Genomic DNA, 576716 nt, shown 5'->3' with positions numbered 1-576716 from the left:
ACACACACACACACACACACATACACACACAAAACAAGAAGGAGACCTTAGTTGATGAAAACTTTTGCTGGTGTGGGGAGACTAAGGACCAAGTGGAATGGGAACTGAATGTTCTCTTGGCTGAACATGGATTCTCTTCAGATCAGAGTTGATATACGAAACCCACCAGCAATATCTCAGGAACTGATCCAGTTCTTGCCAGGTTCTGGGTTGTATTTTAGGGTCGAGGTGGAGGGAGCTTGGGAAAGAGGCTGGGGAGAAGTAGTTTGAGGTCTGATGTCTCACATGGGAAAAGAGACTGAGAAAGAAAAAAGAGATTTGGACACGGACATACCTAGAGAAACACTTCCCAAAGTGTGTTTCGATTCACTTTTCTTTTTTTAAAATAAATTTATTTATTTATTTCTGGCTGCGTTGAGTTTCGTTGCTGCACGCGGGTTTTCTCTAGCTGCGATGAGCGGGAACTACTCTTCATTGCAGTGCGTGGGCTTCTTATTGCAGTGGCTTCTCTTGTTGCGGAGCACAGGCTCTAGGCACGCGGGCTTCAGTAGTTGTGGCACACGGGCTCAGTAGTTGTGGTGCACAGGCTTAGTTGCTCCACAGCATGTGGGATCTTCCCGGACCAGGGCTCGAACCCGTGTCCCCTACATTGGCAGGCAGATTTCTTAACCACTGCGCCACCAGAGAAGTCCTCGATTCACTTTTCTTTATGCTTGAAAAAGATGTTGTGACTCATTAGGCTTGAGAAACAATGGGATAAGCAAAGCTAAACCCTTCTATCTTGTGGAATGTCTGGAAGCCTTTAATATGCCAACCTGCACTGTCAATATTCAAGAAGACTGTAGCAAAATGGAGTGTTTCCCAAACATTTTGTACCATGCAAACCTTTTTAGAGGGTGTTTTATAAAATTTTTTTAAATTGCATTATTATAAATTATTTAAATTTATACTTGTTATCTTGAAATAAGCAATTTATATGGTCTTAAAGATACATCTGAGAGGACTAAATATTTAAAATATAACATTGTTTTCCAACTATGCATTGGGTTTTTTTTTTTTTCCTCTTTAAAAATATGCGGGCTTCCCTGGTGGCGCAGTGGTTGAGAATCTGCCTGCCAATGCAGGGGACATGGGTTCGAGCCCTCATCAGGGAAGATCCCACATGCCGCGGAGCGGCTAGGCCCGTGAGCCACAACTACTGAGCCTGCGCGTCTGGAGCCTGTGCTCCGCAACCAGAGAGGCCGTGACAGTGAAAGGCCCGCGCACCGCGATTAAGAGTGGCCCCCACTCGCCACAACTAGAGAAAGTCCTCGCACAGAAACAAAGACCCAACACAGCCAAAAATAAATAAATAAATAAATTTTAAAAAAAATATGCAAAAAGAACTTAAATGGACATGGCTAAGGGCTTTCTCAACCTCTGAAAGGCCATGACTTTGCAATTTATGCCATCCTTCCAGTTGACATGGAACTTGTCCTAAAAGACAAAGAACTTACCCCCATGCCCACCCCCATTCCCTCTGCCATGCATACTTTCTTTTTTCCCCCAGCTATGAACAAGATCAGCCTTCAGAGTAGCAAGAGAGAGGCAAGGTATCTCATTGTGGCACTTCCTTTTGGTCTCTTTCAGTGATAGTGCGGTGGCTTCCAAAGACCATTGCTTTGAGACACTGCCAGCATATAGGGTATCCAGATGAACCAAGTGGCAAAGTTGGGATGTGATATAGCAAGTCATACAAGGGCCTGGGCATACTGGGCTCCTGGTTGCTTCTAAGGAGCTATCACATCCAGGACAATGGGAATCTATTGCAGTGCCCATGTTCATAGTCCTGTGGTTTGTACTTGAAGGAACTGAGTTCCCTCTGTGTTTTCTACCTCGGGATCTCTAAATACACTCACTACCTCAGCTGCACCAGTGGGATTCGTGGCAAGTTGAACTTGACTCACAGACGGTCGAATTTGCTAAGTTTTAGTAATTCTGTTCATAACTTTTAATTTTAATTTTTTGTTTTTGTTCTGGCTTTATTGAGTATAATTGACAAATAAAAATTGTGTATATTTAAGGTGTAAAACGTGGTAACTTGAGATATACTTATACATTGTGAAATGATTACCACAATCATGCTAATTAACACATCCCCATAGTTATCACACAGTTATCTTTGTGTGTGTGTGTGTGTGTGTGTGTGTGTGTGTGTGGTGAGAACACTTCAGATCTATTCTCTCAGCAAATGTAAAGCGTACAAGATAGTATTATTAACTGTAGTCACTGTGCTGTATATTAGATGGTCAGAACTTATTTGTCTTATAACTGAAAGTTGGTACATTTTGATCATTTCCCAATTTCCACCTCCACACCTTCAGTCCTTAGAAACTACCACTCTATTCTCTGCTTCTGTGAGTTTACTTTTTTAGATTTTATATGTAAGTGAGAGTATACAGTATTTGTCTTGTCAGTCTTATTTCATTTAGCATACTGTCCTCCGGATGCATCCATGTTGTCAGAAAAAGGAGGATTTCCTTCTCTTTTATGGCTGAATAATATTCTACTGTATGTATATAGTGGAATATTATACATATATATGAAATAAAATATAATTTATATATAAAACAGGATATATTGTATATTATAATGGAATACATAACATAAATATAATCGACAACATATAATATTACATTATATTCCATTAGATATAGGTAAAGGTATTTCACATTTTGATGAAGATTGCATTGAGTCTGTAGATTGCCTTGGGTAGAATGGACATTTTAACAATATTAATTTTTCCAATCCATGAACAAGGGATATCTTTCCATTTATTTGTGTCTTCTTCAATTTCTTTCATCAATGTCTTATAGTTTTCAGTGTACATATTTCTTTCACCTCTTTGGTTAAATTTATTCCTAAGTATTTTATTCTTTTTGATGTTATTGTAAATGGGATTGTTTTCTTCATTTCTTTTTCACATAGTCCATTGCTGGTGCATAGAAACACAACTGATTTTTTTATGTTGATTTTGTATCCTGCAATTTTACTGAATCTGTTTATTAGCTCTTAACAGTTTCTTGTTGGAATTTTTAGGGTTTCCTATATATAAGATCATGTTATCTGCAAAGAGAGACAGTTTTACTTCTTTCTTTCTGAGTTAGGTGCCTGTTATTTCTTTTTCTTGCCTACTCAGGTTAAGATGTCCAGTACTATCTTGAATAGAAGTGGTGAGAGTGGGAACGTTTTTCTTGTTCTTGATCTTGGAGGAAAAGCTTTCAGTTTTTCACCACTGAGTATGATGTTAGCTGTGGGCTTATCATATATGGTCTTTATTATGTTGAAGTACATTCTTTCTATACTTAATTTGTTGAGAGTTTTTATCAGGAAAGGATGTTGAATTTTGTCGAAAGCTTTTTCTCCAACTATTGAGATGATCATATGATTTTTATCCTTTATCTTGCTAATGTGGTATATCATATTTATTGATTTGTGTATGTTGAACCATCCTTGCAACTCAGGCATAGAATTCACTTGATCATGGTGTATGATACTTTTCGTGTGCTGTTGAATTTTGTTTGCTAGTATTTTGTTGAAGATTTTTACATCTGTGTTCATCAGGGATATTGGTTTGTAATTTTCTTTTCTTGTACTGTCCTTATCTAGCTTTGGTGTGAGGGTAACGCTAGTCTCATAACCAGAGTTTGGAAGTGTTTCCATCTCTTTAATTTTTTAGAAGAGTCTGAAAAGGATTAGCATTAATTCTTCAGTAAAAGTTTGGTAGAATCCACTAGTGAAACCGTCTGGTTGTGGGCTTTTCTTTGTTGGGAGATTTTTGATTACTGCTTCAATCTCTTTACTCATTACTGGACTCTTCAGATTTTCTATTTCTTTATGATCCAGTCGTGAGAGGTGTATGTTTCTAGGGATTTATCCATTTCTTCTATGTTATCTAATTTGTTGGCATATAATTATTCATAGTAGTCTCCTATGATCCTTTATATTTCTGTGGTATCAGTTATGTTTCCTCTTCCATTTATAATTTTATTTATAATTTTGTTAAATTATTTTATTATAAAATTATTATTTTATTTATATTATGTATTTTTTCTTGGTTAGTCTCACTAAAGGTTTGCCAATTTTGTTCACCTTTTCAAAAAGCCAACTCTTAGTTTTATAGATGTGTTCTAAAGTTTTTCTGGTCTTTTATTTATTTATGCTCTTCCTTGCTATTTCCTTTCTTGTGCTAACTGACGGCTTAGTTTGTTCTTCTTTTTCTAGTTCCTATAGGTGTAAATTTAGGTGTAAATTTGAGATCTTTCTTTTTTCTTAATGTAGGTATTTATCACTGAAAAATTCCCTCTTAGAACTGCTTTTGCTGCATCTCATAAGCTTTGGTATGTGTTTCCATTTTCATTTCCATTTCATTTGTCTCAAGATCTGTTTGATTTCTTCCTTGATCCATTGGTTGTTCAGGGGTATGGGTCCGCAGTGGTGTTTCATGATGTTGGTGGGCCTATTACCAGGGGCTCAGGTGGGCATGGATCCTGTTTGGTCTCTGGTTGGATGGCTCCAGGACCTTGGTCAGTAGGGCTGGTGCTGGGACAACTGTCCACTTCAGGGTCTGCAACTGGGTCTGCAGATAGCTGGCCTGTTGTCACGTACACAGACAGGTGCGTCTCCCACCAGGTTCCTGGGAGAGATCCTGCTGGGTCACTGGTCAGATCTCTGCGCATGCAGGACTGCCCTGGACCATGGCTGAGAGGGACTGAGCTGAGATGAGAGGCTGCTTTATGATCCACAGCTGGAATTGAGGTCTGCAAGCCTGCTTCCAGGGGCATGGGGAGGCATGTCTCCTGCTGGGTTCTTGGGTGAGCCGAACTGCCTCTGGACCATGGCTAAGTAGCGCTGGAGCGAGGTCACAGGGCTGCTTCAAGATATGTAAACAAAGCAAGGTCAGCAGGCCCACCATCAGGAATGTGAAGGACCACGTCTCCCATCATGTCCCTGGGTGGTCAAGACTACTGTCAGACCACGGTTGAGAAGGGCTAGAGCCAAGCTGTAGGGCCACTTCAGGCTCCACCATCAGACCAAGGTTGGTGGGCCTTCCTCCAGGGTCACTGACGGGCATGGGTCCCTGGGTGAGCAGGACTCCTTCTGGATTGTGGCCGAGAGGGACTGGAGCTGGGTCACAGGCCACTTCAGGGTCCTCAACTGGGACTGAGGTTGGCAGGCCAGTTATCCTCCTGAGTCCCTTGGGGAATGGTGCTGTTGGCAAGTCCACAGGGAGAAGAGGCTGTTTCTGGGCCTGTCGTTGGTACCTCGGTCAGTGGGCCTGCCGCCTGGGTGTGGGTGTGCCTTCTTAAAACGGCCCTTGATGATCTTGGGCTCCATCAGGCTTTCACAACCTCTTACCTGGATCCAAAGCTCCCACAAAGGCACTTTTGTCTGAGGATGACCAAAGTACTGTTGCCGTGGGGGACACAAGCGGGGGAGCTCTCATTCTGCCATCTTACTGGCCTATAACTTTTTTAAAAGAAAATTAAAATGTGTTTTTTCATTTTAAAATTAGTACGTGCAAATTATTTTAAACTGGAAAATATAGAAAAATAAGAGTACAATATAAAGGCATTTTAAACGTGTTTGGTATCTTCTAATTTTGCGATTCTGGAAAGTTTATCTTACACGGTTGTGACTAAATGCTTACTCTATAATGCCCTGCTTCTCTGCTTCACACACTAAGTAAAATAAACATATAACTCAAGTGTTTTTCCATGGTATAGTAAGCTCTTTATAAATATCACTTGAAATGGCAATGCCATCATTTATTTAACCATTCCTCAATATATTTTTATTACTTCCAAATTCTGATTTTATAAAAACATATAAATAACTATGTTTGTAATAAAATATTTATATGTATTTTAACTATTTCTGGAGGAAAAATTCTCTAGAAATTGAATTCCTAAGTTATAGGATGTAAATATTTTAAGGCTCTTGATATATGGTTCTAAATTTAGCTTGCAATATTAATGTCTTTCTTCAATGTAAAATCATAGTAAATCTCATGGGATTTTTAACTGAACATGAATAAAATTTTATTGCAAAAACACTTTGAGGTTTGAGGGAAGAGCATTAGCTAACATATGTTAAAAGCTTAGTAATTGGAACTAATAAGAAAAGTCTGTTTGAATTTGTGATTAATTCTTAACTATAGACTACTACAAAAACAATGTGCTTTTACTGTAGTCCATAAAGTAATACCTAGACTAATGAAAAGTTTATGGTACTCTGTTTTAGGCTTTTGGCTCCAAGTCAGGCAGACTCAGCTTTAAAATCAGACTCCACCACCTACCACCTGACCTTGGGCAAGTTTCTTAACTTCTTTGCCTTATTTTCTGCACCTGTTATGTTAGTTCCTGCTTCTTAGGGTTATTGTGTGTCAAATAAAATAACGTATTCAGAGTACCAAATACTTAAGGAGTGCACAATACATTTTATCTATTATTAAAAAATAATTTAAAATGGAATTCCTAGTCAGTTAGAATTTCTGCATTAATAAACAGATCAGTCGAAAAGTTTTAAATAAATAAACCTACACTCTATATCATTTACTGTTTCTTTATGTAAATGAGCTAATATTTTCCATGAAATTATAGCTCTTGGGTTATCAACTTTATATATATATATAATCTATATATATATGTCATCTATGTAAAACAAAAGTAAGCTACAAGAAAAGCCTCTGTATAATTAGCACAAATAGTAATGGAATCCAAATTAATTAAGAGGTCTATTTTTTTATTTATTGCTTTATTATTTTTTATTTTATATTAGAAAGAAAAAAGTTAGCTTGACTTAATGCTCTTCATGTTTGGAATATGAAGGACAACAATAAAAGTTAACTTCAAAATTAATGAATATACTTCAGATAAGTTTCCATCAAACATACATTGATAATCCCAATATTTATAACTTACACCTAAGGAACAAGTATAAATGGATCAAATTTTAAAATCACTTAACATTTTTCTAATTTCCTCTGTAAGGAGCAATTGGGGAAAGTCTTTTAGTGGAAAGTTGTCCCTCAATGCAGGACTGGGCATTGCATTAGTATTTGGGTGAAGCCATGCTCTGTTTCTACAGGCCATTTTTAGATGCTATTTGGTTGCTGTGGTCAGTGGTTTTCTTGCTTTAGCACTCACTTTACCTCAAATTCTCCACTATTTCTGAGCTCAGCAAAACTATCATGATCCTTTTGAACTCAAAGCTCAGGCCAACTTTGTCATTATCTGAGTTTGTCTCTTGGCTTGAGAAATAACCTTCAGATTCTTGTTGGTTCATACCAAACCCACACATGGCAACAACCCTAAAAGTCGCACAGGTGAGATATTTTCAACACATCTTTAAGATCATTTAAAGAAACAGGAGGCCAGAAAAATCTAGTTTGTATGATAAGGCCAAATGCGTAACCAGGAAATAATTTCTTTCTCACTTTACAACTGATGTCGTTGGCTTTTTATTCTCAGATTTTCATCATGTTCAGCACAATCAGTCACAGAATATACACCCAGGTCACCTTTTTTACAGAGAATAAAGGAATGAGGGATGACTCAGTCTTCTCTGTGAGTCTGGGAATTTTGCCAAAGCTTAAGTGATATAGACAGACTGTCTCGAAAATCATAAATGTCATACCTGGACTTTGCACTCATTACCTTTTCACCTTGATAGTCAAGTTCTATCACCTTTTGTATTATGTTTTCTTTTTTTCTTACCTGTGAACTTTCTGCATTCTTTATCAACATTTCTTTTTTAAGTTTTAAAACTAGTTTGTGTTTCTGAGTTCTTGCTTTCAGCATACTTCTTGGATTCAGGCCAGTTGTCTAATCAGATCGAATTTTTTAAAATAGCAGACTTTTAAAAATTATAAATATTGAAAATGGTTACTGAAATTGTCATTCGAGTAGTTGTTCAGAAACCATTTGGTGTTAATTCGGAAAACTTGGAACATAAATTTCCAATGATTGTTCTTATTCTTAGAGAGATCAGACATTTAAAAGTTTTTTTTTCCAAATCTTCTTCCACATTTTCTTCCCTTTGTAAAAAAAATTAAATTAACAAAAAGGAAAAATCTGGCCTAAAAATCAAACCATGAAAAACGATGTAAAATAATAGACAAGCAAAAATTCTCAAAATCCGGTTTGCCTTTGCATAATGAGAAAAAATGGAGAAAGAAGACAGTGGAAATAATTATCTAAGCCCAGTTTATGAACCTGTGAAAATTAATGGAGAATACAGGGAAAATGTTCTCTTCCCACAAAGCTCTAGGCAATTCCACTGTGCTGAGATTCCCTAGGTTTGGAGGCCTAGAAGATTTTGCCAGGGGCATGCCCAGGTACGTAAACTCCCATGCATTTTACCAGGTCTTAGACCAGGGTTTCTCAACCTTAGCAATATTGACATTTTGGGCCAAATAAGTCTTTGTTGTTGGGCTGTTCAGTGCATTGTAGGATGTTTAGCAGCATCCTTGACTTTTACCTACTAGAAGCCAGTACCACTCCCAGTTGTGGTAATAAAAATATCTCTAGAAAGTGTCAAATGTCCTCCTGGAGGGGAGGAAGGGACAAAATCATTTCTAGTTAGGAATCACTGTCCTAGAGTAACAGATCTTATGCTGGTCTCAACTGTTTCTACTCTGTTTTGAAGAGATAAAGGAAAAGGTTTGTCTGATAGCCAATAGACCCATAGCTAATTAGTCTGTAGCCCCCTCTCAATGGAATAATGTGAGAAAAGTTTGTGGGAGGGTTTTCTTTCTTTCATGCTTTCTGGAATAGAGAACATAACCAAACACAAAGAAAACATTGATTATGTTTCAGACATAGAGAAATATAAATCAAAGCTTGGGTCAAAAAGCAAAATCAAAACTTGGTTTCTACACTTTCTCTTTATTATGGACTCAATCATTTTCCATTTTCTCTTAGTCCTTCAAAATGGGAATTTGAGTTTATAATATTAATAGACTTAGGGAGCTCCCTGGCAGTCCAGTGGTTAGGACTTGGCACTTTCACTGCCATGGCCCGGGTTCAATCCCCAGTCTAGGAACTAAGATCCCACAAGGCACGTGGTGTGGCAAAAAAAAATTAATAGACCTGTAGGGTTCATTAATATTATTTCCATCTCATATAAAGAAAGGTGAGTTTCAGGTGAGGCTGAGCAACATAAAGACTTCCCAAAGTACTGATATTTTAAATTCATGAGGCTTATGGCAGGATTCGGAAATAAGCTTCTCTTCTCAGACCTGTGTGTTTTTAAAAAAAATATTTATTTATTTATTTATCTGGCTGCCCTGGGTCTTAGTTGTAGCACATGGGATCTTTGTTGCCATATGCGGGATCTTTTAGTTGTGGCATGCAAGATCTAGTTCCCTGACCAGGGATCAAACCCAGGCCCCCTGCACTGAGAGTGCAGAGTCTTAACCACTTGACCACCAGGGAAGTCCCAGGCCTGTCTTTAATACAGAGCCACGCATGCTAGGCTGAGCAAGCTACTGCACAGGTGAGTCACAGCTCTGCAGTCTGTGCCCTGCCTCTGCCACTTACCGCATGGCCTTGGGACTCACGACCTTGAGATTCAGTTCCTCCATGTGAAAAATGAGAACAGCCATGATTCTCTGATGTGACTGTTGTAATGATTACATTCGTATCAGGATCACTGTCACTTGTATTATTCCTCTTTTCCTCCATCCTCTTCCTTCCTCTCCGCTGTATCTATTCCTTGCACTCAGGCCCTCAGGGACCACAGCCCTCACATACTTGCTCAGCCCCAATTCTGAGCCCCAGCACTGCAAAGGGCTTGCCAACTTATCCAGGGTATTTAGAAAACGAAGACTGCATGCTTCATAAAATTAACTGAGAGCTCTGTCTTTCAATTTCTTACTACTTAAAATGGTTTCATTAAATTTCCAAATGTTTAGATGTCTATGAACATAAAAAATCAAGTTCCCTGTGAAAATAATCACCAAAGTCTTAGCACTAGGGCAGAAGGAATATTAGAAGTCATCTGGTCCAGCGGGGATTCCTGGCCTATGGTCAGGATGCTTTTACTGATGGCTACTCAGCCCTTTGCAGGCACCCCATCTCATTTTTGAGAAGTTTTATTTACTGGAAAGTTCTGATCTTGCCTGAACCTATTTTGGGTTTTCTTCTGGAGAAACACTGAGTGCATCTCCTTTATCTGCTAATGAGCTACACAGTCCTCAGTAAGTCATACATTTGCTACATTTAAAGACTTGATATGTGAATTTATCAAATACAAAGCAATGAAACTAATCCTATAGGTGCACAACCACCTTTGTAATTAGAGAAGAAAAATGAAACATGCAAAATCCTTAATACTTAACTGGCTAATAAAAGAGAGACCCCATTGCATGTGGTATATGCAACTTTCTCATTAATTTTGAAAGCAGTGCCAACTTTCTCGTAGGCAGTAATGCCCTCCAGTTTCCTTCCTTTTTTTCTCCCAGTGCCTTGGGGGTTTTTCAGGACACTTTCTTCTGAGACACTTATCCACTGAGCAGCCTATGCTGCCAGCCCACTTCCTGGGGTGCCTTCTCCGCATGGTGCAATCTCGCTCTGTTAGAATGTGCCACTTACATAGGCATTCAAGTGGATGGACTATGGTACAAGAAAGATGCTGGAGTTTAAGTGAAATCTTGGCGCGGTGTACGTCATTTACCCTTCAGGTGCCTGAGGGTATGCCTCTATTAATGGGCATCCACACTCTCCCCTGTCAACACTTCTGCTGCCAATCAGTAACGGTGCGTTCTTGGACAATCACCTAACCTCTCTGTGCCTCAGTTTTCCAATTACTAGAAGAGGAGGAAAATCATACTTAACCATAATCATAAGGTTATTATGAGCATTAAGTGAATTTATTTAAGCCCTTAAAACAATACAGACCCTAGTAACCGCTATATATGTTTGCTATCATTACTATTTTAGAGAAGCAAATGTGGCAATATCTCTGTTTCTCATTTTACTGGCTCTTCATGGCTTTGAAAAGTCATGTAATAATTTAGCTTTTTTTGGTCTAATTTAATAAACAAATTTACTCTTTACTGTGAGCAAGACCCGCGGCTTTGCCCACCATAACAGACTCAGAAGATTTAAGATTCCTTGGGTACTGGGTTCAATTCCCACCTCCACAAATTCAGAGTCTTCTTTTTCTGCTCTGTGTGTGTGTGCACACGTGCACGCTTGAAAAAGTGGCAGAAATGGGTCCAGTTGGTCTGAACTGCCCATTCCTGTCATTACTCTACACAATGAAATCGTGTGATTTCTTTCATCATGTGCAGCTGGTACCACCTTGTCTGCCTCTGAGGTATGCCATGCCCAGAAATGATGAAAGGCTTTGGCTCTTACAAAGGAGAATAAACCTCCAAATGAACTGAATACTTATCATGGAGGTAGGGCATGAAAGATCATGAATTCTGTCTTTTCTTTCAGTTAAGCCCTAGTATTTCTCATTGCATTACTCTTTGCTTAATTCTACATTTAGATCCTTGAACAAAAATTTTACAAGAGACTTTTCAGCAGTCTATCATCCTGACCCTCCTTTATGCCCTATAGTAATGACAGCTGTATACCTTTGTGTAAATATCTATATGTGTTATATATATCTCAGCTGATCGAATAATTACGGCTTCACACACCCAAGACTGAAAGAAATTAGCTGCAGCCTAAAAATATAAGAAAATGTAGTCAAGTAATATATAGTCTTCTAAAAAAGATTTTAACCAGAGATCAGGCTTCTAGTATTTCTGGCCATCAGCTACATCATCACTGGGACACTGAAAGAGTGGAAAACATTGGTGGAAAATGTTGTTACCTGGTAGATTTTTAAACCAATATGCTGTTAAGATCCTGGGCTCCCATTCCTTCTTCCTTCTCATCCGGATATAGGGAGCAGGGTGTTCCCAGGCCCAAGAGGAAGAAGAACTCCGTTTTCTTTCTCTGCGACAACAATCCTTTTCCGGGGCTGATGAACAAGGAAAACAAAGCATAAGCTGAGCTGTTCTGAGGTGATCCTGCCTGTGAGGTCTGAGACTGCACAAAACTGAGGTCTTGCAGAGCCAACACGGCAAGCTTAGAAAGCAGGAAATGCCTTCTATGTCTTCCGCCAACCTCTTTACACAGATGCTGACACGCTGTCACTCATCAAGCAGCTAATATCCTTCATAATATCCTCTGCCGTCCAAGCTTCCCCTGGACCTGCCCTGTATGGTGTAACTGCGCACCCGCGCTTTTTTTCAGTCCCCTATGCTGCCCTACTCTCTTACGTGCCTTCTGACTCCTTCTATTGGGGCCCTTCTCCCTGTTTGGATAATCTAATTCAGAAGTACCCGATAAAACATGATGGTGGAATTTCAGACACTGTCACATGTTGATGAGAGGGCAGGATGTTTGGAAACCCATAATACCACCTACGAATCCTGTACCTTACACAGGGTGACCTGTACTCAGGGACTGCTACCTTCATCATTACTGTCTATAAGTCATGTTTGCTGAGGATGGGGTTATGTGCTTAAGATATTATGAACATTTTTCCTAATTCCTCTTCTATCACAGAACTATAGAATACACAGATCTCTAAGTAAGCTCTGGAGAAAAATGCACACACGCAAAAAGAAAGATAAAACAAAAAGGAAACCATAATGCAAACTTTTCTAGCGAATACTAAAAATTGTAGTTCTGATGTATTTGTTTCTTTGCTTTAATAAGATTGTAGCATATAATTTTTTAAATAAATTATTTGTTTTTGGCTGCGTTGGGTCTTCGTTGCTGCGCGTGGGCTTTCTCTAGTTGCGGCGAGCGGGAGCTACTCCTCATTGCGGTGGCTTCTCTTGTTGTGGAGCGCAGGCTCTAGGCAGCGGGCTTCAGTAGTTGTGGAGTTGTGGCTCGCGGGCTCTAGAGCACAGCCTCAGTAGTTGTGGCGCACGGGCTTAGGTGCTCCGCGGCATGTGGGATCTTCGCAGACCAGGGCTTGAACCCGTGTCCCCTGCATTGGCAGGCTGATTCCTAACCACTGCGCCACCAGGGAAATCCCTGTAGCATATAATTTTTAAAGGGAAAAAACTCATAGAGAGTAATTAATTTGAAGAAAAAAGATGGAGAAAGTCTCGTTTGCAAAAATACAAATAAGAACTGTGGTTTAAGTGATATCAATAGTTACAAAAACCCTGGAACTGATTAATTTTCTCATGTGGAATGACATTTTAGGCCATTATTGACATTTATCCTTTCTTATCATGAGCATTCTTAAATCATTCCCCAAGGAATGCTAAAATTTTTCTGAGAAACTTTTGCATCATCCTAAACTTGCATTTGCTAAGCTTGATTGCCTTAGGAAAAAACCCCACTCTTTTATATCATTTTTGCATAGCAACATCCCAAACACAGCAAACATGATGAGACATGGAAAACAGACAGAGTCTGGGAGGAATACAGCCATAGAGGGATTGGACATGTATTCTCAGAAACCACTTGAGGGCTGCGTTGCTCTCCCACGACAGCTGCAGGGCCGAGACCCATCCACGGTTCTCATTTCCTCAAGCTCTTCCTTAGCACTTGTTACAAAGTTTTATTTTATTCTGAAATCAGGTGAAAATGGGGAAAAATATCAATCTTTATTGAAGGGAGAAAATTCTTTTAAGATGATGTGTATTCCCACAAGGTTGGGCTGCATATTTTAGAAGTATAGTAAGTATGCACTGTTCTACAACAGTTACCATAGGAACAAAACTTTTCCCCCCATTAGATGGTAGAATAATCATGGTAGTAAATTTTCACAGAAATATCTAAGCTACACAAATTAAGCATCGGTTAGGAGTCAAATCCAACAGATTGTGGATTTAATAGGCAGGTGTTACAGAGGGAGGACAAGAGCTCTAAATATAAGGCGAAATGTTTGCACATCGAATGATCAAACTATAAGTTTGCTAAACTAACCATCAAAATGGGCACTTTGATGCCCACTGCTTTTTATTCTGCTCTAATTTCCCAGGAGGGCATCACCCCAGCTCTCAGCTGAAAGCCATGCTAAGCAATATCAAAGAGGATTCTTACAGCCTGGTTCCTAAGAATTTATTCTGAAAAAGAGAGCAAGTGTGACATACCACTGCGTAAGTGGATACTCGGGGATCTGTGAGCAACGTGATGTGTTGAGTGGTGTAATAATCGTGGGCGCTTCCACAATGAGCTGGATTTGAGCCGGGTTTTAAAAGAAAGGTAACATCTAGGAGGTGGTGTGATGTTTTAGTAGAAGGGCTACTACTATATTACATCTACATTAAGATGCATAGTTTTCACATCAAAACATCTCTGAAATGAGGCTGCCTTAGAATTCATGGTATCTCATAGTCACTATTGACTAGGTGCAGTTGTGATGTTTCATTATACACACATGAGCAAACTGAGTCACTGTCACTTCAACTGAGTTTTGTCCATTGTTGGCTCTCTCTATATGTTGAGTTTAACTGACATTTATAAATGATTATACTACTATTTGTCCTGGAAATGAAAAGTTTTTGTGTCTACAGAAAAGCATGGAAACAAAGCAGAGATATGGGCATGAGAAGGATGAATAAGCAAAATATGATCTTAAGAACATGCAATAGAAAAGTTCAATGTGTGAGGTGGAAGAGGGGGTAAAAAAATCACACTACATAAGACCCCCATAAGAATACTGGTTAGCAAGTATAATAATTTTAGAATTAGTTTTCTCTTAAACATTTGAGTAAAATATCTTGAACACGTGAATTCTGATGTGACTTTTAAAAGAATCTAACCATTTAAAATAGTTTTTAAAAAATCTAACTATTTTAAGATAATTAGCCTCAATGTGTGTATTAAAGGGATTGTAATAATAAAATATCAATCTGAACACTCAATATAATTAAGTTCCATTTACATGAAAAATACCTGAGTCCTAAAACAATACCCAAAGTGCCATATGATGAATCAATGTCAGATAACTGCTTAAAATATACTTAAACTTATGAGATATTACTAGAAACACAAGACTAAATCATGCTAGAATAATGCGTTTTTTACAAAGAGGATTATTCTCTTTAAGGCCTGTGGCTTACATTTTTACTTTATGAAAAGTTTCCATTTTATTTAATTTTCAAAAAGTGTATGAGTCAATTGTCATTAACTTGTTTGGCTAATTCTGAAATAACTAGAAATTCTGAAAACTTGGAACCTTGGCACATTATTTTTTACGTTATCAAATACACTTAGAAGAAATAGAGTCTTTTAAGCTTTACTACTGTATTTTAAATCCCCAAAGGGTGTGTCACAGTGATTTTTGGAAAAGCTATGGGTGCACTGCAAAAGAATTACAGCAGTTTAATGATATAGCAAGCTGGTGTTCCAAATTCTAAGATAATTTAATAATTTAAAGCCTAACTCACCAGTCTCACTGTCTACCACCCACATACTGTAAGGCCTTCGTGTTAGTGCTGGACAACATCTTACCACGTGGGTGGCAGCTGCCTGTCATCTCAATAATTCTGAAGAAAAGCCAGGGAATTTGTTTTGAAGTGTTTGTCCAGTTGGAACCACATGTGACCTCCAGGGTGCTGGGCCTGAATCCTAGCCTGCTGGCTGTGTACAGCCATAGAGCTTACCCAGGAGAAAACTTCACTGTCTCCTCAAAGCCAATGAAGATAAAAGAAACCTGTATCAGTCCAAAAAGCACAGCTCATACATGTGGGAATTGCACAAGATTAAGGTTTGTCCTTTGTGTTGTCCTCAAAAAGGCCAGGAGATAGAAAGGAAAGCAGACAGCTGCTGGGTCCCTCTGTTTTGTTGCTTTCCTTGCTTAAAAGAAACTTTGAATCCTATTGGTGAATAGGGGGCCTTGAGCGTGTAATAGCAAACTCTGGTTATTATGTCCACTTAGGTGATAGAAGAACCACATCACTGGAACAGGATCCTATGAAAGGTAAGACTTGACAGACTACTGAGCCATGAAAGGTCCAATTCCTTTTAACAGTCATGAACAGGGTGGCATAAGCACGATAGGAAAGATTCTTGGGCAGGCTGGGAAGCTGCTGACCCTTGTTATTCCACGGCAAAATATTTGGTAAAATTGTCTCCTGTACTGTCACAGAAGAGAAACCACATGACTTAGCTACACTCTCAAGGGGGACTGTTTGTAAAAACTTAGGATATTGTGGTGGGTCGACTGCTTCTTGTTTTTAACAAGATACTAAGAAAGAGAAGAACTCAGGCCAGTTTGCACAGAAAGATGGGAGTGAATAGAGTTAAGGGAGGTTCTCTGAATGTGGCCTGCAATCTAAAGTTAATTAATATGTAGGCTTCCAGTGTTTCTAAGAAAGAGAAGAACACCAAACACAGGAATCAGTAGACTCAATGCACACCCCACCACTAGGAAGATGAAAGCAGATCTCAGATGGTTGCAATGAACCCAGATTGGAAATTCAACATGGTGTGGCCAAGGACAGGGCAAGGTCCCATATCCATGGCCTCTCTTCCATCCAGAATGAACACACAGGCATAGTGAAAGTCAGTAAAACCTCTGCTTTCTTGATGGAATCTACAGATAATGGCTGATAATGAATGATGGGACGACAAAAAAGCTATTCCTTGCCTGAGTGCTTACACTGACTATATGATACCTCTCTTGGCAAGAGTCTTCTGATCTCCACCGACATAACAGAAGAAAACCACATATCTGTTGAATTGGAGTAATTCTCCTATAGACACATATATCATTACTTTTATCCTACACACATATGCCTAGAGTATTATTTGGAAAGTACACAGAGGCTGGTCACAGTGGTTGCTTCTGGGCAGGGGGATTCAGTGGCTACAGGAAAGAAGCATGAGGGAGACTTACTTCTCCTTACTCACCTTTGGGTAGTTATGAATTTTGAATTTTTGACCATGTATATACATCACCTATTCACACACACGCACACACACACACACACACACACACACAGAGCAAAATTTAAGAGTTTCTAATAAAATTACAAGTGTACATACCTTTTGACCTAGTTATTTTACTCCTGGGAATGATTTTCTACAAATATAGCCAAATGTGTAAAATGAGGTAGGTTCAAGGTCAGTTACTTCAGCACTGCTTTTAATAGGAAATACTGAAAAAACTTAAATGAAATAACTTAAATGTCCATCAATAGGGTGCTGGTAAAATATATTATATACACCCATACAACTTAATACCATTCATCTACACAAAGGAATGAAGAACATTATGTATTGATAAAAAAAATGAGCTTATTAACTGAAAAGGCAAGTGTTATTGTGTGCTCTTAGTTGAGTTTTTAAAAAGTGAGAGAAATATGTATGTATATATAATATACATAATTAGGTGTATTTCATGATATGTATGTATATATCCATCCATGTATATATGTACATATATCATATATATACACACATATAGGTATATATACATTTATATATCCATATATATCCATATATTCATTTGCTTTTTTTTTAATTTGATTTTTTTTTTTTTGACCATGCTGCGAGGCTTGCAGGATCTTTTTTTTTTATATATATATAAATTTATTTATTTATTTTATTTTTGGCTGTGTTGGGTCTTGTTGCTGAGCGCAGGCTTTCTCTAGTTGTGGCGAGCGGTGGCTACTCTTCGTTGCGGTGCGTGGGCTTCTCACTGCAGTGGCTTCTCTTGTTGCGGAGCACGGGCTCTAGGCTCGCAGGCTTTGGTAGTTGCAGCACGTGGGCTCAGCAGTTGTGGCTCGCAGGCTCTAGAGCGCAGGCTCAGTAGTCGTGGCGCACAGGCTTAGGTGCTCTGTGGCATGTGGGATCTTCCTGGACCAGGACTCGTACCCGTGTCCCCTGCATTGGCAGGCGGATTCTTAACCACTGTGCCACCAGGGAAGTCCATTCATTTGCTTTTATATTTCTGAAAAGGTACATAAAAAATTGAAGCATTGGCTGTCTCAGGAAAGGAGAACTTGGTCGTAGAGGTTCAGGGGTGGGAGGAATGCTTTTTATTCCAAAAGAATTCCACAGATGTTTTCCACATCAGCAGCATCATTTAGGTAAGTGTATACCCTAACTTCATAGACAACACTCATCTGGGTGCCTAAGTGAAGGCAGGTAAACAAACAAACAAACACCCATCCAGTTTCATTTCCTATAGAGGCAGCATCTTTTAGAATAAAAAGTCTGTATCTAAAGGCCATATCTGCATGTGCAGTTTAAACAAATTATTATGTGCATGGTCTTTTTACACCAATCCTGTGAAACATTATCTTTAGTTTTCAGGGATAATTAGCATTAACTTAGTCTGTTGCTAATTTCAGTTCTTTCTCATCAGGCACATTATGTGTGAAGAAAAAATGACCTCATTCAGTATTTTTTTATTATGAAGACAAGTTTTTTGTTTTTTGTTTTGTTTTGTTTTGTCAGATATCGTCTAAAAGCATAGAGGCTCTGGTACAGTCAGAGAGAATGTTCTTCTGTAACTGGAACCACTCCTTCTAGCTAAAGGGACATTATCCCATTTCTTTTTAAATACTTCTCCTCCCCTCCCTACCCCTGTCCCTTTCCCTCTCTCCTGTCCTCTCTTCCTTCCTTTTTCCTTTCAGCACTAGTTTTCTAGAGAGACCATCTACTTAAAATCCTTAGAGTGAAGAACACCCTGTGATTGAAAACCTCAAATGACTATTATTAAGAAAATCTTCATCTAAAAAGATCTGCAAACAAGTGATGGTTTTCACTTTACTTAACATTTTTTCCAGTTTGTCAAATGGCGGGTTGAGCTGATGAGGGCTGGTGAAAATCATTGGCTCTGGATCCTCTTAACGATTTTCTGCATTCTGATCAGTCTAAAGACCAAACTTCTGCTTAAGCGAGGTTGAAAATAGTCATACAGTTTTATAGTGATATACCATTAGAACTGGAAGGAGGGTGAGACAGAATCTAGTTCAGTTTACTTTATAGATGGAACTAAGGTTGAGGAACACTAAGTGATTGCCCAAAAAGTCACATAACTTACTGTCAGAGTCAGACCTGCTGATTTTTTTCACCATAGCACATCAGAGCAGGAAGAAAGAAATGCTCCAAAAAAACTACCTTGCTCTTTTTGTCCCTTATAAATGTTTGTCTCCAACTTGGAGTAATCAGTATTTATGAATAGACCACCTTCTGTGAAATTAGATTGCCCTCTAAAGAGTTAATTATGATATTAAGCAGCATTGGCTTCCTTAACTGCTGAAAAATGTCCTTGAGCTGCTGAAAAGTTTCCTTCACTTTGGTAGTCGAATTGTGTTCATGTGGGCTGTATTAATGGGCACCTTAAGTCACATGCTAATTTTGGGACATCGATCAATGAGATTAACATACCTAGAGAGATAAAAGGATTTCAACATAAGAGTTTGGACTGCAAATATAAAACAGGAGCAGAGGAGCCCATATAGAAGGTGACCTGTATCCTGCTCAGAGCAGGGAAGAGGAAGGCGTGGCCAGGTGTTGAGAATTTCATTCCCATTTTCAAAGTTCTACCTCAGGAAAAGGGCACTCCTTTCTTGAATTTTCTTGGCTTCCTGGTTTTCTTCTGACCTCTTGGGTCACTCAATCTTTCATCTCCTTGCTCCTTCCTGCTCTCCCATCTGACTTCTGAACACAAGAGTTGATGGGAGCTCATTCACTGTCTCCTCACTCAATTCTTTGTCCCAGGGTCTCATTCATACTGCTGAATTTCAAAATTTATCATTCTACCCCAGATCTCTTTTCTGACTCAAATATCTACCTACCTATCTAAATTTCCAACTAGATGTCACAAGATTATCATAAATACAACATGTCAAAAATCGTATTCTTGGGACTTCCCTTGCCCAGTGGTTAAGACTCCATGCTCCCAATACAGGGGACACGGGTTCGATCCCTGGTTGGGGGACTAAGATCCTGCACGCCGCATGATGTGGCCAAAAAATAAATAAATAAAGAACACTAGCTTAAAAAAAATTGTATTTTTCATTCTTCACCATAACCTCCTCCAATGTGCTCCTCCTTTAGATTTTTCCACCTCAGAAAATGGCGCCCTCACTGACCAGTTGCTCAAATCAGAAATGTAGCTGTCATCCTTGAAACCACTCTCTTCTCCTTTCAATCCATCACCAAGTTACATTTTTATTTCTTAAATATTTCTGGAAGCCAACAGCTACTCTTTGCCTTCACTACCACAGCCTTAGTCTATGCCACTATCTTCTTTACCTGGAGGACTATGATAGTCTCCTAATTAGTATCCCCACATTCATTCATTCTTCCACTTTAATCCATATAGTAAATGATCATTTAAAAATACTCTTTGGGACTTCCCTGGTGGTCCAGCAGTTAAGACTCCATGGTCCCAATGCAGGGGGCCTGGGTTCAATCCCTGGTCAGGGACTTAGATCCTGCATGCTGCAACTAAAGATCCCACACATGGCAACGAAGATTCCCCGTGCTGCAACTAAGACCTGGTGCAGCCAAATAAATAAATATTTAAAAAATAAAAAAATAAAAATATTTTCCACCTCGTGCCACCTCCCTGCTTAAAACACACCAATGGCCCCTGCTTCCCTCTTCATCTTCACCTTGCACCTTTCTCCCTTCTCTAAGTACCATCCAGCCCTAATGGCTGCCTTCCTCCTATGGGTTCAGGGTTTCCTGCCCCAGATCCTTTACACATTTTATTCTCTCTGCTTGGATTCTTTTTCCCTCCACAATATTTCTCTTCCCCATCTCTCCTAACTTTTACTCATTCTTTAGCCTATTTTTAAATGTCGGATCCTCAGAAATGCATCCCCTTAACTATAAAATCTGATTTAGGACTCACTTTATATTCCCTTGCAAAATAGCCTCCTATTTTTTTTTTCTTACCAATCACTAATTTCAACTTCTAATTATAGATGCATTTGTCTGATTACTTGTGTCTTCCAACATAGTTATTTTGTTCACTTTTCTACCCAGCAATCAGAACAGTTCCTGGCACATTATAGACAGTTAGTATTTGTTGAATGACAATGAATGAGCTTTGTTAGCTGAAGAGATTTTTATAATCTAATTACTTTTTTTTACTCTGTTATAGCCAAGATACCCTTTTGATTATGATTTTTCTTCCCACATAGCTTGATAACTAGGAGAGAACACACTGATCATTTGAGAGATAGCTCTTAGTTTAAAAAGTGATGTTCACAACACCCTTTCATGATAAAAACACACAAAAAACCCCAACAACTAGGAATAAAAGGAACTTATCTCAACATAATAAAAGCTATATACTAAAAACCTACAGTGAACATCATGGTTAAAGACTGAAAGCTTTTCCTCTGAGATCAGCAACAAGGCAGGGATGCTTGCTTTCACCACTTCTATTCAACGTAGTACTGGAAGTTCTAGTCAGAGCAGCTCGCAAGAAAAAGACATAAAGCCACCCAAGTTGGAAAGGAAAAAGCAAAATTATCTGCAGATTATTTGATATTCCATGTAGAAATCTCTAAAGATTTCATACACAAAAAAAAAACTGTTAGAGTTAATTACTGAGCTCAGCAAAGTAGCAAGATATAAGGTCAACACACAAAAGTCAGTTGTATTTCTATAAACAATGAATGATCTAAAAAGGAAATTACAAAAACAATTCCATTCACAATAGCATCAAATATACTTAAGAATGTACTTAACCAAGGAGGTGAAAGACTTGTATAATGAAAACTATAATACGTTGCTGAAAGAAATTAAAGAAGACAAAAATAGATGGAAACACATCCCATGTTCATGGATTGGAAGACTTAATATAGTTAAAATGTCAGTACTACTCAAACCAATCTACAGATTCAATGCAATCACTAGCAAAATCCCAATGACCTTTTTTTTGCAGAAATAAAAGAACCTATCCTAAATTCATGTGGAATCTCAAGGGACTCCGAATAGCCAAAATGATCTTGAAAAAGATGAACAAGACTGGAGGATTCAAAACTTTCTGATTTTAAAACTTACTAACATCATGTATAAACATTAGCTCAAAATGGATCAAAGACCTAAATGTAAGACCTAAAACAATAAAACTCTTGCAAGAAAAAACAGGATAAAAGATCCTTTACAACATTGGATTTGGCAGTGATTTCTTGGATATGACACCAAAGGCACAGGTAACAAAAGAAAAAATAGACACACTGGACACTTCATGAAAATTGAAAATTTTTGTATATCAAAAGGCACTATCAATAAAGTAAAAAGGCAACCCATAGAAGAAAATATTTGCAAATCCTATATCTGATATGGAATTAATATCCAGAATATATAGAAAATTCCTAAAACTCAACAACAACAAAAAAATCAAACAATCCAATTAAAAAAATGGGCAAAGGACATTTCTCCACAGAAGACATACAAATGGCTAATAAGCACAAGAAAAGATACTTAACATCACTAATCAGTAAGGAAATACAAACCAAACTAAAATGAGGTGCCACCTCACACCTATTAGTATGACTACTACCAAAAAACAGAAAACAACAAGTGTTGGCAAGGATGCGGAGAAACTGGGACACTTGTACAGCATTGGTGGGAATGTAAAATAGTATAGCTGCTGTGGAAAAGAGTATGACATTTCCTCAAAAACTTAAAAATAGAATTACCATATGATTCAGCAAATCTACTTTTGGATATATACCCAAAAGAATTGAAAGCAAGGTCTCGAAGAGATATTTGTATACCTATGTTCACAGCAGCCTTATTCACAACAGATAAAACGTGGAAGCAACCCAAGTGTCCATCAACAGAAGAAAGGATAAGCAAAATGTGGTATATACAGACAGTGGAGTATTATTCAGCCTTAAAAAGGAAGGAAATTCTGTATAAATGAGAATTTATCATATACAGTTGACCCTTGAACAACATGGGTTTGAACTGTGTGGGTGTACTTACACGTGGATTCTTTTCAATAATAAACATGGTGGTACTACACAATCTGTGGTTGGTTGACTCTGAGGATATGGAACCATGGATATGGAGGAACCAAACAGACAGAGGACTAACTATAAGGTATACGCAGGTTTTCAACTGTGTGGAGGATCAGTGCCCCTAGCCCCTTCATGGTTCAAGGGTCAACTGTACTATTCTTTATTTTATATCTGTCCTAAGGTAATAAAGGAATAAAGAAATGATGCCTAGACAGATACGTGAAAAAAAGTTTAAAGTGAGTTTTCAAAAATATTTGTATATAAAAATTTTTCTTTAATGAAAGTTAGCTTTTCTACAATGCTCCCAAATTCCGTGTTTGTGGAAAAGCCTGAAAAAATTATCATTTTTTTCTGTGTTGCCAACAGGATAAAAATCAGTGTAAGCAGTAAAAATGGTTATTGCTCTGGTATTTTATAGTTTCATATATTTTCCAAATTTCTCTATTTAAAATTTCATAAAAGAATCTTTTCCTTCTTGGACATTTATAGGCTCATTTATTTTGAGTTGAAGACAGCTCTACTTACATAAACTTATTGCTTAATAAATTATGTAACCTTACAAATAGAAACATTAGAATTCATGAAATAGAGAAAGCCAAAAAGAAAAAGTAATATCCATTTTAGTGAAATACACATAGTAAATTATGGAATAAAGCACCTAGAATAGCAGTTTTTAAAAGTTGGATGTCAGGAAGAAGGCTATTCTCTTCAACAATCCTTAGTGACACAATTTATAAGTTGTCTCCTTGATTTTATGTTATCTTCTTAATTTTTCTTCCTCCAAATGTAAACCTCTCAGCCTATATATAACATTATGGATATTGAAAATATTTATAGGTGTGAATAGCTGCAAATGACATAGGCTACCAGAAAATATATGTAATTTTTGGATCTCTGGAATAATATGTAGAAAATACTTCAGAGTAGTAAAAAAGCTTACACCACTATTTCCAATTCAAAATACTTTACAGTTTTTAACCTTGTATTCCTTGTATTACGCAGTGTAGAAAAAAATGTGAAGTTCTGAGTGCTGACTTTATTTTTCAGGGCCCAGAAATGAATGTTTATCTGAAACAAGTACATCAAATTTTAATCAGGTTATACATGGAAACCCTGATGCTGGTGAAAAAAAAAATTTTTTTTTCTCTATGTAAGTAAATAATACAATTATTCTTTAAACGTTGCCTAAGCGTTTTGGTAAAGACTAGTTTTATACTCTTCATAGTATTTTCATCTTTGAAAAAACCTTATGATTTAATTTCTATGTTTTCCGTGTGTTTTTTTTTTCTATGTTAAAATGACTATATTTTTAAAAATCCACTATTGCTTATTAGCAATATAAATAATTTTGTGCTTTTCGAGGACACCAATGTCGTGTTCCAGCTGCTTCATCTCTTCTTCTAGCTTCTGCTTGCGAATCTTCTTTGGTATGGAGTCGATGAAGACCGAGAGGGACTGAAACTCCTTATGTACTTCTTCCCAGTTCTTTTTCAGCCCCTGCAAATGGTAAAGAAAACTGTACATAGCCAAGTAAACTGCAGAAGCAGAGTAAATCGCAAAGAAAATTGCACTGGAAAGGAAAAATGTAAACAGGTAAAGAAAGCTGACAAAAATAACTAAAAAATGATATGTGTTTATCAAGTTCTTGGCCACAGTAACAAAAAATACTGTACAGAGGCCAAACCCTGTCCTTGATTGTGTGCTCAATTCCCACTGGGAGTATTTATTTTCTTTGTTTTTAATGTTACTGTACTTGTTTTTACCATCAAATACGTGTATGCAGAGTTATGAGTAGTATGAAACTAAGCTCGTAGCAAATGCTTTGGTAAAAACAACTTAAGAGTTGATGTCCCAAGCAAAAAAACAATTTTGAACAGGAAATTATTTCTTATAAAAATTTTCATTTGTTTTCTTTAGAAAAAAAATATTATCCTCATTCTTCAACAGAGAAATCACATCAAAACACTTGATTCTGACTTACATGGCCATGTTTTCTTACATCTGACTAAATGGAATTGTATAAAATGCCAAAATTCAATTTAACAAGTGATAATCTTTTATGTGTTTTCAGTATTAGAAAGAATTCTTCCTCCATATAGTTAATGGATCTATACTTCCCATTAATTTATTCTAGAAATGACTGAAATATCATTACATGTAACACATATGCTAATTCAATAATGTAAGTTAACATTTTATGTTCTCAGAAACCAACAAATTCAAAATTAGGAATCTCTTAGGAGCAATAAAGGTTATTTCCATCTCTGCACAGTTATCATTTCTTATCACAATGCACTAGAGGCTCCATTGATAAAATGGTCTTAAACTAACTGAACTCATGCAATGAAATTTTATAAATTAACACTTTGTTATTCACTATGGGTGCACAAATCATTTTATTTACACAAAAATGAAAAGTAAAACTGAAAGTAAAATTTAAAATATTGCCTGGAAATTATGATCCGTGACACACAGATGGAAAAACATATCCCATGCAAATGAAGACCAAAAGAAAGCTGGGGTAGCTATACTTATGACAGAAAAAACTGACTTTGAAACAAAGACTGTAATAAGGGACAAAGGGCATGACATAATGATAAAGGGGTTGATACAAGAGGATATAACATTTTTAAATATTTATGTACCCAACATAAGAGCATCAAAATATTAATGCAGGGCTTCCCTGGTGGCGCAGTGGCTGAGAATCTGCCTGCCAATGCAGGGGACACGGGTTCGAGCCCTGGTCTGGGAAGATCCCACATGCTGCAGAGCAACTAGGCCCGTGGGCCACAACTACTGAGCCTGCGCGTCTGGAGCCTGTGCTCCGCAACAAGAGAGGCCGCGATAGTGAGAGGCCTGCGCACCGCGATGAAGAGTGGCCCCCGCTTGCCACAACTAGAGAAAGCCCTCACATAGAAACAAAGACCCAACACAGCCAAAAAAATAAAATAAATAAATAAATAAGTCAGGAGCTCTTAAAAAAAAAAATTAATGCAAATATTAACAAATTGAAAGAAAAAACCAGACAGCAATACTATAATAGTAGGGGACTTTAATATTCCACTTACATCAATGGATAGATCATCCAGACAGAAAATCAGTAAGGAAACATCAACTTTAAATGACAGGTTAGATCAGATGGACTTCACAGATATATATAAAACTTTCCATCCAAAAGCAACAAATACACATTCTTCTCAAGTGTACACAGAACATTCTCCAGCACAGATCATATGTTAGGCTACAAACCAAGTCTTAATAAATTTAAGAGGATTGAAATCATATCAAACATATTTTCTGACCACAATGGTATGAAACTAGAAATAGACCATAGTCTATTAAGTATGCATAGCATTATGTTTAAAAAACCAAATACTGTAATTAAAAAAATACTTTACTGCTAAAAAATGCTAACCATCATCTGGCAGTGCAGGGTTTCCACAAATCTTCAATTTGTAAAAATCTCAGTATCTGTGAAGCACAGTAAAATGAAGTGCAATAAAACAAGGTATGCCTGTACCCTAATCAAGTGGGATTTATTCCAGAGAGGCAAGGCTGGTTCAATATTCGCAAATCAGTCAATGTGATACACTACATTAATAAAGTAAAGGATAAAAATCATATGATCACCTCAATTGATGCAAAAAAGCATGATAAAATTCTACCTCCATTTATGATTAAAAAAAACTCTCAACAAAGTGCACACAGAGGGAACATACCTCAACATAATAAAGGCCAAATACGACAAACCCACAGCCAACATCATACTCAATGGTGAAAAGCTAAAAGCTTTTCCTCTAAGATCAGGAACAAGACAAAGATGCCCACTCTTGCCACTTTTATTCAACATAGTATTGGAAGTCCTAGCCAGAGCTCAGGAGTAGCATAATTTAAAATTATTGATTAAAAAAAAAGAAAGAAAATATGGTCCTTGAAAATCATGGCCATACATTTAGATTTATGAGAGAATTAGAAGTGTCTTATATAACAATACCTTCATAATAAGCCCTCATAGTACAAATTTAATCTTGTAAACTTTTCGGGGACAAAATGGTTTATTTCCATGCTCAGGTAAAAATGACTACAAGTTTGGACACACTTTATAGAAAAGATTTGTTGAGAAAAAAGGCCACAAATGCTGAACATTTCTTGAGTGAGATTATATCAAGGATTTGGGAAAGGGAAAAGATAGAAGCATCTTCTAAATTTTAAAAAGAGGGGGATGGGCTAACACAGTTCTTAATAGTGTATGAGAAGTATTCCAATAAGAAGTCCTCAAAAGAATTCTGTTTCTCTACAGCCTTTCATTATGAAATGGGAAATATGTTTCCACAGTGCTCCACAGGGTTGCCTATTGCAGAGAAGAAATCTATGTATTTATACACTTTGAAATATCAAAGGTTTCTCATAGCTCCTTGGGTGATCTTTCCCTATTATTTGTGGTCACAGCAGCTACACGTTTTGCAGTCTTTCTTTTTAAAGGATAGTCTTCTTTATCTTCCAGTGTGTACAATAACATTTGGATCAAAGTCAACCTCTAGGGATGGGAACTAAATGTGATTGATATTTCATATTATACCGAAATAGCCTCTTAGCGGTTTTGTGGTTATTTCATGTAAAAAAAATCTTTTATCCACTGCAGCGATACTGATTTTCCCTTACCTTTATTTCTTCATTTTTCTCTCTACTAGTTTAATACTGAAATAATATTGTTAATTTTGGAAAAATTTCACATAGGAGAAGCAGTCATAAAATAATAGGAAGTGTGTTCAGGTCCATCCTCCTCTGCTGCCACCCCCATCCATTCTCCACCTTCTTGTTCTGCGCTGTGACTAGGGGCTGGGCGGTGGTGGGGCTGAGGTATGTATTCCTATGGGCTGCTCCTCCCCCAGCACTGTTCCCTCCAGCCTCTGCCTGAATTCAGCCAAGGAAGGCACCGGTGGGAGGAGAGCGAGCTTGGGGCATTTCTTCCCCCACCCTTGACATCACCTGGACACGACTGGCCCTTCCATCTGTGACTACAGTGCCTTTCGGGGCCCCTCTTCCAGGCTCCAGCTCCCACCCGGCTCTGGTAATGCTGTTTCCTGCCCCTGCCCTTCCAGCCCAGGGTGGTGGTGATTCCCACTGTCCCTAGTCCTGGGTGCCTCAGTGTTCCTTGTTGGTTCCCTTAGCCCTGCTGCACCTCTGTAAATAGTTCCTTTGTAAATTCTCTTCAGAATCCCAGCCGAGTATGCCTTCTATATCCTGCTGGATCCCAGGCGGGAAGAGCTTCCCTCTGTTGCCTCTCATGCACGTGCTTATCATGTGGTAGGAAAACACCGGCCTGGGAACTGGTCGATGTGCGTTTTAGTCCCTCGTCAGCTACTTGATAATGTTGTGACCAGGGGCACATGTAAACCCACCTCCAAGTTCACTGACAGTAAGGACCACATTTGTTTTGCTCACAACAGTATATCCCCCAGGCTGGGTACAGTGAGTGGAACATGGTAGATTAGATGTTCAGTAGATGAATGGAGGGATGAATGAACAGATGTGCCCACTTAATACTGATACATTTGTATTTTCTATCCTCATCTGTGAAATGAGAAGTCTGGAATAATTAGACCAGATGATCCCTTCCTGGATAACGAGACTGTTATTTTATGAAGAATGAGCAGAATGTGCCCTACTCAGGGACATGTGACCATACTGTCACAGAACTACATGCAACTCTCAACCAGGGAAGGGAGCAGGGCTCAGGGTTTGTCAGGGACAGAGCTCGTGGCTTTGTTACCATGGCAGCTACACTACCCAGCTAATACGGCATCCAAGGGAGGATCGGCTATTGTCTACCAAAGTGTCTACAAAGAAACTCTGTAGCGACCACGTCAGGAAGCTGAGAGCTGCTGACCCACTAAGCAGGTGCCCGAGGGAAGAGCCTTTTCCTTCCCAGGGAGGTTCTTCCTTTCTTTTCCTATTTTTCTTAGATATGAAAACCTGGCTTTCACAAAGGCATGTATGTTTTAAGAATGGCAGACTCTGATGGAGGGAGGGAAGGAAGGAGGGAGAGAGGGAGGGAGGGAACCAAAGAGCGGTGCTCTTCCTGAAAATGACGGGCCGAGTCCCACTTCCACGTGTGCCAGACTTCTTGCCTGCCTGCCTTCCTTCCTTCTCTCCAGCGCACCATTATTAATCACCTGTGTTTACACTGGGCACTGGGTTAGGCATTGCAGAGATTGCTGACAACAAAGAGACAGGGTCCCCGCCCTCGGGCCACTCCTGCTGTCTGCGATATCCTCTTACTCTGCAGTTTAAGGCGCAGCTAAAGACCTACCTACGTCCTGCACTGGATGTTCATGCCTGCGAACCTTATAAAACATATGATCTGTACACACACACATCTTTCTATATGTACATATATACACAGCACCTCTTATCAATTAAATTACAACATTATCCATAGCAGAAATTTTATTTTATGCCCCTTGGGGCTTAGCATGATACTCTATGCAGAACAGACATTTAATAAGTGTTTACTGATGATTGGGATGACACTGATAAAATGCTAAGAATTTATAACAGCATATGAATCCATTTTTCAATAGAAATTAATGTGGTAAAGATAGCTTTTTTTTTTCTGTTTTGAAAAGGTCACCAGAAATGACTTTGTAGAAAGTTTTCAAAGTAACAAAACAAAGAATAAAGTACTATTTTTACCTCTGCAAGAGAGCACAACTATAGAACAGTGTAAGTAGGTGCTTAATACTCTCTAAAGATGATGGAGCAACGGTGCTCACATCCCCCAATATTTTAAATGCTTCAGATAGAAGTCTTGCATTAAAAACTCCAGTGTAAGTGTCTTTAAGTCTGTTTTATTCCAAATAAAGAAAACATATGTAAAGCCTAACACCTGGTTATTTTAAAATCTGGACACTTGCTTATAAGAAAGAAAAAAAAAGTTGGTCTAGAGACAGTTTCAATTATTCTAGAGCTCCACCTAGTGAAAAATATCTACCTTATGGATATTATTTTTGAAAAATTCAGGGGCATGGGAATGAAAATCAAAATGCTTTTTTACTTTATTTATGCATGTTCATTGAAGGAGAAGCTTAGCTTGCTTATGACACTACTTCAGGAAGAAACAGAAGGTCACCTAGTTGGAAACAAATTATTATTCAACAATCCCTATATCACAACTTTTTGCTCTCCCCAAAGAGCCAGCTTTGTTGCATGCAGTTGTCACTATAAGCAAAAGAGAGTGTTCTGATTTCAAAATCAAAGTGCTGGCCTTAATAATCACTGATGGTGGACCTTTCTTTCACAGATGTTTTAAAGAGTTACACATGAATGTAAACTACAGACGCTTACCTGCAGAACTGCCACCCTTTCTTCATCAGATAGCCTTTTCATAGCTGCTTCCCTGAGGTTTTCCTGGATATAGTTATCATATTCCTCCTGGGCTTTCTTCACTTCTTCATTTCGCTTACGTATATATTCAGGCGTGACACCATAACCCTTGTAAGGATTTTTCAGGAAAAAAAAATCAACATCCTGAAAGTAATCTTATATATGTGTACATACTAAGCAATGATTAGGAGCAAAAGAAATGTTACAGACTTAAAGCCTTTGCTCAAAACACTGCAAGTTAACAAAAGTCGGTGATTTTTTTTTCCTGTTCGGAACTAGTTGATTCTGGTCATTTAAAACCATCTGTGCTGTTATCATGGCTGTTTGTTTTCCCTCTTTTGAATGTTCCCAGTGCCTGTTCTTGGCTGATGACTTGGCCCTTACTTTAACCCGAAGAACTGGATTTTCTTTATATCTTTTAGGTGCTTCAGATTTTACCTTGAAATATCTCAAGTATCTTAAGGTCTCTTGTGCATGATCTCGTAAAAAAAAAAAAAAAAAAGGAAGATAAATGCTTCCAATGCATTGTAAGAACAAACTCTTAAAGATGCTAGCCACATCTGCTTTAAGAAAAAATTGACTTGGGCCCCTAAGGTTGTTTTTGGAACTACAAAATACAATTTTAGGCTCCTGGGCTGCTTACAAGGACTGACAGTGAAGCAATCAGCTATGATTCTTTCAACTTAGTGAATGTGTCGATACCACTGTGTAGAGAAACAGAACTACTCCCTGTTCATTCTTCAAAGAATTATTTCAGGATGTACTTGGTGCTAGCTACACTAGTGAATAAGAAAGGCAAAGTTTCTGTCCTCGTGGAATGTGCATTCTATACTGAGAGAAACTCACCAAAAATAAAGTATAAAATAATATATATAAGTGCTCCACAGTAAAATACAGTAAGAAGAAGGAAAGTCATGAGAACTATTTGAGATAAATAAACATGTCAGGGAAGACCAGACGGCAGACAGCAAAAGCAAGAAGAACTACAATCCTGCAGCCTGTGGAACAAAAACCACATTCACAGAAAGACAGACAAGATGAAAAGGCAGAGAGCTATGTACCAGATGAAGGAACAAGATAAAACCCCAGAAAAACAACTAAATGAAGTGGAGATAGGCAACCTTCCAGAAAAAGAATTCAGAATAATGATAGTGAAGATGATCCAGGACCTCGGAAAAAAGAATGGAGGCAAAGATCAAGAAGACGCAAAAATGTTTAACAAAGACCTAGAAGAATTACACAACAAACAAACAGAGATGAACAATACAATAACTGAAATGAAAAATACACTAGAAGGAATCAATAGCAGAATAACTGAGGCAGAAGAACGGATAAGTGACCTGGGAAGACAGAATGGTGGAATTCACTGCCATGGAACAGAATAAAGAAAAAAGAATGAAAAGAAATGAAGACAGCCTAAGAGACCTCTGGGACAACATTAAACGCAACAACATTCGCATTATAGGGGTCCCAGAAGGAGAAGAGAGAGAGAAAGGACCAGAGAAAATATTTGAAGAGATTATAGTCGAAAACTTCCCTAACATGGGAAAGGAAATAGCCGCCCAAGTCTAGGAAGCGCAGAGAGTCCCAGGCAGGATAAACCCAAGGACAAACACGCCAAGACACATAGTAAACAAATTGGCAAAAATTAAAGACAAAGGAAAATTATTGAAAGCAGCAAGGGAAAAATGACAAATAACATACAAAGGAACTCCCATCAGGTTAACAGCTGATTTCTCAGCAGAAACTCTATAAGCCAGAAGGGAGTGGCATGATATATTTAAAGTGATGAAAGGGAAGAACCTACAACCAAGATTACTCTACCCGGCAAGGATCTCATTTAGATTTGATGGAGAAATCAAAAGCTTTACAGACAAGCAAAAGCTAAGAGAATTCAGCACCACCAAACCAGCTCCACAACAAATGCTAAAGGAACTTCTCTAAGTGGGAAACACAAGAGAAGAAAAGGACCTACAAAAACAAATGCATCACAGTTAAGAAAATGGTAATAGGAACATACATATTGATAATTACCTTAAACATGAATGGATTAAATGCTCCAACCAAAAGACACAGGCTTGCTGAATGGATACAAAACCAAGACCCATATATATGCTGTCTACAAGAGACCCTCTTCAGACCTAGGGACACATAAAGACTGAAAATGAGGGGATGGAAAAAGATATTACATGCAAATGTAAATCAAAAGAAAGCTGGAGTAGCAATACTCATATCAGATAAAATAGACTTTATAATAAAGAATGTTACAAGAAACAAGGAAGGACACTAAATAATGATCAAGGGATCATTCCAAGAAAAAGATTTAACAATTATAAATATATATGCACCCAACATAGGAGCACCTCAATACATAAGGCAACCGCTAACAGCTATAAAAGAGGAAATCAACAGAACACAATAATAGTGGGAGACTTTAACACCTCACTTACACCAATGGACAGATCATCCAAAGAGAAAATTAATAAGGAAACACAAGCTTTAAATGACACAATAGACCAGATAGATTTAATTGATATTTATAGGACATTCCATCCAAAAACAGCAGACTACACTTTCTTCTCAAGTGCGCATGGAACATTCTCCAGGATAGATCACATCTTGGGTCACAAATCAAGCCTCAGTAGTTAAGAAAACTGAAATCATATCAAGCATCTTTTCTGACCACAACGCTATGAGATTAGAAATCAGTTACAGGGGAAAAAACGTAAAAAACACAAACACATGGAGGCTAAACAATACGTTACTAAATAACCAAGAAATCAAAGAGGAAATCAAAAAATACCTAGAGACAAATGACAATGAAAACATGATGATCCAAAACCTATGGGATGCAGCAAAAGCAGTTCTAAGAGGGAAGTTTACAGCAATACAAGCCTACCTCAAGAAACAAGAAAAATCTCAAATAAACAATCTAACCTTACACCTAAAGGAACTAGAGAAAGAAGAACAAACAAAACCCAAAGTTAGTAGAAGGAAAGAAATCATAAAGATCAGAGCAGAAATAAATGAAATAGAAACAAAGAAAACGATAGCAAAGATCAATAAAACTAAAAGCTGGTTCTTTGAGAAGATAAACAAAATTGATAAACCACTGGCCAGACTCATCACGAAAAAGAGGGGGAGGACTCAAATAAATAAAATTAGAAATGAAAAAGGAAAAGTAACAACAGACACCACAGAAATACAAAGCATCCTAAGAGACTACTACAAGCAACTCTATGCCAATAAAATGGACAACCTGGAAGAAATGGACAAACTCTTAGAAAGGTATAACCTTCCAAGACTGAACCAGGAAGAAATAGAAAATATGAACAGACCAATCACAAGTAATGAAATTGAAACTGTGATTAAAAATCTTCCAAAAAACAAAAGTCCAGGACCAGATGGCTTCACAGGTGAATTCTATCAAATATTTAGAGAAGCGCTAACACCCATGCTTCTCAAACTCTTCCAAAAAATTGCAGGGGAAGGAACACTCCCAAACTCATTCTATGAGGCCACCATCACCCTGATACCAGACAAAGATACTACACAAAAAGAAAATTACAGACCAATATCACCGATGAATCTAGATGCAAAAATCCTCAACAAACTGCTAGCAAACAAAATCCAACAACACAGGGGCTTCCTTGGTGGCGCAGTGGTTGAGAATCTGCCTGCCAATGCAGGGGATACGGGTTCGAGCCCTGGTCTGGGAAGATCCCACGTGCTGCAGAGCAGCTGGGCCCGTGAGCCACAACCACTGAGCCTGTGCGTCTGGAGCCTGTGCTCCGCATCAAGAGAGGCCACGATAGTGAGAGGCCCGCACACTGCGATGAAGAGTGGCCCCTGCTTGCCACAACTAGAGAAAGCCCTCGCACAGAAATGAAGACCCAACACAGCCATAAATAAATAAATAAACAAATACTTTAAAAAAAAATCCAACAACACATTAAAAGGATCATACACCATGATCAAGTGGGGTTTACCCAGGCATGCAAGGATTCTTCAATATATGCAAATCAATCAATGTGATACACCATATTAACAAATTGAAGAATAAAAATCATATGATCATCTCAATAGATGCAGAAAAAGCTTTTGACAAATTCAACACTCATTTATGATAAAAACTCTCCAGAAAGTGGGCATAGAGGGAACCTACCTCAACATAATAAAGGCCATATAAGACAAACCCACAGCAAATATCATTCTCAATGGTGAAAAACTGAAAGCATTTCCTCTAAGATCAGGAATAAGACAAGGATGTCCACTCTTGCCACTATTATTCAACACAGTTTTGGTATTCCTAGCCACGGCAGTCAGAGAAGAAAAAGAAATAAAAGGAATACAAATTGGAAAAGAAGAAGTAAAACTGTCACTGTTTGCAGATGTCATGACACTATACATAGAGAATCCAAAAGATGCCACCAGAAAACTACCAGAGCTAATCAATGAATTTGGTAAAGTTGTAAATAATTACATAATTAATGCACAGAAACCTCTTGCATTCCTATACACTAATGACGAAAAATCTGAAAGAGAAATTAAGGAAACACTCTCACTTACCACTGCAACAAAAAGAATAAAAACCTAGGAATAAACCTAACTAGGGAGACAAAAGACCTGTATGCAGAAAACTATAACACACTGATGAAAGAAATTAAAGATGATACAAACAGACGGAGAGATATACCATGTTCTTGGATTGGAAGAATCAATATTGTGAAAATGACTATACTACCCAAAGCAATCTACAGATTCAATGCAATCCCTATCAAATTACCAATGGCATTTTTTATGGAACTAGAACAAAAAATCTGAAAATTTGTATGGAGACACAAAAGACCCCGAATAGCCAAAGCAGTCTTGAGGGGAAAAAACGGAGCTGGAGGAATCAGACTCCTTGACTCCAGACTATACTACAAAGCTACAGTAATCAAGACAATCTGGTACTGGCACAAAAACAGAAATATAGATCAATGGAACAGGATAGAAAGCTCAGATATAAACCCACGCACATATGGTCACCTTATCTTTGATAAAGGAGGCAAGAATATACAGTGGAGAAAAGACAGCCTCTTCAATAAGTGGTGCTGGGAAAACTGGACAGCTACATGTAAAACAATGAAATTAGAACACTCCCTAACACCATACACAAAAATAAACTCAAAATGGATTAGAGACCTAAATGTAAGACTGGACTATAAAACTCTTAGACGAAAAAAAAAAAACAAAAAACTCTTAGACGAAAACATAGGAAGAACACTCTTTGACATAAATCACAGCAAGATCTTTTTTGATCCACCTCCTAGAGTAATGGAAATAAAAACAAAAATACACAAATGGGACCTAATGAAACTTAAAAACTTTTGCACAGCAAAGGAAACTATAAACAAGACGAAAAGACAACCCTCAGAATGGGAGAAAATATTTGCAAACGAATCAATGGACAACGGATTAATCTCCAAAACATATAAGCAGCTCGTGCAGCTCAATATTTTTTTTATAATAATTTTTTTTTAATTTTAGGAATTTTTAAAAAATTAATTAATTTATTTATTTTTGGCTATGTTGGGTCTTCGTTTCTGTGAGGGCTTTCTCTAGTTGCGGCAAGCAGGGGCCACTCTTCATCACGGTGCGCGGGCCTCTCACTATTGCGGCCTCTCTTGTTGGGAGCACAGGCTCCAGACACGCAGGCTCAGTAGTTGTGGCTCACGGGCCTAGTTGCTCCGCGGCATGTGGGATCTTCCTAGACCAGGGCTCGAACCCATGTCCCCTGCATTGGCAGGCAGATTCTCAACCACTGCGCCACCAGGGAAGCCATCGTGCAGCTCAATATTAATGAAACAAACACCCCAATCCAAAAATGGGCAGAAGACCTAAATAGACATTTCTCCAAAGAAGACATACACATGGCCAAGAAGCACATGAAAAACTGCTCAACATCACTAATTATTAGAGAAATGCATAACAAAACTACAATGAGGTATCACCTCACACCAGTTAGAATGGGCGTCATCAGAAAATCTGCAAACAACAAATGCTGGAGAGGGTGTGGAGAAAAGGGAACCCTCTTGCACTGTTGGTGGGAATGTAAATTGATACAGCCACTATGGAGAACAGTATGGAGGTTCTTTAAAAAACTAAAAATAGAATTACCATATGACCCAGCAATCCCACTACTAGGCATATACCCAGAGAAAACCATAATTCAAAAGGACCAATGCACCCCAATGTTCATTGCAGCACTATTTACAGTAGCCAGGACATGGAAGCAACCTAAATGCCCATCGACAGATGAATGGATAAAGAAGATGTGGTACATATATGCAATGGAATATTACTCAGCCATAAAAAGGAACGATATTGGGTCATTTGTAGAGATGTGGATGGATCTAGAGACTGTCATACAGAGTGAAATAAGTCAGAAAGAGAAAAACAGATATCGTATATTAACGCATATAGGTGGAACCTAGGAAAATGGTACAGATGAACCAGTTTGCAGGGCAGAAATAGAGACGCAGATGTAGAGAACAAACGTATGGATACCAAGGGGGGAAAGTGGCAGGGCGGGGGTGTGGTGGTGGGGGGATGAATTGGGAGATTGGGATTGACATGTATACACTAATATGTATAAAATGGATAACTAATAAGAACCTGATGTATAAAAAAATAAATTAAATTAAATTAAAAATAAAAAAAGATGTCAGGGAAGACCTCTCTGAGGAAGTAGCTGTTGCGAGATATGAGTCATTAAAACTATTCACAAATATTCTGGTTCTTCTCCTTCTAGGCACTTGGTATGACAATATTTTCCTACTCCCCTTCAAGTAAGATGCAGCCATGTGACCTGAATTTCCCCGTGTGAGTGGAAGTCATGTCCTTTTTGGGTAGAAGCCTCATGAACTAATGGCTGACTTGCCGTGTTCTGTTTCTCTCTGGTGTGGTGATGGGTGATGTTTTCGGTTGCCTGGGTCCTGGAATGAGGACGAGAAGCAGAGCTCCCGACAATCCTCAATGCACAGGTCACACGAGCAAGCAATAAGTCTTAGTTGCTTTTAGTTACTGAAATTTGGGGGTTGTTAACCACAGCACAACCTAACCTAATCCTGACAACAAGGGATAGAAATCCTAGCTACAAACGTGTTCTGGAAAGTTGCAAAGCACTATACAAATAGACTCTAAGAGCTCAGTATTCTGGTAAATTAGTTTCATGGTAACCAGTTCAATCCATTTCACGAAACACTGAGGGCAACACCTCATTTCAGCTTAGTACAACCACTGAGGTTCATAATGATGATTGTGTCATCACAAGTGATTAAATTATGTTTAGCATACTCTGTTTAGGAAAAAGAACTACCTCACAAATGGGTAAAAGCTGCAGTGATCTGAAATATTCCCATGTGTTGGATCATTGAGGGCTAATGTATACTATTAATATTAATAATTGCATATATTATAATATCCACTCTTTACTGAACTTCTATTAGGTACCAGGTATTGTGTCAAGTGCTTAATATATTTTATATCATTTAATCCTCACCATGCTGTGATAAATCTAGTAACTTGTTAAAAATCACAGAGTTAAGTAAGTGGCAGATTTAGAATTTGAAATGCTTGTCTTCCTATTATTGCTATGTAACTCAGGCATACATCCATGTTTCAGTTTGCTTACACAAATTATTCTCATGGCACAAATGGACATGTAATACTTTATATGAAACTAAAACATGAGGTTCATTCACTTTTAAAAAATGGCCTTGCCTTTAAAAGGACTTCCTATCTCACTTACCAATAATAGATTTTAAAGCTTAACTCAGATAAGTAGAAAGTAAGTTGAGTTAGTTCTTCGTAAGCCCTGACTGGTTAGCCATCGAGAGTACACTAGGAGCAGAGAATTTGCATGGCTTCATAGACAAGCACAGGTAGACTAACCTTGTTTTTTTCTGTCTCTGTGATGGAGACTCTCAATTTCCTGTTCAAGGCAGAAAATGTATTGAAATGGACAGCTTAGGTGGAAGGCAGCCAGTGTGGCGGTTTGTGGCATGACCATCAAAGGAGAAGGGTTTTTACATGATGGTGGAGAAATGATGGATTGGAAATGGCTTTAAAAAGTCAGGAGAGGGGCTTCCCTGATGGCGCAGTGGTTAGGAATCCGCCTGCCAATGCCGGGGACAGGGGTTCGAGCCCTGGTCTGGGAGGATCCCACATGCCGTGGAGCGGCTGGGCCCGTGAGCCACAGCTGCGGAGCCTGCGTGCCACAGCTACTGGGCCCGTGCACCCTGGAGCCCGTGCTCCACAACCGGAGGGGCCGCAACAATGAGAAGCCCGTGCACCGCAACTGAGAGTGGCCCCCGCTCGCCGCAACTAGAGAAAGCCATGCACAGCAACAAAGAACCAAAGCAGCCAAAAATAAATTAAAAAAAAAAAAAAAAGATCCAGGAGAATGAAATTTCTGCTTTTCCACACCCTATGGGACAAGGACCGTGAGGAGCCTCCAGGGGCCATAGAAGGAAGACGTATCCAGAGAAACTTGAAATCTTTGTAAGCATGAGCTGCCAACTCCTAGATTCCTACTAAGGTCTTCCAAAGGTGTCTCAGCCAGCTGAGTGACAAGGGTTTCTCAGGGAATAAGTAGTGTTCTCTGACAACAGCGTTGACGTTCCTGTTTTGACGGTGAACAGTCATTGGATTCACCATGGTAGATCACTGGATGACCTCAGTACAAGCCCCTCTTACATCAATGTTACAATTTCCTCTTTTTCTCTTCTTTTCTTCCTTCTTTCCTTCCTTTCTTTTTTGCCACAAGTCATTATTATGCATTATTATTCTTTAGGATTTTGTACTCATATTATACTATGTGTGTTTCCAGCATTTTTATGCTCTATAAGTATGCAAAGTAAAATAGGTCTTATATAAGGTATTTTTCATAAGCTTTTTAAATTGTAAAGTTCTATACTTAAACTGCTAAACCCAAGCTTCTATAATTTTCAACAATGAAATTATATGCCTATCTGATAAGCACCTTTTCAGATAGAAATGAAGGTCCTGAAAAGACTAAATATTGTACAGCACTTTCAAGGTCTGCTTTACTCCAAACCAAACACAAATGAGTATATTCAAACTGAAATAGTACTGTGAATTATTTACAGTACACTGATAGGATGGATGGTTCTAAAGTTGTTTTCCTCTTCATTTCTCTCATTCTGTTAACAAGATAATGTAAACTAATGACTAAATCTTAGGATCTTCTGAAAGGTTATTCCTTCTAGATTTATAGTAACAACTGTGCTTCTAGTGACAATTTCACCTCACCGAAAATGAGTACCTGTTAGAGAATGTTTCTTATAAATGTTAAATATATTAATAATTGAAATTACGAAAAACAATTACAGTTTTCCTCTACTGAACTATATGTTGTTGTTCATTCCAAATTCTCTGTAATTTCATCACACTAGATTTGGACCGAACACAGGCTTCAGAGGAGTGAGAAGTGGCATTCTAGATAATTTGTCCAGTGAGAACACTATTTTTTTAACTGAAGTACAGTTGATTTACAATATTATATTAGTTTTAGGTGTACAACGTAGTGGTTCAAAATTTTTATAGATATAAACTCCATTTAAAGTTATTATAAAATGTTAGCTATATTTCCCTTGTATCTTATTTATTTTATCCATAGTAATCTGTACCTCTTAATCCCCTACCCCTTTCCAACCCCTTCCCCTTTTCCTCTCCCCACTGGTAACCATTAGTTTGTCAGTGAGGGCACTATTAGTGATAATACAGACAACCATTATGAATACCATATTTAAATTATCTGAATATCAGGTCTTATTAATATATCACAAGGCTACCTTTTTATTGATGTACTTTGGAACTAGTCCTGAAGTTTCGAGGTCATGCTTGTCTCCAGTTCTTTTGTCAACATAAACTGGTTTAGGTTTTTTAGCCACTCCCATAATGACATCGGCTGCATTTGTATTTATAAAATTTTTTTCACTCTGTATCCCCATGACTGGATGGTCCGTCCTCAATGGCACAGGAGGCTTTCTGGGCTCATTCCGTTCAAACTTCTTTTCTGTTAAACATAACATCTCCTTGTTAATATTGAACGATAAATGTGGCTACTCAGTACTATTTATAGCATCCAGATATTTTACCACTAGTATATTAGAGTTTTATTAATAATATATTCAAATATTTAAGGTAAAAATCAGCAATCATAAATGCAAAAAATTAAATGTGACATAATCAATTAATATGTTGGAGAACAATATAAAAATCTAAGGGAAGAAAATAAACACCCCAAATCATATGCTAGCTAAAACATTTTTATTAGCTATTATAAAAATATTTTCTTATAAAGATTTCAATAACAAATGTTCAGTATGCCCATTGAAAAAAGTCCAAAGAAACATTAACACTTTTTTCTGAGTACCTTCAATATTATGAATAATTGCCTCTTCAGAGGAAAGTTACTGTAAAATCGCCAAGTAAATAAATCAAACTTGATGTATCTGATGTATCCAGGAATCTGTGGATGTTTTTCACTAAAACGATTACTATTATAAGGTATAAAAATCATGTAATAGCAATGTACCTAACATGCAGCTTAAGAAATGATAAATGACCAACACTGCTGAGGTTTCCTATTCACTCCTCCCTGATTACAGCTCACCTCCTAAAATAACTGCTCTCCAAAGTGACTTCTCTCTCTCTACCACATTCTCTTCATTAGCAGCAGATGAAAGTGGCCAATTTTACAGTCTCTTTGACTTGACCATTCCAACTTATCTATTTTGATACAGCCACATCAAAGTGGTTTGTCAAAATGCTAAAATGTAAAATAATTACACTTTATTTCCAAGAACCGAAGGCAACAACTATCTTGACAAAACCTTACTCAAAGGCTTCCCTGGTGGCGCAGTGGTTAAGAATCTGCCTGCCAATGCAGGGGACACGGGTTCCAGCCCTGGTCTGGGAAGATCCCACATGCCACGGAGCAACTAAGCCCGTGCACCACAACTACTGAGCCTGCGCTCTAGAGCCTGCGAGCCACAACTACTGAGCCCACACGCCACAACAACTGAAGCCCGCGTGCCTAGAGCCCATGCTCCACAACAAGAGAAGCCACCGCAATGAGAAGCCTGCATACCGCAATGAAGAGTAGCCCCGCTCACCGCAACTAGAGAAAGCCCGCATGCAGCAACGAAGACCCAATGCAGCCAAAAATAAATAAATTAAATAAATTTAAAAAAACAACAAAAAACCCCACCTTACTCAAATCTTAACCCCATCACAATTACTATGGACTTTGACTTTATTCATTTCTGTACTGTTTGAACTTTTAAATCATTTTATATAACTTTTATTATCAGACAAAAATACTTATTATTAAAAGTTTATGAACTGGATTAATCTCTTGTTATAGGCTGAATTGTGTCCCCCCCACCATATTCATACATTGAAGCCCTAAATGCCAGTACCTCAGAATGGGACTGTAGTTGGACATGCTTTTAAAGAGGGACTTAAGTTAAAATGAGGTCATTAGGGTGAACCCTAATCCAATATGACTGATGTCCTTGTAAAAGGAGGAAATTTGGACACAAACACACACAGAAGGAAGCCATGTGAAGACACAGGGAGAAGACAGTGATCTATAAGTCAAGGAGAGAGGTCTCAGAAGAAATGAACCCTGGAAACATCCTGATCTTGTTTTTTTGTTTGTCTGTTTTGTTTTGTTATTGGTTTTTTTTTTTTTTTTTGGCCATTCCGCGTGGCATGTGGGATCTTAGTTCCCCAACCAGGGATCGAACCCATACCCCCTGCAGTGGAAGCCCAGGGACCACCAGGGAATTCCCACTGGACCACCAGGGAATTCCCAGTAACACCCTGATTTTGGACTCTAGCTCTCAGAATTGTCACAAAATAAATTTCTGTTTAAGCTACCCCGTACTTGTTATGGTAACAGCCCTAGCAAACCAATATACCCCTGATAATTCTACACCCCCGCCCCGGAAACATTATAAAGGAGGTTTTGAATGTTCACTTATTCATTAATTCATGCAATATATTTTTGTTGAGCAATTAGTATGTCCCCAGGTAATGCTCTAGGAACTGCGGATATAGGAGTGAACAGAAGAGACAAAGTCCCCTTTCTCATGGAGTTTACATTATAGTGGGGGATGAAGAAATAAAATATAATATGTAGACTATACTGTATATATTTGCTTGAACTATATGTAAAATTGTTTATTGTTTTTGACCTACAAAAATGGTTATCCTCTTCCTATTTAACATACTACTGAGATGTTGTGAGCATTGTCAGAAATTGAATTAGGGAGTTCTTCCAAAGCCCGGAGCAGAGAATAAGCCTGTTACAACCCAAATAGCTCCCTTCTACCAGATATACCCAAGTCAGGTTGGGTATATCAAGTAAGGTTGGCATAATCAGTTTGCCTAAAAAACCAGAGGCGTCCATCTTATAGATGTTCACATGGGAAACATTTAGAAGCCAGATTTAATTATGAGTTGAAAGCGCATGCAAAGGACTCCCATAACGATAGCTTTAGAAATGCAATTAAGAGGCAAAACTGAATTCTCAGAAAATGAGGAAACAGTTTAGAAAGACTGATAATTCATTCTTAGTTGAGTAAGTATATTATAAACCTTGGTTGTTTGTGGTTATGCACTGGATAGAGCCTAAAGCTCACCCCATCTTACCCTTATATCTATCAATATCTAAACATCATATTTTTTCATCCGAGGAGTAGGGGTTGGCAATGTGGGGTGGCTCGGAAAATGGGGCGAGGATGTCTCTTTACAAATTATTCGGTGGTAGTGTTAATAAGTCTGAAAACCAAATGACTGGGTTTCTTTTTAGGCTATAATAAAACGGCAATATCAACACGGTCTCGTAGTCATGCAGATGTTCTACTACTTAAATTTAGAGAAATCTTCTTGTACCGGTTAGGTATTTTTCAGTGTGTCTAGCAAATTATTGTGTTCAGAATGGCAGAATATTCACCAAGAGACTGGCAGTAGCTTTGGCCTATATTACCTTTAACTTTGTGTCACTGGACGGGGCCTTTAAAGCTCTTGCAATGCCCTGAATTTCTTTATTCCTAAGGCCAATGAAATTTTGTGTTTGTTTTGCCTTATAATGTTTATAAGAGAAGAGACAGACTTCTTCCCTTTCTCCTTATTTGAAACTTAGGATTTATATAGTTAGGTTATATAATATGCTTAACATTGGAGAGGATTCGTGAGGACCCAAGTAATATCATTGGTTCTAAGGCACTTAAAGTATTAAATTCCATTTTAAGACTTTCCAGTGTTCTCAAGTGCTTGTGGGTCACAAAATATCAAGACTCCACTTAAGGGAGCTACAAGAGAGGCTTCTGGAGACATGAATTTCAGTATGAATGTTGTATTTTCAGACTTGCTTCTTCCACCTTTCCCAATAATGTCCTCATCCTCTGTCACGGCATGAGGGTTATGAGAGAGGATTGTGGGACACATAATATTGCCATAGGGAGAAATAGTTTCATTTTTGTCAAAAGGCACACCCTAGTTGGGCTTGAGATATTGCATTATTTCCTTGATGCCAGAAGATGGGAAGAGGCTTTTTTTGGGCTGCGTCAGGTCTTCGTTGTTGCGCACGGGCTTTCTCTAGGTGCGGTGAGCGGGGGCTACTCTTCATTGCGGTGTGCGGGCTTCTCATTGCGGTGGCTTCTCTTGCTGCGGAGCACGGGCTCTAGGCGTGTGGGCTTCAGTAGCTGTGGCACGCGGGCTCAGTAGTTGTGGCTCGCGGGCTCTAGAGTGCAGGCTCAATAGTTGTGGTGCACGGGCTTAGTTGCTCCGTGGCATGTGGGATCTTCCCCGACCAGGGCTCAAACCTGTGTCCCTGCATTGGCAGGCAGATTCTTAACCACTGCACCACCAGGGAAGTCACCGAGGCTAACTTTTTAAAATAGATAGACTCATTGCCCTCTTCTCTTTATTATCTGAAAACATCAGGGAAGACATACCCAAGATGGGAAGAAGTTGCTTCCATGAATACCAATAACAATTCCTTTTTCATCCACTCTCCACTTTCCTGATGGCCTTTTCCCCTGATATCCATATTCTCTATGACCACAATTGACTACATAATTTGTGAGGCCCAGTACAAAATGAAAATGTGGGGCTCCTTGGTAAAAAATTAGTAGGCATTTCAAGATGGCAAAAGCAGAGCATTAAACCAAGTGTGGGATCCTTGAAGCACGGGGCCCTTTGTGACTGTACAGGTAGCATGCCCAAGAAACTGGCTCTCATTCATGAAGGCTCCTCCATTACATCTAACTCTTTCAGTGTCCTAATGGTCTTAGAGATCGGAGAGAGTTAAAGCCCATACTCAAGGCTCAAGTGAGCCTGACAGTTGCTTCGACAACTGATAATAACGGTTGTAGTTTTCATCTCTTGGAGAAAAGACTAGACAGGGTTTAGATGCTGAGCTATCTTGCCCACTGAGGTTTAGACCTCTTCTTATGATCCTTGTTATTGAAGTCATATAACTAGTTATGAAGATGGTGGGGCATGTGGTGCTGGAGGTGGGGTTTTACCAGATAGTCCAAGATGTAGTTCAAGATCCTTGCACCATCAAAGGAAAGTCTATTTGGGGGGCAACTTGGCATTCTCCACTCTCTTTTTCTACATTGTGGGTCTTTTTGAGAACATTTATTTAAAATATTTTTTCACGTAAGTATAGTTGATGTATAATATTGATATTATATAAGTTACAGGTGTACAATATAGTGATTTTAAAGGTTATACTCCATTTACAGTTATTATAAAATATTGGCTATATCCCCTATGTTGTACACTATATCCTTGTATCTTATTTTATACATAATATTGTACCTCTTAACCCCCTACTTCTGTTTTGCTCCCTCCCTCTTCCCTCTCACAACTGATAACCACTGGTTTGTTCTATCTGTGAGTCTGCTTCTTTTCTGTTATATTCACAAGTTTGTTGTATTTTTTAGATTCCACACATACACGATGTCATACATTTCCCTGTCTGACTTCTTTCACTTAGCATAATACCCTCCAAGTCCACCCACGTTGCTGCAAATGGCAATAATTCATTCTTCGTTATGGTTGAGTAGTATTCCATTGTATACATATACCACATCTTTATCTATTAATCTGCTGATGGGCACTTAGGTTGCTTCCATGTCTTGGCAACTGTAAATAACGCTGCTATGAACACTGGGGTGCATCCAGTATGTTCTTGACTTCTGCTTTCTCCTAGTCTCTCAAATTCTGTTAATATGAGGTAAAGTTGCTATCACTGTAAACATTTAATACTCACAGACAAAATAATTTTAAATTATCTGCTAATACTTTTAATATTAAAAAGAGTGATAAAACCTACTGGGCGGTAGAGTTTTTTCCTTTGAATGTTTCTTCAGGAAATCCTTTGGAGAAGGTACTTCAAGTTTTGCTGGTCCCATAGTTTTCATTGCAGTTTTAAATTTTTGCTTGTCATCTTTTACAGCTGCCTTAAAAACTGATACATACCTAAAATTAAAAAAAAAAGTTGTAGCATTTATATTTCTAGTAAAAGTTATTTAAAGTTTAAAAAAAGATATACATTTCTAATTTATATATATCTATATTCATTTGGAGATAGCCATAAAGCATAATTATCTGAATTATCTGAGCCCTGTCCATCAGGCTTAGGCAATCTAGATGGAACCTTTGCCCTAAGAAAAACGTGCCAGGATAAAGATGGTCATAGTAGTTCCTTATTATGCTTTGAATATGTGTAGCATCTATAGTGATGTCACCTCTCCCATTCCTGATATTGGTAATTTATGTCTTCTTTTTTTTTTTTTTTTTTTTTTGCTGATAAGTCTAGCTAAGGGCTTATTAATTTTATTGATTTCTTAAAAAACCAGCTTTTCATTGATTTTCTTTAATGTTCACATGTTTTCCATTTCAATGATTTCTGCACTGATCTTTACTATTTCTCCTTATTTGGAGTTTAATTTGCTTTTCTTTTTCAATTTTTTTTTTTTTTTTTTTTTAGTTTCTTAAGGTACAAGTTTAGATATTTGACTTTAAACCTTTATACTTATCTAACAGAAGCTATAAAATTAAAAAATACCTTTTTAATTCCCTTCTGATATCTTCTTTGGCTTAGGAGTTTGTTTAGATGTGTTTTGCTTAATCTCCAAATATTTGGGGATTTTCTAGATACCTCTTTGATTTCTAATTAATTTCTATTGTGGTTAAAGAATATAATTGTAAAATTTCAATCCTTTAAGATTTTCTGACACTTGTTTTATGGCACAAAGCATAGTCTATCTTGGTAAATGTTCTACATACACTGGAAAAGAAAGTGCACACTGCTGCTGTTGGCTGTAGTGTTCTATCATTGACAATTAGGTCAAACTGGTTAGAAGTATTTTCAAGTGTTCTAATAATCATTGAAAGAGAGATGTTGAAATCTCTGACTATAATTGTGGATTTGTCTATTTCTTCTTTTAGTTCTACCGGGTTTTGCTTCATGTATTTTGAAGCACTATTAGTAGGTGCATAGCATTTAGAATACCTTCTTGAAATACTAATCACTTCAATATTATGAAATAATACTCTATATCCCCTTTAAAATTCTGTACTCTAAAAATCTACTCTGTCTGATATTAATATAACCAGTCCACATTCCTTTGATTTATGGTAACAGTATTTTTCCATTCTTTGACTTTTTACTTACTTGTGTCTTTATTTTTAAGGGGATTTTCTTAAGGAAAGCACAGAATTTTTATCCTTTCAAAGGGTTTCATTTCTTTGTTGTATTTAGACCATTCACATTTAATGTGATTTTTAAAATATGTTTGTGTTTAAATTTTCCATCTTGCTATTTCTTTTCTACATACCCCATTGCTGGTTCTTCCTTATTTTATTCTGCCTTATTTTTTGTTTTTGTTTTATTTTGTGGAAGTTCTAAGGTTTACAATATACATGTTTAACTGATCACAGCCTACCTTCAAGTATTATTATGTCACTTCACATAGGACATAAGAACTTTACAAGGGCTTCCCTGGTGGCATAGTGGTTGAGAATCTGCCTGCTAATGCAGGGGACACAGGTTCAAGCCCTGGTCTGGGAAGATCCCACATGCCGCGGAGCAACTAGGCCTGTGAGCCACAACTACTAAGCCTGCGCGTCTGGAGCCTGTGCTCCGCAACAAGAGAGGCCACGATAGTGAGAGGCCCGTGCACCGCGATGAAAAGTGGCCCCCACTTGCCGCAACTGGAGAAAGCCCTCGCACAGAAACGAAGACCCAACACAGCCAAAAATAAATAAAATAAATTTTAAAAACAACAACGACAAAAAAAACGCAAATGAGTTTAAAAAAAAAAAGAACCTTACAAAAGAATACTTGCATTTACCCCCCCACCTTTATCCTAATGTTCTATGTGTGTTATAAAACCTGTAATTCATTGTGATTACCTTCCCTTTAAAAAGCCAAAGAAATTAAAAAGAAATTCAGAAGGAAATTTACAAAGAAGAAACTTTAATATTTACCCATATATTTACCATTTTATGTGTTCTTTATTTCATTGTGTAAATCCAAATTTCCAACTCATACCCTTTTTTTATGCATTATGGACTTTTAAACTTCTGGCTTCCACTGTTTCTGATATTTGCTGACCTTCTTTCTTCCTCTGTATGTAATGTTTCTTTTTTCCTTGGCTGTTTTTAGGATTTTTCTCTTTATTACTGGTTTTAAGAAATTTTATGTTAATGGCCCTTGGTATGGTTTCCTCCCCCTCCTCTTGCTCCTCCTCCTTCTCCTTTTCCTGCTTGGGGTTCATTATGATTCTTGGATTTGTGGATTTAGAGATTTCATTAATTTTGTCAAAATTTCAACCATTATTCAAATACTTATTCTGTATCTCTCTACTCTCCTTCTGGGACTCTAATTACACTTGTGTTAGGTTGCTTGATGTTGTCCATAGCTCACTGATTCTGTTTTCCTTTTCAGTTTTTTTTCCTCTCATTTTCATTTTGTATTGTTCTAGTATAACTATGTCTTCAAATTCAACAATATTTTCTTCTTCAGTGTCTTAGCTGCTGTTATTCCCATTAAGTATACAATTTTCGATTTAGACATGGTATTACTTATGTCTTCAAGTTAGATTTGGGGTTTTATTTACCCTTCTATTTCTCTCCATATCTTGCTCATGTTTTCCTCTGCCTTTTTGAACACATGGAGAATATTTAAAATAGTGGTTTTAATCTCCTTGTCTACTAATTCTCTCATTGATGTCATTTCTTTGTCTGTTTGTATTGACTGATTTTTCTCTTGGTTATACATTGTACTTCTGGGTCCAGGAGCTTTTAGTCTATTTCTGATTTGGCCCTACTACTGAGGCAATATATTTCTGAGGGCACTACTCAACCCCTTGCATCTTAGGAGGAGTTTCCACTCTGGTTGGTGGGAATATAAACTTTATCTGGCTCTGCTGCCTTCTGTTGGTTATTTCCCTGGCCTTGGTAGTTTCAACATACAAAAGTACTGTCAACCAAAGACTTCAGGGAAATTCTCCTGCATACTTCTATAGTTCTCTATATATGTAGTTCTTTCCTCTCTGGTACTCTTGTGCTGTGAACTCTACATGCCTTGACCACCTCAAACTCTGAACTCTGTTTCTTTAACTCAGGGAAACTGCTGGATTTTGTTTTAATTTCTCTTTCCTGGACTTTTGTCTGGAGATTCTCTCCAGAGAGTATGTTGGGACAATTGTAGGGCTTGTTTCCCTTCTCTTAGGGGTGAGTGCTCTGTGTTGCCTATTGTCCAGTGCCTGAAAAACCATTGTTTTACATATATTTTTCTGGTGTTTTAGTTGTTTAAGGTGAGAGGGTAAATTCCACTCTTGATTGGAAGCAGAAGTTCAGCTACACCACTTTTAATAATTTGTATTCTCAAATATAAGGTAAGTTTGTGTGAAGAAACATTAAATTGTTTCTTGCTTTTAGAAGCCTTTCCTCAATCATGAACTAAATGGCTGGGAATTAATTATGGTCCAAACTGAATGAGCTCACTAGATACCATCAGGAAATAATGTTCAATCCAAATCTGTGCCTTAAAATTCCCATGGAAGTTGGAATTGGCAGATATGATCCCTTAATAAAATAACTTCCTCTGGAGTAAAAAGGAGTGCATATACTCTCACCTTTTTAAAATTTGCAATCTTGTGATTCATTACACTATTTTGTGTGAGTTGAAAGCTCACCATCCGTTATAGAAAACAAGATATTCTATTCTATATGAATAATAATTTTGTAATTTTTCCAAATTACAAAATTTTTTTAAAATGATGAAACTAATGTAATGGTATATGTCAATTATAGCTCAACAACAACAAGAAGGAATAAAGATCTAGGTTCCCTCCATCTCCTCAATTCATTTTCCAGAAAAAATTATGTTTTCTATATCTCTATTTATGTATGAATTGTAACTTGATTTTTAAAACTTAATATAGGGGCTTCCCTGGTGGCGCAGTGGTTAAAAATCCGCCTGCCAATGCAGGGGACACGCATTCAAGCCCTGGTCTGGGAAGATCCCACATGCCACGGAGCAACTAAGCCCGTGTGCCACAACTACTAAGCCTGTGCTCTAGAGCCTGCGAGCCACAACTACTGAGCCCACGTGCCACAACTACTGAAGCCCGCGCGCCTAGAGCCTGTGCTCAGCAACAAGAGAAGCCACAGCAATGAGAAGCCCGCGCACCACAACGAAGAGTAGTCCCTGCCCACTACAACTAGAGAAAGCCCGTGCACAGCAACGAAGACCCAACACAGCCAAAAATAAATAAATAAAATAAATTTATTTTTTAAAAAACTTAATAAAATGTGATAACTTTCCATATTAGTACACATAAAGCTTACTTTCTTTTCTTTTTTTATTGCATGAAAGAGTCTTTGAATTCTATAGCACTTTACAATTTTCAAAAGTTTCACCCACATCATTTCATATAATCCCATAATAATCCTTTTTTCCCCCACCCCCTATATTACCCTTCCCCCCTTCCCTCTCCCCACTGGTAACCACTAGTTTGTTCTCTATTTCTGTGAGTCTGCTTCTTTTTTGTTTTATCCACTAATTTGTTATATTTTTTAGACTCCACATATAAGTGATATCATACAGTATTTGTCCTTCTCTGTCAGACTTATTACACTTAGTATAATGCCCTCCAAGTCCATGCATGTTGCTGCAAATGGCAAAATTTCATTCTTCTTTTTATGGCAGAGTAGTATTCCATTGTATATATATACCACACCTTCTTTATCCATCCATTTATTGATGGACACTTAGCTTGCTTCCATTATACTTTCTTTTCAATAGTTGCATTTTATTCCATTTTCTGGATAGTGTGGTTTTATTATAAAGATCCAGAGGGTGACTTTATTAGACAACAGGCCTTACTTTCTACTTTTTATCAGATGTGGGCTATAGATTAATTATTCTAAAACTAAAGTTATCTTCAATATATCTTCTTGCACTTATTTTCTTGCCAATAGTCACCACATAGTCATATTAAATCTGTAGATACACAGTTCTAGAGTAGTTTATCTTAAAAAGCACACAGAGAAATACAGACCAAGAGTTGGTACAGTTTGAGATTTTTTTTATCCTAATGGGTTAGATGAACATCTGGTTAACTACTGTTTTTTGTTTGTTTTGTTTTAAATGTCAGGCCAATATTATTGCAGCACTAGTCAATTGTGCAGAATTTTGGGACCTAGACTGCTCATAGCTCATTGTTCAACTGGAAGAGGGTGCCCTTCATCCCACTTTGATTACATATATCCATTTTCTAAATTCTCATTTAGCATCTGCATCTCTCATTAGGGTTTTCAATAATATATGGTTTTATTGTTAACCAACATTTTAATGTTTATCTTTCAGTTCCCCAAGGAGCCTGTAACATCTGAGGTAAGGGAGATCACAGTGCTGTCAATTGTTGGTTTCCCCAAGGAATCCACCTCTTTGTGAAAGCTGGATGATCATCTTGCCAGTCTTGCAAAGAGCTGCAGTGAGCTTTATTGAAGCTGGGTTTATAACTCAGTGATGCAAACAAGGCTCGCAGCTTAATATATTTCTTTCTTAGCATGAATTTGTACTGCAGTAAGGGGATTGGGTAAGGGCAAGTTTGTGTTATTGTGGTGAGAAAGAATTGGTTAAATGTTTTATTATGCTCTGTTTTTTATAAATTAGTGTTTTGCATGCATGACATCTTGTCAAATTAAAAACTCATGGTTGTGCTGACAGTGTAGGCTAACTTCACCCTAATGCAATGAGTTCTTTGCCATCACATTTGGATGCTTTCTACTCCTTTCACCGTAGGTTAGTTTTTTCTCCTTACTCCTTCAGAGTAAACCAAGGAGTTTGTGCTGTCACTCCAACATTGCCCAAGGGCAATGTTATACACTAATAGGAGTTCAGTAAGTGCTTGCCAAATGAATAAAGATTTTTCCTATAAAATTTCTTGAAAAAGTCACCTAGATGCAGTAAAGCTTTTAAATTTACCAAAAAACAAAACACCTATTTAATAAACTATCTTAACTTTCAAATACAGTATTCTATGGAAAATATAATCTGCCAGTGAGTTATACAAAGAAGCTTTATCTTGTACAATATACAGGAATTTTTGACCAAAAGTCCATTCAGCAATAGTTAATTTGAACACTTCTCATAAACTCTGCAACTGTACCATATCATACTTTGAATTCCTATTTCTAATTTCTACCAGATTTTGAGACGCTAATGAAAAACAAAATAGGTACTGGTTTGGTTAAAAACAGATACTCAGGCTTAAAAATGGAAGGATCTGCCCTTTTGTTGAAGATGTTATGCACCCCAAGTAATTACTAGTAAAGATAATTGATAATTAGATGTGAAAGACCTTAAAGATTATCTAGTTCATTTAGTTTGTTTTACAGATCAGAAAACAAATGAAAATGTATTCATGATCACAAAACCAATTAGCTGCAGAGCCTGTTTTTTTTTTTTTTTGTTTTTTTTTTTAGCCCAGTGCTCTTGCAATGCGGTTTTGATTGGATCAGGAAAAAGAGAAAGGTAAAAGCTGCAAAAATCCTAGGAGGAATGAGATTTTCTCTATCAGTTACCTTCTTTTCTCCCCATAGATTTAAGTAAGCGCTAAGTCCCAGGAGACTAACTGGGATGTTTACTGTGTGGTTACCTTTTCGAAATTTGGGGAATTAAAGGGGCTCCTAACACCTACATGAAAATCTTAACTCAGTTACGTATTTTTGGGTCTCTATCAATCCACTCTTCCTTCCATCAACTATCAGATCAAGAAAAGACCTTAGAGGGACTTCCCTGGTGGCACAGTGGTTAAGAACCCACCTGCCAATGCAGGGGACACGGGTTCGAGCCCTGGTCCAGGAAGATTCCACATGCCGTGGAGCAACTAAGCCCGTGCGCCACCACTACTGAGTCTGCGCTCTAGAGCCCATGAGCCACAACTACTGAAGCCCGTGTGCTACAACTACTGAAGCCCACGTGCCTAGAGCCTGTGCTCCACAACAAGAGAAGCTACCGCAGTGAGAAGCCCGCACACGGCAACAAAGAGTAGCCCCCGCTAGCCGCAACTAGAGAAACCCCGCATGCAGTAATGAAGACCCAATGCAGCCAAAAATAATAAATAAATTTATTTTTAAAAAAAGAAAGAAAATGACAACTTAGTTAACAAAAAAAAAAGACCTTAGAAACGATCTCATCCATTTATTTTGTTTCACCAATCAAAAAACTTAGGCTCAGAAACAAACAGGAATTTATATTTGACAATACTCTTGGGGAAAAAAAGTAAGTATTATCCCTTTATAGAGGGAGCAGCAGTGTAGTCAGAAACAAAACAATGAACTCCTGAAACCAAGTTTCAAGCGTCCTAACACAGGATAATAAAATTGTGATTTCCTCTTTTCAACAATAAGAAATTTCAGGCTATGGTGTATGCCACATCATACACGAACAATTAAATTACAAACACTCACACACGTATTAAAAGGAGGCTAACATAAAAAAACGGCCCTCTCACAGCACCAGGCCGCCCTCTCTGTGAATTGTGAGATGCTAAATACTTATATTTTGCAAACTCTTCTTTAAGAAGTTGTCATCCAAGGCTACTTCATTGAGACAAAAATACATGTTATCTCGTTTTGAAAGTGATATGACGCTTATTTAATCCTGAAATGGAACAATAATTCCCCATTCTTGTTTCAAGTGGTAATCTTCGCTTACCCACATACCTAGGAGGCGGGGGAGGTTCCTTCCAGTCACTGGGTATGAGGTTATAAATGCTCTCAGAAGAGCACGTTGGATCCATGGCCACCAAATGAGTCCTTAAAACTACTCAGCTTTTTTCTCAATATACCAGTATCTCCATCCCTTTCTTCATCGCTTCCCCTTTCCTCTCCTACTCTCTTGCCTTCTCAAGGAACTAAGCCTTCTCTCTTTCACACAATTCCCCTTTGACCTCTTCTTAGCTGTCCTCTCTTGGGAAGAAAATAAAATATCTCCTCTATTACTCTTGGGATCACTTAGCGTTGTTGACGGCGCGACTGCCCTGGAAACAGTTACTAGGCAACGGGGAAGTGGAAGGTGGCCCTGCAAACTACCTTTCCTCTCTTCCCTCTCTCTGCAGCTCCTTTTCTCTCAGAGAAGTTCAACCCGAAAACCACTGTTTATATGTACCTTTGGTAGTAAAGGGGTGAAGAGTGGCGTCCCCTTAAAAATGTTGCTCTTTCCTGTTTCTGTATATTTGGAGAAAAAGATAAACTCTACCAGAGACACGTGCAGCAGCGAAGCTGGCGTGCAAGCGTCGCACAATAACATTCTTGTGCGCAGGTGCCAACCCGGTGGGGGCGGGGCGAGCGGCTGAGGCCACGCTGACGCACGTCCGACGTCAGGAGTGGGACGAGGGTGGGAGGAGCCCGAGGAGCGGAGCCGGCTCGGGTGGGTGGAGCGCGGGACGAGTCACGTACCCGGTGCTGGGCTGCTCCGGCCGTGGGCGTCGCACGAGGACGCGGAGGCCGACCTCGGCGCAGGCGCAAAGGCCGCTGTGCGGAAGCTGGGTGGGCCTAGCGAGGCCTGGGACTGAGGGTGTGGGCCGTCCTGGGCGGGCGTCCGAGGTGTGGGGTTGCGGCCCGAGGCGGCACTGGCGGCTCCCGGACGCTCCTTCCCATTTCCTTTCCTTTCCCCCGTCTTCTCAGTGTGATTTTCTTGGTGAGTTATTTGAGGAGAAAGGGAAACTGTAGAAACCAGTCCGTTCCCATCGCATGCCTTTCCCGCTCCGCGCCTTCCCCTTTGCGCTGCTCGGCGGTGATGCCAGCGCTCTGTCCGCGCCCGCCTTCCCGGCTGCTTACGTCCCGGGCTCAGCCCTGCCGCCACCTGTGCGGGCGCGCCCGCGCCCCGCCGTCCTCCCGGTTCACCTGTCGCGGCCCGTCCTCCCCTGGGCCACCTGCCTCCCTTTCTCCCGCACCTCGCCCCTTCTCCGCCAGTTTACCTCTTGATCGGGCCCCTCCTTTTAGGTCTTTGTTTTTTAAACGAGAAGCCTAAGCCTGAAGGAGAAGCCTTTTAAACGGGCCCTTGAGTTGTTGCCCTTTTTTTTTTTTTGGTGTCCCTTTTTGAAAACGATCTTAGGTTTTATTCCGTTTGAACCATTTGGTCTTCCGTGAACCTACTTATTCGCATATGACTGCTGAAGGAAGCTCACCATCCCGAGGCTTTGAAAGACATTTTGGCAATATGGTTCTGAACTAACCTTATAGAGGCCACTCTGCCCGAAGGGACTAAGGATGCTCTAAGATAAGAGAAGGCCAGTTTTGGTCATCTCACTGCCAGGGTGCTCGGTGGAGCGATTAAAACAGCCTGGTGGCTTGGTTAACTTAAAAGGGTTTGCTGAATGTGTGGGTCCTTATCATCTTGGGCTCTTAGTGAATTTCATTAGACAAGAATAAATTTAGTTTTTTCTTATCCAGTTGGTCAGGTTTTTATTTTTTATCCCAGGCGTTTAACAAACATTTTATTTCAGATGATTGGCACCTTGGGGGTAATGCTCCTGTTCTTCACATCGGATTTTCTGTTTTGAAACAAAACAGTTTATATGTATATGCCACTTTGCCCTTTTCCTTTCCACTTTGAGTATTTTACGTTTTTGGGTTTTTTGCTTAGCATGTATAGAGAAGAATAATGTTCTCTCTATATGCTAAGATTTGAACTAAGGACTCAGAATGATAACACCGTTAAGCCAAGTGGACAGTCATTGACCAAAGTTTATAAACTTTCTAATTAGAAGGAACGCTTTAGGACTGTTTATGTGAATCAGTTCCTAAAAGAGCCAATAAAGGCAAAGCATGATTTCTCCAGTTAGTAAGCACCCACTGGCTTTAGCTAGTCTTGACTTTCTGCTGTTAATGAATACAGTAATTTCACTGATGTCAGTATATTTATTATGGTTTTAAAAATACTAAACAGAATTTAAGGTCTCAATGTAGTGTATTCAGTGCACCTTTTTTTTTTTTAGATGTTAGCTATGAGTTTTTCTTTTTTTTTTAAATTAATTAATTAATTTATTTTTGGCTGTGTTGGGTCTTCGTTTCTGTGCGAGGGCTTTCTCTAGTTGCGGCAAGCGGGGGCCACTCTTCATCGCGGCGCGCGGGCCTCTCACTATCGCGGCCTCTCTTGTTGCGGAACACAGGCTCCAGACGCGCAGGCTCAGTAGTTGTGGCTCACGGGCCTAGTTGCTCCGCGGCATGTGGGATCTTCCCAGACCAGGGCTCGAACCCGTGTGCCCTGCATTAGCAGGCAGATTCTCAACCACTGCGCCACCAGGGAAGCCCTGAGTGCACCATCTTAATGAAGTTGTTAAATCATTTGGAAAGGAACTTATTTTCCTTTAGATACTTGGTCTGTAATTCTTGCCTTTTGAAAGTATGTTTACAAAGAATGCATTTCTAATTTTTATAATTCCCTCAAAATGGCAGTCCTGTTCAAGGAAATGCCTATGTTCAGTATGTCCACAGAGAATTAGTATTGGTGTACCATCAGAGGTCGTGAACTTTTTCTGTAAAGGGCTAGATAATAAATATTTTAGGCCTTTGCAGGCCAGATGGATCCTTTCGAAACTACTCAGCTCTACCATTATAGCTCAAAAGCAGCCAAAGACAATACTTAACAAATGAAAAAAATGAATGAGCAAAGTTTTGTTCCCATGAAACTTAATTTACAAAAATAGGGGTGGGCCAGATTTGGCCTGTGGTTGTAGTTTGCACACACCCCTTATATGAATGGTTGTACATACAAATTAGGTTTTTTCACTAAGTATTATTTTCATCTGCTTAATAAAATGGGCAGAGGTGGGAATATAAATAGGACAATTGGGAGGTAAATAAACCCTTTCTAAAGACATATTCTTTACAATATTTTTCTAAGTTATAGAATTGCAAAGGGTACTTAAAGAGGCTTTTGAATTAGATACGCAAGACCTTAAAGAGAATATCTAAGAGCGTTAAGACTACCAACAGGAAAGGCTTAGTCAGCTTGATTCTAAGATAAAGGCAAAGATGAGTGGTGAACTTGGAAAATGCTTTCATTGTAAGACCCCTGTGATTACCACATGGCACTGAAGTGTGGTCCTTCCTCCTCGCTGTTTCAGTCAGCTGACTGACTGAAGGCTTGTTAAGAGGATTTTTACTTAGTAGTCAGAAGCAGCAAAGCTTCTAACCTTCTGCTGGTTAGTTTATATACTAATATATTTGCATTTTTTTCATATTACTTATGGGAAAACAATTTATTGTAAAAATGCAGTAATTTTTAAAGAATTTTTTAAAAACCTTAGAATGTCTTTCTTCATAAAATAGTGGACTAGATTTAGTCATTCTTAGAAATTTAAATAGAGATTGTATTAAAACAGGATGACAAGTATAATCATGGCATAAATATTTTCAAAAGTTCATTGAACTGTAGCCAGTTCTCATCATGAAATAATTTTTGAAGTGCTATGTCTTATGTTTTATTTTGGGAGAGTAATAACAAATATTTTAAATGGGTGACAAATGCTAAGTCATTTTCACTAAATAGATTTTGACAATTTCCCAGAAGTATTCTAGGTAATTTTGTAATGGAATTGAAAATTTCTGGACTATTTTGGAAGTAAAAATTGATAATGGGTTTAATATGATTTTGGCTGATTATCAATCATCTAGTGGTAAATGTAGGAAAATATCACTGTAAATAGTTCCCTGAAAATTAATATGTATTTCTGTTTTAAAAGTATATAACTTTGTTATCATTCTTAGGAAATAATTTAAAAACCTTTAAAAAAAGTGGTTTCTGTACTTTTTTTCCCTTGAATTCTTCAGTTTTGATCAGCTTGCCACAGTAAAATTGTTAAATTTCATACTTGGAGGTCACACAGTACTTAAATTAATATGTACATGTGGACATTCTGTTTTTGTTTTTTAAAGTTCTTGCTGTGATACTGACACACCACTGCCTTTCCATTTATCTATTTGAATGGCAAGTGTCTTTCATGTCAAAAATGTGTCCATTAGAACTAGTGGATCAAAAAACTCCACTGTAAGTGATAAGAAAACCTATTTAAAAATATTAATGTATAATGGAGTGGTATATATCTTCTATCCCCTGAGAAATTAGAGAGTTTACTAAAATATTTTTTGTGTAGGACTTGACTCTACAAAAAATATTTGAGAACATCAATGATTCAGTAAAACCTGAGTACTTAATGATCAAGAGATTTAGCCTTTAAGTACTGTTTTTGTTTCTTGACTCTTATGTGATTGACTTGCATTTAATTTGAAATAGTTTTGTTCTTTGGCTGAAGAAAAATTGCCTATTCATAACCCCTGTACTGAAAAACATATTAAAATATAAGTAAATGAAAAAGTCTAATAGCATGGCTTTGAATCATAAAGGAAAATGATATGCAGTTGGTCCTCACTTTTCACAAGTTCTATATTTGTGAAGTCTACTCGCTAAAATTTATTTATAACCCAAAATTAATACTTGTAGCACTTTTGCAATCATTCATGGCCACGTGCACAGTGGTGAAAAATTTGAGTCACGAGATATGCATTCCAAGCTGGAGTTAAACAAGGTGATGCTCTGCCTTCTTGTTTCAGCTCCTACTATAAACCAGTGTCTTTTTTGAATTCTATTTAAGTGCCACATTTTTTGCATTTTTGTGCTTCTAGCTGGTGATTTTGCTGGTTAAAATGGCCCCCAAGCAGAGCGCCGAAGTGCTGCTCGTGTTCCTAAGGCACTAAGGCCACGATGTCCCTTACAGAGAAAATGTGTGTGTTAGATAAGTTTCCTTCAGGTGTGTGTTAAAGGCTGAGTTCAATGGTAGTGAATCACTATTTATATATATTAAATAAGATGTCTTTAAGCAGAAACACACATAAAACCTTACGTATTGATTGGTTGGCAAAAATGTTGTGACCAGAGGCTCACAGGAACCTAACCCTGTATTTCCCCTAGGAGCAATGGTTCAATATGCACTAATTCATATTCATGGTGACGTGATAGAACATAACTACCATGAATAATGAAAATTGACTACATTACCTCTTAAGTAAAAATGCAGTTTCCAGATAAAAGTTACATGCTGTGGGCATTATTCCATCTTCTCTTGTCTTTTGGTTTGCTTACAGTGGATGTTGAAACCCTAAAATGAGTTTGTGGCTAAATGTTACAAAATTTAGTATGTAGCTTCTTTAATTTTCTTTAAAAATGATAATGTTAGAGCACTTAATACCTGCCTTCTGCTAGTTTCAGGAAGATTTTCATGGTGAAGTAATGTTGATACAGAATTAATAAGTTGAACTGTCATAATTTTCTACTTTGAATTCATATAAAACAAAGGAAGAATAAGGTTACGAAAGATAAGGTGAAGTTAACATGCATAATGTTTGTTACAGTCTTCTGCTTTTTTTTTTTAATTATTTATTTATTTATTTATTTTTGGCTGTGTTGGGTCTTCGTTTCTGTGCGATGGCTTTCTCTAGTTGCGGCAAGTGGGGGCCACTCCCCATCACGGTGCGCGGGCCTCTCACCATCGCGGCCCTCTTGTTGCGGAGCACAAGCTCCAGACGCGCAGGCTCAGTAACTGTGGCTCACGGGCCCAGCCGCTCCGCGGCATGTGGGATCCTCCCAGACCAAGGCCCGAACCCGCGCCCCCCACACCGGCAGGCAGACTCCCAACCACTGCGCCACCAGGGAAGCCCCAGTCTTCTGCTTTTAATGGAGTTGATGTTAAGCATTGTAGCAACCAACATAAAGTGGAAAAGATCAGATAAAAGATTTAATGCCCATAAAAACAAACCAGCTACTCAGGTAATACACAATTATTACCAATATAGACCTCAGAAAGTTATGCATTGGGAACTAAAAAAGAAGACACTCTGTGATGTTATAAGCAAAAGCCACCTGAATAGGAGGTTAATCAGGCTGTTTTATACAGTGTCCTCAAAATAATGTGTTAAAGAAGAGTTCCAGAATAAAAGTAGTTTAATAAAAGAAATTGCTGATAGGGTTCAAGTGTACAGTTCTCTGATCCTTGGTTTGTTTCAGGGAAAGGATTAGACTGTGCTTGACAAAACAGTTCTTGATTCACAGAGTACCCCTGTTTTCTCTGAAGGTTTATAAACAAACCAAACCATAAAAAAATATGCCTAGCTTTGTGCCTAGAAATTCTGATTCAATTTATATGTTTTTAGTCTATTGTCATTGAGTGACAGTGGTTAATATTACTATATAAATGGTCTTATGTGCCAGCCACCATGCTATGTGCTTTGAATTTATTATAAAGTCATTTAAATAGCCAAGAGGTACCCATGTGTGGCAGACACTTTGTTTGCACTTGTTACAGGAGATATTATTGCATCTAAATCATGTAGTGATTCAGATGGATAAAACAACCTAAAAGAGTAATTCAGATACTCATTTCATAGCTTCAGTCCACTGATCACTAAACATACAGTTAAATCATTGAAAGTTTTAGGTGTCGTGAAAGATTTATATTTATCATTTGGTTATGTTGTCTAGTATATTGCTTTGTGGCAGAAATTCGGTACTGTCTAGTAAAACTTTTTTTTTTTTTTAGTAAAATTCTTTTTTATCATAAGATGTACATATTGGAAAAAAAGACAGTATTTTAATCTTTTAATAATAGTTTTAGGGAACCATGAAAAGGGTCAGTTTATTATTTTTCTGTACTTAAAAAATTTCAGATGGACATTTTAACAATAGACTGTGTGGAATTTTATGATACTGTTATGATTAACTTCAAATTTTTTCCCTTATAGACTCCACTTTTTGCAAAGATGGCTTTGCCTCAGCATCCACAAACTCTTCACCTAAGATTGGTTCCTGTGTGTCATATGTTTACAAGTCAGTGGGAGTTAAGCACATACAAGCTGAAAAGCCAAATAAGGAAATGTATTCCTTCTCTTAAAAGTTCTAATTTAACTTAAATTCAGTGTTAGCTTAAAATAGTTTAAATGTTTTATTAGAGAACAGTTTGAGTAGCATAGATGATCAGAGTGGCAAATGACTGAAAGTTTTCAGAACATGTCTAAACATACGATCTGACATTTAATGTGGCTTAGTTGCATATTGGTTCTACCACAGAACACGTGAAAAGCCCCACTACATGTCTGTAAAGTTACTTTAGTCAATTTAAATAAACATTGCAGCAGTTATTAAATGGTACTTTACATATGACTAAAAATTTGACTTGTCTTGCATACATTTGTGTTTTAATGGTGAGTATATTTCCAAAGACAGGGATTTGACCAGTATGGGGAATTACAGAGCTTCTCTGGATGCCAGAATAAGTTTGTCCTCTTATCATTGGAAACATTCCTGAGTTTTTTTGCTATCACTCTGGAGTCTGGAATTTGAGTTAAGTCTCTCCATTGATGATGTTTATAGGACAGAAATTAAAGTGATGGTCCCATGCAGAGAAGGTTATAGATATGTAGCCTTTGACTTTGCTGCTGATTATCAATTTTTCTTAAGTATTTGCATAATGTTATATCTTTCACTAGCTTTTTTTAAGGCCTTCAACATGAAAAATATGTAAGAATGATTCTTAACAGTATGCATGTAAAAGGCATGTAAGAAAGAAAATGTCATACCTTTGCCCTATAGTTTGGAAAATTATTTAAGCATCTTATTTATTTATTTTTATAAGCAAATGTTTTATTCTGGTTTCTTGTGAATTCTTTGACTAAGAAATTTATGAGTAACATGATAATCTATCAGCATTTTCATATAACTAAAGAGAAATTAAATATAAAGAGTATTGTTCAGCTTTTTGAATTGCAAGTAAATAGCATTCCAATTCCAAATAATCCTTATTTACATGGGTTATAAACCATGAGACAATTTTCATTATAGGAAAATAAATACTAATTTGATTTAGTATCTTTTTGAAAAAGCATCTATGATACGGCGTTTTCTGAATAAAGTGTTGCTCATAGTTACAAGTTGTTAAAGTTTTGATTACTCAATGTCTTGAGACTTGAAAAGATTGTTAAAAGGATAATATGAAATAAATGAGAATTTGTGTTTGAATACTTTTTTAAATATCCCATAAATTTGGAAGAATTTTAAACAGTTTATGTACTGTGGGCATGGTTATACTTAATCCTATTGGGATAGTCTTTTGAAATTAGTAACCAAATGTCTTTTTTGTTTGTTTTTATGTTTGAAAGGGCCAAAGCCAGTTTTTAGGTTGGATTGCACAGAAAAGTGAAAAGAGAATGCTCCACTTTAACCGATGTCAGCACCTGAAACAAATAACTCAGAAATGCTTTTCTAGTACACATGTGAAAACGGATAAACATGCACAGCTATTTCTTTCAAGAACGTTTGCACTTGCAGAATTAAGGAAGTCATGGCACTCAATCTACTCTCTTGTTGGAGACAAAAATATTATCCTGATGGGACCACCCGGTGCTGGGAAAACAACAGTAGGCAGAATAATAGGTCAGAAACTAGGTTGTTGTGTCATAGATGTGGATGATGATATCCTTGAAAAAACCTGGAATATGAGTGTGTCTGAAAAATTGCAGGATGTTGGTAATGAGCAATTTTTAGAAGAGGAAGGAAAAGCTGTGTTAAACTTCTCTGCATCTGGAAGTGTGATTTCCCTTACTGGGTCCAATCCAATGCATGATGCTAGCATGTGGCATCTGAAGAAAAATGGAATAATTGTTTATCTGGATGTACCTCCAATAGATATAGCTAGTCGTCTAAAATTAATGAAAATAGATAGGATTGTAGGTCAGAATTCTGGAACTTCTATGAAAGACTTACTTAAGTTTAGAAGACAGTATTATAAGAAGTGGTACGATACTCGTGTTTTATGCGAAGATGGGGCTTCCCCGGAGGAGGTGGCTGACAAAGTGCTGAATGCAGTTAAAAGATACCAAGATGTGGACTCGGAAACATTCATTTCCACAAGACACATTTGGCCTAAAGACTGTGAACAGAAGGTTCCAACAAAATTCTTTAGTGAAGCTGTGACTGAGGGGTTAGCTCCTGATGGTGGACTTTTTGTTCCCGAGAAGGAGTTTCCGAAATTAAACTGTGGAGAGTGGAAAAGCCTCGTAGGAGCAACGTACATAGAAAGAGCACAAGTACTCTTGGAAAAATGTATACATCCTGCTGACATACCTGCTTCCAGGTTGGGAGAAATGATTGAAACTGCTTATGGGGAAAACTTTGCCTGCTCAAAAATTGCCCCTGTCAGGCACCTGTCAGGCAACCAGTTCATCCTGGAGTTGTTCCATGGACCAACGGGATCATTTAAAGATTTGTCTTTACAGCTCATGCCCCATCTTTTTGCACACTGTATTCCACCAAGTTGTAATTACATGATACTTGTAGCCACCTCAGGAGACACCGGGAGTGCAGTCTTAAATGGCTTTAGTCATCTTAGTAAGAACGACAAGCAAAGAATAGCCGCGGCCGCATTTTTTCCTGAGGATGGAGTAAGTGATTTTCAAAAAGCACAAATAATTGGCAGTCAGAACGAAAATGGATGGGCAGTAGGTGTCAAGTCAGATTTTGATTTTTGCCAGACATCTATAAAAAGGATTTTTCAAGATTCTGATTTTACTGGCTTTCTTACTGTGGAATATGGAACAGTCTTAAGTTCAGCTAATTCCATAAACTGGGGCCGACTGCTTCCCCAAGTAGTTTATCATGCTTCTGCATACCTTGATCTCGTTAGCCAAGGATTTATTTCTTTTGGAAGCCCAGTCGATGTGTGTATTCCCACAGGAAACTTTGGTAACATTTTAGCAGCAGTGTATGCCAAAACCATGGGAATCCCTATTCGAAAATTTATTTGTGCTTCTAATCAGAACCATGTTTTGACTGATTTTATAAAAACAGGACATTATGATCTGAGGGAAAGAAAATTAGCACAAACCTTTTCACCAGCAATTGATATTCTCAAATCTTCAAACCTGGAGCGACATTTACACTTGATGGCTAATAAAGATGGACAATTAATGACAAGATTATTTAATCAATTAGAAGAGCAGCATCACTTCCAGATAGAAAAGATTCTAGTTGAGAAAGTTCAGCAGGATTTTGTAGCTGACTGGTGCTCTGAGGAAGAGTGCCTAGCAGCTATTCACTCCACCTACAATACTTCCGGGTATATTTTGGATCCACACACTGCTGTTGCAAAAGTAGTTGCAGACAGAATGCAAGATAAAACCTGCCCAGTGATCATCTCATCTACAGCTCATTACTCAAAGTTTGCACCTGCTATCATGCAGGCTTTAAAGATCAAAGAAATCAGTCAAACTTCATCAAGTCAGGTTTATTTACTGAGTTCATACAATGCATTACCTCCACCTCATGAGGCTTTATTAGAGAGAACAAAACAGCAAGAGAAGATGGAGTGCCAGGTCTGTGCAGCTGATGTGAATGTCCTGAAGAGTCACGTAGAAAAACTAGTACAAAATCACTTCATATAGAAGTTTTCTGAGTAAAAAAATTTCTGGTGATAAGCATGCAATAATAGATCACAAAAGTTGATTTGGAATACAAATAACATTTTGTTTTTTATGTAAATATGTATGTCTATATGTAGATCTGTTATCTTTCGGAATTTCAATAGCCTAATCTCTAGATCTGAACATTATACCTACACATGCTCCTTGGATCCTTAATCTGGAAGTGACAGAAAGGTAGCATAGTGCACAGACCCTTGTGCTGTGCTTTGCACTCATGAGGGATATGTCAGTTTCTACTCCCTCACCCCCACTTTTAAGCAGACCAAAATGTCTGGTATTCAATCTGGCAATTAAAACATTTAAGCATAGTTGTTACGTAGTACATCTGTAACCATTACCAGTTCTCTATTGAATAGAAAGATAATTTACCACTCTAATGGTTAACTTCTGTGGAGGAAGTAGTAAGCTCATCTATTAAGAAAGGGCTAGTAGTGTTTTTGACTCTCCATTTCGGACTTGTAATTAATTATGTGTATTCTATGCCACCCAGATTAGATAAGTGCTCTGGCCTTCACTCCCCTTTGGATATGTATAGTTAAGGTGATGTAGTTTGAAAATCAAGACACAAGATTTAAATCCACGATGTAATAATCAACAGAACTACTTAGTAGTGGATACAGAAATAAAATTATGTATCTATTTAAAGAGAAAAGCTTTCCAAAATTCAGGGTATTTGAATAGTCTTCATGGAAGTATGTTTCTAGTTCTACCAGTTTTCCTGTATTATTTGGACTCCATTCCTATATAATTTGTCTATTGTCTCTCTTTTCAATGAACATTGTCTTTTTTGGTAACTAAAATCACATACAATTGATGCACATATTTAGTTTTTCCTTCTTTGTAGTAACAATACATTATAAACATGATTTACATTTGTGAATTTCCTGGGTGTTTTATTTCTGAATTAAAGATTATCAGTGAAAGGATCTGTTAGTGTAATGGACTACTCTCAACCACAAGATGGCATTCCTAACATAATTTGTCTTTGCTGATAACATTCTGCTTCATTTTCTGGGAGAACTACCTCCATAAAGAAACACATTACAGGGGCTTCCCTGATGGCACAGTGGTTAAGAATCCGCCTGCCAAGGCAGGGGACACGGGTTCAAACCCTGGTCCGGGAAGATCCCACATGCCACGGAGCAACTAAGCCCATGTGCCACAACTACTGAGCCTGCGCTGTAGAGCCCACGTGCCACAACTACTGAGCCTGCGTGCCACAACTACTGAAGCCTGTGTGCCTAGAGCCCGTGCTCCACAACGAGAGAAGCCACCACAATGAGAAGCCTGCGCACTGCAATTAAGCCACCACAATGAGAAGCCTGCGCACTGCAATTAAGAGAAGCCTGCCCACTCACCACAACTAGAGAAAGCCCACGTGCAGCCACAAAGACCCAACACAGCCAAAAATAAATAAATAAACTTTAAAAAAAAAATATTACAAGTTGTCAAGAAAAAATTGTAATCGTTCAATGAGCAAAAACAATCTGTTTAAAAAATTTTAAAATTAAACTAATTATGTTAACTTTGGATCTATGGCTTCTAACAAGTACATTTTAAAACCAAAACTTGAAAACCAAGAGCCGTTACAAGAAAATAATGGAAGATTCAAAGTTTACTTATTCACATAGGTCTTAGTTATTTTATCATTTGCTTTTAAGGATATTTGTTTCAGTAAATGACATGTTTAGAAAATGCATGTAAATTATCCTGTGTGTATGAGAATGCACTATTTTTCTGAAAGTGGGAGGGACAGTGTTTAAAAAAAAATGACATGATTTTTGCCCACAAGAACTGTAGTTAAGGAGACAACATGTAAAATTAAATCATGTATTGATACAACACAGAAGAGTTATTGCAAGACAGGTCATGAGTAAGTGAAAAATGATACAGTCAAGAGCTGTAGGATTACCATGGACCAGTCAGAAAAGGCTTCACAGAGGACAGAGAAACAGAGGTAAGTCCTGAAGGATGGCATGATTTTCTAGGTGAAAAGGAAGGGGAAATACATTTTAGGCAGACAAAGGAAATAGGTACGATGAGTTGTTCAAGAGGGCACCTGCCTTTATCTGTGGTTGGTTTGTTCTCTGTCCAAAACTTATTTCATGCCTTCACTTTTTCTTAAAACCAACTCTAGCCCTTCCCTCTCAGCTAAAAACCTTGCCTCAGTCAAGAGGGACAAACCAGCAGTGAAGACATGGTTTCCCACCACCAAATGTCTAAATCTGCTGTACCTGTTTTCTCTGCTCGCCTGCCTGCCGCTGGGTTGAACTGGGTGGTATTCCTTCAGGTGTGTCTTGGCTTCTGTTCCCGTCAGGGCACTCACATCACTTGCCTCATCAGTTCTCTCTGCTGTTTCTTCAGCCTCTCCCCTCTGATGGAAGCTTGCTTTCTATGCCGTTCAGATGCTCTCTTTTCATATCTTATAAAGCATAAGAGCAAAACAAAACTAAACATCCACATTTCCCCCCATCTACTCTTTTATTTCTTTATGTTCCATTCAAGACCAAGCCTCTTCAAAAAGAGTTGTCTGCATATATGGTCTCCACTTTCGTACCTCCCGTTTTCTCCAGAGTATGTAAAGTACACTCACAGTTTAAGGAGGAATAGTAAACAACCATGTGCCCCACACCTTGCTTTATGAATAGACCATTCCTCCTCTCTGACACCCACTGTGGCTCCTCTTTGATTACGTTTACTTCTCTCCCTCAGAGGTAACCACTATCCTAAATTTTCTCTTCATCATTCCCTTGTTTGTATTACAATTTTGCACTGTTTAGTTTTGCCTCTTTTTAAATTTATGTAAATGGAATCATACTATATATGTTCTTCCATGACCTTTTATTTAAAAACTTTAAAATTCATCCATGCAGATGAGTGAAACCATAGTTCATTAATTTGTATTACTGTATAATATTCTATAGTATGAATACCATAATCTATCCATTTGCCAGTTAGTGGACATTTAGATTGTCTAATATTTATATGTTCTTGTATCCAATAGGTATACTGTTTTGGAAAATTGTGTTGAAGGCTAGTGAAAATGGACTTCCAAACATTTGTGATTCTTTCTAATGACGTAAAAATAGATTTCATATCTTGGCTGTATTAAAATAAAAACGTATGGTCTGTTTATGATATGAAAAATTATCAGTTCTTAGGCTATGTTATAATTTCTACCTTATCTTTGAAATTATTTTACCACGTCAAAAATATAGTGAACTTGTAAGATTTTTGAGAAAAAAGGAGATTTTTAAATTACATATTAATGAAAATTGTAAAATATTTTTTCATCAAAATAGAGTTTAGAAGGTAATAAATTGTTCTCTTTGAAGTTTTTGTTAGATTTTAATAGCAACTCACTTTCAAAAACAATCATGGCAAATACTGTTTCTCTCAATCCATTAAAAATTGCCATTTTTCAAAATGGAAACTTTAAGATAGATATTCCAGAGCTCATAAGAAATGCTAAAATAAGAAAAAAATGCTAGGAATCATTTTGAACAGAAGTTAAAAACATTTTTAAACAACAACAAAAACTCTTCTTGGCACTCTTTAAGGCACAAATATCAATGCACGTTGATGTTTAAATCACTCAATTTTATTTCAGATTAAACTAGGCTTGCTTGTATTCATAGCAACATTAAACTTTAATTTATAACTATATGCCAGCAATAGGTTTTCTTTTGAAGCCACATAAAAAAATACTGTTTGGGCTATACTTGACAGCACACGCCCCAGATTTGCAATCCATGTTGTAGTATATCATTTTCTTTAAAATTAGAGAACTTCTAGGTTTTCAATATTTTAAAAAAATATTTATTCATTTATTTATTTAGGCTGTGCCAGCTCTTAGTTGCGGCACGTGGGACCTAGTTCCCCGACCAGGTATCCAACCCAGGCCCCCTGCACTAGGAGCGCGAAGTCTCACCCACTGGAGTGCCAGGGAAGTCCCTCAGTATGTTTTGTTTGCAGCACTTACTATCTCATGTTCTCATTGAGTCACTCACTTGCTTTCTGTGCTGCTGCTGGTCTTTTCTTCTGACATTTGTGTCCATTTATGACTTACTTTTTTAATGACTTTACTGCCATTTTAGTGGTCCCCAAAAGCAATTCAATGATGTGACCTGGGTATTGTTTCTGGTGCCAACCTCTAAAGTTGATTCTCTGGTTTTCTGGAGATTCTTTGGTCCATTTATTATCTTTTAATAAATTTATTTTAATTTAAGCTTAAACTTGTTCGGAGTAACTTCTGTTATTTGCAATTAACAACCCTGCTTAATACAGTTCTAAGTGATGATTACAGGTAAAATTAGTGAGATTGGCACCAAGTGATATAGAGTAGTTAAACATTTTGAGCTGGGCAAAAATAAGTTAAAGCATTCGGTGGAAATTGGTTATATACAGTTACAGGAAAGAGTATTGTATATTTTATTATTATTTGTAATTTTGTGTTCTACATTGTTTAATCAGTAAAAGTCTTAATAAACTTATGTATACACACACACACTTTTTTCAGAGAGCCATTTATTACTACCACACTGAATATATGGCAAACACGTGACATTACCTTTCTAAAATCTTAAAATTTTGGAATTGCAAAACATTTAACCCATGATTTTGCATAATGGATTGTTAACTTGTTCATTTTAGCACAACACAGTTTCCTAATCTAACAGAAAAGATATGCAAGAAAATAGCATTTCTACTGGATCAAGTGGCCTGGTTAAAATGATTTGACATCCTGGTTTGACAAGATTGGAGATTATTCATATTTGTTTTGAAATTTACAAGGTTCAAATCAAATAGCAGAAGTTTTCAGAAAATAATTTTACTTGCCCTCGATATTACCTTTTTTTTCTGGGACTATCTCTCCAATCTGTTTGAGATTTTAAATATAATTGGCTGACATAATATTTAAACAACTGCCAAATCAACATGGGTCATTACCAGAAAAAACATCATTTCTTGTAAATTCCACATCTGTTTAGGGTTCTTCTCTATTAAAGTAATGTAACTTAATCCTAAAAGATCTGAAAAGCTTATTTATTCACAGTATTCTGTATACTTTCCAGAAAAAGAGTCAAGTCAAAAGGTACCCCCTTTTCCCTTCAGTGTTGTAGCCTACTATGAAGAAACAGAACGTCTTTCTCTTGAGAAAAGTTGAGTATAATAATATTTTACTGGCAAAAGAAGGAAGGAAAATATTAGTTTAAATTGGGTCAAGAGCATAAAATTTCTACTGGCCAAAAGTCATACCGAAATGAAATGAAATTTTAAGGAGAAAACAATCAAAGTTAAAATATCCTTTGAAATATGCAGGTCATTCTTATCAAAGAGGAAAAAAATACATGTAGGAGCTTTATAACTTTGAAAATGATTACACATAAATTATTTGATTTTCCCAAGACCTCAGAAAGGGACATAGTGCCTTGATGCAGTCACCAGAGTGAGAAGTCCAGAAATTAAATTTTGTTCAGGTACACAAAGTTGATCAGATTTAGAGATTTTTATCTTCCGCTAATCACACTTATAGAAGAATTAACATAAACTAAAATGTACATTTATTGATTTATAATGGTAGATATATCTTTCCAGTGACCACATACTTGGTCTTCTCCACCTAAGACTCTCCATCCCTTTTAAGAAGATACCCTGGAAATAGTAGTTTATTTGGTAAATATGAAGTCAAACCAAAGAGAGAAGGATAGTTTTCAGGGATGTTTCACTCACAATTAACTGTAGTTATCCCACAATATAGAATACCTCTTGGGCTTCCCTGGTGGCACAGTGGTTAAGAATCTGCCTGCTAATGCAGGGGACACGGGTTCGAGCCCTGGTCTGGGAAGATCCCACATGCCGCGGAGCAACTGGGCCCATGAGCTACAACTACTGAGCCTGCGCGTCTGGAGCCTGTGCTCCGCAACAAGAGAGGCCACGATAGTGAGAGGCCCGCGCACCACGATGAAGAGTGGCCCCCGCTTGCCGCAACTAGAGAAAGCCCTCGCACAGAAACGAAGACCCAACACAGCCAAAAATAAATTAATTAATTAATTAAAAAATAAAAATAGAATACCTCTTGAGTGAACAGAATATTCTTACCTGTTTGACTCAAGGTCGTTCTTCTCTGGACAGTGCTAAATATACACTGCTAACTCTTGATCTTTGTATCATCATCCCTCTAGATCACACACTTTGAGTGAACATGTACCTTTTTCAGATTTGTAACAAAACAAAAAAATCATACTCTCAGTCCTTGGGAAGCTTATGGAGAACTTAGGCAAGTAATTCAACTTATTACAAGATCATATGATATATATTATGACCAGAACCAGCCAGAAACATGGTGTACCCTGAAAAAGCTAGTTAGATATTTGGTTCCCCTTCAAACTGATGTTCTTTAAGCATTTGTTCCACTTTCCTTTTGGGGAGAGACCACAGTTTTTGCACAGATCCCCCACCACAAGCACAGTGCAGGGAAGGACAGAGAAGGACACCTATTGGCAGAGGTTCCCTCTCCTGTGCTGTCCTAAGCAGCTCAGCTTGGACTCCTAACTTGCACACCTAACTAGCAAAACAAAAACATGGAAACTAACCAAACTCACCCTCTTTGAAAGGCAGTTTAGAAATCCTTTATTGTTATTCAAGCATATTCTTGGGTCTTCTCACCTTCTGATTCCTAGAACCTTGTTGAAGTAGTCCTTCTAAGCACCAGTGGTATTGATAAACACTATATTCTCTCTCTGCAATGTTCCTAACCACGTGTAAATCTTTTTGAAGACTGGTGCCCTGGACAACTGCCTGGCTGGCCCTTGCCTAGTCTGCTTCAGGCCATGATCATGTTTTAGACCTGGGGCTATGGATGGGAGCCAAAAAGAGAGTCATAGATATCAGACTGAGGGATTAAAGACGGCATTCTAGAAGAGATGATCACGTGGGAGTCAAAGTTTAAAAGTCAAGTGACAGTTGTGTAGGTGAATTGGTGAGCAGAGGGAAGAACATGGAGGCGAGTAGGGATGTATCACTCAGCTTGCCTGGAACAAAACATGCATGTATGGGGTTGTGAAGATGAAGCTAGAAAAGCAGGCAGGATCCATGAGTTTACACGTTTCTGAAAGCTATGAGATATCACTGAGGAATTTTAAGTAGAATACCATAATTAACTCTATTTTAGAAGGATCCTGCTAGCAACTGGGTGGGGTGGGGGGATTAGACTCACAGACCTGAGACCCATTAAGAGGCCAGAGTATAAGCTGCAGTAGTGGAACCAGAAGGAGTATTTTCAAGAAATACTTAGGACGTCGCTTTATAGGATTTGATGACAGATTAAATGAGAGGGGCATGGAGAAAGATTCAAGTTTGTAAACTAGATGGATGGTTTTACCATTCACAGAGATCAAGAATATAGTAGGATGAGCAGACTTGGTGATGAACAGAATGGAGAGGAAATGGTGATGGTTTTGCATGCCTAACTCACTAGACACTTAATTTTCACTCTAATTTTCCATCACATCTTGAAATAAATAGTCTCCAAACCCTCTTCAAAGAAGAGAAAGTAAAGTGACTCCCTTACTGATGAAAGCATGTGGGGGTTTGGAGAACTTTCACCTCCAAACAAATGCATCTCTGTTTCTCCCCTAACACACACCCAAACCTGTCTTGCTCTTCTTTCCTCCTGTCTTTCCTTATCATGTTCTACTAAAAATGCTTCCTAAATCCTGCCCATCTATTTGTCAACATTTTCAAGTTGCGAATCAGAATTCACTTCATTTAAATTATTCCCTGAGCAACCAGCATTCCTGTTCATTTTAGCTTTAGCATTTATATGCTCTTCTGTAGTTAACTTGCTAAAATCCTGGTTTTCTTTCTTATAAATATGTATCATTTAAAAAAAATTATTATAAAATTCTTTACAAGTTCAAATTATTTGATATCAGCCAAAGTACCAGTGTATTATTGTCTAAAGGATAAAGTCTTAGTTAATTGACTTCTTGGTATACTTCATTCTGATAACTGACAATAAAACAGATAACACAATAAATTATTGAATTTTAAGCTTGTTGGGCAGCCTTCTTTATGTAATGGAACATTTTGACTTGCAGTCACTTTCTAAGGTACAGAGTACTATAGGATATTTCAGATTATTTGTGGGTACCTTTTTTTTTTTTTAATCTCTATTTTTTTTTTTTTTGGCTGCGCCTCTCAGCATGTGGGATCTTAGTTCCCCAACCAGGGATCAACCTGTGCCCCCTGCAGTGGAAGGGCAGAGTCTTAACCACTGGACCACCAGGGAAGTCCCTGTGGGTACCACTGTTGTTCAACATCTACTCACAATTTTTTGGTTTGTTTTCTAGGGTAAGGTGTCACAGGAAATGGTTTCCCTTTAAAAAGAGTTGTTTCACTTTTTTGGTTATCAGGAAAGATGATAGAAATCTGATAGCTGTCTGAAGGTTGTGATCTCCACTTTTAATAGTAAGTGAATTAGGCATTAGACATTTGTTTAACTCTTAAGGAACTTAGGTTTACATTTAAAAGATACTCTTATTACAGTATCAGTGAGTACCTTTCTCATCTGTACAGGCCTCTATTTTTTAATCTGTTTCTTAATCTTAATCTCTTAATCTTAAAATTGGTATATACTTGCTATGGGGATCTGGTAAATTGATGTATGTGAGAAGTTTTAAGGAATACATCATATTATTCTTAGGGTGCCGTAAAAAAAAAAAAAAAAAAAAAAAAAGACGTCGAAAAACAGGGACTTCCCTGATGGTCCAGAGATTAGGACTCCGTGCTTTCACTGCCATGGGCCTGGGTTCAACCCCTTGTCGGGGAATGAAGATTCCACAAGCCGCGTGGTGTGGCAAAAAAAAAAAAAAAAAAAAAAAGATATTCTTAGGGTGCCATTACGAATACTGCCTTAAATTTTGAGAGAACTGAGAAGCACGTTGATTTTTTTTTTTTTTTAGTAGTAGTTTTCTTTTCTGAGAATGATTTAATGTATTCAAGAAAAATCCCTGCAATCCTATTAGGCTGATTTCTGAAATGAATGCCAGTTTTTGACACTGGAATAGAATGGGACAATATGATCTTAAATGCACACTTTTGTTTCAAACTATGTTTTTTTTTTCTTTCAGTAGTTCATGAATGGTATCTGTTTCTCATAATGTCAGTGATGTGGAATGACCTGGACATTATTTCCAGAAATTGCTTAAATCAGCCTTTGGTTTGATTTCGCACTGATTAAAGCCTTGCTCATCTTCTCAGCATCCTTTTTTATCAAGAGTAAAAGGATTAAAAAAAAAAAACTGCAAGAGGATGTGGAGCAGTGCTTAACCAATGCTTTGGAGGGGGGTTTATTAATTATTGTGATTCAATCTGGCTGTTTTCTCTTCTTCACAGGGGAAATGAGAAATCTCCTGGTGATACAATCAGAATGATACTAGAAGCCATATCTTTGCAAAGCCAAAATGATCTATTTAAAACTTAGATACATTGTATCAAGTCCAGAATTAATCTCACTGACACAAAAGAGGAATTCATGATCAATAGTATCATGGGCTTTTTTTTTTTTAATAGATCTTTATTGGAGTATAATTGCTTCACAATACCGTGTTAGTTCCTGTTGCACAACAAAGCGAATCAGCCATATGCATACACACGTCCCCATATCCCCTTCCTCTTGAGCCTCCCTCCCATCCTCCTTATCCCACCCCTCTAGGTGGTCACAAAGCACCGAGCCCACCTCCCTGTGCTATGCTGCTGCTTCCCACCAGCCGACTAGTTTACATGTGGTAGCGTGTGTATGTATCATGGACTTTTGATGAAAGCATTATGTCAATCATTAGAACTATCACCTCCATTTTCTTGTGTGGGTGGTAAGCTCTAATTCCATACTTTAAAGGTTTTCTTGCATCTTGCCATCTTTATAATATCCCAGAGGTGAAAAACTTTTCCCGTATGCTTTACAGAGGCAGTTCTGAAGCTGGATCACCTGTATCCAGGCCCCGGTTCCAAAACCAGCTTTAAGACCCTGGGAAAGTTACTAAATCTTCCTGTGCCTCGGCTGCTTGTCTAGAACATATGGATAAAAATACCTGCCTGGTTGGGTTGTGAGAACAACATGAGATAGTACATGTGAAGAACCACAATCCTTTGCTTTCTCCAAAAACATGACCCTTCCAAAGGCTAAGCTTAAAATAATTTTGTTCTGTAAAATACTGAAATCTCACTATACCTTTCCTTAAACAGATTGACTTCTTTTTTACCAAACTGCTGTGTTGTATTCCAGCCAAAACATTTATTTACTGAAGTGCCCAAAGGTCTTTAAAGTAAGTCATATATGTTAGTTTCAATATCCTAGAAATTCACAATGTTTCAGTAGAAGCTATTTTATTTAGGTGGAGAAAAAATGACAATTTGTCATTTGCAAGTTTCGGCCAAATCAGTAGACTCTCACTTTGCTTTCCGCCAACTAAAATTAGTTTTTGGCAACAAGATTCAGGGTTATTAACTCTGAAGCTGCTGGCAGTTTAAGTTTTTATCTATCCAAATTCTTACAGTTCAGGGAACAGAAAAACCCAATTTTTCCTCCTATAAAGTTAATCCAATGTGAACACAAATTTTCAAGTTTTGTTCAGGGATGCCAAATCTTTTCGTGTTCAGTTTTTCCATGATGAAGCTCTTCTTGGACGCTAGTGAGCAGGATTAAACCTCAGGAGCATGTGAGGCCACCTGAAAGTGCCTCATTGTCTTTTAGTCTTTCTGGGTCACTCAGTATTTGATTATCCAGACTAATTGTGGGCAAGGAAAGCATGAATAATCAAATTGTACAGACAAGCTCTTGTATCTTATTTTGGCTGATGGCTTCATCCTTCTTCTCAAACCTTTTTTCCAGAAGAGCTAACAAGGAAAGTAGAAGCTTTGTTTCCTGTCTTTGCTTGACTTCCTCTGTCCTTTTAAAGAAGTATTTACAAATGACATGATGTCTTCCTCCCAAGTGTCCCCTTCCCAGCCATAAAGAAGTGGCATCAACAATATGCCTAGGTAGTAATTCCCTAAAAAGGTGGACTTGCGTGTTCTAGAACTTTCTGGTATAAAAAGGAAGACAGAACTTAAGCCTGAACTTGGCTTCTGGCTTTTTCTTTTCTTGATCATTTTCCAACAGTCTTAAAGGCTATTTTCTTCTTTCTTCCCATTACAGGATTTTTGGCACCTCAGAAGTAATAATGGAAATAAACATTTAACAGATGGTCCCAGCAGTTTCCCTGACATACACACATAGTACAGAAGGAAAGCATGTATAATGGAGTTGATTAGATCTTATTTTAATTTATTTTATTTCTCACGGAATATTTTCCTGGTCACATTTTTCTTTTTTTTTTTTTTTTTTAATTTATTTATTTATTTTTGTCTGTGTTGGGTCTTCGTTTCTGTGTGAGGGCTTTCTCTAGTTGTGGCAAGCGGGGGCCACTCTTCATCGCGGTGCGTGGGCCTCTCACTGTCGCGGCCTCTCTTGTTGCAGAGCACAGGCTCCAGACGCGCAGGCTCAGTAGTTGTGGCTCACGGGCCTAGTTGCTCCGCGGCATGTGGGATCCTCCCAGACCAGGGCTCGAACCCGTGTCCCCTGCATTAGCAGGCAGATTCTCAACCACTGCGCCACCAGGGAAGCCCCCCTGGTCACATTTTTCATTTTTTGTTTATGCTTTTTATTTCCATGGTCCCTTACACACAGTTTCTGAATCATTTCTCAAGGTCAAGACCCTGTTCCTCCCTTTGCCCCCTCTCTGCACCACAGAGAAAGTGTATCAATAGCATCAGCACAAATGGCTTTGCCACAGCAGCTCTGCAGAGGTTCTGCGGGAAAACTTAGGGAGTGTTCCCACATCTGCATCTGGTTCTCTCGTGAATCCAGAGGTCATAGGGTGGAAGTAAGCCAAGGAAATATTAGCAACAGGGGGAAGAAAGGAAAGAATTGAGAGAATATACTAAGGGGTTTTCACTGATAAGTGGGAAAAAAAAATCCTAGGGTAAAAATGTCAGCCTCAGGTAAGAGGGACAATAAATACTCCTGGGTGAAGCAGTCTGCGTGCTCATATTCCCACATAACTCTGCTGGGTCCCTTCCTGAAAGTTTGAGAGAGATCACTAAGCTGTTGAAGCGAACAGGGCAGAAGCAGGGGTCTTGAGGGGCTGAGGACAAATCTAGCTCACCTTTCTGCACTAAGACCTATCCTGGTGATCCTCTGAAATGAGACTGTAATTCGCCATTGTGACACCTAGTGGCTGGCAGCTGTATCTGCATCAGCAATGTACACATTTATAAAATAATGTTATTTTTGATTTATAAAAATGGAAAAAACTTACCTTAAGCTGCAAGATCACAGTGTAATCACCCGAGAACAGAGCAGAAAGCCAGTTGTCTTTAATCACTGATTTGAAAGCTACATTTCTTAGAATTCTTGGATAGAATGTGCAGAAGCAGGTGGACAGAAATGTCAAATCCTTGGCAAGGTCCATTACTATTTAATATCTGTCGTAGAGGCTAATGAAATAAGTGAGAAAATGTTCCCTTAGTTTAACAACTTGATAAGAGGAAGGAGACAAAAGGTCAACCTAAATCAAGCCTTCTCACCTGGAAAGTAAAGAGGCAAGTATGCTAACTAAAGGCTAACTTTTGTAGGTCCTGATAGTAGGTGGCCTCGCTTGGGCCTTGCAAATTTTTCCTTCTTCATATCTCCTTGTTTAAGTATTAAATATTCTTATATGTGTGGGACGATGCACAATACTGACTGAACATTTCTAAATCCTCAGGAATACTCACCTAAGTGGATACATTTAGACCAATAATGGGCTTAATAAAGTACTGGAGAAAATGAAGTGGGAGGAATCAAATTTTCAATTAGGTGCCAACTTTCTGTCATCTTCCACTCTCAATGGTAGAGGAAGTGGCTAGCTCAGTGAAACGAGGTGACTTAAGGTTCATAGGACAATCATAATAATATTAACAATATTATCTTCCTTTTTTTACTGTGCCAAAATTTATTTAACCAATTTTCTATTGTTGGACAGTTTAAAATATTTTGATTGTTGCAAATTAATAAGCACCCTTGCACATAATGCTTTGTACCCAGCACTGATACTTTGTTTTAAAAATTATAATGGGGTTTCCCTGGTGGTGCCGTGGTTGAGAATCTGCCTGCTAATGCAGGCGACACGGGTTCGAGCCCTGGTCTGGGAGGATCCCACATGCCGCGGAGCGACTAGGCCCGTGAGCCACAACTACTGAGCCTGCGCGTCTGGAGCCTGTGCTCCGCAACAAGAGAGGCCGCGATAGTGAGAGGCCCGCGCACCGCGATGAAGAGTGGCCCCCACTTGCCGCAACTAGAGAAAGCCCTCGCACAGAAATGAAGACCCAACACAGCCAAAAATAAATAAATAAAAATAAATTAAAAAAAAAATTATAATGAAATATTTAAAACACATACAATACATAAATCATTAAAAAAATACTTGCGTACCCAGGACTCTACTCAAGAATTTTTTTTTAAACTCTAATGGCTTTTTAAAAAAATTTTTATTTATTTAATTTATTTATTTTCCTTACATTTTTTGGCTGCGTCAGGTCTTAGTTGTGGCACATGAGATCTTTTCATCATGGCCCACGGTCTGCTCGGGCTTCTCTCTAGTTGTGGCATGCTGGTTTTCTCTCTCTAGTTGTGGCGTACGGGCTCCAGAGCGAGTGGGCTCTGTAGTTTGCGGCACACAGGCTCTCTAGTTGAGGCATGTAAGCTCAATAGTTGTGGCATGCGGGCTTAGTTGCCCCGTGGCACATGAGATCTTAGTTCCCCGACCAGGGATTGAACCCTCATCCCCTGCATTGGAAGGCGTATTCTTTACCTCTGGACCACCAGGGGAGTCCCTACTTAAGAATTTGATCTTTACCAATACAGTTGGAGCTTTCACGCATTCTTCTCCATCCCATCTCCTTTCTTATCCGAATGGTAACCTTATCCTGAAGTCAGTGTGTAACATTCTCCCACATTCCTTTATACTTTCACTACATGGTGTGTATCTCTAAGCCACACATATATTAACTGGTTAATGTAACTTTCTTTTTTTTTTTTTTTTTATGTAACTTTCTTGATTGCAAATGTAATGCATGCTCATTGTGGAAAGGCTGGCAAGATAATGAGGTACAAACAGAAGTATAAATAAAAATACAAACAAAATTGTTGCCCCAAACACAACATTATGAAATAGTAACTATTGTTACTATTTTGATCTATTTTGCTCCTCTTATTACACACTTTACAAAATCAGTTGGGTTTAAAACAATTGCTTTAAAATGAATGGGGCTGGGACTTCACTGGTGGCGCAGTGGTTAAGAATCCGCCTGCCAAAGCAGGGGACATGGGTTCAATCCCTCGTCGGGGAAGGTCCCACATGCCGCGGAGCAGCTAAGCCCGTGTGCCACAACTACTGAGCCTGCACTCTAGAGTCCGTGAGCCACAACTACTGAGCCCATGTGCCACAACTACTGAGGCCAACGTGCCTAGAGCCCATGCTCCCCAACAAGAGAAGCCACCGCAATGAGAAGCCCGCGCACCGCAACAAAGAGTAGCCCTCGCTCGCCTCATCTAGAGAAAGCGCGCGCCGCAACGAAGACCCAACACAGCCAAAAATAAATAAATAAATTTAAAAAAAAATGAATGGGGCTGTTGCATTTACAAGGTGCTTTTGTTTCCTATCTCACTCAGTTCCCCCGCATCCCTGTGAGGTCGGTGATGTACTTTTATCTCCATTTTAGAGATGAGGAACAGAGGTCCTGAGAGATGAGTCAATATCTGAAGTTCTCTCAGCTCTCTAAGTGAAGGAACCAGAACTCACATCTGGATCTTTGGATTCAGAGTCCGGTGGTTTTTCTGTTAAAATATTCTAGTGTCACCACCATTCTCCCTCACTGAGATCCCTAAGAATCAATGATGGCCCTTCCTTCTCACTCTGTCTCCCTGCCCTCTCATGACCTCTTTTTAGTTTAAGTGCCATCTTTATTTTAAATCAATTTTGCCTGTGTTCAGAAGTTGAGTGGGGAGAAGGAATACAGTGTAATTTACCTTAGAGGCCCCATCTCAAAGAAATGGTCCTGGTTTTCAACTGTTACTGCTGTTACCCAGCTTTCTTCCCAGCTTGCATTCCGCGTAGAGGCACAGCTTTTACCGGATGTTATCAGAAAGGTCCACGCTTCCAAAATATGCTTCAATTACTCCGATGTAGTAGAATCTCTCTCTGCGGACATGAGCTCCAGGGAGCAAATAAATTGGCAAAAAAAAGTGGGGGGGATTTCCATTAAGATGGCTCTAGATTTGGTCTAAGTTGGAATGTTAACAAACAGAAGATTCCACAGAAATACTGATGATCAAAAAATTATCTTTTTTTTTGCAGGGGGGGAGATTTTATTATATTCCTTTTTGCGTGGTTGATAAAAGGACGCAGTGAAGCTCTTTTATGTATCTTTTCAGCTGCTCTTCTTTTTACTTTCATTGAAGACATCTCCAAACATTATGATTCATCTGTCTATTCCTGCAGCACTGCCAACCTTCTTTTCTATTAGAGAAATTCCAGTCACCAACTAAAGCATCTCTAGCATGGCAGGTGTGAGAAAGACTCTGGAAATTCTTACGGAATAGTTGTTTTCTGGTGGCATCAGTTTTATTATATTGCTCATACACAGAAGTTGAGGATGTTACGTCTTTATCCACCATCATCATTATAACATGGGTCAGACGGTACAGCATAACCACCACATTCCTGGTACTGTCTTTAGACTCCTTTGAGGTAATTGTTATCTCCATTTTACAGCTGAGGAAACTGAGGCTCAGGGTGGTTAATCAGCTTGCTGAGTTCACCTTGTTAGTAAAAGTCAGGGTCAGAATTTGAATGCAGGTCTGTCTGCAAAGAGTGGTCCGTTTGTGAAGCGCTTCTGTCACGTGCTATGTACTATAAGCTATACAGAGGTGACAACACCTGCCTGTTACCCCAGGAGTTCCCAGTTCAATGGGAAGAAAAAGACACACAGAGAAACAATTGCAGTGCAGACCCAGTGTGTGAATTGTTATTAAGAAGGACTAGAAACATGTCGTGTGGGCCTGGGGGAAGATTAACTCATATTTGGGGGAGGGTTAACTCATTTGGGGAAAATTAGGGATTGGAGGAGGGCCTTGAAAAGATCAAACTTCATCAGGTATCACTATGGAGTAGTTCCCATAAAGAGAACATTATGAATGTAAGTCTGGAGTCGGGAGAGTATGTGGTTGGTGTTTAGATAATTGTAAGTGGCTACTGCCAGCCCCTCTGCCAGCCCTCTATCATTCAATTTTTTTAAATTTATTTTTTAAATTAATTTTTATTGGAGTATAGCTGCTTTACAATGTTGCATTAGTTTCTGCTGTACAGCAAAGTGAATCAGCTGTACGTATACATATATCCCCTTTTTTGGATTTCCTTCCCATTTAGGTCACCACAGAGCACTGAGTAGAGTTCCCTGTGCTATACAGTAGGGTCTCATTAGTTATCTATTTTATACATAGTAGTGTATATATCTATCATTCAGTTTTTTTTTTTTAATTAATTAATTTATTTTTATTTATTTATTTATTTATTTTTGGCTGTGCTGGGTCTTCGGTTCGTGCGAGGGCTTTCCCTAGCTGCGGCAAGTGGGGGCCACTCTTCATCGCGGTGCGGGGACCGCTCTTCATCGCGGTGCGCGGGCCTTTCACTATCGCGGCCCCTCCCGCTGCGGGGCACAGGCTCCAGACGCGCAGGCTCAGCAGCTGTGGCTCACGGGCCCAGCCGCTCCGCGGCATGTGGGATCTTCCCAGACCAGGGCTCGAACCCGTGTCCCCTGCATTAGCAGGCAGATTCTCAACCACTGCGCCACCAGGGAAGCCCTCAGTTTTAAATAGAGCAGGGATTGGTTCTCACCTTTGACCTAATCCCACCCTGATTAGAAATGACAGAGCCGACCAATGACATCAAAGGCGGGCAGCAGGGAAGAAAGCTGTGGCTGGCAGATTGGGGGGGGGGGCACGTGGCAGTGACCACTAAGGCTCAGAGACCAACCAGCTGCTCTGAGAAGCCCCTCCCCACTCCCTCCCCACGGCCCAGGCTTCCATGGCCAGTTTCCCCTTTGTAACTTATTTTTCTATTTAAGAGGACACTTGATTGATGTTCATTTTATCCTTCTGTCTGTACAAAGTATAAAGAAAAATGTATATAGCAAATGTCATGGCAGCTTTCAACCCCTCCATGAGGGAGGAGCCTTGTCTGTTCTGTTCACTGCCACGCCTCCAGGGCCTAGCCCAGAGCCTGGCACACACTGCTTGGCCAAATAAATGTCAACACACACTTACCGTATGAAGCTCTGTCTGGTGGGAATGGAAGGATATGCTGGCTAGTGTTGACATAAGGAGAGATGGGAAAAAAGTGCTGGATGAACTGGACGTGTTTCACCACTTTGCCTAGGGCAGCCTGGTGAGAGTTTTGTAGGGCTGGAGGTGATAAAACCCTGTTACCAAAACCTGGCTGTCCCAGGTGAGTGGGCATCTAATATATGCAACCCTTTCATCTGCCCAGGCCTCTCTGCTTCCTGAAAGGAGAAGCCAAGGTACTAGAACGCTGCTGAGTTTAATGCAAAGTGATACCAAGAAGAGAACGTAAGGTGACTCGGAGTCTAAAACTGTATTGTGCAAACAGACGGGGTGCCAGTCTCCTGGGTAAGAAAGACTCCGGATGAGGAATGCTGGTCTCTGCTCTCAACATGCTCTCCAACAAAAGGCCAAAGTAACCCCCCACCAGAGGCAGCCAGGCCGCTCTGATGTCTCGAACAGATCAGCAGCAGAAGCAGTGCTCATGCTCAGCAGGTGAGGTCTACTGAGGAAGAAACACTTGACAGCCTCTGAGTACCCAATGAACTGAAGAAGCCATCAGCCCCTTCCCACATGCTCCCACGTGCCCAGACTCACCGCACCAAAGCCACGGTGCCCTTTTCCCAGGAGGAACGTCTCCAATTTTTGTGGTCTTAAGTCACAATGCTTGAGTGGTGGTTGAACTTGAAGCGAATGGTAGGCAGTTCACCGTGCTGGCCAAGTAGACAGCAGCCCAGGGGTGTGAGGATGTAATGCAATGATGATCTCAACCTTTCCTGTTTCTTTCAATGAGACAAGAGGTCTCTCAGGTCCGCTAATGGGCTGGCTGCCCAGATGCAAAATCTTTGGGCACAAGAATGTCAGCCTTTGCTGGGGCGCCACCTCCAGCCACCTGCTCTGTCTTCACGCTCCATGGCAACCGAGCACCACGGGAAGCTCCCAGGCGCCTGGCCTGTTCGCGGCTGCCAGACACGCCCGGCTGACGGAAAGAAACCTTACGCCAGGCACAGCGCCGAGAGCGCCCTCAGGGCGCCCCCCCTCCAGCCGCCTTCGCTGTTGGGGTACCCGGGCTCTGGGAGCAGCAGGGACAGGCCAGCAGGCGGCGCGGCAGACGCTCCCAGCGGGAGCGGGCCCTCTCTTCCCCCTTCTGTTCCTCACCGTCAGGCTAGTCTCGTGTTCCCCACGCATTTCCGGTTTCCCCGAGAAGAGGAAAAAGCTTCAGTGAGCTACGAGCTCTGGGCGAGCTCTCCTTCGGCCTTTTTGCTTTTTCCTCACATTCCTGCCGAGGGTCCTGCTGAGGGGGCAGGAGAGGTAACTAAGCCTGGTTTTTTCATAGCTGTTCTGGAACGTTTGAGGAAAACCTTGGGCTTTGCACAGCCGCTCCCTGTCTGGGAAGTCTCTTGCAGTTTTTTTCTTCCCTTTTTCCTCTTTGTGTGCCGCCCCCCCCGACCCCGAGGGTGCTGTCCTGTTTCCCGAGGCAGGAATCTGTCTGCAGACAAGGTCAGGGAGTTGATGGCACCTCTGGCAGCTGATGACGCAGCGGGCCTGGCCTCATCTGTTAGTAATTGTTGACACCTGGTCCAGAGGAATGCGTTAGGAATAGGGCTCACCTCCATCAGGTCGCTCTCAGGCCTGCTCAGAGAAGACAGGCCGTGACTCACATCACGGCGGGAGAGACCCAGCCACTTGGGCTGCAGGGCAACGACAGGAAAGGAAGGGCCGGGAGAGGAGGGCGCCTCTCTCCCATCCCCCCGCCTTCTGCGCCACCCCGGTCTACTCTACAGCCCGCATCCTGCCATGCACTCGGCACTGAAGGCAGGCCCCCTACTCCCGCCTCCTCAGCGGCTCCAGCCCGTGGGGGATGTGTCTTCCTCTGTATGTACCTCGCGCCTCACGCCTCTGTGCTTTCGCAAGCCATGCCCTCTGCCTCCAGTGCTCTTCCTTCAAGTCTGCATGGGTTTGGTCTTGTGCTTCAAAGCACAATTCAAAAGTTTTCTCTCTTTGGAAACTTTCCTCTGTTCCCCTTTGCAACCGGGAAGCCCTTTGGGCAAATCCACACTCCGTAAGGCAATTATTAGATTGTCACAGCTTTTGTATCACAATTTCAGCAGATCTGGATTACCTGAGGGCAGGGACTGCCCCTGGTTCATCTTCGGATCCACTTCACCAGCCAGGGGCTGGCACATAGCAGACACTCACTAAGTGTTCATGGGCTGATTGTGGATCGAAGCAGACATACTGTGCCAGGGACACAGGACGCTGGCTTAGTAAGTGGATGATTTGAGTCCAAAGTCTGAAATTCTGAAGAGTTTGCCATCCTCAGGCCCCTATAAATCTGTTCACTCTTCCCAGAAAGATCCTCGCCACATATCTGGCTGTAGGAGGGGTCCTCTCACGGGTCTCCGAGCGCAGGGACTGCCAGTTGCAGGGTACAGCATTAGCGGATTTCCTTGGCCGTCATGTCTGCGCCGTGTCAATAAGAATTTATAAACTACCTACTCAGTGCTCAGCTTTACAATAAATGAAGTGGAGGATCCAAAAGAGGTAAAAGATATAATCTCTACTCCTATTGACCGTAAGGACAGTGTGGCTGAAATGAGAACATATCAGTCAACACTGGCCCACCCACGGTTGCTCGGGAGAATCACTAAATGTTTTTTTTTTTTTTTTTTTTACTAAATGTTTTTAAATAAAGAAAATCCTGCTTCTCATTTCCCTGGATCTCCCTATACACTCATGTTTGAAACAGCTGGACTGAAAATCAGCGCTTACAGTTACGAGCACCTGCTCTTGAATTTCAGCTCAATGTGTTGATTCACCAGGTAAGGTGGAATCACAGGATGGAAACTCTGGTTTTGGCAGGAGGGAGGGATGAAATGGAGGCAGAGAATTGTCAAGAGATTCTTGGAGTAGTTCCCGCAGGAGATCGCAGAGGCTAGAGGAGGCTGCCACGAAGAGAATAAAATAGAAGTGGGTGACAACATGGCTTTTGTCAACCTCTCCTAAGACTACACACAGCTCTTGAAGGAGGAGGGAGGCTGGAATTGTGCCAGGATAAAGAGGGTAGCACAGAAATGGAACCCCAAGCAAAACAGGGATTCTTCTGTTGCTGAAGGCTGACGTTACGTTTTAAAGTATATGTGCTCAGGTTGTGTTTAGACTCTATTTGGCAATATTCAGTTTGTTGGATGCTAATTTGCTTTGACGTATTGCCTATGCTTCCTGGCATTGGTGATTAGCTCCAGGCATCCAAAGAAACCAAGAGCCACTATTTCCCAGAACTACTTCATCATTAATATTAATTAGTATGAATTAGTTCATATTTATTATCATTAATTTAATTATTATCATGTCTGGTCTTGAGTTATCCTACCGGGCCTGCATCCAACAACAACGATGGGTTGTATTTCTAAATAAGAACTTGCATTTTAAAATATTGTTATTGGGACTTCCCTGGTGGTGCAGTGGTTAAGAATCCGCCTGCCAAGGCAGGGCACATGGGTTCGAGCCCTGGTCCAGGAAGATCCCACATGCTGCAGAGCAACTAAGCCAGGGCACCACAACTACTGAGCCTGCACTCTAGAGCCTGCGAGCCACAACTACTGAGCCCACGTGCTGCAACTACTGAGCCCACGTGCTGCAACTACTGAAGCCCGCATGCCTAGAGCCCGTGCTCCGCAACAAGAGAAGCCGCCTCGGGCTTCCCTGGTGGCGCAGTGGTTGAGAATCTGCCTGCTAATGCAGGGGACACGGGTTCGAGCCCTGGTCTGGGAAGATCCCACATGCCGCGGAGCAGCTGGGCCCGTGAGCCACAATTGCTGAGCCTGCGCGTCTGGAGCCTGTGCCCCGCGACGGGAGGGGCCGCGATAGAGAAAGGCCCGCGCACCGCGATGAAGAGCGGTCCCCGCACCGCGATGAAGAGTGGCCCCCGCTTGCCGCAACTGGAGAAAGCCCTCGCACGAACCGAAGACCCAACACAGCCAAAAATAAATAAATAAATAAATAAAATCAAGTAAAACTTTAAAAAAAAAAAAAAAAAAAAAAAAGAGAAGCCGCCTCAATGAGAAGCCCGCGCACCACAAGGAAGAGCAGCCCCCGCTCGCCGCAACTAGAGAAAGCCCGCGCGCAGCAACAATGACCCAATGCAGCCAAAAATAAATAAATTTACTTAAAAAAAAAGTACATTAAAAAAATAGTTATTGCTTTAAAAAAATATCAAATCGTTGCAGAAAACATAGGCAATCCATATAAAGATATGTATAAATACATATACCAAAATTACTTATAAGCTCATAACCCCAAAGTAATTACTATTAACATTTTATTGTCCCCTTTTGGTGTTGTCTTAATGTTTGTGTGTATGTTTTACTTACTTATTCTTGGCATATGCATTCTCTTTTTCTTCAAATAAGAATCTACCCTCTCGGGCTTCCCTGGTGGCGCAGTGGTTGAGAGTCTGCCTGCTAATGCAGGGGACACGGGTTCGAGCCCTGGTCTGGGAAGATCCCGCATGCCGCAGAGCAACTAGGCCCGTGAGCCACAACTACTGAGCCTGCGCGTCTGGAGCCTGTGCTCCGCAACAAGAGAGGCCACGATAGTGAGAGGCCTGCGCACTGCGATGAAGAGTGGCCCCCGCTTGCCGCAACTAGAGAAAGCCCTCGCACAGAAACGAAGACCCAACACAGCCAAAAATAAAATAAAATAAAAAAAGAATCTACCCTCTCTTTTTGCCTGGGACTGGGAGTATATGTAGGAGGGGGTGAGGAGGAAACAAATTCCACCAGAAAACTGAACTTTGACCCCCTAGGACTAGACCTCTAGCCCTCAAGTACTCCTAATTGCTCATCTCTGTCTTCTTAGTCCTGGAGGAAGTTTGATTCCTAGGCTTGCTTTTCCTGCCCCCGGTCCCATCCCCCAGTCCCCACCCACTCTGTGGGCCTAAGGGAGTTGGGAGTGAGTAGACTTGGTAGGTAGGGGCTACTGACCTCATGGATGTTAGAACTGATCCTGATGGAGACCTAAACCTCAGACGACCTTTGACCTGCCCGTGGGAAGATGAATTCTCCGTGACTCCTGAAGATCCTTCAGCATCTCCTTCCTTGGGGTCATACGGGTGTGTTGGTGCTCAGGGTGGACCAACCCAAAACATGCCACAACGGCATATTGACTATCTTGAAATGAAGTTGCTTGAGAAGCAGCCGATGCAAGAAGGAAAACTGACCTTCCTCTGTCCCTCTGAAAGCAGGATATCGATTTCTCATGTGAAAGGTGCCCTCGCTGCATCTGGAAGTAGAAGGACACCCTTCCTGTCAGAGACAGGGAAAATCCACGGAGAAGCAGATACAGACAAACGTGGTTACTTTTTAAATTGACTACCCCGAGCCCAAACTCTGTTTAGATTTTTCACTAATCGGGCAGCCAAAACCCGAGTTTCTTTGTCCTGTGAATTCCTCACAAATTTATTGTTCCTTTGTCTAAAAAGTATAAAAACTGTCTGCTTTGGCCATTTCTTAGGTCCTGTTTCTATGAGACAGCCACATACCTGAATTAACATTTGTTTCTTTTTCCCTGTTAGTCTGTCTTTGATGTGTCAATTTCACTATTAGTCCAGACACAAGAACTCAAGAGGAATAGAGGGGGAAACTTCCTCCTCCCCAACAGATATTTCAAATGGAAGCTCATAGACTCTTAAGGGTTGAAAGGCCTATGTGTAAGGCGTCTTGCCCAATCTGCCACCCAGTATAGGAATCCCCTCTCTAGCATCCTTGCCAGGAAGCACCCAACCTTGGCCAAACATTACCAAGAATAAGGAAATCAGGGTTGTTTATGCCACCGCCGGACACTCCAAAGACCAGACAATTCTGTTTTTATTTTGAGCTAAATTTGATTTGAAATGAGATGAAATTATAGAAAAGGTATTTATTGTGATTTTTTTTTTTTTTGGCTGTGCCACGTGGCATGTGGGCTCTTAGTTCCCCGACCAGGGATTGAACCCGTGCCCCGTGCAGTGGAAGCGCAGAGTCTCAACTACTGGATGGCCAGGGAAGTCCCTTTATTGTGATATTTTTGCCGTCCCAAGATATTTCTATCTTAGGCTGCACTGAAAGATACATAGTTTTTTAGGGAAGGGGAAGGTCCATGTTCCTCCTGAAATTATATACAAAACCATGTATGTGCCTATGTGGTCTTTCATTGTTTTTCTGGGAATGGGGGCCAGAGCTTTCATGGGGTTCTCTCAGCCCAAGGGTCCCACAGGGCTCTGTGCCATCTCTGAAGTGCTGTGTTAAGTTGATTTTGTCACATGTAAAAGGAAGACAGACGGGATCTTGCTCAGATCTCTCCCAGAGGGAGACATACTGACACCCCTGCCTGGCCTGCTTGTTGCAGGGGTGCCAGGGCTTCGTCTGTTTTTAGCCCAGAATAAGCCTCCCTTCCCCAAGCAGAGCCCAGAGACCGTGCCTCTCTCTCAAGGCCAGCCACGTGGAGACATGATGCCGTCGGAGCCTTGGTTTCAGATCCTGCTCTCAATTCTCAGATGTGTCAGCCTGTCTGCCTTGACTTCACGTCTGTACTTTGGAGCTATGGGAAAGGCGTGAGGGATAATGGTCGTGTTTGTAGAGCCCAAGCGTGTCACGAGGGTTTTCAGACAACGGGGTGCAGAGGCTCACGCATTCCTAAGTCACCCGCACACCCGGTCAGGAAAAGGAAATGACTAGGCCACATCACTCAGAGCATGTCTCTGCTCGTCCTCCAACACACACACACACACAAAGGGACACTTTTCTCTCCTGTTTTTAGTAGCAAGCCCTATCTAAGGGCTACGTTGTCTCTATGTCGATTTAGTTTGAAATATTTTGGTATAATCTACATCCTGCAAGTAGTGAGGAAGCATCTGAAGTGTCTGAATCAGGCACCGACATTCCAAAGGTGGTTAGTTAGCATCTGAAATGCCCTAATTAGGGATCGACACTTCAGAGGGGGGTGACTTAGCACTTCAAATATTATTACTGAAATCTACACCACAAAGGGTACGTTCATAAGCATAATGGATGTTAGGAGTAAACTTTTCATTGGTGGAATGGATGGTATTCAAGTCATGCAAACTGGCAGCACCAGGTCTCAAATAAAATAAAGGTAAACAAACTAAAGCCTCCATATGTAAATATACTCTTTTTTTTCCTGTCCTGTGTGGGATCCTTCAAGAGGTTTCATAGCTATAGGACTAAATCCAAAATACTTAACTTAGCCATTCTGCAAAGCTTGGCTACAGCCCGTCTACGCATGTCAGCAACCCTCACTTCTGCACATACCGGTTTTGCTTCAGATGCACAGTGCCACCTGTGTGGCTCACATGGGCAGTCTATCTACCTTCTTAAGACCTTCTCATATGCTGTTTTCTTGGTGGGAGGCTCTCTCCTAGATAGAGTTACACTACTTGCTGTGTGAACTTGCTTAAGGCACTGACATTTCTAAGCCTCCACTTTCTCATCTATAAAATGGGGGGCGGGGAGGAAATCACTCTCTACAGTATTACTAAGGATTAATGAGATTATGTCTATAACGGGTTTAGCTCAGTGCCTGGCTATGTTAAATGGGATCATTGTGGTTTTTTATTAATCACCTAGCTAACTCCAACTTGATCATCAAAACTCATCTCAAGTGTCTTTTTTTCTAGGGGGTTTCTCTGGTCACCCACCCCCAAACCAAGATAATGTGTCCCTGCTCTAGGCTTTCACAAAGTCTGGCCAACCTCTGTGGAAGCGCATACCATACTGTATAGTAAATTTATTTTTATGCATTTATCTCTACCTAAAACAATTAGTTCTATAAGGGCAGGAAGTGTGTCCCACCCCCCCTTTTTTTTAATGTCCCCAGTGCCTAGTATATAATAGATACTCAATAAATATTTAATCAGTGAATGAACAAGTGCATGAATGAACTAATTAGGGATGTGTGGCTCTCTGCAGAGACACCTGGGAGGGGCTTTGAGAATTACTGTCCAATGGTAGAATCCGAGTCATGCAGAAGAGGAGTACAGTTTCATTTGGAAACTGTAGATAGAATTCAGCTCAATACATGGAAGCCCTTCTGTGACTTGAAAAAATGGAAGGAGCCGCCTCTGTGGTATTTCTTTCTCCAAAGTTATTTCAACAGAGGTTAATAACAAGGCAAAATGGATTTACCCACAGGATAACATTATCTGACATTCTATGAAAATTCCACTCGAGAAATAAAGTTTTGTGAAACATTCTCAAATGACTATTTAGGCTTTATTGCATATTGATTCTATATCTTAATATCCTTAATCTTCTCCTAAGTATATGTTTTAGTTTTCAAATTATCTGTATCTCTTTTTGATCAGCTCTATTACTTATCCTATATGGAGCTAATATCAAAGCCAGTCTTATTGATAGGATGATATATTCTGTGAGACTTTTGCTTGGCTTTTGGGAAATGGAGGTAGAGTTGTAAATTATTTGCAACATACTGTTGGGTTTTAGGTCCATTTACTGAAAGCATAGGGATGGCAGAGGAGGCCATTTTGGCTTTAAGACCAGAATGAGTTTAAACAAACAAGGGCTTTAAAACCAAAAATCAAGTATCTTGAGCTGAACTAAACCTCTATATTCAGTGTTATTGAATGTTGAAAAAAATGTTAAATTTCCAGAGAATAGCCAAATCCCAAATAAATCCAAAGCCAGAGATACTTTTTCCAATTTGCAGTAGCCATATTAATCACTGAATGGGGAATATTTTCAAGCTATAGCTTGTGTACAAACTTCATGTAACCAGGAAATTCCCATGTTCCCTCTGGGGCAAGTCTTGCTTTCTTTAGGGGCTTTCCACTAAGTAGACAGTTTGTGAATAGGTAAAAAAAATAGATCTAATCTACTCATCAAGAATGATCTTGTCTTTTTATTGGCAAAACTGGATTAAACATTTAGCAATTTTTCCCGAGGCTTTTTTGGAAAAGCGGAGAGACGCATACTATCTTATGAAAGAACCAGATCACTCCAAGTATTTATATCTTACAAGCATTTTTCTTCATTACTTTATACATTTTTCTCTGCATCCATTGGGCAAGTGTCTAGAATAGGATAAAAGCTATGCCTTAAGACTAAGGTGGCTCTTTTCAGTACCAAGTAGAATGAAGACCAAAATAAGCAGCTGAAATGTGATGCTTTCTGTAAAATAGGTTTGAATAGATTTGAGAATTATTTGGCTCCCTATTTTGGTCAGATGAACAGAACATGGGCTATATCTTGACTCCACTTGTGGCCATGTAGATTGGGTTTATTGACGTTCATTCCTAAGAATTTTCCTCGGCTTTAACAAAATATAAGTATGCTATTGTTCTTATGATGTATGTGACAACTGGTCACACCTTGTAGATTGCATTAGGAAGACTAAAATTCCTGTCAAAAGCCCACGAATTACCAAGAGGCATCACAGCCACAGACAAAAATAAGTCATTGCAAGTTTTCTGTAGGTATTTCATTATCTGAAAATAGGTACCATACGGTGCTTAGGACAGGCTCATGATAAAGTTTACTAAATTTCTTAAAAGATTTCATGTTGCATAAAGTTGATAAGAGAATAACAGTCTCAATCTCATTATACCAAGATTCCATTTTTATTTTCTTTTCTAATTTTCCATGTCAAAAATAGAGTGAATAGGGCTTCCCTGGTGGCGCAGTGGTTGAGAGTCTGCCTGCCAATGCAGGGGACATGGGTTCGAGCCCTGGTCTGGGAAGATCCCACATGCCGTGGAGCAACTAGGCCCGTGAGCCACAACTACTGAGCCTGCGCGTCTGGAGCCTGTGCTCCGCAACAAGAGAGGCCGCGACAGTGAGAGGCCCGCGCACCGCGATGAAGAGTGGCCCCCGCTTGCCGCAACTAGAGAAAGCCCTAGCACAGAAATGAAGACCCAACATAGCAATCAATCAATCAATCAATCTTTAAAAAAAAAAATAGAGTGAATAAAATGATAGCAAGCATCTCAATAGCTGGATAGTAAAATTAATCTTATAAGGGTGCCTCACTCACACCTATATGTCACTATGATTGTTTAATGGAATAATTTAAAGGAATACCAAGGGAATATCAGGCTCACAGTATTTTTAACCAGGGAAATAGCATGGACTTTAAAAAAATTCTCACAACTGTATTTTACAAATTCCCACCTTTTTTGGCCTTGGATACACTTAGAATTTCATTTCTTGTTTAAAAGGTTCCTCACTTATAAAGCAGGAGGAGGAGGAGAATGCCAATAGTCAAAGTTTGGCTGAAAATTAACCTTAAAGTCCTATAATTATATACGAGGAATAATGTCATGTCTCTGAATTTATAGCAAGTGCCCTGGAGGTAGTGCTTAAGAGGCTAGAATTTTCTTAGATTAAGCAATCCTGTGAGAATTCTAAGATACTGGCAGATGTGAGAAAGTCAAGTATCTGAATTACTTACCACTTCTCTTAAATACTGAAATCAAAATAGCCTTGAGCTTTAAGAAGATATTCGGAAACCATGACCCACAGGATTAACAGAGGCTGGTGACTAGCAGAAATTCTTGAGCCTGTTTTACAGAACAGATAAAGCAACAGCTTGTTAAAAACCCCTCTACTGGGCTTCCCTGGTGGCGCAGCGGTTGAGAATCTGCCTGTCAATGCAGGGCAAACGGGTTCGAGCCCTGGTCTGGGAAGATCCCACATGCCGCGGAGCGGCTGGGCCCGTGAGCCATGATTACTGAGCCTGCGCGTCTGGAGCCTGTGCTCCGCAACAAGAGAGGCCACGACTGTGAGAGGCCCGCGCACCGCGATGAAGAGTGGTCCCCACTTGCCACAACTAGAGAAAGCCCTCGCACAGAAACGAAGACCCAACACAGCCAAAAATAAATAAATTAATTAAAAAAAACAAAACAAAAAAAACCCCCTCTACTTGTAAACTGCCTTCACTGATTAAGTCCCCTTTAGTTATTTCTTTCTTTTCTTTTTTCCTCTTACTTGCATACCCTCCAAGCTTCACATAGCCTATGGAATGTATCACAAGACTCCTTAACCACCTCTATAGATAACACCTCTGACATATGGGTTGCTATAGTAACAAGACTTACGTTGTTTTTTAGGAACTTGGAGTCAGCTTTGCACAGGTCAGGCTAGCTAAGACTAGCTGGGGCCACGAACCCTAAAACTGGGTCTTCAATAAATGACCTTCTGACATCAGAGGGCCGAAAACTCCACTGTCAGGTCATGTTAAGTGCCTCCATTTTCAAATATGCATCCCATGAAGAAGCACGTAACCCAGATACACCTGCGTAGAACACCGATTACCTCACTTTTTCCCTACCTCCAATGACCTTTCCCCATGCCTAAGACCACCTTGCTTCTTTATCCCATAATTACCTCCAGCACCTCACCTTCAGGGAGGCAGATCTGAGACTTGTTCTCCCATTTCCTTGTTTGGTTGCCTTGTAAATAAACTTCTCTGCTGCAAACTTCAGTGCCTGGCTTGCTGTGCGTCTGGCAAACAAACCTGGTTCGGTAACAATTTTGCATAATGCAACGTTCGGGGAAAAAATACATCAGTGTATCAGTGTATCTCTAAGCAGATACGTACGCAAAATGAATCAGCTCAGGCACCGTTCTATAGGGTATGAATTAAATACTCTGCCCATTCAGGACACTATGAGAGTGACCACACATGCCATCTAGGTCCTCCCCATTTATTTACTGTTTCTCAAAAATATCTTAAGTTGAATACTAAATAAGCAACCTCACCCCACTACTGAGAAGCACTTTACTCTGTGGTGGTTCTTTGTGTTCTTCTACCATGTCCACTATGGCTATGGTAGTATTCCCTTTACATTTCATTGTTCCTTAAATATGTTTATTTATCTTGATGTAGTGCCATAATATTTAAAGTAGAAACCTCAATAATTTCCTTCCCTGGAATGATTTTCCCCGTAAAACCAGAAACAATTTTCAAGCTAAGGAAGGTACAAACTAAATTGTCTCTGTAAATGTAGAAAACCATAATGACCTCTTAAGTTACTTGCGCAGCTGTATGCTTTAAATAGGGTTGGGAAGAAGGAGGTTGTAATGGGGAATCTTTGCAAACAGCATTGCAACCTCCACTGATTTGGGGACCTCTGGGCATACCCAAGCAAGCTACTGTTCCATATATGCCACAATACATATAAAGTTAGCTTAGAATGGCAATATTCAGTGCAATCTATTGTATTTTCTGGCCCCAGAGAGCTGAGATCTCTTACCCAGTTTTGCTGGGTAAGAAAGCAAAAAGAATATGGGGGAAAACCACTCTAGGCTCTTGGCTACAAAATAGTGGCTGAGGTGAGGTTAAAGTGCGTGTGTGTGTGTGTGTGTGTGTGTGTGTGTGTATAATCAGATTTTTAATAACCCTTTAATCACAGTGGTACTCACAGTGATACGTACAAGGTAATTTTTTCCATTTTAATGAAAGAACTGGGGATATTTACTTTGAAAAAAAAATGGAGATCTGAAGGATGGTAAGGATGGTGTAGAAGGGACCAGATGGATGTGTTCAGGAGGAAAGATCTGTCCCATGGCAGAGGGATTTGATTCACCTTCAAGGATATAGGAATGCTAAGGGCAGAGTAAGAACCAATGAGTAGATGTCATCATAGTGGAGAATATTTTAGCTCAAAAGAGGAACAAATTTTCTACCAAGTCAAGCTGTCTGAAGCTGATTGACTGAATGGTTACTTTTCAAAGACTCTGTAAGGAGAATTTATGCATCAGGTGGAAACGGCCTCTAAGATTTCTTCCAACAATGATGTTGGGGGAACCTATTGTTCTAAATCTAAATGATGCTTGCTCTCTGCTGAATTTCCCTCTGAACTAATTTCGTTCAAAACCTGGGACAGAGATCAATTACATGGCTCTTAGAAGAGTGGCTTCCTAGAAGACTTACTTTTTCTTCAGCACATCCTAAAGCCTTGAGTGTGCTACTCAGGTGACTGGAGTAATCCAGACTAAGTATGACTTAGCCAGAAGCTTCTCTGAATGTCTCAAGGGAGACAAGATATATCTTTGGCCCAGGAAGGTCAATGACATTCATTACATTAACACATTCAAAAGGGAAAATTAAAGATGAGGAAGAAATATGTGTGAACTCAACATCTTATATTGTTTCATCCACCAGTAGAACTCAGGCAAGCGGCAGATGAGCACATAATGTAATAAGAACTAAAGTTTGTTCTAATAATCTCTAATATTGCTGGAAGGTCTATCATTTCACAGTATTGTTTCATTTTATCTTCAAAGAACTTTTATGAAATAGGTAGCTATTAGGCTCAGTTCTTAAGCACAGAGATGTTAATTATTACCCAAGCATGAACAACCAGTAAATGGCATAGCCGCGATCCAAACTCAGGTGTACCTCCACTCGACCATCTTAACTACTATCTCAGAGGAGACTGGGGCCTCCCAAATATCTTGGATGCCTGTAGCCCAGGTATCCCTGAATCAGGTTCTCTGAGAAACATCTTCAACCAAGACCTTGAAAGGACAGCACCAATCCTGGATCACACAATCCCAGAACTGTTTTGAACTTTGGAAACAATTGGTACCACCTATGTATAAAGAACCATGTATAAGGAGGAATTGAAGAAATTAGTAATCTGTGATTATTTGAATTGCATGGGAGAAATTTGAAGGAGTAGACCAGTATCACACATAGGCGAAGATGTACTATTGAATTGTATTCAGTAATATAATGTTCTTTATTTTTTCTGAGGACAAAATAAGAGACAATTTTGTAAGAAATGGCCTAGATCCAATACGAAGAATTAAATTCCTGGAAGAGAAAATTGTAAAACTTAGGAATAGATTACCAAGGAAAGTTGCAACTTAAAAAATTATTCATCGCTATGGACTAATTTGTGCTTTGACTACTGGAATGACTACATGATACTCAAAAACATTCAGTAGGGGAAAAAAGTCAGCTAAATTGTTGTTTACTATCACGTAGTCTTAAAAAGAAAAAATATATAATTTTTTTCTTTTGAACTAGTTATTGAAGAGAAAACTAGGACCCATCTCACTTTTCCCAAATGACTGTGCTGTGACATCAATGGCACATTGCAGAGCAATGCGTGTTCACATTTTAGGTCTTTGCACTTCGGTTGGCCAATTTCTGAGTGGGAAGATTAAGTAGAGGCTATTCGGGTTGAGCCTCCTGCTGCCTCTTGCTGCTTTTGGATTATGGATCCTGGTGCTCGGATAAAAGGTATGATTCTCTCCAGTCCATGTGCTAAGCCTATGTGAGTGAGGAGCAGCAACACGCCTGGCTCTGCCAGCAACACAGATAAATCAACACTTAAACCTTTGGGAAGCCATTGAATACATAATGTTCCCTTGTTGATTCAATGATTCTCTCATTCCAAGATGGATAAAATACTAAGTAGTACCTTCCAACATGAAATTTGGATGTCACCCAACCCCTTGGAAAAGCTGACAAATCTGCCCCCTGGGAGTTGGTAAAACTTTGCCAACACAAAGAAAGCGAGATCTACAGGGGACCTCCAGCTTGTGGCAGTGTGTCCAGAGGCTTTTCCTGACATGCTCTCTGAGTTGAGTCTTTGTTTCTCTTCCTGTAAAACAGGGTCAATGAGACCACACGTACGAAAGCACTTGGTAAACAGCCAAGTCCAAGAGACATGTTATGTTAGGTATCGGTATAATTATTGGATTTCCCATTGATGGGGCATCATTTTACAATTCCGATCAGATATACACTGTTGAAAAATTGCCTTCCAAATTAATAATAATCCCCAATTATCTAGCCTTTACTATGTGCCAGGCACTGGGCTAAGCTGATTAAAGTACAAGATCTTGTTTAATAAAGATCTTGTTTAATACTTATCCCATAGCTAAGGTAGTATTATTATCTCTAATAATAAATGTATTTATATTTATTATTAATTTATAAATGAGAAAACTGAGGTTTAGAGAAAGTGAGTAATTTGCTCCATGTTATAAAGCTTGAAAGAGTTAGTAGGCATCTGGTCCACATTTGTCTAATTTGTTTTGTGAGCGTTCTACTATTGATTTAACTTTATCTCCTGCACTTCCAAAAAGGAAGGACTTTCATTCTGGTGAGGTGGGAATGGATTTGAGTGAATGTCCGTAGTAGCTTCCTATCATGTCCAGCCACTGCTCTGCCCAGCATCTCTCCCACTCTGTGCATCAGGTCATGGCCTGACACTCGCTTGGTACAGTGGATGCCACGGGCGGCCCCATCCAGACGCCCTTTGCCAGCGAGTGCACCCATCCAGTAGCTGCTGTGACCCGCAGCTGCCCCCACGCTGCAGACTGCCCCGCTCCTTCTGCTCCAGCCAACCCGGCACCCTTGGGTAGCCTCCCCCACCCACCCTAACGGACCTTGGCAGCAGAGGGTGGACGGGCACAGGCCAGCCCCCTCACTAAAGATGGGACCTAATTCAGGTGCGATTTGTGCTCCACAGTGTCCCAGTGGCAGCCATACTGAAGCTGGTCTCCAGCTAAGACTAGATTCTTGCTTAGCTCCCCCCTCCACCCCCAGACGAACTCCTTCCCCTTATTCCCCTGTCCTGAGAGCAAGAGCCAAGAAGTCACTGGAGCAAGAATCCCCACTTTAGGCTCTGCTTCTAGGAAACCTGAGCTAAGACAGTTGGGCATTGTTGAGTTTTTCTATGCCTTGTTCCTTACCTCTTCTTCAAAGAATTCCATGCCTTTAAAGCCTTCATCTAAATACATTTTCTCCCTGAGCTTATTTAGGTTATTTTTGTTGTTGTTTGGAACTAATCCTGGTTTCTTTGTTTTCATCTGGGGGGGAAACAAACCATCTTACAGTGAGTGAAGGTGTGATAACACGAACACTTGTGATGAAGGAGTTGCTGGGATGCAGTTGTTTCTGTGACCTAATTACTGACATAAGAAATGGCTTAATACCATTTATTCGCGTCCCTGATTCTTGTCATATGTTTACAAAATTGTTGAGATTCCTTCTCAGACAACCTACCGGATAGTTCCTATTTGGTGTACGTGATCACTATAGCACTAAGTCCCTGGGATTGGCAGGCATGGAAAGGACAGTTGTCTTTTTCCTTCTCACGGTGTCTGAAATGTCTTTTTCTTCCCTCGGGGAGAGCATCTTCACCTTCTCATGGCTTTCTCTCTTCCTTCCCTGCACGCTTGTTCCTCAGGCTCCAAGGGAGACTGGTGACTGCACTGAGGCACGATGACCAGGCTCTTATGTGTTACCCTGAAGCAACAACACAGCACTTGTTTGAGCTGAAGAAATAAATAAAATAAAAATGCACTTTCCAAAGGGACCAATCTTACAATTTGAAGGAAAAGCTTCTCTGATAAACAGGCACAGTATTGGCTGTGGAGGGAAAGTATCTGCGGAAACTGCCAAAAGGGTTAGGCATTTCGTTTCTACCAGTTAATCATTTACAATTGTAAGCCTAGGCAAATCAGTAAGATCCACCACAAAGAGATAAGAAAGTTGGAAAGCAGCAGAGGAACACTTACAAGTTCAAAGTCTCGAGGTTAGTCTCTGGCCAATGCAGTCATTTCATGGTTCCGGTTCCCACCCCCCAACCCCATTTTGGGCTACGGGCTGAAGGCAGGGTGACAACAACAGGGAAGATGATTTCAGGTTCACAATGGATGGCTCCAAGTTCTTAACCATGTTGCCGCGCCTTCTGACACTTAGGACAGAACTCTTTGTCTTCCACAACTTTCCCTGTGTTTTTAAAATAAATTTATTTATTTATTTTTATTTTTGGGCTGTATTGGGTCTTTGTTGCTGCGCGCAGGCTTTCTCTAGTTGCGGCGAGCGGGGGCTACTCTTCGTTGCAGTGCGCAGGCTTCTCACTGCGGTGGCTTCTCTTGTTGCGGAGCACGGGCTCTAGGCGTGGGGCTTCAGTAGTTGTGGCTTGTGGGCTCAGTAGTTGTGGTTCGCGGGCTTAGTTGTTCCCTGGCATATGGGATCTTCCCGGACCAGGGCTCGAACCCGTGTCCCCTGCATTGGTAGGTGGATTCTTAACCACTGCGGCACCAGGGAAGTCCCACAATTGTTGTTTAGATTCCCATAGATAAATAGAAAAATCCTAGGTACTTATTCACATGTTCACAGATACACTAGTCAGCCATTCTAGTTTTCTCACCTCTTACTTCCCATTTTCCTTCGATACACTGTCTCTCTGGGTTGCCCATAGTCTAGCAAAAATCTTGGAAGGAAATTAGCTCTGAGAGAGGCTTTCTGTGCCTGGAAGAGATACCTCTAAGCTTTCTTTCAAATTGTAACATATGCTTGAAACACCCCCTCATCCAGGTGGTAATTTCCTGCTAACGTCACTTTACCAAGTAATGTTTGTTCCCTTTCTTCCATGCTAAATATATTCGCTCCATGGTGTATAATGCAAATGTCTTTCTATATATAAAACACCCAATCATAGACACCTGCAAGTGACCAAATGAGTTCTATGAAGGACAGAAAGCCATTTAGAGCTTATTAAACATTATTTGGGCCATTCATAATCAATGTGAATTGAGCTGAGCAGAGTAAAAATAAAACTTTAAATGGTAACTAATTTTTCTGTTCTCTCTGCCTTGCAAAGCCATCAAAGCAAAGATCTCAAAGTCCGTGTATTAATCTGTCTCTTATTAAAAGTGCTTGTTTTCATTAGGCAAGGTCTTCAATAATGTCATTCTTTTTTTCTTGATTTTTGACCCTGGAGAACAGAGATTGGCTGGGCCCAGTGCTGCCCTCCGACCAGGGAGGGAGGTGAAGCAAGGCCTTATTGTGACAAGGTAGTAGTAGGAAAAAAATTGTTTCTCAATCTTTCCTTCCCATCCCCCTACTCACTCCCCACCCACTCCCTGCAGGCCTGCCCATCAGTTCTCCTGTCAACCATCCCTAGCTCTTGGTTAGCTGTTAAATCTCCCTTTTTCTTTTGACAATCCCAAAAAGTTAGCTATCACTTTTCCCTGGACTAATAGTATACAAAAAATTCTTTCTGATTATAAAACTAATAAATATTCATTTTAACAGGTTTTTGGGGAAACTACAAAAATAAGACAAAATGTAAGTCCACCTGTAACTCTACCTTTTAGAGATATTGATCTCAGGATTTGGGTGACTTTGCTTTTTTTTTTTAATTAAAAAATCGAGATTTTTTTATATCAGAACTCCAGTATGCTGTTTTTCACTTAACACTATTTGGTAATCATTTCTCATGTCATTAAAATTATATTAAAGCATGATTTTAAAGTTGTCATCATATCACATCCTGTGGCTTCATCATAGTTTATTCTGCTGTTCCCTTGGCATGGAGCCTCTAGCCTCTTTCCGATTTTGCTATTGTAAATTATACTGTAACATACTCTCCCCCCACATATCGGTGGTGTTTTAATAGGGGATTCTTGAAGACTCCAAGGAATGTCTCTTTAACACAAAACTGCAGAAACTGGTTATAGGAAGGAGTTATAATTTTGAAGGGAAAAGAGACTCTTCATTTTCTTGCTAAAAGGTTAACTACCTTTGTATGTGGCTGAAGTCGGAGACAGGTGAAGCAACTGCTGCTTTTCACTTAGGTAGGACGAAAGTGGGGTGAAAGTTGACCAGTTTTCAACTAGTAAATCGAGATCACAGGCTTCCTAGCTTCTACTTTCCATACATCGTTCGAAAATGGAAGTGAGGCTGGCCATTCCGTGTGTGTTGATGTCCACTGTTCCCATTGCCGACTTTAGACACACATGACATAGCCCTTCAGTGATTGTTTGTGGAAGGAAGAGCTAAATCCATGAATTAATTAAGCGTTCTTCAAAGAGAGGTGTGTCCGAGGCAGAAGTGACACCTTCGTCCTCTCCCAGCTTCCATAGTTCTGTTTCTATTTCAGATGACTGCAGTTTGGAAGTTCGTCCCTGTAGAAATCCACAGAAGGACCCTGACTCCCCCTAGTGGATGTCAGCACTAAGCAAACAGGCTGATTCTCCCCTGCAAGGTCCAGAAGCCAAGAATCAGTGTCCTTAAATGCCCTTCTGAAATAATGGAAGCTGTGTTTCTGAAGGAGACTCTTCCCACTCCATGGAAGTTTTTGTCTTTAACAGGCCATCTGTGTCAACTGCTGCCACAAGACAAGACATCAGGGGATGTTTTTTTCCTGCAGGGCAGTATCCTGGCCTCTTTTTTCTTTTAATTAATTCAGCAGTCTACTGGGTTGTGCTTCTTTTTCACCAGTGTTAGAAACTTGTTATGTCCACACTTTCTGCTGTGTCATGAGCTAGAGGCATTGCAAATATGAACAGAGCCCAGAATAAAGCAGCTGGGAACGTGAGAAGATTCAGATAAACTATTGGAAAATGTCATAAAATCACTTTCTTTTGCTTTCCTGTAAATGTAAAATTTTAGGAATGTTGAGAAAAACAGAAGAGAATATTATAAGAGTTACCGGCAAATCACTTATTGAGGGCTATGTCTAAAGTCTCCATGGTATTATTTTTCAGAATTTAGCCAATCACCTCAGATAGCCATGTTGCTATTTTAAGAATGAACTGAGAAGCTTTCACACATGAATTGTCTAAATCCTATATTGATCTCTTCATGAGCTTATAAAGAAGTTGAGCTATAGCCTGATGAGGTGAACTGGTATTTTGGTAAAGAACCCACCTACCTACTTACGGTCTCCCTCCCTCCTTGCATCCTACCTACCTACCTATCGCCTTCCTTTCTGCCTGCTTACCTACCTACCTACCTACAGCAAACAGCTTGAAAGCTCTGAGTCTAGATTTTATTTGCAAAATTAGAGGATTGAATTAGATGAGATGTAAGCAGCTCTTCCAGTTATCATCGGCATGAAAAAAACAGCACTTAGCTTCTTCTTAGAGAGCAATCTACGAGAAAGTTCCTTTCCTCCGTCCACCACCATTACTGTTTGCTCGTGATCTAAGGCAAGTTCGAACAGCAAAGCAGGAACTATTTCCTTTTTCTAATTCCCGGCCCAAGTGTCCCCTGAATAGTTCATTGCTGTTCGGCCCAGGGCGTCTGAGCATCTCAGTCTGCGCCCTGACAAGCAGGCAGCCTCCAGCATTCCATGTGTAGTTGCAGTGGGTTAAGAAAACCGTCCCCCATGTCATGGGAATCTCGAGACCGAGACTGCTGTACTCAAATTCTTTGCCTTTTATTTAAACTGAGATCAGAGCGAACACTATAGCTCTGACCTGTGCAAATACAATAAGCACTTCAGCCCAGAAACAGTTTTACCTCTTTTATTAAATTGGGTTTTCAGTTTGTGTTTGAAGAGGAGCTATTTATGGGCTTGCAAACAAAGTGCTGGAGGAAAGGAATTTAAAGGATGTCCTTGAGCAAATTCAGGGGGTTTTATTTCAAGAGGCTAAGCTTCATATTAACCCTTCATCTCCTGGTGCACATTAACTCCATGCTGCTTCCCTAGATGCCTGGGAGAGATGAGTGGTCCCGCGGCCTTGAGAAAGTCACTTCCTCAGTGTGCTGGCTCGTACCCTGGAAAATGAGAGGGCTGATGGTGACCTCCTGACCACAGGAAGGAAGAGAAGTTCAAGATGTGTAGGTCTGCTGTGGGGGGATATAGGGCCCGGTGACGGTGACTTGGTTATTTGGCTCATTCGTGACTTGCTGTTTCCAGACCTTAGTCATGGCTATCTCATTGAAAGAATGCATGAACTTAAAAAAATAATGATAATAAAGTAGCCTACTACTGCTTCGGTGTGCCCGATGTAAAGTAAGGCTATAGTTGCAGATTTTATAAATCAATCTGTTGGACAAAAGTGCAATTAGCCAGGGTGGAGTTAATTTGATCACCTGCAGATGACTCCTCTGGCTCTTTAGGTGTAGACAATGGGCATTGTGATTTCACCATGTCATTTTGTTTTTAGTCTTTTCTTCTGCGATCCACAGCTTAGTCATTTGACATCTCTGGGTTAGGGAAAGTAAGAAAATAAATCTTTTATTTGATCACTTGGTTACCTTTTTAAAAGTCTGATGGGGGAGGCAGTTGAATCTCCCATTAGAACAGGGCAGTACCGTAATTCCCCAAATTCTTGCACGTGATGTTAATAGAGGAGACTCCAGAAAAAGGGTTTGTGCTCAAAGGAACTGAGTTAGCATTTCTCAGTGTGAACAAAGTAATACCTGTTCTCACCGGAACCTCGGTTGACCCTGCTGCTGTGTCATCCCCTGACTGGTGATAGAAGGAAGGAGAGCATCCTCGTGCCCCCTGGCACTTGGACTTGGTTGGAGTAAAGAGGCTGGTCAGTTGCTAGGGAGTATGTGTCTCCTGATCAAATGACTGGACTCCAGTGATGAAAAAATGGCTGCATTCAGAGTTGCAGGCACCCCATTAGGCATTATCCCCTGCAATGTCTCAGGCTGCCTGGTATACCTTCTGCCACTGGCAAGTAGCCCTGGACAAGAGAGCCCTGACCTGGGCCCCGTGTTTAAGAAGACCCTGCTCTGGCTCTCCTCCAAAGGGCCCTCCCCAGAGGCCAATGAAGCTATGCCCGCCCAGAGCCCGTCTTCCTTCTAGACCTGTGGCTCTCAGAACGCCGCCTCCAGAACAGCAGCATCACATCATCTAGGAATCTGTTAGAAATGCAGATTCTTGGACCCCAATCAGAACTACTCAATCAGAAACCCTGAAGGACAGGGCCAGCAATCAGTGTGTTAACAGCCCTCTTGGTGATTCTGTCTGCTCCAATTTGAGAACTGCTGTGCTCATCTGGATCAGGCTCTGGGGTCTAATACCCAGAGATTCCCCTCTCAGGCGGCTCTGGGCCCCTCCAGGGCTTGCACAGGCCTCTTCCCCCGGTTTGAGGACAGATGTGCCTCCAGAGGCCAAAAGCAGATCTTGGAGGAAGAGTGGGAGACAGAGTTTGAACGTGGTGGGCTGGGTTGTTCGCAGTCATACCCCAAGTACCTAAGTCGTTATGCAAGTACATGTTTCAAAGTATGAGGATAAAGCAGTTTACTAACATACAGTCTGTTTGACATATCTTTTAAATATTTAGATATGTAGTAGGCAGGCCTCCATTTTTCACTCTTATCCTAGACCCTGCAAATGTTAGGGGTAGTCCTGCTGCTAAAAGTCTATTCTTTCATTTACCAGTTCATTCATTCATTCATTCATATATTAACTTATTTCTTCATTGATGTTCTTTCTCTGATGTGATGTTATCATCATACCTTTCTTTACTTTCATCATAGTTTCCTTTCCTTCACTGAACAGATTTATAACGGCTACTTTGAAGTCTTTTTTTTGCTAATTCTACCATCTGTTTGCTCTCACAGGCTGTTTCTGTTGCCTGCCCAGGATCTGGGTCATACTTTCGTGTTTCTTTGCATGTCTTGTAATTTTTTGTTGGAAACTGGATATATTGTAGCAACTCTGGTACTTTCCTCACTCCCCCACCCCAGGGCTTGTTAGCAACTCTGGTACTTTCCTCACTCCCCCACCCCAGGGCTTGTTATTGTTATTTGCCAGTTTCGTTTTTGAATGATTGGCTGGATTGTTTTAGTGAAGTTTCCTCCCCCCCCACCAACCCCTGCGTCCTCCCACACACAGTGTTAAGCTTCTGATACGGCTCCTCAGGGAAGCACAGCTTTGGGGGCACCCAGTCACCCCGGGATGGGATGGGATGGGATGGGCAGAGCTTTAGTCTCCTCTTTCCCTGACCACACCCAGCTGTTAGGCTCCACTACTGCTGGCTGATTAATCCTTCTATTATTTTCGACAATACCCTAGAGGCATAAATTGCTCTAGAGACAAATTCAGTCACATTCAGGTTCTCTTGAAGGAAAAGTTCCCAAGGTCACTGGTATTTGTTCTGACCCCAGGAGGGGTCCACCCAGCCACCTCCATCCTCAACTCCCTTCTGAGAATTAGCCGACCTCCTCTCAGTTACCCCTACCACAACATCCACTGTCCTTGAGAGCTCTTAGGCTTGAATTTCTCTATACTGTGCTGCAAAAATAATTCCTCTGGAAAGAGGTTAGAATTTATCAGTTTTAGGATCTGTTTCTACCTCCAGGCAAAATTTCTGAGCCAGGGCTCTGGAGCTGGGAGCAGGGACAATGCACCCCTTCTTCAGCATGACACCCTCATTTTAGTTGTTGACCGCTTGCTACTCCTAGCGTGAACCACTGCCTTACAAGCTGGTCCCGGAGTGATGGGGGCCCCAGGATTCTCAGCAGTACCCAGGGTAAAGCCTACCTTCCATCAGTGGGGGCTTGAGGGAAACCCCACCTCTCCACGGCACTTGCCCACAACTTAGCCTCAGCAATAGGAAGTTGAGGCTGGATGAGAATGCTGATGTCCTGCTCCTCCTAGGAAGACAGGCCTCCAACTGGGAGCTGGGGGGAGGAAGCCCTGCCATCTTGGCTCCACCAGCCTGGAGGGGAGTCTCTGCCTCACTGAACCCAGAGGGCCAGGAAGGGAATGGCTCAAATACCAGTGACTCCTTTTTCTTAATGAATTTTCATAGATTTTCTTGGACAGATTTTTTTTCCTTTACTGTATGCCCTTCAAACCATTTCTAGGGGTTTTACTTATTTATGTATCTATTTAAATTATTTATTTACTTTTTGGCTGCGTCGGGTCTTAGTTGTGGCCCGTGGCACCTTCCGCTGTGGCGCGCGGGCTCTTCCTTGTGGGGCGCAGGCTCCACAGTGCACAGGCTCAGCAGCTGCGGCGGGCGGGCCCAGACACCCTGCGGCATGTGGGATCTTAGTTCCTCGACCACGGACCGAACCGACGACCCCTGCATTGCAAGACGGATTCTCAACCACTGGACCACTGGGGAAGTCACTCTAGGGGTTTTAAATGGCTATTAAAAAAAATAATTTTCACCAATTTCACTGGGAAACAAGTCTGCAGAGGTCCTCATGCTGTCATGGTGGAAACTGATCTTTGTCTAAATTTATTGGGACATTTCATATTTAAAGTCTTTTAGAGCACCTTTTTGAGATTGTTTTTGAGTCACATTTATGAGTGATAAAATAATTACCTCATTGTCAGACTTCATATATAATGGAAATGTAGCTGAAATCATACCCTTTAGTCAAAACAGCACTCTCGTATATTAGTCTGGTAACGTTGGGCTGCGTATCAGTTTGAATGAAGAAAATATCAAACACCAAAAAAGAAAAAGGAAATATGTTTCATTTCATATACTGAATTAACTTCCCCATCAAATAAAAAATATATGGACATTCTACTGAGCACCTACTATGTGCCGGGTACTATACTAAGTGTTGGGAGTACAGTAGTGAACCAAAGGGACACAGTCTTTTAATTTGTGATCTAACCAAAGGCTTGGCATATGGAGGGATGTCAATAAATATTTGTCAAATAAATGTATGGCTAACAAAAGTGTTTTTCTTTGATTTTGGTGCGTTTGTTTGTTATTTATAGGAGGTCTGGGAAATTCCTGGAACATCTTGCTAGCTGAGTTTCTGGACATTTAGAGGCACCAGGCGTGTTATGAGGACAATAGCCTTGTTCTATCACGGAGTTTGCACAATCTTCTTCTAACCCCAACTTTATGAAAGAAGCACAGCTGGCAGTTGCCATCATTATTCTCTGTTATTTTTTTCCTTTGCCTTTGGGGACCTTCACTAAAGGTTAAATGTGTGCCCTTACCACACGGCCACAGGCTTGGTGACTACAAGGGCATCTTCTTGGCATGGTCCTGGCCAGGAAAAGCCCTATTTGGGGTTGTGCAATCTCAGAAGACCAGCTGGTACTCATTTCCTTGGAATCCTCTAATTCACATTTTCTTCCAGCATCTGATTATGTCCTTTCCAATGACCCACGATGCTACATCTTCCCAATTCTTAAAGTTCTCTTAGGGAAACACGTCAGAAATGCTGGGGCTGAACTGTGGTAAGAGGAAAAGTACGGTGTCCACTCCCAGAAAACCCTTGCTGCCACGCTCTGACCCTTGCATTTCATGAGTGGAGGGGACAGTCTGATCAGCTGTCCAGGTGGGTTGTGTTTAGCAGGATGAGGCTGAGCACATATTAGCGTAACTGGGGAGCTTTATCAAAATATCTGCAGATTCTGTGTAGGTTGAAAAAGCTCTCCCTAGAAACACAGATTTAACTTCAGGGAATTAACTGATTTCTCTAGAAGCTTGCAGATCAAGACTGATTTCAGTAAATTCCCAAACAAGCATGTCCTGTCTCCAGCTCACTGTGTCTCTATTTCTGCTCTGAACTGAGGTGCAACTAGACCCAGTGATAAGTAAGTTATTTCAGTGCCATGAGAAGTGCTAAATAAGCAACCCCGGAGAAAAATGTCCTCCATGCACAAAGGAGGGCGATGAGTCCCTTCCTGGGACTTGAGAAAGCCAGGCTAGGAGCGGTTAAACTGGCCCTTGGGCAAACTTTTCCCAGAGTGACTCGGGTGATCGCATGTTCACATGACTTTGTTTTTACATAAAAGCAGTTCTTCAAATGTTTTGACTTTTCTAAGAATATATACTTAAGTCAAAAAAGCTACTTTGTCATTCAGATACTCACTTAATTCATTCAACAAGCACTCATTAAGGGCCAACTATGTGCCAGACATTGTCTAAGCACTAAGTAAACGAATAAGATCCAGTCTCTGACTTCAGGAATTCCTGGCTAATAAGGTTAATGGAACCATACGCATGTAATTACCATTTGAGAACATACAGGGAATGACAGAGGAGTCTGAGGGAATATAGAAGGGATGGACCTAATTCTGACTGGGTGAAGTGTTTCCAACGAGGCTTCCTGGAGGAGGTGACTCTTAAATTGAGTCTTTAAAGGTGAGTAGGAATCAACCAGAGAATGGAGGGTTGGGTAAGGGATTGGGGTATAAGGTCAACCTATACACAGACACAGAGGTGAGAAGCCTCATAGGGTGTTCAGAGAACTACAAGAGCTGGGTTTGTTAGATCATTAAGAGCAAGAAGAGGGACAAGAAATAGATGTGTTATCCTGGAGAGCCTATTTATGGCTCATTAAGGAGCCTGAACCTTTCTTTCTAGGCAAAGAGGAGCTATTGGAGCATTTTATACAGTGAGGGGAATGGTCTGATTACTGGCCTTGGGAAGGATGGGTGGTGGAACTGAGGACAATATTGAAGGCAGGGAAACCAGAAGGCTGTTGATTAACAAATGGATAGGAAAGGTTAGATTTGAGAAATAGTTTGGAGTTATAGTCTGAAAGAATTGGAGACTGATTGCATGTGGGGATGTGGGAGGGAGTAATCAGTGCTGGTCAAACCCAGGGTTCCACTGTCAGCCTCACCTGTGTTCCCTCCTACTGCCCCAATAACTTGGATTGCAAACCACAGAACTTGGAAACCTACATTTTTATGTCTTAATGTCTTGAAATTCTCTTTTTTTCCCCCCTGAAAACCCCAAAATAAAATGTAAAGGGACTTCCCTGGTGGTCCAGTGGTTAAGAATCTGCCTTCCGGGGCTTCCCTGGTGGCGCAGTGGTTGAGAATCTGCCTGCCAATGCAGGGGACACGGGTTCGAGCCCTGGTCTGGGAGGATCCCACATGCCGCGGAGCAGCTGGGCCCATGAGCCACAACTACTGAGCCTGCGCGTCTGGAGCCTGTGCTCCGCAACGAGAGAGGCCGCGATAGTGAGAGGCCCGCGCACTGCGATGAAGAGTGGCCCCCGCTTGCCGCAACTAGAGGAAGCCCTCGCACAGAAAGGAAGACCCAACACAGCAAAAAATAAATAAATAAATAAATAATAATTAAAGGTGCTAATAATTTAAAAAAAAAAAAAAAGAATCTGCCTTCCAATGCAGGGGACACAGGTTCAATCCCCGGTCGGGGAACTAAGATCCCACATGCCTCCGGGCAACTAAGCCCGGGCACCGCAACTACCGAGCCTGCACCTCTGGAGCCCGCGTGCTACAGCTAGAGAGAAGCCGGTGCGCCGCAACGGAGATCCCGCGTGCTGCAACTAAGACCCGACACAGCCAAATAAATACCTTTAAACCTGTTAATGTGGTAGCTGAAAAAAATTGTTCAAGTTGATGAACTGAGATCTTTATAATTATGATTGGATTACATAAGAGTATAGTTTGGGGACATTTTTCTTCCTCTGGGGACTTTTCACATCTGAACCTTTTAAAAGAATTTTTTTGTACTTTTTTTGAGGGGAGTAGATGAAGATGGAAAAGCCAAGGTATGTTGCCCTTAGCAACGTGACTTGAGCTATCATAGCACCACTGAGCAAAAAGAGCGACTTAAAGGATACGGACCTGCGGTTCAAAGTCCACCCACTCTGGCTTCATGGACCATCCAGAGGTCAGCATTTCAAGACTGGAATAGAAACTTGCCTTAAGTTTAGGTTGTCTAATTAATTAATTAATCCACAAAATGTTCTTTAAGCACCTTCTACATACAGTACACAGACAAATACAGTCTCTGTTCTCCTGAGGTCATATTCTAGTTGGAGGCCGGAGAGAGAGAGAGAAAGGAGAAGAAGGAGGAGAAGGAGGAAGAGGAGGATGGAAGAATTTCAGGCAGTGCAAAAGGCTATGAAGAAAGGAAAACAAGATTAATGAGTAGAGAAGGACTAGTGAGAGAGTGGCAGGGGCAGAGCTGGTCTGCAGTGGGTGCAGTGCTTACACGGTATGATTTTAGTGCCCTAGATTTCCCCATAGCATTACTGGCTTCACATCTGAAGTGGATCACATTTTAACAACCACCTCCTCTATACAACAAAACTATTTTCAGTAATAATTGTAAAATTAAAATAAGAATAATAACGTCCAGAAGAGAAACATAGTGGAATTTCTCTTTCCTTGTTATTAATACTCAACAATAAACTGAAGCAATTGCTTACAACTTAGACCAGCTAAAAATTTTTTTGGGGGGTAAGAGGTATTTTATCAATGACATTAAAACTGCTGGCTAAGGTTATAATAAAAGTAAACCAATCTTCGTCAGATTTCTTATTGTTTTTAAATTCTCTACCGACAAGGTGCCGCCTTATTGCCTGTATCCTGGGCTCGAAGGGCTCTCTGATTGGCCACTGGATTTTCCCCAAACTCTTCTCCCTCCCAATGACCTGGTGTTTAAAATTCTCCAATTCCTTTCAGGTTGGTGAAAGGCTTTCAGGATGCAAATATCCTGGAGTAGTACCGCTTGGTCCTCATGGTAATTTTCACTTTAATCTGGGTTTGTCAGAGCCTATCCTGGGAGTTTAGTCAGTCATTCATTTATTCGACATGTTTAATCATCCCACAATATGGGCCAGTGGCTATGGCTGGGCCGTGTCCTCAGGGAGTGCAAGGCCTCGTGGGCAGACACGTGAAGCAGCGGTTGACATTCAGTGTGATCACGGCTGGGTGTCAGCCTGGCTCTGCACAGAGAAGCCACAGCTCTGCGAGGGGCTGACAGAGGGGGTGCTAACAGAGGAGAAGCACCCCCGGGAAGCGGGGGGCCCAGGCTGCCGAGCAGCACCCTTAGAGCCTGCATTTGCAGCCGAAGGCACTGTGACTGCCAGCTGGGCCTCACCGCAGAGGTGGGCTCTGCAGGCGCCAAACCTCCTGAAAAGACTCATTTCCGCTGCTGTTGGGAGACAATGGAGAGGAAAGTGCCTCATTAGCATGGGGAGGCGGGACAGAGACTTTGTGCGAGGCTCTGGAGGAAAGGCAGGACCACCTCTTCCTTCACGCATACCCGCTACCTGCCCGACACTGCGACGCGCTTCAGACTCCGGCTTCCTGAGGGGGGGGCTTCGCTCTGATACGTGGCATGAACCCCCTTCACAAGAATTTCCCATTAATTAACACGTTAACTTCCTCTGCATAGACAGCTGGCGAGAGTTCCCATGATCCAAGGTAACTGAACTGCCAAACTGCCCATCTTGTGTCTGCTTTGCATAATGTGCCTTGTCTGAGGTTGGACTTGGGTAGAGAAACGGCTTCTGGGACACCCTCCCCCAGGAGCTGATTTTCTAAGATGTGGTACGTGAATGGTTGATGTCAGGGAGCCCTACAGGGTGAGGCCCAGAGCTGGAGTGAGGCCAGCTTGCCTTGTTTTATGAATCCTGGAGCTGTTTTCTTTGGGGCAGTTGGGGGAGATGCAGAGGAAGTGGTTTAAATCAGAAAAGCCTAGAGAAGTCCTGAGACCAGTCATTTGAGGTCAGTGCTGGGCTGGACTCTGTGACCAGGAGCGTGGCCAGGAGGGAGCGGGCCAGGCTCACTAGCATCTGAAAGCAGGGGCGGGGACTCATCAGCAGCCAGGCTCCCTGCAGCTCCAGAGCCTGGCAAAAGAAGCAGAGACAGACAAACTGTCAGACCTGCTCCCTCCTCCTCACCATCATAAAGCAAAAGGGAGCTGCCTACTTGATGAAGGCCGAGCGGGCCAGGAGAGAGCGATGATGTGGGTGATACGGAGAGGGGACATTTTCTGGGCCTCGGTTTCCTCCTCTGAAATACGCGTTGCTCTTCTGGATTCCTAAGGTCTCTCCTCCCGTGCTGAGAATCAGCCTTGTAGTTCAGTTCTGCCCCGGGGTGGAGGGCAGAAGGGGCTCGTGGGCGAAAGAATGGGCTAGCTCAAGTCCAGAGCTATCTCATGTCCTTCAGTTCCGATGAGCAGAGAAGCACTGAGGGGACCTGACTGTCATTTTGTTCACGAAGGGCTTATTCTTGCGTGGAGATGACTGCATATTAGGGCTTTAAAAACAACAATGCATAGCCCTGGCTCTCAAGGAGTTCTAACTGTGAAAACAAGACATATACCTGTGACAAATGGAAAACCACTCAAGACTGCAAAGCAGCTTCCGAGTCCTCATAGGGTAGCGTCAAGTGCCAGCTGAGTGTTCAGGGGCACAGCCTCTCAGAATTCACAGAGGGACCGATTACAGCGTGATGATTCACGGCTCAGGAAGCAGCCACCAGGTAATGTTAACAGAGCTCTTCGGGGGAAAATAGAAGTGGCAGAAGCTGGAAACTAAACAAATGAGGTCAAGGTCACTGAAGCCATGTCTTCTAACAAGGATTCAAAACGTGTTCCTCAGCCACATGCTGGGCCCGCTGTGTTGGGCCCGAGGCAGGGTGAGAGAAGGTAGGGGGCCCGTCAGGACTGGCCCTTCTGATGAACGGAATGAAACTGCAAGGGCTGTCAGAAGAGTGCCAACCTCCTGAGCCTACAGGCCTGCTCGCAGGACCAGCCTCCCACCCGCCGCAGCGCTGTCGGCACTGGCTCCTTAAGGGGCCCCAGGCTCACTCAGTCCAGCCCCCGTCAAAGAGCCCTACGGTGGGAAGCACAGCCAGGTTCCACTGGGGCTGAACAAGTCAGGACCTGAAGGTGTTCTCCCATCTCTGCAGGACACTCGGGCAATCTCTTATCTCCTCTTCCTTCTGGGTATCTGATTCTTTCCGCCCTTTTTCCATAGCGACGCATTCTCCGTCAAGGTGCATCTGGTTGGGAACCAGCTCTCTTGGTCTCTCAGCTACACCACCTGGGATGATCGTCTCTGGGTTACGATTCTAATCCTCAAGGCAAAGCATCTCTTAGCTCCTCTTGGGTCCCCTATCTAGTTCCGATTCCATTAGCTGTGGTCAGAGGACACCCTGTCCCTTCACCAGGGCCTGTGGGGAGCAGCCAGTTTCCAGAAAAGGGAGTGTGGATGGAGCCTTTTCTCCAAGAAGCAAGATCAGAGCCGGTCTCATCTTCTTAATTACCCGCAGGCAGGACAGTCTCCTCTCTGGCTAAGCTCTCATACATGAATTTCTGAGGCCAAAAATCCCATCTGAGAGTCTTTTCTGCAGCCCCAGGGCCTAGGACCAGGCCTGAAATGCAAAATATGGAACATTTCCAATATTCTATAAACTTTGTAAATGGCGGCAGTGAATGAATGGTCACTCAGGGTCACATGGCTAATGAAGAGGGGAAGAAGTCAGCAGAGAGGGTGATGAGTGTTTGGGTTTTATTCCTAATGCCATGTCCCCCACCCAGCCCTGGAGAAGATCAAGATCCTCTGGCTTTAGAGCCAGTGGCATTTGCTGTGATATTTATTTTCTTCCCGCACATTTCCTATTAATTAACACAATTCTTCCTCAGCACAGAAGTTGGCAGGGACCTGCAGGGTCAGAGCACTTTGAACGACGCCAAACTGCATCTTGTGCCTCGTTGGCGTGATGGTCTGCATGTGAGGGCCGGCCATCCAGCCCGGATGCCAAAGAAGTGACACTTGGCTTCTGCTTTGATGGGAATCTCTCCACCTTGCTGTTCTTTCCCCAACACTAAGTTTATTCTTGGCCCTTCCCAAAGTTCAGGACCAGTTTGCACTCATGAATAAGCTTGTCGTACAGGGAAGGAGTTATCTTTCGGAGCAGGGTCCTGTCACATTCAGCCCCTGCTTTGGGCGGGTCGGGGCAAGTGTTAACCACTGACCATTTAATAGCAACTCCATTTTCTGTTGATTTCTGTTTCTAGTACACACCCCCCCGCCCCTGAATTTACTGAGTCTCCATTTACAGAAGGCCGTCTTGTCCTTGTCATGGAGTAGACATTGGTGCCTGACCTCGGACTAACCTGAGTACCTTGAGTCCTCCTCCTCATCCTTTTGGGGAGCTGTGCTCTCCAACTTCACAGATCTGTTCTGCTCTGAGTGAAAACTCATTGTCTTAGGCATACTGCCGTAGTTCACATGATTAAAGTTTGGATTACTTGTAGGGGGAGGGTGGTGACTGGGTAGATTGCAAACTCTTCTAAAAAATCAAAGAAGTCCAAACTTCAAGACATTGTCCTCATTCCTATTCCTTTCGAAATAAAGCGTGTTGAGAAGGGTTTATACAGGACACTCAGTTCACCCTTCTGGAGAATGTCCTGATTTGGGGCATTTAAGGGAGATGAGGTCATGATCAGGTGCAGAGATTCGCAGGGGCTGCGAGGGGAGGCATCTGGTGACTTCTGAGTGTATTTGGCTCTGACTGCAAATGCATTTTAAAAATCTCCTTTTAAAAAACACAACTTTTCATACTTATAATCAATCACAAAATACAAGATAGTGCTTTTTTGGATGTGTCGTGGATGTTTTAAAATTGTCAGAGTTCTCATAATTGTTGGCTGTAAAAATCTGCATAGACATGTGTTTTTTATTAAGACATAACCTCACACATCATCCATTCATAACACATTACTGACTCTGCTCCCTCTATTAGCAGCTGGGAAAAGAAATGGAAAGTTGAATTGGAAACAAATTTATATGCTCATTTAGCTTGGTTAATTACCTGCTGAAATAATGTCCCCAATTCTTAATGGGTGCTCCTCTTGATAGATAAGGCAGCTGCCTGAGAGGAGGTGACGGCTCAAAAAGGCACCTGGTTTATGATAATGTTTGTCAAAAACATGACAGGATAAACCAGGTTGGAATGTTCTATCTGCCAACACAGTAGATGCTGCCAAGCCTGGAGGGAGCTGACTGACAGCCTGTTAAAACTGAGACTGCTTACATAGTAATAGGACCATTTTGTATTCTTGATAACGCTAATGTAGGCAAAGTTACCAGTAACACATTCCCTTAGAATGCCCTGGACACGAGAGCAGACTGTGAATACCAGGGAAGCTGAGAGCCTTGCAATGGATGGAACCTGAAGCTCTCTGAGGGACTGGGCAGGATGCTTACATGTGATTTTTCAAAATTTTAAATTATCCGTGTTGTGCTTTCAGTTCTATTAATTGACACTACCACTGTCAACTTTCTGAGGCCACCTCTAGTTTGCACTGGTCTTGTTTTTTTTTTTTTTTTAATATTTATTTATTTGGCTGCATTGGGTCTTAGTTGCAGCACTCGGGATCTTTAGTTGCGGCATGCAGGATCTAGTTCCCTGACCAGGGATTGAACCCGGGCCTCCGGCATTGGGAGCACAGAGTCTTAACCACTGGACCACCAGGGAAGCCCCCCCCCTTTTTTTTCTAATGCAGATCTCATCTAAATGGTATAGTATACATTTCTGGTTTTTAAAAGTCTGCCCGACGTTGATTCAGAGTGTCTCCATTTTCTTTTCCTCAAGCACTCCAAAGTTCCTAAAGTTCATTTTACTAAGTTTAAATCACTTACATTCCCAAGATTGCTGGGAAGTATGTTGAAGGTAGACAGTGTCCTTCCTCATTTTGGAGAGGGGATGGATCTTGGGGTACAGAGAACTTGTGACTTCCACCCAGTTGGTATTGGAGCAACAGGTAGAATCTGCATCTCTGATTTCTAGTCAACGCACTTTTCATATTCCCCTCACTAGGTCAATACTCAGTGACGCCTAATTAGACCAGATGAACTCGGGGCACAGAGATGGAGTCATCGGTTGGAGCCGGAAGAGGGATGCAGACGTCTGTTTCAGATGAGGTCAGGGAAGTGCTGCGCTCAGCTCCACCATGCCTCGCAGTGCCCTCGGCTACCTTTTCTTCCAGTTCTTTGTTTTCCTCAGTCGCCTGACAACAGTATTCACTAAGCTCCTGATGAGAGTACAGTCTTACCCGGCCAGTTGCTACTCTTCGAATACAATAGAATGTTAGAGCTGACAGTTACCTTAAAGAAGAGCCAGCTCTAAACTTTTCAATTTATGGAAATTTTACGAGGAACTGGACCCAGAGGGTTTAAGCGACCTGCCTGGAGAGGCTGCAATTCTCATATCTAGTTAGTAGCAGTGCCTAGGCTGCTACACGTGTTGATTTTTCACCTTCTTTTGTTTCCTAGTGATAGTTACTATTACTGCTAGCTGTGGTTGAGCACCTACTACACGACAAGCACTACACATGCTTTTAGTCCCCACCACGATCCTCAAAATGGGCCACGTTATCCTCAGGACAGTGTAGTCCAAAAAGGAATTAAAAACTACTCGTTCACATCAGGATTTTTATAAACTATTGTAAAAGAGAGCAGACAAATAATAATAATAATAATTTATATGCCTAACACACAACAGCAAGAACAACAATAGTAATAGCTAACACACAGCACTTATAATGTGTCAGGTTCTATTCTAAGGGCTTTATACATGTTAACTCATTTAGTCCTCTGGCTAACCCTATTAGGTAGTTGCTATTATCCCTGATTTACAGATTAGAAAACAAAAGCAGAGAGGTGAAGTAATTTTCCCAAGGTCACAGAGCTGGTAACTGATAAAAATAGGATTTCATTCTGGGCTGTCTGGCACCAGAGCCCATACTCCCTCAAGTGATCTTTATATGTTAATTACTATTAACTGTAAATAATGAGTAACATCTCTGACTGAATCTCAGCCCGGAAACCAAGGGCCCATGCGTCAATCCACAGGGAAGCCTGCAGGGTCAGCCCTGGAGTCTGAGCCGGCTCTGCAGCTTGATCTCCAGTCTCCTTACCAGCATGCCGACCAGGAGAAGGGAAGGAAGCCTCTTTCCGTCTTCAGAGAGGTTCCGGTTTGTTTCCAGACGAACAGGCAAGAAATTGAAAGCTCAGTGTCCACAGAGGTTGTACCTATTAGCCTGCCCCAGAAACTACTTAGGGAGAAGGTTTGATAAGGGATAATAAGTTTTCTTGAAAATTCAATGTGGTCTCTGCCTGGCAAGCGTCTCATCCTTCCCCCATACTGTCTGGCAGAGGTGAGGCACGTGGCCTCTGGTACAGCCAGTCTGGCACACCCATTCATCCCGGGGAGGGGAGAAAGCACATTTCTAAATAGTCTTCCCATCACCTTTCAGGATCCTGCCTGCCTTCCAGGTGGTGAGGGCTCTCTGCAGCCATGGCACAGACCTTTACCACTAGGGGGCGCCTAGACATCTCAGCGCGCTCCCTGGAAAGGGGCCCTTTCAGGACGTGAGCAGGGTTCTCTGACAGAATGGATTCCTGGGTACGAGCTGGAGGTTATGGTTACAGCTATGCTAAGCATAAACATGGGGGAAATGCTTCTATAGGATTACATGAGGTCAGCTTGAGTCACTCCAAGGGACTCAGCAACTCTGGCAGCCAACTCATGCACTCTCCCTGCCGCCAACCTAGCAGGCCCTCCCAACCCCCAACCCCAGACTCCCGCTTACTCGGGCAGCTCTCTAAGCAGGGGGCGTCCTGATACAGCACCCCTCCCCCCCGCCCCCAATGTTGACTGGATTACTGGTGGAAGCAGCCATGTTGGAGGCAGGCGTCACTCTTGGGATCACTCACTGCATGTGGCTTTACAGATGTTTGGTGACTCATTAGTTGGCTAACTTTTCTTTATTTCTCTCACATTTTTGTCCGTGTCCTTTCCTGTTCCAGCAAAAACGACGACAATAAACCCAAGGAACCAGCCCTGGGAGGAAACCAGCAGGAATGCTGAGCAGGGCTGGAACTAGGGTGAGGCAAGTGAGGCATCCCGGCAGCCCTTTGATTGCCTGAGCCTGAGAGCAATGCCTCTTTTTGCATTGTGCCCCAGGCAACTCTCTAGCCTCCCCCCTAGTCCCAGTCCAGAATTGCCATCGTGGGAGGTACCCAGCAGCACTGAAAAACAGCCAGCTATTTGTTTTCTTTCTTTTTTCTTTAAATTTTATTTATTTTTGGCTGCGTTGGGTTTTGGCTTCGTTGCTGCGTGCGGGCTTTCTCTAGTTGTGGCGAGCAGGGGCTACTCTTTGTTGCGGTGCGCGGGTTTCTCACTGCTGCGGCTTATCTTGCAGCAGAGCATGGGTTCTAGGGTGCGGGCTCAGTAGTTGTGGTGCACGGGCTTAGTTGCTCTGTGGCATGTGGGATCTTCCCTGACCAGGGATTGAACCCGTGTTCCCTGCATTGGCAGGCAGATTCTTAACCACTGTGCCACCAGGGAAGCCCCCAGCTATTTGTTTTCTGCTACTCTTTTAACCCCACTTCTCTTCACCTCCAGCCTCCTAAACCTATAGCTCTTCTTGCTCTTTCCTGTTTGGGTGTTGGTTGATAAGGATTAGTGAGAACTTCCTAGTCAGGGGCCTCTACAGTAAAAGTTGCTAACATTTATTCAGTGCTAACTGTGTGCCAGAAATGCTTCTAAATGCTTTCCAAGTGTTGGGTCACTTAATTCTCTCAACAATATTGTGATGAAGGTATCCATTTTACAGATAAGGTAACTCAGGCACTGAGAGGGGAAGACGCTTACTCAAGGACACAGTTAGCAGATGGTGGAGCCATAGTTTGAATCCAGGGAGTCTTTACTCCAGAGCCTGCACTCAGACATTACGACTTGCTCAAGATACTGAAAACCTTCAGCGAGAGGCTCAACAGTGGATTATGAGTTTCCAGGGGACTAAGAGGGGTTGTGATTTGATGTTTTTAACAGAGAATCCCTAAAATCACAAGTGATGTCTATTTGGCAGACTGGCCAGGCCTTAGAGCTTACTGCCTTTGGCTTACATTTGAACAGATTGCTGTTCTTCTGAACAAACGGTTTGGCATTTTTAAGGTTGGTTTATTACAACTCTAAAGACTGGATTCACTTATATCTTTCTTATTCCTGTTCTGATCTGGTTCCCAATAGATGGCTGTGAACTTGAGAAGGGAGGAGGCTCTTCTTATTCATCTTTGTGTTTCCACAGTCTCCAGCCCTTGGGCTTAGTAGGTGCTCACTAAATGTTGGTCCGTTGGAATTAAACCCCTTTAGTCTGTATCAGCCACCTTGAATTATGGGCCATGGTAAAGGTGTCCCTCTGGGACCACCAGGTAACCCTGTCCTGCTTGCCATTGACCTTTTTTTCTTTTTCCCTGCACACAAAAGCAGCATTTTTTTCTTTATTCAGATTTAATGTGTGTGCGGGGGTTGGTTCTCTCTGGTAACTACAACAGAGAACATATCATGCATTTTTGATTACTCTACATCTTTTGAATGTATGAGTAGAAAGGACTAGAAAATTTACCCTTCATTTCTAATTGCTTGCCTTCAATTTAAAGAGTAAACTAAATCCTGTTATTCTAGCTCAATCTATTTTATCTGTTCTTTCAGATGCTTTCCTCTGTCATATCTTTCCTTTTTCTCCCTGTATCATTTTTCTTTTTTTTTTAAGTTCTCAGCACAACCTGCAAGCTTGACCAGCATTCCTATGTGCTCTCAGACTCCACCGAAGAAGAGGCAGATTGCTCTTCAATGATTTTATTATTATTATTATTTTAAAATTATTTATTTATTTATTTACTTATTTTTTGGCCACGCCGCGCGGCTTGTGGGATCTTAGTTCCCCAACCAGGGATTGAACCCAGTCCCTCAGCAGTGAAATTGCAGAGTCCTAACCACTGGACTGCCAGGGAATTCCATCTCCCTGTATCTTTTTATGAGCATTGCAGATCATTTATTTTGTACAACTTCTGACCCCCACCTTTTTGACAAACTTAATATCCACGCAAATATGAGTTTAAAGATTGAGGCACACTGACCAAACTCTCTAATCCCAGGCATCCCCAGGAGGCTACTGTCTCTCCTGAACAACCTTATCTCTGGGAGACCCTAGGTTCCTGGAATAGGGCAGATTCTGCTTCAGAAAGGAAATTCAGTCGTACTCAGAACAGCCTGGGACCATCCCCTAGGCTGACCCAGAGCAGCCAGGGATCTCCATTCCAAGGTTGACTCTGAACAGATCTGCTCCTTTCCAGATCTGTGCATGAAGTGGACTGACCTGCCGCTGTGGACATTCCAGCCCGTGCCTGCTGTGGACAGCCGCACTGTCTTCAGACCTCTCTGCTGGTATGTTTCCAACACTTTCACAAGAAAATTCCTAAATCACTTCCTCCATGTGGCCTTCCTCCGATCAACCCCAAAGATCTGTGAGTCCTCCTTTATTCTGTATCCCATCATCATCTAAATCCCAAAATTTAATTAAGGATTTTCCAGACTTCTTCTTTAGAATCTTTCCTGAAATAAATGGATTTGTGAGGATCTGGAAGTCATATATAAGCTCTCTTACAGTTATAGACTTTAAATGAAGTTTGGCTTCTATATTAGATTGATACCAGTGAATCTGTTGCTTAATATCAATAAAAGTTCCCCAGACTCTCTGAGTGTGATGCTTTTCTTTCCAAAGGCACAGACCTAGGCTTCCTGGTGTCGTCCTTCTGTATATAGCTGTGCTCAGGTCAGCGGTGATGATCAGCAGCCTGCCCGGGGTGAGAGTCTCCCTAAAAGGGACCCCAGAAATTTATCTACCTTTCAAGAGGCTCCATCAGCATCCAGAAACACTGTACCCTATCTCGAAAGGCATCAGTCCTGCTGCTCTGCAAATTAATGTTCTCCAGGCCTCGTTTTGGCAGCGTGGGCCCTGAAAGTCTTTCTGTGCTGTACTTCTGTAGCCTTCCTTGTGCACCCGCACTGCAACCTCTGCAACTTCCCCTTACTTGGCGCTGGGATTTCAGGACCTAGGAATTTTCCACGATGTCCTTCTACACGCTTTTCATCGGCAGGCCTGGGCTGGCATGTCACACAAGGCTAGCTCCTTCAGCCAACCCCCTCTCTGTTTCTTAAAGGCTTTGTTTAGTCAGTGGCAGCTCTGCAAATGCTGCCACTGACTAAACTGAATCTGGCCAGCATGAATGCTGGAGGGATGACTCAATGCATGGGAGCATGTCCTAAATACTGCATTTGAAAGTGATAGTTTTTCTGAGCTTCTCATGACAATGATTAACCACTCTGAATGTTTCTTTATGCCTGTGAATAGCTTATCGAAATGGATTAAGCATCTTTTTATGCACGTTCTTAGTAATATTGGCAATATAGTTCTTTTTAGTTTGTTATGGAAATAACCCAAATTGGGAAAGGTATCTTTAAAACTCCCCCGCTAGAGCAGAAGCAAGAAAAACTACAATCCTACAGCCTGTGGAACAAAAACCACATTCACAGAAAGATAGACAAGATGAAAAGGCAGAGGGCTATATACCAGATGAAGGAACAAGAAAAATCCCCAGAAAAACAACTAAATGAAGTGGAGATAGGCAACCTTCCAGAAAAAGAATTCAGAATAATGATAGTGAAGATGATCCAGGACCACGGAATAAGAATGGAGGCAAAGATCGAGAAGATGCAAGAAATGATTAACAAAGACCTAGAAGAATTAAAGAACAAACAGAGATGACCAATACAATAACTGAAATGAAAACTACACTAGAAGGAATCAATAGCAGAATAACTGAGGCAGAAGAACGGATAAGTGACCTGGAAGACAGAATGGTGGAATTCACTGCTGCGGAACAGACTAAAGAAAAAAGAATGAAAAGAAATGAAGACAGCCTAACAGACCTCTGTGACAACATTAAACGCAACAACATTCACATTATAGGGGTCCCAGAAGGAGAAGAGAGAGAGAAATGACCAGAGAAAATATTTGAAGAGATTATAGTCGAAAACTTCCCTAACATGGGAAAGGAAATAGCCACCCAAGTCCAGGAAGCGCAGAGAGTCCCATACAGGATAAACCCAAGGAGAAACACGCCGAGACACATAGCAATCAAATTGGCAAAAATTAAAGACAAAGAAAAATTATTGAAAGCAGCAAGGGAAAAACGACAAATAACATACAAGGGAACTCCCATAAGGTTAACAGCTGATTTCTCAGCAGAAACTCTGCAAGCCAGAAGGGAGTGGCATGATATACTTAAAGTGATGAAAGGGAAGAACCTACAACCAAGATTACTCTACCCGGCAAGGATCTCATTTAGATTTGATGGAGAAATCAAAAGCTTTACAGACAAGCAAAAGCTAAGAGAATTCAGCACCACCAAACCAGCTCTACAACAAACGCTAAAGGAACTTCTCTAAGTGGGAAACACAAGAGAAGAAAAGGATCTACAAAAACAAACCCAAAACAATTAAGAAAATGGTCATAGGAACATACATATTGATAATTACCTTAAATGTGAATGCATTCAATGCTCCAACCAAAAGACACAGGCTTGCTGAATGGATACAAAAATAAGACCCATATATATGCTGTCTACAAGAGACCCACTTTAGACCTACGGACACATACAGACTGAAAGTGAGGGGATGGAAAAAGATATTCCATGCAAATGGAAATCAAAAGAAAGCTGGAGTAGCTATACTCATATCAGATAAAACAGACTTTAAAATAAAGAATGTTACAAGAGACAAGGAAGGACACTACATAATGATCCAGGGATCAATCCAAGAAGAAGATATAACAATTATAAATATATATGCAGCCAACATAGGAGCACCTCAATACATAAGGCAACTGCTAACAGCTATAAAAGAGGAAATTGACAGTAACACAATAATAATAGGGGACTTTAACACTTCACTTACACCAATGGACAGATCATCCAAAATGAAAATAAATAAGGAAACAGAAGCTTTAAATGACACAATAGACCAGATAGATTTAATTGATATTTATAGGACATTCCATCCAAAAACAGCAGATTACACGTTCTTCTCAAGTGCGCACGGAACATTCCCCAGGATAGATCACATCTTGGGTCACAAATCAAGCCTCAGTAAATTTAAGAAAATTGAAATCATATCAAGCATCTTTTCTGACCACAACGCTATGAGATTAGAAATGAATTACAGGGAAAAAAACGTAAAAAACACAAACACATGGAGGCTAAACAATACGTTACTAAATAACCAAGAGATCACTGAAGAAATCAAAGAGGAAATAAAAAAATACCTAGAGACAAATGACAATGAAAACACGATGACCCAAAACCTATGGGATGCAGCAAAAGCAGTTCTAAGAGGGAAGTTTATAGCTATACAAGCCTACCTAAAGAAACAAGAAAAATCTCAAGTAAACAATCTAACCTTACACCTAAAGCAACTAAAGAAAGAAGAACAAACAAAACCCAAAGTTAGCAGAAGGAAAGAAATCATAAAGATCAGAGCGGAAATAAATGAAATAGAAACAAAGAAAACAATAGCAAAGATCAATAAAACTAAAAGCTGGTTCTTTGAGAAGATAAACAAAATTGATAAGCCATTAGCCAGACTCATCAAGAAAAAGAGGGAGAGGACTCAAATCAATAAAATCAGAAATGAAAAAGGAGAAGTTACAACAGACACCGCAGAAATACAAAGCATCCTAAGAGACTACTACAAGCAACTCTATGCCAATAAAATGGACAAACTGGAAGAAATGGATGAATTCTTAGAAAGGTATAACCTTCCAAGACTGAACCAGGAAGAAACAGAAAATATGAACAGACCAATCACAAGTAATGAAATTGAAACTGTGATTAAAAATCTTCCAACAAACAAAAGTCCAGGACCAGATGGCTTCACAGGTGAATTCTATCAAACATTTAGAGAAGAGCTAACACCCATCCTTCTCAAACTCTTCCAAAAAATTGCAGAGGAAGGAACACTCCCAAACTCATTCTATGAGGCCACCATCACCCTGATACCAAAACCAGACAAAGACACTACAAAAAAAGAAAATTACAGACCAATATTACTGATGAATATAGATGCAAAAATCCTCAACAAAATACTAGCTAACAGAATCCAACAACACATTAAAAGGATCATACACCATGATCAAGTGGGATTTATCCCAGGGATGCAAGGATTCTTCAATATATGCAAATCAATCAATGTGATACACCATATTAACAAATTGAAGAATAAAAACCATATGATCATCTCAATAGATGCAGAAAAAGCTTTTGACAAAATTCAACACCCATTTATGATAAAAACTCTCCAGAAAGTGGGCATAGAGGGAACCTACCTCAACATAATAAACGCCATATATGACAAACCCACCGCAAACATCATTCTCAATGGTGAAAAACTGAAAGCATTTCCTCTAAGATCAGGAACAAGACAAGGATGTCCACTCTCACCACTATTATTCAACATAGTTCTGGAAGTCCTAGCCATGGCAATCAGAGAAGAAAAAGAAATAAAAGGAATACAAATTGGAAAAGAAGAAGTAAAACTGTCACTGTTTGCAGATGACATGGTACTATACATAGAGATTCCTAAAACTGCCACCAGAAAACTACTAGAGCTAATTAATGAATTTGGTAAAGTTGCAGGATACAAAATTAATGCACAGAAATCTCTTGCATTCCTATACACTAATGATGAAAAATCTGAAAGAGAAATTATGGAAACACTCCCATTTACCATTGCAACAAAAAGAATAAAATACCTAGGAATAAACCTACCTAGGGAAACAAAAGACCTGTATGCAGAAAACTATAAGAAACTGTTGAAAGAAATTAAAGATGATACCAACAGATGGAGAGATATACCATGTTCTTGGATTGGAAGAATCAATATTGTGAAAATGACTATACTACCCAAAGCAATCTACAGATTCAATGCAATCCCTATCAAATTACCAATGGCATTTTTTATGGAACTAGAACAAATCATCTTAAAATTTGTATGGAGACACAAAAGACCCCGAATAGCCAAAGCAGTCTTGAGGGAAAAAAACGGAGCTGGAGGGATCAGACTCCCTGACTTCAAACTATACTACAAAGCTACAGTAATCAAGACAATATGGTACTGGCACAAAAACAGAAACATAGATCAATGGAACAAGATAGAAAGCCCAGAGATTAACCCATACACCTATGGTCAACTAATCTATGACAAAGGAGGCAAAGACATACAATGGAGAAAAGACAGTCTCTTCAATAAGTGGTGCTGGGAAAACTGGACAGCTACATGTAAAAGAATGAAATTCAAACACTCCCTAACACCATACACAAAAATAAACTCAAAATGGATTAGAGACCTAAATGTAAGACTGGACACTATAAAACTCTTAGACGAAAACATAGGAAGAACACTCTTTGACATAAATCACAGCAAGATCTTTTTTGATCCACCTCCTAGAGTAATGGAAATAAAAACAAAAATAAACAAATGGGACCTAATGAAACTTCAAAGCTTTTGCACAGCAAAGGAAACCATAAACAAGACGAAAAGATAACCTTCAGAATGCGAGAAAATATTTGCAAACGAATCAACGGACAAAGGATTAATCTCCAAAATATATAAACAGCTCATTCAGCTCAATATTAAAGAAACAAACAACCCAATCCAAAAATAGGCAGAAGACCTAAATAGACATTTCTCCAAAGAAGACATACAGACGGCCACAAAGCACATGAAAAGATGCTCAACATCACTAATTATTAGAGAAATGCAAATCAAAACTACAATGAGGTATCACCTCACAACAGTTAGAATGGGCATCATCAGAAAATCTACAAACAACAAATGCTGGTGAGGGTGTGGAGAAAAGGGAACCCTCTTGCACTGTTGGTGGGAATGTAAATTGATACAGCCACTATGGAGAACAGTATGGAGGCTCCTTTAAAAACTAAAAATAGAATTACCATATGACTCAGCAATCCCACTACTGGGCATACACCCAGAGAAAACCGTAATTCAAAAAGACACATGCACCCCAATGTTCATTGCAGCACTATTTACAATAGCCAGGTCATGGAAGCAACCTAAATGCCCATCGACAGACGAATGGATAAAGAAGTTGTGGTACATATATACAGTGGAATATTTCTCAGCCATAAAAAGGAACGAAATTGAGTCATTTGTTGAGAAGTGGATGGATCTAGAGACTGTCATACAGAGTGAAGTAAGTCAGAAAGAGAAAAACAAATATCGTATATTAACGCATGTATGTGGAACCTAGAAAAATGGTACAGATGAACCGGTTTGCAGGGCAGAAGTTGAGACACAGATGTAGGGAACAAACATATGGACACCAAGGGGGGAAAACTGTGGTGGGGTGGGGATGGTGGTGTGCTGAATTGGGCGATTGGGATTGACATGTATACAGTGATGTGTATAAAATTGATGACTGATTAAAAAAAAAAAAATCCCCCGCTAACCAAAGCATGATCAATTGGGAAAAAAATTTTGAATTTTTTTTTTTTCTTGTGAGAGGCACGGGAAATAATAGGAAAGGGAAAGTGGGGAGCACCACTCATCAAAAAAATATTTTAAGAAATGTGCTGGCTTCTATTTCAGGAAGGTTTACATCAACACTGTTAACACAGACAAATGAAGGAAAAGGAAATGTGGCTCATTGGTATTGGTATTTTTCAGAAAGGCTGATTGATAATACTTTCTTGTATTTGAGATAATCAAGGACAGAAAGCAATGTCACAGGATGTGAATTTACTCCTCGTGACGGTGAGGAATGAACTTGATATATGGGTGCCTATTTTCTGTCTGTTGTACAGTATGTCTGGGAAGTCCCTCCCACACTGAGTCCTTGGTCTTTCTTCCTCTGACCCTTTCACATGACTTTGACTCCTTATTGGCAGGGCCTTTTCCTAAGATTCTTTTGCTGATAATCCAGTCATGCTGTTCTCACACAAAGGCAAGTGCTAGAAATAGGCACATCAGGCTATGACACAGCCTTCCTCCTCCTTTGAAGGGGTAATGACCTTATTCAAGATGCTTTTATTAGGTCTTCTATGCAAGTTACCGGAGAAAAGTCATTGCATTTCACACAGCCATGCTGCCACTTCCAATCTGGGTGGTTCTTCCAAGCCTCGGTCAACCCCGTTTTACATGGCTGAGGCGAGGTAAGAAGTTGGGCAATGAATTGTAATAACCTGGCTGATTTCTTACTTTGATTAAAAAAAAAAAACTAATTATTATTATTTTTTCTGCCTGTAAAAGTAGTCATTCTGACTGTAGAAAATACAGGGAAAACATAAAGAATAAAATTAAAATCCCACAAAATATCATTGTTATTAAATTTTGGTATTTTTCCTTCTATATCTTATTTTCTGAAGACAAAAATATAAATACTTGATAAAGTTTCAGTATATGTATATATGTGATTTCTATTATAAGATTGGAACCATGTTCTGCATATAATTTTGTATCCTGCTTCTTTTCACTTAGTATTATAAGGTGGCATAGCCTGCTGTCTTTAAGTATGCCTCAACAATGTAATTTTTTAAAAAAATTTATTTATTTAATTTATTTATTTTTAGCTGTGTTGGGTGTTCATTGCTGCGCACGGGCTTTCTCTAGTTGCGGCAACCGGGGGCTACTCTTTGTTGCAGCGCGTGTGCTTCTCATTGCAGTGGCTTCTCTTGTTGCGAAGCACGGGCTCTAGGCACGCGGGCTTCAGCAGTTGCGGCACGCGGGCTCAGTAGTTGAGGCTCACAGGCTTAGTTGCTCTGTGGCATGTGGGATCTCTCCGGACCAGGGATCGAACTCATGTCCCCTGCATTGGCAGGCGGATTCTCAACCACTGCGCCACCAGGGAAGCCCAACAATGTAATTTTTAATAGATGTACAATACTCCACCATATATGACTGTACCAAGATTTATTTAACTGCTCTCCTACTATCAACATTTTAGCTTTTTATGGTTTTTACTATGGTTTTTACAAAACAACATTTTGTTTTTATGGTTTTTACTATGACAAAGCAATGATAAATAGCCTTTAGGTAAATCTTATTCTGAACCTCATTCCCTAGGGTAGATTTTTAGAAGGGTAACCACTGGGCCAAGTGGTAGGAGCACTTCTGATATATGAAAAAATATATATGTATATATGTTTGTCCTGCCCAGTTTCCTTTGAGAACAGCGGTTGCAATTTAAAAATCCCGCCTGCCGTGTATGAGAGGTCCAGTGCCAATGCAACTTCATTAGCACTGTTCGTGTGTGTGTATGTTTGTGTGCATGTAAACATACCTCAGCAAATAGATAAAATGATATAGATAAGAAGATATGGTGTCTCATTTTTTCAAATTAACATTTTTAACTTGGCTCTATTGAGATATAATTGACATATAACTGATGGTGTCCTATTTTAACTTGTATATTTTTTAACTAGTAAAGTTGAGTACTTTTACTTTGATATTTGCATAGATCAAACGATCAGCCATTGACCTGAATTATATTCATTTGCCCAGCAGGTTTGTAAGGATGTTAAAATAAGATTTGTATATATATATATATATATATATATATATATATATATATATATATATATATATATATTTGTCTTTATGTTCCTCTTTATAGCAGCTGATACAAAACTTGCTTTGCCTATTCAGGAGTGGGTACTCTATATGTATGCTGAGTCATAATCACCTGGGCAGCTCAGAGAACAGTAGTTAAAAGCATCAGCTTTGCATCAGGGTTGGCTTTGGGCCAGGTATTTTCTACTTATTCCCAAGATACCTAACTTCTCTTAGCCTCAATTCCATCAGTGGCTAAGTGGGCACAATAATGCCTACTTCACTGTATTGTGCAGATGAAAGAATTTATGTAAGCCCTTAGCACAGGGTCTGATACATAATAAGAACCTGATAAATAGTAGCTGTCACTGTGATCACTGACAAGCATAAAATGTCATCTGCCACCAGCATCTCGTACTAAGGTCACTGCATTGTATCTGTCACTCTTGGACAGTAAAATGATGGTGAGATAAGTCTAATTTCTTCTTCTCATTAATGCAAATTTAGCCATGTGGCCTGTTAGCTGGTTTGATTCACAACCCACCTCCATCATGTTTCAAGTGATGCTGTTTTTCTGAACCCAGAAGGCAATGAAAATGATCCAATGAGAGGAAATGCAATAAAAAAGATCAATCACCCAGCAAGATACCAGTACACACCTATTAGAATGGCTAAAATTTAAAAAGACTGACCATCCCAAGTGTTGGGGAGGACGTGGAAGAAACGGAACTCACATGTACTCCTGATGGTATAATCATTCTGGAAAGCAATTTCGCAATTTCTTAGAAAGTTACCATACACGTACCATATGATCCAGTCATTTCACTTCTAGGGTTTTACCCAAGAAAAAAAGAAATATATGCTCACACAAAGACTTGTACACAAATGTTCAGGCAGCTCTGTGGGTAAGAGCCCCAAACTAGATACAACCCAAATGTCCATCAACAGATGAGTGGATAAACAAATTTCAGTATGTCCATACAATGGCATACACTCAGCATTAAAAAGGAACGAAGTATTGGTACACAAAACAACATGGATGAATGTCAGGATCATTATACTGAACAAAAGAAATCAGACACAAAAAAGTACATACTGTCTGATTCCATTCATATAAAACTTAAGAAAATGCAACTGAATCTATACTGACAGAAAGTAAATCAGGGGTTGCTTAGGTGTGGGCCGGGGGCGGGCAGGAAAGGATAGGAAGAAGAAATTACAAAGGGGCATGAGGAGACGAATATATTCACTTGATTGCACTGATGGTTTCAAGGGGGTGTACACACATCAGAACTTATCAAATGATACACTTTAAATGTGCTCCACTTATTGTATGTCAATTATACTTCAATACAGCTGTCTAAAAAAAGACCAGTCAATTATATACTGGTGTGTTTTATTCACTCTTCACTCATTAGTCTCTGGATTTGACTAGTAGTTATGATAATAAACAGGGATGCAGACCCTAAGGTCTCTGACTCCAAAAGCTGTGCTTTAATTGGGTCACATACTTCTTATTACCAACAGCGTTTGGGATTCTTGAACTCATGCCTTTGGCTCCTAAAACAGTTTATTTCTATTCATTTTTCAGTTCTTTCATAGTTTAGATGAAATTTTAATCATATAAATCACATACACATGCGTAACTTGAATTTTAATATTTGAACCTACTGTTCTATACTACAACTACTCCCAGCTCCCAAGAAGCAAAACCCACCTCTCTGAATGTTAGATTATAATTAGTTGAGGGAGGTACCCGAGGAAACTCAAGAACTGAGACAAAAATAAGGAAATTCAATTCACATTGCAATTCAAATGCTTCCCGATGACAAAGCCACTGCTGAGAGGGATAGCAACTGTCCACTTGTTTTCTTCAGCTGCTCCTTTTGGTCCTCCGGCTTCACTAGTACTGTCCTTTCATGGAAAAGAGCCAGTATCCAGTTCGTCCTTACAGATACTACAGGAAAGGGCTGGGCTCCCAGGGACGCCTCTGACCTAAGACAGACGCTCCCCGTACAGCCAGAGTGGGAGCCCAGAGCTGGACCGGCAGGAGCGGGCTCCGCTGCAGCCCTTCGGCTTTGCTGCTCTCCCTCCTTCATGGTTTGGTGGGCAAGAAATCAGGTTGCCACGGCAACTTCCAGCATCCATTTCAGGCTAGAGGGAACATTCCCTAAGGCTCCTCTCCATCTGTGTGTCTTTGGCGATTTCCCTGCCTTGGTGAAGTAGGTGGGGAACCACTTCCTCCAGGGATCTCCTCCAGCTCACTGATGGTATAAATGGGCAGGGGAACTGCATTGTCATGGCAGCAACTCCTCTACTTCTTCCATTAGAAGAAAGTCTGGCTCAAGGGATCTGCCTGGTGCTCCCAATGGCAAAGTCAGCAAGGAAGGAACTGCATTATCTTAATGGTTTCCACGCGCTCTTTCCAAGAGAGGCTTTGTGGGGTGGATACTGGGGGATGGGCAGGGAGTTTGGCTGAAGAGCCCGGTTCCCAGGGACCTCACTGACATGACAACATCCCCAGTGGCAGAGACTGGGCAGGTCTCTCACCAGCTAAGCCCTGATGTCACCTTTCAAATCTGTTCTTGTTCTTCTCTGCTCCCTTTTTTCTTTTTCACAACCCCCAGGGATTCTGCTGGCTTCTCCTCTCCAGATTCTTGAGATCACTGTGATTATGCCTTTCTCCTGCCCAAGACTAGTTTCAGGGTAGGCTGCAGTCTTTGCATACATTCACCTTCCCTGCTGTACACCAGAATTCCACAAAAAATCTCCTTTGAAAAAGGAAAGTTTTGTATGCAAGAATATGGGGATAGGGGGAATCACAAGAATAATAACCATGGGAAAGCCGAACCAATTCTGTTCATTGTAACTGTGTTCATCCGTGGGAGGGCAACCTTCCCTTCAGCCCTCAGACTGTCTTCCTGCTCCTGGACTTGGAGCCCTTGGTGGGAACAAAACTGGCTTTGGTGTTCAAACATCTGGGTTTGAATCTTGTTTCAAGCGATTCCTACCAGCTGAGAAGTCACAGGTGAGTCACATACCCTTTCTGGGTGTCCACTTTCTTATCTGCTGAAGGAGAAAGCAAAATGTCTTCTTTGGAGAACTGTGGTGAGAACCAAGAGAGGTAATCGATACACAAAAGTACTTTGTTCATACTCAGGCACTTTACAAATCTTCATAATTTTGGTAATTTTTGTTCTCATGGAGCATTCTTAATTGATTGGCTCAATCAATTATTCAATGAATGGATTAGGGAGCGCATTCTAATACTTCCTTTAAGGCAGGTTACGTAACCTCCAGGAGGGTCACTGTCCTCATCTGTACAACGGGATAACCACAGTCTCAAAGTATGATTTTGAAGGTTAAATTAAGTACTGACTAATAAATGTGTACAGCAGTGCTGAGCAGAGTACCTGCTCAATTCATAATTACTCTTATCGTTTGCCAACTACATACTCTTCTCAGTTTCTCCTTGGAAGTCTTGAGTCATGCTGACGTGACTCAGGTCTGCTTGTGATGCTCTCTACCACTTGGAAAGGCCTAGAATTAGCAAAGAAGGGCTGGGGCCGGGAAGCCCCCACTGCAGATAGTGACTCTGCCCAGGACCGGGGGTTATTTGAAATAACCAGGGAAGCTGTAATACTTCTCAGCTCCCTTTATATTCCATGGAGGGTTAGCAAATTTGGCCCTGAATGTGCAGCAGGCACAGACTGCTTTGGGGGAACTTCCCTTTGGTTGCCTCTTCTTCCCTTCCTTGAGGCTTTCTGTCCATGTGGACCAAGGGTCAGCCCCTTCTGCTGACACCCCCAGGACTCTCACCCAGGCCTGCCCTTCCTCACGTGGCGCCTCCAGCTCTCAAACCTTCTCTGGGACCTCCCTCCCTCCAAGCTTACCTGACCCACTGTCGGCTATTCCTCTCAAGTACAACTCAAGTGTTCAGTGGTCTAATCAATAATTTATAGATAAGACATTAAAAAGTAATTAACACTTAAAACACTGCTCCTCCCAGAAAGTATTTTTGTAGTTCGACTGGGGCTCTCAAAGGCTTCACTCCTGACCCCTTAGTAAAAGCTTTCATTACCTACATCAGCCTGCGGTTACTGGGCCCTCCCCTCCCTGAACTTCCACTAAATTTAGAGTATTTTAGATTTCATTGTGCTTTTTTTTTTTTTTTTTTTTTTAAATGAAAGCTTCTTTCTTTCTTTCTTTATATTTATTTTTGGCTGTGTTGGGTCTTCGTTTCTGTGCGAGGGCTTTCTCTAGTTGCGGCGAGCTGGGGCCACTCCTCATCGCGGTGCGCGGGCCTCTCACTGTCGTGGCCTCTCTTGTTGCCGAGCGCAAGCTCCAGAGGCGCAGACTCAGTAGTTGTGGCTCACGGGCCTAGTTGGTCCGTGGCATTTGGGATCTTCCCAGACCAGGGCTCGAACCCATGTCCCCTGCATTGGCAGGCAGATTCTCAACCACTGCGCCACCAGGGAAGCCCTCATTGTGCTTTAATTATCTCACGTGCTAGTGTGTTCTCCCCAATGAGATTATAATTTCTCGAGGGCAAGACATTTTTTTTAATACTTCTTGATACACTCTCCTCTGACCAGTACTGTGGAGCATAAAGTAGACTTTCATTAAAAAATGTGCAATTGATTTATAATGGTGAGAATTTCCTCAGCCAAAAAAATGTCTTCTCATACACTGGAGTTACATTTGGAAAGTTGAATTCTCTTAAACTCCTGATTGATTCTAAAAATAACTATTTTGGAGGTTCTGTCTCTACATCCTTTTCCCTGAACAACTGCACTGGGATAATTCTATTTAAGTGAGGACGTCATTTCAAGTGGAGTGGTTTTACCAGCGTTCTTTTGATGGCTTTGTACAAATTTATATACAAAGAGGCAGTTGTGGACCTGCAAATATACTTTATTCAAACTGTCTAATTATTTCTGATAAACTATTGGATATCTTAGTTCTGGAAGTCCAGGTTTAAAATAGGTCCTATTAAAGGAAGTGATGCATAATGGAATTGCATCTTCTTTATTGATTAGATATTTTTAAGATGTGTCTTTTGCTCAAAACCAAACGACAGAAATATAAGAAAAGCATATTCTAAAACAGTTAAATCAGAGAAAAACAGTGGGTAAAGGAAAAATGAATGTCAAAATTAACTACATTGTTTCAGTTTGTAAAGAAAGCTTTTTCTTCACTCTCAGCAAAAGGCAGGTGAGAGTTCCTCACACATAGGGCCCCTCCAGAAAAAGGCTGTGGGCCTTTGGTTCCCCTAGGTATAAATTAAGGAAATGTTAATAACATCACACAAGGGGACTGTCACAAGGATATATAAGGGTAGAGCTGTTCTCAAAGATAACATTCAACATACCAAATTCTTTTTTTCTGAGGGATAAATTAAAATGCCCTTTAAAAAGCAGTGCTCACAGGGTCAAAGTAACATCCCCTGTACCACTAAGGAGCCTGGTTTCCTCTGAGGGCTGTTTGCATGATTAAGTCAGGCTCAGTCACAGAATCCATGAAAGCCAGGTGAGGGGGACTCCAGCATTAGTCTTCCCTTCAGAAAATCACTAGAGGGAAAGTTGGGTGCCTTGGGCCATCATACAGGGACAGAGACTAGGAAGGGAAGAGACATGGCCCCTCCTTGCGCTGGTCCCCATATTCAGAGGACACGGCTGCACGACATGCAGCGGGTGCTGTTGCCATTGCCTGTCACTCAGACCCTCAAACCCCCCCTTCAAGACAGAGGCATTCTGTCCCTGGTTTCCAGGGGTGTTGGCTGTTTGAAAGTTCACAACTGAGTCCTTCCCAGGCAACTGCCAGCAGCTTAGGAGAACGGCCTTGCCCCAGGTCTGGCGCTCTCTCTGCGGGGAGCTGCACCCTGTGCCTTGTTGATAAGACCCAGCCCCCTCCTCAGTGTGGGCCCTGAAGGTCCATCCAGCTCCACTGCTCGCTGTGTGATGACTGCGAGGTCTGCTCCACTGCTCGCTGTGCGATGACTGCGAGGTCTGCACTGAGACCGCGCCGCAGTCAACCTGTCCGCCTCCCAACCCTACTTCTTTCCCTCCCTTGGGAGTGTTGATCCTGAGAGCACTCCCGCCAAGTCCCTCACACGGATCTCTTTCCTGGGGCGCCAGGACTAAGATAGAACATCTTTTCAATCTTGAACTAGGATGGAGACTCTTCTACCAGGGAAGTCTACCATAAAAACTTAGGCTCTTAAAATGTGATAGGGCAACGTTAGCTAATTTTACAAGAGGAACTGAGACCCAGAGAGACAAAAGGACTGAGGTCCCACAACAGACGCCGCACTATGGCCAGGTCCTGACCCCAGCTGTGAAGACTCCCAAACTGGGGTTCTTATCCACATCGTGTGGCCACTATGATATCTCCTCCATGCAGGTGGCAACTGACATGCTCCCTTCAGAGAAGAGAGCCACATGAGATACTGAACCACGAAGAGCCCTGCCCCACGCCCGGAAAGGTGTTTAGATTTGTGTTCAGAAGGGGCTAGAAGGAGGTGTATTGGTTCCATGGCTGCTGATCTTCCTCCAATTTTTTCTTTTGATGTTGAGGGGGTTATGTACCAAGTAGGTAATAAATGTCTCTGTGATGAATGAGGAGCTAAAGAACCCTCCAGGCTGCTACAGCTCAGCTGGTCCCATAATAACAATCTTGGCAAGGAGGGCTTGCTGCCAGAGTAACAGCAGTAAAATCACCCTGAGCTCAGGCAATCTGCAGAGTTAGTATGTGTACAAAGCATCCCAATGATTACATGTTTATTATTTAGTGGCTCATTCTTACAGAATGCTTTACAGGGACTGATTCATTTCCCCAGATATCACTTACCATCTTATTGCCTTCTTTTAGTGAATGAGTCTGAATCTTTCCAGTTTCGAAGGGTCTACCTGTGATGTACGTCGTTGCTTTCCTTTCTGCCAAAATGCCCCCCCCCACCACTTCCTAACACATTGTTTGTGGGTGGGATTGACTCCTGACTACCTCAACCCGAAACCAAAGGGGGGAGGTCCTGAACCAATCAACATATTCTCATCCCTGTTCCCATGGTAACTGGCCTAAAGATTACCTTTTTTTTTTTTTAGTTTATTTTATTTATTTTTGGCTGCGTTGGGTCTTCGTTGCTGTGCGCGGGCTTTCTCTAGTTGCGGCGAGCGGGGACTACTCTTTGTTGTTTCGGTGGCTTCTCTTGTTGTGGAGCACAGGCTCTAGGTGCGCGGGCTCAGTAGTTATGGCTCGTGGGCTCTAAAGCGCAGGCTCAGTAGTTGTGGCTCATGGGCCTAGCTGCTCTGCGGCATGTGGGATCTTCCCAGACCAGGGCTCGAACCCGTGTCCCCTGCATTGGCAGGCAGATTCTTAACCACTGCGCCACCAGGGAAGCCCTACCTTTTTTTTTAAAGATGAAATTTATTTCAGAAGTCCTCAAATAAGCCAATCATGAATAAACTTTTATAATGAACTTCTCAAACAAATCTTTTTACTTATCTACCTTTTTTCTCGGGATGACAATAGCATTATTATGATAGTATTAAGTTTTCTTTTTTATTCAAATGAACTGTTTTCAAGATTAATGATTATTAGCAAATCTTGATGCAAGATAAACATGATACTTTAAAATTACTTTTCAATTTCCTATGAACTATTTTAAAGTAAAAAACTATTTGGTACTAAGTGTTCTTATGTTCAAATTCTAAAAGTAATCTTTAGTCCCAATGGAACTTGGTACTCCAAGATTTAAAAATTTTTTAATGATATTGACATAATATATATAATTTTAATCAGTACGTTCCTCCTCATCACTGAAATATGTGCTTTTCTTTATCCCTGGGCGTCTTGAATCATCTGATGTTGAGGGACCCCCTGAACTGGGTTTCCATTTTGGCTTGCTGGAAAGCTGTGGCCTGACTGAGGCTGTCAAGAGTGGGATCTTCCCCTTCATCAGCACTTTCTTCTACTTCTTCAATTTCTTCTTCTGGTTCAGGAATTTTCTTTTTTTTCTTTTTCTCTTTATTCTTTGGAGGTTCACGTTCTCCAAGCATATTTTTAGGACAGGCATAACTTAAGTGTCCACTTTCCCCATATTCATAACACTTAGATTTATCAAAGTAGTTTCGTCTTCGGATGAACTCAGCTGCTCTTCCATTGTCAACAGCAATGCTTGCTTTTATCACTCTACCGAATAACTGTTTGTTGTTTATTGCCCTGGTACAGTTTTGTGCAGAGTCTTCATCCAAAAATAAACTAAATTCAACCCCTTTACTCTTCCTGGTATATTTATCTTTCATTATAGTAACCTTTACAACTTTGCTATACTTGGAAAATATCCGGTATAAGTCACTGTTGGTCAGGGAAAAGGGCAGGTTGGATACACACACTGTGCTTTTACTTGGGGCCAACCCACCACTCATTTCTTCAGGCGGGGCAGGCCCGGGAGACTAGAAGAGCGCGAGCCCTCAGCTCACTCGGGGCTCAACCCCGACGGTTCGTTGCCCCTTGCAGCTGCCTTGGCATCACAGGTCCTGGGCGAGATTACCTTCTTATTTCTAAGCCTATGTCACTCAGCCCCTGACACTCCCCTAATCTTAATGATTAGTTCCAAGGGGTATGAGAACTAAGTTGGGTCAAATAGAGTGGAAGACTTTTGGTGGTTGGAGAAATAAAAGGTCCCTTTTCCTCCAGAATGGTGTCATGTGGAAACTGGAGGCCTGGGACTGATGTATCCATCGATCCATCCTATTTTAAAGGAGTCCAGCTTAAGTTGAAGCAAACACACAGAGGAGGGCAGAGTGGAGACAACTACCAAGGCTGTGCTGGAGTGATCAAACAGCATCTGAATTTCACTGTATCTCTGGACTTTTCAATGGCACATGCAACTTATGTTCTTGAGTTGGGTTTTCTGCTTCTTGCAACCAAACACATGTCACTGTACATGCTTCCTGTAGAGGCTGCTTCCTCTACATCGGCCTCTCTCCTATGCAGTCCTAACCTGGACCTTCCTAGGGAAGAGCAATTTCAAATAGGAAATAAAACCCCTGCAAAGAGGAAGTTGAAGGACTAGCTCAAAGAGCATCCACTGATGGATTTTACCCAATAGTTTTGGCTCAACTTAACCTGGTGCTCAAGGCCTCAAGCTGTAGGTCATGTATGTTGACCTGTCCAAATATTGGCCTTTCCTAAGTAGTTTGTAGTACCTGTGAGGGCAGGGGCAATGTATTATATGACTTGAATGTAATCCTACAGTGCTGGATAAAATGTTTTGCTTCCAGCTTAGGAAATGAGAGCTGAACTCAAGTAATTGCAGCTCCTGTCACTGCCATCAGCACATCTTCTAGAAGTTGGGGAGTAAGGACACTCCTCACAACACTGTCAAGTTTTGGGGTATAAACTTCCTTGGCCAGACTCCTCCCTATTAAACCAGCAGCAACTAGCACAGGGTCTGGCCCAGAGTAGGCGGTCAAATATTTGTTGAATTAATTCACTTTGAATCTGTAACCACAAAACTCACCTGGTCACTTAACAGTTTTGAATTGCTTATTTGAGATACTTTGAATCAGGTCTCTTTAAAGTCTAAATTGTGCTATGTTTGTATTTGACTAACTTTGCTTTCTGTCCACCAGCTGTTACTCTGTCATTTCACTCCAAAGACCAAGATGCAGTACATTGATGGAGGGGCTGACAGATAGGCATTTCTAGAATGAGGGAGGGATGTGTGTGTGTGTGGGGGGGTGAAGGTGACGGTGGTAGTAGGGAGCATTGGTGGAGCTATCTACCTGCAAGCAATATTCCATGGAAATGGCCCGTTGCTGACTGTGGATGATTGTTCTGCTGAAAGAGAAAATGTATACAAGGGTGCCTGCTGGGCTGTACGAGGTGATAGTTCTCTAAGCAGTTGGTAAAATAACTCAGTCATGATTAATATTGAGTTGGGTAAGCTGTTTTATTAGGTGATAATCATCTTCTCTGGTATAATCTTATCTTGGCAGAGAACTGCCATAGCTTAGCGAGAGGAAGAGTGGTCTCTCATGTTTATCAGGCTGAACAGCAGAATAACAAGGGTTCAGGGAAGGCTCCTTGTTCAAGACTCTTTGCAAAAACAAGAAGAGTATTTTCTGGAGAAAAGTGAACCATGATTGGCCAGTGGGGAGTGTTCTGAGCCCGATGTTGATGTGCCCTGGCCAGCTGGTCTTCAGGAGACCTGGCATGGAGATGTCTTTGTGTGAATCTTTTCTTTTTATAAGACTTTTTTAAAAAATTAATTAATTAATTAATTAATTTATGGCTGTGTTGGGTCTTCGTTTCTGTGCGAGGGCTTTCTCTAGTTGCAGCAGGTGGGGGCCACTCTTCATCACAGTGCACGGGCCTCTCACTGTTGTGGCCTCTCTTGTGCGGAGCACAGGCTCCAGACGTGCAGGCTCAGTAGTTGTGGCTCACGGGCCTAGTAGCTCCGCAGCACGTGGGATCTTCCCAGACCAGGGCTCGAACCCGTGTCCCCTGCATTGGCAGGCAGATTCTCAACCACTGAGCCACCAGGGAAGCCCGACTTTTTTTTTTTTTGATGTGGACCATTTTTGAAGTCCTTATTGAATTTGTTACACTTTGCTTCTGTTTTATGTTTTGGTTTTTTTGGCCACCAGGCATGTGGGATCTTAGCTCCCCAACCAAGGATCGGACCCATTAAGGCGAAGTCTTAACCACTGGATCGCCAGGGAAGTCGTGTGAATCTTTTCAAAACATGCATAAAGCTGTGGCTGTCCCTTGCTGTGACTACATCCCCAGTGAGCCAGAGCTGCTAACCAGGTTGGTGCAGAGTTTGTCTAATCTGTTTAAGAGTATCCATCTGAGCTCATTAAAATGTAAACAAGATATACCTTGCTGTTTAAACAACATCAGAGTTTGTCTTCTATCTGACGCCCAGAAAAGAATCTACCCTGGATGTACTTTGCTCCCTCCTCTGAATTCTCTTAGCTCTCCTGTTTCATCTGTGCTCTTTCCACTGTTATACTCTTTATCTTGTCTGCTTAATTACAAGATCTTGTAGGGCAATTCTTGCCTGATTTATCATCGCATCCTCCATAACTTATAGTGCAAGGGCTTTTGGATACAAAAATTAATAGTAATGCTGGCAGTAATTAACATTTATCGATCCCATACACTGTGGCCATGTGCCAGTTTCTGTGATTTATCTCTATTAACTTAATTCTTCCAACAACCACTCGAGATACGTATTTACAATTAAAATTCCTGTTATCTGATGAATTGACTAAGACACAGAACTGTTCACTAACTTCCCAGTGTTCACACAGCAAGTATTTGACCAGGCCATTGACCCTAGAACCTGTGATCTTAACCTCTATACTATATAATAGGTGATGAATAAATGTATGTTGAGTGATGAAGACTATTTGACTCCAGATCACAACAAATTGGAGAATTCCTATTGGTTTTTAGCAATTTTGAGCATCATTTAATCTGGAAGATTTCCAGGAGATCAAGTTAGGATGAACCTTTATGCTTATTCATTCACTCATTCAAATATTAATATTCAAATATTCATTCATTTATTCAATAGGTATTTATGGAACACAAAATATGTCCCAGGCACTGGCTAGGTATGAGGATATGAGAGTGAACAAAAGAAATATCGTCTGGGTGCTGGTACAGCTTACCTTCAAGTGGGAGTGACGGTGACAAAATAGTTATACTAATAAACATGCATTACTACAAATTGAGGAGCTTCTCTGAAGGAAGAAGATACTAGTCCTAGAGAGCACATAACAGAGGAACCAGACAGACCAGGGTGTCAGGCAAGGCTTCTAGGAAGAACGCATCTTTTACCTGTCTTCTGAAGAATGATTAGAGGGGGAGGAAGGGAAGGAGGATAGGATAGGTAGGTAAACGTTCTAGGTAGCTAGTCAGAGGAAACAGCACATGCCAAGTTCTGGGCCAGGAGAGATACTGGCACCTCAGGACCTAAACACTAACCCTGGCCACAGTGAGTGAGCTCACTCTTTAAAAAAATTAACTATAAATTTTTATATATATAAACCTTCTCACCTTCTACTATACGTATATAATATGACAAGAGTTGAAATCATATGTAATATTGTTCTATAAAGGACCTTTTAAATTTAAGTAGAATGTAAACATTCTTCATGTTTATATATCCTATGATTTTTAATATGCTCCATAATTTATTTAATAAATCCTTTAGGTATATACCCAGAAGTGGAATTGCTAGATCATATGGTAGATCTATTTTTCATTTTTTGAGGAACCTCCATACTGTTTTCCACAGTGGCTACACCAACTGACATTCCCACCAGCAGTGCACAAGGGCTCCCTTTTCTCCACACCCTCACCAACGCTTGTTATCTCCTGTCTTCTTGATGATGGTCATTCTAACAGGTGAGGGGTGATCTCTCACAGCGGTTTTGACTTAATTATTGCTACAATGGCAGTCATATTGCAATATAGAAATGGGTCAAATTAACATGTTTACATTTTAAATTTATACAATGTTATATGTCAGATATACTTCAATAAGAGAAATAAATCCTTTAATTTGCATATTTTTTTCTATTTTTTCACTATTATAAAAACACTAAATAAATATCTTTGTATAAAACTGTTTTGGCATATTTGTGATTGCTTTCTTTATGTAAACTTTCGTGAGCTCTGGATACATATTGCCCAATCTTCCAAAAATGGTTATACCAATTTATAATTCCACAAATAGTATATGATTATCTATTTTACTCCTTCCTCACAAATCTTGGTGTTTTCTCTTTTTGATTTTAAGTCTTTACTAATACAAAATGAAAAAAAATGGCATTTATTTTTATTTTTTAATTTTTTTTTTGTTCTCTTGATTACAAATGAGATTGAGTTTTTACTCCATAGAATTATCAGCCATGTGTGAATTAGCATTTGAATGTTTTGAGAATAGTCTTTCCAGACTGAAAAAGCCCAGCCTCCCAGGACCTTCTGTACAGATGATGAACCAGGTTTTGGCCAATTTCTATATGATCCTGAAAAAAGATATAATAATCAAACTTTTCTATTAAAAGAGGAATAAGGTCATATTTGGTACTGAGCTTCTGCCTGCAGCAATTTCCTCCATCATCTGCCCCCCTTCCCCTGAGAGAGTTCAACCTTGCTAGAGGTCACTGCATCGAGTATGGTACCTCCCAAGTTGGTACGCAGAGTAAGGCATGCCAGTCAAAGGTCCACATCCAAGCTCAGAAGACAGGAAAGGAAGGAAGTGAAGGAGGTGGGGACGGAGACTAGGAAGGACAGGGGAAAGGAGGAAGGAAAGCAGTGAGGAAAGAAACAGATTGCTGAAAATACATCCCTGTTTGCCTCCACTGTCTATTTCTCCTGCCCCTTTGATGGAAGGGCTCCCATTCTATGTAATTCCTTCCTAGACACAGTCTCATTGTCCCTTTTAGGGTTCTCCTTCTCAGCCTAGTCTCTGAAATGTCTTTGTTCTCTTGTCTTAACTTTGTAAAGTGTTCCCAAGACAGGATCTATTCTCTCTTCCCATCTCCCTTTCTGAAACCTTTTAAATACTCTCTTGACTAAAGTCAGCTCTTTACTTTTCCATTTGAGGAAGTTTCTTCCTATCTATTTCTCCTGACCAGCGCTGTTCAGGAAGCTCGTGCTAGAGCATCCCTCAGTGTCGAGCAGACAAAGGGGAGCTTGTGGGTGTTGGGGATAGTGCCAGAGAACAGAACCCCTTGTCACCATATGCATCCTGCCCTGTGCCTGCCTGACTTGGCTTGGCTGGAACGCTGCCGGCTCTTTGTAACAGCTTGTGTATCCTCTACTTCTGACAATTTTTTTCTCGTGTTTAATTTCCAAATACATGCCCAGGGAGTCCCCAGCAGTAATTTCCCTGAGTCACGCCTTTTTTTAATTTTCACATTTCTCTTAGTTTCCAGGATCATTCATTACTATGTGCCCCCCACGCCCCCCTCCCCCATCTCTTTCTCCCTGTCGGTCAGGGGTGTGAGCAATGGCTCACGTCCTCTCCGGTCCCTCATGCCATCCCTGGCCTCTGATGCATCACTTGAATGACACTGCTGACACCTACACAGTTCTAAGAGTCCTCCGTTAGTCATTCATTTGGTCAGGGCTCTTAAGGTCCTTTTAAAATTCATAAATTCTCTCTGGAAGGTGGCACATCTAGCTACTTTTTAGCTATTAGTTTTTTTCATCAAGTAGGTTCAGAGAATGGGGCCATGAGGTGATTTTTAATAAAGAGGCTTGGGAGGTATGAAGCAATAGCTTGGAAGAGATGCCTCAGCGAGGCCTAAGCAGCCCTGCAGTGGTTCCAGCAGGAAGCAGGAGGTGCTGACAGAAGGGAAGAGTGACTCCAAGGCCAAATGCCAAAGAAGATGGGTGGGTGGGGACAATCATTCTGTTGCTGTCCTTCATTTCTTCAGACTGACTTATTTTGGCAAGGTGGGTTCTCGGTGACCACACAATCTATTGCCCAAACTGGGACACTTTTGAGGGTGAAGTGGGGGGAGGTTGCTCCTAAAAATTATACAGCATGGACAGTTGTAAAGAAGATTGTCCTGGGCAAATGAGGACACACAATCCCCCTAATTACAGGAGGTACTGGAAAGGAATCTCTCTGTAAGCTCTAATGGGGAATTCTGCATTTTCCCCTAGAAGTCAAATTAACAGACAAACAAACAAACAAACAACTCTGCTTCCTCCTCCCAGGTCCACACAGAGTCACAAGACAATCATTCATTTGAATTTTTAAAATGCACGGATTTCTATTTATGTATTCTTGGTTCAAAGTAAAAGGTGAAATATGAAAACAGAGGTAGATTGGGGGGTGAGCTGTGAAGGGCCTTGAGTGCCGAGCTGAGGAATGTCAACTTAATCCTGTCTGCAAAAAGAAACTGCCAGGGGAAGGGTGCAAAATCCCACCCTGGCGTACAGAATGGATGGATGTAGCAAACACATCGTTAGCGGAGACGCTTTTGACAGAAAGTGCCGAGGATGTGAGCGACAGCAGGAGTGGAGGACGCACAGTGAGGACGCTACATCTGAGAGACTGTGGAGCTTGAATCATAACACTTGGTGAGTTACTGGATGTGGGGAATGAGGAGGAAGAAATCAAAGGTGACTCAGGTTTCCAGAAAGACTGACTAGATGAACGGCAAGGCTATATTAGCCCAGATCAGGGATGCAGGAAGAGGAACAAGATTAGGGACAAGACAGATTTCATTTTTTAAATCTAAAATTTAAAGAAAGTGTATTATGCACCAGGGCTTTGCTGATACTTTACATGCCACCTCACTTAATCTTCTCAACAGCCTTTGGAAGGAAGTCTTGTCATTATTCCCATTTTACAAAGGAGGAAAAGGAAGCGCAGAGAGGTTGAGAGCCTCGCTGTGGGCAGCCAGCCAGTGTGAGTGGAGATGGGGGCCACAAGGGCTCTCGCCCTTTATCTGTGCCCACCTCTCTGAGACGCACTTGGAGTATGGTGAGGTGGTGGTGATCTGGGGCTGTCTAATTGTTGGTATAAATTTGGCAGATGAAAATCTATTTCCTTTTATGATTTGTTTTTCTTTTCATTCTATTTAGGTGAGTATTTATCAAGGCTTATCTTTTCTTTCTAGATTATATCCACTATCATGTCATGTCCAGGGGATGACTCCAAAGCATTGATCTCAGTCCCTGACAAACAGTTGTATATCTTCAGCTGTCTGTTAAATTGAGGATCTGTAACTAACTAGCTGCATTAACCTGGAACAGTCATATATCTTTTCAGAGCTTCAGATTTTCCTTGGCCGCCAAGAGGTGGTTTGAAGTTGAATATCTATAGTACCAGACTTTAAGGCCTAGGAGAAGCCTTAGCTATCTAATTATTGATAAAACCTCTTTACTCTGCCTAGGGTTCCTATGGTTATAACTTGTGCTATCTAATACAGTTAAAGTATATACAATTAAAAATTCATTTCCTTGGTCTCACTAGCCACATTTAAATGCTCAGTTGTCACATGTGACTAGTAGCTACAATAATGGACAATGCTGATATAGAACATTTTTATCATTGCAGGATGTTTTACTGGATGGTGCTATAGATTAACCAACCATCATGTCTAAAGCCCAAATTATCTTCCTCTCCATTAGCTCAAACTTCGTAGTTCCTTTGTCTCATAGTAGCACATAACACCATTGTTATGGACTGAATTGTGTCCCTGCCCCACTCCCTGCCCCAGGTTCATATGATGAAGCTCTAATCCCCCCTCCCCAATGTGACAGTATTAGAAGATAGAGCCTTTAGGGAGATAATTACGGTTAAATGAGATCATAGCGTGTGACCCTAATCCAACAGGACTGGTGTCCTTTTAAGAAGAGGAAGAAATCTCTCTCTCAGCACGTGCACAGGGGAAGGACCATGTGAGGACTCAGTGAGAAGGCAGCCACCTGTAAGCCAGGAACAAAGGTCTCACCAGAAACCATCTGCGATGGCACCTTAATCATGAATTTTTGGATTTCAGAACTGTGAGAAAATAAGTGTCTGTTGTTTAAGCCGACCAGTCTGGTTTTCTGTTATGGAAGCCCAAGCAGACTAATACAACCATTCTCTAGGAAACCCGACCTCAAAATCCAGGTATGAGGACAAAGGATGCCTACTTCCATCCATGCCTTCATATCTTAACCTAACACCCTTTTCTTCTGTTTTGAATTGATTCTTTTCTTTTGAATATTTCTTCAATGTTCTCCTTCCTTTCAATTTCCACTAACCTAGCATCATATCATATCTGAGGTACTGAGCTACCCAGCATCATTTTTCCTACTACTGCTCTCAATTTATAAATCAATCTCACTAAAAGATTGTTTTCATTTATGTTATTTTTTTTGTCATAAATCTTCAGAGGTTCTGGATTAACTCTGGGGCAAAGCCCAAACTTCCTATCCCAAGATTCACAGTGTGGCCACTATCTACTCTTTTTTTTAAAATTTAGATATAATTGACATATAACATTATATTGGTTTCAGGTGTACAACATAATGATTCAATATTTGTATATATTATGAAATGATCATCACAATAAGTCTAGTTAACATCTTTCACCATACATGCTTACAAAAAGCACTTTTTTTACTATCTACTCTTAACGCCTCCCTCTCAGGCTGCACACACTCTGAACAAACCGGTCTATTGACTCATCCCTGCACTTTTAACAATCACTGCCCCTGCTCCGTGTTGCAGTGTCTTGCCCCAGGATGTAGGCGAATCCTGCTCTACATTCTGACCCTTCCAACTACTCGCTGTCCGTCATCCATCATTCCCAACACAAGCCACAACTCCCTCTCTTTCTTCTAAACTTTACTCATCATCATCAGCAACAGCATCACAACAGACATTACAATAAGAACACTTTACTGAGTGGTTACTGTGGGCCAGCAACTGTGCTTAGGAGTTTAATTATTTTACACAATTTTCATAAAAACACTATGCAATCAATATCACTGTTACCATTTATAAATGGAAAAACTGAGGATCACATTGCTCAAGTTAAGGCAAGCCTTAGCTTAACCCTCTTCGTTACACTCTCTCCTTAACACTGATTTGGGGCTTGGTGCCAGAATATTTATCTTTTCAAGCACAGATCTTGTTTCCCCTACTAGCCTGGAAGCTTCCCAAAGGCAAGTTCTGTGTCTAACACACTTTATTCAGTCATCAAAGCAGATCTCAAGCTGTACTGGTTTTTGTTCTACTACTTACCTTTCTGAATCCCATCCCTTGAATGTTGGCATTCCTCAAATACCAGCCTGAGGCCCTCTGCTCTTCTTGCTCTATACACTTTGCACTGTAATTTCATGAGCTCTTGGCTCCATCTCCAGCTGTACACGTGGTTCAGACCTGCCTGGCCGACTCCTCTGGTAGAGAATACCTGTATGGAGAGAAAGGCTGAAATCCATCAGGAACACTGGAACTCTCTTGTAACCTCTGGCAGGGCCAAGGCTAGGAGGAGGACACCCTAGGAGACCCCTAGGGTGCAAAATTTAAAGAGGTGCTCACTCAGGATTGTTGAGTTGCTGACACTGCACTTTCATGACCCTGAGAATGAGTCCTGGCCATGACCTCTGGGGTAGGCCTAGGGAATATGCTTGGGACACCAACAGTGTCGGATAGTCCCAGAGCCCTTTAACGTTTTTTCTAAGAGAATACATTTTCCCTTATAGTATCATTAGTGCTATGCTGGGCTTTCCCTTTATTAGATGTTAAGTTTCTTGAGAACAGAAACTTATTTATCTCTCTAACCCCTCCCCACCAGTGCTTTATAACACACCAGCCACTCAAAAAACTGGTTGTGGGGGCTTCCCTGGTGGCACAGTGGTTGAGAGTCTGCCTGCCAATGCAGGGGACACGGGTTCGAGCCCTGGTCTGGGAGGATCCCACATGCCGCGGAGCGACTAGACCCGTGAGCCACAACTACTGAGCCTGCGCGTCTGGAGCCTGTGCTCCGCAACAAGAGAGGCCGCGATGGTGAGAGGCCCGCGCACCACGATGAAGAGTGGCCCCCGCTTGCCGCAACTGGAGAAAGCCCTCGCACGGAAACGAAGACCCAACACAGCCATAAATAAATAAATAAATAAATAAATAAATGAAAATTTTTTAAAAAATGGAGAAATTAACAATACTATAAAAAAAAAAACTGGTTGTGATGTTGAATTGAATTCCCACTATTTTTGGTCGATCTCCACTGTGGAAGCCTGTGTGAGCGCTCCCATTCCCTTTCCCCCTCTGAGTTTCATCCTGGACCAGCAGAGATAAAATCTGTAAAAGATTTAGGGGCTAAAGGGAGTCAATGGTGAAACAGGCACAGGAGGTAGCAATTAAGGAACCAGAGCCAGGGCAGTGGTTCTCAAAGTGTGGTCCCCAGATCCACAGTCAGCCTCACCTGAGAACCTGTTAGAAATGCAAATTCCCAGGCCCCACCCCAGACCTACTGAGTCAAAAACGCTGGGAGTGGGACCCAGAAGACTACGTTTTTATCAGCCCTCAGGTGATTCTAAGCTGAAGAATGACCAGGTAGTGAATCAACCTTAGGGCAGGAAAGGATTTCTTGGAGCTAGCCAGAGGGAAGAAACTGTAACCTTAGAATATTAGTCTCGTTCAGTAGCAGAGCTAAGCAAGCCTAACCTTGGGGAATGTGGTTCTAGTAAAGAAAAAAGTTGAAATCTGAGATGCTTTTGACATTAAAGAGGAGGGTTTACTTTATACAGAGTTTCAATCTGTTAAATAAAAACTCAAAGAACGAAAAGGATCCTGAAGAGACTGGAGTGTCAGGGGACACTCAAGATGAGACAAGCCTGGACTTCCCTGGTGGTGCAGTGGTTACGAATCCGCCTGTCAATGCCGGGGACATGGGTTCGAGCCCTGGTCCGGGAGGATCCCACATGACGTGGAGCAACTAAGCCCGTGCGCCACAACTACTGAGTCTGCGCTCTAGAGCCCTCGAGCCACAACTACTGAGTCCGCATGTCACAACTACTGAAGCCCGCGCGCCTAGAGCCCGTGCTCCGCAACAAGAGAAGCCACGACAATGAGAAGCCCGTGCACCGCAACGAAGAGTAGCCCTGGCTCACCGCAACTAGAGAAAGCCCGCATGCAGCAACAAAGACCCAACACAGCCAAAAATAAATAAATAAAGTAAATTAAAAAAAAAAAAAAAGATGAGACAAGCCTGCTCAGAGGAGAACCACATGTCAGAGCGTCACACAATCATGGCAGGGGACCAGAGCCTGGCACAGATGACTCTCCCCCAAAATGCAGACAGTCTTCAGTTTGGTCCCTATAAAGACACAGAAGAAATGGTGGAGTTTGAAAGACTGGGAGGAAAGGATGTGTTTAAGACTGATTTTCAGAGAGAATAGAGGAACTTACATGGCAGGCTTCACTTAGGACCAGGAATGCAGTGAAGCCAGTACCATTCATGCCAGGCTCATCCAGGTATCCACGTGGGGGAATTGACTCTTCCCAGATATTAGGCTCTGTATTAGTCAGACTTTTCCAGAAAACAAGAGAGGGTGTGTGTGGGGTGGGGGGGCAGGGGGTGCACGTGCACATGAGAGAGAAAGATTGATTTTAGGGAACTGGCTCACATGATTGTAAGAGGCTCTGTGAGGCCAAAATCTGATGGAGTAGGTTGGCAGGCTGGAGACTCAGGGAAGAGATGCAGTTCAAGTCCAAAGGCACTCTGCTGGCAGAATTCCTTCTTGCTGTAGGAGGGAGACATGGGGTGGTGGTGGTGGTGTCTGTCCTGGTCCTATTGAGACCTTCAACCCATTGGATGAGGCTCACCCACACTATGGGGTGAGCCTCATCAATTAAATTAATTGATCAATTAAATAGTAATCTTATTCAAAAACACCCTCATAGGAACAACCATAACAATGTCTGACCAAATATCTGGACACCACGGCCCAGCCAAGTTGACATATACAATTAACTACCATGGTCCTCCACCCAGGAAAGCTGCCTGCTACCAGGCTTGTGGTAGGGGTGCCAGTGGTGTGGTATTCTGCTACTGTGTTGGACAACTCAGAGGAACAGAGATCTGACAGGGAGCTCCTCACTAAAGGATACACTACTTAGTGTTCAGTTCATTTCTATTTATAAGCTGTGTGTGTATAATACTCTAGTTAGAGGAAAGGAATGAATTATATAAATTTCTACAAATAAATCAAGTAATAATAATTCCTTAATTATTTGGAATTATCCACCATATCTAAAATGTTAAATTTATTTCTCCCTACCATTGTCTTACTCAAGGCTGTCCTAATTTCTAGATCCTCTCCCTCAGCATAATTTGATTGCTTTTCAGGCATTTCCTGATTACTCTTCATCTGTTTTGATTCTATTTTCCTTGCCTTATTTATCTCTTTATTGTCTATAAAAATTAACAGGCGTTTGGACTCTTCTAATTTTTTTGTTATTATGAATAATTTTACTATGAACATTTATTCATAAGTGTTTTGGTATATATGCCCACTCATTTCTGTTGGGGATATTCCTAAAAGTGATATACATGCACGTGCTCAATTTTATTAGACTATGTAATACCAGTTTCCTCAAGCTGTGTGTCTGAGAATTCCAGATGCTCTACATTTTCACCAACACTTGTGAGTCTCACCACTCCAATGAGTTTAAGATGAGTATTTTACTGTGGTTTTAATTTGTATTTTCCTGAGTAATAATAAGTTTGAATTCCCTTTCATTTGTTTGCTGGCCATTTTGTCTTTTTTTGGAGGGGGTAAGTACCTATTCAAGTCTCTTGCCCTTTTTTCTATTGGGTTGTCTAACTTACTGATTTTTTGGTCTTTCTTTATATATTTTGTATACAAGCCTTTGTAGCTTATAGTTATTGTATAGTATTCTCCTACTCTGTGGCTTGCCTTTTTACTCTAAATGGTATCATTTGATAAACAGAAAAAGTCTTAATTTTAATGTGGTCCAATTTATCAGTCTTTTTCTTTATGGTTAGTTCTGTTTAAGAAATCCTTCCTTAACTCCAAAGTAGTGGAGGCTCTGTTATGTTAGAAACTCTCACAGAAATTTTATTTTTTACCACTCACATTTAGGTATACTCTCACCTGGCATTAATTGTATGTAAGGTATGTGTCAATGTTCATTTTTTCAGTGTGTTCCAGGGTGAGTTCCCTAGGAAACAGCATCTGGGCTTTTGAGGTTTGTGTGCAGGAGTGTTGCTGGCGTAAACCCCTCAGGTACAATCTGAGAGGCAGCAGAGGAAGCAGGATTGGGTGCAGGGAGACAAGCTGTGGGGATACAGCTGCATTAGTGACCTAAGCTGTTCCCAAGGGGCGCTCTTGAACTGGAACGGCCCTTCAGAGACCAATCTAGGCAAGGGCCAGGACTTTGCATCCTTGCATCGACCAGTCACTGGAGGTGGGGTACCCTCAGGGAGAGAGAGTAATCTTGGGTGATGCAGCTGTCTTTGGCTGAGGGAAATTCCCAGAGCGAGATGCAGCTGTGAGTAGCCACCTAACTTTCCCAGCAACTGGGAGAATGAGAGCCTCTGTCCTGAAGGTGCATCTGAGTAAGCCAGTTGATTCAGAACAATTTATTGAAAAGATTATCCTATTCCCACTGTTCTGCAGTGCCGCCTTTGTCATAGATCAAGTGACCACATGTGTGGGTCTGATTTTGAACTCTATTCCGTTCTATTGGTCTCTTTGTCAATCCTTGAGGCAATACCACAGTTGTCTCAATTACCGCAGCTTTATCTTAAGTTTTGATAACTGGGACATTTTGTTTTTCAAGATTGTCTTGGCTATTCTTGGCCCTTTGCATTTATATTGAAGTCCTCAAACTAGTTCATCAATTATCACACATACAAAATGTCTGCTGGGTTTTTGATTGGGTTTACGCCAACTCTATAGGTTCAATTAGAGGAGAACTGACATTTTCAAAACATTGATTCTTGTAATTCACAAACTTGATCTATCTCTTCCCCTATTTTGGTCTTTAATTTCACTAAATAATATTTTATAGCTTTCTGTGTAGAGTCCTTGAAAATCTTTTCCCTTCCTTTTTTTTTTTGATGCTGCTATAAATTTTTTTAAAAATTTCATTTTCAAACTATTTATATTGGTATAAAATTACAACTGACTTTTGTATATTGCCCTTGTATCTGGCAACTTTGTTAAACTTACTAATTCAAATAATTTGTAGATGATTTTGGATTTTATACATGCATAATTACGTTGTCATTGGAAAATGACAGTTTTATATCTTCTTTTCCACTCCTTATACCTTTTAACTTCTCTTCCTTACTATAGGAACTCTGATTTAATGATGACTAGACTATCAGGTTTAATAGCCATAGCAGGTAATTATAGCACAATTTATTTAATCAATATTTGATTAAAGGGCACTTAAATCAGTCCTCTCTTTATCATAAATAATGCTGCAATGAGCATCTTTTTACACACGTTTTTGTGCAGTTGTCTCATTCATTCCTTAGAATGTATTCTGGATTTCTTGGAATAGTCCAATCAACAATTAAATTAAACACATATAAATATATTTAAAATACTTTTAAAACAAGTATATGTGGTTATCAGACAACCATGCATTTTCTTAGTAACTTCTGTTTTGAGTTACAATGGGATCACACTTTTACAGAAAAAAGTCTAGGGTCTTGAAATGTAAATTTAGAAAAAGTATTTTTGTGAGATGTGAGCATACCTACTCCTTTGTATTTGCGTTCTAAGGTACTCTGACTTCCTGGGCTTCATATAGTCTTACTGTATTTTCATAAATCTCTTACATAGTGTAAGAACTGCCTGATCTCTTGACCTAAATAAAAATGTATTTTTCCAACATTTTCCTTTGATATTGCAAAAAGAAAGCAGAGAGGAGAGGAAGAGAGAGAGAGTAAGAGAAAGAACAAAAGGGAAAAAAGGAAGTATAGATAAACAATTTGAGACCTTAATTCCTGCCTTGCCATTTCAAGGTAGTAGACTAAGTCACTGCCTCTGGGCAATTATGTGGCAGGTGGAAAGCAGAACCATCTGCAGGATGTTCTCAGCTTTGTTTCAAAACATTTAATCCCACTGAGAACAATGATTCCCCAGAAAAAAAGTTCCCCTGGTCTAGTATTAGAAGAGGTTCATAGAGACACAGCGACCCAGGTCCTGTTTATAGAAGATATGTTCCAAATATTGCATGGAGCGCACCTACACTAAAAAATTAATTTGTTGTTTATCTGAAATTCAAATTTAACTGGATGTCCTCTTCTCTGTGTGTGTGTGTGTGTGTGTGTGTGTGTGTGTGTGTGTGTGTGTGTGTGTGTATAATTCCCCCTAAATCTGGCAACCCTAGATCGCAGGCACTTCAGAGCTCAGCTCTGCACCGGACAGAGATTCCTGAGGCCCATGTGTGGTCTGGAATGCATCAGAGAGCCACCAGGTCTGGGTCTATACAACCAGGAACAGCGGCTCTCTTGGTAGTAAGTGGAAATAAACAGATGACTGAGGACCAAGCTCCCGCACCCTGTCACTGTGTGAAGCCTTGGAAACCTGGTCCAATCTGATATGGGAGAGGCAGATCTTTCCAGAATGTCTGAGGCTGAATTTCTGATTTGCTCATTGAGATGAAATATTCAAGTAACAATTAATTTGTTTCCTAGAATATTTAAAAGCCATAATCCATTCACATCTGAATTTGTAAACCACGATTATAACCTTGTGATGATACAAAAACAAGAAACAGAAAAGTCTGTTGCTTCAAAATCTGGGTGATTAGCATCTTGACTCTTGTTTCCCAATGGTCAGAGCTCAAGAAAAGGCTTTGTTTGTGTAGGTCAGGAGCAGAACTAAGGATTCAGGGGGAGGCGTGGTGACAGCTGCCTACTCTTGCGTCTAAATACCTCCTCATGGTGCCTCTGTTTTCCCCCCCGAGGTGTCTCTGAGTTGCAGAGTACAGGGTATGAGGCAGAGATCTGCCCAGCTCGGCCCGCAGGGCCTGCACCCACTCACCCTGCTTAGTCATGGGCAGCACTCCCGCCTCCCACCATCAGTCAGTGTTGGTCACAGAGAATGTGGTCATGACCAGGACCTGCAAACTCAGCCCAAATGAATGAGGTTCCCCAGGGAGCTCTGTGTGGACGTGAAAACCACCCCCAAGTCATATGTATTGTTTATTACAGAACTTTGACTCCAATTTGCATGCTGCTCTTCTGATCCTGGTGAGTTCAGCTGGACCTGAGCTGTTGGGAGGACTCCCTTTTGTTCTCCGTGACTTAGAAGCCTAGCCTGAAGGCAGCCAGGCTATTTTCTTGGCCATTTTTCTCCCGGCTCACTCCCTAAACTTTAATGCCTTACCACTCCTATGGTAAGAAAACAAAATGAAAATGAAAACAAAACACAAAAGTCAAATCCAACCAGGAAAAGATAGCTTATGAGAGATAACCTTGAGATCTTAGAAAGACCCAGTGTAGCCAGGCCGACCTGCTACTCATTGTGACTTTCCCCCCCTCCCTTCTGATTTCCTCTTGACCTTTGATTGGAGGCTGTTTTCATTGATTTCTTCTGGTGAGGATGTTGGAGAAGAGGTGCTTCTCTCACTCAGAAGGAGATCCTGGGCCCATATTTTCACTTCAGCTGCTCAAATCACAGGTTTAAATAAGGATAAAGAATCCAAAAGAGGAATTCAGGTGGGTACATTATACAGAGACAAGATTTTTTTTATATCCTCTTCACTCTTCACGCTTCAAAAGTCTACCCATTAGCACTTTGGCTCAGTGTTCTCCTGGTCCTTGTCCCAAACCTGCCCCCATCTTAGGAGGGAGTGGGTGCGAGGGGGGGAAAACCCAGCTTCTTCGGTAGATATTGTAACACAAAGCCAGTGAACTGGAGGCAAAAACCACTTCATCATAATTTGCAGGAAGCTCTGTCCTGGTTTTTAGGAATTCACCAATTCCGAACTCATTGGCAGCATAGAGACCTATTTCTAGGCTTTTTTTTTTTTTTTTTCCCCTGAAGTTACTCTTTCCATAACCTCCAGGTCAATTTTAGAAATGAATTTATTGATGATCAAGGAACTGGTGTATGAAGTCTAAAATCCTCTGCCTGTATTTAAGAGGTATCCTATGATCTGGCCTTTCTCATTTCAATTCCTAATTTAGTTGGAATGAGTTAAGTAGTAAAAAGCTTAGCTTTAAGAAAATACCTGGAGTAAGAGTTATTATTATGCTGCACTGAAAATATGGCTATTCTTCCAGCTTGCTTGTATATCTAGCTGTCTTTCCCACCAGCTCTCACTAAACTGTAGCTGGTTTCCACAGTTTCTTGATGTTTGAAAAACGCCCCACCCTCTTCATCCCCTTCCCAGGTAGGGCTTCTCTCTGCTGTTATCAGAGAGAGATCTGACCTGATACTTTGGACTTTTAAATGAACACTGAAATCAGCCTCTCTGGGGTATCTCACTATTTTCTTCTTTCAGGCACTATGGGACACCCTCAGTCCTTTTTAGAGAAGGAGGGCTGGAGCAGTGCCCTGTGCCCTTCTGGCAGGAGAGAAGCTCATACACTTTATCTTTTCTCTCTCCCATCTTTTGTCTGAGGGAATCCCAGAAATAGCTATGATGGTAAAATATGTGAACGGCTTACTATTTATATCTGGTCTTCAGGTGCCATAATAATCATAATACATATAATTAAATATGTCCAATTAAGTTGGTGGTAAGTCTTAGCTCATTTCAATGTTACTGTTTGTATTTGAAAATCCAGGATAGTTTCATCTGGAACCGGCTGTTCTGTCATTCATCAGAACTGGCTTTCTGGAGAATTATGTTGTGCCTCTGTGATCATGCTGGGCACCCCATGCTGGAAGCTGCACTCCCCTCCCAGTGGGAGCGCAGCTTCTCATTTCCTCAGCCTTCTGTTCATGATTTATGGATCAGACGGAGGATGATGTTGGCTCCATCTGGAAAGTGGGTCAGCCAGTCTTTGAGGAGACACATCGGAGGTCTTGAAATAGTGCTCTGGATACAGACTCCGTAAGTAGAGAGACTGATATGGAAGAGAAGAAAGGGCTGGACTCTCCGGAAGTGGAATCAAATTTCTCCTAGAGTGGACTTCGTCAAAGACAGAGGCTCAGCACAGTTGAAGGCAGGCATTAAAAACCCTTCCTGGTCTCAGATACCTCCCTCAGAGCCCTGTCTGAGCACCGAAACTGGCCACAAGTAGACTGTTGGCCACTGGGCTAAGTCAGTCAGAAAAGCTGACTGTGTTACTGAGGAGGAGTACTATGTTGGCACCTACTGGAACAGTTATACCATTTCTTTGCCAGACTTGTCAGTCCAATGACTTGCAAAGGGCGAGGGGTACCCTATCCCATTCTCATACCTCCCCCCAACCCAAGGAGGTCAGCAATCTCCCTGAATCCTGTGTTCATAATTTCCTTGTTTTTATTTTCATCTGTGTGAGGATAACACAGTTCATTCATCTGTTCTCCTGTGGATAGGCGCTCAGGATTTCCAGGTCTGTGCTGTTTAAACAGTGATGTTATTAACATTCTTGTATATATCATAGGGTATACATGGGCCAAAGTTTCTTTTGTGTATATATCAAGAGTGGAAGTGCTAGATCATAGAGTAGGTGAATGTTTGGCATTACTAGATAATCCAAAATTATTTTCTAAAACGATCATACTAATTTACATTTCTACCAGCAGAGCATAAGAGATTTTGTGAATCCACATCTCCTCCATCCCTTCCACAACCAGTGCCAACAACTTGGCATTATTAGACTTTTTAATTTTTGCCAAATATATAGATATAACTCATATGTCTCATGTTTTGATTTGCATTTCCATGCTCACTAATGAGGTTGAACATTTGCTTTATGTGTTTACTGGCCATATATGTTTCTTCTGTTTTGAAATTTCTGTTCATGTCTTCTGCTCATTTTTCAGTTGGGATATAAGTACTTTAAACTGTTACATAGGAACAGTGATTTTTCTAAGGAATAGAATTAATTTTTATTCTAAAATTAGGATTCTACTCCCAAATGAAGTTGGCACGCATTATTTTATATATTAATATTATTCTTACTCTAGGAAAACCTTATTTGCATCTGAAATTCAGAGGGTATGAATGGGCAGCCACATTCCCGACCTTTGGAAAATTACAATCCTGAATTCAACAATTTTCAACCATCTCAACCATTATCATCCTGCTTTCCCATCCACTTCTAGTCTAAACCACCCTCGTCTCTCACTTTGACTAATGCAACAGCTTCCTAACTAGTCTCTCTGCTTCTATTCTTGCCCTCCTCAGTCAGTCTATATAGCAGCCCCCATGATTTTTTTACTCCTGTCAAAACCCTCCCATGACTTTCAACTGCCCTTGTAATAAAACCAAAACTCATTGCCACAGCGCAAAAAGCTCTATGTGATTTGATTGTTGCCTTCTCTCTCCATCCATTTTTCCTTAACCTCTATCCACACAGAAATTTTTGCTGCTCCTGGGACAGACCAGGCTTGATACTCTTTCAGGGGTTTTATGATCATTATTTTCTGCTGGGAAAGTTGTTCTCCTGAGTCTTCTCATGTATCGGTCTTTCACACCGTTCACTCTCCTACTCAATGCCACTTAACCAGAGGTGCTTTCCCTGACCTCCAATCTCTATATATCTTCTTATCCCACTTTATTTTTCCTCACAGTACATATTACATCTGAATGTAAGTGCCACAATGGCAGAAACTTGACTTGTTTCCTGCTGCATCACTTTTATATAGAACGGTGTCTGGCACATAGTGGACCCCCCAATAGGTATTTGTTAAATAAAATAAATTAATAAATAATATAGATGAGAATGCTATCCAAAACTTCTTCAGTTGTTCACCTAGACGTTCACAGATAGCATTAAATCAGCATAGGTAAACCATATCATACAGAATCGGTTCTAAGAACTAAGATGATTCTAGCTAGAATCAAAGGCTGATTCTAGAAAATCAAGTCAATTTTGGAGAATACTTAGAGTTGGTAGTTCTTTTTTTTTTTTAACAAACTTTATTAGGTACATTTTACATATCACCAGTTTCTAGTGTAAAACACAAATGATTTTAAATAACTTTACTGAGTGGTACAGCTACCATCATCAGTTTTAGAACATTTTCATCCCCCTCAGTAAGATGCCCTTGTGCCCATTTATAGTTGATTCTTTTGTTGTTTTTTTTTTTTACAGTTGATTCGTATTCCCATTTCCAGCCCCAAGCAACCACTAATCTACCTTTTGTCTCCATACATTTGCCTTTTCTGGACATTTCATCTAAATACAATATGTGGTCTCTGTGTCCAGCTTCTTTCACTTAGCATAATGTTTTTGAGCTTTATCCGTGACATAGCATGTGCTGGCAATTTGTTCATTGCTATGGCTGAATAGGATTCTACCATATGGCTGTACCACACTGTGTCTATCCATTCCCCAGTTGATGGACCTTGTCCGTGGTTTCTGGACTTTGGCTATTGTGAGTAAAGCTGCTGTGAACATTCATGTGTGTGTCTTTGTGTGGACATAATGCTTTCATTTCTCTTGAGCAAATACCTAGGAGTAGAGTTGTTGGGTCACAGAATAGTTTATATTCAACTCTTTTGAGAAACTGCTAATCTGTTTTCCAAAGTGACTGTGCCACTTTACACTCCCACCAGAAGTATACGAAAGCTCCTGTTTTTCCACATCCTCACCAATATTTGTTATCATCTGTCTTGTTTATTATAGCCCTTCTAGTGGGTATGTAATGGTATCTTGTGGTTTTGATTTTCATTTCCCTAAAGACTAATGATGTTGAGTATCTTTTCATGCACTTATTAGCCAATCGTATATCTTCTTTGGAGAAATGTCTATTCAAAGTGTTGGTAGTTCTTAAAGGTCTTAAAGGAGAGGAAGTGTATTTGTGGAAGTTTTCTCAATACACAGAATTAACTTCTACAAAGGCAGACATAGGATGAGAGTGTGCAAATTACTTATAAAGGAAGAGTGTAAACAGCATAGCTTTGTTAGAATGGAGTACCTCCAAAATGTAGTGGAGGACTATTGGGATGGGCAAAAAAAGTTAGTAAATGGCCTTGAATGCCAGGTTGAGTAATGCAGTGGGAGAGGAGTGGTAGCACAAAGAGACTGGATTTTGATGCCTAAAAGAAGTACTTGGGTTAAATATGCATGCACTAGTTTTCTTGTTTGTGGGGACATAACAGGATATATTCCTCAGTCTATTATAGGACTGTAGGAGAAGAATAGATTCCAATGACCATTTGGTTCATTTGTCTATCCAGGCAGAATTAAATATAACTCATTTCTGATACATGGATATAGTTTCTACTGGAGATCACAAATTATTCTTCAAGGAAAGATATTCTCTTCTGCTCTTGGCTAATCCATTTCAATTAAAAACAACCTTGACATTCAGAAAAGCCTTCTTATTGCTTTCTTATTTCTTTCTTTTTTTTTTAATAAATTTATTTATTTATTTGGCTGTGTTGGGTCTTCATTGCTGTGCACAGGCTTTCTCTAGTTGCGGTGAGCAGGGGCTACTCTTTGTTGCGGTGTGCAGGCTTCTCATTGTGGTGGCTTCTCTTGTTGTGGAGCATGGGCTCTAGGCGTGCGAGCTTCGGTAGTTGTGGCTCGTGGGCTCAGTAGTTGTGGCTCACAGGCTCTAGAGCGCAGGCTCAGTAGTTGTGGTGCACGGGCTTAGTTGCTCTGCGGCATGTGGGATCTTCCCAGACCAGGGGTCAAACCTGTGTCCCTGGCATTGGCAGGCGGATTCTTAACCATGGCGCCACCAAGGAAGTCCCCCTTACTTCTTTCTTGACTTTTAATTACATTTTAATTTTTTACTCTAAAATATCTGATTTGAGATATAAAAATGAACAGTCGAGACAGCTACTTTTCATCACATTTGGTCTTCATGATACTGCAGATTCTTGAAAACTGTTTCTCTTTTTAGCCTCTGTTCCCTAGTGTGCTTTTTCTATGCTCATGAAGAACCCATCCCTCCGCAGACGGTGTGATAAATGATGGCCATATAGACTGGAAGCCAGCCCCATCACCCAAGAACATTCACTGACACAGTGAACAAAAGGAACTGAAAGCTTCTTGTGCCAAAACTTCTCTAAAATTCTCCTGTGTTTGAATAGGGAGCTGTTGGTAAAGACCAGGCAAAATTTTCCCTGAAACTATTGATTCCCAAGGGTACATCAAAAGGACAAGTGGAAATGATTTATATATGCCACAGGACTCAGGCTTCTGCCTCAGACCTACTTAAATGCTAATACCGAAAGTAATCAAAAGAAGACACTTCTAAGTAAACGTCAATAACTATCTCACAGGTATGGACGTTCTCTCTTCCCTTTCCCTGGGGACAACCCAGACTTACAGCTAATCTGTCATTGAGCACTTACTGTATGTAAGAGGAGGAGAAAGAGGAGGAAGAGGAGGAGAGACCAACTGACCACAGATTAGATAGGAAATCTTAAAGTAAATTTCTTTGTCTCCTTTTTTTTTTTTTTCTTTAGGGATAGCAGAGGTCTGGAGGAAACTTTTTTTCTTTTAAAGTAGGCATACATAATATTACTGTTAAAATAAAACGATAGATTTGCAGAACTGTTTTGTACCTGGATTCATACTTAGGTTTGTCATTTTCTTAGCCTGTGGATATTCCTGAAAAGTGCAGTGATTGTCTTCTTTCACTACATTTTGTTGGCATATATTTCCATGTTATGTTTCTTTGTTTTCCTTTTCCATACAATCCTGATGTTAAGATGATGTCTGCAGTTTCAACAATATCAACGTTACTGGATTAATTTCCTTCAAGTTTTTAAAAATAACAGCAAAAAGTTTATAAGCAGCTTACTACTTTAAACTTGTTCTTTATAAGTTTGTTTGGATTTACAAGTTTCTGCTCTTCATCAATGAGGAACCGTCATTGGTTAGTGTATCCTATGTGTGCATGATCCTGGGCACTTGAAGATCCCAACTTTCAGAAGCTCCTGTGTTCAGATGGAGAGACAAGTCCTAAACTGATCATGAAGTAAACCCCCATTATGCCCAAGGTAATATGCTGATGAAAGCTATATCATGAATTATAACAACATATGGGTACATATGGTGTGAGGGGCTTCCCTCCAGCAAGGGAAGCAGACAAAATTGAGCAAAGACAAAATAATCCATTTCCCATCTTTTGCTATCCACAAAGTCCATATTTCAGTAAACTTTGTTTCAAATTTTTTGGTTGTTCTTATTTCTTAATAAGAAACAGAGACGATCCTTGTATTGAATGGAGTTGGGCTTTGAATAATTAATTTGGTGTGATTTTTTTGTGAAGGTCATATTGGTCCTTTCCTGCACTGCTGAATGTCAGGTCAGTGTCATGGGACATTGGGGAAATACTTCACCTCAGCACATTCAGGATTCTCCTAACATAAATGCCATTTCCTGGCGTTTTCTTCCCTTGTGGTCAGGAAGTTCTTCAAGTGTCTTTAGTTTGCAGAACCATCTTGCGTGCATGGGGGTAAGGGGATTAGGGAAACTAGCAATTTGGGTCAAAGCCCTAGTGACTCTATAGATGATACTGTGTTTGCACTTCACTGGGAATGCAAGAACAGCCCAAGTCATGACTTCACAGTGAAAAACAGAGGAGACGACTCTGGAAAGAGCAGGAGTGTTGTTAGAAGTGATGCTGACAGGGAGTAAGAGTTTTAAGGGTAAACTGGAGGCAGATGAGAATAAACTGCTAAGTAAAAAACATAAACATCTTGAGTAAGCTTTCTAAGTTAGAAATAGAAATCGTTTTTTTTTTTTTCTTGGTAGATTTCAGGCATATTTTCATCCCTTAATTTGACTTTCTCCTCTTTCCACATTAAATGGATGGAAAGTGTTACCAAAAGTCAGGGATTATAATGATGAAAAGCACATCTCAGAGCAGTGGTTCTCAAAGTGTGTTCCCTGGACCAGCAGTATGAACATCACAGGGGAATTTGTTAGGAATGCAAATTCTTAGGCCTTATTCTAGACCTACCAAGTCAGCAGTTTTGGGGCTAAGGCCACTAATTTGTGCTTTGACAAAAGTCCTCCAGGTATATCTAGTGTGTATCAACATTTGAGAACCACTGGTGTAGTGATTAAGGGTATGACATCTGGAGCCAGAGAGCTGTATTACTTAGGGCAATTCATTTGTTTGTTTGTTTCCCATCTGTAAAATGGTAGCTGTACCAAACTCACAGTGTGGTAAAGAAGACTAAATGAGCTAAAGTGTGTAAAATCCTTAGAGCAATGCCTGGCCACTGTAAGTGCTATATAAATGATTAGGTGATGATGATGATGATGATAATCTCTTTATAGGTGTTATTTTCATTTTTTCCCCCCACATGCTACATTTCACAATTTACAGCACAGCTTTGTGTTTACCAGGAGATCTTCTCCCCTATTACCTTAGAGTTATTTTCCGTGGCTCAAAGCAGCATTTCTCAGCATGTGCTCCATGGATCATTTGCATCAAAACCACCTGTGGTGCTTATTAAAATGCAGATTCTTAACCTCTCCCCAGACCTAGAGCAGTGATCAGAATTCTCTAGTGATACTTCTTCACCCAGAAATTGCAAAACCACCGCCCTTGGAAAACAAAGACTATGATCTTCATTTTGCAAATGGGAACATGAGGCACAGGGGGTAGCATAAGCTCAGAGAAATCCAGAATCTCAGTAAGACCAGGAATAAGAACTGGATTTCTGATTTTGTGTTATATTGACAGATTATGCTGCTTCTTTGTGGCTTTATTTGCTTTATCAAGAATTTGATTTGGGTTGTGCCACTTTGTTTACTGAGACCTAGCATTATTTAACCTAAAAATAACATTTACATTATAAATCTAGAACTACCAAAAATGATGAGTTCCTGAAAAATATACCTGGACCGTTATCCATCACTCAGCTAAAATTGCTCCAGTTGTGGCTGTATCTAATACATCACTTTTTTTTGGTTAAAGTTAAGTATTTTTAAAAATTAATTAATTAATTAATTATTTTTGTCTGCGTTGGGTCTTCGTTGCTGCGTGTGGGCTTTCTCTAGTTGCAGACAGTGGGGGCTACTCTTTGTTGCGGTGTGCGGGCTTCTCAGTGCGGTGGCTTCTCTTGTTGCGGAGCACGGGCTCTAGGCACACGGGCTTCAGTAGTTGTGGCTCGCGGGCTCTAGAGCACAGGCTCAGTTGTTGTAGCGCACGGGCTTAGTTGCTCCGCAGCAGGTGGGATCTTCCCGGACCAGGGCTCGAACCCATGGGCCCTGCATTGGCAGGTGGATTCTTAACCACTGCGCCACTAGGGAAGTCCTTAATACATCACTCTTATGTTAAAGATGAAGCAAAAGGGCTCAGAGAGGTTGAGGAAATTGTCAAAAGTCACATGACTAGATATCAGCAGTGTGGAAATTAGAGCTTGGTCTCCCAACTGCCAATCCAGTGTCCTTTCGCCATATCCCACTGTCCTAATCCTTGCTGATTTAAATGATTTAAAGGAGCACTTAAATTTTAGAAACAACTTTACCTATACTGCTCACATAAAATCTGGTCTCAGCAGTTTTTTTTTTAACCTCCTTTAATTTCTTTTACTTAAAGATATGCTAATATCACATCTTCCTTTTTACAGTCATGATAAATCAATAATATACTGACAACTAATAACTCAAAGCTCCATTGCATATTGCTTTTTCATCAATGCAAATCTGACTGTTCTAAAGCAGTTAAATTGAATTTTCAGGCTGTGATGAAAATGCTTTGGGCCTTTTCACACAGGGCCTACGGGTCTTGTATACATTGCTCTATTACAGTCAAGCTCCCACACAGTATTAATATGCATTTAGATAACTTAGCTCTTAACTTGAGGTTACACAGGGATATTTATCTCCTCTACAAATCACACTCATGTAATTGGTGGTGGGACAGAGGTGCTATTCATGCCAGGATCACTTGATTATCTTATAAAATGATTTACTTTTTGTCTCAATTGTTTGTACTTTTTATATTATATATGAACTTCATCTTAATGCAGTCATCTTTTTCCATTTCTCTTTCCTGCCAAGTTTCTTTTCATCTTACCCCTAGCTAGTTCACTACTACCTACTACCTAGTTAACTACTCCTCATTTTTACATCTTAGCTCAACTGTTACCTCCTCATAGAAGTCTTCCTTTTCTTTCTCTCTCTATATAAGAATCTCCCTGCCCCAATATCATGCACTCTTTGTAACTTTACAGCGTTTATTTCTTCATGGCACTGATCACAATATGTAATTTTAAAATTTATTTGTTTGCTTTTTTATGTTTCTCTTTCTATACACTTGACGGTGAGGTCCATGTGTCCATCATGCAGGTGTTTGCCCGAGTACTAAGCACGATGCCTGATACACAGCAGAGGCTAAATCAACATTTGTTGAATGAATATGTCTATGAGTTGCTGTGGAATTTTGTAGTCTGCTTAGAGGGGTATGAGTACGTGTTATATCTTGGTCCCCTTTAATAACTTCTTTTGGATGATCTCCTTCAGTGACAGAAACTAACATAGACATAGGGTTGTCTATCTACTCAGTTAGTTACCTTGACTCCAGACCTATTAAATGGACAGGCCTCTTAGATCATTTGGACCATGGTACCTTATCGTAAGTAAACCTAGGTTTTCTAGACCATTCTAGACCACAATGTACTATCTTCCAGAGCTTGTATTCTATGGTAGCCTCTGGTCACGGGTGGTTATTGAGCACTTGAAATGTAGCTATATGAAGTGCCATATGCTGTGAGTGTAAATTATACACTGGATTCTGAGGATTTAGTATAAAAATGCAGAATATCATTAATAATGGTCATACTGTTTACTTATTGAAATAACACTTTGGATCTATTGGGCTAAATAAAATATATTATTACATTTAATTTCACTTTTTTTTCTTTTTACCCTTAAAATGTGCTACTGGAACATTTGAGATTATATATGTGGATCACGTTTGTGACTCACATTATATTTCTATTGGGCAGTGTTGTTCTAGACCTAACTAGTTTACCTCTGTTGTTTGGCAATGTAGACTGAAGGTGATCCCCTGAAGGGAATGCCCAAATTGCAAGAGCCTCTCATAGCCTGCTCCATTCTTGTTAGATGTGCACTAGGGGAAAGACTGGCACTCCAGGAGAGTGGCTCAGGTGTCATTTCAGTACTCCCTCAATGTCCAAATCATGAGGCCCACATACAGTTTGCATCCCGAGACACAGAAACTTTAAATATCTTGCTAGTGTCCATATATCTTGCTTAAAATAATGATAGGACCAGAACCCAGGGCTTTCAATTATGCTAAGTCATTGGATTACTTATAGAAGGACCGACTAATAAAATTATATCTTCCTTTTAAAATGCAATACTAGAAATTTTAAAGGATTGTTAATAAGTTATACAGGTTTTCTTTAAAAAATCAATTAATGATGAAATTACACCAGTCTTTAGACAACTAAATAGAAAATCATATTGTATACTCTGATAAATTAAACAGAAACTCCTATTATTGCCACATTGCTATAGTAGAGGATTAAACTGGGATGACCTTTATTTAGCAAAAGCATATACACTGCAAAGCAAAATTTAAATAAGTCAGATATGAACACGAACTCTACTTGTAAATAAACACAAATCTAATAACCATTCTTTGCAAAGCTATAAAAACTCCCTTGGAGACCATACACGGCAGTTTGGAAAACCGGTTGCTATGTCTTATTCCAAAAGCCCTCACCACTGACACAACAGGCAGACTTCTCTTCTTAGGTAAGGAGATGGATTGCTAAATAATTAGCTTCATCATCATTATCTTCTGGTTCATTCATTAGTTTAGCAAATATTTAGTGGGAACCAACTATGTGCCAGGCATCTGTGTGTTCTAGGTGCTCAAGATACTACAGTGACCAATGCAGACAAACTTTTGCTCTTTGGAGCCTAAATTTTTGTGCTTAGGTATTTTCTCAACAGGAAGAATAAAATGAAATGATAAAGCAAATCTAAGCAGTGCTACCTTAGAATGCCACAGGTAACTTTTTTTTTTTTTAAGTTGGGAATTGAAGTGAATTTGAGACTTTCTATCTTGTGTCTTTCTTGGGGAATTTGAAAGTGGAGGTGCATATGGAAGGTGGAGGTGCATAAAACACTACCTATCCAAAGTATTAATTAGTATTTTCAGAATGAAAATGTCAGAAGACCCTCTTAAAGCTTCAAATAAAACAATTAGACTGTGTTAGGGATTTTCCAATCATTCTGGGGGGTCTTGGCATACTTATTCAGCTCTTCTTTCTTCGGCTGGGACATCCCAACCTATAGTTAACCAGATGTCTTAGTTCTTACATCCATTAATTCTAGGAACTCCCAGTCAGAATGGCTTCCCTTCCCGCTCAACAGACTCATTCTCATTCTTTCACAGTCCGAGTCCTGCCCCGGCACATGTTCTCTCCCTTCCACATATTCATTTGCTTACACTTCCACAGGTTCCCCTTCATCCCTTTCAAGCAGAGAGGTTCCTTTAATATGGCATTTCTCCCTTAAAGTTCAGCCGGTAGATGTCTCCATTACTCCCTTATAGCTAAGACCTCGGCAAGTAGGGTTTAATCATTTCTTTAACCGACAACAAGGAGGAAGATTTGATAATTTGCCTAAAATGAGCAGATGTTCGGGAGGACACGTCTTCATCCTACGTCCCTCGTCTCCGATTTAAGCCACAAATGAAAACTACTTTCTCCCTCTTTTCCAGGCGAAAGGAAAGGCTGATTTAACTAAGCATGCTATATGCCAACACCCTCCTCCTCGGTACGTCCAAGTTTCCTTCGCTCTGAGCCACCAAACCTCTGCTTCTCCCTTCACTCCGCCCACCCCACCTCTCACCCCCTCAGGTTCCCGAGTCATCAGGGAACGCGAGGGGGTGAAAGGACTCAGCGGAGCTGCATCCCGCGCCACCGCCTCCTCCTGCGCCTCGGGTTCAGCACTGGACAGCTCCCGCCCCAGCCCAACAAATGGCAGTCGGCTGATTGACAGAGGAGCCGGCCAAACAGGGCACAAGACGACTTGAAGCCGCCCTACAAGGGTTTGGTTGCAGCCAAGCTGCCTCTTTAAACCGGCTTTCCTCCCGAGAGCAGGGAGAGGCGGGAGTGTGGTTTGTGGCCAAACTTAAAGACTCCAATTAACCAGCTGCCTAGCCCTCGTGGTTCCGGAAAGACAAACGCCTTAAAAGAAACCCTAGCTGCTACGCTCGCGGTGCGGGTCTGGGCGCGCGCGCTCCGCGCCTCGGGGCGAAGCGAACGAGGAGGAGCCTGAGCCGGGAGGCGGGAACGACCTGCCACGGGCGAGACGATGGAGCAGCGTCTTTGGCGGCCGCGGCGGCGGCAGCAGCAGCAGCTCCCGAACACACCTCAATGAGAGCGGCGGTGGAAGCTGCTAAGCAGAAAGACGTAAGCAGGCTAACTATAGCTGCCGGCGGCGAGAGGGGAGGTAACCTGCTCGGCTCAGGGCTGCGAGGTGCGTAATCCCGAGCCGACCCACTGTGGAGCGGGAGCAGCCAGCGTTGCCACAGGTGATTTGATCTCCAGTGACGGTAGCTTAGTCAGCCGCGCATATTTCAGAACATTGCTATTTTAAAGTCCTTTTGGACTGGGTGCCAGCTGAAAAGGGGGAAGACTCCTAGGAAAAGTCTTACTGCTGATAGACACGACCAAAATTTAAAAAGTGACTCCTTCCGTTACCTCCTCTCCTTTCTGCGAGGCAGATGGGAGCCATGGCTTATCCCTTACTCTTCTGCCTCCTGCTCGTTCACCTGGGATTAGGAGCTGTCGGCGCCGGCCGCGACCCTCCAAGTCGGACGGATTCCCCTCGAGAGAAGACCCTGAGGGCGAAGCAGCACGCCCAGCAGCCGGCTCGAGCCTCTGCCTCGGACCCCTCGGCTCCCTGGAGCCGCTCCACCGACGGCACCATCTTGGCGCAGACAATCGCCGAGAAGGTGCCCATGGACGTGGCCTCTTACCTCTACACCGGGGACTCCCACCAGCTGAAGCGAGCCAACTGCTCCAGCCGCTACGAGTTGGCGGGCCTGCCGGGGAAGTCGCCGGCCCTAGCCAGCTCCCATCCCTCCTTGCACGGGGCGCTGGACACGCTGACACACGCCACCAACTTCCTCAACATGATGCTGCAGAGCAATAAGTCGCGGGAGCAGAACTTGCAGGACGACCTGGAGTGGTACCAGGCACTGGTGCGGAGCCTCCTGGAGGGTGAGCCCAGCATCTCCCGGGCGGCCATCACCTTCAGCACCGAGTCGCTGTCCGCCCCAGCCCCGCAGGTCTTCCTGCAGGCCACGCGCGAGGAGAGTCGCATCCTGCTCCAGGACCTGTCCTCCTCAGCACACCACCTGGCCAACGCCACGCTGGAGACCGAGTGGTTCCACGGCCTCCGGCGCAAGTGGAGGACTCACTTGCACCGCCGCGGCTCCAGTCAGGGGCCCCGGGGCCTGGGCCACAGCTGGCGGCGCAGGGACGGTCTTAGCGGGGACAAGAGCCACGTCAAGTGGTCTTCGCCTTATCTGGAGTGCGAGAACGGCAGTTACAAGCCCGGGTGGTTGGTCACTCTCTCCGCTGCTTTCTACGGGTTGCAGCCTAACCTGGTCCCGGAATTCAGGTAGGGAGGGGAAAAACATAAAAGCAAAGCCTTCCTTCCGGTTTCATGGGTAGGTGCGCGTGTGGGGAAGAAACGCTGGCTGTGACATTTAGGCCTCCCACCTTCAAAGCAGAGACCCAGGCTGAGGCACACCCCACGCAGGCGCAAGTGCTTAGGGACAAGAAGTGCCCCGCATTTGTCAGCTTCAGACACTCAGCAAAAGCTTTTCTCTCAAATCAGTTCCCCTGCAAGGGGCAAGGGACGGGAGCACTTGGTAGAGCTGAGAGATGCTCTCTGTTTCTGTCTAACCCTCGGGAGAGCAGGGAGGGGAGTTCCCGGTCAGGGGTGCTGCACTGCACCCTGGCAAGCTCAGGGCATGCCAGCCAGGCACAGAGTGGCGAGCAGCTCACAAGAGTAGAAAAGGGAGTGGGCAGAAGGGAGTTCGTTATTCCTGCTACTTCGGGATAGCCTCTACCTACTTCCTCCTACGTGCGTAGTTTGAGGCGCCAGTCTGTTGTTAGTTACCAGAGCGCATAATGCAAACACTGCAGTCCCCTCGGCAGTTCTGCCCCTTGAGCAGTGAGTCAGTCTCAGCAGCATAGCTGTCTCTAGGAACCATACTTTGCAATTTGATAGGTGTGCTCCTTCTACTCATCTCCCATTCCTTGGTCCCCTCTTCCTCCTGTTTTGTGTGTTAGGCACACCTAAGGGTTCTCTGGCCCTTCACATACACACACTTTATAAATGAACCTGGTTGAGTTATCCTAGGGAGGGAGGGATCAGTTCTCACTGAATTCACTCAGGGAGCTCAGAGAAAATTTAGTAATAGTTCTATATTTCCTGCCTCAAGGTATAGCATTTGTGGGAAGATGAGAATTTGCAGATTAGCAGGTGGTATCTTGTGCCCTGGGACGTGCCTGATTTTTGGGGTGAGGGACTTTCAGAAGTAGCCCTGTTGAGTGAACATGAGGAACAGAAAGGAAAGAGTAGAAACTCCAAAGAGGGCCTGGGAGAAGGCCACAGATTGACTGGGACCCTCCCCAATTCCCAATGGGAAGAAGGTCTTGGGGGTTGAGGTTGCTTCTGTACTTTTTGGGAAACTGGGCAAAAGTGAGAAACCTGTGTGTGTTTTAATGCCCTTTTGGTACAACAAGGACAGGATGATGACCTGGTGAAAGTTACCAGGGGGAGTACTGGGTGGGCAAATGGGAGGAGTCAGAAAGCTTATTTGTCTTGGCACTGTTATTTACTGCTGAATGACCTCAAGAAAGTTGCTTAATCTCTCTGGGCCTCAACAACTTACCTATCAAGTAAGGGAGTTGAACTAGATGGTCTCTAGGGAGCCATCCAGTTATAAAATTCTGTGGCTTTTAATGCTGGCAACACTTGAGAAGGTATAAATGAAAAGTAACCTCCTTTCTCTAACTCTGTATGACCATATTAAATGTTTTTTGTGTGTGTCTATCTCTTTAAAGGATCTTGTCTTAAACCAGCGTAACTCTTTCCTACTTTAAGGATAATCTTATTTCCTCCTGATTTCTGCAGGATCCTATTAGTAAGAGCTGAGCCCAGCGTTGAGTCTTTGCTATATTATTTGCTCAGAAAAGATCTGCAGATGCCATTCACTGCTAGAAAATTGCTTTTGGCCTTCACATAAGCCTTTTCAGGGAGTCCCAGGTCCCAGAACTGAAAGATCGATCAATCAATCGATCGATTGATCTATCCATTCATCCATCTTACTAACTTATATTGATACTTTATGTTAGGCTCTGTGCTAACTGCTTTGCATGTATTAAATTGATTAATCCTCACAACAAACCTGAGTTAGGTTTTATTAGTTTCCCTGTTTTACAGAAGAAGAACCTGAAGCACAGAGAGATTAAGCTTCTTTCCTAAGATCACGCAGCAGTTAAGTAGTAGAGTCGGGATTTGAGCTTGATTCACACTTTTAACCACTATGCTAAACTCTGTCTCATGAAGGTGTCCTAGGAGTGCTGCATGTATTGCAGCTGCTGCATAAAAATATATGTATTTTCAAGGGTCAAATATGAGACTGGGGATGAGAACCATTTATTTTCAGAAGTATTTCTCATAAGGCTCAGAAAGCATAGGTCACCTAAATGAACTCAGGCCTTCCGCAGGCCAAGATAAAAGGCTGAGACACCAGGGGTCATGTTGTGTAGGCTCACACGACCCTATCTAATTTTTGGACTATGTTCAGAAAATAGATTGTTTCCTCTGGCTGAGTCTCTTTAAGTGCCTTCATAGTCATCGATGGTGTTCTTTAGCCAAGGCAGGAAGCCAGGCCATTTAGTGTCTGGCTCTCTACAGAATCTGGCTCCTCCTAGCAGCACGCATGAAGAGCAGAATAAGTGCTCTCCTGTGAGTACTTTTGCCCCATGTCCCATGCTCCTCAAGTACTGTATTGAGGATTCGCACAGATGTTAATTATAGGAACTGGAAGAAATCTTAGATCAGATGGTTCTTCCTGTTTCATAAAGAAACAGATAAGAAAGGTGAAGTGACTTGTCCAAGAATCACATATCAAGCTTTTAACAACAGCAGAAATAGGATCCAGGCCTTCTGCCTCTGGTTCACACTATGCCATATATATATATATATAAATTTCAATGGGCCTTTTCTGTCTCTTCATACTCATAAAAGGCAAATGTTTTTGATGTTTTATAACCTAAGATGTGTATTCCAAAATTTTATAACGTAAGTGAATAATATTGTACAGGTATGGTAACAGGGTAAACCCCAAATGAATTTCTGAGAAACCATGACTAGGCTCTAATCATGATTTTAAATCTATTTTGAATCTATAGAGTGTTATTTGCAAAAAGCCTTATCTGTAATAAAAAAAATCTATTGCTAATGATTTCCTCATGGAAGAGAAGAGGAGGATAAACTTTGTAGTTCAGATTTTCATTTAACTTCAGTTACTATTTCAGCTAATATTTCCCCAGGTCTTACTTACAAGGTTCAAGATTTAAATTATATTTTATTTTTAGAGAATGCAAATCTGAAATATGAAATTCAAAAGTAATGTGGAAAACATGGTCAACTACCTTCTTATATTAATGCTTATCACTGTAAAACACCTCTCAGAATAAATTTTATTCCCCTCTGCTTCAGAATGACACAGGTTTCTTAAATTTTAAGGCCTAGTATAAGACTCACATGGGAAGAGAAGTTTATTGCTTTTTTTCCCCCCAAAAATGGCATTAGTGCTTTACCTAAATGGCTCCTGAGTCTTGTTATAGACCTATAGTATAAACACTTAAGTTCTCATCTTCTATCCCAGCAAAAAAAAAAAGAGACTAACAATTTAAGGTATACCCTAAATTATTTTTATTTATCATATTAGGTTTGTGATGTCCTTGCAGAGTTTTCTTCAAAGTTAAGTCCTTTGCTTTTGTATACTGATTTTTCTGTGTGGAACTTAAAGTACTATGGAGTTGGAGCCCATTCTAATGAAATCATAGACACATTCCTGGTGGTGGTTGGAACTGTTCAGTGCCTAGGATGAATATAAGGTACCTAAGTGTTTGTTGAATTTAAATTAAGGTAAAGGAACCTTTGGGAATTCTTACTTGATGAGCTGTAAGGGATTTTGGAATTCATTTGGTTTCTTTCCTCTTCTCATTGTACAGTGGAGGAAACTGAGACCCAAAGGGCTAAAGGAATTTGCTAGAGTGGCACAGCTCTTTTGCGGTGGGTTAGAATTAATGGGAACCAATATATATTGAGCATCTACTATGTGTCAGATGTTTTATAAATATCCCACTGCATTTAATTCTTAGTATTCTCAGGTAGTTACAACTTCAGGAAAGTTGAGCAACTTGCCCAGGGCAACACAGCTAGTAAATTAGGGAGCGTGATTTAAATTTAGATCTATCTAGCTATGAGGCTTGTATTGTCTTTCTACTACCCTATGCTGCTATCTCTTAATTACCAATTTTGTTTTCACCTTGTTATTAAAAATGTAACATGGTATTGGCTTGAAATAATTAATATATTTGGCCAAATAAGTGACAGGCACTTGTTCTTTTTGGCCAATCTTATAATCAAGTATGTTGTATAGAGAGAAGAGTATTAGACTTGAGTCAGAACTTTGCCCTAAGTCCCAGTTTTGTCTCTGACTGGCTGTATTACCTGTCTGAAAATCAGTTTCTGCACAATTAAAACGTGGAAAGAGACTTGGTGATATCCATATACCTTTATAACTCTTTGTTCTATGAGTTCTTAAGTGACCTATCCAACGGGCAACAAGGAGGCTTTGGAAACAGGGCTGATACACATAAATGCAGTACCTTGTGGAAATGATATTGATGGGGGAGTAACGTGCAGAAGAGGACACCAAATGAATGTCAGACCTGCATTTTTCCACAATAGTGTGGAAACGCCTTTTTAGAAACTTACATAATTAACATTGGTGTCACTGAGTCACTGACTCCTGAGGGGTTACTTCTCTCTCCTTCACAAACATGTGCCCACACACCTCCATCAGAGATTCTGGTATAGATTTCTGCAGATGGCAATTTACATAGTATTAGAGAAATGACCATCTTGCTCTAGGCCAAACATATCTTGTCTCTCTTGTGGGTACTGGTAGTGGTGAAGAGGTTACCTATAGGAACAGTACAGAGTTGTCTACCTGGGTAATAGATCAAACAGTTTTTAGATGGACTTCTGCTATTGAGGCTTTTGAGTCTCAATTATTTCATCTTTAATCTGTGAATAGTAAAGTAAAAATCTTTGGGATTTTGTAAAGACTAAATGAAGAACTGTCATCACACAGGAAGTTCAGTAAATATTTTGTGTCACAGCTTCTGTCTTCCTAAATACTGAACACTTTTAGTTGTATTAAAGTCACATAATTTGTAGTAATTTATAATTTATATAATGACTTAGTTTCATTCCTATTATTGTGAAGGCTTGTAATTACAGTGGATCATGGGGGAAATACTGGCCTTGGAGACAGGAGACGTTGACCCCGGCCTGGACCACATCCTTGACTATGGTGTTCCCATGGGCAGCAGTTGCCTTTCTAATCCTGTTTCCTCATCTGTAAATTAAAGGGGGTTGGACTAGGTGACCTGTTGGGTTCCTTATAATCTAAAAGTCTAAGATTATGTACATAATTAACTGTGTCACTTTAACTTGTGAAGTTTTGATTGTTATGCTGAAACCAGTTAATGTATCCTCACTTAAATGCAGATCATGTTCATATATGTTCAGTGTTTAACTTTATCACGGTCATTTACTCATAGGATATTTAGAGAAAGCCCTCTCGGTGTACACTGAATTAAGTATACTAAGGGAAATGAGAACTCCATTTCAAAATAAGAATAAGCATGATCTGAGTTTCTAGATCTTGAAAGATCACCTGAAATTTACTTAAAGTCAACAAGAAGCTGTTTCACAGATTTCTAAACCAAGGGCTTCAGTATACTTGTGTAATTTCCCCCAAGGTAATCAATGTTTACGCATCCTGAAGCTCCTACTTACTGTTAAAAAAACAACCTGTCTCTGACTTACCTCTGTAGTTGGTGTTAATACTTCAGAGGAGGCTATTTAGTGTGGTGTAGCAGTGGTACAGCATTATCTTGCCACCTTCTAGAACACGCATTTGGAAGCTGAAATGGGATTTCAAGACTGCTAAATAAATGACAAGAGTTTAGGCCTCCCCTCTGGGGAGAGAACTCATGCCTCACAAGACTGATTTTATGGCCTCAATTGCTGGATAAGTCAAATTTTACTTTCAGCTTCATAAACGCAGCAGTTTGTTGTTCACTGTTCAGGGTTTTAAGGCTACCCTTTTCCAACATGCACCGTGTTTTATGATTATATTGTAATATACTGGGATGCCAAGAAGTACGTTGTTGGTGTTATTTGTACTTGGTTGGTACAGAAGCATTAGGGCCTTGTTTGTTTTCTCTATTCAGTTCTGGATTGATGTTCACAGGGTTATTTAAACAGCATTACTGAAATAGTACCTTGGAATTCTGGTAACTCTGGCAGCTTGATGGCCACTACGTGCAAATGGGCAGTTCACCGGCCTTGGGGCTGTTTCGGAGACTTCGCAGACAACGGCATCATTAGGCTCTTGCCTAGCACAGCTATGGCACATACGTACATTGGCTTGTTTTGCTGGTCTTTTACTATTATTCGTTTTTCAAGGTTTAGCAAGAAACCTTTTCTGGTGTAATTTCTACTTTGGTTGGGCATTTACTCATCTAACAAGTCTTTCTTCCTAAAACTTGACCTGTGAGAAGATTTAGGTGGATAGACTGTTCTATAAAATACTTCTTCAGTTTAGGAAAAAATTAATGCTCTTGGCTAAAAGTCTTTCTCAGGTACCCACCCCCCCCCCCAGCCCCATTTTCTACAATACCAAACTTAGTGTAGGAACCATGACTGACTTTCTCTTTTACACCAAAGGATATTATAGTGCCTCAAAGCAATCACAGGAGTCACCTAGCTTTATTACCTTCATTATAGGTAGAATTTATAGAAAACAGAGATTAGCTTAAATGTGATCTGACCCCAAGATCATTTTCTCAAAAAAACACTGTTTCCTTCCTTTTTATTAAAGAAGGCAGTCTCTTTCTCTTTTATAGTTAACTGATACTTATAATTAATTGAAATCCAGTTAATTTTTATTCATTATAATAGCTCTTGTAACTTTCCCCCATTTAGAATAAGACAAAACAGGATTAAAAAAAAATCCTGTCCAGTTAGCAAAGTACCCAGTGCACTTATAACCTAAAAGGGAACTTAGAATTACATAAGATGTTGGTTTACTTTCTTAACCTGGTTTTCTCACCACTTATGTGTTTTCCAACGTGTATGCCTTATTACATTATCATGGAAGGATTTTTATAGAATAACAAGACACATGGCTTTTATCTCAGAAAGAGGAAAAGGTAAAGGTATTTTAGTACAGAATAATGTATTTTATCAATTCTAAGATGTACCTTTTCCACATTTTGATGTCTCTCAAACTGAGATGTGTCTTAATTATTGAGGGCATGTCATTTCCAACTGGCATACACTTTCTTTTAGTGGTACAGAATGTAATAGCACATCTTACAATTAATGGCATCTTATATTTGATGAACTGTGATATTAGAAAATGGGAAATTAAATTCGATGGTCTCTCCAACTATAAAGCTCTACTGTCATCTATAAGCTATAAGTATGCAGCAAAATATGCCTATATGTAAACAAAAAACCTAGACCTTACTGCTGTATATCAGATTGCTATTTGTCTTCATAATAATTTTTTAAACAAGACAAGCTATACTAAAACATGTAACCACACTGTCTTTTTAATAATACGTGAAATACACAAAACATCGGGCCAGAAGCTGCAGAAACTTATTTTCAGCATAGGTGAGGTAAGGATTATCAAAATCTTTCCTACACCATCTGGCAAAGCGTTTCACTCACACTGTGGGGAGATGGATAGGACAGTGAGAATACAAGACCACTTATAAACTAAAAATAGAGGGACTAGATCTGTCTTTCCTTTCTAAAGTGCTTAAAAGTTTCAGGGTGGAAATAAAAGCTTTGTGGTGTAGCCATGTAACTAGTTTTGGTTAAAGAGATTTAAATGGAATTGTGGAGGTATGTGTTTTTTCTCTTTCTTTTCTAGTCAGTTGCCGGGAACGGAATGAAGAGTTTGGCTGTCCCCTTATTTGATGCCTTAGACCACTGTGTAGAGCAGGGTGTCTCAACCTCAGAACTATTGACATTTGGGGCCAGATAACCCTTTGCTGTGGGGGCTTTTTCGCTGTAAGATGTTTAGCAGCACCCCTGACTCTACCCACAGGATGCCAGTAGCAACCTCCCTGCCCAGTGTGACAATCAAAAATGTCTACAAACATTGCCAAGTATCACCTAAGGGGTAAAAATGCCTCTGGTTGAAAGCAGCTGGTGTAGAGGGAACACATATAAAAATGCTATTCTGTGGCTATCCTATTTCAAGAGTTCTATATGTATCTGTGTGTATGTGTGTGTGTGTGAGTGTGTGAGTGTGTGTGTGTGTGATTTTGTCAGATCACATTTCTGTTTGTTTGTTTGGAACATAAGATCACTGCATATAGAATCTGACATGAATGAGAACTGGAAAATTTTGATGAATCGATGGGAATATTAATTCACATTTAGATGTTATTAAGGCTCAAAAAGAACATCTGGCCAAATTATTTCCAGAATTTGTTGCTAAGCATGGCTTTGCTACTTATATAGCTAAATGTCTTATATTTAAGATTTCCCATTAAAGGATGCATTTTGAAAAGAAAATGTGTGTGTGTGTGTGTGTGTGTGTGTGTGTGTGAATCTCTGTGGGGACAAAGAGAGGAGAGAGGGAAAAAGTAGGGGGTAGAGAGGAGTGTGGACAGGGAACACATGGAGATGAATGAAACAATGAAAAACAGTTAGCAATCTATGATGCTGTGGAATAGTGTTTTACTTTTTCATGAAGCTCCGTTTACCACTGAGCACTTTCATAGTTCTGATGAAGCTGAATTATTCTTTTCTAGCAAGTAGTGAGAAATCAAGTTCCTGAAGATTTAATCATTATAAAGATAGGTTGACTGTGCTTGCATTTCAGAACTTTATCTCAGGAAGTCAAAGCTATAAACAGGCTGATGCAGAGCTTATCCCATTAAAGGAATATTAATACCTTACAATATATATTCTTAAAATGCTCTGGTTTTTTTAATGATTTTTGTTTTTTTGGCTGCGCTGCATGGCTTGCAGGATCTTAGTTCCCCAACCAGGGATCCAACCCAGGCCCCCTGCAGTGGAAGCTCGGATCCTAACAACTGGACCACCAGGGAATTTCCTAAAATGCTCTGTTTGCCACTTTACCTTTATTGAGTCAACTAGAAGCTGCTCATAATTTGAACGTATTATAAATGAAATTTCCTAGAAGAAATAATTAAAATGACATATTATATAGACATTATTTAAGGCTTTAACATGTTTAAAGACACAGTTTTTAACATTACTAGTGTTTAGAGTCCTGTCAGAAGAAACCTTAAAAAATAACAATGGCTACATGATGGAAAAGAATGTTTAGGCTTTACAAATTACCGCAGCACAAACTGATGCATGCCTACTTCCTCCTGTGCCGTCCATAAACGTGTAGTACAGGTGAGCTTCAGGGGCAAGAAGCGAGGCGCGTGCTGCTGTATATTGTGTGGGTTACAGAGAAATGAGAGATGATGTTGTGCATGTTAAGAGATGAGACCAAAGCTCATGAAGAGAAAGATGAAGATTACTATTTTTCTGGATAAGGCACACTTGAGAAAGCTGTTTCAGGTACTAACTTAATAATTAGATTTGTGGGAAGGCCCTCATATTACAGCCCTCTGAAAGTTATTTAGAAATTTATTTGTCTTTCCACTTTTTTGAGAAAGAAGCAAATAACTGGGGCATTCTTGAAAGAAACAATGTTCTAGTAAACATCCTGGGAAAGCTCCTTTTTGAAGAATTAGAATTTTAGAAGTAAAAAGGATTTTAGAGATCATGTAATCCAATTTATTTTTACTTTTACACATGAGGAAATTGAGACCCAGGGAAGTGGTGACCATCATTTGCACTGGCTATGGTTGCAGTGAACTTGTAGTTTAATAACAGGCACAGATAAAAAGACCCTGAGTCATCAAGTAAACGTTAATTTACGGTCATTATTCACTGATTCCAAACTTGGCTGGGTATCAGGATCACCTGAAAAGCCTGACAGTATGTTCCTAGGCCCTTCCAGACCCTGTGAAGGAGACATGTGGGGACAGCTTCAGAAGTCTGTATCAAAAACAAAGTCTTCATAATTCAGAAGGAGCTGGTCCTTAAACACAAACTTGGGAAAAAGTAAACAGTATCTGATAAGCTTGAAACACATAAAATTCCTTTTAAACGATTTTAAGAGTAAGAATTAAAGAGTTGTAAATACTTGGCAGCTTCAGCTGTAGTCGTCCAAAAACTTTGGCTGCCGGCCATGACCCTACTGGCAGGGGCAGAATGACTAGTAGGTTATGAAGGCAGGGGGATCACAGGGCCAATCATGAGAGCAGCTGCCTCTTGTTGTTATAACTTGTCTCTTAATGTAAACATCCTATTTCCCCAACCAGTTCTACAGGTCCTTCAAATGCAAGGACCACATTTCATGACTTCCCATATTCACTGCCTCTTGAAAGTGCCTTGCATATTTCAGGAAGTGTGGAATAGTGTCTAAGAAGAAGGGTTTTAGGATTATAAACCTAGATTTGAATCTACGAGCTTCCACTTTCACTTACTGTGTGATATTGGGCAAGTTATTTCCTTCTGTGACTCAATTTCTTTATCTGCAAAGAGTATAGAGTACACTGTAAAGAGTAAACAATCTTACCTATGTAAAGAGCTTAGCATAATGTATGGAATGTGTTATTTAAAAAAATAACGTATATAACATGCACCTGGCTAGGAGTATGGGTATTGAGGATATAATAGTGAAAATGACAGATAAAAATCCCTGTACCTGTGGATTTTTTTGGTGGGTGGGGGGACATAGATGACAAACAAGCAAGATAAATATAATTCTTGATACAAACAAATGCTATAAGAAAATAAATATGATAATGTGGTAAAGAATGGCTGAGAGGTAAGGTGCGTTGCAGTAAATAGGGTGATTAAGGAAAACCTCTCTGAAGATGTGACTCTGAGTTAAGAAATGAAGGATGAGGAGACAGCCATGAAACAAGCTTAAGCTTAGGAATCATGCTTGAGATAGGGAACAGTGAGAACAAAGGCCTTGAGATAGGAATGAGCTTCAAATGCTCTAAGAGCAGAAAGAAAGTCAATGTTGCTGGAATGTAGTGAGAGGGGGGTTGACATAGAAAATGAGAGTAAGGGATGTAGAAGGTGCTCAGTAAATGGTTAAAATATAGGAACATGTTAAGGGCTTTACAAATTTCTAGCCCTGTAGTACTATGTAGACTGTGGATGTATATTCGTTTTCTTTACTTTCCATTTTTCTTTCCTCCTTCTTTCAGTCTTGGTCTTCCTGCCCAGTGCCTCCCTTAGCTCTGGGAGCTTGGGCTTTCCAGCTTCTCTGATGAGATTTCAGTCAAAGAAGCTATTTACAGCTGCTCCATTCTTGGCTGTGAATGAATACACTGAAAGAGTTGAGTGGTAAGGGAGATAGAGATTGAAAATCTAGAATTTCTTGCAAAAATCAGCTGGGTGCTTTTCTTGCTCCCTGGCTTAAACCTGTACGGTGAAAACCCTTTCCAAACACAGACAGCAGGAGACTAAAGGCAGAGGCACAGCAGGCAAACTCAGGGGCAAAGCACTTTTCTCCCTCACCAGCATGCCTGAGATGACATGCAGTGGGTCCCCTACCTCTCTCAAGCTGGTGGCTGGCAGGTCTTGTCATTTGGCGTTTCCCGCCTCACTCTGTTGTCTTTTACGGTGAGGACTAAGATGTCAGGTTAGGGGCTGCCTCAAAAACTGCCAGTGAGAGGCACAAGATACAGAAGTGAGACTGGAAAAGCCAGAAGGGACACCACAAACATTTGGACATGAATTTGGAGGAAGCAGACTTTGCACCATAGGAAAGGAAGTACAGGCAGAAGTACATCTCTAATGAAGAGCATTATCAATGGAAAATTGGGATTATGAATTTTGGGGAGTAAAATCATCACCATTAGCTTCTCTGATACGACAAATGTGAAACTTAAGCTTCTTTATATTTCACTTTTCCTTTCTCTACTCTCTCCATTGTTTTATTAATTATATTTTTAATTTTTCTATTGGTTACCTTGACTTTTATATCCATCAATTTTAAATAGTATCTTCTATTCTTTTCTTTCTTTACGCTCCTACTCCTATTCCAATATTTTTAGGTAATTCAAGATGGTAACATTTTCAGTCTGTCACTGCAGTAAAAAAACTCCCAAAAACGCACTTCTGTGTTTTGTCCATTAGTTGCTTCTAAAAATTAAAATCTGAATATCTGAATCTATGCCATTTTCAGAATGTTCCAAATTTCAAGGACCAATGGATTATCTCTCCCTTTTTCTTAGATTAGTTGCACAAAACCATGTTACCTTTAGTTTGTGCATGTCTGCATGGAGACTTTTCACCTATTTTCCCTCCATGCAGCTGCCAATTGCTTTTCTTTTCACGTTAAAGAAACAAAAAGAAACCCTATGTTTTCTTATTTCTAAGATCATCCAACTTCTTAATCAATCATTCTTTGTTAAAGAAAATTTACATTTTTGTTGAAGACATGCTTCTTGGAGTCCCATAATTTGTACAAATTGCTTTAGGTCTTCTGCAGAATAACTATCATGGAAACATTTTCAAATTATTGAAATTTTGGATCCAATTTTATGTTGGGTGCTGGTCCTCTTATTTCAAGAATTCTTCTTTTTTTCCCACCCTCTAAAGCACAATTTCAAATACTTTTTCAGAAAGAATCTGTGGAAGGTAAAATTTCTAAGTCTCCCCCATGTCTGAAAATGTCTTTGTCTTCATGCATGATTGATTGTTTGTCTGTATATAGAATTATAGGTTCAAAGTCATTTTGCCCTCAGAATTTTAAAGACATTGTTATATTGTTTTTAGCATTCATTGTTGCTGGTGAAAAATTTGGTATTAACCTGATTTACTATACCTTTGTAGGTAATCTTTTCTCCTCACGGAAACTCTTAAGATCTTTTCTTTTTCCGTGGGGTTCTGAATGTTCATGATGATGTGCTTAGATGTGATTCTTTTTATTCATCAACCTCGTCACTTAGTTGGCCCTTTTAGACTTTTCCACTCAGTAATTTTCTTTTTTTTTTTGGAGGGACTGGTTCTTTATTTCAAAAAGACATTTATCAATGTTCAGTATCAAAACAGTTACACTATTGTTTTTTCTTTCTCCCAATTGGCCCCCAAAGAGACCACACCAAAGGGGAGTACATTTTAAGCCAATTAAGCTGTAGGATGCACACCTAACTGACCTCACTGAAACCTCACCAAAAAGAGGGGATTGGGTAGGGAAAGAAACTTTAAAAGATCAGCACACTGCCAGCCCAGACTGTAGAGAGCTCTCACAGCCAGATGGGGTGACCAGTGTGCCCCAACCCCAGAGAAGCAAAGTTTCAAAATAATATAAAATTTAAAAACAATTTTGTACATAAGCTATTCAAGATGTCTCCAGCACTAACTGATACAATGCACAATGAGATGGCACTTTTAGAGACAGCAGCTTCAGACCCAGAAAAGGGTGATGAGATGAGTTTCATATGGCTAAATCAGTGGTGAAACATAATTTTCTTTCCTTTCTTTCAAGGAGGCGGGAGAGCAAATAAGTGGTCGCCTCAAAACAAGGGGCACATGACCCATTCTGTGAGCGGCTGGGAACAGGGTAGAGCTGGGACAAGGATTTGGGCTCAGAGGTCTCACCATCTTGATTTCATCTGGTCACTTCTGATGGAAAAAAAAGTTGCCCAAAGATACCGTAAAGCTGAAAACCTGAACAGAGCTTTTTTTTTTTGGCTAACTCCTTCTGGAATCACCTTTCTGGTTTGGCGGGTACTTTTTACAGAGCAATAAGGTTTCCCAAAATGGAGTCCTTCTCTGGGCTGTTTGGCTCTCAGTAAGGCATGCCCATACCTTTTCCCCTCCTCTACGGAGAGGGCAACATGCATTAAGCTGAAAAGTTACCTTCCAAAAGTGAGAAAGGGATTAGACTGCTGCTTCAAAACTATGGAATTATCTGGAATGTTTTACAAATGGCTGCTACATCAACAACAACAGAAAAGATAATTACAAAATGTGTACATCACAACATGCTTTTAAAGACACTTAGCATTGTGCTCACATTCCCTTAAACGTTGTTCCCAAAGGTGTTCAGCCTCTAGCCCAAATGGACTCTCTGGGGAGAGGCAGAGACAGTTTGGCGAAAAGGACACAGGGGTGGGGGTGGGAGAGGTGGCGAAAGGAGAAAGCAGCCTTCCAGTTAAAGATCAGCCCTCAGTTTAAAGGTCAGCTTCGGGCAGGCTGGCCTCAGCGGAGTCGGGGTCAGAGGGAGGAGCAGCGGCAGGATGGGACTGGGGTGCTCTACATCTCATTCAGGTCAAGCAGAGTCTGGTCCAGCATCCTTTGTGTACAGAGGTGCTCCTCTTTGGTGCATTTCAGTTTATCTTCCAAATCATCAATTGTCTTTTCCAGCTTGGCTACCGATCTCTCAGCAAACTCAGCACGGGTCTCTGCCTCCTTGAGTTTATCAGTAAGAATCTTTATCTCTTCCTCATATTTGTCTTCTTTTTGAGAGTACTTTTCTTCAGCAGCACTCAGACACTTCAGGTTCTGGTCCATCAGTCTGATCTGCTCATCCATCTCTCGGCAACGGGACTCTGCCAGCTCAGCTCGCTCCTCTGTGCGTTCCAAGTCTCCCTCAATAATCACCAACTTACGAGCCACCTCTTCATACTTCCTATCTGCCTCTTCTGCAATATGCTTAGCTTCTTTGAGTTGGATTTCCTGGAGTTCCATTTTTTCTTCATCTTTTAAGGCTCGGTTTTCAATAACCTTCATACCTCTCTCACTCTCATCAGCAGCTTTCTCAGCTTCCTCCAGCTTTTGCAGGGCAGTGGCCAGGCGCTCTTGAGCGTGGTCCAGCTCCTCTTCAACCAGCTGGATCCTACGGTTCAAGGAGGCCACCTCAGCCTCAGCCTGTTCCCGGGCCCGCCTTTCTCCCTCCACTTCCCGCTGGAGGCGCTCGGCCCTCTCCTCTGCATCATCGGCGTGCTGCTGCAGAACCTGGATCTTGCGCTTCACCGCCTCGATGGTGGTGATCCCAGCCATGGTCCCCACCCAGCCCCTGCTTGCCTTAGGGTTCCTGCCTCCTCCGCTCGGCGTTGCAGCCGCTTCTCCAGTAATTTTCTTTTATGATGGCTTAAAACTACGTTCTGCTATGCATTTTCTCTTTCTGGAACTCCTACAGTTAAGTATTCAACTTTCTGGATTGATCCCTGTATTTCTTAACTCTTCTCTCATTTTTCATCTCTTTTTCTTTTTACTTTACTTTCTAGAAGATTTTATTTTTTCTACCTTTTTGAAAAATTAAATTAGTTTTCATTTAGCAATCACTTTTACTTTCCATGAACTCTTTCTTGCTCTGATTATTTTTTTCATAATCGTATGTTCATTTTCTTAAATCTCTTTGAGAATATTAATTAAAATATCTACTGAATTGTCTTCTGTTCCCTGAATTATTGCTGTTTGTTCCAGGTTCAGTTATTTTGCTTGTTCATACCAGCTCTTCTCCTTTATGCTACCAGTTCATCTCAGATATGATCCTTGTTAGCCATCGATTTTATGACTGAAGGGCTAGGTAAACATATATAGCTAGATGGCATGGATTCCTATGGCAGATGAGTAGGCCTAGTTCCTCAGTAGACCTCCCCTTGACTGTCAGGCTTTCAACATTCATTTTAGGATGCCTGAGAAGGAAGCTGGCAGTTTCTGGCTCACCCTAGACGTTTACTCTGGGAGAACTATAACCATTTAGAAGTTTTAGTTCTTTCCACACATTTCTTTCAATCTCTTTACATAATAGACCTTGGTTTTTAGCTTGGGAATAAGTGTCATCACTGCATGCAAGGAGAGGATGTGCCAACTCGTGTAACTGTTTAGAAGGAAACCCTTCAATTCATCACCTTGATGTCTGCCTCATTTTCTACTTCCACTCTTGATACCTGTTGACTTTGAGCTTAAAATCTTTCTGGAAACTCTGCTTAAAGAATAGTTTCCACCTCTGTTCCAGCCTTCTCCTGAGCATGTCCTGGGCTTAGCTGCCACCACTCTGGCTTATCATCAGTATGATCCTGGAGAATTATGTCAAATCTCTGGTCAACTACTTCTTCTCATTCCCTCTTGTATTTATTTACTGCCATTAAGGTGGAGGGATGAGGTGGAGAAACATATGCTCAACTCACCAACTTGAACAAGAACTCAAACTTAGGTCTTTTGACCAGTCTCCTTACCCTTATACCTAAGATAGGGACATCATATTCAGTTATTTTACTTATTAGGTGTGTGTCCTTAGGTATGCTATTTCACTTCTTTGTGTCCCAAATTTCTCAACTATTATTTAGGAGAATGATATTGACCATATATAGTTGTAATATAAATTGGGGAGAATAATATCAGTCACATAACAGTTCAGTGAGCATGTTTTAAGGGTGTATAGCATAATGTGTGACACACAATGAGTACCCAATAAATGATAACTTAAAACATAGGGTTCTAAGCATACAAGTACATCCTATATTTAGTTCGTATCTTGGGTATCTAACCAAAGTACTTTAATTTAAATTCCAATGGGAACATTTTAAATTTACTTTATAGCCTTGCTTACTCTTATTATTTCTAAATCAGAAGAATTCATTGGCACAAGCTATATATCTTTCTCTGAAAAGCTACTATGAATGGCTAACTTGTACCTTTTGTAAAAAATATTAGGGTCTACAAAGAAGTCATTTAGAATAAAAAACTGTGCAGATTATCAGATGGGTAATTTCACTTGAAGAGCTATATGAATAAGAACCAACAGAAAAAAGAAATTTAATGATTTTAAAAATTACTAACAAAAAAGATTATTTTCACTTAGCTATTGTAGCCAAGCATAACTGACTTGTTTAATGAAATCACCAGGAAACTCAAGGTAGGAAATCGTTATATTTTAAGACAGATTAGTGTCCACATTAGACATTTATTTTCTCTGACAGAATATACTTTCTTCTTATTTTTTCTCCCCTAGCAATTAAAAAAAGTATATCTTTGGACATATTATATAACTTTTCTGAACCTTATTTTCCTCATCTATAAATCAAGAAAAGTACTTGCTCTTTTATAGAAGTGTTATTTGAATAAAATGAGTCAAGACAGGTGATCTCTTTGTAGTGGGTTCCCTGACAAGGGATTTTCCACCCCATTTAGAAATGGTCATATTCAAAGAGGTGATATAAAGAACACTGTGGATGTGTTTGATAAAATAAACTGTCCTCTCTTCATTTAAAATTGAAATAGAATGTACCTCAAAATTATTGCAGTGAAGGAAAACCATAAAATGAGACATTAGTCAGCTACTTTTGCAAAAGCAGCAAACTCAAAATATATTTTTCAAGGGGACAATCATCTATTATCAAACTTTAAACCCTAGCACTTTTAAGATATGTGCTGCACTTAACTTTGAAAAAGGATCACCTCCAAAAGCCCCAAAGATTGTACACTTGTGGATGGAGAACTGATGTTCTGATTGACCTTACTTCATATTTATTGGTTCTCTCTCTTTTTTTAAATCAAACTTGAGTTATTTTCCCCACACAAAATACATAGATCTTCCCAAGGAAGGTGTGACCTGATTGCCAAAATGCCTTCCAAGAACAAGAAGCCAGACAGAGGAAGACATTTGTCACTACGTAAAGCTTTGGCAAGCTTCTCTGGACATGGCAGCTGCAAAGTAATGTGGGAGAACATTTTCTTGCTTTAAGACAGACTGTTGTCAAATTCTTCAAGATAATCTAGAGGGAATCAGACTGTGTTCTTGGTTCTCCTGTACTTCTTGTAGTCACGGGTTGAGCTAAATGGTAGAGATGTTTTTGTGAGCAGTGTTTTCTGAGGATGAGAGGCCCCAAGTGAGGAAGTTACCCAAAGATGACTGAAACATGAATCTAGAGTCTTCTACAGTTATAAGGAAACAGAAAGGAAATCGCTCTTCATCCCTTAAAAAAAAAAAGTTTTGGGCTTCCCTGGTGGCGCAGTGGTTGAGAATCTGCCTGCCAATGCAGGGGACACGGGTTCGAGCCCTGGTCTGGGAAGATCCCACATGCCGCGGAGCAACTAGGCCCGTGAGCCACAACTACTGAGCCTGCGTGTCTGGAGCCTGTGCTCCGCAACAAGAGAGGCCGCGATAGTGAGAGGCCCGCGCACCGCGATGAAGAGTGGCCCCCGCTTGCCGCAACTAGAGAAAGCCCTCGCACAGAAACAAAGACCCAACACAGCCAAAAAAAAAAAAAAAAGTTTCTTTTCCTTGATCCCACCCCACTAGCAACTAACCTGTGAAGCGTGCTCTTCTGTTCATGTGCTATTTGTGTGCAAATCATTTTAGTTAAATAATTGCTATATTTCTCATTATTCTGCTTACTTTTTATTTATACAATTCTGCTTTAAGAATCTCTTCCTGCTGCTATGTATACAACCAGTCCATTTCCCTACTGATGCCTAGGACTCTACTGCTAAATAGCATGTAGAAATTGTCCAGTTCTAGGGATGGACACCCAGATTGTCTTCAGTTCCTTGCCATTACAATGACACTGTGGTAAGCTTATACGCCCCTTTACGGACCTGCCTGAGAATTTTCTTGAAAGATAAACTGAATTGCAGGATTTCTGGGTCACAGGGAGGGGTAAATGTCATTTTACAAAATATTGCAAGATTGCTCTCTAGACAGGCTGCATCAGTCTACATATCCACCAGCAGGGCAGAGGGGCTCCTATAGCCTCACTTTCCTGCCAACACTTGGCATCATACAGCTTTCTAATTTTTTGCCATTTTAATGAATGTAAAGTGATATCTCACTATTGTTTTACTTTGCATTTCTCTGACTACTAATTAGCTTAAGCATCTCTTCATGTGCGTGTAAGCCTGTTGGGTTTACTTTTCTGTAAACTGCTTGTTTACAGCCTTTGCCCATTTCCTATTGTGATTCTTATATTTCTGTTACGCTGCAAGAGATCCTGGTGTATTCTAGATATTATTTCCTTGTCAATTTTAGACACTGCAATATCACCCAATCTGTCATCTTTCAGGTAACTTTGTCCATAATATCTCCCCTTGAATGGAATTTTTAAAAATTTCTGATGTTACTTACTTAGTCAAAATTTTGCCTTACAGTTTATGCTTTTGGGTTTCATTTTAAGAAGTCTTTCAATGCTTTGCCACAAAAATATTCTCCTATAATCAACTACTACCATTAAAGTTTTACCTTTCACAGTCAGGTCTTTAACATTGGGAGTTCACCTTTGTATATGGTATTGGGTAGGGATGCAGTTATTATTTTTATCCATTTAGTGAGCCAGGTTCCCAACATTATCAGCCTTTATCATACAAATAAGTGCCTTATATGCATGTGTATGTCTCTGAGCTCTCTGTTTTGTTCCACTGTTTCCCATGTCTGTTTTCTGGTCAATACTATTATGTTTCATTGTTGTGGTTGGGTAGTATGTCTCAATATTTGCTTAGGCAAAGCCTACCTCTTTCCCCTTTTCACAGCTGACTTTTAATTTTCTACTTAAAGTAAGCTATCAAGTTTCTAAAAAAAATCTATATAGAATTTTGATTGGTTCTGCATTAAATTTATAGCTCCATTTGATGAGAATTGACATTTTTAATACACTAAATTATTCCCTTTCAGAGCATGTGATGTCTCTCCATTTATTCAGATCATCTGTTTTGTCCTTCAATAGAGCTTCAAAATTTCTCCATAAAGGTTTTGTGTATTCTTGATTAAGTTAACTTCTAGAGAATTTATGGGTTCTGTTGCTATTTTAAATGGCATCTTTTTAGTTATAATTTTTGTTGGAGATTGTTGGTGTAGAGAAATGCTATTGATTTTTGTACATTGATCTGGTATCCATCAATCCTGCTGAACTTTCTTATTGTTCTCATATTTGTCTGTTGATTTTATTGCTAAACAGTCATATCATCTACAAATAATGAGTTTAATCTCTTCTATTCTGATCTTTATATCTCATTTCTTTTTTTTTCTTATAGAATTAGTTGTGACTTTCAGTAACTATGTTATACGGCATCAGTGATAGTAAACATTTTTGACTTAAAGGGAACATCTTAAAGAAGAAGTTCTTCCTTTAAGTATAGGGTTGATAGAGGCAAGTTTTACCAAGTTAAGAGTATCCTTCAATTTCTAGTATACCATTAAAAAAAATTAGGTGTTGGAACTTTTTAAAATGCCTTTTTACATTGATTAAAACAATCATATAATTTTTCTCATTTCTTCTATTATTGCTGAATTTCAGTGATATACTTTCTGAGGTTAAAACATCCTTTTATTCTTGAGATATACTCCAGTGGATCATAATGTATAATTATTTTAATATATTTTAATATTTGCTTAGCCAAGATTTCCTTTAGGATTCTTGGATCTTTATGCAAAGTTAAAATGGGACCTTTTTTTTTTTATATTGTCCTCATGTGGCTTGGAATCAAAATCATATAAAATAAATTGGATAATTTTGGGTTTTATTGGTTTTAAGAACTTGTAAAAATAAAAGAACTTTTCCTTAAAAGTTTGGTAGAATTCATATACAAAACCATGTTTGTAGGCCTGAAGCTTTTCTGGGAAGTGAATGATTTAAAACTCTCTATGCTTATGGTTGTATTCAAGTTTTACATTCCCTTTGTGGCAAATTTGGCATTGTATATTTTCTATCAATTTATCCATTTTTTTCATTTCCTCTAGTTTTTAAAAGTTTGTTACAAAATAATCATATATTTTTTAAAAATAATAATAGCTTTTTAAAACATTCCTTTGTGTCTATTCATTCTGTGTATTGTTTATTTGCCTATTTCCTGTTTATTTGCATATTTTCTCTTTAATTCTTGAGTCTCCCTTATTTATCTTTTCAAAGAAATTTAGTTTTTTTATAACTAAAAATTTTTAAACTATTTTGAAATACTTTCAGACTTTCAGAAGATTAGCAAAGACAATACAGAAAGTTCCCATATACCCTTCACCCAGCTTCCTATAACATTAACATCTTACATAAAATTATTAAAACTAAGAAACTAATATTAGTACAACACTGTTAACTAAGCTACAGATTTTAATCAGATTTCCTCAGTTTTTCCACTAATGCTCTGTTTCTCTTCCAGGATCCAAAATAGGATACCATATCTTATAGGCTGAATTATGTTTCCCCAAAATTCGTATGTGGAAGTCCTAACCCTCAGTACCTCAGAATGTGACAGTATTTTGAGACAGTATCTTTAAAGAGGTAATTAAGTTAAAATGAGGTCATTAAGATAGACCCTAATCCAATATGACTTGGGTCTTCATAAGAAGAAATTAGGGCACAGGAACACACAAAGGGAAGACCATGTGAAGACAGAGAGAAGATGGCCATCTACAAGCCAAGGAGAGAGGTCTCAGAAGAAACCAACCCTACCGATGCCTTGACCTTGGACTTCTAGATTCCAGAATTATGAGAAAATACGTTTCTGTTGTTTAAACCACCCAGTCTGGGTACTTTGTTATGGCAGCCCTAGCAAACTAATGTATCATTTGTTTTTCATATTTCCTTAGTCTCCTCCAATCTGTGACAGTCTCTCAGTCTTTCCTTGCCTTTAAACAATACTCTCTTATGTTATCAACTATCAGTTGGCACTTTTGAAGAGTGCTGCTAAGGTATTTTGTTGAATATCCCTCTATTTGGATTTGTCTGATGCTTTCTCATGATAAGACTGAGGTTATGGACTTTTGGGAAGAATACAATAGAGGGGAAAAGCTCTTCTCATTGCATCATACCACAGAGTACATAGTATTGATATGTCTTATTACTGGTGATGTTAACCGTGGTCACTTGGTTAGTGGGGTGTTTGCCAGGTTTCTCCACTCTAAAGTTATTATTTTTCCCTTTCCGTACTTTATTCTAAGTGAATCACTAAGTTAAGCTCACACTCAAGGGAAGGTGAATTCACTTCCTCCTGGAGCGAGGAGTATCAAAGAATTTTGGACATATGTTAAAACCACTACAGTAATGAATAAATGTTTTGGGGGAGATGCTTTGAGCTTATTCAAATATCCTGTTTCTTCTTAATGTTTTTCCCACTAATTTTAGGATTTATCAGCAGGTCTTGCCTGCAACAATTATTAATGTGGTATTCTAATGATGATTTTCTATTTCCCTCATTCCTTCTAAATGTATAAGCTGGAATTCTTTTGTAACAAAGAGTTCTGTCTTCTTCCTCATTTATTAACTTAATCATTTATTCATATGAGTATGGACTTATGAATATTTATTTTGGGGGTTGAATCAGATATTATTATTTATTTCATTGCTCAAACTACTCCAGCTTCCACAATTGGGAACTCTTTTAAGCTGGCTTGTGTGTCTTTTTGACATGCCCTTGTTCTTATTTTCTGAAAATGATGCTTTAAGTGTATCTTGCATTTTCCCTGCCACAGCCCTAGGTTCATTCATTTCTCTAACCCTTGTTCCAGAATTTTTTTTTACTTGTAGTGTATTCACTGCCATTCAAATCTAAGTATTCATTAATTTTCTTTTTCAACCTAAGGGTTATTTAGGAATTTGTTTTAATTTTCCAAACATGTGAGATGTATTTAAGCTATTCTTTTAAGAAACTTAATTTATAATTTAATGCATTATGACTAAAGGACATAGTGTGTATGACACTGATCCTTTGGAATCTGAGGTTCCCTTTGAAATATTATCTCTGGTTTATTTTTGGTAAATATTCAGTAAATATTCTGTGCATGTGAAAACAAAAAGTGAATTATTTGTCACATGAAGACTCTATATATGCCTAAATAGCTTAAGTCTACTAATTGTACTGCTGAGATATTTGCTAATTGCTTCTTTCTGTTCAATCTATCAGTTTCTCAGAGGTATGTCAGAATTTCCAACTACAATTATTTCTTTCTTATGTCAATTGTTGATAAGTTTACACACATACACACAAGCACACACACGTGCCCTTGGCAGCATAGATGCCCTTGGTAGCTATGTCCTCTAAATCCACTGTTTCTTTTCCGCATATACAGTGTCTATATTGGTTAGACGTTCCAGTTACCTATTTCTGCATAACAAATTACTGAAAAACCTAGGGACTTTTTAAAACAAGCATTTTTCTCACAGTTCTGTGAATCACAGATCTGGGAAGGGCTTGGCTGAGTGGTTCGTTTCTAGTGTATGCAGTGTCAGCTGGCATGGCCGGGGCTGGAAGACCCACTTCTAAGGTGGCTTCTTCATTCATATATCTGGCAACTGGGCTGAGAAGTTTGGAATAGCTGGGGGATGCATGGGCACCGCTCAGTAAACTCTCTTTCCACATTTACTCCACCTGGCACCTTGCGTTTACTTTCAGCAGGGTAATAGGGTAGTAGGGCTTCTTATCTGCAGAATACACTTACTCCTCTCAAGTCTCCCACCCCCAAAGTCTTATCTCACTGTGATATTGTCTTGAAGTCAGGACTTAGCCAACTGAATGAGACCCAGGTGAGTATGAGTGTTATGTGTATAGTTCAAGTATAGTATCTCTCAATTTAAAGACCTGTAAAGAAACATTATCCGTCCCCTGCCCCCAGTATCCCTGAAACATCCACATGTGATAAAGAGATAGGACAATTACAATAACACTTCAGTTAAAAAAGCAGGAGAACAGGATACACATAGCAGTTACTAGTCTATGGCAATTCTGAAATTCATTTCAACACATATTGCCAATTTCCTGATTAGGACCAGTCCTACTCCCCGGGAAAATTCTCTGAAGGTCCTGGCTTTACCCTCTGGGCTCTTGATTCTGTCCTCTGAGCTACCCTTCCTTTTCCCTAAGAAACTGACTATATTTGCAATTGAGTGGCCTTCTCAGCCTGCTTCTTGCCCATAGAAGGGTGGGGGTGGGGAAAGTGTCTTTTAAAATTTTGCACTATCTCTTTTCTTTTTAATTCAAGATGACAGTGCTCTTACCTATGCTATTCGTTGAAAAACGTAGGTTTCCTATGAATCTTACTGGGTTTCATTCTATTAGACAGAAGTCACGTTTACAAATCTCTTTAAGACAGGAAGTTTTTTATCTTGGGTCCTGTGGTTACTGTGCAATAAAGCCTTGAGGGGCTTCCCTGGTGGTGCAGTGGTTGAGAATCCACCTGCCAATGCAGGGCACACGGGTTCGAGCCCTGGTCTGGGAAGATCCCACATGCCGCGGAGCAACTAGGCCCGTGAGCCACAACTACTGAGCCTGTGCGTCTGGAGCCTGTGCTCCACAACAAGAGAGGCCGCGATAGTGAGAGGCCTGCGCACCGCGATGAAGAGTGGCCCCCGCTTGCCACAACTAGAGAAAGCCCTCGCACAGAAATGAAGACCCAACACAGCCAAAAATAAATAAATAAATAAATAAAATTTAAATAAATAAATAAATAAATAAAGCCTTGAGAATCTTAGAATCCCCATTGTTTAACAGTGAGGGTCTATGAGGCATACCCATAAGACCATCAGAAGTCCTTTAGTCTAGCTGAGAGCCTCTATGAAACACTGCCTTAGACCTTTCTTAAGTCTTAACAAAGGATTTTCCAGACCCACCCTGAGGTGGTTCTTTGCTCTGAAGCCATTTCATATTCTGAGAATCTTTTGCTAGAATAAACAGGGGATGTGCAACAGTTTTATTTCCAAATCCTGACTCTTTAATATTTCCTCTAAATTTCACCCCAAAACTAAGCAACTCCACAACAGCATTATTCACAATACCCAAAAGATGGAAGCAACTCAGTGTCTATCAATAAATGAATGAATAAACAAAATACAGTATATACATACAATGCAATATTATTCCATTAAAAAGGAAGGAAATTCTGACACGCTACAACATGGATGAAACCTGAGGACATTATACAAAGTGAAATAAGCCAGCCACAAAAAAGACACGTATTGTATGATTCCACTCATGAGATGTCTAAAGCCGTCAAATACTTAGAGACAGAAGTTAGAATTGTGGTTCGAATATAGGGGCTGGGCAGAGGAGGGGGATGGGAAATTGTTGTTTAATGGGTATAGAGTTGTAGTTTTGCAAGATGAAAAGAAGTCTGGAGATTGACTGCATAACAATATGAAGTACTTAACACTACTAAACTGTACATTTAAAAATGGTTAAGATGGTAAATTTTGTTATATATATTTTACCACAATTAAAAAATTTAAAAAGCCAAAAACAAAACAAGACTAAGCAACTCTTACTTTAGTTCATGCTTTTCTCTTTGTATTCTATCACAGTCAGCTAGAAAAAGCCAGGTAGTATTCTCTGCATTTTACCTAGAAACTTCCTTAGACATATCCACAAGTTCATTGGTTTACAGGTGACAGTGTTGCCAAACTTTCCAACTATTATGTACCAAAGGTTGCTTTTTCTTCTGTCTCCAGTATCATTTCTACACTGTCCTTTAAGACTCACCAACATATTCCCACTTTTATTAACCATTTCTTTGAGGCCCTTCTAGCTTCTGCCTCTGCCCGGGCCCAAAGCCAGTGCCATACGTTTTAGGCTTCTGTTATGTAAGCAACCCCCTGCTGGGCACCAGGTCCTGTTCTGGTCATCTATTGTTTGGAGGAAATGACTGATGGCAGCTGGTCTAACAGCATCTGTTTTTATCAACTCTTTATTTTGGTAGAACTTCTGCCCTGATTCCCCATCAAAATTGACTAATTGGTTGTTACTGTCAGTTTCTGTAGTGATGAAGAAGGAAAATTATGGCCCAAGGTAACATGGTGAAGAAACAAAAGGAGAATTTCAAAACGTTCCTTCAACATACCCAGTTTTTCTTTCCATTCATTCACCCATAGCAGTCCATGATAGTTTTCTGTTTCCTTGGGTTTTCGCATGGGCACGTGCTCTCTCTCTCTCTGGTCATGGTTATTTTAGCTACTATTCACATCTCTCTAGCATCTGCAATTTTTCAAGGTTAATTTTGGGGGGTGGGTGCTGATTTAGGAGCTGAGGGAAAATATTACAAAGACATGGGCTATGGAAATTTTAGTCCGGTGGGAAAAACAGATCACTAAAAATCCAATATTATAATAAAAGGTGCTAATGATATGAAGAAGGTAAGCACAGTGTATTGTGGGGAGAATAGAGAAGCAGTTTCTAAATGAGACTTGGAGTTCACAGAAAGCTTTAAAAAGGAGCCAGGTAGGAGCTTTGATAGGTAAAGCACAACTGAGGCAAAGGAACTTCAGATATAAAGGTATCTATAAAAGAATGATTTTTTGAGATAGCATGAATTATTTAGGACCCCACATGTAATTCTGAATTGTCGGGAACAAAGAATGTATGCAAGTGAGTGGGTGGAGAAGTTAGAAGTAGGAGGGGCCTGAATATAATGTTATACCAAGGAGCTTGGATTTCATTCTTCAAGAGAGTGGGAAATATTGATTTTAAGCAGGGAATTGTGAGGATCATATTTACAAGTTTCAAAGGTTAAACAGACAGCAGTGTTTCATGCTTAAGCTCTACGGCCCCTTGCTTGCATGGGAATTTTCTAAAGCCCTGGAATAGGCACTAACAACGAATTTTGTTGTCAATTGTTTTTTGTAAAATTTGCAAAAGGAAGATATAATTGAATAGTCTCTTTCTACTATAACTTGCCTCCATTACATTTTCCCTAGGCTGTGGGCATTACTGGAAATTGGTTAAGGGGAAGTTCTCGATTATTTAGTAATATATATTAAAGTAGTCTGTAGTCACTTCTGTCTATAGCTAAGTTCTGGTATAGAAATGCCTTCTGGTAATGATCTTACTACCCAACCAGCACTTATAACACAAGCATGTAGGGCCAAAGGTCATATTGTGATAAAAATGTACATTCACATTTGTTTTTGTTTCTTAAAGAAGTTTTATATAGTTTTGTAAAGTTTTATAAAGTTTTGTATTTGTTTCTTAAAGAAGGACCCTAAACCGTATAAACGTGAGGGCCTACAAACCGAGATCTTCACCTGGAGCAATGCCAGACAGGACCAAATTAGTAAACTATTATAAAAACTTTTTAGCTCTCTGAGAGATGAAGACCTGAACCAGGCGGAAATAGCAGAAATGAAGAAGGGTCACGGTGCATGCAGGGAGTAGAATCTATGGAACTTGACAATTGTTTTGATTTGGGGGGTGAGTTTCAGAACAAACTGTAAGGACGGAAGCCCATTCATGGGGAGAGAACGTCAGGGAAATTCCAAATTTAGTTGGAGGATGAATCCTGTTTGGGGCTTTTGCTGCCTTTCAGGAGTCAGAAAGAGAAGTGGAGGAAAATGCTAATCTGCGGCTCAGCTAAGCACCCAGAGGTTTGGGGGATGTTATTTGCTATATTTTCCATTCTCTGGACGCCACTTACCAGGCTCTTCTTGGCCCTCGTCTTCCGGTCCTCAAGCCACCACACGTTAGCCACTTGCGCGCCCTCAGAGTTTCCCGGCGGTGCCCGCTCACCGGATGTGGGAGAAGCACTTCCGCCCCAGAGGGGCTCGCTCAGGAGACGCAGGGCGCAGGCGCGGCGGGGGCCTGCGCAGGCGCAACGGGGGCCTCCGCAGGCCCAAGTTCTGCCGGCGCGTGTGAGTCGGCGTTTGAGTGCGTGGCTGTGGCTGAATGCTTTTCCCAAACCGAGAGAGCTGTTCTCTTTCAGCTTAATGCCCCAGGCCTCCATTTCCCCACCCCCCACAGAAAGTCACGGCGCCTCCCCAAGGGCTTTGTAGGTCTCCAGGCACCGAGGCCCAGGCGCTACTGAAGAAGAGTCAGCGCTGATTTCCCAGCTGCTAAACGCACGGCTCATTACCTTTGGTAGGTTTTTAAAAAAATTTATTTATTGTATTTATTTATTTTTAGCTGTGTTGGGTCTTCGTTGCTGCGCACTGTCTTTCTCTAGTTGCGGTGAGCGGGGGCTACTCTTCGTTGCGGTGCGTGGGCTTCTCATTGGGGTGGCCTCTCCTGTTGGGGAGCACGGACTCCAGGCACGTGGGCTTAAGTAGTTGTGGCCCGCGGGCTCTAGAGCGCAGGCTCAGTAGTTGTGGCTCACGGGCCTAGTTGCTCTGCGGCATGTGGGGTCTTCCCGGACCAGGGCCCGAACCCGTGTTTCCTGCATTGGCAGGCGGATTCTTAACCACTGCACCACCAGGGAAGGCCTCCTTTGGAGGTTTTACTCTGAGCCCAGAGAGCTTCATGAGCTGAGTTGCAAGTCTGCTGTGACCTTTTGTTTCCTGTATAGGAACCTGGAAATAAGGGGGGAAATTCTCAGCCATTAAGATACCAATTTCTTTTTTTTCTTTTTTTTAAAATTGTGTTGGGTGTGATAATGGTATTGTGGTATGTAGGAGAATGACTTTTTTAAAAAATTAATTAATTAATTATTTTTGGCTGTGTTGGGTCTTCGTTTCTGTGCGAGGGCTTTCTCTAGTTGCGGCAAGCGGGGGCCTCTCACTATCGCAGCCTTTCTTGTTGTGGAGCACAGGCTCCAGACGCGCAGGCTCAGTAGTTGTGGCTCACGGGCCTAGTTGCTCCGCGGCATGTGGGATCTTCCCAGACCAGGGCTCGAACCCGTGTCCCCTGCATTAGCAGGCAGATTCTCAACCACTGCGCCACCAGGGAAGCCCAAGATACCAATTTCTTAAGCCAGGTTTCTCAGGCAAGGAACCAGAGTAATTGCATCCTCCTGGAGTCCCAAATTAACCCGTGTCCCTGAGCCAGCTCTGGAGGATTTTGAGATTTCCACTATCTTGCGCTAAAGGGTAGCAAGATAGTGGAGGAAAACTTGACCTTATTATTACTAACGATTGTGGAACAAACAGAAATACATATTTTTATTAGTTTCCTACTTACATTCTTAATAAGCCGTTCAGGTATACCAAAATGTAGCGGACGGTGGTAGTCCAGTGCGAAATTTTATGTCACTGAGGAAGATGGCTGGTAACTTAGAGTATGAATACGAATCTACTGTGATTATTTGTACCTTGTACCATTGACTTAGAAATCTTACTTCAGTGAGGCGTATCCTGACCACCCTTTAAAAAAAGTTTAACCTACCCTCTACTCTCAGCCATCCTTCTTACCTCCTTGAAGGTGTTTTTTTGTTTTGTTTCTGTTTTCTCCATTGCACTTTTTAGTTTGTAATACGAAGTGTAATTTACTTATTTATCATAGCCCTGGTTTATTATTTGTCTGTCCCACACTAGAGTTAAGCTCCATGAAGGCAGGAACTGTTTTTTTCCTGCTTACTAGTGTATTTCAGAGACCTAGAACAATTTTGGCTCATAGGAGGTGCTCAATAAGTAATTTATTGAATGAATGAAAAACTGGATATGTTATTTTCCAAAGACCATAAGTAGAGCCCAGAGTGAGCTTGCCCTGATTGCCATGACCTATATGGAACACAGTTTTTATTTATTTATTTATTTATTTATGGCTGTGTTGGATCTTCGTTTCTGTGTGAGGGCTTTCTCTAGTTGTGGCAAGCGGGGGCTGCTCTTCATCGCGGTGCGCGGGCCTCTCACTATTGTGGCCTCTCTTGTTGCGGAGCACAGGCTCCAGATGCGCACGCTCAGTAGTTGTGGCTCACGGGCCTAGTTGCTCCGCGGCATGTGGGATCTTCCCAGACCGGGGCTCGAACCCGTGTCCCCTGCATTGGCTGGCAGATTCTCAACCACTGCGCCACCAGGGAAGCCCCATGGAACACAGTTTTATGGGAAGTCCTGGTTGGCGAAGACAGCAAGTCAACCAGTGTTTATGGAATACCTGTTCTACCCCAAGTGATAACTTTCCACATTCCTCAGAAATTAGCATCCGTTCTCCATGAAATATTCTGATACTTTTTTTTTTTTTTTGAGAGTAATTCCATTTATTTATTTATTTATTTATTTATTTTTGGCTGTGTTGGGTCTTCGGTTCGTGCGAGGGCTTTCTCTAGTTGCGGCAAGCGGGGGCCACTCTTCATCGCGGTGCGGGGACCGCTCTTCATCACGGTGCGCGGGCCTTTTACCATCGCGGCCCCTCCCGTTGCGGGGCACAGGCTCCAGACGCGCAGGCTCAGCAGCTGTGGCTCACGGGCCCAGCCGCTCCGCGGCATGTGGGATCTTCCCAGAACAGGGCTCGAACCCGTGTCCCCTGCATTAGCAGGCAGATTCTCAACCACTGCGCCACCAGGGAAGCCCGATTCTGATACTTTTTAAGGCGTCTTAAACCTTTGGGGTTCCTTGGGCAGGACCTATGTGGTTCGTCTCCATGGCATCTCTTATCTCGACATGCACATACCAGACAATAAATATTTGTTGAAAGAGCAAAGGAGCTAACTGAGTTAAGGCATTAGGTCACTTGGGAATTCAGTTAATTATCACATGAATAGTATTTGTTTTATGGAATTATGGTCCACAATAGTAGGATTTTGCAAACTGGGGCTGTTTCTCTGAAGGATTTATAAGGTTTTTATGATACATTTTTGGGTCTTCCTTTCAGTGATCCTCTGAAAAATGAACTTACACATATTCTGGGCTGTCTGGATAACCAAATACTGATGGGAGGTTTTGGTGTGCCTGTTTGTTTTTGTGTCTCTTTTGAGCATGTTAGCACTAGGTAATGTAGTACATACTTTGTCACAGGTTTATAAGAACAGAGGCAGCTTTAAAAAGTAAATGATTTATTCACTGTAGATGAAACCCAAATGACATTAAGCCACTCTGTTAGAAGCTTTCATAGTAGTTTAAAAGGAGAAAAGAGATGAGAAAAATGAGTCATAACATGTGGTAAAACAGGCTTGCTGAACTAGCAGTTGGTACCATATTTCTTTTCTGAGAGGTAATTTAGTTCAGCAAAACATAATCATTGGTGTTTTTAAAGTAATTTTTTAAATTTAAAAATTGTTGGCTTTACAGTTTTTCATTTGTTTTGCTATTTGTGTGTGTGTGTGTTTTGTAGCTAGAAAACCTATAATATAAGGAATTTGAGCCCACCTTTATGTTTGTACATATTTAATAATATCATAATGAAAATAGTTTAAGTTGGGGACATGGGACCTTGAAAATGTGTTTTTACATTTAGTGAGTTTTAGTGGAGTGTGTATGCTTTACTCAACCTGGTGAAAAAAAAGTCATTGTAGAGCTTTGGGCTTCAGGGCCAGTCCCCAGAATATTTATTTCAAGTAAGTCCAGGTGTGATAGTTCAGTGTAGGACAGATAGGTCTGTTACTGCTGGTGCTAGGGGTGCTACTGCTGGTGAAAAATAGAAGAGAGTGATCTTAGGAAAATATAGGGAGATTGGTTGGCAAATATGGAGGAATTTTAGGTGAAGTTGGAGCTTTCTTTGAAATTTTGTTTTTGGCTCTGAATTTGTGAGTTCTCTTTCTTAGTGACCTTTCTCAAATGGGTAAGTGAAATGCAGTGTTTTTATTTCTAGATTTAAAAGAGTAAACACTAAACGGCACTTCTGTGGATGGTGCAAATCTGTTCAGTGTGGAACATTGGAAGACCTAAAGAACTGCTTAAAGTCATTGTGATAGAAGATCAGAGGAAAGAGATACTTATTTTCTGATACTGTCTTCCCCTCTTAACTCATTTCCCAGCCCCCTTGCCCCAGCCTTCCCATCCCAGGCCCTGCATTGGGAAATAGGAGTAGAAAGAAATAAGGGCTTTAAAAAAACTTTACTTTAATAGAAGGGGTACTGGGAGCAGGTGTTATTTCAGAGTCGACTTTGCTACCATGTCCAGAGTAATTCTGTCCGGAGTTCAGTCAATCAGCAAATATTTATTGAACACCTACTGTGTGCCAGGCATTATCCAGGGAGCTGAAACAGTGAACAATACAGAGTCCCTGCTTTCGGACTTACATAAAACTAATACTTTCTGATTCTGTTCTATTCTGTCTCTATCTACACTCGGTACACTTTAGATGAATATGAGTGGGCAATTTGAAGAATTTTAAGTGCATTCTTTATGCTGATTTGGCTGATTTCTAGGGTAGAATACAGAGTTAGATATTGTAAAGGCTCAAATTAATTTGTTCTTTTTGTCTTTCTCTGTTTTAAGGGGTGTCATGAAAGTTGACATAAATCTTCAGAAGGTGGACATTGACCAATGTTCAAGTGATGGCTGGTTTTCAGGAACTCACAAATGTCACCTTAACAATTCAGAGGTAAGAACATGGAGATAAAGTTCTCTGAAATCAGAAGCTCAGAAATACAATACTTTTGAATATATTGTATTTGTGTGGGTAGGTGAATAAGAGGCATCTTACTGGGAAAAAAATCTCCTATGCAGGTCTGAATGTTGCCAAATGAACTGAAAGAGGAGTAGAAAATGAAATTTGTGCAGAATAACTGTTCATTTGGGGACTAAGAGAAGGCTGAAACTGAAATTATGTCTGAAGTTTGGCTTTAGTCAAAGGCTGACCCTATTGTTCAAAATGGGCTGGAAATTAAAATAGCCCTGAAGTGAGAAACCAGTCCCAAGAGGGGTCAATCAAATTATGCACATTTTTATGGAATATGATGCTTGTTGAAACATTGATGGTATTCGTTCAGACACCCTGCCATCTGCTAGAAAAGCAATAGAGAAAGTATGGCTAGGAGATTTTGAAAAAAAGGAGAAAACTGTACACAGGAAACTGAAACAGAAATGTGTGTATTTGGTGTGTTTTTTCCAATTTGCAGTTCCTATCCATACTTGATTTCATGGAACTCTGTTTGGTAAGGGACAGGCAGAGAGATCATACTTCTGGAAATAAGGCTGTCACTTGTCTTTTTTTTTTAATTATTTTTTTTATTGAATGAAAGATTCTTTAAATTCTGTAGTGCTTTACAATTTTCAAGTTTCACACAGTTGATTTCGTATAATCCCATAATAACCCTTTTTTTCCCTCTACCCCTATATTGCCCCTCTCTCCATTCCCTCTCTCCACTGGTAACCACTAGTTTGTTCTCTATGTCTGTGAGTCTGCTTCTTTTTTATTATATTCACTAGTCTGTTGTATTTTTTAGATTCCATATATAAGTGATATCATACAATATTTGTCTTTCCCTGCCTGACTTATTACACTTAGCATAATGCCCTCCAGGTTCAAACATGTTGCTGCAAATGGCAATATTTCATTCTTTTTATGGCTATGTAGTATTACATTGTGTGTGTGTGTGTGTGTGTGTGTGTGTGTATGTATACACATACATACACACCACATCTTCTTTATTCATTCATCTGTTGATGGACACTTAGGTTGCTTCCATATCTTGGCAATTGTAAATAATGCTGCTATGAGCATTGGGGTGCGTGTATCTTTTCAAGTTAGTGTCACTTGTCTTTTGTAGTTTCAGAGATGACATGTGATGACATCCTCATTTCATTTTCAGTAATCTATCTCTGAGGTCCCAAAATGCTCTGAAACAAATGTACAGTAAAGCTCCTGACCTTAAGTACTTGGGCTATCTCAACTTTCCATGAATTTATGAGGAAAGTCAGCTTGATTTATTTAAGATAGGGAATATTCCCATAAATGTAGTAATCTACATGTTCAATTTGAATTTTTGCCACATACTCCCGCAGCCCACCACTACCCAAGTAATCTTCCACAGTTCCCCACATCCCCCTACATTCCATGCACACCTCCACCTGTCCTCCATACTTCCCACCACAATATCCCTCAATCCTCCCACCCTCGATGAAACCCCCCAAATCCCCCACATCCCTCTAAGCCCATCGCACATCCCCACCATGTTTCCATGACCCCCCTCTTCCTCTGTACCCCACACATCCCCACTCCCACATCTCCATACACCTCCACGTAGCCAACCCTCTGCACAGCCTTCACTTCCTTCACTCCCTGCCCCCAAATTGGGACCCAGTTATGTCAATGAAATGTTTCTGTCTTGTCAAGACACAGAGGTCAAGATCCTCTTTTCACCTCCCTTCACTGTTTGTTCCTATGGTTTTGAACTTTTCTGAGTTCCCACTTCCCTTTGGATGGTTCTGGCATTTCTAAAGATATGAATTTCAGTCACTGATTTGGTAAATATCTTTAGCCTGATTATTATCTCCATGCCAATGGCATATAGCTACAAAGCTTTGTCTTTTAGCCAGAGTGGAATTTTTTCTGCCTGGGTGTCATATTGTGGATATTGATCTGTATGTGCTCATTTCTGTATAGCCTTGTTTCAGTGGTGCTCCTGGGTGGTTCAATGAACAGTCTGTCTAGAAACAAGGAGATATTTTTTTATCAGTCTGTTACAGTTGCTGCTTGCCTCTAATTATCTTGTTGTAGTTTTTTTTCCATATAGCACATCTATGTATTTGACTAGATGGTCTTATTGGGTGGCCTTTTGGAAGATGGATTTATTTTCATTGCATCAGGATTATCAATTTTCTGAGGGTTGTGTCTTTTTAAAGCTTTCAAATAAAGCTAAGTTATTTCAAGATAAAATATTATCCTCTATTCTGGTAAATAAAGATTAGACTGGGAGGGTGGAGGTCTGGGAAAAAAAAAAAAAAAAAAAGATTAGAGTGAATGTGTAACTTTTGGCTATATATATGGGAGCATTGCATTTATTCAATTCCTATAGGAAAAAAACAGAAAAACATACCCTGTAAGACAACCAACAGTTCAGTGAATCTCATTTGAAAATGTTGTACAAAGAGGTTCAATGATCAAAAAATAACATCAGCAAACACTGAATCTACAAAATGCATGTTTTGAAAACTCTGGATCCCTCGACCCCTTTACTTGCCCAGGTCCTAGGCTTGGGAGTCGAGATCTTGGTGTCCTAGGCTGGGCCCCTGAGGCCCTTGGTGGGTAGTCTGATTGACACAGGGCTGGCCTGGAACTTCTCTAAGGTTCTGGAGTTGGTGCTGGTCACTCTAGGAACCTGCCGCCGGTCCATACCACATCCTCAGACTCGCGACCAGCAGTGGTCTTTCAGTCCTTCCCTGTAGTGATGTGAATTGGAGACTAGGAACTGGCTTCTACTGATGTTTTTACTGCTTGGGAAACAGACAGAAAAGCCCTTGTTCAGGGTGTTTTTCATCTGCACTGGCTTGCCTTTGTCCCTTGTCACAGATTTTCTGTCACAGACCCCAAGGATCATTGTGTAAACCAGCTTGTTTTGGGACGTATCTACCACGATTCGTATTTGTAGGGTGTAGGGGCCTGTCTATGAAAATCCACATCGCTAGAAACAGAGACACTCATCATGTTTACTGGGTTTTATTTTGCCAATATTTAACATTCTTCTCTTGTAATTACCACAGGGAGTTACAAATTTCAAAGTTATAATTGAGGCAAACTTTTCACTTAAAATTTTTTTTTCCAGTGTGTTGGCTTTTCAGCCTCTAAGGTATCTTAAACTAGTATAGCGAGTCTGATGTTGGAAACAGATAAGTGGTATGTAACCAATGAGAGAAGCCTCAGGAGCATTTTAGAAAGGCATGGGATGGTTTGTGAGGAGAATAAATTCTCAACAAGTTTGGGTTGTTAATCGAGTCTAGGAGGCCAATAAGTATTTTTTGAAGGGCATAGTAAATTGAGATCTGAGTTGACACCCTGAACTGGATTGCAGGATTATTCTGGCTGTTTTTATGACTGATTCAGATCACTGCTACCTGGACTTGATCATGTTTTCAGTATCCATTTAAATAATTCTTGACCTATTTCATATCATTGTTTGCTTTGAGTACACAAAATCTTCTCCTACAGAATAGTTTATTAAAAACATTCAAATAAATTGATATTGCTGTTTTAAAGGTTTTCTTTTGCTTTGTTTCTATTAGAAGAAATTTTTTTTTTTAAATACATGGCTTTAAATTTATTTATTTATTTATTTATTTAGGCTGTAGTGGGTCTTCGTTTCTGTGCGAGGGCTTTCTCTAGTTGCGGCGAGCGGGGGCCACTCTTCATCGCGGTGCGCGGGCTTCTTCCGTTGCGGAGCACAGGCTCCAGACGCGCAGGCTCAGCAGTTGTGGCTCATGGGCCTAGCCGCTCCGTGGCATGTGGGATCTTCCCGGACCGGGGCACGAACCCGTGTCCCCTGCATTGGCAGGCGGACTCTTAACCACTGTGCCACCAGGGAAGCCCCTAGAAGAATTTTTAAAATCACTATTTAAAGTAGGAAACATGAGGACAGTGGCCTTGAAACTTTTTGATTGTATTCTATTAGTAAAAATGCTTTAAGCATTCACCAATGGTATTTGTATATTTTTTATTCTATAAAGTATATGCATCTTTTGTTATATATTCTGTATATTATAAATCAGAAAACTTAATTGGGTTGTGATAAATATAAAATATGGTTTTAATGTAGATTATATTTTATAAAAATAAATGTATCTTTAATGAGAGCAATGTAATTGACTGACTTACAGTCTTTGAAAAATTTTCAGTGACAGTGTTATGATTGATTATGCTTCGTCATTTTAAAAAAATCTTAGTTTAGTCATTTGCAGAGACGTGGATGGATCTAGATACGGTCATACAAAGTGAAGTAAGTCAGCAAGAGAAAAACAAATATCATATATATTAACGCATATATGTGGAATCTGAAATAATTGGTATAGACGATCTTTGTAAATAGATGATTTACAAAGCAGAAATAGAGACACAGACGTAGAGAACAAATGTATGGATACGAAGGGGGAAAGGCGGGGGGGTGGGATGAATTGGGAGATTGATACTATGTATAAAATAGATAACTAATGAGAACCTACTGTGTAGCACAGGGAACGCTGCTCAATGCTCTGTGGTGACCTAAATAGGAAGGAAATCCAAAAGAGGGGATATATGTATAGCTGATTCACTTTGCTGTACAGCAGAAACTAACACAACATTGTAAAGCAACTATACTGCAATAAAAATTAAAAACAAACAAAAAAAATCTTAGTTTAATACTTAGTAATACAATGATTCAGAAGTCTAAGTTCAGTTTATTTTTATATTTAGTTTTAATGTTTGTCATAGTTGAAAATATGCCTCACAAGGATATGTCAATCCCAACTGAAGAAATAAATTGTTGACTATATTTTCTAAATAACAGTGTTCATTTCTCAGTTCCATCTACCAATTTTGCCAAGGTTTTTTTCAGAAATACAGCTGGCAGTTTTTCATCTTACCTGAAGTCAGCTGGTCCCTACTAATTGGAAAGCTGGGCATTTTAATATTTTAAAAGAATAGGTTAAAAATCCACTCAGACTTTCATGGGGAATATTTTCAAACAGATTAGGAAATTTTATTTCCAAGTTTAAACTGTATGGCTATGTGAGTATTTATAGTTTTTGGCAACAAAACCCACATAACTCTGAAAATATTTCCAAATATCCATTTTCAAAATGCTCACTTCAAAAGGCTTTCACATGGATTATTGAAGTGTCACATTTACTTTGAAGGAAGAGCTTATATATTAAAAAAAAAACACCTGCTACATAGACACTACTGACATCCACTTGTCATAGAGCAGGTCAGCAAATTTAGAACATTTGCCTTTTTTGTAAACAGCAATGCATAACTAATCTTCGAGTTTAGAAGCAAGTAGTTCACTCTGATAATCAGAAAATCTTTGTGTGGGAAAAGGTTTTCCAGGTCACACACCATCTTATTATGAAGAGTTGTAAATATTTTACAATTTAAAATAATATACTCTGTAAATCCATGTAGATGGTCAAATATAAAAGGTAATACATTGAAATGTGAAAGCAAATATAGGAACCAAGTAACCACTGTCAATATTTCTGTCTTAAAACTCCCAGTTTTACCTCAGGTGCCTTATCAGTATTATGGTCATATGAAATGTGGAGTGAGTGAAGGCATTAATGTCAATCCAAGTCTTAAATATTACTAAAGATAAATTTATTTCTTATTTTTTAATTAAAAAAGTTAAATATAAATAGAACTTTTGAATTTTTTTCCCACATGTGTCCTCTGCTTTGGAGACCACTTCTTGAGGTTATCAGATTCACTGTTCTACCCAGAATCACGGGAATGGTTTTGTTGTCAGCTCAGCCAGTGGTTTTATATAGCGATAAGATAATTTTTGGATATCTCTTCTTTTCTATTGAATGCACTGAATGAGAGTCTACGTGTAACTCCTTACTACTTCATTAGATGCAACTCAATGAATCTCTAAAGAAATATTTTTAAAAAGTTAAAATATAGGAAAGGTTATAATTTAGTACACAAGAAAAGAAATTTAATGCAAAAATCTAAAGAAAGCAGAAGGAATTAATCATTTTCTTTTGAAAGCCCTCTTATATACAGAACATAGCTTAATCATTTGGCTATGGCAGGATTTAGAGTACTTTTCTAGAGCTCTTTTATTTAATTCAATTTCTGAGTGAAATTGTTTAGAAACTGTTGTATATTAGTTTTCATCTTGTGGCTGAAATCTCAACATTGCTCTTCTTTTCTCTAGAAAGGTTCTGCATTACAAATGTTATCGTTCACCTGTCTTTAGAACTGTGCTGTTCAATATGAGAACCACAGGCTACATATGGCTACTGAAATGAAAATCAATTAAAATTAAACAAAATTAAGAATTCAGGTCCTTAGCCTCATTAACCTGATTTGAAATATATAGTAGCCACATGGAACCATTGGACACTGGACAATTAGTGGACAAGCTGGGCTCTTGAATATGGCCTAGCTTATACTGTAGTCAAACCACACAAACTATTGAAACCTTTCAAATGCCTGAATTTCCTTATATGGGTGACTCAGTAACATTGCCTTTAAATTCACTAAGGGACATTTAAGGACAAACTTGAAATGAATTTTGGCTTACGTAATCATTCTTATGATCTACTGTGTTAACTCAATTGAAAATAAGTAATGATAAACCTGCAAACTATTTTTAATGCCATTATTTTACACTGAAAACTAAAAAAATCTTCCGGTAAATGGCGAAAAGTAAATACTGGTAATCTTCTAGACATTTAAATTTCCACTGAGTTTGTAGTAAAACTTCTGTTTTCTCTCATTACCAATACAAAATGTGATTAATGTGAAATCACACTCTTCTGCTAAGATGTAGGGCAGTGATCAGGTGTTCACTGGTGCCTAGCACAGTGCCTGGTACATATATTGAATTAATGGAGGCAACCTGCTCTGTGGGTAGATGGCCTCCTTATAATAATATATAGTTATTGCTTTTGATTTCTCCCACTGGAATTGCTCAAAATAAAGTTAAACTTTTTTTTTTTCTTCACAGCAGCCACTCAGATATTTGAAGACCGCTGTCAGCCTGCTTCTAAGTCTTTCTTTTAGGCTAAATATCTTCTGTTTCAGTCAAGTATTGTTTTACTAGGTTTAACCAAAAGAGGCCATACCACTACTGGATGACTCCCCATTTGTTTTTGAACTTGTGAAGACCTAACTTGTTTGATTTTGTTACATAGTCCTTTCTAAAATTAATGGAAAACTGATTATATTTTCAGAGTTTTCATTATGCTCCTGAAAGTTATTTGGACTAGATATTCTGGACTTGCTCCAAAACTAGAGTTAGGAAATAGTATTCCAAAATAACTGTACTGGGGTGCCTAATAAGTCAGTTAAGGGAAAGCTGACTCTCTGTTTTTTTTAATTTTATTTTTTTTAACATTTAATTTTATATTGGATTATAGTTGATAAACAGTGTTGTGTTAGTTTCAGGTGTACAGCGAAGTGATTCAGTTATACATATACATGTATCTATCCTTTTTCAAATTCTTGTTCAGAGCTGGCTTTCTTGTTCAGAGAAAGATGTTTCCAGCAACAGAGCAAGGGTTCACCAGTGGCTATTGCCATCTTGTGGTTGGGGGAAAGGGAGAAAGAGAGAGGGGATTTTGCAGGGCTTATAAAAACTTCATGCAACATTGGCTATATGGTTGGAGTAGGTGCCTCTTAAGTATCTTTGCAACCCGAAGGTTTTATACTTCTAGCAAACTGTAAAGGGAACAACTGAAAGGTGTTTCCATCCAAAGGCAATGCTCTGACTATCCTTGCATTGGCAATACCTTGAATTCTCACATTGCATGTGATTGTGCCTGCAAAACTTGAGATTTTCTTATTTTGCTCTATGGTAATGATAAAGCAAACTGCTATTCATCATTGGCGCCTTCATTCAAGCTACCTTATAGTATTTGATTTCCACTTAACTCATTAAGCACTTTGGCGATGGTTATGGACGACTAACACATTCTGACGGAAGTGAAGGAAAAGCCAAAACATGTTTAGTTGACTTTAGGTTGCGAATCTGGGATGATGTGAGCCAGAAAGGAGGCAATATAGAGGAGTATCATTTTTTTCTCTAATTTGCTTCTTTTGCTTATGAAGGAATCAGATACTAGATACCTTAGAGGAGAAGATAAATCCATTTTTTCCACTGTGACAGGGTCATGATATTCGGTATCTGCTCTTGAATAACACTCCTTTGTATACATTCCATGTCACTAGATTGTATCACCAACCTTCTTGAACTTGCTGATCTAATGTTGGGACCTTTGAAGTATTTGCATTAGAATGTACAAAGGGGGAGCACATCCTGTCTATTTAAGGTAAATAGACTCTTTCTCTAGATCTGTCTGTTTATCTCATGTCTATATCTCTATCTGTCTATTTGAGACAAAAAACTATTAAATCTTGATTTATAGCTTTCTACTTTATCAACTTTATGGACTACATAAAATGTTTTTTTAAAAAAACCCTTACAAGATCTTATTCATAAGATCTCTTACCAGTAGTGTAGGTAAAGGCACTTTTGATAATATTTGCTAGTAATTAAGTTTTCTTTAGCCCAAGCCTGAAAAGTCTATAAGACGCCAAAAGTGAAGTGTCCCTTTGATACAAGTTTGTTTTTCAATCTCTAAGAAAATAATTATTTCATAAAAAAAAGACGTATCCATTTCATAATTAGAGTGTGAGTTACGTATTATTGTTATTCCCATTATCTAGATGAGAAAATTAAGACTTAGAGTGGTTTAAGTAACTTGACTGAGGTCATAAATCTAGTAAATAGTATTTCAGGAATTTAAACTATAGGAAGGTACTATGGGTGACATATGATTGTTTGGAAAGAGAATCACTGACTGGTAATGGCCCATGGGCTGATACTGTTAGTCTTGTGGTTTTACCCATGCGAGTTCAGCCAAGAGGCATGCTGGAATCTTACTTAACTAATCGGTTAGGAGTATACCAATCAGGAAGAAGTGATCTAGCTCTCAGGTGGCCAAAACAAATTTCCAAGAGGGTATGGCAAGCTCACATAGAAATTTGGATTAGGATCAATATACAAGTGCTTCCATCTTACAGGTGTGTGAGCGGCAGCAGCAGAAGCTTCTTGCCAGTGGTGGTACTCTTGTTTCAATGTATGGCAGTGATTTGGGATGGTAGAAATGTCCAGTTTGAAACTGAACCCAAGGGATAAGATCCATCTCCTTAGATAGAAGTTGGTGAGGGCTGTACACATTGTCTGGGCATCAGTTAAGAGGGCAGGTGTTAAGGAAAGGGACCTATTCCTTGCAGGGAGTTAGAATACAAATCAGAATGTAGGAATAAAACTAAGGTGAATATGGAGGATTGCAACTCATTGGGTACAGGGATGCCGAGGGGATCTACTGTGTTTATGATAATATATAAATACATTTTAGACTCTAACTATTGCTGAAGATAAACACCTAAAATACTCCCAAACTTCTCTATGATCAGGGGTTAGAATGGGGCAGAGCTTAAAGGTGGGCATGTGCATATACATATGCAGCATATGCAGCTAGGCTAGGGTAGGCTGGGGCAAGGAGATCGACTTACATCCAACAATGCATATGAACTCAAAGTACTAGATTGCTTGATCTTTTCAATGCGGTGAGAGAACATCTGATGAAATATGAAGTTAGTGAACAGATTTGGAGTATGTAGCTAAATTTATAATGGAGTCAATCAGGGAAAAAAACCCTCTACCTATTAAACCATTGCTTTTGTCATTTTCAGTAGCAGAAAAATTGCTACTTGTCCAATTCTGGATATGAGAGGCAATCAGAATATACAGTGAGTGCCTGAGGGTGACTTTTTAGGGGTTAAATATAGCTTTGCATCATTAGCTTATGTGGGAAAAAAATCCCATTATGACAGCAAATCAGATCTAATCTGGCACTCCCTCTGCTACAATTATATAAAATATGGTGGAAGCTTGTCAAAGCTTTCGGTGAGAAATGAGGCTACTGATGCTTGGCAGCCCCCTTTTGAGCACAGTGAAGAATCATGTTGCTTAGCTACAGCCCTTGGCTGATTTAGAAAGCTTTAACTGACTGTATTATACAAGAGTTAAACTCTATTCTTGATTTTTTTTTCCCTAAGAGAAAAAACCTTATTTACCACCTTCTTATTTTTGGGGTATCTTTACCAAGTCATTTACGTCTATTCACCCAGGACACGTTTCGATTTATCATTGTTTTTCCCTCCCCAGGGTTTATAGATTGAGAGAGAACAAGTGGGTGGTTGGTGATACAAGCAGAACATAAAGTATTGAAATAATAACTTAAATGCTTTTGCCGGCAAAGTAATGTGCAAGTGTCTATTTAAATTTTTTTTTTTTTTCACTTGAAGTCATTGTATTTTTCCCTTCTTTCTGCTTATTCATAGTTTGAGTTGCTATTGTCTTTATAATGCACAAGAATGTATAACATTTAATTATATTTTTGTATTTCAAAACGTAAACTGACATAGGTGTATGGAAAAGTATAAGGAGCAGTGAATGAAACAGGAGTAAGTGTGTGGGCTGGAATTGGAACCAAAACACTGAAAACAGAAGGATTAAGGGGAAAAACAAAGAAGAACTGTAAATGGAGAGGTTTACAGCAATTATTGTACATGAAGTAGAAAAGTGTAAAGGGGGAAATGTCAGATGTGTCAGAGACCATTTCAATGGGATAAAAATACTCAAGGACTCTTAAGTCTGGAGGAGATTCTAAAAGACTTTTGGTTCATGCTGTCTCCAGAAGGAATATTTTTTATACTGTTCTAAATATGTAGATATCCACTTATTTTTATAGCTCTTCGGGAAAGAGAGCTGTCTCTAAGCAATGCTTTCTAACATCTTACCATAATTATTGTAATGAAGTAGAGCCATGACCTAATCTTGATTATGTAATTATTCAGTAGATTTTACTATTGACTTGTCAGTACAATCTGTTTTATACATGCAAAAACAATTTTTCCTGCTTTACAGTTCCCTGATTACCTGCAGGAAAGCCTATAGAGTTGATTCTATATTTACATTCAGAAATAGGATAATGGTTAATTGTCTCTACAGGCTTGGCTCCATCATGATTCTAATTCTGTTGAAGCCCAGATTTCATAGACTTAGAAGCTAAACCACTTCGTTTATGGGTTTTGTTTTTATGCTGGTCTGCAAATCACCTTCATTTGCCACCTTTTAAAATATGTTTGTGTAATATCATCATTTTCAAAGTGTGATCCTGGAACCCCTCAACTGAGGACCCCTGGGGGTCCTCAAGACCCTATTAAGGAAGCCTGTGAAGTTAAACCTTTTTGTAATAATTTTCATATTAATTCAGAGACATTATTTGCCTTTTGAACTCTATTCTCATGGGTGTACAGAGGCTTCATAAGATCTGATATAGAAACAGGTTGAATGCAGAAAGGAATATGAGAATCTAGTTGTCTTCTAATAAGCCAGACTTTAAGGAGATTTGCAGAAATGTAAAACAATGATACTTTTCTTGCTAAGTTTTTTATTTTTGGAAAATACTGTTATTTTTCATAAATACATTATTTATGTTAACATGTAATGAGCTTATCGCTGTTTTAAAATGAATTAATAAATATTTTGGAAATTTCTCCATTTAATATTTAAGATGGTAAATAACAATGGATATAACCAACATAAATAAAAGCTCTTTGATATTCTCAATAATTTTCAAGAGTGTAAAGGGGTCCCAAGATCAAAAATTTGAGAGGTCCAATCTGGTCTGTTTCTCAGCTCCTGCATGATTCTGACCTTGACTCCACTTCCTGGTTTCTATGCTTTCTCTCCCTTACTTTGATGATTCTACTGACAGATTTCTGTATCCCACTTCTCCCCTCCATCTTCCCTCCTGATAATTTCAGCCTCAGACTCCACTGAACCTTTAGCCTAGTGTCATTAGAATTGGTAGATGACAGAAGGACAGTGATCACATTAGTTTGAATGGCAATCTGTCTAAAATAAAATTTCACATATTAAGTTTGATATGTATTTCTAACTATAGTGACTGCATTACAGGTAAAAATCTTCATGTATTATTTCACTTATTAGTTTGAATAAAAAAGACACTTTTAGGATTTTGATTTTGATTTCATTTTTTAACAAATTTGACCAAAACGTCAAATAGTGGAATATACCGTATTTTATCCTTTGAATTTCGTGTTGAAATTTTAAATGTAACTTAAAAGTCATTTATACACTAAAGCACATAGAACTGTATAGGATTCTGCAGCCTTAAGTATGTATAAAGGCCAGTGTGTCTGTTTAGTTAGTGCCGTTTATTAATAAATGGCATATTGAAGTTATGCCTGAAAATTTTCTTCTTAAGATTGGTCTGAAATTTTACTCCTATCATGTGGTAAGCTGGTCAACAACGATTTAATTTTTGTTTTTAATTAACGAATTGCAAATTTGGTAAACATCATTTTTTTTTTTTCTGTTCAGTCAAGATAGTCTTTGGACCAAATGAATACCATACATGTGTAAAATTAAAAGTGAATTTAGTATTTTATTCCTTTGTTGAATAGAGATCCCAGAATCTTTTTTTTTAACGTGGAAGACTTCACAAAGCTTTTTTTAAACATGTTAAATATTTGGTTGACAGCTATACCATGTTTTGTTACCCCTGCAACAGTGATACATATGTTGTTGAATGAGGGTGAGTGGAAATGAAATCCTGCACCTTTTTTCCTCTGTCAGGGTTGATTAGATTTTGAATTACAAAAGTGCTTGGGGAACTCTACTCAATACTCTGTAATGGCCTATATGGGAAAAGAATCTAAAAAAAAAAAGAGTGGATGTATGTATATGTATAACTGATTCACTTTGCTGTACACCTGAAACTAACACAACATTGTAAATCAACTATACTCCAATAAAAATTAAAAAAAATAAAAAAAGTTTGATAGCCAGGGTCTCTCTGGTGGCAATGTGTTCAGCTTTTTCCCCTTTTCCTCACTCCCACAACCAGTCACTTGTGAGTTCTTGTCAGTTCTACCTCAGTATCTCATCAATTTGTTTTCTTCCTCATTCTTTTTTTTTTCTACGAAAGTCCTTATTCTTTATTTATTAATTTTCTGATATTCATGTGATATTGCTAAATTTCCAGTTGTTTTCATTCATTTATTTATTTATTTTAACATCTTTATTGGAGTATAATTGCTTTACAATGTTGTGTTAGTTTCTGCTATATAACAAAGTGAATCACCTGTAAGTTTACATATATCCACATATCCCCTCCCTCTTGCAGTTCCCTCCCACCCTCGGTATCCAACCCCTCTAGGTGGTCACAGAGCACTGACCTGATCTCCCTGTGCAATGCAGCTGCTTCTCACTAGCTATCTATTTTACATTTGGTAGTGTATATATGTCAGTGCTACTCTCTCACTTCGTCCCAGCTTACCCTTCCCCCTCCCCATGTCCTCAAGTCCATTCTCTAAGTCTGCGTTTTTATTCCTGTCCTGCCCTTAGGTTCATCAGAACCTTTTTTTTTTTTTTTTAGATTCCATATATATGTGTTAGCATACGGTATTTGTTTTTCTCTTTCTGACTTACTTCACTCTGTACGACAGACTCTAGGTCCATCCACCTCAGTACAAATAACTCAATTTCATTTCTTTTTATGGCTGAGTAATATTCCATTGTAATATGTGCCACATCTTCTTTATCCATTCATCTGTCGATGGACACTTAGGTTGCTTCCATGTCCTGGCTATTGTGAATAGTGCTGCAATGAACATTGTGGTACATGACTCTTTTTGAATTATGGTTTTCTCAGGGTATATGCCCAGTAGTGGGATTGCTGGGTCGTATGGTAGTTCTATTTTTAATTTTTTAAGGAACCTCCATACTGTTCTCCATAGTGGCTGTATGAATTTACATTGCCACCAACAGTGCAAGAGGGTTGCCTTTTCTCCATACCCTCTTCAGCATTTGTTTGTAGATTTTTTGATGATGGCCATTCTGACTGGTGTGAGATGATATCTCACTGTAGTTTTGATTTGCATTTCTCTAATGATTAATGATGTTGAGCATTCTTTCATGTGTTTGTTGGCAATCTGTATATCTTCTTTGGAGAAATGTGTATTTAGGCCTTCTGCCCATTTTTGGATTGGGTTGTTTGTTTTTTTGATATTGAGCTGCATGAGTTCCTTGTATGTTTTGGAGATGAATCCTTTGTCATTTGCTTCATTTGCAAATATTTTCTGCCATTCTGAAGGTTGTGAGGTGATACCTCATTATAGTTTTGATTTGCATTTCTCTAATGATTAGTGATGTTGAGCATCCTTTCATGTGTTTGTTGGCAATCTGTATATATTCTTTGAAGAAATATCTATGTAGATCTTCTACCTATTTTTGGATTGGGTTGTTCTTTTGATATTGAGCTGCATGAGTTACTTGTATATTTTGGAGATTAATCCTTTGTCAGTTGCTTCGTTTTGCAAATATTTTGTCCCATTCTGAGGGTTGTCTTTTCATCTTGTTTATGGTTTCCTTTGCTGTGCAAAAGCTTTGAAGTTTCATTAGGTCCCATTTATTTATTTTTGTTTTTATTTCCATTTCTCTAGGAGGTGGGTCAAAAAGGATGTTGCTGTGATTTATGTCATAGAGTGTTCTGCCTATGTTTTCCTCTAAGAGTTTGATAGTGTCTGGCCTTATATTTAGGTCTTTAATCCATTTTGAGTTTATTTTTGTATATGGTGTTAGGAAGTGTTCTAATTTCATTCTTTTACATGTAGCTCTCAGGTTTCCCAGTGCCACTTATTGAAGAGGCTGTCTTTTCTCCATTGTATATTCTTGCCTACTTTATCAAAGATAAGGTGACCATATGTGCGTGGGTTTATCTCTGGGCTTTCTATCCTGTTCCATTGATCTATATTTCTGTTTTTGTGTCAGTACCATACTGTCTTGATTATTGTAGCTTTGTGGTATAGTCTGCAGTGACAGAGCCTGATTCCTCCAGCTCCGTTTTTCTTTCTCAGGATTGCTTTGGCTATTCAGGGTCTTTTGTGTTTCCATACAAATTGTGAAATTCTTTGTTCTAGTTCTGTGAAAAATGCCATTGGTAGTTTGATAGGGATTGCAATGAATCTGTAGATTGCTTTGGGTAGTATAGTCATTTTCACAATGTTGATTCTTCCAATCCAAGAACATGTTATATCTCTCCATCTGTTGGTATCATCTTTAATTTCTTTCATCAGAGTCTTGTAGTTTTCTGCATACAGGTCTTTTGTCTCCTTAGGTAGGTTTATTCCTAGGTATTTTATTCTTTTTGTTGCAGTGGTAAATGGGAGTGTTTCCTTAATTTCTCTTGCAGATTTTTCATCGTTAGTATATAGGAATGCAAGGGATTTCTGTGCATTAATTTTGTATCCTGCTACTTTACAAAATTCATTGATTAGCTCTAGTAGTTTTCTGGTAGCATCTTTAGGATTCTCTATGTATAGTATCATGTCATCTGGAAACAGTGACAGCTTTACTCTTTCTTTTCCGATTTGGATTCCTTTTATTTCTTTTTCTTCTCTGATTGCTGTGGCTAAAACTTTTGAAACTATGCTGAATAATAGTGGCGAGAGTGGGCAACCTTGTCTTGTTCCTGATCTTAGAGGAGGTGGTTTCAGTTTTTCAACATTGAGAACAATGTTGCCTGTGGGTTTGTCATATATGGCCTTTATTATGTTGAGGTAGGTTCCCTCTATGCCCACTTTCTGGAGAGTTTTAATCAAAAATGGGTGTTGAATTTTGTCAAAAGCTTTTTCTGCATCTATTGAAATGATCATATGGTTTTTCTCCTTCAATTTGTTAATATGGTGTATCACATTGATTGATTTGCATATATTGAAGAATCCTTGCATTCCTGGGATAAACCCCACTTGAACATGGTGTATGATCCTTTTAATGTGCTGTTGGATTCTGTTTGCTAGTATTTTGTTGAGGATTTTCACATCTATATTCGTCAGTGATATTGGTCTTTAGTTTTCTTTTATGTGACATCTTTGTCTGGTTTTGTTATCAGGGTGATGGTGGCCTTGTAGAATGAGTTTGGGAGTGGTTCTCCCTCTGCTATTTGTTGGAAGAGTTTGAGAAGGATAGGTGTTAGCTCTTCTGAAAGTGTTTGATAGAATTCACCTGTGAAGCCATCTGGTCCTGGGCTTTTGTTTGTTGGAAGATTTTTAATCACAGTTTCAATTTCAGTGCTTGTGATTGGTCTGTTCATATTTTCTGTTTCTTCCTGGTTCAGTCTTGGAAGGTTATACCTTTCTAAGAATTTGTCCATTTCTACCAGGTTGTCCATTTTATTGGCATAGAGTTGCTTGTAGTAGTGTCTTAGGATGCTTTGTATTTCTGTGGTGTCTGTTGTAACTTCCCCTTTTTCATTTCTAATTTTATTGATTTGAGTCCTCCCCCTCTTTTTCGTGATGAGTCTGGCCAATGGTTTATCAATTTTGTTTATCTTCTCAAAGAACCAGCTTTTAGTTTTGTTGATCTTTGCATTGTTTCCTACATTTCTTCTTCATTTATTTCTGATCTGATCTTTATGATTTCTTTCCTTCTGCTAACTTTGGGGTTTTTTTGTTCTTCTTTCTCTAACTGCTTTAGGTGTAAGGTTAGGTTGTTTATTTGAGATTTTTCTTGTTTCTTGAGGTAGGATTGTATTGCTGTAAACTTCCCTCTTAGAACTCCTTTTGCTGCACCCCATAGGTTTTGGGTCATCGTGTTTTCATTGTCATTTGTTTCTAGGTACTTTCTGATTTCCTCTTCGATTTCTTCAGTGATCTCTTGGTTATTTAGTAGCGTATTGTTTAGACCCATGTGCTTGTATTTTTCACAGATTTTTTTCCTGTAATTGATATCTAGTGTCATAGCGTTGTGGTCAGAAAAGATACTTGATACAATTTCAGTTTTCTTAAATTTACCAAGGCTTGATTTGTGACCCAAGATATGATCTATCCTGGAGAATGTTCCATGAACACTTGAGAAGAAAGTGTATTCTGTTGTTTTTGGATGGAATGTCCTATAAATATCAATTAAGTCCATCTTGTTTAATGTATCATTTAAAGCTTGTGTTTCCTTATTTATTTTCATTTTGGATGATCTGTCCATTGGTGAAAGTGGGGTGGTAAAGTCCCCTACTATTATTGTGTTACTGTCGATTTCCCCTTTTATGGCTGTTAGCATTTGCCTTATATATTGAGGTGCTTCTATGTTGGGTGCATAAATATTTACAATTGTTACATCTTCTTCTTGGATTGTTCCCTTGATCATTATGTAGTGTCCTTCTTTGTCTCTTGTAATAGTCTTTATTTAAAGTCTATTTTGTGTGATATGAGAATTGCTACTCCAGCTTTCTTTTGATTTCCATTTGCTTGGAATATCTTTTTCCATCCCCTCACTTTCAGCCTCTGTGTGTCCCTAGGTCTGAAGTGGGTCTCTTGCAGACAGCATATATACGGGTCTTGTTTTTGTATCCATTCAGCCAGTCTATGTCTTTTCGTAGGAGCATTTAATCCATTTACATTTAAGGTAATTATCGATATGTATGTTCCTATTACCATTTTCTTAATTGTTTTGGGTTTGTTTTTGTAGGTCTTTTCCTTGTCTTGTGTTTCCTGCCTAGAAAAGTTCCTTTAGTGTTTGTTGTAAAGCTGGTTTGGTGGTGCTGAATTCTCTTAACTTTTTTTTTTTAAATATATTTATTTTATTTATTTAATTTTTGGCTGCGTTGGGTCTTCATTGCTGCATGCAGGCTTTTATCTAGTTGTGGCTCGTGGGGACTGCTCTTCATTGCAGTGTGTGAGCTTCTCATTGTGGTGGCTTCTCTTTTTGCAGAGCACAGGCCCTGGGCACACGGGCTTCAGTAGTTGAGGCACATGGGCTCAGTAGTTGAGGATTATGGGCTCTAGAGCGCAGGCTCAGTAGTTGTGGCGCATGTGCTTAGTTGCTCTGTGACATGTGGGATCTTCCCAGACCAGGGCTTGAACCCGTGTCCCCTGCATTGGCAGGCGGATTCTTAACCACTGCTCCACCAGGGAAGCCCAATTCTCTTAACTTTTGCTTGTCTGTAAAGGTTTTAATTTCTCTGTCAAATCTGAATGAGATACTTGCTGGGTAGAGTAATCTTGGTTGTAGGTTTTTCCCTTTCATCCCTTTAAATATGTCCTGCCACTCCCTTCTGGCTTGCAGTGTTTCTGCTGTAAGACCAGCTGTTAACATTATGGGGATTCCCTTGTATGTTATTTGTTGTTTTTCCCTTGCTGCTTTTAATATTTTTACTTTGTATTTAATTTTTGATAGTTTGATTAATATGTGTCTCGGCGTGTTTCTCCTTGGATTTATCCTGTATGGGACTCTCTGTGCTTCCTGGATGTGATTGACTATTTCTTTTCCCATGTTAGGGAAGTTTTCAACTATAATGTCTGCAAATATTTTCTCAGATCGTTTCTTTTTCTCTTCTTCTTCTGGGACCCCCTACAATTCGAATGTTGGCATGTTTAATGTTGTCCCAGAGGTCTCTGAGACTGTCCTCAATTCTTTTCATTCTTTTTTCTTTATTCTGCTCTGTGGTAGTTATTTCTACTATTTTATGTTCCAGGTCACTTATTCGTTCTTCTGTCTCAGTTATTCTGCTATTGATTCCTTCTAGAGAATTTTTCATTTCATTTATTGTGTTGTTCATCATTGTTTGTTTGTACTTTAATTCTTTTAGGTCCTTGTTAAACGTTTCTTGTATTTTCTCCATTCTGTTTCCAGGATTTTGGATCATCTTTACTATCATTACTCTGAATTCTTTTTTAGGTAGACTACCTATTTCCTCTTCTTTTGTTTGGTCTGGTGATTTTTACTTTGCTTCTTCATCTGCTGTGTGTTTCTCTGTCTTCTCATTTTGCTTCACTTACTGTGTTTGGGGTCTCCTTTTCGCAGGCTGCAGGTTCGTAATTCCTGTTGTTTTTGGTGTCTGCCCCCAGTGTGTAAGGTTAGTTCAGTGGGTTGTGTAGACTTCCAGGTGGAGGGGACTGGTGCCTGTGTTCTGGTGAATGAGGCTGTATCTTGTCTTTCTGATGGGCAGGACGGTGTCTGGTGGTGTATTTTGGGGTGTCTGTGAACTTATTATGATTTTAGTCAGCCTTTCTGCTAATGGGTGGGGTTGTGTTCCTGTCTTGCTAGTTGTTTGGCATAGGGTTTTCAGCACTGGAGCTTGCTGGTCATTGAGTGGAACTGGGTCTTAGCATTGAGACGGAGGTCTCTGGGAGAGCTTTCGCTGATTGATGTTACGTGGGGCCGGGAGATCTCTGGTGGACCAATGTCCTGAACGCGGCTCTCCCACCTCAGAGGCTCAGGCCTGACACCCGACCGGAGCACCAAGATCCTGTCAGCCACACGGCTTTGGGAAGTCTGAGGCCTTCTGCCAGCGTTCAGTAGGTGTTCCACATGTAGATGTATTTTTGATGTATTTGTGGGGAAGAAGGTGATCTCCATGTCTTACTCTTGAAGGTTACCCTCTTCTCTCATTGTTACTACAACTGACTTAGTTCTAGTGTTAGTTGTTTCTTGCTTGGACGTTTGTAGTACTCTCCTCTTGTCTTCAGTCTTATTCTTCTTCAGTTCATTGTCTGTGCTGCTGCCAATGTGATTTTTAAAAAATTGATGTGATTATGTTGTCCTGTATTTTTTTTTTTTTTTGATATTGTGTCACATAGTAGTTAAAAGTGCTGACTTCGGATTGAGACTGCCTGAGTTTGTTAACCTTTCTATGCCTCCAGCTTCTTTAAATGGGAATTATTCTCTGATGTATGCAAAATGCTTTGCATGTACATTCTCTGTAAATATTAGCTATTTTCCATAGCACTTTATATGCTTGAAATTATTTATAATTATTTATGTCTGTCTTCTGTGCTAGACTATAAGCTCCAGCAGGGCAGAAACCACATCAGTTATGTTCATCATTGTATCTCAAGTGCCATAACAATGTCTGTAATAAAGGCACTCAACAAATATTTGCAGTTGACTGCGTAATATTCTTCAGTGACTCTCCTTAATCTCTGTGATAAAAGCCACCTTATGTACATGGCTTTCTAAATCTAAATTTCTTCTCATTCTACAATACCCGGTTACTTGTCTTCCATGATTCTACTGTGGTGTTTCATGTCTCCATGCATATATTTGCACATGCTCTTCCTTTGGAATAACATACTGTTTCTCACTTTGGCCACCTGAAAGTTCCTGCGTATTCTTGGAGTCCTAGGTTTTGATCTTCTGTGACCCCTTGGCAGCCTTTTCCCCAATTCAGGCAGAGCAAGTTCTCCCTTATGTGCAGCTCTAGTGCATTGTTCATATTTTAATTTTAATACCTATAATGCTGTATTAAAATGACTTGATTACTCTTAATTACAATGGTTACTTTCATCAGATGCCTGCCCTATTATTGTGCCATATATATGTGTGTGTATACATATATGTATGTATATATGTTTGCGTGTCTGTGTGTTTGTATGTATGTATTGCATTTAATCCTCAAAGTAGTCCTAGAAAATACCTATTATTATTCCAATTTTACAGATGAGGGAACTGAGGCTCAGCTACTTAAAAAAATTAATACAGGTTACATCTTAATTAAGAATTTGGACTGATCAGTTGCTGATGCAAGAGTACCTTGAGGCAAGGGCTATGGCCTACTCATACATCTTATTTGTATGGCTGCTCTTGTAGTTTAATTTCATGTACAATATCATATTTGTGTTATACAGTATCTCTTATGGTGACTGTTTTCATCACTGTATCACATCCATAAGAAAGATTTAGATTAATTAGATTAATTCTGCCATAGCTTGCCAGGTAGTCCATCTTCCTTTAGGAATGGAAGATTCTAGGCATAGCCTGGTTACTCATAATACTCTTCCTATTATCTGAAAACCTTTTTGGATACTTAGATTGTAGGTCTAACTTTAATTTGTTTTATATTTTACTTCATTTATTTCATTTACTTATTGCAAGCAGTTCTATTAAAAATGAATAAGGGTTCAATTAAAATTATGGTTTTCTTATTAGGAAACTTCTATTATCACAAATACTATCATCAACTACTATTATTTTTAGAATCAAATAAAAACTCTGTAAATGCCACAATGACTTAGTTATGTGCTTTAGTTTCTATTGTTTTTCATTTGTGATAGATGCATTTTGTAAAAAGGGTGTAAAGAATTCAGAGTAGGTGGCTCTACAAATTGACTAGTGATTATTCTCAGTTCACCATTGTCAAGTATTTTTGTCACTTACCTAGATTTGAAAGAATGAATGAACACATGATGCTTTTAAAAACTGCATCTCTTTTTTAAAATAATTAATTAATTTATTTATTTTTGGCTGTGTTGGGTCTTCGTTTCTGTGCGAGGGCTTTCTCTAGTTGTGGCAAGCGGGGGCCACTCTTCATCGCGGTGCGCAGGCCTCTCACTATCGCGGCCTCTCTTGTTGCAGAGCACAGGCTCCAGACGCGCAGGCTCAGTAGTTGTGGCTCACAGGCCCAGTTGCTCCGCGGCATGTGGGATCTTCCCAGACCAGGGCCCAAACTCATGTCCCCTGCATTAGCAGGCAGATTCTCAACCACTGCGCCACCAGGGAAGCCTCCATCTCTTTCTTTTTGACATAAAAATAGAGAGCTTTACAAATACTATTCAGCTAAATCCATATAAATTCTCCTCCACAATCAAACTACCAAATTAAAAATTAGATTTTTTTTGATAGGAAGTTTTTCAGTATGTATAAATGTGTAATTGGAAATTTGTCAATTTTTAGCCTTCCCTTCCTATCTCCCTCACCCTCTTCTGTTTTTTTCATTTGCCTGTCTTTGCTTATTTTTTAATCTCTTGTGTTTTTTCCCTTTTTCCTGCCCTCTGCTCTCCTCCTTTTCTCCTTTCCTGTTCTTGTCTTTCTTTTCCTTTTTCTTTTTAAACTGTATTAATTCCCCGAAAGAAAAATGAAAGCTAGAACTTTTTTTTTTTTTTTTTTTTTAAGATTTATTTTTTTATTGATTAATTGATTGATTGATTGATTGCTATGTTGGGTCTTCGTTTCTGTGCTAGGGCTTTCTCTAGTTGTGGCAAGCGGGGGCCACTCTTCATCACGGTGCGCGGGCCTCTCACTGTCACGGCCTCTCTTGTTGCGGAGCACAGGCTCCAGACGCGCAGGCTCAGTAATTGTGGCTCACGGGCCCAGCCGCTCCGCGGCATGTGGGATCTTCCCAGACCAGGGCTCGAACCCGTGTCCCCTGCATTAGCAGGCAGATTCTCAACCACTGCGCCACCAGGGAAGCCCCTAGAACTTTTAATTTCCAATAAATGTTGGGCTAAGAAATAGTGCAACTTGGGCAAAGGTTCTAGGAGTCTCGAGCATTCCTAGAGCAGTGGGTGCGTATCTTTTAAAGTATGATTATACGTTTAATATCTGTTAGTTGAGAAAACATAATAAACTAATCATTTCATTACAGTAGTCTTATATACATTTGATAAATAAGATATAAATATCAAGATATGTTTTTAGTTTAAACTAGAACAATTTCTTGTTGTGGTTTCTTGAGCTTTTTGAGCTTCGTGAGGTGACTCCATGACTCCACAGAGGTTTATGAGCTGCAGCTTACACAGTAGTTTCAGAGAATTTTCGAATTTACTTTCTGACTCATCTAGTTCTGCTTTTAAAAATGCACATACAACTTAAACCAAATCAAGAATAGAATGTATTAGAAAACATGATTTGGTTCCATACGTGCCATGTGAAATACCAGTCCAGCAGCAGATCTTCTTTAAGCCTAGTAATATACCTCCAGAACACGATCCCATTTAGGTCTCTTGTTCAGGACTCCACAATTAGAATATATTCCATTGAATTCCTTCACACATTTAGCTTCACATATTTTGCAGGTGTCGTGGGCATGAAGATCAAGGAAATTTGATCCTTCTTGAGTTTTACAACTAAAAAAAGAGCTCAAGGAAAATATTATGAGGTCTGATTATACATGTCAATCACGTATTATAATTCATAACTGGAAAGATTATCCTCTGAGAATGCACATTTGTCTGTATGTTGCGGAGGTGCAAGTCAGTGGTGCAGGGGGGACGTGGAGTATTTGCGGAGTGAAGAAACTGGAAGGGAAATTGGAAGGGAAAGCCTGCCTCTGACATGAACTCCTTTTAATTTTCTTGAACTCTTGCTAATAAAGAGCTAGGTTTGAGCTTTCTTTAGGTGGGAGAGAAAAGACGAGGTGAGCTACTAGGGGGTTTCTTTTCCTTTATCAAATTCAAGGAGGTATTGAGTGGGAGATAGGGGTGAAAGCACCAGCATCAGTGACCAACCTCAAGATTGACCAGTTATGATTCAAGAAGTATTGTTATCACCAAGTTTGGGTGGCACATATTACGCTATATTTTCTCTTCTAGAGAAGCTATAAATTGTAAAGCTAATCTTGTTTAAATGTTTATGCCAGTAAACTTTAAAACATCTTTGTTTGAAATGTTTCCACCAGTAAGATTTAAGACATCTTTCTAGAGTCTTAAATTGGGCGTGTTATGGTCAGTTACACTTAAATTTATTTCTAATTTGGAAAAGAATGTTTGAATTGGTCTTCCTCTTCCAGCTATTTTTGTATTATGACTCCAATGTCAGTGTCTAAAGAAGCAAATGTGATTTGAAAATCAGTCTATCAATAGGGTGTTACCACTGTTGACAGCATAATTGGACATTTTATTTTTATAAAATTCTTCCAAAATTATAAAAGTAATATTTATTTAATCATGAAAACAATACGAAGACTAAAAAGGAGAAAAAAATTACCCCCTACATTTCCTCTTTTCACCAGCTTTGAACTGCACTCTTTTCCATACTCTTTCCAGTACTAAATGCTAGTTATTTTTTGTCAATTTGATGGGTAAAAAATACGTACTTAATTATTCCTGCAATTTATATTTCTTTAATAACTAATAAGGTTAAATGTGTGTGTACATGTATACATGTAAGTAAGTAATTCTGTGAATATAATGAAAAATATTACAATGTATATAATGTATCATTTCATATATATCATATATCATATCATATCATATCATATCTGGGTAGTTTGGTCCCGATAATATATATTTTCCTAAGACTTCCCCGTTATGCTATCTATAAGACTAGAAATTAAGCCTGGAAAAACAGAGAAATGGATATGTGACATTTCACTAGTAAAACATGAAGTGAGTTGGGCTTCTATTCATTAGAATTTCACTGTCCTTTTATCTAAAGCTAAAAGAGACTTAAGTTTTTTATTGGTGAACCCCCAAGTTGAATCTTCTCTGTCAGAGGTGGAAATCAAGAGATTTAAATGTTTTGTATATTCCTTGTACCAGTTATCAACTTATTTCCTCACTCCAAATCCATCCTTTTTTGCCCTGCTTTTGTGATACTGGATCTGAGCCCTGTAAACATTTCCCTTTTGCCATCTGGGACAGTATTAAGCTTTTCAGTAGTTGGCATTGGAGAGACACTGTGTGAAGAAGACTTTTCTTTCTGGTTCCAAAATGCTTTTTTCCCTGCTCTGATGGTGAGCTGCAGCCAGTGGAATGCAGGATACCCAGCGTCACATGCATCTCTCCTATGAGTTTTGATGGCACTCACAGGCATCTGAGGCAGAGGTGACTTGCCCACTCAAATGTGTACATATCAGTGCAAAGCCATCAAAACACAAAAAAACAAGGAAACATGAAAACACCAAAGAAACACAATCATTTCTCAGTAAGTAACCCCAAAGAACTGGAGATCTACAAGTTACTTGAAAAGGAATTCAAAATAATTATTTTAAGGAAGTTCAGTGAGATTCAAGGGAACACAGAGAGACAATTTGATGATCTCAGGAAAAAAATGCATGAACAAAATGAGAAGTTCATCAAAGGGATAGAAATCATAAAAAAGAACTTAACAGAAATTTTGGAGCTGATAAATACAACAAATTAAATGAAAAATGCAATAGAGAGCTTTAACATTAGGCTCAATTATTGCAGAACAAAGAATCTGTGAACTTGAAGACAGACCCCTCGATAATATCCAGTCATAGGAGAAAAAGGAATAAGAATGAAAAAACATGAAGAAAGCCTATGTGAATTACGGGATACCATAAGGCAAAACAACCTTCTCATTATAGAAGTCCCAGAAGAAGAGAGAAAAAGGGACAGAAAACTTATTTGAAGAAATAGTGGCTGAAACCTTCCAAAATCTGGGGAGAAATATGGACATCCAAGGACATGAAGCTCAAATATGCCCAAACAGATTCAACCCAAAGACATCTTCACAAAGTCTTAAAAATCAAAGACAGAATTTTGAAAGTAGCAAGAGAAAAATGAGTCATCACATAAAAGGGAACTCAGCAGATTTCTCACCAGAAATCTTGCAGGCCAGGAGAGAGTGGGATGATATATTCAAAATGGTCAAAGAAAAAAACAACCTGCCAAACAAAAATACTTTACCCAGCAAAGTTGTCTCTTAGAAATTGAGAAAGATTTTTCCAGACAAACAAAAGCTGAGGAAATGTATCACCACTAGACCTGCCTTACAAGAAATGCTAAAGGGAGTTTTCAAGCTGAAGGGAAAGGGCACTCATTAGTAACATGAAAACATATGAAAGTAGAAAAGTCACTAGTAAAGGTAAATATATAGTCAGTTTCATATTGCAGTGGTGATGTATAAATCACATTAAATTCTAGCATATGAGTTAGAAGACAAACACGTTAAAAATAATTATAGCTGTTTTGTTTATCAGTACACAATATAAAATGATGTAAATTGGGACATCAACAATACAAAATGTGGAATCAGGTAACTGACTAGAACTTTTTTTTATGCAGTTAAAGTTAACTTGTTATAAGCTTAAAACAGACTGTTATGACTATAAGATGTATTATGAAAGCCTCATGGTAATCACAAAGCAAAGGCCTAAAACAGATAAACAAATGATAAAAAAGAGTCAAAGCATACCACTACAAAAAATCATCAATTCACAAGAAAGACAGCAAGAGAGGAAAATGGAGTTTAGTTCTCGGTGAACTTTGAAATAACATTCCATATTTCATGGCTTCTTGGACATTACCTATCTCAGTCATTGCTTTAGAATTCTTATTCCTAAACTGGTCTTTCATCTTTCAACTACTAATTCTACAATTGCTTGTGGATATAAATATAGAAATGTCTTTAAAAGCATCGTTGTCCACCATGATATTCAAGAGAAATGCCAGTTCAACTGAAGGACAAGTAAAGGAGGAGCCCAAGAAGGGAATCAGGGTAGTTGTTAGCCAAACAACCTGTCCCAGGGACACACTGACGAGGCCCATCCTAGGTCAGGTCTTCAAGGGTGGACTCAGCTCAGGACGTGGCTCCTGTCAGTGAATCCTGTGAGTGAGTCATAGGATCATGGGATTTGATGACTACTTTTTTATTAACACGTAAGGTAGAGTGTTCAGAGAAGAGGCAGAAAGGATTAAAAAAATCCATAAATAGTCACCTAGAAACTGTTGATCTAATTCTGGAATATGACCCATTCTTCAACTGAAACTGACTTCTAGTTCCATTATGCACGCAAATGTGTGTGTGGGGTGGGTGGGTGTAAGACTGATTCTCAACCCTGGTTTGTGACAACTTTGACAGTCTCCAAGATTGTGGCAAAATTCTTTTTTTAAAAAAGCCTATAAATTTAAAAAATGTACTTACTAAATCCCTGTCATGGAACCTTTTTAAAGGGGAATCCTAAATCTGTGATTCTGCCTTCAACTTTAAGGAGATCGGAAGGAAGTTGATAATTATGGATAATGTCACTCAGAATCTTCTTTGACACAGGAAGAATATAGTTACAGAAAGCAAATTAATTTTCACAAGCCTACTGTGGAGAAGATATAAGATGTGATAAATTTTTCCAGTGAACGATGCTCTATAAGCATATGAGCCATGATGAAACCATTATATGTGTGTGTGTGTGTGTGTGTGTGTGTGTGTGTGTGTGTGTGTGTGTGTATAATGGTTTCATAGTTTCTGGCATGTTCTGCAGTTAAACATGTGTAAAGCGGTTCTGACTTGTTGATGGGATAACTATCTGAAAAAACAGCTATCCTTTTGGAAGAAAATTATAAAATTTGCCTTGGGAAAAAGTCAGTGAACTGAATATTGTCCACTGCTCTTCACAAGTTTAGTAATCATAAAACCAATACGTTTGAGTGATGCAATTTTAGAAACCATAAAAAAGGTTCTATTCTTGATATTTCCAAATAGTTGTCTTAAGCTAACTTAATTATCATTTAGCTTGCTTTTTCCAACGGAAGGATAATGTATGTATGAATTCAAGAGCTTTGACTATTGTGTGCCGTTCACTTATGGATCATTAAAAACAACTTCTGTGGCGAAGAACTAAGGAACATAGGGTTTTTAAAATGTTCATGCTACCACCTGTACTTTGGGCTTTGGATCTTTCTTTGTAGTATTTATAAAATACTCTTTAAGGAAACCAAGACTGCCTATACGTGTTGGTTATTTCTTTTTTCCGTTGAAACATTCACAGAGATGCCTTGATAAAAGTGTTTTTCTTCATGGTGAAACAGGAAAAATTGATTACAAAACCATCTGAGCCTATATGAATTCTAAAAATGGATTTACAAAAACACTGTATGATGTAGCAGATCCTGAAGATAAGCTTCTTATCACATGACAAAAACATAACCTTTAGTTTAAAATTGTATTGTTATTGAAGAATTCTGTTTTGCCTATTTTTAAAAATAGCTGGTTAAAGTTTTCTTTACATATTTTAGCATAGTTACTGAATCAGAAAGTTCTGAAAAGCTCATAAAAGAATGAGTTCATAGTTCACTAAATTATAAAATAATAAATAATTCAGAAGTGAAAAAATAAATTCTACTTACAATACTCTTATTGCATTGATATCATCATGTTACAGTATATACAAGAAAACAAAGAAGGTCAAGAAGTGTAATGGGAAGGGAAACAGATTTTAAAGATCCAGTTTCAGAATACCTTGGTATTGTTAGAGAAAAGTTGAGAATGTGATTGTTTGGAGACTAAAAATGCATTTGAAAGCATATTGGAGTTATGTATTTGATTATTTCTGGTTATTGGTTACTGGTTATTTCTAAAGCTGCTTGCAAATTAACCTTCTCCTCTTTTAAAAATATCCAACTACTAGATAAATTCTAAATCTACTTTTTCAAGAGAGTTAGCTGATTCGGAGGCTCAATACTTTAATACTCAGTCCTTGAAATAAACATAGAAAGTCTTAGGTCTATTCCTGCTGTGTCTGTTACTTCCTGGAAATTCTTGCCGTAGCTTTTATAATGACATCAAGTGCTCTATGGGTTGGACTCCCTGCTCTTCCTGGACACTATTTTCATCAGCCTCTCCAGTTACATAAATTATTCATATTCATTCTCTTCCCTGCTCCTCCAGTCTCTCTCTGACTCTCTCTCTGTGTCTTTCTCTCTGTCTCTCTCTGCAAATAGCTCTTTTACGGAGAGCAAACCAACACAATACTGCTTCCAGTAGATAATTTTAGTAATGGTAGTTTTGTTTTTCTCTCAGGATCCCTTACAGCTTTCAATATATCTCAATTCAGCTTTGTGCATCAAGTCATCAGGTACTTTGTTTGATGGCAGGACCAGAAAGACTGTCTTATTTCCTATGTACTGTATTAATTTTGTATTGCTGCATAACACGTTACACAAAGTTAATAGTCCATAGCAACAAAAATTTATTATCTCATAGATTCTGTAGGTTAAAAATCTAGGCATAGCCTAACTTGGTCCTTTGCTCAGTTAGGACCCTGGTTCTTCAGGGTCTCAGCAGGTCTCAAGGTGTCAGCTAGGACTGTGTTCTTATCTGGAGTGTGGGGTCTTCTTCCAAGCTTCTTCAAGTCATTAGCAGAATTTACTTCCATGTGGTTGTAGGACTGAAATGCCTGTTTTCTCGCTGGCTGTCAGCCAGAGTCACTCTCAGCTCTTAGAGGAGCTGTCTCAGGTCCTAGCCAAGTAGGTCTCTCACAACATAAAGGCTTAGTTCTCCAAAGCCAGCAGGAGAATCTCTTTTACTTCAAATCTCAGTCCCTTTTGGATAACTCGTGCCAGATTAAAGTCAGGCCCATCCAGGATAATCTCCCTTTTGAATCAGTCAAAATTGCATCCACAAAATTCCTTTGTCTTTGTCATGTAAAATAACTTAATCATAGGAATAAAATCTGATGTATTCACAGACCTGTCCATACTCAAGGCGCAGGGGATTATAAAGAATGTGTGCAAAAGGGAGTGGGAATCTTGGGGACCATCTTAGCACTCTGACTGCTGCGTATGCTATATCTTTTCACATAGAGTTTCTATTTTCAGCATTGGTTCAGGATCAAAGTGTGCTGAGTTGTAGGTGTATCAGTGAGTGCTGTGACTAAAGACGTTATGGGTCCATAGCTACAATGGCCTTGTGTCTACCATCTGCATTCACTACCCAGTAGCCCTTTCCATACAATTAATGAGTACTTTTTTTAACCCTATTTTTAGCAACTAAATAAATATTAAACACCTTCTTTAATTACTATCATAAGCTGAAAATATTATGAAGATGTTTAGAAAAAGAAGATGTGTTTTTATTTAGAGATGACATTCAAGAATCTGATGGACTTAAGTGCACCTTATGCATTGCACATGAAGAATCTGATCTTTAAAAGTAGTGTGCTTTAATTGTCATCCTTGGTTGTCCTATTTCATGCCCTAGTTAAACATAGATATGCTCAGCAAATCTGCAGATGAAACAAAGCTAATAGCATTAGTAAATGTATTACAGTTACAGAATTGAGATCCAAAAATATTCTAACAGAATAAAAACAATTGGCTGAAATTAGCAAGATAAATTTTGATGGGGATAAATTAAAAGCCCTGCATTGCTGTTTTCCCTAAACAAAAAACATTGTCTCAGGTACAGGCTGGTGAATAGATGGCTTAGCATACCTCTTAATAAGTGTGAAAAAGACTTGGGGATTTTGGTTAACATTGAGTTCCATGTGAGCCAACAGTAGTATATGGCTGCCAGATAAAGCTGATTTTCTATTTAGAAATAAGGGAGGTAATAATTATGCTCTATCTTCTGATCAACAGAGTAAGTAAACTACATCTGCTGTCTTTTTTCCCCTTTTTTATTTATCCAAAATAATTTCTCAAGGTTTGAAAACATTTTTGACACCTATTTATGTATTCTCATTTTGTTTATTCTGCTTTTTAAATGTAAATCACTTTGTATTCACATTGTATCATTAATTTGTATCAACAGTTATTTTTGAATGACCCTTAATTTTTGGCTAAATTTGGAAGTTTCATAGGTCCATTTTCATATATCTACTTACACAATTAAGCTTGTTTTACAAGTTTCTTGTCCTTGAACCAAGCGTCATCTCCTGTCCAAGAGAGTTAGGGAAAATGAAGAGGATGAAAAATCCGCCCCTCTGTTGCTCATCCTTCCTCTCTTATATGCCTTCTGACTCTTCTACAAAATAGGAATAAAATGTGGTTTTACCAGCTGATTCCAAGGTTATATACTATTAAGAAATAAAAATAATTTGGTCTCTTGGAAACTATTTTTACGAGATACTTTTAACTACCAGAGAATTTTACCAGGTGCCTAGAGCCAGATGGAGAGGTCTAAGACATTTAAGATAAAAGACTTCGAGGGGCTTCCCTGGTGGCGCAGTGGTTGAGAATCTGCCTGCTAATGCAGGGGACACGGGTTCGAGCCCTGGTCTGGGAAGATCCCACATGCCACGGAGCAGCTGGGCCCGTGAGCCACAATTGCTGAGCCTGCGCGTCTGGAGCCTGTGCCCCGCGACGGGAGGGGCCGCGATAGAGAAAGGCCCGCGCACCGCGATGAAGAGCGGTACCCGCACCGCGATGAAGAGTGGCCCCCGCTTGCCGCAACTGGAGAAAGCCCTCACACGAACCGAAGACCCAACACAGCCAAAAATAAAATAAATAAATAAATAAATAAATAAGAAAGTCCTTTAAAAAAAAAAAAAAAAGACTTCGAGTAGATTTTTAAACTAGGTGTAAGAAACTGCTCATTCAGGTTACTAGAGCACCCCTCCATAAAGCCTGCTTGCATATGTTCACTCGTTCACTTTATTCCTTTATTTATGTGCTCAAAATATACTTAATATAGAACTTAGTTGCATTATAGGCCCTATAATAAGTCCTATATCTTAATTTTCCTATCTTAAGAATGCTTCAGTATAGTCAATATCCATTGAACCAGAGGCCTCTTTGAGCCTTTAAACAAGGCTGTTAGGCTGGCTGACTTCCTCACTGCCTCCTTCCGTCTTTCCCTCCCTTCCTACCTTTCTTCCTTTTTTTTATTATGAAATATATCGTGCATACAAATGAACATATAATGTATATTAACAAGGTTAATAATAATAGTAATAATAATGATAAGATTTATGTAAATACCATTCAGTTTCTAAAATAAATGTTTGAAGCCTCCTGTGGGTTTCTCCCCAAATGCATCTTCCTGCTACTACCTACCAATGAAAGAACTCTCTTTTTTTTAGACGGTTTTAAAAATCTTTTACATATCCTTTCTTTGCTGCTTTTCATACTTTTACTATATGCATATGTATCTCTAAACAATAACATTTTTAGTTTTGATTTCTGAAATATTTTATGAATGCAGTTTGTACTTATTTTGCATCATATAAAGTTTTTGATGTTAATTCTTATGGATGTGTGTAGCTCCATTCATACAATTTCAATGTTGTGTACTATGCTATGAACGTATGATAATTTATCAATTCTGTGGTCAGTGAACATTTATGTTGTTTTCAGTTTTTTCTTTTTCTATCAAAACAGTGCTTCAATAAGCATTCTTAGCCACATCTCGTGGTGCATGTGTGCAAGAATTCCTCTAAGGAATGGAGTTGCTGGGTCATAGACCAAACCCATGCTCTACTTTATCTGTAGTGCCAAATTGTTTCCTGAAGTGGCTGTACCAGTTTGTACAAGAGTTCCAGTGTTCTGCCACATCCTTGGCTCTTGGTATTGTCTAATTCTTTAATTTTGGTTTATATGGAAAATGTGAAATGGCATCTCATTGTGGTTTCAGTTTTCATTTCTCTGCCTACTAATGAGATAAACTTTTTATTTTTATGTTAATTGAGTATCATGTTTCTACTACATGGTGAAATGACTATTTTGTTTTCTTTGTATTTCTATCTGTCTTTTAGGTTGCTAGTATTATTGATTTGTAGAATTTGATTATATATTGTATATATTAATCCTTTTGTGGCTTAATGTGATTAAATATCTTACCTCTGGTTGTAGGTTGTTTTTATAGTGTCTTTAAGGAGCCAAAGTTAATTTTAATTTATTATTTTGAAAAACATCCTTTATAATTGGTGCTTTTTATATCTTTTTAAACAAATCCCTCCTTACCCCATAATCATAGGAATATTTTTCTATAATTTCTTCTATGAGTCTTAAAGTTTTGCCTTTCCCATTTACATTCTTTATGTATTTGGACTTGATTTTTGTTATGGTAGAAAGTAGGAATTCATTCTAATTTTTAAAAAATATCAATCAAGGGTCAGCACACTTTCTGTAAAGGATAGGATAGTAAATATTTTAGGTTTCTCAGGTTGTGTGGTCCCTGTTGTAATACTTAACTTTGTCATTGTACCACAAAAGCAGCCAAAGACAAGTTGTACACGGATAAGCACGGTTGTGTCCCCATAAAGTTTTATTTACAAAAGTAGGAGACTTGTTGGATCTGGCCTGTGAACTGTAGTTGCTAATCCCTGATATGGAGGACTAATTGTCTCAGAAAATTTTTTGTTTTTCTTTTTCCACTGATGCCCAGTGTCTGCTCTGTTGTGTAATGTTTCCATGTATGTATGAGTCTGTTTCTGGGCTTCACATTTTTAAAAAAAATTGTTTTAGTCATCTATCCCTGCGCTTACACCCCACTTCCTAATTACTGTCGCTTTATTATCAGGTTTGATATCTGGCAGGAAAAACTCCCTCCTGATTCTTCTTTAGATGTGCCTTGGCCTTTCTTGGCTTTCCCTCTTCTATGTAAATCTTAAAAATCAATTTGTCAAGTTCCACAAAAACTCCATTTAGAATTTGGTTGAATTGTATTACATCCATTTGGGGAGAACTGAGATTAGAATGTTGTATTCCTGTTTTGGGGCACATTGTATCTCTCTTTTTATTTGAGTCATCTTTAGTGTCTTAAAGTTTATAATATTCTCTAAGTCTTGCACATAACTTTTTAGGTTTATTCCTAGCTACCTTATTTTTTGTGTTACTATGGTAAATGGCATCTTTCTAAAAATTGCATTTTCTGACTCTTTATTGTTGATGTGTAAAATTTCAATAAAAATTTATATGCTGATCTTATATACATTTACCTGGCTAAACTCTCTTAATAATTCTAATATTTTTCTTTGGGGTCTATTGTCTGTGTACAGTGATAGTTTTCCATCTTCTTTTCCATTCCCCATAGTTTTTATTTATCTTATTTTACTCCACTGACTGAAACCTCCAGTACAACGTTGAATAGAAGTAATGAGAGTAGGAATCCTTGTATTTTCCCTGCTTTTTAAAGAATGATTTAACTGCATATGGTATTTGTAATAGGTTTTTTTGTTTGTTTTTTTGGAAGATATATTTTCTTAGGTCAAGGAATTTGCTTTATTTTCCCCTTTATACCTGATAATTACAGTTTTTGGTTTGATTCTTTACCTTTCTTTCCTTATGACTCTCTTATTTTTTTCATATATTACAAGGCCCAGTTTCTCAGAACATCATCTGCAGATTGTTTTCAGGCCTGGGTTGAGGTGTGTTCTTCAGAGGGGCCTTGTGTCTGCTTCTACTAGTGTGGTCACCACTGTCTCAGGACCCCTTTAACTAAATTTTTGGCCTGACACGTTTTAGGCCGCACAATGAATTCCTAAACGGGGCAAACATCTTCCTCTTCTTCCAAAGAATCCAGAGTTAAGGCTAAGAATGACTTGTATTATTCTTTTGGTGGAACAGGTTTTTTTTTTCGTTTGTTTGTTTTTTTTGGTTTTGTCACCCCCCTTTCATGTTCTGAGGATGTCACCCTTCAAAGGCATCAGGTTTAAGGGAGCGTCTCTAATCTGACCTTTCACTCTAAAAGGGCCCTTGGCTTGGGCTTCTGTTCTCCACATGTAACTGATTAAAACTCAGGGTCTAGGTTAGCAAGAATTGCCATGGACTTCAAAGCAGCTGTCAGTTCCCATGTTACTTATTTCTGAGGATTTGTGCTTTCTTTTCATTCTGGCCTTTGAGAAGTTCTCTTAATTTCTTATCAGGTGGATAATACATTAGAAAAGATGTTTTAAAATATTTCATCTAGCATTTTAGTTGTGCTATACCACAAGAGGGTTCTCTGAAAATCTCTTCTGCTATGTTGCCAAAACCAGTATTTCCCCTTAACCTTTACCAGTGATGACAGCCTCCTGTCCTGAACTGTATCCCACCTGACCATGACTAACATCTAAATCAGTGGTTCTCAAATTTTGCTGCACATTGAGAAGCTTTTAAAAATCCTGAAGATCAGGCCACACTCCAGATAAATTAGATGAGAATATCTGAGACATCAGTGATTTTTAAAGCTCCCACAGGATTCCATTGTGTAGCGAAGGTTAATAACACCCCTTAAAATCTAGCTGCTCATTTTGATTCATGTCTATTCCTGTTCATCTGCCTTTTCGCTTTCCTCAGCTGAATAGTTTGCTTTGAGGACAGGTGACCACATTCACATAAAACACCAACTTTCTAATACTCCCGACCCTCCTCAAACCAATATGCTTTTTGTGTAACTAAATCTACTCTACCTGTGGTCAACTGAATAGGAAGATCTTCAGCTTGTTTTATTTTTCTTTACAACATTCTATTTTTTTACCTCTTTCACAGTATCCTGATGTAATTTTGTTTTCCTCTGCTGAGAAATTTTTAGTGCAAAGTCTTTTAATTTGCTAATTAATTCTGATAGACTAGTTTCATAATCTCAGCAGATCAGTGTGTGATATGCTTGGATTATGAATAGCTTAGCACGGAAAATGACGTAATTTCAATGGAATAAATTAGAGTCAATTAACATAGCAGAGTCAGTTATCTTTTTGAATAATGAAGATTTGTTCAGAAAAGCACTCTGTTTTATCTGTAAAATGATCCATGCTTTTAACCATTATGACTGCCATAGCCCTTTTCCCTTTGGAGCTAATAATAAAAAAGGAGAAGATAAATGACAGGAGCAGGGAGGCCAGATGTAGCAAAACAGAGAGGTAGGGTAGTCACCATACTTTGTCTAGGTCAAAGTATGTTAATTGACCACAGCATGTTATTAAAATGCTGTATTTTATGGCTCTCTTTAATAAAATACTAGGGCATCTAAAAATGTGATACAATTATAAGTTTATAATTATTTCTTCTGGAGAAATAATGATGACATTTCCTACAAGTCAGACAAGTTGGAGCTTTCTTATATATCTTTATATCTTTAGATTTAGGGCTTGAGACCAAGTTGAGTAAATAGAGATCTAGCTACAATATTAGCAAATGATTAGTTTCACACATTAATTTTAGTGTCTGCAAGATAAAATATATCTTCCCAAGTGAACAGATGGCTTAACCAGGAATGGCAGACTTTGTATGATTTAATAGTGAGAGTTGAGGTTTAAAAAGCTTTAGAGAAAAATCATATTCTTTGGGTATGCACTTGGGCAAGTTGGTCTTTAGAAGCCTGCTATTGCTTTCCATAATAATGGATAATTATCATTATTTTCCTCAGGGGAACATTGTGTGGAATAACTAATTAATGATTGTAATGCACTTTGGAAGACATTCTGAGTAACTTTTAAGTATTTTGCGTTTGAGTATCAGGAGAAATTAAGCATGGATAAAGGAAACCTGGAAGAAAGGTTTTATTTCTAGATTATGAAATAATTTTTCTGACATTTTATTATGTTAATAGGTTTAGTTTCTTTTCAAAAATGCTATTATAGTTTTATTTTATGTTCACAGCCTTTTTTTTTTTTTTGCCTGTATGGCTTGCAGAATCTCATTTCCCCGACCAGGGATCGAACCTGGGCCATGGCAGCGAAAGCCTGGAATCCTAACCACTAAGCAACCAGGGAACTCCCCTATTTCATGTTTAAAGATGCTGCTTATTACTATTTTTTAAAAGATTCTGCTGTTGCGTCATGATCGTATGTGCCTAGAAGTGGCTGTAAGTTCCAATACATGGCGCAATAAATTTTATAAAATGTTGTCTGTTGGTTAACGCCATCTTTTGGTATATGGAGACCTGAATTTTCACCTTATTGCATATATCACAGGTTTGTTTTCAAGAAAACTATTCCTAATTGTCACATATCAGGTATTTTTGACTATGGCTCTTATTTCTCAAATCAGTTATGTGGCAACTAGTTTCCAAAGATCCCTCCCTCCCAATGAATCACACCTTTTGGTGTTTATGCCCTTGTCTATCTTTTACACACTGAATCTGAGCTGGCTTTTTGTAACCAGATTGATGCTGCATGTATACCAAAGACAGGTCATAAAAAGCCCTGTAGCTTCCACCCTGATTTCTTGGAATGCATGCTCTGGGCAAAGCCAGCTGCCATGTAAGAAATCCAATTAACCTTGAGATTTCCATGCTGCAAGGTTACTCAAGTGAGGCATTTGAAGAGGTCATGTGGAAAAAAAAAATATATGTACTTATTTATATATCAAGATATTGTATATATTTATATATGCATGCATTTGGCCAGTCCACAGCTGTTGCATCCATCCCATCTGAAAGGCCAGGCATGTGAGTGTAGACGCATCTTAGGTGTCCAGACTAGCCTTCATATGGCTCAGCTGTCATTTGATTGCAACTGCATTAAAGAACCTAAGCAAGAGATGCCCAGCTGACCCAACTCCGTACACAGAACTGTGAGAGAGAACACAGCTCTCTTGTTTTAAGCCCCTAAGCTTTGGGGTGGTTTGTTACACAGCAGAGAGAACCAAAACAAAGGGCAATGAAGACCCTGACACTGTTTGCTACACTGGTATCATAGTGTTTCTTCATTTTAATTACCTTTGCTGATAGTATCATGTAGATCCTTCATACCCTAAGAGGATGTTCTTAAAACTTGTCACAGTGACATCTAAAAGAGTACCTTTCCAGTCTCCAGTGCTATCTGTGGGTTTCATGCTTGCTTGAAAATAGAATTGGCCCTGTGACCTATTTTTAATATTTCAAGAAGCCTAACCAAAATGGTACATTTACCCAAGATGAGGCTGTTTCTGTTTTCTTTTTTTTTTTTTTGCTTTTGCTTTGGTATTTATCAACCTCTCTGTGTATCTCATTGAAATGAATTATACTTAAATGCAGTGGTTGTTTGTTTGTTTTTGTAGGACAAAACACTAAAGCATAAGTTTTTTTTTTTTTTGCAAGCAATATGTTCAAGTGGCGTGTATGCAAAAGGTACCTTTTATATGTAATCTGAATATACAGTTCAGTATTACATACAATTTTCTAAATACTTTATATATGAGATCAAGTGAATACTTAATCAAGTGAGATAACAGAATACTCTTTAACTTATGAATAGGATAAAGAGTAAACTGTTCAACTTGAAAAGAATGTTTACTTGAGCATAATTCCCTTAAGGTGCCATTTCTTGATCAAGGGTTCTTAACCTAGGATCTACTGTGAGGGTGCATGGATAAGCTTTAGGATACCTGTGTATTGTGTATTTTATATTATAATTATATACTTTGTTTATGTGATGATTTTACTTGTGTGTCTTTCTTCCATTAAACTCCAAGCTATGGGTGTCTGTTCTGCTCCTAATTTTATCTTTAATGGTTAGCACAATGCTTAGCATAACAGTGACTCAAATATCAAAGGAATGAAAGAAATGATATTATATGAAACCATCTTATTTACATACTTCCCAATTTTCAGAGAGTTGTCTGCTTTAAGCTGTGTGCCTTGAAGTGCTGGTGAGCATACTCTGTTCCATACACCCCGATCACACATTTGTAATATGGCAGGTGGAGTGAAAGCTTCATAGTGTGGCTACAGAAACCAAGGACTGTTGAATGCTGTCTCTTCAGAGTTCTATTCCAGAATAGGTAAGTTAGAAGCATGGTATTTATACTCTCAAGATAAGTTTCATTGTGACCAAAAATGCCCAGTAGTGCCCTCAGTTGGTTTTGGGGATAAGGGATGCCTCCCAGGTCATCTCAAACCAGCTCGCACACATCTTGTCTTCAAAGAACGCGGAGGGTTAGCTGTCTGAAATTCAGGTGAACAGTGATGAGTGAGGGCTTCTGATACTCAGAGGGCAAGGAATCATTTCTGAACTACAGAATAACAGCCACTTAGTCCAGTGGTATTAATGTAATTTAGTGGTGTTGCTAAATTTACAGTTAAAGTTATTTAGGCTTAAGCTTTCCACATTCTTGCTAAACTTCTGAAATGTTATTTTTAGTAATATATTGTTTGCTTATTTGCCTTTTTGATTCTCTTGTACCAGGGAAAATTTTGATATGGTGCTTATTCAGATAACACAGATAGCATAATGTCTCACTGCTCTGGCAGGTGATTTATTTTCTTATTTTCCCTATTTTCTATTTCCTCTCCTTTGCTTTCCTTGCTTCCTTAGCTCTCCTCTCTCTAGCCCTTTTTCATTTAATCTGTCTCAAGACCCCATCTCTTATTTATGTGCTTTCATGCTCAAGTCAATCCATACATATAGACAGAAAGATGTACAAATGTCAGCTTTCTATTTTGAGCAGAAATCACCTTCCCAGAATGTTTATAAAAATGGCTTACTTCTCTCAGGAGATTCATTCATCAAGACAGAAGTTGGTCCTCCTGTACAAAATGGAATGGAAATAGAAACAGTCAAAATATACTAGGATAAACACAGCAATCAGAGATAGGATGGGGAAGGGAAGCCTAAATTGGAGGAAAATGCTGGCTGCTTGTGAGGCAAAGAAATAGAACAGCAAATGTTCCTTCAAATTGCAACATGAGAGGAAAGTTATCCAGGGATGTACTAGACTTAAAATTTTATCCAGGACTGCCTTGAACCAAGGCTGAGCTCCTAGAATTATAGGTAAGATCCATGCATATGTCAACATCATAATTTCATGAGATTCTAGAACATAAGAGCTGGAGGACTCTGTAAGACAAAAAAGGCGTGTCTTATCCAAAGTCACACAGTAGGTCATAACTGGAACTAGAATTCAGATATTCTGATTTCCAAGTCACAATTAAAATTCACTGCTTATAAGCAGTATAATTGTTTTCTGGTTCCTGGAGATGCACCCCTTACATCACCTATGTTCTTCCCTATCCTCTCTAGTTTGCTCTGTGGGATGTGATCATCAGGCACCATTTCAGTCACACTTCGAGCACTAGCCCCCTCATTGTCAATGGCAGTATCTCTTAAGTTAAAAGGGAGTGACAGCATATAATGCAGTCTAACTAGAGAATCCTCACTTTCACACAGAGAGAAGTAGTTTGACAAATGGGCTGCCGTTGAAATCTGTCCTAAGAATATTCAAGGACTTTCTTAAGGGAATTGATATCTTAACTTTTTTGGTACTAACAAAGATTTCCATTATGTGTAGAAAATAGCATTCCCTTTACTTGAAATATATTTCAGGGATAAAAAGATGAGTTGATCCATACCTACTATGAAGTACTTCAAGAAGTCTAGCTAGGCAGGTCTATTATGGACTTTAGCTATAGAGAGAAAGCATTTATTTGCTTCCCTATTCACTCTATCTCTTCAGTACCTTCTTTATGCATTGAAGAAAATTGTTTTTACTCAACATGAGTTTTCTCTGGTTTATGTGGTTTAGAAAAAGAGGCAAGCTGGTAGTGCACCAGTTCCTCTGTGATTGTCCTTTTACAGTTGGGATGTTTTTCTGTCCACTTAGCCCATGATTATTCTGCCTTTGAAGTCCACATTTTTATTATAGTTATTTACACAACATCCAAGATTGTTTTGATTTCATTGCTCAACCATTTCTAAACCTTTTTTTCTTTAGGAGATATTTATTTCTCTCCTGTATTCAGAAAACATATGTACATGCACACACTTCACATGGTCACACCATGTCCTACATAACCTGTGGATGGTAAAATAGGCTTGCTTCTAAAATAAGCTGTTCACTGTGTCTTCAAATAGTAATGATATAAAGGGAGCATAAAAGAGCTTTATTGAGGAGATAATTTTATGTGAAAATTAACTTATATGCATCCTGCAATAGGTATGTATTAGTTAACAACATCGGTGACTGTGTCCCACTTGTGAAACAACTTACTCCTCAGTGTTCACTACACGTAGACCAGCACAAGGAAATTGGTGACAGCCGAAAAGCAAATTATCAAATTCCAAGCTAGATGAGCATATGTTTCTGGGATCAGAATGTGACCCACTCTTTTGATTTATCTAAAAGCCCATTAATGCAGATGTTTTAAAAATTAATTTTGCTTGATGCCACCAAACCATCAAAGCCATATAACCATTTAGATAGGCACTGCAGAGATATTATGAAGTATTTTAATTCTACCACGTGTTACAGAAATTAACTAAATTACCTTTATTGTGTTTTTTGATGTAGTATAATCAGTTAAGTAAATTCCTAATGGCAAATATAGATTCTTCATCTTCAATATCCTAAATTCTGATGTTTGTGTGTGCTGAGGAGTGAAGCTTTATAAAAGCTGCTATGGAGATGAAGAAAAAGGAATTAAATTGTCAGGAAAACAATATTGCTAGAATTGTAGAAATTTATTCTTGTTTGAAAAAGTGGTTGGGGACCATTTGTTTAGGAAAATTATATTAAATTATGCTAATTTAATAACATTTTCAGTTCTAGAATCCTGATTATAGCCTCGTGGTATTAAAGGGTTATGTACTTGGATTTTGTTTAAATCATCTTAAAACATTTCCATAAACTTAAGCTCTGTAGGCACTGTTCCAGAGTTCCATAACAAATTTTATAATTTGAGCTTTGTTGAGAGATATTTTTTTTAAAAAAATTAATTAATTAATTAATTTACTTTGGGCTGTGTTGGGTCTTTGTTGCTGCGCGCGGGCTTTCTCTAGTTGCGGTGAACTGGGGCTACTCTTTCTTGCGGTGCACGGGCTTCTCATTGCAGCGGCTTCTCTTCTTGCGGAGCACGGGCTCTAGGTGTGCAGGCTTCAGTAGTTGTGTCATGTGGGCTCAGTAGTTGTGGCTCACGGGCTCTAGAGCACAGGCTCTAGATTGCAGGCTCAGTAGTTGTGGCGCACAGGCTTAGTTGCTCCGTGGCATGTGGGATATTCCCAGACCAGGGCTCGAACCTGTGTCCCCTGCATTGGCAGGCAGATTCTTAACCACTGTGCCACCAGGGAAGTCTGAGAGATATGTTTTTAAAATATAGCCCAGGAGTGTCTTCGTTAAAATCATCAGGGTTGCCTCTCAAAAACACAGATTTTGAGGCCCTTCTCAAACTGACCAAATTCCTGACTTAATAAGAACCCCAGGTGATTCTAATATACACTAACCACTGAGAACCACTGCTTTATTAAGTAGCAATCTTTTTCCTTTTATAGACCCTCCTCCCCCTGAACTCTTGAAACATCCCCTGTCCTCTACCTTAGCCCCTCATTAGCAATTAAAACAATATCAGAGGAGATAAATGACTTTCATACCAATAACAATCTTTTCAGCACCCTTCCTTCACATGTTGCAGGGAAGAGAGAAACTGGGGAGGTTTTCGAAGGAGAAATTGAGAAGTGGATTCTTCATACTTGAATGCTGGCAGGCCTCTTTATCCATCTTTCATTGCCCCAATCCAGACATGGTATCAAAGAATGGTCATGATAGTGACTTTCATTTATATACCCTCTTCTATTGAAAAAGAAAGTACACGTTAAAAAAAATTCATATAACTTCCAGAAGGAAACCTAGGTCATTTTGCTCAATTGTGTCATTTTACAGGTGAAGAAAATGATGCCTAGAGAGGTTATGTGATTTGTTCAAGGTCATACTCCTAATTGTTGGCAGAGCTAGAATAGGGACCCAGGTATCCCGACTCCCAGACCATTGATCTTTTTAGGGCATATTATTATAATAATATTGTATATTGCAATTATTTACTTGAAGAGCACATTGTTTTGTGGCTAGAACATCATTATTTATTGTTCTTAATAGTCTCACTGCTTTCCCAGGTCTGTTTCTATTTATTGTATGTTGTGGGAAAACAGCTAAAAATGCATTTCTTCTTGAGTGAGCTTTGGTGCAAATTGTAGCTTTCAAAGGGAATTAGTTCCCTTTTGCTTGAGGTTGAATTTAGTAACACTTCATTTTAGGTATCAAGGCATGGTACATTTAATTAGCATTCACTGTAATAACACTGATCAGTGTGAATTCTGTTGATTAAAATCTGGATGGTTGTATTACTGTACTTTGAGCAGAATCCACCCACATGCTGTTATGTTCACTGGACTCTTCTCTCTCTTGTTCTGTTTTGATTTAGGAAAAAAAAAAAACACATGAGAAACCAAAAAATAAAAACTGCTTCTGTTTCTTCCTCTGGAATGTTTAATCGATGGTTGTTGGATATATTCAAAGTATCTAGTGGCGGGGACACAGTAACGAGGTCTTTTGCCCTTCCTGATTATGTGACAGTTCAATTGGGTAGTTATTTAAATTTGGATGTAGGCCATTTTGGTAACATATTATGGTGATAAAAATTATTCTGCTCTAAAAATCTAGACAGAGAGCTAAGAAACACACAACATTAGTCCAAACAGATCAGTAGGAATCGTTGTAATTGGACCTTGTCTGTAAAGAAATAAGGCAAGAGGAATACTTTAACTTGAGTGTCACATTTTTGTGCATGAAAAATGGTAGTCCTGAAGAACAGAATCTGCTGAGCACAGTGACCATTTTGAATCAAGAAAAGTGCTTTCTCTATTAAAAGCCTAAGGAAGAAACTCACCTGAATTAATTTCAGATTTTGAATCAAGAAAAGTGAAGGAAAGTAGAATGATTAGGGAACAGGTTTGTCACAGAAGCAGTAAGAGCAGTGAAATATATATCCTAGAGACTTTCCCCCCACACCCAGAGTATTAAAAGCATCCACCTATTAATTTGATTTTAATTGAAGCTTTTCAAAGAAAACTAAAAAGTAACAGGAGTCTTTGAGTAGAGGTACAATGAGTAGGATTGTACTGTCAGCTCCTACAGAGAAAAAAGTCAATAAAAGACTTCTGCTTCTGGCAGAATGATAAATATGGTATTCCAAAAAGCTGGATAAAATAAAATAAACATAATTTTCATTGAAAAGCTGACTTTGTAAAAAAGTAAGGGAAATCTCCAAATGCCAGAAACAAAATTTTAGAAACAAAACCAAAACAAAATTCAGACCTCAAGCAATTATGGAATTGAAACCAGGGAGATAAGCAAGTTTGGGAACTCAGGTTGCTGTGGGAACAAAGGCTGCTATGAAGAAACTTGTCTTGGGGATTAGTAGCTTCTGGTGGAGAATTCTGTGGAAATCTGACCTGAGGCCATCAAAAAGTGGCTAAACCTGGACCCTAAAAGGGATAGCACTCTTCAGAGAAAGTGGCCTAGAAGATACCCACTTGGCTGGCAAATTTAACAAAATAACCTGACATCTTGGTGACTCTGGTTTGGGGAATTTGGGAAGCTTTCTTGAGAATTTGCAACTACAGATCTCAGGCCTGCCCTCATCTGGATCTGGAGCTTGAATTTAAATTATCTGCATAGTAGGACAAATCCAAGCTGAGACATTATTTTAAAGTAATTCTTGTTTGGAGTCCCTCGTATGGTACCTAGCAGAAGCAAGTATCAAGCTTCCCTGATGATCCACCTGCCACCCAAGACTCAGAAATGCCAGACACTGTGTTTAGCCAAATAGCATATGATGAAAAATGACAACAACATTGGGAAACCATGAGAAAGTTAATGAAAATGACAAACAACAGATTTAGATTTCTAAATACTTGAGGTATTGGCATTACCAGCAAAATAATATAATATACTTAATACATAAAATATAAAGAAAGAAAAAAGAGCAGTACATGAGAGAGTATCAAATATGGCATATGGATTTAAAGACATACTTCTAGAAATGAAAATATGATTAATAACTTTAAAATTCATAAACATATTAGACTCAGGTGAAGAGAGAATTGGTGAACTGGTAGATTGATATAAAATTATCTGGAAAACAAAACATAGAGAAACAGGTGGAAAATATGAGAGTTTAAGACAAATGGAGAATTAAATAAGTACTAGTGTATGGGTACCCACATTAGTAGATTGGAAAAATAGAATGAGGAAAAAATAATGCCTTAGAAATTTCCAGGACTGATGAAAGATAATTCTTAGATTCAGAAAGGCCCAGTGTATCTCACCTACAATAAATAAAAAGAAACCCATACTAAGATACATCATGGTAGAACTGTAAAAAATTTAAAAAAGAAAATACTAAAAGTACACTGTAGTGAAAAACAACTAGTAGAAAGGCATAATAGTTAGAAAATCAGTATCTTCAAAATGCTAAAAGAAAAAATGGTCTATCTAGAACTGAGTGCCCAGAAAGTCTACATTTCAAGAATGAGGGTTAAGTGAATAACATGCTGAGAGTATTTACCATTAGCAGACCTTCACTAGAGGAACTTCTAAAGTATGTACTTAAGAAAAAAAAAGATCCAAGAAAGATGACCTGAGATTAAAAAAAAAAAAAGAATGGTGAGCAAAGAAAATAGTATATATGTGGGAAATTAGAAATAAACTTTATGTTGAAAACAATAATAATTTATGATAGAAAATATTATAAGGTATAATTAAAATGCTGGACACAAATATGTAAACTAGGAGGGAATTGATTAAGTCTGAGCTCATTGTATGGTTTTGGATGATGGTAAATGCTAACAATAACACTCCTACTAGCTTCCATGAATTTAGTGCTTGTGCTATATCAGTCATGTTCTGATTGCTGTGTGTATAGTTACCCACATTAGGGTGCACAATAACCCTATGAGGTTAGTGATATTATTTGCGTTTTATGGATGATAAAACTGACAACCTGAAGCCACAGAAGTGAGACAGGATTTGATAATCTAGGTGATTTGGTTTGCATCCATGATCCTAACCACTAGGTTGTCCTACTACTGATAAATTTCAAACTTTTATGCATGGTAAAATTTTAAAGGTAACCACTAAAAGAAAAATAGTGCACAACTACTTATGCATTGGAGGAGAAAAAAGGAATAAGTGGGGAAGATTGTTAGCAATCCCACCTAAGCACAGAAAAATCAGACCAAATAAAAAGCACAAAATAAGACAGTATAAACAAATCAAAAGATTTCAGTAATACATAAATGTAAATAGGAGTTTCTTGTTAAAGGAGGTTGAGATTGAATTAAAAACAGAAAATCCAGCTATATTGTGTTTAGACAAAACACAGTCAAAACACAAGGACACAGACAGTTTGACAGAATAAGGATGAAAAAAGATACACCAGGCAAATACTAACTGAAAGAAAGCTGAGATAGCTCTCTCTTTTTTTTTTATAGGTAGGATTCGGCGGAGACAGGAGGGCTTTTTTTTTTTTTTAATTTTATTTATTTATTTATTTATTTATTTTATTTATTTATTTATTGGCAGTGTTGGGTCTTCGTTTCTGTGCGAGGGCTTTCTCTAGTTGCGGCAAGCGTGGGCCACTCTTCATCGCGGTGCGCGGGCCTCTCACTATCGCGGCCTCTCTTGTTGCGGAGCACAGGCTCCAGACGCGCAGGCTCAGTAGTTGTGGCTCACGGGCCCAGTTGCTCCGCGGCATGTGGGATCTTCCCAGACCAGGGCTCGAACCCGTGTCCCCTGCATTAGCAGGCAGATTCTCAACCACTGCGCCACCAGGGAAGCCCTGAGATAGCTGTCTTAATGTAAGGTAATACAGACTTGAAGGCAAAAAACACTATTGGTTATAAAGACAGTCACTATATTATAAGCAAAGATTCACTACACCAAGGAAGAGATAAATAGCATTTTAAAGTTATATGCGCCTAATAATATAGTTTTAAATTATATTAAAAAATTAATGGAAATGCTTGGAGAAATTGACAAGCCTACTATAAGGATGGGAGATATCAGAAACTTCTGGGTCAAGCAGTTAATAAGGAAATAGAAGGTTAACGACACAGTTCGGAACTTTGACTTAATGCACATACACCAAACTCTTCGCTTCCAAACTATGGGCTATGTTATTTTTCTCAGTCATTTACAAAGAGACAAAACATTTACAAAAATTGACAATGAAGCCGTAAGTCACCTTCAGACAACTTTAAAGAGCAGTATTATACTGACCACACCACATGCACTGCCCATGTAGTGAAATTAGTCATCAGTTAAAAAAAAACAAAATGAATCCCCTCTCTCTCTTTTAATTTAAGTCATTCTAAATAACTCATGGGTAGAAGAAGAAATCAAAATGGAAACTTTTAAAAATACTTAAAATTAAACAATAATGGGGGCTTCCCTGGTGGCTCAGTGGTTGAGAATCTGCCTGCTAATGCAGGGGACACGGGTTCGAGCCCTGGTCTGGGAAGATCCCACATGCCGTGGAGCGACTGGGCCCGTGAGCCACAACTACTGAGCCTGTGCGTCTGGAGTCTGTGCTCCGCAACAAGAGAGGCCGCGACAGTGAGAGGCCCACGCACCGCGATGAAGAGTGGGCCCCGCTTGCCGCAACTAGAGAAAGCCCTCGCACAGAAATGAAGACCCAACATAGCAATCAATCAATCAATCAATTAATCAATAAAATAAATCTTTAAAAAAAACCACAGAACTTCCATTAATTAAAAAAAAATTAAACAATAATGAAAATAATATATATCAAAATTTGGGGATATAGTAAAAGTGGCACTTGGAAATGACCCCACAGCATTAAGTGCTTGTAAGAGGAAAAAAAAAAGGCTGAAAATGAGGTAAGTGTCTAACATAAGAAGCTAGGAAAAAGTAGAATAAATTAATAAACACAAAGAAAGTAGAAGGAAGAAAATAATAAAGAGCAGAAATTAATGAAATAGAAGGCAATATAGAGGACCAATAAAACCTAAAATTAGATGAATACAATTGCCAAATTTCTGGTGACATTTCTCACCTGAGTATAAAATATGAAGAGACACATCACAAGGATACCAGTGTAGATATAGAAATATAGTCCAAATAAGGACAAGTTTATTTAATTTTTTTCTTTTATAAATTTAAACTTTATTTTAAAATTTACGTATATGAAAATTAACTGTTTTTAGGATTTATATCTATGAGTTTTGATAAATTCATAGAGTTGAGTATCTATTATCATAATCAAGTTACTGAACAGATCAATCACTCTCCCAGATTTCTTTGTGTTGTGTCTTTTTAGACAGCTACTCACCCAATCCCCCAAACGTCTGGCAACTGATGATTCTGATATCTGTCCCTAAAATTTTGCCTTTTCCAGAAAGTCTTGTAAATGAAATCATGCAGTATTTAGCCCTTTGTGTCTGGCTTCTTTCATATAATGTAATACATTTGATAAACATTCATATAATATGTATCAATAGTTTGTTTCTTTTTGTTGTTAAGGAGTATTCCCTTGTATGATTATACCACACTTTGTGTATCCATTCACTAGTCGAAGAACATTTAAGATGTTTCCAGTTTTTAACAATTATGCATAAAGCTGCTATAAATATTCATGTACAGGTTTTTGTGTGAAAAAAGTTTTTATTTCTCTTGGTAAGTACTAGGAGTGAGATTGGCATGTGGTAAATGCATTTCAAGTCTTACATATATATATATATATATATATATATATATATATATATATATATACACACATATATATAAGACATACTGTTTTCTAAAGTAGCTGTATCATTTTGCATTCCCACTAGCAATATCTGAGGATTCCATTTGTTTTGCATCTTCACCAGCACTTGCAATTTTCAGTTTTTAAAAAAATGTTAGCCATTCTAATAAGTAAATATTGGTGTGTACTTGTGGTTTTAATTTGCATTTCTGTAATGACTAATGATGTTGAACATACTTTCATGTGCTTATTTGCCATCTATATATCTTGGTGAAGTTTCTGTTTAATTTTTGTTGTTGCTGCTCATTTTCTAATTGGGTGGTTTATTTTCTTAATTTGAATTTTCAGAGTTCTTTATATACTTCGGATATCCTTGTTTGTGATGTATTATCCTTATTATATATTGCTCAATTTTATATTTAATATTTTGTTGAGAATTTTTGTGTTCATGATAGCAAGAGGTATCAGTCTCTAGTTTTGTTGTAATGTTTGGTTTTAGCATCAGAGCAGTACTGACTTCTTAAAATGATTTGGGAAGTGCTTCATTCTCTTGTGTTTTCTGGGAGAGTTACTGTAGAGTTGGTATTATTTCTTCCTTAAATGTTTCATAGAATTCAGCAGTAAAATCATCTGGATCTGGAGTCTGCCTCCCTCCTTAATTTCCTCTTCTTTCTCCCTCTCTTTCTTTGCAGTGATTTTTGTTAAAAAAATTATTGAAATATATTTAATTTATAACATTGTGCCAATTTAAGGTGTACAACGTGTTAACTTGATTCATTTATATATTTTTATTTTTAAATTTCTTGTGGAATCTCCATTATTTTCCATAGTGGTTGGGCCAATTTAAATTTCCACCAACAATATACAAGGGTTCCCTTTTCTCCACATCCTCACCATCACTTGTGATTTCTTGTATTCTTGATGATAGCCATTGTAATAGGTGTGAGGTGATATCTCATTGTGGTTTTGATTTGCATTTCTCTGATGATTAGTGATATTGAGTATCTTTTCATGCATCTGTTGGCCATTTGGGTGTTTTCTTTGGGAAAATGGCTATTCAGTTTGTCTGCCCATTAAAAAATCAAATTGTTTTCTTGCTATTGAGTTGTATGAGTTTTTTATATACTTTAGATGTTAACCCCTTATCTAATACATGGTTTGTAAAATTTTTTTCCCATTCTGTAGGTTGCCTTTTCATTTTGATGATTGTTTCTTTCGCTGTGTGAAAGCTTTTAAGTTTGGTTTTGTCCTATTTGTTGATTTTTGCTTTTGTTGTTTGTGCGTTTGTGTCATATCTAGAAAATAATTGCTAAGACCAGTGTTGAGGAGCTTCTTCCCTAAGCTTTCTTCTGGGACTTTATGGTATTGGAGCTTACTTTAAAATCTTTTATCTATTTTGAGTTAATTTTTGTGAGCAGTGTCAGATAGGGATCCCATTTCATTATTGTGCATGTGTTTATCTAGTTTTTCCAACACCCATTTGTTGAAGAGTGGTTTTCTTTTGGAAGATTTAAACTAAAATTTAATTTCTTTAATAGATATAGCATTCTTCAGGTTATTTCTTCTTGAATGTTTTTTGTCTTTTATCTAAGTTGTCAAATTTAGGGGCATAGAATTGTTGATAGTATTCTCTTATTATACTTTTAATATCTGTGGGGTTTTTAATAGTGTCCCCTCTTTTATTACTGATGTTGATAATTCATGTCTTTTTTTCAGTTTGACTAGAAATTTATTAATGTTATGATTTTTTCAAAGAACTTGCTTTTGATTTCATTGATTTTCTATATTTTTGTCTTTTAAATTTATTGACTTTTGCTTATATTTTTATTCTCTCTTTCTCCTTGTTTTGGAGTTAATTTGCTCGTATTTTTCTCATTTCTTATGTCAGAAGCTTAGGTTATCTAGTTGACACTGAATCATTTAATGTTATTAATTTCCCACTAAGCATTCATTGCTTTAGCTGAATTTAATAAATTCTGATGTGTTGTGTTTTCAGTTTAATTTAGTTCAAAATATTTTCTAATTTCCCTTGAAACTTCCTGTTTGGGCCATAGGTGATTTATAAGTGTATTGTTCAATTTTAAACATTTAGGGATTTTCTTGGTATTTTTCTACTTTTGATTTCAAGTTTAATTTTTTTATAGTCATAAGACATCCTTTGTATGATATATAGTTGATCCTTGAACAACAGTTTTGAGCTGCACAGGCCCGCTTATATGAGGATTTTTTCCAATAAATGCATACTATATTACTACATCATTCATGGTTGGTTGAATTTGCAGATACAGAACTTTGGATACAGAGAACTGACTGTGAAGTTATATGTGGATTTTTGACTGTGTGAGGGGTCAGTGCCCCTAATCTCCATGTTATTTAAGGGTTAACTGTATATTTAAAAAATTTTTTAAAGGAAATTTGTGGCCCAGAATATAGTTTATCTCAGTGAATGTTCCATGACCACTTGAAAATAAGGTATATTCTACTGTTATTGGGTAGAGTGTTCTATAAATGTCAGGTCGATCAAGTTGGTTGATAGAGTTGTTCAGGTCTTCTATAGCCTTACTGATTTTCTGTGTACTAATTCTGTCAGTTACGGAGTGAGGAGTCTTGAAGTCTCCAACTATAATTGTAGGTTTGTCTATTTCTCCTTTTAATTTCATTGGGGTTTTGCTTAATATATTTTGAAGCTCTGTTGTTAGTTCCATACATTTTTAGAATTTTTATGTCTTCTTAGAGAGTGACTTCTTTACCATTAATTATGTAATATTCATCTTTAGCTCTGTTATTTATTATTCCTTGCTCTGAAGTCTACTTTTTCCTGATGTTAATGTTGCTATTCCAGCCTTCTTTTGTTTTTTGTTTTTTTAAAAATTTTTAATTTAATTTAATTTATTTTTTCTATAGAGTAGGTTCTTACTGGTCATCAATTTTATACACATCAGTGTATACATGTCAATCCCAATCACCCAATTCAGCACACCACCACTACCCCCACCCCCCGCCGCTTTCCCCCCTTGGTGTCCATATGTTTGTTCTCTACATCTGTGTCTCAATTTCTGCCCTGCAAACCGGCTCATCTGTACCATTTTTCTAGGTTCCACATACATGCATTAATATACGATATTTGTTTTTCTTTTTCTAACTTACTTCACTCTGTATGACAGTCTCTAGATCCATCCACATCTCTACAAATGACCCAATTTCATTCCTTTTTATGGCTGAGTAATATTTCACTGTATATGTGTACCACATCTTCTTTATCCATTCGTCTGTTGATGGGCATTTAGGTTGCTTCCATGACCTGGCTATTGTAAATAGTGCTGCAGTGAACATTGGGGTGCATATGTCTTTTTGAATTATGGTTTTCTCTGGGTATATGCCCAGTAGTGGGATTGCTGGATCATATGGTAATTTTATTTTTAGTTTTTTAAGGAACCTCCATATTGTTCTCCATAGTGGCTGTATCAATTTACATTCCCGCCAACAGTGCAAGAGGGTTCCCTTTTCTCCACACCCTCTCCAGCATTTGTTGTTTGTAGATTTTCTGGTGATGCCCATTCTAACTGGTGTGAGGTGGTACCTCATTGTAGTTTTGATTTGCATTTCTCTAATAATTAGTAATGTTGAGCAGCTTTTCATGTGCTTCTTGGCCATCTGTATGTCTTCTTTGGAGAAATGTCTATTTAGGTCTTCTGCCCATTTTTGGATTGGGTTGTTTGTCTTTTTAATAGTGAGCTGCATCAGCTGTTTATATATTTTGGACGCTAATCCTTTGTTGATTCGTTTGCAAATATTTTCTCCCATTCTGAGGGTTGTCTTTTCGTCTTGTTTATGGTTTCCTTTGCTGTGCAAAAGCTTTGAAGTTTCATTAGGTCCCATTTGTTTATTTTTGTTTTTATTTCCATTACTCTAGGAGGTGGATCAAAAAAGATCTTGCTGTGATTTATGTCAAAGAGTGTTCTTCTTGTGTTTTCCTCTAAGAGTTTTATAGTGTCCGGTCTTACATTTAGGTCTCTAATCCACTTTGAGTTTATTTTTGTGTATGGTGTTAGGGAGTATTCTAATTTCATTCTTTTACATGTAGCTGTCCAGTTTTCCCAGCACCACTTATTGAAGAGACTGTCTTTTCTCCATTGTATATCCTTACCTCCTTTGTCATAGATTAGTTGACCATAGGTGGCATGGGTTTATCTCTGGGCTTTCTGTCTTGTTCCATTGATCTATGTTTCTTTTTTTGTGCCAGTACCATGTTGTCTTGATTACTGTAGCTTTACAGTATAGTCTGAAGTCAGGGAGTCTGATTCCTCCAGCTCCGTTTTTTTCCCTCAAGACTGCTTTGGCTATTGGGGGGTCTTTTGTGTCTCCATACAAATTTTAAGATGATTTGTTCTAGTTCTGTAAAAAATGCCATGGGCAATTTGATAGGGATTGCATTGAATCTGTAGATTGCTTTGGGTAGTATAGTCATTTTCACAATATTGATTCATCCAGTACAAGAACATGGTATATTTCTCCATCTGTTGGTATCATCTTTAATTTCTTTCAACAGTTTCTTATAGTTTTCTGCATACAGGTCTTTTGTCTCCCTAGGTAGGTTTATTCCTAGGTATTTTATTCTTTTTGTTGCAGTGGTAAATGGGAGTGTTTCCTTAATTTCTCTTTCAGATTTTTCATCATTAGTGTATAGGAATGCAAGAGATTTCTGTGCATTAATTTTGTATCCTGCAACTTTACCAAATTGATTGATTAGCTCTAGTAGTTTTCTGGTGGCAGTTTTAGGATTCTCTATGTATAGTATCATGTCATCTGCAAACAGTGCCAGCTTTACTTCTTCTTTTCCAATTTGTATTCCTTTTATTTCTTTTTCTTCTCTGATTGCCATGGCTAGGTCTTCCAAAACTATGTTGAATAATAGTGGTGAGAGTGGACATCCTTGTCTTGTTCCTGATCTTAGAGGAAATGCTTTCAGCTTTTCACCATTGAGAATGATGTTTGCTGTGGGTTTGTCGTATATGGCGTTTATTATGTTGAGGTAGGTTCCCTCTATGCCCAATTTCTGGAGAGTTTTTATCATAAGTGGGTGTTGAATTTTGTCGAAAGCTTTTTCTGCATCTATTGAGATGATCATATGGTTTTTATTCTTCAATTTGTTAATATGGTGTATCACATTGATTGATTTGCGTACATTGAAAAATCCTTGTATCCCTGGGATAAATCCCACTTGATCATGGTGTATGATTCTTTTAATGTGTTGTTGGATTCTGTTTGCTAGTATTTTGTTGAGGATTTTTGCGTCTATATCCATCAGTGATATTGGTCTGTAGTTTTCTTTCTTTGTGACATCATTGTCTGGTTTTGGTATCAGGGTGATGATGGCCTCATAGAATGAGTTTGGGAGTGTTCCTTCCTCTGCAATTTTTTGGAAGAGTTTGAGAAGGATGGGTGTTAGCTCTTCTCTAAATGCTTGATAGAGTTCACCTGTGAAGCCATCTGGTCCTGGACTTTTGTTTGTTGGAAGATTTTTAATCACAGTTTCAATTTCATTACTTGTGATTGGTCTGTTCATATTTTCTATTTCTTCCTGGTTCAGTCTTGGAAGGTTATACCTTTCTTAGAATTTGTCCATTTCTTCCAGTTTGTCCATTTTATTGGCATAGAGTTGCTTGTAGTAGTGTCTTAGGATGCTTTGTATTTCTGCGGTGTCTGTTGTAACTTCTCCTTTTTCATTTCTGATTTTATTGATTTGAGTCCTCTCCCTCTTTTTCTTGATGAGTCTGGCTAATGGTTTATCAATTTTGTTTATCTTCTCAAAGAACCAGGTTTTAGTTTTATTGATCTTTGCTATTGTTTTCTTTGTTTCTATTTCATTTATTTCTGCTCTGATCTTTATGATTTCTTTCTGTCTGCTAACTTTGGGTTTTGTTTGTTCTTCTTTCTCTAGTTCCTTCAGGTGTAAATTTAGATTGTTTATTTGAGATTTTTCTTGTTTCTTTATGTAGGCTTGTATAGCTATAAACTTCCCTCTTAGAACTGCTTTTGCTGCATCCCATATGTTTTGGATCATCATGTTTTCATTGTCATTTGTCTCTAGGTATTTTTTGATTTCCTCTTTGATTTCTTCAGTGATCTCTTGGTTATTTAGTAACGTATTGTTTAGCCTCCATGTGTTTGTGTTTTTTACGTTTTTTCCCTTGTAATTGATTTGTAATCTCATAGTGTTGTGGTCAGAAAAGATGCTTGATATGATTTCAGTTTTCTTAAATTTACTGAGGCTTGATTTGTGACCCAAGATGTGATCTATCCTGGAGAATGTTCTGTGCGCACTTGAGAAGAATGTGTAGTCTGCTGTTTTTGGATGGAATGTCCTATAAATTCCAATTAAATCTATCTGGTCTATTGTGTCATTTAAAGCTTCTGTTTCCTTATTTATTTTCATTTTGGATGATCTGTCCATTGGCGTAAGTGAGGTGTTAACGTCCCCCACTATTATTGTGTTACTGTCGATTTCCTCTTTTATAGCTGTTAGCAGTTGCCTTATGTATTGAGGTGCTCCTATGTTGAGTGCATATTTATTTATAATTGTTATATCTTGTTCTTGGATTGATCCCTTGATCATTATGTAGTGTCCTTCCTTGTCTCTTGTAACATTCTTTATTTTAAAGTCTATTTTATCTGATATGAGTATTGCTACTCCAGCTTTCTTTTGAATTCCATTTGCATGGAATATCTTTTTCCATCCCTTCACTTTCAGTCTGTATGTGTCCCTAGGTCTGAAGTAGGTCTCTTGTAGACAGCTTATATATGGGTCTTGTTTTTGTATCCATTCAGCAAGCCTGTGTCTTTTGGTTGGAGCATTTAATCCATTCACATTTAAGGTAATTATCGATATGTATGTTCCTGTGACCATTTTCTTAATTGTTTTGGGTTTGTTTTTGTAGGTCCTTTTCTTCTCCTGTGTTTCCCACTTAGAGAAGTTCCTTTATCATTTGTTGTAGAGCTGGTTTGGTGGTGCTGAATTCTCTTAGCTTTTGCCTGTCTGTAAAGCTTTTGATTTCTCCATCAAATCTAAATGAGATCCTTGCTGGGTAGAGCAATCTTGGTTGTAGGTTCTTCCCTTTCATCACTTTAAGTATATCATGCCACTCCCTTCTGGCTTGTAGAGTTTCTGCTGAGAAATCAGCTGTTAACCTGATGGGAGTTTCTTTTTATGTTATTTGTCATTTTTCCCTTGCTGCTTTCAATAATTTTTCTTTGTCTTTAATTTTTGCCAGTTTGATTACTATGTGTCTCGGCGTGTTTCTCCTTGGGTTTATCCTGTATGGGACTCTCTGCGCTTCCTGGACTTGCGTGGCTATTTCCTTTCCCATGTTAGGGAAATTTTCGACTATAATCTCTTCAAATATTTTCTCTGGTCCTTTCTCTCTCTCTTCTCCTTCTGGGACCCTTGTAATGCGAATGTTGTTGCATTTAATTTTGTCCCAGAGATCTCTTAGGCTGTCTTCATTTCTTTTCATTCTTTTCTCTTTATTCTGTTCCGCAGCAGTGAATTCCACCATTCTGTCTTCCAGGTCAGTTATCCGTTCTTCTGCCTCAGTTATTCTGCTATCGATTCCTTCTAGTGTAGTTTTCATTTCAGTTATTGTATTGTTCATGTCTGTTTGTTCTTTAATTCTTCTACGTCTTTGTTAAACATTTCTTGCATCTTCTCGATCTTTGCCTCCATTCTTTTTCCGAGGTCTTGGATCGTCTTCACTATCATTATTCTGAATTCTTTTTTCTGGAAGGTTTCCTATCTCCACTTCATTTAGTTGTTTTTCTGGGGTTTTATCTTGTTCCTTCATCTGGTACATAGCCCTCTGCCTTTTCTTGTCTATCTTTCTGTGAATGTGGTTTTTGTTCTATAGGCTGCAGGATTGTAGTTCTTGCTTCTGCTGTCTGCCCTCTGGTGGATGTGGATATCTAAGAGGATTTTGCAAGTTTCCTAATGGGAGGGACTGGTGGTGTAGAGCTGACTGTTGCTCTGGTGGGCAGAGCTCAGTAAAACTTTATTGTGCCTGACTGCTCATGGGTGGGGCTGGCTGGGTTCCCTCCCTGTTGGTTGTTTGGCCTGAGGCATTCCAACACTGGAGCCTACCTGGGCTCCTTGGTGGAGCTAAAGGCAGACTGGGATGGCTCACGCCAAGGAGTACTTCCTAGAACTTCTGCTGCCAGTGTCCTTGTCCCCACGGTGAGCCACAACCACCCACCGCCTCTGCAGGAGACCCTCCAACACTAACAAGTAGGTCTGGTTCAGTCTCCCCTGGGGTCACTCCTACTTCCCCTGGGTCCCGATATGCACACTACTCTGTGTTTGCCCTCCAAGAGTGGAGTCTCTGTTTCCCCTAGTCCTGTCAAAGTCCTGCAATCAAATCCCAGTAGCCTTCAAAGTCTGATTCTCTACTAATTTCTCCTCCTGTTGCTGGACCTCCAGTTTGGGAAGCCTGACGTGGGGCTCAGAACCTTCACTCCAGTGGGTGGCCTTCTGTGGTAGAAGTGTTCTCCAGTCTGTGAGTCACCCACCCAGCAGTTATGGGATTTGATTATACTGTGATTGTACCCCTCCTACCATCTCATTGTGGCTTATCCTTTGTCTTTGGATGTGGGGTATCTTTTTTGGTGAGTTCCAGCGTCCTCCTGTCGATGATTGTCCAGCAGCTAGTTGTGATTCTGGTGTTCTCTCAAGAGGGAGTGAGAGCACATCCTTCTACTCCACCATCTTGGTTGAGGGCCTCCAGCCTTCTTTTCATTTATGCTTGAATAGCATATCTTTTGCTATGTTCTTATTTTTTTAACCTATTTTTGTATTATATTTAAGGTGGGTGTTCTTATATATAGCTATATTTGGGTCTTGTTATTTTATCCAATCTGACAATGTCTTTTAATTTTTTGTTTAGATCATTTATATTTAATGTAATTAATGGTATGCTTGGATTAACATATAATGTCTTATTATGCATTTTCTATTTTTATTTCTGTTCTTTGTTTTACCTTCTTTTTCTGACCTCTTAAAAAATTTGGGTATTATTATTTTTTAATATCTAATATTGGATTTTTAGTTATACCCTTTTGTTTAAAGCATTTTAATGTTTGCCTATAGTTTACAATATATATCTTAATTACTCAGAGTCTGCCTTCAAATATTATACTGTTTCACAGGTAGTGTAAGGACCATACAGCTGTATTTTTCCAGTTGTTTTTCTGTAACCCTTTGTGTTTTTGTGGTGCTATTTTACTTTTCTACATAGTATAATCACATAATAGAATGCTACTATTTTTTCTTTTGATTGTCAGTGATCTTTTAGAGCATTGAAAAATAAGAAAAATAAATTTTATATATATTTAAATTTATTCCATTTCCAGCTGTTTATTTTTTGTGTGTGTAGATCCAAGTTTCTGTCTGGTGTCATTCATATATATATATATATATCTCCTAAAGAACTCTTTTAACATTTCTTTTAGTTTAGATATCCTGGCAAAAATTCTGTTTTTGTTTATTTGAGAAAAATATTTATTTCTCTTTCATTCTTGAAAAATATTTTCACTGGCTGTAAAATTCTGTGTTGACATTTTTTCCAGCACCTTAAAGAAGGCATTCCATTGTCTTTTGACTTGCATTGTTTCTTATTGGATGTCTACTGTAATTCTTATCTTTGTTCTCGTCTATGTAATATTTCTTTTCTGTCTGGTGGCCTTTGATATGTTTAAAATTTTTTTTGTTGTTAGCAATTTGAATATGATATGCCTAGGAGTGTGTGTGTGTGTGTGTGTGTGTGTGTGTGTGTGTGTGTGTGTGGCTTATTTCTTTTGTTTCATTTTTTGTATATATCCTACTTTGGGTTATCTGAGCCCCTTGGATCTGTGGTTTGGTGTCTTTCATTAAATGTGGTGTTCTCTCACAAATCTTAAATGCTCTGTTCTGATTTTTTCTTGCATTCTGTTTTTTTTCTCTTGTATTAATTTTTTGTTGAAATCTGGACATCTGGTGTAACACACTTGCAACTGAAGTAAATAGATTTTTTTGCCTAGAAATGTGTACGTTTTTCCTTCTTTTAAGCCTTCAGTGTGCTTTTGAGTCAGTGTGGGCAGCAGCTGATCTAGGTTTGGGATTGCAGTTCCAATGGTTACCCTCATTGCACCACAGGCTTTACATTCTAGTAGTTTTTACCTTGTGTTTAGGGTGATGGTAGTTTGCCAGGGTTTTTTTCCCCTCAACGTTCTACCCTCAACTTCAGATCCTCTGTGCTATGTATTAGTGAGAGTTTCTATTCACATTCTCTCCCCACCTCCTTGCAGTCTGTTATTTTTACTTGATGCTTATTATCTCTGTGGTGATGGTTGGGGGGATTTTTGATAGTTCTGAATAAGCTTCTGTTTTAGGCAGGCATTATGTTCCTGGGTCTCAGGGATGACTTTATCAGTGCTCCTACTCCACTTCCAGTTGTAGGTCTGGCACTGGCTTTTATTCCTCTCCCTCCTTCAGATGTAGAGGTTTTGTCCCTTCTTTCTTCCCCTAGTTTTAATGGCTTTTCATTAGTGCACTGAGGGTGAACATCTTTGTTGGCCTTCTCCCAGTATTGGAAGGCATTTGTTCCGTAGGGGAAAAAGAAGAGGGATCTGGGTGGGCACTTGTGTTTGTTTTTTGGAGTGGCTGTTGTTACCTTCCTCCATGCCTACATCATGAAGAATGATTTTTCAGGACTCTCACTAATCTTTTTTTTTTTTTTTTATGAGCAGTAGGTCAGGACAGTGGAGAAGAGCCTGAAATGCTGTGAATTCCTCTTATGTGTGTGTTTCTCCAAGATTTTTACTCTCTTGCTAGCCCACATTTAACATTTACTAATTTATTAAAAATTTTGGCTGAATTCTTACTGGTCTCTGATAATGTGTGTGCCAGGTAAGAAGTGCTCACATCCTGTTTCTCCTTGCGGGTGCCTGTTTTTCCTTAGATTTTAGGTTAGAGTCTATTGCCCTAGCACCTCAGCTTTCTAATGAGTTGAAGAAAAGTTGGGAGTTTTCAAATTGTCCAGAATTTTCTTTGTTATTTTTATTGTATTAAGGGTGGGAGTAATGCTCTTTCCAACCTTATATGTCTCAAATAAAAGCTGGCAGTACCTATCCATTATGTTTTAACGGGGGAATATGAAAATATAGAATTTATATTCATGCACTGTATTCACAAATTACCCAGGCCTTGGGTTTAAATAGCTCAAGTGTAAATCCCATTATAACATACTTTCTGCATTCCTATATCCACCTTTTCATCATTGGTAAAGTTGGAGTTGTACAAGATTGGTGTAAGATAATAGTAGCTAAAATATACATAGTGCATATGATATGCCAAACATTATTTTTTTTTAATTTAATTAATTTATTTATTTGGCTGTGCCGGGTCTTTGTTGTGGCACGCGGGATCTTCGTTGCAGCATGTGGGCTCTTAGTTGTGGCATGCGGGCTCTAGTTCCCTGACCAGGGATTGAACCCGGGCCTTCTGTATTGGGAGCATGGAGTCTTAACCATTGGACCACCAGGGAAGTCCCCCAAACACTATTTTAAGCATGTTCTATGTATTCATTTAATCCTCACAACAACTTTTATTTTACTGATAAAGAAATTGAGGCACAATGAGATTAAATTAGTTGCTTAAGTTAGCACACCTTTTAAGTAGTAAATTTGGGGTTTGAATGCATGTTTTCAATCCCTAAGCTCAATTGCTTCTCAAGAAAAAACTATAAAAGGATAACAAATTAGGGTAATTTAGAATTCTTAAGAGCATTTAGTCCTGCTCTTTTACTTTACAAATGAAATCATAAACAGATCAAAGGACTTATCAAGGGCTAGACACACAGTTTGTGGCTGATTTATTTTTACTTAATAATAACATACGAATACAAATGGGAATACAGTTCCAGTGCTCCTGAAACTTATTTAAATTCACCTATTTGATTTTCCTTTAATTTATTTTATTGGGAAGAAATGTGATCACATGATTTTCTTCTAATTTATGTTGCTGGGAGGAAATATACTCAAATATAGACACTTAACCCTTCTAGATTTTCTAGACTTAGAGATTCATTTTTTAGTTATTCCTCATTTAGACTAGAACTTATTTATAGTTTCAGCTCAAATGATGGAGGTGAAGGTTAATTTTCAGATTGCCATTTAATTATATCACATTCATTTACATATGCCAAGAACAGAACACGTACAAAGTTAAAATAGGCATCCTTGTTCAGACAGGAAAAAAGTAATTACCCATAGATTGGAATTTTCTGTCAAAAGTTCTTTCATTCTAGATGTTTGTTAAGTAATATATTTATTATAGAAGCCATTTGTTCCACTCAGGCTTTTTCCATAATAACTAACTCTTATTAGTCTTCCGAATGAGTGAATCTTAAATATATAGTTCATTCATTTTCATAACCCTATTCCTAACTCTTCCCTTCTACTTAATATAGTGCTTAGGGAAATTCACATACCATTTAAGGACAGAGTTTCCATCTTATATTCTTCCTTTCTCTTTCTTTTTCACCTTTCTATGCTTACATATACGTAGGAGAGTATAGTGGGACAGGAGTCAGAAAACTTAGTCATGTTTTGGGACTTACTAGCAACTTGGCCTCTGGCAAATATTTTTGAGCTTCTGTTTTCTCACCTTCACCTCATGTTACATGAGGATCAAATTAGACCATTTATTACCCATAAGCACTTAACTGAACTTCTATTATATGCAAGACACAATGGTGGGGACTGGGGACACAAAGTTGAATAGGAAATATCTGCTACATCCCAGTAAGTTTATGTTCTGATCTGGGGATTGACCTGTAGATAATTGTGATATTGTGATATGCAACCAAATGTATGAGTTTAATATGGAAGAGTCATACATGAGAGAATCAGAAGATTCCCAGGGGTCGGATTTAAAATATGAATAAAAGTTCACCAAGCAGGTGAGGGGAAAGCATTCCAGGCAAAGGGAAGAAGATTTAAATATTTTCTAAGTTTGTATCAAGAACTGGTACAGGCCCACATATGTCTTTATTTTTAAGAAACTATATATAAAGGATTATGAAAAATGTAATTTGAATTTTGAAAACCATCTTGTTATCGTTGTTGTTAATAACCTTAGAGAAATGCTAGTTTTAAATTCGTGAATAAGATATGGAGATAGAATGACAAATCAAGACTAATTAATTATAAGAAATTGGATCCTCTGAGTTTTCATTATCATGAGCCATGTTAATTAACATTTCATTAATTACCCTGACAATAAAATAATCACACAATTAGTGACCCTATGAGCTCATAAAAACATAACAAACACAGGGTACATTGCTTAGAATGTCAAGGTTAAATAACTTAATTTTGGATTTGCTGGCATTATAGTCAAAACCCACACAACTCAGAAAGAGCAAGAGATAGGAAAACTTACTCAGATTCAGCATGGCTCTTTTTATCCAGTATGTCAAAGACATTTCATAACATTGACTTCTAGAAAATAATTTCATATACTGCCTCCCTAATTTTCTAACATGACTGAATTCCTGTTACTACTACCCTCTTGAATAATATCATTTGTAATACTCTGGGCAAATTTTGTCTTCAGAGGTTAGAATTTAGGAAGAAAAGTACAAGGCAAGATAGTTAATAACGTATGTAACCCAATGTTTAAAGGTATACTAACAATCTACAAAATCTACTGGTGAAGCTTAAAAGCACAAGGGGACAATTCATATGACGGTAAACCTTAATATGTCAGTGCATGGAAAAAGAAAACGTGATTTCAAAAGGAAAGGGAAGGACAGTAGAAAGCATCCAAGGGAGAAATAGATCAATAGTCAGATAAAATAATAGAAAATGTAGTTTTTTTGTCAATAGCAACAGAAATATACTAGATAGTCAGGTGGTAATGACTTTGTAGCAGGGAGGTGTTCATTTGTATAAGGCAAGGCATTTTATGGAGTATTTTCTTCTATTTATTTGTCTTACTATATATTCTCCCACTTTGAACCTAAGTAGGATAATTTTTATTTAGTTCTTCTAGACAACTATATGTTATGCAAATAGAATTTTCTTTTGATATGTTTAATTAAAACCCAATCTTAACTGAACCAAATATACTATGTTTCTTTGGTTGTTTACAGTCACCAGAGTACTGCCATTAAAGATAAAATTCTACTGCAATAAAAATTTAACCAAAATATGTAAAAATTTAATGAAGAGAATACATCATAATTAGAAAAAAGTAAAACGTTTATAATACTAACACCATCACACAGTTATCTTAATATTTGCACATTGCCTTCTGCATGCAGCCATATCTTTAATATAATTGCAGTCATAATATGTATCATTATAATTTTGTATTGTGAATTGCAATCTCTTTCCATCTCATAAAAAAATTCAAGTCAGCTTACAAAGATGTGCATAACAGAACAAGATAACATTAAATAAAAAACAGTAGGCAAAGAAAAATTCAGGAGAAAGAGATGGGTGGGAAAAATAAGAAATGTGTGAAGTAACATACAAAACGTATGCCATTAGATTCTAAATATAGGCCACAGAGTTATCTTTTTTTAAAGATTTATTTATTTGTTTATTTTTGGCTGTGTTGGGTCTTCGTTGCTGGGCGCGGGCTTTCTGTAGTTGCAGCAAGCGGGGGCTACTCTTCGTTGTGGTGTGCAGGCTTCTCATTGCGGTGGCTTCTCTTGTTGCGGAGCACGGGCCCTAGGCTCCCAGGCTTCAGTAGTTGCAGTGCACGGGCTCAGTAGTTGTGGCTCTTGGGCTCTAGAGCGCAGGCTCAGTAGTTGTGGTGCACAGGCTTAGTTGCTCCGCGGCATGTGGGACCTTCCCAGACCAGGGCTGGAACCCATGTCCCCTGCATTGGCAGGCGGATTGTTAACCACTGTGCCACCAGGGAAGTCCCATAGGCCGCAGGTTTATCTTTGAGCAGCCACACAAAGAGGGAAATGGGATCAATTCCTGGTTTATAGTGAACTGTAGATTTTAAAAGACCAGTTGTTTGGAAGTGAGAAATATTCGTAATCCTGAGGCCATATAGAAATTTCTTTTGTTTGCCATTATAAAGAGGATACAATGACTTCAACATCACTCTGGTATCAAATATGCAACTCATCTGTTGCATGGGGCTTTTTATAACATACATTTTTATATATTTGGTGTTGGTAAATACTGTAGAACGAAAGTTAACATAGAATAATGCATTTTAAGGAAACATTTAAATTAATAATTCTGTTTGCTTTAGAATTTAGAAAGTCTGTTTGGAATGAGCTGGTTGTTCCTTTTTTTTTTTTTTTAATATTACTTTATTTATTTATTTATTTTTATTTTATGGCTGTGTTGGGTCTTCGTTTCTGTGCGAGGGCTTTCTCCAGTTGCGGCAAGTGGGGGCCACTCCTCATCGCGGTGCGCGGACCTCTCACCATCATGGCCTCTCTTGTTGTGGAGCACAGGCTCCAGACGCGCAGGCTCAGCAATTGTGGCTCACGGGCCCAGCCGCTCCGCGGCATGTGGGATCCTCCCAGACCAGGGCTCGAACCCGTGTCCCCTGCATTGGCAGGCAGACTTCCAACCACTGCGCCATCAGGGAAGCCCCTGGTTGTTCCTTTTGTCTTAAAAAAGTCTTTGAAGGTTACTTTGAAAGGACATTTTTTTCTTTCCTTTTGGATAAATTTTCCCATGATGAGCAGACAATTTAAAGCATTTCATTGACCTTAGATCTAGTTATGCTTTTCAATGCAACCTTCCCACACTCCCTTTTCATTGCTAGTTTATTAGATCTATATAACAGAATCATGGAATGAGGGAGTAAAGGACTTGGCAAAGAGAAATAGATAGAGCTAAGTTGAATGTAATGACTTGTGAAAAGAGCACAGATAATGGATTTGAAAGTTGTCAACCTAAATTATACAAATTTGAGCCAAATTTTATACACAGAATTGCTTTTATCTTTCTCCCTACACGTACACGCACGCACACACACACACATGTATGTATGGAAAGAAGAAAACGTTTATTTCCTGGACAAAATTCAGTATTTTCCTGGTTAGACTGATTTATTTTCTCCAAGAATTACTGTGTCATTTGCTGTAAAAGACACTTATCTGCCTAGAATTATGTGGTTCATTAAGAAAGTAAACAATGGTGGATGATAAAAATAACAAGAGTTTTAAGGAAAAATCAGTCACAGTGAGTTGGATGTGATTTTTCCCATCAGGAAATGGATGAGAGATTTGATCAGTTGCAAAGACGGTATGCAAAAGTTATCTTTCACTATTACTAAAAAAAAACTATGTCTTCTACCATTCCTGACCAAAAATATTGATATAAGCTCATTGATTTCTAAGTGGCCCTTTGAGATTTTGCAGTTTTTCCTTTGTGGATCAACTGTAAAAGATACATCTTTCATACACTATTGCTTCATGAGTGTTCCTTTCCTAATAGAGAACAGAGGGATTTGCACAGTTATTCATTCTATACTTTTATTTTTTTTATTTTATGAAGAAAAATCTATATTATAACATGGCTGGTGTATGGAGTCAGGGAAGATATCTGACCATGAAACTGAGCCTGGTTCCTGATTCTCCCACTTATGTAGTAGGTATAGTCTTCCTAGTATCAGTAAGTTTTAAGGAAATGGGGATAATCTTCACAATGAGTTTAGTCTTTGTTTAGAAGATACAATAAGATATGATGTACCTAATCTGTTTGTAGGACATATATTAAATTAACCTTAAAAGTGCATTCCAATATACAGTAGGTGCAGACAAATACTGTTTGATTCCACTTACACAAGGCACCTAGAATAGTCAAGTTCATAGAATCAGAAAGTACATTGGTAGATGCCAGGGGCTGGGTGGTGGGAGTGGGGTGGGGAGGGGGAATGGGCAGTTAGTGTTTAATGGGGCGCAATTTCAGTTTAGGAAGGTGAAAAATTCAGGAGATGGATGATGGTGAGAGTTGCACAACAATGTGAATGTACTTAGTGCCACTGAGCTGTACAGTTAAATATGGTTAAAATAGTATGTTTTATATTATGTGACTTGTACCACAATAAAAAAACATTTTAAAAAAACGTATTATGTACCTAATGCAATGACTAGTGAATATTAGTCTCTCAAAAAGTGGTAGGCATACTATTATTGCTGCTGGTGTTATTTTTTGATGCAAATTGGCAAGAATAGTGACCAAATTTCTTGCAAGGTCCATGTAGGCGCCATGTTTTCTAGGTAAATGTTAGGATTAGAGGGAGAATATTATGCATAATTTCTTCATAGCAGGTTATATTCTTGCTTTTATGGACCATCCTGTCTTCTTGACCCTGGTTTGGGGATTTAAAAATTTTTTTAAATTTATAACTTCTCATATTTTAAATAATGTAGGTTTACTAACAAATAAATGAATTTTCTTTTATCTTGTCACTGTTGTGTCAACTACCTTGATATTGCTGTTGTGTAGTCAATCAACTAATGAAAGATGAATGAGATTCTAGTTATTTGAACCAAGGGAAGGACAGCTGACTAAAAGTAAGCAAACAAAACATCTTTAGTGGGAGCACCATGGGAGAAACTTTGTGAGTCACTATCATTTAACAAAATTTTTAATCAATATTAAAATCAGGTCTTAATCTTAATAATCTCTTGTAATTAAAAACAGGAGTGGAAATCCCTCTTTAAATCAGCCTAGTTTGCTCAGCAAGATAATTTCAGTTCATAAAGGCATGTTCTTGCTGAATTTTCTGAGTCGTGCTTCTGACTCACTGGGCTAGCTTTGATGATGGTGAGTCATTTCATATTTTCTGGGAACAAGGCTACCTGACTATCATTGCTTTATCTATGGTTTGTGTTGAATTGAGAAAGTGCACCATCCCAGGTGACAGAATAGATAACAAGAGGAATATGGAAAGAAAAGCCAACCCCTATGATTTGGGTATAATCTCATCTATCAGGTAAAGAGCCAGTGATTTGTGTATTAAAAGAGATACTAATCCATCAGGTGATCTAATAGTGCCAAGAATTTCTTTCTTTGCCTCCCAGCTAAGAACGTGGAAGCAAAAATTTCCGTAGACACTGGCATTCTCTCTGCCTTTTTAAAACAAGTTTGCACTGGGACAAGATATTGGTCCTATCTGTGAGTCATATGGTGTCAGATTCTTAGGATGTCTAGCTTGTCAGGTGAGCATCTAGTTGTATAAAATGCACAGAAGCTGAAAGTAAAAGTAGAAGACATTAACATCTGATAAAATTCTCACCCCTAGTGATTTAATACTTTAAAAAGAAGAGGGCGTAGAAGTTGACTGCTTTGTCAGTATTTCATTTGGAGATTTCCTTTACTATCCCTTTCTCAACCTACTCCTTTCCCGTCTTCCCCGTGTCAGCACCTCCTCGTGTCACCCACCTGTACTCAAAATCCTACGAATCACGCTCAGCTCGTTTCTGATTACCTTCATTAATTCTGTTATCGACTTCTCTTTCTTCAAAATACATCCTAAATCCCTGTACTTCTCATTATTTTCAATGTTAAATCCATGGTCCAAACCTCATGATATATAATGTGGTCTTGTCTAGTATTCTCCTAACTGGCAGTCCTACTTCATGCTTGCCCTTTCTAAAGTCTGTTCACCCAGCAGCAGGGTAATCAATTTAAAAAACAAACCAGATCGTGTCTCTCAGCTGCTTAAAATCTCCCAGTGGCTTTGCTTCCCTTCTCTTTGCCCTTCAAACAAAATCTGGAAACACTTTTCATGGTCTACTGGGGCCATGAACCTGAACCTGCTAAATTTCTTCCAGACTGAGGTGTTTGCTTTGCCTAACGTACTCTTCATCTTTGTAATGTGCTCTTTACAAAGCTCTCTTCTTCTGGTCTCTGCTCAGATATCAAAAGAGCCTTCCGTGACACCCTTTTAAAAAATAACATCTTAGGTCAGTGATGTTAGAAGCAGAACCTGCAATAAATATTCTTGAGAAAGTCATTTATTGAGGGAGTGCTCTCAGGAGAGGGGGAATGAGAGGAATACTATAGGGCAGGGAGAAAAAAACTAAACGAAGATGTGGCTCAGCTGCGGACTTGCTTTAGTCTGGTTGCATCGGGAGTATTGGAGCACAGATCTTATCAAAGCCTTAGTCCTACTTGGAGGCAAAGAGACTGGCCATTTGTAGATCCGGTCCGTCAGTCACTGGCTGCTCCTGGGATGGCGGTAATGGGATGCAGTCTTCTGCATGAGGCAGCTCCCATTCAGTGGACAGTTCTCTAGGGAAGGAGGTAGCTGTGAACCCTTAGCAGCCAACGCTGACTGAAGCTGACAGTGGGTACATCGTGTGGTGAAAGGGGATCTGGGTGAGTCATCAACAGCATCCCCAACTCTGTACCCGGCTTAACTTTTCATTACATTTATCCTGACTTGCTACTGCATTATCTAAGTGTGTGTGTTTGCTGTCTGTCTTCCTTTTTTTAAGATTAAAATGAAAGCTTCATGAGGAAAGGGATTTTGTCTTGCCTATTGCTATTATTTCTAGTGCCCAATACATTAGAAGTATCAAATAAAAATAATCATGACTAACATTTATTAAGTGCTTACAACATGCCAGGTATTAACTCATTTAATTATCATAACAATTTTGTAAGAAAGTTACTATTATTATCCCCATTTTACAGGTGAGGAAAGTGAGACACAGGGACAGAGTAACTTCCTCACAGTTACATATTTAGTAAGTGCTGGGTCTAGGATTCAACTCCAGGCTGTCTCCTGACTTTCAATAAATATTTGTTGAGTGTTGAAGGAATAAGTCAACTGAGTTCAATTCATCAAGCATTTTCTAGGTATTTTATACCTTTCTGTCACTCGTTTCAGCACAGTAATGAAATGGGAGTTCAGTAAAATCCATCCTTCAGTGTCTTTCTGTGCCTGTGTGCTGCAACACAGGCTTAGGTAGCAAAAGGCTGGCACTCTACCTACTCTACTCATTGCTTATGGCCTGTATTTTAATTAGCTCCTTGTGGCTTAGTCACTTGTTTATTGTACTAGGTACTCCGTAGCACAAGAACTTTGCCAGGAGTTTAAAGAACTGGATTCTACTTCTAGATCTGACATTGCTATCTTTGCAGACCAGGGCCACTTTGTCAGTCTCTCTAGCCTCACTTTCTTGATTTGTGAAGTGACAAGTTTTTGCCATCTGAATAAATTTATGGGTGTGAGGCACAGTAATGTTTGACAGTGGTCTTGAAGGGGTGTTGTATGAATGAATCAGTACATGAGTAAATGAATGTGTGAGCATCATCTGAGATTCCAGAGAATTGTTTTGTGCTGTTTTAACTCTTTGGGCCAGAAAGCCAGAAAGCGTAAGAAGGTACGGCCCTAACCAGAAGCATTTCTCATCCATTGTCCTCAGTACATGGTACCTATTTCAGTCCTATCACCTGGGTATCATCATTTCAGAAAACAGGAAATATGTTCTGTTTTACCTCTTAACCCCCATCTTCCCTTCAGGTTAATATTACCAAAGCTCAGATGAAGATACAAGATTTTGGGGGTCAATCAGTATAATGACCAGACAACGCAGGTTATCAGTGGCTTGTAGACCATAATCTTAGCAAGAAAACTGGATTTGGGGGCAAGAGACATAGATTTGAATTTCTTTTTCTGTCGGTAGCTGTGTACTTGTGCTTTGAGACCTCGCCTGTTGAGCTGCGACATGTACTGTAAGGACAGTGAAATCTGAGGTCATGATATAATACTTGCTGTGTTGTACGTTGGGAAGAGCATACATAGACTTGGGAGCCAGTCATATGTAGGTTAAAATTCCATCCCTGCCCCTTAGTAGCCAAGGCGCTTTGACATTTCTGAGCCTCAGGTTCCACGTGTAGGAAATGAGTAAATGTGGGGATATTATAAGGATTATGCCCAGCAGAGTTGCCTGTTGAGATTTATGGACACTCCATAAATGCTAGCTTTTATTATTATCTATAAAAATTTTTACTTATTTATTATTATTGTTGTTAGGATTATGTTCTGTAATATTAATAGTTTACTTCTTCTTGTACACTGTTCCTATAATTTGGCTATGCTCTATACTAAGGCTTAACTCCAGAGTTCCAGATAATAGAATTTAGCTGCTGTAATTCTAATTTTCCTATGTTGTTTTATTACTAAATATTTGTTTAACTTAGCAAACTTTTGACCTTAAATAGTATTACCCAACAAAATAAATAATTCTCAGAGCATGCTTTTAAAACAGGTATTCTTTTTTAAAAGTCTGATTTGAACTGGCATCATTATTCTATATAAACAGTGGATTTTGCCATTAAATTAAAAAAATGCCTGTTATTAAATTTGTTTTATTAAAACAGAATGATTGCAAATTAACATATCAATATATATTTAAAATCTAAAAATGGAGCTTCTAATTTTCTTAAGAGTACAGTACAAGTTTGTTCTCAATCTTAAACATTTTAAGGTACATTTTTATCTTTCTCATTAATTTTTTACTTTTTCCTTTATCAGCTTAGCCAGAATCCTGGCTTTGAATTAGAAGGTGGGTTGTTCAAGTCTTTGAATGAATCATAATCTCAAACATTCTAGCCTGTGTATTTCACAGCAATTTGGCTTTTTTTAATTTCTTCTTCTTTAAAAAAAAATTTTCTCTCTCAGTAACAAGTCTTCTCTTTTTCCCTGCCTAGGCATTTGAGCTAGTTAAAAGAAATGTTTTAGATGGTTTCCATTTCTCTGCTTTTACAGCCCTTAGTAATGTTGCCAGGAAAATAAAATCTCCATGTTTATTTACTCCAATCAGAAGGAGCTTTTCACTTTACCTTTAAGTTTCATTTTCAACTTAATTTCTTTAGCTGGAGCTAAATGTAACTTGATGTGTATAGAGTACTTGTTTATTTTCTAAACTGTTTTGTCAGCAATGATTTGAGATTGTAGTTAGCATAATTGAAAAGGTTTCTTTCAAATTTATTTGTAAAAGAGCTATATCCTTCACTTGGAATAGTTTGAACATATTTTCAGTACAAATTTTGAATGAAGAGTTTAATTTATATTATTACATGTTAGAAGCATTTTGTATCAGTTTTCTATTGCTTCTATAACAGAGTAGCCACATTTAGTGGCTTAAGATAACACAAATATATTATTTTACACGTTTGTAGATTAGAAGTGTGACACAGGTCTCACTGGGCTAAAGTCAAGGTGTCAGCAGGGCTGAGCCCCTTTCTGGAAGCTGTAGGGGAGAACCTGTTCACTTGCCTTTTCCAGCTTTGTGGTTTGCCTGCATTGTTTGGCTTGTGGCCTCCTTCTTCTGTCTCCAGAAATTGCATCTCTCTGATCATTCTTCCATAGCCGCATCTCCCTTTGACTTTCTTCTTCTGCCTCCCTCTTTCACATTCCAGGACATTTGTGATTATATGGTGCACCCCACCCCCCAGGCAATCAAGATAATCTCTCTGTTCTAAGGTAAACAGCCTTAGCTGAATAGCAGCCTTAATTCCATCTGTAACCTAGTTCTCCTGTGCAGAGTAAAATAACATTCACAGGCCCTAGGGATTAGGACATGGGCATCTCTGTGGGGATGGCAGGGGGGATTATTCTGCCTACATACGTTCTTAAATACAGTTTTCTTTGTTCCGTTTGAGTAAAAATAAGCTAAGAAAATTTTGCCTCATACATAGAGGTTCTCACGTAATTTTCTTTACTGAATACATAAGAATGATTTTATTTAGTCTAGTAATGTCTGTTTGCACATGTATCCTTTTGGCCTGATTGAGGGTAAAAGAAACCAGTGTATTCGCTTAAGTTGGATTAATACCCAAGTAACCCCTTCTGCTCCAAAGAAAGAGAAACATGGAGGAAAAAGAAACTTCATGGGGGGAGAGGCAGAGACAGAGAGAGTGAGACAGACCTTCGACAATGGTGGGTCGAGTAGCAAAAGTAAAACCAGTGGAATCCATGTGGTTCTGTATTAGTGAGGTCTTATCAGAGAGGATGGAGTATAGACATTACTACTTCATTGATTGGCATTCTTCGTGCGGAGGCTGAGACTAATGTGGTGGTTTAGTGGCCCCTGAACTTACCTCATGTCACCCATTTGTGTGCTATTATTATAAGCTTTATATGATACCTACTTATGGTTATACCTGCCATTCTTAATGCCTTCAAAATGTATTGTGAGAAGTTAGAAAAAGGTATGTGGATCTATGAATTGGAACATTAGCAAGGGAAGGAACTGTTCAGAAATAGTGTTCCTTGATAAAATTTTGCAATTAATAAAAACTACATCACATACCTTAGTCTCTCCATCTCTACAATAAGATGGTCTGACTAGATAACTTTTTAACATCCTCACTTGTAGTTTTAAAAATCTAGTCTTCTGAGCCAGCTCTCAATCCTGGCCATTCATTAGAAAAGAAATAGAAAATGTCAGTGTCTGGGCCCCAATGTCAGAGATACTGATTTAATTGGTCAGAATCTTCAAATTTTATTTCTATTCCATATTCTTTTCCAAAATAAAGATCTTCAAGCTAAAAGTTAAAGTGAATATTAGCAAGGGAAAAAACATACCCCGAATGAGTAAAGAACTTATAAGTGAACACTTATTTGCTTTGGATTACTTCCTGTCCTAGATAAATCATATCCTACGTGTTGGGATTTTGAGGGATTTGTGAAGAATTGGAAAGATGTTGAAAGTTTGGATGGAGAAATGTGATTTTCAGAAAGGGAAAGTAATTGAATACTATGTATCATGAATGGATACCTTTGACATGGATTTTTAAAAAATGAGATTCTAGAGTAGATTTAAAAAATCAACTTTATTGAGGTATAAATTATGTATGATAAAGTACATTGTAAGGTCAACTACTTTCTTTTTTTTTTTTTTTTTGCTTCATGACGTGTTTTATGGTCAACTACTTTTGACAAAGGTATTCATCTGTGTAATCACCACCCAAGTCAGGGTATGTAGGATTTTCATCTCTCAAGAAAGTTTGCCAGTGTTTCTTTGCAATCAGTCACTCCCCGCCACCTGTGCCAGGCAACCACTGACCTACTTTTATCACTATAGATTTTCTTGTTCCAGAATTTCTTATAAATGGAATAATACAGTATGTACTCCTCTGTGTATGTTTTTTTTTGTTGTTGTTGTTCAGTGTAGTATCTGTGAGATTGATCTGTTTATTGCATCCATCAGTAATTGTTCTTTTTTCTTGCTGAGTAGTATTCCATGGGAAAGCCTAAATATTTCCTGTTACACTGTAATTCGGTAGGACTCAATCTCAAAACTCCCCTGTGGATCTTATTGGGGGCTTGCTTTTAGGCTTTGCTAAGTGGCGTCTAGAATACATCTTACTCTTGGATAGGGGTCGGCAAATGTTTTCCTTAAATGTCTAGGTAATAAATATTTTGGGATTTGTGAGTCACATATGGTCTCTGTCACATATTCTTCTTATTTTTTAAACAACCCTTTAAATATGTAAAAGCAATTCCTAGCTTGTAAGCCATGTAAAACAGGCTGCAGGTAGGATGTGGCCTAGTTTAGGCTGTAGTTTGCCAGTCCCAGCTCTAGGTCAGTGCTGTTCAGTAGAGCTTTCCATGGTGAGATCTATATCTGAGCTGTCCATTGCGGTAGCCACAGCCACTTGTGGTTATTGAGCAAAGAAATCTAGAATGGCTTTTAGGAACTATTTGTGAAAAACTTGAAGAAGAAACAGAAATCAGATGATACCAAAGTAAATTCTGAAAAAATTATATAGGCTACTCTAATTTATTTCTTTGACTCAGTTCCTAACCCGGTAGATGAATAAAATGTAGTAATCATAATACATGACAGACTGTTTTATGATAGCCTCATGTCAATATGGAGAAATTCGATTTGGGGACAGTTAAGTGTTCTTAAATGGAAACCGGTTGTAGCAATCAGGCCAAAGCTTTGGTCCTGTGGATGCCAGTAGTTCATGGTGTGTTGTTAGTTGCTGTGCTGTCCCATAAGCAACATCTATAGCTATATAAACATAAATTACAGTTAAATTAAAAATTCTGTTCCTCAGCTGCACTAGCCATATTTCAGCTGCTCAGTAACTGTACGTGCCTGGTGGTTGCCATTTTGGACTGCAAAGATTTAGAACATTTCCATTATCACAGAAAGTTTCATTGGACAGCACTGCCAGAGTGAGGTTTCTAGGGGCATGTAAAAAAAAATTCTGTCCTTAACCTTGTGTTGTCCAATATTTTTACCATACTTTAGATAAAGATTACACAGATAAAAAGAATGTGATTATCCAATTTATGTATTTATAGACAAAGCTGGGAAGGAAAACAAATATGTTAAAATGATTGTATCAGCTTCCTGAAAGATCTTGACAGCATCTTTGGAATAATACTACCCCAAACTGCTAATTAGTTGGTGTGTTATATGGAACATCTCTTTCTCGGACCCCCAAATTTGGTAATTAACCCTTTTTTTTTTTGAGTCAAAAAGCGTATTAAAGGCTCTGAGAAATCCTGGATAAAGCAATATGTCTTTATTTATTTATTTTGTTAACCTAGAGAGATGGATTAGATCTAACATGGCAAAATTGGAAAAGGATAAAGGGAAAACCCTGCCTTTTGGGTCTCTATATTATTTGTATAAAATCAGGAATGAGTGAGATCTGGCCTAAAAGGACCATGCGTGTAAAGGGCTTGAGGATTTTAGCCAATTATAGACTCAGTGCAGTCAGTAATGCAATTCCCCCCTCTCCTTTCCCCTGGCAAAAAGCTATTGTGGTTTAGGCTAAACCCATATATGTGTGTAGTGCCTATACATGAAGAGGTGGTAGTGTGTTATTTAATTCAGTTATGGATGCTATATTGGAGCTTTCTAAGCAGCTTCATGTTTATTTATTTATTTTTAAATAAATTTATTTATTTATTTTTATTTTTGGCTGTTTTGGGTCTTTGTTGCTGCGCGCGGGCTTTGTCTAGTTGCTGCGAGCAGGGGCTACTCTTTGTTGTGGTGCACAGGCTTCTCATTGTGGTGGCATCTCTCGTTGTGGAGCGCAGGCTCTAGAGCGCTGGCTCAGCAGTTGTGGCGCATGGGCTTAGTTGCTCCGTGGCATGTGGGATCTTCCTGGACCAGGGCTCGAACCCGTTTGTTTCCCCTGCATTGGCAGGCGGATTCTTAACCACTGCACCACCAGGGAAGTCCCATGTTTATTCTTTATAGTGGACTTTTCATTAAAAGAAAGGGTGTGGCAAAAAATTATTTTGAAAAGTCACCATGTGGCACACAGCCTGAGTTTGGAAATATCTGGCTTGAAATCTTAAATTCACAATTTACTGAAGTTATTTACCTGAGCAAGTGTCCTTGCCCTGTAGGTCTCAGTTTCCTCAACTGTAATAATTTTAGATACTGTTTTGTAGTATTATCCCCATGGACCTACACTCAAGCTTAGCAAAGGGGATATGTGAGATATAAATGTTTCTTCTTATAGAAAACTGGGGTGGGCAGATGGGAGAGGTGAAGAGGGGTAAGAAGTTTCACCCCTTGTTTACACAGTGTTTCAGATTGTTGGCTCCAGAAGGAGAGGGCCAAGTTCACCTACCACTTTTACCATCTGTGTGGCCTTGAGCAGGCTACTTAACCTCTCTGTGCTCCTGTTCTTACATTTGGAAAAGAAGGAGGAGGGTAGTAGAACTTACCTTATGGGGTTGTTGTGAGGGCTGACATAAGAGGTAACTCCTGTGCGGCTCTTGGACAGGGCCTGGCACACAGCTGGTGCTTAAGGTTTTAGCTGGTGTTATTTCACAGTTTAGTAGGTTAGTAGAGGCCTATGCTCACTCTTGTGTGCTCCAACTATTGATAGCCCTTCTATACCAATTTCTTTCAACCAAAAATATACACCTTTTCTCCAAAGCTAGAAATATTTTTTTTAAACAGAATTTGTTGACTTAATGTAATTTTTCTGTATATTCCTACTATCTTCTTTATCTAGAGAAAAAAAAATGTGTCTAGTCTTGAATTGGGAAGTTTGTAGTAATGTCTAAAAATAAGTAAATAATAAGTGATGCAAGGATGAAACTATACATATTCAGAAAAACTTTACCTAAGGCTGAAAATAAAAGAAAAAATTAGTTGAAACCACAGAGCCATTTGAAATTTTCCAAATGAGTGTAGATTGAGGGGGGAAATTAGAAGTTTCAAGTGTGATTTTTATAATATCACATTATTTTCTGTTTCAGAATAATAATACATGGTACATAGGAAGCAGTACTACTTATCACTTATAACTATCAGTTTACTTTTGCCTCAAGACTCAATACTTTTCTTTATAGAGAAACTAAGTGCACATACAAATGAGAAGAATAATAGGTTGATAACAGTTGCTACAGTTTATTGAATGTGTGTGTGTGTGTGTCTCCAGTTATGTGACTTTTTCCCTTATATGTCTACAAGTCTTTAAAACAACTCTGCAAGTGAGGATTGAGAAACTTATAAAGAGTTTTGCCCAGAGTCACACTGGCTAATAGGCTAACAAGTAGTTAAGTGGATTTTAGAGTCACCCACTCTTCTTTGACATTGCTTCTCAAAATATGAGAGAATCGAAGGACTGTCAATTGTCTCAAAAGCCTCAAGCTTATGAGGTGTGATGCTGGTAATATAATCCAGCTACCCTCTGATTCCTGGATATGCTCAGTAGCAATTCAACAAGTAGATATGTCGTCTGTGTCTGAAGAGCTCACCCTTTTGGAGGTGACACATTCTACTCTTTTGTAGTCCCTGACTCTTAGAAAGTTTTTCTAAGAACTTCTAGTGCTCTACTTGTTCAGATCCTCCTACACCCTTGGTGGTGACATCTGAATACATTCAATCAAGCACAGTTTGAAAATAATCTTCCTATACTTTGTTGCCTCATTGACCCTCTTCCCCTGTAGAATCTGGTAAGGTCAATTAAGATGGGGAGAACTGGTTAACAGAAATCAGTTTGTTATACTGCAGAAGTAGTGTGATAGCAAATTTGTCCCATTTTGATGGGATGTGTAATCTCTTTGCCTAAAGAATCCCTTCCCAGATTCTTAGCATTGCATGTTTAGGTCAAGGACATTTAATAGTTCATTCATCAACTATTTATTAAGCTTTTACGCTATGCCAGGGACTGTCCCAAGTGCTAGGGATACTGACAAGAGTAAGATTAAATCACCGTTTTCTGGGAACTCAAAGGGGTTATACATATGCCAACATGCATACCTATCAAAATTATGATAGTTATAAGATAGTGTGATGATGCTGTGAGCCCAGAATCCTCTGGGGCAGAAACAAGGGTTTCATCTCCATTTGGTTGGATCAGAAAGCGTGTCTTAGTGAAGGAGATGCCCATGTTGTGTTGAGAAGGAGCTGGAGGTAATAGAGTAAAGGAGAGGAGAAGGGTACTCCAGATAGCAGGAAACTGTGTGTGCCTCTGGGAGTCTCTCTTGGCCATGGTCTTTAACTTTTACTTTGGCTTGGTGATTTTGCACAGAGCAAACAAACCAACAACAATTTATAAGGTGCCCTAAGACGTCAGGGAATTGTCATGGTTTGGGGTGGCTCAAGTCTTCTTACATTGTAATTGTTAGCGTTCCTAGAGGTAGAGGTGGAGACAAATGAATCATAGGAGAGAAGTGGTATTTTAGTAGTTAAATCATTACTTGTGGTTTAAGTTTATGGCTCAGTCTCCAAAAAGTGAATCTAAGTAATTGCAGGTGATTTTAAAAGTGACATTACTGTTGAATCTGTTTTCATTCTTCATTTGAAATGCCTTTTTGGGTTTCTGCTTCCTCCCTATTCCTATTATTATAACACTGAATTGGACTCATCACTTGACACTTGGACTACAGTTATTGCCTCCCAACTTATGTTCTCTGTTTTTCTGCTTGTTATCTGTTACATCCCTACCATTTCCCTAAAATGTCATTTTCACAAGGTCATTTCCCTGATCAAGGATGTACAGTGAATCCTTATTGTCCACTCCATATATTCCTTTCATTTGGTTTCTTAGTTGACTTTTAAGACCCTCCATAATTTGGCTTTACTGGGCTCCTCCAACCTTACTTTTCACTTGGTACTACATATCTCTCATTAAGTTTCAGCTTAGTCAGACAGGTTATTATTATTATCATTCATTGTTCCATAAATACTTGTTGAGGCAACGTGGATACAACTGAGAGCAAAAGAGATGTGGCACCTGTGGTCATGATGCGTAGAATCTGGAGGAGAAGACAGGTATTGACAGAATAATGAAGAAAAAGTACAGAGACACAGATTAGTCTTTTCCTACTTTTTTACAGTATGTGTGCACGCATGTGTGCATGCACAGACATGTACACGTACACTCCTTTGTTTTTATATCTTTGTATCTTTACTACATGCTATATCTGTTACCTGGAATTATTTCCTTCCTTTTCTACATCTGTACATATGCTGTAAGTCTTTTAGAACTCTAGTAAATTGTGCATCCTTAGTTAAGCTCATGTTGAGCTGAAGGTATTGCATTGGTCTGCAAAACACAATTTTGGAAAACTGTTCAGTAGGAACTTAGACTTACTTTCCAAAAGGCTGAAATTTAAGACTTTAAACTGAATCACAAATAGCAACGCTCCACTGACACAACCAGCTCTGATAGTGATGGGCAAGTTAGAAATACTTTGTGCCATCTTTTATTTATGAAAGAAACATGCAGGCACATTATATAAAATTTTTATCACTGCCTACTTGGGAGAGGTTTCAATTGTGTATTTTGGAATGGTACCAGTTGAAGTTGAACAAAAAGGATTCATATTCTTTCTGACAATTTCACTTTGAAACCACAGGAAAGCATTTTGTCATTTGAAAAAGTTGACAATATTTGAAAAAATATAATGTGAAGAATGTATATCTAATCCAGGGTGGTCGATGTCAGAGGAAACAGTGGAAAGTTGGAACAGTTTTTTTTGAGGTGGCCTTTAGGATGAACCTAATGGTGGTTAGCCATTGTTCTTCTTCCAGAGGAAACCAGCAACCAGTACATGTCTGAGATATATGCCATGCGACAAACTCTCATGTAAACCTCTTCCCTCCCTCCCGCCTTCCCTCATTCAGCCTCTCTCTCTGGCTTATGTTGTCCTGTGTCACCATTTTCTGTCAGGGTCACCTATTAGCCTCTAGACTCTAGTTCCTGGATCCATTTTCTGGAGCCTTTCATTTTCTCCCAGTGTTAATAACTTCTCTATGATCTTGCTCCCCTACCCAGACCCATCTATAGAGCTGATTATATGAACTTTATTTTCATGAGTACCCTCTTCTTTCTTGCCCTACTGACCTTTCAGTGAACCCACAGAACTCCCTTATACCAATCACACAAGTGAACTTCTCAGTTCATAGAAATTCAACCTAGAAAACTAATGTATAATCCATTACTGTAATTATATATTTTGATGTTCCAGTTGTCCCATGTGTGGCCAGGAGGAGTTCCTTCAGTCGATGTTCTGTGTCCTTTTGACTCGTCCCCATTATTCCATGAGCATTTTCTTATTTTCTAACATAAGATGTTATAGGCTCATCTTGTCCTTTTTCTGCCTTGGCCCTGGAATCAGCCATTTCTTCATGGAGCCCTGATTCCTCCTAGTGGAGAATGGTATTTAGAACGTGAGATCTGCATGTTATGTGGGTTCATTGCTACGAGGATGGTATTGATTCTGGGGTCTCTCAGGAAATCTATTTGTGGTTTCTCTTCCCACCCTCTTTCTCTGTCTCTGTGTCTACACATGTGCACACATATGTAGCTGAGTTCATGTTTTCACCTCTTCTTCCAAGTCAGCACCTCAGAATTCCCTCTAGTCTTCTCTCTCCGCATGTGTAACTTTCTTCTCTGACAATGAGACACTTAACTCTCCTCATTCTCAATCCTAGGACACACCAGAGTAGTTCATAATCACTAAGTCATCCTCTGTGGTAAATAAACCTACGAACCAAAGTTTAATATTTCTTTATAGTTCTTCTTGTCTTTAGTCTGAAAATATATAGTCCAAATATTGTGAGGTGATGTTATTCATTTGAAAATTTGTTTGTATTTCATTTTAGTGATTTTTAAAATCCCCAGTCTCATAGATTTTTTCATTTATTGAATGTTAAAATATTAATATGGTTCAAAAGTAAAAATTTTATAAAGAGGACTTCTGAGAAAAGTGTAATTCCTACTCTATCCCTTTCAACCCTTTCCCACCTCCTTTTTCCTACCCTATTTCCACCTATTTCCACTTATCCCTGTTGGTAGCTAAGTTCATTACTTTATTTGGTTTATCTGTCATATGGTTCTTTTTTTCGCAAATGAATAAATACTCTCTCTCTCTCTCTCATCTCTCTTTCTCTCTACTCCTCCCCTCTTATGTAAAAGGTACTGTAGTCTCAAGGCTCTTCTGCACTGTGATTTTTCACTTAGCAATATATTCTGAAAATAATTCCATATCAGTTTTAAGAGTTCTTCATATTTTCAAACAGCTGTATAGTGGTCCATTGTGTGGATGTCCCATGGTTTATTTAACTATATTTCTGTGTTTTACCTTTTATATTGTTTCTAATGTTTTACAGTTTCTTGGAGTGTTCTCATCAATTACCTGGTGTGTGTATATGTATTTTTATATTTTTGGTAGTGTATCTTTAAGAAATATTCCCTAAAGTGTTATTATTGCATCAAAAGGTAAACACATATATTGTTTTGTTAGACATTGTCAAATTCCACTCCACATAGGTTGTGCCATTTTGCATTTGTACCAGCAAGGTATGAATGCCTGTTTTCCCACAGCCTTGCTAACATAACAAGTTGTCAGACTTTTTAATTTTGGCTAATATGACAGGTGAGAAATATCTCAGCCCAGTATTTATTTGTATTTTTTAATTTTTAGAGCTTGTATGGTTTTATTTTTTTTATCTTGGCTCTCTGATATACATGGAATTCTGTATGTCATGAGGTATGGATCTTATTTTATCTTTTCCCAAATGTCTCTCCAGTTTTCCCAGCACCATTTATTAATACATCTCTTTTTTTTAGCTCCAGTAATCTGAGATGTTACCTTTATTTACTAAAATTCCATACTGGGTTTACTTCTATTCTAGTCCCCTCTGTCTATTCATACATCAGTGCCACAGTGTTTGAATTATAGAGAACTTAGAATTTAAATAGTTAGGCTTGCTTCCCACTTGTAACTTTTTTTTTCCAGTTTTTCTTAACTTTCCTTACATGCTTATTTTTCCACATGAACTTTTGTAGCTCCATTAAAAAAAAAAAAAGGAGGGACTTCCATGGTGGCGCAGTGGTTAAGAATCTGCCTGCCAGTGCAGGGCACAGGGGTTCACCCCTGGTCCAGGAAGATCCCACATGTGCCACAACTACTGAGCCTGCGCTCTAGAGCCCACAGGCTGCAACTACTGAAGCCCATGCACCTAGAGCCCGTGCTCCGCAACAAGAGGGGCCACCACAATGAGAAGCCTGCACACCACAACAAAGAGTAGCCCCCGCTCACTGCAACTAGAGAAAGCCCGCACCCAGCTTCCCAATGCAGCCAAAAACAAAACAAACAAACGAACAAAAAGAAACCTTTTTGGTGTCTTTATTGGAATAGTTTTAAATTTATAAATTAACTTGAGGAGACATTACATCTCTATGATGTTGAGCCATTCTATCCAGGAACAAGGGACATCTTCCCATTTGTTCCAGACCGTTTTTGTGTCTTTCAGAGGTGTTTTAAAGTGTTTCTCACATTGGCTTTCATTTTTTGTTAAGTTTATTCAAAGTAATATTTTATTTTCTGTTTTACTACTGTAAATGCATTTATTTTACCATTGTATCCAGTCTACCAGATTATTGCTTGTGTATAAAAAGGGTATTGATTTCTGTATGTTAATTCTGTATTCTGATTCTTTATTGAATTCTTTTATTGCTTAAAGTAGTTTTATCATTGATGCTGTGTGATTTTTCAGTACCTCTGCAAATAGAGGTAGTTTTATTTCTTTTCACACTCTAATGCTATAATTCAGCAGTTCTCAAACTTTTTGGTCTCAGGACCCCTTTATGCTCTTAGATATTTTTGAATATGCCCCAACTTTTTGGCTATATGAATTATAGCTGTCAATATTTACCATGTTAGAATTCAGACTTGGGAAATTATATTTGTTAATTCACTTTAAAATAACTGATAAATCCATTGCATGTTAGCACAGCTTTTAAAAAATGAGTTACTGGGACTTCCCTGGTGGCGCAGTGGTTAAGAATCTGCTTGCCAGTGCAGGGAACATGGGTTTGAGCCCTGGTCCAGGAAGATCCCACATGCCATGGAGCAACTAAGCCCGTGAGCCACAACTACTGAGCCCACGTGCCACAACTACTGAAGCCCGTGTGCTGCAACTACTGAAGCCTGTGCTCCTAGTGTCCATGCTCTGCAACAAGAGAAGCCACCGCAATGAGAAGCCCGCGCACCGCAACAAAGAGTAGCCCCCGCTCGCCACAACTAGAGAAGGCCTGCACGCAGCAACGAAGACCCAATGGAACCAAAAAGAAAATATTTTTTTAAAAAAGAATATATTCTCTAAAAGAAAAAAAAAAAGAAATATACAGTTGTTTTAAAAAGAATAAAAGAAAATAAAAATGTGTTACTTTTACGAACTTAGTGACAAGATTGACATTGTTGTGCATTTTTATAAATCACTTTGACATCTGGCTTAATAGAAGACAGGTGAATATTTATATCTATTTCTATATTCAATCTGTTGCACTATTTTTTTCTGGTTGAACTATATGAAAATTATCTGACCTCATACAGATACGTAGTTGGAAAACAAAGGAATATTTTAGTAACATTTTCAGAGAATTATATTCTTCCTTATACTCCAAAACATGACATGTGGTAACTTCTTAATGTTATTTGTAACATGGAATCTGAAACCATTTCAGTGTATTTTTTATGCTATGTTACATGAAAACCCGTTAGTGTGTCTTGCAGTTTGAATGGGTCTTTTACCCATGCATGACTTTGTTACATATGTTTTAGAGATACTGTTTCACTGATTTATGCAAATATTCCAAATATTACCACATTTCATTAGAAAATATTAAAGAATCACATTTGTTAAAATTATTACTGATCTCATCAGAAAAGACTTTAATTATTGGGAACCTGTCAAACTCATGGTGGTAAATGTAAGATTTCTAAAAGTTGAATTTTGTCATTGGCAGCAAATCTTGCCAGTTGTCTTCCTTGAAGTTCACTTTATGCATTTTCTAAAAAATGTCTGCCAGATATCCAATCTGAATAACTATAATTTATCTGTCAAATTTTCTTTCAAGGGAAATGGTGTTCCATGAAATAAGTGCTAATTCAGCTCACAACCGAAGCAATTGTACAAGTGATTTTACTTGAGACAAACGTTATAATTTGGTGTGCAGCATAAATACTTTATGCATACTTTCCTCTTTATCACACTGAATATTAAAAAGAAATGTACTCGAGGATTGAGATTTAATAATATTAATATTTTTTACTGCTTGATTAAGGACATTCTTAAGTGAAATTGCAGTTTTTTCTTCTAGTGCCTGACAGTCTTTAAGAATACAATAGCTACTAGTCAAGTTTGATGCCACTGCCCTGATTCATGCTAAGATGCCAGCAATTTTAACCCCTGTGCTTTTGCACCATCAGTACCAGTATCAGTACAGTAGAAAAAGCAAGTAATATCTTAGTATTACTGGGGGAAAAGCTCTGACATTGCCAAACCCCTTGAAAGACTCCTGGGAATCACCTGGGGTTTATAGACCACACTGTAAGAACCACTGATCTAATAGATTTTTCTTTTCTAATTGCATTTACTGTTGCCTCCACTGCAACATTAGATAGTAGTGGAGAAAGTGGATACATCTCTATCTTGCTCCTAATCTTAAGAGAAATATCTTTTGTGCTTTCCTATTAAGATACTGGTTTTAAGACTAAGGTTTACATGTTTTACTATATTAAAAAAGTATATATCAATTCCTGTTTTCCTGAGTGTTTTTTAAATCAGAACCTGATATTAAATTTTGCCAAAAGTATTTTATTTTTACTTTTTCTAATCTAGAGCAATAATCCAATCATTTTTCTCCTTAGATGTTTTGTTACATTGTATTATATTAATGGACTCCCTAATTCATTGAATAATATATTTCTAGGAATAAATCTCACTTGGTCATGATGTATACATATCTTAATGTAGCATTAGATTGTTGGATTTAGTTTGTTAATATTTTTGTAATGCTATTGATAAGTGATATTGATCTGTAATCTTTTGTACTGTATTTACAGAATCAGATTTTAATGTTGTACTTGCTTTACACAAAGATTTGGAAGACTTATTTCATATTTTGTGCTTTGGAATAATTTATGTGGCATGGGGATGATCTGGTCTTTTAAGGATTGGTAGAACTCTCCAATGAAATTATAAGGGCCTGCAGCTATTTCGTTGGGAATTTTCTTGAAATTTTCTTTATTTACGAGTTATAACTGTCTTTTAAAGCATTGTAACTGTCTTGTAGCATTCTTTATGTTAAAGTTTATTTTATCTGATATGAGTATTGCTACTCCAGCTTTCTTTTGATTTCCATTTGTGTGGAATATCTTTTTCCATTCTCTCACTTTCAGTCGGTATGTTTCCCTAGGTCTGAGGTGGGTCTCTTGTAAACAGCATATATATGGGTCTTGTTTTTGTATCCATTCAGTGAACCTGTGTCTTTTGGTTGGAGCATTTAATCCATTCACATTTAAGGTAATTATCAATATGTATGTTCCTATTACCATTTTCTTAATTGTTTTGGGTTTGTTTTTGTAGGTCCTTTTCTTCTCCTGTGTTTCCCACTTAGAGAAGTTCCTTTAGCATTTTTTGTAGAGTTGGTTTGGTGGTGCTGAATTCTCTTAGCTTTTGCCTGTCTGTAAAGCTTTTGATTTCTCCGTGGAATCTGAATGAGATCTTTGCCAAGTATAGTAATCTTGGTTGTAGGTTCTTCCCTTTCATCACTTTAAATATATCATGCCACTCCCTTCTGGCTTGTAGAGTTTCTGCTGAGAAATCAGCTGTTAACCTTATGGGAGTTCCCTTGTATGTTATTTGTCATTTTTCCCTTGTTGCTTTTAATAATTTTGTTTTGTCTTTAATTTTTGTCAGTTTGATTACTGTGTGTCTCTGCGTGTTTCTCCTTGGGTTTATCCTGCCTGGGACTCTGCGCTTCCTGGACTTGGGTGGCTATTTCCTTTCTCATGTTAGGGAAGTTTTCGACTATAATCTCTTCAAATATTTTCTTGTGTACTTTCTCTCTCTCTCCTTCTGGGACCCCTATAATGAGAATGTTGGTGTGTTTAATGTTGTCCCAGAGGTCTCTTAGGCTGTCTTCATTTCTTTTCATTCTTTTCTCTTTATTCTGTTCCACAGCAGTGAATTCCACCATTCTGTCTTCCAGGTCACTTATCCGTTCTTCTGCCTCAGTTATTCTGCTATTGATTCCTTCTAGTGTATTTTTAATTTCAGTTATTGTATTCTTCATCTCTGTTTGTTTGTTCTTTAATTCTTCTAGGTGTTTGTTTTTTAATTCTTCTAGGTCTTTGTTAAACATTTCTTGCATCTTCTCAATCTTTGCCTCCATTCTTTTTCCGAGGTCCTGGATCATCTTCACTATCATTATTCTGAATTCTTTTTCTGGAAGGTTGCCTATCTCAACTTAATTTAATTGTTTTGCTGGGGTTTTATCTTGTTCCTTCATCTGGTACCTAGCCCTCTGCCTTTTCACCTTGTCTATCTTTCTGTGACTGTGGTTTTTGTTCCACAGACTGCAGGATTGTAGTTCTTCTTGCTTTTGCTGTCTGCCCTCTGCTGTCATCACATATTCTTCTTCTTCTTTATATTATAAATTCTTATATCATTATTATATTATTCTTCTTTCTTGTGTCTCTATCACCTCTCCTCCTCTTATAAGGATACCAGTCGTATTGGATAAGGTCTACCTTAACTTTGTATGACCTCATGTTAACTTGATAATGTCACAAAGACCCTATTTCCAAGTAAGGTCATATTCATAAGAAGTGAGGATGAGGACTTTTTTTTTTTTTTTTTTAAACTATCAGCTTTTATTTTTTACGCAGTTCACATTTTCAGCATTTATTTTATTTTTTTTATTTATTTATTTTTTCAAACATCTTTATTGAAGTATAATTGCCTTACAATAGTGTGTTAGCATCTGCTTTATAACAAAGTGAATCTGTTATACATATACAATATGTTCCCATTTCTCTTCCCTCTTACATCTCCCTCCCTCCCATCCTCCCCATCCCACCCCTCTAGGTGGTCACAAAGCACCAAGCTGATCTCCCTGTGCTATGCGGCTGCTTCCCACTAGCTATCTATTTTACATTTGGTAGTGTATATATGTCCATGACACTCTCTTACCCTGTCACATCTCACCCCACCCCCTCCCCATATCCTCAAGTCCATTCTCTAGTAGGTCTGTGTCTTTATTCCCGTCTTGCCACTAGGTTCTTCATGGCCTTTTTTTTTTTTTCCCTTAGATTCCATATATATGTGTTAGCATACTGTATTTGTTTTTCTCTTTCTGACTTACTTCACTCTGTATGACAGACTCTAACTCCATCCACCTCATTACAAATACCTCCATTTCATTTCTTTTTATGGCTGAGTAATATTCCATTGTATATATGTGCCACATCTTCTTTATCCATTCATCTGTCGATGGACATTTAGGTTGCTTCCATGTCCTGGCTATTGTAAATAGAGCTGCAATGAACATTTTGGTACATGACTCTTTTTGACCTATGGTTTTCTCAGGGTATATGCCCAGTAGTGGGATTGCTGGGTCGTATGGTAGTTCTATTTGTAGTTTTTTAAGGAACCTCCATACTGTTCTCCATAGTGGCCGTATCAATTTACATTCCCACCAACAGTGCAAGAGTGTTCCCTTTCCTCCACACCCTCTCCAGCATTTATTGTTTCTAGATTTTTTGATGATGGCCATTCTGACCGGTGTGAGATGATATCTCATTGTAGTTTTGATTTGCATTTCTCTAATGATTAATGATGTTGAGCATTCTTTCATGTGTCTGTAGGCCATCTGTATATCTTCTTTGGAGAAATGTCTATTTAGATCTTCTGCCCATTTTTGGATTGGGTTGTTCGTTTTTTTGTTATTGAGCTGCATGAGCTGCTTGTAAATCTTGGAGATTAATCCTTTGTCAGTTGCTTCATTTGCAAATATTTTCTCCCATTCTGAGGGTTGTCTTTTGGTCTTGTTTATGGTTTCCTTTGCTGTGCAAAAGCTTTTCAGTTTCATTAGGTCCCATTTGTTTATTTGTGTTCTTATTTCCATTTCTCTGGGAGCTGGGTCAAAAAGAATCTTGCTGTGATGTATGTCATAGAGTGTTCTGCCTATGTTTTCCTCTAAGAGTTTGATAGTGTCTGCCCTTACACTTATGTCTTTAATCCATTTTGAGTTTATTTTTGTGCATGGTGTCAGGGAGTGTTCTAATTTCATACTTTTACATGTTCCTGTCCAATTTTCCCAGCACCACTTATTGAAGAGGCTGTCTTTTCTCCACTGTATATGCTTACCTCCTTTATCAAAGATAAGTTGACCATATGTGTGTGGGTTTATCTCTGGGCTTTCTATCCTGTTCCATTGATCTATATTTCTGTTTTTGTGCCAATACCAAACTGTCTTGATTACTGAAGCTTTGTAATATAGTCTGAAGTCAGGGAGCCTGATTCCCCCAGCTCCATTTTTCGTTCTCAAGATTGCTTTGGCTATTCGGGGTCTTTTGTGTTTCCATACAAATTGTGAAATTTTTTGTTCTAGTTCTGTGAAAAATGCCAGTGGTAGTTTGATAGGGATTGCATTGAATCTGTAGATTGCTTTGGGTAGTAGAGACATTTTCACAATGTTGATTCTTCCAATCCAGGAACATGGTATATCTCTCCATCTATTTGTATCATCTTTAATTTCTTTCATCAGTGTCTTGTAATTTTCTGCATACAGGTCTTTTGTCTCCTTAGGTAGGTTTATTCCTAGATATTTTATTCTTTTTGTTGCAATGGTAAATGGGAGTGTTTTCTTAATTTCACTTTCAGATTTTTCGTCATTAGTGTATAGAAATGCAAGAGATTTCTGTGCATTAATTTTGTATCCTGCTACTTTACCAAATTCATTGATTAGCTCTAGGAGTTTTCTGGTAGCATCTTTAGGATTCTCTATGTATAGTATCATGTCATCTGCAAATAGTGACAGCTTTACTTCTTCTTTTCCGATTTGGATTCCTTTTATTTCTTTGTCTTCTCTGATTGCTGTGGCTAGGACTTCCAGAACTATGTTGAATAATAGTGGTGAGAGTGGGCAACCTTGTCTTGTTCCTGATCTTAGTGGAAATGGTTTCAGTTTTTCACCATTGAGGACAATGTTGGCTGTGGGTTTGTCATATATGGCCTTTATTATGTTGAGGAAAGTTCCCTCTATGCCTACTTTCTGCAGGGCTTTTATCATAAATGGGTGTTGAATTTTGTCAAAAGCTTTCTCTGCATCTATTGAGATGATCATATGGTTTTTCTCCTTCAATTTGTTAATATGGTGTATCACATTGATTGATTTGCGTATATTGAAGAATCCTTGCATTCCTGGGATAAACCCCACTTGATCATGGTGTATGATCCTTTTAATGTGCTGTTGGATTCTGTTTGCTAGTATTTTGTTGAGGATGTTTGCATCTATGTTCATCAGTGATATTGGCCTGTAGTTTTCTTTCTTTGTGACATCTTTGTCTGGTTTTGGTATCAGGGTGATGGTGGCCTCGTAGAATGAGTTTGGGAGTGTTCCTCCCTCTGCAATATTTTGGAAGAGTTTGAGAAGGATAGGTGTTAGCTCTTCTCTAAATGTTTGATAGAATTCGCCTGTGAAGCCATCTGGTCCTGGGCTTTTGTTTGTTGGAAGGTTTTTAATCACAGTTTCAATTTCAGTGCTTGTGATTGGTCTGTTCATATTTTCTATTTCTTCCTGGTTCAGTCTCGGCAGTTTGTGCATTTCTAAGAATCTGTCCATTTCTTCCAGGTTGTCCATTTTATTGGCATAGAGTTGCTTGTAGTAATCTCTCATGATCTTTTGTATTTCTGCAGTGTCAGTGGTTACTTCTCCTTTTTCATTTCTAATTCTATTGATCTGAGTCTTCTCCCTTTTTCTCTTGATGAGTCTGGCTAATGGTTTATCAATTTTGTTTATCTTCTCAAAGAACCAGCTTTTAGTTTCATTGATTTTTGCTATTGTTTCCTTCATTTCTTTTTCATTTATTTCTGACCTGATCTTTATAATTTCTTTCCTTCTGCTGGCTTTGGGGTTTTTTTGTTCTTCTTTCTCTAATTGCTTTAGGTGCAAGGTTAGGTTGTTTATTCGAGATGTTGCCTGTTTCTTGAGGTAAGCTTGTATTGCTATAAACTTCCCTCTTAGCACTGCTTTTGCTGTGTCCCATAGGTTTTGGGTCGTCGTGTCTCCATTGTCATTTGTTTCTAGGTATTTTTTGATTTCCCCTTTGATTTCTTCAGTAATCACTTCGTTATTAAGTAATGTATTGTGTAGCCTCCATGTGTTTGTATTTTTTACAGATCTTTTCCTGTAATTGATATCTAGTCTCATAGCGTTGTGGTCGGAAAAGATACTTGATACGATTTCAATTTTCTTAAATTTACCAAGGCTTGATTTGTGACCCAAGATATGATCTATCCTGGAGAATGTTCCATGAGCACTTGAGAAAAATGTGTATTCTGTTGTTTTTGGGTGGAATGTCCTATAAATATCAATTAAGTCCATATTGTTTAATGTATCATTTAAAGCTTGTGTTTCCTTATTTATTTTCATTTTGGATGATCTGTCCATTGGTGAAAGTGGGGTGTTAAAGTCCCCTACTATGATTGTGTTGCTGTCAATTTCCCCTTTCATGGCTGTTAGTATTTGCCTTATGTATTGAGGTGCTCCTATGTTGGGTGCATAAATATTTACAATTGTTATACCTTCCTCTTGGATCGATCCCTTGATCATTATATAGTGTCCTTCTTTGTCTCTTGTAATAGTCTTTATTTTAAAGTCTATTTTGTCTGATATGAGAATTGCTACTCCAGCTTTCTTTTGATTTCCATTTGCATGGAATATCTTTTTCCATCCCCTCACTTTCAGTCTGTATGTGTCCCTAGGTCTGAAGTGGGTCTCTTGTAGACAGCATATGTATGGGTCTTGTTTTTGTATCCATTCAGCCAGCCTGTGTCTTTTGGTGGGAGCATTTAATCCATTTACATTCAAGGTAATTATCGATATGTATGTTCCTATTCCCATTTTCTTAAATGTATTGGGTTTGTTATTGTAGGTGTTTTCCTTCTCTTGTGTTTCTTGCCTAGAGAATTTCCTTTAGCATTTGTTGTAAAGCTGGTTTGGTGGTGCTGAACTCTCTCAGCTTTTGCTTGTCTGTAAAGGTTTTAATTTCTCCATCAAATCTGAATGAGATCCTTGCTGGGTAGAGTAATCTTGGTTGTAGGTTTTTCTCCTTCATGACTTTAAGTATATCCTGCCACTCCCTTCTGGCTTGCAGAGTTTCTGCTGAGAGATCAGATGTTAACCTTATGGGGATTCCCTTGTGTGTTATTTGTTTTTTTTCCCTTGCTGCCTTTAATATGTTTTCCTTATATTTAATTTTTGACAGTTTGATTAATATGTGTCTTGGCGTGTTCCTCCTTGGGTTTATCCTGTATGGGACTCTCTGTGCTTCCAGGACTTGATTAACTATTTCCTTTCCCATATTAGGGAAGTTTTCAACTATAATCTCTTCAAAAATTTTCTCAGTCCCTTTCTTTTTCTCTTCTTCTTCTGGTACCCCTATAATTCGAATGTTGGCGCGTTTAATGTTGTCCCAGGGGTCCCTGAGACTGTCCTCAGTTCTTTTCATTCTTTTTTCTTTATCCTGCTCTGTAGTAGTTATTTCCACCATTTTATCTTCCAGGTCACTTATCCTTTCTTCTGCCTCAGTTATTCTACTATTGATCCCATCTAGAGTATTTTTAATTTCATTTATTGTGTTTTTCATCATTGCTTGGTTCCCCTTTAGTTCTTCTACATCCTTGTTAAATGTTTCTTGCATTTTGTCTATTCTGTTTCCAAGATTTTGGATCATCCTTACTATCATTATTCTGAATTCTTTTTCAGGTAGACTACCTATTTCCTCTTCATTTGTTAAGTCCAGTGTGTTTTGAGCCTGCTCCTTCATCTGCTGTGTGTTTTTCTGTCGTCTCATTTTGCCTATCTTACTGTGTTTGGGGTCTCCTTTTCACAGGCTGCAGGTTCGTAGTTCCCGTTGTTTTTGGTATCTGTCCCCAGCGGCTAAGGTTGGTTCAGTGGGTTGTGTAGGCTTCCTGGTGGAGGGAACCTAGTGCCTGAGTTCTGGTGGATGAGGCTAGATCTTGTCTTTCTGGTGGGCACGTCCACGTCTGGTGGTGTATTTTGTGGTGTCTGTGGCCTTATTATGATTTTAGGCAGCCTCTCTGCCAATGGATGGGGTTGTGTTCCTGTCTAGCTAGTTGTTTGGCATAGGATGTCCAGCACTGTAGCTTGCTGGTCGTCGAGCGAAGCTGGGTCTTGATGTTGAGATGGAGATCTCTGGGAGATTTTTGCCGTTTGGTATTACGTGGAGCTGGGAGGTCTCTTGTGGACCAGTGTTCTGAAGTTGGCTCTCCCACCTCAGAGGCACGGCCCTGATGCCTGGCTGGAGCACCAAGAGCCTTTCGTCCACACGGCTCAGAGTAAAAGGGAGAAAAAATAGAAAGAAAGAAAGAGGCTATAATATAGTGAAGTAAAATAAAGCTATTGTAAAGCAAAGCTATACAGACAAAATCTCACCCAGAAGCATATACATATACACTCACAAAAAAAAGGAAAAGGGGAAAAATTAATATCTCCTGCTCCCAGAGTCCACCTCCTGAATTTGGGATGATTCGTTGTCTATTCAGGTATTCAACAGATGCAGGCACCTCAAGTTGTTTGTGGAGATTTAATCCGCTGCTTCTGAGGCTGCTGGGAGAGATTTCCCCTTCTCTTCCCTGTTCGCACAGCTCCTGGGGTTCAGCTTTGGATTTGGACCCGCCTCTGCGTGTAGGTCGCCTGAGGGCGTCTGTTCCCCGCCCAGACAGGACGGGGTTAAAGGAGCAGCTGCTTCGGGGGCTCTGGCTCACCCAGGCCGCGGGGAGGGAGCGGTACGGAGGAGGCGGGGCGAGCCTGCGGCGGCCGAGGCCGGCGTGACGTTGCACCAGCTCGAGGCGCGCAGTGCGTTCTCCCGGGGATGTTGTCCCCGGATCCTGGGACCCTGGCAGTGGCGGGCTGCACAGGCTCCCGGGAGGGGAGGTGTGGAGAGTGACCTGTGCTCACACACAGGCTTTTTGGAGGCGGCAGCAGCAGCCCCAGCGTCTCACGCCCGTCTCTGGGGTCCGCGCTGATCGCCGTGGCTTGCGCCCTTCTCTGGAGTTCGTTTAGGCGGCGCTCTGAATCCCCTCTCCTTGCGCGCAGCGAAACAAAGAGGCAAGAAAAAGTCTCTTGCCTCTTCGGCAGCTGCAGACCTTTTCCCAGTCTCCCTCCCGGCTAGCTGTGGTGCGCCAACCCCTTCAGGCTGTGTTCACGCCGCCAGCCCCAGTCCTCTCCCTGCGATCCGACCGCACCCCGAGCCTCAGCTCCCAGCCCTGCCCGCCCCGGCGGGGGAGCAGACAAGCCTCTCGGGCTGGTGAGCGCCGCTCGGCGCCGAGCCTCTGTGCGGGAGTCTCTCCGATTTTCCCTCTGCGCCCCTGTTGCTGTGGGATCCGCGCTGATAGCCGCGGCTCACGCCCTTCTCTGGAGTTCGTTTAGGCGGCGCTCTGAATCCCCTCTCCTTGCCCGCCGCGAAACAAAGAGGCAAGAAAAAGTCTCTTGCCTCTTCGGCAGCTGCAGACTTTTTCCCGGACTTTTTCCGGGCTAGCTGTGGTGCGCTAACCCCTTCAGGCTGTGTTCACGCCGCCAGCCCCAGTCCTCTCCCTGCGATCCGACCGAAGCCCGAGCCTCAGCTCCCAGCCCCGCCCGCCCCGGCGGGGGAGCAGACAAGCCTCTCGGGCTGGTGAGCGCCGCTCGGCGCCGAGCCTCTGTGCGGGAGTCTCTCCGATTTTCCCTCTGCGCCCCTGTTGCTGTGGGATCCGCGCTGATAGCCGCGGCTCACGCCCTTCTCTGGAGTTCGTTTAGGCGGCGCTCTGAATCCCCTCTCCTTGCCCGCCTCGAAACAAAGAGGCAAGAAAACGTCTCTTGCCTCTTCGGCAGCTGCAGACTTTTTCCCCGGACTCCCTCCCGGCTAGCTGTGGTGCGCTAACCCCTTCAGGCTGTGTTCACGCCGCCAGCCCCAGTCCTCTCCCTGCGATCCGACCGAAGCCCGAGCCTCAGCTCCCAGCCCCGCCCGCCCAGGCGGCTAAGCAGACAAGCCTCTCGGGCTGGTGAGTGCTGCTCTGCGCCGAGCCTCTGTGCGGGAACCTCTCCGCTTTGCCCTCCGCACCTCTGTGGCTGCGCTCTCCTCCGTGGCTCTGAAGCTTCCCCCCTCTGCCCCCCGCAGTCTCCGCCCGCGAAGGGGCTCCTAGTGCGTGGAAACCTTTCCTCCTTCACGGCTCCCTCCCACTGGTGCAGGTGCCGTCCCTATTCTTTTGTCTCTGTTATTTCTTTTTTCTTTTGCCCTACCCAAGTACGGGGGGAGTTTCTTGCCTTTTTGGAGGTCGGACGTTTTCTGCCAGCGTTCAGTGGGTGTTCTGTAGGAGCAGTTCCACGTGTAGGTGTATTTCTACTGTATCTGTGGGAAGGAATGTGATCTCCGCGTCTTACTCTTCCGCCATCTTCTCTATCCCCCCGAGGATGAGGACTTTAACACATCTTTCTTGGGGACATAATTCAACCTATAACAGTCTACCTTATGCCCTCCCTAAATTCATATACTTTCTGTGTGTATAATACTTTCACGTAATCACACTGTCCTCAAAAGTCATAGCTCATGCTAGCATTAACTTGAAGTCTAAAATCTCATCTAAATATCATCAACACAAAAAGTCCCAAATATCATCACCTAAATCATCTGAATCAGTTATGGGTGAGACTTAGGGTATGAATTCCTCTTTGTGGAAAACAAGTTTTCTGCTTCCAAAATACAGTGGTAGAGCATCCATAAGATAGACATTTCCATTCCAAAGGGGGGAAATTAGAAGGAATAAAGGGATAACAGGTCCCAAGCAAGATGACAACTCAGTAGGGCAAGTTGAGTTTCAGGGCCATAGAATAATTATCTGTGGCCAGATACTCTGTCCTCTGGGACTGCTGGGATGGCAGCCTTGCTCTTTGGGCCCATCAGGGTGGTGGTCTTATTCTCTTGGGCCCACCATTGGCTCAGGCCTCTGCATCCATGGCTCTGCACTCAAAGTTATTCTTCTTTCCTTCACCGTGATAGGGCTAATTTTTATATACCTTTTACATACTTTTCTTGCACTCTTCTCTACAATGTCCATAGATAAATCTACACAACAGAGGAAAAGCAAAAGGAAAGGAAATGAGGAAAAACGGAAGGAATTAAGGTATAAAACCTGTGGTTGGAATTTAACATTTGTTTTTATTCATTCAAAAGTGTGGGATGGAGAAAACCTTTTCCGAAGTACGTGCAGAGCCATTCTACTTTATGTACCTGGGTGCATTCCTTTAAACCAGTATCCTGAAGCCTTGATTCAGAGTCATGCAGATAACCTGATTTCATTGACTTCTTCAGTTTTTCCATGGCCTTAAGTATTTGCTAACATAATGCCGCACAAATGGCTTATATATTGCTGTGCTAAGCAGCATTTCTGCTGTCAGCAGTGCACCAGCAAATGAAGTGCCTCATAAGGGAACCATTGAATTAAATGGTACACATGGGACTGGCTTTGTACTCTTCCACTTTGGAATGACTTCACCTTCTCCGTTCCCAAGTGAGATAAAACTCCTTCCATCTGTGCTAGACTTGCATTCTGAAGGGGTTTTGGGATTTATGATTCTTAGAGGTGGAAGGCAGGAGCAGTGAAGCACTAACCAAATGTAGATTGCTACACTGGCTTTTATAACTGTTACTATTGACTGGGGAGTTAATTGCCTGTGTACTTTGTTTTTAACTATTGGGCTTAACTGAAAACTGAAAAGTTGACAAAATTACAAAAAAGTTAGAAGAGAATAAAAGAAAAGGATGAAGAAAACAGATTGAAATTCAGAATGCATTTTCAGAATTTTCTGAACTGAAGACGAAGATTTAAAAAATGACAGTGTTAATAGTGTGTCCTATAGATAATGCTAAAGTGTGTATAATTTGTCCCTATAATTTGGTTAGTGCATTGGGTCTGAGAGTTACTCCCTTGAAATGTTCCTGAATGAGGAGGCACTAATTCTTGTCTTGATAATAAAGGAAGAGAAATACCTGCAAACAGGTGTTAGATACCAAGGAATCTTCACCATTTTTTATTCTAGAACCCACCTGTGGCAACGTTTGGAACTGTGGTTACAATGGAGGTCTCAGATTCAGACAGACTAGGGCCTGTTAATAAACTTTACTTATTTTAGTAGGAAATTGTTGGGAAATATCAATAATAGTACCTTATTAAATATACATTCCACTTTGTAAATATTTGTTACCTAATGTCTGTTTGTTGGAATATTTTCCTCTGGAAAACCTGAAGAACATATTGATAGCACTACATAATCTTTAATGCCTTAGAAGCCAGTATGTCTAGTAAACCAATAAAAGCTGTTCTTTTCAGAAATGAAACAGTGTAGCATACTAAAGAAAAATGTAAATGACATTTCATTCATCTTAATTTAGTAATAATGCCGTACATGATTACTTTCCATTTGCCTTCCCTAGCTCACTGGAAATGTTAGGATCATTCTGCCTGGTACTTTGATTGAGACGCTTATAAATTAGTTTTGCTTTGTTGTAAATAATGTGGATACTAAGATGCATTCTATTTTCATTGCTCATCCTGCTGTACAAATATTCAGTGGTTTTCAGACTTTTTGATTTGGACTTGTTAATCCAGCTCCTGGATCCCACTGTGTCTCTCCAGGTACAGCCCCAAAGGACAGGCTGTTACCTCTTAAATATATTATCCAGCCCACTCTTTTTTAACAGGTGTAGGATTGTGTAACATCTGTGTTTATTCCCTTTAACTTTTAAAAACTTTTCTAGCTGAGCTCTTCTTTTACTTCTCATTTCTATTCCAAACACTTCCCCTCTTTTTATAGTTGTCCCCTATAGTAATGACTCACATTTATTAAAACTAGAATTAGGTTGCTGAAAAAAACACAGAAGCAAAGCCATGTATACTGAAATTTAGCATAAGGGAACTCAAGTTTGGGGAGGCATCTCAATGTTGCTTTCTGCTCCTTGGACAGCTGTAGAACAGAGACAGACAAAAATCAAAGAACACCAGCCTACCCTAGGGATACCATATAGGATTTTTAGTCTAGTGAGATTGATCCTACTGTATCTCTGATAAGATGATGCTTAGAAAGTAGAACCTGGGAACGTTTAGGAAACAGTTAACGGTCTGTGCTGTTGGGTTGAGTGTTACTTTCTGATAGCCTTTCCTTCACAGATGAAACCAAGTTGACCCGGTGCTAAGTTGTTTCACTTTGACAAATTGATGTCTGCATGGTTAAGGTCTTAACCTAGCTTTTGGAAAAACATCTTTCTTTTAATTACCAAAGATAATCAAGCAGAATAGAATGGAATGCATCAATCTACACCATATTGGAAGGACACCAGACTGTCACATACCATGTTTGACATGCCCAAATTATGATAAATGCCCAAATTATGATAAATAATAATATAATAATAAATGTCTGTTTCTATTTTTAAAACAGTACATTCTCTGTACTGGGTAAATACTGCTTTAGATCTGCCACAGAAAAGAGAAAGGAAGACCATGTTTTCTTAGGATGTAGTATGACACATTTAGCTGTATTTTCAGTAATTTTTTTTCTTTGCTGACTTGTTTGTCATATTCCAGTTAGTTAGACAGATGTCACACTTTTCTACCAACTAGTGTTGTTTTGGTGTGATCTACTAGTTTGGATCTATCTAAACTTTATCATAATTAGAGATGAAGATGAACAAGATAATTGTATCTATGAACCTATAGCAGAAAACCAGACTGACTTAAACAGTACTCAAAGAGGTGTGATAGCACATTAAAATATGTAGGGAATAACATGAACCTTAAGAAGGGCTAAAAGCAATGACTCTGAAGAGAAGTTGCCATCACTGTCTATGGCTTTTGTTAGTATTTCTGGCCTGTTTCATCCCAGGCTCTGCATTCCAGGTTAGAGACTTGGGTCATGCAGGCTGTGTTCTCCACAGTGTTAGAATGTGACATTATTTTGAGAAGAAGCTATTTTTACTCAGGTTCAAAAAAGATCCTTTGCTCTCTCTGGGATTTGGTTCAAAATAATATGTGGGAGTGGTGGTATAGAAAAAATAAGACTGGCAATGAATTGATAATTGTTGAAAGTTACATAGGGGTTTACTCTTTGCTCTACTTTGTATATGTTTGAAATACTCTCTAATAAAAGGTTAAAACAAAATAACATAAAAACAAAAAATGGAATCTAAAAAATGATAAAAAAAAAAAAAGAAAAAGTCTTTTTTTTTTTTTTTTTTGGCCACATCACGCAGCTTGTGAGTTCTTAGTTCCCCAACCAGGGATTGAACCCAGGCCAGCGGTAGTGTAAGTGCCAAGTCCTAACCCCTGGACCACCAGGGAATTCCCCCCAAAACTCCTTTGTTAACATATGGCATCCAAGGATAAAGAGTATGTACATATAGTTCTGTGGTTTTAAACTTAGAGATTCATAGAATGCCTTTATCAGAATCACCCGGGGCGCTTTTGGCAAATACATTTCTGGGGTCTCATCTCTGGAGATTCTACTTCAGTAGATCTGAGGAGGGAAACAGCTTTCCAGTGATTCTGATCTGCTGACACATTTGGGAGCCATTGTTAACTGGGTGGATTGGGTCACGAAACTCATTTGGTAAAAACAGATTTTGGTGAAGATGTAGAAAAGATGGAAAATGGTAAAATTAGTGAAATTGACAGCATTTCTTAAGGTAGAACTATGGTACTTTTTCACAATTTACAGCCTCTGATGTTGGTTTCCTTGGAATGAGATCTGATGAGAATCCATAGAACATTAGAGCTGACATTTTACTTAGACATCTCTTGTCCAGTCTCTTCATTTTATAGACAAAAAATTTTTGGCATTCAGTTGATTTTATTTTTTAATGAGTAAACAGTGTAGGCAAGTGGGGACACATTAGAAATTCTACTTTTGCCTATTAGCTAGGGATTTAATAGTTGTCTTAAGTGCAGAATGGTTTGAATGCACACACTTCTGCTATAGTCTTTCTCTAGGTTCGTTTTTTCAGGTATCTCAGTGGTTCTCAAGTTTAATACGTAGAAGAATTACCATGCAAAGTTGTATATACATATCTATATTCTGTATTTTAAGGCAGATTGAAGGGGTTTTCTTAATATTAATTATGTAACATTTGACTACAGGTGACCATAGAGCTCATCCCCAACGTAAGATGTGAGTGCTGTAAGTAAAATACCTGTCTCACTGTAATTGATTGGACATGTTACAATGGAGGAGGGAGAATAAGTAACTGAAAATGGATGTTCCTTCAAGAAGAAAAGAATAATTATTGACTAGTTTCTGAATTTCCTCTAAAATGAAAAGAGGCCAAAGATGTATTAACTAAGCATATAAGCAGAAGTTACATATCAAAATATTTTACTCTGCAAGGGCACAGTGGTTGTTCTCTTTTGCTAAGAGGAGGTAGTACCAACCATCTAGTTGTAGGGCAATTTCCTGGAACTTTGACAGAAAGAAAATGACTGGGCAGAGCTTCTGATTTGACATGATTTGGGTTTAGTGTCACGTGCTCTGAGCCAATTATAGACAGTGTCCTCCCTGTACTCTTGACAGTGTTGCTCAGGTGTTGCTTTGTTTTTTAAACCTATACATTATAGTTCAAATATAATATGGTTCCCATGGAGGAAATGCAGTAGTTCCATTTATAAAAACATTTAAAGAGAGTGGTTTCCTACTAGAAATCAAAGGGAGTATTTTGTCTATAAGAAACTAAAATGGAAATTATTGAAAGGACAGTAGGCCACTTGTATAAAATGACAACTAGAAGTGACAGTAGATTTATTTCCAGTTTTGGCAAATAATAATATTACCCCCAAAGTTTAGGCATTAAACTAGTCACTGTGTGGATAGTTAAACATTTTTATGAATTTAAATAGGGAGTATATTATGAGTAGAATTTGGAAGAAGTATTAAAATAAGAACCTAAAATTGAATTAATTGTCAGCTTATTCTGCTATTACCATTTACCCCAGATCTATAATGATCAATTTTCTCCTACTGGAGACATATCCTCCTCTGCTTTGCTCAGTCTTCTGTCATCGTGAAGCTTCAATGCATCTGACAATAGAATTGGCAGCAGGAAGTGCAGAAACTGCTGGGACAGGTCAGTTTCAGTTTTAGGTAAGCAGTGCAATTTCTTTCATACTCTGCAACCAGAGCCAGAAAGTACACTATCTGAAGGAAGCAAGGTCTGAGTGGGAAGAACCTGAGCATTGAGTCAGGCCTGGGTCCAGTTATGATTGTTTCTGAAGAGCTGGGTTACCTCAGGCATTCAGCTTCTATGTGACCAGTTCTCCTTATAAAGTGGTATAAATATTAAATCCTCCTTTACTACTGCATAAAGTTCTTGTGAGAATAAAATGTGATACTACATGTGAAAAGGAAAGTACAAGAGAAATATGAAATGACATTTTTGACTCTGCTTTTATGTATTTGACTTTTCCATCCTAACCTTTTTTTTTAAATTTTAAATAACTAAAAGAACTAAAAATAGAATTACCATATGACCCAGCAGTCCCACTACTGGGCATATACCCTGAGAAAACCATAATTCAAAAAGACACATGCACCCCAGTGTTCATTGCAGCACTGTTTACAATAGCCAGGTCATGGAAGCAACCTAAATGCCCATCGACAGACGAATGGATAAAGAAGATGTGGTACGTATATACAATGGAATATTACTCAGCCATAAAAAGAAACGAAAGTGGGTCATTTGTAGAGACGTGGATGCATCTAGAGACTGTCATACAGAGTGAAGTAAGTCAGAAAGAGAAAAACAAATATCATGTATTAATGCATATATGTGGAACCTAGAAAATGGTACAGATGAACTGGTTTGCAGGGCAGAAATGGAGACACAGAAGTAGAGAAAAAAACGTATGGACACCAAGGGGGGAAAGCAGCAGGGGGTGGGGGTGGGGGTGGGATGAATTGGGAGATTGGGATTGACATGTATACACTGATGTGGATAAAATGGATGACTAATAAGAAAAATAAATAAATTAATTAATTTAAAAAAAAGTTAAAATCCTGTCATATATATCTTCATTCCAGATATGCAAGTTAGGGAGTGGGCAGGAATTGGTGTGAAGTGACAGGCCAGGACAAAAGGATCTGTCTCATGGTGAAGAGCTGGCTAGGTAGAAATGGCAATGCAAATCTCTTATTTTTAAAATAGTTTTTCTTCATATTATTCTTAGAGGTAATATTGTACAAATCTCTAGGATACTGGGACATTTGTTCAAGTATTACAAATAATTTACTTATTCAGGATATAAGTGCAGTCTACAGATTTTTGCAGTGTTTTGTTTCTAGAATAATCCAACACACACTTTTGAGTTAATACTGAACAGAGAGAGCAAATGAGTTCTATACTTTTATTTTTTGGCATAAATACATGATTTACTAATGGCTTAAACCTGGTTAGATGCCAAAGAAGCAACTGCATTCTTGCTATTAATATTTCATTACTCACTAATAGCTTTTTGCATAGGAATAGAAATTTCTAGTGTTGTGAGGTGATGTAATAACAGTTCCTTTTGTTGATGTTATAAATGATGGAATATTGTTTTTATAAATAACTTGACTTTTAAATTTTATTCGTGAATCTGACCTAAAATATCTCAACATGGTAAGTAGAATATTTTCCAGCCTATATGTTATATAAAATGTTCCACTGATATTGCTTTACAGTCCTGTGGAATTTTTCTAAACACAGGAGTTTAGCCTTGTTGTGGTGTTTTGTCCAGTAACTAGGACCTTTTCTCTAGATAATTACTTCCTCTCCCTGTCTGGGGAGTTGCAGAGTCTGAAGAAAGGCTATTCTAATAAGCTCGTCTCTTCTTCTCTTGAAGCTTCTTGAACCATGTTATCATTTTGTTTATAGTCTATTGGTAACCCAATACCTTGGTTGTATCAAGTTTGCTTCTCTAAGTCATTGTATTGTAAAAAAAAAATAAAAACAAAAACTTGATATCCTCGGAATTAATTTATTATATTGGGTGCCTTCTTAATATTTTAAACTTGCCAATCACAAATATGGCCAAATGACTCCACCATTTACTAGTATGTGACCTTGAGAAATTTAAAGAACTTTTCTGTGATTCTGTTCCATTGTTGGTAAAAAGGGAGATACAGTAGTACCTAAAAGATTTGTTATGAAGATTTAACGAGTTCCTTACATTTAAGTGCTGAACATAGTGAGCACACAGTAAGCACCTGATAAAAATTAGCTGTCATTGTTATTATTATCAAGTGTGAAGATCGACTGTTGTCATAGTATTGTTATTGTAAAAGATATGGACGTTGGAGCAGTATTTGTATTTACTCAAATACTTGAATGGTCAAGTATTTAAAAAAATGAATCGTTGTGTTTATATTGTTTACCTGCCTCATAAAAATAAAATACAAAATGTGGATAAGCCAATCTCTACTTGAATTTTTATATTTGAATTCTGTATAGTTCTGTATAATTTGTTGTGTAAGGCAAAAAAATACATAGATAATAGAACCAGAGAGAACATTTTAAAATTAATAGCATTACAAACATTTCGAATGATACCAAAGAACCATTTATTTTGTGCTTCCTTAATTGTGATTCAGTTGGCTATTATAGTAGATGATTTTGGTTGTCCCCAAAAACCATTCCCCACCCCCTCTTCCTCTTCCTTGTTAACAGAGTTCTGATTCTATTCGGGTATCTGCTTTTCTCTCAGTGACTCAGAGTTAGATCCTGATAGATCTTATTCAATTTGGTGCACCCTCCTATTCCCCTTGCCGGTAATTGATTTAAGCAAGAGTGTGTTACAAAGCTGTAACAAATGAAAGGGAGGGAAAGTCTGCTGAAGGGATTCTGAGAAATGTTTTATTTGCTCTAAAATGGGAAAGCTCTCCTTTCCTGCTTCTGGGCACTATGATGCTTGGAACTGTTGTAGCCATCCTGTGATCATGAGGTCATAAGCTTCAAGACAAAATTGATACGTGAAGATGGCAAAGCAGTAAGATGAAGCTAAACGTGGGTCCTTGAAGATGATGTTAAAGTATTGAATTAACCAACACTGGAATCGCCAAGCACTTGAGTTCTTTTGTAAGATAATAAATTCCCTATTAGTGTCATTTAGTTGAGTCAGAGTTTTCTGATACAGATAAAAGCATCCTAAAAAATAAAAGCATCCTAAATAACATTAGCTAAAAGCATCCTAAATAATATTACTCATTGTATATTTTTGTTTTCTTGTAATGGCATGTTAAAAATTATATAAATGGAAAATATAAGTAATTTATAACTATGTGGGATTCTGTAGATGCTTAAATACTTATACAGAATATTTTCTGAAAATATAGCAGCATTTGACATCTTAAATAGAAGTAGAACCACTTCCTATAGTGTTATCATAGCAATACTTGACAATATTTTTTAATTTAAAAAATTTATGTTAAATTTTTTAACTTTGAAAATTTATTTATTTATTTATTTATTTATTTATTTTTTTTACAAATATCTCAATTTCTGCTTGGTTGGCCAACAAAGTTGGGAGGATGCTGTTTTTTTTTTTTTTTTTTAAAGTTTTACTTGATTTTATTTATTTATTTATTTATTTATTTATTTTTGGCTGTGTTGGGTCTTCGGTTCGTGCGAGGGCTTTCTCCAGTTGCGGCAAGCGGGGGCCACTCTTCATCGCGGTGCGGGGACCGCTCTTCATCGCGGTGCGCGGGCCTTTCTCTATCGCGGCCCCTCCCGTCGCGGGGCACAGGCTCCAGACGCGCAGGCTCAGCAATTGTGGCTCACGGGCCCAGCTGCTCCGTGGCATGTGGGATCTTCCCAGACCAGGGCTCGAACCCGTGTCCCCTGCATTAGCAGGCAGATTCTCAACCACTGCGCCACCAGGGAAGCCCCTGAAAATTTATTTTTTAACTTTAAAAATTCTTTTACTATATATATGCTATATGTATAGTGAACTGTATAAATCTTAGTTGACACTCAATTTTTATTAAATTTTTAACCAGTTCTTATAAAGTGAACACACCTGTGTAGACCACCACCCAGATCAAGATATAGAACATTACTAACTTCCCGGAAGTCTTCTCTGTACTCCCTCAAGTCAACATGATCCCTTCATCCCAGGGTTAACCACTTTTCTAAACAGAGAAATTTTCATATTTTTGAGTGTTATATATTTGAGTCATAATGCGAACCCTGACTTCTTTTGCTTAACGATTTGGAATGAGACTTATTTATGTTATGCGTAGCAATAGCAGTTTATTTTAGTTTCTACTTAGTATCCTATTGTGTGACTATACCACAGTCTATCCATTCTATTATGACAGATGCTGGATTTTTGGCTACTACGAATAATGAAGCTATGAACATTCTCATACATGTTTTTCATTGTATATATATCCATATGTTTCTATTGCATATATTGAATATAATTAGAAGTGGGATTGCTGGGTCATAGGGTAGCAAATGTCCCTCTTTAGTAGATATTGTCAGAGAGTTTTCTTTTTTTATATAAATTTATTAATTTATGTATTTATTTTTGGCTGTGTTGGGTCTTCATTGCTGCACGCGGGTTTTCTCTAGTTGCGGATAGCAGGGCTACTCTTTGTTGATGTGCCTGGGCTTCTCATTGAGGCAGCTTCTCTTGTTGCAGAGCGTGGGCTCTAGACGTGCGGGCTTCAGTAGTTGTGGCACACAGGCTCAGTAGTTGTGGCGCACGGGCTTAGTTGCTCTGCGGCATGTGGGATCTTCCCGGACCAGGGCTTGAACCCGTGTCCCCTGCTTTGGCAGGCGATTCTTAACCACTGCGCCACCAGGGAAGCCCGCCACAGAGAGTTTTCTGAAGTGATTATATCAATATATAGTTCTGCCAGCCATTTTACACGAATGTAAAATTTGTTCCACATGCTTGCCAACATATTATATTGTAAATTTTAATTTTAGCCTATCTGATGTTGTATGGTGCTGTCTCGTAGTTTTAATTTTCATTTTAATTATCATTTTCCTGATAAATAATGAGGTTGAGTGCCTCAATCTTTTAGAGTTCTTATGTAGACAATTTTGTGATCTCTGAATAATATGTTTATTTCTTCCTTTCTGATTCTCACCCCTTCAATTTGTTTTTCTTCCTCACTGCACTAGTTAGGAATTCAAGTACAATATTGAATAAAAGTAGTCATACAAAGATAACAGACATTCTTGTTCCCATTTGGGAATATTGGGAAAGCCTTCAATATTTCACCATTAAATATGACATTTGCTGAAGGTTTTTTGTGGATAAATTTATCATATTAAGAAAGTTTCCTTCTCATTTGCTAAGCTTTTTTTCATGAAGGTGTTGAATTTTATCAAATTCTTTTCTGGATTTGGTGCACTACTAGAATGATCATACAAGTTTTATACTATATTCTGCTAACATGTTGAACTGTTTTGAATGGCTTTTTTTTTTAATTAACTAATTAATTTATTTATTTATTTTATTTTTGGCTGTGTTGGGTCTTCGTTTATGTGCGAGGGCCTTCTCCAGTTGTGGCGAGTGGGGGCCACTCTTCATCGCGGTGCGCGGGCCTCTCACTATCGCGGCCTCTCCCGTTGCGGAGCACAGGCTCCAGACGCGCAGGCTCAGTAGTTGTGGCTCACGGGCCCAGTTGCTCTGTGGCATGTGGGATCTTCCCGGACCAGGGCATGAACCCGTGTACCCTGCATTGGCAGGCGGATTCTTAACCACTGCGCCACCAGGGAAGCCCTTGAATGGCTTTTAATATTAAACTGATCTTGTATTTCTGGAATAAATCCAGTGTTTTCTAATAAATTGTCATTTTATGTATTGCTAGATTCATTTTGCTTCACATGTGTGCAGCTTAGAAATCAGAAGTGCTTTTGGGAAAAGTGTATACAGAAAGTTAGCTTACTTCTTTTTCGTTCTTCTACTCTTGGATCTTAGTCCCTCAAGTTCTGTCTGCTTTAGTAGCACGGAACTCCAGTTTTTGTCACCCTAGGTCAGTAAGACCAATGTAGCCTCTAGGTTACACATTTTGTTTGAACTCTACGTAGACTTGCAAGTATCTTGAAAGGAAAAAAAATGTGATTAGAGCGTTCACCTCAGTGGAGTTTCTTTTATCAGGATCTTGGCCCCTCAAGTCCTCGTTGTTTTGGTTACTTTCCTTCAGACAGTTAGGATTTTGGTTTGTTTGTTTGTTTCTTTTATATAGGTCTTAGAGTTAGCCTCAGCAAGAGGGTTAGTTTGAAACAAGTTATAATTTAATGGGTAGAAGTGGGACTTCCACAGTATGTTTTAAAAGGCTCTGTGCCAATCTTTTGCAGCATTTATCTAAAGTTCAGTCCATCCTTAGTATATATTCTGAAAAAAATACAAACAAATGAAGAGTAAACATACGAAGAACTCACTTTCTGACCCCCCTTCCCCTTAGATGCCTCGAATTTTCTCCCCATAACCAGCTGTGATTGTACTGACAGAGTTCCTGGTACTTAGTTGCTCCTGTTTTCTCTCCTAGCATCTTTGATGATAAAAATATACTGTACCTCCATGTCTTCTTGAAAACTGCTAAAATCTAGCATACATAGCTGTCTGAGTATAATTTATTTTGTTTCTTGGGTAATAGCCCTCTAAAATAGTGTGCTAAATTACTTACACAGTTCTTATTTCTTGCACTTCATTTTCATTGTTAAGCCTCGAGGTATGTATCCTGTCTCTGGCCCTTTAAATACCTAAAGGAGCATTTAAAAGTCTAGATGCCAGCAATGACCCTCCTGGTTTGCTATTAGTCCCTCCTGTTTCTTATTGTTGTTTCTTCAGCTCTGTAGTCTCTTGCCTTCTCTGGATCCTAATACTTACGTGATACTCTTTTTCTTTAATAACTCACAGAGATGTAGACTATTTTTCAAGTTTTACTTTTTATAACTGTTTTTTAAATAAGTAATTTCGTTTTGTTGTCAAATTTTGGAAGGCACAGAAAATTGCAACAAAGAAAATAAAAAGCACCTGAATCTTACTATCCTAAGAGAATCACTATTAAAATTTCGATATAGCGGGGCGGGGTGGGGGTGGTGGTGGTGGTGTGATGAATTGGGAGATTGGGATTGACATATATACACTAATATGTATAAAATGGATAACTAATAAGAACCTGCTGTATAAAAAAATAAAATTCAAAAAAATTTTTGATATATACTCTTCAAGAAAGAAATGTAATCCTTTCTGTTGTTTCAGACAATTATTCTGTCTCTGGAATCTATCCTTTTTTGCTGCTGGTTATATAGGAGCAGAGATTAATGCCCTTCTTTTCCCCCAGGATTTGTTGTGTATAAATTGTAGTGTAAGAGTGATGTCTAAGTTCTTTCATTTTTCCAAATAACTCATATTATCTGCCACAGGGCTCATAATATTGCATACTTATTGGTATTAATGCAGTCACAGAAGCTCAGTGCCTCTAGTGAAGAGAAGTTTTCATTGCCAGTCTCAGCCCTACGGAATAAGTGAGTCTCTACCTTTCTTCACCTAAGGAAGGAACCTACATCTTCTTAGGTCTTCTGCTTGATAGATAAAATACTCATCAGGTCAAGTAAAGCATCAGTGAAATTCTCTGTTTGAGCAAAATGGGATTTGTTCAGATGACTAGCAAACTTTCTGTTTTCTAGGAGAGTGAGATTTAGATCTTGGCCATATGGAGGTAAGTTTCGGATGCCTTAGTAGCCCCTTTTAATCTGCTCAGGTATTAGAAGTGAACATTGTTTGCCTCTTTAAGCAATCACTAAATATCTAGGATTTCTGAAATTTGATGTTCAGGCATTTTAAGAGGTAAAGAAAATCATGACTCCTGCTTCTAAAGTTTGACCTAATTGGAGGAGAAAGAGAGAGTAAGCAGATGACTAAAACCTGATAAGTTTCCTGATTCATTTAATTTTGTTCAAACCACTTAAAATTGAATATAAAAGACCTGTTTTGACTTTATCTGTTACTATCTATATGTTCTCATGAAGATATTAAATTGCTTGAATCTAATCAATACTAGCATAAGTCAGTTATTCTGCTTACAGATATAATATTACTAATTTCACACCACATGACTTATTTAGTGTATGGCTCTATGTCTAGTTTGATCATAAAATCCTAGAGTTGGGATTTTTACAAGTCATCCTTGATTTATCGAAATCTTTTTTCAGTAGTTTCTAAACTTTAGAATGCAGAAAGATCATCTAAGGTGCTTTTGAATAGTTCAGACTCCTGGACTTGGTTCACAAAATATTTTGAACTAATAGATCTAAATGGGTCTCAGAAAGCTTGACAAGTAATCCTGACAATTCTGAGGGAGGTGTTACATGGACCATTTTTTGAAAACCATTTTTTATGTAATTTACATGACTCCTAGCAGGTGGTTATTTACCTTGCTAGAAGATACACATGCACTATGGATTCTGGATCATTGAAAATTGTCAGTACATTTCCAAGAAAGAGAAAAACATTTCATCATTTCACAAAGAGGGAGGAGCTATTAAATTATGTATTTTACTTAAGATCGTATGCATATCAAAGATAATTAGTAATAGAGGCTAGAGTATAACTCAGACCTCCTACACTAATCTGAAGCTACTAGGTCACCTTTGTGTTCATTGGTATCTGAGTTTCTGTTACTGCTTTGTGCTTGGCATTCTTCTCAGAAGAGACATTCATCAAGATTCACTACTTTAAAGGTTCAACCATCTGGAAACACTCTTTATATTGTGCAGCATTAAATTCAAAATAGATCTCAAAATATGGAGACGTGGAGAATTCACTGACGGTATTTTTTCAGTTATTTTGTTTGGGGCTGGAGATCAAATTAAGAATTAATTACCTTGATTTTTTTTTTAAAAGAGGTTGCAGAATCTCAGACTCCACCTGCTTTATGGTTTGATTCATTCATGGATAAAATATTCCAAAGGTTTTATATTAAAAAATTGTGTCTAAACATGAAGCATTTATACCATGATTAAGCATAGGAATGCTAGTTTTATGCATAGTTATATTCAAGTAATGCAGCTGCTTTCTCTGAAATGAATACCATTTGCTATACTTGACTTTGTCTTGAGGTAGAGGCCAGTGTCAGTTTGACAGGTAACTAAGGATAGACTCCATTTGTCCTGTATTGCCAGAGCAGATATCTAACCTATCTCTCAGTGGTCCCATCAGGCAATATTCTGCAGACAGAGACGAAAAGAACCCTCCTGCTGGCTGATCAGTGGGAGTTCTACTAAGCCTCTCTCTGATGAAGGTCTTTCTCTTGCCCATCTTACTGTGTGGCAAGGCTCTTGACAAGATTTCTGACTTCTATCATAGAACAAAAGTTGAAGACGTCTTTGTAGTACTTTGAGCTCTTGTGAAATCAGGCAGCAGGAGTGCCCCATGTGATTTGCCTGGAAAACATCCTTATTTCTAGTATGGAATGTAGCCTGCAATGTAGCCATTTGTATTTTTATAAATAAAAAATTTAAACATAAATCAGATTAAAATATTACAAAGGAAGTAAAAGATTTGTCGATTAAGCATGGAGAGATATCAGCTCTATTTTCATAATTCTTATAATTTATGGCCATTAATAATGCAAATATACTAATGATGACATGTCTGCTTGTTTTTTGTTTGTTTCTTTTTTGAGGTTATTCATATTAGCTAAATTTCTCTTGTGAAAATTGAAATTTGCTGGCTCATATTGGTTTTTCACCATAGTTTGTATTTCAGCTATATAAGATATCTTAATAGAGGATTTTATTATTTTACAGATGGGGAAACCAAGGCAGAGATAACCCAAATTACTAAGTGTATCCCAGAAGCCCTCAGATGAGGTATTGGGTATTATCATTCATTTTAGCAATGCTAAGGCATTGGGCAGCAAGATATTTGTATGGAAGTATGTGTAGGGGGGCAAGTGATATGGTTCCTAGAAAAGGAATAACCTTTGCTAGGACTCGTCTGCCTTTCTTTCCTCATCCTCCTGTACAAAACAAGAATACATGTTTTCATATACATGTGCTCATCCTGGACTTCAGTTTCTTTCATTCATTCATTTGTTCATTCATTCACTAATTCACATAACAAATATTTGGTTGTCAGGTACTCCCAGTCCAGAAGACTGTAGATAAATGATTTACAATGAGTATTACGAGACATAATAGAAATACCATCAAAATGCTAAGAGAAAATAGTCAGTTACCTCCGGGTGAGATGGGGACTCTTACACAGAAGAGTCTACGAGCCTGAACAGGTGTTTGCTTACAGAGAAAGCTGGCATCCTACCTGTGCTCTCACTCTAAATCTCTCCTAAACACGAGATATGCCTGTGAAGAGAAGGAATTCTTGGCATTCCATTTAAAACTTTGTTGCAAGTAGGGTGTCTAACATTTGAAATTAAAATGTGACCCCTTTCAGAAATCTCCTACTGAGACAGAATGAGGGAAAATCTGTGTGGCAGCTTCAGCAGAAGTCTGTGGATGGCAGAGGTAGCAAGTAAACAACCTTATTTTCATGTTAAACTGTCCTGGAGAGCTGTGGTGGGGGGTGCCAATGGCTGTCCTGGGACAAATGGTAAAACCTCAAAGACAGTACAGGATTACGAAGATTTGGCGGGGGGAGGGAGTTGGGGTGGGTTCAGGCTTCCCAAATTTCGCCAAATAGTGTCAGATAATAAAAGGACAAGGGACAACGGAGTAAAGGTAGCTACTATCTCCTTGTATTTGAATTTCCATGTTTCCTTTGAATCAGATGGGGACTTGCTTCTGTTTAGGCTGACACCCAGGTCTGATATAGCAAAGCAGCCATATCCATAGTTTTTTTGTTTGTTGCTTTCGTTGTTGTTTTTTTTTTAAACTGTGGATAAATAGCCACTTCTCAGAATCACTCAAATACCTACTTCACTCCTCTCCCAGTCCTGGCCCCTTGGTGTGAAACACCTGGACATCCCCAACTAAAAGAGGACCTCTGGATCTGCAGTGGACCCCCAGGACCATGCTCTAGTACTGTGGCCAGCATTTGTTCTGGTTGTTTGGTATCTGTGCCGTACCGTCATTAAATAGTTTGAATATCAGTACAGTGAAACCCATGGTGATAAAGTTAAGGCCATCAGTTCAGTTAATGAAAAGCTAACACTACCATCTTCGCAGTGAGCTCAGCAGTGTCCTACAACTGTGTAGGGAAGTCCTTGAATTAAGTCTGATAAAAAAGTGAATTTTTGAGGTAGAAATTAAAATTAAGCAGACAAAGAAACTCATGCAAAATTCTAGGATATTTCTTGGCATTCATTTTTAGTTTAATATGGTATCTCAATTTCTAGAACCTTTTTTTAAAGTATATAAGCTTTTTAATATGTTTATGTTAATATAATTTTAATAAGTCTATAGTATTAAGAATAAAAGGCAAATATGACTTTGCTGATTGGTTGCTTCTGCCTTTCCAACCATTAGAACCTACCTGAATATCAAAGGCTCAAATTATATATCCTTATAATCCTTCCCACCATTAAAGAGATGCTTGTCCCAGATTACAGGCACAGGTTCTAGAGATCTCTTTCATTTCTAAAAGGATAAAGCTGACTAATGAGATAATTTCACAGTGTGTTACAAGCCACCGAATTTTTTTTATTGGTATCTGATGTATCTGACTCATGTTTTAGATATCTAAGGAAGCAGAATATGCATTGAACGGCTACTTTGTATATTACGTTCCTGATTCTTTCTGAGGTTTCTTAGTATTGAACATGGCCACTGTAAGAATATAAGAGAATTAAATATATGCTCAAAGAAATAGATAAAAATATAAACCAGATGACATATATAGTGCTAGAAAGAAATCTAGGGTAGTCGTTTCTAAACTAATACTCTGCAGCTTTGCTTGTATTTCTTCCTGTCCTATTACAGTATTGCTGTGATAATACCTATTACATCTTCACTTTAACAACCTTGTTAAAATTCTGCAAGAGCAGAAATGACTACAACTATCTCCAGTGTAGGGGAAATAGATTTCTGCCGTTGATTACTTTGTTCTTCAAGAAAATCCAATTTTTTATTTAACAGTTAATTTTTGTAGTACTTAAGCTTATTATTTAACACTTTTGTGGCACTTGCTACTTAAAAAGTGCTTTACAACGATTATTTCCTACACCTCACTTTTCTAAAGTGGATTTAGCCTAATTAGAGCTGTTGAACCTAGTGCAAAACTGAGGCCAGGTTGTCTGTTTTAAATCACTAAAGGTTTCCATTACTGATTTTTTTATAATAAAAGTTGGGACCATAGCCTAAAAATGAAACAGAATTCAGAGCTTTGAATGTCTGCCTCCCTGGGCACATTATGCTTGCTGTGTCTTATTGTGGGATGGGAAGAGGATCTTCCCCTCACTACTGAATCACAGAATTGTCTTCTGCAGGAAGGCTCAAAAGTGTTGAAGTGGTGATTTACCAATGTCAAGTAACTCTTTTCAGGTCTAAAACACAGATTGTTAATTCAATAATGAAGTGCTTTCATTTGTGAAATCCTTGAATATCTTGCTTCAATTACCATGGTGACTTAGGCTCTGTCTAGGAAATTAGGTATATGTTTTCATGTAAATAACTATTTTATTCATCTTGTTATCCTCACATTAAAATATATAGTGAGTACTTAATTATTTTATTAAAAAGTGATCATCATGATCATCTTTGCTTCCTGTTCCTAAACCTAAATATAAATTTTCTTATTCATGAAAGAATTGATGTAATTGACTAACAGCTGTGTAATTGACTAACAGTTGTTCATTTGTTTATTTAATAGGTTCACGGTACTTATTTACTCTTACCAAATGTAGTTCTTACCTGTTGTCACTGGAACAATACCAATTTTGTGTTAACAAATTGTTAGAAATCACCAATACATTTTCTTCATGAAGTTTAGCATTATTTATAGCAACTTGTAATAAAAATTGGTCAATTATACATTATTTTCGGGATGAAAATCAGGAAATCATTGTCATTTTTCAGATATGAGATCTTCCTCATCTCCCAATAGGAAAACAAATTGTTGACTACAGTTAAATTGAATTATTTGGGTATACTAGGGAAATAACCAATCCAAACTGGTAAAATATTTTGGGTCTTGGATTATTTTCTACATTTTGAAAATTAGGTTGAGGCTATACCAGCATTCTTCTAGTCCAAACCATTTATCTAGTTTCTGTTTCTTTTTTAGAGAGTCTTGCCCTTCAAAGTGTGAATATTTGTAAGGGACAGAGAACTCATCACATATTTGTATTAGACCATCTTTTACTATTAGATTTTCATTTATATTGAACCAAAATATGGTTTCAATCAAACGAAGTAACCCCTTTGTGTTGAGTTGAAGAATTTGGGGGCAGATCAAAGAAAAAACATGGCCATGAGGTGGCAGGAACACAGAATGGCTTTATTTGGGTGGATCAGTTGCATGAGAGGGGAAGTCCCAGGTGGCAGACGTTCCAGAGTCAGTGGGGCAGGGTCCCCTCTCACAAGGGAAAGAAGTCAAGAGAACTCCTGGGAGAGTGGGGAAATGGCGAGAGGCCTTATTGTCCAGGTGATGCCATGTCGCTCAGTTGCAAGATGGGGAGTCTCTGGGTCAGAGAGCTCTGAAGGGCAGCAGAGGCTTGGGATCTTTTATAGGGCCTGCGTGTGTCTTAACTATGGCTAGCAGGTGTTGGAATGAAGTTCTGCAGAGTGTGCAAAGCAGGTAGGCTCTAAATGGCTAAAAATATGCTTATTGAGGCAGTATCTAAAGTGATTGGGTGTATAATAATTTGAGTTTGGCTCTGGTGGGCTTTGAGCTAATGGTTGAACCTGCTGTGAAGAAGTGTAACATAGGAACAATATCCAGGAGCCGTCATTAGCTCATTTACATAACACTCTTAGAGATGATTAGAAGATATATTAATATATCTGCACAATATAGATGCTAATATCGATAGCTCTGTCTTTTTTTTTTTAACATCTTTATTGGAGTATAATTGCTTTACAATGGTGTGTTAGTTTCTGCTCTGTCTTATTTTAAAGTTTTTTAGGTAGTGTTCATGTCTTCCTTGAGTCTTTACTTTTCTCTGGCTTAAATATTTCTGGTTTCTCCAGATTTAACTTATGGTCATTCTTTATTTTTTTCTTCAAAGTTTATTTGTTTATTTTCTTAAAATGTACAATCCAGTGGTTTTTAGTATATTCACAGAGTTGTTAAACCATCAGTACTGGCTATTTTCTGGAGCATTTTTATCACTCCATATGGAAAGGTCATACCCATGAGCTAGCAGTCACTCATCATTCCCCCCATCCCTACCCTTTGGAACTACTAATCTACTTTGTTTCTGTGGATTTGCTTTTTCTGGATATTTCATATAAATGGAGTCATACAATATGTGGCCTTTTATGTTTGGCTTCATTGATTTAGAAACTGTCCATGTTGTAGCAAGTATCAGTATTTCATTACTTTTTATGGCTGAATAATATGCCACTGCATAGATATGTCCCATTTTGTTTATCCATTCATCAGATGGTGGGCATTTGGCTTATTTTTACCTTTGGACCATTATGAAAAATGCTGCTATGAACATTTGAGTACAAGTTTTTGTGTGAATATATGTTGTCAGTTCTCTTGGGTATATACCTAATAGTGGAATTGCTGGATCATATGGTAACTCTATTTTTAATTTATTGAGGAACCCCCAACTTTTATTTTCTTTTACTGTTGAGTTGTTACAGTTCTTATATATACTAGAATCAATTCCCTTATCTGATATATGATTTTCAAATATTTTATACCATTCTGTGAGTTGTTTTTTTCACTTTTTTTTTTTATATTAATTAATTTATTTATTTAGGCTGTGTTGGGTCTTCCTTTCTGTGCAAGGGCTTTCTCTAGTTGAGGCAAGTGGGGGCCACTCTTCATCATGGTGCGCGGGCCTCTCACTATCGCGGCCTCTCTTGTTGCGGAGCACAGGCTCCAGACGCGCAGGCTCAGTAACTGTGGCTCACGGGCCTAGCCACTCCGCGGCATGTGGGATCTTCCCAGACCAGGGCTCGAACCCATGTCCCCTGCATTGGCAGGCAGATTCTCAACCACTGCGCCACCAGGGAAGCCCCACTTTCTTGATAGTATTTTTGGAAGCACAAAATTTAGATTTTGATGAAGTCCAATTTGCTTTTTTCTTTTGTTTTTCATCCTTTTGGTGTCATATCTAAAGATAGGTTTCCAAATCCAAGGTCATGAAGATTTAGCTCTATATTTTCTTTAAGATTTTTATAGTTTTAGCTGTTACATTTAAGTCTTTGGTTTATTTGGGGTTACTTTTTGTATATGGTGTGAGGTAGGAATGTAACTTCATTCTTTTTCATGTAAATATCCAGTTATCACAGTGCAATTTATTGAAAAGAACATTCTTTCCCCCACTGAATTATATTGGCACCCTAATCAAAATTCAGTTGACCATAAATGTAATGCTTTACTTTTTGACTCTTCAATTCTATTCCATTGATCTATATGTCTGTCTATATGTCAGTACCACACTATCTTGATTACTTTAGCTTTGTAGTAAGTTTGAAATCAGGTAGTGTGGGTCTTCCAGCTTTGTTCTTCCTTTTTCAAGATTGTTTTGGCTATTCTGAGTCCCTTGCATTTCCATATGAATTTTGGGATCAGTTTGTCTAGTTTAAGTCTTCTCATTCCTTTGTCTTGGTCAGTCTAGCTAATGATTTGTCAACTTGGTTGATCTTTTCAAAGAACCAAGTTTTTAGTTTTGTTGATTTTTAAAAACTAAAAATATTTTTAAAATTTATTTCCAGTCTGATATTTATTTCATCCCTTCCTGTTTTATATTTAATTTCTTCTTCTTTTCTAGTTTCTTAAGTTAGAAGTCTAGGTTAACTTGAAATCTTCATTTTTAAGATGGGTATTTACAGCTATAAATTTTCCTTTTAATACACTGCCCTAGGTATATCCACTTATCTTGGTGTGCTGTGTTTTCATTTTTATTCATCCCAAAGTGTCTATCTATGATACTTTCTTTGACTCATTGGCTAACTGTGTTGTTTATTTCCACATATTTGTGAATTTCCAAATTTTCTTGTGTTATTGATTTCTTATTTCATTCCATTTTGGTCAGAGAACATATTTGGTGTAATATAAATCCTTTTAAATTTATTGAAACTTGTTTTTGGTCTATCCTGGTTATCCTGGACAATGTTCCATGAGTACTTGAAAAGAATGTATATTCTGCTCTTGTGGGATTGAGTGTTTTCTAGATAGATGTCTGTTAAATCTGGTTGATTTATAATGTGGTTCAAGTCCTTTACTTTCCTATTGGTCTTCTACCTAGTTATTCTATTCTTTATTGAAAGTAGGGTATTGAAGTGTCCTACTATTGTTGAATTTTCTATTTCTCCCTTCAATTTTGTCAGTTTTTGTTTCATGTATTTTAGTGCTCTGTTTTTAGGTACATACATGTTGACAATTGTTATATCTTCTTGATAGATTGACCTTTTCATCCTTAAAAATTTTGTCCTTCTTTGTCTCCAGCACCAACTTTTGTTTTAAATTGTATGGTATTTGACATTAGTACAGCCACACCAGTTCTCTTTTCTTACTGATTTCATGGTATGTTTTTTTCTGTCTTTTTACTTTCAACCTATTTGTGTTTGAACCTGAAGTATGCCTCTGGTATACCACAGATAGCTGAATCATAGGTTTTTTGGAGGAAGGGAATCATTCCTTTTTAGATCTCTTCAGTTGGACTATAGTCTCTTTAAACTGAGGTTCTAAATATTGAAATTAATAATCTGTGAATGACTATTCTATATTACTTTATTGCCTTTAATGCAGTCAACTGTTGTTTTAGTATTTGGGGGGCAGTCATATCATAATTTGGCAACTTCTGTGGCTGATTTTTGTGAATTCAGTCACAGGACCCTATATTTTTATATTAAATCTTATTTTGTTCTAATTAACCTATTGTCCTTTCAGTTTCTGCTTTTATCATCTTGTATATTCATTGTCATTCCAATGATGATGATTATGATGAGTGCTAACATTTAATGAGTATGACTGGGCATTCTATTTACCTAATATAAACTCCACTCTGTGAATTGTTAGATGTGTGATCTCAGACAAGTTACTTAACCTCTTAACCTCAGTCTCCTCATCTATAAAGTTGAGATGCTGATAATCAATAACATCTAGCTCACTGGGTTGCTATGAGGATTAAATGAATTAATATATGTAAAGTGTTTTAAAAATAAGGACTAGCATATAATAAATACCATACAAGCATTTGTAAAATAAAATAATCAACTCTATGATGTAAGAATTATTATTATTCTCATTTTATAGATAAGGAAGATAGGATTTCAGGAGACAGTAATTTGCCCAATGTTCCATTGCTATTAAGTAGTTCATCTGGGACTTGAACTAAAGTGTGTCTCACTCCAAAGTCTGTGTTCTTGACCACTAATTCTTTAATATCATCTGCTCAGTGCTTCATTCAAACTGTCGTTAAATACATTGAAGAAAAGAGTGCCAAGAGCAGGGGCTTTGGAATTCACTACCACAAATTTCCCTCTATTAATCAGAGCCCTTTTTATGATTATTCAATAATATCTTCAAATCTTTTATCCATTTCTCCATGAGTTTTAGCAACTTCAAATGAAATCATGGAAAATACTTTGGTGAGTCCGTATATATGCCTTGTACCTATATATCCCTTATTGGCCATCGCAGACATTCTCAAAAAGGAAATGAAGGTACTTTAAAATTTTTAAACTTAGTGCTAATGCTTATTACTCCTGTGAACTCCTCAGTGTTCTTGAATATGTTTCTTTTCTGAACTTTGTGTTTCATTGGAGAAATTTTCCTTCTGTTTTAAAAAGTCTGTCTTCTTAAAGTCTAGGGTACATGTCAACTTTAGTTGACATTCCCACTCACAGATATCAGGAATGCTAAAATTAAATAGCTATTTTATATTTCCATCCAAATTTTTTTGTTGGTCAGACTAGGTTTAGAGTCTCAGGTAAGGCAAAGCGTACTAAAGTTCTGTGACTTGAAAGAGTGTGTGCAGGGCTTTGAATGTTGTGCCATAGAGATTATTTAGAGGGACCTGTTTTGATGATAAAGTAAAGAAAGTTTATAACCAATATTTTTACTGTTTATATAAAAATGAATATTCCTAAAGTACTTGGAAACATTTTTTTTTAATAAATTTATTTATTTATTTAATTTTGGCTGTGTTGGGTCTTCGTTTCTGCACAAGGGCCTTCTCCAGTTGCGGCGAGTGGGGGCCACTGTTCATCGCGGTGCGCGGGCCTCTCACTATCGCGGCGTCTCTTGTTGCGGAGCACAGGCTCCAGACGCGCAGGCTCAGTAGTTGTGGCTCACGGGCCTAGCTGCTCCGCGGCATGTGGGATCCTCCCAGACCAGGGCTCGAACCCGTGTCCCCTGCATTGGCAGGCGGACTCTCAACCACTGCACCACCAGGGAAGCCCTGGAAGCATTTTTTAACCTTAAATATTTACTTAAAATTTGTCCAGTTTTTTAAAAAACTTTTTTTGTGGTTCAATGATGAACTAAGGACATTTATGCATCTTGAATTTTTTTCTAGAATAAGATAAATTGTTTAAAAAATCTTGCATGTTTTTCAGCCGAGAATGATAGCAATTATACCAATTAAAATGATTTTCTTCGTGAGTGATAAATAATATTTTATTTTTCTCCATAATAAAAGAAAAGCTCAGTGCCATTTGAGAATATAACATTTAGTTTTGATTTAGCATTTAATAAGCAGTATAGTTCCTGGCTTTTGGTTTAGCTCTATGCCCTTTATTCTTTAGCTGATTTGCTAATTACTATTGAAAAACCCTCTAAAATTTCACTGGGGAAATGCAGATGTACATTCAGATTCTAAATACTTGAGAGGCAGCCAAGAACTGAGTGCATGCAAACACATTCTGAATTTTACATAATTTTTTGTATAATTACTTTTAATTTCCAGAGGCTTCCTCCTTCAATATCAGTACTTAGATTCCTTCTCTGTCAGCAAAAATGGAATGGATAAAATGTTCCGATTGTTTCAAATAAATCAGAATACTAAAAAATAGAATTTATATGATAGGTGAAAGAGAAGGGAAATAAAAACTGGGGGTGTGAGAGGCAGAAGGGTGGCATAACATTAATTCTATAATTTTTATTGAAATAAAACACATTGCATAAAAATATAGAATCATAGGTATACAGCACAATGAATCGTCACAAAGGGAACACACTTATGTAAGTACCACTCGGGTCAAGAGAAAAAAACATCACCAGTACGCCAGAAGGCTTTCTTGTGCCCCTGCCCATCACCTCCTCCCCACTATTCCCCCAAACTAAAAAATACCCTGATTTCTAACACTACATATTGCAATATCCTGTTTTAAACATTATGTAAATAGAATAATACAGCACATATGACTTATTTTGTTCAACATTGTTTGAGAGATTGAGAAATTCATCCATGTTGTTGTATATAGCATTGGTTTATTTTCCTTGCTGTATAGTATTCTATTATATAAATAATATTAGATAAATGCAGTTTATTTCTCCATTCTACTTTAGATGAACATCTGGCTTCTTAACAGTTTGGGATTATTGCAAACAGTGCAGCTCTTTTTGCTTGTCTATTAGAACATGTTTGCATATCTTTCAGTTGCATATACATCTAGGATTGAAATAGCTAGATAATAGGATATGTTATCTTCAGATTTAGTAGATAATGCCAAATTCATTTACAAAGAGATTGTACGTCTTTATATGTCTGTCAGCACTATATGAGGGTTCTACTTATTCCATATCCTCACTAACACTTAAATTGTCAGTTGTTAAAGTTTTAGCCATTTTAGTAGATATGTATTGGTTATCTTAAATTTGTTTTTCTTTGATGACTAATGAAGTTGGAAATTTTTTATATGTTTATTAACCATTGTGATACTCTATTCAAGCTTTTGCTCATTTTTAAATTGGAATGTTTATTTTTTTCTTATTGATGTATGAATTCTTTTATATTTGGGTTGTGAACTTTTTTATTATTTCTAGTTGCCTTTCCTCTTCTGTCCTTTCTGTCATTTCTCATCACTACTATCAACTTTGTATCTTACATTCTCTTAGGCTTCTTTTATGGATGTCCCTAATAATACATACATAATTACATCAGTGATTTAAATAGTAAATATTAATTTAGATGAGCCCAGATTTTACCCTTTCCATGGCTTTTGATTCCTCTCTGCATCTTCAGTCTTTCATTTGAGATCATTTTCTTTCAGTCTAATAAACACTCCCTAGTATTTTATGTAGTATTGGTTTACAGCTGAAAAATTATTTCAGGTTGTGGTTTTCTGAAAATATCTTTATTTCACTTTTTAATTTTGAAGGGTATTTTAATTGTATATAAACTCTAGATTAGCAGTTATTTTCTGTTGCACTTGTATTAGACAAGCCATTGTCACTTTATTTTAATAGTATAATAATAAATCTAATAATATTGAATATATTCAGATTATATAGAATGTATATTTTAGTTATATATGAAGCCAGCTTTAAAGATTGTCTTTGCATTTGATATATCTAGGTGTTATTTTCCTTGTATTAATCCAATTTAGGGTTTGTAGTGCATCTGGAATGTGAACTTAATTGTTTTTGGAAAATTTCCAGCCATTATCTTTTAAAATGGTACTTTTGCTTCTTTGCCAGTCTCTGCCAACATTATCAATCTTCTCTTCTGTATTCTTGTACACATTAAGTGTATTACGGACTGAGTGTTTGTGCCCCACCAAAGTCCATATGTTGAAGTCCTAACCTGAAATGTGGTATTTGTAGATAGTGCCTTTAGGAGGTAATTAGGTTTAGATGAGGTCATGAGGGTAGTGCCCTGCAATAGGATTAGTGTCCTTCTAAGAAGAGGAAGAAGGACCAGGGCTCTCCCTCTCTCTCTACCATATGAGGACACAGTAAGAAGGTGGCCATCTGCAAGCCAGGAAAAGGACTTTCCCTTGGAACTGAATCTGTCAGCACCTTGATCTTGGACTCCCCAGCTTCCAGACTGTGAGAAATATCTGTGTTTAAGCCATCATGGTAGTTTGTTATAAATAAATAGCAGCCCAAGATGACTAAGACAAAGCATTGCCAAAAATGTTTGAGTTTTATAGCTCTTTTATCTGCATCCCATCTACATTTGTTTGTATAGCCTGCATTTTCTCAGTTTTCAAGGAAATGTCTTCTCTTTTTACTATAATTCACATACTATAAAATTCACTCTCCTAAAGTGTACAATTCAGTGGTTCTTATTATATTCAGAGTAGTGCAACCATAACAATTGTCTACTCTCAGAGGCTCTTTGTCACCCCAAAAAGAAACCCTGTACTCCTTTGTACTTCTCCTCAACACTTGGCAACCACTGTTCAACTTTCTGTCTCTACAGATTTGCCCATTTTGAATATTTCATATAAATGAATCATATAATATGTGCTCTCTTGTGACTAGCTTCTTTAACTTAGCATACTTTTTCCAAAATTCATTCATGTTGTAGCATGTATCAGTACTTCATTCCTTTTTATTGCTGAATAAAAATTTATTATATGAATAGACCACATTTTATTTATCCATTTACTAGCTAATGGAAATTTGTGTTGTGTCCATTTTTTGGCTGTTATGAATAAAGCTGCTGTGAACTTTTCTGTGCCAGTTCTGTGTGGGTCTTATGTTTTTAATTCTCTTGGGTATAAACCCAGGCGTGGAATTGCTGGGTTATATGGGAACTAAGGGACTGATAAGCTGTTTTCCAAGGTGACTGTACTGTTTGTAATCCCTCCAGCAGTGTATGAGGGCTCAACTTGTCTGCATCCTCACCAACACTTGTTATTGTTTACCTTTTTAATTTTAGCTACCCTAGTCAGTGTAAAGTGGTTTCTCATAGTGCTACTTGATTATTTTTTAAAATTTTTATTGGTGTGCAAAATACATACAAAGTAGTGCACAAAATGACCATACTTGTTTAACAAGCACTCAGGTGGGAAAGGAGAATATTACCAGCAAAAAAGTCCATTTTTGCTCTCTTCCAATCATTATCCACCCCATTTCAAAGGTAACATCCTGTTAAAAAACATTATTTTTTCCTGCTGTTGTTCTTTTATAAAAATGTAAACATACATCATATTAATCTAATGGCCTTATTATACAAATGTAATTGCTTTCTAATCATCACTGGAAAAACCACATAACAATGTTTGCAGATTTTAAAGAAATCACTGTTAGAAATCAGACAGCTGCTTGCCTTTCTGTTTTCCTTCTTCCCTTCCTTGTTAATTTTATTCACATATATTATCTTAATATCTTTTTCTGTGTGTCCCATTATACTCCTTTCTGTCTCTTTTCTTGCCTTAGTTGGCATTAATCTATTATTTCTTTTTATTAGTATTCTCCTTTTTTCTTTGCCTGTTATACACTGTTTTTCTATACTTTTAGTAGTTACTCTATGGATTACAACATATATCCTTAGCTTATTACAAACAAATATAAGTTATTTCTTTTACCTTACCCAGACGAAATAGGGTATCAGCACCTTTTACCTGCATTTACCCTTCCCCCTGCCTTTTGCCTTGCATTTTAATTCAATATATACCTTAAAGCTCACGAGACGTTATTATTACTATTAGTACCTTGTAATATCTATTTTAGATTTACCCACATATTTACTTTACATTGCTGTTCATTCTGTCCTGCATTTTTGTGCTTCTGTCTGGCATAATTTTCCTTTTGCTTGAAAATTCCTTTGGCATTTCTTTTGTCATAGGTCTGGTGATAAGGTATTTTTTTTTCAGGTTTTGTTTGACTTGAAACACCTTTATGTATTTCACATTTGAAGGGGTATTTTCTCTTGGGAAACAATTCTAGGGTTTTCCCTTCTTTTAGCACTTTAATGATGTCGTTCCATTATTTTCTGGTTTCTTTTATTTCTGTTTTGAAGACAGTTGTCAAACTTGTTGCTACTTATTTGTAAGTATGATCTTTTTTTTCCCCTCTGGCTATTTTAAGATTTTTTTGTGTGTTTGGTTTTCTAGTTAGACTATGATGTGTGTTTATCCACTTTGGGATGTATAGCTAGATATATTTTATCTAATATTGCTTCTGTCCTCTCCCTTTATGTGACTCTAAGTACAAGTATATTAGATCCCTTTTCTATGATTCGTTATGTCCTTTGTGTTCTTTTGTATATTTCTATTCAATTTAGTTTTCAAGCTTCAGACTGGACAGTTTTTGCTAATCTGTCTTCTCTTTGGCTTACCCTGGCTTCTCTGGTATCCTGTCTTGGTTTTGCTAGTTCTGGAATATTCCAGAATATTTTATTGTTTTTATAAAAATTAGATTCCAATTTTTCTAAAAGTTGTCCTCTGCTTTCTTGGACACGTTGATTATAGTTATTTAAAAATCTATCAGTAGCTTGAGTGTCTGGTCATTTGTCGATCTGTTTATATTGTGTTTATTTCTTAGTGTTTGATAATTTAAGAGTGAATGCCACACATAGTTTTGTTGTAGTGGTTCTGGATTCATTACCTTCTTCCAGAGAGGTTTTACCCTGTCTCTGATGAGTAACTAGATAGAGACAGATCATCTTTTTTTTTTTTTTTTTTCCTATGTCTCTTTTTTTTTTTTTTCAAACATCTTTATTGAAGTATAATTGCCTTACAATAGTGTGTTAGCATCTGCTTTATAACAAAGTGAATCTGTTATACATATACAATATGTTCCCATTTCTCTTCCCTCTTACATCTCCCTCCCTCCCACCCTCCCCATCCCACCCCTCTAGGTGGTCACAAAGCACCGAGCTGATCTCCCTGGAGACAGATCATCTTAATCTAACCAGTACTTGATCTGTCCCACAGCTGGACAGAAGTCAATGAAAGTCTCAAACTGCTCCTTATTTACTCTTACTTCTAGGATATAGCACTGGGGAGCTCACTGAGATGTTTACTAGGGCCCTTCATCCTCGGAAATTCCTAAACTCCAATTTAGGAATGTAACATTGCGATACTACCAGAAACTCAACCCTGTTTCTCTTTAGCATCTGCTTTGCTTCTTTGATTTTCACCGCAGACAGCTTAAGAATTCAACAACAAATTTTGAGTCTCAGTCTTATTTCTTTGTTACTTCATTCTGTCTGGGATTGTGTCCTTAAGGCTTGAGTATTTTTGAAGTGCTCAAATTGATTATTTTTCTCCTCTGGACTGTAAGATTACGAAAACTTTGCAGGCTTCTCTGCTTCTTACCAGCTTCCATTTGTCCGGATTCTCAGTCTTTCCCCAATGCCTCATATCATCAAATACTCAGTTTGATACATAAATAAAGAATATAGTATATCTGTGCATGTTTCTTCTTTCTGTGATCTTGGCTTCTCAATTTTGGCTCCATCGGCAGCTTTCTGACGCCTCCTCATAGGTAAGTAGGTGAGTTCAGTCATTTGTTTGTTCCTTCATTCCTTTGTTTCTTTCTTCCTTCCTTCCATTTTATCCAGATATTCTAATTGTTTTTGGTGAAAACTTCATCCTGCTATAAAATAATGTATCACAGCCAGAAACTAAAGTCAGTTTCTTCCTTCCCTCATTTCAGTAATAGATTGTTACCATTACCTAAGAAGCCCCTGTATTCTCCTCTGTCATCCTATACCCATCTGCCCCCCCCAAAAGGTAACCATTATCCTGAAATTTATGTTATCACTTTGATTCTTTATCATTTCACATATGTATATATGCTAAAATAGTACTTTATAAAAATTTTACATTTTTGAATTTTATAAAGTTGAAATCATATTATATATTCTTTCATTGATTTCTGTTCTTAGTACAGCAATTTGTATTTTAACAAACAATTGATACCAGAAAAATGTGTAAAGATGGACTACTCAAAAACAAATATATGTGAAGCCCTTTAACTGTGAACATGATAGAGCACCATAGAGCAACTTTGATTTTACTTTTCTACCTGTGGGTGGTAAGCTCTCTGAGAACTAGACCATGATTTTGTTCCTCTCTGTTGCTGTAGCAAAGAGCACACAATGGGGCTCAGTAAGCAAGAGCTAAATTAAGTCAGTAATGAGAAGGAAGTCCCCATTGCTTATGATCTGTGACCACAGGAAGCACAGGGTGTCAAAGGCAGAACATAGTGAATTTGTGGTTTAGTGGGGGGGCATTGTTTTATTTTTTTTTAAAGTGTTGAGCATATTAAGAACTTACCTTTATCGAGCGTTTGGGACTTTTTTCTGTAAGAAGGTCTAGAAAAATTGGCTTGCTCACTCAATGAGATACAATCCTAACGTTTTCCTGAGTCAATTTCAACCTCCCGCAAAGCATCTTGCTGTGTGTCAGTACTTGTAATGTGTCTGCTCCAGATGCTGCATTGGCTTCCTTAGCCCTGTGTTGTGAGAGAGGGCTCCACTGAATATAACAAGAACTTTTAAAAAATTAATAATAGAAAACAGTTTCTTTTTTCATTTTAACTATATCCTAAAAGAAAACATCCTTCCACCCCCAACCCTGCTCCAGTCCATCAAGCTTTTCAAACCATGTTATCTGGCAGCTAATGAATAATAGAGACAAAATGTAGTTCTTTTTCTCCCTGGTGAAATACTGCACTATGTGTTATTCATGAGTTCTTGTTTTCCTGGAAGATTGTTTGATGAAATATGTGGGTGATGTGTACCCTATCATTGCCTGGGGGCCTTTTAGATTTCCTCTGTTTCAGTGTTTTCCTTTTGTTTTAATAAACTGCTGATAGTTGTGGAGAAGTCACTGGATGTTAGGATAATTAACCTGTTTTAATACCAAGTCCCCCCAAACCCACTCGCAAATTACCAGATTCAACATTTTACAGTATTTCTTCACAAGTTTCATTGAAGGAGTAAAATAAAAATAAAGGTTGCTTGCTTTTTAAAATAATGTAGAAGCCCCAGTTGCTACTTCGTCTTTCCGGTGTCAGGCCTTTCACTTTTCTCTATGCCTTTGTGGTGTTGCAATCTGCGTTTTGAATAAGGCTCAGTAAATTCATTATAGTAGGAAACCCTTTCTGGAATTAGATACATCTTCTGTCAGAGCAGAGTGGAACCGTGTTTTGGCCACCAGAGAGAAAGAAGTGACAATCTGGACTGCCGTGAACTCCCTGGTTTCCATTGCTTTGCTTGCTGAGTTTAGTTTGGGACTAAGCATCTGTGAACTGGCCTCCTGATTCTCCTTAGACCCAGAGGGCTTCTATTTTCAGGAATTCAGGTAGAGAAGAGTTACTCTACTTCTGTGATCTGAAATGAAGATTTGTTTTCTAAGATCTGAGCTTTGGGAACTCTGCTTTGGGAAGGGAGAGGCTTATTTTTTAAATTTGTAACAGGTGTAAGAATTAACCACATTTCTTAAAATACATTTCATATATGCATTTAAAAATTAATAACTTTCACATACCCGAAGCCTAATGATCCAGCAAACTGATCCATTTGGAATATTGCTTAAAAACAAGAAGAATGGAAAAATAAAGTTCTTGAAACAAAGTAGATTCCAAAGTGACCAGACAGTAGCGTCCACTCCTGTGTATGGGAGAATAGTTATTACTCTCTGGAGCCAGACCCCTGGGATTGAATTCTGGCTCTGCCAGTTAAAGCTTTGGGCAAGTTACCTTAGCAGTCTATGCCTAATTTTCTCATCTTTAAGATGGAGATAATGATAAAATTGATGTAGGATTAAATGTGTTAATACTTACACATTGCTTAGAACAGGACCTGGCATAGACCAAACACTCAGTAAACATGAACTGTTTACTATTATGTTATTTACTCTTACTTTGTTATGTATTATCTCATGTACTCTTGCTTTGTATGTTTGGTGATCTAGTTTCCATGTATACAGGCAATTATAACCATAATATAGGAGAGAAAAGACATGTCTAGAAGTAACTATATTTTACAATTAAAATATGATAACAAAGAAGGAAAAAGAAAACATAAAAAGTAAATAAAAGAAAGAAAACAGTACAGCAGTCTGGGCTATTTGGTATATGAGAAAGTAGCCATAAACTTTTAATAGCTCCAGAGGGCATTAGTGTATTTCAGCATAGTTCAGTACCTATTGTTGAAAGTAATGATTCTGACTCCTGAGGAAAATGTTAAATTCTGTTTATGGTGTTCAGTTCAGAGAAGCCAGAAAGTGTTTCACATTTTAGGAAGATTCCAAAACAAAGTAAAAAAAAAAAAAAAAAAAAAAGTATTTAAAGGTTTCTAGAGGATTTTGAATTATGTAAATTCTATTGTATTTGCATCTTTTGCCTACTTCTTTCAGTTAAATTAGTTTTTCTTCAGAATGACATGTAAATGTGATCCTTGGGCACAAGCATTGTTTCCATTAACTGCCAAAAAAGACTTCCCCTGTACGTATCTAATTTTAGCCTTCATTTTTAGCCATTTCACTGCTCAATAGTACCTCTATACAAAATCTTCATGACTGTCAAGCTGGCCAGGTTTTGCTCTGCAATTATGTTTTACCAGGAGTTGAGATGGATTATGTGTCATGCCAGTTATGTGTTGCAATATGACCTGTAGTCTTTACGTACATATTGTTGAGGGAGAAAGACTATTTTGCTCTAAACTCTTTTTTTCAAAAATTTTTAATTGTGGTAAAAATATGTAACGTAAAGTTTACCATCGTAATCATTTTTAAGTGTACAGTTCAGTAGAATAAACTATATTCACGTTGTTGTGGAACAGATCTCTAGAACTTTTTCATCTTACAAAATTGAAACTCTATGCCCATTAAACAATTTCTCATTTCCCTCTTGCCCTAGTCCCTGGCAACCACCATTCCACTTTAGTTTTCTGTGAGTTTAATTACTTTAGATACCATATATAAGAGGAATTATACAGTATATGTGTTTTTTGTGACTGGCTTATTTCAATGAGAATAAAGTGCTCAAGGTTCATTCATGTTGTAGCATGTGACAGGATTTTCTTCTTTTTTAAGACTAAATAATAATTCCATTGTATTTTCTTTACTTATTCTTATTTTCTTTACATTTTCTTTACTTATCCATTGATGAACATTTGAGCTACTTCCACCTCTTGGCTGTTGTGAATAATGCTGCAGTGAACATGGGTGTGCAAATATCTTTTCAAGACTCTGCTTTCAATTCTTTTAGATATACACCCAGAAGTGAGATTTTTGGATCATATGGCAGTTCTTTATTGGTTATTGAGTTCTATATATCAACCCCTTATTGGATATATGATTTGCAAATATCTTCTCCCATTTAGTAGGTTGCCTTTTCATTTTGATGATGGTTTCCTTCTCTGTACAGAATCCTTTTAGTTTGATGTAGATTCATTTGTTTATTTTTGCTTTTGTTTCCCTTGCCTTTGGAGTCAGATCCACGAAAACGTCGTAGATGTCAAGGAGATTACCATCTATGTTTTATTTTAGGAGTTTCATGATTTCAGGTCTTACATTCAATTTTTTAATTCATTTTGAGTTAATTTTTGTATATGGTGTAAGATAGTGGTCCAATTTCACTCTTTTGCATGGTAGCAGTCCAGTTTTCCCAACACCATTTATTGAAGACAGTATTCTTTCCCCGTTGTATCTTCTTGCCTTCTTTGTCATAAATTAATTGACCATATACGTGTGGGTTTATGTCTTGGCTCTCTTTTCTGTTCCATTGATCTATGTGTCTGTTTTTATGTCAATACTATACTGTTTTTTAAAATTAATTTTTATTGGAATATAGTTGCTTTACAATGTTGTGTTAGTTTCTACTGTACAGCAAAGTGAATGCCATACTGTTTTGATTACTATAGCTTTGTAGTATAGTTTGAAATCAAGGAGCATGATGACCTCCAGCTTTGTTCTTTCTCAAGATTGCTTTGGTTATTTGGGGACTTTTGGGTTTCCATGCCAATTTTATAACTAGTTCTAATTCTGTGAAAAATGCCTTTGGAATTTTGATAGGGATTACATTGAATCTGTAGATTGCTTTGGGTAGTATGGACATTTTACCAATATTTAGTCTTCCACTCCATGAGCATGCACTGTCTTTCCATTTATTTGTGTCTTCCTCAGTTTCTTTCATTAGTGCTTTATAGTTTTCAGTGTACATCCTTAGTTAAATTTATCCCTAGGTATTTTATTCCTTTGATGTGATTGTTAAATAAGATTGTTTTCTTGATTTTGCTCTATGATAGATCATTATTAGTGTATAGAAATGCAACAGATTTTTGTATATTAACTGAATTATCAACTGCATCAACTGATATGCATTTATTAGTTTAACAGTTTTTTGGAGGGGTGTTTAGGGTTTTCTGTATATAATGTTATCTGCAAATAGTGATAGTTTTACTATTTCCTTTCCTATTTTGATGCCTTTTATTCATTTTGCTTACCTAATTGCTGTGGCTAGAACTTTCAATACTATGTTGATTAACAGTGGGGCGAGTGGGTATCCTGCCTTGTTCCTGATTTTAGAAGAAAAGCTTTCAGCTTTTCACCATTGAGTGTGCTGTTAGCTGTGTGTTTGTCATTTGTCATATGTAATCTTTATTATGTTGAGGTATGTTCCTTCTACACCCATTTCGTTGACAGTTTTTTTTAATCATAAATGCATGTTGAATTTTGTCAAATGCATTTTCTGCATTTATTGAGATGATCATATGATTTTTATCTTTCATTTTGTTAATGTGGTGAATCATGTTGATTGATTTGCAGATGTTGAACCATTCTTGCATCTGTGGAACCAATTCCACTGATCATGGTTTGTGATCCTTTTCATGTATTATTGCATTTGGTTTGCTAATATTTTGTTGAGGATATTTGGGTATATGTTCATCAGGGATATTGGCCTGTGATTTTCTTTTTTTAGTGTTATCCTTGTCTGGTTTAGGTATCAGTGTAATTCTGACCTAATGAAATGAGTTTGGGAGTGTTCCCTCCTCTCCAGTTTTTTGGATAGGTATTAGATCTTCTTTGAAAGTTTGGTAAAGTTCACCAGTGAAGTTATCTTATCCTGTACTTTTGTTTGTTGGGAGGTTTTTGAATACTGATTCAATCTCCTTGCTATTTATCAGTCTCTGCTGCCATCTTGGACCCCCTTTCCTCTGGATGTCATTTCCTTTTTATGTCTTCTTTCATTTCTTTCAGCAATGTTTCATGGTTTTCAGTTTATAGGTCTTTCACCTCCTTGGTTAAATTTGTTCCTAACTATTTTATTCTTTTTGAAGCTATTGTAAATGGGATTGTTTTTTACAATTTCCTTCTGGATTGTTCATTGTTAGTGTATAAACACTCAGCCAATTTTGTATGTTGATTTTGTATCTTGGAATGTAGCTGAATATGTTTATTAGTTCTAAAAGTTTATTTGTGGCAGGCAGTGGGGATCTTTAGGGTTTTCTACATATGAGATAATGTCATCTGCAAACAAAGGTAATTGTACTTCTTCCTTTTCTTTTGGATGCCTTTTATTTCTTTTTCTTGCCTAATTGCTCTGGCTAGGACTTCCAGTACTATGTTGAATAGAAGTGGTAATAGTGGGCATCCTTGCCTTGTTCCTGATCTTAAAGAAAAGCTTTCAGCTTTTCACCATTGGGCATGATGTTGGTTGTAGGCTTATCATATATGACTATTATTATGTTGAGATGGTTTCCTTCTATTCCTAATTTGTTGAGGTTTTTATCATTAAAAGGTATTGAATTTTATCAAATGCTTTTTCTGCATTAATTGAAATGATCCTATAGTTTTTGTCCTTAATTCTATGGATGTGGTATATTACATTGACTGATTTTTGTAACATGAACCTCCTTGTATCCCAAGAATAAACCCCACTTTGTCATGGTGTATAGTCCTTTTAATGTGATGTTGAATATGGTTTGCTAGTATTTTGTTGAAGATTTTCACAACAATATTAATCAGGATTATTGGTCTGCAGTTTTCTTTTCTTGTAGTATCTTTGTCTGGCTTTGATATCAGGGTAATTCTGGCCTCATAAAATAAGTTAGGATCTGTTCTCTCTCAATTTTTGGAAGAGTTTGAGGAATACTGATCTTAATTATTTTTTAAATGTTTGTCTGTTGAGGCCATCTGGCCCTGGGCTTTTCTCTTTTAGGAGATTTTTGATTACTGATTCAGTCTCCCTGCTAGTTATAGGTCTGTACATAATTTTTATTTCTTCATGACTCAGACTTGGTAGGTTTTATACTTCTAGCAATCTATCCATTTTTCTCTAAACTCTTAACCAACATCTCTTCCCATTTGGATCTGGATTACTCCTAGGAACCTAACTTTGATTGTGGGCTCTCAAGATCTCTCCTTAGGAAGTCTCTGCTGATGGCTTGGTAAGGTTCATCAAAGAAAGCATCCAATCTTTTGCGCACCTACCTCACTCACAAGGGTGCCTTAACTCTTAATATGAAGAGCTTAATTTTTATCAAAGGCTCTCATGGAAGAGCTACCCTTATGGAAGAAGAAGTGCTGCTTTTTCCATTTCCACCCTTTTGGACTTTTGTGAAGATAAAGTAGAAAGATTTAGATTTGAGTATATAAAATAAAGATCTTTAATATCTAAAATGAACATCTTAAATGAATGTTATGGTAAAATTTTGAAGATTTTTTTCTCCTGTATCTAGTGAGGATCTATGTTTATATTCTAAATCCCTAAGGAGAAAAAAAATATAAAAAGCAGTTACTCAGTCCAATTACAGTAAACATAGGTTAAGTAGTCACCATACTTATGGAGACTAAAAAAGAAATTAGCTAGACTAATAACCTAATTGCCTCATCTTAAAAATGTGTAAGTTTGGTTGGGAGGTGGCCAAATTGGAGTAGCTACAGAATGGTGGTGGTGGATGGAACACAAAAGTATGGCAAGTTGAGTGCAAAATTACAATCATTAATAGAAAAATAATCTAAGATCACTTGTACACTCCAAGACAAGTATGTGTAAGCAACAGCACATTCGGTTACACACAGAGTGTGTGTAGCGGAATGATATTCTTTGTTTTTTTTTTTCTCCACTGTAACAGATGATACTCTTTTATTGAATTTAACTGGTTGAACATTTTAAAAATTTTCTTAAAGGATATAAGATAATTTAAGACTAGAACAAAGCGTTTGAGGTAACTAATAATTCATATTGCAGTGTTTCCCATAATAAAATTAGGAAGCATTTTTTTTTTAAGTTCAGGGGACTTTATATTTGGTGATGTTTATCTAATCAGCTAATTATCTAATCAAAATCTATTGATGTTTATCTAATCAATAGATTTTTTTAAAAACTTCATTTTCTTTCAGCTCTATAGTTAGCTTATATTAAAGAGATACTCTTATTCCAATAAACTTTCAGATCTGCCTTAAACATTTAAAATTCTCAACTGAGTCACTGTTGCAGTGCCAAGTCACATTACCAGGGAATTAGTGCTGATTAAATGAATAGCATTAACCTTCAAATTCCAGTGAAGCAGAATATTTAAAGTGCACTGCTATATTCTTAGTATCTAAGACTTAGTTAGCTTGGATATATCTTGGCTGGATGAATGTTTAATAAATGTAACTCATAAGAAATTCCATGTTATGCACTTAGTGTCACAATCTAGTTAATTAAATAATGATACCTCACTGAATTGCTCTTCTCAGTGTCCTTTGCTTCTTCCTTCCTGCCTAACCTTTTAGCCTTGGAGTGTCCTGAGTCTCATCCCTTTGGATCTATTAACTTCGCTGCCTACAGGCACTCCCTTAGTGATCTAGTCTTATCTGATCTCATGGCTTTGTCTATCGTCTTTATGCAAATGAATCCCAAATTATAGAGCCCAGACGTCTCTCCCAAACTCCATACTACTTTATCAGACTACTTATTTGATATCAGGAATTAAATTTCACACTTAACATTTGCAAAACTGAACTTGTGTTTTCTCCAAATCAACTCCACCTGCAGCCTTTCCCAGATCCTTGATGACAACGGCATTCTTAAGGTTGCTCAGGCCAAAAACCTGGGAGTTATCCTTTATTCTTCTCTTCCTCTTATACCCCGTATTTCACCTATTAGGACATCTTGGTAGTTCTGCTTTCTTCAGAGTGTTCCTGAATCTAATTGAATGATTGTTCTTACAAGTTAAAAAAAATAAGTCTCAGAGAAGTTAAGAGAACAGCCCCAAATTCACATAACTAGTAAGTCAGAATTCAAGCATATGTTTTCTGACTGACCACAAACAGTATGATCTCTTATAATACTAGTGCTTCTCCAAAGTAAGTGTTATAATTGCCTTTTTATTTATACAATTCAGAAATAGGATCTGGCCCACTATATATCACTAGACCTTTATAAGTAGGATGTGTTATTTCATTTAGATCCTGGAGGAATTCTCTACACATATGATAGTTCTTTCATAACTACTTGCCAACCCAGTTGAATTGACTGGTACTTATCTGTCCTTGTATTTTGCTCTGGGTCAAGAACTGTGTTTTCAATTGCAAGACATAATTGGATATGAGTGTGTTGGTTAAAAAAAAAAGGATATTAATGAAATAAAATATTCAAGGTCTTTTAGAAAGCTCTTTTTCAAAGATTTTCTTGCTATAACCTATGAATTTAGAGCATGTATTAGCTCTTGCTACCTTACATATAAATACTTTATTGTTTGCTGGAATTTTCATGATATGTAATTTTGATCTTAGTACTAATCATTAAAGCTTAGATTGAGGGATTATTATTTAGATAATTTAGAATTTTCTCTCAAGGGCCTCTGTATCAGAGGGTCACTATTTATAGCTTTCAAATTCACTAAATTCTAAGCTCCTGTAATAGGTTATAATGGCAAAAAGGTAAAGTGTTGGGATCTTGGTAGAGAGCTATCAAAAAAGAAATTTCAGTGTTGATCAAATTCTTGAAACACCCTATTTTACTGATAAACTGTATTTTAATGGAAGTTATTCCATCCTTATGTAATTGAATGTAGCAGAAATGAAGTATGTATGGTACTGGCACAAAAACAGAAATATAGACCAATGGAACAGGATAGAAAGCCCAGAGATAAACCCACGCACATATGGTCAACTTATCTTTGATAAAGAAGGCAAGAATATACAATGGAGAAAAGACAGCCTCTTCAATAAGTGGTGCTGGGAAAACTGGACAGCTACATGTAAAAGAATGAAATTCAAACACTCCCTAGCACCATACACAAAAATAAACTCAAAATGGATTAAAGACCTAAATGTAAGGCCAGACACTATAAAACTCTTAGAGGAAAACATAGGCAGAACACTCTATGACATAAATCACAGCAAGATCCTTTTTGACCCACCTCTGAGAAAAACGGAAATAAAAACAAAAATAAACAAATGGGACCTAATGAAACTTAAAAGCTTTTGCAAAGGAAACCATGAACAACATGAAAAGACAACCCTCAGAATGGGAGAAAATATTTGCAAACGAAGCAACTGACAGGATTAACCTCCAAAATTTACAAGCAGCTCATACAACTCAATATCAAAAAAACAAACAACCCAATCCAAAAATGGGCAGAAGACCTAAATAGACATTTCTCCAAAGAAGATATACAGATTGCCAACAAACACATGAAAGGATGCTCAACATCACTAATCATTAGAGAAATGCAAATCAAAACTACAATGAGGTATCACCTCACACCAGTCAGAATGGCCATCATCATCAAAAAATCTACAAACAATAAATGCTGGAGAGGGTGTGGAGAAAAGGGAACCCTCTTGCACTATTGGTGGGAATGTAAATTGATACAGCCACTATGGAGAACAGTATGGAGGTTCCCGAAAAAACTGAAAATAGAACTACAATATGACCCAGCAATTGAGTCAATTGAGAAAACCATAATTCAAAAAGAGTCATGTACCACAATGTTCATTGCAGCTCTGTTTACAATAGCCAGGATATGGAAACAACCTAAGTGTCCATCGACAGATGAATGGATAAAGAAGATGTGGCACGTATATACAACGGAATATTACTCAGCCATAAAACGAAACGAAATTGAGTTATTTGTAGTGAGGTGGATGGACCTCGAGTCTGTTATACAGAGTGAAGTAAGTCAGAAAGAGAAAAGCAGATACCGTATGCTAACACATATATATGGAATCTAAAAGAAAAAAAAAGGTTCTGAAGAACCTAGGAGCAGGACAGGAATAAACACGCAGACGTAGAGAATGGACTTGAGGACACGGGAGGGGGAAGGGTGAGCTGGAACGAAGTGAGAGAGTGACATAGACTTATAAATACTACCACATGTAAAATAGATAGCTAGTGGGAAGCAGCCGCATAGCACAGGGAGAGCAGCTCGGTGCTTTGTGACCACCTAGAGGGGTGGGATAGGGAGGGTGGGAGGGAGACGCAAGAGGGAGGAGGTATGGGGATATATGTATATGTATAGCTGATTCACTTTGTTATAAAGCAGAAACTAACACACCATTGTAAAGCAATTATACTCCAATAAAGTTGTTAAAAAAAAAAAAGAAATGAAGTATGTTAAACTGAATTTTGCTAGGGTTCAGTGATATTCTTGAAAGAAGCCAATATTAAGCTTTTGGGATGTCCATCATGTCTATTGGTGTGATATATTTGGAAAGCCAATCATTATTTTTCTTCATGTTTATGTACATGTAGAACATTTATTTATGAAACAGATTTTAGGTAAAGAGCACTTTGGATCATTAATTTATCTTTTTTTCCTCTTGTAAATTACACTTTAAAGTTTACTTGTTTTGTTATTCCATCAATTTGTATTTTTTAATCCGAGGATGAAATTTGATGAATATTTAATTCTTAAAGGCAATTTCCACATCTTAAATTCTATGTATCTGTCTGTCCATTTACCTACCTACCTTTGCTTTGGTGGAAATATTTAGCACGGAATCACTTTTTAAAATATTTTTATAGGCTTAAGAAATATCTCTTAAGGCAATAAGATGATATGTGAGGCATTAAAAAAAACTATAATTACTTCCTATGGCAACTGAATGAGTTAAAGATGTATGGCAACTGCAGCTGTAATGGCATATATTTAGAAAGAAAACTACTTCTAAAAAAATGTCTGTTGGCAAACAAACCTAAAATAAAGTTCAAAAATGAGATATTTTATTTCTGGAAAATGTGATATCTCTGTTACCATTTGCAATGATGGATATCTGTGAGTCTTTATACTGTGAAGTAAACTATGATCAACGGTACTGCTGTCTTTTCTTTCTTATAGTGTATGCCGATTAAGGGCCTAGGATTCGTGCTTGGAGCCTATCAGTGCATTTGCAAAGCAGGATTCTATCATCCTCGAGTCTTCTCAGTGAACAACTTTCAGAGTAAGTGCCCTTTGCTTCTGTGCATATATGTGAATACACATAATATCTATCATAATTAATTATTCAGATTTTCTTTTAACCTTGTTGGAGTTAGATGATTAAATCCCCACTGGTTTGGCATTCTTTCATCACTTAAGGAGTTTTTGCTTTAGTTTGTCATCTCCAGTCCTCTGGAGTACCACCAAAAAATGTGCGGGTTTTTTTAGGTATATTTTTGTTTTCAATACATTTTAAATGCCTGGAAATACTGTAGCTACTCAGTGAGACCAGTTGGGATTCAGTTATTGAGAGGTGTTGCTGCAGAAAATTCCTAAAACTGATTTTGCTAGTTTGCTTATTTTGTTTATGTTTCAGTTTGTTTATATGTTAGGTCTCTATGCTACGTGAAGAAGTACCACAGAGTTAACAGCTTAAGGCAACACAATCATATTATCACACAGTTTCAACTGATGAGCTTTTCAGTCAGAGGTTAGCTGGTTCCTCTGCACAGGGTCTCACGGAGCCAAAATCAAGGGGTCGCCTGCGATGTGATCTGATCTGAGGCTCAGGGACTTCTTTCAAGTTCATTCAGGTCATTGACAGAATTAGGTTCCTTTCAACTGTATGTGTGAGGTCCCCATTTTATTGCTAGCTGCCAACCTGGGCTTACTCTCAGCTCCTAGAAGTCTCCTCAAGGCCTACTCGTGTGACCCTTACTTTTCAAGGCTACCAAGAAAATCTCCCCGGTCTGTTCAGATGGAGTCTTATATAATATAATCATTATATAAGTCATGGGAATGACTATCCCATCACTTTGCCATGTAATGTCACTTAATCAAAGGAAAGCCTATCTCATCATATTTACAGGTCCACCATCATTCAAGGGGAGGTGATTATACAGGAGATATACAGGCATACCTCACTTTATTGTGCTTTGCTTTATTACGCATCAAAGATATTGTGCTTTTCTACAAATTGAAGGTTTGTGGCAACCCTGTGTTGTCAGATGATGATTAGCAATTTTTCTTATGAGTAAAGCATTTTTTAAGTAAGGTCTGTATATTGGTTTTTTAGACATAATGATATTGTACACTTAATAGACTACAGAATGCTGTAAGCATGACTTTTATATGCACTGGGAAACCAAAAAAATTCATGTGAATTGCTTTATTGCGATTTCACTTTATTGCGGTGGCCTGGAACCAAACCCACAATATCTCTGAGGTATGCAGGTATTCCAGAATCAAAACTTGCTCACCTGGTTGTTTTAATCTTGCTCCAGAAGATGTCAAAGTTACTATTTGAATATTGATTTTTTTTACTCTACCTCTAGAGAATGTAGTGTTGCCACGTTGGCTTGTAGCCAGCTGTTGGGTATAACAAGAAGGAGTGTAGTGGAGAAAGGAGGTACAGGGTTTGGGGTTGCCAAAACTGAGGTACAGCTATCATTTAGGTAGTCATCCATAAATCTTTGTCAGTCTTATTATCGGTCTGTATAGGAATTTGCACCTCTACTGGGCATAGTTCAAAGTATACAGTGAAATTTAGACCTGAGTGTCTTCCTCTGGGAAACTTGGTAGACATTTATGGATTTTTTTCTTGTTTTTTTCTTGGAGAGCACTGTTCTTCATCTTGAGACAGTTTACACTTGACTTCTAGGTTCTGGAAGTGAGTAACATTTTGCTCTCTCCTCAGTCATATAATTCACAGGGTTCAGCCCTTGTTCTGAGCAATAGTTGTTGTAGGCATCATTCTAAGATGGCCTCCAAGGTTCTGCTCCCACATGGGCTCTACAGATCTCCTCCCCTTAAGTGTGGGTGGCATGTGTGAATACAACGAGGTACTCACTCCCTTGCTAGGCTATGTTATGTAGCAAAGGTGATGGTATAGTTGCTCAAGTGATTATATTGCATTAAATGACTCCTTCCCAGACTGGAGAGAGATTCTAGTGCCAGCTTTGAAGAAGTAAATTAGCTTGTTGTGAGAGGGCCATGTGGCTAGGACCTGAGGGTGGCCTCTAAGAGCTAAGGCAGCCAGCAAGAAAACAGGAACCTCAGTTGTATAAATGCAAGGATCTATAGGTTCTTCCAACAGTGTGAATACATTTGGAAGAGGACCTGGAGCTCCAGATGAGAATATAGCCTGGCCAAAACCTTGGTTTTAGTCTAGTGAGACCCTGAGCAGAGAGCCCAGCTTCACTGTGCCAGACTTCTGATCAACAGAAACTGGGACGTAACGATAGGTGTTTTCAGCCCTAGGTTTCCAATAAGTTATTACACAGCAATAGAAAACTAATACAGTAGCAATGACGGTAACATATTTTCAGCATGGATATGATTGTGTGTGTGTGTGTGTGTGTGTGTGTGTGTGTGTGTACAAGATCATGGCAATAGCCCAGCTACTTTGGCATTCTTCACATTTATGGTCCAGACATAACATATGATTCAACACTGAAGGATTAAGGGAATAGGTTTTAGCTTATGTTCTGTGAAGGTATTTTGTATCTGGTTTACCCACATTTGTTCTCAGCTCCCACTATGTGACTGAAATAAAACATTTAAATATTGTAGAACTAGAGAATGACTATGACATTTGCTTATAACACCACCAGGAGAAACTAGTTAACCTTTAACAACTTATCTTTATTTAATTTGCATACTCCTACTTTCCTCCTTATTTTAAAAGCCAGTGTTTTTCACTGGACCTACTCTCTCTAAGAAGGGGCCGCTTCTCTGCATAAGGCTAATAACTTGCATGTTGTACACACAGCAGCTGTGGAAAGGAGGCCACAGTTTTCAGAAAGATGAGCTATATTTGGGCATACCTGTGATTCAGCTTTGACCTCAGCACATATTTAACTAGAACTGGCCTGCCTCAATGACAGAACAGAAAACTAGCTACATGTTATAATTTGAAGTCAGTAAAGTGCTCTTTGACCAAAAATATCTGTCCTGATGGCCTTGCCAGGTTGCATGAAAATCTAAGTGTTCATTCCTTGTCCTAAGGACTAGGAGTTACAACTCAGTAGGGTATTCTACCAAGGGCTATCCAACCATTTAAAAAATTTTTTGGTTTACTATTAGAATTATACTACATATCTCTGTTTTAATATGTTAAGTTTTTAATCATAGTATCCAGGCAATTCATATGGGCAGTCGTTTTCATACATTCTTGAGGTGGTTACTGTGAAGTAAGGAATGACCACATGTATCCCTTGGGCCAAAGGTAAAGAAAGCATCGAAGACCCAATAAATGAGATAATGTATGCAAAACAGCTAGCATAGTACATGGCACATAATAAGTGTTCATAGATATAGTTAAATAAGTGAATAAGCAAACACATATATAAACACACATCAGTGATACATGTAAAGAGAGACTCCTTAACTACCATTGGTATTTAGCACTTTGTCTCACATATTTTATTATATTAGGATAACCAATTTTTTAAACTAGAATTCTTAGAGAATGAATTCTACATGGATCAGAAGGAAGATGGGACAGCAAAAGTCTGTAACAACCAGTGCTGCGTTGAGAAGGACAATACAAAGAAGACTTGGGAGTTAAAGGCAACAGGAGGAAATCTGTTGCTTGATAGGGAAAATGGGATATAGAAAACAGAAAGGGATGCCTCTCAAAGGTAAAATTTACTTATTTATAGCTGTGAATCTAGAAAAAGACCTGATATTCCCACAGATAGTCTTGTATCCCATTTGGAGAGAGAAGCTAAGATGTGGTGTTGGTATCTTAGAGAAGATGTCAGTGTGACTGTTAAAAATCCTATTAAAATATGAACTGATTTAAAAATCTTTATTTAGACCTAGGCCCACAGTAAACAAAGGGCTTGTAAAGAACAGCAAAGATACGTTCAGATGACTTGATTTAAAACTGTGCTGACAGCCCAGAGACTGTGTTCCTGGCATCTCTCTTTAGATTGGTGGTCATAGGAGAGCTAATAGGATCTGACATCTGGATAGTAGCAGGATTTCAGAATCGCCAAGTACTGATGTGTAACTGTCTCTTCAAATCCAGGTTGTTCACTTCCAGGTTGTTGAAATACAAGCTTATGACAAGCTCATCTTCCTCAAATCCATCTGTCACAGTATGAACTCTGTCTTCAGTACAATCTCCTTTCTCCTTCATGGGACACATTACCAGCCTCTCAGTCTTACCTCTCCTGCCTTTTGGATCGACTTCAGCTCACGTGCATTTCCAGATAAACCCATCTAACAAATGACCCACATCTAAAAGCGACAATCCCTGCTTTGTTAACTCTGTCGATGGTGGGGAAAAAATGGCCCCCCAAAAGCAGAGCTTTAAAAAATGTGTAGTCTCAGAAGAAAGAAATGGAAAACTCTTTGAAAGCAGGTACAGTATAGGGATGCTGAGCTCCAAGCAAACTGCTCAGCAAGGCTAGCCTGTCTCTGGGATGCACATCTTTGTGTTGCACTTGGGTCTCACACTCCCCATCCCTCTTCTGTTTCATGACTGGAGAGCTGGAGATATTTGGCTTTTTGCACACTAAGTCCAGTATCAGTCTCTAGTCTAATCCCAGACTTGGAATGGATTAGAAGAGCTTCAACATCATATTCTCATAATCAACATCATTACTTTTGCTCTTGGTCTTACTTAAGCCTTGTGACCTGGTTCTAATCACTTTACTCCAGTTGTAGTAGCAAAATTCTCTATCTAACTGCCTGGGCCTATACTTTTGTCTGTCATTTGCCTAATTTTCAGTTTTTACATCTTCTTTCATTAGTCCTGTTTATAGGGATTGGAGTCCAGGCACTAAATGTCTGGCAGATAGGGTTATTTGCCAGTGGAAAATAGGGTCATTTGCCAGTGGAAGAGTTCCCAGTGCCGCCAATCTTCTTGGACTATTGACTATCTCATTTACCTTGTTTGTCTTTAGCTAGTTCTTTTCAATTATTGGAACGCTCCGTACCATGTTGGATTTCCCTGGTTGCCGATCTCAGAGCTGAATTTCTACCATAGTTTAATATAATAATTAAGAGCATAGTCTTTGGAATAAGTCTAATTGAGGTTTGAATCCTGGCTCTATTACTTACTTGCACTGTGCTAAATTATTTAACTAACCTAAACTTCATTTATGCCATATATAAAATTGGGCTAATACCATCTGCTTTATAGAATAAATAAGAATTCAATGATGTAATGAATATAAAGTTCTAATCATAGTAGTTGGCACGTATTAAATGCTCAAAAATATTGTTACTTTTATGATAACTATTGGAAAGCTTGTGTTTATGCTGCTTACCCCTTTCCTCAGATATTCTGCCCATTTTCATCCCTTCCGTCTAGTACTTGCTCCACTTCCCAGCTGAGGAACACATTTTCAAGTCCCAGAGTTTTTCAGCTTTATCCTTAAAATGGGCCCTGCTATGAGATATAATACTCAGTCCTCTCAAAGTCTTCCTTCTCCCCTACCAGCTGAAATTTTACTTTGTTAGATCTTCCCTTAGGTATTTCATTCTTTTTATTTGTTTATATTATTAGACTGCTAATTAGAGATTCACTTGTGTTAACAATCAGCTTCCCCCAAGTATTAAAAAACCTCTGGCAGGGGAATTGGACTGTCAGTCATTCATACGTTAGCTCATTGTAGTTAGCGGAATAGTGCTCCCTAAACCCCAAAAGTTGTGCATGTTCCAGTTTTCACAGCCTGTGAAAATGGTACTTCACATGGCAAAAAGGGACTTCTCAGATGTGATTAAATTACAGACATTGAGATGGGGAGATTATCCTGGATTCTCCAGGTGGGTCCAGCCTAATCACATGAGTCCTGAAAAGCAGAGAACCATTCCCAGCGGTAGTCAGAGACAGATGTAAGCACACAAGGAGGGACGCTTGAGAAATGCTACATTGCTGTCTTTGAAGATGGAGGAAAGGGTCCACAGGCCAAGGAATGGAGGTGGCCTCAAGAAGCTGGAAAAGGCGAGGAAATAGCGTCTCTCCTGGACTCTCCAGAAGAAAATGCAGCCCTGCTCACACCTTGGTGATAGCCCAGTAAGACCCATATCAGACTTCTGAGCTATAGAAATATCAGAATGAATATAACTGTGGTTGACTCTTGAACCACAAAGGGTTAGGGGCACTGGCCCCTGTGAAGTTGAAAATCTGTGTATAACTTTATAGTCTGCCTTCCTTATCTGTGGTTCCACATACATGGATTCAGCCGACCATGGATCATGTAGTACTGTAGTACATATGCAGTGAGAAAAATCCATGTGTAAGTGAACCTGCACAGTTCAAACCTGTGTTGTTCAAGGGTCAGCTGTGTATTATATTTCATGTAAGAAGCAGTATAGATTTGTGTTGTTTTAAGATACCAAATTTGTGGTAATTTGTAATAGAAAACTAGTACACTCAGTATGTTTGGTTCCCACTCAGCATTCATTCCAGTGTTCACAGTAGGCCATACGTTTTTTCTAGAGGAAACTGTTCATAATTGCAAATGATTGCTGACTTAGACAATTTATAATCTAGCAGGCTCTTTGTATGAGGATGGCCTTTGAGTCAGACAGGCAGATTTGAGTCTTATCTCCACTTACTCACAGGAGACTTGGGAAGTTTCTCATATATTCTGAGACTCTCCCCTTATTCATACATCAGGAAGAGTGAAATCTATGCCCTTGGTAGTTAGGAGGAGTAATTGAGATAACATGATATCCCCCAAATTATAGTGATTATTATATTAAAGTGAATATGGAGAATTTAGTCTTTTTATTTATAGTACTTATGTATTGGGTGTTGTGGGGATTGAATAAATAGTCCATAGGCAAAAAAAAAAAATCCATTCATGTTTAATAATTTTATAATTCAAATCAGAATTGTTCCAAGATCTGTCTAAGGTGGTATTTTTGTCCAAAGAAAAATACTACTACGGTCACTTATAAGAAGTAAAAATCTAGAAGACAATAGAAAAGTGAATATAAGATGTATATGTAAGCATATAGAAATACAGGGAAAGATTGACTATATTCATGGTGAGGAAATATAAATTAAAAATTTTTTGCACTGGGCTTCATTTTGAGCTTATTGTTACGTCTAGCCATTCATGATATAAGTGCATGAAAGTATATTCGCTAATCCTGATTTTAGGATATGCAAATATATATTCATGTCCTAACAGTAGCAGTCTTTTTGGACAACAGTATAAGCATAACCACAGTTTGCTAACTGTTCTCTCCTCATGAATATTATACATACTGAACCAAATAAGCACAGAAATCTCCTGAGTGTGTTGGAGCTACTCATGTGCATGTACCTATTTCCACTTAATTTTTGGATGTGATTTTATCAAGCTGGAGACTGGAGGCAGATTACTTCATCATCTTAAACAGATGAAATAATGAACAAATATATCTTCCCATGGTTAGCTCATTGCAGCATTTTAACTCCAAACATTGATTGATGAATACGTTCCCTCCAGTTCTAACGAAAAATCAGATATGTGTATGGAAAAGAAGATGATGTTTACCCTGATAATGATTTCAGATGAGCATTATGTCTGACTTGATTCTTTGTTACTTCCAGCTGAGTTATGTTCATTGTCTGTGACTCATCTTTTTCTCTCATGCCTGTTGAATGGAAAGAAGAGGGGTCTGTGACATATAAACACACATGGGGCTGGTCTTGCAAAGGTCCAAGCTCTAAGCTTCTTCGGCCTGAACCAGTTCCTAGCACTGAGGGCCACAACACCTCCAAGAAGGGACCTCTGATCAACTGGTTTGTTGATTGGTTTATGTGTCTGAAAATCCATCTGTCAAAAATATTACTGGGCACTGCTTCTGTGCCAGACATTGTTTAGAACTGGAGAAAAAGAAGTGAGTAAAAAAGCGAGGTTTCTAAGCTTCTAGGACAGACCCATTATCTTCCCAGAACATATTGCAATACCCGCAAACAACAAATGAGGGCAGTCTTGAGTAAAATACAACTCACTGTCCAATATTAGTAAATTAGGTCAAATGTAAGAGCTTTAAGGTTTAACAGGCTTTCAAGGGTAGGTATGGTTTCTATCCAGATACTCAAATGCCCAAATGTTGTGTTTTTGCTATTGTGAAAACACAAGTTTATACTTCTGGCACTTAGGTGTCTTAATCAGCAAAACCCTTTAATACAATAGTGATATTTCTACATAATGTTTATACTATGAAGACCTGAAATATATAACTTCTGCTTCAATCCACCCTCCCCGCCTCAAACTCATTCCTCATTCTTTTCTAAATCAGAAACTCAGTGTTTTTCTTCCATAAAATATAGGAAGAAAACTTTCTGGGGTACATTTTGAAATATGTGCACAAGTTGTAAAAAAGGTAAATACATTTTGATGTACCAGTTTGACACTTCTATAATTTATTCCCAGGGGGGTATCAATCTAAGAGATTAAGAAAGATGTATGCTTTTTTTAATAAAAAAAAAATAGAGGAGGAGGAGCAGGAGAAAAGTTCCCCTTTAATTTGTTCATTTGTTAAATCTTCAGAAAAAAATTTAAAAACTAGTATTTTAAGAAAACTTCTGAAAAGTTTTAGTGTTTCATCAGCAGTGACTGAAATTACCACTTGGATTTTTATGACAAATGAAATTTCTCAATGTATACACAATGTAATTTTTTTTTTTTTTGGCAGCCGGCATTCAAATAGAATTTTGCCACGTAAGTTTTCTAATGTTACCTTCTAATTCCCTTTGCAATTCCCTTCAAAGGAAAAGGATGGTATTACCTTGTTAAAGGAAAAGGTTTAAGGTATTTCTACTTAATAGTATGTGTAAGGACAACTTTTAATTAATGAGTAATACAGTTGATTCTTTGCTGAACTTTTTTGTGGAAACAGATATGGCTAGGTAGGAATGACAGCACTATTTTTTTTTTAACATCTTTATTGGAGTATAATTGCTTTACCATGGTGTGTTAGTTTCTGCTTTATAACAAAGTGAATCAGCTATATGTATACATATATCCCCATATCCCCTCCCTCTTGCACCTCCCTCCCACCCTCCCTATCCCACCCCTCTAAGTGGTCACAAAGCACCGAGCTGATCTCCCCGTGCGATGCAGCTGCTTCCAACTAGCTATCTATTTTATATTTGGTAGTGTATATATGTCAATGCTACTCTCTCACTTTGTCCCAGCTTATCCTTTCCCCTCCCCATGTCCTCAAGTCCATTGTCTATGGGAATGATAGCACTGTTAACTGAAATTCAGATTTCATAAAGTGATAGGATGTCTAAGCACATTATTTAAAACTGTATCTCCTCATTTTTTTTTGGTTATTTTGAATTGTCTAATTTATTTCAATAGAAGATTTTTAAAAATCCCCAAATGGGGTGAAATATTTAGAAAGGCATTGTTAATAGTGTTAACTACCCTAATCTTACTAGACTATCATAAGCAGTACACAATTTAGAAGAACAGCATAAAAATGAAGGACTCACTAAGAAATAATCTTTATTTCCTGATTTAATGATGTAAAGTATTGCACTTTATTATTTCATGCAAAAAATGTAGCCAACAGTAACATACAGATATACAATTTAGTATTTACTATATGCATTTAATATACATCATTTTTCAACAGCTGTATGTTTGCTGTATGGTACATTCTTAAAAATATGCTGATCGTAATTTGTAAAACAAAAACCTTATAAAACTCAGCAAAATTTGCAAACTGATCAGAAAAGTGTTTTGGGAGACTAGAAAAAATACTTTTTTGTTTAATCGTGTTTCAGATCAGAGACTAGAGATGTGGCACCTAAATGTAATGCATGATCCTGGATTTCATCCTGGATAGATAATAGCTACAAAGGACATTACTCTGAGAATTGATGAAATTTTAATATGAACTATTCATAAAAAAAATTCATCAATATTAAGGTTCCCAACTTTGATCGTTGTAATGTGGATTTGTATGAGGATGCTCTTTTCTCAGGACATACAAGCTGAAGTGTTTATAGGTAGAGAGATACAATATCTCAAATGATTCAGAAAAAAATAGTATACATATACATTTTTAAACATCTGTTTTATGTTGAGAACATATGAATGATAAAGTAAATGCTGTAGAATGTAAATAATTGGTGAATCAGAGTAAGGAATATATAGGATTTCTTTTTTATATTTGATAAATTAGTTACATTTTGTAAATTTAAGGTGTACAGTGTGTTACTTTGATACATTTATATATTGTAACATGACTGCCATTGAAGCAATATTTATCACATTACATCATTATAGTACAATATTATTGTCTGTATTCATTGTACTGTGCATCAGATTTCTATGGCTTATTTACTACTCCTTACAAGTTTGTAGTTTTAAACACCATCGATTTTAACCCGCCACCTCCTATAGCTGGTAACTACCATTTTACTCTCTGTGTTTTACAGGTTTGACTTTTTTAGATTCCACATATGATTCTATATTAGTGATATCATATAGTACTTGCCTTTCTCTATCTGACTTATCTTGCTTAGCATAATGTACTCAAGGTCCATCCATGTTGAAACAAATGGCAGGATATCCTATTTTCTCGTGGCTGAATAATAGTCCACTGTGCATACATGCCACATCTTTTTAATCCATTTATACGGATTTCTTGCAGCTATTCTGTGCATTTCAAATTATATCAAATTAAAAGCTACAAAAATAGAATTTTCACAGTTTCAGAGGTCTAAAAGTTTTCAGTAATTGTAGCATTGGTGGGTTAATTAGGCCTTTGGGATTTGGAGCAAAAATTTACTTTGTTGCTCATTGCTATCTAGAGGGTCCTGGTTTTAAATATTTATGTTTTTATTATAAAAATATTACATACACATTAAAGAAACTTTGGAATGTATAGAAAAGTAGAATTTAAAAGGCATTTGAAAATCTATTGATCATTTAATTCTTTAAGTTTATAGTTTTTATACAAAAGTCTATATATATATAATCTTTCTAAAACTTGGTATAAATGTCCAGAGGTTATATGTTTTTCTGATGTCAATGTAAAAAAAATTAAGCAAATAGGTTAACATACTGTTTACGAATTGTCACAATTTATCTTGATGGGCTCCTATTGACAGGTGAATGTTTTAGATTCACCAGTGCTCCTGTAGCGCTACTGTAACCTTCTCCCTATGCCCTCTATAGTTTTGCTCAAGGCAGCATATTTGATCACCCATATAATGAACTGAAAACCTCCTGTTGCCAAAGTTAATAGCTCTTCATATTTGCCATTTGTCTCCAGGAAGTATTTGTTTCATCTGAAAGTTCCAAGTATCATCTTTGTTTTTAAGCTTTAGCAAAGCAGATTGGGATTCTGTGCATGGAGGGTGTTTCAAGTTGCTCAGAATCAAATCATCATCCAAGATGTTTTCTAAACAGTAATATTAAGTAATAGCTTATATTCTTAATGTATCTTTCTAGTTTATGTCTAGCATCTTGAAAAATATAATTTTTATGCATAACTGGTTTGAGAACACAAAGATTTGAGTTGAATGTTATTTTCAACTATACATTCGTATTACAGGTCAATTAATTTATTCTTTTGAGAGATCACTTTTATCATTATCAATTATTTCCTGACTATCCAGTATGTATAAATTACTGTGTTCAGTGCTGAGTATATAAAGAGGTATATAAATCACAGTCCTGTTCTCTAGGAACTTAAAATTTTAAACCATCATAAACTTAAAGTGCCATTCAGTAGATTAACAAAAAGCCCATTATTATTATCATCTAGTAGTAGTGTGATTTCTACTGACTGCATGTATTCTCTTGTTCTAGGTAGAGAACTTCAGCATAAATTAATAAAATATTTTTGAAACCAGAAGATTATTTAATCATGCTTTGCGTCCTACAGGAAACAGTTAAATGTAAAAAGCTCTATCCTTAATTTTAGCGTTTTTGAGCTTTAGAAATCAAGTCTCTGACTTTCAGCTTTGCTTTCTCTCCATTTTAACACTTTGTGTACCTTATAGAATTTCATGATTTTTCATAATCAAATAAAGTGAAGGCAGTTATTAAAGAGGAAGTTTCTCATGGCAGCACTTCACTGTTTGACATTTGTGAGTTGATCTTGTGATTATTTTGAGCACAAAGAATAAGGTGTTATCATAATTTATCTTCTAACAAATTGCTTTTTATCCATGAATATTGAAATACTCATTTAACCAGCATAACTTAGTATTACCTGTATCAGGAAATATAGAATTGTTTGGAATTATGTCAATTTACCACCCTGAATCTAGCTATTACTATTTCAGTAGACATAATACCCGTTAGCTATTATTTCAGTCCTACCTGAGGAAGATAATGGGCTTCTCTGTGGTATGTCCTGTACTCATGATCGTATTTTATAACCCAGTATACGTTGGGTCTTTTGCAATTTTAATCTAGGTTGGGAAATAAAAATATAAAACCATAGTCTTATTTTAGAGAGTTCACAGTTTATTTGGGTTTAGCATATGGATGTGTGGAATTCTAGCAGTAAGCACAGCAGAGGGACACAGGCAATTAAAGATAGTCATAACGGCTTGGAGCAGCAGGAAGGGAAGTGAACAGAGACAGAGTGGATCGGGCGTGAAAAGTTCTCTGTGTTGGTGTGGAGCTCGAGGTGATAGAGAATAATGGTGAAGAGAATAATGGGGCAGGGTAGCTGCATTTGGACAACAGGGATGAGCTCTTCAACAGACTGAGAGTCTTGTGTTCCTGAATTCCACCTCCCATTCTCTGCTTCAACAGGTTGAATCTAAACAAGTAACAGTCCCTCCAGTAAATCAGAATTGGGGGATATTGTGATCACTATGAAAGAACCCTGGTTTATGCGCAAGAAAATATGCCAATGTAGGGGGGCCATAATTAGGAAAAAGATAGATGTGCAATGAAATTGGGTTAGTGAAAGAAATAAGTAATATATATCTTCCTCTCGTATGCAGAAATGGTATATAAGTCTGATTTAGGAATAAGATTTTCTAGTAAAAGAAAGAAGGAAAGAAAAGAGAGCCTAGTTAAAAAAAATATATATATTGAATTTAATTATATACATTTAATATACACAAAATAAATTTCACAGAGAATGTACTCCATTTTTAATTGCAGGAGAAACTTTTTTCTTTTTCCCTTTTTTTTTAATCCTTGGATATGTCTTATGAAAAGGAAACAAATAACTAAACCCAAATGTTTAGAGTGTTGCAGAATGCCTATGGGTCTTTGATAATACTCTAAAAATACCAGTTGTTGAATTTGGCAAAGTCTGAGGAGAGAAACTGTTTTGCCTTTTGTTTTTTCCTAACATGAATTTAAGGATTTTCCTTTGGTGATGACTTAAAGCTCATTGAGCCTCCTATTTGGATAGTTTGATCAACCTAGTTTATTAGAGCATCTCGCCATACTGTGATTTGGTTACAATCTGTATAATAGGGATCTGGAGAGAGTTCTACTCGTTATTTTTTTTTATATAATTTAATTTATTTTTTATTTTTTATTTTGGCTGCGCCATGTGGCATGCGGGATCTTAGTTCCTTGAACAGGGGTGGAACCTGTGCCCCCTGCAGTGGAAACGCAGAGTCCTAACCACTGGACCACCAGGGAATTCCCCGGGTTCTACTCTTTAAGTGTGATAGTTTAAACTGGGAGTAATTCATTGCATTCTCTACTATCTTTAAGAAACGGATTGAGACATCGTATTGTAAAGGAAAGAAAAGGACCACAGGCAAGAATAAACTACTTCTGCAAAGTAATTTGCTTTGTAAACATGTAGGAAAGTGTTTAACAACGTAATTAGAGTTGTCTGTGAGATCTACTAGTCCTAGGCTTGCTGACCTCTCTAAGTCCAGCTTATGGTCAGCACGTTCTTCAAATCTAGGGGACACCATTCAAATTGTATTCTATACGACTTTGGCACTTAGAAGCCATCTTCTGTGTGTGTGTGTGTGTGTGTGTGTGTGTGTGTGTGTGTGTGTGTGTGCCCTGCATCACAGACTCTTGATGTACCTCAGATTTTAGCTACCTGTTGGGCTCAGAAGGACTATTTCATAAAACAAAGATTTTCTATACATACTTTTTCTTTACTACTTTAACTTTTGTTGTGGTTCTGTTTATGGTAGTTGGTTTATTTGCAGAGTGTTTGCACTTGTTAGGAATCACCGTCCTTTGTTACAAATGTCCAGTGTCTGTAAAACCATTACTTTTAAAATATTTTGCCCATTTTTTCATCATTTCTATTGAAAAAGTAAATTCAATCCCCATTCTTCCATCTTGGCCCAAAGGGGAAATCCTGACCTCTGTCTCCCACATCTGTTCTTGGAGCCCTTGACATTTTTGTCAGCCTCATCAGACCATCTGAATCCTTGACAATTTTCTTAATCTTTCTCAGTACAGTGACTCTTTCTGGCTTCACTTATACGACTCTCCAGTTTTTACTCAAGAGTTTATTAATTCATTGTTTTCTTAGTAACCTAGGTTTTCATACTTCATAGGTTTTGACTTGTGTGCCTACTATTCCTCAAGTTTGTATCCGTATTACATACCTGTTTTTCATCCTTTCACATGCCGCTTGGCCCTACCTCTTACTCTAGCCATTGCCATGACTATTTTCTGAAAGCTTTGAACAGCTTTGCATAAGTACATTTGTACTACTCTTTGCCTCAGACTGGCACCTCAGACCATACTTCTGACTTTCTGTTCTGCTGTGGGCACCACTGAAGTAATTTTTTAGGGTGCAGGAACCTGCTCTGGACTCATGAGTGCATAACCCAGAAATGTGTGGAAATTAATGACTCTGGTGGCCACCCTTGACCAATGAGTAAGGTTGATGATGCGGAAATGTTTTCCTGTTTATTCCCTTAGATTGACTCATACGCAGGAGGCCGCTGGAAGACTGAGCACCGGCTACCCCGAGGGAGTAAAGGCAGCAGCTCCGTTTCACAGCCTTGTATTGGGTTTCCTCCTCCCCAGCAATGCCATTGTCACAATCCTCTTTATTTTCTCCCCTCGACTGCTTTATCCTCCCCATTCGTTTCTATGCTACTGAAAATTGTAGAAAATAAAAAAACTCTCTTGACTAGATCTCCCAGTAAATCATACCATCTTATCCAGACTGGGTTCATTTTCTGCCAAGTGATCCAACTGGTCATCTTGTGTTTAACTGCTGCCTTAATCTTTCATGTCTTCATACTCAAAACTGGCCACCTCCACACATATTCTTACCTGAGCTGTTAAGAAGTATAAGACTTTACAAGATTAGCTTCCACATTTTCTTTCTTCAGTACATCAAAATGATTTAGAACTGATTCCTCCTCTCTATAAAAAATACTTAAAATATCTTTAATATACCTCTACTTTCTAGTGTTAAAAGAAGTGGCATCAATTATTAGAGTTAATTTCCCCAACTATGCTCTTGATTACCTCCAATCCTAACTTCTCAAGTCTTTACCAGTCTTCTCAATCTTTCTTTAATTTCCAGTGCCTCCTTTTGCTGACTATAGCTATGTTCAGATCTCACCTGTAATGGAAGAAAACAAAACACAAAACCAAAATCCTTTTTTTTTTTGACCCCATTATTATTATACCTATTAACCATGAGCTTTTCTTGCCTTTTTTATTCAATGGAACATTTACTGAAACAGTATTCTATTTTATTACATATTTATTCCTTAAGCCCTGACAACCTAATTTCAATCTCTACCACTCTGCAGAAACTACTGTCTTAAAGGTCAATGAAGGATGAAATAATCATTAAACCTCATAGTCTTTCCTCAGGCATCCTCTCTGATCACATTCCAGCATGTTCCAGTAAATTCCAGTTTTCTTCTATGACATTGTGAAAACTTCTACCTATTTAACTTCTTCCTCTTTGCAGTTCCTGATCAATACCTTATCTACTCCCAGAGTTCTCTGTAAGTTCTTTCGCTGACACTGATTCTTCTCCCACACTCCATTCTTGTATTATTTCTCATTTCTTATTGTATATTTCTCCTGGACAATGAGTTGGATGTCAAATTTAACTTGTCTGCAATGGAGCTTATCATTCCCACTGACTCCCTTCATATCTCAGCTGTTTCTTGTCACTTCCTTGTTTTTGAACAGTAGTGCCTTTCTTTAAAGACACCAGTGGATTCCTAATTCCTCTTTGTGTCTCCCATATTTGGAGAAGAGAAAGCAAGGCACTGTGATTTACATACATTATGTCATTTAATCCCCACAGCAATTCATATATCATATATAATTAAACTAAGACCCGAAGTGGTAGGGTGAGTTGCCTAATGTCTCAGAGCTGTCTAGGGGTGGGAACCATATCTGCTGGACACTGAAATTCATATGCTTTTCAGTGTGTAACAGAATGAAGACTCTTAAACAGCAGTGTATCCTGAATCAACAAAGAAATAATCAATTATGTTTGCTATTGTATTTATTAAGGAAGGAATGAAGACAAAAATACATCTTAGAAAGACTGTGAGCCTTCAACAGGAGATGAAATTAATAAAGATTTTCTGTTGAACTTTGTGTTATTAAAATGGTGTTAACCAGAACAACTCCTTTCCCAAATTCCTCAGTCAAAGTTGTGTTATACACTGAGCTGTATGGTTGTGTTATATACTAAACTGGGTATATATTTACTAATGTCTTTCATGTTGAGGTCAAGGTTAGGAATAGGTTTGGGTTTTTTTTTTAAGTATGTATTATTAATTAGATATTTATCAGTGCTAAACTCAACTCAACATTTAAAGAGAATTCTTACCTCTTGGGCTTCAGAGCTAAGTTAAGTTTGATAACTGAGACAGAAGAATCTAAAGTTAAAGGGAGATCAATAGCAGCAGTTAGTTAATAGTGTGGAAATGTCCTGTGGGTGTGCAGAGTGGGAAATTACATGAGAGCCTGTAAGTATGGATTGTACTCTGGGCAAATGATGCATCCTCATCAGGCAATTGTACACTGAACAACTGTCGATTAAGTACCATTTTATCCAATTTAGACCTAATGAACTTGGTAGACGAGATCCCTGCTGGATTAAGGAGCAATCAGAGTCTTATTTTGGGTTCTGTGCCATCTAGGTCAAGAAGCTCCCAAAGTGTTGTGTATATTTACTTGGTACAAGAATGACACAACTTTCTTATCCTTCCTTCTGTTAATTCCTTAACAAATATTTATGGAATATTATTTGTGCTATAGGGAGTTTCCATTGGTGAGTGGTAGATAGTGAAATAAAAGACTTCGAAAACTGTTCCTTGCCTCTGAGGAGTTTTAGTTCCATTTTTGCTAATTTTCCTGAATTAGTCTGAATGACAGTTTTTTTTCTAATCAAAAGGATAAAAAGAATTTTGTTTGAGTCTAAAGACAAAGTAACTCTCTCCTCTAGCAAGAATATTGATGAAAGGTCTTTAATAAGAGGGAAAAGGAATGAAGACGTGAGGATGTGTTTTGACTCTGTACTCAGTCTCACCTACCTCAGAGGTGCAATGACACTGGTTTTATTTGGAAATTTCAGGAAGGGGTCCGGATCACCATTTTGCAGGAAGTGCAAAGGATGTGTCAGAAGAAGCCCATGTCTGCCTACCCTGCAGGGAGGGCTGCCCCTACTGTGCTGATGACAGCCCCTGCTTTGTCCAGGAGGATAAGTATTTGCGACTTGCTATCATCTCCTTCCAAGCCCTGTGTATGCTGCTCGACTTCGTGAGCATGCTGGTGGTCTACCGCTTTCGCAAAGCAAAGGTAAACCCAGGTACCCTGGTTACCTTTCTTTTTATTATGAAAGGTACCTTTCTTTTTATTATGAACTGACCTCTTCTTTTCTTAAGCAAGTAGAATTGTTCCAAATCCCAGTTGCTTCTCTCTTAAGCAGATGTCTTTCTATAATATGATTGGACTAGAGTGTGAAAGCTATATTCTTCAGCTTCCCAGGAGAAATAGGAATTGAAAATGTGAAGCTTTATTATAACGTTTTCTTCTACAGAATGTTTCTCCCTGTTTACCCTGAAGCTCAAGTACCTCATTGCCTTAAAGGGCTCTTCTACATCATCTCTTCAGCCTCTAGAAGAACTTATTTTGCCAGTTCCCAATATATTGTTAATTTTTTCCTATGTAGAAAGCTTTGTGATATTTATTGTATTTCATTTTTATTTCTCTTAGCCATATTTGAAGAGGATAAATGGACTCAACTGTTTCTGAGCACATTATACTTAGAAGAATGAATTTATTCATGACCATACATATTGTCTTGCATTAGTATCCCAGAATGTGATCCTGCACAGAGCTTATATGGCTTTTGAGAGAGGCTGTCCTTTGGTTCTGTTCTGAGGAATCAGAGAGTAGTATAAGCATTTGTATTCTTCTGAGTTGGGGGTGGACGAAATGCCAAAATGTTCAGGGCAAAGCTTTCTGGGGAGCTGTCTTCAGTTGGTCACCCAATTAATTGTATGCAGCCAGTGTTGTGTCAGAATTTGTGGTTCTGTTGCTTTCAGAAACGTATTTGTGCCATTGAAAAGAAAAACAAAAAGTTTCCACCTTTTCTGAATTTATATGACCCCTTCATGTTAGCAAAGTTGTAGAGATTGGTTTAGATTACAGAACTCATTGAAAGTATAAAGTGTTCCCATTAGAAATTTTAAAAAGAAAACAACTCTCTGTGAATGGCATGTGTTACAAAGCCTCAAATTAACATTAAAAAAAATACCTCTTTTGAGATTCTAGGAGAATGTATCCATTATGTTAATGTTATAGACTTTACTAGTTATTTTAAATAGTTTCATTAACAGAAGCATACAACAAATTAGAATCAAACTTTATATCAGCAAGAAAGTGCAAACAGGCAAATTGCTCTTCATTTAACCAATACTTGTCATTCTTTTGCAACAAAATATGTATTATATATTAGATTGTATATATAATAAAGTAGCAGGCAAGTGGAATTGGGAAATATCTAACCACTGTTACCTAGATAAAATTAATTGCTTGTTAAAAAGCCTATCACTGGCAGAGCAGGTAGAATTGAAAGGTCTATTTAATAAACTGCTCTGAAGTATCTCTATATAATGTAATTCATTTACACAGTGGATATCACAAAATTCTTTATAAATTTTAATTGATTTTAATCATTAATGATTGTCGTGCTAAATTGAGTTAGTGATATATGATAGTAGAATATTACACTGGATATTAAAAAACTGAGATAGTGCTTGCTAGACCAATGTCTTAATCTATGGTAATGTTACTTAACATTTCCAAAGTTATTAACCTTTTGAATTTCCCTGCACCTTCATATGAAATGCTGCTTTACAGGGCTATCATGAGAATAGATATCTTTACATGTCATTTGGTGAAATTTCTATAGATACAAACTAGTTGGAATACATAAATTAGACATTATTAGTTTTAAGATGGTCACCTGTTGAAGAATCAGTTGGTTTTCACAGAATGTGACATAAGGGGGAGATATTTTTAGGAAAGAAGTTTAAAAAGTCAGTGAACATAGATCTTATACAGTGAGGAAAGGAAACATTTGGTGAAATTTTCTCTTCCGATTTCAATTACCAAAAGCAATGGATTAATTGTAAAAGCGATAAACCATTTCCAGGATAGAGATTGCATATTTAGGGCATGTAGACTTTGGCTTTGCTTTTTAAAGTTTTCACATGTCTTTGCAACATTTCTTTGGATTAAGCAAAAAACTGATGACCCCTCTTGGAGCAAAGTTGATGTTTTCCTTATGCGTTTCCCATTACATTCTTTACCCACGGATAATTAAAAGAACAAAAACCACATAATCTGTCAATGTACATCTATCCTGACAAAAGAGAAAAAAACCTTAGTTGCAATATAGAAGTAGTGTAACATTGTGGACAAGTGTGCAGACTCTGGAACTAGATAATTTAGTCTAATTATGAGTATTTTAAGTTAAATGAGGTTTGCTCACGCCTAAAATATCGACTCTGCAGTTGGTAGGTACCAACAATCATTGGTCGAAGGTTAGTTTAACATTTTATCATTTTAAACAACACAAACTAGATTCTGCTATATTTTGGAGTGAGGCTGGTGATACAGTGCCACAAAGAGTAAATTAAATTTTATTCTGCACAAACATTTAGGGAAATAGCTATATACATTTGTCTTTGGGCCCTGGGTTAAAGATTAAATCTGTCAATAAACTGTGAGTGATTTTAAACCCAGTAAGTTCTTCTAAAGCAACAGCAGTTTTTACAACAGTATTTTAAAGATTCTGAATATTAAATATTTGGAACTTATTTCTATTTTTATTTTTTTTACCAAATATTATGACAAGTCACATCTTTTTCTATTAGCTATTCTGAAGAGAGAGCATAGTTTCTTACAGCTTAATAATGTGAAGTGTTAGTACAGTTTATTTTCAAGTGAAAATTTGAAAGAAAAGAAGGTACACTGGAAGGAACAGCAGCTTATTCCACTTCTGAAAATAATCTTTTGCTTGATTTAGTCTTAGTAAATTTTAGCATGTTTTCTTTGAGCTTAGTGGTTTGGAAAAAATAGTGATAGTCATTTTTTAAAGTGAACATACTGCAGTTTGTATTTTCCCTTCCAGGCCTGTAATAGTTCTTTTTTTAAATTAGAAATTAATTGACAAGTGATTTTATAACTGCTCATTTTTGGTTTGGAAAATTAGATGTTTTAATGTAGAGTGTGGCTGAAATTCTACTAGGCTAATTATGATGTTTTAATGCTTATTTTGGTGAAAAAAAAGGGAGATATATTACTTTTTTATTGTGGTAAAATATACATAACATAAAATTTACCATTTTCTACCATCTTTAAGTGTACAGTTAAGTGGCATTAAGTACATTCACATCACTGTGCAACCATCACCACTATTCATTTCCAGAACTTTTGCATCATCCCAAACCAAACTCTGTAACCATTAAACAACTCCCTAGTCCCCTAACCCCTGGTAACCTTTATTCTACTTTCTGCCTCTATAAATTTGTCTTTTCAGAGTACCTCATATAAGCGGAATTATACACTATTTGTCCTTTTGTTTTTGGCTTATTTCACCTAGCATAATGTTTTAAAGGTTTACCTATGTTTTAGCATGTATCAGAACTTCATTTCTTTTAATTGATGAATAATATTCCATTGTGTGTATTTACCACATTTCATTTATCTGTTTATCTGTTGAAAGAGTTGTTTCTACCTTTTGGTTATTGTAAATAATGCTATTGTGAACATTGGTGTACAAGTATTTGGTTGAGTCCCTGATTTCAGTTATTTGTATATAACCTAGGAGTAGAATTGTTGAATCACACAGTCATTCTGTGTTTAACTTTTTGAGGAACTACCCAACTGTTTTCCACAGGGGCCAGACCATTTGATATTTTCACCAACAATTCATGAGGGTTCCAATTCCTTCAAATCCTCACTAACACTTGTTATTTTCTGTTTTTGTTTTTGTTTTATAATAGCCATCCTAATGAATCTGAAGTGAATTCTCATTGTGGTTTTGATTTGCATTTTCCTAGATATTAGTGGCAGTTGAGCATCTTTTCATGTGCTTATTGGTATATCTTCTTTGCAGAAATGTCTATTCAAGTCTTTTGTTTACTTTTGAATTGGTTGTTTGTTCATTGCTGAGTTGTAGGGGTTCTTTATGTATTCTGAATACTACACTTATCACATAAATGATTTGCAAATATTTTCTCCCATCCTGTGGGTTGTCTTTTCATTCTCTTGATAGTGTCCTTTGATGCCCAGAAGTTTTTAATTTTGATAAAGTCCAGTTTACCTACATTTTCTTTGGTTGCCTGTACTTTTGGTGTCATATCTGAGAAATCATTGCCAAAGCCAATGTCATGAAGCTTTCCTGCTGTGTTTTTTTTCCTAGGAGTTTAATAGTTTTAGGCCTTATATCGGACTTCAATCCATTTTTAGTTAATTTTTGTATATGTTGTAAGTTAAGGGCCCAACTTCATTCTTTTGCATTTGGATGCCTAGTTTTCTCAGCACTATTTGTTGAAGAGAATATCTTTTCCCCATTGTGTGGTCTTGGCACTCTTATCAAAGATCATTTGACCACACACGTGTGGGTTTATTTCTGGGCTCTCTATGCTGTTCCATTTGGTCTGTGCCTTTATGTCAGGATCACACTGTTTTGATTACTGTAGCTTTGTAGTAAGTTTTGAAATTAAGAAGTGTGAGGCCTCCAAATTTATTCTTCTTTTCAAGGTCGCTTTGGGTCCCTTAAGATTCATGGAATTTTCATGAATTTTAGGATGTGTTTTTCTATTTATGGGAGGGAGGTGCAGCATAATACATGAAAAGGAGTAGGATGGTTAGAAACCAAGAGCTAGTACCTTCAATGAAGCTAGCTATAGGGGTATTATGGAAGTTCCATAGTGGTTTACAAATTTTTTTCTTAAACCTTGTTCTAATACTGGCTAACTACTACACTCAACATAAGATGATGTTATATATTTCTGTCAATTTATGGTAGACAGTATTTCCCTCAAATTCCGTTTTCCTAAGGGCTACAATGTTGATCTTGACTCTTAACCAGATATTTTAACTCTACTGAACTAATAAAATATCACACAATATCACAACAATAATATTTTCACTCCCCTTTATTGAATATGAATGAGAAATTTGGTACTTTTATTTTTCCTCATTTCCCCCTTCCCATTTTATTAAAATTTAATCTATGATTAATTTGCATCAATTTTCAGTAAGAGCCATCATTAGTTTCAAAGGAAAAGCAGTTGTTTAATATATTTTGGCTCTCACTACATTTAAATTTATCATTTAGTCTTCATCCTAGATGTTTATTTGGTTTAGTTGCTCATCATAAGACCTTTCCAAATGTGGTTTTTTGCCTTTGAGTTCTGACTTTTAACTAATCTTTTATCATTATTAGATATCTATATCTTCAAATAGTTTGTTTGGAAAAGGGTAGTTTTGTACCTGTGTTACATCTGAACTCCCACCCACCGACTGTGGCTTTTACAGGACAGCCCCTTGGCTAGGGGGAGCACTTGGGGGTTACTGTCTTTTTCTTTTAAAGCTCTATTATTGCTGCTTCATTTATCTTTTAGAATTGAACATTTTGGACAATTTCCAGGATTGCCCACTTTTTGTCTCTTATGGAACAAAATCTCCCATCTGAATGCTTATTGACTTCTTTCTTTACTTTTACCATCATAATATGGTTCTTCTTCATTGCGTTTGCAAAAAATATGATCCATACTCTCAAATGTCAGACTGAGCTTTCTTCTGATACTGGGAAGTCTCTTGTGTGTTAGTTCTTACGTTATCTCTTCTGCTCTAGTTTTTCTAGGCTTCTCTTTTAGGACTTCCTGTTAAGTATAGGTTGGGTCTCCAGACTTTCTTTTTTAAAATGTTCTCACTGTATTGTATTTTAAGTGTTTCCTCTATGTTTTGAGAAGCTATTTAAATTTGTCTTCTATTTTACTCTTCCAGTTTTTAGTGCTGTCTAAGCTGCTGTACCCTACCTTCGTGATATTCTAAAATCCAACTGTTTTTAATCTCTGTACAATTGTTCCTTATGTTTTACCTCCGTTTTTGCAAAGGTTTGGGGTCAAAAAGCTTGAGGCAAATCCTAGTGATTTCATATTCTAGTTATGTGACCCTAAGGTTGCATAGTTATATACCTAATCAACAAGTCACTTAGTCTCTCTAAATGGCTTTTATCTTATGTAAAAATGGAGACATTCAAGAATTTGGAAAACAACAACAGCAATAGTGTATGTACTCTAAAATCAAGCCTGATTCATGTAGTAAGCAGTTCGGGGGGATTGAATCTACAAATAGGAACCTTATCATACTAGCTAATGTGAGATAAATTTTTTTATGTCTTATGTGTATGGAAGGACTCATTCATTGAAAGGATTTCTGGACCATTCCAAGAGTTACCAAAGGGGAAAGTATCACAACTTTTAATTCTACACTTTTGTTCTTATGGGGGGGGGTAAGAAGAATTAAGTAAAAAGTTTTATCATTTGTAATGAAATGGTTGATTTTGTAACATGATGCCTGATATTATTTACATAATTTTTTCTTTCCATGAAATATATTTAAACATATATATGAAGAAACTTGAAGTGCTAAGCTTGAAAGTTAGAGAAGTATAATCATGCTTTCTGAATTAACGTTCAAATGATCTTCTTTAGGACATAAGAAACCTGAAAAGGCCCAGCCGCAACATTACAATTAGGCGCAGGGCAGCATGTGATCAAGGAAGCATACGCTAAGCGTCTCTATTCCAAACATTAATGCCACTGTGCCCGAAGTGTTAGGGCTTCACACATTTTAGTCTTGAAAGATTTCCAGGCTTTAAAGCCTTCCTATTTAAAATACAGATACTGTTTAAGTAAGATTAGTCATCGTTCTAATGATGAGTGGGACTTGAGCTAAAACACGATTGCCACCTCCCATCAGTTTATTGGAGCACTGTGTTAAAAAGGGTTCCGATGCAGCAAATGGATTTATTCTGAAAAATGATTGTTTTATTGGCTAACTTTAGCAGCCGTAGGTATTATCAGGGAAACTAAGGACATATGTACCACATGTTTGTCACTCCTTGACTAGGATTTCAGGCTCAGGGGACAAGTGAAGGAATAAAACCTACCGATATAGGATGTTGGAGGGCCTTTGTGGTAAGCCCGGCCATAAAACCGTTTTGTCTAGGGATGACCCACTTCTTAAAGAATTATATGAAAATTCAGGGTTTCTACAGATGATGAACTGCTCTATCTATTCAAGATATAATGGATTTACTAGGAGTTATCCCATTGCATAATTTACTAGCCAGTTCTCAAGTAGTTTGAACTTGACACAGTCTGAAATGTATTTTGACAGGTGCTTTTCCCTAAATATTTAAAGGCAAGTGTATTTCAAATAGAATGTAATGCTTTTAACTCTTACTCATTTTTACTTTTCCTCTGAGAAATATGTGTGGTGTATATTAATACAAGTGCCCTAAGAAATTTGATCTTAAAAAATTACGGCCTTTATTCCAGCACACAACTTGTATTCCCCAATGTATTTTGTTAACACGAAAATATTTTATGAGCTCTGAGTAGAGCTTAGTCTCCCAGCTCAAGTTTAGAGTTTCAAATCTTTTCTTCCTCCTGTTACTGTGGAAATTATTTAACTCGTTTGTAGGTTACCTTTCCTTAAAGCTACTTTTATTAGCAGTAGGGAATGTCTACTTTTTCTGGTCACTAGGCTTTCGAATTGTAAAGGGTGAGCTTTAGGACTAAGTCTAGCATTTAAACAATTAAAACAAAATTAAAAAGCAAATTGGAGAAAAGTGTTTTGGTACGATATGATAGTGAAGGATTAACATTCTTACTCTAAAAACAGACAAAACCCTCTTAGGAATCAATATGAAATAGAAAAATATCCAATAGAAAAATAGGCAAAGAATATCCATCAGCAGTCTGTAAAACAACAACAACATAAAATATATATTCTCTATATCCATGAGTAATAACAAAATGCAAATGAAAACAATGACATGTACTTTTATAACAATAATAATTCTCTGTGTTGGTGAAGATGTTAGGAACTAGGTGTTCCCATACATTGCTGATGGTTGTGTAAATTAGTAGAAACTTTTGGATGAGGTTTGGGATTATGTGTAATAAACATAAAAATGCACAATCGTTTCAATCCTAGAAGTCCGTACTAAAGAAATCATATAGGTGCACAAGGACTTACAAATATAGTCACAGGGGTATGTATCTGCATCATAGTGCTATTTATAGTACAAACAAACTGGGAACAATTAAGTGTTCAAAATTGGGTTAGGTCATCCATGCATTTAAATATGGGGCCATAAAAGTGATCGTGTAGAATACTAAATGATGGGAGAAAATGTTTTAATATAGTTACTTAGTTCATCAGCACAGTTCCACCGTTTTTGAAGTTTTATTTTAGTACTCTCCATTTTTCATCTTTCCCTCTCTCCTTTTCTTCTCATTCCATCCCTTTCTGCCTGCCTCCCTCCATTCCCTCTTTCCATTCACCATCCATCTGCTGAGCATCTGTTGAGTGCTTGGAACTATTACCCATACTGGGAATGCAGTGATGAACAGGACAAATAACATCTGTGCTCTTAAGGAGTTGATATTCCAGTGTGGGGCTGGTAGTCATAGACAATAAAAGAAAAATAAAGAAGAATGTATCAGGTGGGTAGCAAGTGCTGTGATCAGAGGGAAGTATATAAAATGATAGGCTGTGACTTTGGAGTAGAATTATTATGGCCACCATGTAAGTTGGTATTATCCTCATTTTATATTTGAATAAACAAAAGCATAGAGAATTTAAGAAACCCATTCATTGTTACTTAGGGAATCTAGGATTACCAGTTCAGGTCTGTTTGACTTTATAACTCATTTTTGCTCTTAACTACTGTGCTATACTATCTGTCATATGTTTACAGTGCAATTTTTTCTTAAATTTTAATAAGTAGACCTCACCAACTCTGGCCCCAATGTAGTAATCCAAGTTCTGGGCCTGCATGCATTCTTCGTTTTTCCTCATACCCTTATGCCTTATCAAAACTTTACATGTCCAATGCGTCATTCTTGCTAGGTGCCTACTAGTTAACTGAATAAATTAAGTTCTTGCGTGGTACCATTTAAATGGATTTATATGCTCCTTGTCTCTGCTCATTTGTGTTACTACACAGTTTTGCAATTTTTTTTTTAAGTTGACTCACAGGACACTTCTTTTTTTTTTTGGCTGTGTGGGCTCTTCATTGTGGTGCATGGGCTTCTCTGTAGTGTGGCGTGTGGGCTCCAGAGCCCACAGGCTCAGTAGTTGCGGTGCACAGGCTTAGTTGCCCCTCGGCATGTGGGATCTTAGTTCCCCAACCAGGGATCAGACCCGTCTCCCCTGCATTGGAAGGTGGATTCTTAACCACTGAACCACCAGGGAAGTCCCCAGTTTTGCACTGTAATGGCATCCTTTAATGCTTTAACCCAAGGAGCAACTCATATGTAATGGTTTAGGGGTATGTGTGTATATGTGTGTGTGTGTATGAATGTATATGAATGTCAGGGTGGTGGTTGGGGTACATATGGGAAGAAAAATAGTTTAGCTGAAGAGATTTCTTTCTTTCTGTGCTTCTTAAGAAATATCATTTAAATAACTTCCTACTCCATCCGGTGGCAACGGTACTAATTATGAGTTATGAAAAACAGCTAGAGTGAATATAACATATTTGTGTATGCCTTAAGAGACATAAAATGCTTAATGATTACCAAAGCTCCATTCCTCTTTTGAGGCACTTACATTTACTTATGCTTATTTGAGTGGTAAAGCCAGTTACATATTAAGTATGCTAAAAATAACTTTAAAAATTAATGTACTAGTATACTGAATTGCTTGCCAGTTGAAAAATATTCTGAGAGACCAATCTGTCTTTTCTAAATTCCTTAGATCTTCATTTTTAAAGCCCATTCAAATATCATGTAGGCAAAGTACTTTGCACAATTATAAACTAAGGCCTTTAGTAACTATTCCATGAACATTTAGCTAGATTTTAAAAGATGATTTTGATACTGGCTTGCCCATGAGAGGCTCACAATCTAATGGGGAAATGAATATAAGGAAATATAAGGTATATGAAAACAAGTACTACAGTTTGTTGAGTGCTTGGCGGGGCAGTAGGGAATAGTCATTAAGATCATAGGCTCCAGAGTCCCTTTATGTAGGTGCCTCTCCTGGCCTCACACAAAGGAGCTCCTCAACCTTAGGTTAAGTTACCAGCCTCTCTTTGTCTCAGTCTCCTTTTCTGTAATACGGGGACAATAATAATAAATCTAATAATAATGAGTCTCATAATACTAAATCTCATAGGGTTATGGTAAAGATTAAAGTGTGTGGAATGCTTATAAACTTATTACAGCTAATGACCTGTGGAAAATGCTCAGTAAATGTTAGCCATTAATAGGGGTATGTACAGAATATGACAGCATAAAAGAAGAGTGGTTGAGGGTGGTGTGAGAAGACTTCCTAGAAGATGGGACACATGGGCAGAATCTTGAAAAGTACATTTCACTGGTCAGACGGATAGGAGGTAAGAGGGACAGGCTAGGCAGAGAGACAAACATGTATGCAAAGACATTACAGAGCCCAGGATACATTCAGGAAAGTTGAAGTATTTCAGTATGAATCCTGAAAAGCCTGATGAAGCATTGTGGACTTTATCCTATAGGCACTTGAGATAAATTGTTGAGCTGGCAAAGGATGTTAGACGTATGGGTCTGGCACCATAGAAGCAAACTTGGAAGTCACTCACTCATTTATTCAGTGTTTTTTGAGGGTGCACTAAGTTCCCAGGCATTGTTTTTGGATAGTGAACAAAACAGGATGGTCTGTGATCCTATGATCGGAGTTCAGAATCTTGTGGGGCAAAGATAAGTGAGTGAATAAATTAATAAGTGCTGGTAAGTGTTATGAAGGAAAGTAACAGAGTAAAATGAGGGAGGATAATGGGGTTGGGGAGACTGTATGTTTAGGAGGACTTCCCAGAGTCAGTGTCATTTAATCTGAGGTCTCAAGGATAACCAGGAGGCAGAGAACAGGGACAGGAGAGTATTCCAGGAAGAGAAAAACCACATCTTTAAGGTACCAATGTGTGAAGAAGCTTGGAGTGTTCTAGGAAGTGAAGGAGGCCAGCATGGCTAGCGAATCATAGCAGAGTGGAGAGAGATGAGCTCAGAGAGAGTCAGGTGCCAGGCATTCAGAGTTCTATAGGCCAGAGTGAAGTGTTATTTTATTTGAAGTGCAGTCAGAAGCCACTGAAGGATTTGAAGCAGAGGGATAAATGCTCTCATTTAGGTATTAAACTAATTTCTCTAGCTGCTCTGCAGAGAATAGATTAGTAAGGGGCGATGTAAAAGTGGGGGCAGTGATAAGAGTCCTATTGAATTAGTCTAGGTAAGAGACAGCAGTGGCCCTGGGATGGAGATGAGTGCCTAATTTGAGATACATTTGGAGATAGAATTGACGGGACCTACTGATGAACTTGATGTGAGAGGTGAAAAAAAAACAAAAATCAAATTTGATCCCTTCAGGTTTATAGCTTGAGGAACTGGGTAAAGAGTGGTGCTATAGGACTTCTCTGGTGGCGCAGTGGTTAAGAATCTGCCTCCCAATGCAGGGGACACGGGTTCGGGCCCTGGTCCAGGAAGATCCCACATGCCGCGAAGCAACTAACCCATGAGTCACAACTACTGAGCCTGCTCTCTAGAGCCTGTGAGCCACAACTACTGAGCCCGCATGCCTAGAGCCCGTGTCCAGCAACAAGAGAAGCCACTGCAATGAGAAGCCCGCGCACCACTATGAAGAGTAGCCCCCGCTCACCGCAACCAGAGAAAGCTCGCGCGCAGCAATGAAGACCCAACGCAGCCAAAAATAATTAAATAAATAAAATAAAATTTTTTTAAAAAAGTGGTGCTATCTACTAAAATTAAGAAAATGTGAAAACAAAAAAAAAAAAAAAGAAAATGTGGAGACTTCCCTGGCGGTCCAGCGGTTAAGACTATGAGCTTCCACCGCAGGGGGAGCAGGTTCGATCCCTGGATGGGGCACTAAGATCACGCATGCCATGCTGCATGGCCAAAAAAATTTAAAAAGAAAAAAAAAAAGTGAAACACTGGAAAGAGAGTGGTTTGAAGGGTAAGGGAAGGAAAAATCAAGAGTTCCATTTTGGACATAAGTTCAGCTATTGTTGCCAAGTTAGCACATAAAAACATGATGCCCAATTAAATTTGAATTTTAGATCAACCATGAATAATGTTTTAGTATACGTCTATGACAAATATTGCATACTAATACTAAAGCATCCTTTTTTATTTATATGAGTTATTTTTCTGGCAACCCTGATGGTTAAGCCACCTGTGAGAAGTCAAAGTGGAGATGTCAGGTGTACAGTTTAGATATATGAGTTCGAAGCTGAGTGCAGGAGTTTAAGCTAGAGTTTAGGAGTTATAAGCTGGGAGACATAGGAATCTAAAGCTGTGGCAATGAGATTACCCACTTAGGAAATGTACAAAGACGAAAAAGAAGAGAATGCTCAGGACTGAACTCTTCAACATTTTGAAGAAAAAGTAAAACACAGGAACTTTTTTTGAATAATTGAGGAGTGGCCAAAGAGATTAGAGGGACGCCAGATCGGAGTCATATTACAGAATCCAAAAGAGGGCAGTATGGTTTTTTTTTTCAGCTGCGCTGCACAGCAAGCAGTATCTTAGTTCCCTGACTGACCAGGGATCAAACCTGTGCCCCCTGCAGTGGAAGCATGGAGTCCTAACCACTGGACTGCCAGGGAATTCCCAGAGGACAGGATTTAAAAGAAGGAGAGAGTGACCAACTGTGGGGAAAACTACAGAGTGATAGAATAATATGAGTGGAAAAAGTATGCAACGAATTTGGCAGCACAGAGGTCATTGGCAACCTTAGCAGTGTACTTTTCTGTAATGATTGAGGAAGTAGAGAAAGCATGGTTATCTAAAACTTGAAACAATCTTACTTGGGAAGGGAGCAGAGAAATAGTGTTGGCTAGACAGTGATAGTTAAAACCATGACAAATTCTGAGCTTTCCCAGGGGAGTGTTTACAGTAAGAAAAGAAGACATTTGAACCAGTATCTTTGGAATAGATAGAAGTAAAAGGAAGGAGGAAAGGGGACAGAGGAGTGAGAGGTATGAGCCAACTCCAGTAGGGAAATTTTATAGGAACGAAGAGAGAGGGACTCAAAAGAGAGGGAGTTGTTAACAGTAGCAGATAATACAGAGCCACGAAGAAAATGAAGCCTAAAATAGTTTATTGCTGTACCCATGTCATGCTGTTTTAATTATGATAGTTTTACTGGGACTTAAGTGTTTGGTAGCTGGTCATCTTAATCTTTAAAATCTTTTGGATATTTTTAGTCTCTACTCTTCCATGTTTAACATTTAGGGAAAGCTTGTCAAACTCATTGCAAAAGCCTGTTGGGATTTTGATTGAGATTGCATTTAATAGTATAAGAATAATTGTCCAGTCATATAGAAAAATACATTATTAGGTCCTTCTCTAACAGCATTTGCAGTAAATTCCAGGTGAAAATAACTCTGTGGATTTGATGATTATGAAGTTACTGAAAACTTTTACCTGGGCAGTTGCTGAGAAGTCAGATTATAGTGGCCTCAGAGATGGATTGGACATAGAAAAGTAGAGAATATAAATATACAGCATTATTTCAAGAAGCTTGGCTCTAAGGTAAGTAGAAAGATGCTAAGACTAAACGGCCAAAGAGGAGACTCAGGGTTGAGGGAGTTTTATCTCAGAAGATGGGAACATATTTATAAACCATTAGAGAAATGAGAGAAGAGCAGTTTGAAAATACAGAGAAATGTGGAACGGGGTCCCATGAGAACAGAAGGGAAGAGGATCCTGAGTACAGGTGGAGATACTGACTTTGGACAGAAGATCTTAATTGTATCTGAGACTAGAGAAATGGTGATTCTGATGAAGTAGACATCAATAATTTGGGGTTGAGGCAACAAAGTTGAAGAAATTCTAGCTTGAACTTTCTGTCTGAGATTTGGAATAAGGTCATTTACTGAGCGTTCTTGAATAGAGTGGGGTAGAGAGTTGAGAATACTATGCAAGTTTGGCAGTAGCCACTGTAGGGGAAGGATGGGGGACGTTCAAGTGCACATAAAAGGACTGCTGAGAGCCCGGATCAAAGAGGACAGCACAGACGTTTCCCTAAAGTTCTTTTGAAAGGAAGAAAAGACAGAAAGTTGAAAAGATGGGAAGTATTAGCATAGGTAGTTACGTTAACTGAATGGTTATCATTCAAGGAACTACAAATATTTTGCACGTCGCATCTTGCTTCATGTCCATTTGTTTTTTCTTAAGTGGATTTACAAAATGATCACTCTCCAAGTTTCTTAGTACATTTACAGCATTAATATGTGGGACCATTAATTAATTTGAGAGAAATGCCCAGGAGGGAAAGAAATAACAGTAATTAGCATCTTCAGTCACAAATGGTGAAAATAATGCCTAAAGATACTCCTGAGGTCATAACGCAAGCCGTTCTTTATCCATAATTAAATGAACAACATCTTCCAAATTCAATGAAAAGGGCATATTTTATTAATAGAAGACTTTAGTGTGAATATTATAGTTGTGTGGCGTCTTGACCCATTTCTGTCTCGAGCTCAGTAGCTAGTTATAGTTGATATATCCCAGTTATAACTGAAGTCAGGGAGATTTATTTTGTGAGTTTTATTTCCTAATCCAGCAGGGATCAGCATACTATGACCTGCTGACTGGGGAAAAAAATCAGAAGAGGAAGAATGTGTCATGACACGTGGAAATTACATGGAATTCACATTTCAGTGTCCCTAAATTAAGTTTTATTGGAATACAGCCACACTTGCTTATCTGTATGTTGTTTCTGGCTGATTTCACACTGTAGTGGCAGAAGTGAGTAGTTGTGATGGACATGGAAAGCCTAAAATATTTACTATCTGGCCATTTGCTGAAAAAGTTGGCTGTCACTTAAAATACAGCACCTGCCTGGTCCAGTTTCCATCCCCACTTCTCCCATCTCTCAGTGCCTTGCTTATTGGTGCTATGTATTCCAGGGGTGTTTGTCTTTTCATAAGGAACTCTTTTTTTTTTTTTAATTTATTAATTTTTTTTGGCTGCGTTGGGTCTTCGTTGCTGCACGCGGGCTTTCTCTAGTTGCGGCGAGCTGGGGCTGCTCTTTGTTGTGGTGCGCGGGCTTCTCACTGCGGTGGCTTCTCTTGTTGCGGAACACGGGCTCTAGGCGCGCGGGCTTCAGTAGTTATGCGGGTTCTAGAGCACAGGCTCAGTAGTTGTGGTGCACGGGTTTAGTAGGGGTTGAATCCGTGTCCCCTGCATGGGCAGGCAGATTCTTAACCACCGTGCCACCAGAGAAGTCCTCATAAGGAACTCTTAAACACTAAAAAGGCTAGACCCAAATGAATGTACAGTGCTGGGATTGCAGGTACAGGTCAGGATGTCTGGATATATTTTGGCTAAAAGGTCACCTTGGCATCCTTTAATTCCACCATACAGTCACTTGTGTCAGCTACAAACATGATTCTAATTGGGAGCATTTGCTAGTTTCTTGACCTGCTGTTCTCTTTGTGATATACCAGGCCCTTCAGATCCTGAACTTAAAATTTCAAAACAACTTTCACAGGCAGAATGGTTGAGCAAGGTGGCAGGACAGCTAGGCCTCAATCTGCCTTTCAAACATAGCTACAAAGAGCCCAAGTCCTTTGCTTGGTTCTAGGTTCTGTGGGCCTGAGGAGCATGGCTTGGCTGCCTTGGATCATAATGTTCAATTTTATTAAAGTTTTTACTTTACCAAAACAAAATTTCATTTGGCCCATGAGCTCTTGGGCCACTGCTAATTCATATTCAGTTTAGCTTTGTTAGTACATTCGAGGGTGGATCTTGCTCAGCTGGAGTGCAGTGTGTGTCTCCTGTACGTTTGGAAGCCTCTTAGACTTTCCTGTATCCGTGTTCCTCAGACTAGAGGTCACGAGCCATCCTTTGAGGGGCCTGCAGAGCTCATTAGCCTCCCCTTCCTCGTATTTATGTCTATAGTACTTTCTGTCATTTGGCTTTCTCTGTCCACCCAGATAGAATCACAGGGCTCTAAGCCACAGGTCAGGCAACCACGACAGGGAATTTTCTTTCCTTTGGAGATTTTTAGAGATGAGTTTCCATGAGACCAAGGTTCTCTCCTGTCTTCCTCTTCCACATCTATAAAGATCATGCTCTTCTTCACACACCTGTAAATATGTAACCTGGCTTCCTTGGGGACAGAAGGTGAACCTGTTCTTGGTAGGTTTTCCTGTCTGCAATATTGCAAAGCGATGAATTTCTCTGGGGCTTCCCTTCAATGCTGGATCTGAACTCTTCCTCCAGATTTTCACTCTTGTCTCTCGGCACAGATCAGAGAAGAGAAACGGACTGAAAGTGAGCTGAGCATGTGCGCCTCGGCCACCATCTTCAGGCTGGGCCCAGCTCTGCGTAACCCTGAGAGACAGGGTTAGGCTGTCTTAAGAAAAGACACTCTTGGCTGTGCCTTGAGCTGGGTTCCTTTGCCATAACCAGTAAGAGAGAAAACAGAGCCTCTCACACAACAACTTCATTAATTGACTTGATAGTTGATGTTTGTAGAAGAAAAGCATGGGTTTCCATTTTCCCGTTTAATTATCCATAATAGCACCCTCCCAACCGTGCCTAGGAAATGCATCTGACAGGGAGACATTGGTTTCATTTGGAAGAAAGCTGAGTTGACATGAGAAAAAGTTTAAGTTGAGGAGAAGTAGGATTCTCATCGACCCTTTTTCTCTTCTCTTAAGTCTGTGAGACTTAAATTATCTTTATAATGCTATAATTAGCAAAGTGACAATTTCTTATTTATCACAGATCCTAGAAATATGCAGAATTTTTGAGAAATTGTAATGTCTTTAAAGCCTGTTTGCCGATTCTAATGACTTGCCAGTTTATTTTATTATTTCTCCATAAAATATTACTAAATTTAAATATAATGCTGTTTTATAATACTACTGAGGGCTCTTAAGGATATATGTTATTTTCTGTTTCAGAATGTAATATTCAGATAGGATCATTTTTGACATTTCAGTAATGCAGTCAATTTTTAGCTCTAGGATACAAATTTAAAATAGATTAGAGGTAGGACTCCTAGTCTCATTTCTAAAACATTTGGCCTCATTTTCCTTGTGAGGAAGGATAGGGAAGAAAGGTGAATAATAATAGCAGAGAAGCTTAAAACAAATAAAAAAGGCCATAACTTTTATTGGGCTATGGCAGTAGAAATTTAATTCATAATTATTATAGGAGCTCTTACCATCCATACTTACTGTTTACTCAACTTTCGTCTTTGAGCTTCTGCACTCTTTTATTTCTAGAACTTTTTCTTCTTACTCAACTCTACCCCCTCCACTTAGCGCACACAGACGCTTCACTGAAGCCGTGGTTCTGCTGCTCTGCTCTGGCTACTTGCTTCTATTTAAAGGTGTCTCTATACCTGATTCAGTTCGTGGTTAGAAAAGCATGTGCTGGCGATGCCCAGACAACCAGTTTCCCTGCTTCTGCCTCTTGTGACTTGGAGTTTGCCCTTTCTGCTTTGGAATTCATTCCACGTTTCTCCTCCTCATGACTGCTAGGCCCTGGCTAGCCTATTTAGACACTATTATTAGATACTGACTGCTGGTGGGTGACTACTTTTTCCAAAGAAGTCTCCTGTGCTTGGCTTGGGTGGGTGTCACTTAAATCTATTAGGCTATCAGTTTCAGAATCCCCTGTGCAGCCTTTTAAAATTTGGATGAACGTACCTCTTCTCAGATCTTAGGAATAAGTTCTTAGAATGGGGTCTCTATGCACGTATAATTTTTTAAATTATCATAGGTATTTCTAAGGTACCTCTAGGGTTGAGAACCATGGACGTAAAAACCTTGAAAATCATCCTTCATGCCCTGTTCTATGGCTGGAGGTAAACCCTAAAAACACTTCTCATCTGGGGGAGACATGAGACTTTTCTTTATTAATCTTGTGCTCTCACAATCACACAGACAACATAACCTTTACAAACCATAGTTAATCTGTCTTTTTGGCTTTCATGGACCAGGGAGAAATAAAACCAAGGGGAGATGTATTCTGGAGGGCAGTGACTTTCAGAGACAATGGAGCATGGTGGAGAGAGACAGGGCCATTTGAACTGTTCTAGATTCACTTGGTGAAATGAAATTCCTGAGCTGTTTACCCCAGACCATGAAATAGCCAAAAGGAAAATTTATTTTTAAATGTCTGTGAATGTAGAGAGGGCACAAATGTGAAAGCTGATTCTAAGAGAAATCAAATATGGAGGAAAGCCGTTGATTAATCTACTCTGCTTGTTAGCAGCATGAAGGGACTAAGAGAGACCATAAATGCTATACAAACTACAAAGGAGGTTGAGGTTTTTTTTTTGTTTTTTCTTTTGACACAAATAAGCAAACAGAGAAATGCTTGCCTGAAAGTAAATGAGCAGTTGGGCGCAACAACAAATGAACCAACAATGCAGAAGGCAAACACTAGTGGCTCACCAGTGAGATAAATACGGGCAATAAGCTGAAAGACATGACTGCTTGAGGCAGATGTGACAGAAACAGACAGCAGATGAGAATCAAATATAAATAACAGAGGCAGCTGGAGTTCACAATCCCCTGTCTTCCCTGTTATTAGTTCACCCTCTCTTTCCCTATTATCTCTTCCTAAACAACCTCACACATTTCCTCTGCACTCCGGACCCAGAGTCCCAGCTCCCTGACTGGTATTCCTGCTTGTGTCTCTATACATCAGTATGTTTAAAACCAGCTCCGGCTCTTCCTCTGCCAAACCTAATCCACTCCCTCTCCTGCCACCACCATCCATCAAAGATAGAGGCTGTGTTAGATCCACAGCATAATCCTTGACACTTCACTCTCCCTCACCCTCCAGAGCCAGCCCATCACAAATTCCTGTCAAGCTGCACCTCACATGGACTCTCTTGTCTCCGTCTCTACTGCCACCATCCTGGTCCAAGATACTATCATCTCTTCCCCGGATGGTTATACCGTCCTCCTGCACACATCCAACTTCTCCTTCAAGATCTTCTCTACCCTGCAGTCAGAGAGATCTTTTCTAAATTCAGTTTAATCTTTGTATAACCAGTCCCTTTCCTTAGAAACCCTTCGATGGCCTTTTACTGCTGTAGGATAGAGAACAAAATCCTAAACCATACTTATAAGTACTGGCATGATTGGCATTGGCTGTCTTTACAACTTCAACATTTACTTCTCTCTCCTTCTTTTGGCACTTCAGCCAAACCCTTCTGTCACGTGATGAGACACGCACGTCAGGGACTTAGCACCTGTGGGTCCTCTATTTGGAACACTATCACTTTTCTCCCTCCATCACCACCCACCTACTCAGCTCCTTTTTCTCCTCCCAGGCTTTCAGATCTCAAGCATCCATCACTCTCAAGAAAGCATCTCCCAAGCTCTCACTCTTGGTCAGATTTCTTTTCTATGTCCTTTTGCAGTTCGAGTAGTCTTCATGTGGAACAGTGTTTCCCAACCTTGGTGCTATTCACATTCTGGACTAGAGAATTCTGTTTTGTGGGGAGCTGTTGTGTGCATTGTAAGTAGCATTCCTGACCTCTACCCCTGGATGCAACTTGTAACAATTAAAAACATCTCCAGACATTGTCAGATACCTCCTGAGGAGCAAAGTTACCCCCTGTGAGAACCACAGCTTTAGAGCAACTACCTCTACTTCAGTCTGTGATGTATTGAATATGTTTTTCCTAAAAAAAAATTGAATACTCCATGACAGCATGAACTCTCTGTGTGTGTGTGTGTGTGTTTTGAATGAAAGAATGGGAAAAAACCCCAAAACACCATAGGGGAATAATGTCACTATTTGATTTTTATCTCCAGAGTTAATTCTTTCTTGTCTAGAAGGAAATTTGAGAACTACATCCATAATATTATTGAATTTCAAATCAGCATAATCTTGAGGTAGAGTTCACTAGAGAACAGTCACGGGGTACATGCTTCTGGTCCACTGCTGGAAACCTCCAGATCATTAGGCTTCTTGAGGAAGAGGCTCAACTTCTCTATATCTAAACAAGCATTCTAAAAATTATACACCTTCTTCGTGTAGCTATGTGGCAACTTGGTATTATTAACTATTTGGTGGAAAACTATACAATAGAGCTAGAATTTAAGCTTGAAATGGAGTACAAAGCCTTTCTTTCTAGAGGAACATACATAGAGGAATGTACTCTATACCTTCTGTGATATTTTCTAGCAGCTTCAGGTAGCTGATGAAAAAGGTAGATATAAACACAGTAATAATAAGCGGAAAAGTAAATAAGAGTGGGTATACAGAGGGAGTAACACTTGATTCTAAATGGAAAGAAACATTGGGAATGTCTTTCTAGAAAAGGCGATATTTGAACTGCTTTGAAAGATGAGTAGGAATTTTCTAGGTAAAAGGACAAAACCTGGAAAGTTCTTGGGATTAAAAAGAGCACAGAGGCTTCCCTGGTGGCGCAGTGGTTGAGAGTCTGCCTGCTAATGCAGGGGACATGGGTTTGAGCCCTGGTCTGGGAAGATCCCACATGCCGCGGAGCAACTAGGCCCGTGAGCCACAACTACTGAGCCTGTGCGTCTGGAGCCTGTGCTCCGCAACAAGAGAGGCCGCGATAGTGAGAGGCCCGCGCACCATGATGAGGAGTGGCCCCCGCTTGCCACAACTAGAGAAAGCCCTCGCACAGAAACGAAGACCCAACACAGCCAAAAATAAATAAATAAATAAATTTTAAAAAGAATCCTCAATGTCTGATCATTGTTAAAAAAAAAAAAAAAAAGTGGAACACAGCATGTGGTCTCTAGAATGTTTGAGATGAAGCTGGAAAGGTTGGAAGAGGCTAGAACATGAAGAGCTTTAAATGCTGAGATAAGGAATTTGGATTTATTTATAGCAAACTATCCCAAGGATTTAAAAAAGGAAATGGTATGGTTGCATTCATATTTTATTAGAAATCTCTGGCTGAATGTGGAAAATAACCTAGAATGTATGAGACTGCAAGTTTAGAGACCAGTCAGGGATCTGTTATACTAGTTTCCAGGAGAAATGAAGACAAACATGACTTAGGACAGTGACAGTAGGGGTGGGAGAATGGGAATGATTTCTAAGCACAATGAGGAAGTAGAAATGAAATGGTAGAGACCTTCAAGATGGCAGAGGAATAAGACGTGGAGATCACCTTCCTCCCCACAAATACATCAGAAATACATCTACATGTGGAACAACTCCTACAGATCACCTACTGAACGCTGGCAGAAGACCTCAGACTTCCCAAAAGGCAAGAAACTCCCCACGTACCTGGGTAGGGCAAAAGAAAAAAGAAAAAACAGAGACAAAAGAATAGGGATGGGTGGGAGCTGGGGGCTGAGGCTCGGGCTTCGGAGGTCAGATCCCAGGGAGAGGACGGGGGTTGGCTGCGTGAACACAGCCTGAAGGGGCTAGTGTGCCACGGCTAGCCGGGAGGGAGTCTGGGAAAAGGTCTGGACCTGCCAAAGAGGCAAGAGACCATTGTTTCGGGGTGCCCGAGGAGAGGGGATTCAGAGCACCACCTAAACGAGCTCCAGAGACGGCGTGAGCCGTGGCTGTCAGCGTGGACACCAGAGACGGGCATGAGACACTAAGGCTGCTGGTGCAGCCACCAAGAAGCCTGTGTGCGAGCACAGGTCACTATCCACACCTCCCCTCCCGGGAGCCTGTGCAGCGCGCCACTGCCAGGGTCCCGTGATCCAGGGACAACTTCCCCGGGAGAACACACAGCACATTCCGTACCCCTCCCTCCCCCTGGCCTGAGTGAGCCAGAGACCCCTAATCAGCTGCTCCTTTAACCCTGTCCTGTCTGGATGGGGAACAGATGCCCTCAGGGGACCTACACGCAGAGGTGGGTCCAAATCCAAAGCTGAACCCCAGGAGCTGTGCGAACAAAGAGGAGAAAGGGAAATCTCTCCCAGCAGCCTCAGGAGCAGCGGATTAAAGCTCCACAATCAACTTGACGTGCCTGCATCTGCTGAATACCTGAACAGACAACGAATCAGCCCAAATTGAGGCGGTGGACATTGGGAGTAACTGTAGACTTGGGGTTTGCCTTCTGCATCTAATTTGTTTCTGGTTTTATGTTTATCTTAGCTTAGTATTTAGAGTTAATTATCATTAATAGATTTGTTTATTGATTTGGTTGCTCTCTTCCTTTTTTTTTTGTATATATATATATATATATTTTTCCTTTTCCTCTTTTCGTGACTGTGTATGTGTATGCTTCTTTGTGTGATTCTTTCTGTATGGCTTTGCTTTTACCATTTGTCCTAGGGTTCTGTCTGTCCCTTTTTTTTTTCTTTTCTTTTTTATTTTTTTTAACATCTTTATTGGAGTATAATTGCTTTACAATGGTGTTAGTTTCTGCTTTATAACAAAGTGTATAGTTATACATATGTCCCCATATCTCTTCCCTCTTGCATCTCCCTCCCTCCCACCCTCCATATCCCACCCCTCTAGGTGGTCACAAAGCACCGAGCTGATCGCCCTGTGCTATGCAGCTGCTTCCCACTAGCTAGCTATTTTACGTTTGGTAGTGTATATATGTCCATGCCACTCTCTCACTTTGTCCCAGCTTACCCTTCCCCCTCTCCGTATCCTCAAGTCCATTCTCTAGTAGGTCTGCATCTTTATTCCTGTCTTGCCCCTAGGTTCTTCTGATCATTTTTTTTTCTTTTTCTTTTAAATTCCATATATATGTTAGCATACAGTATTTGTTTTTCTCTTTCTGACTTACTTCACTCTGTATGACAGTCTCTACATCCATCCACCTCACTACAAATAACTCAGTTTCGTTCCTTTTTATGGCTGAGTAATATTCCATTGTATATATGTGCCACATCTTCTTTATCCATTCATCTGTTGATGGACACTTAGGTTGCTTCCATGTCCTGGCTATTGTAAAAAGAGCTGCAATGAACATTGTGGTACATGACTCTTTTTGAATTATGGTTTTCTCAGGGTATATGCCCAGTAGTGGGATTGCTGGGTCGTATGGTAGTTCTATTTTTAGTTTTTTAAGGAACCTCCATACTGTTCTCCATAGTGGCTGTATGAATTTACATTCCCACCAGCAGTGCAAGAGGGTTCCCTTTTCTCCACACCCTCTCCAGCATTTATTGTTTGTAGATTTTTTGAAGATGGCCATTCTGACTGGTGTGAGGTGATACCTCATTGTAGTTTTGATTTGCATTTCTCTAATGATTAATGATGTTGAGCATCCTTTCATGTGTTTGTTGGCCATCTGTATATCTTCTTTGGAGAAATGTCTATTTAGGTCTTCTGCCCATTTTTGGATTGGGTTGTTTCTTTTTTTGATATTGAGCTGCATGAGTTCCTTATATGTTTTGGAGATGAATCCTTTGTCAGTTGCTTCATTTGCAAATGTTTTCTCCCATTCTGAAGGTTGTCTTTTCATCTTGTTTATGGTTTCCTTTGCTGTGCAAAAGCTTTTAAGTTTCATTAGGTCCCATTTGTTTATTTTTGTTTTTATTTCCATTTTTCTCGGAGGTGGGTCAAAAAGGATGTTGCTGTGATTTATGTCATAGAGTGTTCTGCCTATGTTTTCCTCTAAGAGTTTGATGGTGTCTGGCCTTACATTTAGGTCTTTAATCCATTTTGAGTTTATTTTTGAGTATTGTGTTAGGGAGTGTTCTAATTTCATTCTTTTACATGTAGCTGTCCAGTTTTCCCAGCACCACTTATTGAAGAGGCTGTCTTTTCTCCACCGTATATTCTTGCCTCCTTTATCAAAGATAAGGTGACCATATGTGTGTGAGTTTATCTCTGGGCTTTCTATCCTGTTCCATTGATCTATATTTCTGTTTTTCTGCTAGTACTATACTGTCTTGATTAGTGTATCTTTGTAGTATAGTCTGAAGTCAGGGAGCCTGATTCCTCCAGCTCTGTTTTTCTTTCTCAAGATTGCTTTGGCTATTCGGGGTCTTCTGTGTTTCCATACAAATTGTGAAATTTTTTGTTCTAGTTCTGTGAAAAATGCCAGTGGTAGTTTGATAGGGATTGCATTGAATCTGTGGATTGCTTTGGGTAGTAGAGTCATTTTCACAATGTTGATTCTTCCAATCCAAGAACATGGTATATCTCTCCATCTATTTGTATCATCTTTAATTTCTTTCATCAGTGTCTTATAATTTTCTGCATACAGGTCTTTTGTCTCCTTAGGTAGGTTTATTCCTAGATACTTTATTCTTTTGGTTGCAGTGGTAAATGGGAGTGTTTTCTTAATTTCACTTTCAGATGTTTGATCATTAGTGTATAGGAATGCAAGAGATTTCTGTGGATTAATTTTGTATCCTGCTACTTTACCAAGTTCATTGATTAGCTCTAGTAGTTTTCTGGTAGCATCTTTAGGATTCTGTATGTATAGTATCATGTCATCTGCAAACAGTGACAGCTTTACTTCTTCTTTTCTGATTTGGATTCCCTTTATTTCTTTTTCTTCTCTGATTGCTGTGGCTAAAACTTCCAAAGCTGTATTGAATAATAGTGGTGAGAGTGGGCAGCCTTGTCTTGTTCCTGATCTTAGTGGAAATGGTTTCAGTTTTTCACCATTGAGGACAATGTTAGCTGTGGGTTTGTCATATATGGCCTTTATTATGTTGAGGAAAGTTCCCTCTGTGCCTACTTTCTGGAGGATTTTTATCATAAATGGGTGTTGAATTTTATCGAAAGCTTTCTCTGCATCTATTGAGATGATCATATGGTTTTTCTCCTTCAATTTGTTAATATGGTGTATCACGTTGATTGATTTGCATATATTGAAGAATCCTTGCATTCCTGGAATAAACCCCACTTGATCATAGTGTATGATCCTTTTAATGTGCTGTGGATTTTGTTTGCTAGTATTTTGTTGAGGAGTTTTGCATCTATGTTCATCAGTGATATTGGCCTGTAGTTTTCTTTCTTTGTGACATCTTTGTCTGGTTTTGGTATCAGAGTGATGGTGGTCTCGTAGAATGAGTTTGGGAGTGTTCCTCCCTCTGGTATATTTTGGAAGAGTTTGAGAAGGATAGGTGTTAGCTCTTCTCTAAATGTTTGATAGAATTCGCCTGTGAAGCCATCTGGTCCTGGGCTTTTGTTTGTTGGAAGATTTTTAATCAGTTTCAATTTCATTACTTGTGATTGGTCTGTTCATATTTTCTGTTTCTTCCTGGTTCAGTCTTGGAAGGTTGTGCATTTCTAAGAATTTGTCCATTTCTTCCAGGTTGTCCATTTTATTGGCATATAGTTGCTTGTAGTAATCTCTCATGATCCTTTGTCTTTCTGCAGTGTCAGTTGTTACTTCTCCTTTTTCATTTCTAATTCTGTTGATTTGAGTCTTCTCCCTTTTTTTCTTGATAAGTCTGGCTAATGGTTTATCAATTTTGTTTATCTTCTCGAAGAACCAGCTTTTAGTTTTACTGATCTTTGCTATCATTTTCTTCATTTCTTTTTCATTTATTTCTGATCTGATCTTTATAATTTCTTTCCTTCTGCTAACTTTTGGGTTTTTTTGTTCTTCTTTCTCTAATTGCTTTAGGTGTAAGGTTAGGTTGTTTATTTGAGATGTTTCTTGTTTCTTAAGGTAGGCTTGTATAGCTATAAACTTCCCTCTTAGAACTGCTTTTGCTGCATCCCATAGGTTTTGGGTCATTGTGTTTTCATTGTCATTTGTTTCTAGGTATTTTTTGATTTCCTCTTTGATTTCTTCAGTGATCTCTTGGTTATTAAGTAGTGTGTTATTTAGCCTCCATGTGTTTGTATTTATTACAGATTTTTTCCTGTAATTGATATCTAGTCTCATAGCGTTGTGGTCAGAAAAGATACTTGATACGATTTCAATTTTCTTAAAATTTACCAAGGCTTGATTTGTGACCCAAGATATGATCTGTCCTGGAGAATGTTCCATGAGCACTTGAGAAGAATGTGTATTCTGTTGTTTTTGGATGGAATGTCCTATAAATATCAATTGAGTCCGTCTTGTTTAATGTATCATTTAAAGCTTGTGTTTTCTTATTTATTTTCATTTTTGATGATCTGTCCATTGGTGAAAGTGGGGTGTTAAATTCCCCTACTATGATTGTGTTACTGTCGATTTCCCCTTTTATGGCTGTTAGTATTTGCCTTATGTATTGAGGTGCTCCTATGTTGGGTGCATAAATATTTCCAATTGTTATATCTTCTTCTTGGATTGATCCCTTGATCATTATGTAGTGTCCTTCTCTGTCTCTTGTAATAATCTTTGTTTTAAAGTCTATTTTGTCTGATATGAGAATTGCTACTCCAGCTTTCTTTTGATTTCCATCTGCATGGAATATCTTTTTCCATCCCCTCACTTTCAGTCTGTATGTGTCCCTAGGTCTGAAGTGGGTCTCTTGTAGACAGCATATATACGGGTCTTGTTTTTGTATTCATTCAGCCAATCTATGTCTTTTGGTTGGAGCATTTAATCCATTTACATTTAAGGTAATTATCAATATGTACGTTCCTATTACCATTTTCTTAATTGGTTTGGGTTTATTATTGTAGGTCTTTTCCTTCTCTTGTGTTTTCTGCCTAGAGAAGTTCCTTTAGCATTTGTTGTAAAGCTGGTTTGGTGGTGCTGAATTCTCTTAGCTTTTGCTGGTCTGTAAAGCTTTTAATTTCTCCGTCAAATCTGAATGAGATCCTTGCTGGGTAGAGTAATCTTGGTTGTAGGTATTTCTCTTTCATCACTTTAAATATGTTCTGCCACTCCCTTCTGGCTTGCAGAGTTTCTGCTGAAATATCAGCTATTAACATTATGGGGATTCCCTTATGTGTTACTTGTTGTTTTTCCCTTGCTGCTTTTAATATTTGTTCTTTGTATTTAATTTTTGATAGTTTGATTAATATGTGTCTCGGCGTGTTTCTCCTTGGATTTATCCTGTATAGGACTCTATGCGCTTCTTGGATTTGATTAACTATAGAAAAAGCATATGATCATCTCAATAGATGCAGAAAAAGCTTTCGACAAAATTCAACACCAATTTATGATAAAAACCCTCTAGAAAGTAGGCATAGAGGGAACTTACCTCAACATAATAAAGGCCATATATGACATACCCACAGACAACATCGTTCTCAATGGTGAAAAACTGAAACCATTTCCTCTAATATCAGGAACACGCCAAGGTTGTCCACTCTCACCACTATTATTCAACATAGTTTTGGAAGTTTTAGCCACAGCAATCAGAGAAGAAAAAGAAATAAAAGGAATCCAAATCGGAAAAGAAGTAAAGCTGTCACTGTTTGCAGATGACATGATACTATATATAGAGAATCCTAAAGATGCCAGCAGAAAACTACTAGAGCTAATCAATGAATTTGGTTAAGTTACAACATTAATGCACAGAAATCTCTTGCATTGCTATACACTAATGATGAAAAATCTGAAAGAGAAATTAAGGAAACACTCCCATTTACCATTGCAACAAAAAGAATAAAATACCTAGGAATAAACCTACCTAAGGAGACAAAAGACCTGAATGCAGAAAAGTATAAGACTCTGATGAAAGAAATTAAAGATGATACAAACAGATGGAGAGATATACCATGTTCTTGGCTTGGAAGAATCAACATGATGAAAATGAGTATATTACCCAAAGCAATTTACAGATTCAATGCAATCCCTGTCAAACTACCAATGGCATTTTTTACCAACTAGAACAAAAAATTTCACAATTTGTATGGAAACACAAAAGACCCTGAATAGCCAAAGCAATCTTGAGAAAGAAAAACAGAGCTGGAGGAATCAGGCTCCCTGACTTCAGACTATACTACAAAGATACACTAATCCAAACAGTATGGTACTGACACAAAAACAGAAATATAGATCAATGGAACAGGATAGAAAGCCCAGAGATAAACCCACGCTCATATGGTCACCTTATTTTTGATAAAGGAGACAAGAATATACAGTGGAGAAAAGACAGCCTCTTCAATAAGTGGTGCTGGGAAAACTGGACAGCTACATATAAAAGAGTGAAATTAGAACACTCCCTAACATCATACACAAAAATTAACTCAAAACGGATTAAAGACCTAAATGTAAGGCCAGACACTATAATACTCTTAGATGAAAACATAGGCAGAACACTCTATGACATAAATCACAGCAAAATCCTTTTGACCCACCTTCTAGAGAAGTGGAAATAAAAACAAAAATAAAGAAATGGGACCTAGTGAAACTTAAAAGCTTTAGCACAGCAAAGGAAACCATAAACGAGACGAAAAGACAACACTGAGAATGGGAGAAAATATTTGCAAATGAAGCAACTGACAAAGGATTAATCTCCAAAATTTACAAACAATTCATGCAGTTCAATATCAAAAAAACAAATAACCCAATCCAAAAATGTGCAGAAGACCTAAATAGACATTTCTCCAAAGAATATATACAGATTGCCAACAAATGCATGAAAGGATGCTCAACATCTCTAATCATTAGAGAAATGCAAATCAAAACTACAATGAGGTATCACCTCACACCAGTCAGAATGGCCATCTTCAAAAAATCTACAAACAGTAAATGCTGGAGAGGGTGTGGAGAAAAGGGAACCCTCTTGCACTGTTGGTGGGAATGTAAACTGATACAGCCACTATGGAAAACAGTATGGAGGTTCCTTACAAAACTAAAAATAGAACTACCATATGACCCAGTAATTCCACTACTGGGCATATACCCAGAGAAAACCATAATTCAAAAAGAGTCATGTACCACAATGTTCATTGCAGCTCTATTTACAATAGCCAGGACATGGAAGCAACCTAAGTGTCCATTGACACTTAGGAAATCATCTCAGTGTTTTGTGACCACCTAGATGGGTGGAATAGGGAGGGTGGGACGAAGACACAAGAGGGAGGAGGTATGGGGATATATGTATATGTATAGCTGATTCACTTTGTTATAAAGCAGAAACTAACACACCATTATAAAGCAATTTTACTTCAGTTAAGATGTTAAAAAAAAAAAAGAAGTGAAATGGTTTTGGCAGTGGTGAAAGAGAGAAAGAAGAGTCTAAGATGACTCTCAAGATTCTAATGTGATTTTCTGCATGCTTTTTGAAGCCATTAACAAAGAGAGGGCATTTTGAAGGAATAGGTTTGGATGGACAAAGGTGAGTTTGGTGTTGGACATGCTGAGATTGAGTCATCCATGAACCCTAGTTGGAGGAGCCTGGAGTGGTGCTCAGAAGATAGGTCAGCGCTAGAGATAGGTTTGAGTTACCACGATGGGGTATTTACTGATGCTGTGGTAATGAAATAGGTATTCCAGAGAAAGGATGTGAAGAAGAGGGGCAGACTTACTGTGTACCACTGAGGAAGAGTTTAGATAAGAAAACCCTTTTTCTAAGTCTTTATCCAAAACTTGAATCACCTGAGGGATTTATATTTTAAGATTCAGGAAGGGAAAGTAATCAAATTATTTTCATCTCCATTTGCTCTGATTTATTTATTCTGCTGGTATCAGGAGAACTAATGTTGAAATGCCTTAAAATAAGTTCTATCTATTTACAGCTCTCTGTGAATCTGGAAGTCACAAAATCTTTGTACATTTTCCAAGTCTTTGAAAACAGCCTTCACGATATGTGCTTTCAGACCACAGGCATATGGTGAGAGTGTGCTTGCCTTCCAAAAGCAGACATTGAGAAACAGGAGAGTTTGGATATAGTTTAGACAGTTTTTGAACTGATTTAGCAGTAATGGGTCAACTCTGTTAATGACTATATTTTATTTTCTTGAGAGCATACATTGTGGATGTTCTCATGGATTTCCATATATGTATCTATTTCAGAATTTTTAATATTTTATCTGGCATGTAGTTCATTCGTATTAATGACTAGACGTGAGTATGGTCATTTTAATGATATAAACCAAAAACACTGTATGTAATTCTCTTGTAATTGACAAGCTCAAGTTCTAGCCTATTTTTTAATTGAAATACATTTGACATATAACATTGTATAAATTTAAGGTGTACATGTTTTTTGATACATTTGTATATTGTAGTATGATTGCTATTGTAGTGATAATTAGCACCTCTATCACATTACATGAATTGTCTTTTTTTAGTGGTTACAATCATTAAGTTCTAGTCTCTTAGCAAGTTTGATGGTTGTCATACAATGTTGTAATCGATATTCTAGCCTATTTTCTTCTTATGTTGGGTTACTATAAAAATGTGTCTGCCAAAACCACTTGTAAACAAGTAGGTAATATGAACAGATTCTCATGTGAACTGATCTGAATGTTTACCAGCAAATAGATACATTTTGTTCCTATAAGACAAATAAGCAACTTTTTTGTATTTGTAGTGATATTTTAAGTTGGTAGATAAAATAGGGATGATAATACAACAAAATCTTCTGTCAGTTTTAATAATAGCAAATGGGGTTTTTGTTGCTCTGTTTGTTTTTATGGTGCCCTTTTGTAAAAAGGCATTTTTTGAGGCCAGAAAACAAGTGATTTTTGAAAGGCCATACAAAATGTTATTTCAAATTTAAACATAATTGAAATATATTAGCAAAAACTTACTCATATCAGAATTGAATTCAGGAACTCATTGAATGACAAAATTGTTTATACCTAAGAAGAACAGAATCACAACTTAGCAGTAGATTTCTAGACACTATTTTCAAAATAATTTTTTGTGTGCACTGAGAAATGAGCAGGCATATATGCTTTATATAGTTATGGTACATTTTCCTGTAAATAGTGTATTCTTGAAGAATTGAATTTAACTTGAATTTTTAATAGATTTTATTGAATAGGATAAATAATAGAATATTATTTATTATAATAATAATAGAATAAATAGAATAAACTAATAATAATAAAGTTTACCCAAAGACACAGAGCCAGTAAGCAAAACACAGATCATAAAGACTTCAGAGCTTACCTATTTTTTAAATTTTTATTTTATATTGGAATATAGTTGATATACAATGTTGTGTTAGTTTCAGATGTACAGCAAGGTGATATAGTTATACATATATCTATTCTTTTTCAGATTCTTTTCCAATATAGGTTATTACAGAGTATTGCGTATAGTTCCCTGTGCTATTCAGTAGGTCCTTGTTGAGTATGTATTTTATATATAGTAGTGTGTATGTTAATCCCAACCTCCTAGTTTATCCCTCCCCCTGTCTTTCCCCTGTGGTAACCATAAGTTTGTTTTCTATGTTGTGAGTCTGTTTCTGTTTTGTAAATAAGTTCATTTGTATCATTTTTTAGATTCCACATATAAGTGATATGGCATTTGTCTTTCTCTGTCTGACTTACTTCACTTAGTATGATAATCTCTTGGTCCATCCATGTTGCTGCAAATGGCATCATTTCATTCTTTTTTTATGGCTGAGTAGTATTCCATTGCATATATGTACCACTTCTCCTTAACAGCTTACATATTTAATTACCATCCTATGTGTGATATTCCTGTTTCTTGGAGTGTGGGTAGAGAACTCTGAGCTTCCTGTCAATTTCTTGCTCCCTTTCTTGTAGGGCTCTCTTCCATCTTTGCAAAGTGATCAGATAGGAGTAAATGAATGGGAAGTATGGAAATGTCATTGGCTTAAATGTAAATTAATAGAATATACAAATTGAAGGTACAAATGGTAGAAGTACCAGAAAGTTATATACTATTGCTTTCTTCGTGAGTTTACCCTTTGTGTGATAGGTCTTGCAAATTGGTGGCACCAATTTCATGAGATTTGAGGGGTAATAAAAGGTCTGTTGATTTTTATCTTTATCCACCTTAGTGTGAGTTTCAAATCCTTTGTTATTTATTTATTTTTATGAAGGTACAATTTACATAGAGTGAAATGCATTAATATTAATTGTACAGTGCAATGTGTTTGACAAATGCATACACCCATGTAATCTATGCCTTTATCAAGATTTAGAAGTTTCCATTCTCCCCAGAGAGTTCTCTCTTGCCCTTTCCCAGTCAATCCCCACACCTCCCTCTCAGATTTCTATCACTGTAGATTAGTTATGTCTGTTCTAGAACTCCATATAAATGGAATCATGCAATGTGTTCTCTTTTTTATCTGGCTTCTTTAATATATACTGTATAATCTTTGAGATTCATATTGGCTGTGTGAATCAACACTTTTCCCTTTCTATTTCTGAGTGGTATTTCATTGTAAGAATATTATTATAATTTGTTTATTCATTTTCCTGTTGGATGGATATTTGTGTTGTTCTCTGTTTTGATTATTATAAATCAAGTTGCTGTGAACATTCTTTTTTGTTTTTTGACTTGAAAGCATTTTATTAAACATTTTTGGATGTTGCTTCCTACTTTTAAGTATAAAAAAAGCATTTCAATAAAAACAAATACATAATGAAGTCATCTTCCTTTATGTGAAGAAATATGAATGAACTGTGCATTAATATTTAAAGGCAAAGTAGTTCATTGCCAAAACTTTAAATATCTCAAGAGCACAACAAATTCTGAACACACTAAGATCATGTTGCTACTTCAGTATTCTTGGGAATGGTGAGTGATTAGTTGGTCTGTGGTTTAGGATTGGTTTCCATGCTTGTTTCTTGAGCTTCTTCTACCTCTGAGAGCTTTTCATCATTTTCCAGTGTTTGTTGAAGTTCATGGATGGTGCTGAGAAGAACGTGAAACTGTTTCCTTCTCAATTGCAGCTTATCTTCAATACTTCCTTTAATATGTGAAAGATGCTCTAATTCCTTTCCCAGAGCCTGCAGTTCCTTTAATGTCTCACGCCTGTCTGGACGACGCAGAATCACTTTTGCCAATGCATCATATTCTTGGCTATCTTTTCGTATTCGTTTTGCTTGAAGATTTTGCTTTTTGCACTCAGTGATTTTTTCATGTGCTCCAGCAATGCTACCTTCTATTTCTTTGTAAATTTTTTCATAATTTTCCATTTCTCTGAGGTTCATATCATATACCAGCAAACTTTTGCCCATTGAAAATTCACATTGGGACAGTGTGCTTAGCATACGTTGGTACTGGCTGTATCCCTCTTCCTGGGATCCAGAGTTGTGCCATTTAATGAAACTTTTCGCTAGCAGATTAATTTTCCCATCATCTCCAGTGCCATCTCTATCAATGAGGAGACGCTTCCGTATGACTTTGTTATCAGTCACAGCTCCCACGGCATGCGTGGTGGCGACGGCCGCTGCTAACATTCTTATACAAGTTTTTTTTGCGATCAGATGTTTTTCTTTTACCTACAGATAGAATTGCTTGGTCACAGGGCAGATGTATTTTTAACTTTCATAAGATGCTGCCAGGCCATTTTCCAAAGTGGTTGTACAGTTTGAAATTCCCACTTTATATTCCCATTAGCAATGTATGGGAATTCCCCTTGCTCTAAATTCGCTCCACATTTGGTATTGTCAGTCTCTTTAATTTTAACAGTTTTAGAAGGTATCTTTTTATAACTTTAATCTTCTCAATCTTTCTGTGAGATTAGAGTTTTAAACTGTTCTGTACTGTAAAAGCAATATATTTTACAGAGTTTGGAAAAGACTGAAGATTTTAAGTAATAATGTAAAAATTACCTATAAGTCCGTAATTTAGTTTTCTAAACATTTAGTATAAAATTATTTTCATATATATAAATTATAATCTTATACTCTTTTGTCATTAAATAAGCCCCCAAACCTTGAATTTTATGCCATAATATTATTACACTATAGAGTATATTATAATTCATTTTACCATTTGTCAACTTTTTGGGATGTGGATTGCCCCTAATTTTGTCCCGATATAAATAATACTGTGTGTGAAACATTGATTTTCTTTTTTTTTTTTTTTTTACATTTTTTAAAACATCTTTATTGGAGTATACTTGCTTTACAATGTTGTGTTAGTTTCCGCTGTATAACAAAGTGAATCAGCTATATGTATACATATAACCCCATATACCCTCCCTCTTGCGTCTCCCTATCCCACCCCTCTAGGTGGTCACAAAGCACCGAGCTGATCTCCCTGTGCTGTGTAGCTGCTTCCCACTAGCTATCTATTTTACATTTGGTAGTGTATGTATGTCAGTGCTACTCTCACTTCGTCTCAGCTTACCCTTCCCCCTCCCCGTGTCCTCAAGGCCATTCTCTATGTCTGCATCTTTATTCCTGTCCTGCCCCTAGGTTCATCAGAACCTTTTTTTTTTTTTTAGATTCCATATATATGTGTTAGCATATGGTATTTGTTTTTCTCTTTCTGACTTACTTCACTCTGTATGATAGACTCTAGTTCCATCCACCTCACTACAAATAACTCAGTTTCGTTTCTTTTTATGGCTAATATTCCATTGTATATATGTGCCACATCTTTATCCATTCATCTGTCAATAGACACTTAGGTTGCTTCCATGTCCTGGCTATTGTAAATAGAGCTGCAATGAACATTGTGGTACATGACTCTTTTTGAATTATGGTTTTCTCAGGGTATATGCCCAGTAATGGGATTGCTGGGTCATATGGTAGTTCTGTTTTTAGTTTTTTAAGGAACCTCCATACTGTTCTCCATAGTGGCTGTATCAATTTACATTCCCACCAACAGTGCAAGAGGGTTCCCTTTTCTCCACACCCTCTCCAGCATTTATTGTTTGTAGATTTTTTGAAGATGGCCATTCTGACTGGTGTGAGGTGATACCTCATTGTAGTTTTGATTTGTATTTCTCTAATGATTGGTGATGTTGAGCATCCTTTCATGTGTTTGTTGGCAATCTGTATATCTTCTTTGGAGAAATGTCTATTTAAGTCTTCTGCCCATTTTTGGATTTGAAACATTCTTTATAACTAAATCTTGCGTGTGATTCAGATTACTTCCTTGGAGCAACTTCCTGCCAGATCACAGTGTTGTCTCATTGTCTCATTTCCAGTCTTTATAGCTCATTGTATTTAACAGAAATTCCAGAATAATGTAAAATCCCACGGTTGCTATCAGGTGTCCTTATCGTTTGCCTGCTTAAGAAGAATTCCTTCCTCACCACTAAGACTTGGCAGCTTATTTATGGTAGATGTTCTTTCTGTTAGGAAGTGATGCTCGTGAATGTTGCTTTCCTCATTAATTTCAGTTGTGATAAATGTTCCACTCATGGAGGCACTCTGTGCCACGAGCACAGAACGTGGAAACTTACCCAGTTTGGGTAGTTCTGTGAAACTCCTGTGTCTACCGCCTGGTGTGTTACAGTGAAGGCACTTAAAAAACCCTATATTGTGTGAAAAGTCAGTGAAAGTAAGACCTGAGGAATGAGTTGATGTGAGCCAACTGAGGGTTAGGGAGGGCGGTGGAAACAGGCAAGGGTGAGAGAACAGGATGCACTCTGACAGCGCTAAGGTGGGGAGCAGATGCATCTTAGAGCTGAAAAGTGGCCGGGTTGGCTGAAGCATAGTGAGCGCAGGGGACAGGGGTGCTGGACGGGGCTGAAGGGGAAGCAGGGCCATGAGGTCCAGGCCTCTCACCTGGTTCAGGATTTTGACTGTTACAGCTTGCAAGAATGTGATAACAATGGCTGATATTAAGTGTCCTTTTTTTCGCTTTTTCACCTTAAATTTCACCCTGGCAGATACTGGCATTGTGAATTTTTTTTTTTTACATGATAAATTTTTGTTTATTCCCTTTTGCTCTGGACTTTTTCCATTTTTTTCTTCCTCTCTATCTTCACTATCTTGCTTTCTTCCCCCATAAATATAAATGCTTACTACATGCCAGACCCTGGAGATGATTTTTGAATACCTTTCCTTTTGAAGCTTGTGGTTAAGTCTCTTGTAGACAGACTCTAATTTGGTTGTGTTTCATCATTTTTTACCTATTCTGAGTATCTGCCTATCTCCTTCCATTCATCCCTTCTCTTCTTTCTTCTTCCCTTCCTTTTTTGGCATTTAGGATTTTTAGTTGGTTATTACTTAAATAATAAATGAATACATTGTTGTATAAAATTAACACATAAAGAAAAATATAAAAGCAGTAATGAAAGGTATGTTTCCTCTCAGTTCTACTTCTCTTCCCAGAAAATAGGTACCGTCCATCAAGGGTTTGATCCATGCATGTACACTCATACCATGCCTTTCACTAACATAGGTTTTTTATTTAAAAATTATTTCTAAGAAGTCCCTGGAACTCCTTCTCTGCCTGTACGTATGTATCTTTCTCATTTTTTAAATAGCTGCATAATAGCATGGCATGTGGATGAATCATAATTTGTATATTGTCTGTTACTGATGGATATTCAAATTGTTCCAACTTTTTCACTAGGTATTATACCAATAGTTCTTTGGTAAACATTCTTGTGCATATATTTTTGTGCAAACATGCAAGTAATCCTTAAGGATAAACCCCCTAGGTGTGGAGTTGTGGGTATAATCAAGTATAGACACTTAAAATTTTGATAGATACTTCAAAACTGCTTAATCAAAGGCTTCATCAATTTATATTTCTATCAGCATGAAAGTGCCCATTTTCTAGCATTCTAAACAGTAATTGATATTATCAATGTTTTTAACTTTTTGAATCTAATGGATTAAAAATGATATATTTTAAATTTACATTTCCCAGTTACTTGTGAGAGTGAGTGCTTTTTTCTCATTTTTATTTCAATTTGTATTTCTGCTTTGAATTTCCTGTTCACAGCAGGACTGATTTTCCATTTCACATGTGTCTTTATATTTCAGTGGAGGTTAGTAAAGGTTGCTTCAGGAGCTGCTATCCAATGCTATTTTAAATGACAGCTTTAAAAGTTGGATTTTGAAAGTGATAGGGGCAAGGTTGAGTGATAACCATTATGTAATGTCAGTTCTGTCGATTTCCCTGGGCAAGTTTTTTAGCCTCTTTAAACCTCAGCCTCCTCATTTATAAAGTGGGGATAATAATAGTACCTACTATTTGTCATGAGGGTTAAATGTTTTTGTGAGGATTAATTAATATAAAGTGCCTAGGATAATGGCTGGCACAAAAATTCGACTGTCTTCATTTGTTACGTAATGTTGTCACTGTTGTTACTTATTACTACTTTTATTATCAACATTTTGTTAAAGTCAGAGGTGTCTTTGGGAAAAATGCCACTGAATGAGCAAATTAGCAACACTAGGTATAATTTCAGGTCTCTGTTTTACCCAGTACAGTGGTTCTGGATTTACTCCCTTTCCCCTGAGTTGGCTTTTTCATTCCCAGAATTTATGCATTTATACTTCCTTCATGGTCTTAAAGATGTGGTCAAAAAAGAAACAAAGAGAAAACCATAGTAAGTGGAGTATATTCATGGGGGCGGAAGGAAGCTGCTCTTCTGGACCTTGAAATCATACCTACACAGCATGTCATGAAACCTGTCACATGATGAAAGCTGGATTTCAGAGGCACCTTCCTTATTATACAAACTTCTGCTTCAAAGACAGAAAGAATAAAGGGAAGCAAACCTACTCGCTTAGCTTGCCCTCAACAAAGGCTTAGAGGATTTTCTGAGGCACAGATGTGTGTAGTTATGGTTAGATAGACTGACTCTTAATGGAATTTAAATGCACAACTGGGAAGAAAAGACTTTTTTGAAATATGAGTTTCTTCTTTAAAAAATCTTCAACAGAAGATGACGGATGATGGGGTCCCTCTTATTCCTAAAAGGAACCTCTTGTTCCAGTTTCTGATTGAATGTAGATACCTTGGTTTGCTTCCATATAGGAACAGTCTCTGAGGAAACGGTCATAGACAGTGAGGTTTGGGGGCACCAGGAGGCCCACTGTGCTGATAGCCTTGCTCTTAACTTTCAGAGTTCAAGGTCTTTGCCTTTAGGTTTTAAGTGTTGGCCATCTACTTTGTCTTCCAAGTCCTACCTGGAGGAGCAACCGTTAAACTACTGTTAATCACTAACACCCTAACTGGCATTTATTATATCCCTTTTATTTAAAGAAGGTGGGTAAGATTAAGGCATGGAAGAAATTAGAAGTTGGGGATTAGGAGAAATAAGGGAATTCCTTTGAAATGTATGCCTAACTTGAAGAGGGCAGGCCTGGATGAGATGACAGAATTGATTGAAGTGATGGAGATGAAGACAAGAGTGAATACAGAGGCAGGTGTCTGTGAGGAAGCTGAGAGGACAGTGACCCCACCCATGCCTGAGTCCGCTCTGCCTCCCCCCATTTCACCCCCTGGACCAAGAATTGATCATAAGTTGACGGTTTCTTCTATTTCCCTCCTCTCTCCTTCTCCCTCCTACCTCCTCTTATTAAGATTTTGACCATTTAACTTATCCTCTAAGTTGAAGAGGAGCCCATGGATTAAAAGTGAAGGATTTTCTCTCCACTTGAATGTGCATCAGCATGCATTACCTTCTCACTCATTTACTCAGGGAAACAGTTGGTCAACAAAATTTGGAGGGGGTTCTGGAAAATACCAAAAGTAAAACCAGGAATATTTCATAAAATCCACTTTTATTTCTAGTCTATAGATGTAGATTTTAGATAGTTTGACTACAAAATAGGCAATTGATTACCATTAACCAGGATGGGAAACATGAAGAGAAAAGCAGATTGCAAAATGGAAAAATTTAGTTTTTGAAATCTTGAGTTTGAGGTGCCTATGGGTCATTCAGGTAGAACTGTTTTATAGCCAACTGAAAATATGGCTCTGGAGCTTAGGCTTAGGCTGAAGACACAGATTTGGAGTCATTACTTTAAAAAGCTTCAAATATTGATTATTTATAGAAAACTGCTTTAGTAATAGTTCATCTTTCAATGAGGTTAAACACAATTGCTTTTTTAAAAATCTACTACATTGTAAAACTTTTTTCTAAATTTTGGTTTTATAACATTGTTTTAACTTTTCAGTGATTCTCTACTGTCAAATTTCTGCTTGTACTTAATTATTTCTCTTGTATCTTTTTGATTTGATAGTCTAATTCTAATGCATTTGTATAATGTATTTTAGAGCAAAGAATAACTAAGTAGGATCCAACAAAGAGAAGAGAGAAGACTAATTAAAATAACCCTCAGTTAGTGTGACCTTTTTGTATTCTATATTAAAGGGTTAGCATCTATTTGTAATTAAAACATGAATTTATTATTTGAAAATCTTTCCTGAACCATGTTCATAATATAAAATATAAAACCGTAAAATATCAAGATAATTATTAATTGCAAATATGTTATGACTTGCTAATGAACATTAAGGCTAACTGAAGTAGCAGAATTTAGTGAAACAAATGGTTAGAATTGACAATCACAATGTAAACAGGATGTTAATTATATATGACTCCCATTTTTTCCACTTTGTCTTTTGCTAAACCAGTTTAAGAGTGATACACTCCATGTGGACTGAATTTCATCATACCCATTTAACAGCTCTTCTTAATGCACCCAAGTTTGACAAAAATCAGAATCCAATTTACTCCATGTAATCTAGAAATATTTATACTATTTTAGAGATTGAGTTTCGAATTCCTGTTTCCATCATCTTTGCATCTAAGTAGCAGTCATATTCCCACAACCCTTTATAATCTACCTTTGTTTTTGCCTGTCAGATATAATACTGCTCTTTTAAATTTCTGAACTGCTTACTCTTCTTGCAAGTAGGGAGCATCTCTTACACCGCATTAAATCATCTATTTGTTTATCCACCAAAATGCTCATCATATTTCTTTGTACATTTGTAAATGTCTTATCCGAATGGAACTTTTTGTTAGACTATCTCCAAATATCAGACACAGTATGAAATGTCTCTTCATTTTACACTCTGTCTAGTCATTCCATGCACTTCCAAACATGCTACAGAAGATAGACAATGTGTTAAAGACAAGCTTAACAGTTCTAAGCAATCTTGTTTCTGTTCTCATATTTTTCTCCCCCATTTAAGAAGCCTGGGGAGAGTTGATGTTGTCCAGCTAACATGTAATGGGCCCTATTGCCTATGTGTGAGCAGTAGTATTTTAAAGTAGTCACCTTACAGATCACAGTGTTCAACATACCAAATTAAAAAAAATTCTGAGATTAGAAGGTTCAAATGATGAAGAAAGATTGCTTAGATTTGTTGCTACTTAGCAATCAGGTGAAACTGAGCAAAAAATGTTGTCTCTTGAATTTCTCTGGGTATAAAATATACTACTTAGCAATCAGGTGAAACTGAGCAAAAAATGTCATCTCTTGAATTTCTCTGGGTATAAAATATACTTAAGTTTTTTGTTTTTGTTTTTGTTTTTTAATTTATTTATTATTTATTTATTATTTATTTTTGGCTGTGTTGGGTCTTCGTTTCTGTGCGAGGGCTTTCTCTAGGTGCGGCAAGCGGGGGCCACTCTTCATCACGATGCGCGGGCCTCTCACTATCGCGGCCTCTCTTGTTGCGGAGCACAGGCTCCAGACGCGCAGGCTCAGTAGTTGTGGCTCACGGGCCCAGTTGCTCCGCAGCATGTGGGATCTTCCCAGACCAGGGCTCAAACCCGTGTCCCCTGCATTGGCAGGCAGATTCTCAACCACTGCGCCACCAGGGAAGCCCCATACTTAAGTTTTAAAAAATGATTGGTGTCAGACTAGATGATATTTGAGTTTACCTCAGTGTAAAATTAATATCAAATTTTAAAGTACTTAATATTTTATGTTTTAATTATTATCATTCCATTCCATTTTCATGAGGGGGAATTTGTTTTTTTCAGTGATCTACTTTTTATTTGAAAATATATCCATTACTCTCAATAGCTTTTAATCAATAATAGAAGACTAAGCAAATGATGTATTTTGTTTTAATGATTTCATGCCACTTTACTTAAGTAATCCTTCTCAAGGCAAAATTCTTTTTGTAATATTTTAGTCTGTACCATTCACTTCTGTGTGCTTTTTTGACACTTAAGAGAATTCATCTCCATTTTGTGAAGTATGAATTACTCTATTTTTTAGTATTGAAAAAAAAGGGAATAGGAGGTTGCAAATAAATTATAGAGAAGTAGCAGCTATTTTTGCGAAGAGGCTGTGGGAAAAATGAGGACAAATCAGGACATGATCGTCTGCATTTTGGGAATGCATTCCAGTGGCATCTTGCTGGGGAGGCTGAGTGGGGGAATGACAAAGTCTAATAGGAAGTGCTTTGGCATTTAAGTTGCTTTGGTCATAAGCACAGACGGGTGACCCTGGCTGAGTAAAGATGATCCAAAATGTTCCTTGTCATGCATCCTAGTTATTCTGCATCTCTGCAACGGCAGTGAGAGTCAACCACTTTGAGTCATAAAATCAGGCACTGAACTCCTAAAAGATGAGACACTTCTAGGTGTCCACATCATCTGAAACAAAGCAAAGGGGGAACAAGGCAAGCATCTCACGAAATCCTGCAAAGCAACCAGGAGACGTTTCTGCCCAGCAATGCATGGTGAACCATAACTAACAATGAATGACTGGTTGCTTTTTATTTCACATATATAAAGTATCATTGACTTTTTTCTTTATTTAGTGTGCTGTACTGTTTTGAAGAATATGAAACTATGTATACGTTACTCTGAATTTTATTTTTGGATAAACTTATTTTTCTAAAAGGTCTTGAACAACACCATTGCAAATTACCATATCATAGAAAAATGAGCTTTCTTATGAAGTCTTAGAAATTTAAAAGAATTCCTAATTAAGGCCATGTGACAATTTGTTTCAATGTTTTACATAAAACTGTCAGGAATTTTAAATCGACTAGCAACTTTTTAAAAAAATAATTAATTAATTATTTTATTTTATTTGTTTTGGTTGAGTTGGGTCTTTGTTGCCGCACGCGGTCTTTCTCTAGTTACGGCTTGCGGAGGCTACTCTTTGTTGCGGTGCGCGGGCTTCTCATTGCGGTGGCGTCTCCTGTTGCAGAGCACGGGCTCTAGGCGCGCAGGCTTCAGTAGTTGTGGTGCACGGGCTTTGTTGCTCCGCGGCATGTGGGATTTTCCCGGACCAGGGCTTGAACCCATGTCCCTTGCATTGGCAGGCGGATTCTTAACCACTGCGCCACCAGGGAAGCCCTAAATTGACTAGTATCTTTAAAAACTAGTATCTGAACCAAATTCCTTAGTTGTAGTTTATTTTTAAATACTCTAATAATGCTACATATTTTTTTATTGTAGTATTACATTCAGTTCTGTTCCTTTGAGTAAGAAGGTGACTGAGGGACAGATTGGATGTACAGAGGAAATCGCCCTGACTTGGGACCAGCAGTGGTGGATGATGGGACCTTGTTCTGTTACTCGTTGGCTGAGTGAGCTTAGATATGTTGACACCACCTCATCTATCTGCCCATGAAAGATTGTCCATGTCCACTGACTGAGAGCCTGCTCTGTGCCGGGCAGCATGATTACTGATCTTTACAACAGTACTTCATGGTGGGCATTATTACACCCATTTTATAAATGAAGAAAGTGAAGCTCAGAAGGTCAAGCAACTTGCCCAGGGTCACACTGCTAGTGAGCCGCCAATGCTGAGATTCTGAACTGTCTGCATATAAAGCCCATGTTCATTCCACGAATTTATAATTCTCTGAGTTACTTATACTTCACTTTGGGAATCTCTATCCCGACCATATTCTACTTTTTTTACACCTTTTTTTACTGCTGAGAATTCTTCTGAAAACCTGTTACTGATTTTTAACTAACCACATTTTGAGCAATTGTTCCTTTACACATTTTTCTAAATCTGATTGGTTTTTCAGTGTTTCATCACAGATCTTCTCAAGACAAACTGATTTCATGTCGTCCGTCAAGCTGGATGAGTCTGTTCTCATCCCTTTATATGATTGTAAATAAAATTACTGAAAATGGTGTCCTCTTACCTCTCAGTGACAGGGTTCTTCTCAGGGCATCTTGCCGCCAATATATCGTTGTGTAATTATTTCATCAGGTGGTTGTTGGGTTTCATTTGTAATCTCCCTGTCCATGGTTTTCTCTACAGAAATAGAAGAATTAAAAGAAAAAGTGCAGCTCGTGAGAATGTTCTCCTGCCAGAACGGCAAATTCTTTTTGTAAATGATGTAGAGTTACAGAGTCCTGGTTTTTCATCCAAACCTCTGCTAGTTCGTTCTTTTCAGAATCTAATTCTCTTGCTTTCTTATATTTTCATCGTACATGCTGAGATCCAGCTGTATAAAAATGTCTTCAGGCTCAAAGGTTCCTTTTGTAATAGAAAGAAACTTTAATTGCTGCAAGGCTGAAGATACCAGCTGTGTTCAAAAATAGCTACACTGTTTTAGCAAGATATACATTACTTTCCCCAGTGGTGAAAAATGTTTAAAAAATATAAATGAAGAAGTTAGTCCCTATAGGATCAAGGAAATAATGACAAACTATTTTAATTATTTTTAGAAGTTCAGACTTTAGCATTCTTATCATCTTATTACTTCCAGTAAGTTAGCTTCCTTTGGGTGCTTACATCCTAGGCAAATCCTAGGCAAATTCTGTGACAAGCTGTGCTTCATCTTATGCCTCTGTACTTTACATCGGGAGCTTATGGAATTTAGATATTGACTTTGACATAATTTTATAAAATTGGTGTAGTAAGATTAGCCCTTCTCTTTTGTCTACAGGTTTGATATCTGGCTGCTGTAAACCCTCGTAAGTGAGTTCTGAAGGTTTAAGAACTGGGGAAAGCGGGATGGAGTGGAGTGAGGTAGAATCTGCTCTCCTCTTTTGTAAACTCTGGAATGATATTTATTAGGCTGTATGGAGTCTAAGCCAGAGAATTAGGGTCAGTAGCTCCCCCAGGTTTATATTCACCTATAAGTGTCATACATACATTGTTTGATCATTTTATGCATGTTGTCAGTACTGAATAAAATTTATTAAGTAGATATTAGTTAGGAAGGGCTTTGTTTAGAATTCTTTGTGTATTGTGATACCTAATGGTGGAATTTTCTAATAGTTGAGTTGACACATCTTAGATGATCTTTCTTTAATTTTATTTATTTAATCATTAAAATGTATGTTACACAGCAGTATATGACTACATCTCCAAAGAAATTAAAGTATTTCCAGATAAGTTGATCTATCCTCAAATCTACTTCTCCAGGAAATAAAATACATTGTTATCAGTTTGGTATATATCCTCCAGACCTGGATTTGATATATTTTATATATATATATATACACACACACACACACACACACACACACACACACACATACACACACACACATACACACACACATAGAAAACGTACAGTGTTGCTTTGTATGTATGTGTTTTATATAAATAGTACCATACTTTGTTGTATTGTTGATCATTTTTCAAGAAAGTTTTTCAAGGGTTTTCCAGTTAGCAGCTCTGGTTAAAAAGAGTTCCATACCACCATTTCTATCTCAGGCAAAACTGTGAAGGAGATGAAATTTTTTTCTTGGCCTCTATTATTTTGTGCATTATCTTTTTTGTCCATCTTTGTTTTTCAATCCCTCCTCTCTCCTTTCTCATCCTATCACTTAGACCTTAAGGAAAGGATTCCTATCCTTCACTTTGAACGTAAGTCAGTGTAATACTTACAACACGTATATTAATTGTTAGCACCAAGTACAAAATAGAATGCTTTGTTCCAGTTAGAAGAACTTCCAGTACCAATAAGACAATGTGGACCTGTTTTAGGGAGCATGAGATTTCTTCTTTGTCCCTGAAGTCCCACCTATTAGGTACCTGCTCATTCTGTGAGGCCATGAAGCCAACTCAGCCCAAGCATATTTTGAAAGAAAAAGCACAAATTTTGAACAGGGCTTACATTTGATTATGGAACCATTTGTCGGAGTTCCAGTTTATAATTTGAAATCACGGGGCTCCTCTACTCAACCAGGAGGAAGGCAATGAAGTATTAAGAGTTCAGCATGTCCAGACGAAAAGGAGACAGATTATTTGCTCTGAGAGTATGTAACAGCATGCACCACTACAACTGTTTTTATGTGGTAGTGATGGTTGTAACACAGCTAAGAGCCCAGTGGCCCTAAACAAAGAACTTCTGTGTTCCCTACCACCAGGCTGTTGCTCCTCTGGGGTCATTTTGGATCCCAAACTTTAAAAAAATGTTCACTGCTACTTACATATACCTCTGTGGTTTTCAAATTCATGATCCTGCTGCTGTTTTCTACCTTAAGGAATGCATACCTACTTATTACGTATCAGGCAAGATGCCAGCCATTTTTATATACTTTATATTTTATCAAAGATGTCAGATTTAATAAGGCAAAGATGAGGATACCCATTTTACAGGTGAGGCCATTGAAGTTCAAGGTCACCTAACTAAAGTGGTTGTTTCATAATTCAAACTGAGATGGCGTTAACTGCAAAGTCTGTCTTTTCCATTAAGCCTTGCAGCTTCTTTTTATATCCCTTGTTTTCAAACAATATTGCATAGACTTTTTTTATAGGCAGTCTTGCATTATATTTTAGACTCACTCTAAATTAGTGTCATTTTGGAGAAAGTTTAAAAACTAAACTATGGAGTATTCATAATTAGGTATGAATGTAATTTGCCGTGTTGGAAATTCTGCCAGCCAAAACCCATTTAAAGTCTTGCTGATAGAAGTTTTCTTTTCACTAAGAGCATCTGCTAGCTAAAATAATGACCAAAAGGGAGAAGCCACTCGAATAATCAAGTCTGTTCACTGACTAAACTTGTTTCTCTGTTCCCAAATTCTTAGATTAATGAAGATCCTGAGTTGTTTTGAGGGATTCCACAAAGTATTCCTCTGTGTCTAGCAATGTCCTCCCAGTGTTTTCAAGAGGAATTAGAATTTTCTTTCCTTGGCTGTCCAGTTATCTGACACTTTTTTTCTTTTTAATGTAATGGACTTGTGGTTTAGCATTTCACTGTCTTTTTGTGGTTGCAAAATTAATTGAACTACTTAAAAGTATTTCCCTGTTAAGATACCATATTTACACCAGGTATAATTTGTGTATACATTTTATGTTGCATTGGGTGAAAACACGGGTGTTCTAGAACGACCTGTTTTTGTGTTTGTATTCTTAACCAATATGTTTACTCTATATTGATATTTGAACTCATCAAAGCAAAATTTATTATTCTAAATAAGATTGATAGTTTGGTCTTTCATTTCTTGTCACAGCTCTAAGCATTTTGCTTTGGGAAGAGAATGCTATTTTGAGTCTAACAAAATATCTTAAGATTATTGAATATATTTATGCTTAGCAAACTTTAATCAGGAAGCTTATTTGAAAATCAACTTATTCTTTTGAATTTTGAGTTAATAATTTAGGCATTTCATAAAGTGAGATACCTCTGTTTTTAAATGTGATTTATGTTATTTAAATAGTAAAGCTCTGTTACTGAGTTCTGGGAACGATGTTTTGACATGGTGCAAGATGTACCACTGAGATGCTAAGACCTTGTACGTATTTTTGTTTTATCCACTGAAACCATTGCTCAGGTATTTGTGAAATGGCTTAGGGATAGCATTCAGAAATGCATTTGTGGAAGTCTCACCTCACACTAGTCAGAATGGCCATCATCAGAAAGTCTACAAGGAACAAATGCTGGAGAGGGTGTGGGGAAAAGGGAATCTTCCTACACTGTTGGTGGGAGTATAAATTGATGCAGCCACTATGGAAAACAGTATCGAGGTTCCTTAAACTAAAAAAACTACCACGTGATCCAGCAATCCCACTCCTGGGCGTGTATCCAGAAAAGAAACTAATTCAAAAAGATATATGCACCCCAATGTTTATAGGAGCGCTATTTACAATAGCCAAGACATGGAAACAACCCAAGTGCCCATCAACAGACAATTGGTTTAAGAAGATGTAGTATATATACAATGGAATATTACTTGACCATAAAAAAGAATGAAATGTTGCCATTTGCAGCAACATGGATGGACCTAGAGAATATCATACTAAGTGGCGTTAAGTCATAGAAAGACAAATATATGATATTACTTATATGTGGAATCTAAAAAATAATACAAATGAATCTATATACAAAACAGACTCACAGATAGAAAACAAACTTATGGTTACCAAAGGGAGAAAGGGAGGAGGGGGAGAGATAAATTAGGAGTATGGAGTTAACAGGTACATACTACTATACATAAAATAGATAAGCAACAAGGATTTACTATGTAACAGGGAACTATAGTTACTATCTTGTAATAACCTGTAATGGAAAACCTGAAAATATATGTAACTGAATCACCTTGCTGTACACCTGAAACTAACAATATTGTAAATCACCTATACTTCAATTAAAAAATCAAATTAAAAGAATATCCTTTTGGAAAAAAAAGGAAATGCATTTGTGGCTGCTGTTTCAGCAATACAGGCAAGACTTTCTGTGTCTGTGAATTTCTTAGATTGGAAGGATCTTCTAAGTAGTGTTCTCAGTTCAGTGATTCAAATTTTAGACAACAAAATTCCATGAAGCCACTGGCAGTATCATTAAGTCTACCACCACCTTTATAGTCGGTCTTATTGCGTGTTGCAGTTAAGTCCACCGGTCTGAAATACGAGCCAATTTCTGGTTATTTCCCCCCACCAAAGAATGTTGTTCTGGGAGATTAACCAAGATGGCGGAGTAGAAGGACGTGCACTCACTCCCTCTTGCGAGAGCTCCAGAATCACAACTGGCTGCTGGACAATCATTGACAGGAAGACCCTGGACTTCACCAAGGAGGATACCCCACGTCCAAGGACAGAGGAGAAGCCACAGTGAGACGGTAGGAGGGGCGCAATCAGAATAAAATCAAATCCCATAACTGTTGGGTGGGTGACTCACAGACTGGCGAACACTTATACCACAGAAGTCCACCCACTGGAGTGAAGGTTCTGAGCCCCACGTCAGGCTTCCCAACCTGGGGGTCCGGCAACGGGAGGAGGAATTCCTAGAGAATCAGACTTTGAAGTCTAGTGGGAATTGATTGCAGGACTGTGACAGGACTGGGGGAAACAGAGACCCCACTCTTGGAGGGCACACACAAAGTACTGTGTGCATCGGGACCCAGGGGAAGGAGCAGTGACCCTGGGGGAGACTGAACCAGACGTACATGCTGGTGTTGGGGGGTCTCCTGCCGAGGCAAGTGGTGGCTCTGTTTCACCGTGGGGATAAGGACACTGGCAGCAGAGGTCCTGGGAAGTTCTCCTTGGCGTGAGCCCTCCCAGAGTCTGCCATTAACCCCACCAAAGAGCACGGGTAGGCTCCAGTGTTGGGTTGCCTCAGGCAAAACAACCAACAGGGAGGGAACCCAGCCCCACCCATCAACAGTCAAGTGGATTAAGGTTTTACTGAGCTCTGACCGCCACAGCAACAGTCAGCTCTACCCACCACCAGAGCCTCCCATCAAGCCTCTTAGATAGCCTCAACCACCAGAGGGCAGACAACAGAAGCAAGAAAAACTACAATCCTGCAGCCTGTGGTCCAAAAACCACAGTTACAGAAAGACAGAGAAGATGAAAAGGCAGAGGGCTATGTACCAGATGAAGGAACAAGAAAAAACCCCAGAAAAACAACTAAATGAAGTGGAGATAGGCAACCTTCCAGAAAAAGAATTCAGAATAATGATAGTGAAGATGATCCAGGACCTCGGAATAAGAATGGAGGCAAAGATTGAGAAGATGCAAGAAATGATTAACAAAGACCTAGAAGAATTAAAGAACAAACAAACAGAGATGACCAATACAATAACTGAAATGAAAACTACACTAGAAGGAATCAATAGCAGAATAACTGAGGCAGAAGAACGGATAAGTGACCTGGAAGACAGAATGGTGGAATTCACTGCTGCAGAACAGACTAGAGAAAAAAGAATGAAAAGAAATGAAGACAGCCTAAGAGACCTCTGGGACAACATTAAACGCAACAACATTCGCATTATAGGGGTCCCAGAAGGAGAAGAGAGAGAGAAAGGACCAGAGAAAATATTTGAAGAGATTATAGTCGAAAACTTCCCAAACATGGGAAAGGAAATAGCCACCCAAGTCCAGGAAGCGCAGAGAGTCCCATACAGAATAAACCCAAGGAGAAACACGCCGAGACACATAGTAATCAAAGTGGCAAAAATTAAAGACAAAGAAAAATTACTGAAAGCAGCAAGGGAAAAACGACAAATAACATACAAGGGAACTCCCATCAGGTTAACAGCTGATTTCTCAGCAGAAACTCTGCAAGCCAGAAGGGAGTGGCATGATATACTTAAAGTGATGAAAGGGAAGAACCTACAACCAAGATTACTCTACCCGGCAAGGATCTCATTCAGATTCGATGGAGAAATCAAAAGCTTTACAGACAAGCAAAAGCTAAGAGAATTCAGCACCACCAAACCAGCTCTACAACAAATGCTAAAGGAACTTCTCTAAGTGGGAAACACAAGAGAAGAAAAGGACCTACAAAAACAAACCCAAAACAATTAAGAAAATGGTCATAGGAACATACATATCGATAATTACCTTAAATGTGAATGGATTAAATGCCCCAACCAAAAGACATAGACTGGCTGAATGGATACAAAAACAAGACCCATATATATGCTGTCTACAAGAGACCCACTTCAGACCTAGGGACACATACAGACTGAAAGTGAGGGGATGGAAAAAGATATTCCATGCAAATGGAAATCAAAAGAAAGCTGGAGTAGCTATACTCGTATCGGATAAAATAGACTTTAAAATAAAGAATGTTACAAGAGACAAGGAAGGACACTACATAATGATCCAGGGATCAATCCAAGAAGAAGATATAACAATTATAAATATATATGCACCCAACATAGGAGCACCTCAATACATAAGGCAACTGCTAACAGCTATAAAAGAGGAAATCGACAGTAACACAATAATAGTGGGGGACTTTAACACCTCACTTACACCAATGGACAGATCATCCAAAATGAAAATAAATAAGGAAACAGAAGCTTTAAATGACACAATAGACCAGATAGATTTAATTGATATATATAGGACATTCCATCCAAAAACGGCAGATTACACGTTCTTCTCAAGTGCGCACGGAACATTCTCCAGGATAGATCACATCTTGGGTCACAAATCAAGCCTCAGTAAATTTAAGAAAATTGAAATCATATCAAGCATCTTTTCTGACCACAACGCTATGAGATTAGAAATGAATTACAGGGAAAAAAACGTAAAAAAGACAAACACATGGAGGCTAAACAATACGTTACTAAATAACCAAGAGATCACTGAAGAAATCAAAGAGGAAATAAAAAAATACCTAGAGACAAAAGAAAATGAAAACACGACGACCCAAAACCTATGGGATGCAGCAAAAGCGGTTCTAAGAGGGAAGTTTATAGCTATACAAGCCTACCTAAAGAAACAAGAAAAATCTCAAGTAAACAATCTAACCTTACACCTAAAGAAACTAGAGAAAGAAGAACAAACAAAACCCAAAGTTAGCAGAAGGAAAGAAATCATAAAGATCAGAGCAGAAATAAATGAAATAGAAACAAAGAAAACAATAGCAAAGATCAATAAAACTAAAAGTTGGTTCTTTGAGAAGATAAACAAAATTGATAAGCCATTAGCCAGACTCATCAAGAAAAAGAGGGAGAGGACTCAAATCAATAAAATCAGAAACGAAAAAGGAGAAGTTACAACAGACACCGCAGAAATACAAAACATCCTAAGAGACTTCTACAAGCAACTTTATGCCAATAAAATGGACAACCTGGAAGAAATGGACAAATTCTTAGAAAGGTATAACCTTCCAAGACTGAACCAGGAAGAAACAGAAAATATGAACAGACCAATCACAAGTAATGAAATTGAAACTGTGATTAAAAATCTTCCAACAAACAAAAGTCCAGGACCAGATGGCTTCACAGGTGAATTCTATCAAACATTTAGAGAAGAGCTAACACCCATCCTTCTCAAACTCTTCCAAAAAATTGCAGAAGAAGGAACACTCCCAAACTCATTCTATGAGGCCACCATCACCCTGATACCAAAACCAGACAAAGACACTACAAAAAAAGAAAATTACAGACCAATATCACTGATGAATATAGATGCAAAAATCCTCAACAAAATACTAGCAAACAGAATCCAACAACACATTAAAAGGATCATACACCACGATCAAGTGGGATTTATCCCAGGGATGCAAGGATTCTTCAATATATGCAAATCAATCAATGTGATATACCATATTAACAAATTGAAGAATAAAAACCATATGATCATCTCAATAGATGCAGAAAAAGCTTTTGACAAAATTCAACACCCATTTCTGATTAAAACTCTCCAGAAAGTGGGCATAGAGGGAACCTACCTCAACATAATAAAGGCTATATATGACAAACCCACAGCAAACATCATTCTCAATGGTGAAAAACTGAAAGCATTTCCTCTAAGATCAGGAACGAGACAAGGATGTCCACTCTCACCGCTATTATTCAACATAGTTCTGGAAGTCCTAGCCACGGCAATCAGAGAAGAAAAAGAAATAAAAGGAATACAAATTGGAAAAGAAGAAGTAAAACTGTCACTGTTTGCGGATGACATGATACTATACATAGAGAATCCTAAAACTGCCACCAGAAAACTGCTAGAGCTAATTAATGAATATGGTAAAGTTGCAGGTTACAAAATTAATGCACAGAAATCTCTTGCATTCCTATACACTAATGATGAAAAATCTGAAAGAGAAATTATGGAAACACTCCCATTTACCATTGCAACAAAAAGAATAAAATACCTAGGAATAAACCTACCTAGGGAGACAAAAGACCTGTATGCAGAAAACTATAAGACACTGATGAAAGAAATTAAAGATGATACAAATAGATGGAGAGATATACCATGTTCTTGGATTGGAAGAATCAACATTGTGAAAATGAGTATACTACCCAAAGCAATCTACAGATTCAATGCAATCCCTATCAAATTACCAATGGCATTTTTTACGGAGCTAGAACAAATCATCTTAAAATTTGTATGGAGACACAATAGACCCCGAATAGCCAAAGCAGTCTTGAGGCAAAAAAATGGAGCTGGAGGAATCAGACTCCCTGACTTCAGACTATACTACAAAGCTACAGTAATCAAGACAATATGGTACTGGCACAAAAACAGAAACATAGATCAATGGAACAAGATAGAAAGCCCAGAGATTAACCCACGCACCTATGGTCAACTAATCTATGACAAAGGAGGCAAAGATATACAATGGAGAAAAGACAGTCTCTTCAATAAGTGGTGCTGGGAAAACTGGACAGCTACATGTAAAAGAATGAAATTAGAATACTCCCTAACACCATACACAAAAATAAACTCAAAATGGATTAGAGACCTAAATATAAGACTGGACACTATAAAACTCTTAGAGGAAAACATAGGAAGAACACTCTTTGACATAAATCACAGCAAGATCTTTTTGGATCCACCTCCTAGAGTAATGGAAATAAAAACAAAAATAAACAAGTGGGACCTAATGAAACTTCAAAGCTTTTGCACAGCAAAGGAAACCATAAACAAGACAAAAAGACAACCCTCAGAATGGGAGAAAATATTTGCAAATGAATCAACTGACAAAGGATTAATCTCCAAAATATATAAACAGCTCATTCAGCTCAATATCAAAGAAACAAACACCCCAATCCAAAAATGGGCAGAAGACCTAAATAGACATTTCTCCAAAGAAGACATACAGACGGCCACGAAGCACATGAAAAGATGCTCAACATCACTAATTATTAGAGAAATGCAAATCAAAACTACAATGAGGTATCACCTCACTCCTGTTAGAATGGGCATCATCAGAAAATCTACAAACAACAAATGCTGGAGAGGGTGTGGAGAAAAGGGAACCCTCTTGCACTGTTGGTGGGAATGTAAATTGATACAGCCACTATGGAGAACAATATGGAGGTTCCTTAAAAAACTAAAAATAGAATTACCATATGACCCAGCAATCCCACTACTGGGCATATACCCAGAGAAAACCGTAATTCAAAAGGACACATGCACCCGAATGTTCATTGCAGCACTATTTACAATAGCCAGGTCATGGAAGCAACCTAAATGCCCATCAACAGACGAATGGATAAAGAAGGTGTGGTACATATATACAATGGAATATTACTCAGCCATAAAAAGGAATGAAATTGAGTCATTTGTTGAGACGTGGATGGATCTAGAGACTGTCATACAGAGTGAAGTAAGTCAGAAAGAGAAAAACAAATATCGTATATTAATGCATGTATGTGGAACCTAGAAAAATGGTACAGATGAGCCAGTTTGCAGGGCAGAAGTTGAGACACAGATGTAGAGAATGGACATATGGACACCAAGGGGGGAAAACTGCGGTGAGGTGGGGATGGTGGTGTGCTGAATTGGGCGATTGGGATTGACATGTATACACTGATGTGTATAAAACTGATGCCTAATAAGAACCTGCAGTATAAAAAAACAAACAAAACAACTAATACTAAACTTTCATTGGGTTATTTGTATGGAAATATGTTAATATAAATGTTTCAGACATTACATGAAATTTCTAAAAATCTTATATTTGTATTTGTATGGAAATATGTATGGAAATATGTTAATATAAATGTTTCAGACATTACATGAAATTTCTAAAAATCTTATATTTGTATTTGTATGGAAATATGTATGGAAATATGTTAATATAAATGTTTCAGACATTACAGGAAACTTCTAAAAATCTTATATGTTCTGGTATAAGGTTATAAGTAATAATCCTAGTTATTACTTTAAAATGTATATCTCAGAAATAACTAATTTTCTTGTCAACTGCATTATTATGAACTTTCATCAAATCTTTAACCATGGTCATTTTTAAGTCTTCTGTCATTTACAGACAGTTCTGGGTGTACTCTGATGATTTTGCAAATATGTTCCTATAAAAGGGTTTCATCTTCAAGAAATTCATGGAAAAGACTCTGACAAGTACAGGTTTCTGGTAACTGACTGTACTGCTGAACTGAATGAATAAGCATTTTCAGAACTCTAATGAAAAACTGATGAACTCATAAAAGTGCTAACAAAAGATCAAGATGAAAAAAAAATTAATTACATGGGACTGAGTGAACTAATGAGGATGAGTATAATTTTTGTGACTTTCTGTCTGAATTAAAAAAAAAAAATCCCACAAGGACTCAGAGGCAAAGAATATACAAATCAATTTTCACTGCAAAGTAAAGGAGCTGTTACAGTGGAGGATTACTGGACTGAATGTCAATATTATGACGTAGTATGAGTGTGTTTCATGTTTGGTAATTGCAATCATTGTTGCTTTTGTTGTGGTCATCCATGTACAATGCTTGGTGTCAGTCTATTTATCTCTTGTAAAAATAAAAAAAAAAAAAAAAAAAAAAAGAATGTTGTTCTGCTTGAGGCATTGTCACAAGAGCTTAAATTCTTCCATGCCTAGAAATGTCAATTAACATTGACATTTTTATTTTTGTTGTTGTTTTTAGAGCATCAGGGCATCGGGCCTTATCCTGTTGGAAACAATCCTTTTTGGGTCTCTGCTTCTCTACTTTCCGGTAAGTAACATATTTTTATAATTGCATTTTAAAAATAGCCATTTTATTTTGCTATATACATATACTATATACTATATGTATATATGCTTATATATATTTCTATATCTGTATGCAAGTTTGTATACTTATATCTATATTGTATACAGTGTAGATGTAGATATATGGTAGATATATAAACAAGGGCTTTACTGATATTTAAATCCTGGCTCTTACCTATTGGGTGACCTTAGACAAGTTGATTAGCATTTCTAAACTAACCTTGGTTTCCTCTCGTAAAATGGAGCTAATTATTCTTTTCTTCCCAAATTTGTGAGAAGTGTTAACTGCTTAAGTGAGCTCACATATGAAAGGCATGCCTGGTATATACATATCAACACTGCTTTCCTTCTTCTTCCCCCTCTACCTGAATCAGAACCATGAGACACACCAAGTAGTTAATGCTGAAAATTTCCAAATGGTTACGTAGACAAATAAGCAGAATAAGTGTGTGTGTGGTACTAGTGGCGTGGATAATCATAACAGACCTTCCTATCACTCTAGTTACATATCTGTAACCAGAAGATAAGTATTGATTCTACTAATTCAATTCAACCACTTGTATTCAGCAGTTCTTGTGTGTTAAGCACTTTGCTAATCTGAGAGTACTCTGTAAGTGAGAGAAACTTGCTTTCTCTTCTCAAGAAGGTTACAGCTTAGACGAGGAGATGAGGAAGTACAGGTAATTATAATATAATGTGACAAAAGTTGGGAAGAGTAGAAGAGCAGGATGCTGGGAGGCATTTAGGAGAGACACCTGACCAAGTCTGGGGAATAAAATATCACTTGACCAAGATCTGAAAGATGAATAGATGTTAGAGAAGGAAAAGGTAGGCCTTCCAGGGCACCAAATTGTTTTTGGTTTTCCCCTTACCTCACTAACTGCTCCGTTTCAGCCTTCTTTGCTCATTCTTAATCTTCTTTCCCACTTTTTACTACTTGAGTGTCTCAGGACTAGTCCTTGTAGCTTTTCTTAGTCTACATTCTCCCTTGGGATCTCGTCTAGCCTCAGAAGCTTTAAATGTTGTTGAATTGACAATGACTCCTAAGTTTATATCTCCAGCCTAGACCTTTCCCCCAAGCTCCAAACTCACTTTCAACTGCTTACCTGACAACTCCATTGGAAGGTCCAGTAGAACTCCCTGTCGTGTTCCTAACTGAGATACTGACCTCCCAAAGTCAGCCCGTCTCTCTATCTCCATTGATGGCAACTGCATCCTTCTGGTTCCTCAGGCCCAACGCCTGGGAGTCATCCTTGACAACTCTCTTTCTCTCACATCCATCAGAAAACCATTCAAAACATAGCAAAGATCCAGCCACTCCCTACCAGTTCACTGTTACTGCCCTAGCCTAAACCACAGTCACTGTCTTCTGAGTTATTGCCACATTCTCTTCCTGGCCTCTGTTCCTCCATGCTTACCCGCTACGATCTGTCTGTCTTCAAAATATCAGCCAGTTTGAATGCCAAAGTTAGACCATGGCATTCCTCTCCTGAAAACTCAGAAAAGGTTTCTCATTTTACTTACAGTAAAAGCCAAAATCCTTAGGATGGCCTTCAAGGCCTGACATGATTTGGATCCTGCCTCTGCATTACCTCATTTTCTGATCATCTTTCCTGACTCACTGTTTACAAGCGTTCTTAATCTATCCAGGTTTTCTACTTCTTGAATTACATTTTATATTTCTCCTTAAGATAGAAATGTATTTAGGTATAGTAGTCACTTTTATTTTTCCATACAATTATCCATATTACTTAAGTTTTCTAATTTACTAGCATAGAGTTATACACAGTAATTAATAATAGAAGCAATATAATAATACAAAGACTGTTTATCATGCCTGGTACTGTTCCTGTATAAATGGCATGTTGTACATTGTAACATTTAATCTTCCTGGTTGAACTACCAGGCAGGTATTTAACCCAAGTCATAGGATCACCGAGTTACAAAGTGAAAGCCTGAAATGACTTCAGTAATCTGAGTACTAGTCTTAATCATCTGAATGTCTGTTCTTGCTGTGCCATCGTCTTTTTCCTGAGCCTCTGCTATTTTAAAATATGTTTTCTACCCAGTAGCCAGAGGGGCATTTTAAAATATCAAACATACCCTCTCACCACTTCTATAGCTTCTCCGTGTTCTTCGAATAAAGATCAAAACCCTTGACATGGTTTATGATGTTACGTAAGTGTGGTCCTTACCCCACCCCTTCCCCCCAGCCTCATCCAATACTACTTTTCTCCTCACTTTCTGCATCTACCTGCCCTGACCCTCTTTCAGTTTTTAAATGAAACAGGATCTCTCTCATGGTAGGTATAATAATGGCTCCCCAGAGATGTCCACAGTCCTAATTCCTGGAACCTGTGAATACGTTACCTTATATGGAAAAGGGAACTTGGCAGATGTGATTAAGTTAAGGACTTCAAAATAAGGAGATTATTCTGGATTATCTGAATGGCCCAAGTTTCCTAAGTGAAAAAGAGAAACAGAAAAGGGAGTCTCAGAGAGACAGCATCATGAAAAATATTGGACTGGCTACTGCTGGCTTTGAAGATGGAGGAAGGGGCCACAAGCCAAGGAATGCAGGCGCCTCTAGGAGCTGGAAATGGCGAGGGAACAGACTCTCCCCTTGATTTTAGTTCCATAAGACCCATCTTGGACTTCTTACTTCCAGAACTGTAAGATAATAAATCTGTGCTATTTTAAGCCACTAAATTTGTGCTATATTAGAGCAGCAACAGGAAACTAATGTGCCTCTTCTCATAGGACCTTTTTGCATGCTTTTCCTTCAGTTTTGAAGAATCCTCCTCTCTTCTTTCCCCCCATTCCCATCTCACCAATTCTTCTGCCTATTAACAACTAGTCATCCTTTAGATTTCTACTTAAATATCACTTTTTCAGGAAAGCTTTCCTTGACCGCAAACTGAGTCAAATTCCTTATAATAACTTCTCATGGAATCCCTTTCTTAACCACGCCTATCTCTAAGTATACATTCAAAAGTGCAATTATTTGGTTAGTGTCACTCTCTCACACAGACTCTAGTTCAGTGAGAGCAATGGCCTGTTTCTGTGTGGCTCTCTATTGTACCTGCAGCACTTAGCCCAGTACCTGTCACCATAGTTGAAGCACAGTAAATATGCAGTGAATGAATGAATGAGGTTATATTTGGATGCATTTAGAACTGTACCCTAAACTAGTGGCTGTTGTCCTATTGAAATAGCCTCCAAAGAATCTGCTTGATTGTGGAAGACCAAGAATGATAGTCCTATTCATACTACTTTATTTAGTGCCTACAGCTAGGCATTAAAACACTTTTTTTTTTTTTTTAAAGGATTTTCTTATTTATTTATTTATTTATTTATTTATTTTTGGCTGTGTTGGGTCTTCGGTTCGTGCGAGGGCTTTCTCCAGTTGCGGCAAGCGGGGGCCACTCTTCATCGCGGTGCGGGGACCGCTCTTCATCGCGGTGCGCGGGCCTTTCTCTATCGCGGCCCCTCCCGTCGCGGGGCACAGGCTCCAGACGCGCAGGCTCAGCAATTGTGGCTCACGGGCCCAGCTGCTCCGTGGCATGTGGGATCTTCCCAGACCAGGGCTCGAACCCGTGTCCCCTGCATTAGCAGGCAGATTCTCAACCACTGCGCCACCAGGGAAGCCCCTAAAACACTTTTTAATGTTATTTTTAGGTGTTAGCAAATTTGGGTTTATTTTTTACTTATTCAAATCAAGTGGCCATAATAAGGAGCATGGCCTAAAAGCTATAGAATTTTAAAGCCTCTTAAACAGAAGAAGTATTCTAGAAAAGAAGGACGTTTGAAAGAATAGTAAATGTTAGGCTGCTAAATGTTCAAAGCAGTTATTAGAGACCCTTTCATTGACTGGGATCCAATCTTGAAAGCCACCTAATGGACCTATACTTGTGATGATATCAAGTACAAAGAAAAAGAGGAGAGAGAAATGGAAATTTAAAAAGAATAAAAGACAACACTTTTGCTTGACAATCCTATTGTGCCCGGGAGGAAAAAACCAGAACAGAAGACTTACCAAACCAATCCTGTCCAACAGGAACATTAGGATGCCTCATCATGTTGACTTCATGTTTAACTAGCTGTCTAGTTCATCTTGCATAGCACAAATTCTTTCTGCAACTGTTGAAATATTAACGTGTAGCTCTCAATTTCATGCCGCATACCTTGGTTTTTAAATAAGTTAGTGTTCATGCTCTGATGGCAGAAAGGGCCAAATTATTTAATGAAGATTTGGATGTAACATAAGATACAGGAGGAGAAAAGACATTAAAATATACTATTGATTGAGTATGGAAAGGGAAGTAATTTTATTTTAGGTGAGAGAATGGAAGATGATATCTCAGAAATTGATAATAAAATCTTTGGCTGCATAGGGAATGTTTATGCACATGGGTGTATGTGCATAGAGCATTCTTGACAAGAAGAATAACTTGGTCATTAGACCAGAGCTTATTGGCTTCCTTGGGTGTTGCAGAGTGAAGTTTATGACTTTGGGCTAGAGTTTTTGCTATAAGGAGGACCTCTATAATAAGTGATAAAGGTGATTAAGTAAACCTAATATAGCCAAGTAATCTAATTATTTGATGGTGTAAATGTGACCTATATTTATCTGTTAAATATTAATATCTTACTACTTTCTGTGTTCCTTGGGTGGTCTGTACCAGAATTGCTCATAAAATTTTTACTTGGGGTTGCAGTTTTTTTTTTTTTTTTTTTTTTTTTTCAAACATCTTTATTGAAGTATAATCGCCTTACAATAGTGTGTTAGCATCTGCTTTATAACAAAGTGAATCAGTTATACATATACAATATGTTCCCATTTCTCTTCCCTCTTGCATCTCCCTCCCTCCCACCCTCCCCATCCCACCCCTCTAGGTTGTCACAAAGCACCGAGCTGATCTCCCTGCAGTTTTTTTAAACAGTGTTCTTGAGTAAAGTAGAATTGTTTTTCGGGCTGGGTAACTCCATGGAAGGACGCTTTGAGGAGATTCACTGTTCTACTGAGTTGTTATGCAGTGAGCCTTTTCTTCTTTTTATGCCACATATTGTTGTACAGATTTGCAAGAATTAAGGTTATTTTTGCCTTTTCCAAGCAATCTTAGACTACAGACGATTTCATAACAATGCTTATATTGGAAAGTCCAAATTAGAGATTATCATCATTGTCTAGATAAGGACAAACCAAAATCTGACTAAATTTAGCATTGTTATAATTGGGTAGCAGAGAACTGAAGCTTTTAAAAATTTTCTTACAGATTCTCAAAAGATACTCATGATATGAAGTCCACACATTTGTGAACAAACGATTAGTCCTCATAATCACCTAAAAAAACTTTCATACAATTTATAAAAGAAAGAAAAAAAGAGCTTTAAAAAAATCGACTAAAGTATAGTTTTCTTGTAAATCACATAAAATGACATATTATGGATTAGTAAAACATATTAAGTAATATGGAGTCTAGAAGTTTATTTCTGGCTTGACCAAACCACCTGTTTCAGCTACTAAAGTAAATTTTTTCCCTTTAATCTTCGTTATCTATTTGATTGATGGATGTGCCTTTCTATACAGCACACCAATACGTGTATAAATATGGTACTTATTTTCAGCTTGTTCCCCCCACCCCAGCCCACCCCAAGTCTTATTAAAAAAAGAGCTGCAAGGGACAAGCTGGAAGGGACATCAGACATAACTTAGTCTTGATTCAACCTCTGTTTTGCAAATGAAGGAAGAGAGGCTGAGAGAAATTGCAGCTCCTCCAACTTTCCTCAGCGAGGTGATGAGAAAGTCAGTACTAGACTCAAGTCTGTGGTTTCCTGGTCCAGCACTCTCTTCACCCTAGGACAGTACTTCTGATGGAGGGGATGGATGTGAGATGCAGATGGCATTAAACTGCGTCATCAGGGAGGCTCGTGTTCTACCCCTTCATCAGTCACCTTTCCTCATTAGGCCTCCAAGGAAATAAAAGGCACAGAGGATAAAACAGGGAACCAATCTGAAATAGCTTGAGGTTTGGCACTAAGGAGTTTGATGTAAAACTCCTGTGAGCTCGGATGGACCATGCTGTTGAGCCACGTGAAGTTTCTGATATTCAGTTGTTTTACCTACAAAAATAGAAATTTTGTCTCTCAAACTTAATAAACAGTCCCATTAGACCATGTCAGGTTAGTTTCAGTGCCACAGAACCTCACTCAGTTAAGAGACTGCTTTTTCTATGGTCACCCCAAAGCCTAAAACTAAAACTTGGACGTTTTTACTCCAGTGTAGAGCATATGCAGCCTCCAGAAGCAGAGAAAAAACGGGAACATGTTGCTTCCACGCATAGAGCTTAAAGGGCAGGAAATAAAGGAGAGAGAGTTGAAAGTGGGGAGGGAGGGTGAGAATCAGACCATGAGAATATAGTTGAAGCAGCCAAGTTTTTAATCTGTTACTCTTATTTTTTATTTTGATGCTCAGATTAACCCAGAATTGGCCAGTGAGAGTTCCTTCAAGCTGGCTCCTGCCTTCTTTGGATATGATTTTGCCGTTCTTTGAGCATTTCCCTCCTTTCTAGTGCAACAGAAAGTACTTTCCCTACCCCAGCCCTGGAATCAGCCTTTTTTTTTTTTTTTTTAAATTTTATAGCTACTTTATTTATTTATTTATTTATTTTTGGCTGTGTTGGGTCTTCGGTTCGTGCGAGGGCTTTCTCTAGTTGCGGCAAGTGGGGGCCACTCTTCATCGCGGTGTGGGGACCGCTCTTCATCGTGGTGCGCGGGCCTTTCACTATTGCGGCCCCTCCCGTTGCGGGGCACAGGCTCCAGACGCGCAGGCTCAGTAGTTGTGGCTCACGGGCCCAGCTGCTCCGTGGCATGTGGGATCTTCCCAGACCAGGGCTCGAACCCGTGTCCCCTGCATTAGCAGGCAGATTCTCAACCACTGCGCCACCAGGGAAGCCCTGGAATCAGCCTTTTCTCCAAGGAGCTCTGGTGCTTTTTAGGGGGAAATGGTAGCAATTCAGTTCTGAGACAGATTCACTTCCACTGTGACAAACATAGGGCAGAAAGTTCCCAGTTTTACAACTAGGCCAGTGTTACAACTAGGCCAATGTTTCTCAAACCTCAGTTACCTAGGAGATTTTGTAAGGAGATTTCTCCTCAACTCTAAGATTCTATCCTTAAGACTTAAGATTCTGTCCTTTAAACTGATCTAGACTACATCTTACTCCGTGCCATTTAGATCCATTTGGCTTGGTACCAGAGCAAAAGAGAAAAAGGAAATCGGAAGGAAAGTTACGACTCATGAGCACAGCCACACTGTCAGAGAAAACAATAACATGGGGATGGCTGTTTCATGCCAAGATAGCTCAAAGAGTGTGGAGATAGAAGACTCTTAATCCACAAACAGCTAGAGGATTTCAGGAATATTGGCTAAAATATTGCAATCTAAAGATGTCAGAGAACTAGACCACCTCTTCAGGGGAGTTGGAAGCATGTGACGCCAAGTCACTTTGTTCTCTTCTCTAGTGTAGTTTAGAGGAATAGAAGGAATGGATGTAAATGCCCTGGGGTTCTGTGCAGTTCCACTTCTCCCCTCGTTCCTGTGCTCCTCTCCCCTACCAGCCTCCAGACAGGAAGTCTGATCTAATGGGTAGGGGGAATGGTTGTCTACAGGCAAAGGCACGGAGGCTATCCAGTGTGAGTATTCTAGGGTATTTGGTGAAGAGTCTTGGGTCAGCGATGTGTCAGGAAGTAACTAATAATCTTCTTTTAGCTGAAAGAGTTTTAATAAACCGAGCCTTAAAGAGTTGAGAACTGGACCCTTAGTTTGTCAGTGAAAAACAGCAGTTTTCATCTTTACTAAAATAAGTACCAATTCGACTATATGCCTCTTAAAAATACTTTGTTGTTTTTGTGAAATATAATGATTTGTTGTTTACAAACTAGTACAAAATGGAAAAATACAAGGAAAAGGTAAAAGATCAACAAAAAGTTATTATCCAGAAATAATCATTGTATGCATTTGATCATTTTAGACATCTGTATATGCACGTATATAAACTGAAATAGAAAATGGATGGAGGGTGGAAATTGAGATACAGATAAGATTACTCTGAGGTTTTTTTAACAAAAATTTTAATTGTAATCTTTATTATTTTAATTAAAAAAAACTGAGGTGAAACGAGTTACTACCAATGTTTAGATAAATGAATCTTCACAAGGATTATTAATTCTAAAAGATCTTTCTAAAGTTAAAAAATATTATGAAATGTTTTAAAAGTTGGGTTAGTTTTTTTTTTCTTAGCTGTATGTTTCAACTTTAGATAGTATCACTTGAATTCAGCTGACAGCTAAGAAATTGAACTGTTTTGCCCCATCCTCCCACTCTTTGAGTTTTGTTAGTTAATAATTTTTGAATTGTTAATGTTTATAATTTGCAATTTTGAAACTATATTTCACATAGTTGTTCAACCTTAGGTCTATATTTAATGTCTTCCACTAATATTTGTAACCTGACTTCTTCAATCCTCAGTTCTTTATTTTGATTTGTCCCTTGGTTTTCATGCAGGAGTAATGAGTTCTGTAGTTCTTGAGTTCTTACATGCTTGAGAATCTCCACCCATTGTCCTTAAACATGAAGAATAAATTCCCTGGTTATAAAAAATTCAAGACACACTTCCTATTGCTCAGAATTTGTGTCTTTTTTTCTGACTATTTCCAGATCTTGGAATAGCCTGATTTCTCCCTCCAATGGATGACTTGATATTTCTGCCTTGATGCCAATAAGTCGTTCTTTAGTCTTGCAATTAAATGATCAAACTAGGAGTTACCTTGAAATTTATCATCCTGTTATTTTTTTTTCTTGGATCATGGTGTTTCTTTTCAATATATAGATGTAAGGCCACTTTAATTCTTGGAATGGTTTTAAATTATATCTTTAACTTTTTGTTTCTTCTTCAGGAACTTAAATTATGTATACATTGGACTTTCTTTTCCTTCTGTATCTGTGTTTCTAGTCATTAGTTTATCTTTGTCCTTTTCTGTTTTGTTTTGTGTGTTTCCCACGAGATTCCATGATCTTCACACTATTCTCAATTGTGTTCGTTATGCTTGAGTTGATTCCAGTATTCCTTTAACCTCTTTTAAGTTTTTAATTTAATTTAATTTTAATTTTTATATTTCCCCCTTCCCTGGCATTTTTTGGAGTGATTTTATCTCTTTCTGTTTTTCTTTTCTCTTCTTTGATCTCTAGTCTCTTTTTCTTTGAGCTTCTTTATCAGAGAAAATGTTTCCTGTAATTTTTTTGAGGCTATGAGAATTATTTATTTGAACTTTCATCAGTTTTCTTGTGTAATGTCACTTCTGTTATCCATTCTTCATCTGCCTTTTCCATCCAGTATTTAAACAGAGTCTATGCTGTTTCCTTTCTGATTTTTATTTCTTTTTCATTGGGATAATTCTTTTTTATTGTGGTAAAATATACATAAACTTAACCATTTTAATAATTTTTAAGTGTACATTTCAGTAACATTAAGTTCATTCACAATGTTGTACAATCATCACTATCTATTTCTATAACTTTTTCATCATCCCAAATTAAAACTGTATCCATTAAATAATAACTTCTCATTCCTCCTTCACCCACAGCCCTTGGTAAACTCTTTTCTACTTTCTGTCTCTATGAATTTGCCTATTCTTGGTGCTTCACATGAGTAGCATCATAGCACTATTTGTCTTTTTGTGCCTGGCTTATTTCACTAAGCATAATGTGTTCAGGGTTCATCCAGGTTATGGCATGTGTCATAATTTCATTTCTTTTTATAGCTGAATAATATTCCACTGTATGTATATACCACATTTTGTTTACCATTTGTCAGTTGGTGGACATTTGGGTTGTTTCCACTGTTTTGCCATTACACATAAGCTGCTATGAATATTGGTGTACAAGTATCTGAGTCCCTGCTTTCAGTTTTTTGGGTATAGGAGCAAAATTGCTGGATCCTGTGCTCATTTTCTGTTTACTTTTGAGGAACTGCCAAACCATTTTCCAAAGTGGCTATAGCAATTTACATTCCCACCAGCAATGCACAAATGTTCCAGTTTCTCCACATCACACTTTTTATTTTCTCTTGTTTATTTTTAATAGTCATTTTAATGGGTATGAAGTGGTAGCTCATTGCAGTTTTGATTTGCTGCTTTTCATTTTTGAAGGAAGTAGTTTTTTTCCAGCTATTTTATAAAGAATTAGGTGGAGAGCAGCAGGAGGAATAGGTTGAGTGAAGCTGCCTCTTCATTTTGAGACCACATAAAGCCCCATGGTTAGTCTGTGTTATAATCTGGGGCTGCACCTTCTTCTTTCACCCCACTTTGGCTCTGGCTCTTTTCCTTGGCTAGTGTGCTGCTTAGGTCCATCAGTGGGGATGGCTTGTCTCCAAATCTCTCTCCAATCTGTGATGATGTGGTGTTTCTACAGGAAAATTCCCCAGTTCTCCTTTGGCCCCCTATGCCCTAAGATTCATTCTCCAGTGAACAGATTGCTTCCTGACTGAGTTCAGTGCTTCCTGACTGAGCTCTGGATTAGGAATGTAACAACTCTACGTGTATTTCTTCATTTTGGTGTAACTTTAACTCTTGGGGCTTCTCTTTTCTCTTTTCTCCCTTAGTGATTCTCATCTATCCTCATAGCTTAATATACTCTCCGCATGCCAAAAACAAATAAATTTATATCTCCAGCCTAAATCTCTTTCCTGAATTCCAGATGTGTATGTGCACCTACCTATTCAACATCTCTACTTGGATGTCTGGTAGACATCTCAAACTTAATACATCCAACACTTAATTCCTCATTTCATCGCCACCACCAGACCTGTTCTACCAGCATAATGCCCCTTCCAGTTGGTAGCAACTCCATCCTTCCAGTTGCTCAAGACAAAAACCTTGGGTTTATCCTTGACTTCCCTTTATTTCTTACATCCTGTATCAAGTTCATCATGAAATAATCCTGTTGGTTCTACCCTAAAAGCATATCCAGACCCAACCATTTCATACTGCTTCCACTGTTAGCACCCTGGTCTGAGGCACCATCGTTGAGCATTAAATTATTGCAATGACCTTCTAACTAGCCTCCCAGCTCTCCACTCTTGTCCTCCTGTAGTCTGTTCTCAACACAGCAGCCAGAAATTTCTTTTTAAACCTAAGTCAGCTACTCCTGCTCAGAACCCCGCAATGGCTCCCCGTTTCATTCAGCATGAAACTTAAAAACTTAAAAGCCTACATAATCTGCCCACCTATCTCTTCCTCTTCCTCTGGAAGCAGAGTAAGCACTGGGCTCTTCCTTGTTCTCAGACAGGCCAGGCACACTCCCATCTTACTGACCTACACCAGCTATTCCCTTTGCCTGGAACACACTTCTTCCTCGTATCTATGTGACAACTTCCTCACTTCCTTCACAGCTTTGCTGAAATGTCTTCTCAGTGAAGTTCACCCTGTTGAGACCCTGCTTTAAACTGCAGACTGCCTTGTGCCTCATAGTACTTCTGGTCACTCTCACACTGGTAATGTTTTTTGCATAGAATTTATCACTTTATATGTAAGTTTTATTATCTTTATTTCTTACATATATATATATTTTTAAATTTTCTGTCTCCCTCCACTAGAATTTAAGTCCACTCCTGTATTTCAGCACCTGGAATAATGCCTGGAGCATAGTGGGTAGTCAACAAATATTTTTTGAATGAATGAATATTTTTCAGACATTCTTTATTGATTAACATATGGAGTACAGCTCTTTCCGTGTATTATTAATGATGGATTTTCATACCTTTTAAAAGTTATTTTTTACATTTTTAGTCATAATCATATTTTTAATTATAAATCTTTCAAGAGCAGAACCATGTCTGTTGCATCTATTTCCATCACAGCACATTAAAAATGTGTTGAATTTCAATATAATTCTAACTAAAGCCATTACACATATGCACATACATGTATATGAACGTATAGCTGTTTACCTCTGTCTTTATCTTTGTGTCTCTCTGCTCCTAGATCGCTGTCTTTATCTCTGATTTCCCTATGGGGAGGTGGAAAGGAATGTAGACCAATAATAAAGAGTCTTTACTTCTTGCCCACAAAGTCTTTCATGACCCGGCTCCTCTTTACCTCTTGGACCTCGTACTGTAGTGCACTCCACGTCTTTCACTCTGCCGCAACAATACTGGCCTCACTGCTCTTCCATGAGCAGGCCTGGCATGCACCCACCCTACAGCCTTGGCATTGGCTGTCTCCTCTTCCTGGAGCACTCTTAACCCACATATCTCTGTGGCGAACTCCTGCATCTTCTTTAAATCTTTGCTTAGATGTCAACTCTTCCATGAAAGGAAGTTAAGAAACTTATTATTTTGGAATAAACGAGAAGAAGTTAAATAAAAAATTATGACATTAAAGTGAGAATAAACCACCCCAGTTGCAGAGAATTTCTAATGGGACCAAATGGAGACAGATTCAGCGATGATGTGGAGGCAGGGATGTCACAATTTGGCAGTAGACTAGGGACATAATAAATTATCGTGAGAATGCCTTCAGAGGAACAGATGAGAGGTGCCAGCTCTGGCAGTGACAGAGAATTTGACAGTCAGATGGTTTGAGTTGAAAGATAAGAAATTGTACCTCTGTAGCAATGTCATAGCTAGCCTGTTTTAGCTCTTTAGTAAAAAATTATGGAAGGGGTAAAGTATCAGTTCATTTCTAATTCCCTTGCCAGAGTTTGTGGATTAATGTCTTTACCCATGGGAAAAACATGGCAGAAACTCTGTCTCTTTTTCAGTGGTTACTATTTCTCGTGTGCTTACAGAAATACACTTGAATTTTCCCGTGCAGGCCCAAGACACATAAGTAATTAGCTATTTCTGAAGTTTGGTAAGTTATTTTCAGTGAATAAATGGCTGACAAATTTATACTTTAGGTTTTAGGTGTTATATGTGAACATGTGGTTTTAGAGAACTTTAATCTGTGGGAAACATTCTCAGAATTGTCAGACAATTGTATTAGCTGACTGCCACTACTGTGATGTCCAAGTTTATCTCTGGGGTCTCAGTTGTGAACAGTTGACATAAGAAGCTATGAAGACACTTAGGTCTGAGAGATAATTAGGAAAATAGCTACAAGCAGAATAAAAGTTGTTAGAGTCAGAATTAGCAAAGTGTCCTGAAAAATAGTTTCCTCTTCCAAGTTAGTTTCCAGGGAAAAAATTGTAGAAGACTTAAAAACACTACTTAAAATGGTAGTAAGTATTCTTTTAAAAATGACAAGAAGATGACATTTTGACAAAGCAAATCACACCTTGAATGTCAGGGACTACAGAATGTCACTAAAGAGTCAGAATTCAATAAAGTAGATATGTCACTTAAACAAAATAGCAAAAGAGGGAAAATATAAAGAAGTAATACTAACATGGAATCATAGTAATAAAAACCCCATCTCCCAATATACAGATCCTAGTATAAGTGTGACTGAAGGAAGAATTTGGACTTACCATTTAAATGAGGTCAATATGAACTTTTTTTTTTTTTAAATATTATTTATTTATTTATTTATTTATTTATTTATGGCTATGTTGGGTCTTCGTTTCTGTGCGAGGGCTTTCTCTAGCTGTGGCGAGTGGGGGCCACTCTTCATCGCGGTGCGCGGACCTCTCACTATCGCGGCCTCTCTTGTTGCGGAGCACAGGCTCCAGACGCGCAGGCTCAGTAATTGTGGCTCACGGGCCCAGTCGCTCCGCGGCATGTGGGATCTTCCCAGACCAGGGCTTGAACCCGTGTCCCCTGCATTGGCAGGCAGATTCTCAACCACTGCGCCACCAGGGAAGCCCTGAACTTTTAGGAGAAAGAACAGATTACTTTCCTAGAATATATCAGACAAGTGTGTCACCTTACACATTTATTTTAATTATACATTTATCTAAAAGCTGTGAATATGGTATATGAATATCGCTTCGTGTTATACTTTCTATAATATGAGGAAAATTTAATCACTATTGGTGGACCTTCATAAATACTTAAATTATCTAAGGGAGATGTCATTTATGATTAGATGTCTGTAGTCTCCATGATTTGTTTATCCTTGAGTTTTCCAAATTGAGATTTATTTTGAATGTCTCCTCTAAGCTTTGGAGATAATATGATTAATTCAAGTATAGACATGTTCAGATGACATCCTAATCCAAACATTACTTTCAATTCCACTTCGACTTTCTATATTCTTCACACGTTCATTTCTGCAACCAGCATCTACTTTTCATCATGCTTACAGAAATGGGAAAAAATACTCGTCTGCTCCATGGTCTTGTCCACTTCACACAGTCAGTTGTGCTATTGGGGTCTGGATGTGACCTCACCGCAGCCCCCATACAAGTGCTCTTGTTCTCTGTCAGGAGGGATGAGAGGCTTTGCTGCTTATACGGGATTCTCTCCAAACAACTGCCCATTTCACCTTTTGATGTAAATCATAGCATCTCATCAGATGTTCTGAAGTAAAAGATGCTCTAAAAAAGAAGAGGTCAAGTACACATGACCAATGCTCCTATCTGAGAAGTCATAGTGAACATTATTTATTAAAGGCTTTGAGATCTGCAGTAAAAGAATGCATTTAAAACCGAGTGTTTCCCCATCTTCCTTGATTTTATTATACCCTTTTATACATTATGCCTATTAAAATATTTGTAATTAATAATGTAAGTCCCGTAATACTTGTCTTAAGTATACATAATAAAAATCCTGTAACATTGCAGAAGTATTATTCCATTTATATAGAGTGAAGTCACGCGCGTGCATGTGTGTGTGTGACATGAGCATATGAGGTAAACCATAAGAAAGCAGGAGAATGACAAATGCAAAATCCAGGATGATGGTTACCTGAGAGAGGTAAGTGAAGAGGTTGAGATCACAGAGGAAGAGGGGAATAAAGGGAACTTCAAGGTAATAGTAATATTAAACTGAGTGGGTGGGTAAATGGGTATGGGTATTTATTGTATTTATATATATAATTATATGTATAATTACATATATATCCTGAGATGCTCTATTGGTTAGAGGTCTGGAGATGAAGAAGATTCAGCAAAAGAGACTGGGAATGACCTAGCAGGGAAGTAGGAGAAGGATCAATTGAATGTACACATTTCATTTCAAGAAAAAGAAGAGAGAGTGGTCAGTTCCTTCAGATGCTGCTGATTGGTCTTGTAAGATCGGGAACGAGAATCCCTACTGAATTTGGTAATGTTGAGGTGGTGTTGACAAGACCAGTTTTGGTGTGGTGGTGGATGATAAAAGCCTAATATGATTCCAAAGAGGGAAGGGATGAGGTGACATAGAGACAGCAAGTAGAAGCTATTTTTTCTGCAGGTTGTGCAGTGTAAGGAAGTAGAGTATCTGGGTACTAGAGGAAGTTGTAGAGCAACTGAGACTATTTTTAATGAGAAATAGTACAACATGTTGTCATGGCTATAGATGGCCCCATAGAGATGGAAAATAATGGTGCAGAAGAGAAGTAAATATTGTCGTTAGGGAAGCCCTTAACCAAAGCATATGGGATCCAGTGAGTAAGTGGAGGGGTTGAACTTAGGTCAGAACAAATCCATTTCACTCATTGTGATTGGAAAGAAGGAGGTACCAGGCCTTCTCTTCCATAAATATCACATGGAAGTCAGTGGTCAGGGCAAAAATGAGAACTTGGGACATCTCTGAGAATGTGACCATTTTGGCTATTTCTCTCATTTTCCTATTGTTCAGGACTTCACTAGAGTCAGGTAGTATCTCAGTGCAGTTGAAGTTGGGAGCCCTGATAAGTAAACTACAACATTCTAAATAATTGGTAGTGACTTCCCAGACTTTGTGATAACTATTCCACAGTATACAGCGATCTGGCTTCATGTCTGCCCTCCAGACAGCGTACATTCCATGGCAAAATGACTGTCTCTGATAGAACAGTGACTCCAGATGATAGTACTGCCTGTCAAGTCCTATTCATTTCAGATTCCGATGTGTTTGGATCCGTGTACTCTTCAGGGCTGTCATTGTATCAGCTATTCAGTTACTTAAGCTATTTCTGCTATCATAAAGCAAATTGAAAATTTGACAATTGTCTAGTTCTTGTAATCTATGTGGACAGATAGTACAGATCTTCAGGACTAAAACTGAATTATCTGTCACATGAACTCAGATAGAATTTTAATTAAAAAATTTAAGCTGCAAAAATGGATTAAGCACTTAATAACCCAGGCTTTTCGGCAGCTCTTGAAAAAATTGAGTAGTGCTAGAATCTTTTTCCCTTCACTTGGTCAACCTTTTGCCATTTTATTTCACCTTCCTCTGTCCTACTCTATTTATTGATAAATAGAACATTGAAGGTGAAAGTTGGATGCTGAACATTGGCAAACTGTGCAGTTTTTAGGTAATGTTTAAATGGCATTATATTCATCCTGGAAATCTTAGCTTCTAGCAAGTGGCATATTTATTTATCACTAGGCATATTTTCAGTTCTTCCTTAGGAAAGTATATTTTATTTCTGTCCCTTTGTATTTGAGAAAAATGAATTCATGATGCAGTTCTAGAAAGAGCCTTATGATGACATCGCGCAAACATTAAGAAATGGAGTCCTGCATTCAGAGTGCTGAACTTCAGGGAGGAGGACGAAAGAGAAAAGAAAGGGAGGAAGGAGATTCTCTCTCTTATTAATACTGTTAATGCATTTAGCATGAAAGTATGAGTATCATAGAACAACAAAGTATCATGACTCTCATTTCTTTGCCACAATATTACTGTATTCTATTTGGGTTTATAGTTGAGTTCCTGTGTTTCACTATTTTAAGCAACAGCAGAAGGATCAGCTTGATGATAATGAGCGCTGACATTTATTGTGTGGTTTTCCATCCTCTATACCACATTACACATCCTAGGTGCTTTATGTGTGTTATCTTATGTCTAATACATCTTTGCACCCCCCCCCCAGTGTGTAGCATAGTGCCTGGCATATAGTATGAATCCAATAAATATTTTTCTAATTGCCTGTAAACAAGAAATTAAATGAGCCAACAGTGCAGAGCTTTGACATGACAAAAATGTTACTGCCCTATAATATGATATGAAAGGCTCTGACAGACCATATTACCAAGTATGTGTCCGTGGTTGACATGCTAATAAAATTGTTCCTTAACTTTCTAGAGACACATGATTAAATTGTGTTAAAGCAGTTGTTTCCTGAAAAGCTTAATACACTAGCTAGTGAACACCTTATTTCTTGGTATTTACTTATGTGATCAGTCTTAGGCTTTACTGGGTAATGGTTAAGAGCATGGAGTGAGGAGCCACTGTAACTGACACACTAGCTGTGTGACCTTAGGATAGCCATTCAATCTCTCTGGACCTCCATTGCCTCATCTGTAAAACAGGGATAATAAAAGTATCTTTGGATGATTCTGTGCATGCAGAATGCTTAGAATAGTGCCTGACACATATTATGAAATGTGTAAGTGTTAGTTAACAAAGTAACATATCCTAAAGCAGTGGTTCTCCAACTTCACAAGCATAAGAATCACCTGAGACCTGTTAAATCCCCATTGGTGGGCCCCGCCCCTGAGTTTCTGATTCAGTAAATCTGGGGTCAAGTCAGAGAATTTGCATTGCAAATCAGTTCCAAAGGGATGCTGATTCTGCGGGTCCTGCTCCTTGAACCACACTTTGAAAACCTTCGGCCTACAGTAGTGCTTTTCAAGCTGTGTGCGGTGAAGGAATTGTTGGTTTTTACTTGCTTGTTTTGTTTTGTTTATTCCAATCTGTCATAGTCAAATTCTTTGGTAAAATACAATAAATATGAATTTCTAGGAAAGTAAAATGAAAAAAAAGATATTCTTTTAGTTTTCCAGTTGATTTTGTCTTCAGATAAATGTGAATTTTTTATTCATACCTACCTTCAAAAGGGGAGAAATTTCATATAGCAAATGAAGTGAATGTTTCATTAATGTTTCATGTTAGGCTAATACCTTCTGGTGTTTTAGCAATCCCTTGTTTTATGCTCTTTTAAATGGAGACAAAGACATACCATATTCACAAATTCCTGGGATTAAGGTATAGATATATTTGGGTGCTGTTCTACCTACCACAACAATTATCAAAAATCCAAATTCCAACTCAATTCAACCAGAGCTACCCCAAGTCTTTGAGACACTAATATCCAAAGCCTGATTTTATTTATTATTTATAGTTTTTCCAAAGCCTGGTTTTAATTGTAATCAGCGTCCCAGACAATAAATTTGTTTTATAGTGCCTTTACTATGAATTTGCCCTTCACATAAGTTTGCTTTCCTGCATAGGGATTAATTTATTTTTCCATAATTCCCTTCCAACATCATTTGAAAATTAGCGAAGTTCATATTAAAAGGCCGTTTTCCTCCTTGATTGTAAATACTGGGCCGATACTCCCTCATTGCCAACCATCTGTTGGACTCGCACAGGGATCCTGATTAGGAAACTGCCTGTGTTTTCTCATTTTTCACAGTCTCACCCGGCCCGTTTTATTCATACAGAGTAAGTTACCGCCTGGCTTTCAGTACAGTGTTTGATTTTGCTGAAAGTTTTGACAATAAAAAGGAAAAACATCCTTCTTCTGACACCTAGTTAAAACTCCAACTCAAAAGAATAAAACTGTATTTCAATTAATTAAAATTTGGAAGCCTCCCATACGCTACATGAGTTCCCAATGTGAAATAAACAAGCCAAATTGAAAATAAAAATTTAAAGAGATAGTGCATACTTGTGAATATATAAAAACTCAAAAGGTAGGTAGCAAAAAATATAGTGCTGTTAGGATTAGATGGGTGTCAGGGTCAGGTTTAGCTGCAAGTACCACGGAACATAAGAATAGAAGCTTTAGAAAGCTAAAGTTTCTTTCTGCCATAAAGAGAAGTATGGAAGTGACTAGTTCAAAGCTAAATTGCATTTCACAGTTACAGGGATCTTGGGTGATTTATTCCCTCTGTCCCTTCCAACCATTACATCTTTTCCAAGGAAGCAGGCAGGAAGAATGGGGACTGGAGAGGGAATACTGTACCTCTCTTCCGTTTAATGTAATTAGTCAGAATTTAAGGACATGGTCACCCTTAGCTTCAAAGAAGTCTGGGAAATGGGCTTCTATCTAGGTAGCCATGTGCTCAACTGAGAAACTGGGAGAAGGAAATTATGCCCATTGTGAGATCTCATCTCTGCTGTGCATGTGGTTTTTATCTTCTTTTAGTTGCTGATTTATATTTTCTGCATTTCTTTAATGCATATGTATATATTATCTTTATTAAAAAAAATTAAGTAAGAGAAGTCCTGTCTCTGACTCTGCCTAGCCATGACTTTTGGCAAGAGAACTAAGGTTGCTGAGGTACTGATTATGTAACTCACAATGCAGACTTCATTGTGCATTGTGGAAAGCTGGTGGGAGACTGCCTATCATTACTAATTGTAATCTTTATATAGCTCTTCTTGTTTCTTTCACATGCCTGGAAAGAAGGTAATTGTATAATAGATGTGATTCAGACAGGAAAGAAAGTCCTTATTTAATCTGTGGGGCTGTTAGATAACTACTAAAGAGGGACTCACCTAAGATGGGTTTTCTCATACGGGTTTTTCTTTTGACAGCTCACTTCCTTTTAGGGTGCACTGATTTCAATGGCTTAAAAACCTTTGGAAGTTATTTTAAGCTATAGTGTAGGCACAGTAAGTATAGTGAGCTAAATCTGAGGGGAAAAACAGTAGTTTTACTCTAAGCTTTATTCCCTTTGCTATGAGGTTTTCTTGTTTTTTGGTTTTTTTTAAGAAAGATAATATTGCCACAAATTGCTAACTTCAGTGTATAACAGAATGCTTAGAGTTTCTTTGAAGTCAAAGGAGAAAAGAAGACAGGAACTTTTGTTGGCCTGATATCCTAGTTATAAGGAAAAATAGTGAAACGAAACAAAATTTTTCTTCCAAGTGATTTTTCTAAAATAAAGCAAGATAAATACCTACTGAAATTTCTGCCTATCTAGGAATTAGAGATACCTCACATTGGAAGAGCTGCTAAAGAAGTTTGTTTAAGGAAGCTTCTCATTTAAAACTCTGGAAATTTTATCTGGATTAGGGTTGGGACCAACTTTTAGCAAGTGGTGGTTATCATAGTATATATTTAGCCTTTGCCTGTATTTCTGTTAACATTCCACACTTCGAAATTTTCTTCAGTCACTAAGTAGATGGCAGTGATAAGGTTCATTACTGTATAGAGTGATGGTAGGAATTTTAAAAATATTAAATATTAATATTAATATTTTGAGAAGCCATTTACAAAGTGAATTCATAGACATTATGGAGCACTGATGAGGTACAGCATTTTCAAAGAATACAAGGGTTTCAGGCTGGAATGCCTCTTTGAATAATGATCCATCTTCGGTCACTCCCTACTCCTCACCTCCACCTGCGCCCTGCCCTCTTCACCTGTATAACTTTTCATTATCCTTCAGGCCTCAACTTAAACTTCACGTTCCCAGGGGGAGACCTCCTTAAACTGCTCCCTTCAATCGCCTTCTTTCGTCACCTGCCCCTACCTCACTTCTATATGCAAAGAAGGCGACACTTAAAAGTAGTGGAGAAAGGAAAGAATCTTCAGTGAATGCTGTTGAGACAAGGACTTCTATGCGGAGAAAATAAAATCAGATCTTTACCTCACACAACACACACACACACACACAGAATATCCAGATAAATTGGAGATATAAATATGAAAAAATTTAAAAAATTAGGCTGTTAGGAGAAAATATAAAAGACTATCTTGGTGACCTTGAAAAGATTTCTTGACTAGTACACAGAAAGCAAAAACCATAAAGGCAGATTTTTATCATCAAAATTCAGAACTTCTGTGTGAAGAAATACATAGAGACAAGGTAAAGTAAATCAAAAGAAAATTTATAGAAGAGGGAACCCAATTGGGCAATATATATGTAAAGCGATGCCCAACCTCAAGGGCAGTTAAGGACATGCAAATGGAAATGGAGATACCAATGTCACATCCATCCGCTGTGGGGATATGTGGAAACCACAGCCAAAATTCTCACTTGCTGTACTTCTATGCACAGGCACTTTAGAATGCAAATTGTCAGCATTTATACAAATTTTAAAAATATATACATTTTTGCATATGTATACATAAAATTATATATGATGTACAACCCCAAAATACTATTTATAAACATATGCTTTAGATAAAGACTCACACTTGTTTATAAGTAGACATGTTTAAGGATGTTCCTAGTGAAAATTTGTGGTGGGTGCCCTAAATGTTCACCAATTTGGAAAAGAAAATAGATATCTGTTCATTTTAGAGACTTTGGAAACCGAAGGAAAGCATGAAGAATTGAGCTTTGTGAGATTCAGGGTATATTTTCAATATGGATATGTATGATGTATGCCGTGTGTGTGTCAAAAATTATCATGACTCAATTATTTGTAATTAGTGTCTCTATAAACCCCTGTAGCAGAGACTTTATCGTACACCAAATATCCGTGTGTTTCTTTACGTTTCCCATTCTCCTTTGCAGTAAGTGTGAGAGCCACATGAGTAGATTGGACAGTGAAATTGTAAAATTTCGTAATGATTTGTAAAATGGATTGAGCCGGTGTGTCTCCTCTGTCTTTCTCTCTGCTGTGACACTTTTGAGGACTTGTTTCCTACACGGGGTGGCTGTAAGATGGAGGAGGACTGCCTGAGACAAATTGGACTTTGTAAGAGTGAGATATAGCCTTTTTTAAGTCATTGGGATTTCCGAGTTTGTTTCTGCAGCTTAGCCTCATTGAACATTGACTAATAACTATCTCCAAATAAATAATATACTTCTCAAAATTGTTGAGATAAATTGTCATTTATCACTCACTATAACCCACCTAGATACTCCTTACATCCCTAAAAGTACTCAGATTTATTCTCTGAATTTTAAATGTAATTTGAAAGTTTTTATTGCAAAAATGTTTATTTTTAGAAAAGTTAGGAATTGAAGATAAGTATAAAGATGATGAAAATTACGCATAATTCTACAACAAGGATAATGTGTTGACAATTTCATTATTACCTTGTCTTCCTAAATGTATATTTTTTCTTCCTATCACTGAAAAACATTCTGTTTAATAACTATTTAGCTTACCATTATGTGAATGGACCAAAATGCATTTAACAGATCCCCACACTTTAGACATTCATGTGGTTTCCTGTATTTATCATTACATTTAATGCTATGAAGCACATCCTTGAATCAAAAACACTTCAAACAGAAGAGATGGTGGTGAATTTCTTCTATAAAACACTGTCCCTTGCTTACAGACTTCAGTCCACCACCTCTAGCTTCTTCAGTGGCACTGTTTATTCTGTCACATGTGGTTTAGGACATATGACTGTTAAAACGTGTTGCTCATTGTCTCCTGTGAGTGTGTTGTAGGTAATGAAAGAGTTATTCTTTCTAGTCCTCTCCTTTTTCATCCTTTACTCTTAGATTAAATATTACCTTGAAAAGAAAAATGGTTTCGTATTTGGACTCTTAAGCTCTTTCCTAATGCTCTAATCCAAAACATTACAGACTTTTGGATTAGGCTTTATCTGCACATGGCCAAGGCTCTTTGAACATTCAGTGCAAAGAAGAGATGAGAACAATAAACTGAGACATTTCACATGAAAGAGTGAAAATGAAATTAATCATACTGCACTTCTCTTACTGGCCTTGTAATGAATGATACAGACAATTCAACCTGTCCAGTCAGTCAAAAATGAGCTTTTTCTATTTTGATACTAACAATACTCGTTATCCAATATGGTAAATTTGTGTTTAGAAGACTTGTTTTCCTAGATTTCCCTTTCTGTTTTTATTTTTAACATTTGAAAATGATTTATCGTTTTGAGCAAAATGAGCACTTAAAAAGAGTGAGATGACAGTGAGTACAAAAACCTGCACGTACAGAATTGCAACTTAAGAGAAAACCGTATTTCCTAGTATATTTTTTAAAGAGTATTGACATGCAGCTCTTTTACAAAGAGAGAAGTTTGGGGTGTGTTCATTGTTGAATCACAGATGCCTTTGCTGAGGCCTCACTGAAGAGCTGGACTTTGAGAGGCCCCCTAGAGTGGGGCCTCCTTAAATACAGTTGCAGCGAGAGCCCTGTGCTCTGCCTTTGTCCCCTCTGGTCTGACCTCAGTGTTACTCACTCAGTCCCTCTTCCTTTTATATAACCCAGCGCCATTCTATTCTAGCCAAGTTCACCTCTCTGCCACTCAGATAAGCCCCTTGCTGCTCTTTGTAAATGTCACTCCTACAAGAATATAGTCTTAGGGTATTTTCTGAAAGAATTGTTTTTTTTTTAAAGGGTTCACTGACTGAATGCACTCTGAAGGGTAGTTTGGGTAGGGGGCTATTTTTTTTAACCTCTCAGGGGAACATCTGGAGACAGAGCAGGTAGCCCATCATTGACTCAGGAAACTCACTAGACTTGTTAGGTGGATAAACACAGAGTGGAAGAGCAGGTCTGATAGATGCTCCTGCAGTGTCTAATGCAGGCAGCTGGATTTCTTAGGGACCTCATCTGTCACAGGTTTTCAGCATCTATACTGGGAAATTATTCAAGCAACGTTAACTATTTAGACTAGTGAATTAATCGTCTATAACATAACTAATAATTTGAGTCTCACAGCTGTGAAAACATATTTTTTGTGACAGTTTGGGCAGCTTTAGATTGTTTAGTCAGAGTTGATAATATAGATGACTTTTGAGGGCTTTCTTTATTTATAAGAAGGTATATGGGATGATTTTGTAGTTACTTGTGTATTGTGTATTCAAAGGGAATGCCTTTGGAATAAAGTGTTATATGGTTAAATAAACTTGGGAAGTGTTGCATGCTAAGTGTATATGCCCTCCTAGTGACTTAAAATGCATATTGGTATTTAGAGGCTTAAGCCAGCATTTACAAATGCATTTGATCACAAGGTAGGTATGGGGGGAGGGTTATGGGAAGAAAAACATGAAGTTTTTATTAACGTAAGCCTAACATAAACTATTAACAGTCAGTAGAACATCTTAGAACTTGCAGTTTTATGAAAGGGAAGTTTTAACCATGTTTTTGCAACAAGAGGTGGTATTATCAGAGAGATATTTTAGTATCAGCTTGTAGACAGATTAGAAAAAATACACAGTTGACCCTTGAACAGTGCCGGAGTTTAGGGGCACCCGACTGTCAGTGCAGTTGAAAAATCCCCATGTGATTCCCCTCTGTACCAGGGTCCTCCGTATTCAAGGTTGCATATCTGTGGATTCAACCAATCGTGGATCCTGTAGTACTGTAGTATTTACTACTGAAAAAAATCCAAGTATAAATGGATCCATGCAGTTCAAACCCGTGTTGTTCAAGGGTCAACTATACATAAAATATTCAAAATACAGGGCCCTTAAGGAGCAAGCTTCTGTTCCAGGTATTCATTAATTTTTTTCATTCTTTCACCCCTCCGCAAATATTTATTAAGCAAATACTCTATGCTGTGTGCTAATAAGCAAGGTAAATAACATGGTAAAGAAGGGAGAAATGGTCCCTGCCGTCATGGAGTTTAGGTTCCGTAAGAAGGAGACAAATATAGGTTTAATGTTTTATCAGCACCGTTTTAAAAAAAAAAAGAAACAGAATACCCTTCTGCTTTTTGTTGAACAACAATGCTGAAAGAGACCTTTTAATTTCCACTTAAATATGTCAGGAAGCATCTATTTTAATATTTGCAATATCACTAAACCTTGTTAAAAGAATTTAACTTTACTGGTTTCAATGTTGAAGTATAACTTTATTGAATCTTGGACTAGTTTAGCATTTTGGAAACAACATTTCAAGATACCAATTTGGAGAAAGGAAAGAAAGTATAAGGAGAGAGAGAAGTAGTTTTTATTTGCTTTGTTTTTACTTTTGTTTGACATTTTATATGTGCAGAAAAGTACACGTATTATAAATGTGCACCTTGATTAATTTTCACAAACTGAACACAGCAAAATTTTACCAGCCCCCCGCACAAAATACCCCTCAGTTTCCTTCCAGTTGCAGCCTTCCCTGCCCACCAGTGTAACAACCATCCCAGCTTCTTTCAGCATAGATTCAGTTTGCCCACGTGTGCGTGCGAGCATGCGTGCGTGTGTGTGTGTGTTGTGTATAAATACAGTCATTCATTACATAGAGAGTTTTAAAGGAAACCAAGAAGGCACATTTGGTTCTAAATACAGATCTTTCTGTAAATCAGTGGTTCTTAAACTTGGTCACACATTCATTGGAAACAACTAGGAGCTTCGAAAATTACTCACGTCTAAATTCCACCCAAAGAGATACTTAATGTAATTGGCAAAAGGTGGGGCCTGGGCAATAGCATTTTACAAGCTCTCCAGATGATTCTACTATGCACCAAAGGTTAGAATCACTACTGTAATGTGTTGAAAGTAAAACCGTAGATGTTTACATAATATTGGCGCTAGCTTTAAGCCCAATGGTCTAATATTTGTAAACCTGGGCTTTCTATGTCTAGATTTTAGGTTGTAGTTTAGCAGAAGAAGTAGACATTATATGTGACTAATCACCCTCCTGTGATCTGTCACCTGGGCAGCAAACTGTTTTTGAATTTGGAACGGTGTTGGAGTTAAATAGGGTCGCCTTGCTTTAGAACAGCCTCTGCTTATAAGATGCTGCAGTGTCATCAGGCACCGGATTGCAGAACTGTCGGATTTGTGTCAAAAGGCATTACATCCTGGCATTGAGACTGGAGAGCAGTGAATCATTTGCTTGAGAGCTTTAGGGACCCCTGGAAGCCTACAGGGCCTGGGGCTGGCCCTGGGGGGCTGGAGATGAATTTTTTCTCAGGGCCTAAGGAACCCTCAGGGGTGACTAAGACATTTCAGACTTGGAGGAACACAGAGTTGAGCTCTCAGGAATTTGGATCAGTGGAAAGTGCAGAAGCAACTGAATTCTGTGAAATTATTTTCATTTTAGCCTGAAAACTGACTCAGCAGCAAGCTGATAAAACTGAGTATGTTTCATTTCTTTTCCTTCATCTTTTCCTGCAAGTTTTTTGATGTTAGTAAAATTTTGGAAGAATTTTATTTTACAAATGATAACTTGCAATTTCAAGAGTCTGGAAGAGGTTCATTATGATTCAGTGAAAGGACAGTTTACCTTCCCTGGAATACAGTGGATCTGCGGGTCTGCACCCAGAGGCTCCATTTTGCACGGTCTCCTTACTGAATGCTCCCCCCCCACACCCTTTAGAACGTGATAGGTCAGACCTCAGCCGTTCAGGAGCCTGGGGTGTTCCTGCCTGTTCTCTGAAGAGCACGTGTTGTTTGTTTCTTCCCTTTGTATATTTCCTACGGTCTGAACTAGTTATCTGTATGCTTTTTGAGGATATAGCAGTTAATGAGAGACAGAACCCCTGCTTTCAAGGAGCTTATAGTCTAGTACAGGAGACAGAAAATAAAGTTGGCTGATAAACAAATAAGGATTTCAGAAAATGGTGGGTGCGGTGGAGAATACAAAAGAGGAGAGAGCGTGAGAAGACCACTCTGGGAAGTGGCATGTGAGGTGAGACTCGGATGAAGAGAAGGAGCCTTTTCAGAGAACACACACAGCCGCAGCATTCCAGGCAAATGAAAGGACCTTGAGGTGGGAATGGGCTTGACAAGTTTGAGGATCAAAAACAGCGCAGAGTGGCTGGAGCACAGTGAGTGAGGGGAAGAGCTCGGGAGGCAGCCGGGGCTGAGTTACAGAGGCCTTGCTGGCAGAAGGCGTTGGATCGTATTCTCCGTTCAGTGGGACGTCTTTGAATCCAGTAGGTTTGTTGCCTTCACTTGATTTGATTTGAGCATACAATTACCCAGATTTTTAAAATCGGAATGAATCCATTTTTCTCAGATCAGACATTTGTGACTTTTCTTTTATTTCCATATTAACCTCAGGAGTATTAGTGCCCTTATCTCAAAAGAAGATATGAGAGAGACATGTGGCTGGATTCTTGCCCTTTACCTTGGGAATGACTGAGCTCATGGTCTGAGACAATCATTACTTTAATTGAGTCTGATTTGCTGAGAGCTAGAGATTTCTTTGAAAACCTATATTTTATAAAATTATATTCTCTATGTACAGCAGATAAACATGGAAGGAAGCACTGGTATGAGACCTTCGTTGGATTCTAGGATGATATTTGCTTTTAATTTGATGGTCTACTTTGACTTTTTCAAAACACCTGGGAATCACTCCATGCCTTTTGACAGGGAAAAAAAGGAAGAAATGAAAGCATAGATTGGCTTCCTATCACTTTTAAATCCTAAAAGAAAGTCAGACAGCACCCTTATTAAGTTACTGTAGAATGCAACACATATAACCTTTACACAGTGATTTATCTGAGGTGATCAACTTAACTAAATGACCAAGTGTTTATTTGTTTGGTATTAAAGCATAAATGCTGGTGGATTTTTTCTGGATGTTTCCTTTGTTGACACATAGAACTGGCTGGGCTCACACTGAAGCAGATGCATGCATTTAAATCTTGGAGAGGTATACACAGTGTGAAGTGACTGATAAATGAACAGGGCTTACAATTGCAAAGTTATTGCACATGGCAGCTTATTGGCATATAAATTAAACTGCTGCAAGGTAGAAGAATGGAAGAAAAAACGAGGTTGCTGTGTGAGAGCAAACTGATTTGGGAATCATTTGGACATTTTATTCCTCTGAAAACAGTTTGCTTGGAGATCTCCAGCTGTGTCTGGCATCAGGCCACATTCACTTTGAAGGAAACGTGCTTTAAGACTTGAAGTTGTCCAGCACGCAGGGGTTTCAGTCTATCATGCACATAAATAGATGGCTGCTTTATGGAAACCATTTCTGGTAGGAAGCAGAAGCCAGAAAGGGGCAGAGGGAAGAGCGGGGACCCAGACCTGCCTTGGGCAAACTGGGCAGGAGAAATCCCCCTCGTCACAGCTCAGAACAGAGAAAGTCAGGGCTGCTTTGGGGAGAGGATTGCTGGGGGGAGAGGGGAGGTTCGCCCCAGGCAATAAGGGGATTCCTCACAGCGAGGCTGCGTGGCCGCACAATCCCACGAGGGGGCACAGCATCCTTCCTGCTCATCCTCCAAGTCTCTGCTCAGATGCCACTCTTCGGAGGGACCTTTCCTGGCCATCTCACCAAAAACCTCTCCTTCCGTTATTTTCTGTCACTGAACCTAGTTATGTTTTCCTTCATGATAATTTGAAATTATTCATTTGTTTACCTACGTGTTTATGTATTTATAGTCTCTCTCCCTTACTAAATTAACCACAGTTTGCCGGAGGGCAGCATCCTGGTTTCTTTGTCATTGTACCCCCAGCAGTGCATTCAGCACTTAACTCTGCCTGGCAGACTGTAGGCAGGTAAGAAATGTTTGTTGAATGAATATACAGACCCTGGAGGAAAACAGTCCAAAAATGGCTATGAACTGGGTTGTAGCCCTCGTTTTGGAGATGCAGCTCTGGTCTGGGCGCACTCAGAGAAACGCACAAAAATTGCACACTCAAGCAGACTTGAACCTGCAGGAGATCATGTTGGCGAGGGTGCCTGGCACTACCTCATCGATCCTCCTAATATCCCGTGACTTAGACTGAGGAAACCATAGTTCCCGTTTTAGTGTTGAGAGAACAGGACCCACCGTAAAAGAAGCTGCCCAACTTGCCTGATATATTGAGCCCCCTACTTAACTTTCTTTGATCCTCATTAGATCCAAGAAGTTTCCTGCTTTGGTCCTGAGCCCAAGAAGAGACCCCGATCTCAGCCTTGCCTGGTTCCTTTCTTCCTAACCCCTGGCCAGCTTCCATGTGGTGATCACTGCCTTATACAGTCCATCACCTGGGAGATGCCTTTAAACCCTTGTCACCTTCAGAGGCAGGACCAAAAACAGCAGATCTCAACTCTGTGGCTACCTAGGCCGTTCCTACTGAGTTCTGCTTTGTGTGGGAGAGGTGGTCTTCCCAGTGATGGACATTATTGAGGACCTAGCTCTTTAGATGAGGCGTCACCTCCTACATGGAGGAATGTGGCTTTTCTCTACTGATCCAACCCCTTTTTATCATGGCTGGATAGTCTAATGCTAAATTCATGTAAAAATGTTTTTATCTTTTAATAGGAAAGTTTTCATTCTATCACATGTTGTAATGTGCACCGGATTAGAAATCTGAATATTAGTTTTGGATAAACCATTAGCTTTGTGGCTTAGATGAAGTTAAATGTAGAATTGAAAGCACACGCTCTAAAGTAATACTACCTGAAATTGAATCCCACTTCCATCACTTAACTAGCTGTTCAGTCTTAGGAAAATTATTTCGGCTGTATATGCCACAGTTTCTTCATCTGTAAAATGTGAACAATAATGGTACTTACCTCACAGGGTTGTTATCAGATTAAATGAGATAAGATGTATAAAGTTTAGAACAGTGTTTCGTCCATAAGAGACAGTATAGAACCATTAGCTTTTGTTTGATGGTGATGATAAGAACTAAAGCCTATCTGTATATCTTCCGCCCTCTGCTTTTCATTTTTAATGTAAAGGGTCTATATGAGGTCAGCTCTAAGGTCTTTTCCAGATCCAGCCAAAATTCAAGAGTCTGCTCTGCTCTGTTCTAAGCACAGAATTCTAAATTGTAGGATAATTCCTTAACATGAACCGAAGACAAATCCAGAACAGTCTCTTTCAGGTAAACAAGCTGTTTTTACACTTGTCTCATGCTTTAAATAAGACCGTTTTCCCTGAATAGAAGTTCTCTGCCCTCCTTTCTGCCTTCCAGCGTTCTGTGGGCCATCTTCTGATTCTCCAAGTCCCTTTGGTTTCTCTCATCTCTGGATTTCTTTTGCACCTTTTACCTCAGTTCCATCCACCTTACACACAACGGCCAGGATGAATTTTCAAAAACATAAATTCAACTCTGGTGCTCCACTGTGTAAAACTCCTCCGAGAGTTAGGATTTCAGTTCCTTGGGATGGTGTACAAGACCCTCAAAGGCTTGGCTCTGTCTTCAGATCCAGCCTGTCTCACCAGTCTCCACCTCACACTTCGTGCATCAGCAAATAAGAGCATGTTGTCCTTGCCTACGATCATAATGCCGCCTCATGCCTTCGTGCCTTTGTACCTGCCTCATGCAAACACCCCTTTCCTTTTCTTCACCTGGATAATTCCTGCTTATCCTTTAAGACTCATCAGAGTTTTTCTCATCAAGGAAGTTCTCTCACTGTTAGGCTCTCTTCTCAGTGCCTGCCCCTCAATCAAAACCCCTTTGTCTACTGATGTGATTTGAGCACAAATCTATTCCCTCCTTTAGACTCTGCTTTCCTCCATGGTAAATGCAGATCTTAGTTTTCGTTGTGTTCTAAACACAGTGTCTGAAACATTTTAAGCAATCAATCAAGTTGGATTGAACTATTTTGTATCTCTTTGAAAACTTGATGCCAGGTTCTATATGTGTCACAAAATTGTGATTTGTCTTTAAATGCTACAGTTCCACCATAGGCAGTCACAGGAAACTTTTTATGTGGCTTATATACTCCTAAAAGTTACCATCGAAGAGGAATTGCAGAAAATGTTTAAGGCAATGATAACATTAAGAGAATAAGATATGCCTTCCATAAATATTACTTTTAAGGGTACATTCTATGAAACCTTATTAAGTTATAGGCATACAGAGGTCATTTAAAAACTGTCTTCCAGAAAGTGGACCTCAACTCATGTTGAAGGAGTGAGTATCCACTGGTTTACTCCTAATTTCACCCAACAGCAGGATAACAAAATAAACATGAGAATGTAAATGAAGAAGAAGGTAATTTTTGAAGCATTCAACAATATTTTTTTGAAGCAAGAAATATCTACAGAACAACAAAATAATAAAAATTGTTCGCAAATTAAAACAGCAATTTAGTACAGAAATCAAGAGGAAAAGAAAAGTTTGGTAGGAAAAAAATTATAACAACTTGTTAGTCCCCTAGATATATCCCATATGGTTTTGTGGTTTTATAACTTGACTGGAAATGGACCAAAAATTTGACTTGGAACTTGCTAACAGCTAGCACAAAGTGGGAAACATATCAATAGTTATACAGTTGAGAGTTTCCCTGAGATAAGAAAGCTAACCAATTTTATCATACTGAGTCCCAGAGATTCTCATAAAGAGCCAGCTCTGTTGTTCTTTTATGCTCCTCTGACAAGTGCAATTACGAGTTTCTCAGGGGTATTTCCGAATAGTCATCAATTGAGGCAGATAGCATGACATTAAAATGCAGTTCAGCAAATCTGTAAGGCCCCAACCCGTGGAGCATGAGTATGTAGGGCTCTGATCATACGCCTTAATTCAGATACTTAAGAGTATTTGGAAGAGTAATTATTATTATTATTATTATTATTATTATTATTATCCTTTCTTGCAACTTAGCTTTTGCTACATATTGGTGAGCCTAGAATTTGAGAGTTTATTTATTTATTTATTTATGGCTGTGTTGGGTCTTTGTTTCTGTGCGAGAGCTTTCTTTAATTGCAGCGAGCGGGGGCCACTCTTCATCGCGGTGCGCGGGCCTCTCACTATCGCGGCCTCTCTTGTTGCGGAGCACAGGCTCCAGACGCGCAGGCTCAGCAGTTGTGGCTCACGGGCCTAGTTGCTCCGCGGCATGTGGGATCTTCCCAGACCAGGGCTCGAACCCGTGTCCCCTGCATTGGCAGGCAGACCCCCAACCACTGCGCCACCAGGGAAGCCAGAATTTGAGAGTTTATACTGTGACACTCGAAGTACAGGTGTTTTGTTTTATTATTTGAGGATCTAATTATCACAAAGGATGTTTGCCTAGTATTCATTTTATCAAAGTGTAGCACATAAGAGACTAGGCTGTGCTGTGCTAATGAGCAACCCCAAACTCTCAGTAATTTAAAACAAAAAGATCTAGTTTTGATTCATGCTGCACATCTATCATGGATCATCCGGGGGCTCTTGTCTATGTGCTTGTTTGTTGTCCTCGCTCTGGGACCCAGGCAACTATGTGGGACATTGCTGGCCATAAGGACGCATGGAAAAGAGAATGTGGCAAAAGCACGCACTGGCTCTTACAACTCCTGACCAGAGGTGAATACCATTCCTAATCTTAAGAGTGGAAGGAGAGAGAGGAAGATCTGTGCTCAGCACTAATGACTACTGCACAAAGCTGAGGAACCCGGTTAAAAAGTCACCACCCTTCAGAATGAAGATGGAAACAGGAAGTACACACTCAGAGCTAATAGTTCTCTCTGAGACAGTGTGGCGTCTAATACTATGTAGAGAATATGGGTGATTGAGAGCCCAAGTGTATATACTACAAAGCAGTCATTTTCATGTTGCGTTTTATACAGTTTAAAAAATTCATGCCATGCTTCACAGATTCTCCCCAAAAAACCATCAATCTGACTATATAAATATTTTTTGTTGAAGTATAGTTGATTTACAGTATTACCTTAGTTTCAGGTGTACAGCAAAATGATTCAGTTATATTTATATATATATGATATGTACATACATGTGCATATATGTATATATTTCAGATTCTTTTCCATTACAAGTTATTACAGGATATTGAATATAGATCCCTGTGCTATACAGTAAATCCTTGTTGTCTATCTTAAATATATATATATATATATTTTATAGCTACCTTATTTATCTATTTATTTTATTTTTGGCTGTGTTGGGTCTTCGTTCCTGTGCGAGGGCTTTCTCCAGTTGCGGCAAGTGGGGGCTGCTCTTCATCGCGGTGCGCGGGCCTCTTCACCATCGCGGCCTTTGCCGCTGCGGGGCACAGGCTCCAGACGCGCAGGCTCAGTAGTTGTGGCTCACGGGCCCAGTTGCTCCGCGGCATGTGGGATCTTCCCAGACCAGGGCTCGAACCCGTGTTCCCTGCATAAGCAGGCGGATTCTCAACCACTGCGCCACCAGGGAAGCCCTTAAAAATATTTTTATAGCATTCTTCAAGGCAAGTTATGTATCACAAATGAGGAAAAGATACATTCTACCGCGAAGATCTTTTAAAACTCCATTTAATGACATTGCAAAAATTATCTTACATGACATTAGCACTCAAACACATTTTTTAAGATGAAGCTACTAGAGTCATCAGTTAATTTGTCTTTATGCCAAAGAGGGAAATTCCAATTTTTTTGACTAATAAAAACATGCAAATATTTGTACTTTCAGAAATCCAGGATTCCAATCTGAATATTATTACCCAGGTAATCAATTTAAATACTCAGAAAAAATTCCCTAATATACTAAAGTTATGTCCATAGAATGTGGCCATAATTTCTGATGTATAAGTTTCTTTAACTTAGTATTCTTCATTACAGAAACTTTATAAGGTGTTTTCTTGCTTCTTTCTTTCTTTCTTTAGGGAATAGAAAACAGAAAGGATGATCCCAGCTATAAATTTTCACCTGAACTCCCATATCAGACAAGGGAGTATAAGTATAATTGGTATTTTTGTGAACATTTTTGGTCCCCAGCTTCATATTAATGTTTAGATTTAGAAACTTGGAGTTTGATCTCCTTTTGATAGGATGCCTTAGCATCTTTTTTCTTCCACCTATCTGTTAAGAATCTCTTTCACAAGCAACTGCTAATTGATCAGTCCGATACACACAAGGCTATTGGTTGGCTTAGTCAGGGATTCTCAACGTTGGCAATATTGACATCCTGAGCTACATACTTCTTTGCTGGGGTAGGAGGGCCTGTCCTGTGCATTGACTGATGTTTGGCAGCACCCCTGGCCTGCACTCACTGGATGACAGAAGCACCGCCTTCCCAGTTGTGATGACCAAAAACGTCTCCAGACATTTCCGAATGTCACATGGAGGCATGACTGTCCCTGACTGAGAACCCCTTGCTTAGTTCAGTTAGAGGCCACTCCTCGGGGTGGATACAGAGTTAGTGCCCCCTGAATATCGGGCTTTATTGTGCAGTGTTGTTCCAGTTAGTATGGCTGCATAACAAACTACCTCAAAACTTAGTGGCAAAAAACAACCACTTATTATGCTTATAGAATCTGTGGGTCAAGAATTCTGACAGGGTACAGCAGGAATGGTTTCTCTCTATTCCACCATATCTGAAGCCTCAGCTGGAGGACTTAAAAGTTCAGGGTGAAATTTTTGAAGGCTTCTCACTCATCCATCTAGCACTGATGCTTGCTGTTGGCTGGAAGACTAACAGCTGGACGTATGGCTGGAACATTTACACCTGGCCTTTCCTTGCGGATGCCTGGCTTCCTTACAAAGTGTTCCAAGGGCAAACATCCCAAGAAAAAGAGAGCCAGGTGTAAGCTGTATTGCTTTTTTATGACCTAACCTCCAAAGTCCCTTAACACACCTCCAGCATACTCTATTGGACAGAGCAGTTACAAGGTTCAAGGAAACATGTAAACATCACATTGTAAGAAGAGCATGTGGGCTGGGACAGAGATAAATGTACTCACCTTTGGAAAATACAGGATGCCACAGAGGGAGGCCCTTGAATGACATCTGAATTCTGTTAGTAATGAAGCAGGGAATTTTGTTTGGGTAGACAACCAACAGTGTTTGCTGGTATACCATTATTTGATAAAACAGTCCAAAGGAGAATAAAAAATGTATATCCTATATGTATAGTAAATAAATCACTTCCAAAGATGATATTATGTAAAGCTTTACATTTTAACTAGACTAAAATAACCATGCTGTAAATCCCTCCATTTTACTTATTTTAGCATGATATGTAAATGATACAAAGGTGATAATAATATTACTTGGTAATGCAACCCAGTAAAATCTAAGTGTTTAGGTGAATTTTTGAGACACCATCAAATTAATTTAGCAAGAATAATGGGATCTTGCTTATGGTGTGAAAGCAGTGACAGGAAACTTCATACATTCATAGCTCAGTTGAAAATGGTTGACAACATGCATTTAAGGAGTCGTTGCAGCCTATTAACTGTGAGAAGATAACAGTTCCTGAAAGTTGAGGCATGCTGGGTGAAAGGAAATGGGGCCTAGCAACCAACTTGCTTGACCTTCTTTGACCCTGAGGATGCCTCCACAGAGCCCAGTTGAGTAATCAGTAATTAGCGTAAAGAGCAGTGAACTAGGAATCGGGAGACCTGAGCTACAGTCCTGGTTTGGCTAACCTGTGACTTTGCACAAGTCACTTGATCTTTTTGGGTCTCAGTTTCATACTTTGTAAGTTAAGACAGTTACCATGAGTGATCTCAGAAGCCCTTCTCACTTCTGTAGTTCATTGTCAGTTTTAGGGAAATGTCCAAAAAATACTCAAATGAGCATTTTCAACTAGTTTCTCTTAATCCGGTTACTCCCCAACTGGGAGGCCAGAGCTTGGCATGGTTAGGGTATGTAACAGATCCCCTGCTTTTAAAGAGCTCTGAAAACCTATATGGGTCCTGTTTTCAAGGAAATTATATGCTCACTTTCTCATAAAGAGAGATCTCCCAACAGAGATATAACCTCCTTATTTCTGTAACCCTGTGAGGATAAAGCCAACTCTCATCTAATTCTCCTTGGCTTTAGTAATGAGATATGGGAGTTGGGGGAAAATAAACAATTAGAAAAGAGATCTGGATTTAACTTTGTCTTGATGGAAATTGGATCGTTTAATTCACCATAAAGACAGACCTATAAATTTCAAAAGGCTAATATACAATTTACCACTTATATACAAATTTTAAAACTCACAAAATAAGGTTATATATTATTTATGGATACATATAAATGGAACAAAAGTAGAAAAACATGTCCTGGGTACATATACATCAAATTCATTTTAGTGCTTGCCTCTGGAGAAGGTAGGAGACAGTGGGACTATGGAGGGAAATTAAGAAGCTTCTACTTGATATGGGTGAAGTTTTAAGTTATTTAAAATCCCAAAGCAATTAATAACAAAACTATACACGTTTATTGTTAATTTGTGTGGTATGCAAATGTCAAGGTTATATTATTCTCAGTCAACTTCTGTATTTTAATTTTTATTTATTTATTTATTTTTTTATGGCTGTGTTGGGTCTTTGTTTCTGTGCGAGGGCTTTCTCTAGTTGTGGCAAGCGGGGGCCACTCTTCATCGCGGTGCGCGGGCCTCTCACTATCGTGGCCTCTCTTGTTGCGGAGCACAGGCTCCAGATGCGCAAGCTCAGTAATTGTGGCTCACGGGCCCAGCTGCTCTGCGGCATGTGGGATCTTCCCAGACCAGGGCTCGAACCCGTGTCCCCTGCATTGGCAGGCGGATTCTCAACCGCTGTGCCACCAGGGAAGCCCCCAACTTCTGTATTTTAAAAACTGTTCACGGGCTTCCCTGGTGGTGCAGTGGTTGAGAATCTGCCTGCCAATGCAGGGGACACGGGTTCGAGCCCTGGTCTGGGAAGATCCCACATGCCACGGAGCAACTGGGCCCGTGAGCCACAAATTACTGAGCCTGCGTGTCTAGAGCCTGTGCTCTGCAGCAAGAGAGGCCGCAATAGTGAGAGGCCCGCGCACCGTGATGAAGAGTGGTCCCCACTTGCCACAACTAGAGAAAGCCCTCACACAGAAATGAAGACCCAACACAGCAATCAATCAATCAATCAATCAATAAGAACGTGAATTTCTTAAAAAATAAAAATAAAAAACTGTTCACAAAATAAAAAGATAAAATTGTATTAAAGAGTCCTGTCAAGAGCTGAGCTGAGCTGGAGAGAACTGAGCTGCCAGGTGTCAGAATAGCTGATTAAGGCAACAAGCCAAAAATGAAAGTAACAGTCAAGCCCTTTAATCACTTAACTGCAATAGTATTAGCAAGAGGCTAACCCAGAGAAACTGCTGGCTTCTTCTCTGGTACATTTTCTTCCATGGAATGGCACCAGGTGAGGGTCAGACAGACCAGCACAGGTGTGGGGAATCCTTTCACTGCTGAAGGAGCCCCGTACAAAAGGCTCCTGCAGTTTTGTGGCTGCAGAGGCTGGGGAGAAGGGCTAGGAATGGAAAAGTGCTCAGTAGTGATTCAAGAGTAGAGAAAAATGACTTCAAGGTCTTCCAATTAGGAGACCTCAGGATGGAGATTCCTATGCTAAGAGTGCATATATGAGTCAGAACATGGCCAGCCAGAGGGCCACAGCCCTTGCCTGTAAATCCCTTGAGACTGTGGTACATCAAAATTGTGCATCAGGTCTGCTGAGGGGAGAGCTTTTTCCCATGAGGCCACCAGGTGAAGCCCTTATAATTGTCTGTAGTTGCCTTAAAAGCACACAGAGGTTTTTGTCTAGGAACTTCTAATAAGTTTCCCCACTTTGAAGAAGTCACACAAGTGAGAAATAGACAATTTTTAAGAATAACATTTGGTGACTCCGATATCCTACTTTCAGTAAACAATAGAACACCTAAACAGAAGATCAATAAGGAAATAGTATAAACCAACAGTACATAGCAGACATCTGTAGAATAATCCCTTAAGATCAGGAACAAGACAACAACGTCTACTGTTACCGCTTCTATTCAACATTGTATTAGAGGCACTAGCCAGAGCAGTTAGGCAAGAAAATGAAATAAAAGGCATCCAGTTTGGAAAGGAAGAAGTAAAAATATCTCTATTTCCATATGACATGATCCTGGATAGAGAAAATCCTAAGCAATCCACAATAAAACTATTAGAACTAATAAACAAGTTCAGCAAAGATGCAGGATAAAAATCAATATATAGAATCAACTTAATTTCCCTATTAGCAATGAACAATCCCAAAATGAAATTAATAAAACAATTCCATTAAAAGAGCATCAAAAAAGAATAAAGTATTTATGAATAAATTTAACAAAAATGTGTAAGACATATACAGTGAAAACTATAAAAGAGATTTAAAGAGATTTTAAAGAGACCTTCATAAATGGAATTCATGGATTGGAAAACAATATTATTAAGATGTCAAACTGATCTACAGATTCAATGCAATCTCTGTAAAAACCCTATCTATCTTTTTGCTGAATTTCCCAAACTGATCCTGAAATTTGTATGACAGTACAGGAGGCCCAGAATATTCAAAACAATGTTAAAAAGAAAAACAAAGTTTGAGGATTCACACTTCCTAGTTTCCAGACTTACTACAAAGCTGCCGGAATTAAGATATACTGCAAAAAGTACTGGCATAAGGATCAATCAATGGACAGATCAATGGAATAAAATTTAAAGTCCAAATGTAAATCCTTATATTTATGGTCAGCTTATTTTTTTATAAGCATATGAAGACAATTCAGTGAGGGAAAGAATAGTTTTTTCAACAAATGGTGTTAGAAAAGCTGGATATCCACATGCAGAGTAATGGAGTCGGATTCTTATCTCACTCCATATACAAAAATTAACTCAAAATGGATCAAACACCTAAATGGAAGAGTTAAAACTGTAAAACTCTTAAAAGGAAACGTAGATATAAATCTTCATGACTTTGGATTAGGCAATAGTTTCTTGTATATGATACCAAACCACAAGATAAAATAGATAAGCTGGACTGCATCAAAATAAAAAACTTTGTGCTACAAATGATACCATCAAGAAAGTAAAAAGAAAAAAACAGAATGGGAGAAAATATTTGCAAATTATAAATCTAATAAGGGACTTGTATCTGGAATATTTAATGAACTCTTACAATTCAATGATAAAAAGACAGATAACCCAATTTTAAAATGGGCAAAAGATCTGAGTAGACATTTTTCCAGAGAAGATACACAAATGACCAATAAGAACATGAAAAGAGGCTCAACATCATGAATCATTAGGGAAGTGCAAACCAAAAATTATAAAATACCACTTCACAACCACTAGGATAACTATATGAAAAAGATAGGCAATAACAAGTATTGGCAAGGATATGGAGAAATTGGAAGCCTCACATATTGTTGGTGGAACCTAAAATAATGCAGCCATGTTCTAAAACAGTTTGGAATTTCCTCAAAGTGTTAAACATAAGTTTACCATTCACAAAAAAACTTGTTTGTGAATGTTCACAGCATTATTTATAATAGCCAAAAAGTGGAAACAACCCAAATGTCTATTAGCTGATGAATGTATAAACAATGTGGTATATCCATTCAATGGAATATTATCAATAAAAAGGGATGAAATATGACGTATGCTACAATGTGAGTGAACCTTGAAAACGTGCTAAATCAAAGAAGGCAGTTACAAAAGACCACATGTTGCATGATACCATTATGAATTGTCCAGAATGGGCAAATATATAGAGACAAAAAATAGATTAGTGGTTGCCTATGACTAGGGACAGAGGAGGAATGGGGAATGACTGCTAATTGGTATGAGGTTTCTTTCTCGGGTGGTGAAAATGTTCAAAAATTGATTGTGGTAATGGTTGTACAACTCTGTGAATAGAATGAAGAACCATCGAATTGGACACTTTAAATGAATGTATGTTACGATGTGTGAATTATATTGTACTAAAGTTGTTTACAAAAGTTACACAGCATTTCTGGTTCCAATAATAACAGAGTAGCTTATGTTGAACTAACCTTCCAACAGATAATAATTAGAAATTCTGGGCAACATACAAAAACAAAACTGTTTGAAGGTAATGGAAAATTACCCAAAGGAGGCAGAAACTAGAAGGAATTTAACCTTTGGATAACAGAACTGCACTGGCTGGGTTCCATATTATTTGACTTTCCCCCTGAGGGTGCTCTGCTGTTTATGTAGTGTGTGGAGCTGCAGCTCAAGCAAGAAGCTGCAGTCTAAGTGTCTGGAAGTGTTGGGGAGGATGGAGTTCAATTCTGCTAGAGAAGTTGGAAATTGAGGGGATAAATTGTGAAAAGGAGGGATCCTTTCATGAACCAGTCTGAGTCTAATCCGGAGAGAAACTATACAGTAATTTGAACGGTGGAAGTTCAATACAAAGAGTTATTAAACCATGACAGTGAGTAGCTATAAAGATATAAAGAGAACGCTAAATGGCCTCCTAGGGCTGAGGGAAAGTACCCAAGGAAGGACAAACTTGGAAAAGGGCTCTGTCCCCGAGGCAGGAATTCAGACCTTGTTGTAGAAGGTGTGGCTACGGCCCACTGAATGGTAGAGAAATGCACCGGGTTAGCCAGGAAGAGTTGGACAGGTGCCAAGCAAAACAAGAAACTACTTTCTCAGAACCAGGTGAGATAAGGCTGATGCGGAGGCATGCAGAGAGAGTAAAGGCTGTGGCAGCTTACGCACAGACTGGGCAGCACCTGGGTAAAAATTGCCGCACTTATAAAAAAGCAAGGCCCAACTATATGCTGTCTCCAAAAGATGTACTTTAAGTAGATAGGATAAAACTTAAATGCTTGAAAAGGATATACTAAGCCTAAGAAAACTGGAGTGGTACATTTTACCATAATGATAAAGCTGTTAATTCATCAGGAAGGCATGACAATCCTAAATATGTATGCATGTAATACCAACTTCAAAATAAATAAAGCAAAAAAATAGAAAGCTAAAAGGATAGTGAAATGAATTCACAATTAAATCGAAGATTTTTACACCCTGTCTTGATAAAATTATACAACCATACCAAAAAAATCAGTTATACTGTAAAAGATTTGAAAACACTTGACATTGCTATTTATATACACTACACCCAACAATGGAAGAATACACATTCTTTCAAAGTACATATGCAGTGTTCCTCAAGATAGCCAGAAAAACTCAATACATTTTTTTAAATGGAGATATCTGAAGTACATTCTGTGACTTCAATTGAGTTAAGTTAGTAATAAATAATATGTTAACTCTAAAGGCCCCAAATAATTGGAAATTAAACAATATCTAAACAACCAGTTTGTAAAATAAGAAAATCACAATGGAAATGAGAAAATATTTCAAAGTGAATGATAATAAAAATACAAGATATCAAAATTACTGAGATGCAGCCAAAGCAGTGCTTTAAGGACATTTATATAATTAAATGCTAATGTTAGAAAAAAATATGGCTTGTGCTTCCACTTTACAAATCTACAGAAAGAATAAATTAAGCCCAAAATAAGTAGGAGAAAGGGAATAATAAAAATAAGAATCTAGTAAATAGAAAACAGACAAACAATAGAGAAATCTAACAAAACGAAAGGCTAGAATTTTATTTTTAAAAGTACTAAATTTTTTTTTTAATTTTTTTAAAAATTTATTTATGGCTGTGTTGGGTCTTCGTTTCTGTGCGAGGGCTTTCTCTAGTTGCGGCGAGCGGGGGCCACTCTTCATCGCGGTGCGCGGGCCTCTCACCGTCGCGGCCCCTCCCGCTGCGGAGCACAGGCTCCAGACGCGCAGGCTCAGCAATTGTGGCTCACAGGCCCAGCCGCCCCGCGGCACGTGGGATCCTCCCAGACCAGGGCTCGAACCCGTGTCACCTGCATTGGCAGGCGGACTCTCAACCACTGCGCCACCAGGGAAGCCCTAAAAGTACTAAATTTGACAAGCCCCTAGCAAAACCAATCAAGAACAAAAAGAAAAGAACGCACAAATTTAAGATTTTAGGAATAAAAAAGAAAATATCACCAAAGATTCTGCAGGCGTTAAAAGGATAACAACAAGAATATAATAAAACTTTCTGCCAACTAATTCTAAAACTTAGATGAAACAGAGAAATACTTTGAAAAATATGACTTACCGAAATTGACAGAAGACGAAATAGAAAATCTGAATAGGCATATTCATATTAAATATATTAAATTTGTAATAATAAAAACCTCTCAGAAAGAAAATGATAGGCCAAAATGTCTTTACTAGCCATTTCTATCACGCATTTAAGGAGGAAAGAATGTCAGTCTTAAGCAACTGTTTCAGATAATGAAGAGAGGATACTTCCCAACTCATAGTATGAGGCTAACATACCCTGATACCAAAACCTGACAAGGATATTATAAATACATAAAAAATAACCCTCATGAATGTATATTCAAAATTCCCTAACAAAATATTAGCAAATTGGATCTAGAAATAGGTAAAAGTGATAATACATTGTGGCCAAGTGGTGTTTATCTCACAAATTCAAAATTAGGTTAATACGTTTTTAAAATATCAAATAATATAATTCACCACATTAACAGGGTAAAGGAGAAAATTCATATGACCATCCCAAATGATGTAGAAAAAGCATCTGACAAAATTCAACACGTATGTATAATAAAAGCTCTCAGAAAAAAAAAAATAGAAGAGCTCTTTCTCAGTATGATAAAGGACATCTATCTAAAACCATACTTAATAGTGAAATATACACTTTTTCCTTAAGATCAGGAACAAGGCATGGATATCCGTTCAAGCCAATACCATTCAACATCATACTGGAAGTCCTGGCTAGTTTTAACAAGGCAAGAAAAAGAAAGGAAAGGGTACAAAATGAAAAGGAAGTAGCAATATGGTTTTTATTCATAGACAACATACTTATTTACAATAGACAATCTGAAGAAATGTACAAAACTATAATGAATAAGTGAATTTGGCAAACTTGTAGGATACAAAGTCTATACAAAAATCAATTGTTTTATAGATAGTAGGAAACAACTGAAAAATGAAAAAAATTTAATTATATTTGCTGTGGCATCTAAAACCGCTAATCACCTAGAAATAAATGTGTCAAAAAGTGTGCAGGACATCTACACTGAAAAACTACAAAGTATCACTAAAAGAAAATAAATTAATAAACGGAGGCATGTACCATGTTCGTGAATTAAATAGTGTCGATTTTCTTCCATTTGTTCTGTAGAACCATTGCAATTGTAATCAAAACTCCAACAGGCATTTCTTGTAGAAATTAACAAGTTGATTCTAAAATTTATATGGATAAGCAAAGGATCTAGACTAGCCAAATTAATATGTAGGAAGAACAAAGCTGGAGGTCTTATACTATCAGATTTCAAGAGTTACTCTAAAGCTACAGGACACAATGCAGTGTTAATTGGACAAAGGATAGATAAATAGATCAGTCAGACAAAATAAAGTAGCCAAAAATAGATCCACACACAGAAGGTCAATTGATTTTTTTTACAAAGGCTTCGAGGTAATTCAACATGAAAAGTAAAGTCTTTTCAACAGATGCTGCTAAAGCAACTGGATAAATATGCCAGGAGGGTGGGGAAGGGGCAGGGGAGGACACACAAATCAGTGAACATGAAAGAAAAAGTGAATAATTTGGAATTCATGAAAGTAAAAACCTTTGCTCATCAAAAGATGTCTTTGGGAAGCCTTGGGTTACTGGGAGGGGTGGGTGGGGGGCTGTCCTGGAGGTTGCCATGGCTACTCAGGCATTGCCTTCACTTATAATGTGTTATTATACTGGTTCGCACAAGTAGAAAGTAAAAGCGTAAAGGAAGGGTAACTAACACAAAACGATGCCAAGAAATTGTGGTGAAACACATGAACACCTCAGCAGCTATGTTGTGAAGGTTGAGATAAGGTTAAAGGGAACACAGGAACCTTACCTGTTGGCCTGGCGACTGCTCCAGTGAATAGCCACTGTTAAAACAACCTGCGTTCCTGCCAGTGGAGGTGCCGGGAGGGGGGAGGTTGATCTTTTTCTTTCCTTGACTTCCCTCTGTTTTGTATGAGACCTTGGTCCTACATCCCGGATCTGCCCTGTTCTTCCTGTTGTGTGTTTTTTTTTTTCTCGCTCCTCTCTTTCCAATAACTGGCAAGTGAGCAACAGTAGTTTGCATATATTTTTTGTCTTACTTTCCCATCAGTTTGAGCTAAACAAACAAAAAACCCTACTGGCCCTTCTTACCGAACTGCTTTAGTGTGACACCACAAAAAAATTCTAGTTTCATCCTACTCACACAGGATCAGTGTCTTTTGCTCCTCAACCCTTAATATGTTTAGGTTGCAGGGGGAGAGTCAGGAGACCGGATGGCAGCTAGAGGTCTGGGTACACATCCTCTCCTCATGCCTCTGAGGGGTTCTCCCTCTCCTGAGCCAAAGTGGATCTGTAACTGTGTAGCTTCTAAAATGAGATAATGTGAAGATGTTTTGAAAATTCAAAAGGCTTTCCCAATACATGGGCAATTTCTATATTTTATATTTGGTATAAAAATACATTTTATATTTCTAATTTAATCTATATTATTTTTTCAAAGAGCAAACAGATGTCTTTTCCTTTTATTTTTTAGTTCCTAGAAATAAAAGTAGAGGTGCTTAAGTTAAGGGAAAAAAATCAGTTCATTCCAGTGCAGCAGTCCCCACCCTGGGGCTGGAGGGGTTAGCGATGGTGAGTCCACGGTGTAACGGGTTGAATTGTGGCTTCCAAAAAAGACAAAAGGTAAGCTCAAAACAGGGCAGAAGCATGCCTGAGACAAATTTTAAAAGCCATAAACAACAAGCATAACACACACAAGAGAAAGGGCCTCTCCTTTATTTCTTTCACAAATTAAGTCAGAGGCTAAAAGCACTCTCATGCCAACGTGAAACTGGCTCTGCACCGAGAATGTGATAGTCATTCAGTCTCACAGGAGAATATACACTCAATGATTCCATTTCTGTGAAGTTCAAGAACAGCCCAAACTGACCTATAGTCATGAAATATTGTTGCAGATGAGAATCCACAGAACTTAGAACCTGTCTAGACACTGCGGACATGTAGGAGGCCTATCTGACAGCCCTCTGAGGCCTTTGCAGCTACATGCCCTCACCCCTCCTCTCTGCAGACACGAGGGTGCAGCGAGAGCTGCTACTGCTAGTGAGTCAGCACCAGGCAGGAAAGGTTAAAAATATATCCAATAAACAGTGCTCCTCAGTTATCCAGATAAATTAGCACATATGTGAGAAAATAAATGCAGACTAAAGGCCTGTTTAAGGTCTTGCATAAATTAAGGAATTCTGATGTGACAACACTCCTGGAGAGAGAAAACATCTTTACAAGAAGCAGCAGGAAACAGGCCCCAGGTCTGCGCCTCTCCTTTTCAGCACCTCTTCTAGCATCAGTGCCAAAGCCTTTCCAACCTCGGCACCAGCTCTCTCTGGTATCCTGGAGGCTGCCTCACTGAACTCTCCCAATCTGAGCAGTAGACCATGTCCTGAATAGTTTCTTTCCTTCTCCTTTCCATCAAAACTTCCCTGTCCTGCACCTATGCTTTCTAGAACTTATTCTATCCTAAGTGGCTTTCAGTTAGTTGTCATCACTCTAATCCTTTCAGATAAATTTCACTAGGGATTTTTTGAAGATATAAAAAGTGATTCTAATGGTAGCTATTTTAGGCACTGTGACAAGCAGTAAGAAAAATGTTTTTAAATTACCTTTTTATTAGTGCCTTTAAAATTAAACTATTTAAGACACATCCTAGTTAAACTTGCCTTATGAGAACTTAGTGGTACATCTTATTCAGTGACTCTTATCAGAGGTTATTCCAAGAGCTCCTCCTTTTCTTTGTGACTTGTTATCATGCTTCTGAGTTTATCTTAATGCATTTAGTTTGTTAAACTTAAGAAGGTAGCTGAATTTGTAGCTAATGATTCCTAAATGAAAACCACTTTCATTCATTCATTCAATTAGCATAAATGGAACATAATGCCCAGTGGAGGAGATATAGTGTACAAATGGTATTGCAATGCAATGTAATATGTTCTGTAATAAAGGAAAAAAGGCTCTGTGAGCACAGAGAAGGGGACTGCTACCTATGGAATACAGAAGAGGCTACAGAAAGAAGTAAATATTTGCTCTCTGGAGTAACAATTAGGGAGGTTGCTGGGAAAGGAATATTCTAAGATTAATGGCACAAATACAGGCATGGAGTTATGAAAGTCTGTGCTTGTTTAGGTCTGCAAAATCTATGTGGCTAGAATATGGATAGATGTAGATGGCATTGGAAGAGAGGACACATAAAGGATGGTGGGGACATAGAAGAAGGGATTTTGTATGCCATTGTAAGCAATGTAATCTTTATTTAATGAAAAACAGGAAACCAAGAGTGGTTTCTAGGCAGGGGTAAGATATTACCAGATTTATATTTTGGATGGAAAACCTGTAGCAGAATATGGAGTATAACTTCTATTCACCAAGATAAAGACGTTCTCAAGGTAGCAAGCAAGTAGTATTCCTCGAAACACCTTTATTTCCGTGGCCTTGAGCCTGTGGCATATGGTTCAAAAGACAGCTTTTCCAGGTGATACCCACTTTCCACGTGATCCAGGACACGGCCATGTAGATTTCCTCTAGTCTGAGGAAGGCAAAGGAGTAGAGGAAGTCGAGGAATTGTGAAGTTAGGGTGCATGGAACTGCAGAGGACAATGAATGGCAGGAGTGGACGGAAGAAGGTTCTGTGCGTGGGAAAGACCTTAGAGTTCAGTTCTCATAGAGACAAGGGTGGAGCAGGGGGCAGAACACGGCAGGAATTTCAAAGAGAGAAGGCCTGTGTCTACACGTAGAAGCAGAATTACCCAAAGAACACTGACTTCAAACTACTTAGGTTGTGAGGCAGTTAGTAACTTGACTTTTACCAATAAGGAAATGCAACTTTGGATACCAGACAGCTTTCCATTAAAAAGAAGAGGGAATAGAAAGCCCAGAGATAAACCCATGCACATCTGGTCACCTTATTTTTGATAAAGGAGGCAAGAATATACAATGGAGAAAAGACAGCCTCTTCAATAAGTGGTGCTGGGAAAACTGGACAGCTACACGTAAAAGAATGAAATTAGAACACTCCCTGACACCATACACAAAAATAAACTCAAAATGGATTAAAGACCTAAATGTAAGGCCAGACACTATAAAACTCTTAGAGGAAAACATAGGCAGAAAACTCTGTGACATAAATCACAGCAAGATCCTTTTTGAACCACCTCCTAGAATAATGGAAATAAAAACAAAAATAAACAAATGGGACCTAATGAAACTTAAAAGCTTTTGCACAGCAAAGGAAACCATGAACAAGATGAAAAGACAACCCTCAGAATGGGAGAAAATATTTGCAAATGAAGCAACTGACAATTAATCTCCAAAATTTACAAGCAGCTCATGCAGTTCAATATCAAAAAAACAGCCCAATCCAAAAATGGGCAGAAGACCTAAACAGATGTTTCTCCAAAGAAGATATACAGATTGCCAACAGACACATGAAAGAATGCTCAACATCACTAATCATTAGAGAAGTGCAAATCAAAACTACAATGAGGTATCACCTCACACCTGTCAGAATGGCCATCATCAAAAAATCTACAAACAATAAATGCTGGAGAGGGTGTGGAGAAAAGGGAACCCTCTTGCACTGTTGGTGGGAATGTAAATTGATACAGCCACTATGGAGAACAGTATGGAGGTTCTTTAAAAAACTAAAAATAGAACTACCATACGACCCAGCAGTCCCACTACTGGGCATATACCCTGAGAAAACCATAATTCAAAAAGAGTCATGTACCATAATGTTCATTGCAGCAGTATTTACAATAGCCAGGACATGGAAGCAACCTAAGTGTCCATCAACAGATGAATGGATAAAGAAGATGGGGCACAAATATACAATGGAATATTACTCAGCCATAAAAAGAAATGAAACTGAGTTATTTGTAGTGAGGTGGATGGATGTAGAGACTGTCATACAGAGTGAAGTAAGTCAGAAAGAGAAAAATAAATACCGTATGCTAACACATATATATGGAATCTAAAAAAAAAAAAGTCGTTCTGATGAACCTAGGCGCAGGACAGGAACAAAGATGCAGATGTAGAGAATGGACTTGAGGACACAGGGAGGGGGAAGGGTAAGCTGGGACGAAGTGAGAGAGTGGCATGGACTTACATATACTACCAAATGTAAAATAGATAGCTAGTGGGAAGCAGCCGCATAGCACAGGGAGAGTAGCTCGGTGCTTTGTGACCACCTAGAGGGGTGGGATAGGGAGGGTGGGAGGGAGACACAAGAGGGAGGAGATATGGGGATATAGTTATATGTATAGCTGATTCACTTTGTTATAAAGCAGAAACTAACACACCATTGTAAAGCAATTATACTCCAATAAAGATGTTTAAAAAAAAAGGACATTCTTTGAAAATGTTGACAATTTAGAGTAATTCCACCTTTGATGTGTTTAAACTATGTCATCTTGGCCAAATCACTGAACCTTCTAAGCATCTGCATTCAGGAAAATAGATAATCGAGTATGCAATAAACAGTGACAATTACACGTACAGATTCATTTTTTATTATCGGTGATGGTTATATGTTAAACAGACCACTGCAGAACAGGAAAGTGAATAGGAGGAGGATTAAAAATATATTGAGAAATCCATTGGGTAATGCTTACTGACAAATTCTTGAAGAGCTTTTATGGTAACCTACAGTTAAACTTAGATTTTTATTTTCAGCCCTTTATTTGGAACTGAGTAATACGAATGTCTCTTCTCCCAGAGGAGCGAGGCAGTGGATGACTCAGACTGAATCGGGCTGGTAAAGCAGTTCCCTTATCATAGCAATTTGATGTTTATGTTGATTTGCCATCTAGAGAGAATTTATAAAGATCAGGTGTAATCACCTGATGCTCACTTTAAACAGAAAGAAAAAGGATTTTGCATCAATCCTGAAGGAGTAAGTGTAGGAGAAATAATTATACCACTCTAGTTGATATAGTGCTTTCACATACATTTTTCCCATCCTGGGAGGGAGAGAAGAGGTTATTAACTCAGCGTTCCAGATGAGGAAGGAGATGGTCAGAATGAGCTGCTCAAGGTCATGCAGTTAGTAAGTAGCAGAGCATTCCCTTTATGTATACAAATGCTAAAATCTTTCCCCTATATTCCTCTGCCTCTCAAGAAATCCATGCTTCTTTCTGCCCAGGGCATTGAGAATTAGTACCGGCACTGGTGACTTCCCCACAGAGGGAGATGTGACTGACCAATCCCAAGCGTGGCTTGTGACTGTAGCTTGAATAATTACTTTTTTAGACTTTAAGTGTGGTTTATAGGACCTGTTGTTTTATATGTTCTGCACACTTTCTTCAACAAATTGGAAAGAATCTTCAGACTCTGAACAGAGAGACAGTTTTTTCCAGTGAATGGTGGATGCAAAAGTCTCAAGGGAAAGGATGACCAACAAAGCTCAGGTAGACAGATGGGCCTTGGCCAAGGGCTAGGGGGCCGCCTTAGGACCAGGAAATAACACACCGAACAAGCATTTTGTGTATTTTCTTCTCGGCTTTAAAAAAGCTTTTGTTTTTAATCATCTTATTATATATTGTGTCTTTTCACCATTTTTTCTCCTTTCTTCTCAAAATACTGTACTTCAACTCTTTTTCTGTGCACTCTGTTGCATCTTTGTTTCTTTATTGAGGTCTGGGGTTCTTAAGATCCTCCGGTTTCTCTGAGGTCATTTTTCTGTATCTTGCCACCTCCACATAATGCCAATTCATAGATATCACATATGGTACCTTCTCCATTTTGCTCTCAGATCCCCAGTACTTAGAAACAAACCTCCAGACCCCATTAAGAGCCAGGCATTTATAGTGATTACAATGAATGAGTTAAGAATCTTTTCCTGCATTTTTTTATTCCTTTATTACAAAAGTAATATATTCTCATTATTTAAAAAAAAATCAACTAGTACCAAAAGATATAAGTTAAAAAGTAAAAATCCCCCTCTCCTTCCCTACCTCCTCAGCCGCCAAGCTGGCTAGGCTACCCAACGGTAAGTAGTCTTAATAGGCCATTGAGTGTGCAGCCAGACGTTCCTTTTTTATGTATATACAAACAGAATCATATTTTAATACTGTTTATGCAACTTTTTTCATTTATAGTTTCTCTTAAAGATATTTTTACAGCAACAGAATCAGATCCATTTATTATTTTAAAGTTTACTGTTGTGCATTTTGTATGGATGTAACATGAATTACAGACTTAAACCGTTCCCTCTGGGTGGAGAATGTTTTCGTTGTTTTTCTGTTACACACAATGCTTTAGTGAATATTCCTGGACATACATCTTTGCATATTTTGTATGCATGTATATGTAGAGCATTTTTCTAGAAATAGAATTCTTACTGCATTTTATTAGGTATTGGACGCTTTCCTCACCCTTCCCGGTCTTGGTCTGAGCTGTGGTTATCCCAGGTCCATGTGTGGCTTGCTGCTGGGCTGTAAATGGTTATCAGCAGCTCTTAACCCTTGCTAAGTTAAAACCACCTGCAGAGCATTTTAAAAAAGCAAATTATTCAGGCTGTGCCCTGGAACTACTGAATCAAAGTTTTCAGAAGGGAAACCTGGGCTTTCATATGTTTTAACACCACCATAGGTGATTCTAATGTTGAAGGCTGCTGATTTGGTTTTTGGTTTCCATTTTTTCCCATGATTATGGCTGTACTTTCTCTCTGACTCAGTGGTTCAAACTCTGGGATGTCACTCTTTCCTTTCACAATTTCTCTTCATGAATTACCCCAGTTTAGTTTTTTAGCATTCATTTCCCCATTTGTTAACTACATTCTTTTATCTTTAGTTATAACTTTCATTTCTTTTTATTTGAAGATTATTTTTACCCTATAAACAACATTATTCAATTTAAGCCCTCCTTGTTTACCACCATGAATAAGCTGGTCAGAGTCCTAGGGCACCAGGCATTCGACGACATTCAGCCTCCGTCAAAGACCACTGTCCTTACCTGATTACTCTATCTTTCCTACGTAATGGCAGGGCAGACAGTAACACATAGTGATAACTTGGGCTCCAGACTCAGGCTCAGTTTGAACCCCAGCTCTGCCACTTATTGGCTGTGTGACCTTGTACAAATTCCTTAACTTTTCTGTGCCTCAGGTTTCCCACAGGTAAAGTGGGGATACTAATGCCTGCCTGAAAGGATTGTGGTAAGGAACAAGTAAGTTGTTCAGTGTAAGACACTTTAAAAGTAATTGGAGTATCGCAGGCACTCATTAGATGCTGTTATTTTTATTATTGTCCAGCTCCCTCCTAAAAGATGACAGACAGACCTCTGAGTGGCTTCCCTCTCGGGTGCAGGTTTCCTCTTTCTTTGACTTCTTCATCTGGTTATACATTGCCATCTGCTTTCCATCTTCCAGAATTTTGTTGATAGCTATCGTCTGTTGTCATTTTTACTCATACTCTCTTTGGCCTTCAGAGTTTTACAGTCATTAACTAGAGTTTCCAGAAGTAACAGACATAAACATGTTCAATCTGCCAGGTTGAACATGAAAGTCTTCATTCTTTGTTAGTCACAATTTAAACATAGATATAAATACTTGAAAAGATCCAAATTATTTCTCCCAGTGCACTGTGACCATATCATGTTTTTCTTATTGTTTAAAAATATTACAACCAAAAAAGTCTTTTCTCAGCAGCATCTAGTCATGAGCCATGTGCAGTAATCTCAGAATTATGAACTTGATGATGAGTTAGACTCCACTGGAGAAGGCAGCCTCGGTAGATTTCTTTTCATCTTTTAAAAATGTCTTCTTTAAAATTATTTTTCACATTATTCTTTCTCTAAATGCATGCCCTGGGTATTTAATGGCTTTTTGTTCTATACTCTTCTTATATCATTTGCTTTGAACACAGGTAGATAATAGTATTTTTGATGATTTCAAAGTAGGGTCTCCTTTGGTGGTAGATAGCTTCTAAGGTGGCCCCAACGATCCCTGCCTCCTGATATTCACAGCCTGTTCAATCCCCTCCCTTTGACCACCCTGTTTCTAATTAATAAAACACATCAACATTGAGAGCATGTCACTTCCGCAGTGAGGTTACAGAAGATTATGACTTCCATCTTGCTAGCAGACTCTCTTTTGGGCTTTGATGAAGAAAGTTGCTGTGTTGAGAGGTCCCCATGGCAAGGAACTGAGAGTGGCCTTCAACCAACAACCCGCAAAGACTCAGGGCCTCGGTTTCCTCATCCTTCAAGGAACCAAATCCTGTCAACAACCACATGAGCTTGGAAGTGTATCCTTTCCCAGCTGAGCCTTCAGATGAGACCCCAGCCCTGAGCAGTACTTTTGTTGCAATCTCAGGAGAGACTCTGAGACTGGCAAAGCCTAGATTGCTGACCCACAGATACCATGAGATAATAGATGTGTTTTTTAAGCCACTAAGTTTGTAGTAATTAGTGATGTAGGAATAGGTGATTAATACACCTGGCTTCCCCTGCTTTTACCATCATACTAATAGCTCTGTCACTGCACTAAGGACACTCAGTTTGCCTTCTCTGTTTCTTTCCTTTCCCTATATATTCCATTCTGATGTGACAATATTCAGAAGCTTCTTTTCATTTGAAGATAAATGTATAAGAGGACTAAACAGATTGTTGATTCAAATGTGAAAAATATAAAAAGTAATTTGCCTGTGTTAAGAATAAAACTGACATTTCTCCATTTATCTGTGGTTTATTAAGTGCTTCCATAAATACTGTAGGAGTTTGCATTATTTTCATTAAACTGCTGAGGAAACTGAGGCCCACTGAACTTAAGGTATTGATACTTGTCCCAGGTCATGTGTGTAATTAGTGGTAGAGCCCAGACTTGCCCTTAAGACAGCTAACTCCAAATCTCTCTTTTGATCCTTTGCACCAGGCTGCCATCTCCCTCCACCTGACTTGTAGGCAACTCATATATTTGCACTGTTTGACAAATGAAATTTTTAAATTTCCTTTTAGATTTTTTTATCTTATCAAATCTCTTCTCCTGCCATATACATATGGCATATATATTTTGAAGCAGGTGTATCATTCTGACAGCAGTCACAGCAAAAATTTCTAAGATACATGTTACAAATATTTTTATTCTGAATTAAGTAAACTCTCCCAGTTTCTAATGGCCTTTCGTTACTATTCTATTTACCGACTCTTGTACTATTTTTGTCCATTATACAAAAAAGAAAAAAAACCCCAGAATCATTAAATCACTGATCATATTCAGAGCTCATTTGTTTCTGAACTTGTCCATTTCTCAAGAGATATATTTTTTACCTCTCTGCCAATTTATTAGCTCATAGATAAACTGCATCTTTCTTATAGTCACATTTTAGGAGAGGACCCAGAAGGTTTAATTTTATGCTCCTGCTATCTGCATGGATTAAACAAAAAGATTCAGTTATCCCATGCTGTCTTACTATTTACTGAGCCCCTGTAGCAGATATTAGGATGGTTTCTTATTTAAACTAACCTTTTTTCTAATTATAGAAATAATTTAAATACTAGGAAGTACATGCATACCTAATACTGAAAGCAGAGAATCACTGTCAAGACCATTAACTTTGTGAGATATGTATATATATAAATATATATATATTGAAATATACACACATGTATATACATTTATATTTATTCAAAATCATCTTTGCTTAATACATATTTACAGTAAGGTTTTGAACTGAAGCCTAACAAGAATTTATGCCCATTTTAGAAATATTAATTTTTCATAGTAACAAAACAAAACCAAAAAAAAGTTAGCTATGATGCTCTGGTCATAATCTCAGCACTGTGCTCACTAATGTGTTTTTCTCTCAGAGGAACATGCAGTTTGCTCATGAGAGCATTGCAAGAGAAAATAGGAAGCAAAACCATAGCTTCAGATTTTTTGTTTCTTTTTTTGTTTCTTTTGCTTTTTTGATGATTATAGAAAGTATAATTTTTAGCTAGACTTCTTAATAGGAACAAACAGAACAATACATTTTCCTGTTGGCTTTTATGTGTATCCCCTTTATGCCCTGTTTTCTGGAATAAATTAAGGATGTTAAATTAAGAATAATAAGCAGGTAATAGGTATACTTTTACTTATGTGTGTACATATATGTGAACATATATATATTCATGTATACAAATACATTTTAAGCATAATCAGTATCATACTGTGAGCGTATTTTATGCACTCCTTGTTTTTTCACTTAACATAAATCCTGAGAGAATTCCTGTATTCATTAATATTTTTCAGAGCACGATTATTAAGGATGGTATAATCTTCTATCATAAGTCATGTACCATAATTTATTCTTGACCAAAACATTATTTCTTTTGAACACATAAACTGAGGTTATAAAAGTTTAAAACAAACAGAGTCATTTGTTTCTACATGTATTGTTTGTTAGGGTATTTCCACCAAGTGCTTTTTCTTGTGGAGCAATGGGAAGACAGACTAGGGAAGCTCCCTGTACTTTCTAGCTGCATCTTCTTTGTGCCCTTCTCTCCACCTTGCCGCGTCTTTCCGCTTTTCCGTGGGGAGCTGAGCATCACATTTCTGAGTGCTGCATCCTGGGAATTCTAACCTGTGAATGGACGGAGAAGAGAGGAGCTGATGGGGGAGGGGTGGTGATGAACTGGAAGGCCCCAGGACTGGCTGATGGAGAAAGAGTTCCTGCATGGTTAGGGCGCGACCCAAAGTTTTCAAATGTGTTTGTTTTGTTTAGTAAAAGCCTGTGGGTCTCAGAGCTAGAGCCTGACAAGGAGTGTGAATGAAAATCTTTCTCTGTTATCTTTGGGCCTTCAGATCTTACTCTGGTTCAGGGAATGAGGCATGTGGTGTTTTATTTAAAAAGTGCTTCTTAGCTCTATGCTGTCTATACCAAGCAGTGAGTAGACTCACTCCTGAGACTGTGGGATCTTGTCATCTTTGCCTTTAGTTTTTAGATCTGTCACCCTTTAATTTCTTTTTTTTTTTTTTTTTTAGGAGTATTACATTGGGAATTTTAGAGGGGCTGTGGCATATCTCATCTGCTGTCACAATAACCCCAAAATGTTCTTTGTATGTATTAATAAAATTTTTATGTATTTTATATTTTTAGTCTATTAATTTATCCCTTTTTTGTTGCTTTGGAATAATAGGAGTCAAGTGCAAAGTAATAAGTTTTAGACCATGGTTGTGTAAAGTCTTAATCACACCCATAGACCCCTTCATGTGTGTAGTAATTTGTATTAAGTATTTTTCTATTTTTTGTAGTTTGAATCCAACTTTAGATATTTAGTTAAACATTTACAGGACATGCATTTTCACCCTAAATAAATTTCCTGTGGATGGAACCATATGTCTTGCCAAATATAGAAAAAATAATTTAGAATACATTCAAGGACTTTGAATCTACTTATTTTTAAAGCAAGTCACGTATAAAAGTGCTTTAATATACTTAGTCCTGCCTAAATGATTCATTTCCAGCCTCCTAGTTCAAAAGATAGCAAACCTGGGTAGATTAAGTACTAGGTTTTAACACTAGATATTTCCAAGTATTACTTTTGTGGACCGTCCTCCATCAAGATGAGATATAAGCGTCATTCTCCCTTGTTCAATAAGGAGTGTTGGGAGCACAGTAAACTTAAGAGGGATGAGTGGGCCCGGAAAATATTTGACTAGCAAGACTTTTCCTTGTATGGAATAGAAGGAAATTGTAGATGCAGTAGAGAAAGTCCTTAAAGCCCCAGGGGTCCCTCAAATCCTTATCAAAGGGCAACTTCATCAACAAAAGTCTCACCACCGGCATCTGTCCCCGTGCTTCCATTACCCAGGAATCTTTTTTTATAAATAAAACTGTTCACACACACCAACAGAAACCCCAACGCATGTAACACCTTCTTCACCTATAAAAGTGGTTTAATTCACAGCCAGTTTCACTGAACTGAAGCAAGTAACACTTGACGAGTCAATTAGGAAAGTAGAACTGCTGTGTCCAACACTATTAGGAAACTTGCTCAGATCCTTAAAATATCAGGCCTAAAACAGGTGCTTCACATCTTTCAGTGTCAGAGCTTTGGGTAAAGCACCAGACTGTTCTGACTGCCGACGGTTCCACCTTCTAAACATTATTCTTCCAGAAGCACCAGGCCTTGTACCTTCTGAGCAAACATAGCAGAGGTCAATTTTCTACCTCTGGTGTTGTGTCTATATTTGCAAAGGAAAATTATTTTAAAACATTCTTCTATTTTGTACATATTTGAAAAGACTAATAGTCTTTTCTCTATGATTCTCTTTTCTTCCTCATTCATTGTGTTCAGTATCCAAAAGGTATAAGCAATCAAGCTGACTTCAAAACTAGCTTAAAAAATCACATTTGATGAAATGGGTGGATAATCTGTGCAGATTTGTTTGGAATGAGGGGAATGCTCGGAAGGCTATTTCCAAAACAGCAATACTTTTAAAAATCACAATGCCTAGAGCATCCCACCACTAAGATCAGCTGGTTGAATTTTGTAAGCAACTGAAGAAACTTCCAGTGTTGAAGAGCCAAGTTGTTAAAATGCCCATAGGGGTACATCCACCTTAGACCTTCACACTGAAGGCTTCCTCTCAACGAGATTGGGGGAAACAAACCTCTAGGCAGAGTATAGTGAGTTCCCAAGAGGCAATATTAAAGGTAAAAGAAAACCGGTGGTTTTGCTGTGACCCGTTTTCTCTTGCTAGCCCTGAATGTCTCTTTTTCTCTCACCCCACCCTCCTAACCCTAACAGTTTATACACTGTGCTTATTCGCCCAGCAGTTGTGCATGTTCTTTGGTCCGTAGATGGTTCGCTTATATCCTGCTTCTCACACATTAAATAAAATATCTTTATATCTGTCATTAGCCTCTCGTATTGGAAAGAAAACGGGAAAAGTTTTCCCTTGAAATATGTACTTTTGAAAATACACCTTAGGCAGCTCTTCCAGTAAAGGAATTTTTTTTATGGGTTTCCTATTTTGATAACCATAGGCAAATCAGTGAACCCCATTAAAATTAAGTCTCTATCTTTAAAATGGGGATAATAAAGTATATCTTGGACCTTAAATATAAGTAACGTGTCTAGCACAGTGATCAGCGGGTGGGCCTGAGCAGCTATTGTTGTCATTTGTACAGAAAAATGACAGCTATTAGTATTAGCAGCATCATTCATAAATCTTCAGCTCAGTGGCTTAGTTTTTCTTCATTTCTTCTCCTACCAAGGTCTGTGATGAAATTTGCTATTAACTTGGGATTTGGGAGGAGGTATTTATTTTACAATAATTTGTTATACATTTATATACATTATATTTAACAAGAAAAGGTTAAATATAGGGATGTGAAAAACATTGAAACAACTTAGCCTTGTTTTTGCTTTTTTCTCATTACAGATTATATTAACTAATACAAAGCTAGATCTGAATGGGATGTCTTACAGGAAACTTACACTCCATATATCCAAAAATGAACTTACTATCCTTTCTCCTTCTTCACTTCCTCTCTCCTCTCTCCCTCCCTTCCTTTTTTAATCTCATTCCTCCCACATTGGGTTACCTCCTATTACAACGTACAGTACTAGAGAATAGGCATGCAGTCATGAATAAGGCAGTTACAATCCCTGCCCTCGTGTCTTACATGCTAGTAAGACACATTCAACAAGAGAATTACAGAAATAATTATATCAAAATAGATTTGACGAGTGTGATGAAGGAAAGCTCAGAATTCAGTACAGTACCGTGCAAGCGAGATGGAAACCTGACTTGGTCTGGGGGTGCTGGGGCGCATCGTGGATGCCAGCCCTGACCTGAGACGTGAAGGACACGGTGGGAGTGGGGAGAGTTTTAAGCAGAGGTAACATAATTTTTTCAAATTATGCATCTTTTTCTTTTATCTGTTTCTTTTCAAACACAATCATCGAGGGCTTCCCTGGTGGCGCAGTGGTTAAGAATCTGCCTGCCAATGCAGGGGACACGGGTTCGTGCCCTAGTCTGGGAAGATCCCACATGCCGCGGAGCAACTAGGCCCGTGAGCCACAATTACTGAGCCTGCGCGTCTGGAGCCTGTGCTCCGCAACGGGAGAGGCCGCGATAACGAGAGGCCCCGCGCACCGCGATGAAGAGTGGCCCCCGCTTGCCGCCACTAGAGAAAGCCCTCGCACAGAAACGAAGACCCAACACAGCCATAAAATAAATAAAAATAAATAAATTTTAAAAAAACACAATCATCCTCCCAGTCATCCAGGCTTAAAATCTTTACATTATCTTTGACACTTTATTCTCTTTTGCCTCAACAAATAATCAGTTGCTCAGTTTTCTTGATTCAGCAGCATCTTTTCCTCTATTCCCATGCGTGACTGAATTCCCATTCTCACTGCATTTGTTACATCTTTCTTTACCTTTTTCCTGTAGCTTTATTTTTTCGTTCATTCAACAAATATATCTGAACATTTCCTGTGCGCCAGGCCTCTGCTAGTGCCAGTGTTACAGAAGTGAACACGATAAGCATGGCTGTCACAGCGCCTACAATCCGAGCTGGTGCCACGGGTCCAGTGCTGCCATAAAGCAGGGACAGTGTCCTAAACCACCGGCAAGGCTTCGTCCCCCTAGAGGAAGGGGTATTCAGGCCGAGGCCTGCGGGTGAACAGGAGTAAGCCAGGTACAGGGGAGACTGGGGGGCTGTGTAAGGAACGTCCAGTGAGAAGGGACAGCACATGCAAGGATTGGAGGGCTTGGGTGGAGGAAAAGCAATGATGTAGTAAAGGCAGGCTGCTGACAACCAGCTCGAGTAATTTTGACTTTTTCGTGGGAGCCAGTGAAAGGTTCTAGGCAGGAGAGTGAGGTGTCAGAAACATCACCCTAGCTGCCGTTCGGGAGCTGGAGGAAAGAGGAATGGTGGAATAAGCTATAAGAAGAGGGAAAAGGCTGGTGGGAAAGATGATGGATTGGGATTGTTTTTCTTTTTTCCAACTGGTCTTCTCACCTTCACTGTCTTCTCCTTCCATGGGCAGCCAGTCTTCTTGCATGCTCCTACCAGAGTAACTTTCTGGAACACACTTCTGATCTCAACTCAAAGTTTAATGGCATGTCTGCTCTTGGAATAAAATCTGAATTCCTCACCCTGTTATTCACAGTTTACAGTGAACTAGCCGCGTCTCTGCTTTGAAGCTTGATATTCTACACTCCCCTGGATGTCTTCCCGCTGTGTCTGTCTGTACACTCCACACTCTGAAGCATCCCCACAACCATGGCTCTGTCTCAGGCCCCCGTCCTCTTTCCTCTTTGCTTCCATACTTAAACCCACTCCTCCTTCATGCGCTCTCAGTTGTCCAGCCTCCCGGGATAACTTTGCTTGTTTCCACTGAGAGAAATTTCCCTTTTCTCTGAATCCTCAATATGGTGCAATTCATGGTATTATGGCATTTGTCATCTCCCCACATGGTAGAACTATTTGGAGAGGCAAGCCAGTGCAGCTCTTATGAGCATGAACTCTGGAACCAAACCACCTGGATTCAGATCCCAGATCTGACACTTCCTAGCTGTGTGGCCCTGAGCATATCACTTAAATTCTCTGTGCCTCATTTCTCTTCTATAAAATAAAAGTCCCTACTTCATAAGGTATTGTGAGGATTAAATGTGCAAGTAATGCAAAAATGTATAATTTAGTATCTAGCAATAATGCTGGATAAATATGTGGTATGATCGTACCAGTATTTTTATCATTTACTTGTAACATCCACTCTTCTAAATGATAACTTGAGGACCTAATCTGCATCGGATTTACTTTTATGGCTTCTAAATCCCTTACTGCCTCACGCAAAGTAAATAAATAGCGAACGTGTAAGTTAGAGTCACAAAGACCAGTGAACCCTAATGGGACTTTTCAAATAGTTTATTTTGAAGATAATATTGTATTTATTAAATTAACTAAAATGGATCACTGAGCAAATATTTTACATATAAATGTAAAGCACACCGGATTTTACATTTGATTCAGGGAGAGACCCCTACAGATAACTATAATATAAGGTAGAAAAAATATACAGTCCAAAAGTGATTATAGGAATTCAAAAGGAGTGGCTAGAAGCATTAGTAAAGAATTCATTGAATTCATGAGGTGCAATTATACTGCATTGCAGGGGTAACTTTTAGAACAAAGCATTCATAAATCAACTCTCATAATAATATTAGCCAATACTTACTGAATACTCACTGTAGCAGACACTATGTGTATCGCACTGAAACTTCAGAACAGTCCCATCTGCAAGTATTATTGTTGTGTTCATTTTACAAATGGGAAAACTGAGGCATAGCAAGGCAGTGTCTGTCAAAGTCATACAACTAATAAAGAATAGAGCCAGGTTTGGACCAGGGAGACTGGATTCAGAGCCTGTATTCTCCACCACCACACTGCAAAATTGAGAGTTCTACTTCACTATTTGCTGAACTGTTTCTAATATGTTTTATTAAGTTCACTGGAGTTTCATTTTCTATTACTTTTTAAACTTACACCTCATCCAGGGAAGTTGAAAAAAATTGTTATTCTTTCATTTATTTCTGACCGACTCAATCTTTCACTTACAGTAACAAGTTCTCAGATTCTTTATCTGTGAAATAAAAGTTTGAAGCTATATCAGTAGTTCCCAAACAGTTCAAGAGCAATTCTTTCTTTCAAAATAAAAAAAATCATGCAGACGTCTGTAGTGTAGTTGTTCGCCTTTGCTTATTCATTCTCTTAGTTGTTGCTTGTTGTGAAATAGAAAAGTTTGCAATGAGTCTCAGGCTTTTGCAGCCCCCAGGAATCCACTGTGCTGGAATAATCTCTAAAGCCATTTCTAGTGGAAATATTTGAGATTTTATATATTCTAGACTTTAGGGTCCTATCTCTCTAGTTTCTAATCTATCATTTCTCTCTGCCATGAGAAGGAACACTTATGCTTCCCTAATCCCTTAATCTTATATCAAGTTTTCTCTATTTTTCTTTCCCATAAGTTTTCCCTTCTTCCTTGAGCTCCGATTCCTTAGTAAACAGTACAGCTTACTTTGCAGAGCTCATAATAACCACTGGACCCTTGTGCATAGGAACTATGTCTAAAACTTATGAGCTAAAACTTAGAATACAAAGTTACAGAATTGTAACTTGTTTTGTGAAAATAGAAAATAAAAGAAAGATTTTATATCAAGTTTTGGATGCAGTTTCCTGGTAGATTAAATTCTGAAATCAAATCTTTATCTCTATCTTCAGCATAGACTTAGTGAATTAGAAAATTAAGGACAAGTACTATATACACACAAAGGAACATTATCTCCTGTCCACGTCTATTTTTTACCTTCTTCTCATTTCTTCTTGACACTTTTGGCCAGTCTTTTCCCCAGTCCTTGAGAATTTAATCATAATGGTCTTGTCAATGCTTAATTTAATACTTTTATATAGTAGAAATATTAGAGAGATGCCAGCGTAGAGTTACAGGTAGTGTCATGCTTGGTACGGCTGGAGAGAGGGGCTCCATTTGTCAGATACCAGGAAGAAAATGTCAGCACCCACCCCACCTCCCCCAGCTATGCTTTCTGTTTTCCAGTATTCACATCTCTGGGATGAAAAACCAAAATGACACTTTAGATTTTAGGAGTGGGCATACTCTTCTGTTACAGTGACCGTGTGCTCAGCAGAGTCAGTTCAGGCCAGCTGCTCCAGCAGGAGAGGGCAAGGCCACGTTTTTCAACGGCATTAATCCTTTAGCAGGTCCAAACCATTTCCTATTCAATGAGGGCTTGCTCAAAACCACGCGGTAGCAGACGAAAGGTCGTGCGTACTGTGCTTTCACAGGACTTTTGACCATCCCCCGGACTTGGCCACTTGTTCCTTTGTGTCCATGGAACCTGCACAGATGTTTATCACAGCACCTATACTGCTTTGATGCAATTTCTTCTTTATTTATTTATATTTTAAAAATTTATTTATTTTATTTTATTTTTGGCTGCGTTGGGTCTTCACTGCTGCATGCGGGCTTTCTCTAGTTGTGGTGAGCGGGGGCTGCTCTTCATTGCGGTACGTGGGCTTCTCATTGCGGTGGCTTCTCTTGTGGAGCACGGGTTCTAGGTGCACGGACTTCAGTAGTTGTGGCTCGCGGGCTCTAGAGTGCAGACTCAGTCGCTGTGGTGCACGGGCTTAGTTGCTCCGCGGCATGTGGGATCTTCCCGGACCAGGGCTTGAACCCGTGTCCCCTGAATTGGCAGGCGGATTCTTAACCACTGCGCCACCAGGGAAGCCTTCAATTTCTTCTTTATATGGCTTTCTTCCCTTTCTTATTGGCCTTTGTACCCATAGCATCTAGTATATTGCCTGGCTCATGATAAATGCTTAATTAATATTCGTTGAATGAAAACTCTGGAGTGAGAAGAGAGGAGCTAGTGAAGTAATGGAGCCAAGTACTAAGTGAGGTAATAAACACAGAGTGATAGATGATGGGAGGATGGGGTTCAGTACAGGATACTCCTCTTAGGATATTTCAGACAGGGGAGAGGTATTGCCGGAAGTGTGGTGCAGGAATAGGCACGGCTCCAGCTGAGAAAGGCAGTGGAAGCTCGCCTGGCTGGCCCATCTGGGGAAGTAAAGGAGAGTGAAGCTTGGACATACCAAAAATTTAGAGGCAATTGCTAGGAACTCCTGAAAGCTAGAATTAAAGACTTTAGATCTGATATGAAAACAATAAGGAGACTCTATAATTCTTTGTTTTGGACAAAGAATGATCAAAATAATATTTTAGAGTTTTATTCAAATAAATACGTTCTCATATCAAAATTCATAGTATGAAACATCAGACTGTGAAATACTGATTTTAATCTGTGGGTCATCAGCTGATCCTGAAGGTCTCTTTCTTTCTCTTCTCATCCCACAGGTTGTTATTTTGTACTTTGAGCCAAGCACATTTCGCTGTATTCTCCTAAGATGGGTCCGTCTTCTCGGTTTTGCTACTGTTTATGGAACTGTCACTCTCAAGCTTCACAGGTATATTATGTTTTATTAGTTTTCATTCCCATGGGAGGATCAAAGTGTTTGGCTTAGCATGTAATTGCCAGCTCAGTCAGCCACTTAAATGGTTAAATTTCAGAAATTTAGATAGGAAGATGATATATATTTTTCCTTTTTAAGACAATATCTTTAGGATACTCTAGGAAAGTCTTTAATACAATTGAATTTGAACAACATGCTTTAATAGACTGTGCCATTGGTTATGGAAAGGTTAATTCTGAATAAAAAGTAAATTTAGAATGAATGTGAAACAGTATTTACTAGCTAAGAACAGGAAGAAATACGAAGACAATACAGCTGAAATAATAATCCAAGTCCAGAGCTACCAAAGAATCCTGTATAGTAGAATTCAGCAATATGCTTAGCTGACAAAAGCTATTGTCCTCCATTCCTGAGTTCCACGCCCCAGGGTAATCCCACTGATATTCTTTGGATGAATTTCCAAAAAATAGTATTCTTGGTTTCCCTCCTTACAGTAGGCTCCAGTGATTATCAACCTTATAAATTGGAGAACACTGTAAATTCCCTTATACTTTAGTTTCAAAATCACCTACTTTTAAGAAGTATATGATAAATACTAGGAAGAAAGAGGCAATAAAATAAATTACCTATCCAGAAAGGCTGGGGATAGCTGGAAATGATTCCAGGGCTTTCCCTTGCCTCCTCTTTCCAAGTTTTCTCAGCGTAGTGGTGCCAAAGAGCATAGGAGATAAAATATAAATTTCTCCTGCAGGATAACACTGTAGTTCTATAGAAGAAACCTTTTACGCTGATCAGCTGTAAAGCTGTTTTAATAGTCACAGTAAGCCATTCATATTTTCATGCTAATTTGACCATAAGTATTTCTCAATAAATGTATCTTGATATGACTCATAAAACAGTTTATCTTAGATGCCATAGTATGTGTTATATTTGTCTTTAAATGCCACCCCTTCACCCTTTCTTGAAATGTGATCATTATACTCTCCATTACACAAGCATCTCCATTTCTTTTACTATTTTTTTGTACTTATTTTAATAACTGGGAATGCTCCAGATTATCTTTTTGGAACAAATGTAAATGTCTTTAACTCTCAAGATCCTTTCTTATATATGTCATATAGTACAAAGTTTATTGGACTGGACTTCAGGAGGTCCAGTTTAAATCTCAGTTTAGCCTAGGAAATCATTTAGCCCTCTATTTACTACAAAAAGAAATGATTAGACTAATCTCTAATGGTCTTTCTGATGCTCACTTTATTCTTTCCACATCACAGCACACTTTGCTCTTGTGTCCTGTTCTTTAAGTACTTTCCGGTTTCCATTCCTTATATGATAACTATTTTTCGGCTGGTGCTTGCTAAAGGAAATGAGAAATCATTGACAGCCTATAATGGACAGTAAGACTTCTGGAATTTCCAAAAGAATGGGTGGCCTCTTGAGACTTGAGAATGATCTCTCTCCCTATGAGTCTAGCCCTTAGCATCTATTGGGTCCTCTATTATATGATACAGTTTGCTTATGTAATTATCTTCTTCATTTTTACCTAATTTACCTTCTCCTTGAAGTGAGGTCATTCGCAAGTGAATCCCATTCACAAGTGAATCCTTAGCACAATGAATGACACATGGCAGGTGCTTAATGCATAATAGTTGATAAGTGAATGAATGAAAATGTCAGATGTAGACTTGGAAGCTGCTTCCCACAGTTCCCTCCACACATAAAGCATTCCTATTTCCCTGACTCACTGTGTACTCTCAAGTGCCTGAAATACATGACACTGTGGTCTGTGAGAGGCTGTTTGTGGGACAAGAACACAGTATTAAATAACACTGAATCACAGAGTAAGAAAATTCCTTCCATTCAGGTTTTCTTTCCATCCCTCTGATTATTTCCAGGAGAAAAAATAGTTTGGAAATAGTAGGTCTTTAACACCTGCCGAACAGTTGCTAATTTTCCTTTACCACGAAGAGTGGATCAAGCTTCAGGCTCAGAGCTTCCCACTGCAATACTATCTAGATGAAATTTATTATCTTTATTTCACTGTATTTATTTTCATAGTTACATTCTATTTATGGATTACCTACCAGTTTTTCATTGAAAGTAGCAATATAAAGTTTTCTTTAAAATATTTTAAAGATTATTTTTTTGATGAGGACCATTTTTAAAGTTTTATCGAATCTGTTACAACACTACTTCTGCTCTACGTTTTGGTTTTTTGGCTGCAAGGCATGTGGGATTTTAGCTCCCCGACCAGGGATCGAACCTGCACCCCCTGCATTGGAAGGCGAAGTCCCAACCACTGGACCACCAGGGGAAGTCCCTTTAAAATATTTTAAAGCAATAAATAGAAGTTGATTTAAAGAAAATATTAGTTGGTACACAGATACAGGCAGAAATCTTGAGGGTGGCATACAAATGATTGGGACTTGGGAAACTAGATTACTTCATCATTCTTTTCTTTATTTTAAAGACTGTAATTAAAACGATTTTCTCTCTGACTGTGTGTCTCTAGAAGTCATTGCAGTGAAGAATTACCTACTGAAGGCTTAAATCGAGTGGAAACTATTTCTAGTTTAATGAGCTGAATTATTCTTATCCTGTCTGAACCATATGGCTGTGTATTATATTGTTTTTCCATATTGTTTAAATTTAACTGATTCCAATATTGTTTACGTCTATAAACTGAAGAATCAGCATCTCAGAGGAATGTGAGCAACCCGATGGAAGTGACTGGATGAACCAGCTTTGTATTCCCCATCCTTAGTGCTGCGTCCTGCCCATTTAATGTATTCACATATTTGTCAAGTGAATGAATGGGTGGATGGTTATAGTGAATGGAGCTGCAGGGATGTCTTTGGTTGATATCTCTTATAGTCAAGCAACGTGTTGTCCTCAAGAAGGGACTTTGAAGATTTTGTAGTAACATGATAGAGAGGAAAGACATAAATCTTTACAAATCCAAATTTGAATTTCAGTTCTGCCACTAATAACTTATACAACCAAGAAGAAATTATTTTAGCTTCTGAGAATCACTTCTCACCTCACCTGTGGAGTTGCTGTAAATCTTAAACATGATTGAAATATTTGTAAAATATGTCAAGTAGGGGGTTTTGGTTACAAACCACAGACATTGAGGATGGCTAAATTAAGCAAAAAAGAAATTCATTGGAAGGATATGGCGAAGGTCACAGAGTTGAAGAGAAAGCTAAAGAACCAGGCTTTGGGGCTTCCCTGGTGGCGCAGTGGTTGAGAATCTGCCTGCTAATGCAGGGGACACGGGTTCGAGCCCTGGTCTGGGAAGATCCCACATGCCACGGAGCAGCTGGGCCCGTGAGCCACAATTGCTGAGCCTGCGCGTCTGGAGCCTGTGCCCCGCGACGGGAGGGGCCGCGATAGAGAAAGGCCCGCGCACCGCGATGAAGAGCGGTCCCCGCACCGCGATGAAGAGTGGCCCCCGCTTGCCGCAACTGGAGAAAGCCCTCGCACAAACCGAAGACCCAACACAGCCAAAAATAAATAAATAAATAAATAAATAAATAAGAAAAATCCTTTAAAAAAAAAAAAAAAAAGCTATATAAAAGAACCAGGCTTTGTCAGACCTGACCCAAGGTAGCTTGAGGGATCAAGGTAGCCTGAGCTAAGGGATAAAGTCCCTTGAATGCTATATTCTCATTTTTATAAGAACTTCATTTTTTATTTCAAATTTTTAAAAAAAAGTAATACCTCTCTAGGCAGAAAATTCTAAGGCAGTTATCAGTACTGATAAATAAAGTGACTGTTCTAGTCCCTTGAGAATAGGATAAGCAGGAAACACCTGAGTTCTTGTTTTATTTCAGCCATTTCCCTCAAAGCTTAGTAAAATTGTTCAACATTTCTTCTTCTCTTTCCTGATCTCTCACTGATCAATTTTAGTGTTTACAGAATTCAGTAGCTCTGAAAACGTGAAGAAAATATGAAAGAGGAATAGGTTCTCAGTCTGTCACTAGAAATGATACTGTTAGCCTAGGACGGGAACTTAAGGGTTTCATTCACTTTTATCAAATCTCCCACCTTTTTCTTTAGTGGTCTCTCCCCACATTTGAGAGTCATACAGCCAAAGACTACCATACCAATCCAAAGGAAAATTGCAAGTCTTTTGTTTTTTAACAGTGCAATACAGAGGTGTAACAAGTTAGGGGAAGGTGGTGAAAGTGGTCCAGTCCTTCAGGGAGGAGTATTTTATCACTGACATTGTTTAGAATCACCAGCACATGGTGATGATAAAAAGCAGAACAGCTTTGAGTTGTCATTATTATTGCCTTAAATTCTCCACGGACATTATTACCTGCACCCAGGGCAGACAAGTCCCACCGCCCCACCTCACTGGCAGGCCATTCATGCAATGCAATTTATTTGAACCTAAAACTGTTTGTTTCTCTTTGGAGAAAGAAGGAAGGGAGAATGGGACAGGTTTTAGCTGGCTCAGTATGGATCATAAGGAAAAATAGAGCTGAAACAGGCAAAAATGAAGCAGGTTCATTTATAAAAAGAGTTTCCTTCAGTAACCATAGATCTGTTTGACTTAGCAGGTTAATGATGTAGGACAGATCTAAAAGAACATCTGGTACATCCATGCATGTGTGGGTTCGCAGAATACTTGCTAAGCTAGGTTGGTTGGTTGGTCGGTTGGTTGGTTTTAAGCAACCTGGAAAGGCAATATCTCTAGTCTCAGAAAATCTGAGTATATTTTCAGGAGGAAAAATGAGGAACTGTTTTAAATGAAAGGGGGTAGAGAGAGATTAAGAAACTTAATGCTAGAAGAACATTTTCCTATTCCCTGTAATATGATTTCTGAAAACAAATTGCCTTTTCCTTTTTCTAAGGCTAATCAAGAAAAAACAAAAGACTTTTCTGTACTATATTTAAAACAAATATTTAAGCAGGCTGCAAAAAAATCCTTCTTCTGGCTCTGGCCTAGGGATTTTCATTTCATGCATTATTCAGTACTGCTTGCTCTGGATGCAGCACAATTTGTAGCAGTTTTCTCTACTGCACTCATTAGCACCAAATATTTACACTTTGTGGGAACGGATAGATAGATAGATAGATAGATAGTTTTGTTTCCTAGTAAATTTTTTTATCGAAGTGTGGTTGATTTACAGTGTTGTATTAATTTCTGCTGTACAGCAAAGTGATTCATTTATACATATATACATTCTTTTTTATACTCTTTTCCATTATGGTTTATCATAGGATATTGAATATAGTTCCCTGTGCTATCCAGCAGGACCTGGCTGTTTATCCATTCTGTATATAATAGCTCACATCTGCTGACCCCAGCCTCCCACTTCACCCCTCCCCCTAGTAAATTTTGAAAGTGACTGAAAGATATTTATATTTATTTATTTTATGTATTCTTTTAAAGATACATAAAATACAGTAAGATACTTTAAATTTTTTAAAGGGCAAAAGGAGGACAATCTTTTTATCCATTTTCCCAATGACTAATGATGTTGAGATTATTTTCAGGTGTTTATTGGTCATTTATACATCACTTTAGAGAAATGTCGATTCAGGTCCTTTGGCCATTTTTTAATTGGGTTTTTTGTCTTTTGTGTTGCATTGTATGAGTTCTTATATATTCTGGATCTGAGACCCTTATCAGATAAATTATTTGAAAATATTTTCTCCAGTTCTGTGGGTTTTCTTTTTTACTTTCTTGATAGTGTGCTTTGATGCCAAATTTTTTATTTTTATGCAGTTCAATTTATCTATTTTTTCTCTTGTTACATATGCCTTGGTATGATATTTAAGAAACCATTGCCTAATTTCAGATCAGGAAGATTTATACCTCTGTTTTGTTCTAAGCATTTTACAGTTTTAGTTCTTACATTGGGGTCTTTGATTCATTTGGAATTAATTTTTGTATATTATGTGAGGTAGAGGTCTAAATTCATTCTTCTGCATTTGGATATACACTTGTCCTTAGGACCATTTGTTTAAAAGATTTTTTTTTGGCCGCACCATGCGACTTGTGGCATCTTAGTTCCCTGACCAGGGATTGAGCCCGGGGCCACGGCAGTGAAAGCACCGAGTCCTAACCACTGGACTGCCAGGGAACTCCCTTTTTTATTGAATAGATTTTTTTTTTTAAGATAATTTTTTCTTTATTTAATGGTTTTGGCACTGTTGTCAAAAATCAGTTGACTGGAGATGTAGATGTTTATTTCTGGATGATCAGTCTTATTCTGTTGTTCTATATGTCTACCATTATGCTAGTACCACACTGTTTTGTTAAATTGGCTTGAACCTGTAGATCAGTTTAGGGAATAATGCCGTCTTAGCAATATTAAGTCTTTCAATCCATGAACACAGAATGTCTTTCCATTTCTTTAGATCTTTTAAAATTTCTTTCAGTGATGTTGTAGAGATTTCAGCATACACATCTTTTACCTCCTTGGTTAAATTTACCCCTAGGTATTTTTTTGATGCTATAGTAAATGGAGCTGTTTAGTCAATTTCATTTTCAGATAGCTCATCACGAGTATATAAAAATAAAGCTGATTTTTTAATGTTGAACTTGTATCTTACAACTTCACTGAATGTGGTTTTTAGCTCAGATTGTGTGTGTGTGTGTGTGTGTGTTCTTTAGGGTTTTCCATATATAAGATCATGTCATCTACTAACAGACAGTTTTACTTCTCCCATTCCAATATGGATGCATTTTATTTCTTTTTCTTGACCAATTGCTCTGGCTAGAACTTTTGGTACAATGATGGATAGAAGTGGTGAGAGCAGACATTCTTTCCTTGTTTCTGATATCAGAAGAGATAATACCCAAGTTCCTTCTAGCTCTATATTTGACTTGCAATAGTCCTGTAACCCTTCCTTCTTCCTGTATTTTTTCATCATTATGCCTTATTCTGTCTACTTACAATCAGGTCAAAAGAAAGGAAGATTAGTATGAGATATGAGAGCACAAGCAGGTCACTGCAATGGACAAAAATACCTATATTTGGAAGGCTGAGTTGTGAGTTTTCCTTCTTATAATAGCAATAACTTAAAATAGTCACAACAGTTTACTGAACTTCACGTCTGATAAATGTTAACAATCTATTTCTGCCTAGGTGATGCTGATCCTTTTTAATATATACCCAACATCTACCCAGTGACCAAGAAGCAGCTTTAGGTTACTTCTGAAAATGAAATTTTGAGAAATTGTTGAAAAACTCAATAAACATGAGGGCTTGTGACCATTTAAAGCAAACTGAGAGGGAGTGACTTCAGCCCTTTTTGTGTTGTTCACTCTTAAGGCTCTTTTGTCAAGACTTGAGTGGCTTTATATTTATAAAAGAAAATAATCACCTCCTACTTTTCATCAGAAGCATTTATTCTCTGGAGTTTCTAAGAAAGTAGTAAAATGGATAGAAATTCAAGTCTAATGGAGAACTTCAAGACTTTAGGATTATTCCGATTAAATTAATCGAACAGAAGACTAGATGGCTTGAGGATATATATGTTCATTCCCGTTTAGTACACAAAAAAGATGCTGCTAAATCACAAACAGATGCAGATGTTCTGAAAATGGAAAACTTTCTGTTACTAGAGGCTTTAAATTTTGGTGTCAGCATAACAAAAACTCAAAAATTTATCTGACAGTTTAGAGCAGTCAGCCCATTAGAAGGACACCTACACCAGTCTTAAGCCTTTTGGGGAAAAAAGCTCTCAAACTATAGCCTTCGTCCGAATTTACCTAACGGATTTGTTAAAATACAGATTTCTGGGCCCTAATCCCCAGAATTTCTGACATAGTAGTAGGTATGGATGGGACCCAAGAATTTGCATTTCTAACAAGTTTCCAGATGGTGTTGATGCTAGTGGTTTGGGAACCACTAGCCCAGAGCAAGTGGCATCTCAAATGAGCCATGAAGAAATATGCAGAAGTAGCTAAATTAGGTGTTTGTATTGATGGAGGGAGGGGCAGTGCAGGAAGCTGAGGGCAAAGGTTCAGATAGAGGACTCTTGCATATAGTCCACAGGGACCCGCAGCACCCTAGGAAGGGAAGAATAGTGAGAGATGAGCATGCTGAAGCAAGGAGGAACCAATTTTTCAAGGCGTTTTACCATCGTAAGGTAGCTAGGATTTGGGTGGAGAGCCGCAGAAGGACTCTAAACAGGAGAGAAATGTGATTAGAGTGCAGTTTAAGAAGATCATTGTGGCTTCAGCGTACAGTGTGGACTGAAGGTCGGCAAGACCAATAAAGAGACTGGTTAGGAAATTACTGAAGACAGAGGTTGATGACCAGGAGCTGTATAGTGGCAGTGAAAATGGAGAAAAATAGAAGGACTTGAAAGATATTTAAGAGGTAGAAATTAAGTTCTTAATCATGCATTTGGTGTCCGGAATGTAAATGAGAGAGAAGTATCAAAGTTCATTCCTAGGTTTCTGCTTTGAGCAATTAACTGGTACTGGTCATTGAGACAGGTAACACAGTGGGTTAGAGGAGAGAGGAGTGGAGAGAGTGATGATTTTATTTGGGGAACCTGTTGATGTCCAGTAGGTCACTGAGTATACAGATCTTGAGCTCAGGAGAGTGATCTAAACCAAAGTTACAGATTTGGGACTCACCAGCATGTACATAATTGAAGCAGGATTGTGGATGGAATTTCCCAGTATAATCTGTAGAGCAAGAAGAGAAGGTGACTAAGTTTAGGAGATCCTTGAGGAACACTGTTATTTAAGGGGAAGACTGAGGCAGAGAACTCTGTGACAGAGACTGAAAAGCTGCTGACAGAGGAGTAGGCAGAGAATCAAGAGAACGTGACATAATGGAAGCCAAGTGCCTCCGCCACGCCAAAAGCTGGAGAGAGATCAAGTTAAATAAGGAGTAACAGTATCAATTAGATATTTGAAGCAGATAATCGATAACCTAAGTACAAGTCCTTACAGTGGAGTTTTATGAGCTCAAACTAGAAATGTGGAACGTGGAAAAGTAGAGGCAGACATATAGTGACAGTTAATTCCTGGGTTTCCCCCTTTTTTTTTTTATCATTTCAACATGATTTCTATGAATTTATCTACTATTAATAATGAGAACTGAATATATGCTTTAAATATACCTTTTTATATTAAATTCTGGAAATTTTTTGCAGTCCTCTTGTATACATTACTGCTTTCCTTTAGAATAGTGAAACCTTCTGAACAGATGGTAGCTTAAAAATTTATCTGTGGAAAAAATAGTAGGAAAAGTAATCGATATAAGTTTAATTATTGCATTTTTTCTACAGCTGTATTTCATATAAATGTGTGGCTAAGGATTTCATTTTTAGAACTTGGTTTCTAGGCAGTGAACCCTAGACTAACAAGAGCTCATTTTTTAAAGATATAGCAGAATTTTCTCATTTTATTTTAAGGCAATCCTAGAAAAATGCATCTTATTCCATTTTACAAAAACCAATATCCTGAAATGGTTAGATTGCTGTGCAGAGTTGTGTTATTGTATTTTCTAGTGTTTGAAAGCCAGTAAAAGCAGTAACAGGAGACTCATGGGAGCTCTGCTTTGGCTTTTCCTCTCTGGAAATGAGATTTGGGGATCTGTGACAATCTTGAGTTCTCAGATTTTACAATAAATACCCATGGGGTCATCTGGAAAGCATGAAAATTTCTGATAATTTAGAAGTTGGATTTCTTGATTAAAAGATTACCATACTGGGATCATATAGATTTCCTCTGCAAATGACAAACTCATCTGGTTAAGAAGTATTTTAAAAATTCAATATTTCCTCTCATTGAGGTTTAGAGTTTCTATGTGAAAATCTTCCAGTATCAGAAAAATAAATGATTTCCCACATATTGGCCGGAAAGAAAATATAAATCATAACTATTTTTCTCTGAAGCAATGGTTCTCAACCCAATGAAACCCTTCGCAGTAACTTGAAAAATCCCTGGGAGTCCCTGTGGGTTGAAAAAAAACTTCCCCTCTTGCCAAACATTTCCACCCACTGTCCCTCAAAGACAACTTACATTTCCCTGCTTTGTACTTTATGTGATTCCCTTCAGCTAGAATGTCTCCTTATATCTTCTCCACTTTCCTCCATTTCTACCTACTGATATCCATCAAGACCCAGACCAAGTAGCACCTATTCTATTAGGTTCCTAGACTTACTAACTACACACAACAACATATAATTATATGCTGTTTTATATGGTAGCTATTTACATACTTATTTCTAGTTAGATTGTAGGCTTCTGGAAGACAGGAATCATATCTTATGCCTTCCATGATGCCTAGTATGATACCTCGCATATGGTTGTCACTACATAAACCTTTGTTCATTATAATTACATTTCAGATATTCAAATATAGTCAAGCTAGAATTTGGAACAATTCTCTCTTTTTCTTTTGGCCCTAGCCAAAATATTGAAGACCAGAAAAATGGTTCAGAGTCCCTCTTTTGAGATCCTAATCATTCAGAATTTAGAATTCATCCAGGTACAACCAGAAACAATTATGTGCACATAGTGGCTGCAGGTTTCTCCTACAAAAAATAAGATTGGCACTGGCAAGAATATTAGTTTTCCAAGAAATTTCTCTCATTCCTAGGATAGAGTTTTTGAATCTTGATCTGCTGATTATAATAGAAGCCTTCTTAATGGATTAGTGATTGGTCAATTAATGAATAAAGTTTTTTAAAGTAGAAAGGGGTTAAAGAAGTGTATAGATACTGTAATTTAAGATACAAATAATCACTCACCAATATTTTTGAAGTAAGTCCTCTTCTTTGACTGTGGATCTAATTGTTCTCTTTGTAGCATAAATCACTGCAATGTATTATCTATTGTTCATAGTTTTGGTTCTTTAAGTAGGAGTGAGAATCTAAAGAGTTTTTGTTTGTTATTTTGAGGTAATCTGAGTGTAGACTCCTTCTGGATTTTGGTTTGTTGACCACCGCAATATATTAAAATTTTTCTTACTTTCCCCTAAGTTAACAGTTTCTTTTAGTGACTCACCTTTATGGAGTCCTTCCAAAGCATTCAAAATAGAATTTTGTACAAATGTCTCCTTTGCTTACACAGTCAATTTAGTTAAATTATATAAAATGATAACAAATACTCTTTTATCACTTATATGTGGAATCTAAAAAAATAAAACAAACGAATGTATATAACAAAACAGAAACAGACTCACAGATACAGAGAACAAACTAGTGGTTACCAGTGGAGAAAAGGAAGGGGGGAGGGTTAAGTTAGGGGCATGGGATAAGTGATACAAACTACTATGTATAAAATGGATAAGCAACAAGGATATATTGTGCAGCACAGGGAAATATAGCCATTATTTTATAATAACTTTAAATGGAGTACGATCTATAAAATATTGTATCACTATGTTGTATGCCTGAAACTAATATAATATTACAAATCAACTATCAAGAAACAAAGATGATAACAGTGGACATAATCTGGGGACAAGTACAACTGATTCTTAACAAGTAGCAATTCAGCTAGTTGGAGCAAAAGTGTTTGAGGCATACTGGAGAGAGACATTGCGTTCGCTGCCAGTACTAGCATTCAGCATGACACGGGCCATACTCAGTATGTTTCACCCAGGGAATGGAAAGTAACTGCTAATCTGGTGAACTACAGATCTTCCTTGACTTTCAGTGGAATTATGTCCAGGTAAACCCATTGTAGATTGAGAATATCGTAAAGTCGAGGATGCATTCAGTACATCTAACATCATAGCTTAGGCCAGCCTACCTTATCCGTGCTCAGAACACTTACCTTGGCCTCCACTTGGGCAAAATCATCTAACACAAAGTCTATTTTGTAATAGAGTGTTGAATATCTCATGTAATTTATTGAATACTGTACTGAAAGTGAAAAACAGAATGGTTGAATGAGTACAGCATGGTTGTAAGTGGGTCAGTTGTTTACCCTTGTGATCGTGTGGCTGCCTGGGAGCTGCAGCGTCAGGAGAGAATATCGTACCACGTATCACTAGCCCCGTAAAAGACCAAAATTCAAACTCGAGGTACAGTTTCTACTGAATGCTTATCACTTTATGCCATCATAAAATCAAAAAATCGTAAGTCGAACCATCTTAAGTTGGGGACTGTCTGTAGTTAAATGGTGAGTAAAGTGATCTTCTTTTGTACTCTTGTTTTATACTAATACCTTACTGACATTGTTCCACATAAAAATTGAGGATAAGTATTTTATTCAGAATTAAATAACTTCATGCTGTGTGTTAGGTGAAGGACAGTGGGGTTAAAGATATGCAGGGGGGAAGGATAAATAAGAATCTGCTAGGAAATAACTTTCTTTACTGGATGTGTTGTGTTAATTTGGAAGAGCTATCAAAGCCCAGCATTGAGAGAAAAAATAGTAAAATACGTCTAGGTTATTTCAGGTGTGTATGTTTCATTTCCATATTTATAATGATTTTTATGAATATTTCATTTAAAATGTTGAAAGAATCAGACAGAGGAGGAAATAGAAAAGTTGGGAAGATGAATTCATTTTTGCCTTTTGGGAATTGATTATGGATACCCTTATAGTATCATAAACCACTCATGGTAGATTATGTCAAGCCACAATATTGTGACCTAAAATATCAGAATGAGAATGGGGAGTTAAAATCAGCTAAGAATATTCTGGAGATGAAATTAAAGAAAGGATGGCTGGAAAGATCCCTATAGTAAGGTTGGATTTTGTCTTCACACCATTTTTAGAGATGGAACAGTTCTTAGATATCATGTAATCCAGTAGGTCTCAACTCTGGCTGTGCATTTGAGTCATATATACAGAAAAAAAACCCCAAATTTTAAAAATCACTGCATTTCTTATAGGTCATATCCTCTTCCTTAATGCAATAATCTTATTCAGGGGTATTTAAATACCCATCTTATTGTTTTCATACTTATTTTTGGTAATGTGACAAAATGACTATAAAGGGAGGCTATATAAAATGATTTTCAGAAAATACCTTTTATAACATTCTACTGTAAAAAAAAAATAACTGGTTTAAGGAAGTCTTTGACTTAGTATAATATTGTAAAACCCAACTACTCACTTTTAGGACTATTTTTTGATCCCTCAGAAACCCTGTTTGAGCAATGTTTGCCTATGGATCTTTCTAAGGTCCTGAGAGTTTTCCTTGAAATATTAAAACATACTCAAAAGAATTCCATCCTACACAAATCTGTTGACTCACTGACCCCTAATGCAGGATATTTGTTCTGCTATTGGAAGGTAAAGTAGAATGAAATTCAGTAAAAGTATAGGCAACACTGTTGTTTGTTTTTTATGTTAAAACTCTGCCTAAGTAGGTTTGGGTGGGTTTAAATATCACCTAGAAAAATGAGATATTTTAGAATTTTACTTTCTGGTTGTTAGGTTGCCTTCACATTTTGATGTCTTGTTTTTCCAGGGTTTTGAAGGTGTTTCTTTCACGAACAGCCCAACGGATTCCATACATGACCGGTGGACGGGTCATGAGGATGCTGGCAGTAATACTCCTGGTAGTGTTTTGGTTTCTCATTGGCTGGACTTCATCTGTTTGCCAGAATTTGGAAAGGCAGATTTCACTCATTGGCCAAGGGCAAACATCAGATCACCTCATCTTCAATATGTGCCTCGTTGAGCGCTGGGATTACATGACAGCAGTTGGTATGTGATCACTTGCTTTGTGCGATTTTGTTCTTTGCCCACTAGCATTAAAATGGACTTCGTTAGAAGCCTTGCCAAGCCCTTTCACAAACCCTAAAGGAATTTTACCTAATATGGTTTTGGTGAAACAATATTATGAAAAGATAATAATGACATGCGGAATGCAAACTTTTTCTGAGAGTTTCCATCTTTTTCAAAGGTGTGTAGCTTTGTTCAGAAAATGTAATCAAGAAGGAGAAATGCAGTCAGTAAAGGCAACTTCTTTGTACAGAGAGACTTTCTGCTTTCCGTCCTGTCAGTGTGTCCCTATTTGGCTAACAGTAGCTGTTCTCTTGACTTATTTCTTTAGCTGGGAGGAAAAAGGAAACGTACTGGTATTTTTTATATAGTTTTGGTCCTATGATATATCAGACTTGGTATCTAGAGCACTCTAGGCAAAATTTCTAATTTATCTTTCCTCTAAAGATAATTTATTGGGAATTCTCTGGAGGCCCAGTATTATACAAACACAAAGCTATGCTCCTTGGAGGTAGTAAGTTATGTGACTGAGAAACTGGAGAACTTGGAAGAATCCCATGATGTGTTGGGCCAAAAACAGATTATTTTTCTGGTAGCTCAGTTTTTTGAAAAATGAGGAAGAGAAAAATCCACAGGAATTTTTCTGTTGTTACTATTGGGCTATTTTAAACTAAGCCTCCAAAAGTACAAAAACCCTTTATTATTTTGTTGTCATTCCCCTCAGTCAACCAGGGACAAATCTTAATTTTATTTGGCAAAAATAAACCCATGAATTTATTCCCATTTTCTGTTTCCCCCATATTTGGCAATTGTTCGTTGAATGTTCACATTTACTATTTTGCTAGAAGCTAATGTGTATTTAGTTTACAATTTAAATGGAATAATATTTTTCTGGACAAGATATTTTAGGAATCTTATAGGCCTGATATCTGTAATAATAAAGCAATGTGGGTACATAAAAATCAATCATCGTTGTTTTGATCAGTATCAAAGTAGATATCAGTAGTTTCGTATCAGGAGATATCAATATCAGTATCAGAAGATAAAGCATAGAACTAAGGTAAGAAGCAATTCCGATTCTGACTTTAGTCTGGATATGAAAATTAAACAAATTGTACAGATATAAAATTTCTACTTAATAGAAACCTATAACATTATTTTACGTTCTTCAATCCAAGTCAACCAAACTAGGGAAAATCATTTTCCAATATTACTATGAAGAAAAGCCCATTAAATTTCTTTTATGTTTTACAAAGAATATAATACTGAAATTCATAATGAGGCATCATTGGGTAGGCAATGAACAAGCGGAAATGAGCCCAAGAATTTGCATTTGTAGCAGGTTCCCAGGCAATGCTGCGGCTTCTGGTCCTGAAACCGCACTTTGAGAAGCACTGCTCTGAGTCTTTCTCCATTCTAATGATTCCAACTCCAAAATCCCTGAATTTGGGGGGTGTGTGTGTGGGTATGTGTGTGTGTGTATCTCCTAAAAACAATCTATTAATAGATTGAATTTATTGATTTATCACATCACTTTCTGGTTCTCCAGATTCCTTTAACAGGTTTTTAAGACTCACAATAAATGTAACCATCCAGCATTATTTACAATGTATTTCAGCATTACCCTCTTTTCCAGTTAGGCATTTCCTTCATGCTTCACACAATTCCCAGCCACCTCCACCACTGTTCCTGTCAAAGGAAATGTTCTCTATACCTCTTTACAATATTCTAAACTTCACCATGCCTCAAAGAACTTCCCTTTTATACAGATTCCTGGGTTCAGGTCCGAGTGGTTGTCTTCCTTTATTGAACTACCATTGTACCAAGAGTCTTTACCACCTAATTTTGCTTTTTAATAATTTTTAACAATTCTCACTTATCTATGTAAACCAATAGTAAACTACCTGATGAGAGGAATAAGGCCTTTATATATTTTATATCTCCCGTAAAGTGTTCAACACCTTACTAAAGACATTATAGGTATTCAGTGGATCTTGTTTATCATATAAAATTCTTACTTATTTATAAAGAAAGTTTATGTAAAATAAATTGCAGGTTACTGTCAGGTATGTATCCCTACTTATTTCTATATAGAAATCACAGATGTGACCTTCTTTAGAGTGTAAAATACTGGAAAATAAAAGACTAATGATAGGGTGCAGAGATCAAGAGGTAAGAAGTTAAATGTTTGGTGGTGGTGTTTTTACTATCTTCCAGTCATTGTTTTTGTCCTATAAACTTCTGCAACACCTTAGTTTCAAAAATTACACTTTTCTTGCAGTAACACAATTGTCTAAACAAAAGTCAAGACACGTGATTTAACAACAGGAACAAATATTTGAAATTAGGACCATCCTGAAAACTCAGAGACATGTGGTTGCTATGAACTTTTTTTCACACTGCCCTACAGCGATTTCATTTCTTTCTCTTTCTGCATGTGGTATTAGATATTCCATATTTAACCTCTCTTAATTTAATGTTTGCTAATGTGTAACATATACCTCTTTTCAGTCCTCTTTATATATTTCTATAAGTAGCATGTTTACCATTAGATTTTTTTTATATCCAGGCTGTTATTCAAGAATAAATCCATGTATCTTCAGTCAGCCAGAAAGAAACATGTACTGAAAGCTAAATTATTCCCCGTTTCCTAAACAGAAATGTTTCTGTGCAGGGGGAAGGATGTGGAGAGGCTGGAGATAGGTTTTACCTTAAAGTTGTTGTGAAAAATCTTTGTCAAGAAGCTTAGTGTCAGAAGTCAATTTAGAAAAAAAAGGAAAAGTGATGGTTAATTTATTGATAAACATGTGTTCTGGATCACCTTTACTCGTCAGAAACAATCTGTTTTTTTAAAAAATGCAAAATAAAGAACCATTTGAAAGAGTGTGATACTAGTTTTCCCACTGAAGTAGAACTCCAGTTAGAAATATGGGTCATAAATTTAAAGAATGGGTCCTTTCTATTTTTGCTTACTGCACGGGTCTGCTCAGACCTGCCCAGGTAGGTGATTTTCCTACCACAGGTGTTTCAGAAGGAGGAATCAGGTATAGAAAACTACTTGGAAAAACCTCTCAACCTCTATGAGCCTCAGTTTCTTCTTTGAGGAAATATCTGAAAACATAGGAAATATTTCAAAACATAGAAATGGAAGAAAAATGACTTTCAGAATCCCATTATTATTTATGTCTGTTTATAATTCTCAATAATCATTGCTTGTCCTATATTAAAAAATGTGAAGTAAACTTTAATGGAAAGCAAATAATTTCTAAACATTGTGACTAGGAAAGACAGGTGAACATTGGCCAGAGTGAGAAACACTTTACAGGCCCAGTAGTCTGTTTTTTAAAAAAAAGATTTTATTTTATCTCTTGGAAAGAGAACCTCAAAATTTGGATGTTCCAGAATATTTCTAGATCAGACTAGAATTCCTGGAAAAACTTAAGCTGCCATACTTCTTTGAAAATCATCTACATCTATAATAAAGATAATACCGCAGTACTTATCCTAGTCATCTTTATATGACTCAGCACTTCTCTAAGCGTGTTTCAGTATCTTATCTGTAGCTCACTGAAGGCAAAAGGAAGGATTCTCACATCTGTTCACTCTCTTTCCTCTCCCAACCTAATAGCTAGCTATCTGTTTTTCACAACATCACCTGGATGGTTCACCCTATATCCGTAGCACCTAACAAAGTATCTGTCAGTTGTAGGCTCTCGAGAAATATTTGCTGAATGAACAAAGAAGGAGCTCAGTTTCCTTTATTGTGTAATGTTTTCTATGGTCAGGGTTAGACCAGTGTGAGGAGACACATTAAAGCTAAAAATCCAGGAGTTACACAATTGTCCCCAAATCAATTTTAACGGTAAAGTGTATGTTCAGATTGGGGAAGGTGTTTTTGAGCAAATTATGTAAACTAAAATGACAGTCCCCAGCCCTTTTATGAAATTTGACCTCTGACTTATCCAAACTATCCAGTCAAAATAAGAGCTTGGTACAAATTTGGCATGGCAAATCAGAATTATAATTTTTAAAATACTGCATAGTGCATTTACAAATATTGAAGTAGAATAAAACTGATTTGCTTTTGATAAAAAGTTTTATTATTTCACCATTCTCCTAGAGCTGTGTAAAGAATAAAGGAGTTGGGATGGGCAAACATTCCCCTAAATTAATGGAGAAAGCAAATAACTATCCCAAGTCATACTCAGTTTGAAAAAAGTTGGTAGTAGGATTATGAGATTTTTTTTCTGAATCTGTGTATGCCAGTTAGTCAATTGGTAGTCAGTTGTTCATGTTCAGGATTTTTCACAATAGCAATAAAATTTATCATGGTTAAAAAGTTAAAACTTCATTACCCCGTGAGTTTCCTAGTTGGTTGGTACAAACTGACAAATGATTGGAACTGACTTCTCATGTCTGAATTACCTTCCTAATGTCAGAAGACCACATCTTTACACCTAGATTTAGAGCTTGCGGCCAAGGTCCTCCGATGTATAGCTTCCAAGTGTGGAATACATAAATTCGATAGCAGAGGTGGTAACACAGTGGGGTTCATTCTTCTGTATACTTAGTTGTTTAGCAGTCAATTTCTGACTACATGTTCAGAACATAGACAACATATTGAACCAGCACCGGTGACCAAGGTAAGTTAGAGTAAGTGGGCAGATTCTTACCTTGCCTACGAGAAAAAGCAACAGCGCTGCAAAAAGTTGACTGCTGAGGGATGGCAACCTCAAAGACATTTAGAATTTCTGTTCCATGGCTGAATCTCTGGGTCAAACTTTAGTTCAGATCTAGGCAAGCACTGAAATGTTTTCTTGATTTCTTCCAGAAGTTAGGTGGTGATAATCTAATGTGATTAAAAATGGACATAATTCAGAATAAAGCTATTTTGCTGCCTCCCTTAGCCAGCACAAGAAGATATACAAAAAGCTCGATCCAGGCTTCTCTTTATCTTCTATTATTATCTGTATCTCTGATATGGCCTAACTCTTCTCAACTGCATTTACATGATCTAATAACTATCCCCCGACAAGGACTGTTTTATAAATTAGGATCTTCCCCCATCTCTTCCTGGTTGTGAAAAGTCCACCAGTATATGAGGTACCTCATGGTTCTGAAAACCCCTTAGAACTTGACATCCCTTGCTTTATGTTTTATTTACCAAGTTTACAAAAAGACATAGAGAGAAATCTAAGCAGTGATTAAACAGGTATGATAAGCTTGGGTTCACATATTCCATTTGGGAATTTTAAAAGATTTGGTTGCTTTCAGAGAATTCCAACATTGATTTCCTTACTGTTCAAAAGTACTCATTTATTTCCATGAAATTTCACATGGAATGTTTTCACCACAGAAAATATAATCTTTTCTCTTCTTCATTAACATGCTCTTTGTTCTCCTCTTTCCTGGTATAATATTTTAAACACAAAAAACAAGCAATGTGTTCAGTAATTTAATTAGTTGTACACCAGTGTTTAGAAGGAACTGAGAAGAATACAGTAACTCTTACTGAGTTATATAGGGAAATTCTAAAATAGCAATTGTTTCTAAGGATTAAGATACTTAATCACCCCAGAAGATTAGGCTATGTTGTGACAGGTGAAATGTGACATAAGCACCCTTTAATGAGTATTGGGGAAAATAGATTAGACTTCCTCTCCATCTGACTTAGATTAATGTTCATGATTTAGGATCATTTACATACATCTTTTTTTATTCTAATGTACCATATGCCTTAATCCGCACTGCATCATTGGTTACCATTTTTAAAATGTATTTTTAATTTTCAATCAAAGGATAAAAGCTTGACTGCATTGACAGGCTTGGGCTATGTCATGAGAAACTCACACATACTTTCTGAAGGTCTTGCTTGAGTGCTTTTAGAATGAGTCAAGTGGAGGTTATTTTCCTTTTTTGTCTATGTACTACATCTTCTGAAAAATATTTTACTTCTTTGAGGAGTATTTATTTGATGCTAAAGGGCTGAGAAAAAGGATAAATTAATGAATTTTTGTTCCTTAATTTTATCCTTACAGTGCCATTTTTCTTTCTGGAAGTGAAAGGAATTTTGTGATGGGGTCAGGACTGTCTTGGGATGGTAACCCCCACTACAGTCATTCTAAAACCACTCAAGCTAGCCCTTCAAAAGTACATGTGAGTTTCTAGTGATGTCGCCCAAGCAAAGGCAATTCTCAATGCCGTCAGTCTTCCATAAAGGATTGAAACTTTAAAATACATATTTAAAGTGGTAACAAATAACCCCAATTCCAACTCCCACCTCAAACAACACACAGGCAAGTGGCAGGGAGAGAGAAATGGAAGGGACATTCCTGGGAGACCCAGCCTGCTGCCCTGACCTTGACCTTGTGCCCTCCGAGGCCCTGATCTCATCCTGTCCCTCTCTTCTGTCTCTTCTCGCATTCATGACCTTTAATGTGTGTGCATAAGCTTGGAAGAACCTTGGGTTCACTACATTTCTGTCACCCCACCTCAAACTTTAAAGATCTTAAACACATATGCCAGAGAGAAGGGAAAGTACACTTCCTGTCCCTTCCCCAGTCCAGTGGAGCTTGTGAAAAACTTGACCCCAGGTCTAGAGCTCTGTGAAAGGGAGCAGTAAAGAAAACCCAACCTGCAGATGTACTCAGGGCAGTTCTGCCTAGAGCTCCCGGCAGCGAGTGGGTAAGAGGATAGGACAGTTAGGTCGCTGTATGAACTGTAAAGTTTGTTTGATTAACAACAGTGTTCCTTAGTATCGCCACACAGTGTCTCTGACCCAAACTTGAAATTTCAGCATTCAGAATTCTGCCCCAGTCATTTTTAAAGGAATCAAATGTAGATAATGTACAAAATGCATTCAGGACAGCACCTGGCACATTCAACAGATGTTAGCTATGAAGTCAGACGAAATAAGGGACAAAAAGTACTTTTGAGTACAACTCTTTTAACTACCACTGGCTAATTCTAATTAGTATATTAGTTGTTTAAAACACAAACAATTGTTGCTTGAAAAAATGTTTATTTTCTTCAGTAGTATAAAAATACTTCCAAGGATTTTGTCCACCTCTGCTAGTAATAAAGCAAAAGAAAGTCTCAGTCGAAGGATGTATTTTAGGGAACCCTGGTCAGGAACCGGGAGACCTGGGATCCAGGCCCTGTTCTGCTGTCTTCACGATGAGTCAGCAGGGATGGAGCTAGCTTCTCCATGGGCGTATCCTACGGCCCAGCTCTGCCCACCCCTGTGACTTGCTGCTCCCAGGAGCTGAGAAGGGAACAGACATTCTGGCCCCCGGTGTCCTAGTGGTGAAATACATTGCAACATCCATCTTCTCCATGCTTCTCAGGTGAATAAACTGACTTCACCACAACCAGGATAACTGCAACTCACCAAGCAACACTTTCACGGCCACATCCACACACTGAAAAATGTACCCGCAGACCACGTGGTCTCACAAAGTCACTTCACCCTTTAAAATTCTACCAGGACTATCATTCTCATGGTTTTCATCATTGTACGTCTCATAACTGTCTTTATTTTAACCAAAGAAAAGGCAGAAAGCCTCCAGAATATCAAGGCTTCTGTTTGCAGTCAGACCCTGGAATGATAGAATTTGAGCTGTTCTCAAGCATTATTGAAGTTGTTTGACTTAATACTTAACCATAACTTCTATGCAGCCCACCATACTATTAGAATAAAAACAGAGTAAGTTTACTTTGACCATAAATTTTCTAAGTGGATAGGATTTAGAGAAAAAGAGAAGACATTAAAAGACACACTTGGAAAATGAAACCTAAATGCTTCCTGTATGTATTTATTTGTGCCATGTAAACTAATTTTTAAACGAGCTAAGAGGCATAAAATGTTATTAAATACAAAATGCCTTTGCAACATGGCAAAGCAGGGGACCACAGCTTGAGGGACATTTGTACTTTGATGTTGTTTTTCTCTCAGCCCTTGTGGGTGCTCTAAGATCACAGATCTGGGACATCTTCAGTGGCAAAGAACTGATATTAATTCTCACTTCTTTGCTTGACCCAGGCCTTTGGAAAGATAACTTGAAATTACTTTCATTATGGCATATTAATTTTTTAAAAGCTATGGTAGTTAGCTTTTAAACTGAGTGTTATTCCTTATAGGTTAAAAATAGAATACCTCAGTTTTCTGAAAGCCCTATTTGAATCTTTAAATATGAATGCAATTCCCTTTTTAACTATACCCATGCCTCCCATCAAAATCATTTACCACCAGAAATTATTTTTTAAAGCAGAAGCACAACACATATTTCAGCTCCCATGCAATAACACTGCAAAATTTGGTAACATCTGCATATTTTCTTTACTAATTGCAGTGTTAGTCTGAAGTTAACTATATTTTTTTTCAGCCAGAGCATATTGTTTGATATTGCTAATGAAATGATTTTAATGTTCAGCTTAGCTATTAGGAGGAATCTTATTTTGTCTTATATTTTTAAATGTAATTCTCCATTGTAGCACACTAATTAACCTGATAACTACTTCTCTTTAAAAAAAAAATCTTCAGTGTAACGTTATACGAAAACACTGCAATAGGTGGCAGGGGATAGTGTTTTCATAATTCAGCTACATGTGACTCCTTCAATTACAGTATATTTTTGTACTAGCATTGTTTAATAATATTTTTTGGTTCTGAAGAACCTAAGGGCAGGGCAGGAATAAAGACGCAGATGTAGAGAATGGACTTGAGGACACGGGGAGGGGGAAGGGTAAGCTGGGACAAAGTGAGAGAGTGGCATGGACATATATACACTACCAAATGTAAAACAGATAGCTAGTGGGAAGCAGCCGCATAGCACAGGGAGATCAGCTCGGTGCTTTGTGTCCACCTAGAGGGGTGGGATAGGGAGGGTGGGAGGGAGACGCAAGAGGGAGGAGATATAGAGATATATGTATATGTAGCTAATTCACTTTGTTATAAAGCAGAAACTAACACACCATGGTAAAGCAATTATACTCCAATAAAGATGTTAAAAAAATAATAATAATATTTTTGCATTCATCATTCTTGTGTGCCAAGCACAGTACCACACACCTAGCAGTCTATCAGTAAGTAGCAATTGCCACTATTAATAATAATGCCAGTATGATCTTTAGATCGTGTATATAGATGGATCATGTATATAGATGTTAGATTGGTCTAGACATCCATCAGTGTTAGATGGAGTGGTAAGGTAACAGAAAGCCTACATCTCTAATGACGTGAAACTGATATCATTTATATTCATTCAATTCAACAGATATTTATTAAATCTTATCCATGTGTGATCAGTACTGTTGCTATCATCTATGTGGGCAAAGACAGAAAAAATAAATGAAAGACTCAATTCTTGCCCTGAAGAAGGTCATCACAGTCTGGGCTCCAGACTCCATGAACAATTTTCTCCCAATTATATATTGTGTGGCATTATTAGTCTCTGCATTGTGTAGTATAGACAGTTAAAAATTGTAAGAGATTAGAGGAAGGAAACTTCAGTGTAAGTTAGAATCATTTCAGGTGGCCTTGTGATGGAAGTGGGACCTGAATCAGACATTGAAAAATTGGTTAATGTTTAGAAATGTGGGTGAGAGGAGATTTCGTATGTGAGCAATAGCATGAACAAAGACTAAGAAGCAAGAAGAATCTTTGGAGTGTTCAGAGGACAGTGAGTCTTCCTGCGTCAGCTCAGAGTTCATGATGGGGAGCTTTGGGAGATTGTGTTGGTTGCATAACATGAGGTAATAGAGGGCAAGGAGTAAAATAATAGTGAGCTACTAAAGATTGCTAAATGAAGATGCATGCAGCTCCTCACAGAAGGCTAACCTGAGGGCCAGAGACTAGACAAGAAGTCAGAGTCTAAGAAATATACAAGCACAAAAGAATAAGGCCAAGCAATGGGACAGCTAACAGGAAGCCTGGGTGGCAAGAAAGTCTTGAAATTTTCTTGCAAGAAAGTCATCAAAGTCATGAAACTTGAAACATGTCTGCCCTAGCAGGAACCCCTGTAGTCTTCCTTTGGGAGCAGGAATTATTCCAGGGTCCTAAGTGGGTATGAGTGAATCTTCTAATGGAAATACGAATCAGTTAACCCAAATGGAGTGGCAGAGATTTGGACAAATCCTGATACGATCAAAGTGGAGCTTCAGAAAAATGAACTTGTCACTGTTACGAAGAATGAATTAATAAAGGGTGAATCCAGGTTTAGATGGGGCAGTTGATAAATAATTGTAACAAATAAGGAGTAAACTGGTAGGAGCTTAGGCAAGGATTATAATTGTGGACATTGAGAGAAGTGATACATACGAAAAGTAACTCAGGGTAGAAATGTGTCAGTGAAAGGTGGCACTGAGATTTCAAACCTGACTGAAGAGGCAATAGTAGTAGCATGGACCAAAGTATAAGCCTTAGGAAAGAAAGTTATACACGAACATGTCAGTATTTCCTGATTTTCCTTTTCCTGATCCAGTAGAGCTAGGCTGGAAAGAACATTCACAGACATGGCCAGTGGCCAACGTACAGAATAATTGGGACCTCCACTCTAATCTCATGGAGACCTTTGAGTAAGGTTTATTTCCCTTTAACTTCTGACCACATTAGGGTTTTAGAGTAACTCTTGACAGATGTGTTTACTTAAGGGATTTTCAATGAGTAGGGCACTGCTTATTGTTTAAATATGGTAGAAATATGCTGAAACTTTGGCAGGTAGAACACCTGGGCATATGGGACTGGAAATCAGTGTTTCAGTATATAAGTAGGTTACCCCTAGGTAATGCATTTGGTGAAATGTTTTCTCCAGATTAGAGCTTTCTTTTTGTTAATTAGATGTCATGTTCCCATGAGGTCATGTCACTAAGACAGATAAAATGGATGGTAACAGTTACTGCTCAGAATGAATTAAAATAACAATCAGTTTAAAAAAAAAAAGTCTAAGGAGATGTTTAACAATAAGAACCAATTATTTAACATCTGTTTTATTTATTTATCTGACATCTACTCTGTCAGAAACTCTTAAGTGCTTTATAGCCATTATTCGATTTCATTAGCAAATAATTCCATGAAATATGTACTTTTATTATCCTCATTTTCCAGGTAAGGAAACTGTGACCAGAGAGGTTAAATTGCCTCAGATTATGCAAAGTTAATTAGGGATCCAGCTAGAATTCCCCATCAGGTCTAGTGTGACTCTGAAGCCCTGTCCTTAACTGCTACACTATGCTTGTCTCTTCTGGCTTGAGCAAGCAAACAAGGTGATTGTGAATTTCACTAAGCCTTTAGCATATACCCTCCAAAGATAGGATGTCTGTCATGTGTGAAGAAATAATGGTTCAATTATAAACTATGCCACTGAATGTTTAGCAGCCGATTTTCTCACATCTCTGGCAATGGGTCTTTATGTATTGAACCAGACTCAATGCAGTAAGAACTTAAATTTCTAGGAGCTGCATATAAACACATTATAAACTTTTGTTGCCCTGAGGACTTTATTGTGACCCAGATGCTCTATGAACAGCTTAAACTTAGGTTGGCAATGTGGAAAATTATTTTACAGTTGTTTTAGGAAAAAACCAGGTATTAGCGCACACACACACACACACACACACACACAAAATCTGAGATGCCAAACACTATTTAAAATTTTTTTTTAATTAAAAAAAACCACAAAGTGTACCTGTGAAAAAATCCTCTATACACTGAATAAAAATGTAAAATAAATATATGGCATAGGTATTCATATATGAACATTTTGTAGGCATCTATTTCTATGTGTTTCTATCCTAGACACAAAATGCATGCTAAAGAGCTTAAATTTTACTTCTTTCTTCACCTATAAAACTAACAGAGAATTGTTTGTTTGTTCTTCTCACAGCTGAATTTTTATTCCTCCTATGGGGTGTTTATCTCTGCTATGCGGTGCGAACGGTCCCATCAGCTTTTCACGAGCCGCGCTATATGGCTGTTGCAGTTCACAATGAGCTCATTATCTCCGCTATATTCCATACAATTAGGCAAGTGATCTGCAGAGCCACTCAATAACTGTTTTATTTTTCTGATGTGTTGCAGTTTAATTTAAATAGCAAAATTGGATAAGATGCATAATGGAAAGATGTAGGAAGGATAGTGTTTTATAAGTTGACTAATTTCTTTGTCACAGAAATGGCAAATGAATCGTTCTGGTTTTTTTTTAAACTCTGCTGTTCTTAGTTCCTTCTGATGAGTTGTTTATTGCCTTCATTTATCTGGAAGGGTAACTCAATGTTATTGTATTTTGTTAAACCACTTATGGGGATGTCATTGGGTAAACTGTTTATGATACATAATACTGTTTGTTCTGAAGATATAAAGCAATACATGCATACATTAGAAAATAGATACAGGTAAATTGTCTATGTTTTCATTCATGTTTATTATTCTGGTTTAAATTTTCAAAATTTTAACACTCAGATAACTTATGTATGTGAAATCTGTTGAATTCAAAACCAAAAAACCACTCCAAGTTGATGACTGGATTTTTGTGTGCAGTGGGGTTCTTTCATCATTACACTGTAGCGATGACTTTCTGTGGTAAGAAAATATGGCCTGGCCCTCCGTTTCTTATTATTCCATGTATCTCCATAACCAATGAGTACAAAGGAGGAAGAGAGTGGCTTATGATAAGTGAACAAAATGAAATATGTATGACTTATCTTCTGAGAATTTTCACCTGATTCATATTTGAAGATGAAATAAAAACCTCAACAAGAACAACAACCAAAAAGGAATCCTATGGTCAGAAAAGCAACAAAAAGATGCCATTTAATTGCTCGACATATGTTAAAAGTTAGGACACACTTAAGAATGTAATTAGAAATTTTGAATATTAGTCTTGGCCCGCAATGGAAAGATAGAGATTAATAATAGGGTGAAAAGGTGTGGATCTGCGGAAGTTTTGCAGGATGTTTATCACCTCTCACTTTAGTCAGTAATCATAAAATGACATCTTGCACTTCTAGGAATAGATGATGCCAAAGAACAGTTGGGCCTCAGACATAATCTACACTTTTTAAACTCTTAAAGTAAGAGAAAGAGGTATTTATGATCTGACAACCCTGGAAACTCCATCAGAGACGGCCAGGAATCAAGGCAATTTGCCCCTTGCTTTGTCTTGCCCTCTCTCAAGAGAGAGAAAAGAGAGAAAGAGTAGAAGAGGGAGGAAAGATGAGACGCAGAATATGAAATCATAAATAAGCAAAGAAAAGGATGCTTTCTCTAGTTCCACTCAGACTAGAGCTCAAGGATATGAGCGAGGATGCCCTGGTCTGAAATGCCGTGAGCACCAGAGGGCACTTTGTCATGGTGCCAGAGCTCCAGAGCCTTCACGTTTCTCCCAACCCTTCTCCCCAAAAAAGCTGCATCATTTTTGTTGTTTGTTTTCAGAATATCAAACACACATGTTTCAAGATCTAACAAACATGCTTATCTAGAACCATTGATAAGTTAAATGTTATATTAACAAACCAACTAGAGAGTTATAAGCATGTAAGAAGGCTTATCACACATACTTCCCTGGTTGTGCAGTGGTTAAGACTCCACGCTCCCAATGTAGGGGGCCCGGGATTCGACCCCTGGTCAAGGAACTAAGATCCCGCATGCTGCACAGCGCAGCCAATAAATAAATAAATAAAACAGTGGCTATGTAAATCAGCCATACTTCAGTAAAAGATAAAAATTGAAAAAAAAGGCTTATCACAGATGAGTTTAAATGTCTTCTACTGTCAGAATGTAACTGTCATGCAGAGTTTCCCACTTGTGCCCTAAAATTAACTGTTATGTTTCTTAGAACCAAATTAATTGCCCAAGAAATTAAATCTGTTCAATACAGTTGCCAAAATTGATCTATATCTTTTCAACCTGTTCAATTTTACTCTGTTCAATTTCCATCATTTAATGTGTTTTTTCAATAGATTTTCAACTCTCAACTGGCCCAAGTCCTTTCAGAAGTAGGCAAGGTAAATGATTTTTAAATGAACTTTAAAAAAATTCTTAATAATAAGGCAACAGATGGTTATTTAAAAAAAAATCATAAAATGATAAAGAGAAAATAAACTCCCTAATCCAACCACCCAAAGATAAGCACTGTTAACATATTAGTAAATCACTGTTAGATGTTTTTATATGCGTGTATATTTGTGACACATCACATTTGATAGCTCCCTTCTAGGAATGTCACAATGAAGCTAGCATACCGAGAAGTCCTGCTGTACAGATACCTGTTTAACTTTGTTTAACCAGCATTTTCCAAATGTAATCGACCATGGAATCCCCCCAACCCTTACATCTGATAGCAGCAGCCACGCTTCAGAAAATACTGTTTTAACAGTGAACCAGGGTGATAGGAAATATGTTAAATACTTGTTGAAAATAGCTTTCTTACTTTGCTTAGGTCTTTCCTACAGAGTCCCAAACAACCCAGCCAGAAGAATCATAGAAACCATGAGCTGGGTTCACGTAGACACGAGCTCTGATTGAATGGTTCATGGTGAACCTAGTAGGTTTGGTGTTGAGCAGACATCGCATACTCTTCTTCCAGACAACTCTTTAATCCCCTATCGGTTTTGAACAGGGAGGACTTCAAATGGTAGCAGAGGGACCAGCCTTGGTATCTTTTGGTATCTTCTTAGGCAAGGCTAAGCAAACCTGAATGGGAAGCTCTACATCTCAAGTTCCAAATCTGACTTACCTTTCTGCATAGACCAGACTCGATTAAATGGTGGCACATTGGCCTCAAAGAATCATAGCCACTCTCTTTAAAGTTTAATTTGTATGGCCATAAGGGACCAGTGATGGAATTATAGTTTAACACAATAAATCTACAGAACACTGATTTTAGGGGGATGAGCCAGGAGCAAGGAAAAGGCAGTGATAATTAAAGAAACCAAGTGTGCACAATTTCTTATTTACATGTGGGCTGAATTCATATAGGCCGTGGTTCCAGCATTAATAAATTAATAAATTTAGTCAATTAATAAATAAGGATAAGAAGCAATAACATAAAAATTTAAATCAGCTGGATCCATCTTGGCAATTTTTTCCTAGAATGGAATAATATTAAATAAGGCATCCAACATCAGCAAAGATATTCTCTATCAATAGGATATATATGTTCTTCTTGTCTGCTTAAAATATAAAATTATGTATACATATACGTATGTATTCATATTTATACATGCACATATATAAATTAAAAACTATGACTACATATTATGTACAGATTTACTTTCTTTCTTACCAAATTGTCAGACTGAGCAAAAATAACCTAAAAGGGTTAAGTCTAGAAGGATAAATAATGAGAAGGCATTTCGCTCAGTCTGTTCTAACCCTTTACTTATTTTTAGTACTAAGCATAAAGCAAACCTTTGGGAAAGTGCAAGGCTTTTAAAAAGTTTGCCTTTATTCTTAACCTCAATTTTCAAATATTTCGATGCGCCTGATTTTTGGACCTATTTCTTAAGTTGAAATACTATTTTTTAAAATGAAGCTTTAATACTATTTCAAAACCCAATTGTTCTTAAGGTATTTCTAATCAAAACTGCAACCTAAAAAAATCTGGCAGTCTTAAAAGCTGATTAAGGACAATTGATGTTAGCATATCTCAAAATTATTTTTTGGAAGATTCACTGTTTTAATTCAAAATATGTGTACCCGTTCTTTTTTCCAGGTATTGTCAGGCTGGTTTGAAGTTTACTTTTACCTGTGTTGGCATTTGAGATAGGAATTCCCAGTACATAAGGATGCTTTTTGACTGTAAATCCATCTCCTTTGATGTAACTGTCTGCTCCAGTACTGGCAGGGGCCCCAGCAGATTGGGATTGTATTATTTTCAGGGGTACATTTTCTACTGCTTCTGTGCCTCAATACTCTGTCTCAGAGACTATAACTTTTTATTGAGTAAGATGATCCTATTTTAGTGCTTAAAAAAAAAAAATCTTACTTGACCCAGCACAGATTGTATGGTCAAAAGTATCCCATCCCCGAACAAAGTGAATATTCAGTCACATTCAAAGCAGGTATGAAGCCACTTTTCTCACAAAGGAGCTAGAAAAGATGTTAATCCAGAAAATCCCTATTGGTTGTCTGTGAAGTATCATGGCCATTCTGCACTTCTGTGTATAAGTCTATGTTTTTGATATCTCCAGACACAGGGGAAAAAACTCTATCTCCATTTCGATGACTCCTGAGCTTCCATTTGAGCTTGATTTTTTGGGGGGGGGGGATGGAAGTGAAAATGAGGAAGAAATATCCTTGATGGAAATTTTGTTTTAAATATTAATAATATTAATTTACTTAGTAAATTTGTCATGAATATGGTATAATGCAGAAATAAAATTAGTCTCTTCTCTTTTTAGATTCATATATGTTTATTTCATGATTACATCATAAGCATTTTCTTAGGATATGAGCTTTTCAAATTTGATGATGTATATCATTGAAACAAAATGCTAATTCTCTAATTCCAAAAGCACTAAAATCTCATATTTAGCTTTCATGGATAAACAATAGATGGGAAAACATTAAAAGAAGAATATGAGTGCAAAATGACCTTAATAAAAGCAATATCTGGTTTCTGCATAAAGATGAGTCCTTAAAACATGAGTTTTAGTTTGTACATGTACCTACTGATTTGTGAAAACATTCCAGAATTACCAGATCAGATATAAATAATGAATTTTTCCTACACATGTTACTTGAAGGGCCATCCTGGAACACAAGTTTATAAATTCCTCAATAAGATAAGATTTTAAATATTATATTTTAAATTATTTTAAAATAATTTGATGGTCTTTAAAAACTAAGATGTATTTTAAAAGATGCACTTTGTATGTCAACTATGTTTCAATTTTTAAAAACAATTTTAAAAAGATGCACGTTACAAACCATTAGTACATTCATTTTATCCATTACATTGCTTATCATTTAAACTTCTGGGATCATTCACTAAAACAGATATTTACCCATTTTTTTTTCCTTAGTTCTAATTAATATTTTTAAGAGAAGAATATTATAATCAAGAGTTATTTGGGTGTGTCTTATAACCTAAATTTGCCTGAAACAATCATTTTTTAAGCTACTCTTCTTTTGAATTCACGTGTGTTCACTGCTTTTGCTTTGCACATTCAACTTACCTACAAAATAATAATCCAAGGAAATGTTTAGCACATTATATATGTATGTGTTATCTTTCTTACTATTGATAATTTTAAGAACTAAAGAGTTCATATCTTATGCATCTAATTAGAGTTACTTAGACCCTTTTTCTTCTGTGATGAAAATATATGTCATAGAAATAACAGTATGACTTCTTTCTTGCTTGCTTTCTTTTACTAATACATTGAGGAAAAGAGTTTCCAAGTATCCTAGTGTTTTAAGTAGAGATTTTGTTGGGTTGCTAATGTGGTGAATTCTCCTTTCAGATTTGTTCTAGCCTCAAGACTTCAGTCTGATTGGATGTTGATGCTGTATTTTGCACATACTCATTTGACTGTGACAGTCACCATTGGGTTGCTTTTGATTCCAAAGGTATTCCTCCAACATTACTTTTCTCTTGCAAGATAGTTGTTTTAAATGAGCGTGGAATTGTTTCTCCTTTAAAAAATATCTGGCAATATAGGCAAAGGGAGGTGTGAAGATTTGCTTGACACACTACAATGTTTTTAAAACTCCCTCCTCAGGAATCTAGGTGTCTCTTTTCTTTGGGGATTTATTAAACATCTCACATAATTTTTAACTGCCTTAGTTTGTACAAAACCCATCATCTGTCTTAGTCCTTTTCCAAATACTTTGATATCTATTTATGTTTTAATTATTAGGGGTTCAAGGTGGCCTTTCATTGTAGCTGTAACCTCAAGCTCGTTTTTAAAGAGAATTATCCTAGTCTAAGAATCCTCTTGTTTGGATTCATATTCAGGGAAGTATTGTGTTTTAAACATTCAGAGAATTTTTATGTAAATAGAAATAATTATAATGTTGTATAAAAAGAGTCTTGCTTTACAATGATGGATTCTGACAAAGACTTATCTACACAGCATTCTGATGTGGAGGGAAACGGGCCAGGACTCAGAATACAGGGATTCTGAACTCATACCCCACCCCAAGTTAGCTGTGTAATGTAACGTTAGGCAAGACTTTTCATCTCTCTGAGTCTCAGTTTCCTCATCTATGACATGATAGCAGTGAGGCTGCTTGGAATAAAACAAAATGATATCTGAGTTTTGGAAAAAAGATACTATACAAATTATCATTATTTTCCTCTTTTACATGTAGAAAAACAAAATATTAGAACAAAATATTATGTGTAGAAAAACAAAAATTATCATTGTTTTCCCCTTTTACATGTAGGAAAACAAAATACATCTTTATCAGTGTCGTACAATGTAACGTTAGCACAGCTGAAGCCAGAACTGTGATTTCTTTCTTTCACTCTAGGCTTTCTTTACCTCACCTCTCACAATTAACCAAAACATTGAACTTCAGCCTGATTGAAAAGGCCAAACAATTGTAAACAGAGCAAAATGCCTATTTTCTTCCTTACTTGAATTATACCAAATAGCCATAATTTTCATGGATGTGTCTGTTCCTGCAATCTATCGTAACCATCTTTATACTGTACATAATATGATTACATTTTTATTAGATGGGTATATACTCAGACTATTTATTTATTCATTCAAAAAATTGCTATTGAGCTCCAGACAGAATTGAAAACATATGTTTACACAAAAATTTGTTCTTGATGTCTATTACCTTGGTAGTGATGGCATCACGGGTGTTTGCATATGTCCAAACTCATCAAATTGTACACATTTAACATGCGCAGCTCTCTGCATATCAATTATACCTCAGTAGAGCTGGCTTAAAATTTTTTTTTTTAATTTGTACATGAATGTTCATAGCAGCATTATCCATAATAGCCAAAAAGTGGAAACAACCCAAATGTCCATCAATTGATAATGTATAAACAAAATGTGGTATGCCCACAAAATGAAATATTATTCATCAATAAAAAGGAAGAAAACGCTAATACATGCTACAACTTGTACAAACCTTGAAAACCTTATGCCAAGGAAGCCAGATAAAAAAGGCCACATATTATATGATTCTATTTATGTGAAAGGTCCGGAATAGACAGCTCTAAAGAGACGGAAAGTGGGTTAGTGGTGCCATGGGCTGGGGAAAGAGGGGAATGGAAGTGACTGCTTCCTGCGTTCACGGTTTCTGTTGGGGGTGATGAAAATATTCTGGAATTAGATGGTGGTGATGATTGTGGAACCTCATGAATATACTAAAAAACACTGATTTGTATAGTTAAAAATTGAGAATTTTATGGTACGTAAATTATATTTCAATAAATAATTTACAACATTATTGAGGAGCTTTACTAAGCACTATATCCTAGAATAAGAGTAGTGAACAGATATAAATCTGTGCTCTCTTGGTACTTATATTCTGGTGGAAGAGAGGAGGAAACCGAAAAGGTAAACAAAATAAATATTTAAAATAGTATTTGAGATAGAGATAAGCATTAAGGAAAAATCATAAAGCAGGAAATGGACAATATCTGACAAACAACTGTCCCTTAAACTCATGATAATCTCTAAGACTTTGCTCAAGAAAAATAATTTCATGCTTATAAATAACCTCCAGTAGCATGTGAGATTTTGGAGGACCAGGACTCTATTTTCTTCACCTTTATGTCCTGAAGCTTATGGCACATGTGGCTCCCACAAACATAAGTAGAAGAGTGAGGGGAAGATTCATCAGTTCCTGTGCTTTCTCAGCTGGTCCCAAATACAAAAGATTCATTATTGCTTAAATACAGAACTACCATCTCACATGTTGTCTCCAATTTGTGTTCACCTGCCTAGCTGAATATTTTAACAGTAGTTGACATTAAAATATCTCTGTGTCTCTGTATCAAAGGGCAACCTGTTCTGTTTTTTTTCTTTAATTGTATTTTGTTTTTTTAAGTATCAATGTCTTTATAGACAGTGCATAATAGTATAGAGGGTAAAAGATTTGACAAGAATCACACAAATTAAGTGGAAGGACCCCTGTCACATGTATATTTTGGAAGTCTAATCTATTCCATTTGGATTACTGCTACATTTCTTATCATGAGATTAGCTACTTTTTTTTTTTTTTAACGCTAGGTCCTTGTTGGTTATCTGTTTTAAATATAGCAGTGTGTACCTGTGAATCCCAAACTCCCAATCTATCCCTCCCTCCCACCCTTCCCTCGGTAACCATAAGTTCATTCTCTAAGTCTGTGAGTCTGTTTCTGTTTTGTAAATAAGTTCATTTGTGTCATTTTTTTTAATTCCACATATAAGCGATATCATATGATATTGGTCTTTCTCTGTCTGACTTGCTTCACTTAGTGTGATAATCTCTGCATCCATCCATGTTGCTGCAAATGGCATTATTTCATTCTCTTTAATGGCTGAGTAATGTTCCATTGTATACATGTACTACATCTTCTTTATCCATTCGTCTGTCAATGGACATTTAGTTTGTTTCCATGTCTTGGCAATTGTAAACAGTGCTGCAGTGAACATGGGGGTGTATGTATCCTTTCGAACCATGTTTTTCTCTGGATATATGCCCAGGAGTGGGATTGCTATTTTTAGTTTTTTAAAACCTGTGCATTATTTGAAGAAATATTTTACCCGATGACAAGGTTGGAGAAGAGAACCCAAGTTCTCTCAATTTTCATAGGACAAACACTTGGTTTATATGCTGTGTAAAATGTGGCTGGATGCTTTTGATTCTTCCTGCTTTCCATCATTTACCCAATTCATTCTTCCTCACTTTTCCACTTGAAGAAGAGTAGAGATAGCAAGAGTACATGAAACTGAAAAATATCAAAAGACTACATGAAGATAATTAAAATATATCAAAATGCAATGAAGGAGGAACTTGAGAATAATGATGAGCTTAAGAAAAACAATCTATAATTTCAGTGAATCTTTGCATTTTAAACTTAGATACCATCCAGCGCAAGCCCTTTAGGCTAAGAGGGCACTGTGCTCCTGAGAGGTTCCATGGCCTGGTTAAGATCTCACTGACAACAGAGTTGAGGCTGGAATTCAGATCTCCTGTCCCCTGAGTTTTGAAAGTAGTGTTTTTGAAGCTCTGTGTGACAGACTGAAAGTCATATTCCTGTGATCAGTCCAATTGTGCCCATAGATGAAATACAGCCTCCTCTGTGTAAAGTGAAATGACCTGATACACACCACCTCTCAAAAAAATATCTCCCGTTCAGCTGCCAGTGGGTCTAAATTGCTACTCTTAGAGTACAGTGTACTAAGGGTGCCCTAAGAGAACATTTCTTTGGATTCTTCTACTTATTTTCATTTTCAAAATGCAAATATCATTGAAGAGGAATAATGTGAGTTAACCCTTGGAACCTGGAAAAAAGACAAGAATGGAAATAGGAGTCAAAGAGGGAACCAAGTGTTAATATTGCCTCACTAAGTGCTCTAGCATGTAAGGTGGGAAACAAAACACAAATATGACAGCAAATCTTTTGTAAAGAGTTCAGTGAATGAATTCATCTAAGCTGAAGAAATGATGTAACATTAGAACCTTTAGAAAATTATTATGCTGTGTCCTACAGTGGATTAATGTCTACAACTCATATTGAATTTCTATTGCAGTTTTCACATTCAAGCAATAACCCACGAGATGACATTGCTACAGAAGCATACGAAGATGAGTTAGACATGGGCCGATCTGGATCCTACCTGAACAGCAGTATCAATTCAGCCTGGAGTGAGCACAGCTTGGATCCAGAAGACATTCGGGTAATGCCAGTATTTCTTCTTTTCTGTTTTAGATTACACCCATTCCTACAGGCTCGCACGTGTGGGTTGATGTTCATGTGTGCTTCTTTGTGTTAGAGAGCATGTGTGTTTGTGTAAGAACTGAAGGCATCACATGCAGTTAATCCAGTTCTAAAACATAGAATCACAGTATAAGTTAGGCCACACAGGCCAGTCTTGATAGTCTTAACTGACTTATTGGACACCATGATGATGAACTGGTTGTACATGTCCCATGATGACGGTTTATGAGATCTTGCTGATGGGAAACTAGGATAGATCTGTGAGCAGAGAGTGTGAATTATTTAAAATAATCTGTGACAATATATCAGCATTTGGAGGAAGAAGACGCTTTTAGTATTCGATGGTCTGTTGGACACTAATTTAACATTAGGTGTAATTGCATCAGTGGCTACATGACGCTTCCCATATTGTTGAGGGGTATGGTTTATCAGTAGACACAGGCTGTGTTTTGTCATATGGTCCAGGCCCAGCCTGGTCCACGCAATTCACAAGTTCAAAGTGCCTGTTGCATGAAGCAAGTGCAGAATGCAGGAGTTCACGTCTTAAAGTTCAAACGCTGCGTGAAACAAGATACAGAGCAGTCAGAAGGTGAGAGTGAGGGGAAAGTTGATGAGCAGAGATGTTAGGAAGAGCTCCGTTTATTGACTTCACATTACAGTTAGTGATATTAGCCGGCCGAAACGCTAAATTCCGCACCTCTTTGAATCTGCTCTTGTTACGGCAGGACGAGCTGAAGAAACTCTACGCCCAGTTGGAAATCTATAAGAGGAAGAAGATGATCACAAATAATCCCCACCTCCAGAAAAAGCGGTGCTCGAAGAAGGGCTTAGGCCGTTCCATCATGAGGCGGATCACCGAGATCCCGGAGACGGTCAGCCGGCAGTGCTCCAAGGAGGACAAGGACGCGTTGGACCACGGCGCGGCCAAGGGCGCCGTCCCGGGCAGGAGGAACCCGCAGGAGGCTGCGGGCGGCGCCGGGAAGCCCAAGGAGGAGTCACTGCGGAACCGAGTCTTCTCGCTCAAGAAGTCGCACAGCACGTACGAGCACGTGCGGGAGCAGCCGGGCAGCCCGGGCAGCCCGCCTGCCCCGAGCCGGGAGGACGAGGAGGCGGTGGCCACGGACGACTCTGCGCTGGGGTCCCCGGCGGGAACGAACCGGCCGCGAGCCCTGCAGGACGACAGCCAGGCCGTGTCCACCGAGTCCGTGCCTCTGGTGTGTAAGTCGGCCAGCGCCCACAACCTCAGCTCGGAGAAGAAGCCCGGGCCGCCCCGCACGTCCGTGTTACAGAAGTCCCTCAGCGTCATCGCCAGTGCCAAAGAGAAGACGCTCGGATTGGCCGGGAAAACCCAGGCATCCGGCGTGGAGGAACGGGCCAAAGCCCAGAAAGCTCTGCCGAGAGAGAAAGAGACAAACAGAAAATACTCAAATTCAGATAACGCAGAGACTCAAGACTCTGCCCCCCCAAACTCCAATCATTCAGAGGAGCCAAGAAAACCTCCGAAATCTGGGATTATGAGGCAACAAAGGGCCAACCCCCCCGCTGCCAATTCCGACCTGAGCCCAGGCGCCACCCAGATGAAGGACAGCTTTGACATAGGGGAAGTGTGCCCCTGGGAGATCTACGACCTGACCCCCGGTCCTGTGCCTTCAGAATCAAAAGTTCAAAAGCACGTATCGATTGCGGCCTCTGAAATGGAGAAAACCCCAATTTTTTCCTTAAAGGAGAAATCTCATCCCAAGCCTAAGGCAGCTGAACTATGTCAGCAGTCCAATCCGAAGAGCATAGACAAAGCTGAGGTGTGCCCTTGGGAGATCCAAGGTCAGTCCCTCTTTGAAGATGAGAAGTATGTGATTTCCAAGACTCAGGTTCCCCCAGGAAGAGCTCAAGGGGAGAATGGAGGCCAGCACTCTGCAGCCAGTGTGTGTGCTGGGCAGTGTGAAGAACTGCCTCCCAAAGCTGTAGCATCAAAAGTGGAGAATGAAAACCTCAACCAACTAGGAGACCAGGAGAAAAAGACATCTTCCTCTGAGCAAAACGTGCCTGACTCATATAACTCAAGTAATAACTTTCAGCAATCCTTAACATCACGAGCTGAGGTGTGTCCCTGGGAGTTTGAGACCCCAGATCAACCAAATGCTGAAAGAAGTGTAGCTTTCCCTGCCTCTTCTGCTTTAAGTGCAAATAAGATAGCAGGGCCTCGGAAATAAGAGGTCTGGGATACTTTTAAAGTGTAGCATCCCCAGAAAGAAAAGGAGAAGGAAGAAACGCTGAATTCGCTATAAGACGGAAGATACAGGATCACAAATTCCCAAGGAGTGTTGGTCAATCAAGGGAAATGTGAAAGGCAGGGGTGGAAGAAAACGTAGGAGGCCAGGGCGACGACGTAATGGAGAAGTTAGACTGGCCAGGAAAGTCTTGCCCCAGGGAACACTGGGAAAATCCTTACACTTTAGCATATGTTTGGGAGAAGTAGCCCTCAATGTCTGCCCCTGATCAATACTTATCCTTGGGACTTTGAAGATCCCAAGCAAGGCAAACCAGAAGACACAGAAGAGGGACGAGATTTTGCAAAGGAGAGGAAGGTATTGACGTATGTGACCGAAATTCTAAGTAGCTGACTAAAAAGAACTTACTTTACCTATTTAACCTTGATAGCACTGCTAACTTAATGCATCCAAAAATACCTTTTATATTAATGATTGCTTTCATTTTCTTATAAATGTCTGTTTCAGTACATTGTTGTGTCTCATTCCAGCATTCCAGATTGTATAATTTTTGCAAATAACTTTGATATTATGTGACACAACACATTTATGCAATCTGCAGCTACTCAATTGTTATTGCAACTTCCAGAATACCTGCTATCTATCAACTTTAGTTGATTCTTGAAGTACAGTACGCTTTCTCTGGCTTGGGAAGCCATAACTGTTATGATAAAACCTTTTAGTTTTGGCTGTGGTTTATATATTGTGAATTTGGATTTGACTCTATTATTTCACATCATGGTTTGTTATACTGTCTTAATCAGGGTTTTTTATACAAGTTGAGTTTCTTGTTTTGCACTTCCTGTTAGGACTCAGAAGCTTTATTAATATTGGAGATCAAGTGGTCCTACTTAGTCATACATCTCATTAAGGACAACTTATCTATTGTTTGTTCAAAGTCAGGGATAGATAATGCCTTCATTCCAATTAATTGTCCCTTTTAACTCTTTCAGTATTTCATACTTAGCAGCATTTCATAAGGAAGGAAGAAGCTAAGAGTGAGAAAAAAATACTGTGCGTTATTATTACCATTGGCAAGGGAAGACTCTGGGAATGACAAGAGAATTAGAGTACTGCAGAGCCAGGGGATTTGCCTTTAAAACAAAGACAGAAAGGGAGCTCCCAATAGCACTTTCAAGGGATTATATTTTTAAAGAGAAAAGTTATTATAGCATCAAGATCATTATATGGATATATTTTTATTATGTATACTAAATATATAATATTTTACATTACCTTAAACTACTTATTCTCATAAACTCTTATTCATTGCTTCAGGCAAGGGTAGAACTTGCTGGGCTTGAATCCCAAAGAGGTTTATAACCAGAGTTACTCAAAGCCTATGAGGCAGTGTGGGCTCTTCATTCTTCCAAGCCCTGGAAAACTTCCAAGTCCTGCAAATGGCCTAGGTGAGCTACCAGGCTCAAAATTCCAAATATAGGGGTTATTTGCAAGGCACAGCAGCCCCCAAAGCATGTTTTATAAAACGTATCGCATTCCACACTGATCACCTGGCATGGCAATCCGAAGCTGCTGATTTAGCCCTACTGATGTGATCATGCAAAGAGATTCCATTGCAAAACTCAGTCTCATTTTATTTTAAGATGAATCACTTAAAAATAGAACCAAGACTTCCTTTCTCTCACGCTAAACGCTGAAGTATCATGGCTTGTTCGGCCAGGACATTAATAGCCTAAATAACTGTTTCTCATTTTCTGAGCAGCAAGGAGAACATGCTAGGAGGGTAGAAGTTGAGAAAAGGGAATCAGAAGGTGGATACGGGGCTGTTCTTAGGAATATTACTCTCAATGGAAGATAAAAACTGGGAATTCTCCTATTCATCATCAAAATTTTCCCAGTGATTTGTATTCAGGAGTAACATGCATTTCACCATTTTGCAAAGCTGTGCATAAATCTCCTCACCCACTTGCTTGCTTCGTGCATTACTCAGGATGGTGGGGTAGGTTTGAAGAGATGTAGAAATTCTATTTGTTTTTGCTTTCTTCATTTACTTCCTTCTCCGCTTCCTTTTCAGTCAAAGCCTATCTATCTACTTAGTGACCTTGGACTACAACTTTAAGGTATAAAGTTGTGAATTTGGTTTGGAGTGTCCAGACCCACCTACTTGTTTCATTTACATCCGAGACCTGTTAGTTAGTACTTTACTGACTTTTTCAGAAATAAGCAGTCAGGCATCAGCGACTTTTTATCGCACTTCAGGATGACCCTGCTAGAGATGGGGCCTAAAGAAGACTTGCCTGTTTCTACCTTAGTACAGCCCATAGATTCTCTTCCACCAGCATATATCAGCAAGAGCGCCTGGGGTCTTTCCTAGACTTTCATCGCCATTATTTATCACCAAGAGAAGTTTAAATCTGCAATCCTTGAGGTTGTTTTCCCAGACTGGTAACAATAAGCAAGTGAGGAAACACTATGAAGTTCACAGACATTCGCTAGGTTGTCCTTCTCAGTGCATGTGCAGGCTGCATTCTGTCCTTGTTTTTAAGCCAGGGTTTATAAATAAGTAGATTTATACCAATCTTAATAGAACTGTATATTTTATGCAAGAGTTAAACGCTTTACGACATGAATTATAACCCAACCCATTGTAAACTTTGGTGGCCATATGGATTTGAAACTCGACAGTTCTCTTGTATTTGCTTCCTAGGTTTCTGCATGCAAGTGATGACAGGTAGGACTGAAAAAAACACTGCCTTTTGACTTCTAGCATTTAGCAACCGAGAGATGTAGAGTCAATAAAGCTGTCAGTCTCTTCACTTAATCTGTGGTTCTTCTGAAACTATTATCTGAAACCTACAGCATCCCACCATAAACTATTTGGTAAATTTATGTCGTGACGTGTTGCAGCATGTAAATACTTATAACTTCTCTGCAATAAAACATATTTATATGAAAGTAATTTGGGGCGATTTGTGTGTTCATCTATCAAAAGTTGAATTCATTTCACCTAACCAACTTTAGGAGGAATCCCATATATCTTTGGTTTTGGTACACTTATGCGCACACATCCCCACGTTGACTATATACAGGAATGTGTGAGTAGTCAAATGTGGCCTCAAACATGCAGGTGATCATTCGGAGCCAGTGAAACCTGTTAGGACTAGTGGTTTTGATTTAAGGATGCTCTAGCCAAATGGGAACTAGTTCAGCTACCTTTTAAATTTTTATTTATTTATTTATTTACTTATTTATTGGCTGCGCCACGTGGCTTGTAGGTTCTTAGTTCCCCGACCAGGGATCATACAAGTGCCCCCTGCAGTGAGTTCCTCAGCTACCTTTTTTAAAATTGAAGGTAGTTGACTTACAATGTTGTGTTAGTTTCTGGTGTACAGCAAAGTGATTCAGATATATATATATATATTCTTTTCCATTATCATTTATTAAAGGATATTGAATATAGTTCCCTGTTCAGCTACCGTTTTAAATTTACTCAACAAACATACCAGGCAATCTGCTAAGCAATGATGATGATTTTCAGATGAAGAAGGTGCTCCAGTAGCACTCAGACCCATAAGAGTATCCGGTCCCTGCTATGGTATTACACAGGAGAGCGTGACTAAGTCTCAGAGCCAGGACTGGCTTAATAGGGAGGGCACATTCACCAGGCTGAAATTCTGCAAAGCCATCAGGTATGAAAGGGAAAGAATGTAAGACCAGAAAGGTAATTGTGCACAGCATTGCATGTCTTGCTTCAGATAACTACAGTGTATCCTTTAGTACTGGGAGCTATCAAAAAGCTTTAAATAGGGGCATAATCAAGTCACATTTTAGAAGGAAATGATTTGTTCCCCGAATGATGGAGAGCAGCCCAGAAATGGCCTGAAGTGGGAGGAGACTAGAGGCAGCTAGATCAGTTAGAAGACTAGTATGAGAGTCGGGGTAAGGGAAAGTGAGGGCCTAAGGAGGAGAGGAAAAAAACATTGGTTGTTTTTTATCAAAATAGCATCTTCCAATGGGTTTCCTGTTATGTTATACTCCTAGGAAGCCAGAAAAATCAGAGTAATTAGGTAACTATGTCAAATATAAATGTTCCTTCTAAGTTTGTTAACATTTTGGATAATTTCAAAAGTTTTCAAAGCTCTCTCTGAAGGTCAGTGGACCTCAATATCCTCTACCCACCTTGATACTGAACTGGGCTGGGAAAGGAGCAAAGGGCTTGCCTGGATGGGGACCTAAATTCCTGGCTGGAAGTGGCAGCTCTGAAGCAGTTCCGGAAAGAAGCAGGTGTGGCAGGAGGTCAGAGGAGGGAGCTGGATCTACCCTCTTCCTGCATCACCTTTCCTTTAAATGGTTCCTGCAATGGCCCTTTCCCAACTCTTCACACCGTTGTGTATTGCATATTTGCATATTCTGTATTCTCTCGGTACTTACACGTGGAATCAGTGGTTTCAGGTCTTTGAATGATCCTAAAGAGCTGAGACAAAAGCCTTTGGGGATTAACAAGCCATGGAAATCAAGTCTACTTATGTGATAAGGAACATAGAGCCTTTTCAGTGTTTGTTGGAATTGCTTGGTTGATGGCTGTATTATTTTTCATATATTTATGCACAGTGATAGTCTTGTTTCTTTGTTCTACATTTAGAACCTTTCTGTTAAAAAAAAATACCTAAGAGGACTATTCCTATCAGAGATTGACTTTATCACTCCAAAAAGTAATCATGTCAATCTCTTGTTCTAAAGCAATGCAAGTTAGTTAAGATTTTCATTATTATTTCAGCATATTCTGTCCTTTTCCCCCTGAATAGTTATGAGGACAGAAATAATGTCTTTCTAATTTTGGTTATTTTCTCTTTAAACATTTGTTTCTGGGAAAGTACAAGGGCAAACTCGGAGCACATTGTATGCTTTAATTCAGTGTTAACTGGTCAGAAGGCAGACAATGGAAAGTCTGAATTGGTTTTTAATTTCCCTTTCTCTGCGATGTGAATGTAATACTTTGCCAGAAATAAAACTGTCTGATCAAATGAAAATGGAAAATGAGAGATAAATATGGGAAAAGTCTTTGTTGCACAACAGTCACATTCCTAGAAAGAAAAATAAGTATGCAAATAGCAGGTCATGACAATTCTTATAGAACATACTTCCATTTCAGTTCAAACAGCAATAGAAAAGACGGCAAATGCCCTCTTCAAGATTTTAAGCCCAGTTTTTCCCCTAGCATACCATGGGATCTTATTCCTCCGTGCCCTTTGTGTTGCTGTTTGGTCCATCTGAAATTCTCACCCTCCTTCTTCTCTGTGTCAGCATCTTATGTGTGCTCCAATACTAGTATGATCATATAATTTATTGTCCAAAGAAAACCTTTGAGAGTGAAAGTGCAGTGCTAATGATGAATAATTATGCTTGGAAAACAGGGTAAACTGGGACTATCCCAAGCAACCTGGGATGTTTGTTTGTTTAGCCTATTCAAGGAGCAGCACAAATGCCCTGCTCCTTCCATGAAGCATTTCCTAATGCCACAAATCAGAATGACTTTCTCCTTCCTCTGTGCTTGCCTTAGGAATTTGCTTAAGTCTATGACTGCACTGACTCACAATTTAGTTAGTTACATAGTCCTCTGTATCATCTGCTAAAATAAGAGTTCCTGGGGGCAAGAAATTTATTTTGTTCACCTCTATATCCCCAATTTCTAGCCGTGTGCTTTGCTCCGAGTTCAATAAATATTTGCCGAATTGAAATGTTTGATTACTAATCATTGTCTAAAATACACTTGAAGAGAAAGAGAAACTCAGGAGTTGGATGAAGACTTGCTGGAGAATTTCTAAAATGTTCAGTACTAACCGGTCTTCCATCCACATCCTGGCAGTGTCTGGAAACTTCAGATTATGACTGAACCGCAGTAACTCTCCAGCATTACAAGGTAAGAATTGATTTGTCACCCTAAGGAGGGAGAAGCTGAAGGTTTGGGACATGGCCCAGTTTGTTAGAGCTCTAAAAAATATTTCCATATGTCATAAAAAGTAAGAAATGTTTAATTTGACTGTAGGAACTTACTTTTAGTTATTTGAACTCTTTGGAAAATAAAGCTTGGTGGGATCTAAATAAAATATCCACATAAAAATAAATACTGATGCTAGACTTTCAGATGTTTCTGAGAAATGAGGGTGTTTGAACAAACTGAATGTTTTACTGGCTTTAGAATTTCTTATCCATATATTTCATGTTATGTAGAAGTAGTCATGATACGCATGCATATAACTATAAAGTTTCCATATGTGAACAGAAATATAAAAGTTGTTTGTGGATTGGTTCAAATCCTCTTGAGATGAATTTGTAAGTGTTAAAACCTACTCAAGGTATTAATATTTTGGTAGAAATTTGCAGCCTTGTTTATCCACCTTGTGTGTGAGACTCCTTTTAAACTTCCTCCAAATGAATGGGTCTGGTCCATTAAAAGCTGAAAACATTCTGTTCCCTTTGGCTAATGCTTGACCTTTTTGGAGCATCTTAAGTATCAATGATATGAAAATAACCTGACATTTACATAGCACCTCTCTCCTCAGCTTAGAGAGCTCATTGTTATGGGAATTCTCTCTGGCATCTTACTCATCAGTGTGTCCTCCTAAAGGCGCATCCCCGTCTAAGACCTAATCTGATTTATTCCCATTTTTTTAGTTTATTAAGAGAGTATATGCTTGTTTCCAGATTCACTTAACATAACACAATTCTAGTAATCCAGTTGTTTCATTTGTATCCCAAACATAAATAGAAGTAAATTATTCCATATCTATTACCATTTAGCAGCTACATTTTTCCTCAGGAACAGCCCCAAAGCTGGAAGTGAATCAGTGCTTGACGGTGACTGGTGGCCAAAATGGCCAGGAAATGCTGAAAACACTAAAAGTACAGGAGACCCAGTGCGGAAGAAGAGGCTTGATGTACCTAGAAGAGGGTGTTGAAAACCAGTGCCAGTAGTATTAAACTGAGAAGTATCAGAAAAGGGACAAAAAAGGGGGAAATAGGAGGCATCCAGGAAGAAATGAAAACAATTAATAGAAACAGCTGAAACTGTGGATGGTGCAGATCACAGCAGAGGGGAATAGTTACGGGGTCAGGAAAATGCAAACCGTCTGACTGTAGCACCAAGTGTCCTCAACAAACACTTTGTAGATGCCATCACTCTCTACAGTCTGTTGACTTTAAATAATGGAGATTACCCTTGATGATGTGGGTGGGCCTCATTCAATCAGTTTAAGGTCTTTTTTTTTTTTTAATTTATTTATGTTTGGCTGCATTGGGTCTTCGTTGCTGCGCGCAGGCTTTCTCTAGTTGCGTCAAGCGGGGGCTACTCTTTGTTGCGGTGCGCTGGCTTCTCTTATTGCGGACCACGGGCTATAGGTGCACGGGCTTCAGTAGTTGTGGCACACAGGCTCAGTAGTTGTGGCTCGTGGGCTGTAGAGCGCAGGCTCAGTAGTTGTGGCGCACGGGCTGAGTTGCTCCGCGGCATGTGGGATCTTCCCGGACCAGGGCTCGAACCCGTGTCCCCTGCATTGGTAGGTGGATTCTTAACCACTGCGCCACCAGGGAAGTCCCCAGTTCAAGGTCTTGAAAACAAAAACTGAGAAAGAATTCTGCTTCAATACTATGGCATAAAAATCCTGCCTGAGTTTCCAGCCTTCCAGCCAGCCCTATAGATTTCAGACTTGCCAGCCTCCACAGTTGTGTGAGCCAATTCCTCAAAATAAATCTCTCTCCCTCTCTATCCATCCATCCATCCATCCTATTGATTCTGTTTCTCTGGAGTACTCTGACTGATACTGATTTTGGTATTGAGAGTAGTTCTAGAGGAACAGAATCTTAAGAGTGAATTTTCTGAATTGGTTCTGAGGTTCCTGGAATTGGTTCTCTAATTTAATTAGATTTAAATGCACTAATGACTCTGGTGGGAGAGAGGGTACTGATAATCCATTGTGTAATGTGGCAATAGAAATGTACAAAATCTCACCACTGAATATTCCTAATCCAATACCTACAGGAGGCAAGGTTCTGGGTGACCATCTGTTTGGTACCTTAGAACATTTTGTCAAACTAGCGAGTATAAGGAGATTGGCTTCTTGCTCCTAACTGCTATGGACAGTGTGGGAAAGAAAAGTATTAGTTCAGGGATTCAAATTCCCACCTCTAGCACCACATGAATCATCTGAAAGTTTCTATGTCTGTCTTGAAAGAAATCCTTACCTCCTGTAGCCCTGGAGCTGAGCTTTATAAAAACAGACACAGAATCTCTGCAGTTAGCAGCTGAATTACAATGCAAATTAAATTTTCAGCTTTACAAGGTGTTGCAGTAAAGGCGTCGATTGGGAAGGAATGGAGTCCTGAAAACTGGAATGGGGCAGACGGCTAGATCCTGATGAAGCTGGCGGCAGTGAGTCTTCTTCACCCTACAAACAGCCCTTAAGCCACTCCCACCTGAGGAGATTAACCCTGCTTTGCCTGATGAAATTGTAATGGCCTCCCCTGAAGGAACTGCCTTGAAAAACATGGCTGATTCTCCTAGGACATGCCCCCACCACTGCTCTTTGCTTCTAGACCCATAGCTAGACTCAAGTTCCAGCGAGCCCCAGGTGAGGTGCAAAGCGTGACCCACAAGATGTGTCACACCACAAAAGACCACATAATTTTTCCAATGTATCCAGGCAGGAATATGGGGAATATTTATGGGAGTTGAAGTTGTGCGTGATGATGGTGGAAGGAATGTAAAGTTGGATCAGGCTGAATTTATTGAGCCCACTAAACAAAAATTCTGGTTTCAATAAAGAGTTAGAAAAAGCTCTGTTTTTTTTGCAGGGCGGGGGTGGGCAGGGTTGGTGTTGGCTGAAACATAGACTGAAATGTCTCCTACACTAAATGAAGTTGAAATGCCAGAACTTCTTTGGTATACTGTAGAAGAGTATATCCAAAGGCTTAGGGAGATTGGGATGTTAAAGTTGATTTGTCATGTAAGATCTGCTCGCCCCCATGACCAAGGGGCCAGAGGACACACCTTTCACTGCGACTACAGAAAAACAAATTTGTGACGGGAGCCTCAGCATCCTTGAAGAACTCCGTGGTCACTCTTCTCTGTAGGTCAGAAATCATAGGGAGAATGGCTACCACTGACTGGGATCCTTAAATGTCATGGCGGTAATTGGATCCCAGGGTGACAAGGGCCACTGGTGGCACTTAATCACCAATACAAGGCAAGAGTTGTTACCATAATGGACAGCAGAGTCAAGGCAGCAATCAAAATAGTCTGACTTGCATAGACCTATGTCATTGGCCAGTTGAACAGTTTCCCTAAGAGAGAAATAGACAGTCTCCTAAATTCTGGCTTGATTTGCATATGTGGAAAAGCTCTAAGTCAAATGACAGAAGTCTAACTTGAATCACCAAAACTGAAGAGTCATGGCCCTTGAGTCAATTCCCAGCCCTGAGCCAGTTTATAGACCCAGAACCCATTGAATAAAGAGGAGACTGTGTCCCCTGGAGAAGGACCTCATCACACTGCCAAAAATTTATACTATTAATCTTTCTCCCAGCCCTCTCCAAAGATACCTACTGCCTTTTACAAGGGTGACTCTGCACTGGGGAAAAGGAAAAAATCAGACTTCTCAGGGGTGATTGAACCCTAGTTCTGAACTGACACTGTGGGTCAACAGAGTAGGGGCTTATGGAGGTCAGGTGATCAATGGAATCTTAGCTCAACTTTATCTCACACTGGGTCGCCAAACCCATCCTGTGGTTATTTCCCCAGTTCCAAAATGCATAATTAGAATAGAAATACTCAGCAACCAGCAGAAGCTCCACATTGTTTCCCTGCTCTGTGGAGCGTGGTAGGAAAGGCCAAGTGGAAGCCACTAGAACTGCCTCTGCATAGGATTAAAGTAAACCGAAATCAGTGTGAATTCCTGGAAGTATTGCAGTGATTAGCAGCAGCATCAAGGACTTGAAGGATGCAGGGGGGTTGGTTTCCACCACATCCCCGCTCAACACACTTATTTGGCTTCTGGAGAAAACAGGTAGTTCTTGGAGAATGGCAGTGGATTATCATAAACGTAACCAGGTGGTGACTCCAGTCACATCTGCTGTTCCAAATGTGGTTTTGTTGCTTGAGTAAATTAACATATCCCCTGGTACCTGGTGTGTCGCTGAGCTGTTGATCTGGAAAAAGCTTTTTTTCTCCATACCTGTTAGTAAAGACCACTGGAAGCAGTTTGCTTTTAGCTGGAGAGGCTAGAAATACACCATCACTGTCCTACTTCAGGGGTACATCAATTCTCCAGCCCGATGTCATAATTTAGTCTGCAAGAACCTTGACTACACGAGACCTCTTTTCCACAAGACATCACACTGATCCTTCACCTTGATTATATGCTGATTGGAATGACTGAGCAAGAAGTAGCAACTACTCTGGACCATTGGCAGCAGATGATGACATGCCACAGGGTGGGAAGTAAATCTGAACAAAAATTCAGGGGTCTTCCACCTTCGTGAAGTTTCTGGGGGTCCACTGGTGTGAAGCATGTTGAGATATCCCTTCTCAGGCGAAGCACAAGTTGTTACATCTGGTCCCTACTGTAAGCATAAAACAAGCACAGTGCCTAGTGGGTCTCTGGATTTGGGAGCAACATACTACTCATCGGAGTGCACTCCTCTGATCCATGTATTGAGTGACTAGAAAAGCTGCTAGCGTTGAATGGAGCCCAGAACAAGAGAAGCTTCTCTAACAGGTCTATCCTGCTTGCCAGCTGCTCTGCCCCTTGAACCAATAGGTCCAGCAGATCCAGTGGTGCTTGAATTGTCAGTGACAGATAGAGATGCTGTTTGGAGCAGACAGGCCCAACAGATCAATCGCAGCTCAGACCCTTGGGATTTTGGAGCAAAGCCTGCCATCCTCTGCAGACAACTACTTTCCTTTTGAGAAAGAGCTTTTGGCTTGCTACTGGGCCTTAGTAGAGACTGAATACTCAACTGTGGTCCACCAAGCTACCATATGACCTAAGCAGCCCATCATGAACTGGGTGTTGTTTAGCTGGATGGTCAAGGGCTTGGAAGTAACATGATTGGAATATTGGTGACAACAGAGTCTGGGGAAGAGGTATGTGGAGAGACCTCCCTGAATGGACAAAGAAAAATGAACCTGTTTGTATCCCAGTGCTTACCAAAGGGTGACCTCAGCAGAGAAGGATTTTAGTAAGCAAGTGGATAAGATGATCTGCTCTGGATACCTCAGTCTCTTTCCCATTCACCCCTGTTATTGCCCACTGGGTTTATGAACACACTGGCTGTCGTGGCAGGGATGGAGGTCAGGCCTGGGCTCGACAACATGGACTTCTCCTCTCCAAGGCCAAGGTGGCTACAGCCACTGCTGCGTGCCCACTTTGAGGCCAACACCGAGTCTTCAATATTCCATCATTCCCCAGAGCGTTCAGTCAGCTACCTGGTGGCAGGTTGATTACACTGGCGATGGTGACAAATTATTTGATCAAACACTAATCTAGGTGTTGCTGTTGAAGGTAGTTTGTAGATGTGATTAACATTTACAGTCAGTTGACTTTAAGTAAAGGAGATTATTCTCATTAATATGGCTTGGGCTTATCCAATCAGTTGAAGGCCTTAAGAGCAAAAACTAAGGTTTCCCACTCTCAAGACAGTAGCATAGATCTTGCCTGAGTTTCCAGCCTGCTGGCCTGCCCTACATTTCAGACTTGCCAGCCTCCACAATTATGTGAGCCAATTCCTTAAAATAAAGCGTCCTCTCTCTATATATATGTATATATATGCATATATATATGTATGTATATATATTATTAGTTCTGTTTTTCTAGAGAGCCCTGACTGATACAAATGAGGAACTAATAGCTCTTACGTTATTGACTTGCTATAAGAATTAAATAAAACAATGTGTTAGTAACTTAACATGTTCCTGGCACACAGTAAGCCTTCAAGCAATGATGATAGCAGTGGTGACGATTACTGTTATATTATCTCATACACTTCTTCTAGGAGTTCTTTAGCTGCATTTAGCTTGTATTTGTTAAAGCAGCAACAGGGTGATTCCAAGAACTGTTTCAATTTCTTCTCTTCAAACAGCAGTGAAGAATCAATCGATACTTTCTGCTTCTGCGGGTCACACAACCTTGTAGGCAGATCATATCATTCGGGCTTCTTGAACATGACTCATCACTCTTCCTGGACAAGCAGAGGTGAGGGACGCGGAGGGTGGGAGAGAACCACTCAACTTGATTCACGGCACCTGGAGGGAAATGAAGGCACAATGTAATATGAGGTCTTTGTGTCAGTACCAACGAGCAAGGTCCAAAGCCCAATCAGAAACACGGCCAAGCAGCAGAGGGAATCCACAGTTGAAGCCAAATGGATCCGAGGCTAAAGGATGATCTATTCTTGAAGGGGTTCTGTATCAGTCAGGGTCCCGTCAGAAAACAGAAACCACACTGGTTATTTGGACTGGGAAAATTTAACGTAAAATTATTAACCAGTAACAAGCGATTGACTTCCAAGAGGGGGAAAGAGAACTCTTCGTAATACAGAAATAGCAGATGCAGAGTGCAGCCCCTGCCTCTAGGGCTGAGAGAGGGTGCCCAAGGAAGGAACAAACATGGAAGCAGCGCCCGTCCGTGGCTGAGACCCCCTGTTGGAGAGGATGTGTCTGTGCATCTGTAGCCCACTGGATGGAGGAGAAGTTTCCTGAGATGCCACAGGGCAGGACTGGCTGCCAGGAACCTCCCCGTGGAACTCATTGGGTAGCGATAGAAATCACTGGAGGCTGTGCACCTCCGGCTCTCCCATGCCCCCTTGCAGGAAAGCCACCTGCCATGCCATGAGAGCAAGAAAAATACAGGCCCAGAAAGAAAAAGAGAAGCCTCTTCCTCTTCCAATGTCTCTCCCACGTTCTCTAAAGTCAAGGACTAACGTTGCACCAGCTGACAAAGGAGAAGTGTTCCACGGTCCATCTCCAGGAGCACAAAGCAGGGCAAAGAAGGAGGGTTTGGAGCTGAGACAGTGATAACCAGCAGAGATGCAAAGTAGGTAAAACCAAGGCACAGGTTTGGAGAAAAGTCCTGAGTCCATCAAGGTCATTGTCAATGTCATGCTCATGACCTCTGATGAGGGAGCATTGAGACTAGCAGAATATTGTGGACATAACAGCTCTTGAATTAATCTGCTCCTAAACATGTAACTGCACGTTCTCTAAGGCTGCCCTCCCCGACCCAGTGCTTAAAAGAAATGAAATACACCAGCTCCCTATTTGTCTTGGCAGGCTGGCCTGAGTCCTAATGAGACGTGTACGGCATGCTCTGTGTTAGGGCTTTGTGTCATTACTAGTAACTTCCCAGAGCATAAGCTGGAACTAAACAAAGGGAGATTTGGAGTCAACATTAGCTACAGGAGCATATAAACCCAATTTGAATATTTTAAAATTTAATTAACCCCTACTATGAATTGTATGATGGAATTCACCAACTCGGAGTCAGACCAGTTCCTACCACAATTGGATTGGACTTCTTAACCATATGGTCACGTAACAGGTTCATTGAGGGACACTGGGAAATCTTTCCCAGAGAAATGTTTAAGAGAATTTTATCAACCCCAGTCTCAAAGGACTTAATTTAGGTATAATAACTCCTTTTTCTCTTTCTGCTGCTGAAATGTGGAGAGTCTATGAATAATTGGAGTTGCACACGGCGACCCACCCGCATGACCAGAACAAGCCTTAAAGTGGGCTCACGCCCTGGAGACATGCCATCTGTTAACTCCAGTTCTGGGAGAGTCTTCTTTTCTGGCCTGGAGGCTTATTTTTCCTGAATTAAACTAATTAGCCTACTGTGGACCCAGCTCTGTGCCATTGTTGAGGGAAACCGTCTAGCCAGGACATAGAACTATGAGAAGGCTACAAAGAACTAAGGAAGGGGCCTCAACTGTGTGTCACAAACAATAAAGACAAGAAATATTCAGACACAAGGACAGCCAGTATGTGTGACTGTCCCTGGGCAGGACTCATGAAGAAACCAGCCCAGATTTTGTCTGACGTTTTGGTGTATTTTCTTTGGTGGTGGAGTGGGGTGTAGGGTTCCAGCAGAAGAACGACTTGAAGTGGGTAATACAAATCCTGGGGTTCAGTTCTACTTCCTCGACTCATTAGGTCTGTGACTTGAGGCAAAGTGCTCATTTAGCCTCAGCCTGCTTTATTCCCAAAGTGAGAATGTTGACAGATGATTTGTCCACCCAAAATGAGACTCTGTAAACAGTCAAGTTCCATCAGCGTTTATGATTATTCAGAAGGTATATTTAAAAAGACGTGATGAGTCAGAATATGTCCTTTCTGGGCCATACCTCCTCATACTCACCTTTGAAAAGAATTGCATTTAAATACATTTGAAAGAAAAGCCACCTTCAGCTGCATAATTCACCCAGAATAAAGGCAATAGGAAGTGAAACAACATTCCAGGTCCATACACGTATATTTGTTTGTTCCTTATTTTAACCCAGAGAAGGCAGTGATTCTTTCAAAGCCACAAGCAAACATGCCAAGTGCCCAGGTTTCGATGGCAGATGACAGCTGAGAGTACAGGACGAGTTGAAGGCTCTATTTTTAGTTTTGAGTCAAAGAATAAAAATCAGACCTTCCTGTGGGAATCATCTACACTGAGTCATGCCACATCATCAGGCCGGAATAAAATAGCTCTATAACCCAAGCATTCATTACCTGAAGTAAAGAAACAGAAGCAGATTTTGAGAGTCCTCTCTCCATACCCTTAGACTTTGGGAGCGTTCACTGAAATGAGCATGGCACCCTTAGTCAGTGCAAACGAACCCAGCAGCAGACCTGGCTGTTCAATGGGAAAAGCGGGGGAGGGTGGCACTTAAAAAATCAGTACAAACTAGAAATTAAAGATTATTTAAATCCAAGGCAAGGAAAAAAGCACCAGCCACTCTAAATATTATTCAGTCAGTTGTTTGACTGATAATGTCTAAGCTTTCTGCCCACCCTGAGTTGATGAGTGTTTTCATCTTCCAGGGCCAAACACACAGTACTGGGTTACTTCAAGAAGGTATGGAATGTGGGCACAGAAACAATATTCGATATCGTCTAGGTATTATGGACTTGGACTCAGAAATGTAGACGTCATCTGATTTAAACCCCTTCATTTATAAAGTGAAGTAACTGATGGGACTTTTCTAGCGGTCCAGTGGTTAAGACTTCGCCTTCCAGTGCAGGGGGTGCAGGTTCGATCCCTGGTCGGGGAGCTAAGATCCCACATGCCTCGTGGCCAAAAAACCAAAACATAAAACAGAAGCAATATGGTAACAAATCCAATAAAGACTTTAAAAATGGTCCACATCAAAAAAAATCTTTAAAAAAATGTAAAAAATAAAGTGAAGTAACTGAGACCCATAGAATTGTAACAATTTTCCCCAGTCAACTAATAAGTAAGTAACAGGATCTAGACCACACAGAGCAGAAATACTCAAAGACTGTACGGTTAAGTTCCTGATTTTCAACAGGGGGAAGAGAAGGTTCCAAGAACTACAGACCAAGGTAATGAAGGAATCCTAGATTCACAGCTGGAAGCAGCATAGAGATCATCGATTCTGACCCTCTCAGTTTAGAGATGAAACAGGACAAGACAGGGTATGGTGCTGGCCCAGCGACATTCAGCTAGTTGATGACAGAGCCTGGGCTAGAACCTGGGTCTCCTGATCTTTGCCTGGGGATCTTTCCACTTCATTAGCATTGAGATTCTTCTCAGGCAAAATTCTAGAATAGATTATTAAACAGATGGCTTGGGAGCATTTAAAAAGGAAAGCAATCATTAGCAGCCAGCATGGGTTCAGTGAGAATAAGTAAGTCATGCCAGGCTAAACTCATCTCCTTTTTGATGTGGTTACAAACAAGTGTACACATTATTGTAGGATGTGAAAACGGGGGGATACTCCAACAGAATTGAGGTGAGCTCCGTTTACCCAGCTTAAGGTCATAGCCAACCTATCTTGGTCTATACTTTTCCTCTCCTTGTTTCCCTGGCCCATGCTGTGTTCAGAACTCTAGAATCCTCCATTTCCCCACCTAAGACTGGAGCCAGTGAGAATCTACATCCTTTCTCGTAGAAACTTTGTGCAGCTGGGATCCTTTAACCTTTTCCAAATCAAAGATATGGGACTTATATATTTGCAGAATTTGTTTTGCTTGTGAAACTAAATACTGGGGAGGAGGCACATAAATACAATATCCTGAGTGGAGGAAGACATTGGGAACATTAGATTCACTCGATGATTTTTCTAGTGCTATTGGGAAAATACCATGCATCCTTAAATGCCAAGAGCCCCAGGAAAGGAAGGAAGATATCGTTACCAAGTGATACATGCAGAGATGAACATCTCTCAATTTGTAATGAAATCAAAGTATCAGGCTGTCCCACAGTTACTCATGGTATGTATTATTATGGAGATGCGATATAGATGAACTTTGAGAGGATTTTGAAAAATTTGTGTGAAGGGAGAAGGGGTTTTAATCTATATAAATCTTTGTCAAACCCCTGCCTTAGGCTGAGCTTATTTAATAACATTGCCCACTACCAGGATGTCAGAGGGCAACCTGAGGTGACCAGAGTTTTCTAGATTAGGGAGGGTAACCCAGGAATGTTGATAGAATATATAGTGTGCCTTGATTGCCCAAGGCTTCCATGGTCTCCTCATCAATCACTGCGACCAGATTTTAGGGCAAAGCCTGTGTTGATTAATGGTTCTCGAGTTCTCTAGAAGCTGACCACTGCTCTCTTCTTGGCTCTTTAGTGTTTAATTGATGTCCTGGATGAAAGCATACATTCTTTGTTGATCAAATTAGTAGCCAAAAATTTAGGCTCAACTTAACCTCCTACCAATTAATTCCACGCAAAGATGGTGCAGCCCCAGAAGAAAGTCAGTGCTCCCTGCCGGAGGTGGTTAAATAGAGGCTGGATGAAGCTTGGTGGAGACACAGACCAGGGCATTTAATGCATCTATGAGGCTGTGAGGCTAAATAGTCTTTCAAAATTCTATTTTGTGATTCAATGTTCTAAAATAAAGGGGCATGAAACTATCTGAAATGCAAATGAGTAGCACGTATTAATGGTTAGGAAAAGTAATGTTTGTTTTTTTTCATGACTTTCTCTTGGTTTTGCCTGTCCAGGGTGACACCTGCCATATGTGTTCAATGTGATTCAGACCCGGATGAATAACTCAGAGGAGGCCAGCTGACACCAGGGAGTCTTCTAGGTTAAAAAGGTGAGAGTGAGTCACAAATGCATGTAAAAAATTGTATTTGCAAGACAATGTTTGGATGAGAAAAAAATATCCCAGAGGAAAAGTGATCTGTGTATATACCCTAGTTTAGAGGAAATATTATTGTACTTAAGGGTAGAAATTGGTCCTATTTTAAATTCCATTTTAAATCAAAGAACTCATGATGATGTTTTCTGATCATCTTTCAAGTGGAAGTCTCCAGGGTGCTTTCAAACAACTCTGTAGCAAGAGGAGCTCTCTCCTTATAAATGGGAACTCTCTCCCTTTTGAAAGGGAACCCAAGGGTGCCAGGCTCCACGGGGGCTAGTGAGCATGTGTCTTTGTCAGTTCTCAGAGTCCCTCCTGCCAGAATCAGTCTCAACCACTCGGGAATTACTTAACATCAGCAATATCTTCCCCATTTTCCTAAACATCGTAGTCAAGAGAATGCAAACAAAAATAGAAAGTATCCCTATAATCTATGATCTTCCTAAGTGACTGGCAGAGAAATGGATGTAAGTCACAGGCTGGCATCAGTTCTGGCAGGAATGATGAACGAGGAGCCAGGAGTGCGAGGTTCCTTCCAGTTCTCATGCTTCCATCGCTTTGGGTCCTCATCTGAGTCTCACATCCTCCATGAATCCCCACTTTGTGGGGAAGGATTCTTAGAGACGGGATATTTGAGCTAAAGCCCAAAAGATGAGAATTCAGCCCCAGGAAGAGGTTTTCAGGCAGGCGCATCAGCAGGTGCCAATGTCCTCGGGGAAGGCAGCTTGGGGTTGTACTTGAGGAGCTTACAGGAGCTGGAGGGGCCATGAGAGAGGGGCGAGCAGAGCGGGCTGCAGAGGTTGGAAGGGGCCAGATCATGCAGGGCCTTTGTGCCATAGTCAGGCATTTCAGATCTTTATCAGCACTCTGAAAACAATAAAGGAGTTTAAGCAGAGACATGTCGTGAGTTACGATGTTTAAAGATTCCTCAAGCTGTTCTAGGGAGAATAGGTTGCCAACAGCCTCAGGAGGGTAATAAGTAGGAAGACCAGCTTGGTAGCAACTCACGATGTGGGAACAAGCATGATATGATTTCAGCTGGAAGGGCAGAAGGGGGTAGTGGGCAATTGAGATGTAGTTAAGAGATACAACTGACAAGACTTGCAGCAAAGAGCTGAGATGTTATTGTATAGATAATCCAGTGAAGTATAAGTGCGTTTAGAAAACTCTGAATATCTGTACAAATGCAAGACATGTACAAATGTAACAACACAGACCAACATGTGTGGTTCAGGCTATAAAATGCTACTATTGGTAAACATGCCTACTAAATTTATTCCCAAACATAAGGAGGAAAGGGTCCCATATATACATTTACCCACCAGGCGATTCAGTAGACAGGGCAAAAATCATCCACAGTAATTACCGTTCCAACTACTACCCACTGTAACTCCCCATTCCCCGCCCCCCATGGAAAGGCTAGGATGGCTCCTTCTGAGACAGAGATGCCCTTGTATGTCTGGGCAGCATCTTGAAATTGCCAGTACCATGCTGCTCCCGTGACTGGTGCCGTGGCTTGTTTCCACGAGGAGCACTCCCACTCCTCCCAGGGAGTCATCTAGGACATCCTTGACAGCCTTTCTCCTACAGGGCACTGGGAGTTGCAAAAAGATGCATCCATAAAGCCAAAATAGCCGTGCAATTATGGAAGCCCCAAATCAAGCCATTTACATGATATCGTATGGAAAGATGAAGTAGTTTGTCATCTGAATTTTTTGTCTTTGACTATAAGGATGAGGTTTATTTAGACATAGCCAAAATCACTGCTCCATAAAGAGCTTAGGGCTCCCCTGATTCTGGAAGATGCTATATAAAACTCAGTTTTATTTCCAAGACTGCTATAGGACCAAAATAAACCACCAGCAGTCTGTACGTTCATTTATACATACATACTGTACCTTCTCTAACTGAAAATATTCACCCAACAGATTGAATTCAATATGCTTTCCCTGAAGATGTTATTCTGAAGAAGTGCTATTACCTAAAATTAAAAAGATAAGAACATTAGTTGCACGTGATTCCATTGCCTCCACACTGTCTCCACTGATGAGTCTCTTAATCGCTCTAGTCACAAAGTGAAAGAATCTCAGTTTAACGAGAAAGTATATGGTTGAATCCTTATATTTTGGGCAGGCTGCATTCAGAAGTCAGAAATTAACAGCTGTGTTTCAGGGAAAGTGTCTTTAGAATATTTCCAATCCACTTGGGATCAGTGTTTGCTTTCTAGATATTGCAAAGCAGGAAATAGATACCAATATAAAGTGGGCAACGTGGAGTCCCTTTGAAATTGCATTGGTACATTTTTTTCGGTTAAATAAAGAAAGACTATTTTAAATGATATTACTCAAAGTTAGTAAGAATACTATCAATTGCTAATAGCATTACTAATTATTCTAGTCCTTTTTGAAAGCAATTAAGCAATATGAATCAAAAGCAATAAAAAATTTATACCTTTTACATACTTTTATCCTCAACTAATGAAATTATAGCCTAATAAAATATTCTAAAATATGGGGAAAAATCACATGCATAAAGAAGTATTTCAGATCATTCATAATAGTAAAAAATTAGAAGAAACCTATATATCTAACAACAGGGAAATGATTAAATTATGGAGTATCCACTCAATCTAATATGAAATCTTTCTAAAATTAGGGTTATAAAGACTACAAACCAGTACGAATAATGCTTATGATATGATATTAAATAGTGAATCAAGCTTTATAATTACTTGACTTCAGTAAAATATAAAAAGGAAATGCCTATATTGGTAAGGACAACTATCTAAACTGGATTTAGCATTTTTTTTTTTAAACCATTTTGGGTTTTTTGTTTTGTTTTTTATTATTTATTTATTTATTTTTGACTGTGTTGGGTCTTCGTTTCTGTGCGAGGGCTTTCTCTAGTTGCGGCAAGCAGGGGCCACTCTTCATCGCGGTGCACGGGCCTCTCACTATCGCGGCCTCTCTTGTTGTGGAGCACAGGCTCCAGACGCGCAGGCTCAGTAGTTGTGGCTCACGGGTCTAGTTGCTCCGCGGCATGTGGGATCCTCCCAGACCAGGGCTCGAACCCGTGTCCTCTGCATTGGCAGGCAGATTCTCAACCACTGCGCCACCAGGGAAGCCCTGGATTTAGCATTTTTAATCAAAGAGATAGTATTAGCTAAAATATATCTGCATAGACTTTGGCTTCTCCAAGGTCTTGGTGTCTTACTTAAAGGCATTTATCGGTCAGGATTCGATACGGGAAGCAGAAGCACTAGGAGTGATACAATAAGGGGTTTACTGTGGGGTTGCATCTCATGGAATTTTGACTGCTGGTGGAGAAGGCTCTGCAGGCCTTCATATCTCTGTACCTGAGGTTGACCTGAAGTCTACAGAACAGCCAGCAATGGGGGGAGAACACTGAGTAGATGAGAACAAGGGCAAACTAGAACCTGAAAGGATAAACAAACACCTGAGGACTCAAGTCCCCTGGAATGGCCTTTCTGTCACTTGCACTAAAGAGTTGTAATGATCAAAGCAGATCAATCATGGCACTGGGATATGTCCAATTGTTTGGTAGATACCCCATACTGGCAACAAAACCCATGGAACTGAATGACTGACAGCCTGCTCCAGAGACCAAAGGGGCAGGGCCAGGGTAAACCTGGGAAGACTAAAGGAATTAAAGAGATTGAGGGGTCATGGGGGACAAAACAAGAAAAGTCACATTAAAAATTGGGAGATTAGCAGCTTTGAGGGTCTAGGAAGAAAACTCTTCCTGTCCATCAAGGAACTTGGGAATCAACTGAATGGAGTAAAGCAGCCACTCTCCAACCGCCGCCTTCTGTGCCTTCTGTGAATGTTATACAGTAGAACTGAAACTTGACCCTTGGCAAAATGCTGCTTTGTGTGTTCTTGCAGGCTCCATCTGTGTTTGGGGCCCGCTGATAAAGGGGTGACGCATTGTGAAGACAGCCAAGGCTAAGCACTGTCCATCAAGGCTGGTTCCTAGTACAGCATCCATGCCTCTAATGTACAACTGTGTGCAAGTCTGTAGAAATAGAAACCAAGAAAACCAAGATTAGTGTCTATAATGCCTTCATGTCCACTAGAAAAATGCCAATAATCAGTCCTTTCTGGACATAATACATGATTCCATATGACTGATTTTTTTTTCTCTGCCAAGTTCACCAGTTAATAATAATGACCTATTGCTATACCTTGAAAGTGACGGTAATCTTGTAATTATTTCCCTCTGAAATGGATTTCCTTCCCTTCCACTACCCTCCCCAGTGTATCCTTGTCCTCCAAGACTCTTAATAGAATATTTTGCTGCAAATATGCCATTGTGAGAGAGGGAAGCTTTGACCCCAAACCTCTTTGTCTCTGAATCCTGGGCTTATGTCTGTCCAGCGCTCTGAGAAGTAAGCATGATTTGTGAGTGAAAGCCACCCTGGGACTCACCTAGACTCACAATATAGCTCTACAGTTTTCATGTTATCTTGTTATCTGGGTGTTGCCTTGAGGCCCTGGAAAATAACACTTTAAAAGATTCACATTTCTCACATCTAAAGGAAGTTTGTTATTTCTTTATTCACACCCAAACTTGTTGGAAAAGGAGTGGTGGAAGCTTGTTATAATACAACAGAGTTAAAGAAAGAAAGAAACACATCAGGATAAAGAGAAAACAATGGGGAAAAAGTAAGTTGCTGTGAGGGTAAGGATAGAAACCACAGTGTATTTCTAACATCCCAAGAAACTGAGCTGTACATTTGACTCATAGCCCCCCAGCTTCCAGGGCAAAAATGGAGAAGTGGTTATTATCACTAACATTTATTTTTTATAGTTGCTCAGGGGATGTTTTAAAATCTCATGTTAAGTGTTCTTAAAAAAAGCTACAAAGAAAGCAAGGAAACCATAAACAAGACAAAAAGACAACCCTCAGAATGGGAGAAAATATTTACAAATGAAGCAACGGACAAAGGATTAATCTCCAAAATATATAAACAGCTCATGAAGCTCAATATCAAAAAAACAAACAACCCAATTAAAAAATGGGTAGAAGACCTAAATAAACATTTCACCAAAGAAGACATACAGATGGCCAAGAGGCACATGAAAAGATGCTCAACATCACTAATTATTAGAGAAATGCAAATCAAAGCTACAATGAGGTATCACCTCACACCAGTCAGAATGGCCATCAGGGAGGGAGACAAAAGGGGGAGGAAATATGGGGATATATATATATATATGTATAGCTGATTCACTTTGTTATACAGCAGAAACTAACACACCATTGTAAAACAATTATACTCCAATAAAGATGTTAAAAACTCTAAAAAAAAAAAATCTACAAACAATAAATGCTGGAGAGGGTGTGGAGAAAAGGGAACCCTCCTGCACTGTTGGTGGGAATGTAAACTGGTACAGCCACTATGGAGAACAGTACGGACTTTCCTTAAAAAACTGAAAATAGAACTACCATACAACCCAGCAATCCCACTACTGGGCATATACCCTGAGAAAACCATAACTCAAAAGGACACATGTACCCCAGTGTTCATTGCAGCACTATTTACAATAGCCAAGACATGGAAACAACCTAAATGTCCAACGATAGTTGAATCGATAGAGAAGATGTGGTACATATATACAATGGAATATTACTCAGCCATACAAAGGAATGAAATTGGGTCATTTGTAGAGATGTGGACGGACTTAGAGTCTGTCATACTGAGTGAAGTAAGCCAGAAAGAGAAAAACAAATACCATATATTAATGCATATATGTGGAATCTAGAAAAATGGTAGAGATGAACCTATTTGCAGGGCAGGAATAGAGACGTAGACATAGAGAACGGACATGTGGCCACAGACGGGGAAGAGGAGGGTGGGACGAACTGAGAGATTAGGTTTGACATAAATACACTACCATGTGTAAAATAGATAGCTAGTGGGAACCTGCTGTATAGCACAGGGAGCTCAGCTCGGTGCTCTGTGACCACCTAGATGGGTGGGATGGTGGGGGGCGGGGAGGGAGGTCCAAGAGGGAGGGGATATAGTATATATATAGCTGATTCACTTCATTGTACAGCAGAAGCTAACACAACGATGTAAAGCAATTTTACTCCAATAAAAAAAAAAGAAGCAAACAAACAAAAAGCACAAAGGAACACGAGGAAACCCTGGGAGGTGTAGATATGTCTATTACCTTGATTGTGGTGATGGTATCACAGGTGCTTATCTATATCCAAACTCATCAAACATTACACATTAAATGTGTGCAGTTCTTTGTATACAAAGTATACCTCAACAAAGCTGTTTAAAAAAACAAACATCTACATTTTAGCCATTTCCTAGTATTATCAAACAATAGGTTTGCTGAACAGAAATCCATAATATGCCATAATCAGAACAAAACATAATCACAGACCATTAAAAGAGTACTGAGTCTAGCTTATAGAATATGGATGATCCATGATAACGTAGGGATAGAAATAAAGTCACTGGGGTTCGGGGTGAATAGTACCTCTGCTTCATATATTTCCACAGAAGTCAGTGCCCTTCAAAATACAGGAACAGTGAGTTAAAACAATCTTAATTACAGAAGTGAGTCTGATCAGGAGAAATTATGCAGCTTTTACGCTGACCAAGAACCACTTAACATTCATTCGGTGTGTACTCACACCTAATTTTTTAAAGGTAAAATGAAATTTTAATATAATAAAGTTGCAACTGGTTAGTAACAAGGCTACAGTTCCATGTACACTAGTCTGCATGTGAGGATAGCCTGGCTAGTTACCCCTAAGTCATATATATATATATATATATATATATATATATATATATATATATATATATATATATATATATTTTTTTTTTTTTTTTTTACTGTTGGTTTGCTTTGCTTTACAACTTTTTTGAGGTACAATTGATGTAAATAAATTGTCCTTATTTAATTTGTATTATCTGATGAGTTTTGACATAATAAACTCCCATGAAACCATCACTACAGTCCAGTTAATGAGCCTTTTTATCACCCTTAGAAGTTTGGCTCACCTTTTTCACACTGTATCTTTCGTTATCCTTGTTTTTTATCTGCCTGTTTCCACTCTATAGCAAATGATTTACTTTTTAGCACCACGTTCATTGCCACACGATGGATACTTATCATTTACCTTTTACATTGGGATTGATGATTCTGTCACTTTTATAGGTATCGTAAAAGGGATTTCCCCTTGGGCAAAGAACGTAGACTCCTCAAGTGAATTAGTCTCTATGTATTTAAGGTGGGCTAAGATGACTGGGAGAACTAGCCAGTCATCTCTTACCTCTCGGCATGGGAGTAAAACATTCAAAATGGAAAGGAGGTGAGCAGCTGTGGGGAGATGGTACCCCCTCAGCATGAGGAAACCGCGTAGGGAAAAAATACCCAAAGCCTGAAGTGCTAGGCAGGAGCCCGTCCATAATCTCACCATAAAAGGGGCATAAACTTTAAAAGATGCTAGGCACTGGTGAAGGTCTAAACAAAAGAGAAAAAAAGGAAGGATGAAGTGGGGGGAGGGAGGGAAGGAGACAAAGATGATATTAAGAATAACAAGAGAGGAGGGACTTCCCTGGTGGTCCAGTGGTTAAGACTGCACGCTTCAATGGCAGGGGGTGTGGGTTCAATCCCTGGTCAGGGAACTAAGATCCCACATGCTGCGCGGCCAAAAAATAAAAATAAAAAAAATAACAGGAAAAAAGACAAATAGAGAACACGGCATTAGGGTTTTTGGGTAAAAGATATGCTTAGAGTGACTTTTGTGGTAAAGAAACCAAAGAAGCTCTTGTAAACAAACAAGCAGATGTTGCCCACCATTCCAGTTCTACAAGGATCCCGTCATTAACCACTGAAGTCATGCACTGACGCTGTGCCCTGTGGGTCATTCAGGATGGAACAAAACAGGAAGCATTTTGTGTTTTGGATATACTGGCCCCTAGATAGTTAAGCTGCATATCTGAGGAAGTGTTTCAAGGTCCTCAGATTCTTGCATCTTCCCATACGTGAAAAGCACTAAAATTAATATCTTGAGATAGCTGTTTTCTGTGATTAGCAGTGCTCTTTCACCAAGATGCATACTTAACTACATCCCAGCCAAAAACTTTCAACAGTTCCTCAGAGTTACCATCTCCCAGGCTAGAGTCCCCAGTAAGGTCCCCCAGTAAAACTGAAACTCACTGCTCTTACGTTGTGCATGCTTTTCCAGTGGATAGTCGTGAAATGGGCATCCACAAATGGGGCAGCGTGTGACACTGCAGCTGGGTAGAGAGCATTCAAGACAGGGAGGTGACCACTGTAATAAGCCTCTTCACCACTTCTGCCCATAACCAGAGATGGAGGCAGAGAAAAACTCTCCCTACTCAGAAAAAAAGGAGCTATTTTTATCAAGCTAAATGAGCCTGAACCTGCAGAGCTGAACTGACAGACGAATATTGTTAATTGTTGCCATTTCTTCAGTGCAGGAAAGAATTTCCAATCAGACTAGCAATTCGTCTGCCACGCAAACATCGACTTATTAATGGAAATGATGAAGTTTCGGAATCCTTGTTAATGATGAGTTCATAGTCTGGGGCGCCTACAGTAGTAATGCCACTTGACCTCCTCCTCAGGCCATTCTTTATATGGTAACAAGTCAAATGGTGATTTTTCCCCCCTAAGAACTTCTACATTTAGATGTCAAATCAAGCTGCTCTAATCACCTCACTGTGAGTCTCCCTTCATGAACAGATTTTCAAGGAGTTTCTGATTTAAAGTAACCAGGCAACTCTGCTGGAGGCATCTTATTCTGAAAAGAAAGGAGGAAAAAAAAAAAGAGAAACATACGCCTTTAAAAAAATCAACTTTCTTTGTGTTACAGTATAATGAATTTGACAAACATATACTCCCATGTAACCACACCCACATTAGGATATGGAGCATTGGAAACAAAAAATTCCATTGTTTCCCTTTGCAGTAATCCCTTCCCCAAATCCTGGTCATAAACAACCACTGATTTGCTTTCTGTCACTATACATTAGTGTTGCCTTTTCTAGAATTTCATTTAAATGAAGTAGTATCATGGCTTTTTAAAAACTCAACTTAATGTTTTTGAGATTCAGTCCATGTTGTTGAATGAATATAGAATGTAGCTCATTGTTTTAAATTGCTGCATACTATTCTATTACATGAATATACCACAATGTGTTTATCTATGGACATTTGGGTTATTTTATGTTTTATGCTATTATGAATAAAGCTACTATGAATATTACCATCGAAATATTTTTGTGGACATATTTCTCATTTCTCTTGGATAAATACCTAGAGATGGAATTGCTGTGTCACAAAGTGTACTTTTTAAAAAATTTTTATTTTCTTTTTATACAGCAGGTTCTTATTAGTTCTCTATTTTATACACATCACTGTATACATGTCAATCCCAATCTCCCAATTCATCACCCCACCATGCCCCCTCTCCCCACTTTCCCCCCTTGGTGTCCATACGTTTGTTCTCTACATCTGTGTCTTTATTTCTGCCTTGCAAACCAGTTCATCTGAAGCATTTTTCTAGATTCCACATCTATGCATTAATAAACGATATTTGTTTTTCTCTTTCTGACTTACTTCACTATGTATGAAGTAAGTCTCTAGGTCCATCCACATCTTTACAAATGACCCAATTTCGTTCCTTTTCATGGCTGAATAATATTCCATTGTATATATGTACCACATCTTCTTTATCCATTTCTCTGTCGATGGGCATTTAGGTTGCTTCCATGACCTGGCTATTGTAAATAGTGCTGCAATGAACATTGGGGTGCATGTGTCTTTTTGAATTATGGTTTTCTCAGGTTATATGCCCAGTAGTGGGATTCCTGAGTCATATGGTAATTCTATTTTTAGTTTTTTAAGGAACCTCCTTCCTGTTCTCCATAGTGGCTGTATCAATTACATTCCCACCAACAGTGCAAGAGGGTTCCATTTTCTCCACACCCTCTGCAGCATTTGTTGTTTGTAGATCTTCTGATGATGCCCATTCTAACCAGTGTGAGATGATACCTCATTGTAGTTTTGATTTTCATTTCTCTAATAATTAGTGATGCTGAGCAGCTTTTCATATGCCTCTTGGCCATCTGTATGTCTTCTTTGGAGAAATGTCTATTTAGGTCTTCTGCCCAGTTTTTTATTGGGTTTTTTGTTTTTTTGATATTGAGCTTCATGAGCTGTTTATATTTTGGAGATTAATCCTTTGTCCATTGCTTCATTTGCAAATATTTTCTCCCATTCTGAGGGTTGTCTTTTCATCTTGTTTATGGTTTCCTTTGTTGTGCAAAAGCTTTGAAGTTTCATTAGGTCCCATTTGTTTATTTTTGTTTTTATTTCCATTTCTCTAGGAGGTGGGTCAAAAAGGATCTTGGTGTGATTTATGTCAAAGAGTGTTCTTCCTATGATTTCCTCTAAGAGTTTTATAGTGTCTGGCCTTATATTTAGGTCTTTAATCCATTTTGAGTTTATTTTTGTGTATGGTGTTAGGGAGTGTTTGAATTTCATTCTTTTACATGTAGCTGTCCAGTTTTCCCAGCACCGCTTATTGAAGAGACTGTCTTTTCTCCATTGTATATCCTTGCCTACTTTGTCATAGTTTAGTTGACCATAGGTGTGTGGGTTTATCTCTGGGCTTTCTATCCTGTTCCATTGATCTATATTTCTGTTTTTGTGTCAATACCATATTATCTTGATTACTGTAGCTTTGTAGTATAGTCTGAAGTCAGGGAGCCTGATTCCTCCAGCTCCATTTTTTTTCCCCCAAGATTGCTTTGGCTATTCGGGGTCTTTTTTGTCTCCATACAAATTTTAAGATTTTTTTGTTCTAGTTCTGTAAAAAATGCCATTGGTAATTTGATAGGGATTGCATTGAATCTGTAGATTGCTTTGGGTAATATAGTCATTTACACAATATTGATCCTTCCAATCCAAGAGCATGGTATATCTTTCCATCTGTTTGTGTCATCTTTGGTTTCTTTCATCAGTGTCTTATAGTTTTCTGAGTACAGGTCTTTTACCTCCTTAGGTAGGTTTATACCTAGGTGTTTTATTCTTTTTGTTGCAATGGTAAATGGGAGTGTTTCCTTAATTTTTCTTTCTGATCTTTTGTTGTTAGTGTATAGGAATGCAAGAGATTTCTGTGCATTAATTTTCTATCCTGCAACTTTACCGAATTCATTGATTAGCTCTAGTAGTTTTCTGGTGACATCTTTAGGATTATCTATGTATGGTATCATGTCATCTGCAAACAATGACAGCTTTGCTTCTCCTTTTCCAATTTGTATTCCTTTTATTTCTTTTTCTTCTCTGATTGCCATGGCTAGGACTTCCAAAACTATGTTGAGTTATAGTGGCGAGAGTGGACATCCTTGTCTTGTTCCTGATCTTAGAGGAAATTCTTTCAGTTTTTCACCATTGAGAAGATGTTGGCTCTGGGTTTGTTGTATATGGCCTTTATTATGTTGAGGTAGGTTCCCTCTATGCCCACTTTCTGGAGAGGTTTTGTCATAACTCGGTGTTGAATTTTGTCAAAATCTTTTTCTGCATCTATTGAGATGATCATACGATTTTTATCGTAAGTGTACTTCTAATTTTATAAAAAACTGCCAACTGTTTTCCAAGCTGGTTGACCACTTCACATTTCCATCAGTAATGTGTAAGATTTCCATTTGTTCAGAGCCACTGGAATGCGTGTAAAGTTATATCTCATTATGGTTTTAATTACACTTTCCTTATGACTAGTAATGTTGAATATTTTTTCATGTGTTTATTGGCCATTAAGTTCTCTAGTTAACATTTATTAAAATGTTTTGCCCATTTTAAAAAATAGGGTTATTTGTGCTATTATTATTATTATTGATTTGTGAGAATTCTTTATTCTTGACACAAATATAAAGAAGATGTGATAGACGTGGTATATATCTTCTTTATCCATTCATCCATTGGTGGACACTTAGATTGTTTCTGTATTTTAGCTATTGCTGCAATAAACATGGCAGTGCAGATACCTTTTTTTTTTTTTTTTAAATTTATTTATTTATTTATTTATTTTATTTATGGCTGTGTTGGGTCTTCGTTTCTGTGCGAGGGCTTTCTCTAGTTGCGGCAAGTGGGGGCCACTCTTCATCGCGGTGCGCGGGCCTCTCACTATCGCGGCCTCTCTTGTTGCGGGGCACAGGCTCCAGACGCGCAGGCTCAGTAATTGTGGCTCACGGGCCTAGTTGCTCCGCAGCATGTGGGATCTTCCCAGACCAGGGCTCGAACCCGTGTGCCCTGCATTGGCAGGCAGATTCGCAACCACTGCGCCACCAGGGAAGCCCCCAGATACCTTTTTGATATCCTGTTTTCATTTTCCTTTGGGTATATACCCAAAAGTGGGATTGCTAGATCATATGGTAGTTCTAGTTTTAATTTTTTGTGGAGCCTCCATACTGTTTTGCACAGTGACTGCACCAATATACATTCCCACCAACAGTACACAGGGTTCTCTTTTCTCCACATCTTCAGCAACACTTGTTGCCTCTCATCTTTTTGATGACAGCCATTCTAACAGGTGTGAGGTGATATCTCACTGAGATTTTATTTGCATTTTCCAGATGATTAGTGATGCTGAGCATCTTTTCATGTACCTGGTGCCCATTTGTATATCTTCTTTGAAAAATACTGATTCAATTCCTCTGGCCATTTTGTAAATCAGGTTGTTCCCTTTTTTGTTTTGAGTTATAGTCAATTGTATTTTAAAGAATATTGAAAAAGAATTTTAAAATTACTGCATATTTATGGTTTCTGACAATCTTCATTACTTTGTATAGATCATTTTCCATCTGGCATCATTTTCTTCTGCCTGAAGAACCTCTTGAAGGGCAGAATTGCTGGCAGTGAATCATCTGGGCTTCCTATTTGCCTGAAAATTCTTTATTTTGCCTTCATTTTTGAAGGAAATTTTTGCTGGATATGAAATTCTTGGTTGACAGTGTTTGGGTTTTTTCCCCAATACTTATAGATGTTTTTCCACTGTCTTCTGGCTCCCATGGAGATATCCATGCTCTTTCTTATTTTTGTCCCTTATATACAATGCCTGTTCCCCTGCAACTGGTTGCTCTCCAGATGTCTCTCACTCACCGTCTTTTAATAATTTGATTGTAGCCTGCCATGGTATAGTTTTCTACAGGTGTTTAGTCTGCTTGGAGTTTGTTGAGCTTCTTGGATCCATGATTTTGTTGTTTTAATAAAATTTGGATATTTTTCAGCTATAATTTTTAAAAATACTTTTTCTAGTCTTCATTTTTATGGGAATGAAACTGCACATGTTTGACTCCTTGATATTCTCTCACAGGTCACTGAGACTCAACTTTTTCTTTTTATTCTCTCTGTACTACCTTTCTGATAATATGTATGCAAATTAATTGTTATTTTCTTTTGTAGCTCTTAATCTGCTTATTATTGCTTTCAGTAAAAATTTCATTTTAAATATTGCATTTTTTAACTCTGTAAGTTTCATTAGGTTCTTTTAAAATATATTTTGCATATCTCTCCTCATGATCTCCTATTTTCCTTTAAATCCTTTAGTGTATTTAGAAAACACATTTTAAAGTCCTTGTCTGCTAATTTTACTATGTCTGTCTTTCCTGGATCTTTGATGCATTTTTCTGCAAATTACAAATGACATTTTAATGCTTCTTCATACGCCTAATAAATTTTTTATTGGAAGCTAGGCTTTGTGATTAGTGTGATGTTGAGTGCTAGATTTTGATGTCTTTATAGAGTATTGGACTTTGTTTCCTACTAAAATGACTTGAGACTCAGCTTGATTTTTTTGAAGTTTTTTTTTTTAGAGTAATTCTTTTTCTAATCTAAATTTTTATTTTATATTGGAGTATAGTTGATTTACAATATTGTGTTAGTTTTAGGTGTACAGCAAGTGATCCAGTTATACATATACATATATCCATTCTTTTTCAAATTCTTGAAGCTTGTTTTAAAGCTGTGTTAGGGCAAGTCTGGCACTGCCTTTACTTCAGGGGTGGTTTCACTCCACTGCTAAATTGTGAGCTTTCAGGGGACTCTCCTGAATGTTCCAGTTGTTCAATCCACTCTGGCTGGTTGAAAGTTGGACATCTCCCAGCCCTGGGTGAACTGTGGGGATATTTAGCAGACAAATCCCATGCCATTCTTTTCTCAGCCTCAGAGACTTTTACCCTTTTGCATGACCCATTTAGTATTCCACAGGACTAAGGGACCTCAAGCGTATCTCTGGGACTCTTTTCCTGTGTACCCTTCTCCCCTCTGGTCCTTCACAATGCAAACCAAACCCCAGTCACACCTCAACCCCTACAGACTCTGATCTCTGCTTCCTGAACTCACTGAGACCATGATCTTCTCAAGTTTCTCCTGCCTGAATGCTGCCCCGAAAATGCCACCAGGCAGAAAGCCGGAAGGATGGCAGGGCTCACTTTCTTTGTTTCTCTTTTCACTAGGCTATCAGTCCTATATTGGTTTTCATCCAGTGTCTCATAGCAGTTTTCTAGTTGTTTATGGCAAGACAGCAAATCTGGTACCCGTTATTTTCATCATGTCTGGAGTGAAAAGTCCCTTTTAAAAAGATAAAAGGTAGAGTTACATAACTAAGGGTACAGCAGATATAGTCAGATTGTAATTGCTTGTGCCTTTTCCAGTTGCACCATAGAATTAGAGTTGGTTTTATCCTACAATTTTACTTAACCACAAATAGAACCACAGTAAGTCCTCTTTTTCCATTAAAAATTCCCTGAATTGTGGATAGAGAAACCAGGCCTAGACAATTAAATGAAAATTAAAGATACTTACTCTATTGGACATTTGCATTTAGAGTATTTTTTTATATTATTAAACAATTCTATTCTGTCAAAATGTGACACTCTCACTAAGGGTAGAATTTATTGTTCTATTTTAATGGACAGGGAGTGTCTGATCACTAACAGACAATGATAAAGGACAGTTTTTCTTCTCTGTCTTTGCCTTTTTCCTTTGCATTTGATTAATCTTTAATAAATATTTTGAGGTACAACTCAAGTCCATTTCTCCATGGAATTTCTCTACGCAATTATTTCATCCCTGTTTAAGTTTTGATAAAGCTAAACAAGTGCCAGAAAAGAGACCACGAAACACAGTGCCTTGAAGGATATGGAAGTTTCTCAGTTGAGAGTTTCAGGGTAAGCAAGGCAATTCCTTCCAAGGTTCCTCTCCAGTCATGGTGCTATCACCCTTAGAGGCGTCCCCTCAATGGTCAAAGCTGGACTTCTGCCACTTTCTGTTCCAGAACAGCCAGTTGTAGGGGAGAGCATACGGTGGAAGAGAGCACATCCATATGGCTTACATCCAAAACTCACACTTCATTGGTGAGAACTTAGTCCTATGGCCACACCTAACCACATATAACCACAGGCTAAAAAACAGGCAATCTAGCCCGAGAGCCGTGGCCAGGATATATTAACATATAAGAAGGGGAGAGTGTATTTTGGCGGACAGTTAGCAGTCTCCTCATTTAATTATTCATTTCAGATCTAGCAGAGCAGCATCTCTGTGAATCGGATGAGTCAGAGCAGATGTTCAAAGTGGGAGGGTCTGTTTAACAAAATTTTTAGCCAAATAAAGATTGGTAATTCTGACTCTTGCTTGGTGGTTTTCGTCACTCCTTTATGTGAAGTCACATGTTCCTTGGGTCTACTAGGAGACTTCCTGAGCCCAGTTTCCATTTAGACAACACAGATATGCAACGTAGCTCACGCATTGATAGGTTTGGGGGACAGAGAGACCAGGTTCAAATCTTGGCTTTGTCATTTCCAGGTTTTGTGACTTTGGGTGAGTTACTTCTCTGAGCCTCAGTTTTTTAATAAGTGTAACAATATCTATATTTCAGATTACGGTAAAGATGAAATAACATTTGCAAACACCTAACAGAGTACTTGAGCACACAGTTGGAGTGCAATAAAGTACACTTTTTGGTAAGATTCTTTTTTTGGGGGGGGGGTGACTTCCCTGGTGGCACAGTGGTTAAGAATCCGCCTGCCAATGCAGGGGACACGGGTTCGAGCCCTGGTCTGGGAAGATCGCACATGCCGCAGAGCAACTAAGCCCATGAGCCACAACTACTGAGCCCGCATGCCGCAACTACTGACGCCCGCGCACCTAGAGCCCGCACGCCTAGAGCCTGCGCTCTGCAACAAAGAGAAGCCACTGCAATGAGAAGCCTGCGCACTGCAATGAAGAGTAGCCCCTGCTCGCCGCTACTAGAGAAAGCCCGTGCGCAGCAATGAAGACCCAACGCAGCCAAAAATAAATAAATAAATAAAATTTTTTAAAAAGATTCTTTCTTTTGAGAAATGAAATATTGTTTGGGAGGGATCCACAAACTAGTATTATATACTGGTAAGAGCACCAGTCTGGGAATGGCCTTACTACTCTGAATTCTTCCACAACTTGCTGTGTGGCCTTGAACAAGTCACTTAGTCTGCCTGGGCCTGAAAAAAATAATAATCATAACAGTTACTGATGAGAAATTACTGTACCAAACACTATACATTCATTCTGATATAAATTTATTTTAGTTTTTTTTTTTTAATTTTTATTTATTTATTTATTTATTTATGACTGCATTGGGTCTTCGTTTCTGTGCGAGGGCTTTCTCTAGTTGTGGCAAGCGGGGGCCACTCTTCATCACCGTGCACGGGCCTTTCACTGTCGTAGCCTCTCTTGTTGCGGGGCACAGGCTCCAGACGCGCAGGCTCAGTAATTGTGGCTCATGGGCCCAGCCGCTCCACGGCATGTGGGATCTTCCCAGACCAGGGCTCGAACCCATGTCCCCTGCACTGGCAGGCAGACTCTCAACCACTGCGCCACCAGGGAAGCCCAAATTTATTTTAGTTTTGCAATCAAGTCTAAATGATCTTAATTGTCTAAGGTTTCTCAGCAACGGAGCAGTGGTTTTATCCAAATGTGCTTTACTCAAAAAATCTTTGCACTTCACCAAATGGATCTGTTAGACTAGCTTATCTTTCAGGTTAGATAAAGCTCTAAAATTCAGTGACTTCATGAATTTGGGTCAAGGAAAGATCAAAACAGAAGACAGTTGCCTGGAAAACACCACAATGAAAGCTGTTTTGTTTTTTGAATAAGGCAAATACATTGGCAGCTCAACTGTGCCTTTTAGCACGTGTGAAGATATACAAGATCTAAAATAACATACTCAAAAAGCTGTTCCCTTTCTCTTACACTCGAGTCAGGACAGTTGAAGGCAAGGAAGAATTCCATGGAAGGCCCATGATTTGGGAATTTCCCCTCTTAGAATGCATCCATTCATTACCTCCCCAGACTCCTAGTGTGGAACCCCTTACATTTATTCTTTCTTGCATCCCATTGTTTTCTTGGCCATCATCTGTCTCCTTCAACACTGAGCAGTAAAAACTGCATGCGAGTAAAAGAAGTCAACAGGTAGGGAAACACAGCAAATATGAGCAGTGTAGCACCACAGGTAGCTAAACCAGCACAACCTGGACTTTCTTCACAGCCTGAAGTTTTCAGGAAGGGAGCAAATGATAAGGGAAAGAAACCTACCTTCCCTAACTTAAAAAAATTATCTCCTATCTATCTATCATTTATCTATCTATCCATCTATCTACCTACCTATCATCTATCATCTATCATCTATCTACATACCTACCTACATATGTAATTTCACCAAACATTTGAAGCAACTTGAAATGATATAAATAACATTCACAATTAAACAGAAAAATATAAGCCACTCAGAATTAGAGGAACTATGGATAAAAGAGAAATAGTCGGGTTAAAGATTGGAACAGATATCTGGATATCTTAGAGAATATAGAAAAGTTATGCCAGTTTATCAGCAAAAGGAAAACTTTTCCTTACACTTAAGCTTGCAATAAGTTTCTTTTTTAAAAAAATATTTATTTATTTATTATTTATTTATTTATTTTGGTTGCGCCGGGTCTCAGTTGCGGCACTTGGGATCTTTAGTTGCAGCATGCGAGATCTTTTAGTTGCAACATGCAGGCTCTTAGTTGTGGCATGCGGGATCTAGTTCCCTCACCAGGGATTGAATCCGGACCCCCTGCACTGGGAGTGCGGAGTCTTAACCCACATGAAACTTAAAATGGAGAGCACTGAGTGAAAAGCGGATGATATTCTTAACCATTTCCTTCCATATATGAGCAGGAAAGTATGTATGGCTTTCTTCTGATAGTCAGCTAGAGACCCATTGCCAAACTAGAAGTTTGCAGGATGTTAAAACAATGTAGTTTCAGTCTGCAAATCTCTTAATTCCAGCTTTATCTAGGGACACATTCTAGTTTTTCTGGCTGAATCATATTTTTTATTTGCACATAAATATTGGATCCTTCTTTGGAGACTTTTGATAAGCTGAGCTGCTGACAGGTCAAGGTTACTCTCCTCTGGAGTGCAGGTATAGGTAGGTATGTGTGACAGCACAGCATGTGAAGGTGAGGCCATCTGTTAATAAGACATTTTTAAAAACTGAGGCACCTGGGACTTCCCTGGTGGAGAATCCACCTGCCAATGCAGGGGACACAGGTTTGAGCCCTGGTCTGGGAAGATCCCACATGCCACGGAGCAACTAAGCCCGTGAGCTACAACTACTGATCCTGCGCTCTAGAGCCCGCGAGCCACAACTACTGAGCCCGTGTGCCACAACTACTGAAGCCCGCACGCCTAGAGCCCATGCTCCACAATAAGAGAAGCCACCGCAATGAGAAGCCCGCGCACCGCAACAAAGAGTAGCCCCTGCTCCCCGCAACTAGAGAAAGCCCGCGTACAGCAACAAAGACCCAACACAGCCAAAATAAATAAATAAATAAATTTATAAAAAACAAAACCAAAAAACAAAACTGAGGCACATAAGCAGGACTCTCAACTGTGTGGCATCACATCTCTCTACCAAGTCCTGCTCTTAGAACACAAGCAAGTGGACAACAGACCTGTGGTGAAAGGCGTAAAGTTAATATTATGTTCTGACACTGATTCCAATGTGTGCGTGTGTTTGTTTGTTTTTCACACCACCAACCAACCCTCTGACACAGCTGGGGGTCCTACTATCCAACTCAGCTCTGACACTATCTACCTGGAGACAGCATCGCATTCCACTGTTAAGGGCTCAGTCCCACAAGGCTGCCGCCTCCTCTTTAGACATCAATCCAGGTGGTGACCTGGGCTTCTGATCCACAGGCTACAGATTGGAGGTTGCCACAAGCCCCTCTGTTTGGGTTTGATTAATTTTCTAGAGTAGCTCACAAACTTAGAGAAACTTACTATCAATAGATTACCAATTTATCATAAAAGGATATAGCTCAGGGACATCCAGATAGAAGAGATGCACAGGCAAGGGATGTGGAAAGGGATGTAGAGCTTCTATGCTCTCTGAGCTCACCAGTCTCCCTGAATCTCCATGTGTTCACCAACCTGGAAGTGCTCCAAACCCAGTCCTTTAGCGTTTTTATAGAGGTTTCATACATAGGCATGATTGATTAAATCATTGGCCATTGATTGAACTCAATCTCCAGGCCCTCTCCTCTCCCTGGAGGTGTAGGGTTGGGACTGAAAGTTCCCACCTTTAATCACGTGGTTGGTTCCCCTGGCAACCTAAGCCTCCATCCTTAGTGATGGAGAGGCTTTCCAAAAGTCGCTTCATTAACATAACAAAAGACACCTTTTATTGCTCTCGATACTTAGGAAATTCCAAGGATTTTAGGGGCTCTGTGCCAGGAACTGGATAAGACCAAACCTACATTTCTTATTATAATCACAATATCACAAATATTACATGCTACCTTCATCTCTGAAGCTGGCAGAGCCTCAGATGGCCTAACTGCAAGTTCCTTTCCCTGTGTTGCTCCTGTGGATAAGACCCACTAGCCAAACAGCCCTCCTTATCAAGAGGACCAGGCTAGTCTCTGAGTAGCAGGTTTTAGTTTTCTGCCAGATGGCGATATTAGTCAAACAATCCAATCACATCCTCTTGCAGGAACCAGAGGGCACCAGAGTAGACCTCCCTTGGCTCCCAGTTGTTCATTTTGATTCCCAGTGCGACCTCTGTGTGGCCCTGCATGGCGATCAAAACATGGCCCCCAAATGATACCCTGGTCACCTTTTTTGGCCACCAGAAGTCAGGCAGACCAGGGGTGATATCCAGTGGCTCTTTTGTCCTTGTTCTCAGCCGAAGAAAGAGGCAGCAGAGGAAGGACCTTTGTGAATTAGCCTCATCCCTTTCCCTGCCTTCTGCATTCATCATTTTCCTCAGTTTTTGTTTTCTCCTCTTTCCTTCCAATTTTGAGGTCCGTCTCTGTGCTGCTCTGCGTGATTGATATTTTTCATTTTTCAAAGTGTTATCTTCTGTTCCAGTTATATCCATCCTAGTGATAATGCTTTTCTCCACCATTTTTTTCTCAGTGTGGTAATCATACCACCTGCATTGAACTCACCTGGAATCCTTCATAAAATGCTGGATCCTTGACCCCATTGGACAGAATCTCTGAAAGTGAGTCCCAAGGGTTTGTATTTTTATTTATTTATTTATTTATTTATGGCTGTGTTGGGTCTTCGTTTCTGTGCGAGGGCTTTCTCTAGTTGCGGCAAGTGAGGGCCACTCTTCATCGCGGTGCGCGGGCCTCTCACTATCGCAGCCTCTCTTGTTGCGGAGCACAGGCTCCAGACGCACAGGCTCAGTAGTTGTGGCTCATGGGCCTAGTTGCTCCGCGGCATGTGGGATCTTCCCAGACCAGGGCTCGAACCCATGTCCCCTGCATTGGCAGGCAGATTCTCAACCACTGCGCCACCAGGGAAGCCCAGGGTTTGTATTTTAAACACAATCCCTTGGTGATACTGCAGCACCTTAGGGCTACTGACCTGGACTTTGGGCTACAGAAGAGCGACTACATCCTTGACTATATATCACTCATACACCCAGCTCTCATATACCTTAAAGTGAGACCTACCCAGAGATCCTGGCTGCATTGGGAACCTAAGGGCAACAGCTCTGTGCCTCCTTTGCTACCCCGTTTTAATGGGGTGTTTGAGCACTGGTAAGGGATTTGATTGTCCTGTATCCTCCCACCCCACATATATAGCTGGAGAGACTAAAAATAGACCCCACCTGCACCGAACATCCAAATGGAGCTGCTTCTCTTTTTCTGATGCCAGGGACACTGCTCTAGAAACATTTGTTCTCAATTACTCTCGCTGGGAAGTGACGCGTGGGTTCAGACAGCAGTGTGACCTCTTTTTTTGTTAAAAGACTATGTGAGAGAGAGAAAAAAAAAAACCCTGCAATTTTAGTCACACCTATTGACATTATTTGTAAATTAATTAAGGAAATTACCAAATACTGTGTACATTCTGGCATATTTGATTTTCTATTTCCTGGGAATATCATTTAGTAATCTATAGTCAGAGGTTAATGATTATTAATAAAAATTCCTTTTTGATCTTACAAATAACTTGACACAGAAACAAGCTAAGCATGATCTTCATATACATTCAATTTCAAGATGTTCAGAAAATCATGTAAATCAGTGATTCTAAACCTAATGTGTACAAGAATCATCTAAAGAACTAGTTTCACAGTGTCTAAGAGTGTTTTTAATTCCAGTTCTGGTTTTGAATCCAGATTTTGCCAGTTATTAGCCTGTAGCCTTGGGCAAGTTATTTAACCTCTCTGCGCCTCAATTTCTCCGTTTGTAAAATGGGCATAAGAAGAGTATGTAACCCATAGTGTTGGTCTAAGGATTAAATAGTTTAATATACATATAAAGTTTTGCAAAAAATCTGTCTAACAACACACATTCAATATTTATTATTATTCAATAAAGATTACTGGACTGTACTTTCAAAGACTTGAAAAAGTTTCATCCAAAATAGACCCTGGAAATCTATATTTTAAATAATTATATCTCACAATTCTGTTGCCAGTGACTTATGGAGCAGTTTAAGAGACAGTGATCTTAAACCAGTGGTCTTAAGATGGGTGGGCAAGCAAGTACATAAGAGTATTCACTGGGGTTTAGGAGGAAATGTTTGTATTCTATTTCTATTTGCCTTCTTTATCTAAAGTTAAGAAATTCTTTTAACACTATTTAAAATACTAGTTGAGACCAAGGCCCTCATTGGTCTTATATGGTTTGGATGCCACACTGTGGGTTGGAGGAGTCCCTTGTCAGAAGGAATGGGAATCCCACAGGATAAGGGCTGGTGGTGTGTCCTCAGTGATGGTTTGCTTTCAGTGCGTTGTGATGCATTGCAATTTAGGTTCATACTGGATGAAGTGACTTCATAGATTACATTTCTTAGTTTTAAAATAGATGTATCTTGGGACTTCCCTGGCAGTCCAGTGGTTAAGACTCTCTGCTTCCACTGCAGGGGGTGCTGGTTCAGTCCCTGGTCGGGAAACTAAGATGCCACGTGCCTGCTGTGTAGCCAAAAAATAAATAAATAAATAAATAAATAAATAAATAAAAATAGATGTATCCTTATAAAATGAACAACTGACTTAAGAAGGTTTTTTCTACGAAATTATACATCACTGATAATGCTAACCATTCAGCAAAGGTAAACAACAAGAAAATGGCAGAGTCTCTATTTGCTTTGATTTTTACCCAATCCCTCTGTCAACCACATCTCCAACAAAAGCAATCTCCATACAATCCATGTCACAAAAAAGAGGCCCCCGAAAGTGCATTTATCAAAATGACTACTTGAAATAGAAATTACTTCTGCTCGCATTACTGATTATTTCACCCCAAGTATATATTATGCCTTGATTTATTAGAGAATGTTACCAGTGCATTTTAAAAGTTTGGAGATCATTAGAATAAATTTTAAAATTTAAGACTTTTTTTGTCAACTAGTAAATTCACATGTGTGGAGTTAAACAACAAAAGTATGCAGCTGTCTTTTTAAGTTATGGAAAAATTGATCATCTCACTAGAAGTAAAGTGCGGAAGTGTAGTATGCAATCTAAAAGAGTCTATGTTTTTTAGATTCAGTTGTTTCCTTGGAGCATAACATAAGACGAAAAATCCAATTACTCAATCTGAGTCCAGTGGCACCTGGCTTCCTGCTCTGGTTTATCCTTATGACGCTTTTTTAAATAAAGCTGCTTAATGAGCGATCTGAATATATTTTCCGTGGGCAGAAGTTAGTTTCCTTTTAGCTCTGGGAGATGACGTGACAAAAGAAATTGTGTGGGGTACAGAAGAGCTAAATAGATGACAGAGAAATATTGGTGTGATTGATGCCTCACTGTAGGCCGAATAGAATTTTTGCAGACCAAATGGTTTTGAGTGGCATTTACCATGCTGTGTGTAACTCTCTGTAATTATATCAGAGAGTCATCCTTTTGCTTTGTACCTAATGAAAGCTCACTGTCAAATCAACATCAGCCCTCAGTCTAACACTGCGTTGGCAGAGGAGTTGGAGAGAATAACTCTTTTTAGGCTTTTTATGGTAGAGAAAGTATCAGGTACCCACGATGCTTGGACCCCCTGGGGGCACGTAGGCTACTTTAGATCCAAACTTTGGTATTTGTATTTTATGACTAAGTATTTATTTACTTAGAACTCAAAAGCATAGGCTGTACTCCCAAACTTATAAATGGTTACCTATCTTCTGTTCTATAGTACTACCGTAACTACGGTAACCCGCCCGTGAAAATTAAATATTGGTTTGTGCTTATAATTTTAGGCACAAGCCTAAGGCAACAGAACTTAAAATTGAGTTGAATCAAATAAAACTGCCATTTTTGGAAATCAGAAATGGTCAAAAATCAGCTCCGGAGCCAAGGACTCCTGAATTCAGGTGGGACCTGCCAGCGTTGGTGTGTGGCTCTGCTCCAAGCCCGGGCTGCCTGGCCCCAAAGTCCGCCTCTGAACTCTTGAATGTCATACCTGCATTTATCACCCTCTTAAATATCATCTCTCTAAAACCCTGGGCTAGAAACCTCCCGGGCTGAACTTAGTTACTCGAGAAATCTCTGCAAAGAGAAGTTGAATGCTAACTTTTGAAGTCTTTCAAATGGAATATATTCACTTTCCAAAAGTGATCTATGCCTATCAAGGTCCAGAAATTTGTGAATTTGGGGGAATGAAATTGACATATGAATGCACAGAGCACACAGCTTGACCAAAGAAATGTATTTTTTCTTCAAGATAGTCTCTGTGGGAGCCTATACAATCATTCTCAAGATAAGGTTATTGTTTAAAGTATAGCTGGTACCGCTGTCGGTGTGCTACCCTGAGAAGGTGTTTATAACAAGCATCCTCATCGTCTTACATTCACGTCTCATAGATCGGTTTACCTTAGGGTATTTGAATGGAGGCCAGCACAATATACACCACAGGCTCAGAATATTTTAATAGCGATGAATCCAGCAAGAGGTGTGACCACTTACCATAGTTCAAAGGAAGGCTTTCTGGAGCTAAACAACTCAGGGCTGGATCCTGGGAGTGTTTTTACAGATGAGATGAGCAGGACAGTCGTGGCTATTAATATTCACTAGTGAATGGAAAGAAGATAAGCAGGAAAAAAATCATCGTGAATGTGATTGGATTTTGGTATTTGGTGTCTATTCTGTACTATTTTCCAAGAAATTCTTAAATTTTCCTCTATGATTGTAGGGAAATTCTCTAAAATTTGAATCTGGAAGGATAAAAGTGCCTTTGAATCTGTCGGATCAGACTCATAGGAGCCTTTTAGGTTTGTGGGTTTTTTCCTGCCTGGGGACGCTCAGAGGTGTCCGTCCTCAGGACCTACCAAGCAGCGTGTCCACATACTCCACTCGGCTTTCTGGCAAACGGGAGATAGAGTTGAGAACTGGAAGGTGGACCCTTCTTTATTTTCCTTCACTTCTGGAAGTTGCAGCGCCCAGTTCAGCCTGTGTGTCAGCCAATGAATGCACAGCCTCCCGTCCACCGCAGCTCTGGTTGTCATGGCACCCTGGACGCCTCCCATGAAGCTGGCATTTGATCCAGGGGTACAGTGTCCTGCACAGGAGCTGCCTCTTTTCTAGAGTGTTCCTTATCCACAACCACTTATTTTAGCCCATCTCAGTGTAAATGACAATATCATGATTCCATCTTCCAGAGATCCCAAATGAAGCCCAATCCAATTAGATTTTATATGGCAGTTTTTATTGATCTGCAGTAGATAGGCTGATAAATGCTCCTGAGAAAACCTTGTTCCTATAGATTCTCCTGCATTCCTGATCTTATAGACCAGAGGTTCTTCAATGGCCTCTCTCCAGGCCACAGGGTCATCTGACTATTGGAAACAAGAAAGGCGGAACAAGAGCTAGTAGGGCAGGAAATGTGCCTCAACTATCCCCTTGTTTAATTGTATAACAAGCAGCACTGTGGCCACGCTGAGCGATGGGGTGTCTTCCATGGGGATGTTATCTGTTGGATGTGTTACAGAAGAAAGTTTCAGGATAATTGACACCAAAACCCACTGAGTTTAGAGAAAGTGCAGTGAGGTGAGGGCGCCTGGGAGGGGTCGTCAATGCAGGTGCAATATTCTAAGATTTCAGGAGCTGGCAACCCTGGATTGGAGCACCCCGTGTGTATTCAGGATCGCTTGGCTCTAGAGCCAACTGATCCTGGCCAAAAAAAAGCCATTTCACATGGTCCCATGTCATGCTGAGTTCTGCTGCCTGAGGTGTGTTTTCAGGCCCCTCAGGGCTCCCTGCATCCCCCTCTGGCACCAACCATCTCCACGTGCCAGGTGGCTGAGTGGCCTTTCCCTGGATCCTCTATTTTGCATTGCCCTTGAGCTCGGTTTCCTTTCCCTGCATCCAAATTCACGGTTGTCCACTTGGGGATCACACTGAGGTAGGCTGCAGCTTCAGGCACTATTCAGCTTCCACCCCCAGATCACAATTTAACCCAAAGGGATTCACAGGGGGAGAATTTAGTTAGAGTAAGAAAGTAGAAAGGATACCTTTGGATACATCTAGGGTGATGGGGGCCCCTTTCTTGGACCCCAATTGTAATCACAGCCAGGGGGCCACCTATCTCCTCTAGACGTCGGACAGGCCTTCTTGGGGGTGATTATGAAACTGGAGAAGATACTACACTGTTTTCCAGGTCACAGTCAAGATGTGTATATTTTTGTCACTTGTTTTGCAATGGCTTTAAATAGACTTATCTGGAGAAGCATTTTGAGATCCGGGAGTTTACCTTTGAGATAATTTCTCCTCTTCATCAGCTTTGGGGCCATTCTTTGGCACAAGATATATGCTGTTATGATACTGCAATCTACTGGGATAAAAATAACTCATGATGTCAAACCCTCGGCCAAGGAGAGCTGCCCTCATGAGGGGAAGCAGCGTGGGCCCAGCCCAGAGAGTCCGCGGGAACAAAAATAGAGTGCTAATGGCCTGCAGTGACATGGAAGAGGGTGGGAAGTGGACAGAAATATTTATGAAGAAAAACGGCTCTGAGCATCTGCTAAGTCCCCATGCCCTTATTTTTCCCCAGGTCTATTTCTGGCTTCTCTTTCCACGGCACAGACAGCTCCTTCAAATAGAGAGCCTTGCTCCTGCCGGCCCTGGCCTCCAACCGAGCTCTGAAGGAGGCAGGCCATGAATGATGATTGTCTGTGTCTGGCGTTTTAATTGAAAAACATTCCCCGAAGTGGAAAGACACACGGAGGAAGTGATCTCATCGTCATTTTCCCCCCAACTTTCAGTTTGGTTTCTCCGAGGTGGAACTCGATACAGCAGCGGCTCTTAGTGGTGAAGCTCAGAACTGCAGGGGAAAGAGGGCTGCCTGCCAATGACTCAGAAGAGGAAACAGCGGTCCCCGGAGGCCACATTTCAAACCTGCGGCAAAAATGTTAAGACTCTCTCATCAGGGAAGCTCAGAGTAGCTTCTGCCTTCTGTGCTTCTCTCTCGACCCACTTTTTATAGTTTATTATCCAATGGGAGTGACCCCACCCGACCTTCAGGTTTGTGCCAGATGCATAGGAGGAAGACGAGGGAATTACATGCTGCACATGAATTTGGAACTTCTGTCCAGATAAAGAAAAACTCAATGAAAAGTGTATTACCCTCCACGCAAATAAGAGTCTTATGAAGCAAAGTTTATTTGGGAAAATATATTAATGTGATTCTTTTGTGCTCATAGTGTGTGACCCTACCTTATTAATCATTATCATCGGTCACTCTACTCATTCATCAAAACTCAAGCTTTCTTCTTTTTTTGAAAAAAAAAAAAAACCCAAAACCTTTCTATATACGAATAAATATGAAATCATAGAAGCAAAAGAGTAGATTGTGATTCTGCCTGTTGTGGAAGAGGTAGAGATAAAACATGCTCTAAATTAGCCATGTTTCTAGTTTTATTCCACACCTTGATGCATCCACAAGAAAAAAGTCTTATTTCTCCCCTTAATATCCAAATGATAAACCTCACAGGATGTAAGTAGGGGATTTTATAAATTGCACAAGTCATGGGATTTGACCCCAAGTCTGGATCTCTCTCTAAAGATTCTAGCCAAAGAATTGGTCTGCCTCTCAGAGGAATAAGAGAAGGAAGGGATCGTTCTCAAGGAGGTGAAGGAAACATTTACAATCCATGTTCTCAGCTCTGCCTGGTCAGGAGACCAACGCATTGAAGCTTCTGCTGGTTAAAGAGTAGCCCAATAAAGAAGGTGCCAGGAGAGGCCAGTGGCTTTCAAAACACGCCCTCTCAAGGTGGCACCTGGTGTGTTTCCGAGATGTCTGAGTTGCAGGTTTTGAAATACAATTTGTCAGTTTCTGAGGGATGGTCTGACTCTTGGCGACACAGTTGCATTCCTGACACCAGAACTCTAAATGGCCGGTGAGAAATAAAACTGCCAAAATGAACTTGAACTGCTCTTTCTAGCTGATAAACATCTTCTCTGCTTAGAGAAAAGCCCAGTGGGAAGATGAATTATAACTGGAAGGCGGTTTGGTGATCGTGGAATCAAAGCACGGGGAGGGGAGGAAATGGATGGATCTCAACGGCTAAGATCACGGAGCTGTGAGAGCCTGGGTCCCCGTCTGGACTGGCGTGTGCCTGCGAACACCCTGGTGACCTGTTGTCTTAGGTTGGTCTTCCCAGAAGCAGACAGACCCTGAGATAAGAATTCATGCAAAAGTGATTTTTTTAGGAGGTGTTTCCAGGAAAAACTGGCAGGTAAGTGGGGAAGTGGATCAGGAATGGGCAGCAAGGTAAGCAAAGATGAGTTATCAGGCAGGTTGGGTGCAATCCCACAGGAGCGCTCTAGGGACGGTGTCGTCCCCACGTCAAACTGTCCCAATCAGGGGTGAGGCCGTTGGAGTACTTATACTTCCACACCCAGAGTCATTGGGTAAGAGCCACCCACGTGTGCAGGCAAAGCAGGCTCTGGCAACTGAAATTCAAGGTCAGTACTGGCCTAGGGTCAGCAGTTAGGCGAAGAGATGCAGGTGCCGGCTGTTGGAAAGGAAAACACGCCAGACGGCCAAGTGCGGGGCTCGGGCCTGGCGGGCAGCATCTCTGGAAGATCCGTGCACCCTCCTCAGGACCGCCCTGGACCCCGTCACAGGCTTACTCGCCACCAGCCTTCAGGTTTGCGTGCCCCCTAGAGGCCAGTCCTTTCCTTAACCATCTCCTGGTCTCTCAACTTGGGTGTTCATGATCCAACTTTTCTCTGAAAAGACAGCTAGACTCTAAATATTTCCACTTTGACTTTGATATACTGTGAGGGAAAATTATCCCCAGGCGAACAGTCGTGCCTAGACAGGGTTAATGCAGTGGAAAACACCCCACAAAGACCCTTTGCCTGTGTGTCAGGGTCTCGGAACCCTATACAAACGGACTCAGACTTGTCAAATTCTTCTTCCCTCAGCCTCGGGAAGGGAGCCCAACTTTATACGTAATATTTTATCCAGTTTTTTTCCTTTCCTAGCACACAGATTTTCCTACCCTGTAAACCAACCCGCACTCCATCTCTGCCTCACTCTTTACCCCTCTTTTGATGTCAAATTCTATTACTATTTTAGTTCCAGGGAATTTTTTTTCCCTAACAAGTTTAAAATGAACAAGCTGTTCTTTCTGATAGAAGGACAAAAATCTTTCTCAACCCGGATATTTCTAGTACTCTTCCATGCGGGTCTAACATGGAAGATTATTGAAATCAGCCATCGGTGAATTTGTATCCGGCTTCCTGGACATAGAGGACAGAGCAGCAACTTGAACTGCTTATGGTAAGATCCACTGGGCTCTGCTTCAGATGGAAGATGAAATGAAGAAAGAAAAGACACAGCACGGTGAGCAAGAGAAAGTTCTTAGTCTTGAGGATGGATCATGGAAGTACTGCCAAAGGAGGATGGCATTTCAGGATGCAGCCCTGCTAAGCTGTAGTGAGGTTTCTGAATAAAAGAGGAGAACTTGGAGGCCTTGCCCACAACATGCAACAAGTCCTGTGTTAGGAGCCAAGAGCTGATGCACAGATCCCACTCCTGTGTTAAGCAGAGGGAAGGCAGGCGCCTGTGAGCAAACATTGCACAAATGTGGGGTGAGCTTCCCTACTTGCACACCTTACTGTGATGACCTTGGGCCCAAGGAAAGTTACTGGAGAAGCTGTTAGAGATTTCCCTGGTGATATCCAGGACCAGACAATGAAAGTGCTCCATATTCAAGATAGGACTTGGTTTCCATAATTTGTTGTATGCCTTAAAAAAAACCCAACTTTTTACAAAGATCTCATTCCCATACTTTATGGTCCGTTCCCTGGCAATTTGGGAAATGCAGTGAGCCAGTTGAACTGACTGGTGAAGAGACCAATTCAGAGTTCAAGGTGAGGCCTCAAGTCCAGCAAAATGTTACCTCCCTAGAAACACTGAACCTTGGTGGGCATGGGCACTTCCAACATAGGGGTCTCTATGGCAATTTTGGCATGACTAAAATGCTGAGGATTTTTCTGCCTGGAGTGACTCCATCTTCCTCCTCTCTCCATTCTTCTCCACACACCATCTCTGAGTCTGTAATTCCTTTAAGATATTTAATATCCAAAGCAAATGCTCATCCCTCCCTGATTCCCTTGTCACAGACCTTTTTATCCTTGGTCCTGTAATAGCTTGAAATGATCTTCTACAGAATTTGTTATTTTCTGTTATGTAAGTGCCTTGACTTAATTTTATTACTAATACTTATTACCTCAGCATCTATGAGTACCATTCTGTGCTTTATTTTCTTCATCTAAAATTGGGAAAAATAATAACAGTATCTGCCTCATGGGTTGTCATGATGATTAAATGAATTAATGTACATGAGGTCCTAGAACAGAACCAGACACATGGTAAATGTTCACAAAAGTTAGCAATTAGGATGCTAATGTTCACTGTTATCCTACTACCCTGATATAACCTCAATAAATATTTTGGAATGAATAAATAGCAAAAGTAATTATTAATTACCCAGAATCATGGGTGACTTGAAAACACGGTTAGTCCTAAGTGCCAGACCCCTCTGAGAATTATTCCATCATCACTGGGCTCATCTGGAGGGTCTGGATTGTGTCTTGTTAGGTTTGTGTAATGACCTGCAAAGTTTTGCATGCCTGTTAGATAAAAATGCCAGATAAAGTTAAATAGGAGAGACCTAAAGATATTAAATTCTTCTCAGAAGGAAAAGAAGTTGCCATTAGTTGTATCACTGTTGGCTCAGAATAATAGTGGTTTCTGCTGCCATGGATATTTCTTAAATTATCTAAATTTGAGAGTCAGGGAAATGACAAAGAGCCTTATTTATTACTCAATTATAACATGGGTTGCATAGACCCAGGAGACTTAGAACCTCTTGAATTTTTTTTAAAGAAGGGCTGACCGTAATCGCAGTATCAGTCACCACTGATGCGTTCAGTTTGCATGATATTGTTTGCTTCTACTTTTTTTTTTTTTACATTATTCTTTCTCTCTCCTTTAAAAAAAGGCAGTCAACTGCCTTTGATTGAGAAGGAACTCAATCGTCTGCATTGTCCCCATTCTCTCTCGTACTCATTCTTTGATAGGACGTGACAGACCCACAGATTTCAAGCTTTGGTGAGAGGATCGCTTGAGAAATTTGCTCAAAATGCAGATGTCAGAGCCCACCCGCAGGCTTTCAGACTCAGTAGCTCTGCCCAGAAATATGCATTATAAACAGACACTCTAAAGCAGCCATCCTCTGGTCCTCAAGTTTAGAAACACTGTTTTCTATAGACACATAGGAATAGATAGGCTGCTTTTACCTGGAATATCATTAAGTTTCATTGTTGTCCAGGTATTAATTCATTCACCAAATATTTATTGAGCACTTATGCTGCGTAGTAAAGATGTAGTGGATACAGCAGTTAAAAAAAAAAGAAAGTTTCTGATCTCGTGGAGCTTAAAGTCTAGAGGATAGAGACAATAAAAAATAAAGATAGATAGATAGATAGATGATTGATAGATGGAAAGAGAGATGACAGTCGAAGATAAGTTCTTTAAAGAAAAATAAACTAAGTTACAGGAGATAGAGCATGACAGTTGGGAGGTTTATGTAGGGCAATTGGAAGATCTTTCTGAAAGTGGGCATTTGAGGAGAGATCAGAAAGAACGAGGGCGTAAGTGTCGTGGCCCAGAAGTGGGCATGTTCTTCAAGGGATGAAGTGACGTCAAGGGGCTGGTGGGGCTGGAACAGCATAAACCAGGCAGGAAAGCAATGCCCATAGACTCGGAGCGGCGTCCGGGACGCCCAGAACAGCTCCTGACGGACCTCGTAGACAATCGGAAGGACTTGGGGTTTCTTCTCAGCAAGATGGAAAGCCACAGGAGGATTTGAGCAGAAGAGAGATGTGACAGATGTGTTTGTTAAAAAGGATCACTAAGGCTGCTGGGAGGAGAGTGTGGATGAATGCCGAGAAGCTGATGGCAAGTTCTCGCTGCTCAGAAAAGCCACGCAAAAGCCACAAAGCATTCTGATCTCCTTGATAGAAGTAAGTGAAGGAAGGAAAATGCAATATAAGGGGAAACCAAGAGTCCAGAAAATGCACATCAAAGGTTACTGAGGGAGGATTCATAAGATCAAAGCAATTTTAAAAAAATCACAGTGGATTTTTTAAGCCAAAAAATAACATTGAAACCCCTCCACTCCATGCGAGGCTTCCCCTTGAGGGGGGCAGATTCTGAGTTCATTGTACGGCAGCTACAGACAAGCAACATGAATGGACAGAGAGACAGCCTCTAGGCGGCCCTTCTAACTGAGGCTGGATTTGTTTGGCCCATCAGTGCCCAATGGGCCGTGAAATCTGAACAGAAATGGGTCCCAACATCTTCTATATGCGTCTCCTCCTCTTTTGCCTCAATTCTCTTTCTTTTTCCTTCTTCTCAGAAACTCCCTTATTGTTTTGAAAAAACGGAACATGCTCCTTTTAAAGAATCTCAGCAATGCTTAAAAGTACAAAAAAGAGAGACAGGGAGAGAAAGTTAAAAAAAAAAAAAAAGCTACTCCAACTCCTCTCTCAAAGCAGCGAGGATGACCAACAGGGAGAGTATGGTGGACATCAAAAAGAATCTTTTGAAATAACAGGCTGTTACACAAATGGCAAGAGGTCAGGGAAGAACTAGGCCTGTCTGTGCTGCCCAGAAGGTCCCTGGGTCTCCACAACAGCCCCTCCCACCAGCAGCCCCCCAGCCCCTCAGGCCTGAGTCTGGGGAGGGCAGGGCCAGCGCTCTCCGCAGGAACTGAAAACAGGGCCACATCTTTTTAAAAAAATTTTTCTTGGCGTATAGTTGTTTTACACTGCTGTGTTAGTTTCTGCCGTGCAGCAAAGTGAATCAGCTATGCATATACGTATATGCCCTCACATCTTGCCTGATGCTGGTTCATCTCCTGAGGCAAGAGCCCAAGGAGCCTTGGTTCTTCAGGGACCCATGTGTATTTCAGGGGAGAAAGCTTTGGGATTTGTGACCCCCGATGCCCACCGGGAGAACCTGACCTCCCAGGAGCCCTTCTTCCTCCAAATCTGACCTCCTGTGTCTCCACCTGGACTAGATCCCTGGTAGATTTCCAGGACGATGTGGCTCTGTATGGATCTCAGCAAAAGCTTCCAGATAGTTCCCAGGGGCTGGGGGGTGTGGAATGACTACAGCGAACACAGCTCCGCTTTTGGGGGCAGATGTGGCCCTGCCCCTGAGCGAGGCATGGCCGGACCCATTAGATGAACGAGCCACAGGTGGTAGAAAATATGCCAAACACTTAAGGTTTCATGAGCTAAAAATCTAAGCCACGACCTGTGAAAAAGAGAAAGGGGGTCCTAACTCTGGCTGTTTGGCTCTTAGAGTTGGCGGCCTCATCAAATGGAAACTTCCCGATGTTACAGTTGGGGAAGTCCTGTGTAGGAAATTTAAATCCTAATTGTGGTAAAGAGGTTAGGAAATAATTATAGTAAAATTAACTTGTCCCTGATAATTTTGTTTTTCAGTTTTAAGTGGTTATAAAGAGAGGCTTTATCTTCTGGGAGGAGACAAAATTGGTGGGCCCTTCTCTGTGAAATTAGGAAACACGTGTATGCTGTCTCGACACCAGTGGAAACAAAATAAAACCAGGCGGAGGGAGGAGCTGGATGAGGGACCCTGGGGGCCCGAGAAGAGCAGGGGTAAAGCTGGAGGGGAGGGAAGCAGCCCTTTGCCGAGCTGTCCTGTGGGTCTGGGGTCTCTGCGCCTTCAGGTCCGCAGGCGACATCAGGAGGCGTGTGGGAGCCCCCAGGCTGGAGCGAAGGCCAGAGCCAGCCCCCGGGGTTGGTTAATCATCACGGGGCTGGCGCCTCCTGGGTCTCGGGGCCGCTGCTCTCAGCCTGGCGACGTGTTCCCGGGGCCTTGAGACTCCCCCACTCCGGCCTCCAACCAGCCACTGGCGGAAAGGAGCAGGGGCCCGCGGAACTCGGCGCGCCCCTGGGAAGAGCTCCGTTCCTGCCCCAGCCCTACATCTTCTCGGCCGCATTCTGTGTTGAGGCCGTCGGTGGCATCTCGTGGCGCCCTTTCCCCTTTCGGAGGCATCTCCACGGGAAGACCTGGACCCTTGTCACCTGGCCTCCCCGTGGGCCTTGGCTGAGCTGCCACCTGACCCCGCCTTCCATCAATTCCAGCTTTGATATCCTTCCCCTGCACCCTTTGGGATCGCGGCCGGCCTTGGGCCAAATCCCTGTATCTTCAGGCGCCTCTCTGGAAGGTCCCTTGACTGTTTTGCTCCTGAGGCCGCTGCCTCTCATATTCCCCTCAAGGGGGCAGCTGCCTACCCTCCACCCTGGCCCTGGAGGTGGGGTGGCGCCCTGCACTGCCCTCAGGGCAACTCCAGGCCACCCGCCCTTTTCCCCCGTAAAATTCGCGTGTCCTCAGACCCTCTACCCCTTCCTGCTGCCCTTTACAGATAACAGAGTCGCCAACCTGTCACCTCCCCAGGAGGGGAACTCCTTCCCGGGCGCTTTCTTCCGCGCTGTGCTCATCAGAATGCTTGCCGAGTTCCACAGATGCCACGTCTCACCCTCCATCCCCTCCTCTCCCCCAGCAATCGGTCCCCTACTTCCCGTCCCCCCGTCACGCCTGGCGCTGAATCACGCTGCTGGCTGCCTGTCACCACCTCAGTGGCAAACATTCTACACTGAAACCGCCTCCACCGCCTTTCTGACTCGGTTTACTATCCTGCCTTCAAGAATTCTTTGACGCTCTGTTGACATTTTGTTTTCCCCTTGGCTTCAAGGGCCCTAGACTCCTGGATAGAATTTGGATAGGTCCCAAGCTGGGGCGGGGGCGGGGGGGGGTATGTTTTGGAGTGTAGATGTGGGACTGGTGTCGGGGCAGAGGAGTGGTTGGAGATGGCGGAGATGCAGCAAAGAGCTTAAGGAAAGAGTCAGGGGAAGGTGTGCTCACCTCGCCGTGAGGTCAGGATCTGCTTGCCTGAAATTAAGGGAGAAAATATGTCCAACGCAACCCGATTAAATGTAGGCCCAGCTCAAGCTGTAATTCATGCATGAGGCATTCGCAGACTCTCCCAGTCTCCTGGGCATTTTTAATGCACTCAGCCTCATGCATTTATGAATTATCTGACGCATGTCAGGTGCTGTGCTGAGCGCTGGACAAAGCAAAACGCAATGTGGTTCCTGCCATCAGGGTGACTAAACATCTAACAGAAACAGCAGATCAAAGTCATTAATGTTACCGTAGAGGTTCGTGTTGGGGTCATGAAAGGAAAGAGAAGGTCATCTAAATCTGACAGGAAGGTCAGGGAGGGCTGCTGGAAGAGAGGATTTAGGGGAGTGTGGAGGGAAATAGACGTGTAATTCACAGACCAAGCCTGGAATGCTTGCCAGGGCTCACCCCTCACTCAGGGACTCTGCCCCTCATCCACGGCCCTGTTGCTGCAAAGATCAGTGTCACGGTCCCACCCTGCCCCCAGTCCCTCCCCAGTCCAAATCAGGCCTAGGAAGTCAGCATCCTTCCACGGAGCCTGGTTCAGAAAGGCCAACCACACAGTGGTTCTCAAGAGCTGGATTGATAAACAGAGAGATGGGGTGAGCAGAGGGGCCAGGAGCTCTAAAGGCACCAAGAGATGGAGGCTGGGCAATGAGAGCCCAGCCCCGTGAGAGCTGCGGCGGTGAGGAGGCTGAGGGAGTGGCCGGTAGCAGGGGTTGGAGCAGCTGTGCAGACGGAAGCAGGGACGCCGCAGGAGAGACCCAGAGCCTGGGGAGACGCGTGGAGGCGGTGGGACCTGTCATCCCCCCTTCCTGTTCCAGCTTCAGCCCTCTCCCCCATGTATCTTTACACAAAATTCCCTTTTCTTAAGCCTCAAAACGACCTAACAAATACACTTCCAGGAATGGACCCGAAGAAAAGTGTTATGTATGTACCTAAGGAAACACGTACAATGATGTTCATTGGAAAAAAACCATCAACAAAGGGGTAAATAACTAATTGTGATACATTTATGTGTTGGACTAAGATTCTGAAGTAAAAGGAGTGAATATGTTTTCTAGAGATAGATAGGTAGATAGATGAATGATAGATAGATGGATGATAGATGATAGATAAATATAAATATGAATGTACACGTATAGATGCTTCACACACATCACACATACATATATATATTGACAAGGATAGATCTTAAACTCTAATGGCAAATTTTAAAATCACATTTAAGATATACATAATACCATTTCTCTATATTTGAAACAACAGGAGTCCATGTTACTTGCTCCAGTTATGTATATCTATATGGAACTGTAATAAAAATTAATTTGAAGATTCTAATCTAAATTTGACATAATACTACAGCCATATCACCCTGCATGTGCCTGATCTTGTCTAAATTCAACATAATAATTGCCTCAAAAGATAATGGAATAATTTGAGGAAGCAAAATATTTATTAACTTTATAAGGTTTAAGTCATTTTAGGATTTAATAAGGATTAAATCAAAAGCAGCCAACAGTCAAATTCTTTTATGTTAATTCTTGTAGGTTTACTATTTTTAAACCTGAGAAAATGAACCAGAAACAAAATCCAACAACACATTAAAATGATCATACACCATGATCAAGTGGAATTTATGCCAGGGATGCAAGGATTCTTTAATATATGCAAATCAATGTGATACACCGTATTAACAAATTGAAGCATAAAAACCATATGATCATCTCAATAGATGCAGAAAAAGCTTTCGACAAAATTCGACACCCATTTGTGATAAAAACTCTCCAGAAAGTGGGGCAGAAAGAGAAAAACAAATATCATATAATATCGCCTATATGTGGAATCTGGAAAAATGGTACAGATGAACTCACTGGCAAAGCAGAAATAGAGTCACAGATGTAGAGAACAAACTTATGGTTACCAAGAGGGGGAAGAGAGGGGTGGGACGAATTGGGAGATTGGGACTGACATATATACACTACTATGTATAAAACAGATAACTAATGAGAACCTACTGTATAGCACAGGGAACTCTACTCAGTGCTCTGTGGTGACCTAAATGGGAAGGAAATCCAAAAAAGAGGGGATATATGTATACGTGTAGCTGATTTACTTTGCTGTACAGCAGAAACTAACACAACATTGTAAAGCAACTATACTCCAAAAAATTTTAATTAAGAAAAAGAAAATGAACAAGAGTGAAAGTGAACAGAAAGGAAGCAAGAAGAAGTGGGGTCATCTGAACGATGAGGTTAGAAACAAGGGCACAAACGTGGAGAGGAAAGGCAGTGAGGGAGGGAGGGAGGGAGGGAAGGATGAATATAAATTGCACCCAAGGGCTTCCCTGGTGGCGCAGTGGTTGAGAATCTGCCTGCCAATGCAGGGGACACAGGTTCGAGCCCTGGTCTGGGGAGATCCCACATGCCGCGGAGCAACTAGGCCCGTGAGCCACAATTACTGAGCCTGCGCGTCTGGAGCCTGTGCTCCACAACAAGAGAGGCCGCGATAGTGAGAGGCCCGCGCACCGCGATGAAGAGTGGTCCCCACTTGCCACAACTAGAGAAAGCCCTCGCACAGAAACAAAGACCTAACACAGCCACAAATCAAATAAATAAATAAATAAATATTTAAAAAAAAAATTGCACCCAAAAGAGAGAAAACATGGATTGGTGAGTGTTTGAATGTGGGACTCGGGGAGGGGGGAAGTGTCACTTGGCTCTGCGCTCTCTGCTCTACTGATGCTGATCTATGGAAGTTGGAACATGGAGCAGATCTGGGGAGGAAGAGGGCTAATCTGGCTTTGGACATGCTGAGTGTGAAGGTCCCTCTGCTTCATCCAAGCGGGAGATGTTCAGCGGACACAGATTAGGAGTTATTTGCATCAAGGTTGTAGTTGAAGCCACATAACCTGGATGATCCAGGAAGAGCATCTAGAGTGACAAGAACAGATGCTGAAGGAAGGAACCTTGTGCTAAAAATGGGCTGGAGGTGGCCAGACAAGGGGTTTGTGAGGTAGGTGATGAGAAATGGTACACGAAGCTCAGAGAGGAAGGTCGGACAGGAGCCTAGGAGATTGTGCGCCTTAAAGGGGGGGAGTGGTGGTGGTGTGTGATGAATTGGGAGATTGGGACTGACATGTATACACTAATATGTATGAAACAGATAACTAATAAGAACCTGCTGTATAAAAAAATAAATAAAATTCTAAAATTCAAAAAAAAAAAAGAAATATATGTACATCATCAACAGAGGAATGGATAAAGAAGATAAGCTACATATATACTATGGAATATTATTACTCAGACATAAAAGGAACAAAATATTGCCATTTGCAGAGACATGGATGGACCTAGAGAGCGTCATACAGAGTGAAGTAAGTCAGAAAGAGAAAAACAAATATCGTACAATATCACTTATATATGGAATCTAGAAAAATGGTACAGAAGAACTTATTTGCAAAGCAGAAATAGAGTCACAGGTGTAGAGAACGAACTTATGGTTACCAAGGGGGGAAGGAGGGGGTGGGATGAATTGGGAGATTGGGATTGACATATATACAGTACTATGTATGAAATAGATAACTAATGAGAACCTGCTGTATAGCACAGGGAGCTCTACTCAATGATCTCTAGTGACCTAAATGGGAAGGAAATCCAAAAAAGAGGGGATATATGCGTATCTGATTCACTCTGCTGTACAGCAGAAACGAACCCAACATTGTAAATCAACTAGACTCCAATTAAAAAAATAAAGTAAAATACAAAAAAATAAAAATAAAAAGAGAGGTGCAGCCAGGCAGAGAAGTCTGATGATATCATACCAGGAGACTGTGAAGGGGTTTTGGCATGAATAACTTTCAACAGTAAGTGTAATTTGGGACTTCCCTGGTGGCGCAGTGGTTAAGAATCCGCCTTCCAATGCAGGGGACACGGGTTTGAGCCCTGGTCCCGGAAGATCCCACATGTCGCGGAGCAACTGAGCCAGTGCGCCACAACTACTGAGCCCGCAAGCCACAACTACTGAGCCCGCCTGCCACAACTACTGAGCCCGCGAGCCACAACTACTGAGCCCACCTGCCACAACTACTGAGCCCGTGCGCAGCAGCAGCAATGACCCGACGCAGCCGTAAATAAATAAATAAATAAGTGTAAATTGAGGAGGGTCGGGAAAGGGATCCGTGCTGGGAGTGTAGGGGGAGCAGAGTGGACATTCCCAGCCCCAGCTGCCTGCCATGCCTTCCTACCCTTCACCTCCAGTCACATCAGCAGTGCCCGGAAATGGGGGCAAGAGGGCCCACAGCCCCAGCCTCAAACTTTAAGACTGCTCTGCCTCTCCGCAGCCAAGCTCCTCGCCACCAGCTAAGAGCCCAAGGGGCTGGGGGGCCATGTTCCCCTTGTGGACCACACACTCGGGGACCTGGGACCCTGGAACCGTCTACCCTGCAGCCTCAATCCGGCACCAGCATCTCCGCCTGTCTCTGCACCCACCCCCCGCCCCGGCCCCGGCCATCCTCTAGAGGGCTGAGTGGGTATCCACGTGCGTACCTGAGGCTGGACAGACTTGGATGTGAAGCTGGGATAACCACACATTGAAGCCACCTCGTCCCGCAGGAGGGAGCCAGAGGTGAGGAGAGAAGGCACCAGCTTCAAAGCCGGGGGCACAGAGGCTGGGCGTCTTTGCAGGCTGGCATTCTGGCACTTAAAACTGAAGAATCTGAGGGCTGAATTCCAGCCTGACATTTCACGTCACCCTGACATGCCGTATTCGTCAAGGGAGGAGGATGAGATATATCTTCTATAGCAGTGTCTAGCTGGGATTATTTTTTTAAATATTGGACACATGTGGACCTCCATCTGTACATGTGGGGGGCAGCCTGGCCTCGTCTCCACCTCTGTCCTCAGTCACTGACCTCCCCCCAGTCCAGCCCCTGCGAGGATCCGTCCTAACGACTCGCGGGTTTATTCATTTCCCCTTTATTCTATATCATTATGTCTACATTTATCATTTCCTCCTTAAAGCATTAAATGGTGATATTCTCAACTAACTTTTTATAACAAAATATTGGGATTTGTGATACTTGCCCTTTGTTTACATATCTGAAGAGGCAAAATGGTGATGTCCTTTTGTCATTAACTCACTGATTTGGCATCTGTGTTCTTTCCTATTTTTCCAATCTCCTATCCAGCCACCCTGGAATATTGCTGCTTCCTGGTCCTAAAACCACCACGATCCTGTTTAAACAGGGACCTCAGTCTTAGCCTAATTAATTCGGAAGCACCAGGACACAGTGACACGCAGTCACCTCTTGCCTGGGTATCAGGTTTGCAGTTTTATTTGCAGTGACTGAGTCTGGTCAGCAGATGGCAACGAACGTCTTGCAAGGAAAAAAAAAATTATTTAGGTTGAGTTAAAAATAAAGAGAAGGGAGAGAAAGAAAACAGGACATATGCAGAAGCAGCAGCAGATGGCTACCAAATCCCGTCTACCTTGCAGGACGCGGAAGCGCACTCATTATAGGACCTGCTCGGGGTCCCAGCCCCAAGTCCCTTGTTTCCTGCAGCCCCTGCCTCTCTTTCTAGCTCACACCTCTTAGTCATTGCTCAGGAGAAGTTGTTTACAGGAGATGTTACATTCACAGCACGTACAGATTGGGGGTTTCTGAGAATGGGAGATGAAGGCACGGGTGGCATGGAAGGTTGCCCCCGATTCTCAGCCCCAGGAAGGGCTGGGCTCTGCCCCGTGAGGAGGGTCCCCTCTGACCAGCTCCCATCTGTGGCTGCTTTGCTGGTCCTTCCCTGCTGCTCTGTATGCATCCAGCATCCCAGTCTGGCTCCAGGCTCCAGCAAGAGGCCCTGCCCCCAGGCAGCACCGGGTGACAGGAGACAGCTAATGTAACCTGTGTGTCCTCATCTCCCAGCTTCTCCGGCGGTTGCCATGGCAACCCCCAAGGCTCCTCAGGCTTTCTCATTGACTGACCACGCCTGGAAAAAACATTCTGAAATTGACAGTGCTATGTTTGCGGGAAATTTAATGAAAGAGCAGGTTGACCTAGTTTTAATGCTACACAGTGAAATGGCAGGGACGTGAGGTGTTACTGAAAAGGAAAAGATAGCGGGTACCAGAAAGATGCGTAAGGCTACGGAGGCAAAGGTCTCATCCCGCGTTATTGCCTCATCTTCCAAGGAGACAGAGCTCAACACGAAAATTAGAGCACATGTCTCCCAAACAGTGGGGACATTTCAGAAAAGGCAGAAATATGGAATTCTTTTTCCATGCTTTAAGGAAAGTATGAACTTAAAATGATCTTACTTCCCAAAAGAGGAAAACAACAAAGCAAGCTGTATTCCTCTGTACTGGAAACTGTAATGGAAAAGATGGGGAAAGCATCCCTGGCCATTGAGATTTAAGTTTACCTCTTCTGCTCATACTGATCCATTCAGTTTCCAGAGGCTCTTGTGGCAGGTGTCCTTGGCAGCCCTGTCTCCTGGTACTCTGGCCATCCCTTCCCTTCAGTGTGGCCAGACTTACTGGTCTGCTTCTGATGATTGGAATGCAGTAAAAATGATGGCCTGTCACTTCTGAAGTGAGGATAAAGAGACTGTGGGTTCTGCCTTGGGTGCTCTCTGTGGGCTGGGGTCACTAACTGCCATGTCATCAGGACACACGGGCAGCGTATGGAGATGCCACATGGCAAGGAACTGAGGTCTGCCAGCAGCCATGACAGTGGGTGTTCTAGACCTGCTGGAGCCTTGAGGTGACAGCAGCCTCAGCTTCCCTGCAACCTCGTGAGAGGCACAAAGAAGAGGACCCAGCTAAGCCGCCCAGGGTCCTGCCCCGCAGAAGCTGTGAGATGATGAATGGTTCTGGTTTCTGGCAGCTAAGTTTGGGGGGATTTTGTTACACCACAATCGATAACAAATACAGCCATTCATTTGCTCTCTTGCTTCCGTGGCTGGGACTCTGATTGTGATACAGTTGACTCTTGAACAACTCAGGGGTTAGGGGCGCTGACCCTCTGAGGAGTCGAAAATCAGCGTATACTTTTACAGGCGGCCATCTGTATCTACGGTTCTGCATCCATGGACTCAACCAGCTGGGGATCGTGTGGTACTATAGTATGTCTTTAGTGAAAAAAATTCCACTTATAAGGGTCAAAAGTATATGCTTTTAGAATTTTATCCCAAGAGTCACCACTTGCAGCTGGATAATCTTGGGCAGGCTCCCTGACCTCCCTGGGCCTCAGTTTCCTTATCTGCAAAATGGCTTAATATCTGTAAAGGGCTTAGAACATACCCAGCTCATAGAAATGCTTAATAAACGAGTTATTATCATTACTGACATTTCTATATAATTAATTTTTTTCTAAATTTTAATCTATAGTTTGTCTTCAGTGCTGATTTCCCCCAAAATGTAATTTAAAAAGCTAGCAATTTTAGAACATTATAGACCTATTATGAAACTGCACTTGTAACTACGTGGCTTGCAAAGGTGTTGTGATCCCTGTACCTCTGAAAACTCTGTGAATTCTGTCCTAATTCCTCATATAGAAGATCTAAGCATCACTGCCTATGTCCAGAGAAGGGCAGAAGCTAGATGGCCAGGAGGACCTGTGAATATCAGGTAGAGATTTTGTGAACAGTCCAGAATTTTTGAGAATAAGCTAATCGATATGTCTTGGGTGGATGAGAAGTGAAAAGGAGAGGGAGTTGAAAGACTTTTCACTTTGGATTTTCTGCTGAAGGTCATGGGTGCTCCAGAGACTTTTAAACCTGAAATACTTTGAAAGGCACTGGTTTGCTTGAAAGGAAACAAGAAACTGATGAAAGGATGGACAAAAGGAGAGGGAGAAAAAAAGAAAAAATAATGGGAGGGCAAGCACTTCACCTGGCTAGCGCCGTCGCCATTAACAATTGTCACCGTCACCTGCATCACAACCGTTTACTGACTGCCTCCTAGGTGCCTGGCACTGCATTATGAGATTTGCATGTGTCGTGTCTAAACACAGGCTCAGAGGTCACGGACTGGAGGCTGGGGGCTGGATACGCCTCCCCGGGCAGGCAGGGACCAGCTCATAGTTGTCTGCTCCTAGCTCAGGGTTTAGGTACCTGCCAGGCCCCACGGGCATTGAAAGGCACACATCCCAAAACTCACTGTCTGTCCTGCTGGTGTCAGGTACCACTGGTAGTTAAAGCCAGGCTTCCTCTCCTCTTCATCACTCACACACACACTCACACACATACACACGCGTGTGCTCGCACTTTGCTCCTATATTGGGGCACACCGATAGAGGGCTCACTTGATGTCTATGGTACATCTACCGTGTACACATAGTTCAAAAGCATCTCTGCCCAAGAGTGGACTCCGCACAGGAGTTTTAAAGCTTCACTGAAGCAGAGGAAATTCAGGATCTTAGGGCTCATCACCTTGGGTCTCAGAATTTCCTTCCCCCAAACTGGCCTTCTATTGCGGCCTTTTAATGAGTCCAGGGCTTGGTCTTTCTTTAACCTCTCCGCACATTGATCCTGTCTCCAGCAGAGGCTGCTGCGATTTATGAATGGCTCTCCCCAAACCCTCACCCTCCCAGACAACCAAGAATCAGACAACCACAAAGTCCCCTGTGGTGCCTGACCCTTTATCTTAAAGTTTTTTTGGGAAAAAAAAAAAATCTGAAAAAAATTTTCTAAATGAAATAATTCATTTAGGCATTGACAGACATTAATGTGTCTTTATGAATTAATTTACTAAATTAATCAGTCAATTTAGCTGAAAAGTCAGATCAAGTAGATAACAAGCCGGTTGGATCTGGCCTGATTAAATTAGGTGGCTAGAAATATCATCTGATTAGATCAGATCACTCAAATGCTTTTCAGAAGCATTCACAGACAGAAAATGTGAGTTCTGCCCAGGGCCCCAGGTCCTGCCCACAGCGTGTGTTTAGGGGTTGGGCTGGTGCGGAGGACTTCTGGGATCCTGGGAGATGTCCCAGCTCAGCTTTTAGGACCCCTGCAATTTCAGACACCAAGCTGAGTAACCAGGTTACTGGGCAGCTGTATGAGTTTCCTGCTGCTGCTGTAAAAAATTATCACAACCTTAGTAGCCTAAAACAACACAAATTTATGGTCTTGCAATTCTGGAGGTCAGAGTCTGAAATGGGTCTTATGGGGATAAAATCAAGGAGTCGGCAGGACTGTGCTCCCTCTGGAGGCGGGAGGGAGAATTCATCCTCATCTTTCCCAGCCCCCAGGGGCCACCTGCTCTCTTTGGCTCATGACCTCATCACTCTGATGTCATCAGTCACATGACCCTCCTGCCTCCCTCTTTCACTTATAAAGACCCTTGTGATTACACGGGGCCCACCTAGATAATCCAGGATAATCTCGCCATCTCAAGAGCCTTAACTTAATCCCCTCATCCACGTCCCTTTTGCCATGGGAGAGAACGTAGTCATAGGTTCCAGGATTGGGATCTTTGGGGGGACATCATTGTGCCTCCCAAAACAAGTAAGGCCATTGCCAGATTTTTGGAAGTTAGGATTAGAGATACTGAAGGGTCTTATGGGATAAAACCCCCTGATTCTGCCACAGCAGCTAAAGTTCTTACGGTAATTCCTCTGCATTAAGGCGTGGCTTCCAGAAAACTCCCACTACCATAGAAATATATAACGTGAGAGATAAATAGCATGATACTTCCATAACGTCCATCACCTATCATCAAAGATGAGGTGCTCGGTTACCAAACTCCCTGTGATTAAGAGGTGCTACAATTAATACACGTTGGAAGGAATTCAGCTAATAATACTCAGAACCTGGGACTTTCTAAGCCCAGCTCCAAAGTCCAGAAAAGACAAAAAAAAAAAAAAAAATTAAACTTACATGAATTACTTCTGCATAAAATATGTAAGCTGGAGACAGCGTCCAATAACAGACTCAGCTATGTTGAAGTCCTTACATGTATGCTTACACGTAATCTCATATTTTTCTCATGATTTACCTCTAGTGACAACAGGGCACTTAGTAGGTCCTTGGCTTGGAAGTGGGGAGAAAGTCTGTATAAAGCTAAGAGTAAAAGTAGTTGAATACATGCCCTGTTCTAAGTGAGTAGGGAATAATGTGGGAGTTAAAAGCTGGCTGGGTCTTCAAGGAAGTTGTGTTATTGCTGGGGCTGTCATAACAGAGGATCACAGACTGGGGGGTTTAAATAACAGAAACGTATTTCCTCACAGTTCGGGAGGCTAGAAGTCTAAGATCAAGGTGTAGTCTGAGGGCTCTGTCCTTGGCTCCTAGGTGACCGTCTTCTCCCTGTGTCTTCATGTGGTCTTCTCCTGAGCGTGTCTGTGCCCTCTTCGCCTCTTGTTATAGGGACACTAGCCTTATTGGCTCAGGGCCCACCCTAATGACCTCATTTAGTCAACTTCTTTAAAGACCTTGCCTCCAAATACTGTCACATTCTGAGCTCCTAGGGGTTCGGACGTCAATGTAGACATTTTGGAGACACACATTTCAGCACGAAACAGGAATGTAGGACTTCGTCCAGCAAAGAGGAGGAACAAAGGGGTTGGAGGAGGAGAGAATGCATGTATTTGGGAAGGGAAGGCTCAAGACATGAGCTGTAACTTGGGCGAAAGAGAGTGTCACTTGACTTTAATTAGAGGGAGAGACACCAGCTCTAGGGAGACAAGATAGTAAGTAGCTGGACTTCCCTGGCGGTCCAGTGGTTAAGACTTCACGCTTCCACTGCAGGGGGCGCAGTTTCGATCCCTGGGCGGGGAGCTAAGATCTCACGTGCATGGTGCAGCCAAAAAAAAAAAAAGAAAAGAGAAAAAAATAGTAAGGAGCTTCTAGATGCCTCTGGATGATTCACTAATAAAAGCTTAGTTTCAAGGGTTTCAGGTCTTCTTTGATCTATGTTCTGCTTGTTGTAGCACTTACAGCACACCCACATCTCAAGAGTACCTAGAATACGTGTTTCCCTCCATGACTAGAAAATGCTATCTTTAACCTTCTGTCATGAGGCAATCAGTCAGAATGGAAGAGATCTGCAAGTTCCCCCACTTTACCTCTTTGGGGACGGAAAAGTCTGCCATATTTTAGCTTTGTCAGTAAACCTTTCTACCTAACTTCCTCATCTGTAATAAGACAAGATATGATGATTCTAAAATTGCATTATTGGACTTCCCTGGTGGTACAGTGGTTAAGAATCCGCCTGCCAATGCAGGGGACACGGGTTCAAGCCTGGTCCGGGAAGATCCCACATGCCGCGGAGCAACTAAGCCCGTGCACCACAACTACTGAGCCTGCGCTCTAGAGCCCGTGAGCCACAACTACTGAGCCCGTGTGCCACAACTACTGAAGCCCGCGCGCCTAGAGCCCATGCTCCGTAACAAGAGAAGCTACCTCAATGAGAAGCCCGTGCACCGCAATGAAGAGTAGCCCCTGCTCACTGCAACTAGAGAAAGCCCGCGCGCAGCAACAAAGACCCAACGCAGCCAAAAATAAATAAATAAATAGTTTTTTTAAAAATTAAAAAATTGTATTATTTAGTGGTGTTAGACTCAAATCTACTTATGACTCTAGAGAAAATTATTTAATGTATGTTTCCCAAGGAAATAGTAAATTAAAATCATGACTACATAATGGCTAAATATTGAATGAGGATTCATATCAATAAAAAGAAAAACAATTAGCAAAATAATCAATTGGTATTCTGTGTATATTTTTATTAATGTTAATCACTTCCTTAAGGCAATTACTGCCTGTATTAGTTTACCAAGGTGGCCATAACAAAGTAATACCAACTGGGCCATTTTAAAGGACAGAAATTTATTGTCTCACAGTTTCAGAGCCCAGAAATCTGAGATCAGATTCCTCAGAAGTTATCAACAGGACTGGTTCTTTCTGAAGACACTAGGAAAGAATCTGTTCCAGGTCTCTCTCCAGCTTCTGATAGTTCCTTGGCTTGTGGCAGCATCCCTTCAGTTTTTACCTGACATTCTCCCTGTGTGCCTGTCTGTGTCCAAATTTCCCCTTCTTATAAGAATACCAGGACTTCCCTGGTGGTGCACTGGTTAAGAACCCGCCTGCCAATGCAGGGGACACGGGTTCGAGCCCTGGTCCTGGAAGATCCCACAGGCCGTAGAGCAACCAAGCCTGTGCGCCACAACTACTGAGCCTGCGCTCTAGAGCCCACGAGCCACAACTACTGAGCCTGCACGCCTAGAGCCCGTGCTCTGCAACAAGAGAAGCCACTGCAATGAGAAGCCCGAGCACCACAATGAAGAGTAGCTCTCACTCACGGCAACTAGAGAAAGCCCGCACACAGCAATGAAGATGCAATGCAGCCATAAATAAATAAATAAATAAAATTATATACATATCAAAAAAAGAACACCAGTCATAGTGGAGTAGGGACCCACCCTACTCCAGTATAACCTCATTTTCACTAATCACATCTATAACCAGCCTATTTCCAAAGAAGATCACCTTCCGGGGTACTGGGGGTTAGGACTTCAATATATGAATTTTAGGGGAAACATAATTCAACCCATAACCCTGCCAATCAGTGGGTTAAAAAAATAATGAGACCTTTAACTCTTCCACCTCTTCCATTTCAAAAGAGAGACTCAGGCTTAATCAACATTCACCTATATTTCTGTAATGATACTTTTAATCAATAATCAACTCAAAAGCAATTAAAATAAAACTTTTAAGTCAACTGAAAAAAAAGTCTTGATTATAAATTGGATCCTGCTTCAGGGGTGCAGAAAATCTGTTTGCCTCTAGAATTTTCCTGGTCCTTCGGGTATATCTGTGTTTCTCTTCCAACTCATGTATGCATTAGATTTAGAAGTTATTTTCAGAACACTCCACTGAGGAATTCTTGATGCAACAAAGTATTTCTTTTAAACCACCTGTTATGATTCAGGGGTTTGTAAGGCATCTGTAAGGAAGAGAATTGACTCTCGCTGGTGACTAGGAGCAACCACAATTTAGACTTGGTTGGTAAAACTAAGTGGAGTCTCCCTACTTCCCGTCTAGACGCACTCAGCATTCCTCAGAGCACATATTTATAAATAAAACAAATGCAACATTTGTATTCCTCTTGTATCTTACAAGAAAACGTTAATAGGACATACTGGGTTGGCCAAAAAGTTCATTTGGCTTTTTCCATACCATATTACGGAAAAACCCAAACAAACTTTTTGGCCAACACAATACTTTAATTCTTCACTTTTCATTAGCTTTTACAGAGAATAATATTGCTGTAAATTCCATATTACAGTAGTAATATTTTCTGATAACTTAAGAATTCAAAGTGGCTGCAAAGGCCTTCCACAAAGAAAAAAAACACAGTTTAATGTGGATCTTTTAAAGACAAATGTACGACTGCCATTTGGGAGTATTCCTTTAACCCTGGTTTAAAGATGTCTACTACTCTGAACATTTAGTACCTGATTTCTTAGAGGCATAGCATTTTAAAACCAGATTTAGAACAAAAATCTCATTAAATAGCACCTGGCTAACATCCTCAAAGTAAATCAATTGAAATGAAAAATCTATCTTGGGGGTGGTGGGGGGAGGTGCACATAGAACGTATCTTCTGGAACAGTAGGGACATCTTGTGGCCAATTTTATTAAGGATTTTTAATTTTTAATAAGATACTTTGATTCAAATATAGTGAATGGTTACAGTGTGTTAGTAATTGTTCTCTATGCAGGGAGTAAAAAGATGAACGAAACATAAATCGTGTTTTGAAAAATCTATCAGAATAGAAAGAGATTGAACATTTTAATATGACCAGGCCTTGTTTTATTTACTTGTACACAAGAAATCCAGGTCATCTTGTAAGAAATTATAAGTACAGATATAATAGGAGTCTGTGGTTTTTCAATCCCTCAGCTCCGTTTTACTTTGGGGTCATCCCACCCTCACTCACTGTCTATATGTTGGTCTAGGACTGCTGGTCAACCCCTCTGGCTCCAGGCCCCTCCATTCCTCATATTCTATCAGGAGCACAGGATCCAAACAAGGTCAAAATCAAGGGAGTTCACTTCCAAACTTTTGTTTGATCTAAGGGGAAGATCTGCTGCTTGCTTGTCAACCTGGATCTTCTGATAACTGGCCGCCATGATGTTGGGAGAGCATGCCTGGGAGTGAAGGAGCCCAGAGGAAACCAAGGCAGGAAAGGAAGTTTGAGGTCTGACCATGGGATTGGAGCACCTGGGCCCAGTTATACTACCACGGAGTGTTCAGTCAAAAGGGTTGATCCTGCAACAAACGTGACTGAATAAATGCAAAGCAAATGCACACACAAGCAAGTACATTAGCCTATGCACAAATGAACATATACACAAATACATAATAAAATATATTGAGATATAGTTCTAAAACTTAGCTTTAATGGCTGAATACGTTATGAAAAGCTTTCCACGTGAATAAATGTTGCACTGCATTATTCTTAAGGGTTGCACAGTTTTCCATGCTATAGAGGCATCATAATTTATAAAATCAATTGTCATTTATTGGACACTTTGAACCTTCAGTCTTGTTTGCAATTTTTGTGGCTATCAACTATGCTGCCATTTTTCATGTTTTCCTGAAAAATTGTCAGATTACTTCTTTAGAATTAGAGAGGATTTTTTTTTAACAGTTCAGTCTGTAATTATCTCACTGTATTTGAGATAAAACAAAGATAAGTTGGGAGTATTCAGATGATTTTATTACCCTATTTATTATTTTACAGGAAATATAGATGCCAGGACCCTGCTATTGTTTAAGATTCAGACAGTGAGACCATTTGCCTCAGGAATCAAAATATCTATTCTAAGAGGAAAAATACCCCCATCCATGAATGTCTGTCACCCTGATGCCAAGGATGGGAGATGGGGGCTTTCGTGAATGGTTTTTGTTTATTTTCCTTTTTGTCTACACACCCACAAATAAATACATGAAAAGAGGTTCAGTATTATTGTTGATTAGGGCAAAAAATGAAAACCACAAAGAGATGCCCAACACGATGATAAGATAGCTTGTTAGTAGGGTTAAAATTTAAAAGTCTTACCATTTTAAGTGTAGGTGAAGATGAGGAGCAGTGGGAACCCCCATAGCTGGTTGACAGGAGTGTAATGTGGAACTGCCACTGACAGTCTGTTAGAAAGTTAAACATGCTCCCATCATAGGATCCAGCCATCCCATTCCTAGGGATTAACCGCAAGTCCATAAAAAAAATGTTTTTACACAAAGACTTATCTATGAATGTTCATAGCAAATTTTTTTCATTATAGCCCTGACTGGAAACAACCTAGACACGCGTATGTGTTAACAATCTGTGGTGCATCCATGTAAAAGTATACGACGCAGCAGCAAAAAGAACAAACTACCGATTCACATATCACAGGGATGAATATCAAAATCATTATTCTGAGTGAAATAGTTCATCACAGAAGAGTACATACTATAGGATTCCTTTTATGCGAAATTCTATTAAACACAAACTAATCTGGAGTGATGAAAAGGAAATCAGTGGTTGTTTTGGGCTAGGAGTAGGGGAGAGATGAACTGCATGTGGCATGAAGCAGGTCTGGGGACAAGGGGAATCTGAGTCTTGATTATGGTTGTGTGTTCATGGGTGTATCCATCTGTCAAATCCCTGAACTGTACTGAACTATACACTTGAAATGGAAGCAGGTTATTGTACATAAATTAGACCTTGATAGAGCTGATAACATCATTTAAACAACAAACATATATGCTGCTTGCAAGAGAGTTGTAAAAACTCTGACTGTATATTTAAGATCTGTGCATTTTCTATATGCAAAATTTACTTCACTTTAAAATGAAGAAAAACAGAAGAACAAAAAACTTTCACGCAAAGCAACAAAACATATTTTGCAAGAACATATCCATGAAATGGGAGGAGACTTAATATTGAGAAGCAAGGAACAGTCTTGGCCACAAGGTTGAATGATTTCCTCAAATGGGATGTTTGGTTATTTGTTCTTTTTTGAGAGTGAAGCTCTTACACCCATGTGGGTAAAGAAGAAAGGGAGTGGGGAATGGGAATAAAAGGAAACAAAGAGAAAAAGCAGCGGGCTTTCTGTGGGCATGACGGTAATGTTCCTTGGATGGAGCAGTTACTGTATCTTCATTTGTTTGCCGTCTTGCAGAAATTTGTGGAAATCTCCGACTGACTGATGATTCCTTTCCCAGTTTCATCATCTGCGAGAGTCTACCTATTTTTTAAAATTATTTGTTACCACCTTTACCATTATACATGTGATCTGAGACAAGATAATGCCATTAAATTACCTCTAACAATAATTTCTAAATTTGGCCCTTTCGAAAAAAAATTTTGCATTTTGAATGATAAATTGTACAACTACAGTTGTAAAAATATGTCCCTGAAGATCGACCAAGAGGGAATTGAGATGGAAATTGCCAAGGCCTCTCTGTTCACTGCTTCTTGTCTGGCCAGTTTTTACCCTTAATTCTGAGGTGATTGCTTTTATAAATATATAAGTGCATCCATTCTTGGTCACTAGGTGGCTCTCTACTAGAAAACACTGGCTTTGCACGTTCTTCCTTCCACAATGCTAAGCAATCACGTTAGTATTTGACCTGTTCTCTCCCTTCCAACATATGTGTGTTGAGTTTTCCTCTTTATGGGTTTGCAAAGAACAAAAGTAGTAACGCTGAGTACATAAATACTTGGACAAAACATGTATTATTTTAAACTAAGGGAACATTTGTTACAGCAGGAATATTCTACTGGGTCAGGCAGTTCAGTGAAAGGTGCATCCTTTGTTCCCTTGTTCCTCCCTCCCTCCCTCCCTTCCTTCCTTCCTATTTCTTTCTGTCTCTTTCTATCTCTCTTTCTCCCTTTCTGTCTCTCTCCCTCTCCCTCTATCTCTCTCTTCCTTCCTTTTTTTCCTTTCTTTTTTTCAGCACTTCATACTTTTGTTTCTTTATCTCCTTGGCGCCGTGGGGTTCTGGCTCCAGAGTGTAGCAAGTAAAAGAAATTAGAGGCCTGCACCCTGGGGGAAAACGGCGCTGACATGCAGTTTCTGTTCTAGCCACACTAGCGATCTTCGCCTCAGGGCTGAGTCTTACGGCGCCTGCGGAACAGGAAGGCTGTTCTTTTACCAGAACCACATGTTCCTTGATGTTGTCCAGCAGCTGAAACAATTGCTCCTGAGTCACTTACACACAAGGAAGTCAGGGGCTGGGCGTGGTTCAGGCAGAGGGAAATCTAGATCCAGTGCTCCAATCACATCTTTATCAGGATCACCCCCTGGCTCTGTGCCCACAAGCAAGTTACCTAACCTCTCTGTGTCACCGTTTCTTTATCTATAAAGGGAAGATAATCATTTTACCTACTTCATCTGATTTTTGTGAATAGAAAATGAGTACTTAGAACCACACCTGAGACATAGTAGATGGTCAATAAATGTTAGCAACAATGATCCTAATGACTACTATTATTAACACAGGCT

General features: G+C 38.9%; 6 protein-coding genes across 10 annotated transcripts; 2 read left to right on the top strand and 4 right to left on the bottom strand.

Moving 5' to 3' along the window:
* Positions 1-23501: 23501 nt before the first annotated feature.
* On the bottom strand, positions 23502-54581 carry ENKUR (enkurin, TRPC channel interacting protein). 3 transcript variants are annotated; one of them, XM_057544404.1, is made up of 5 exons: positions 54461-54581; positions 45816-45961; positions 40252-40475; positions 30353-30499; positions 23502-24502 (listed from the first exon to the last, which is right to left on the bottom strand). In XM_057544404.1, exons 2-5 carry the CDS (start codon positions 45901-45903, stop codon positions 24326-24328), a joined length of 636 nt encoding a protein of 211 aa, XP_057400387.1. In that variant the 5' UTR covers positions 45904-45961; positions 54461-54581; the 3' UTR covers positions 23502-24325. The 3 variants fall into 3 exon arrangements, with proteins under 3 accessions (XP_057400387.1, XP_007189956.1, XP_007189954.1); XM_007189894.2 differs by lacking the exon at positions 54461-54581 and adding an exon at positions 54171-54289; XM_007189892.3 differs by lacking the exon at positions 54461-54581 and adding an exon at positions 53726-53940.
* Positions 54578-68977, top strand: THNSL1 (threonine synthase like 1). Of its 2 annotated transcripts, XR_009007735.1 has the most exons (3): positions 54578-54701; positions 62216-66491; positions 67539-68974. XR_009007735.1 is itself a non-coding variant. In XM_028168439.2 (2 exons), exon 2 carries the CDS (start codon positions 62264-62266, stop codon positions 64493-64495), a length of 2232 nt encoding a protein of 743 aa, XP_028024240.2. In that variant the 5' UTR covers positions 54578-54701; positions 62216-62263; the 3' UTR covers positions 64496-68977. The 2 variants fall into 2 exon arrangements, 1 of the variants encoding a protein (XP_028024240.2); XM_028168439.2 differs by having other exon boundaries at positions 62216-68977.
* Positions 68978-135767: 66790 nt separating this feature from the next.
* On the bottom strand, positions 135768-136403 carry LOC103020928 (zinc finger CCHC-type and RNA-binding motif-containing protein 1-like). The gene has a single exon (XM_057544086.1). It carries the CDS (start codon positions 136335-136337, stop codon positions 135768-135770), a length of 570 nt encoding a protein of 189 aa, XP_057400069.1. The 5' UTR covers positions 136338-136403.
* Positions 136404-165622: 29219 nt separating this feature from the next.
* GPR158 (G protein-coupled receptor 158) lies at positions 165623-509739 on the top strand. The gene is made up of 11 exons (XM_007189896.3): positions 165623-167165; positions 198992-199097; positions 334012-334114; positions 351577-351800; positions 406174-406242; positions 468899-469008; positions 482427-482665; positions 494566-494704; positions 500147-500252; positions 504389-504535; positions 505302-509739. Exons 1-11 carry the CDS (start codon positions 166264-166266, stop codon positions 506784-506786), a joined length of 3630 nt encoding a protein of 1209 aa, XP_007189958.3. The 5' UTR covers positions 165623-166263; the 3' UTR covers positions 506787-509739.
* On the bottom strand, positions 180577-182057 carry LOC130707676 (tropomyosin alpha-3 chain-like). 2 transcript variants are annotated; one of them, XM_057543960.1, is made up of 2 exons: positions 181863-181930; positions 180577-181728 (listed from the first exon to the last, which is right to left on the bottom strand). In XM_057543960.1, exons 1-2 carry the CDS (start codon positions 181928-181930, stop codon positions 181248-181250), a joined length of 549 nt encoding a protein of 182 aa, XP_057399943.1. In that variant the 3' UTR covers positions 180577-181247. The 2 variants fall into 2 exon arrangements, with proteins under 2 accessions (XP_057399943.1, XP_057399942.1); XM_057543959.1 differs by having other exon boundaries at positions 180578-182057.
* On the bottom strand, positions 384308-384964 carry LOC103002789 (THO complex subunit 7 homolog). Its single transcript, XM_057544512.1, has one exon. It carries the CDS (start codon positions 384962-384964, stop codon positions 384308-384310), a length of 657 nt encoding a protein of 218 aa, XP_057400495.1.
* Positions 509740-576716: the final 66977 nt, after the last annotated feature.

Source organism: Balaenoptera acutorostrata, chromosome 3 (genome assembly GCF_949987535.1).
Source record: "Balaenoptera acutorostrata chromosome 3, mBalAcu1.1, whole genome shotgun sequence".
NCBI lineage: Eukaryota > Metazoa > Chordata > Mammalia > Artiodactyla > Balaenopteridae > Balaenoptera > Balaenoptera acutorostrata.
Note: the sequence above shows the minus strand (reverse complement) of the source record. Positions and strands in the feature narration are given on the sequence as shown.

What these genes read in the sequence shown, in the direction of transcription:
- ENKUR (XM_007189892.3), bottom strand. Translation starts at nt 53,802, where the DNA reads ATGGATCCAACGTGCTCTTCTGAGAGCATTTATAACCTCATACCCAGT. An exon ending in CAAAGTACATCAATAAAAAG is followed by an intron (nt 30,500 to 40,251) that starts GTAGCCTTGTGA and finishes AATCCTTACAAG; the next exon opens with GGTTATGGTGTCACGCCTGA. An exon ending in AAAGGGTGGCAGTTCTGCAG is followed by an intron (nt 24,503 to 30,352) that starts GTAAGCGTCTGT and finishes TACCATTTGCAG; the next exon opens with GGGCTGAAAAAGAACTGGGA.
- THNSL1 (XM_028168439.2), top strand. Translation starts at nt 62,264, where the DNA reads ATGCTCCACTTTAACCGATGTCAGCACCTGAAACAAATAACTCAGAAA.
- LOC103020928 (XM_057544086.1), bottom strand. Translation starts at nt 136,337, where the DNA reads ATGAGTGGTGGGTTGGCCCCAAGTAAAAGCACAGTGTGTGTATCCAAC.
- GPR158 (XM_007189896.3), top strand. Translation starts at nt 166,264, where the DNA reads ATGGGAGCCATGGCTTATCCCTTACTCTTCTGCCTCCTGCTCGTTCAC. An exon ending in GTCACTCTCAAGCTTCACAG is followed by an intron (nt 469,009 to 482,426) that starts GTATATTATGTT and finishes TTGTTTTTCCAG; the next exon opens with GGTTTTGAAGGTGTTTCTTT. An exon ending in GGATTACATGACAGCAGTTG is followed by an intron (nt 482,666 to 494,565) that starts GTATGTGATCAC and finishes TTCTTCTCACAG; the next exon opens with CTGAATTTTTATTCCTCCTA.
- LOC130707676 (XM_057543959.1), bottom strand. Translation starts at nt 181,994, where the DNA reads ATGGCTGGGATCACCACCATCGAGGCGGTGAAGCGCAAGATCCAGGTT.
- LOC103002789 (XM_057544512.1), bottom strand. Translation starts at nt 384,964, where the DNA reads ATGTTAGCAGCGGCCGTCGCCACCACGCATGCCGTGGGAGCTGTGACT.